This window comes from Muntiacus reevesi, chromosome 3, assembly GCF_963930625.1.
Source record: "Muntiacus reevesi chromosome 3, mMunRee1.1, whole genome shotgun sequence".
Taxonomy (NCBI): domain Eukaryota; kingdom Metazoa; phylum Chordata; class Mammalia; order Artiodactyla; family Cervidae; genus Muntiacus; species Muntiacus reevesi.
The window spans coordinates 241,928,450-242,505,165 of NC_089251.1; the positions used below are offsets into that span (position 1 = coordinate 241,928,450).

At 40.6% G+C, this 576,716-nt stretch overlaps 2 protein-coding genes, 1 non-coding gene and 2 pseudogenes across 4 annotated transcripts; 2 read left to right on the forward strand and 3 right to left on the reverse strand.

Moving 5' to 3' along the window:
* Nucleotides 1-2,483: 2,483 nt before the first annotated feature.
* On the reverse strand, nt 2,484-2,555 carry TRNAC-ACA (transfer RNA cysteine (anticodon ACA)). The gene has a single exon. It is a non-coding gene; the product is annotated as a tRNA-Cys (tRNA).
* A 24,039-nt stretch (nt 2,556-26,594) lies between these two features.
* B3GALT1 (beta-1,3-galactosyltransferase 1) lies at nt 26,595-71,784 on the forward strand. Its single transcript, XM_065927888.1, has 2 exons — nt 26,595-26,694; nt 69,819-71,784. Exon 2 carries the CDS (start codon nt 70,048-70,050, stop codon nt 71,026-71,028), a length of 981 nt encoding a protein of 326 aa, XP_065783960.1. The 5' UTR covers nt 26,595-26,694; nt 69,819-70,047; the 3' UTR covers nt 71,029-71,784.
* Nucleotides 71,785-150,465: 78,681 nt separating this feature from the next.
* On the reverse strand, nt 150,466-151,358 carry LOC136163458 (lathosterol oxidase pseudogene; annotated as a pseudogene).
* Nucleotides 151,359-179,727: 28,369 nt separating this feature from the next.
* On the reverse strand, nt 179,728-484,622 carry STK39 (serine/threonine kinase 39). Of its 2 annotated transcripts, XM_065931688.1 has the most exons (18): nt 484,308-484,622; nt 420,321-420,433; nt 404,225-404,333; nt 400,924-401,065; nt 399,616-399,671; nt 369,572-369,681; nt 369,217-369,318; nt 366,965-367,098; nt 358,348-358,396; nt 358,180-358,245; nt 306,291-306,413; nt 306,163-306,192; nt 297,908-297,970; nt 295,514-295,581; nt 242,867-242,919; nt 238,329-238,397; nt 193,123-193,187; nt 179,728-180,296 (listed from the first exon to the last, which is right to left on the reverse strand). In XM_065931688.1, the coding sequence occupies exons 1-18, from the start codon at nt 484,492-484,494 to the stop codon at nt 180,222-180,224; spliced, it is 1,614 nt and encodes a 537-aa protein (XP_065787760.1). In that variant the 5' UTR covers nt 484,495-484,622; the 3' UTR covers nt 179,728-180,221. The 2 variants fall into 2 exon arrangements, with proteins under 2 accessions (XP_065787760.1, XP_065787761.1); XM_065931689.1 differs by lacking the exon at nt 238,329-238,397.
* LOC136162940 (tudor domain-containing protein 10-like) lies at nt 320,799-329,831 on the forward strand (annotated as a pseudogene).
* Nucleotides 484,623-576,716: the final 92,094 nt, after the last annotated feature.

Consider the following 576,716-nt stretch of genomic DNA (forward strand, 5'->3'; position numbering starts at 1 on the left):
ATGCTTAGCTGCAGACAATGTTCATAGCCTGTTGCTTTTGGAGCGTTCTGAAGCTATATCCTTTTTTTCATGACAGTATAAACATTCCTGAAAGTGAAAATAGGATTTAGTTGCCCAGGTGCCATGCTAATTAGCATGTTATTTTTAGAGAGCATTCGGAGCTGCAAGAGCTAAATGAGATGATCATGACCTTTGAGCTAGTATCCCCACCCTGGGGAATTATCTAAAGAAAGTAGCTTTTAAGCCTACTTGTTCAAAGATGTGTATAACTACCTTATTTGTAACAGCACACAACTGGAAACAACCCAAATGCTCAACAATTAAGAGTGGTGAGACAAAATTTGGAAATTTAATACAGTGATAAATCTCTGACAATGAAAATTATGGCTCTCTGGACTGTGTAAATATTTAGAAAGCCTGTGTACAATGATGTCATATATAAAGGAGAGCACAGAGTATTTCAAGCACAGTAGGACACAGTGTTATTGATAGTATGACAATGTGAAACCCACATGTGAGTAGTGATAACAGAAGTGGTCACCCTCTTATACCTAACGAGTGCTTTGAGTGAATGAGGGCTTAGTGTTTTTATGGCAGTTTAAGGTTTGTTTGTTTGTTTTTTAAAGCTGTTTTAAAATGCAATATTTAAAGATAATATTTATTACCGTGGTATAAGAAGCATTGAACCATCAACATGTATTAGTTTGCCCATCCATTTCCTGTGTACTTCTGACTTATACCACATGGTCAACATAAATTTGTGGCCCTGAGAAAGTTCATGCATTAAAACAATATATAATTGGCCTTATCCTGATGGCTTAGACAGTAAAGGAAGCTGTCTGCAATGCAGGAGCCCCGGATTTGATCCCTGGGTTGGGAAGATACCCTGGAGAAGGAAATGGCAACCTACTCCAGTATTCTTGCAAGGAGTTTTCCATTGACAGAGGAGCCTGGTGGGTTACCGTCCGTGGGGTCACAAAGAGTTAGACACGGCTTAAGTGACTAACACTTTCATTTTCACTCAAAAGTAAGTACTTTGTTTAAGTAGTGATTGCCATTTGGTATAAGTCAAGGTCAAAATTTCCATAGCTGAATAATAAAATAAAGGGAGAATCTGAGTCAGAGGACCAGATCTGTTAGAGGCAGAAGGGAAGGATCTGGGGGAAATGGTCATGATCACAGCAGTGCAGAACAAAGTGAAAATCACTAGCCACACAGCCTGTGATAATCAACAAAGAAGCAGATTCCAAAAAGGGCTTTGTGTACCAGGTTATCATTCCCGAGCAGCTTTTATTTTCCTTAGTCCTTATTTTCAGATTTCAGCTGATAGTGACACAGCTCTCCCAGGATAGAACTTCTCTTTGGTCATCTAGAAAGAGATCACATGCCATTCCAGTCAGGTTCTTCACTGGGTTGTAGTTAAGAAGCTATGAGAATGCAGTGTAATTTTCATTGATCGACACCACAGTGCACTGGTCTATATCATATTATTAGAAATATTTTATTTCCTATTGCTAGAGTAAATCAACTAGCTAATTGGAACAAATGCATAAAATCCTTGAATGTCATGCTTCGCTGAGCATTTAACAGAAGTGCTTGGATCTAGAATTGTCCATGTAAAGATTTCCTTATGAATTCAGGGGCCAAACTTCAGATTCCCTCTTGCTGCTGAGTTCTCATTTAGGGCGTAGCATCTGTTTTCACTGTGCTCACTGTTCATGAAGTCAGATGAGAAGATAAAAGCCCTCTGTGAAGGCTGACAAAGCTCTGTTCAGCCTCAGGGCTTCTCTACAACTGCTTTTCCAATTTCATATCAGTAAACTTTTTTCCAACTGTTCAAATCAGCAAGAACCATTGATTCATGAGTGATACACTGAAAGCAATTTCCCCTGCTCATTTCCAATCATTCCCACTAGTCAGCTTTTCTGAATCACTATAGCTATTAAATCAACACAGATGCAAATGGCAGGTCTGCCTCTTACTCTGAATTTGGATGGGCTTCGACATCATACAAGATCTGTTGAATCTAGATCATTCCTATTAGTGCAGACAAGTGGGAAGAGGATGATTTTCAGCCAGGAAGCCTAGCTGTCAGTTCCACCTTAGTTAGTTGTTCACATACAATGTTTTGGGCTCCTCATCTGCTACACAAGAGTTATACATCATTTGCCTTACAAGGAGATATAAGGTCAAATTAAATAAATATGGGGAAATGGTAATGAAGCTCTGCAGCCTTATTTGATTCTCTTTAAAGAAATGATGACTTGGTAGTTAATGTGTTCATTTTCTATGTTGGCTGCCTTCTTACTACCCTTGTTCAAGTCAGACTGATCTGGGTTTTAATCCTGACTCTGTCACTAACTTTGCAATGCTATTGTGTTTCTTAACCTCTCTGGCCTTGATTTTCTCACCAACAAAATGGGCATAATATTTTAAGGATAAAATATTATGGAGTGGGTTGCCATTTCCTTCTCCAGGAGATCTTCCCAACCCAGGGATTGAACCTGGGTCTCCTGCATTGTAGGCAGACGCTTTACCATCTGAGCCACCAGGGAAGTCTTAAGGTTAAAATGGAAGGGTGTAAATAAAGCCTTTGGTACAGTGCCTGGCACATAAGTGCTCAGTAATGATAGAGTCCAAACAATAATGATGGTGATAGTAATAATAACCTTTACTATTGAAAAGGTTTTTTTTCAAAGAAAACAGCTATTTTATTATTGGGTAATAAAACATATTATTACCACAACATCAAAAAGACCCTTTCTTGTAGTATACATTGAGGAAGGTGAATGTAATTGTAAATCCCTTTAGAGCTTTCCACCTCTGCTTCTCTGAATTCCCTGTTCCTCCTGTAATTCCCAGCTTCACCATGAATCAAGAATCACTCTGTGCCAAGTGGTTACTGTGTGGAAATTATAGACACAGATGGTATCGAATCTACACAGATACAGTCTACACAGGTGGAGACAGAAGGGTAGAGGTGGGGCCCACTTCCCTTTGCATTCCTCCTCTACTTTCTATACAGCCACCACCATGCAAGGATGGACAAGTGGTTCAGACCTCTCTGGAGTTAGCAGTAGCTAAAGAGAATTCCGAAAGAGGTGGGGATTTCTTTTTAACTCTATACTTCATCAGACTATCACCTAGTACAATAAACCACTAGAAGAAGTCAGCCCTTTCAGGGGTATCCCCTTTAAGCCACGCTCAGTCCCAGGCTTGCTCCCTGGCGCTCAGGTTTGACTCCTTTTGCACATCTGCTAAGACCGTTTTAACCTACCAATTGGGAAATCTAATTCTACTCAGTGAGTTGGTCTCAGCTGAGATTTTAGCACCTTTTTTCCCTGAAAGAATATTTCTCCTAAGCTGATATGTTCAGTCTAGACTAACATCCACTTGGAGTCAACTAGGGCAATGGGAGTGAGCTTGAATGTCTCTGCCCACTGGTAGGAGGCCAGGATGAGCACTGTGAGTCTGATTCCATCTAAGATGTCTACACTTGGATAAGCTATGGGCAAGCTTTCCTTTCTTTATGTCTTTTTTAATTGTTATTAGAATATAGTTGCTTTACAGTTGTGTTAGTTTCTACTGCACAGCTAAATGAATAAACTATCCATATACATATATCCTCTCTATTTTTGAATTGTTCTTCTTATGTAGGTCACCACAGAGCTCTGAGTTCCCTGAGCTATACAGTGGGTTCTCATTAGTGATCTACTTTATACATAGTGTCAATAGTATATATATGTCAATCCCAGTCTCCCAATGTATCCCACCTCCCTTCTTCCCCCTTGAATCTTTCCTATCCTTAAATCTCTAACAGATCACTGTTGAACCACCCATCCCTACCCCCCATTCCCATCGCTCCCTGACCCATACAACCACACACTTCTCAAGGACAACTTTAAAGGCAAGGATTTAAAACTGATACAGAGGAGGAAAAGTATATCTCCATTAGAAAGACCTCATCTCTCTCATCCCCTCCCCAGAATGGGGTCGGTGTCCACATTCTTGAGCAAAACCTGGTTAGCTCCCTCCATCAGCCTTGTGTTCTTCCTTTTCCTGTCAGATTGTGCAAATCCTTACTCTATCAGGAGATATTTAAAATAGCAGTTTTTCTACTTTTTAATGACTGCTCCCTTAATTACAAAAATGCCTAGCCAGAGCTTTGAGATTACCATTTCTATTGACCTAACTAAATTCTTAAGTAAAGTGCCCCCCCTTTTTCCTAGCTACATTATTTTTTTCTACTTGCCCCTTTGTGTAAATGTAGCATGAATGCAAAGATCTCCACTTTAGATTGTTCGCTGGAACTGTGTCAGGAGATGAATACAAATTCTTGTTTATCCACCAAACACTTGCATAACACTTCCTATGTGCCAGGCAGTGTTCTAAGTGTGTTTTACAAACATTAACACATTAAATCCTCTTGACAATTCTATAGATAGGCATTACTATCACCCCCACTTACACTTGGGGAAATGAAAACTCAAAGAGGTTAAGCAACTCTATCAAGGGTACACAGCCAGTGAGTAGTAGGATTCACCCCTGGGTGACCTTCCTCTGGGGACCAAGTTTTAACCTGTAGGCTTTTCCAGGTCAAAATTAGGCAGATGCCAAAATCAGAGAGGTCTTCTAAATTTGAAATCTGGTTTCAGTATATACTGACTTCTGCTTGAACTGGGACTACTTGAGTAGTCTCTGAAGAATGGTCATGAGGAATTTTTGCTGTAGAATTTTATTCCTTGGTTCACTTTGCTGTCAATATGATCATTTGATCAGTCCTTTAATATAAAGCACATATGCCCAGAAGGTCATGTAATAAATCCATTTCACACATTTTGTGGAGAAAGCCATAAATTATCTCCACACGAAGTGAGCATGGATCAAGGCTGCCTTATTTCTGTGAATAATATGATATATCCTAAGCCAAATTTGTATTTTTCCTTGTGAATGGGGATAAAAATCACATTGTTTTGACCTTTGGATCACTGGATCTTATACACGCATTAACTACTTCTTTATGTATTGATGTATTGAACATTTCATACTTAGATCATTATTTAAAGCAATTTTTTTACTTCTGGCAGAGTGTTTATCAAGAACTCCTGAATGATTTTCCCAAAAAAAATGCAAATAAAAAATAATAATAATTTATTCTAATCTCATTTATGGGATCCTAGTGATTATGACATTGATCTCCCCCATATCATGACATAGGCATTATTAGTTCAAGGCAAAGATAGAAGAGATGCTATATGCATTTCTCAGGCTGAAAGTTAAGCTTTATACTCCTTTCCTGATTTGGAACCAGTCTGTTGCTCCATGTCCAGTTCTAACTGCTGCTTCCTGACCTAATACAGATTTCTCAGGAGGCAGGTCAGGTAGTCTGGTATTCCCATATCTTTAAGAATTTTCCACAATTTGATAAGATCCACAGTCAAATTCTTTGGCATAGTCAATAAAGCAAAAGTAGATGTTTTTCTGGAACTCTCTTGCTTTTTCAGTGATCCAACGGATGTTAGCATTTGATCCCTGGTTTCTCTGCCTTTTCTAAAACCAACTTGAACATCTGGAAGTTCACATTTCATGTACTGTTGAAGCCTGACTTGGAGAATTTTGATCATTATGTTGCTAGTGTGTGAGATGGGTACAATTGTGTAGTAGTTTGAGCATTCTTTGGCCTTGCCTTTCTTTGGGATTGGAATGAAAACTGACCTTTTCCAGTCCTGTGGCCACTGCTGAGTTTTCCAAATTTACTGGCATATTGAGTGCAACAGTTTCACAGCATCATCTTTCAGGATTTGAAATAGCTCAACTGGAATTCCATCACCTCCACTAACTTTGTTCATAGTGATGCTTTCTAAGGCCCACTTGACTTCACATCCCATGATGTCTGGCTCTAGGTGAGTGATCACACCATTGTGATTATCTGGGTCGTGAAGAGCATTTTTGTACAGTTCTTCTGTGTTTTCTTGCCACCTCTTCTTAATATCTTCTGTTTCTGTTAGGTCCATACCATTTCTGTCCTTTATCAAACCCATCTTTGCATGGAATGTTCCCTTGGTATCTCTAATTTCCTTGAAGTGATCTCTAGTCTTTCCCATTCTGTTCTTTTCCTCTGTTTGTTTGCATTGATCGCTGATGAAGGCTGTCTTATCTCTCCTTGCTATTCTTTGGAACTCTCTCTGCATCCAAATGGGAATATCTTTCCTTTTCTCCTTTGTTTTTCACTTCTCTTCTTTTCACAGCTATTTGTAAGACCTCCTCAGACAACCATTTTGCCTTTCTGCATTTCTTTTCCATGGGGATGGTCTTTATCTCTGTCTCCTGTACATTGTCACGAACTTCTGTCCATAGTTCATCAGGCACTCTGTCTATCAGATCTAGTCCCTTAAATCTATTTCTCACTTCCACTGTATAATGCTAAGGGATTTGATTTAGGTCATACCTGAATGGTCTAGTGGTTTTCCCTACTTTCTTCAATTTCAGTCTGAATTTGGCAATAAGGAGTACATGATCTAAGCCACAGTCAGCTCCTGGTCTTGTTTTTGCTGATGTATAGAGCTTCTCCATCTTTGGCTGCAAAGAATAAAACCAATCTGATTTTGGTGTTGACCATCTGGTGATGTCCATGTTTAGTCTTCTCTTGTGTTGTTGGAAGAGTGTGTTTGCTATGACCAGTGTGTTCTCTTGGCAAAACTCTATTAGCCTTTGCCCTGCTTCATTCCGTACTGCAAGGCCTAATTTGCCTGTTACTCCAGGTGTTTCTTAACTTCCTACTTTTGCATTCCAGTCCCCTATAATGAAAAGGACATCTTTTTTGGGTGTTAGTTCTAAAACATCTTGTAGGTCTTCATGGAACCGTTCAGCTTCTTCAGTGTTACTGATTGGGGCATACACTTGGTTTACCATGGTTATGAATGGTTTGCCTTGGAAACGAACAGAGATCATTCTGTCGTTTTTGAGATTGCATCCAAGTACTGCATTTCAGACACTTGTTGACCACGATGGCTATTCCATTTCTTCTAAGGGATTCCTGCCCACAGTAGTAGATATAATGGTCATCTGAATCAAATTCACTCATTCCAGTCCATTTTAGTTTGCTGTTCCTAGAATGTCAACATTCACTCTTGCCATCTCCTATTTGACCACTTCCAATATGCCTTGATTCACGGACCTAACATTCCAGGTTCCTATGCAATATTGCTCTTTACAGCATCGGACCTTGCTTCTATCACCAGTCACATCCACAAATGGGTATTGTTTTTGCTTTGGCTCCATCCCTTCATTCTCTCTGGAGTTATTTCTCCACTGATCTCCAGTAGCATATTGGGCACCTACTCACCTGGGGAGTTCCTCTTTCGGTATCCTATCATTTTGCCTTTTCATACTGTTCCTGGGGTTCTCAAGGCAAGAATACTGAAATGGTTTGCCATTCCCTTCTCCAGAGGACCACATTCTGTCAGACCGCTCCACCATGACCCGTCCATCTTGGGTGGCCCCACACAGCATGGCTTAGTTTCATTGAGTTAGACAAGACTGTGGTCCTGTGATCAGATTGGCTAGTTTTCTGTGATTATGGTTTCATTGTGGCTGCCCTTTGATGCCCTCTCACAACACCTACTGTCTTACTTGGGTTTAAACCAAATGTGCCTGCAGAACCCAATCACTGACAGAGGAAATGAGGCCGCCATGGAGCAGCTTAGATCAGTGACTCATTTGAAGCTAGAATCTGCCTTTCTAGCTTCTAGTATGTGAAGGATACAGAAGGGAGCAAAATCCTTTTACTAAGGAGAAGTCCAAAAAGAATGGGGACTAGGTAGGAACTAGCCTTTGTCTACTGCTGAGTAGATGATTAGTTTGGCTTTTCTTCCAATCTAGTTGTAGAGATAAGATGTGTAGGGAAAAGATAAACTATAAAAGTAAGGTGGCAAGTAAAATTCCCTGGTGTAAATAATCTAAATGATTGATGTTTTGGAGACTCCAGGGATAAAGCCAACATCCTCTATCATTTATTTTTAGAAATGAAGAATTAAACTCCCAACCTGATGTTTGACCTGCATGGCATCTAGTTAACAGACATCTAAATGATGGATATTCATTCATCTTTTTTTTTCAAATGTTACTACTTTATAGGCTACAAACTATCTCTGTGTCTCTCTCAATTCCTTGAATTTCTTTCCTCTGTTAAGTACACTTTCTTTACTCTCATCCCACTAGGGAAAAGATGAAGAAATCAGCCTTAGACTTTACCTCTGAGCTGATTCCCTTTTTACTTCAGAACCAGCCTGTTTTTCAAGTGAGATTTTCCCCAAATTTGAAAATTCTCCACCGTAGATACTTCAGTAGGAAGATGGAGCCTCAGTGGCCGTGTTATGCAGTTTTTGCTGCATCAAGTGCCCGTCCTCTGAGTCCTGCTCATATCCTGGAGGTCTGTCTCTAACTGCTGAGGAATATTTCTAATCTTCCTGAAACAGAAATTTGTTCTCCTGTTACTCATCCATCTCAATTATTTTTTTCAGCTCTATCATCACTGAATAAACTAAAACTTTGCAGTGAGCCTAATGAATGTATGTCTTATTCAGATAAATCTGGTTGAATTTGATGTTTTTAATAAATAAACACACATGCTAGAATATAATGCCTTAGTTAATAAAGTTAAAACTTTTTTTTCTGTTGATTTACCATTGCGTTAAAAAAAAAACCTAGTAGGAGTACCAGCTCCTTTGTTATACCTTGTGTGACATTAACCAGAGCATTTAATAAACTATATGTTGCAAATTTTCTCATTTAGCAGGCACCCAGTTTAACTGGCAGTTTAAGATTTTGAGCTTCTGTAAATAAGCCAACAGAAAAGAATAAATAAGCAAAAAGTTTTTCTTGTGTAGCAGTTAGTTTCCTCAACCTTGAAGTTTATCCATGAGGCACTTAGGAAGGCCCCTTTGATATAACAGAAAGGTCAACTTCATTGCCACTGTTTTTCTAACATGCTATTTGTTGGACAAATCCTTTTTATTTCCCTCTTTTTAAAAGTTTAAGAGGGAACTCACTAATGTGATCAACTGTGGGCTTTCATCCTGGCCACCCAGTTCCACAAAGTCAAAATGATCAAAGACTCTGCTGTTTCACACCTTGCTTTCATCTCATAGTTTCCATGGAAGATGGAAGTTAAACAGTCTCTCAGAGCTCCAATTACAAATATCAAGATAAAGAGGAGATGACTTTCCTTTTCCACCTTTGAAATTATCTATGGATTAATGTAAAATAGATTTCAGAGCCTCAAGTACTTGCTTGCTCTCTGATTGCAAACAATGGGTTCTGAACAAGAACAAATAAATGTGGGAAGTGGAAGGGTAACCCGGTTAAGAGGCAGGCTCAGTGATCATGTTTCCACCATCAAACTCAGTTCTCCTTCGTTTTTCTGTGTATTTGGGTTGAAATTCTACTGGCAAACTGTAATTTGCATTTTCCTAAGAACCTGTGTAGCAGATAGATAGTAAAGAAAATTAAAAGATTATTCAAAGAGATCCAAAATTATTAGGAAAGAAAGAAAGAGTTTGATATTATAGTGCTATAGAACAGAAATAAGAAGAAAAAAGCAATGCTCCCTTTTGAAATTTTTAGTTAGGCTGGGGAGGGAGTCTTTGAAGAACTCCGTTTCGCATGTGCATTGCTTTCCTTTTGTCCTTCTTAGTCATTTTGCTTTTGTTTTTTTGCTTTTTTTTTTTTTATTTTGCTTTTTAAGGCTCCATTGACCATTTATTTGCCTGAATTGACTGAAATAATTACTTATGTCCATCTTAAAAATAACTCCCCCATAAAAGCACTTTTTTCTGTGTTCTGTGTTAATATTTGGGATGTTTATTCAGGTCTTAGAATCAGTCTATGTTATGTCTCTGGAGAATCCTGATTTCTGTCAGCTCATTTCTGTCTTCAGATGGAAGGTCTTCTACATCCTGTACAAAGATCCAGGCTGGCTTGTTCTCTAATCGTTCACAGTAAAACTAACAATCCTCACACTGGTTGCTTTAAATTTCAACACTTATAGACCATCCATCTACCATGAAGCAGCATTATAGGAAGCCAGCTCTCCAAGGTTTTTTCCAAAGAATTAACCTTGACATGTTGGCGATGCAGATATTTCCATGCCAGATGAAAGTGTGCTCTGGGGAAAAATGGAGGCAATTGACCTATCCATGTATTCATATCCTAAGCCATGTGTTTGTATCATAATGATCCGCTTCCTTCTGGAACTGCCATCACTAAATTTGTTTTAATATTTGTCCTTGGATTTTATTGGACTAGTTGGTTGAAATATGCTTCAGTATTTGGATAGTGGCCATTTTATAATTTAATCATCTCTCTCCATGTAAAACCTATTCTAGAGTTTAATATCAAAATAACTTGATCTCCCCTGAAAAATTGGCATGATTATTCTTGCCATTATTTAAATTATGTAACTAACTTGTCACATTTGTCATCTTTGCACTGTCTGCCAGGAAGCTCAAATGCAAATCTAAATAAGCCTCCAACTATTAATAACAGTAACTATTATGGTTAACTTATCTGATTACTTATAACATGGATCTATTCTTCTATTTTGTTTATATTTGTCTTATGATTGTATCTTTTCCTTTATACCCCTAAAACCTTTGCTGGAAAGTGATGATATTTAAGTAAATTCAACAATTAAAATAGCTTTCAAAAAATAATTTATTTTAAAATACATGAAGGGTCTTATAAGAAATTATGATCAGATTTTTTTTTTTTTTGGTAACCAGATATTTTATCTTTGTATTGAGAACATGTGAAACAGAAGAACCTTATGGATTATGCCAAACATTAAGCAGAAATTAGTAAAAATAAAGTTTTTTCTCTAGTGAGCATGGTTGATAAAGGAGTTGAAGGAGCATTTTCAAGAGGCCATGGGATAGGATAATCTTGACAATTTTTTTACATCACCTTAAATATGCCAGCATTATAAAATTGATTTATGGTTAGAGTGTCTATATTTCTGACTCCCTTATTTGCAATTGGCTTCTTGAGAATATGACCCATGACTTAGTTGTTCCTAGTACATAATACGATACCTGACTCCTAGTAATGAAGTGAAGTCGCTCAGTCGTGTCCTGCTCTTTGCAACCCCATACAGCCCATGAAATTCTCCAGGCCAGAACACTGGAGTGGGTAGCCTTTCCCTTCTCCAGGGGATCTTCCCAACCCAGGGAGTGAACCCAGGTCTCTCACATTGCAGGTGTATTCTAACCAGCTGAGCAACCAGGGAAGCCCAACTCATAGTAAGGCTTCAACAAATATTTTTTGAATGCCACATGAGTTTTTATCTATTTACAGGCACTCTTATGTAAAGAAACATTTCAAAGGGCTTTCCAGTTCTATGACTTCAATGAATGCACTCTCATTTACCTTGCCATGGATATCATTTCCCTAATATGGCACTTGATGCAGCCTCTTGATTCTGTAATAATTTTCACTGTGAATGAAACATCCTAGCATTTGTCTCACTGATGATGAAATGTATCAAAACTCTCAAAAGCAGACCATCATTCGCAGCAACAAAGGAAAATTGCCAAATATATTGGGAAGATTTCTTTTTAATTTACTAACTTTTGCTGAAAGTGATTATCTAGCAAATGTAAAGAGAGAGTTTGAACAACTGTTTCCATCCACATCATTAAACCCAATTTTAAGTTTGGAGAAGTCTCGCTTTGTAGAACACTCGAAATGACTCTTTATGGCTCTATTCCCTGTGCCTGGTTCCTGCTCTTGTCAAACTATGAAGAGATTGTAATCTCTTTAAGAATTGAGGGGTGGAGTTTAAAGCAAATGTTAAAGGGCAATTTAATTACCTTATGAAATCTAAAATGTGTACGAGACCCACAGACAGAGGCTCTTAGTTTTAATACAATTTCTGTTTGACTTCGGTGAAAGTTCTGTTAATGCATTATGTGTATACCCATGGTGTGCATGCACAGTTTCTTGTCCTAGAACATACGTTTCACCAGAACAGAGATTTTCATCTGTTTTATGCACTAATGTGTTTTCAAGTGCCTAGAATAGTGTTAGTCATATCCAACTCTTTGCAACCCCATGGACTATTTTCTGCCGTGCTCCTCTAACCATAGAATTCTCCAGGCAGGAATACTGGAGGGTGGCCATTCCCTTTTCCAGGGGATCTTCCCAACCCAGGGATTGAACCCACATTTCCTGCATTGCAGGTGGATTCTTTACCATCTAATCCACCAGGGAAGCCCATAGGCTCAATACAAATCTTTTCTCATTAGACATTTGTTGAATGAAGAGAAGAAGTTCATGATGAGGGAATGATATCATTTCATGATTAACTCTGTTTCCATCCTGTTGAATTTTTTCCCATTATTTTATTTCATGGACATAAAATCATTGAGACAGGAAGTCCAGAAGGAAAAGCATAGGGCATTAAAGCAGTTTCGAGGGTGGTCGGTGCTAAGCATTCTTGTTTGATGCCTTTTAAAATTTGGAACCTCAAGATTATTTATTCCCATGATCAAACAACCTCTGGAGTATTTTCTTACCATTACATCAGAGGCTTAGGAAGGGGAAAAAGCTACTTATACCTTCCTTCCCCATGACTCATTATCACTACACCTTATTCACAACCCTCCTGCTAAGTCCTCCTCCACAACACAGTAAAACATAACGATATGTTTATATAAGTTCCAAACTAAAATGCAAGAAGTAAATACACTAAAAATATTATCAGCAACTTAGCTTCCCTACCTAACCATAGATCTTTGAGACTTTGGAATTATTCCTTAGTATTAAAATATTTTCTGGAAACAACTCAGCCTCACACTGTATTTAAGCTTATTTTTTCACCCTCAAAAAAGAGAAGTTTATGTTGAAGGAGTCTGTTGACCTTGTCTTTGTGCTTGAGGGTGGGCAGTTCTGTGAAGGAGACCTGATCTTGACAAGTCCTTCTAGGCCAGGAAGAGCTTAGATGCACAGCTTTTATGCCCTAAACTAGCTAGCGGCCCTTAGCTCATTTAGCTTTGAGAGATGGAGTCTAGAGAAAGCCTTTGTGTAAAGGAAGTTATGTTCTGGGCCTAAATTTAGAAACCATACATGAAAACCTATTGCAGAAGAGCCACTCACTGAATATATTCATCAAGGGTTGTTTCTATGTGACAAAAATCCATCAAGGAGAAAAAAGGTGAAACAGCCAGTTAACCATATGAACAGTGAGTTTATGCACTGGATACTTGACAAAGACTGGAAAAAATGCACAACCTGAAAGTTGAGAATTATGTTTTATTTGAGGACCTTACTAAGGACTGTAGCCTGGGATCCAGCTTCTCAGATAGCTCTGAGGGACTGTTCTGAAGAGACTAGGAAGGAGCCAAGATTTATAGGAACTTTCTGGGGGGCGGGGGGGGAAGTTGAAGATCAAAAGATTTGGCTAATTAAAGAAAAAACAAATATCTCAAGTTAATGAATTTAGTGATTTTCTATGTATGGAAAAATATAAGAGCTTGGGCTTAATTAAAGTATTCTTTCGATATGCACCTTAACTATCTAGGGCCAATATCTGGCTTAACCCCCTCCTGTGTTCTCAACAAGGTGCACCATCGGGGGTGGCCGCAATAGCTGTGGGTTTGATGCCCACAGCGTCCTTTGTTCACTGAAGTGACAGGCGGCATTCTTGGTCCACACATGCTTGGCTAGATTATATAGTCAAAGTCTGATCTGAATATATATGGAGGGGTGTGGGTGTGTGGGGGTGGGGAGAGAGAGAATTGAAAAGTAAAGTAATAAAACCTAAAGTAATAAAACATACACCGTGTATGTATATACACGGTGCTGGTGGTTTAGTTGCTAAGTCGGGTCTGACTGCGACCCCCTGGTCTGTAGCCCACCAGGCTCCTCTGTCCATGGGATTTTTCCAGGCAGGAATAATTTCCTTCTTCTATATATATAGTATATATAGTATGTGTTTATGTGTGTGTGTGTGTGTGTGTGTGTGTGTGTGTGTGTGTGTGAAAACAAAGCCGGTTAGTATATATTGGTCCTAAATTTTTAAAAAAATCAATCAACATCACCCCATTTTGTTTTCTTCCCATTGAATGAATAAGGAAAATCTATGTAGATATGACAGATAGAAATGAAAATGTGAGTATACTTAAAATATCAAGGTTTAATTTATACATAAAATAAAAGCCAAATCTTTTATTTGTAGTGTTTTATCCACTTCACATATGCATTGCTAAAATTGAACTAAATTCCTTAGGGAAAAAATAGAGTGCATCTGCTTTCCATGAAATCTCCCTAAAGGATATAAATGTTTTTATTTGCTACAATGAGCTACCTGAATGTCATGCCATAATACAACATGACATTACTTAACTTGGGGTAATTTAGCATGGCAGTATTTTTTTAGACAGAATTGAAAATATTTTAGATTAACTTACCATATTAGCAAGCGTTGCATGGAATTTGCCACAGCTTTTTGAATCTAAACGCATTAAGTGTCGCATGATTTGCATGCATCCCTAACACTGAATACCAGCTCTCGTAGAGTTATTACAGGCAGAAGTCACCATGGATCAGGCAGCTATAATCTCCTCCTGGTGTAGGACAGACTAGGATTTCACACATGCTCCCTGGAGTGTGCCAGCACATGTTTGGTCGGAGGAGGCGAGACTCGATCTTTCTCCCTGGGTGGGAATATACTGTAGTCTTGTGGCCCCCAAACACATGGACATGGTGATATGGAGCTTGCTTGCAGTCTTCCCTGGGAGCTCTTAGACTTCACATAAAGCCTGCAGCCCAGGGCCCAGCATGTGGTAGAGATGTTTGTCCACTTGGGAGCAGCCTCCAGAGTTACAGGGAATGAGAAGCAGTTCTCTGTTCCTAATCCAAGCCTAGTGCAAGAGAATGGGTGTGCAGGGGACGGAGCCAGCACCTCACTGGTCTTCAGAGACTGTTGATCTCATTTTATGTGGTTGCTTTCCTTTTAATTACTTTCGTGTTTGTTTTAAATTTATTATATTTTTTGTTGAAGTATAGTTGATTTACAATGTTGAATTAATTTTCTGCTCTACAGCAAAGTGATTCAATTATATCTTTTAATTATTTTTAAAAATATAGAAGGAAGGCTTGAATTTATGGTTGTTGTAAACAATTTGAACAGTATAGATGCATTGAGAATAAAAATAGGGACCTTTGCACCAGCTGCTCACAAGCTCACTCCTTTTCCCAGTGGCAATGGCTGTTAATTGTTTTCTGAATGTTTTATTTTGAGGCTAGATTCAAATATTTAGACTTAATGTAACCAAATGGCTTAGTGATTCTTATAATATGACTCATATATAATTGAAAATCCATTGTATCTTATCATATCACCATTACTGTATGTCTCTAGTAAGTCCTTATTTTAAGTATTTTTATCAATAACTCTTGAAATACATTATCTCAGCACATCTACTCCAGAAGAACTCCTTCTTAACATTTAAAATGTTGCAGTTGCCTATAGGTAATTGCTATGTTTTTATTCCATGGAATTAAAAAATAGTAATAACAAAAATTTACAATGAAGTTGACAACACTTTAAAATGAATTAGCATTTTTCTTATGAAAGCGTATGTGCACATTTGAAAAAATAATAGTGCCTACATGTACAGGACATTATTTTTTAGACTGTAAATGATCACAGATGGATTTTCAGATCAGATCACTTGAGGAAATTAGCTCATCATTGCTGACCACATCCACCCACCCCCCGACATACACATAGAGACACATACACCCAGAGACACACATTCATCCCAGGTTGGGAAATACCAGTATTAAACTATAGAAACTTTTCATCAAGCAGGGAAGTTCACTTAAAATGTATCCTTAAAAAATCTCAGGGAAGCAGTTCTGCTCTAAGTGGGTCATTGTTTAATTTTTAGATATTTATATGTTTTGAAGAGCAAGTAGGCTTTCTATCCCAAAATAGCTCAATTATGTTTTGATTGCAACATCTGATTTTTTCCAGAGATCTTGGATCTCAGATACTGTAATCATTTATACATAAGTTGATAATTGCTTTACAAAAATAAAAACTGTTGCTGTGGTGGTGGTATAGTGTGGGCATGTGTGGTGTCTTCTCTCATCCTAGAGATTTCACTGTGTACTTAGCTCTGTTGACTGGTAAAATACGCTGTTTGATTCTGCATGATTCCAGATATCTTCAGTTTTCCAGGTAACAAAGAAGAGGAAATGAGCTGGAGTCTGTGGACCTGGCAGGGTCTTGTCTAGGGGTGGAGAATGGAGTGAAGTCTCGAGGCAGCTCACCCATCTCCTTGACCTTGAGCAGATGTCTTTTGCTCTGCATACTTGGCTTCATTGACTTCCTGAGCAAAGACCTTGGAAATGAAATAACATTCAGTCCATTTATCCAAAACTCCCCCAAGGGATACATTTAAAAAATAATAATAATAAAGTATTCTCTGTGTGACCCATTTCCACTCTCATTCCGTCACATGCATCACAGTTCCATGGAGAAGTAAGCTGTTATAGGTATGCATTTAGCCTTGATGAAAGAGTTGTATTTTACTTTAATGGAGGCATATTTCACAGATCCCTTTTGTATTTATTATCATTTTTTTTCCCAGGGAAAAATGTAATACTACAAAGAGTATACATACAGTGGTGATGATTTGTGACTTTTCTCAAAATATCTGTTTTATTTTTCGCACAAAGAGAAAAGTGGACTAATTGGTTTTTAGAAGCTAGACCAAGAAGGTTTTAATAGAGGGAACAGATGGACTACTTAAGGTACTATATCTTTGGGGCTACTATTACACCAAGTTTAATGAATGTAGGTAGAACTAGGTAATTCTTACTGTAAGTTTCAGCTCTCAAATTGATCATTCCAGCCATCTGTGTACTACAGAGCACATCTTTGTTTACTGCCTAAACTTTAAGCAACATCCAGCTAAGCTTGCTAAGCCTAGTAGGTCCCACATCTCACCCCACACAAAGGAAACAACCCAGAGACCCAAAGGCAGTTTGTCAGGTAATTTTTAATAGAATTCCAGAAAACTCTGCACGTACTGCCCAAGGTCCTTGATTGCTATCGGGGGAGAAAAAAGTTTCTTTTCCTCATATCTGTCTGGTTAAAATGTGCAACTTCCTCCTAGGAAGCAATCAGGCAAAAAAAAATAACAACACAGGAAGAAAACATGAGGGCGTAGCTCACTCATCCTATTGTCAGTGCCAGAGAGGGCTACCTAAACCGTGGAGAAGGTCAGGGCAACAGAGAACAGCAAGCAGTCCAGGTGATGTTGTTAAAGGAGTGAGGCGTTAAGTGGCTTCCAGGACCCTTAGTGAGCAGGAGAGTCTAGATCGCAAACCTTGAAAAATAGGGCTTCCCTGGTAGCTCAGTGGTAAAGAATTCACCTACCAGTGCAGGAGACACAGGTTGAATCCCTAATCCAGAAAGATTCCACATGCCACGGAGCAGCTGAGCCCATGTACCACAACTACTGAAGCCCACGCACCGTAGAGGCCTTGCCGGAGCTCCACAACAAGAGGAGCCGCCACAATGAGAGGCCTGCACACCACACCTAGAGGGTCCCTCTAGTTTTGCCGCAACTAGAGGAAAGTCTGCAGAGCAACAAAAACCCAGCACAGACAAAAATAAATAAATAGATATTGGAAAAAGAAGTGTAAAAAGTGGTTATTGTATGAAGAATTTTTTTTAACTTGAAAAATAGTAGCATTAATCAGAGTATTAGAATTCCAGGTTGGAAACCATTGCTGAGCCAAATGTGGGCCCTCTCACCTGCACACGGTAAATCCAGTCTACTGACACCAAGTGTGGTGAAGTCAAGTGCAGCTTTTACTGTAGGGCATCATACAAGGAGTCTGGGACAGCTAGTACTCAAAAAACCCAAACTCCCCTATTAGTTTTAGCAAAGCTTTTTTTTTCCCCTCATTGAAATATAGTTGATTTACAACATGTTAGTTTCAGATGTACAACAAAATGATTCAGTTGTATATATGCATACCATTTTTTAGATTCTTCTCCCTTTTAGGTTACAAAATATTATGTATAATTCTTTGTACTATACAGTAGGTCTTTGTTGGTTATCTATTTTATATATAATAGTATATATATGTTAATCCCAAACTCTAAATTTATTTCCCTTCTGATTTCCCTCTTCTATTTTGAATACAATAAGTTTGTTTTCTGTGTCTGTGGGTCTGTTTCTGTTTTGCATATAAGCTCATTTGTATCATTTTTAAAGATTAAAATGGAATTTTACTCAGCCATAAAAAAGAGTGAAATAATGCCACTTGCAGCAACATGGTTGGTCTTAGAGATTATCATACTAAACGAAGTAAGCCAGACAGAGAAAGACGAATACCATATGATGTTGCTTAAATGTGTAATCTAAAAAAAAAATTTTTAAAGCATTTGTAAAGGCCAGGTTAGGGGAGGGGTGTCCAAGGGTATGGGGTCAGCTCAAACACAATTCTAATTGGTTCATGATGAGGTAATAGAGTAGTGTAACAGGAGTTAACATTATCAATACTTAGGTACCAGTAGGTCTGGGGGCCATATGCTCATGGTGATCAAGCAGTTAATTTCTTCCCCTTGGTGGAAGTTTTAGCATCCATACAACAATTCAGGAAGTGTGCAGTGGACACTTATTGTCTAGGTATATCAGAGAGGAGCTAAAGCAAAGGATGTGGAAGAGGTGTCTGTCCCAGGAAGGCCGAATAGGGTCCTGCACAGTTACAAAGCCACTTCTTATGAACCTATTTCTTGAGTGTCTGATGTTTGTATTTAGTCTTTCTATGAGATCATTAATCTACAGTCTTTCCCCATCTTTGTTTACCAAAAAGAACTTGTGGGTTTTTTTTAACAAGTGTCCTAACTGATACCCTGTTTATTCAAAACATTTCTAAGTGGATTTCTTTCACAGCTTAGCCAAGGCATGGAAAACACTTTCACAGTGTCAAGTGTAGCTCCCCAAAGGTCTAGTGAGGAAAATGTGCCCAGTTTGGAAGTAACGGATGTGCATTTTCCTTTCACATCTAAGTATCCATCAATAAAAACCTAGTGTGAAAACCTAGGGTGAAGCTTTATACTTCAGAGGGAAAGATGCTCTCTTCCCATACTGGACCTTTTGCTTGCCAGGCCACAACTTTAAGTCGTATTGATCTTGGACTGTAGAAACCCCCATTCAGCATGATCCAATCAGGGAAAAGGGAACTTCCCGCCTCCCAACCTCCCACCCTCTGCAGGCGCTGCTGCAGGATCTCCATCATGCCTCTTCCTGGTCCATATGGCTGCGAGCATCTACACCACATGTGCCTGGGGATGATGGAGAACCGCTTAAGTGAGGAGGAGGATCATTCTCCAGGCGCATGTCAGGTCAAGATGCTACCCTTTGAATTAAAGGATGCTGTTGCTGCTTCAGCTGTCTGCAGGGCATATACTTTAAACTGTTGGCTTTGTTTTGCTGGTTTTTAATGGTGGTGAAATATTTGTACAGATGCTGGCCTATTGTCTCTAATGGCAGACGCCATACCCATTACTAAAAATACTGATCTAGAATAAAACTCCTATAGAGAAAGAAGAAGGAAAAAAAGCAAAACAAATGCCCACAGATGGGTCACATTCAAGGCTCATTGTTGTTAACTGGCTGTAAACAGTCTGTGTCAAAACCAGAAGACATGTTCAAATTCCATGAGCTTATATGGAATGATTTACTCTAACAGTATTTGCAAGATGTGCAGTGCATAGCCTGAAAAGTCCAGTTAGGGCAGTAGTTGGTTCAGTCAATATGCAAACTTTGCAGAATTCCTTTGCACATATGCCCTGGACTGTTCTTAATTTTCAGAACCAGCTTTTGCTATTCATAAAGTCAAAGACCTAAAATTGTAGCTAAAACATTTGACAGCCAAATTCAAACAGAGATCTATCCCATTGTTTTGTTTTGCCTGTTATAAAGATAAATTCATTTCTACCAAAATCATTTGTGAAGTAACTCATTTATATAGACTAACATTTCATAAATAGACATAAATTAGAGCATTTATGTTCTTGAAAAGTATTATGAAATTATATCAAACTTTTGAAAGGGTCATAACATATCAGATTTTTGGGAAAGCCACTTGAATTTTCTTCATTGTTCTTTAAATCCCCAAGACCTAGTCTGTGAGTTGTACTTAAAAGGAAAATGAAAATATTGTTGAACTACTGAAAGACTAACTCAGATGTATTCCAGCTTAAAATCAGGAAAATATCGGATTGTTTTTAAGGCTCTATACTACATTCCTTCAGCCTTACAGTATCCCGTTTATTTAACAGAAACGTTGTTGTTGTTTAGTCGCTAAGTCATGTCTGAATCTTTGTGACCCCATGAACTGTAGCATGCCAAGCTTCCCTGTCCTTCACTATCTCCCAGATTTTACTCAAACTCATGCCTATTGAGTTGGTGATAGCATCCAACCATCTCATCCTCTGCCACTCTTTTCTCCTCCTGCCCTCAATCTTCTCCAGCATCAGGTAGCCAAAGTATTGGTGCTTCAGCATAAGTCCTTCCAATGAATATTCAGGGTTGATTTCTCTTAGGATTGACTGGTTTAATCTTTTTGCTCTTCAGTGGACTCTCAATAGCCTTCTCCAACACTACAATTCTACAGCATCAATTTTTCAGTGCTCAGCCTTCTTTATGGTCCAAATCTCACATCTATACATGTATACATCTATACATCTATACCTGACTACTGGGAAAACCATAGCTCTGTCTATATAGATCTTTGTCGGCTAAGTGATGTCTCTGCTTCTTAATACACTCTTTAGGTTTGTCATAGCATTTCTTCCAAGGAGCAAGCATCTTTTAATTTCATGGCTATAGTCACCATCTGCCATGATTTTGGAGCCCAAGAAAATCTGTCACTATTTCCATTTTTTCCCCATCTATTTGCCATGAAATGATGGGTCCTGATGCAATGATCTTAGTTTTGTGAACATTGAAACATTAGTTGCATTCATACTTTTCAGTCAAGCGAAGTTATTGTTCTTAATTATTAATAGTCTGAGCACCTATTTTAAGAGAAAGATGCATTTGGTCACACAAAAGACATAGGCAGTTACAGTTCAAGGTCTCTCCTCTATGCTTTAGTAGATCCATTACGATACTTTATTGTCTGAATTTTATCTGTCTCAAGAAGAATATGAGTTCCTCTCTATTTTCAGCTTCTCCTAGAATACCACAATATAGAAAACATTGAACATAGATTTGTTGAATGAAGCAGTGGGTACTATAGGAGAGGAATTGAGTAGCTGATTAGAGAATCCAAATGTGGCTAGGCTGTCTTTCATCTTAGAGCAAGATGTTGTGTGTGCTCAGTCGCTTCACGCATGTCCAGCTCTTTGCTACGCCAAGAGCTGCAGCCCGCCAGGCTCCCCTATCCCAGTTGCCGAGAGGGACTAAGTTCCTACCATGTGCTAGGCCCTGCAGTGAGCTGTGATGTACAAGACTGAGTTTGCACCCAGTGATTTTACATCATCATAGGGCATTTGTTGGAAACCTCACATCCTGACTGCTTTGATGCCTGTTGCAGAAATGTGATCGGTGCTGGAATAGAGACAGTCAATACTGAGTTACTTTTTAATCACTGAATTTCAGAATCATCCACACTTTTCTTACTGTGTCTCCTTAATTTAACCTCATGTACTAAAATCATGACAAGTTCTTCTCCATTTGATGGCTAGTGTTTTGTTTTTTCCCTGAACTGGATGCCTGAGGGGTGTTTTTGCAATTGCCAAATAGCTAAGAATTAGTGTGGGTGTAAAATGTAAGGGGAAAAGCTGATAAGAGTTTCTGTGTAATCTGTCAAATTCTGAATCTTCCTTTAAGGTCTTTCTCTGTTGAGTAAATGACTCAAAAGAAAAAAGAACTTTGATAGATGTGTAGCTTTGCTCAGAATGGTTCCTCTGAATTTTTCTGCTACCCCAGCTAATGGTGAATTCTCTCATACCAACTCTCTGAATTTCTGGAAAATACTGTTATTTGCAAACAGAAATTGTCTTAGTTCATTTTGTGTGGAATTCCATTTTTTAAAAACTGGAATGATTTTAGCCCAAAATCTTTGTGTGGCTTGGCTCATATATTTAAAATCTTCTCCCTTCTTATTGGTATATGTGCTAAACTGGCTTTAGAAAAATTTTGTGACTTCATTAAACAAAGACATGATGTAGTGATTATCTCTCTACTGGTAGGATTGACCATGATTGCAAGTAAAGAAATGGCAGTACTTTTAAATTATGTCTACTTTATTTATTTATTTATTTATTTATTTATTTTTTGCTGCACTGTAAGGCATGCAGGATCTTAGTTCCCTGACTAGGAATTGAACACGTGCCCCCTATTGTGAAAGTGTGTCTTACTCAGTGGACTGCCAGGGAAGTTCCCAAGTATTTTTAAATAAAATCATTTCCATTGACTTTTTTTCTAAGTATTATACTCAGGATGTTCTTTGATCATTGTCGGAACTTCCTCCTCTGATAACTCTCCGTCACTTGGGCCTTGGCAGTCATCTCACCGTGTTCTATCTCAAAGGAATGATTCCATTTCTATGGGAGCTAGTTGCCTCTTTCCAGAAGGCAACAATAAAGATCCTGACAACGCAGTGAGACTTGAAGTCCTGGGATTAGAATGAGACTCTGTGTAGAAGTGAGGAGACCCAGCCTAGAGAAGTTATAGCCATCCAGAACCTAGCCATCCAAATATAGCTGTCATTCCCTCCATGTAGCACCATGTGCAATTAAGAACTTATCACATGGATTTGAGTACTGAGATGTGCACATCAGTCTTTCTTAATGGAGTTTGAAGATTTGGGAATGGGAAATGACAGAGTTCTGATTGTTTGCATTAGCCAGTTACTATGTTGTAAATAGCTCACACACATACCTCCAATTTCAAAGTATCAATATGATGTCAATTACCATGCAATTGGGAAAAGATGTGTGAAGCCCGCTCTGCCCAAGCCCAGGGGAGCCAGTTCCGGGACAATGGACATGTACCAGCTAACCCCCTGGTTCCCGAGCTCCCTGTGAGCTGGTTCAGGCTTTTGCTGTGACTACATCACAGTTAACCTCTCCCTCCCCTTCCTCCTTCTCTTCTTATCCCAAAACAGGTGTTGCTTCTGAGAACATGTTCTGATCAGCTTCCCACATGAGTGTCTCAAAGTCTGTTTCCCTGGGATTCTACCTGTGACAAGAGAAATGGAAAATTAGGCTCATTGTTGTTGAGAGTAGGGAATGAAAACCCTCTGTTTTTTCTTTTAAATTCATTAACAAAGTACATCAACTATCACCTCTTCTTGGTTTCCTCATGAATCACAGAATATATCTTGATAAGCTAATAAATGGGCGGCTCGGTGGTGCTTTCTCTTTTGCTCTGTGGGTCTTTTTTCAAGTCCTTTATTGCAGACAGACCACACACAAACCTGGATCAAATTATGATCAGATGCTGGCATTAGAAATTCACACTGTAAATTACTTTGTTGCCATAAAGAGGACTGTAGCAAAACTGGAGGAACTAAATCTCATGTCCAAATGTTTTATTATCTTATTTGTACTATTCTGTCACTAAAATATTTCATGGCTAACTTTGGTGTGGAAACAAAACAAAATGAGTGAACTCTTTGGAATAAATGGCATTGGCAAAATTCCTTTTTTCCATATGAATAGAAAAAGAAGAAAAGATACTAATGAGGTGTAATAGAATAATGTACTAGAGCACCTATAATTTTTAGTCCTGGTAAAATTATAACTTAGATTAAAATGTGGGTGACAAATTTTGAGTCTAGGCTATTTTCCCAGAAAACCAAAACAATTTATATAGTAATTTTCAATTATCTACCCAAGGAGAAATAGTAATAATGGCAGTTATCCAAAAGAGTAGATAATGAACAAATTGATTTCTATCAAACTTTGAAATATTGTTTTGTATTCTAAAAACAACATTTGAATGTGGATACATTTTATATTCTGGAAAGTTGTGATGACTCTAACTTATATACTGAAACTGTGCTTTAGAAATCAGACTAAAGAAAACAGCTTATATTTTTCATATGACTTTGTGTAATGCAGTCCTGTTTTCTTTATTATTTCTAAGAATAGATATCAACTCTTAGAATAATGTTAACTTCTTTGAAACAGAGAAAATTTGTGTCTATGTGTTTTCTAGCTTTTATTTTCCCAGAACTGATTTTAATTTAAAAGATACCCTCCTTTCCTGCCCTTGTTTGGCTAAAATTATTTTTAAAATATTTTCTGTTAAAAAAAATTAGAAGGAGTTACAGCTAAGACTTACAGTTTAAATTGAAATATCTGCCCCTGAAAAGTTGAATTGGCTGTATATACATTTTTCACATGTATTTTGGCCCTACCTTTATTAATTTTTGTTCATTAAATGCTAATATATAAATAATAGTATATATAAATAACCTGGTATAGAATCTGGCACATGTTAGCAGTCGGTAGCTACTGATTCCCTGTATTTCTTGCTTCCTTCCTTTTCTTCACTCAATATTTTATATAAGATGCTTCATATTAATGTTTCATATACTTTAATAAATGTTTATATCTTATTGTACTCTGTATAAAAAAATCTGTAAAAGCAAGGATTTTTTTTTTAATGGGCTAGAATGAAATCTTCCAGGTCTTATTTTCCCTATGTTGACATTCAATATGTGTTTCCTAAAAGCTACCTCCATGGAACTAGATTTATCAATAATAAGAATATAATCTATTAAGAGCCCTAACATTTTAAAGGATAAAAATGAGGGCTGATGCAGGCTGAAAATGGACCACATGGTCTCATGTCTTATGCATAGTCATGTGGAACCCTTCTAATCTAGAAATATACATTTTCACACAAGGCAGAAAGTTACCATGCATTGCAGTGTTTTGATTGTTTGCTTTGGTATCTGACTTGATAAGTATTTGATGTTTGAGCAGAGTTAGTTATCTCTTCCTTTAAAGAGCTGAATAGTATCTTCAGTGGGACGCTGAGCAGGCACTAGAGTAGTGCATTAAGAAAGTAGCTAGGCTCAGTAGACCTACGTTCAAACACTTGGCTCCATCCTACCCGGGTGTCATTACTCAAGAAGCTGACTCTCCCAAAGTCCTGATTTTCTTTTTTGAAAAGGTGTTAACGTGAAACAAAGAGAATTGGGGTGATGATTACAGATAATAAATGGAAGTAAATTACCATACAGTAAGGCATTCAGTAAATACTGACATTTGTTACAAATCGTAGCAAACATTTACTGAGTATGTACCTTATCTCAGTGCCATTCTAAGCACTTTCTATGCACTGATTCATTTAAACCTGAGTACAATTCTATGATTCAGGTACTGTTGTTATCACTGTTTTTACACATGGAACTTTGAGAGCTTATATCACAATAAGCAGCTAAGTCAATATTTAAACCCATCTCTTGCTCTTAACCATCACACAATACCACGTGTCATCCACAGTGGCTTTTAGCAGAAACTGGAACCAGTAGATGGATCCAGTGGGACCCAGCAGCACTGGTGCCCATACCGCTCTCCCGCTCTTCACATCTGGCTACACTGAGGGCCCACTGTATTTTAGTCACTTGACTTTACCCAGAAATCCTTCCATAATTTGAATGGTGAGAAGAGAAAATTATACCTCTCATTATGAAGGTTTATAGACTTACAGACTGAGACCCAAGGATCAGATTAATGAAAGGCAACTTCTGATTGGCTCCTAGTCTGTTATGTAAAAAAGTCTGATCAGATTCAGCCAATGTTAGAGTGGTCATGAGTCATAAATAAAAGGGAGAATACTCATACCTAGAAAGCCCAGCTCTGCCACTAATTAGCTGAGTGTCATGGCACAGTGGCTTAAACCCTCTGGATCCTTCTTCATCACTGGAAATTAAAGATGTTGCCCTAGATCTTAGATCTCATGGCTACTCAGGAGCTAATCCTAAGCTTCCTGTGGACTTTGGCTTTAGCCTTCTTTGACCTGCATAAAGTTTTGTTTTGTTTAATTGAATTTTAAAATATAAATTCCAAAGGTTTCACATAAAACTCTGTGTTTCTATCTTCCCTTGAGAACCTGAAGTCGTGGCATTATTGAGCCTGGTTTTCCTTATGGCATCAGTGGAAGGTACCAGGCAGACCTGAGCCATGGCGGCTGCCTCAGATAGGATGCGTGTTCACCAGCTGAGCGCGGCTTTGCCTCTCTCTGCTGTCTCAAACCCAGTCTGCTCCCTCACTGACCCTTCCTGCCTGGTCTTATAGGCATATAGGTTTGCAGTCTGAGGACCAGCTCTGATGTTTATGTGATCATTTGTTTATTATTATTTTTTATTTAATCAACATCTGTTCAGAGCTTACTTTCCATTCTATGTACTGTATTTATAGCCTAAATACAAAGTTTTCTTTTTATATGATAGCATTCTGCCTTCATCTCTCTGAGCCTGATTAATTTCCAGTGTTTCTAAAGTGTTTTTTCTTCTTCTTATCCACCTAGGTGACTTCAGTTTGCTAAGCAGCAGCTTCTCCTGGCATGAGCCACTGCAGATCTCCTCATCAGACAGGCTGAGACCATGCTCTGTGCCCTGTATCTGGAGTAAGAAGAACACAGCAAGGTTGGTCTAACAGGTGGGAGAAGGATGCACTGCTCAGTTAGGTAGCCCATCACTGTGGAAAAATAATAGCAGTTCTGTACAATCAGAAATCAGCATCTAAGAACTAATGAGTACAGAAAAAAATTCATTTTTTTCTTTTATTAATGTTTACCTATTATGGTTTGTAAAATAACCTTGCCATAAATATCTGTACAGGAGGGAAAAGTTGATAGCTCTTTTTTAAAAGTTCATATTCACAAGTGTCTGTGAAATCTTTGACTGATTTTAGTGATGGCCTCTTTTAAGATGAAATTGTAGGGAACTAAAGATATGCCTTAGGTGACCTGAGACAATGCCTATTTAAAAATCCATTTCTCCAAGGTCATAGCTAATTGATTCTTAAATTTTCTTTGCTGAGGTAACCTTGTCCCACAGGCAATTGTACTTCAATTATTTCTCATTTCGCTTGAAAATAATAGTATTTCATATAGAAAATGATGGTATAGTTATAAGAAGTGTCTAAAATAACAGGTAATCATAACAATGTTTTCATTTAAAATGATAAAAAGCAAAGATAAATGCTCAGACTACTTCTTTATACACTAACTTTTTGTGGTAAATAACATACTAAGTTTATAAAAATGATTGCAGCCTTCCTGGAGTATGACTCAGAAAAAGAAGGCCCACAGCTCCACACTGGCAAGAGGTAACTTGAACCATAATTTTACCTTTCCCCCCATCACCTCTGTGATGTGGGTCAGTAACTTAATCTCTCTAAACAAACTGTTTCCTGGCACCTGAAGTGAAGAGTTATCTCAAAGTGCCTTTTAAATACAGATTCAGTTTGACACTGAAGCGCAGCTGTGAGTGGAGGGCAAGGTGACAGCTCTGAACTAATTCTCTATGAGATAATTTGCCAAAAGTGAATTCAACACCATGCACATTCACCGCATCCCTTTCTTCTTTTCAATATTTACAAAGTTTACAGCAGTGTGTACTGAATGTGTTGATTTTTGCCACTTTTGAAGATTCCTGCAAGGATTTAGTTGAGGGTTTTCCGATTGCTAACAGCATTGGAAAGAACACCCAGTTTGTCTTTGTCTTGCCCCCCACCGTTGTACGGAGGGAGTATCCCCTGATAAGGGGCGATGGAGAGGTGATAGTCCATAGCCACAAAGAATGTCAACAGAGATGTGACATTATCACAAGGATTCTCCTAATTGAAGACAAATGTTAGATTCAGTATTTAAAGATATTAGGTTGATTAACTGTTTTTGAGAACTGTTCCATGGAATTAGCCTGTTGACATGGTCCTTCCTCAGGGATGCAGGAATGTATGATGTATTTATTCGTTCATTCACTCAGCTGTGCCGGTCTTAGTTATAGCATTGTGACACCTTTAGTTACGGCATTCAAACTCTTTATTTGTGGCATGTGGAATCTAGTTTCCTAACCAGGGATCAAACCCAGGCCTCCTGTGTTGGGAGCACAGAGCCCACCATTGGACTGCCAGGGAAGTCCCCCTCTTAGAGGTCTTATAGTTCAATGGAGGTAAAACATCTAAAACTAAAGCAGAAAGTAAATAAATAATACATTACAAATTGGGGTAAGCATTATGGAAAACAAAAGGGATGCTAAGGCAGTGGAGAGTGAGAAACTGCTTCATGAAGTGGTCACAGAAGGTGTGAGAATCAAGAGAGCCGTTCCCTTCCCTCTCCAGGCGCATGAGAGGATTGCATCACCTTAGTCCACCCACGGTTCCGTGGACCATGGGATCTGGTCTGGCTCATCAGTTGTGCACAGAAATATGTGTCACTTCCACATTGGAGCATCTAAGTGTTGCTTCTGTAGACCCCTTTCCCTGAGGCAGTCTAACAAGTGTTGTGTTCCAAGATGTGGTTGCTCCCTTAGCCTGGAACTTGTGTGACTTCAAGGAACAGAGTTCCTTCAACCAGCTCACACTGGACGTGTAGCAAGCAGCGTGAGGAAACAACAGACTGTATTGTCTTAAGCCACTGAGATGTGGAAGCCGTTTGTTAACACAGCTTAAGGAAAACAATCCTGCCTATTACAAATGGCATCTCTGAAGAGGCAGAGGGATGATTTACAGAGGCTTTAAGACAGAAGGCCTTGAACTTGGCTGGTTCACAGAATTGAATGAAAGCCAGTGTGACTGGATTAGAGTAAATCAGGAAAAAAATAGCAAATAATCTTTAGTTTCTACTCTCTCAACTCTTGCCTGTTCTGGTTCTGAGGCTGTTCTTATATTTATATTCCTGGCAGGGCTTTAAGATAGGTCAAGTAGCTTGACTCTAAATGCTTTTGATTTGCTTACACAAATCAAACTCTCATACTTTAACCCTCGCTTCTGGATTATGATCATTTTTATCGAGAACTTGGCATGTGGGTGATTGATATGATAATGCAATCCTAACGCCCCTGAAGCTGAGGGCCTGTACCCTCTCAGTCAATGCTGAGGTGCGCTTGGGTGTGTAGGTCATTCATAGCTGAGACTTGGGATGGCAGCCCACAGCACGTTGCATTTGAATAATGTATAATATTGTACAGTTTTTAAGGTCTCAGTTTTCATATCCATTTCTAATATTCCAGCAACAGAATCTAGGGAAAAGACCACACTTTCGGGTGCCCCGTCATAGCCCATTTAATGTATATGTAGGAGAGATTGTCTTTTGCACTGAAGAGCTTGTTTGAAACCAAAACGAGAACCCCTTAGCAAAAAGCAAATTGCATGAGATGCAGTTTATCTTCTTTGGAAGAAAAGACGAGCTGAGTCAACCCCCCTGGGGTTTGACAACTAAGGTATTTCTTTATCCTTGACACTGCTCAGATAGAGCCACTGATATTATAACTGCCTTTATTGAAGTTTGGTCGATTTAGAGGAAGTACATCCATCTTATATTACAGTCATTCTTGTACAGTCCTTAAAGTCTTAAGGATTTTTTATTGAGGTGACTGAAATCCTGCTTAAGAAAAAAATCAGAGGAGGGAAGAGAAATGGATCTAGAATAAAAACAGGTTCCTTAATATAGTCCAGTCTCAGTGTCAAATGCTTTCATATGTAATATTACTATCCCCGTATCGTGGAGGAAGTAACCTAGAAAGGTTGTGATCACCCAACCAATGACTGGCAGACCAAAGAAGGGACAGTCTTCTCCCTCCCAAGACCCTTCTATTTATCTCTGCCACTAGAGAGGAAAAGTCTAGAATGCAGAAGTCTCCCTATACCATCACCATGGTTAAATATAAAATGACCATGTCCTACATTTCTGTAATCTCCAGAGTTATCCTCTAAAAGATAAATACTAGATCACTGCCAACTTATTACATATCTAGAAGAGCCTCTAAACAGAACTGGTTGTAATAAGCTAAGCTCTCCTAATTGTACATCTTCCCTTTGTTTCGCCTCATCCTGTATAATTAGTGCCGTCTTGAAAATAGAAGTTTTCCATGACATTAAAATTCTTACACAGCACACCCTCTAATTATTTCATATCTTCACATTAGGGACTAAGATACCCATGGTGGAGGGGGTAATTCTGTTCATTATTTAATTAGTTATAGAGGAATTCAGGGAAAAGAGATTATTAAAATAATTTCTACTTGACTCTGAGATTTTTTTCTCATTGCCTACTCCCTCCTAACTTCAAATCTCATCATTTTTGGTACCAGGGTAAGTTATGCCTGTTAGGGTCTCCTTCTATTAAAAAGTTACCTATTCTTCAAGATCTACCCAAAATCCCCTTCTTCGCAGGTCTTTCCAGATATCCGTCATTAAAATTAAGCTTCGTCGTCCATACTCTAGGGTACTAATCCTATAGAATCTCTCTGTTTTGTATTATAGGGCTAGAAATAGGGCAGAGATGGTTGGTAACTTACTCAAATAAATTTCCTCTCTTTTTCTTGGGCATGTAACTCAGCAGCATGTCCTTGCCTGCCTTAGAGTTGGGTGTGATCAGATGATGAATTTCTCACAGTGGGAAACAAATGAAGTGGCATGTTTCCTTTTGGGGCCAGAATTTTTAGGAGGTAGATTGCCCCATGCTTGCCCTCCCCTGTTGAGAGCTGCATGAGAAAAGTCTGATGCCCTCAAGGATGGAGAGAGTCAGGCTCCTAGATCACTAGGTAGAAAGCTGTCTTGCCAAACAGGAACAGCCTCACTAGGTTGAATAAGAAATAACCATCTCTTGTGTTAAGGTTGGACATTTAGAGTTTATATGTGATAGCAGCTAGTGTGGACATACCTAATATACTGTGTGCACATTTGCTTATCTTTGTGACTCCCTCTATTTCAGAAGTCCCAAAATGACAGGAACAACAACAACAACAAATCACCCTTCACTGGGAGTCTTACTTGGAAATGGAGCAGATAGTCATCAAAATGAAGAATGAAGGGTCTCTAAATCATTTCTAGTATTGGGAATGCCATTTTCTCATTGGCAAGCAACCGACTAGAATTTTGAAAATAATCTCATAGGCAACTAACTTAGGGTAGAGAATGAAAGGGATACCCAGTTAGTTTCCATATTAAAATGTGTCCTAGTTCATTACTCATTCAAGTATTCGTCATTCTTTCAATCAGCAAGTAGGTATTGGACATAGTCTACATGACAGGCAGTCCGATAACAGTACTGATCAGTCACAGATCTTGTCCCAGCTCACTCCAAATATATACTCCACCTATCCAGCAAGTCATCAGACTACCAAAGGTGCATTCAGCTTCTCACCCAGGTTTTCAGGTTCTTTATCTATCAAAGTAAACAATAATATTATCTACTTCTCCAATTATGTTGTATTTTAAATTAGATAATGACTTAAATATGGCTATAAAATTTTTAGCACTGTGCTTCACATTTGAACTTGATCAGCACTTAATAAATCCTAGCTATTATTATTCTTATTAATTTAAATTAATTTCATAAGATTGTGCAACAACAACAAAAAATCTGCCTGAAAGAGACTATGTGGAATATAATTTCCCCTTTGCAGTGACTTCTGATATGAGAGTTGAGGGGTTGGGAATAATGCCCCACATTTAAAAGAAAAGAAACAGTATTATGCAAAGGACCAGTGATGTGAGGAAGCATTTTTTGGGAATTGAAGAAGTAAGAAGAGAGGAGTAGAGAGATCAAGGAGGAAAATGCAGCAGGATGAGACCATGCAGAGCCTTGGGACCACCACGTAGCCCTGCTAAGAATTTGGCCTTCTTCCTAGTGCAAGAGAAAGTCACTGAATGGTTTCAAACACATAGTGGCAAAGAATATGATCATCTTTGTTTTTTTTTAGAAAGATCACTATGGCTGGAATGCATAGGTAAACCACTTGAAAAGTTATCATAGGAGAGTCAAGATAAGAAATACCCTATGTTGGGTACAGTGGTGGTAGTGGAGATGGAGAGAAGTCATAAAATATGAGAAATGTCTGAAGTGACATTGGTAGGGCATGGTGATGATTAAGTACAGAAATGAGAAGAAGACAGCTGTTAACAATGGTTCCTGGTGTTTCAGGTAGCTACAAGTACATTTCATAGAAATAGGGAATCCTTAAAGAGAATCAGGGTTGCTAGGGCATGAATTTACTTTTGTCCATGCTGCATTCAGGTGCCTCCCAGATATCCAAGAAAATAGGTCAAATACACAGTTGGATATATTGATCTGGAGCTCCATAGGTACATCTGAGCTAGGGTGTGAATATAAAGGTTATTGGAACGAATAAAAGTTATTGGAATAGCAACTGAGACCAAGGACCGGAGAATTTGCTTAGAAAATGGGCAAAACTTAAACTGAGAAGAATAAAAGAGGGCCTGGGACCTAGCCTTAAGGAACTAGTTATCAGGTTAAGCAGAGATGTGTATGTATTAGAAGAGCATTATTAGGTATTGGCTTAACTGATCGTGGAAGCTTTTATAAGTCCAAAAATCTGACAGAGGAAGCCAGCAGGATGGAAACTCAAGAAAGAGTTGCAGTTTGAGTCTGAAAAATCAGGAAAACCAGGATCAGTCAACAGTGCAGATGAAGTCCAAAAGCAGTGCTGGAGAATTCCCTCTGGCTTGGGGAAGATCAGCCTTTTATTCTATTCAGAACTTCATCGAATTGAATGAACCTCCCCCCACCCCCACCTCCCAACACCCCTGTTATGGCCAACATTCTGCTTTACTGAAAGTCCACTGATTTGAATGTAAATCACATCCAAAGGCCCTCATGGGAACATCCAGAATAACGTTTTACCAAATATCTGGGCACCATAGTCCAGCTAAGTTGACCCATAAAATTAATCATCACAGAGATATACAAAGACAAGCAGAAATAGTGATTGATTCCCAGGCTCTATACTAGTTGTTGGGAATACAATCTACATCATGGTTTACAGTCTGAGCCCAGGGACCAGACATCTGGGTTTGAAACCTAAATTTGCCTTTTCCTTACCCTGAGATCTTAGGCAAATTACTCAATGATTCAGTGAGTGAAGTCACTCAGTAGTGTCCAACTCTTTGCGACCCCATGGACTGTAGCCTACCAGGCTCCTCCATCCATGGGATTTTCCAGGCAAGAGTACTGGAGTGGGTTACCATTTCCTTCTCCAGGGGATCTTCCCAACCCAAGGATCGAACCTGGGTCTCCCGCATTGTAGGCACACGCTTTACCATCTGCACCACCAGGGAAGTGACTCATCTTTAAAATGGGCACAGAATAACCCACCTTTGTTGATTGTAAAAACTAGATCAGGTAATAAACATAAAGGGATTAAAAATCTGATTGAAAATGGTGAGGGCTCAATAAACATTTACTCTTAGGTTTAAGGCAGACCTGGTCTTTTCCCTGCGAAGTGACAGAAAGCATCACGAGCAGACAACAGTGAAAGCGATAGAAATACCTGACCTCATCTTAGATCTACAACGGGAGGAGGCAGCAGTCCCCCTGCAGTGTTTTCGGGAAATCTGGAACTTAACCATCCTTTTTCCTGCATGTGAAGATACCTGACATTTGAATGGCATGTGACCTTGTGAAATAAGCATCCTCTTCACTCTTTTCAGATAAGACCCTAAAGAACTTCCTGCTGAAATATAACTGTTACCTAAAGCACTATCAGTATCAGCCTCCATTAGCCTGAGGTAGATTCCTTCTCAGATAAACTACTCAGGTTCTAATGGGACATTATCTTCCTTTGATTGAGGCAGGACTGAGGAGGCTCCTGGAAGCTAGGAAGGAGTTGGGGATGTTGAAGATGGCAGATGGGAAGGCCAGAAAAGGGAAAGAACAAGGGGAGGAGAAAGGACAGCAGGGCCCTTCTTATTACTCACCCCTGGGGTTCCCCTGGGGTTCACTCTCTTGCAGACCTTCTGCCTGCTCATGCCTACTCGTGCCTGGGACCCTTAAAATATTTTCCCAAATCCTTGATCTCCTTGCTTTAAATAAGTATTCATTTTTTAAAAAAATTAATTCTTTTTGGCTGTTCTGGGTTTTCGTTGCTGCACAGGCTTTCCTCTAGTCAGCAAGTGGAGGTTACTCTCTAGTTGCAGCGCCCAGGCTTCTCATTGCAGTGGCTTCTCTTGTTGCAGAGCGTGGGCTCCAGGGCGCATGGGCTCAGGCGTTATGGCTCCCGGGCTCTGGAGTACAGGCTGAATAGTTGTGGCTCACAGGCTTAGTCTCCACATCATGTGGGATCTTCCCAGATCAGGGATTGAACCTGAATCTCCTGCATTGGCATGCAGATTCTTTACCACTGAGCCGCCAGGGAAGCTCATACATAAGTATTCATTTTAAGGTTTGTGTTCTATTTTTTTTCTCTACTATGGGTCAAAGTAGTTTTCTCAAGATAGGCTGGCAGTAGAAGACAAGTCTCTTGCTAATTCCATGTCATCATATTCAGAGTACACCATAAATAATTTTTTCCTTGAGATATCCTTTTCATTTCTGCTTCTGAAGGATGATCTACCCCTTTTCTTTGCCTGACTCAGGGCAGTAATTCAGAAAGTACAGTGCCCTTGACCTATATCAACTGGAGAAATGCTGACTGCATTTGCTCCTCTGTCTTTGTCCTCGGCTTGTGCAGAGGATCTGTGCAGTAACACTTGGACCCACTCTCTAAACTCTGTAGACATTGCTAAGTTGTTTGATATATTATCCAGTTTGTAATTCAGTATCCAGGGCTTCCTTAGTGGCTTATCAGCTTGTCTCATAGCTCAGTCGGTAAAGAATCTGCCTGCAATGCTGGAGACCTGGGTTCAATTTCTGGGTTGGGAGGATCCCCTGGAGAAGGAATGGCAATCCACTCCAGTATTCTTGCCTGGAAAATCCCACGGACAGGGGTGCCTGGTGGGCTACCATCCTTGGGGTTGCAAAGAGTTGGACATGACTGAGCAACTAAACAGCAACAATTAAGTATTCACTGTGAGGTTGGCATTTATTTTCTTTTTCTTTTTAAACGAAATACTGATAAAGATCTTGGACCATGACTAACTCAGAGCTAAACTCGAGTGTATATTACCCTATGATTTCTTCTCTTTCAGTCTTGCAAGCTAAGGCATTAGTTTAGGCGCTTCTTTTTACTTAAAGATGGGGGCCCTGCAATTTCCCCCAAGATGGGCTTTTTTGAACATTCTTCATCTGGGCAGAGTTGCAGGTCCATCTGCATCTGGTTCCATGTCTGAGTCACGTACCTTGTGTGGAATGGCCTTGGGCAGACAGCTGGGAATGGGCTGTCCCTCGACTCCCAGGCTCACGCTCTACCACTCTGCCCACCGGGGCTCACAGCACACTCTGCTCATGCCTGAAAACCAGTAAGGCTTCCCTTCAGGCCTCCCAAGCCCCAGGAAGAGGAACTGATAGGAAGGGCAGGAGCCACTGTCCTTTGGCTTCTGATGGCTGTCTTCCAGAACAATTGCTCAGGCAGCTGAGTCAGAGGTGAAGACGAGGAGACCCAGGAGACACTGGGTACCTACACTTCAGCTCAGTGGGTATCACCTCTCTCAGCTCCTGTGGAGGTCTGTGGGTCCCAAACCCTCACAGAACCTTAAGGAAACTGATTAGGAGATGCCCTGCCAGGAGTGAGGTGAAGGTGAGGCATGAGGCACTGGTCTGGGACTCAATGAGGCCCGGAGAAGGGATGAAGTTCAGGGATAGGGTGAGAGTCGGGGATGCCAGTAGCACACAGGAATATTGGCCAGTAAAGCACACAGTTTTGTACCGTGGTCTACCAAGCATCCTCCCCACCATAACAATCACACTTTGCATTCAGAGGCACGACCCCAGGCCCCAGGGACACCAGTGTGATAAAATGCACAGAGGCCAAGGCTGAGACACCAGCGTGGTTTGTACATCTTCCCCATGCCAGGCGCCTCACAGGTCATCTCATTTATTGCTCACGATGGCCCTGCAGGCAGGTGTTTGCTCATTCACCTGCCAGTTGAGGAAACGAGGCTCCCCAGAGTGAGGTACATGGAGTAGCACAGATGACACTCTGAGGAAGCAGGAAGTAAGACGGTTCATTTAGTCACAATGCAGTGCTTCCACCCCTAAAGGCTGACACGGGGTCAGTGGAGAATCTGACAAGCTCCTCAGCCACTGCGATCCTGGACCAGGCCCTCTCAGTGCCCCCTGACCAGCTAGCTGGATTGGCCTTGAAGACACCTCAGTGAGAGTGAAGAGCAACAGGAAGCAGGCAGTCCCTACCCACCTACCCATACCCAGAGCGGGGCTAAGGAGCAGGGAGCCACACTTTGCTATGCAGATAACACTCTCCCTGCCCTCTCTGGCCACAGACCTGACCCTTCCTCTTCTCTGCGGGGCTGCTGTGAGGAGTTGGCTTTCCTGATGCTGTGTTTGTGGATGGCTCTGGATGCACTATAACCAGAGTCCTTCTCAAGCTGTGCCTTAGCCATTGAGCAGACTGGAGTGGAAATCAGGAAATTACACAACTCCTAGGTTAAAAAATAAGGAAAAAAAAAAAAAAAGAAGTCCCCAAGGGTGGAAGTTGGGTTAGGACTGGCCACATCACAAGGTTGCTCCATCCGAGACTTTGTGACAGGTATTCCCGGTAGATTTCACTCAGCCCTGGAGATACAGCACAAAGGGATCCCTGAGAACAGACAAGACTTCTCCCGGCAGCAAAGGTGTCACGGCCTAGAGTGGATAATCCTTGCCCTGCCCCGTAGCTTACTCTTAACTCTGCTATGTTTATGATGAAGAACTTCTTTCCCAGTCACCTCAATACTTATTTGCTGTGTGCAAAGCCCCCTGCTTTCTCACAGCCTGTGACATGTCCAGCATACACCTCTGGCTCCCTGGCGTCCAGCCCAGAGCCAAAAAGTACTCCTCTATAGATGTTAGACAAATAAATTACCATAAACCATTTACTTCCAGGATTTGGAAAAGGCCCTATAACATGAAATGGTCAACAAATCCTCCTTCACCAATACAAGCTACCTGAGATCCAACAAATGGCTTTTCATGTCTTTCCTAATAGCACAAAATATCCCTTGGATCCTAGTGAAGTAAGTCTAGCACATGATGAACTGCCTTATAAATTAATGAACACCACCCCGTGAACTGGGTGGTCTATAGGCATTGGCAGTGGCCAGAAATATGATAGGCAGTGGTCATATAGTTGATGCAAAATCCACCATAATGGTTTCTGACATATTTCCTATCACAGTCCACATAGGAGATGAATCTCTCATGCATCACATACTCCCAACAAGGTAGTCCAGCCACACCTCTTTATTCTTTTTCTTAAAAAAAAAAAAAAAAAAAAACTTTCTATTTTGTATTGGGGTGTAGCTGACTAACAACGTTGTGATGATTTTAGGTGAACTGAAAAAGACTTCGCCACACATATGCACGTATCCATTCTCCCTTAGACTCCACTACCATCCAGGCCCACACCCCTTACAGGAAAGTAAATCAGATGGCAAGTGAGTAAAATCAATATTTGTGTAAGAATACATTTGAATCTGCTCTAATTTGAAAAGTGGAACCCCAGGAATGGGCAGCCTTCATTGAGTGCTTACTGCATGCCAGGTTCTGTGCCATGAGCTTTGCATACATGATCTTAATTGCACTAGGAACAACCCTGCACAGTGTGTTCTGTAGAATCTTCATCTTGCAGATTACAAAATGAACTGATGGAGGTTATGCAGTGTTTCCAAGACTAATACATGGCTAGGACTGAATCCAAGTCTGTACATTTACACTTAACCTGTCCAAAATCATCATCCTCAAATTTCAGCACCTGGTGACTATTATTATAAATTTCCTGTGACATCCCTCGCAAATGACTACCACAATCTGTATATGATGACATGAAGAACCTTTTTACCAAGAATACAGTGCTGCTTCTATCAAAACTGGATTTTGCTCCCTGGGTTGAAATCAGTTCAATTATTGGAGTCAGTTTGTATCTTAAAAATCAGCAAGATAATAGCCATCTTTTATTGAGTCTCTTTTATCTTGTTCAGTTCATTCTCTCATTCATGTCAGACTCTTTGCGACTCCATGGACTGCAGCACGCCAGGCTTCCCTGCCCATCACCAACTCCTGGAGCTTACTGAAACTCATGTCCATAGAGTTTGTGATGCCATCCAACCATCTCATCCTCTGTCGTCTTCTTCTCCTCCTGCCTCAATCTTTCTCAGCGTTAGAGTCTTTTCATATCAGGTGGCCAAAGTATTGGACTTTCAGCTTCAGCATCAGTCCTTCCTATGAATATCCGGGACTGACTTCTTTTAGGATGGACTGGTTGGATTTTCTTGCAGTCCAAGGGACTCTCAAAAGTCTTCTCCAAAACCACAGTTCAAAAACATCAATTCTTCAGCACTCAGCTTTCTTTAGAGTCCAACTCTCACATCCATACATGACTACTGGAAAAACCATAGCTTTGATTAGATGGACCTTTGTCAGCAAAGTAATGTCTCTGCTTTTTAGGTCTCATTTTGTCTAGATTTGCCATAGCTTTTCTTCCAAGGAGCAAGCGTCTTTTAATTTCATGGCTGCAGTCACCATCTGCAGTGATTTTGGAGCCCCCAAAAGTAAAGTCTCTCACTGTTTCCATTGTTTCCCCCTCTATTTGCCATAAAGTGATGGGACCAGATGCCATGATCTTTGTTTTCTGAATATTGAGTTAGGGCTTTCTGCCCTAAGGGTGATGTTATCTGCATATCTGAGTTTATTGGTATTTCTCCCTGCAATCTTGATTCTAGCTCATGCTTCATCCAGCCCGGTGTTTCTCATGATGTACTCTGCATATAAGTTAAATAAGCAGGGTGACAATATACAGCCTTGACGTACTCCTTTACAGATTTGGAAGCAGTCTGTTGTTTCATGTCAATTTTCATGTTGTTTCTGTTGTTTCATGTCTAACTGTTGTTTTTTGACCTGCATACAGATTTCTCAGGAGGCAGGTAAGGTGGTCTGGTATTCCCATCTCTTTAAGAACTTTCCACAGTTTGTTGTGATCCACACAGTCAAAAGCTTTGGCGTAGTCAGTAAAACAGAAGTAGATGTTTTTCTGGAACTCTTACTTTTTCAATGATCCAATGGATGTTGACGATTTGATCTCTGGTTTCCTCTGCCTTTTCTAAATCCAGCTTGAACATCTGGAAGTTCATGGTTCACATGCTATTGAAACCTGGCTTGGAGAATTTTAAGTATTACTTTGCTAACATGTGAGATGAGTGCAATTGTGCAGTAGTTTAAGTATTCTTTGTCACTGCCTTTCTTTGGGATTGGAATGAAAACTGACCCTTTCAGTTCTGTGGCCACTGCTGAGTTTTCCAAATTTGATGGCATATTGAGTGCAGCACTTTAACAGCATCATCTTTTAGGATTTGAAATAGTTCAACTGGAATTCCATCACCTCCACTAGCTTTGTTCATAGTGATGCTTCATCAGGCCTACTTGACTTTGCATTCCAGCATGTCTGGCTGTCAGTCAGTGATCATACAATCGTGGTTAACTGGGTCATGAAGATATTTTTTATATAGTTCTTCTGTGTAGGCTTCCCTGGTGGCTCAGAGGTTAAAACGTCTGCCTGCAATGCGGGAGACCTGGGTTCGACCCCTGGGTCGGGAAGATCCCCTGGAGAAGGAAATGGCAACCCACTCCAGTGGTCTTGCCTGGAGAATTCCATGGATGGAGGAGCCTGGTAGGCTACCAGTCCATGGGGTCACGAAGAGTCAGACACGACTGAGTCACTTCACTTCACTTCACTTCACTTCTATGTATTGTTGCCACCTGTTCTTAATATCTTCTGCTTCTGTAGCTTCAGGCGGTTTCTTTAAGAGCTGCTCTGTTTCCTGTAATCTTGCCTCAGGTGATCTCCTGATGAGCTTCTTGAGATTATCAAATTGTGATCTTCTCTGGATTGCTAACATCTTCCATTTGTTGGGGATCTTATGTGTATCTCTTGAGGTAGAGTTGTTGATGGACAGGGAGGCCTGGCATGCTGCAGTCCATGGGGTTGCAGAGTCAGACTGAGCAACTGAGCTGAACTTGAGGTGGAACCAGGACCCTGTCCCAAGTCTGCACTATTGTTTCTTGGCTGCTCCTCCCTCGTCTCAGCATCCCGTCCCTTCTCTGATTGGCAGCAGTTCTTTAAATCTTTCCTTTGGGACTCACAGAAGGTCATGGAGGCTGGCGTCTATTCCCTGCAGACAAGAAACAGTGGGGGAGGAGAGCAGAAAGGCCTCTGTGGCCAGGAGCCCCAGAGGGTCCTGCTTGGTTTCAGGAGGAAGGTGGGAGAACAGGACAGAAAATGTTGGCAAGAGGATCCCTAGGAGGGAAAGTGTTGCAGAGGTGGGTATAAATCCCCAGCAGAAGAGGAGAGTGGGCAAGAGGTGAGCTGGGAGACCGCACAGTGAGGGTAGGGTGAGAAAATGGAGGAGGCAGAAGAAGGGGCTGCAAGCCCACAGAGTCTTTGGGGAGGCGAGAAAAAGGGAAAGAACTCTGGAGAGCACTGACAATTTTTTATGAAGGAGAAAAAGAAGCAGCTTTCCCAGCCCAGAGCTGACATGTGTGTGGGAGTCCTATTGACAATCAGATCATTCCCCTGTCACTCTCACCAGTCCCCACCTCTGCCTGGAAGTGATGCCCCAGGGAGATGCCTTCAGGGACTCAGAAAAGCAAATTCTCCGGAGCCCTCCCCACTTGAGCCACCTCCTGAATGCTGAGCCTTACTAAGAAACTTAATGAGACCTTTTCACACCAGGGAGCAGGGGTCAGTAGTGGGCAGCCTGTTGAGCAAACATTCCGTTGTCTGGATTTGAATGAGGAAAGGTATTTAGCTGGAATGAGATGGACTAGACATAAAAGTGTTGGTCAGAGAGGAAACTCAGGGACATGTTCAAGTTTTTCCTATCTGTCAATGAAATGTTATCACTGAGGAGTTTGTATGTTCTTTTATTTCAAACTTGCCCACAATTTAAAAGCATCAATATCAAGATAGTGCATTGTTCTATATACAGTATTAGAAGGTGATGCTACCAGTGGTGATTCTCCTAAATGACTATGAAATCAGTTGAAAAGAAGAATGGATGTCTGGCAATCTCCTGTGTGGCACAGAGAATTGATTTCAAACTGTAGCTGTTTGAAAATAAATACTACCAAAACTAAGAGACTGATATAAAAGTAAACAAGGGCTTCTTAATCTGTATTTTCACAAACAACTGATTTAATCACTTCAACTTTAAACTCACAAATCAAAAGGTCAGCCAGTTTGATTAAAAACACGTGCACAGTCCAGTTGATTGACTGAACTATATGCTTGAAGAAGCAGTGGTGTGATGCTAAGAGAAGTAGCTTGGGAGTCAGGCAGCTTGGGCTCTAGTTTGGGCTCCATTTCACATCCCTTGTAAGAACCTGGGTGACCTCTGAGCCCCAGGACACCGTACCTACATCCTGGATTCTGGTGATAATCAAATGAGGTAACATAGGTAGAAATAATTTTGTACACTGGGAAGTTCTCTCCAAAATTCCATCATTACTATCGATAACTGTTACATAAGCCCAAAGCCACATATTCACCAATCCTTTGAAATGCTGCTGCTATATTTGATACACTTACTCATAGAAACTTTCTCATGTTTGGCAACTTCTGTCCCTCTCCTATCTGAAGTCTGAATCCTCCTTCCTAACAGTGCCCTCTGCTACCAATTTAATGCAGCACCATTGAAGATAATCTGCCCAGCCACTGCTGCAGTTAATAGAAATTCTCCTTCCAGTGTGGTGCATCTGGTGTGACATCTGTTTAAAACCCATGGAGAGGATTCAGTGTTCACAAGCAAATTGAGTAATTACTATGTAATTACACTATAAATTGTGCAGTCAATGATTTGCTCTCAAAATTCATCTTTTGGACATACTCACTATGACAGCCACTTGGGTTCTTCTAAGATGTGCAGATCTGTTCTTAAAATGGTCAATATAAGGATGTGAACTAAACACCTGTGGCCAAAAAATTAGCAGATTATCTCTAGAAAAGAGAGAGTGTTAGAGAAGGAAGAAAATGAAAGTGTGGAAAGGAGACGTTAATAGAGTGAGAAAGAAAGGGGAAGGATACTTTGAAGATTATCTGTCTTTCTCAGTTATTTTGTAAAACCTGTGAAATTGCTAAGCCTTGCTGGCAGCAGAAAACACAAGAGGAGAGATCAGAGATGCAGGATTTCGCCTGCTTCATGAAGAGCTCGTTACTAGTGATAGCCATTTGGACTTTGGGAAACTGTACCATATGTAGAGAGTAGAGAATTAATGACTTAAGAGATCATATCTAATAGTTCTTGATAACTACGAGCTTTACAGTGGCTAAAAACTGAGACCTAACACTTTGCTGAATGGTTGTAAAGCATAGATCTATGCTTCCTCTAAATCTGTGTTTTAAAAGCCAGCCAACAAATATTTATCATCCACATGTTATATGGAATATGAGATACGTATTAGACTACATGCTTGAAGCAGCCTGGAATATAAATAAATAAGGCAGCAGCATGGCATAGTGGAAGAAAGGCTAGCTTGAGATCCTTCCTGACTTGACTTTGAATCTTGAGCTGTGGGACTGAGCCATATGAAGCTGCTGATGTTCAATCATTTTTAAGCTACATACCTGGAAATTTCATACAATTCAACCAAAAGGAATTAGAAATGCCTCTGAAATGTTTGAGAATTAGAAAAAATGTTTATGAAATATTTATAATGTTTGTATAAATGTTTATAGTTTGTTTATGGTGGAAGGGATTTAGAAGCATCTTATCCTTGGTCACCAAGGGTACTAAGCATCATTACTGTATAGTGGAAATAGGACAGACGAGTTAAGACAGTGTTGCAAGTCAGAGCTATAAAAGTCTCCCCTTTGACCACTGTATGTTTAAAAATACAAATCTCACTAAATATTTAATGAAAGGAATTTTATTAAAATGAGAGGATTCACTGGTTAAAACAAAGGCATTTGCTACTACATAAACATGCAAACACACACACACATGCTAAGTCACTTCAGTCGTGTCCGACTCTTTGTGGCCCTATGGACTATAGCTCGCCAGGCTCCTCTTGTCTATGGGGTTGTCCAGGCAAGAATACTGGAGTGGGTATATCTGATCTCCAAAACCAAAATTCTATGCCATATGCCCACTGCAACAAGCAGTCTGTTCGAATCAGTTATTCTGTAACTATATTAACATCAAGTGGTTCCATTTTAACAGCACAACACTTTCCAAATGTGTATACTTCAGTTTTCAAAAGGTAAGTCCCATTTAGGGATGGGCTGCAATTTTACAAAATAAAGTGACAACCCATAATGCACACCAGACACCCAGTTGCAGTAATAACGGTTTTATTCCCTTCCTTTGCATGGGAGCAGCAGAGCACTCGCGGCATCAGAGGCAGCAGCAGCAGACAGCTAGCAGCATTAGTCAGTTTGCTAAGTAGAGACAGGAAGCAAGTTCAATGGAGCAGAAAGGTCCCTGCCTCTGTGGAATTGATGGAGAGAAGGAATGTGATTGGTTTCCTAAAGGGCAGACAGAGGGGTGATGGGTAATTTCACCTCCCCTCACTAAGCATGCCTGTCTATCCGAGATGAATCAACACCTTAGATTACACATTATGCAAATGACAGTGACAGTTTGGCACCTAATGGTCTCCTGCCAGAGTTTAGATTCGTTCCCACTGTTGTCTGAGAAGAGTGAAAGTAAACATGCCCCCTCCCCCTCCGTGGCTTCTTTGTCCTTGTGAAGAACAGCTTTTGCAAAGCCCGCAGCTCAGAGCCTGAGCCGTGTAGCAGTGGCCGTCTCTCCTTGCCAGGTGGTGAGCTCAAAACTCCCAGACTCGGAAAGGAATTTCACAAAAACAAGAACAGAGGTGCCAGTGACTGTTGTAGATCATACGGAGAAGCTCTCAAGGAAATCCTGGTCCTTAAATTATGCAGGTTTGATCCCTGGGTCGGGAAGATCCCCTGGAGAAGGACAGGGCAGTCCACTCCGGTGTTCCTGCCTGGAGAATCCCGTGGACAGAGGCACCTGGTGGGCTACAGTCCACGGGGTTGCAAAGAGTTGTACGTGACTGAGAGTGTGCATGTGTGTGCACACACACACACAAACTACATTTAGAAAGATACTGCAGATGTGTCAGTGCCAATGAGTCAGAAGAAAACTGCTACCCAAAAGGAGCTATTTCCTGATTTGCTCATGGAAAAGTAATTCTGGGCAGTGATGGAACAACTGTGATGTAAGCTCTTCTTTCTCCCCACCACTGAAAAGACCATGTCTTAATCTGGGGAAAGGAAAGCTGACAGTTACTGATTTACCCTCACATAAATACTCTAAAAGAGAATTGATTTGACTCTCCCACAACACCACCCCCGCCCCACCACCAAGTCCCAGTATAAAACTAGAAGACACATGCTGGAATTATAGAAACAGCTAGTCTATACATGAAATATGATATCTTTAAATGAACGTGATCAGATTTTAGTACAAATTCCCAAGGAATTCTGGAAGTTCTTCCTGGAGTTCCTAAGATATATTCATATCTAATATGTGATTTATCCCTGGGGTAGATGATTGTCTTAAATCATCTTTTAAGACTACTTCCAACATTGAAATTTAGACTAGAAGGATGAAATCAGAATTTTTAACAAAACAAGTTCAGCGTTGGACTTCTATATCAGTGATAAGCTGAACTATTGTAGTGGATTATTAACTAAAAAGAGAACTTTGCCAGACAAATTAGGGTGTGCTGGGCTGGTCACCATTTCAAAAATACCCTCTAATACAGGTCAGAACTTGAAAAAAAAAAAAAGAGGGGGTGGGAATCAGTTCAGGGCAATGGTGTTCTTGTGGTCATAGGATCAATCGTTATAACCTCTCAGACTACAAGAAGCCACCATTTTGTATAATGACTTAGTAAGTGTAATGATCTTTCATATAAACACTTGTGCCCACAGTGGAAAACTTAAAGTCAATAAATAGATACCACTCAGGTGAAGCATAGATTTTTTTTTTTCTAGAGAGAGTCAGCCCTGTCTGAATAATGATGTTACCTTCTTATTGAACGTCCTTTGGTGCATAAGGCAGGAAAACAGAAAAAGACTGACTTTCCCTAACTTGTCCATCCTTGAAAGGCATAATGTGGTCTCTTTTCTAGAAAATGAGAAGGCTCTTGATAAAAACAGACACATGAGTTCTAGTTGTAGATACCACTGGTTCTTCTACTTGAGTCACAGTGGTTCATCTCTCTATAGACTTTCTTCCTATAAAATGTAGTGATGAAGTGACTAAACATTGGAATCTTTCTTTATGCAAGTTAAGAAACTCTGTCACTGCCTAAATTCTGTCATTTATTTACCAAGAATGGTAACTTGATATATCAGTACATTTGAGCCTTGAGCAACAAGGGTTTGAACTACATGCGTTCACTTACATGTGGGTATTTTTCAATAAATATAGTGCATTTTCATTTTACAGATCTTTAACTGTATAGAAAAGTTTGTATTCAATTAGAGATCACTATATTTGAAATCACAAGCACTAGGGTTTGAATCCTGATTCATTGACTCCAACTGTTTTTAACATTTCCTTTGTTTTTGAGGCAGAGATAGCTATACATGGATTTTGGATTTTACCCGAGGGTTAACACCCATCACCCTTGAATTTTTCAAGGGTCAGCTCTATACCTTTGTGATACTCAGAACCTCCTTGAACAGCGTTTTTAAAAAGTGTTTCAAGAAAGTTACTGTGGAGCAATCTCCTCTGTCCAGGGTTAGAACACGATATGGATCCACTCAAGGTCTTCACCCTTAAGACAAGGTTGGCTTTTGTGGTTCATTCACATCTGACATTTGATCGTTATAAGCCACCTTGGTATCTGGAGACCACAATTTGAGACAGTGTCTTTTTATGCCTTTAGGATTAGAAAGACAATGGGATTAAGCCTCCAATTTGGCAAATTCCCCAGAGACCCTGCAATTATAGGACTACTCTTTCACATTCTCCAGTTAGCAAATGTGGGCACAGTGGCATTGCCACACTTGCCAAGCAGTTTCTGCAAAATGTCCAAATAAAATATATCAGGCATCTAATGAGGACTAAAGGCCCGTTCCACCCTCCCCCTTTTCTTCACACTGTGAGAAGCTATACTGGGCTAGATTTATAGCCAGCAGCCACTAGCCCTGGGTCCTAATTAAGACAGTAAAATGCCCCTGACAAAGATATAAGAAATCCAGATGTCTTCAGTGAGTACAGATCTTGAGATTCTGTATTTGCTGCCAAGAGAATATCTCAGGGAGAAAGAAAAACATGTGAATCCACAGGAAATAAGGATGAAAAGGTAATGTACTTAAGTAATTTTCCTCCTAATATGTTTCCTTTAAAATATAACTCTTTTTTTTTCTTTGCTTGTTTTTGCTTAATTAAACACCAGAAACTATTAACTTGATTTGGTCTAGGTTTTTAAATACTTGAATAGAATGTGGTTTGTTGTACGTGTTAAAGAAGCTGGGGGAAAAAATGAATTAAGATGTATTCCCTGTACTAGGCTATCTAAAGATACATAATATTTCAAAAGTTATTTTGTACAGAGAATAGCAGTGACTTGTTCTATCACAGTTTCTGTCAGACAGAAAGTTAAGAGTTAAAACAAATAAAACAAGAAAGCTTAAGCTCTCTTCAGTTCCTCTGATTTAAGCCCAGGTTGAAAGCTCCAGCGGGAAGCAGCAAGCAGAATATTTCAGTGACTCACGTTGATGCCCCAAAAGTGAAATCTCACTGCTTATGCCCTGTGACTCCACTTGCTGTTGTTGTTATTATTTTAGCCACTAAGTCATGTCTGACTCTTTTGCCACCGCATGGGCTAGAGACCACCAGGCTCCTCTGTCCCTTCATTTTCCAGGCAAGAATACTAGAGTAGGTTACTATTTCCTTCTCCAGAGGATCTTCCCGACCCAAGGATCGAACTCACATCGCCTGCATTGGCAGGTGGGTTCTTTATCACTGAGCCACCTGGGAAACCCCCTGGGAAGTCACCCGGGAAGCCCCCTGTGACTCCACTAGGTCTTCCCTATATCCACCTACACTGAACAATGCATCTCCACATCTCATACATACTTTTACACCATTCATTTCATTGCTTACAACACTATATTGAAATAAACTGCAGGTGGCTACTCTCTAGACTTTATTTTCTTAGAGGACAGTATATTATTAATGCTTTATCCCCCAGAATTAACACAGCACCCACACAATGGGTCATTTTGAGACAATGATAACATCCTTACTGATAATAAATTCTATTAAAATATTTAAATATATTTGTAATTTTCTCTCAATATTAAAACTAGTAATAGTATCTGTTAAGCACTTCTGTGTGCCAAGACAGATACTGAGTGTTTTCCTGATGTTTATTTCACTTAATTTTCATGAATCTGATGTCAATACACTTTTCATATGTTCCAGTTGAAGAAATGTTTGCAGAATGGTGATACAGCTAGTAAATGGCAGAATTTGAACTCAAGTTATCTGACTATATGATCTGTAGTTTTAACATTTCACAGTACTGCCTCCTGGGACAAATCCCTTAACAAATGTTTTTCAGAATTACTGGCAAAATCCCAAATTCTGGGAATTAAAAACTAAAAGTGTGTTGCTGCATTTTTCATCAACAGTTGACTTGTAGAGAGAGCCAAGGTTTTTCTAGTCCAATTTGATCTCCTTTATATGAAAGATTACTTCAAGGTGCTTCTTAGAGAAAATAGGATGAAAGGCAGTCAGGATCTTATCCTCCCAACATAGCATGCATAGAATAAGAGATCCATTTAGACCAGTGAAATTCAGTCACCAGGCTCCCTCATGGCATCCCTGATAAGAACTTTTATGGTCAGTCTACAGATATGAATTCTCAGTGAAAGTTGCTCAGTCGTGTCTGACTCTTTGCAACCCCATGGACTATACAGTCCATGGAATTCTCCAGACCAGAATACTGGAATGGGTAGCCTTTCCCTTCTCGAGGGGATCTTCCCAACCTAGGGATCGAACCCAGGTCTCCCGCACTTGACAGTTAATTCAAATCACTATTGGAACTGGCGTACTGAACAGACTACAGGGATATGATGATTTTGGCCTTTGAATAATTGTTTCTATGGTACTGAAGGTATTATTTATGGTATAAGGGATATGGGCATTCATTCCAGATCAAGCTCTGTGGTAAGTAACCTGGAAGAGGGGAAACTGTCTCATGCTAACCATCATAAAGACCCCTAGATCCATACAGTTCTCATCCCAAGAGCCACAAGAACTGACTTAATGCTTTTCTGTGGAGTTGACCCATAAACTGCTTGTATTGTTCCTCTGAAATATTAGTGGCCCGGGAATAGGTTGTAATTGAAGATTGATGAGCCAGGTTGGGAAGTTATGACCATCAATAGCACCATGAGTATGATTTCAGGGACTCCAGGTGGCAGATCATTGTCGGTGCCTTATTCTCTGACATGGCAATTAAGACATGTGAAGTTTCTAGGACAAGGTTTTAAAGAACTGAGAACACTGTCATCTGTTCTGATATTCACATCACTGCAAATTCTGTGAATGCTAACAGAGTGAACTAGGGAGGAACAGGAAGCCTGTTAAAACTAAACATCCAACAGCAGAAAGGTGATTACATAAATGAAATATGGCAGTCATTGAAAATGAAGTGGTGTGAGAGCAGGTAATAGCATGCAAAAGTGTTACTGCTGCTTGCTAAGTGGAGAAAAGCATATGAAAATATCCATATAACATGTTTCTATATTTATAAATGAAAAATATAAAATGCAAATAAAGAAAAGATCTACATCTGTTTGTCAACAGTGCTCATATCTGCTTGATAGTATTATGGGTGAGTTTCATTTTCTTCTTTTTGTTTAGTTTGATCCTCTAAATTTTCTGTCTTGAGTATGCGTCCTTTTTTTTGCTTCTGAAAACAAAAGTTTTCTCCAAATCATTATTGGAACCTTAAAATACATTGTTAGAAATAGAAAAGCTAAGAAAATTAAGAGTAATATGGCATTAGGCTAACAAGAATTTTTTTAAAAAATAGAAATTCTAATAGGATTATGTTCACCCCATAAAGTAACCAAAAGGCTGTGACCAGTCTGCCTTTTTATAGATAACTTTTTTTCTAAGAAACAAGAAATACTCTATCAAAAAGTGGTGATAGACATTTACCATGCCAAAAAGGAAGTCATGAAGCACCTTAACTGTCCAGTAGGCCATAGCATCCCTAACTGTGCCAAGAAGCTCCTAGTAATAACAGAATTCAGTGAGTCATGTTATATCTGTGTATTGAGATTCCCAGAGAAATAGATCGTAGTAAAGGCCCTGAGCCGTCCCGCAGTGAATCAATCTGAATAACCTCATCTAACGCAGTGTTTGCCCCCTTTTAGCATCACATAACCCTAGCAGTAAGATATTGGAATAACTCTGGTTATAAGGCAGTACTTTGAAAAACCTCCTCCATTTAGGAGAATGCATTACTCATACCAGGAATTTACTTATTCGATTAGCTCTCTGAGCCAAATGGAAAATAAATAATCTTGATTTCTAACAACTGCCACAGGAACCATGCCCTGGAGCTCCCCAGAGACCCAGAAACATTAATGCTTCTCTGCTAGTTTTCTGGGACTGACCTATGCCAAGGGAACTGGGGAGCCCATTGTTGCTATTGTGCTTCATGCCTTGAAAACTTCCCAGTCATTAGAGGGTTATTCTTCACCCCACTCCTGTTATTCAGAGTGAAAATTATCCTCTTGAATCTGGCAACATATGGTCTCTATAAAGAATTTCCAAGCATATTAAAATCAACCTAACAATAGCTCTGAAAATAATTTTTTGGAAGGGCAGTTTTGTCAGTGTAATGATGTCAGCTCCAAAGTTTTCAATGAATGTATTCTTATCAGTAGCTTGGATGTGACATGTGGTGAAGCATCTTGTGAGGGGATTTCATAGAAGAACACAGCACAGTAGCGATTGCAAATAATAACTGTGGCTATGGTAACCCAAGGTGAAAAGCACCATTTGCATCACTTTATCACTCCTTAGAGATCCAATTTACACATGTTACTGCTGTAACTGGACAAGATAGATGTAATCACAAATGACCCACCACAACAGCAAGCCAGATAATTTATAAAAAATCAGTTCAGAAAGACATTCCGGAAAGAGTAATTCAAGGATTTGACAGTTGACAACTTGTGAAAAACTTTGAAAAATATTCACCCAGAAAAGCTGCAAATTCTTTGTTTCCTGAATTTCTCTTCATGCAGAGTTACTGTCTGTATATATTTTATTGTCACCTACAGAAACTTTTATCTTTTATCCTGAAATTTAATCTATAATCATTATAACTAAGCCATGAGTTCAAGAATTCAGTCAGAAGCAAAAACTTGCCTTGAATGGCATAATGAAAAGGTCTTGCATGGGAAAAGTTAACACTCAGACCTCAAAGCCCCATCTGTTATATCTTTACACATCACATAGATACTCACTGTTGAACATGGTCCACCTCAGCAAAGGGCTTTTGTTGATGCTACTGTTGGATGATGGATTACTGTTTGTGGTGGTCTAGAAGCCATTTACTCACAGTTATTTATTTATCAACTATAGTATTTCTTGCACTGTGCTATTATGCTTAGGCATAGTGATAGGGATAGACATAATAATGAGAGTAATAAAAATAGTGATAAAGCCAGATAAAATCTTTGCCCTTGCAGAAGTTACAGTTTATCAAAGAGACGCAGTTAAAAAACAATCAAAGAAACTGGTCTTTGGATTGAGGGGTTTTTCCATATGAAACAGTCAACCTAAAATACAATCAACAGTGAAGTTAGGAAAGTATATTAAAGAGGAAGAAATGATAAAAGGTATGGTGGAGAAGAAATATACTCCTGGGCAATGACTTCCTCTGCATTCTTAATTTTAACTACACTCTATCATGAATCCAAGAATGTGCCATACTGGAGAGCTCCCTGTTCTCCAAATAAACCAAACAATTTAACACCTTTGTTTCTTTGCAAGTGCTTTCATCTTATCACTAAATGCCTCTGCCCCACAACCAGTGTTTCTCCTATTGAGATTCCATTAAAAAAATTTTTAATCTAAGTAAAATGTTGTCTCTTCCATTAATTTAACCCAGTCATCTTCATCAACAGTTAACTATTTCAGTTAAGATTGCATAACTACTTATTTATTTCTTCTAGATTTTAATTAATATAGCTATAAACTCCTTAAAGGTAGGGGATTTTCACTTCAGTTTATATACTTAATGTAACATTTATACATTTTAATCATGGAAGTGTCAAATATAATGAATAAGTGCAAACAAAAATACAATGATCCTTTTCAGTACCAAAAAAAGAAAGAAAGAAAAAAGGACAGAAAATAAGTTGTCAGCACGTCTCCAGACTCGAGAGTAGACACATGTATGATGCCATGTATAATTATATAAGTAAAATTAACACATCACAAAAAAAGACCCAAATGAATTTTCATCAATTTTTGACAGTATATTTTTGGAGTTTGTTTTTAAATGAAGGCTGTGTAGTTTGTGAATTGACCTTGGAGAAAGGGGCACAAGAGTTTCCCAAAGAAATAATCAGTTGTCATCCAGGATATTTTTTCCTAAGCAATATCACAATAAGAGGGCCAGGTTACATCTAGTCCACACAGACAGACGCTATACATTCTTAGACAGCATTGAGAGGGAAAATAGAGTTTTCAAGTATATTCCTTAATTCAGAAGGCTGCACCTCACATGGGCAAAGCTCTGTGGCATTTTCCAAGATAAATACAGCAGGGACTGATTTATTTTGTGGTGGTTGGTAGTTCTCTCCAGCAAAACGTGAGTGGCCAGCAATTAATAATAACAGAAATTAAAATGCATATGCCATTTTAAAGCTTACCATGTATCTCACAACCATGGACCTCTAATCAAAATTAGATTATCATTATCTCATTTTATACTTAAGGAAGTTGAATGGCATCTGGAGTTCTTAGTTACAGACAACAGAGTCTACTCTACCAGGTTAAAGAGAAAGGAACTAGTCAAAGAGTACTAGGTAGTTCGTGGAATCTTCGGGAGGGCAAGACTCAGGTTTGGTTCCTAACCAGCCAGACAGCAGGGCCATGAACAACACAGCTCATACAGTGCCTGACAGTTATTTGGAGCTCTTTTAGGGGACGCATCAAGGCTGCCCCTGCCTCTGTCCACTCCTACGATGTTCACATTTGGAGGAAATTCCATCACAGTGATCCAGAAGAACAACTTTGCCACTCCATGTGCTTTCCAGTCAATCCAAATAACTAGAAAGCAGTTGCCATCTTATGTTGCTCACTCCTGCATCTTTGTCTTGCCCAGAGACAGGCTTCTGATTGGTAGAGTTTAAGTCATGTGCCTTTTTCCTAGTTGTAAAGGGACCTGGGAAATGTAGTCTGGACTTCATCTTCTATTACAGATGTCCTATTTCCTGGAAGAAAAGCTGAAGAGGGATTGGAATGGGAAATCAGTTAGCTAATCTACCAAATCTGCCAGAAGTGGAGACTTGACTTGATTATAATCATATAGCTAGTAAGTAACAGAGCTTCAGATGCCAGATCTTACACTCTCCACAAGATAAAAGTGACTGCTTCATTATGGTAGAGATGAGTAAGTAGCTCATCCAGTATTCAGAGCTTAATTAAAATATCCCTTAAGAGCAACTATTTCCTTTTGACATTGAATTGCGTGAGCTCAAAGCGTCATTATTGGTTTAGTTTTCTAGATATCTAAATATTGTGAAGGGAGTAGCCTTGTAAATGGGGATGAGTCCTTCATCCTTTCTCCAGTTCTCATTAAAAAAATAATAACTACACATCTACATTATAAAATTAAGGATCTCAGGGCCAGAAAGACGCTTAAAGCCATGTTAAGATTTGTAGCAGCTCTGAGTCAGTTTCCCCTATTTCTCATATTAGTCCATGGATACTTTTTATATTACAGAAAATATGAAAACAAACTTTTAAAATCTGACTACCATGTAAAAAGTAAAATGCAGAATATACTGTATGGACCCCCCACGTGACAGTTTAATAGACTTGGGTTTAAATCCAGGATCAATCACTAGCTATAAGATGCTGGTAGAGCAAGTTGCTTAATCTCTTTGGGTCTTTTTCCTTTCTATAAAATAGGAACAAGAATGCCCATTTCTTTTTTTCAAAATTATTTATTTATTTATGTGTGCCGGATCTTACTTGTGGCACATGGATCTTTAGTTGCAGCATGTGAACTCTTTGTTGTGGCAAGTGAAATCTAGTTTCCTGACCTACAATTGAACCCAGGCTCCCTGCATTGGAAGCATGGAGTCCTAGCCACTGAAAATTGTTAGTAAGGTTTTATGTAAACTGTAGAGAACATGATAGATGTGAGTAGAGGTGGGGAAGCAATGGTGTGTCTTCTAAATACATCAAGTAGATGAACAAATAGTTATTTGTAAAGCACTTAATATAGTCCTAGAAAATACTAACCAATGATAAAATAGAAACTACTATTTAAAATATTATTTCAAAATAATTACTTAAAGTGATAATTTTGATTTAACAAATCTTAATAATGATGAGCTCTGAGAATCTACCCACCCGTGAAAATGGTATTAGTTTTAACTGAAGAAACATAATGTTCAATGGCAAGTGAAATTTTTTTCCAAGACTATTTTCTCTCACAAATGACTGTTTCCAATTATACGTAAAGACCTTTCCTATCTCCTACTTTTGTAAAACTTTCAAACTGTCTGATGGGTTTTCAAATTATGTAATAAAGGGAAAGGAAATTAAATAGGTTGAAATCTCTTAGAAAAGTCACCGGTGCCATCTGTCTATGACTTACTGAAAAAGTGACTATTAAAATGCAGTCCTTAAACAAAAAATAGCCTCAGAATTTCATGAGAAGTCATCTCTAATGGGTCAAGTAAAAACACGCTTTGAATAGGACTTTACAACATTTTAACACTTTCAGAAACAGCCTGACATCTCAAATACAATGAAAAGTAAAACCTCTCATATATGTAGGTGGACAGGAAGCACAGAATCATTTTTTACTTTTTGTTGTCATTAGCAAAACCTACCCTAGCCTGTTAAGTTTGTCTGTGATGCAGACTTCCCTGTTTAAGAACTTGGACTCAGACACTTGCATTCTGAAATAAATTGTCTTCAGTGCGGGTAGGGGGAAGCAAAAGGCAGATGGAAAGCACATGTCTCTCTGCTTTGCTACAAATTGCCATTTATACCGTGTCTGAGACAGAAAACAGTTCTGAAAATGGGAAGACAGATCAACTTGGTTCACCTTTCTGGTGTGAACACCCTTGGAAGGTTGACAGCAGAAGCCTTTCCTCAGAAGAATGAGCTCCCCTTGCTGAGGAGACTAAAGGGAGGCCTGGGGCTGGTTTGCAGAGTGTAAAGAGCAGACAGAGGAGGATGCAGAGGAGAAACACAGAGGCCCACCAGAAAGCTGAGCAGCAAGATGGAAGGAATGAGTAAGAAGGAAGCCTAGACAAAAGCTGAAGGTACAGAGGGGCCAAGAGGGATAGGGTAGAGAGGGAGGTGGGAGGGGGGATCAGGATGGGGAATACATGTAACTCCATGGCTGATCCATGTCAATGTATGACAAAACCTACTGCAATATTGTAAAGTAATTAGCCTCCAACTAATAAAAATAAATGAATAAAAACAAAACAAACAAACAAAAAAGCAGGTGAGAGCAGGGAAGGTGCTGCAGGGCACGCTGGTAAATTGCAAGAGTTAAATAGATGAGGAAATCGAGGAAAACAGGCAAGAGCACTCATTTAGGGGCTCTGCATATGAAACAAAGGAGAAAAACATACTGCTAATTTAATGTGATGTCGGAGAAGGTTTTGCTGTCACTCTTGTCATTTTTCTAAGCAAAGGCAGATAAGTACTTCTGAAAACAAAAAAGGAGCCAGTGGGAATGGAGAGGCTGAAAACACCAAATCTGGAAGAGTCCTTCACCAAATGGGCTGAGAAAACATGGACTAGTGGCAGAATTTCCGATCACTGAGGATTAATGCAAATTTTTTTAAACACTATTTTTTTTTTTTTTAATTTGGCTGCCCAGGACATATAGGACCTTGTGTGTTACAACATGTGGGATCTAGTTCCCCAACCAGGGATCAAACCCAGGTCCCTGGCATTGGGAGCTCAAAGTCTTAGCTACTGGACCACGATGGAAGTCCCAGGATAATGCAGTTTTTAAACTAAGAGAGAGTTGTCCAGGGGTTGGGGGTAGGTTTCCAAAGAGATTTCATGGCAAAGCTACAGTTAGAATCTTTTCATGTCGACTGTCAATCCTGTGCTTTGTCCAAGAGACAAACTGTCTCAGTCTCTTTGATAATGAGGCCTAACCCCACAATATTTAAAGGCACAGGAGTTGGAAGAAAGATGACAGGCAACAGTGGGAGATTTATGCAATAGAGAGAGAGAAAAGAGAAATGATACGAGTGAGAACTGAACCAAAATCCTGTGGGAGAGATTAATATTCTAAACCCTGCCTATGGAATCCAAACTAGAGGAGTCAAACAGATTCCAGAGCTATGTAGGTAAGGCTGATTGTGGTGAAGAGTTCAACATGGTAGTAGAATGAAAATCAGCAGGCTGGGTGTCTAACCATTGGGGAAATAAGAATCTTCAGCGAAAAGGAACTTGTAAACAGAAGAAAATGTGCAGAAATGGAAATCCAAGGCATAAAAGAGTGTCTGGTGAAGATGAAGTTGAACACGGATGGGTTTGGTGAACAAATTGTGGGAAGCAAGGCTGAGGATTGGCAGAGGCAAGGACTGTGAAGGACCAGTGCAGTTGACTGAGGATGAGAATGAAAGAAACATCAGCGTTTCCATCGGATTGGCCAGTCGGTACTAAATTAACAATATTATAGGGCTTCCCTGGTAGTGCAGTAGTTGGGAGTCTGCCTGCCAACGCAGGGGACACAGGTTTGATCCTGTCCCAGGGAGATCCCACGTGCTGCAGAGCAACGAGGCCTGCACACCACAACCTGAGCCCACACGCTCTAGAGCCCATGCTCCACAAGAGAAACCGCTGTGATGAGAAGCAGCAAGAGGATAACTCCCACTTGCCAGGGCTAGAGAAAGCAAGCTCACAGCATCAAAGACCCAATGCAGATAAAAATGAATTAAACAATAAGAATGTTGTACACAAAACTGGATTTCAGAAGCAGAAGTTAAAGTGAAAGTCACTCAGTCATATCCAATACTCTGCGACCCCATGAACTGCACAGTCCATGGAATTCTCCAGGCCAGAATAACTGGAGTGGGTATTCCTTCTCCAGGGAATCTTTCCAACCCAGGAACCAAAGCACATAGTGAAAAAGCTACTCTGCCCGAAAAAAAGCATCATTGTCACCCAGAGGTTCCTTTGGGTGACGATGGAACAATTCATGAAGCTGATTCTGATGGTGAAAACTGGTTGTCTCTTAGTTGTGTCACAGTGATGACTTACTGTGTAATAGTACATTTCCAATGTTGTTGTTTACTTGCTAAGTTGTGTCCAACTCTTTGCAACCCCATGTACTGTAGCACGCTAGTCTCCTCTGTCCTCCACTATCTCCTGGAGTTTGCTCAAATTAATGTCCATTGAGTTGGTGATGCTATCTAACCACTTCATCCTCTCCAACCCCTTTCTCCTTTTACCTTCAATCTCTCCTAACATCAAGGTCTTTTCCAATGAGTTGACTGTTCACATCAGATGGTCAAAATATTAGAGCTTCAGCATCAGCCCTTCCAGTGAATATTCAGGGTTGATTTATTTCGGATTGACTGGTTTGATCTCCCTGAAGTCCAAGGGACTCTCAACAGTCTTCTCCAATACCACGGTTCAAAAGCATCAATTTATTCTTCAGCACTCAGCCTTCTTTATGATCCAGTTCTCACATGGCTACTGGAAAAACCATAGCTTTGACCATACGAACCTTTGTTGGCAAAGCGATGTCTCTGCTTAATATGCTGTCAAGGTATGTCATAGCTTTCCTTCCAAAGAGCAAGCATCTGTTAATTTCATGGCTGCAGTCATCATTTACAGTGATTTTGGAGCCCAAGAAAATAAAATCTGTCATTGCTTCCACTTTTCCCCCTTGTATTTGCCATGAAGTAATAGGACCGCTGGACATGGAACAACAGACTGGTTCCAAATAGGAAAAGGAGTACGTCAATGCTATATATTGTCACCCTGCTTATTTAACTTATATGCGGAGTACATCATGAGAAACGCTGGGCTGGAAGAAGCACAAGCTGGAATCAAGATTGCTGGGAGAAATATCAATAACCTCAAATATGCAGATAACACCACTATTATGGCAGAAAGTGAAGAGGAACTAAAAAGCCTCTTGATGAAAGTGAAAGAGGAGAGTGAAAAAGTTGGCTTAAAGCTCAACATTCAGAAAAGTAAGATCATGGCATCTGGTCTGGTCCCGTCACTTCATGAGAAATAGATGGGGAAACAGTGGAAACAGTGTCAGACTTTATTTTTCTGGGCTCCAAAATCACTGCAGATGGTGATTGCAGCCATGAAATTAAAAGACACTTACTCCTTGGAAGGAAAGTTATAACCAACCTACATAGCATATTAAAAAGCAGAGACATTACATTGCCAACAAAGGTCTGTCTAGTCAAGGCTATGGTTTTTCCAATGGTCATGCGTGGATGTGAGAGTTGGACTGTGAAGAAAGCTGAGCGCCGAAGAATTGATGCTTTTGAACTGGCATTGGCAAAGACTCTTGAGAATCCCTTGGACTGCAAGGAGATCCAACCAGTCCATCCTAAAGGAGATCAGTGCTGGGTGTTCATTGGAAGGACTGATGCTGAAGCTGAAACTCCAATACTTTGGCCACCTCACGTGAAGAGTTGACTCATTGGAAAAGACTCTGATGCTGGGGTTGGGGGCAGGAGGAGAAGGGAATGACAGAGGATGAGATGGCTGGATGGCATCACCAACTCGATGGACATGGGTTTGGGTAAATCCAGGAGTTGGTAATGGACAGGGAGGCCTGGCATGCTGCGATTCATGGGGTCACAAAGAGTCGGACACGACTGAGTGACTGAACTGAACTGAACTGAATGGGACCACAAGCCATGATCTTAGTTTTTTCAGTGTTGAGTTCTAAACCAGCTTTGTCATTCTCCTTTTTCACCTTCGTCAAAAGGCTCTTTAGTTCCTCTTCACTTTCTGCTGTTAGAGTGATAGCATCTACATATCTAAAAGTGAAAGAAAGTGTTTGTAGCTCAGTCGTGTCTGACCCTTTGTGAGCCCATGGACTATAACTTGCCAGGCTCCTCTGTCCATGGAATTCTCCAGGCAAGAATACTGGAGTGGGTTGCCATTCCCTTCTCCAGGGGATCATCTCGACCCGACCCTGGCATCGAACCCAGGTTTCCTGCATTGCAGGCAGATTCTTTACCATCTGAACCACCAGGAAAGCCCATATCTGAGGTTGTTGATATTTTCAGTTTGTGGCTGGCTCATCTAGCCTGGCATTCCACATGATGTATTCTGCACAGAAGTTAAATAAACAAGGTGACAGTATACAGCCTTGATGTACTCCTTTCCCGATTTGGAACCAGTCCATTGTACCATGTCTGGTTCTAACTGTTGTTTCTTCACCTAAATAGAGGTTTCTCAGGAGACAGGCAAGATGGTCTAGTACACTCATCTCTAAAAACTGTCCACAGTTAGTTGTGATCCACACAGAGGATCAATGTAATCAATGAAGCAGAGCTCGATATTTTTCTACCTTGCTTTCTCCATGATCCAACGGATATTGGCAATTTGATTTCCATTTTCTCTGCCTCTTCGAAACCCAGCTTGTACATCTGGAAGTTCTCAACTCACATACTATTGAAGCCCAGTTTGAAGGATTTTGAGATTACCTTGCTAGCATGTGAAATACAGTCATACAGTATTTGAAACGTTCTTTGACATTGACCTTCTTTGGAATTAGAATGAAAACTAACCTTTTCCAGTTCTGTGGCCACTGCTGAGTTTTCCAAATTTGGTGACGTACTGAGTGCAGCACCTTCACAGTATCATCTTTAAGAATTTTAAATAGCTCAGCTGGAATTCTGTCACCTCCACTAGCTTTGTTCATTGTAATGCTTCCTAAGGCCCATTTGACTTCACACTCCAGGATGTCTGGCTGTAGATGAGTAACCACAGCATCGTGGTTATCTGAGTCATCAAGACCTTTCTTACATAGTTCTTCTGTGTATTCTTGCCACCTCTTCTTAATCTCTTCTGCTTCAGTTACATCCTTACCATTTCTGTCCTTTATTGTACACATCCTTGCCTGAATTATTCCCTTGATATCTGCAGTTTTCTTGAGGAGATCTCTAGTCTTTCCCATTCTGTTATTTTTCTCTATTTCTTTGCATTCTTGGTTTAAGAAAGTCTTGTTTTCTCTCCTTGCTATTCTCTGTATCCCTGCATTTAGTTGAGTATATCTTTCCCTTTCTCCCCTGTCTTTTACTTCTCTGCTTTTCTCAGCTATTTGTAAAGCCTTCCCAGACAACCACTTTGCCTTCTTATTTTTCTTTTTCTTGGGGATGATTTTGGTCACTGCTTCCTGTACAATGTTACAAGCCTCTGTCCATAGTTCTTCAGGCACTCTCTATCAGATCTAATCCCTTGAATCTGTTCATCACCTCCACTGTGTAATCATAAGGAATTTGATTTAGGTCATACCTGAATGGCCTAGTGGTTTTTCCCTACTTTCTTTAAGACTGAGTTTTGCAATAAGGAGCTCATAATATGAGGCACAGTCAGCTCCGGGTCTTGTTTTGACCAACTGTATAAACCTTCTCCATCTTTCCATTAGGTTCTATTAAAAACCTTGACAACCCAATAAAGAAAAAAATCATGAATTTTGTATTGACTTTGTCTTAAGCATCTGTAAAAGAATCATGGCATAGTCATTTCAGCCTATCTTAGTGTACATAGAATATTAATTATGGCTATGTAAATGCTACTCAAAGGGCTAGTTAAATCTGGTAGATTTTTCATATTCTCAAGTCCTATTTGAGAACATTTAATTCTATCTCACATTAGTGCCAAGAGTAATGACATAATGACATTCCCTCCAACTTGCAAACTTCCTCTCCCCCTCTTTTCTTTTCAAAAGTGCAAGACCTTTTTAATATAGGTGTTATAAAATGACATTGAAACTTCTTATGAAAAGAATCCTCTAGAAGTACCAAGCTTTTGGGAGCAACAGCCAAGTAAGAAAATTGGTTTTGCACCACATACTCAAGATGCATTGACCTATCATTGCTCAGGAAACCTTTTCTAGGTAGCCCTCTCAGGATTTGTTTTTATCATGTTTATATTAACAGTGATAATACTTTTAATTCATGTAGCAGTCTTCAGCTTACAAATTACTTTCAAATAATTTTTGAAATTTGATCCTTACACTGACCCTGAAAAGAATGTCCAGATATCATCATTCTCACTTAACAGATGAGGAAACAAGGCAGAGAGATGCACTGAGTTCAGAACCAATGACTAAAACCTGGGAGTTGAATCCAGTACCTCTAATGCCATAAGATTGACTGCCTGAAGAATAATCTCCATTGACAGCATCCACATGAAATTATTTGGGGCTATTATGTTTTCCAGTTAAGTGATATGGTATAAAGGGGCATTCAATTTAGAAAAGGGGGAAAAGGAAAATAAAAATTGCAAATTCTCATCCACATATTGTCAGTGGCTATGGTACTTATATCACTCTTTGAAACATGACCTAAAATAATATTGTCTCTCTGTCATGAGCTATCTAAGAAATATCGCTCCTTAGACTTTGTAAATTTTAGATGGCAATACACTAACATCTTTCTAGCGTCTAAAAATACCCATTTTTGTCAGCTTCCCCCCAAAATAATGGGCCAAGTGAAAACTCTTTTTGGTATCACATAGCTCATCATTTTTTAAATTCTCCCAGCTGCTGTTTATATTAGCAGGATGTCTTTCCTCGTGTGCTCTTCCAAATCTGTAATAAAACATCCTGGCGTTTCCTCTCCCAGTAGAGATGCCCTATCTGAGGCCCAACCGCATTACCGGCCTCCCAGGCTCCTGTGATTAAATAAGTGATCGCTCTGCCCATCTTTAAAAATGTGTCTCATATGAGGCAGTCGAGACAGAATATCCATCACTGCAAAGGAAGCCAAGCATTTATTTAAAATAATGAGATATCCTCATTTTCATTTTTCCCTGAGAGGATTGTAGCAATGTTTAAAATTTTCCTGAATTCTAGAACTAGGGCAACACATTGACTTGAAGAAAGCTATAATCTTCCTTTCTAATTTGAAGTGTACTTTCTCTGCAGTGAAATAGAGTGTAGCTTTCAGAATAGCAAGAGCCCTAAGCCCACACAAAAGCACCCTCATCCCAAGCACTCCTCTTTCAAGCTGGCCCCATTCTTCTCAATGCAGGGATTTATAAAGGCCCTTTGCAATAAATTTCAAGGTATATTGAACTGAAGAAAGAAAGGTTCAAATAATTTCTTCCAGATTTGAGAGGGAAATGATTTCAACCGCCAAGTCATGACGAATATTACCTTTTGCTTTCTGGCACATCCTCGTTGCAAATGATCTGTTGGCTAAGTTCAATTATGGGGTCTCCTTGAAAGGCTTCATAATTAAATGTTTTTTTTTTTTTTTAAGGAGCAAATTAGCTCTTTGTCTTTCTGAGGCAGAAGAGTCAGAACAGTTACAGTTACTACGAGCATTCAGGGATTTCAACGTGTGTGGCTATGCTGCCTTCCACGGCCAAGGAGGCTTACTTGAGAGAAAAGGCTGGGAGAGAAAGCCAGCCCTCTGTGATTTGGAGAGATAATAAGTTAGCAAGCTGTATAACATAATGGTTTATGAAATTCTGCCTTCAAGGACCATTATCTGGTGTTAATAGTGCTTTATTTCTTCCTCTCCTGTGCTTATTTAGGGCATAATTATAAGAATGAGAGGAAGGGAGGGAGTCTGGCGTCAAGATAACCATTCGCTAAATTAATGCAGCTGAGTCGACTCTGGCTTTTGGGGCTCGTTTATCAATTAGTTCTGTTGCGGTCTGAATTCTTGAATTTCCCCACAGAGTGAAGATTCTTTGATTTCACTGATTTACTGGCTATGAGCAAAGTTATCTGAAATCAAAACACTTTTCAGAACGAATCTCTTACCTACTCACTACCGTGATGCATTGTACAGCCAGGTACACATCCACTTCAAGAGCATTTTATAAGCACTAGTATTTAGCCTTCTCTCTCTCTCTCTCTCTGAATTTGTCTTGTTTTCATTCCTCTATTTTAACTGGTTAAAAATGGGCTTTTTTTCTTTTCAACTGGCTTATCTTTCTGCACCATGAATTTAAAGTTACTATGCAGATTTTAACATTAAGACCATTTTTGTACTCCTCCATGGCCTCTAAATATTCAAAATTTGTTCTGAAGAATAAACATGCTGGTAATTTGAAGTGACACTGGAGAATTGTCCTTATTCTCTAGAAACCAAATCAGTATTTTAAGAACTGTTGGCCCCCAAGCTTTTGGAAAATTCGCCACAGCCCTGACTTAGCTTTCTCAACTAATTAGTTTTTAAGGAAGGTTCCAGGGGAAGAGAAGTGGCAGGAACAAAAGGCTGCTTAAGTAAAAAAAAACAAATTGTGTCATATTCTTCACGTGGTCTTAAAATATAATCTGAACTAGCTTTTGTTTCTAATGTAAAAGCAAACCAAAGTTTGTGTCCCATTACACATTCATGTTTCATCCTCCTTTGAATGCTGTAACAGTTACAAATCGTTCATCCTTTCAAAGTTAATTTACCAAAACCCAAGAATTTCTGTGCTTAAACAAAGAAAATAAAATGTGTGGAGTAGTGAATTCTTGTGGAGCAAAATATTTCATTTTGTTGCTACTCAGGAAAGTAGTTATGAATGGAATTATGTCTCTCCAAACAGATCCACTGAAGTCCTAGCCCCAGTGCCTCAGAAGGTGACCTTGTTTGGAAACAGAGTTTTTAAATGAAGTCATGAGGGTGAGCCCTAATTTAATATGACTAGTGTCCTTATAAAGGGGCTTCCCCGATGACTCAGTGGGTAAAGAATCCACCTGCAATGCAGGAGACACAAGTTCAATCCCTGGGTCAGGAAGATCCCCTGCAGGAGGAAATGCCAACCAACTCCAGTGCCCTTGCCTGGAAAATCTCATGGACAGAGGAGCCTGGTGGGCTACAGTCCAAAGGGTTGCAAAGAGGAGGGCATGACTGAGTATGAGCACAGACAGTCTTTATAAAAAGGAGAAATTTGGACAGAGACACAAACAAGCAGAACGCCAAGGGAAGATGAAGGCAAAGATCTGGGTGATGCATTTACAGCCCTGGTTTACCGAAGATGGCCAACAGTGTGCCCAAAGCTAGGAGAAAGGCATGGGACAGATTTTCCCTCAGAGCCCTTGGAAGAAGTGAACCCAGCCCACATCTGTTCAGACTTCCAGCCTTTAGGACTATGAAGCAATAAACTTAACTCATTTAAGTTCCCACTCTGTGTTTCTTAGTCACAGAATCCCTGGCCAATGAATACAGTAGCTAAGCTACATCTCTAGGCATGTAGGATATTTGCAAGAGTGTGTGGAAAGGCCATAGCTGAGAAACATGAAGTCAAGAAAACCCCAAAACCAAGAGAAGGGCAGAGGTCAAAAACCAAAAAGATGCTCCTAAGAAAGCATTTATCCCAAAGAGCCAAGTAAAGAAACAAAAACTTAGTAAAAGACTCAAGAACTAAATCAGAAATACTTGAGACCTTCTATTCTCAACTCCAGCGTCCCCCTCTTAGAGACGGACCAATTTAACTAAAGTAGCCCCATGCCCTTCTAGCTCGGCTCAGTCTCCATCCCCCGTCGCTTCACTTTATTTTTATCACAGCATGTATCTCTATCTGAACGTATTTTTTCCTTCATTTATCATGTGTTTAATATCTGCCTTCGTCTCCTAGAAAGTAAGCTCTCCATCCATCTTAGCATCTTAGAAAACAGTGCCTGGCTTCAGCGGGTGTTCAGTGCATCTCTGCTGAGCCAGTGAAGGAGCTGTTATATTCCTTAAGACAGAGAACATGGAAGTAGGCCATTTCCTGGGGCCCCCTTACCCACGGGTGTAGGGCAGCTAGAATAATTGTGAAGCCAACCCAGTGGTAACTGAGCTTTAGGAAGTCAGAGTTGACCTGTGCCTGCTTGAACTATGATGGAGAACATGAACTTGGCACCCAAACTATGCATAGGTCACCCAAGGGACACTACCCACTTGTTATTAGGACTGACCTCTGGCTATACAACAGACCTTTTCACAAATTCAGGGACTTAAAAAAAATAAGTTATTCACAATAACAGACTATCCAAGATGCAATTTCTAGGAGAAACATGTACCTCTCAAGTGGAAAACTCTGCCCCATTAACTTCCTAAAACGTGAAGGTGGATGGTTACAGAAATTCTGTGAATGAAGGTAACCTGTGATACAGAAAGGCCCTGGGGTGGGGGTGGGTGGGAATCTTTTAAATATTCTAGTTAAATGTTTCTACATGGAGGGATCTGCATTTAATGGATGACACGTTAATGTGTAGTCAGTCCTTGTAGTGTGTGTGAGTCGCTCAGTCATGTCCAACTCTTTGCGACCCCATGGACTGTAGCCCGCCAGGCTCCTCTATCCATGGGATTTTCCAGGCAAGAATACTGGAGTGGCTGGCTGTTCCCTTCTCCAGGGGATCTTCCCGACCCAGGGATTGAATCCAGGTCTCCTGCATTGCAGGCAGATCCTTTACCATCTGAGCCACGAGGGAGGGATGCTTAAAAGGAGTAATAAATATTATATGTGCCACTTTCTATTTTACTGATACATTAAGTTATCTGTTAAACAGAGATTTGTTTTATTTTGTTTTGTTTCAATTTTGTAAAACTGAAGGAACTCTCTGGAGGATTCTGCTGTGTGCCACTCACTCCCTCCCCAGAACTGTTAAGCTGATGAATTTTCTTAACTTTTCAGTGGACTTTCAGCCTTGAGTTTTCCAGGAAGAAAATAGAGTTCTCTAGCAGGAAAATCCGTACAGTGTAGTCACTAAAGGAAAAAACTGACAGCAATCCTATATATTTAGAAGACTCAATCAATACATGTGCCTGGATCATAAATCCTGAACCCATGGACTGACGGAATCCCCTCGCCCCATTGGAACGTGTTGTTTGTATCCTAATATCATCTGCTTGCGTAGCATTCTCTCCCTAGAAATTCAATACCTATAATGGATTTGGAAGTAAAGCAGATGCTATTTTTGCCCTTATTTTATACCCAAGGCCACTGAGACACAGAAAACCACAGGGCAAGTTACTCAAGGAGTAAAACAAGAGCATCTGGCCCGTTACCAACAACTTCATCCAACATACAGGAAATTACCCTTTAGAGTTCAATGCACCAGGCTACTTTCTCCTCTCTTTACTTATATTACTATTTCTGGTCCAGAGGCATATCTCTGTGCTTGCTCGACCACCATGGAAATCTGTTTGGTTGTGAGCAAAAAGGACATTTTTGAGCACCCTTTGCTGTGGGTCTGTAGTATCCTTGGCTACTCCTTAGATTCTGGCTGGTTTCTTTTCCCATTTCAAAGCCTCTCTTTTATGGGGGGCTGAGATGGAGCACTGTGCCTACTTCTGTTCTTGTCTGAAAAAAAAAAAACAGTCAATAGAAAGAGTGATTCTTTCAGTGTGAGTGTATTTTGCAGGACTTGAGAGAAAAGAAACTGCAGTATTTCTGAACCTCTTCAACATCTACAGCTGGTACCCCTACCCGCAGCATCTTCACCTTTAATCTGCTCTTTGCACATCAGCATTTTTTGGTTGATCAGGATCCCCACAGACCTGGTGTGGTGTGGTGTGTAGCAAACCAAAATGAACTAAAAAAAAAAAATTCAAGCGATGGGCACACATCTAAGAAAATAAACCTGTGTCTCTGGGAGGACAGCAGCCTGCTCCCTTCCGCCCTGGGCTTTCCCGTGCCAAGGGTTTTGCCTGTTGTCCTAACAGGCCTTAGGAAGCTTGGGGAGACTATTTACCTGGTCACTCACCTGATGTGTGGTCTTGAACAAGCTACTTAGCCTCTCTGAGTTGCCACATTCTCATCTGTAAAATGGAGAAAATACCTCTCTTGGAACCCTGTGAGGAGCAAAGCTCTATGGAATCCATGGCATCAGATACAGCACATAGCATAGTACCTGCTGCAGTGAGCTGTGCTTAGCCGCTCAGTCATGTCCAGCTCTTTGCAACGCTCTGGACTGTAGCCCACCAGGCTCCTCTGACTATTGAAGTGGATTGTCATGCCCTCCTCCAGGGGATCTTCCCAACCCAGGGATTGAACCCAGGTCTCCCACATGGCAGGTGGATTCTTTACCATCTGAGCCAGCAGGAAAGCCCACGAATACTGAAGTGGGTAGCCTAACTCTTCTCCAGGGGATCTACCTGACCGAGGAATCAAACTGGGGTCTCCTACACTGCAGGCTGAGCTACCACGGAAGACCAAAGTAAGTGAATTGTTAGTCGCTGAGTCGAGTCTGCCTCTTTGCAACCCCCTGGCTCCTCCGTCTGTGGAATTCTCCAGGCAAGAATACTGGAGTGGGTAGCTGTTCCCTTCTCCAGGGGATCTTCCTGACCCAGGAATCAAACCCAGGTCTCCCACATTGTGGGCAGATTCTTTACCATCTTGAGAAGCCACCAGAGAGGCCCCTGGTGCACTATATACATTTTTAAATGAGACCTACAATAGCAGTGGTAAGAAGGGTCATGTTTGTTAGCTGAACAGGGAAGAATGCTCCTTCTTCTATGAAAATGTTTGTGAACACATGTACTCGCTTCATGCTCTCACCTATCCCTCTTCTGTTTCTCCCTCTGTTAGCTCTTTTTAAATTGCTCAGGTCCCTATATTTATGGAGTCTCTTCTGCTAGAAAATCTTACCAGAAAATTACCAGATAAAATGAATTTTCACTTTTTCTTCTGGGGCATAGAACTATGGGAGATAGATATCCTTTATATGGAGGAACGGATTGCTCTTAAAAATCAGTGCACAGGATTTGGGGAAGATAAAAACCCTCCCTTACACCCTTTAGACTGCAAAGGTGGGTAACCAGCTACTCAGCTCAGAACAGTCTCCGAGTGCCGCTCACCATCTGCCCCCTGCCTGTCTCCGTGAGCACCACCTCCATCTCCGTGTCCTCTTGCTTCACAGTCCTGGCACATGACAGGCTCGCTCATTTTTTGACTTGGCGTATGCTATTCCCTCTCCCTAAAATGCCCAACCCTCATCCAGATAATTCCTAGATGTCCTTGAAGATTCAGCCTGGATAGCTTTACTGAGTTTTCCATGCCATTGTTCCCAAGGCAACCTCTTTGTTAAACTCCGGGAGTGGGTGGAGGAGTGGGATTCATTTTGCAGTATAAGGAGAATGGTGCCCTTTGGAGCAGAACTCTGCACAGTCTGCAGGGCCATCCCTCCCAGGGGTGGTCTCCCAGGCCCTGTCCATCAGCCCACCTGTCCTGTGTACGCCATTAGCCTTATGATGAAAATGTTTATCCCACTGTTCTAATCATTGACTTGAAGTCTTTCCTCCTGGATTATGAGTTCCTGGAGGCGGCATTTGGGTTCTATTTCTGTTTGTCCAGCATGTCACACACCCCATTCTTAACCCACCCCTCCACTGATAGCTTGATTAGTGACTCCAGAAGAGGCCTGGATAGAAGCCTATTCCAGCTGATGCTTTTGGGTAGTCCCTTAACAGCTCAATGATAGGTGGCTCACAGTTTAGTAGAAAAGTATGAAAGGTGACAAGGGCTTATATCATCATATATGTTGATAAAGGTAGGCTCTTAAGAATCAGATCCTAGGCTAGGACAATGGTGGAGAAAGTTTGGTTTCTAGTCCCATCTTGAGACTCACTCACATCCCTGTGGCATTCAAATGGAGGCAATGTCTGTATATCCCAAGGTGAGAAGTGTTTTACTAAATTCTCTATTGCTGATTTCTCTCACTTCCTTTGACTTACTGCTTAAAGTTTCAAAGCGTGTTGTACTTCTCACCCTTTTTTATCACCTTCAGTGAAACTTAGGGCAGAAATTCCCGCCAGAAGCCCAGGAATACTGGAGCCTATGTTCACAGAATAGCTTCATATGGGTTGGATGGAGGCTTGACTGTGCCTGGAGTCATGCTGCTTGAAGCCATTCTGATAGTCATTTAGTTAGAACCATAACTACACTGAGTTATTGCTGGCTTCATATGTATCATATACTCACAGCAGCACTTGGCTTAGACAAGAAGATGTGTATTACCTCCACTGTTGCTCATCAGGTCTTTTCATTTCATTATCACTATTGTGCTTGGAAAAATGATTTTCCGTCTACAGTCCCAGTTAAATTATTTCAATACAGTCTATATACATCTAAGAGCATAGTATTCTTCGAAGCAACTTTGGTGAAACTAATTTCCATTATTTGCTGTGTCTTCCAAGACACATTTTGCTCTAACCAAGAAGGAAGAGATGATTATTTACATGAATGGATGTTGTAACCTGGCATACATTTATAACTGACTTGATAGCAGCTGAAGATCTAGAAGGGATTAGGCTTCTGAAGGGCAACATTTTAATTTGAACACCAGTTAAAGAGTTCTGCCACATCTCCACTGAATTTGTGGCCCCCAGGTTCCATGTTCTCTCTTACGATACTCGCACCGTGTTTATAGGCAAGTGTAACTAAGTAAAAAAAATTACAAAGGAGACAGTATGATTTCACCAAGGAGACATAAGGGTGAATTGTTGAAAACCACAAAAAGCTGTACCATTTAAATCAGCTCCAAAGTGAATTTTGCTGACTCTAGAGGACACCAGGGCCATGGTCTCCATGCATGAGGAGTAACGATATTCTCCTCATGGAGTGTCATGGAAAACTGAGAATGAGGAAGTAATAATTGTGAGACCCAAAGTAAGGGGAAAGTGAGGAAAAGTTGGAAATGACTTCTAAAAGGCAAAGGAGATCATATCAGCAGAGATTTTCCTGTGGCAATTGATGCATTTTCAAGAATGGGGCTAGAGAAAGCAAGGAGATGTTGAGATTAACCTCATCAGATTGATTACTTCATCAGAGTCAAACAAACAATAACTTAGACTTGAGAAAATATGAGACTGTGTGTGAGTCTTTGCTGGTTGGAAGAAGACTTTATCATCAAAAAGTATTTAACTGCAAAGAAAGCTTCTTCTTCTTTGTGAAGAGGGAATCTTTTATGAAAATTATGAATATTCAGTTTCCTTCATGTTCATCTTTAGTTTATAATCTATAGTATATTTTCTAATACCACAGAGGTATGAATATCCATAAACACCTTTCATCAAGGAAAAAAAGGTAGAACGCTTGTGTCAGGAAGCTTTCAGTACTGATGGAAATGCATGCCTATGTTTATTTTGATCAGCATGGGTCATTCTTACAGTCTCATTATGTTTATCTGAGGATGTGAAATGACTAAATAAATCTGAATGACAACTGTACTTTATTGATTTTGCAGAGTTAAGAGGAAGATTGATGAGGCATGAACCCTTGCTTCAGGTTTGGAGGAAAGTAGACTGAATACAGAGATGCCAGACAGCCACGGAGACCCATGGACAGTCCTGCACTCACGCTGATCTGTCAAACTTTAAAATTTCCTAGTAATATGCAACCTTTGCCAAATGAAAAGAAACTAATGCCAAGAAGGCATACTCTTCAATACTGGGAATAGACGTGCTCTCAAGACAATGGCTTCGAAGGTCTCCTGTTTATACGTTTTGACCGTGGTGTGCTGGGCCAGCGCTCTCTGGTACTTGAGTGTAACTCGTCCTACTTCCTCCTACACCGGCTCCAAGCCATTCAGTCATCTGACAGTTGCAAGGAAAAACTTCACCTTTGGCAACATAAGAACTCGACCTATAAACCCCCATTCTTTTGAATTTCTGATAAATGAGCCCAACAAATGTGAGAAAAACATTCCTTTCCTCGTCATCCTCATCAGCACCACCCATAAAGAGTTCGATGCCCGCCAGGCGATCCGAGAGACCTGGGGGGACGAGAACAACTTCAAAGGGATCAAGATAGCCACCCTGTTCCTCCTGGGCAAGAACGCCGATCCTGTTCTCAACCAGATGGTGGAGCAGGAGAGCCAGATCTTTCACGACATCATCGTGGAGGACTTCATTGATTCCTACCATAACCTTACCCTCAAAACCTTGATGGGGATGAGATGGGTGGCCACTTTTTGTTCGAAAGCCAAGTATGTCATGAAAACAGACAGTGACATTTTTGTCAATATGGACAACCTTATTTACAAACTATTAAAACCCTCCACCAAGCCACGAAGAAGGTATTTTACTGGCTATGTCATCAACGGAGGGCCCATCCGAGATGTCCGCAGTAAGTGGTATATGCCCAGGGATTTGTACCCTGACAGCAACTACCCGCCCTTCTGCTCGGGGACCGGCTATATCTTTTCAGCTGATGTGGCTGAGCTCATTTACAAGACCTCACTCCACACCAGGCTGCTTCACCTGGAGGATGTGTATGTGGGACTGTGTCTTCGAAAGCTGGGCATCCATCCTTTCCAGAACAGTGGCTTCAATCACTGGAAAATGGCCTACAGTTTGTGTAGGTACCGCCGAGTGATCACCGTGCATCAGATCTCTCCAGAGGAAATGCACAGAATCTGGAATGACATGTCAAGCAAGAAACATCTCAGATGTTAGGATTTTTACCAATGTAAATATGCGTTTCTTTTCTTTTTTAAGAGATGAGGCTTAGGGTGTAGGTATTTTACAGGTGTCCCCAAGGGAAACGAACTGGTGTAGGGGTTTTATAAAAAGTATTTTTCTTCCCAATCCTAGTTCCTTTTTTGAATCGCCAATTTCCACACGTTAAGCTCTGCTCATAGAAATAATACATGGGTTTACAAGGCCAGATTTCATTCTCAGGTCTTAAGGTACTGCATTTATCTCAAAAAGCAACTTCCTAACAAAGGCTAAGATTTACATACCGTGCGTCTGAGATTAAAAAAAAAACAAAAAAAACCTGGTTCTGGGAAACTGGAACTCATGGTAATGTTTTCATATTCGCTCTGCAAAAGTAAATAAGTAAATAACACTTTGTCAAAAACAATTCAGCAACAGTGCAGTCAGGGAGACACACTGGATGTGATGGTTCATACTGCGTGTGATGTTACATTGAATTTTTACATATATTGCTATGAAATGTGTACAGTATTTCCAGTTCCACCAAGAAATGAACTTAGTACTGGTAGGGAGGCTGCAGTTAAGTAAAAATGGAAATTTATACTTGAGAATCAACTATTCTCTCTGTTTGGAAGACAACTCTTCTTGCTCATCCAAGGATTAAACCTGGTCAGCAGGTGGAATGTATATAAAATGCTACTTAAAAAATAAATAGGAGATTTTTTTTTTTGCTCTTTCAGAAAAAACATTACCTGGTGCCTCCAAGGAGACTTTGCCAAATGTAATTTCACATGCTTCCCTCCATACAATGTCACTAAATACCTTTTTCCGTTTCTGGCTCAGACAGGCACATGTGTAGAAATAAGTCGGTAGGAGGCCAGAAGGATGGTAAATGACACAGAGGAAAAATTACAAATTTACATGCACATTATAATTAACATGAGCTTAGCACTGGTGTCAAATGCCCCTTCCGTACATTTGCAAAGCTCATGAAAAAATATTTGAGGAGGGAGCAATGTTACTGAAGGATTTAGGGCTACTGTTGATAGATGCAGTCTCTTTAACATTCGATGCATTCAAGTATCTCTAACAGTAATGCTGTTCAGGGGTATTCTGGAAGCTCTGTGATTGAGGATTGTGGGAAGGAAGGGTGGGGAAGCTTGAGTTCAGGTTCTGTGGCTGCCATCATGTGGATCATGTAAGCCTGCATCCTCACTTTGCTGTGCTCCGATATGCTCATTTATAAAAAGGCTGGAAAAAACACCTACCTCACAGGTGCTGTGAGAGCAGATTGCATTTGCTAAATATTTTGGGATCCTTAGTTTTAAAGGTGCTACTTAAGTCAGTGTATCATGTATTATGCTAAATGTTAAAATAACTACATAATTGCCATGATGGTCATCACTAGTAGTAACATCATCATAATATAATATCTGCCAAAATACAGATCAAATATAACTATTAGTGCACCTGATTCTTCTAAGACTGACTTTTCCTTGAATATGTTAGGTGTTTGGGAAGACTTCGATTTCTCTGTCATTTCTTCTGGTTTCAATGAATAAGTTATTACTTCAGCGCATTGCCTTGATATCCCAGGGTGCTGACAGGAAAGGCAGCTGCCTTTCTTTAGGGAGGAGTCTCTGGCTGGGAGTACATTACAGTCAGTGAAGCACACGCTTTGCAAAATGTATCACATCCACTTAGATCTCAGGAAACATTTGGTCTGAATTCTCAGCAAGATCTTTGAAGCCTGGCAGAGGTAGTCCACCTCTGGCAGAAGAATAGACACTCAGCAAGCCCACACATTGCACATTTCCAGCATTCATTAGCTTCTGTTTGCTTCCATTCAAAGAAAGCTCCACAACTGAAAGAGTATACTTTTTTTTTTTTAACCTGCCCTTTGCAAGCCCCTCTAGGAGTTGCTAGCAAATAAGCAGATGAAATGTACAAATGGAAATCATGGCTTATTTCTTGAGAACACTGAATCTCTCATCTCCAGCCCAAGAGAACCTAGTAGGAGACAGACCTTCCTATCCCTTAATACATCTTCATCTCAAGTCACCAGGACCACTGAGTTTGATTAGAAAATAACATTAGGTAGCCTGGAGAAAGATGGATCAGCACAAGGCAAGCCACCCTCAACCCCCCAACTCTCGACTGCTGTGAGTTCCAATCACTTGAAAAGTCTCACAACTTTGAAGTTAGTTGGCCTGTCCATCGTGTAGTTGAATCAAGGCCCAGTCTTATACCAACGTCTTGCATTTATCTTATGTTCAGTCGAGTCATCTTCAGTGTTAAGGAACTGCACATTATAAACATCATATGTATACATCTGTGGATCACTTTATAAGTGTGTGTGAGTACATTATGAATAGAGCCCTAGTCTTGAAAAAGAGCAAAAATCGAGAATCATGTCTTAAAGAACTATTTCCTAACTTTTTTATGCTAAGGAGTACCCATGTGACAAACATGTAAATATTCATCAAAAAGCCTATGTATATATTTTTAAAGGCATTTTTTTTTCTTCTTCCCAGCTGTATGTATTGCTAGAATCTGCTTGCTTATGTACATTTCCTTCTGCATGGAACTTGGTGAGGCAAGGTCATTTGTCCAGTTTCAATAGCCTAAAGCATGTTTGCCCTTTGTTTTTTGAATGTTCCAAAAATGTTTAAATCAAGTGATCAGGAAAAAGCTCTAATTTTCTACTTTTGCTAATTTTATGACACTGGCCAAATCAGGATTAGTTAACAAATCAGTGATTTGTTAAGCCATTTTTAAACTTATTATTATTTCTTTGACATAAAATAGTGTTTCAGACAGCATTTTACCAGAAGTCAATTCAGACAATTTTAGGAAAACCTTCTGACTGTCCCCCCACTTGTTTTGTTCATTATGCACCAGATAACAAAAGATATCAATACTTCATGTCTGTACTCTTAAATTTTCATTTAAAAAATTTTAGGGGGAAAAAAATCTGTCTTTGGTGGCTAGTTTGCGTGGCTTTGTGTCTTCTTATATTGGAGCAAATGTCAGTTTTAATATATATTATTGTATTTTTAAAAACCAAAATCAAAAAATGAAGATCATTTTCAATTTGAAGCAAATTCAGAACAACAAAACCCCTTTGTGTGACATGACATGGGGAAAAGAAACTCTTTACAGAGAAGCTAAGGAAGGAGTTTTTTCAATCAAATCTCTTCTATTAAAAGACTGAAATATTTCCATAAAACATCTGGGATTCATTTTCTACCTTTCCGAATTTGTGGGTTTAGGGGGGAATTGATTATGTCATTTCTTCTGTAAAGGTGAAGATAGTTTTTATAAGCAACAAAGTAACTTGTGAATGAAAGAAGTAATTTACTAGAAACGCTTGTTGATGATAATTGACATTTAGGTATGTCGTTATATATGAATGATTGTATTTATGTATTTATTTGTCAAAATTGTACATACTGTTTCACCAAATGTAATTGTCTGTAAAAGTGCACTCTCCAGTTTTGTAGTACAACTTAGGGTTACATGGGTTGCCAATCAAGCTGCTACTCAGAATACTATTTTTTGTATCCGTGTTATAAAACTGAAAAATAGATGCTGAAAATGTCTTTACATTCAGTTTCTTCACCTTCCTTATGAAATGTAAACTGTTGATTGAAAGCACGATGCTAATGTCTAAGCCCATGTGTCATGAGGAAGATTATGGTTCCATAAAGCTGATTTTTTAAACCATTGGGACAAATAAACAGAAGCAGAACATACTTTCCACTTGGCTTCTTTTCTGAAAGAATCTCTTTGGCGAGATGTGATTACTGGAATTAGCTGATGTCCTGTTGTCTTGTTAACCTTCCTCGCAACCTCAATATCAGTGACAGTTCAAATCACTTGGAGCTTGTGCACAAGAGCCCATAGCAACTTGATAGTCAACTCAGAGATGGCTTGGTTTAGTAGACTATGGGCTACTCCAGGGTTTAGGAAACTACTATCCTCCTTGCCCCTTGGCACCATCACATATGTCTCTGTGTTAAATTGTAATGGTTGAACATGCCAACAAATTCGAATCCAAAGAGCATTATGTTGATAATGTGCAGTAAATCAGGACATGTCAAATCCAAGGCTAAAGTGACATCCTTACATTTCACACACATGTATCCTTTGGAATATTGCATACTCTTTTAAAAATGTTTGATGGGACTGGAAAAATACTAGTCAGGCATTCTTTACAGCTAACAAGTAGATGCTGATTGCTGATACCTGACATTGCAAGCCAGAGACGAATAGCTCTTTAAGAGGTAAAATTTCCTTTTTATTAATCTGATCTAGCCAAATAGGTCTTCACTTTTTAATTGACGTTAAACTTTGGATCTACTAACCTGCACCCCAAAGTTCAAAAGGTAAAGTCTATCAGGTGAGTTGAGATGTGAGTAGAACATAAAAACATGAAATAAGACTTGTATTCAATGTGACTTTTAAAAAAATTTTATAATGGGAGTATAATTGCTTCCCAGTGCTGTGTTAGTTTCTGCTATACAACAAAGTATATCAGCTATATGTGTACATACATCCCTTTCCTCTTGAACCTCCGTCCCACCTCTGCAGGTCATCACAGAGCACCAAGCTGAGCTTCCTGTGCTTCACGGCAGCTTCTCACTAGCTAGCTATTTCACACATGGTAATATATATACACACACATATATATATGTCAGTGCTACTCTCTCAATTCATCCCCCCTCCTCTTCCCACTCTGTGTCCCCATGTCCATTCTCTACATTTGTGTCTCTACTCCTGCCCTGCAAATAGTGGTACATATATACAGTGAAATATTACTCAGCCATAAAAATGAATGGAATTGGATCATGTGTAGCGATGTAGATAGACCTAGAATCTGTCACACAGAGTGAAGTCAGAAAAACAAATACCATATATTAACAAATATATGTGGAATCAATGTGACTTTTTACAAGGACCAGCATCAAGAGCAGTGCTCTGAAAGTATGGTCTCAGACTGGGAGCATCAGTGACAAATGAGAATTTGTTAGAGATGCCGATTCTTGGGCTCCTCCAGAAAAGTGGGGGTGTGTCTCAGCATTATGTTTTAATAAGCCCTTTAGGTGATTCTCTTGCACCCTAAAGTTGAGAACATTGATCAGGAGTAGAGATTGGCAAGCTACACTCTGAACCACAGCTGGCTAAGAATGGATTCACAGTGATCATTTGCAATGACTCATCAATAGGGAGAAACTAACATTGAACCCCAACTAAGCAAAATATCTCAACAGGAAGATTTCCACTTTTCTCATTAGTAGATGGTTATTGCAAAAAACATTAAAAATATACTCGATCATTATTTTATTATGTTTTCAAACCATCAATACACAAACTGAAAAAAATTGTTGCTTGTTATATAAGTACTTTCCTGTATCTTCAACTTTGCCTCTTGGTCTGCAAAGCTTAAAATATTTATTATCTGGCTCTTTACAGGAAAAGTTTGCCAACCTCTGACTTAGAGAAAGAGAAAAACATCTGAAAAAGATGCAACATATGAAATTCCTCCACTTGTCAATGAAAAGTCACATCAGTAAAGCATCCTGGGACTGTCTCCATGTAGCCAGGGAAATGACAATGGAATCGTAATAATGAATTGCGTTAAAAACCAACAGCTGCATGTATTTTTTAAAATATTTCGTTTTTCTCAAAGTGATTTTTAAAACTGATAAGAGCTTGATTCTAATTGTAACAATTATCCAAAGCTTAATTAATATATTGCTAAAAGATGTGTGAGTAGTAGACCTAAGAGGATGGGTTTCATATAGCTCGATTATCATAATTACAAGCATTCTATTTTCTCATTTACTTAATTGATTGTCATAGCTTTCCAGATGAATTCATGCTGCTGGAAGAGAATTGAATACATCTCTGAAAGAAAGGAAAAAACAGAAATGAGGCTATTTAGAAAAGTGAGGTATCATAGAGTATAATCCATGGTGAGCATGAAAAATTGCCCTCAATAATGTCTCCTTACCTCTTTGGTTAAAAGAGGCTTTTTTGTGAAATGAAAAAGAAATGAATGAAAAAGCATTATTGATTCAACTACATCTATAATAACACAGGCTCCACTGTCTCTTCAGCCAGAGGTGCCTCGCGCTCAAGAAAAATTTTCCATTTAGTTTTCCTTATAGAATCTATTAGTTTGGTACATTATGTTGACTATTTGTTATGCCTTTTGCAATGACCTCAGTCCTCACCTGGAGGGAGCATGGCATGAGAGGTGATTTATTCTCTCTCTGAGGTTTATTCCAGAGCATTTCCTCAGCAGTGGCTGCCGGATATGGCAGGTTGGGCAGACTTACGTGTGGGGGGTTTGTGATGAAGACTATTTTTCAGCAGAGACAAGGATGACCCCACCAAGCATGAGGTGAGGAAAAAGAAAACATTAGAGACATTCTCCCATTGCGAAGCTTTAAATTTTCAGTTCCCATTCCTGTTTTGTCATTATCTTTGTTATTGTTTATTCCTAACGATAACCCCCATGAGGTAGATGCTGGCTCAGCTGACAGGTTAGGAAGTTGAGGCAACAGAGACTTTTATAAGTTCCAGGGTGAACTCAGATCCTCTGGCTCTCAGGGCCATGTTCTTAACCAATATAGCTGCCTCTCACAGGTAAGAACATATACAACCACGCCCACCCATGTCTTATGCCACGCGATGTCATTATTTTAATTTTTAAATTGGTTTTCAGATTGGAACTTCCCCCACATTCTTATTGTGGGGGAAGTATATAATATACATACTTGACCTTTTAAAGTATACAGTTCTATAAATTTTGATTTATATATGCATATACTTATATATGCATATGTGAGTTATAACTGCATATATTCCAGTAACGACCATTATAATCAAGACACAGGGCAGTTCCATTACTTACCCACTAAGTTCTCTCACAGCTCTTTGTAGTCAGTAGCCTTCTCTACCCTGTGTCTGTCACCGATCTATTTGTAAACTTCTGTTTTACATGAGATTTGCATTTAATTCAGTAGCCACCATATATATGTTTAATGTTTGTTGTCAATCATGCTTTTTTCTAAAGTAACAAGCTTGTCAGTTCACATTCTCTTGTGTGTCAACTTGATTTTCTTGTTTGTTTTGCTTTGCTTACTTTTTTGCTTTAGAAAAAGGTTCTTTGAGTAACCCATTATGACAACTTAGTATAGAGACAAGGAGAAATCTGTAGACGAAGAGAATAGAAAAAGGCAAAAAGATCTTAAGATAATAGTTAAACAACATGAAAGTATAGGTAAAAGATTCAGAAATTTTGAAATAAACCACCATTGATTCGATAATACCCAAATCTAATGAATATTAATAAGAAGGTGCAAGTCAAAAATCTATAGCCCCACTCACTCTGATCTAGCCCAACTCACTGGGAACTTTAATAGAGTTTCTCTCCTTCAGAGCTCACACACATTTCTGTGAAGTGGAAAGAACGATCTATAAGTTCAATTATCCTTTTTTCCCTTTTAGTAGTAGAGGATCCTCTGGAGAGGCATCCATCACCCGCAAGCTCATTAAAAAGGCAAGCCCTCTCTGCCCTCTGGGATTCGTCTCCAACCACACTCATGAACTCTGCTACTGTACCTGCCTGTGATTCCTTTCTATGGTTTTCTTCAACGTATGTTCGTTCACATTTCCTTTAGGAAAAGGTAACTTCACCACTATAAGCTTCTCTTCAAGCTTTATCGACAGAAATATCTGAGTTAACTTGCAAAGCACACTATTGATAACACTATGCCCCTCTATCAGGGAGGCCATTCAAACTAAAGGCAGCATTGCTGGGGAAAGAAACAGCAGGCTGGAGCAAGACCAGCATGGAGGACGTGCGTGCTCTACCAGTGCTTCTCAGACTGTAACGTGCCTGGTGATTACCTGCGAGTCTTGCTAAAGTGCAGGTGAATAGCTCAGGGTATAACCCACGGTTCTTGTTTTCTTGTAAGCTCTCAGTGCTGGTGCTGCATGTCCTTGGAACATGGACTGTCTCGTTCCATGTCAGTCCATGTTCCATGGACTGTCCTTGGACCAACCAGGCTACAGGTCTCCTGTTACTGAAATATGGAGACAACAGGAGCAGAAGGAAAGCATCAGAGAGAGAAACGTTTGCCACCAGTGACCCCAAACAGGCATAAATGTCGCCTAACCTTGGAATATGGCTATTCAGATTAGTAATCTGACCTCTTGAGTAGGAACAATGTGTAGTGTGGGAAAAAGGAAGTTTTTTGGCATGAAATCAGAAAGTAGGTGGTCCCTCCTAAATAAGGAATCCAGTCTTTATTATGGGTACCACTTTGGAGATGAGGAATCCAACAGTCAAACTAAGTGACTTGTCCAGTGTCAAAAATTGATAACTGGAAATACTACTGTATTCAAACTCTTAGGTCTTTTGACTGGAGTTCAAATGCTTTTTTCCATTATATTATAGTCTTCTTGATTCCATTTACAATTTTGGAAACAAAGGAGGGGGAAATGCTGGTTTTAAATGTTAGAAGTAGCATTATATCTAAGACCAAAGGGGTAGTCAGTGCTAAAAGTGCCTAAAAGTCAGCATAGGGAGAAAAAAAAACCATTCCAGAGTCCAGACATGCAGCTCAAGGAGTATGGAGATACCTGGGGAATCAGTCTTGGAATCTGGGACAGAGTCAAAGAAATAGGTTCAGAACATCCATCAGAATTACTTAATATTAAGTGGCAAAAAAATAAAGAGAACCAGATTTTTCAGGCAGAAACTCTCATCCAGCAATATTTTCAACTGCTATATCCTGGGTTGGCTCGGAGGGTGGGCTGTACATCTACTTTGCATCTGGAACCCACAAATCAAATAAATGTTTTTCAAGAGGAGCACACAGCACACTTGGCAAAGGCTTTGCATGTGCTTTTTTATTTCCAAGTCAAGTGGAGGGAGGGGAAAATGACTCCAAGGTGACAAAGAAGAAGAGTCGGAAACGGGGGCAATGAAAGCTTTAAAAGGAAATGAGGAGCAAAGAGCAGGAAGAAAGGGGAGAGAAGAGAAAGCAGCCACTCAGGTGAGGTGGAAGGTGAGGGAAGGGTCACACTTGTTTTCATTTTATGTTGACCAATGTGTCTGCTTTTGCTACTGTGAAAAGTAAGTGTTATGGATTTCAGTCCATTTTCCAGCAAATTCTCTTGCAGCTGAGAGTAAAGAAAAAAGAGAGAGCGGGAGGCTCCCCAGAGGCAGTTGTCAGTCGTGCTTTTTTCTAAGGTAATGTGTTTGTCAATTCACATTCTCTTGTGTATCAGCTTGATTTTTGCTTGTTTGTTTGTTTTGCTTTGCTTACTTTTGCTTTAAAATTATTCTCAGTTGGTTCTGATACCCACACCGGAAATGCTACTTTCTTTTGCACTAAGATTTGTAGGATTGCTATGGCCTAGACCCCAAAGATTAGACCCTTGGATTTCCATGGCCTGGATTAATTAATAAGTGAAATACCTACCTACCATTTTCAGTGGAGGAAGAGATAGTTAGATACTCTTTCTCCGCCTTAGAAGGCAGGTACAACCTAGAGCTATCTAGGGAGATCAAATAGGGACAGCTCTCTAGTTAACAGGGTATTTGAGGAGTTCCGAACCCATCATACTTCTTCTAGCAGCTTCTGGGCTGCTGGTTTGCAGTTACCATAGTCATTTTCAAGACTATTGCAAAGCTAGGGGGAGGTGGAGAAGAGTAAAATTAAAAACCCACAGAACTTGCAAATTAAAAACCCACAAAACTTGCTGTTCTGGTAAAGGTCCAGCCTTATTTCTTAAATAAACACTCCTCAAATTGTTGCAAGACTTGAATTAATTTATGGAGCTCTGATAAAGTTTGACAGTGAGAGTTGTGTTTTTTTTTTCCCCCAGTAGTTACATTCTTTTCAGGGAGGAGCAGATTTTCAGAGGTCCTTATTCTACTATTCTGGAAAATGATTATTGGCACTTCATAGATTCATTCTGTCATTCACATAGTTACTGATAAAGGAATGCTTTTTCATTCAACAAATATTTATTGTTATTTAGCATATGTCAAAAATTATTGTGCTAGGTATAGCTGAAACATGTTAGAAGGTGGCTTCTGTGGAATGTAGGGAATAACTGAAAGGTTTTAAAGCAGAATAGCTAGTGGCAGTGGAATATTGAAGGCAGTGGAGATTGGATTAGAGTGAAGAACCATGTTTGGATTCAAATAGAATAGGTATAGATGATCACTTAAGTGTAAGATGGAGGGAGCGGGTGGAGTAACACTTTCAGCATTCATTTATCAGAGTTCCTCCTTGTCAATACAGTTTGTCAATATTCTTTGTAACAGATGCTCTTATACTCAGTACCATAGTCTAGGTTTAGGGATGCTAGACCATGGTCCAGCATCCCTAAATCACCTAAGCTCATTCTAAGCCTGCAGTCGACTCACACCACCAACCCCGACTCTTTTTCCCTGTATGAACTCATGCCCCTTCCTTTGTCACTATGACTAAAGGATTATATGGGAAAGAGGAAAACAGGGAAGTGTAGGTTGCTGCTTAGATCAATGGATGATCTTCATTCAATAGCGTTTATTCTTCATTAATCACAGTGATATTTTAATTTTTAAAAATTATCTGATAGAAAGTTTGAAAACAAATGAGCTATTAGTCACACCATTCTAATGCAATTATTATTATTCTATATGTTTCCTTGAAATATAGTTCTCCTGTGTTTATTTTTACATGTTAGTAATATTTGCCATGCTATCTGGAATCTTATCTTTGTTACTTAAAGTTACAAACATTTGTGTTGTTCTGCTCTATTTTTAGTGGATACATTGTATTTCTGCTGAGGAACATATTATAATTTAGTCAAAATGTCTACTACTGTCAGACATTTCTGTCAAACAAAGTGACATCATTCTAAGAAGACTGAGAATCACAGACAGTATTATAAATTGATATGTGAAAATTATTTTTTTCAATTTCTAAATAGAATTGCTACCTAGCATTGTTACCTATCAGAGCAAGCAGTAAGTTCACTGGGCTCTGTGAGGAAGGACACAGGCTGTGGTTCTCTTGCAGATCGGAGCACATCTCTGGTGCTTTGGAAGCAGTCATTCTACCATGTACTTAAGCTTCCCCCATGAAAGGGGGAATACTGGGTTTTGGCGTCTAGCGGAAGCACTCTTCCGCTAGACAGAGCCACCAGCCTCTTCAGATCATCACAGGGTTCTCAACTTCCCTCTTAGGGACCTAGGTGGGCCTTTATTTCTCACAGACCAAAAGAGATGAAATGCCTGTGTTTGAGCAGGAACATTTACATGGTCTAGGCAGCTATTTGCCACCCTTTTCTCAAAGTTTACTTTATTCTATTCCCAGGAAAACAGATTGTGGAGTTGGTTGTGAAGAGTCCTATTCACAGTACCCAGAACACCCTTTTTACATGTGAAGCCTTATTCAATTTATTTTGAAATAAGCTCATGCTGGGAAGGGCTGCTTTTCTAAAAGTTGTGAAATGCAAGAGACAGCAGCAGATGCTCACTTGCTGGTTCAGAAAGAATGAAATGAGCAAAATACCCTACCAGCCTCCATTATTAGATAATTAGCAGTTCTCCTCCTGTATCAACTGTCCGTCAGCCAAAGGAGGTGTAAGTTTCCTTTCCCCAATTCCTGTTTCATATGCACGCACATTTTGAGTGATTACACAGAAACAAGTCAGAGACTGTCTTTGCTTTGGCCTGAATAAACTACATCTTCAAAGATGTAACTTTTCACTCAGAGGTTTGGGGTGACCCGGGTGTATAACCCAAAGAGAGCTTCACTTTTGTTGAGAGGAATGGAAGCAAATAAGTCCAGGACTGAAAGGGGCCTTTGAGAGCATCTAGTTCAGCAATTCTCAAAGGCCATCCATTTACCAGTCTAGCTGACTACAAAAATCTTACCACTGGAGCTTTTAATAGTATTGGTTATCACCTCTGAACTCGGGAGTGTAACAGTGGAACAATATTGATGAGTGATTCTTCTGTTTGGTCATGTTTGCAAACCATTTTTAAATGAGAAAATGGAGGCCCAGCGAGAATGACATTCAGTCACTTATTCAGTCAGTTATTTCTCAGGCAGCTATTGACAGAGGCAAATCAAAATTCCCCATCCTAGTTTTTACATTCTATTACAGTCTTCCTAAAACTATAACTACAGGCTGTGAAAAGAAGTGCTAGTCACTCAGTTGTGTCTGACTCTTTGCGACCCCATGGACTGTAGCCCACCAGGCTCCTCTGCCCATAGAATTTTCTAAGCAAGAACACTGGAGTGGGTAGCCATTCCCTTCTCCAGGGGATCTTCCCCATTCAAGGATCAAGCCCGGGTCTGGATCCTCCCAACCAAAGGATTGAACCTAGGTCTCCTGCATTGCAGGCAGACAGTTCACCATCTGAGCCCCTAGGGAAACCCCAACTATGGGCTAAGTGCTTTCAAATACCAATTGAGGGCTCATGGAATAAAGTTCTAAAGAACTAGAGATCACTTATTTTGAGAACAAAGCATTTTGTTTTCCTATAAACAAAGAAGACCCCCAATGACTAATTATTTAAGCATAGAATTGTAGTTAAAATGCTTCTACATTGCCTCAGCTCTTCCCTATTACCTCAACACAGCCTCATCTACAAGAGATGAGGAACAGGTAGGAACAGGGTAAGGGAAATTTATTTGTTTCTTTAACAAATATTTTAAGTCTAAGCACCTCTTAATATATCAGATTGTGCTAGGCATATAGCTCATGAACAAAAGACAGATACTCCCTACTGTAATGGAGCTTACAGTTTAGTGAGGGTTAAGGATAATTAAACAGATAGTTTGCTGTTGAGTATGGTGGGTGTTATGACAAGCAGATTGTTAGGGAGTTTCCAAATTTTTAAAGCCTTTATACAGTTATGAAGGAATGATTTTGGCCAACAATTATTTCCTACTGATTCAAAGAAAATTAAGAATATGAGTATATTCATAAGTGGATAAAATTATAGCAGTTCAAATCAGACAACCAGTGTTTATGGTAGAGTGGAGAGGTTGGCAAATCCTTTTCTCAAAAAACAACTATAAAACTCAACTAAATTCTTGTAAACACCCATTTCAGGGCTCTGGCAATTGACTAAAGGCAAACAACAAATTGAGGAAAGTTGCTTCACAAAAATCTGCTAGAACTACATACAAGAACAGAGAGCATTAGTGGCTTTCTTTCCTGGGATGGCTCAGTCAGTGTGGTAATTTTGCAGGGTTAGGCTAGTCATGAAAAGTGAGAGCTTTGTTGCTGGAGGGGGCTCACTTTCTTTGGAGTAGAAAGTGAAAATCCATGTTTCATCAGACTATTTCAGAAGTAGCAGTATTGGTAGTTGGCAGTTCTGCAAGTGAAGTTAGTTGCTCTGCTAGCCTGAAGTTGCAGTTCCAGTTGGCAAGAACAGAGTGACCGGAGTCAATGCAGGACTTTAATAGAGAGATCTCAGAACAACAATGTTATGAATGACTGACTTCTTATCTGAAACAGCAGAGACCAAAAGGCAGTGCAATGACATTCAAAATTCTTTAAAAAAAAAGAAAAAAGAAAAGAAAAAGTCAGTGAATATATCAATATTCAGCAAAACTATCCTTCAGAAATAAAGATGAAATAAAAACATGCCTAGATGAATGAAAACCAAGATACTTTGCTGGCAGTCTTTTCTTCCAAGAATACTAAAGTCTTTCTCAAGGATAGAAAATGGCATCAGATGTTGAGGAGGTTCTACAGAAAGAAATGGAAACTAGTAACAGCCTGTATAAGTATTTGTTCTTCTCTTGATGACTTTGAAAGATATAAAGTTGAAACAATTCAAAATTGGAATTAAGAAAAACATTCATTTATGATAGCATCAAAAAGACTACTTTGGAATAAATTTAACAAAAGTAGTGTAAGATCTGTAAACTGAGAACTACAATGAATTACTGAAATAAATCAAGAAGATCTTTAAAAACAAAGAGATATTTCATGTACATGGATTAGAAGATTCAATATTCAAAAATCCCAGCAGGCATTTTTTTTCAGTTGACAGCCTGGCCCTAAGATTTACACAGAAATGCAAAGAACCCAGAATAGCCAAGACAATTTTGAAGGAGAAAAAAAAAGGAAAAACCTGAAAGGTTTCAGTCAGTTCAGTTCAGTCGCTCAATCACGTCCAACTCTTTGCAACCCCATGAACCATAGCACACCGGGCCTCCCTGTCCATCACCAGCTCCCGGAGTTCACCCAAACTCATGTCCATTGAGTCGGTGATGCCATCCAACCATCTCATCCTCTGTTGTCCCCTTCTCTTCCTGCCCTCAATCTTTTCCTAGAGTCAGGGTCTTTGCAAATGAGTCAGCTCTTCGTATCAGGTGGCCAAAGTATTGGCGTTTCAGCTTCAACATCAATCTTTCCAATGAGGTTTACATCACCCAATTCCAAAACTTAATACAAAGTAAATCAATATGGTGGAGTACTTGTGTAATGTCAATTTAAAAAAAGATTCAAAACGTGAGAGTTGCAAGATAAGTTTTATTTCGGGCAAAATGAGGACTGCAGCCCAGGAGACAACACCTCAGATAGCCCAGAGAAACTGTTCCAAAGAGGTAGGGGGGAAAGGTCAATATGTGATTTTGATGAAGGGGGAATTCATGCAGTCAAGCTATTATCTTAGAAAGGTTTTCTTTTCTGCTAGTCACTAGAAGCTGATGTCACAACAAAGGAATTTAGTGTTTTTCTAGAAGTGGAAAGATGCAAGGATTGGGATCATGAAATCAGTTCCTGAAAATATCTATCTAAAGACTCATTCCACCAGTTTTCCTGGAGCACGATGTGCCTCATTCTCCACCCTGGACTCCCTACAGGGTGTGTCAAAGGTCAACAACTGCAGTAGCACAGGATTCAATCCCTACAGAGGCAGATGGCAAATGCTCTTGCTGCTGCTGCTAAGTCACTTCAGTTCAGTTGTTCAGTCGTCTCTGACTCTTTTCCACCCCATGGACTGCAGCACGCCAGGCTTCCCTGTCCATCACCAACTCCTGGAGCTTACTCAAATTCATGTCCATCCAGTCGGTGATGCCATCCAACCATCTCATCCTCTGACATCTGCTTCTCCTGCCCTCAGTCTTTTCGAGCATCAGGGTCTTTTCCAGTGAGTCAGATCTTCGCATCAGGTGGCCAAGGTATTGGAGTTTCAGCTTCAGCATCAGTCCTTCCAATGAATATTCAGGACTGACTTCCTTTAGGATTGACTGGTTTGATTTCCTTGCAGTCTAAGGGACTCTCAAGAGTCTTCTCCAATACCACAGTTCAAAAGCATCATTTCTTTGGCACTCAGCTTTCTTTATAGTCCAACTCTCACATCCATACATGACTACTGGAAAAACCGTAGTCTTGACCAGATGGACCTTTGTTGGCAAAGTAATGTCTTGCTTTTTAATATACTATCTAGGTTGGTCATAGCTCTTCTTCAAGGAGCAAGCATCTTACAATTTCATGACTGCAGTCACTATCTGCAGTGATTTTGGAGCCCCCCAAAACAAAGTCTCTCACTTCAGTATGTCCAGCTCTTTGCGGCCGGTCCTATGGATTGTAGCCCACCAGGCTCCTCTGTCCATGATATTCTTCAGGCAAGAATGCTGGAGTGGGTTGCCATGCCCTCCTCCAGGGGATCTCCCCAACCCAAGGATTGAACCCATGTCTCTTATGTCTCCTGCATTGGCAGGTGGGTTCTTTACCACTAGCACCATCTGAGAAGCCTGGCAAATGCCCTTGGCAAGTGTCAATTTGTCACTGACAATGAGGACAGAACTATAGATCTGTGGTATAGAATTGAGGGTTCAGAAATAAAGCCTTACACTTATGATTCAGTGATGTTCAACAAAGGTGCTAATGTAACAGGAGGAAGAGGGGCAGGGCACAACTTTTGAAAGAATGACATAGCCCAAAGAAACAACATAAACTGATTAGAATCAAATGAGACCAAGACGACACACAAGACTAGACCTTGATCCTCAATCAGCAAGTGAAATGACACATCCAGAGGTGCCATGACAGTTCCAAGGCACTGTCAAAAGACCAAGGGGTGGCAGTGGCCCAAATCCTGGAAATCACCCCTTCCCCAAAATACTTGGAATAATCCTCCCACTCATTAGCATATGAAATTACCCAGCCTATGAAAACTAACCACGCCACCTTTCGCAGCTGCACTCATCTTCTGCGATGGCCCACATTCCATGGAGTGTGCTTCTCTTTGAATCTGAATAAATCTACTTCTTACCTATCACTTTGTCTCTCACTGAACTCTTTCTGTGATGAGATGTCAAGAACCTGAGCTTCATTAGATCTTAAAACCAGGTAACATGGGTTTTGACTGGATTTGAGTCCCAGCTACTGGGGGTTTGAGTCCCAAGCAAGGTTTTGGCTGAGTTTGAGTCCCAGCCATGTGAATTCAAGTCCCAAACTGGGTTTTGGCTGTATTTGAGTCCCAGCACATGGGTTCAGGTCCCAATCTGTGGTAAATGGTTTCACTAAGACAGTTGAATAGGGAAAGAAAAATCCTTTAAAAAAAAAAAAAATGATCTGCAACACTAAGATATTCTCAGCAACAAAATGATTTTACTTGATATCTCACACCACACACAAGAATTAGTTCAAAATGGATCACAGATCTTAATGTTAGAGCTGAAAGACTGGTCTGAAAAAGTGAATCTAAGAATTATCAAGTTGGAATGGCGTTTTGGTTGTATCCAGAAGATACTGTCACCATGCAATCCAGGAATACTCAGACCCTGCTTCATTCACAGTACCTGGGGAAGATGAAAACCCAAGAAACAGTGGCCAAAGAAAATCACAGACCCCCTTGTGATTAAAGTGGGTATGGACCCCAAAACTATATGATGAAGACTGGGAAACTGAATAAGAGACCCTAGAATTGAACCCCTCTTATTTAATTGGCAGTTTTCCTTGTTAAGTGATGGGTGAAAAAAAGTAAAAGGATATTAGTCGCTCAATCCTGTCCAACTCTTTTCAGCCCCATGGACTGTAGCCTGCCAGACTCCTCTGTCCATGGAATTCTCCAGGCAAGAATACTGGAGTGGATTGCCATTTCTTTCTCCAGGAGATCTTCCCAACCCAGGGAGTGAACCCAGGTCTCCCACATTGCAGGTAGATTCTCATCTGAGCCACCAGGGAAGCTCTAAGTGATGGGTGATCTCATCCAAACTGGCCTAAGAAGAAAGAATTTATTGGGTTGTAAATGAAAAGCTCAAAGGTGGAGCTGTCTTCAGGGATGCTCAGTCCTGTAGCTCCATCTCAAGGTACCTTTCCATCCATATCTTAAAATAACCCTGTGTACTGGCTGCATTTTCAGGCAGTCTGTTTCCTTGTGATTGATGATGGCTGTCAGAAGTTCTAATATCACATCTTCCCATCTCAAGTCCAGTGGAAAAGAACCATTTTCTAACAGTCTCAGAAAAAAGTCTCATTGGTTTGTGCTCCCTGAAACACTGAGGCCAGGGCCAGGCAATACTCTCACCATCTAGGACTGGGCCATTTGCTCCAGCAAACGGGAGCCCCACCCCAAGAATATAAATGGAGGGTGGAAAAGAAAGTAGCTTCCCAGAGATAAAGTAGATAACTCTTTCCTGGATAAAAGTGAATGGGTGCTAGGAAGTAAAAATCTCAGAGGTTTCCACTGCAACCTTATTCTTTTAAGCTAATAATTTTCCATTTGTTTAATGCAAAATACAACTAGAAAACATCCATCGGATCCAGAGGGAGAAAGAAGGAGCACTAAAAAGGACATTTGAAAAATCAAACTTTAAAGAAAAAAAATTTAAATGGTGTTTGTCCCCAAGTCCTTTGGCTTAACCAAACAAGGACCCAACTATAGTCGCTGCCATAGCTCAGGTGCCATAGGGCAGAAAGAGAAAAGGAGAGAAGCTCAGAGAGAAAGTGAAAGTGAAAGTGAAGTCGTGTCTGACTCTTTTCGACCCCGTGAACTGTAGCCTACCAGGCTCATCTGTCCATGGGATTTTCCAGGGAAGAGTATTAGAGTGGGTTTCCATTAAGTATCTACACCTGGGCCCAATCAAAGTGAAGAGAAAGGAGGAAGTCCGGCGGAAGGCGGAAGTCAACAACAGCAGCCGGGCGAGGCCTGGTCTACTTGGAAGCGGCAGGCCTTGGAGCAACGGAGCAGGTCAGCGGCCCGGAGAGGAGAGACAGAGCAAGGGGCCAAAGTTCCAAGCCTCCCCTCCTGAGTGACTGCCAACTGGTCTTTAATAGTTAAGCCAAGAGAAAGAAAGAAACCATGAGTCTCAACTGGTCTTTCAAGACGCCATCATTCTGCTTACTCACGGCAGGGCGCCAGTCTTGAGGTGAGCGTTCCTCTTCCTTGGAGAGGAAGGAGAGGGTGGGGGCTCCTTCTCTCCCACAGGTCTGCGTGTTTAGATTTGGTTATTAAGCCGTGAATGTGTGTAAAGTAGGAGAGAAGAGTAGAGGAAAGAGAAACGGAGGAAGATAGAGACAGGCCTAGGCTGGATTCTGGCAGAGCCCCAATCTTTAAAGAAAAGGTGGGTTTTCTTTTCCTTCACAGGTATTGTTGGTTTTGGTTTTCAGAGTCCTTGAAGGTTAAAAGCAGTCTGGACACAGGTTTACCTCCTAATCCCCGATTAGCAAACCCAGGGGGCTGAGACTGCCCAGGAGGCCCATGGAGGAGGTTTGTAAATCAGGGAATTGTCTTTTGTGTTCAAGCTTAAGATACAGTAGCCCAGACAGCTGACACAGAACACTAGTTGCATTTTTCTGGGTTTGAGGAGGAAGTATTTTCCTTTTGGAAACCTCGTTTGGCCATTTCAAACCTCTTAATAATGTATAAGTTTGAGAAAGTTACCAACTAAATTTTTGCCAAAATCCTGCCACAGATTTCCAAGTTTGCAGTTTTGTGAAGTACCAAGGGAGGAACAGCTGTAGAAAGGAAAAGGCGCTCATTCTTGGACAGGACAGAAGTGTTTGGAGTCTGTTGGTTTAGTGCCAGCAGTGTCAGGGGACGGTAGACCTGAGGCCTCAGAGCTGAGTGTGTTTCTAAAGAGGACATGGTGTCTGATCAGGGAGAAGAGTTGAGAATGAAAACTGATTGCTTATCAAATCCAGAGTCAATTACATGAAGACAGATCATACTCTGGGAACCTGTTGAAATCCTAGGGCAAATTATTTTGAGGCTGGGAAGGCAAGAGAAAAGAAAGTTGATTAACTGCTGCCCCCCACCCCCCATCACCCACATGCTTTGCCAATAGCGCTTTACATATACGACCTCACTTTGCATCTGCGCGCGTGTCCTCAGTGGCTCAGTCGAGTCTCTTTGCGACTCCGTGGACTGTAGCTGCGCCAAGCTCCTCTGTTCATGGGTTTATCCGGATGAGAATACTAGAATGGGTTGCCGTGCCCTCCTCCAGGGGATCTTCCCAACCCAGGGATTGAACCCTAGTCTCCGGCATCTCCTGCATTGGCAGGTGGATTTTTTAGCACTGCGCCACCTGGGAAACCTGTAGAAAGTGAAAGAGGACAGTGAAAAAGTTGGATTAAAACTCAACATTCAGAAAACTAATTTCATGACATCTGGTCCTGAAAGGCTGTTGCTCAACCACGAAATATGCTGGGATTCTTGGCCTCCGGAGGAGAAGAATTCAATCCGGGGCCAGTGACAAGGCTTGATCACTCAGAGCTTTTGTGTAATAAAGTTTTATTAAAGTATAAAAGAAATAGAGAAAGCTTATGACATAGACATCAGAAGGGAGCATAAAGAGTGCCCCCCTGCTAGTCTTTAGCCTGATGTTATATAGCTACTAACAGTCTGCTAATTAGAGAAAGGAAATGTTTCATAACTCAGAGACTGGCATCAGGCCCCTCACCCACAACATGCATTTTGAGAGAACATTGGTACCAGGTGAGTCATCCCGGGCCATGAAATTATTGACATGAATCTTGAAGAAAGGCAGGTTTTCAAGTAAACATATAGTTTCATTAACATAGATTAGGAGAACAATGTGTGAGTATAACAAACAGGTTTGTCAAGTGGGTTCTGAGTCTTAGGTGGAACCAATTTGAAGAAAGAGCCTAGGATAAATACATAGTTCATTAACATAGCTTAAGACAAACATTTCCATAAGAAAAACGCACTGGTTAGCTCAAGGTTTGAGAAAAGTTAAGTTCAGGTGGAGCCAGGTGTCATCATGGCAACACAGAATTTTAAGAGAAACCTCCTTTTAAATTTGTATAGAGAAGGGGGGAAAAATCTAATACTTGTTTCCTCCTGCCGCTTAAGAGATAAAAATGTCTAGAAGCCTATTTCATCCCTTTGGAGACCCCCTGGCCTTCCTGCATGTTACCTTCTCAGTCCCATCACTTCATGGCAAATACATGAGGAAACAGTGGAAACAGTGACAGACTTTATTTTGGGGGGCTCCAAAATCACTGCAGATGGTGACTGCAGCCATGAAATTAAAAGATGCTTGCTCCTTGGAAGAAAAGTTATGACCAACCTAGACAGCATATTAAAAAGCAGAGACATTACTTGCCAACAAAGGTTCATATAGACAAAGCTGTGGTTTTTCCAGTAGTCATGTATGGATGTGAGAGTTGGATTATAAAGAAAGCTGAGTGCTGAAGAATTGATGCTTTTAAACTGTGGTGTTGGAGAAACCTCTTGAGAGTCCCTTGGACTGCAAGGAGATCCAACCAGTCCATCCCAAAGGAAATCAGTCCTGAATATTCATTGGAAGGACTGATGCTGAAGATGAAACTCCAGTACTTTGGCCACCTGATGTGAAGAGATGAAAAGACCCTGATGCTGGGAATGGCTGAAGGCAGGAGGAGAAGGGGATGACAGAGGATGAGATGGTTGGATGGCATCACCGACTCAATGGACATGAGTTTGAGGAAGGTCTGGGAGTTGGTAATGGACAAGGAAACCTGGTGTGATGCAGTCCATGGGATCACAAAGAGTCAGACGCAAACTGGACTGGACTGAACTGAAAATCCTACAAAGAAAGGGCTATTATTATCATTCCTACTTTAGAGAAAGTCAAGGCACAGAGAAATTACATAGCTGGTTTAGAGTCACAGAGCTTGGTGGAGATGGAGCTGGGGGTTAGAACCCAGGCAGTTCCTGGTTTGCAGAGTTGAAACCTGAAACTTCTGTGCTAACCAAACCTGAGGTTGGCTGGGAGCTTGTATCAAACTTAACATCAGTGAGGCCACACACCTGTCCATACCCAGCAAATCTTTCCTAGTTGGATACAGAGTTTTGGTACCTTGGAGTGGCTTGCCTGCGAGTGACAGACTATTTGGGGAAGGTGTTTTGTGTGGTGTGGTGAGGTGAGTCATGTGGGGTGAAGAAAGGAAAAAAGAGAGTGATCCTTACTTTGAAGAAGAGAATGTATTGAATATTTCACACAGGACACCAGGAAATCAGACCTTCATCTTCCTTTCACCCTCTCTCTTGCCCTCACTGAGCACACTTAAGGAGAAAATGAATTCTGCCCATTGAAAAAGGGCAGACTGTAATGAAAAACAGCTTTAAAGATATTTCAGTATATAAAGTCTTGGAGCTACATCACTGACAATGGTTTACAAGTTTATTTCCCACTTGCGGTTGTGCTGAGCAGACACTTTGGGAAGTGTGGCAGTAATTCAGGCTGTGGGCTGCAGTATCATCTGCTGGGTGTCCCATCTGTACAAGAGCGGGTTGTCATAGACAATCAGGTGCAGATTTATCCAGACATGTCGTCTGCAAAATGGCCAGCCAGGAGAGATTTCAAAATTCTTTTCCTCACTCTTTTTGCTAAGTATACAATTCTAAGAAAGCAGATTTCCTAGCAAAGACTTTTCTGCCACCCCCACCCAAAGAAGAAACAAAAAGCTTTGAACAGAGGAAAGACAATACAGGCTTTAAATCCATGTTTCAGTGTCAGCCACTGGCACTTGTTGATTGGCAACCTTGAGCAAACCCTCTGAATTTGATATCCTTATTTATTACCTGGAGAAAAGATTTCATTTGTAAAATGGGCTGTGGGGGCAGTTAAAGGAGATAATAGCCATTATCTTCTATGCTACATAAAAACAGATGATTTTTTTTTTTAGTTCTCTGTTTTGAGCAGCACTTAGCATAGCAGTGGCACATAATAGATGCTGCGTGACCGAACACGTGACTAACTCTATCCATTGAAAATGACATCTAGGGACACAGAGCTAATTTCTTCTTAATTATTTCTTCCAAAGAAAAAAGCAAAACAATGGCTCTCCCTTTGAGGCTTTCCTTCTTTCTAAGGTGATTTCTTTCCATGACTATTTTCATGTCCACTTTCCTATTAATAGTTATTTTTTCAAAGACTTTTTCAGTTTGAGTTTTTTTGTTTCCTACATCCTGTGTCTTCTGTTTCATTGACTTATACCCTTGTTTTGTAATAAATCATTTTCACTGAGCTTCCTAAAAGGACAAATTGAAGATAAATTTTTTAGTGGGTTCATGTCTGGCATGTCTGCATTCTAGTGTGCTGTTGATAATTAATTGGATTGGTATAGAATTCTAGGCTGAAAAAATGTCCCCTTGGAATTTTAAAAATGATTCTCCAGTGTTTCCCATTATTTCTTGTATTACTTATTAAAGAAAATGTGAGTGAGTGTAAGAAAGAGGATTAATAACAACAGTAACTGTACCACCCAGAAACAATCCTGTTAACAGTGTGATGTCTACCTTTTTCAGGACACACACACACATATACACATTCACAAGGTCATACTGTACATTTAATTTCACATCATAATTGTTTAACTTTATGTCATTTTATCCACGTGTCATTATATATAACTAAATTACTTTTAAGATTCTTTTCAATCCTAAGGATCAAAAATTCTGTGATATGTTAAGAAGCAATTGTGACATATGGGATGGTCCAATAAAAGGAGCAGACAGTTGAGGAGTTGATTTCATTGACACAGGCATGAAATAGAATTGTGGCAAAGGAAAGATAAGGTTAACTATCTGCCAAGTGCGTTTCATTTAGGGGTACAGAAGGTTCTCAGCGAGTATACAGAAATCAAAGACAGGTTACAGATGAGGCTCAGTAAATCATCTGAGTATAACTTACAGTCGGGAAAAGCACATTAGGATGGAGAAAAGAGTACAGCAGGACCTCCTGGAAAGAACCATGTGCAGCCTTTAGGATGAAAGGGGGTTACATATAAGCAAAATGCTCAAGGTCCTGAATGGGAGACAGGCAACCAGTGCCAATTTCAGAGGCCTGCAATTCAGATGACAGGCAATAGATAATGGAACAGAATCGCCACCTACACACAGAAAATCTTTGTTGGTTGTGAGGACAGAGCCTACGTGGGCTTCAGGAAAAAATGGACAAGGAGTAAAGAAGAGCAAGAAATGGAAATGGAAAAAGAAGAAGAGGAAGACAAGAGAAAATAGAGCAAGTAGCTAGGGATGGAAAAGTGGTGTTCGGAGATGACAGCTCCTGCTGAAGATGAGAAGGAGGCAACAAGAAGCACTTATGTAGCAAAAATATCTTCCTGGAGCTGACTTCTGAGTTTTGTGAGTGGTCTCCATTGCCTCTTCTCACTTGCATTGCAAGAACAACGAAAGGTTACAATGAATTACAAGGTAGCAGAGCACTGAAAAGCAAGAAAAACTATCAGCATTTTGATAGTCTGAATTTGTCTAGAAACAAAGCCCAGACAAGGTCATGTGGTAAAAATAACAGTGGCCAGTGAAGACTGCACCCTGTGAGTCAGAAGAGCCTGGCCCTGCAGGAGAGAGGAGTGGAGGGGAAGAGGGGGAATAAAAGAGACACCTACCCATGCCCTCTGTCCTACGTGGATCCTTACCTCAAAGATATATTAGTAGATGCTAAGACAGAATAGAGCATACACACACAGTGTGCATCCATTTATAGAAACTTCATCACTCCTTTCCTCATGTCCTTAAAGATGCCCTGTTGGGCAATGAGGCAATGGCTGAAAGCAGACAGACAGTCAATGAAATTGTTGTATGTGAAGTAGGCTTCAAGAAGGGAGATAAACAGAAAACTTCGGTAATTAATGCACTCTGCGACTGTACTTTTCATGCTCCTGCTAAAATTTTGACAAAATTAAAGAGGAAAAATTGCAAACAACTTCTAATATGAAAGGACAAATTGCTTTGCACTGAATCAGAAGAGCAGGAAGCAATACACAGTCCTTTTTTAGTTCAGGAAAGCTGCATTAGATCATGCTGGTTAGACTCAGACCTGGGTGGTCCTTCTAAGTCAAGATCCACTGGGGAGATGCCTCCACTCTCCATGTGGAAATTGAGGAATTGTTAGTTCTTAACATTTTGTACTAATAGAGCTGTCTTCTCTTCTGTGGAATGTAGAACCCAAGAGACTTCAAAAGATGCCATGAATTTGAGTGAGGAGGGGGAATCTGACATGGAAAACAGGGGGAAAATTAGAAAGTATTTACTTTGTGTTTTCCTATGTTTCTATGAATCAAGATGAAAGAGCAAATAAGCTTCAATATAGAATTATTTTAAATGATCAGCCTTAAAAACAAACTAAAAAAGCAAAGCACTCAGGAACACTGAAAGTACAGGAGTATATTAAAATCTGTGTTGAAAGCAGTAAAGAGTAGAGGTGATATTAGCAAAATAGGGATCAATGATTTCAGAGAATAAATGTAATAGACAAAGATAATGTGATAAAATCTATGGTGAGAAATACATCATAGGGAGAGGCCAGGTGTTAGAGAAGCAAGATGTGAACGGCAGTGCTTCTCGGAACAGCCAGGAGGAAAGGAAGTAGGACACAGGAGCAGGGAAGCTTGTTGCTTAAGAACATGGGCTCTGAGTCAATAGACATGGGTTTAAAACTGATTAGCTTGGAAAAATTATTCAGCTGTTTTAAGCTTTGGGTTTATTATCAGTAAAATGGGGATACTATCATTCCTACTTGATAAGGTTTTCAGAATTAAAGCATTATGTCTGACACCAAGGAAAAGCTGCAAATTAGGTCAGTTTGTGAAGAAAGATTCCCACCTAGACATGTCCTGATTTGTATTTAATTTCAAGGTGATTCTTGTTTCTTCATATTTTCTATTTGTTGATTGAGTAATGACAGATTTTTTTTCCCCCAAGGATTAAGGAAGAGGTAAAATCACACAATTAGGAAAATAGGAAAATATGATGTTATTTTCAAAGGGATAGAATCACTCTGATTTCAGTTTTCTTTCCTAAATTAAAGAATAGATGATGATGTGCCAATATCCATGGATTTTTTTTTCTATTCATCTTTGTCCAAATTGGAATAAAATGACTAAACACTTAGATTTCTACAGAGACTAATTGGAGTTGTAATTTTATTCCCTCAGCCCACTCCACAGTCACTGCATCCTATGAGAGCTGTAACAAAAGACTATAGACTTCACGACTTAAAAGTAACAGATACACAACTATATATAAAATGGACAAACAATAAGGACCTACTGTATAGCACAGGGAATTATACTCAATATTTTGTAATAACCTATATGGGAAAAAATCTGAAAAAGCATACACACACACACACACACACACACATATCTGAATCACTGCTGTGCAACTGAAACTCAAATAACACTGTAAATCAATTATACTTCAATAATAAATAAATTTTTAGAAGTTCACACTTCAAAAAAAAACCCAAAAAGCAAGTTTTTTATCTTGTACCCCTGTAGGTCAGAAGTCCTACCCAGGTCTCACTGGGCTAAAATCAAGGTGTCGGCAGGTCTGGGTTCCTTCCGGAAATTCTAGAGAAGACTCCATTTCTTCACATTTTCCAGCTTCTGGAGGCCTCCCCATCCCTTGGGTTGTGGCCTTCTTCCTCCATCTTCAAAGCCAGAAACAGCAGGTAGAGTCTTACATCATGTCTCTCTGTCTCCCTCTCCTTCCTCTCTTCCCCTTGCAAGAGCCCTTGTGATGATATTAAGCCCACTGGATAATCCAGAATAACCTCCTTAAGTCACCTTAATTGCATCCACAACTTAATTCCCCCTTGTCTTGGAAAGTAACAGTCACAGGTTAGTAGTATGATGAGGAGGCAGTCACTCTTCTGCATATTAGTCAGTAAATAGGTTCTATTGGTAAAAAGAAACATTTTGGGCTCTATCAGATACATAACCTCTCTTACTGAGAAATATGAGGTGAATTTTGGGGAGGATGAACACCAACACCACCTTTTCACTGTTTGAGTTTGTTCATTTTATTTTTAATGAATTAGTGATACAGCCTCATGGTTTTAAAAATGGAATATAAAACAACTCTCCAGTGTAAAATCTCCCTCCCAGTGCTGATTCCCACATCTATGGGTTCCAAATTCTACCCACTTAAGGCTACTATTGCTATGGGGCTTCCCAGGTGGCGCTAGTAGTAAAATAATCCACCTGCCAATGCAAGAGATGTGAGAAATACAGATTTGATCCCTGGGTTGGAAAGATCCCTTGGAGAAGGAAATGGCTACCCACTCCAGTATTCTTGCCTGGAAAATTCCATGGACAGTGGAGCCTGGAGTCCATGGGATTGCAGAGTCAGACATGACTGAATGACTGAGCACACACACTATTGCTATATTCCTATGTGTGTTATACCATTTGTGCACATTCAAGTAATTACAAATACATCTTTATTTTGCACCCATTTATTTTTACCTTGAAGTTTTCATACTCTATACTATGATGATTTTCTTGTGGAAAAAACACAACATGACATTTACCATCTTAACCATTTTTTAAGTGTACAGTTTAGTAATGTTGCTGTTCAGTCGCTAAGTCATGTCCAACTCTTTGCGACCCCATAAACTGCAGCACACCAGGGTCCTCTGTTCTCCACTATCTCCGTGAGCTTGCTCAAACTCATGTTCATTGAGTCGGTGGTGCCATCCAGCCATTTCAGCCTCTGTTGGACCCTTCTCCTCCTGCCCTCGATCTTTCCCAGCATCAGGGACTTTTCCAGTGAGTTGGCTTTTCACATCAGGTGGCCAAAGTGTTGGAGTTTCAGTATCAGTCTTTCCAATGAATATTTAGGGTTGATTTCCTTTAGGATTGACTGATTTGATCTTCTTGCTGTCCAAGGGGCTCTCAAGAGTCTCTCCAGAACCATAATTCAAAAGCATCAATTCTTTGGCTCTCAGCCTTCTTTATGGTTCAGCTCTCACATCCGTTCATGACTACTGGAAAAACCATAGCTTTGACTGTATGGACCTTTGTCAGCAAAGTAATATCTCTGCTTTTTGTTAAGGCTGTCTAGGTTTGTCATAGCTTTTCTTCCAAGGAGCAAGCATCTTTTAATTTCATAACTGCAGTCACCATCTGCAGTGACTTTGGAACCCAAGAAATCTATTTGCCATGAGGTGATGGGACCAGATGCCACGATCTTAGTTTTTTGAATGTTGAGTTTTAGGGCAGCTTTTTTACTTTGCTCTTTCACCCTCATCAAGAGGTTCTTTAGTTCCTTTTTGCTTTCTGCCATTAGAATGATATCATCGTATACCTGAGATTGTTGATATTTCTCCTGGCAATCTTGACTCTAGCTTATGAGTCATCCAGCCCGGCATTTCTCATGATGCATGTACTCTGCATATAAATATAACTAAGCAGGATGACAGTATATAGCCTTGGTGTACTCCTTTCCCAATTTTGAACCAGTCTGTTGTTCATGTCTGGTTCTAACTGTTGTTTCTTGACCTACATGCAGGTTTCTTAGGAGCCAGGTAAGGTGGTCTGATATTCCCATCTCTTGAAGAATTTTCCATAGTTTGTTGTGATCCACACAGTCAAAGGCTATAGTGTAGTCAAAGAAGCAGAAGTTAATGTTTTCTTAGAATTTCCTTGTTTTGCCTGTGATCCAATGATTGTTGGCAGTTTGATCTCTGGTTCCTCTGCCTTTTCTAAATACCAGCTTGTACATCTGAAAGTTCTCAGTTCACGTACTGTTAAAGCCTAGCTTGAGGGAGTTTGAGCATTACCTTGCTGGCATGTGAAATGAGTGCAATTGTATGGTAGCTTGAACTTTTTTTGACATTGCCTTTCTTTGAGTTTGTAATGAAAACTTAATTGACATTATTATGGAGCCAATCCCCAGAATTTTTTCATTGCAAAGCTGAACTCTATAGCTATTAAACAGCTCCCTCCTCTCTCCACCCTCAAGCACCAGGCAACTCTCATTCAGTCTCTGCTTCCATGAATTTCACTACTTTTGATACCTCATATACTGGAATCATACAGTGTCATTTTGTGACACGCTTATTTCATTTAGCCTAATATCATCAAGATTCCTCCATGTTGCTGCATGTATAAGAAGTTCCTTCCATTAAAGGCTGAATACTAGTCTATTACATTTTGTTAATTCATCCATGGATGGATTTTTGGGTTGCTTCCACCTCTTAATTATTGCGAATTGTGCTGCCATGAACATGGATGTGCAATGCGCCATAATGTTTTCGTTTCATCATTGTTATAACTTTGAGATCTTTCCATAGTATGTGCAGAGAACTTTTCTTTCTTTTTCTGAAAAATAGTATCATAGTCATAGTATTTTGTTGTATTGATGGACCAGTGTATAGTTAACTAACTCCATGCTGATAAACATCTGTACTCTTTCCACCTAGTAGAGATTTCAAGGTGAGAAATCTATTTGTAGGCAAGTTATCTTTCTTAGAAGTTAACAGTAAGAGATTCCCAGGTATTTTGACTAAAGTTCTTTGATAAAATTAAAGATATATTCTAGTTGTTCCAGAGATGAATAAAATACTGAAGTCATGATTAAAAAGTATTGATGGTAAGCACTGGATATGTTTAACAAAATATTAAAATAATTGTTATAATATGACTACAAGACTAAACACATATTTCGAAAATAGAATTAAGACACATGATACTAAATAGTGATTTGAAAATAATCTGAATTAAAGAGTTCAGATATTTTAACAAATACAACAGTGTATTTTTAAAAACATGAGGAGAACTAAGGATTTTCTAAATTACTTAGTCTATGTAGACAAGAATCAAAAGTCCTTATGTTTTTCGTGTTTTTGACAATTTAAGAAACGTAAATGAAAACATGTCAACATAAAGATTAGCAGTAATATAATTTAAGATTATATGAATGCATTACAAGTTATCAGAGAATAATGATGTATCTCCACTCAAAATTTATGGAGGAGAAAGAAAAGTTAAGAACATTAAGAAAATTATCAAAGAAAATAGAACTAATCGGACAGGCTATAATAGAAATTCAAACACAGGAGCAGGAAGCAACACAGTACTTTCAGTAAGGCAAAGAGTTACAACTGAAGGAGCTAAAAGAGTACAGTTAAAGGAAATCTTAACCAAATAAAAAAATTACCTAAATTGGAAAAATAATACAAACAAGGAAACAAAACTCAAAACTGTCAGTGCTATTAGACCTTGAGAAAATGGCAAATATCATGTTTGAGAAAAGAGACAGAAAATTTTACCAGATACAACAGGACTAAGGACTAGGGCTTGCACCTCCTCCAGAACCACAGAAGCTTATTTCTGGGGGAAGTTTTAGATTATCAGTCAGATACAGGAAGATCCATGATATCTGTCTTGGAAAGAGAATGCATGGATATGAATTGGGAAGGACACAAGATCAGACCTGTAAAATACATGTATTTTTGAAGTAGAAGGTATTCTTGTTTATAGATTGAGCAAAAAGGGAAAAGGAAAGACAGAAGGCAAAGAAAAAGAGTTTTAGACCTCTGAGAATAAGAAAAAAGAACTATAAGTTTAAAAAAAAAAAACTAAGCTTTCAGATGGCACAGAGGAGAATCTACAAATGACATGGGAGGTCCCAAGCACAGGTGGGAGGAAGGGGATGAGACTGGATGTGTGAGGAGAAACTGTAGCATCCGTGGCTTATATGATGAGCCAGGGCAGAGGCTCAGGTGAACTGAGCCTGAAATTACAATGATCTGATCTTGCAATTTATCTTTTTTCTTTTTTCCTGGAAATGCTCTGAGCTCCAGAAACTGGAGTAGAGAGAAATTGGGATGAGTTACCAACATGCCACTGGGATTTCCAACAGAACAGGAGGATCTCAAAATAATTTGGCCACTGCTCCCTTGTATAACCCACTTCATTAGGACTGATGGATCTGGTTGCCAGGACTGATGATTCCTTCTCTCCTGGCTCTGTTCCCTGAAATTTTAGAAACGTTCAGCCTCAGAAGTCATCAGAATAGGCACCTGGCTCCTTGGAATGATGATTGGGCAGTATCCCAACCTGAAATATCTCCCATAGCCTCTCAAATCCCCATCAGAGATTCATCATTTAGATCCAAGAGGCTGCTTTGCCTTTCTTCACAGATGTTCTTCTTGTGATCTAAGAAGTTCCCCTCTAACCTGACCGAGTCCTTCTTAAGACTGGTATAAGTTAGCTTAATGTCATTCTTCAAAGAAACCATACTATATACTCTTCACAGCAGTGTCACAGCTAGAAATATACATACATACATACATATATATATATATTATACACACACACACACATATACATATATACATAATAGGGGGCTTCCCAGGTGGAGGTAGCACTAGTGGTAAAGAGCCCATCTGCCTGCTGATGTACAAGACGTGAGTATGATCCTTGGCTTGAGAGTATCTGCTGGAGGCGGGTATGGCAACGCACTCCAGTATTCTTGCCTGGAGAATTCCATGGACAGAGGAGCCTGGTGGGCTACAGCCTATAGCATTGCAGAGTCATAAATGACTGAAGTGACTTAGCACACACATATAGATGATGAAGTTTAGAATTTTGCCTGATTATTAAGAATCATATATATTTCATCAGTAATGAATCTTTGATACAAAGTACTCTGTAATAAATATAGACTCTAAGAATGAATGAATGAGTGAATGAAAATCTAAATATCCCTTAGAAAAATAATAACTTGAAGCAGTGGTTCTCCAAGTGTGATCCCTGGAACAGCACTATCATCCTAGAATTTGTCAGAATGCACATTCTGAGACCTGCTAAATGAGCCCAGCCATCAATGCTCTAACAGATCCTTCAGATGATTTTGATATGTGTTACAGTTTAAGAACCACAACCTTAAAGTTAAGTTTTAATCAGTTTCTGCTTTAGGGGTGGGGACACAGACTCACATGCATACAGGAATAATGAAAAGTTGCCTAAACAGATGATGGCGAGGGAACAGGTATAAAACAACAAAGAGTGGTGGGGACTACACCAACATAGAGAGCGAGAATACATGGCCAGCCTAGGAAGTGGTCTGTGAGTGACATCACCAAGATGGCAGAATAGGAGACCCTACTCTGGTACCCCCACAAAGAACAGCAGTCAGCTATCCATGAATGATGGAGAAGGAAATGGCAACCCACTCCAGTATTCCTGCCTGGAAAATTCCATGGTCAGAGGAACCTGGTGGGTTCCAAAGTCCATGGGGTTGCAAAGAGTCAGCCATGACTGAGCACATGAGCACATCCATGAATAAAGATAGTTCATTCATAAAGAGAGCACAGGGTTCACTTAAGAAGCTTCAACAACACAGTGGGGCAACAACCAGGGAATAATTACACAGAATGGGTAGGAAGAAGAGTTTCATTCTGCCTGTGTCCCCCCCATCAGCCCCAAGAGAACTCTCCCTAGAAAAAGAAAAGCGGGGTGAGTGGCCAGCTTCCCCAGACTACTGGGGCACTGCCTCCCAGAGGCAAGCATACGGAGACATCTGGAGATAGCTAGGAACAAAAGACGGCAGGCTGTCAGTATCAGCCGCTTGCTGGGAGTTCTCAGGGGCCTCCTCTGCAGAGGACCCCTTCAGCCTTCATCCCTGAGAATCTCAGCAACCTTGGTGGATGCTGTGGACAGCTCTCACCACTGAGGACCTTGACATGGAGCTCAGGAAACTGCTCTCAGAAGAACACAACAGCTGTGCCTCTGAGGAAGCCGACAGCCAGCACAGCCGATGCAGACACCCCTGCAGCTTTCCCTGCTGAAGGACCCCCAGATTTTAGCATTCACAGACTCCAGCTGCCGGAATTCCTCCCTACCCGCTGAACGGGAGCCGAGGCCTGGGATCCGGCACGACCTCTCCACCCGCAGCCAGCCTCAGCTTCTGCAGCTCTCAGCATGCACAGGGTCAGTCCAGGACCATGCACTTGCTTCAGTGCTCAGAGCCAGACCTGCCGCTGGCCTGGACTCCCAGTGCCCACAGGTGACACCTGAAGCTACCCCACCTGCATGCCGCCAGCCCCAGATCCTGTCACTGGCCTCCACTGCTAGGTTTACGTCTGCAGCTGGCCTTTGTAGCCCCACAAGTGTGCACCAACAGGCCTGGCCCTTGTTGAGTCTGTAGTTGACCTCAGGCCCTGCCAGGGGTCTGCCCTTGCCACCGTGTGTCTGCTGGCAACACTGCTAGCACACAGGCGCCACAGCGCCCCCTGCAGCTGAATGCACGCACCCCGGGCTCCAGCCACCCCTGCAGCCTGCCCACTCCCACCACACAGGACCTGGAGGCACCACTTAGGATCCCGGCAATCCTTGCAGCCATGGAGGAAGCCGTGCAGCTCTCGCTGACAAGAATCAGGCAGTTATTGAGGCTGGAGACCTCAGCGACTTGAGCCAAGAAGACAGTACACTCCCCTGTACCCCGTGCACCCCTCACTCACCACGTGGCACCCTTCACAACCAGACCCAGGGCGATAGCACATTCCAGCCTGGTCCCACCAACCGGGGAAGGTTTTTTCTTATGAGTCGGCCCATAAAGTCCAAAAGAGGCGGGTGCTTCTTCCATGTGCAAACTACTACACAAGGTTGCAAAGAGTCAGGGGAACATGATACCACCAAGTTAAAATGATGCATCTTCAGTAACCGACCACAAAAAATGGATATCCACAAGTTTCCCAACAAAGAATTCAAAATAATTGTCCTAAAGAATCTCAGAGAGCTACAAGAGACACAGATAAACAATTTAACAAAATTAGGAACAAAATACAAAAACAAATCAGAAGTTCAACAAAGAGAAAACATGAAAAATCACCAATGTTTTAGAACTGAAGAATACAATGATTGAGCTAAAAAATGCAATAGAGAGTTTCAATAGGAGACTCAATCAAGTAGAAGACAGAATCAGTGAGCTTGAAAACAGGTAATTTGAGATTACCCAGTCGGAGGAGTGAAAGGCAGAAAGAATGAAGGCCCATAGGACATGTGGGACAAAATCAAGCAAAACAATGTTCCCAATATGGAAGTCCCAGATGGTGCACAGAGAGAAACAGTTAGCAAGCTTATTTAAGGAAACAATGGCTGAAAACTTTGTAAATCTGGGAAATGAAATCGATATCCAGGTGTATGAAGTTCAAAAGTCCCTAATCAGGTTCAACCTGAAGACTTCACTGGGGCACTTTATTATAAAACTGCGAAGAACTGCCATACAATCCCAGCAATCCCACTGCTGGGCATACATACCAAAGAAACCAGATCTGAAAGAGACACATGCACCCCAGTGTTCATCACAGCACTGTTTATAACAGCCAGGACCTAGATGCCCATCAGCAGACGAATGGATAAGGAAGCTGTGGTACATATACACCATGGAATATTACTCAGTCGTTAAAAAGAATTCATTTGAATCAGTTCTAATGAGATGGATGAAACTGGAGCCCATTCTACAGAGTGAAGTAAGCCAGAAAGATAAAGAACATTACAGCATACTAACACATATATATGGAATTTAGAAAGATGGTAACGATGGCCCTATATGCAGGGCAGAAGAAGAAACGCAGAAGTACAGAACAGACTTTTGAACTCTGGGAGAAGGCGAGGGTGGGATGTTTCGAGAGAACAGCATCAAAACATGTATGTTATCAAGGGTGAAACAGATCACCAGCCCAGGTTGGATGCATGAGACAAGTGCTCGGGCCTGGTGCACTGGGAAGACCCAGAGGGATCGGGTGGAGAGGGAGGTGGGAGGGGGGATCGGGATGGGGAATACATGTAAATCCATGGCTGATTCATGTCAATGTATGACAAAAACCACTACAATATTGTAAAGTAATTAGCCTCCAGCTAATAAAAATAAATGGGAAAAAAAACTGTGAAAAATAAAGATGGAATCTGGAAAGCAGAAAGGGAAAAGAAGCTCATCACATACAAGAGAACCCCCCATGAGTCTATCAGCAGGTCTCTCAGCACACACCTTACAGACTGGTGGCAGAATACACTTTCTTCTCAAGTGCACATGAAACATTCTCCAAGGTAAATAATATGTTAGGGTACAAAACAAGTTAACACATTTTAAAAAGTTGATTAAAATCATATTATGTAACTTTTCCCATCACAAGAGTTGCTGCTGTTCAGGTACTGTGTCATGTCCCACGCTTTGCAACCCCATGGACTACAGCACGCCAGGCTCCTCTGTCCTCCGCTGTCTCCTGGAGTTTGCTCAAATTAACGTACATCGAATCAGTGATGCTATCTAGCCATCTCATCCTCTGCTGCCTGCTTCTCCTTTTGCCTCTAATCTATCCAGCATCTGGGTCTGTTCCAGTGAGTTGGTTCTTCACATCAGGTAGCCAAAGCTTTAAAGTTTCAGCTTCAACATTTAGTCCTTCCAATGAATATTCAGGGTTGATTTCCTTTAGGATTGACTGGTTTGATATCCTTGCAGTCCAAGGGACCACAATGGCCTGAAACTGGAAATCAATAACAGGAGAAAACATCGGAAGTTCACAGATATGTGTAGGTTGAACAACATGCCTCTGAAGAGTGAATCAAAGATGCTGAAAATGACAAAAAATATCTCTGGACAAACAACAATGGAAGTACAACATACCAAACTTATGAGATGCAACAAATGCAGTTCCAAGGGGAAAGTTTATAGTGATAAATGTTTATATTAAGAAAAAATAAAATAGATCTCAAATGTCCTTACCACACACACACACACACACACACACACACACACACACACACACACAAAGCATATATGTAAGAGATGATGGATATGTTAGTTTCGTTACTCGTCGGGAAGGCAGCACCGGCGGTGGAGGCTCTCCCTGTGCTGGCTCCATTATGGTTATCATTTTACAATGTATGCTTCTATGAAAGCATCACACTGTATAGCCCAAATATATGAAACTTTTGTTTGTCCAAATATATAAAAATTTTAAAAATGAAAAAGAAGTGAGCTGCTATTCCGCAAGACTCTAGGTTCTGCAGGCCAAATTTTTTTAGTTTTCTAAGAGATTCTGATACTTGAATTTTTATATGACATTTTGCAATTGTTAACTCTGTGTAGGCCTCATAAAACATGTATCTGCCAGGCAAATGCAGCCTGTGAGCAGTGTTTTCTTTAGGGGTCATCCATGTCAACACAGACACTTGGAGTTTATTGCTGAGGATCCCTGGACCAAAATGAGAAGAGAGACAGTGACATTTTGTGCCTATTTGACATTTTTTCCCAGGATTGACTCTGGTTATGAGATAAAAAGAAGGAAGTCTTTGGTTTTATCAGCTAGGTCAGCTTTATCTTAGTGTAGCAGTAGATTTGATACAAAAACCTAATCAATATAGTACTTGCCTTAAGAACTCACCGAGAAATGGAATATAGAAATTTAACAAGAGAAAGGAGTATAATACACTTACAACAAAATTACAGGTTTTTACTCTGAATATCACCTCAGCCCTAAATTATACTGCAAGAAGTTGAAATTAATGGTTTGAGAGACTGCATTTTGTTTTGCCTAGTTTTGTTTTTAGACTATTCTTCTCCTGCAGTGGTTATGTAATTGCCCAAACCATTGTGGAAATAGCCACATCTTTAAAAAAAGAAAAAAAAGAAGCAGCTAAAATCAAACTAAAACACAAAAACCATACACTGCATGTGCTTTCATGACACCCCTCCAAAGCTTTAAGAAACTTCATTTCAGCCTCAGAAGCTGACAAATGAAGAAGTTAATCATAGAGAAGTTCTGCCTAAGAGGTAAAACACAAATCCTGGGAGTTTGTTATGGAGATTGTTTCAGAGAAATGGTTTTAATTTCTTAAGAGGCTTTATAATGACAGCTTGTGTCTCCACATCAACTGGTAAAAAGACAACAAAAACTCAAAAGGATTCTAGTAAAATCCACACTAAAAACACTAATGAGACAGTTAAATTACCTATTGAAGGAGCTGAAAAGCAAAATTGACAGGTTTTCAGTCAAAGGAATGTTCATGTCTCCCAAGTAAACAAAGACTAGGGAGTGAATGAAAGGGAGAAAAAGAACACCCTGTTCCTCTGGGAGCTATTCTGTGAGGAATTCTTAGCAGCTACAGAAATTCGTAGGTAAAAGAAATCTACATGCACTGGGCCTTGAGGCCAGAGGGAACCCTAGGAATAAGCCAGCCCTCCCTGTTCCAGGCAGGCAGAGGGAAGCCTGGAGGGAGAGAGAGACAAAGAGAAAATAGTGATTGAGTTTCCTTTCCAAAGTCTTAAGGACTCTACTAATGGAATACCAAATACTTTCTAGAACTCTACTCAGAATGCTGGGGGTGTAAGACAGGTAATAAGGAGACCCATCATTAACTGTTGCCAGGATTTTAGTGTCAAATTATTAGACAATGGACTTAAAAGTTTTTCATTCTTAGAAAAAGTAATAATAAATTTAGAGATTAAAAATATAATGTAAATAATAAGAAAATATAGAAAAGTACAAAGAGGAAAATTAAACCTATTACTACTACTACCTAGATATAATAACTTAATATTTTATACATATTTTCCAGTCTTCATATAACTATATTGTATAGATATATAGGAATGATTAAAGATATGGGAATTAATATTTATGTTAAGATCAGACTACACAATCTGTTTTGTAATTGGTTTTATCAGAAAATATAAAGCATATAAAGTATATTTTTAACATTTTGTTAAGTCACTTAGTATTCTTATTCAATATGATTTTAATATATAGTTCAGTTGCTCGGTTGTGTCCGATTCTTTGTGACCCCATGGACTGCAGCATGCCAGGCTTCCCTGTCCATCACCAACTCTGAGAGCTTGCTCAAACTCATGTCCATCAAGTCTGTGATGCCATCCAACCATCTCATCCTCTGTCATCCCCTTCTCCTGATTTCAATCTTTCCCAGTATCAGGGTCTTTTCCAGGAGTCAGTTCTTCACATCAGGTGGCTAAAGTATTTGGAGTTTCAGCTTCAGCATCTATCCTTCCAGTGAGTATTCAGGACTGATTTCCTTTAGGATGGACTGGTTGGATCTCTTTGCAGTCCAAGGGACTCTCAAGAGTCTTTCTCCAACACCACAGTTCAAAAGCATCAATTCTTCAGCGCTTAGCTTTCTTTATGGTCCAGCTCTCACATCCATACCTGACTTTCCATTGTTTCCCCATGTATTCATCATGAAGTGATGGGACTGGATGCCATGATCTTAGTTTCTTGAATGTTGAACTTTAGGCAAGCTTTTTCACTCTCCACTTTCACTTTCATAAAGAGGCTCTTCAGTTCCTCTTCACTTTCTGCCATAAGGGTGGTATCATCTGTGTATCTGGGATTATTGATATTTCTCCCTGCAATCTTGATTCCAGTTTGTGCTTCATCCAGCCCAGCTTTTCACATGATGTATTCTGCATATAAGTTAAATAAGCAGGGTGACAATATACAGCCTTGACATATTCCTTTCCCAATTTGGAACCAGTCCTTTGTTCCATGTCCAGTTCTAACTGTTGCTTCTTGACCTGCATACAGATTTCTCAGGAGACAGGTAAGGTGGTCTGGCATTCCTATCTCTTTAAGAATTTTCCAGTTTGTTGTGATCCACACAGTCAAAGGCTTTGGCGTAGTCAATAAAGCAAAAGTAGATATTTTTCTGGAACTCTCTTGCTTTTTTGATGATCCAAAGGATGTTGACAATTTGATCTCTGGTTCCTCTGCCTTTTCTAAATCCAGCTTGAACATCTGGAAGTTCTCGGTTCACGTACTATTGAAGCCTGGCTTGGAGAATTTTGAGCATTACTTTGCTAGCATGTGAGATGAGTGCAATTGTGTGGTAGTTTGAACATTCTTTGTCATTGCCTTTCTTTGGAATTGGAATGAAAAGTGACCTTTTCCAGTCCTGTGACCACTGCCAAGTTTTCCAAATTTGCTGGCATATTGAGTGCAGCACTTTCACCGCATCATCTTTTAGGATTTGAAATAGCTCAACTGGAATTCCATCACCTCCATTAGTTTTGTTCATAGTGATGCTTCCTAAGGCCCACTTAACTTCACACTCCAAGATGTCTGGCTCTAGGTGAGTGATCACATCATTGTGGTTATCTAGGTCATTAAGATCTTTTTTGTGTAGTTCTTCTGTGTATTCTTGCCACCTCTTCTTAATATCTTCTGCTTCTGTTAAGTCCATATCATTTCTGTCTTTTATTGTGCCCATCTTTGCATTAAATGTTCCCTTTAGTATCTCTAATTTTCTTGAAGAAATCTCTGGTCTTTCCCATTCTGTTGTTTTCCTCTATTTCTTTGCTTTGATCACTTACGAAGGCTTTCGTATCTCTCCTTGCTATTCTTCGGAACTCTGCTTTCAGATGGATTTATTTTTCCTTTTCTCCTTTGCCTTTTACTTATCGTCTTTTCTCAGCTATTTGTAAGACCTCCTAAGACAACCATTTTGCCTTTCTGAATTTCTTTTTCTTAGGGATGATCTTGATCACTGCCTCCTGTACTATGTCAGGAACCTCCATCCATAGTTCTTCAGGCACTCAATCTATCAGATGCAATATGTTATTACATATTTTGAGCATGGAATAATTTACTTAATCATTTACTTCATAATTTACTTAATAATTTACTTCATTTAATGATTATTCTTACACATGAATCTTTGTAAATAACTCAGATTTTTTTTATTGAATGAATCGTTGAATTAGAATTGCTAAACCTATCTTGATGCTGATGATTCAAGAGATACTTCTTTAAAAAAAAAATGCAGATGGATTGAAAATGAAAGAAGAGTTTTGGGCACCAGAGGAGAGCAAACAAAAGAAAAACAGTGGTCACAATCTCAATATCAGAAAAGGTATCATTCAAACCAAAAGCAATAAACAGGACACAAACCAGACAGGTATTTATAATATTAAAGGTACATACTAGGATTGTAACATGTATGAATATCTATGAAGCAAGTAACTTCACAGCAATATTCATAAATCATAAACTTCTGGAGTTAAAGAAGATAAAAGCAGAAATATATTAATAAAAGAAAACTTTAATGTATTTCTCTCAGGCAATGACTGAACAAGTGAATAAAGCAATAAAAATGGATATCAAATGCTATATTTAGGAAACAGAGCATTTCTACTTTTCAAGAATCTGTATTATGGTCATAAAAATTTATTAAGTCACACACACACAAAAACCCTTTTTATGTTCCAAAGATTTTAGAAATAGCATATTCACGGACTGTAATGTGTTAAAACTTGGAACAAACAGAAAAACCAGAAAACTACATGGAAGTTCCAACACTTTCTCTTAACCAACTCTTGGGAAAAGGGAAACTCCAAAATATATTTTATGGTATCTGGGAAAAAAATAATAAAAAGTACTACATGTCAGACTTCATGTGATTGGATAAAGCAGCACTCAGAAGAAAATACAAGGACTTCAGTAGTTATTAATAAAGGTAGAATAAAAACAAATCCACTAAATATCCAACAGAAGAATTTAGAAAAGGAGTAACAGGATAAAATAAATCAAAGGGAAACAGAACAAAATAATAAAGCTAAACATAGAAAGTAGTAAGTTAAACAATAATACAAATACAAAATCCAGTTTTGGGACTATAAAGTAGGTATGCTCATAACAAATGTAATCAAAAATAGAAGGAAGCACAAATACAGAATGGAATAAATGGGAAGGAGTTATATTTACAGAAATAATTATAGGCATCATAAAACACAGCATTAACTTAATTACAGTCAACCAATTAAAAAATCCAAATAAAGCAAATACTTTGCTAAGTAAATATAAGTTTTATATCAAAACAAATTCAAGTACAGATAAAATATATAAACATATCAATTAAACAGAAGAAATAGAAAAAATTTTCAAAAAGCCTATCCCTACCTTACTCCCAAAAAGACCAAAATCAAATGGTTTTGTGATGGATTTCTAATAAATTTTGACAAAACAGCTCTATAGTACAGGAAAAGAAAAGCTTTAGTGGTTTCTTTTAAGATGCAGGAATTAATACCAACATTTAGCAAAAGTTTCCAAAGATAAATTTTTACAAGGCAATCTCTCCTATGATTATAAATGCAAAATAGTTTCAAATAAAATAGTAGCAGACCTAATCACTGTATTATAAGAAAATGACATACTAACCAACTAAGATTTTTCCAGTAATGTAGGAATTTTCAATATTAGGAAAGCTATTTAAGTAATTTACTATAGTGATAGATCCACATGCTAAGTCACTTCAGTTGTGTCTAACTCTTTGCAGCCCTGTGGACTGTAGCCCATCAGGCTCCTCTGTCCATGGGATTCTCCAGGCAAGAATACTGGAATGTGTTGCCGGGGGATCTTCCTGGCCCATGGATGGAACTGGTGTGTCTCATGTCTCTTGCATTGGAAGGTGGGTTTTTTATCACTAATGCTCCCTGGGAAGCCCCATAGTAATAGATCTAAGAGTGGCTAAATCATATAAACACCTCTAGCCTTTCTGGAAATGCATTTGTTAAGCTTCAAAGTCCATTTGTGATACTGAAGAATCTTAATCAACTAGATGGCTGTTTCCTTAACTAGTTAAAAATACGCCTATCATTAGGCCAACAGAAATGCTAAAATCATCCCCATTAAATTTAGAGATAAAACAAATGTTTTCATTATCATCACTATAATTTAAAATTTTTTGCATATATTAGAAAGTTAGAGATGAAAAATAAATCATATATATATGTATAAACTAGGCAGAGTTAAAACTAAATATACAGGATATAATTTATACCTGACATATATAAGAGAATAAACTGAAAATTGCCTACAGATAATGAGGATTTCAATAAGATTTCTGATCATAAAATTAATATACAGAAATTAATAGTTTTTAGCTTACAAACAAGAACTAGGTAGAAAATATAATGGAAGTAAAGATCCCATTTATAATTTCAACTGAAAATTGAAAATTAAAATTAAACACAAAAATGATAGCTGTAAAGTAAATAATTAGAAGTGACATTAACAATATATAAAATCTCTATAAGAAAAACTTAAAAATCCTTTAAGAGGAGCAAGTAAAATTTTTTGAATAGAAAAATATAATGTTTTGGGATAGAACATTCAACATCAAAAATAAAGGTATCAATTTTCCATAAATTAGCTAATAACTTAATAATGATTTTTAAAATTGTAACATAGTTAATTTACAATGTTAGTTTCAGGTGTACAGCCGAGTGATTTAGTTATACATATTTGTGTATATATCTATTTTCTTCATTTTAAAAATTCTATTTCATTTATAGTTTATTGCAAAATATTGTACATAATTCCCTACAGTGAATTTCTGTTGTTTATTTTGTATATGGTAGTGCGTATCTGTTAATTCCCCACTCTTAATTTATCCTTCTCTTGCATTCCCCTTTGGTAGCTATTAATTTGTGTACTGTGCCTGTGATCCTGTTTCTCTTTTGTAAATAAGTTCTTTTGTACTTTTTTTTTAGATTCCATGTATAAATGAAACCATATAGTATTTGTCTTTATATCCTTCACTTGGTATGATAATCTCTAGTTCCATCCATGCTGCTACAAATGGCATTATTTCATTCTTTTTTTATGGCTGAGGAGAATTCCGTTATATATATGTACCACATTTTCTTTATCCATTCCTCTGCTGATAGATCCTTAGGTTACTTCCATGTCTTGACTATTGTAAATAACACCCTCATGAATATTGGGGGTGCTTGTATCTTTTCAAATTAGAGCTTTTGTCTTTTCTGGATATATGCCCAGAAGTCAGATTGCTGGGTCATATAGTAATTCCATTTTTAGTTTTTTAAGGAACCTCCATACTGTTTTCCAGAGTGTTTGCACCAAAGCGATTGCACCAATTTACATTTCCACCAACAGTGTAGGAGAGCTCCCTTTTCCTTTTCTCCACACCCTCTCCAACATTTATTATTTATAGACATTTTGAGATGACCATTCTGACAGATGTGAGGTGGTATGTGATTGTAGCACTGATTTGCATTTCTTTAATAATTATTATGTTGAGCATCTTTTTATGTGCCAATTGGCTATCTGTATGTTTTCTTTGGAAAAATGTCTGTTTAGATCTTCTGCCCACTTTTTGATTGGGTTGTTTGTTTTTTTGTTATTTAGTTGTATGAGCTGTTTGTATATTTTGGAAATTAATCCTGTGTTGGTCACAGCGTTTGCAAATATTTCCTGTGAGTCCATTGGTGGTCCTTTCATTTTGCTTATGGTTTCCTTTGCTGTGCAAAAGCTTGCAAGTTTTGATTAATTCCCATTTGTTTATTTTTGCTTTTATTTCTATTGCCTTGGGAGACTGACATAAGAAAACATTGCTACAATTTATTTCAGAGAATGTTTAACCTGTGTTCTCTTCTAGAAGTTTTATGGTATTGTGTCTTATAGTTGAGTCTTTAAGCCATTTTGAGTTTATTTTTATGTATGATGTGAGGGTGTGTTCTAACACATGTGGCTGTCCAGCTTTTCCAACACCACTTGCTCAAGAGATTGTCATTTCCCCATTGTATATTCTTGCCTCCTTTAACTGCAGATGTGTGTGTGGGTTTATTTCTGGGCTCTCTATTCTGTTCCGTTGGTCTATATGTCTGCTTTTTGTGCCAATACCATGCTGTTTTGATTACTGTAGCTTTATAGTATTGTTTGAAGTCTGGAAGGATGATGCCTCTAGCTTTGTTCTTTTTCCTCAGGATTGCTTTGGCAACTCTGGGTCTTTTGTGGTTCTATATAAACTTTAGGATTATATATTCTAGTTGTGTGGAAATTGTCATGGTAATTTGATAAGAATCACATTTAATCTGTAGATTGCTTTGGGTAGTATGTCAATTTTATGTATTAAATCTTCTAATCCAAGAGCATGGGATATATTTCCATTTCCTTGAATAACCTTCAGTTTCCTTTATCAATGTTTTATAGTTCTCAGCTTGTAAGTCTTTCACCTCATTGGTTAGGTTTATACCTAGTATTTTATTTTTTTAATGTGATTTTAAAAGGGTTTTTTAAAATATTCTCTTTCTATATCTCATTGTAAGTATAGAGAAGTTATGCAAATTTCTGTATATTAATCTTGTATCTTGATACCATGCTGAATTTACTTATCAGTTCTAATAATTTTCTGTGTGTGGAGTCTTTAGGGTTTTCTACATAGAGTACTGGTCATCTCATATAATGAAAAGTTTACCTCTTTCTTCCCAATTTGAATATCTTTTTTTCCCTTGTCTGATCACTTTGGCTTGGACTTCTCATACTTTGTTAAATAGAAGTGGTGAAAATGCCATCCTTGTCTTGTTCTAAATTTTTAGTGAAAAGGCTTTCAGCTTTTCACCATCGAGTATTATGTTGGCTGTGGTTTGTCCTAAGTGACTTTTATTATGTTGAGATATGTTTCCTCTACTCTCACTTTGGTAAGAGTTTTTATCATGAATGGATGTTGACTTTTATCAGATGCTTTTTCTGTTTCTGTTGAAATGATCACATGGCTTGTCTTTTGCTGATCTGGTATATCAAATAGATTTGCATATGTTGAACCATCCTGTGACCCTGGAGTATATCTAACTTCATCATGGCATATGATCCTTTTTATGTGTTTTTAAATTCAGTTTACTAATCTTTTTTGAGAATTTTTGCATCTATATTCATCAATGATGATCCTGTTCAGTTGCCCAGTCACGTCTGACTCTTTGAGACCCCATGGACTGTAGCATCCTAAGCCTCCCTGTCCCTCACCATCTCCCAAGGTTTGCCCAAGTTCATGTCCATCGTATCAATGGTGCAGTTCAGCTGTCTTATCCCCTGATACCCTCTTCTCCTCTGCCCTCAGTTTTTCCCGGCATCAGAGACTTTTCCAATGAGTTTGCTATTTGCATCAGATGACCAAAATACTGGAACTTCAGCATCAGTTCTTCCAATGAGTATTCAGGGTTGATTTCCCTTAAGATTTACTGGTTTGATCTTTGATCTTGTCCAAGGGACTTTCAGGAGTCTTCTCCAGCACCACAGTTCAAAGGCATCAATTCTTTGACATTCTGCCTTCTTTATGTTCCAACTTTCTCAACCAGACGTGACCACTGGGAAGACCATAGCCTTGACTATATGACCTTTGTTGGCAGAGTAATGTTTCTGCTTTTCAACACTGTCTAGGTTTGTCATAGCTTTCCTGCAAAGAAGTAATTGTCTTCTGATTTCATGGCTCTAGTCACCATCTGCAGTGATTTTAGAGCCCACGAAGAGGAAATCTGTCACTAGTTCCACATTTTCCCCTTCTATTTGCCATGAAATAATGGGGCTGGATGCTATAATCTTTTTTTTTTTTAATATTTAGTGATATGGACCTGTAATTTTCTTTTTTGGTAGTATCTTTGTCTGGGTTTGTTTTCAGGGTTTTGGTTGCTTCATACAATGACTTTGAGAGTGTTCCTTCCTCTTTAATCTTTTTTGAGAGTTTAAGAGTATGTTTAAGGGATTCTTTTTTTTTTTTGTATGTTTGGTAGAATTCCCCACTCCTGGATTTTTGTTTGCAAGGAGGTTTTTTTTTTTTCCCTAGCTTGAAACAGCAAATATTAATTATTTCATTATTTCTGTGGGTCATGAATTCAGTAGCATCTTAGCTGACTTGGTGTCAGCTTCTCTCATGGAGTTCATGGATGCATGCATGCTCATAAAACCACCAGCATGTAAATCCACGGGAGCTGCATCTCCTGAACCCACAGACTCGGGAACGTGTACACAGTCCTGGTCCCAAAATCTGCCAGAGGGAGAACCCAACAGAGCTGCCTCCCTGGGCCCACAGTGGATTGCTGGTAACTGGCTCAGGTTTTAACCCTACCTCTGTGTGTTCTTGCCCACAAAGCTAATAGAACCCACTGTGGCTGCAGCCTTGCCCACTGACAATGAGGCTATGACAGATCCAGGCTCCTTCTTCCCCATGTTGACAGTGGGGCTCCTATGGAGGACCAATGCTTTTTATGTCAGGTAATTTTTATTTTTTGGCAGCACATCTTTCAAACAGCAACATTTTCGAGCAGTATATTCAAGACCTTTGCTGGGTACCATGGAATATACAAAAAGATATAAAATTGGGTCATTGCACTCCAGGCAGCTGAAAGGACATGGTATGCTGCAACAGAAAGAGAATGGGCTTCAGAGTCCTATTCCCTGGTTAAAATCCCTGCTTAGATTCATGTTAGCAACTTCCTTAGCCAATTTACTTAACTTCTCAGAGACTCAGTTGTCTTATCTGTAAAGCACAGAGAAAATACCTAATTCTCAATATGTTATTACAGTATGACTTTAAAACACCTATTTTAGTACCTGGATTCTAACACCTGCATAATGTGTTAAAAAAGAAAAAAGAAAAGTTGGCAAGGAAATCATATCTCATGAAAATATAGGCAGGAAATGCTTAGTGCTAAATTGATAACATAGATGATCATTACTGTAGAATTCAGAAGGAGATCATTTCTAGGAGCATGTAGTCATAGCATATTGACTGAAGAAACAAGAACCAGAGCTGAATCCTGAAAGGTTAGTAGTCTGTGAAGAGTAAGGGCATCACCACAGGAAAGGACAGCCATGATGTGGGCACAAGTGAGCTGAAAATGTTTGGATATAGGCAGAGCTGACTTGGAGTAGAGGACAGAAAATGGGAAAGGTCAATTATGGTCAAATTAGAGAGGGCATTGGAGAAGGAAATGGCAACCTACAACAGTATTCTTGCCTGGAGAATCCTGTGGATGGAGGAGCCTGGTGGGCTGCAGTCCATAGGGTCGCACAGAGTTGGACACAACTGAAGCGACTTAGCATGCATACATGCATTGGAGTAGGAAATGGCAACCAACTCCAGTATTCTTGCCTGGAGAATCCCAGGGATGGAGGAGCCTGGTGGGCTACTGTCTGTGGGGTTGCACAGAGTCAGACATGACTGAAGCGACTTAGTAGCAGCAGCAGCGGCAGAGAGGCCATTAAATGCCAGGGTAACGAGTTTGGGTTTTTCTCATAGGAAGCCTCTTTAGATTTATGAACAGGGTTATAATGTCATGGAAGTAGTGTTTTGGATTGATGACATTTTGGCAGCCAACCATATGGATTGGGGTCTGCAAGAGAGGCAAGAAGGTCAGAGACCGTCTTAAACTGTAGGATAAACATTAGCTAATAAAGGACATATTCTAGGGTGCTGATATTGGAAAGAGAATGGAATAGAAGAGAAAGTTGTGTTCATCATGAAAGAACTGAAAAGACTTAATTTTGAGTAGATGGTGCTAAATGGTGATAAGAAGGAAGTCTTCAGAGATGACATCCACATTTTTAAGCCCAGTGACTAGACAAGTAATAGCACCATTTGAACAAAAGCAGAGATGGAGAACAGAGAACAATGCTCCAGCAACTTGGAGAGAATGAGATTCATTTATATAAACATGCTACATTTAAAATAGAGGTAATAGAGTCTAGTGGAAAAGTTTCCCATTCAGTTGGAAATTCAAGCCTGGTGCCAGGAGGGATGATGAGACTGAACTATAGAACTAAGATTCATTGGCAGCTGACGCAGTCGAAGACTTGGGGTGAGAGAATTTCTATTGATAGTGGCAAAGTCTCAATGACTAAACCTTGGCATGTTCATAATTGTTAAGAGCAGAAAATGGAGCTAGTGAAGAGAATAAAGACAGGTCAGAGAGAATGGATAAGAACTAAACAATATGGTGCTTTGAAAGCTAAATGAGAGGAGTGGGTCAAAAAGAAGATGGGAACAGAAGATGAACCATGTCAGATACTGCAGAAAAGTTGATGAGAACGAGAAACTGATAAAGTCAGTGGGTTCAGCTCTTATGAGATCAGTGCTCTTCCTGTGTATGGGAATGCTGGGAGGGCTGACTGCAGAACAAAAAAGAAGTACAAGATAGTGGTGGAAACTGGGGATCCTGAGAGCAGACCACCTGGATTTCGACTGAGTCTCCAGGCTTGCTGTGTCATCTTGTGCAAGTTGTTTAACTCCTCTATGCCTCCGTGTCTCCATCTTTAGAATGGAGATAATAATGATAAAAATAGCAGCTAACTCTTGAAGTTTTTGTGAGGCTAAAGGACAATGTATATACATTGCCTAAGACAGTACAGGCACAGAGTAGGCACTCAAATGCTATTTATCATTGAAACCGTGAATAGTCATTCGTCAAATCCATTTCCCCTGCTTTTACTAATCAATGTCATCTACAGTAGACTTGTGTGTCCTCCAAGTGGACGGTAGACTAAACAATAAGATATTTGCCTGAGTTGTTTTCCAGGAACTTCGAGTCGTCTATTTCTGGTTCCAACTGAACTGGGTAAGACTGGATAAGACCACTGACCCTTCAGCTGGGCATGCGTGAATGTATGCTCAATGATCTTTGGATTTTAGAGGGCCAAAAACTCCACCCTCAAATCATGCTAAATGCTGCCTTTATGTTTTTTTTTTTTTTCTTTTAAACATGCAGAGGCTTGTAGCTTAGTTAAGCCTGTGTGCAACAAAGGCTACTGCACATTTTCCTAATCACCTTTTCGCACACCCCAGACCACCCTGCTTCTCTATTTTTTATCCCATAAGTGTCCCATGCCACTTGATTTCTAGGAGACAGAGCTGAGACTGTCTCCCATCTCCTTGCTTGGCTTGCCTTGTGAATAAACCCCCTCTGCCGCAAAGCTTGGTATCTTAGCATTTTTGCTTGCTGTACATTAGGCAAAATGAGCCTGGTTCCATAACATCGTTTCTTGTTATTAGCGTTACTGTTACAGGAAGCGGACAGTGGGTGGCATTTGGTCAAGAGTCTTGGTAGGGAAAAGCAGAGGTATAGTAGCAGGATAGCGTGGGAGAGCTTCCCAGGCACAGGTGTGTGCGCGTCTGCAGGCAGTTGGGAAGGGGAGCCAAGGCAGGAGGAGAAACTGAAGGTACCAGGGAGGAGACAATGTGATGGAGCAGAGTCATGGAGGGAAAGAAGAGAGTATGGATTTCAGGATCCAGGTTGACTAATTAACCTGGGAAAGAAGGGCTAGACACCGCTTGAGATCATAAAAAGTCTCCTCATATGGAGATGGCATTTTGAAGAGACTAGAGGGAGGACGAAGAAACACACAATTGCAAGCTTTTTTTCCCACCCAGCACAGGAAGCACTGAGGCATTGGCCAAAAGGGAGAAGAATTGAGTGGATGAAGGTCTCTGCAAGCATTTGCAGAGTTTCATAACATTCTGTTTTCAAGTTTAAACTTCTTCAGACTTTTTTTTTAATTCCATAGTGGCTCCAAGTAGAAAGTAAAGAACAAAGGATTAAGAGCAATTAGAAAATATTGTAGGATTAATCTAGTACCATCCGGCAGTATGGATAAGAGAGCTGGCAGTGGAAACCAGCCCTCAGCCTGGTAAGTCAGCGGCCCTTCTGTTGGGAGGCAAACCAAGGAGGAAAAGGCTGCTTCTCAAAGCCTCTTCAAGGTCCTTTTAGATCTGGTTTTAAAGAGCTTTTCTCTTTTACCTCGAGTAACATTTGATATTGAGTAGTCTGACAGGTTTAACTTCTCTTGGGAAGCACAAATTGTCAAACCATGTTGCTTTCTCAATTAAAAAAAAGAATTTTCCCCAAAGTTGTATCTAGGGTAAACAGGGCAACTAAGTCTGATGGTTTGGTCCTTGGTTTCCCAAATCATCTTTCTGGGGCAGTTGGAAGAAAGCATACAGTCATTTTTCAGACTGGTGCTGGGAGAGTCAGATTGGTAGCTGTATGTGCCCTCGCCTGCTTTCTGCATTCTCTCTTTGCAATTTCTTTTGGTGCAACAGCTTCAAATATTAAACCAGAAATTGTGGAGGAAAGAGTTTGTCCTGCCAGGCTATAAGCCTGTTTGATCCCAAGGGAATATGGGCATTTCAGATGCTATAAACAAGCAGAGGGAAATTCTGATGAAGATAAAGTGCTATGTGCCATAGTTCGTTATTCTGAGCAGCTTTGAGGCTGCCAGGACAATAGACCCACTTCTGTTTTTGCCATCAGTATCACTCTGGAGATGGCTCATTTGTAAAACGAGCAGGATCAAGGCTATGCATTCATTTGTAAAAGATGCCACCACACACATTCTGCAGCTAATACCGTGTTCATGAACTTTACCTGTGACTAAATATATTTCATTTCTTACAGCTGAGCTTCAGTAATTGGTTTTTGCAGCCACAAACACATCCAGCAAGGAAGATGTGAGAAGCCCAGGGCTCCCTCACTCTGCTTTTTGAAATGGCTTTTGCTGCAGATGGGAAATGCCATCCCAGCTCCAAGTTGGCAGGTCTTGAGGTCAAAACTTAGAGAGCTGGCACCTAGAAACTCCAAGGCAAGGAGGAGCAGGTGTCTTTGGAAGAGTAAATGACCCTGAAGGTAAGCAACAGGGAGGGGGAGAAGCAAACGACAGTGGGTGGAAAGTGGTGGATAGGGACTCTGCAGAAATGAGCCTCCCATCTCCAGCAAAAAGCAGTTCCATGTTCTGTGTTTTTCCAGGTCCCTGCAGTCATGGAGGTCTCCCAAGTGCCCACTAGGCCACAAAGTCATATAGCATAACCAAATCCAGACTAAACTACCATTGGGAACTGAAGAATCATCATGCTGTTTGGGATTTGGCTGTGAAAAGAAAATGTGGGCTCATCCAATGAATTGATTAGTTAATTTATTCAGAAAAAAATAAGGAGCATTTGCTTTGGCCTTGGAAGCGCTGAATTATACACTTCAACAGTTTGGTTCACTGTGTCCCACATTTCCAAGAGAATTAGATTAGTTGGTATAACCTTGATATCGGCACATAAAATTGACACTAAACTAAGCACCAGGATTCCAGAAATGCATCAATGGTGATTTGCAGAATAATCATATTTTTTACTTTCTGGGCTACTAGCTCTAGAGACAATTATGATGTAAGGAAATTTGCCTTAAATTCCCTCATCCCCTTCCCTTACCCCTTTCTTCTCCTCCACCTACTGAGACATTTACTATCTCTGGCTTTTTCCCTTCTGCCTGATACAGCCTGTGTGGGCCTCATCACAGCCCAATCTTTCACGGTCTCTACCCTACAAATCACCTTTTAAAAATATTTCCATCTTATATTAATAGCTATGGGTTGAGGAATTATTTTCCCAGTGCTATTTATGTTTTCAAAGCTCCTTAATTATGATAGAAAGTCACATACAGAAACAGGACCAGGAAGGAAATTTTGGGGGACAGGAGGGTTATTCTCAGGACATTTTGAATCATATAAAGGTCTGAACACCATTATCTGCCTCTCATTCTTCACTTTTCATTCTTTTGTTTTCATTAGCCTTGGAACCTACTATGTATAAAGCCACTGTGTTCAGGGCAGAGCCTCCAAGATAGATGGAGCATAGTCTTTGTGAAACTGTGGGTGATAATTAGTCAAATCCATTTCACCTGCCTTCACTAATCAAGGTTGTTTTAAGACTTGCCTGTCCTCCCAGCGGCCCATAAACAATAAGATGTTTGCCTGTGTTGTTTTCTAGAAACTTGAAGTCAGCTGTGTCCTGATCAAGATAAACTGGTTAAAAGTGTGATTACTCTGCATATCCCATTGATGCTTTTTTGGAATCTTGGTGTTTATTTTAGTATCAATTTTATGTGTAGACATTAGGGTTATAGCAACACAGACCCTCCAAATGGGCATGCACAAGTGTTCGGACTTGATGACCTCCGACATCAAAGAACCTCAAACTCTGCCCTTAGAACATGCATGGGCCTGTAACCTGGTTACACCTGTATAGAACCCTGAGCCAATTTACCTTGGGGCAGGCTGATTTTGAGATTTGTTCTCGTGTGTTTTTGCTTGGCTGCCTTGTAAATAGACCCTCTCTCCACCTGCAAACCTCAGTATCAGAGTGTTGGCTTGCTGTTTGTCAAGCACAATGCACCTGATTGGGTTACAGTTGCCTCAGGCTCATAATCTGGTAGAAAAACAGCTCTTTAAACAATCAATAATAGTGTGATTTAGTAAGTGCTGAAGTAAAGTATGGTCAGGCTTTTATGAAAACTCCAGGAAGGAGATTCTGCCTCTTGCAGGAGGAAAAGATATCAGTGTTGTTAAGATTTGAGTCAGTATTTTTAAAATGTAGAAAACTGGCCTGGCTGCTAAGGGCATAAACATGGATTCAGCAAGTAACTCAAGATCATTCTGGAAGAAAAACACCCGGTTGGCCTTTGACCCACTGTGCCACATTATTTCATCTACTGATAAAACCCAAGAAAAACACCCAGTTGGCCTTTGACCCACTGTGCCACATTATTTCATCTACTGATAAAACCTAGAGAGTCGAGGACCCTGGCTGTCAGGCAGCTCTTCGGTGGAGAGAGAGCAGAGGGCTTTGCTGGCGTCCTCAGAGCACACAGGTTGGGCTGTGGGCACGCCGAGGGCTTGGCCCTGGTGGGAGATTCGTGTCTGAGTGTGTACTTGTAACTGAAAGTGAATCTGGCTGCTCACCACTCAAAAGTCAATACAGAGGCAAGATTGGTGGAAAGGCAAGTGTGCTTTATTTCAGATGTTAGCAAGTGGGGGTGGGGGGCAGGCTCCTGTCCAAAAGCTGACTCCCTTTACACTTTGTCAGTGAGCCAGAGCTTTTATAGATGGAGAGAGGGGGCTACATGCAGAAATAGCACAGTCAGCTCAGACAGTCATCTTGAAATTGGTCATTGGTGGTCTGACCAGCATCACCTTGATTGTTGTAAGTACAGTGAATTTTCTGTTCCAAGGTCGGTTTGTTCCCATTTCTTTGAGGCCAGTTCTCAGAATTGTGTAAAATGAAGTAGTTTATGTATTGGCTTTGATTTGGTCATCATGTAGTTAGTTAACTGCTTTCATCTGATAGGGGTTTCAGTAACCATAAGCCAGCTCATAGCTCATGTGGTTCAGAACATCATCTATAACCCTTGAGGAGGAACTGAAGGTCCTTAACTGTGCTTAGTGACTGAACTATTATTATTTAGTCTTGTTGGGCTGTTTTCCTTTGTTTCTGCATTTTCTCACTTCTCTGATTAGACTTATTCTCTGGCTAAAGTTTTTTTCACAGACAGAAGGCAGGTGGATAACATGGTCAGGGAAAGAGCCATAGGATCCTGCTCTGTTTCATAGTTAGAAGCCCAGTAGCAACCTAGAACCAGGAATACTTCTCCCAGATGTTCAGCAGGCTATAAATGAGAGCTCCTGATGGGATTTAAAACTAATAGTCCAGTACTCCAGACTCATCAGTTTAGACTTGTGTTCAATTCCATCCTATCTTTGACACAGGAGATCTGATGAATTTGGGCATGTGCTATAAAGGCACAAAGAGAGAATCAAATTGATTTTTTCTCCACTTCTGTTTGCTTGGGTGTTAGGTGCTGTGAATATAATATCAAATCCTCCCTGCCTTTTCTTTTTCTCACATTCTTAGGAATGACTATCCTCTGGAACCCAGGCTTGATCCTTGGATACCATATTTGAGATGGTCAAATGTCACGGTTAAGACCGCATGCAGGCTTTTGGAGACAGATGACCTGGTTTAAATCCAAGCTCTTTAGTTACTAGATATACAGTCTCAGAAAGTTATTCAATATCCTGTGCTTAGGGTCCCTCATCTGTACCATGAGGACAATACTACTGCCTGTCTTAAATGGTGGTTGTGAGGGTTAAACAACTTCACGTATATAAGGCACTTAAAGGTGTACTTGGTACATTGTGAACAATCTGTACAGTTGACTTTTCTCCTTCCGACTGCTGAGCACACTAATATTTCATTCCAGATTGCAGGAAGGAGGACCTGTGACAACTTCAAAGAACCATCAAGGATATCCCGGACACAGGTAAGGGCAGTGGCCTCCTTGTTCCCTTCTGAGGACTGGGAGGCAGGAGCTTTTGGTGAGCTTATAATGCAGACAGCCTGCGAGGGGCAGTTCTTTTCACTGCTGCCGCCCACTGAGGTAAGATGTGACCAAGTCTGTTTCAGATCCCTTGGTGTGGGTAGGTGGAGAGTGCAATGATTCTGCTATGGGGAAAGAAAGATGGGATCAGCTTTAGGCAGCTTTGGAAAAGACTTAAAGGGATCCTGCATGTTCTGATATGATCCAGACCAGCAGGCAGGGTTCTGAAAATAAGGCATACTAAGGAATAGTCTGTGTGCAGAGTTGGCCTCTGCTCTCTGCCATGGTTCTCTGTTGCAGTGTAGGACCTGTGATCCAGGCATGAGTACTTTCAATCTGTTCTCCTCCTCCTCTTCTCCACTGACTTAATCCTGACTTCTTATTCCCCTAGAGTCTTAGGGCACCTTATATCTCCCTGGCTGTCCCATTGCTAGCCACTCTGCTTCCAGTCCTCTTGTCCAGGGCTGTGAGATGGATCTTTCTGAGCATTGTTCTGATCACATCAATTTTCTACTGAAAACCTTCCATTTCTTCATGGACTTATTTACCTACTGGGCCAGCAAGTATCCTAAGTGAGCAAAGTGGACCAGACAAGATGAAAGAGGCACACTTCAGATCTGAAAGCTTGGAAACATTCCTAACTTCCATAAGGAGAGGCACTTCCTCCCGTTTATTTTGATAGTGGAGGCTTTCTAAATCTACAGCTTATATCCCACGTTTGGTTCACACTTTGTATGAGAAATATCACTTCATTCTTAACTGTTTTAAGAAAAACAACCCTGCCAGTCAAATGATTGTTTTAAGATGTTGGTTTGATGGCATAAATGGAGATCATAGTACAGTGGCTAACTGAACATAGAAGATTTATTTGTAATTCACATGAAGGTATATGTTGGTAGGTGGTCTGGTTATGGGATTAGAATGTTCTGTTCCATGCAGTTATATTGGGACCCCAGTCTCTCTTGTTCTCAGCAGTGGTTCTCAATGTCTTAATCAAGGACTTTTGGGGAGTCCCTGAGAGTTTCAAGGGTTTATAATATCAAAATTAATTTTAATGATATACAGTTGATATACAGTATTATATTATTTTCAAGCATACAATGTACTAATTAAAATTTTTATATATTATATTCGATTTAAAATAATCATAAAATATTGGCTGTATTTCTTGTGCTGTGCAGTATATGCTTGTAGCTTTTCTGTACTTGGTATCTTGTACCTCTTAATCCTCTACCCCTATCTTATGCTTTGTCCCTCCCTCTCCCCATTGGTAACCACTAGTTTCTTCCCTATATCTGAGTCTGTTTTCCTATATAGATGTGTTTTTTTGATTCCACATAGAAGTAGTGGCATACAGTATATGTCTTTCTCTGACTTATTTCCATAAGCATAACTTACTCAGTAAGCATGGATTGCCTGGTGCAGGGGTTAATAATTAGCCACCTGCTGCTCTGGCTAAGCCATGAAAAAATCACCATGGGAAAAGAACAAAAGCAAAATATAGCAATACAGCATAATCCAAATAAAAGTACATCGGGTTGATCAGTTGGGGTTGTCATGCCCTGCTAAGCTAAGGCAAAACATAGTGTGGACCTTGGCACGCCAGGTCAGTGCAAGTTCAGAGCACTGCTTGTGCACACGTGAAGATGTTTTCCCAAGGCATGTGCGGGTCTATGACCTCCAGCTAGGTGATAGCCCTAGTACAAGAAAATAACAAAGATAGTTTAAAGTAATCAATAAAATGGGAGACATGACCGGGGACACAGGAGGCTGACTTCATTGTAACACAACACATGCTTTCTGCTTGCCAAGACACTAAATAAAAGTGATGTAGCTCTGAGCAACAGGTCTCTTGACCCAAGAGGTCTTGAGTCTCCCGGTCCCATCTTTAAAATTTTAATTCTGTCTCTAGTTCTTTTTTCCCAAACTGTGCATCGGCCACTTTCAGTCCCTACCTGCTGTTGTGCTGGCTGCAGCATCCTAGGTCCATGCACATTGTTGGAAATTGCAGAATTTCATTCATTTTCGTGACTAATAGTCCATTGTGTGTGTATATACACCACATCTTAATCCATTCATCTATCAACAGCACTTTGTTTTTTTCTGTATCTTGGCTATTGTAAATACACTCCTATGAACATTGGCATGCATGTATCTTTTTGAATGAGTGTTTTCAAGGTTTTTTTTTTTTTAATGCATACACAGGAGTGTAATTGCTTAAATCAGATGATAGTTCTATTTTTAGTTTTTTGACAGAACTTCTATACTGTTTTCCATAGTGGCTGCACCAATTTATATTCTTACCGACAGTGTAGGAGGATTCCCTTTTCTCTACACCATTTCCAGGATTTGATGATAACCATTGTAACAGGTGTGAGGCGATTTCTCACTGTAGTTTTGATTTGCATATCCATGATTAGCGATGTTGAGAATCTTTTCATGTCATCTGAATGCCTTCTTTGAGTTTCTCTTATGTTTTAATCAAGTTTTTTTTTAATTAATTGTATGACCTGTTTATATCCTTTGGATATTGACTCCTTATTTGCCATATCATTTGCAAGTACTTTCTCCCATTCAGCAGGTTGTTCATTTTTGTCAAAGATTTCATTTGCTGAATAAAAGCTTTTAAGTTTAATTGGGTTCCATTTGTTCATTTTTGCTCTTGTTTCTTTTGCTTTGCTGCTGCTAAGTCACTTCAGTCATGTCTGACTCTGTGAGACCCCATAGACGGCAGCCCACCAGGCTCCCCCGTCCCTGGGATTCTCCAGGCAAGAACACTGGAGTGGGTTGCCATTTCCTTCTCCAGCGCATGAAAGTGAAAAGTTAAAGTGAAGTCGCTCAGTCATGTCCGTCTCTTAGCGACCCCATGGACTGCAGCCTACCAGGCTCCTCCGTCCATGGGATTTTCCAGGCAAGAGTACTGGAGTGGGGTGCCATTTCCTTTCCTTTAGGATACCACAAAAAATATTGCTAAAATTTATGTCTAAGAGTGCTCTGCCTATGTTCTAGAAATTTTAGAGCTTCAGGTCTTATATTTAGATCTTTACTCAGTTTTAAGTTTATTTTTGTATTGATGTGAGGAAATGCTCTAAGCTTATTCTCTTACACATAGCTGTTCAGTTTTCTCATCATCACTTATGAAAGTGACTGTCTTTTCTGCATTGTATATTCTTTCCTCCTTTGTTGTAGATTTATTGACTGTGAGTATGTGGGTTTATTTCTGGACTCTTATTCTATACCATGGATCCATATTCTGGGTTTGTGTCGGTACCATACTGTTCTGAATATTGTAACTTTGTAGTATAGTCTGAAGTCAGGGAGCGTTGTACCTCCAGTTTTGTTCTTTTATCTCAAGATTGCTTTGAAATTTGGGCTCTTTTGTTGTTCCATATAAGATTATGTGTTCTAGTTCTATGAAAACTGTCCTCAGTATTTTGATAGGGATTGCATTAAATCATAGGTTGCTTTGTGTAGTATAGCCATTTTAATAATATTGATTCTTCCAATCCAAGAGCATGGGATATCTTTCCGTTTTTACCATCAGTTTCCTTCATCGGTGTTTTATGGTTTTAATTGTATAGATGGCTCACTTCCTTGGTTAAGTTTTTCCTTAGTTTTTTTTTTTTATTATTAAATTTTAAAACATTGTTTTGGGGTTGTTGTTTTTTTTTTTTTGCTTTCTCTTTCTGATAGTTCATTATTAGTTTATAGAAAAGCAGCAGATTTATGTATATTAACCTAGCATCCAACAACTTTACAGAATTCATTTATTTGTTCTAACAGTTTTTGTTTTGTGAAAGACTTGGTATGTTATTCATAAGTAGTGACAGCTTTGCTTCTTCCTTTCCAATCTGGATGCCTTTTATTTCTTGTCTGATTGCTGTGACTGGTAATATTGTGTTGAATAGAAGTAGCAAGCATGAGCATTTCTATCTTGCTCTTAATTTTAGAGGAAAGACTTTTAGCTTTTCACTGTTGAGTATGATGTTAGCTATGGATGTATTAGTCCATTTGTCATAAGTGGACTTTATTTTGTTGAGATATGTTCCCTCTACATGATTTTTGAGGGTTTATTTTTTTATCATGAATAAATATTGAATTTTGTCAAATGCTTTCTCTGCATCTGTTGAGATGATTGTGTGATTCTTCTCCTTTTTGTTGGCTTGATATATAATGTTATTTTTGTGAATATTGAACCATCCCTGCATCCCTAAAATAAATCCCACTTAAGATGTATAATCATTTTTGTATATTGTGTGTGTATATATATATCTATATATTTATATATATAATCAGTTGGCTAATATTTTGAGGATGTTTGCATCTATATTCATCAGAGATATAGGCCTGTAATTTTCTTTCTCTTTTCTCTTTTTTGGTGTTGTCTTTGTTTGGTTTAAGTATTGGGATAATGGTGGACTTACAGAATGAATTTGGGAGTGTCTGTCCTCTTCAATTTTTTTTAGTAGTTTGAGAATATTAGCTCTATTTTGTTACAAGGCTACTGTCAAGCTATGGAATTCTGGCTTTTTTTTTTGCTGAGCGTTTTTTTAAATTACAAATTCAGTTTCACTACTAGTGATCAGTTGGTTCAAATTGTTTTTCTGATTCAGTCTTGGCAGGTTGTATACTTCTAGAAATTTGTCCATTCCTTCTAAGTTGTTTGAATTGTTGGCATATGACTGTGAATGGCATTCTCTTATGGTATTTTGTATCTCTGGTGTTGGTGGTTGTTTTTCCTGTCATTTCTTATTTTGTTTATTTGGGTCCTCTCTCTTTTCTTCTTGATGATCCTAGCTAAAGTTTGTCAATTTTGTTTATCTTTTCCAATGAACAGCTATTAATTTCACTGATCATTTTCTGTTGTTTCTTTAGTTTCCATTTTATTTAGTTCCTCTCTGATCTTATTTCCTTCTGCTGACTTTGGGCTTCATTTGTTCTTTTTCTAATTTCTTTAGAAATTAGATGGTAGAAATTTAGATGGTAGATTTATATTGTGTATTTGAAGTTTTTCTTTTTTCTTGAGGTAGGCCTGTATTTCTGTAAACTTCCCTCCTAGAAATGCTTTTGCTGTGTCCCATACATTTTGGAAAGTTGTGTTTCCATTTCTGTTTGTCTCAAGATGGTTTGGGATTTCCTCTTTGCTTTCATCATTGACCTATTGGTTTTATAGTATTTATAGAATGTTGTTAGTATCCATGTGTTTGTGCTTGCCCATTTTTCTTTCTGTAATTGACATAGTTTCATACCATTCTGGTTGAAAAAATGCTTGATATAATTTCTGTGCTATCAGATTTGTCAAAAATAGTTTCATGGCCTAGCATATCATCTATCCTTTCAGTGCATTCTCCAGAATGTGTATTCTACTGTGTTTTAGATGGAAGATCCTGTAGATATATAAGTCTAACTGGTCTATTTTGTCATTTAAGACTTTCTTGACTGATTTTTTTCCCCTAGATGATCTCTCCATTAATGTAAGTAGTATATTATAAGCCCCTTACTATTACTGTATTATCATGAATTTCTCCCTTTATGTCTGTTAGTGTTTGCTTTATATATTTAGATGCTCCTGTATTGGATGCATATTTGTTGAGTATACCATCCTCTTCTTGTATTGATCCCTTTGTCATTATATGATGCCCTTCTTTGTCTTTGTTACAAACTTTAAGAGCTATTTTGTCTGATGTGAATGTTACTACTGCTGTTTTTTTTTTTTTTTTTTTTAATCTTTTTTGCATCCCCTCACTTTTAGCCAGTGTGTGTCTTTAGCTTTGAAATGAATGTCTTCTATGCAGCACATGGATAGGTTTTTTTTCATCCAATCAGCCACCCCATGTCTTTTGGAGCATTTAGTCCATTGACATTTAAAGTAATTATTCACAGGTGTGTACTCATTACTATTTTATTGCTTGTTCTCTGGTTATTTTTAGTTCTTCTCTGTTCATTTATTTCCCTGTGGTTTGATTTTCATTAGTAATATGCTTATATTTTCTTTCTAGTTTAGTATTGTAGTTTATTGACTTGTAGTTACCACAAGGTTCATAAATGTTAACCTATAAACTACATCTACTCATTTTAAACTGTTACTTTAAGTTCAAACACATTCTAAAAGATCTGTGTTTTTGTTCCCCTCCTTCACATTTTGTGATGTCATATTTTATATCTTCATGTTTAGCCCTTCACTAATTTTGCAGTTATGCTTTTACTTTTTTTTTGTCTTTTAATCTTCATATTAGCTTATTTAAGTGTTTGATCCTCAGCCCTTACTATATATTTGCCTTTCCTAATAGAATTTTTCCTTTCCTTAGATCCTTACTTCTTGTTAGCCATTTCTTTTCTACTTAGAGAAGACCATTAACATTTCTTTTGGGGTAGGTTTTGTATTGAGGAACTGTTAGTTTTGTTTGTCTGAGAAGTTCTTTATCTCTCTCTCAGTTCTGAATGATGGTGTTGCTGGGTAGAGTGTTCTAGGTTGCAGATGTTTCCCTTTCAGCACTTTGAATATATCAACACTCCCTTCTGACCTGCAAAGCTTTTGTAAAGACAGCAGTTGATAACTTTAGGGGGCTTCCTTGCACATGACTTTGCTTTTTCTCTTGCTGCTTTTAGAATTCTCTAACTTTTGCCATTTTAGGTGTTATGTTTTGGTGTGGGTCTATTTGAATTCATTTTGTTCTGGACGCTGTTCACTTCCTGTACTTAAGTGTATTTTTTCAGGCTTGTGAAGATTTTAGCCATAAACTCAAAAACTTTGTCTACCCCTCCTCTCTCTCCTTTCCTTCTGGGACCCCTGTAATGGGAATATTGGTATGCTCGACATTATCCCAGAGATATTTTAAACTATCCAATCTTCTTGGTCATTTTTGCATTCTTCTTTATCCCTTGTTCTGCTGTCAATTCCTTCTAGTATGTTTTTCATTTCTGTTATTGTATTCTTCAATTCTGACTGGTTGTTTTTTAATATTTTCTGATTACTTGTTAAAAGTCTCACTGTGTTCATCTAATTTAGTTAACATTCTTATTACTAATGCTTTGAACTCTTTATCTGGTGAGTTGTTTCTGTTTCATTATGTTTTCAGGGATTTTACTGTTCTTTCAGGTGCGACTAGTTTCCTGTTTTCTCATTTTGCTTACCTTTCTCTGTCTCTATGAATTTAGGTGAAAGAGTTAACAGTTACAGTCTTGTAGTGGTGTCTTTATGTGGAAGCATCCCTATACAGTCTGCCTGTGCTCAATGGCTTTGGTAGGAGAGCTGGATTTGACATGAACACAAGTCACATCTTACATCAAGGTGTGCTGGCAGCTATCACATTGGTATGATGTGGGGCTGAAGATGGAGGGGTACTTCAGCCAGATCCAGGGTTGGGGCAAGGATGCCCCTCTGCTCAGGGACCATCACCTATCAGAGGCAGATCCAGGCCCTGGCCCCAAACTGTTGGAGCAGAAGGCCTGAGGGTCAGGTCTAAGCTGGCTCCACTCTCTTTAAATATGACCTCCTCTCCATCCCAGCACCGGCACCCTTGGCCCTGACAGGAGCAGTGCTGAAGCATGAGGACCGTGAGGGCTCTCCGCTTGTGACAAGGTATGGGATGTGGTGGTCTAGCCACAGATAATGGTCCAGGCTGCTTTTGATATGCTGCCTGTGCACGCACCAGTAACTCAGACAGTGCTTCGGGTCTGAGTCTCTTTTGTCCCTCACATCTGATCTCTCCCTCGGCATCTGCCACCCCCACCCTGGTGTGGAGCTGCACTGTGGGGCAGGCAGGGCTGTGTGAACTTGGCATGTGTTGGTGCATGACCTGTGGTGGTCCAGCTGCCATCAAAGATCCAGAATGTTTCTGAAGTGCTGTCTGTGTGAGCACCAGGAATGGCTGCCATCACCCCACTTAGATGCTACTTCAGGTCTGAGTTGCCTGTGCAGCCCAGGGCCCAGCTCTCTTCTTTGTCGTGATGGCTCTTGCTTCAGTGTGGAGTTACGACTTACTCCACTGGGCTAAAGAGTTCACTGGGCTCAGGCTGGGGCACACAGTGTTGATCACAGGGAATCAGGCAGCCACCTTGGCAGTCTTTAGTCTGGCTTCTCTGCCCTATCTCAGCAACAAGCAAACATGCGTGTGTTTCTTTTGAGTGAGTCTGAGCTTCCTACCACCCTCCTGTTAGTTTCACCAGCATTCCAGCCAGTCAAGGGGGCTCATCCTACCACCTACCAGAAGCTCCAAAACCTCTTACCCTTCCATCTCCTCCAGCCAGCTAGACAGGCTGAGCGTGGACCTGGGCCATCCAGAGCACCAAAGGGAACCTGAGCTCTTCTGCCTCCAAGCCATGTTTGACCCTACTTACCTGGTTTGACCAGTGCAGCCAGGACACGGAGGATGTCTGCCAGTGGAAGTGGTGGTTGCATAACCTGCATGGCTGCAGGAATAGTGGACCCCTAGCCTCACTCCACACAGGCTCCTCCCCAGACCTGCAGCCAGTCTGCCTAGCCAGTGGAGGCACTGGCCTGGCTACAGGCCCCACCAGGGCATCCTTGCAGGCCAAGAACAAGATCCACTCTGCAGCATTTAGCCCCAGCGGATCTGGGCTCATGCCTTTCCTAGGGTGGGCCTGTGGCTTCACTCTGGTTCCTGGGAGGCAGAGCAGACACCACTCAGTATTAATACTGCCATCCAGGTGTTGGGTCAGGCAGAACCGCTTCAGCCCAAAGACTGGGGTGCCCAGTATGTGGCTCAAACTACTCACTCACCATGGTGGATCCCCTCCCGAGTAATCTCACTTTTCCTCTGAGTCCCCTCCCAAGGGCACAGGTTCCAACCTGGTCATTTCTTGTCCCTTTGTACTTGATTGTGTGACTCTTTCTTATAGTCTTGGTCTCTTGGCAAGTTTCTAGTTAGTTTTCAGTGAGAACTGTTCCACATGTAGATGTATTTTTGATTTGTTTGTGGGAAGGTGATTTCCACATCCTCCTACTTTGCCATCCTGATTGATCTTCCTGGCAGTTTCTACTTTCAGCTATTTGAGAAACCTTCACACTGTTTTCCATAGTGGCTGCACGAATTTGCACTCCCACTAACAGTGTACTAGGGTTCCTTTTTCTCCACATCCTTGCTGCTGCTGCTAAGTCGCTTCAGTCGTGTCCGACTCTGTGCGACCCCTTAGCAGCCCACCAGGCTCCCCCATCCCTGGGATTCTCCAGGCAAGAACACTGGAGTGGGCTGCCATTTCCTTCTCCAAAGCATGAAAGTGAAAAGTGAAAGTGAAGTTGCTCAGTCGTGTCTGACTCTTCGTGACCCCAGGGACTGCAGCCTACCAGGCTCCTCTGCCCATTGGATTTTCCAGGCAAGAGTACTGGAGTGGGTTGCCATTGCCTTCTCCCACATCCTCGCTAACATTTGTTATTTGTGGTCTTTTTGATGATGGCCATTCTGACAGGTGTGAGATGATCTCATGGTTTTGATTGGCTTTTCTCCAATTAGTGATGCTGAATACCTTTTCATGTGCTTATTGGCCATCTGTATGCCTTATTTTTTAAAAAATCTCTGTTTTACACGTCTCTATTTTTTTTTTTTTTTGATAGGGAGTTGTATGAACGGTTTATGTATTTTGGATATAGCTCCTTATTGATCACATCAATTGCAAATATTTTCTCCCATTGAGTAGGTTGTATTTTTGTGAATTTCCTTTGCTGTGCAAAAGCTTTTAAGTTTAATTAGATTCCATTTGTTCATGTTTGCTTTTATTTCTTTTGCCTTAGGAGACAGAAAAAATAATGCTACAATTTATGTCAGTGTTCTGCCTGTGTTCTCCTCTAAGAGTTTTGTGGTTTCTGGTCTTACATATAGGTCTTCAATCTCTTTTGAATATATTTTTGTATATGGTATGAGAAAATGTTCTAATTTCTTTCTTTTACATGGAACTGTCCTGTTTTACCAAGACTGCTTATTGAAGAGATGATCTTTCCCCTAATATGTTTTCCTGCCTCCTTCGCCTTAGATCAATTAACCATAGTGTGTAGGTTTATTTCTGGACTCTTTTCTGTTCCACTGATCCATGTGGTTTTGTACCAGTAGCATACTGTTTTAATTTCCGTAGCTTTGTGTTGACAGTGTGGTCTGAAGTCAAGGAGCATGATTCCGCCACTCTGTTCCTCTTTCTCAAGATTGCCTTGGCTATTAGGGAGCTTCTTGTTTTTGTACAGATTTTAGAATTACTTGTTCTAGCTCTATGAAAAATACCTTTGGTATTTTGATAGAGATTGCTCTGAATCTGTAGTTTGCCTTGGATAGTCTGATCAATTTAACAGTATTCTTCCAGTCTATGAATATATCTTTCCATCTGATTGTATCATCTTCTATATCTTTCATCAGTGATCTTATTTTCATAAGAACTTATTTTTGTAAGACTCTTAAGGCATTTTGTCATTTTCATTTTCTCATGTGTATGCACTGAAGTATTCCATGGATTACATGACATGTGATACAACAATAAATTAAACACAGAATATGAGAGTCTAGCTGTCTTCTATTGTCAGACTTAAGAGAGATTTACAAAAATGTCAGTAAAACAATGCCACACGTTTAACAGAATTGTTTCACGTATTATCTTCCACTAAAAATTTTGTTTACATTAACATGTAATGGATTGATTGTTACTTCAGAATAAGTACTTAAATGTTTTCACTTCATATTAAACATCACCAATATCAGTAGATAAAACTCTTTGAGGTCCTCAATTTTTAAGAGTTTAAAGGAATCCAGAAAGCAAAGTTTGAAAATTATTGCCTGGGTTGTTGCCCTCATCTGTAAGGTTGAAGCTGACTCATACTCTGCCCCCACTCCAGCTGAAGGGAAGGGAGGCAGAGAAAGAGGAGGGAAAGCAACTTTCAACAGAATATGGCCCAGAACCTGCTCTCAGCACTTCTTCTCACATCTCATCGGCCAGAACATCATCCCATGGCCATGCCCTGTAAGGAAAAAAATTGGAGTTTTGCAGCAGCAGCAAAGATTGCCAGCAGGCTCTCTGAAGCTAGGGGAGGCATGAAATGGATCCTTTCCTCACCGTCTTCAGAAGGAACCAACCCTCCTGGCACCTTGATTTAGGACTTCCAGCTTTCAGAACTGCGAGAAAATGAACTTCTATTATCTAACCACCCAGTTTGTGATATATTATGGAAGCCCAGCAAACTGATACAGAACCCATGGCTGAGTCATGTCAATGTATGGCAAAACCACTACAATATTGTAAAGCAAAGCCTCCAATTAAAAAGTAAGCCTCCAATTAAAATAAATAAAAATGTTTTAAAAAATGTAAAGTAGCTTAAGAAAACTGCCCACTCAGGTGGTGAAACAACCAGACATGGCAGAGGTGCATTGGAGGAAAGAAGCTTCTATGCTACAAACAAAAGTCTTTAACATCTGTATGTGTTGAACTGGCTTGTTGATGCCAAAAATGCATCTGAATATCACCCCACTAGGAGTCAGGCATATTTATACTTATGCACATTGCTTTGTCTCTTCTCTGGCTTCCAGACCAAGCATAAATGCAGGAATTAGAAGTCTCCTTAAGGTCCCATTTATCTGCACTCAATTCCCTGTCAGGAATGTAATGGACACTAATATATTAACTGCACTCTCACTATAAACATGTTACATTAAACAAGCATAACTAAGCTTCCAAAGCAAAAAAAAATAGACTCTTACTGTACATGAGAATGTGCCTGGTAAGATGTTTTTCTTCTTCTTTGTGCTGTCATTCTAGCATCGATAATATTTTCTAACAAAATATTTTCTTTGTGCCTGAACCTTGTGAAATTATTGTTGTTGAACATTCGTTAAGTCGAGTCCGACTCTTTGTGACCCATTGGACTACAGCACACCAGGTTTCCCTGTCCTTCCCTATCTCCTGGAATTTGTTCAAACTCATGTCCATTGAGTCGGTGATGCCATCCATCTATCCTCTGTTGTTCTCCTGCCTGCAGCCTTTCCCAGCATCAGGGTCTTTTTCAGTGAGTTTGGCTCTTCGCATCAGGTGGCCAAAGTATTGGAGGTTCAGTATCAGTCCTTCCAATGAATATTCAGGGTTTATTTCCTTTATGATTGACTGGTTTGATCTCTTTGCTGTCCAGGGGACTCTCAAGAATCTTCTCCAGCACTACAGTTCAAAAGCATCAGTTCTTTGGCACTCAGCCTTCTTTATGCTCCAACTCTCATATCCACACATGACTACTGGAAAAGCCACAGCTTTGACTATATGGACCTTTGTCAGCCAAGTGATATCTCTGCTTTTTAATATCCTGTCTGGGTTTTGTCATGGCTTTTCTTCCAAGGAGCAAGCATCTTTTAATTTAATCACCATCCACAGTGATTTTGAAGCCCAAGAAAATAAAACCTATTACTGCTTACACTTTTTCCCCATCTGTTTGCCTTGAAGTGATAGGACAGGATGACACAATCTTAGTTTTCTGAATGCTGAGTTTTAAGCCAGCTTTTTCACTCTTCTCTTTCACCCTCATCAAGAGGCTCTTTAGTTCCTCTTTGCTTTCTGCCATTAGAGTGGTATGATCTGAATATCTGAGGTTATTGATATTTCTCCAGAAATCTTGATTCCAGCTTGTGATTCATCCAGTCTGGCATTTTGCATGATGTACTTTGTATATAAGTTAAATAAGCATGGTGACAATATATAGCCTTGATGTAATCCTTTCCCAATTTTGAACAAGTCCATTCTTCCATGTCTGGTTCTAACTCTTGCTTCTTGACTTGTATACAGGTTTCTCAGGAGACAGTTAAGGTGGTCTGGTATTCCCATCTCTTTAAGAATTTTCTATGGTTTGTTGTGATCCATGCAGTCAAAGTCTTTAGCATAGTCAATGAAGTAGAAGTAGATGTTTTTCTGGAATTTCCTTGCTTTTTCTGTGATACAACAGATGTTGGCAATTTGATCTCTTGTTCCTCTGCCTTTTCTAAATCTAACTTGTACGTCTGGTTGTTCTTGGCTCACATACTGTTGAAGCCTAGCTTGGAAGATTTTGAGCATTACCTTACTAGCATGTGAAATGAGCGCAACTGTGTGGTAGTTTGAACATTCTTTGGTATTGCCTTTCTTTGGGGTTGGAATGAAAACTGACCTCTAGTCCTGTGGCCACTGCTGAGTTTTCCAAATTTGCTCACATGTTGAGTACAGCACTTTAACAGCATCATCTTTTAGGATTTTAAATAGCTCAGCTGAAATTTTATCACCTCCACTAGATTTATTCATAGTAATGCTTCCTAAGCATTCTTGATATACCTTGTGAATTGAGCATGAATTCATAGTAAGCATTTTTATGCTGGCTTTACTTATATGTAAATTATTATGTAAATTATAATTTCACCTAAGCCAGCATAAAAATGCTTACCACATAGCTCACTTCACAAGGTATATGTTATCAAAGAATCAAGTTGCAGATTTAAACACATATAATTTTTGTTAGTTACCCCTCAAAGCTAGAAAAGGAAAGGAAAAATGTTTACCATGTAATTAGCTATAAAAAGCAGGTTAGATGTAAAACCGACCAGCTACCAGTGGCCAACATGGGGGTTCATTCAATGGTCTGTCATTCAGGACTCTGAAAGAATCACAATCAGCTTGATGCATGATTATACACTGCCTCAGTATAAAATTGAGATATTCCCTTTACTAATTGCTCAGATGAGTTAGCATTTATAGAAACCCAGAGAGTCACTGGAATAGTATGGGAGGGATAAATAGTTAAGGCTGCAACACCTGTGGTAGCATGACACCATGGGAAGATCGTGAGCCTGGAGGTAAAGCTATTTAAGTTCTTGTCTTGGCTCTGCCACTACCAAGCTGTGTGTGGTGCAGGCCAAGAACTTCATCTCTCTGGGCCCTGCTTTCTCCATATGCAAACAGACGTGACTGGAGCATAAAATTTCTCACATTCTTGGCTTCTGTTGAAATGTTCTCCTGAATGTAAGCTATCAGATATTATAATGTATCTATTTTTCTCAGAGCCAAAAATCGGGAAGACATTTTTAAAAGAGCTTAGTTTGAGTCTTCATTGTTGGTCAATAAAAGGAGAAATGGACAAATGTTTGTTGGGTGTCTGCTTGTTTAGCCCATAATTGACTTGGAAAAACTCAATTACTATGCAAATAATTTATATCATTTCCAAAGTTTGCTTTGGTTCTCTATTGGTAATTGAGATTGTGGAGGATAAAGTAGATGTCTAGCGTCGATTCCATTTATGCACGTTTCTAGCAAAATATCTTGAACAGAAAAGCAGGTTTATGGTAGAGCATTTCCAGTTTAGAATTTTTTGTTTTCCTACTCTTTTAGTCAGAACTGAAAATCCTAAACATTAATGTTCCTTTTAGTTAAATGGAGAGATTTTCTGGCTGCTGCTAAGTCACTTCAGTCGTGTCTGACTCTGTGCGACCCCACAGACAACAGCCCACCAGGCTCCTCCATCCCAGTACTTCTCCAGGCAAGAGTACTGGAGTGGGTTGCCATTTCCTTCTCCAAGATTTTCTGGCTAGGTATTCTATATTTCCTAAAGTTCACTATATCTGTTTCTTTTAAAGCATCAATGGTTCTTGGCACTCAGTTTAGGTGCTGTTATAAAAATAAGTATTGGCTGTACACATTGTAATAGAAGCAAAAGTATATATCCACCAAGATGTACAAAGACCTAGTTCCAGGCTAGGAGAGTAGGAATAAAATAAGTGAACAGTGTACTCCATTTAGGATTGTCGCAGACAAAAGGCTTAATGCTTTCACTTGAGAAAAGTGTTTCACCACCAGCTGGTTAGTTTGCCCATTTGAAGTTGAGAAATATTGTGCTTATGTAACTTTTCAGTAAAATTAATATACTTGGAAGTGTATATGCTTCATTTCTGAGTTGTGGCTTTTGTGGTTTTCATTATGGATTGTTTTCTATATCTGTGTTCAATAGTAAACGAAAGCACCCTGTGGCAACTATACCACATAAAAATTACCAAGAGAAGCATATGGAGTTAAGAAATTCTTCAAGAAACAATCAAACAGATCCAGGGCATTTTATGGGTACAGAAAAAAATTGAGAACTTTGACTCTATATTTTCATTTGTTCGTGTCTTGTTTTATAACCTTTCTAATTCAGCTTGCCTTCTGTGCTACCTAATGGCATGAGTACTTATGAAGTTTACCATTAAAGCTGAACATATACTTAATTTTTAAAGACATGTGTCTTCTCAAGAAGTCCTTCCAAATTATAGGACACTAGGGTAGTTACATCTGCTCTGTGTTCAATCAAAGAGGTGTTTATCTGAGAGATTTCTCAGTTTTTACCTAAGTTATTCATTTTCACATGCCCAAAGGCATTTGGCAACAGAATTGTAATGTTCATTCACATTAATCTATTTTGAAAATGTTTAAGGAGATGTGAGTCCCCTAATCTCCATATCAGTGCTACCCACTAATGACGACTGTCCGGGTTCTTGCCTTAGAAAACATTTGGTTCATTTTGTGAAGGAAACAATCTGAGACTTTGCCTCATCTGCCTTAAAGCTTGGAAGGATGAATGGTGAGGGTGCTTTGCTAAAGGAGAATAGAAAGGTAACTCTGAAAATTATCAAAGGAATACTATGTATTCATGGAAAAGTGAGACAAAAGTTGTGATCAAGAAACTGTAGACCTTAGACTAAGAGTAACATTTTTTATTTCCAAAAAAAGTTTCATACTCTTCGTAAATTAGTAAAATACACAACACAGTGAATTCTTTCTGATGTGAACCCTTTTGTCTGCCACCAAACATCCACTACTTTTTTTATTCATTCAACTATTTTTTCCAGTTTTATTGGGAAATAATTGACATGCACTGCAGTATAACGTTTAAAGTGTATAACATGATTTGATTTACATAGATTGTGAAATGATAACAGTAGATTAAGTTAACATTCATCAGTTCATAGATATACCAAAGGGGCTTCCCAGGTGGCGCTAGTGGTAAAGAACCCACCTGCCAATGCAGGAGACATGAGACGTGGGTTCAGTCCTTGGGTTGGAAAGATCCCCTGGAGGAGGGCATGGCATCCCATTGCAGTCTTCTTGCCTGGAGAATCCCAGGAATAGAGAAGTCTGGTGGACTATAGTCCATGGGATCACCCAGAATCGGACATGACTGAACTGACTGAACATCCCAAAAGAAAAAAATTCACTGTGTAATGAGAACTCTTGGGATCTGCTCTTTTAACAAATTTCCTATATATCCTACAGTAGTGTTATATCATGTAGCTTACATTCCTAGTACTTACTTATAACTGAAAGTTTGTACAGTTTAATCAGTTTCTTCCCAATTACCCCTCTCCTCACCCCATCACCACCCCCTCTAATAACCAGTCTGATCTCTGATCTTTTTGTGTGAGTTTGGTATGTTTGGTTTTTAGATTCCATAAGTGAGCTCTTATAGTATTTGTCTTTCTGATTTATTTCACTCCCTGCTGGCTCAGATGGTAAGGAATCTGCCTGCAATGCAGGAGACTCTGGTTTGATCCCTAGGGCAGGACAATACCCTGGAGAAGGGAGTGGCTACCCGCTCCATATTCTTGCCTGGAGAATTCCATGGACAGAGGAGCCTGGCAGGCCACAGTCCGTGGGGTCACAAAGCACAGAACACGACTGAGCAACTAACATATCTTCAAGGTCCATCTGTGTTGTTGCAAATGGTAGAATTTGTTCATTTTTAATGGCTGAATAATACTCCATTGTATTTGTATAATACTACATCATCTTTATCCAAATCCGTTGATGGACATTAGGTTTTTGTCTTGTCTTAGCTATTGTAAATAACCTTATGAACTTAGGGGTTACAGCTATCTGATTTAATGTTCTCATTTTCTTTGGATATATTCCCAGAAGTGGAGGTTGCTGGATCATATAATAGTTCTATTTTTAATTTTTTGAGGAGATTTTGTACTGTTTTCCATAGTGGCTGCTCCAATTTAAAAACCTACCAATATCACTCAGGGTTCCCTTTTCTCCACATCCATACCAATATTTGTTGTTTGGATAATGACCATTATAAGAAGTTATATCTTTTTTTTCCCTTTTTTTTTTTTTTTAGCAGGGACATTGTCTTAAATACAGTTGGAATTAAAAAGTCACTTAGTAAAATGTTTACGAGTATTGGTCTTTATCACATCAAAAAAGCTGACATGCAGGTCAAAGTTTGTTTCCCGTAGGAAGTGAGAAGCCGTGTGTTAAAGCCCATGGCACTGGCCCTCCCGCCAGGTGTGTCTGAAAGGGGCTGCTGCCGAGAGCACACTTAAAACAATTCTTGCCGTATCAAAGAGAGGTGTCAGAATAATCATTGTTATTATCATGGGATGATTTGAGAGAACATTGAGACATGTATATTATCATATGTGAAACAGATCGCCAGCCCAGGTTGGATGCATGAGACAGGGTGCTCGGGGTTGGTGCACTGGGATGACCCTGAGCGATGGGGTGGGGAGGGAGGGGGGAGAGGGGTTCAGGATGGGGAACACATGTAAATCCATGGCTGATTCATGTCAGTGTATGGCACAAACCACTACAATATTGTAAAGTAATTAGCCTCCAATTAAAATAAATAGTTTTTAAAAAGAAGTGATATCTCATTGTGGTTTTAATTTGCAATTCTCTAATGACTAGTTATATTGAGTACCTCTTCATGTACCTATGGCCATTCATATATGTTATTTGAAAATATATATATATTTTTAGGTTTTTTTGCCCATTTTAAAAGTGGATTACTCAATTTTTTGCTACTACATTGTATGAATTCTTTTTATATTTTATAAATAACAGGTACATGGTTTGCAAATATTTTGTGATTCCATAGGTTTTCTTTTCACTTTGTTGATAGTTTCTTTTGCTATGCAGAACCCTTTTAGTTGATGTAGTCCCACGTGTTTATTCTTGCTTTTGTTGCTTGTACTTTGGGTATGATTTCAAAAAAACGTATTAAGAAGACTCATATCATGAAGCTTTTTTTTGCTATGTTTTCTCCTAGAAGTTTCATGGTTTCAGTTCTTACTACTTAGTACTTAATGGATTTAAGTATGTCACCCATTTTCAGTTAATTTTTGTGAGTGGTATAAGATAGGGGTCAAATTTGATTCCTTTACATGTGAATATCCTCTTTGGGACTTCCATGGTGGCTCAGAGGGTAAAGCATCTGCCTACAATGAGGGAGACCCAGGTTCAATCCCTGGGTCAGGAAGATCCCCTGGAGAAGGAAATAGTAACTCACTCCAGTATTCTTGCCTGGAAAATCGCATGGATGGAGGGACGTAGTAGACTACATCCATGGGGTCACAAAGAGTCGGACATGACTGAGCAACTTCACTTTCACCCTTCAATCCTCTTTGCCCACCAGCATTTATTAATAGATTGTTTTCCATTGAGTATTCTTGGCTCCATTGTCAAATATTCAGTTCAGTCGCTCAGTCGTGTCTGACTCTTTGTGACCCCAAGGACTGCAGCATGCCAGGCTTCCCTGTCCATCACCAACTCCCAGAGTTCACTCAAACTCATGTCCATTGAGTCGGTGATGCCATCCAGTCATTTCATCCTCTGTCATCCCCTTCTCCTCCTGCCTTCAATCTTTCCTTAGCATCAGGGTCTTTTCCAATGAGTCAGTTCTTCTCATCAGGTGGCCAAAGTATTGGAGTTTCAGCTTCAACATTGTCAAATATTAGTTGACCTTATATGATTTATGATGTTGACCGGGTGCTTGTCACTTATGGCCTTTATTATGGTGAGATATGTTCCTTCTGTGCCTATTTATTAGGTATATGCTGGATTCTGTTCCACTGGATTCTTTGTCTTTTTTTAATGCCCTTACCACACTCCTTTAATTAAAGCTTTATGTTCTACTATATACTTTATAAAGCTATAGCTTTATAGTAGAGCTTGAAATTAGGAAGTGTGATACCTCCTTCTTTGTTCTTCTTTATTATTTTGACTATTCAGGGTTTTGGGTGGTATTTTTAGAATACTTTAAGATACTAATTTTAGAAGTGTTTTTTGTATTTCTGTAAAAAAGTGTCATTAGAATCTTATTTTTTCAATTGTTTTTGAAATATAGTTAATTTACAATGCTGTGTTATGTTTAGATATACAACAAAGTGATTCAGGTGTGTGTGTGTATATGTACACACATATAGATATAGAAAATTTTTATTTATACATAATATATGAATATATTTATTTTCCATTACAATTTATTGCAAGATATTAAGTGTGGTTTCCTGTGCTATACAGTAGGTCCTTTTTGGTTATCTATTTTGTTTGTATATAGTAATGTGTATATTTTAATCCCAAGCTCCAGGGATTGCATTGAATCTATAGATGGCTTTTGGTATTACATTTCAACAATATTAATCTGCCAGTTCATGAACATAAATGCCTTTCCATTTATTTGTGTCTCCTATTTCTTTCATCAATAAAAATGTAATTTTCAGAGTAGAAATTTTTTACCTTTGGTTAAATTTATTCCTAAGTATTTTATCATTTCTAATGCTATTATAAATGGAATTGACATATTTTTCATAAAATTGTTAGTGTGCAGAAATGCTGCTGATTTTTGCATGTTAATTTTGTACCCTATAACTTTACCAAATTCATTGATTAGTTCTAACAGGTTTTTGGTGAAATTTGTAGGATTTTCTAGGTATAAAATCATGTCATCTGCAAATAGAGACAATATGACTTCATTTCCAATTCTGATACCTTTATTTTTCTCTCCCAATTGCTCTAGCAAAGACTTACAGTACTATAGTGATTAGATGTGATGAGAGTGAGCACACTTGTCTTGTTCCTGATTTTAGAAGAAAAACTTTAAACTTTTCACCATTGAGTATAGTATTGGATATGGGCTTGTCATTTGTGGTTTTTTATTATATTGAGATATGTTCCTTCTAGACCTAATTTGTTAAGTGTTTTTTTATCATGAACAGATGTTAAGTTTTGTCAAATGCTTTTCTGTATCTATTGAGATTATCATATGATTCTTTTCTTCCATTTTATTAATGTATCACGTTGATTTGCATATGTTGAGCAATCCTTTCATCCCAGGATAAATTCCACTTGATCAAGGTGAATGATTCTTTTAATGTACTGCTAAATTTGGTTTTGCTAGTATTTTGTTGAGACTTCTTACAACTGTACTTATTAGGGATATTAGGCATAGTTTTATTGTAGTGTCCTTATCAGCCTTGACATCAATGAGATATCAGGATATCTGATTATCAGGAGAATGCTGGCCTTATAAAGTGAGTTTGGAAGTCTTCCCTCTTCAATGTTTTGGAAGAGTTTGAGAAGAATTTTATCTTTATTATTCTGTAAATGTTTGGTAAAATTCACCAGTGAAGCAGTCTGGTCCTGGGTTTTCCTTCACTGGGAGGTTTTTGATTACTGATTCAATATCCTTACTAGTAATTGGTCTGTTCAGATTTTCTATTCCCAATTTAGTCATGGTAGGTTGTATGTTTTCTAAGAATTTTTCCATTTCTTCTGGATTATCCAGTTTGTTAGCATGTAGTTGTTTACAGTAGCATCTTATGATTCTTTTTATTTCTGCTTATATCAGTTGTAATGTCTTCTTTTTCATTTATAATTTTGATTTAGGTCTTCCCTCCTTTTTCCTTGGTTAGCCTGCCTGAGAATTTGTCAGTTTATTTGCTTAGTGTTTTCTATTTTTCTGTTCTCTATTTCTTTAATTTCTGCTTTAATCTTTATTTCCTTCCTACTGCTAACTTGGGGTTACCTTGTGTTTCTAGTTCCTAAGGAATAGAATTAGGTTGTTGGGGTCATTCCTGCTTTTTAGTATAGGTGTTTATTGCTACAAACTTTGCTCTTAGAACTATTCTTTCTGCATCCCATAAGTTCAGGTATGCTGTGTTTCCATTTTAATTTGTCTCAGAACTTTACTGTCTTTAATTTCCTTTTCAATCTGTTGGTTGTTCAGTAAAGTGTTCAATTTCTATGCATTTATGAACTTTTTCCAGTTTTCCTCTTGTTATGATTTCAGTTTTCTTGAAGAATTGCTTCACGGCCTAACATTTGGTCTATCTTAAAAAAGTTCCATTTGCACTTGAGAAGAATATGAATTCTGCTGTTGACTAGAATGTTCTATGTATGTCTGTTATATTATTTGATCAGTTCAGTTCAGTCACTCAGTCATGTCTGACTTTTTGCAACCCCATGGACTGCAGGACGCCAGGCTTCCCTGTCCATCACCAATTCCTGGAGCCTACTCTTGTCCATTGAGTCTGTGATGCCATCCAACCATCTCACCCTCTGTCGTCCTCTTCTCCTCCCGCCTTCAGTCTTTCCCAGCATCAAGGTCTTTTCATATGAGTCAGCTCTTCACATCAGGTGGCCAAATATTGGAGTTTCAACTTCAGCGTCAGTCCTTCCAATGCATATTCAGGACTGATCTCCTTTAGGATGGACTGGTTGGATCTCCTTGCAGTCCAAGGAACTCTCAAGAGTCTTCTCCAACACCACAGTTCAAAAGCATCAATTCTTCAGCACTCAGCTTTCTTCACAGTCCAATTCTCACATCCATACATGACTACTGAAAAAACTATAGCTTTGAACAGATGGACCTTTGTTGGCAAAGTAATGCCTGCTTTTTAATATGCTGTTTAGGTTGGTCTGTAGTGTTTAAATTCAGTTTATTATCTTTCTGAATGATCTATCCATTGTTGACAGTAGAGTATTAAAATCACCAACTATTATTGTATTCATGTTTATTTCTCCTTTTAGCTTTGTTAGTTTTATTTTATTTTATGCATTTAGGTGCTTAGATGCACAAATATTTACAATTGCTATAGCATGATGTTGTTATTGACCTTTTCTATTATGTATTATATAATGGCCTTTTTAAAGAGAAACTGTTTTGAAAGTCTGTTTTGTCTGATGTAAGTATAGCTACCCTTGCCTTATTTGTAGACAGTGGGAGATTACCATTTGCTTGAAATGTCTTTCTCCATCCCTTCTCTCTGCTTATGTCTGTATGGTAAAGGGACTCTCTTTAAGGTGGTATATTTTTGGATCTTGTTTTCCTATCCATTTAGTCATTCTGTCTTTTTTTTTTTTTAAGATTTATTTATTTTTTATTTTGGTGGGTCTTTGTTGCTGCAGGGGGTTTCTCTAGTTGCGGTAGGGAAGTCGGGGGGGGGGGGGAGCAGGGCTACTCTTTGTTGCAGTGTATGGCCTTCTCATTGCCGTGGCCTCTTTTGCTGCAGAGCGCCAACTCTAGGCACGAGGGCCTTGGTCATTGTGATGCGCGGGCTCGGTTGCTCGGTTGCTTCGTGGCATATGGGATCTTCCTGGGACAGTGATCAAAGCCACGTCCCCTGCATTGACAGATGGGTTCTTAACCACTAGAGCACTAGAGAGGCCCCATTTTGTGTCTTTTGATTGGAGAATTTAATATATTAGTAACTATTGATAGGCAAGAGTTCACTATTGCCATTTTGTTCATTGTTTTCTGATTATTTTACAGATTCATTGTTCCTTGTTTTCTAATCCTGCTGTCATTTTGCGTGTTTTGATGTCTTTTGGCATCGGTATTCTTTGACTTCTTTTTCTTACTCTTTTGTATAATTGCTACACGTCTTTACTTTGTCATTACCATGAAGATTACCTAAAATATCTTAAAATTATAATGCTTGATTTTAAATTGATAACAACTTCATTTCAGTAGAAGTCCTAAACTTTACACTTTTTCTTCTCCTACCCCTCACATCTTAGATTACTGTTGTTAAAATTTGCATGTTTTTACATTACATATTAATAAAAAGCCTTTTTTAGTTTTAGGTATTTTTCTTTTTTTTTTTTTTCCATTTATTTTTATTAGTTGGAGGCTAATTATTTTACAATATTGTAGTGGTTTTTGCCATACACTGACATGAATCAGCCATGGATTTGCATGTGTTCCCCATCTTGAACCCCCCTCCCACCTCCCTCCCCATCCCATCCCTCTGGGTCATCCCAGTGCACCAGCCTCGAGCACTTGTCTCACGCATCCAACCTGGACTGGCGATCTGTTTCACACTTGATAATATGCATGTTTCGATGCTGTTCTCTCAGATCATCCCACTCTCGGCTTCTCCCATAGAGTCCAAAAGTCTGTTCTATACAACTGTGTCCCTTTTTCTGTCTTGAGTTTTAGGTATTTTTCTACACTTTTAGTGTTTAATTACATTGTACACTACCGTTACTATATTATAGACTCTAACTTTTGCTATTTATCATAGCTAGTGGTTTTTATGCTACATTTTTATGTTTCCAGAAGTGGAGTTGTTGGATAATTTAGTACTACTTTTGTTTGTTGAGGAACCCCTATACTGTTTTTGACAAGTGAATAAGTGAAAGTTGCTCAGTTGTGTCCGACTGACTCTTTGCAACTCCATGGACTATACAGTGCACGTAATTCTCCAGGCCAGAATACTGGTGTGGGTAGCCTTTCCCTTCTCCAGGGGTCTTCCCAATCCAGGGATCAAACCCAGGTCTCCCGCATTGCAGGTGGATTCTCTACCAGCTGAGCCACAAGGGAAGCCCAAGAATACTGGTAGGTATTTTATCCTACCAGTAGGTAGGTAGTTTATCCCTTATCCTTTTTGATGATGGATGCAGCAATTTCCAGTAGACAAGGGTTCTCTTTTCTCCACATCCTCATCAGCACTGGTTTTCTGTGGTCCTTTCTGATGATAGCCATTCAGACATGTGTGAGGTGTTATTTCATTGTGATTCTAATTTGCATTTCTCTGATGAGTGATGTTAAGTATCTTTTTCATGTTCCTATTAGCAATCAGTATGTTTGTAAAAATGTCTGTTTGGGTCTTTTGCCCATTTTTGGTTGAATTGTTTGCTTTTTTGATATTTAGTTGTGTATGAGCTCTTTATATATTTTAGATATTAACCCCTTTATGGTCACCGTTTACAAATATTTTCTCTCATTCTGTAGGTTGTCTTTTCATTTTGTTAATGGTTTCCTTTGCAACTTTAATTAGATCCTATTTGTTTGCTTTTGCTTTCCTTTGTGTTAGGAAGCAAATGAATATTTGCTATGATTTATATCAAGGAGTATTCTTCTTATATTTTCTTTGAGGAATTTTATGGTTTCTGGTCTTACATTTTGGACTTGAATTCATTTTGAGTTCATTTTTGTATATGATGTGAGGAAACATTCTAATTCCATTCTTTTACCTATAGTTGTTCAGTTTTCTCAGCACTACTTATTGAAAAGATTGTCTTTTCCCAATTGTAAATTCTTGCCTCCTTTGTTATAGATTAGTTAACCGTAAGTGTGTGAGTTTATTTCTGGATTCTCTCTTTTCCTTTGATCTATTTGTGTGTTTTTGTGCCAGCACTATACTGTATATAGTATATAGTAAAGTATAGTACCAGCACTATACTTTGCCGACAAAGGTCCGTCTAGTCAAGGCTGTGGTTTTTCCAGTAGTCACATATGGATGTGAGAGTTGGACTATAAAGAAAGCTGAGCACCGAAGGATTGATGCTTTTGAACTATGGTATTGGAGAAGACTCTTGAGAGTCCCTTGGACTGCAAGGAGATCCAACCAGTCCATCCTAAGGGAGATCAGTCCTGGGTGTTCACTGGAAGGACTAATGCTGAAGCTGAAACTCCAGTACTTTGGCCACCTGATGCGAAGAACTGACTCACTGGAAAAGACCCTGATGCTGGGAAAGATTAAAGGTGGGAGGAGAAGGGGATGACAGAGGGTAAGATGGTTGGATGGCATCACCGACCCAATGGACATGAATTTGAGGCAGCTCTGGGAGTTGGTGGTGGACAGGGAAGCCTGGCATGCTGCAGTCCATGGGGTCGAAGAGAGTCAGATGCAACTGATACTGTTTTGATTGCTGTATCTTTGTTATAGTCTGAAGCCAGGGAACATGATGCCTTCAGCTCTGTTCTTTCTCAAGATTGTTTGGGCTATTCAGGGTCTGTTGTATTTACATTCAAATTTTAGAATTATTTTAATTATGTGAAACATGTTCAGTATTTTGGTAGGAATTTCATTGAATATGTAGATTGCCTTGGGAAACAGTCATTTTAACAATATTATTTTTCCCAGTTCATGAACATTATATATCTTTCGATCTGTTTCTGTCATCTTCAGTTTCTTTCACAATGTCTCGTAGTTTTCCAAGTACAAGTATTTTTATCTCCCTAGTTAGACTTATTCCAAGGCATCCTATTCTTTTTGATATGATAAATGAGACTTAAAAAAAAAAACCTTCTTTCTGACAATTCATTATCAGTATATAGAAATGCAGCAGATTTCTGTATATTAATTTCGTATCATGCAGCCTTGCCAAATTCATTGAATTCTAGCTATTTTTCAGTGGTGTTTTTAGGATTTTCTGTGTTTAGTGTCATGTTATCTGAAAACAGTGACAATTTTACTTCTTTCTTTCCTATTTTTCTTATCTGATTGTTGTGGCTGACTTCCAATACTATGTAGAATAAAAGTGGTGAGAGTGGACATTCTTGTCTTGTTCCTGATCTTAGAGGAAATGCTTTCAGCTTTTTATCATAGAGTATGATGTTAGCTGTGGGCTTATCACTTATGGTTTTTATTGTGTTGAGGTGTGTTACCTCTTCACAAAGTTAATATAAAGGGCTAATCATAAGTGAATGTTAAATTTTGTCAAAAGCTTTTTCTGCATCCATTCAGGTGATATTATTTTATTCAATTTTTAACATTCATAATCAACTTTTATTGATTTTACATAAATAGCTTATAAAATGACTTGCAAACCATATTTTCCTGACATTTGTTACAACACATGACATTTCTTTATGAAGGTATTTGTTAAATCTTTTTTTACAGAGGAAGTGGAGAAAAATGGAGAAAGAGGAAGGAAAACAAGATTTCAAAATTAATCTTCAGTGATAGACCTAAATATTTGGCAATTATTTCCTTTTATAGAAAATCATATGATTATAACTTTGAAACATATCAAAAGTGCTGTGCATCAATTTAATTAAAACCTTGCTGTTCACATCATGTTCCCTTAACCTATCATTATGATCATTCCTTCGCTGTACCGACAGTACTGAATTTCAAATAATACTGTTCAATTGTTATGCCTCTTGGCTGAACATATGTAGATTATCTTTATTTATCAAAAATATTTAACAATTGGGCAGTCATCTACTCAGTTTTGATGAACTCTATGTTGAATAACTTTTCATTTTTACAAGCATTTCCTACATGACTTTTGCTTTCTTCTTGTCATCCTCACATAACTGAGTGGTCCATTGCCTTCAAAGGAGGAGGGATTTTTGAACAAGGCTCCAGTTCTATCCCACAATGTGAAATACTGTCCATAGCTATAGTCAACGAGCATGTGGTAATCTGTATGATGAGTTGAGCCATTAACAATTAAGGCCTTAAGATTTAGGGAACATGGATATCACCATCATAAATGGAAGCTATAAATATTGACCAGGATATATGAACCTAAATAAACTACCATGTGTAAAGGAAACATAAAAGGGTATCTGTGGTAAGGCAGACTCTGAAGGACGTCATCCAGAAGGTGAAAAGCATGACTTACAAATGAAGTCAGAACCTTCCAGATATGATGAGGTTTGTGTAAGTGCTTATATATACAAGTCTTTGATGAAAGCCTCTGTGAATCCAGTAGATCAGCATGTCAGTGAAAAAGAGAAAAGTAAAGATACCAGCAATGAGTTGAAACCAACCATATGGAAACTCTCCTATGCCATTATACAATTTGCTGTAACCTCTCACCTCTAGCAAGAATGGAGGAAATATGGGGATGCTGATCCATGGCACTGGCTGGACAGAATGCATAATCTATCAATGGACTTGATTCTTTAAAAATTGTCTTTCATTAAGGAAAGATCATAGACAAAATAATAACTCAGTGTTGCAAAGAAGGAATAAAGGTTATACATACTGAGATTTGTTATAATCAGGAGGCTAATAACTTGTCAGAAGATGTCATCTTCTGGCTCTGTGGCAGGAGATATGTATAGTGCAAATAGATAATACTCTGTAGTATTGAGTGTAAGATCCATCTTAGCCCCTAGAGTGGATTTGCTGCTCCTGGTACTAAGTCGCTTCAGTCGTGTCTGACTCTGTGAGACCCCACAGACGGCAGCACACCAGGCTCCCCTGTCCCTAGGATTCTCCAGGCAAGAACACTGGAGTGGGTTGCCATTTCCTTCTCCAATGCATGAAAGGAAAAGTGAAAGTGAAGTCTCTCAGTCGTGTCTGACTCTTCATGACACCATGGACTGTAGCTTACCAGGCTCCTCTGTCCATGGGATTTTCCAGGCAAGAATACTGGAGTGGGTTGTCATTTTCTTCTCTGTGGATTTGTTACTAGTTGCCAGTTCAGTTCCTACAGGGCTCTGGATGCTCTGGCTAGTATTTTTTTCAATTTTTTTAATGCAGTATGTATCACATGAGTTGTAGGTATTGAACTGTTCTTGCACCCCTGGAATAAATCCCCCTTGATCATATTTTATGATCACTCTAATGTATTGTTGGATTCAGTTGTTAATTTGTTGAGGATTTTTGCATCTATGTTCATTAGTGATATTAGACACTAATTTTCTTTTTTTGTGATATCTATGGTTTTGGTGTCAGGGTGATGCAAGCCTCATGGAATAAGTTTGTAAGTGTTCCTCCTTCCTCTGAAATTTTTGTTGTAATAGTTTGAGAAGGATAGGTGTTAACTTGTCTCTAAATGTTTGTGAACATTTGTGAAGCCATCTAATCCTGGACTTTTGTTGGGAGTTTTTGTTTGCTTTGCTTTTTTTTTTTTTTTTTTTAATGATTTGGTTTTCTTGCTGATAGTTGATCAATTCATGTTTTTCTATTTCTTTCTGGTTCAGTTCTGGAAGACCGTACATTTCTAGGAATCTGTTTTTTCTAGATTGTCCATTTTATTGACATATGTTGTTGTTGTTAGTCACTTAGTGGTGTCCAACTTTTTGCGACCCCATGAACTGCTACATACCAGGCTTCCCTGTCCCTCACTATCTCCCTGAGTTTGCTCAAACTCATGTCCCTTGAGTCAGTGATGCCATCCGACTATCTCATCCTCTGTCCTCCCCTTCTCCTCTTGCCCTCAATCTTTCCCATCATCAGGGTCTTTTCCAATGAGCCAGTTCTTTGCATCAGGTGGCCAAAGTATTGGAGCTTCAGTATCAGTCCTTCCAATGAATACTCAGGGTTGATTTCCTTTAGGATTGACTGGTTTGATCTCCGTGCAGTCCAAGGAACTTTTAAGAGTCCTCTCCTGCACCACAGTTTGAGAGCATCAGTTCTTCAGCACTTAGCTTCCTTTATGGACCAAACTCTCATATCCATACATGACTACTGGAAAAGCATAGCTTTGACTATACAGACCTTTGTTGGCAAAGTGATGTGTCTGCTTTTTAATATACTGCCTAGGTTTGTCATAACTGTTCTTCCAAAGAGCAAGTATCTTTTAATTTCGTAGATGCAGTCACTGTCCACATTGATTTTGGAGCCCAAGGAAATGAGATCTGACAATGTTTCCACTTTTTCCCCCTCTATTTGCCATGAAGTGATAGGACCAGATGCCATGTTCTTCATTTTTTGAATCTTGAGTTTTAAGTCAACTTTTTCACTCTCCTTTTTAACCTTCAAGAGGCTCTTTAATTCCTCTTCACTTTCTACCTTTAAAGTGGTATCATCTGCATATCTGAGGTGGTTGATATTTCTCCCAGCAATTTTGATTCCAGCTTGTGATTCATCCAGCCTGGCATTTTGCATGAAATTGACATGTAGTTTTTCACAATATTCTCTTGTGATCCTTTGTATTTCTGTGGTGTCAGTTGTAACTTCTTCTCTTTCATTTCTGATTTTATTGATTTGGGGTCCCTCCCTGTTTATCATGATGAGTCTGGTGAAAGGTTTATCAGTTTTATTTAGTTTTTCAAAGAATCAACTCTTAATTTTTTATTTCATTAATTAAAAAAAATTTACTTTGGAGAATAGATTAACAGTGTGTTTCAGGTGTACAGAGAAGTGATTCAGTTATGCACATACATGTTTCTATTCTTTATCAAATTCTTTTCTCATTTAGGTTGTTAAAAAATATTGCACTGTGAGACTCAAAATATTGAGACTTCCCTGTGCTATGCAGTTAAGTCCTTGCTGGTTATCTGTTTTAAATACAGCAGTGTGTATTTGTCAATCCCAAACTCCCAATCTTCCCTCCTCCTCACCCTTCCCCTCTGGTAATCATAAATCTGTCTATTAAGTCTATGAGTCTGTTTCTGTTCTATAAATAAGTTAATTTGTATCATTTTTTTTAAGGTTCTGCATATAAGTGATATCATATGCTATTTGTCTTTCTCTGTGTAACTTACTCCACTTAGTATGATATTCTCCAGGTCATCCATGTTGCTGAAGATGGCATTATTTCATTTGTTTTTAATGGCTGAGTAATATTGCATTGTATATATGTACCACATCTTCTTTATCCATTCCTCTGTCAATGGAAATTTAGGCTGCTTCCATGTCTTGGCTATTGTAAGTAGTGCTACAATGAACATTGAAGTGCATGTATCCTTACAAACTATGTTTTTCTCCAGATATAACCCCAGAAGTGGAATTGCAGGGTCCTATGGTAGCTCTATTTTTAGTTCTTTAAGGAACCAAAGAACCAACTCTTAGTTTCACTGATCTTTTTTATGTTTTTTTAAGTCTCTATTTCATTTATTTCCACTCTAATCTTTATGATTTTTTTTCCTTTTACTAACTTCGGGTTTTGCTTGTTCTTTTTCTAGTTCCTTTAGATGTAAGGTTAGGTTGTTTGAAATTTTTTTTATTTCCTAAGATAGGCTTGTATCACTATAAACTTGCCTCTTAGAACTAGTTTTTGATCTGTGTCCCACAGATTTTGGGTTGTTGTTTTCATTTTCATTTGTCCCCAGCTATTTTTTAATGTTTTTCTTCTTTGGTTTCTTCAGTGCTGCATTGGTTGTTTTGTAGCATGTAATTTAGCCTCCACTTGTTTATTTTTTGCAATTTTTTTTTCCTGTTCTTAGCATTGTGGTCAGAAAGATGCTTTATGTAATTTCAGTTTTTTAAAATTTGCTAAGTTGTTTTTGAGGCCTAGCTTGTTCTCTATCCTGGAAAATGTTCCATGTGCAATTGAAAAACTGTATTCTGCTCCTTTTGGTTGGAATGGTCTACTTAGATATATTAAATCCACTCGCTCAAATGTGTCATTTAAGGCCAGTGTTTCCTTGGTTTTTTTTCTGCTTTTTGTCTGAATGATCTGTGCATTGTAAGTGGGGTGGTAAAGTCCCCCGAAGTTACTGTGTTACTGCCAGTTTCCTCCTTTACATCTGTAAATACTGTATGTATTTGTCGTTGTTTAGTCTCTAAATCATGTCCAGCTCTTTTGCAACCCCATGGACCATAGCCTGCCAGACTCCTCTGTCCATGGAAGTTCCAGGCAGGAATACCAAACAGGTTGCCATTTCCTTCTCCAGGCGATCTTCCACTGCAGGGATCGAACCTGTGTCTTCTGCCTGACAGGCAGATTCTTTACCACTGAGCCACCCAGGGTATTTAGGTGCTCCTATATTGCCTGCATATATACTTGTTAACTGTTGTATCTTATTGTATTGATCATTTGATTACTATGTAATGTCCTTCTTAGTCCCTTATTACAGTCTAAATGTTTTAAAATGTTTTGCCTGATAGTATTGCTACCCCAGCTTTCTTTTGATTTCTATTAGCATGAAATACCTTTTTGCATCCCATTGCTTTCAGTCAGTCTGTTTTTAGATCTGATATGAGTCTCTTATAGGTAGCATAAATATAGGTTTTTGTCTTTGTGTCAATTCAGCCACTCTTTCTTTTGTTTGAAGCATTTAGTAATTATTGATATGTATTGATACTTATTGCCATTTTGTTAGTCTGGGGGTTGTTCTTTCTTGTCCCTTCTTTTGTTCTCTTCCCTTGTGATTTGATAACTATCTCTATTGCTGTGTTTGGAATCCTTTATCTTTACCGTGTATATTATAGAGTTTTGATTTATGAATGTCATGGGGTTTACATACATATTTATTTTAAGTTGCATATTTCTCGATTTCAAAGATCTTTTAACATGCCCACATTTTTACTCCCCACCCTCCATGATTATCTTTGACATCACATTTTACATATTTTTGTCTTTTTTTTGGCCACACTGTGTGTGGCTTGTGGGATATGAGTTTCCTGACCAGGTATTGAAGCCAGGTGCCAGCAGTGAATATGCAGAGTTCTAACCAGGGAAATCCGGCATCTTTCTGTCTTGTGTATTCCTTAACTACCTGTTGCAGATGTATTGATGATTATACTGCTTTTGTCTCAGCCGTCCTACTAGCTTTGAAGTGATTAATGTATAACCTTTTACTGTATATCTGCCTGTACCAATGGGCTTTTTTCTTGGTTATTTTCATGTTTCTAGTTGTGTCCTTTTCTTTTTTGCTTAGAGAAGTCCCTTTGATATTTTTTATAAATCTTATTTGGTGGTGATGAACACTTGTCTGTCAAACTTTGATTTCTCATTCAATCTAAAAGTGTTACTTGGTAGAGTTTTCTTTGTTGTAGGTTTTCCTTTTCATTACTTTATATCATGCCACTGCCTTCTGAACTACAGAGCTTCAACTACAGTCGAAAAGTCAACTGATAGCCTTTTCAGAGTTCCCTTGTACATGAACCTGTTACTTTTCCCTTGCTGCTCTTAACATTGTCTTTAAATTTTGACAGTTTTTGACACCGTGTCTTTGTATGGTCCTCTTTGGTTTGATTCTATTTGGGACTGTCTGTGCTTTCTAGTTCTAGATGCCCGTTTCTTCTCCCAGGTTAGGGAAGTTTTCAGATATTATGTCTTCAAATATATTTTCTGTCCCTCTTTTTTCCTTCCAAGACCCTACAACATAGGTGTTGGTATGCCTGATGTCCTTAAGGTGTCTTAAGCTGTCCTCATTTCTTTCTTTCTTTCTTTTTTTTTTTTTCCTGTTCAGCCTCAGTGATTTCCATTTCTCTTTCTTCCAGCTCACTGATCCATTCCTCTGTATTTTTTAATCTACTGTGGATTCCTTCTAGTGTTTTTCTCATTTCAGTTACTATTCATTTCTGCCTTGCTCTTCTTTATATTTTCTAATTCTTTGTTTAAAAACTTCTCATCCTGTCCATCCATTCTTCTCCCAAGTTTTTTGATCTTTTACAATCATTACCTTGAACTATTGAGTAGATTGCCTATATCTACTTCACTTAGTTGTTCTTCTGGGATTTTGTTTTGTTTCTTATTTGAAACATGTTCCTCTATTATCTCATTTTACCTAACTGGCTGTTTCTATTTCTATGTATCTGGTAGGTTTACATTTCCTGACCTTGGAGAAGTGGCCTTTTGTAGGAGACATCCTATTGGTACCAGCAGCACACTCTTCGGGTCACCTATATGCCCGTGGGATATCCCCGTGTGGACCACATGGCGCACTCTGTTGAGGCAGGCTGACTGCTGTGGGTGGTCTGGTAGGTGTGGCTGACGGCCAGTCCAGTTGTTGGTAGGCGCTACCTCATGCGGATGCTTCTAGCTTCTGGCTCTAGGTTTGGGAGATTTCAGCTATTATTACTTTATATATACTTTCTGTCCTTCAAGATTTTCTGCTTCTAGAAATCCCATAATATGAATATTTTTAAAAAATTGTGTCGTAGATGTCCTTAAGTTTTCATCATTCTTTCTTATTTTTCTTTTTGTTCATCTGATAGGATAATTTCAGATACCTTATCCTCCATCTCGCCAATTCTTCTGCATTTTCAAGTCGGCTTTTGAAATCCTTTATTGAATTCTTCAGTTTATTACTGTATTTCTCAACTCTAGGGTTTCTGGTTTTTTTTTGTTGTTGTTGTTGTTTTTTACTGCTTTCTACTTTTTTGTCCAACTTCTTGGGTTTCTTCTTGCCTTTTCTTATTTTACTAAATTGTCTGAATCTTTCTGTAGTGTGCTAAGCTTAAGAGGATTATTCTGAATTCTTTGAAAGTTCATAAATCTCCATTTCTTTAGCATTAGTTACTGGTGCTTTATTTGTTTCCTTTGGTGTCATGTTTACCTGATTCTTTTGTGACCCTTGAATTCTTATGTCCGCATCTGCACATTTGAGTAATTAGACACTACAGGTTTGCTTTGGCAGAGACAGATTTTCACTAGTCAGCTCAGTTTGGGTTTGTGGGTGTGTTTGCTGGTAATATTCTTGGGCAGGCGGGACCTACTATTTTTTTTTTTTCTTTTCAAACTCTTTGGTCAGAGATAGGCACTGTGTTTGGCTGAGTACCGGTAGCTTGGTTCTCTACTATAGGATAGGCTACATGGTTACCTGAATTCTCTAGTCAGGCTTTCCTGGTGGTTAGGGCTAACTCCTGTATTTATATTCATACTCACTCGTAGATGGGGCTATACCTTGGCTTTCCTGCCATGGCAGGGCAGTAAGATGGGCCCCAGGGTCTGTAATATTTATTGTTGGAGATTCTTATTGGGCAGGAGTGTGCACTGAATACCTTGTCAGATGTGCCTCTTATTTACTCTGCAGATAGGGAAAGCCATAAACAGGGCCCTCTGTTCAAGTGTCAGTGTTAGCAGGGCTGTTGGATGGTCTACACTGCTTCCCACAGCTTCCCCACATGTTCTAGTTAGGTCTTGGTCAGGCAGGCTAAAGGCAGTGAGTGGAAACAGCAATAGGCATGGCTATGAATTTGTTTCCCTGCCCTGTAGCATCAGAAGAGCAGAAGAAACTGGTAAAAGTCTTTGTTTTCTTAAGCCAACCCAGGCCCCAAGTTCCATGGCCAAAAAGGGTCACTAGCTTGAGTCTGCACTATCAGCCATGCTGCCAGTTCCTTAACTCAAACACTGCTGAATTATGCAGCTTTCAGGTGCTCTCACCAACCCTTCTTGACAGGTGGGACCAGGAAACACCTTCCACAGCAGGTAAGGCTGCTGGGTCTTCATTTCCTAGTCTGGTGGAAGAGAGAGGGGCTATTTCAGGCTTCTCCAATTTTTTTCCAAGTAGGCTTTCTGGTTGGAAGGGGTTGAGTTACCCTCAGCCTTAACTATGAGTGAATCTTCTGCGTGGGCATATCAGAGGAGCTTCCAAGACCCCCATGTTGACTTTGCTCTGTGGGCACTCAGCTCCCACTCACCTCTCAGCTAGAACACTCCTGAACTATACAGCTTCTAGGTCCTGTCACCAGTCCCTCTGGTCAGATGAGGTCAGGCTATGCTCTCCCCACTGTGTTGGGCTATGACTCAGCTTTTTTCATGGTTGTAGGCAAACCAGACTAGAAGACTGGCAAACCTTATTTGAGGACCAAAGGCCGGGAGATGTGCACCCCAGTGGGTTCCCTGGTCAGAGTGGACTATCAGCTTGGGTCTGCAGGATATCAAAGTTTTTGGGTGGTAATGAGCTCCATCTGGTTTTTGGGAGTCCTTTCCCACTTCTCTGTCATAGGCAGATCCCAGTGATTCTCCATGCAATCCCACAAAGCGCCCCACAGTGCTGGGGTCGCTGTTTGAAACCCATGGGATCTCTTTTCCCATTGGAGGAACCAGAGACTCGGGGGAGACCTCTCAGCGGGGTGCTGTGCTGACGTGGGGGGGAGGCAGTGCAGTCACTGTGTGACTGTTCTTATCCTTCTAATACGGTCTGTCTTGCTCTTGATGGTACAGGAAGGTACTTCTGCCTCACCCCCCTGTTCTAGGGCTCCCTTAATGCTGTCTTTTTCATGAAGAGTGGCTGTTTTTGTGAGGGGAAGCAGAGTCGGGAATGACTTAGGTTGCCATCTTGGTGATTTCACTCTCCAGGTATAACCTGTAGGCCTCTCCATGTGCTGCTTATGGCACTGAGCGGCAAAAAAGAATGTGTGCTTCCGATGGGCAGCTGGTTGCCCGGGAGGGAGAAAGAGGTGGAGCCCACAATCACTCTTTTGGTTTCAGATATTGATAAGAAGACAAAGACAGGGGAATTCTCAGTCTAAAACCTGACACCACAGTCTAAGGGGGAAAATTTCTGGTGTAAAACAAATATCTTGAAATATTCTTTCTACAGACAGAGCCAGGAGACCCACATGCCCCGTCATGCTTCCTCTTTGGGGACAGTATAATAAAGTAAGGAAGCGTATGTGTGTTAGCTCAGCCAACTGATTTGGGCTCTGATTCTGCCCCTTTCTTATTTTGGGAGCCTGGGCAGATATCCAATGAGATATTTGTTTCATCTGTAGAACAAAAGATAACACCCATCCTTCGGGCTGGTATGAGGGCTAAATACGATGTTATGTATACAGTGTTTGACAAGGAGTGCCCATGCAGTAAATGGTAGCTATTATTATTATTTATTGTAGAAGAATTTTAATCCAAAAGAGTCTATAGAGGAATTTTTAGCTTTTCTGTAGACATACCTCCATTTAGCTCACAGGGGCATAGTGCCCTAAGAGTCAATAGCTTTCCATCCTATCCTTTGTTTTCTCAAATCTCAAATTGTGCTACAAAGAATCATTTGATATCCCAGAAAGGTGGGAGGAAAATGATTTGATTAAGCTTCTGCAGCCTGAGAATATGAATAACTTTAATGGCCACAAACTTAAGCTTGAGTTCAATGCACCACTGCTCACACCAGCCTCACACAGCCTTCACCATTATTCCAAAGTTGGTTTGGTTCAGGCCTTTGATTGGATCTGAGACCTCTGGACACTAAGGGATGATGTGTTGACTCTGAAAACAGCTTGACTATCAACAATCTAACAGTCATAAAATAGCCGTAAAGTGATGTTTGTGTAGGCTGTAATATTGATGTTATTCATGGTGGCCAAATAAATGATGGAAGTGCCACAATGTTGGGCAGTGAAATCTGGAGAGCTAATCAGCTGGACCAGCCTGCAGAGAGCTGCAAGGGAAACATAGAACCATTCTTTCTAGATGAAGCAAATCTGATAAACATTTTTAGCCTCTTGGCAAGAGATACAGTGAGAGCTCCAGGAAACCAAATGCCCATTCCTGTTCCCATTTACTCGTTTAAACAAGCTCCTGCTGGGTTTATTTTGGGAAGTAGGTTCTACTTGCCCTACAGAATTTATTGATTTAAGGGAGGAGGTCATTGATCTAAACAAACTTTTCTTGGAGGGATTTTGAAAAGATCATCACAGAAACTAAACATTAATATGTAAATGTGGCTGTACCATTCCCATCTCTCCAGGCTGAGCCCTGTTATATTGCCTTAAATCTATACACTCTGGTCCCCACCCAGGAGGTCCACACTCAATAAAGTCATTGTGTTTCCAAATGTCCTAGCTTCCTCTGTCCTTCTTATCCTTGTCAGGAAGCTAGTATCCATTAGAAACTGGGAGAGAGACTGAACTCAAACTGATTCACAATAATGTGTTCATAACTGACAATCCTTAGCATCAATACCACAGTATTTGCATTTTAAAAGATAACATCTCTTATGTCAAATAAATTTATAACTGGTAAAATTTGAAGCTAAGTGAAAAGAGAACATTAAAAACTCCAAAACAGAGCATCCATGGTTAGCTCCTCTGAGCTGTTGCTTTGTTTCACAGCTGTTCCAAGGACTTTTTCTAAAGAATTCATTTATTCATCACCAAGTATTTGAGAACCTATAATATCCTTGGTACTCTTCTGAGAGTTAAAAAAACATCAGTAAACAAAACAAAGATCTTGGAGTACAGAATGACAGAATATATACCAGACTGAATAAGTACATTTTATAGACTGTTAGAGGGTGATGTGTTCTTGGAGGGAAAAAGCAGAGTAAAGGGGATTAAGAGTGCTGGGTAATTGGGTTGAAGGTTGTAATTTTAAATGTGGAGCTCAGGAAGGCCTCATTGAGAAGGTAATGTTGTATTCAAAGACTTGGAGAAGAAGAGAGAATTAGCCAAGGGGATCTGGGAGAACTTGTTTCTGAAGGAATGGCTAAAGCAGTGCCTGCTCTGTTAAAGGGAGGCCAGGAGGCTGAAGTCAAGAGAACATAGAGGAGAAGTGATGGAGATGATGGGGAACCATCATCCTTGGACAAGTGAAGGATCTTTAGTTCTCTGCTCCTACTCCTGTAGACTTAAAAAAGATGCATAACATGAAAGTCTCGAGTTAAGTTTTAGCTGGGACAAAATGAGGACTGCAGCCTGGAGACAGAACTTCAGATAGCTCTAACAAACTGCTCCAAAGAGGTAGTGGGGGGAGGTCAATATATATGATTTTGCTGAAGGGGTGTTCACACCATTAAGCACTTATCTTACAAAAGTCTTTCTGCTAGTCACAACAAGCTAATGTCACCATAAAGGTATTTAGTGCTTTTCTAGATGTGAGGAGATGCAAGGATTGGGATCATGTGATCAGTTCCTGAAAATATCTATCTAAAGATTTTCTGATGCTGAGAAAGACTGAAGGCAGGAGAAAGGGATGACAAAGATGGCTGGATGGCATCACCAACTCAATGGACATGAGTTTGAGTAAACTCTGGGAGCTGGTGATGGACAGGGAGGCCTGGCATGCTGCAGTCCATGGGGTCACAAAGTGCTGGACATGACTGAGCAACTGAACTGAACTGAACTGAAAGAGTTCCTGGAGCACAATGTGCCTCCTTCTCCACCCTGAACTCCCTTCAGGGTGTGTTGAAGGTCAACAGCTGCAGTCTCACAGGATTCAACCCCCGAAGAGGCAGATGGCAAATGCCCTTGGCTAGTGCCAGTTTGTCCTTGACACTCCCAAGACAGCAAAGGGATCTTTGGAAGAAAACAAGAATGGGGAAAGGGAGACAGAGGATTCAACTGGTATGGAAGAATTGTTTTTTGTAGACGAGTGACTGTGTCTTCTCAAAATCAGTGTAAGGTAATGAGAGCTTTATATCTAAGTAAGAAAAGGAAGTTGAAAAAAACTCTGAAATCTACACTCTCATCCTCCTCTGAGCAGGTAGACAAAATGATGCTCTTTGAATAATATGTTTGAGGAAAAATTCATCACAGATGAGCACTTGACTCTCCATCCTGAACATTTTGGATTGACTTTGGTCAAAGGGCTCTTTTGAGGTTGCCGTTCCAAATACAACCACCTCATTTACATGTCAATTACAAATTGGCAATTCCAAGAGCATTTGCCTGTGATTGAACAACAACAACGAGGGCATTTGCCATCTGCCTCTGGGGAGATCCAACCTTGCCCTGCTACCGCTACTGACCTTCAGCACCCCCGGAGGGAGTCTGAACTCCAGGGGTATTGAAGAGAAGCACTCCAGGGAATCTGGTGGGACAGGTTTTTAGATAGTAAAAGATGGGTTCGATAAAGGATAGAAATGGTATGGACCTAACAGAAGCAGAAGATATTAAGAAGAGGTGGCAAGAATACAAAGAAGAACTGTACAAAGAAGATCTCCACGACCCAGATAATCACGATGGTGTGATCACTCAGTAGAGTCAGACATCCTGGAATGTGAAGTCAGGTGGGCCTTAGAAAGCATCACTACAAACAGAGCTAGTGGAGGTGATGGAATTCCAGTTGAGCTATTTCAAATCCTGAAAGATGATGCTGTGAAAGTGCTTCACTCAATATGCCAACAAATTTGGAAAACTCAGCAGTGGCCACAGGACTGGAAAAGGTCGGTTTTCATTCCAATCCCAAAGAAAGGCAATCCCAAAGAATGCTCAAACTACCGCACAACTGCACATCTCACATGCTAGTAAAGTAATGCTCAAAATTCTCCAAGCCAGGCTTCAGCAATACGTGAACCGTGAACTTCCAGAACTGGTTTTAGAATAGTCAGAGGAACCAGAGATCAAATTGCCAACATCCGCTGGATCATCGAAAAAGAGAGTTCCAGAAAAACATCTATTTCTGCTTTATTGACTATGCCAAAGCCTTTGACTGTGTGGGTCACAATAAACTGTGGAAAATTCTGAAAGAGATGGGAATACCAGACCACCTGACCCACCTCTTGAGAAACCTATATGCAGGTCAGGAAGCAACAGTTAGAACTGGACATGAACCAACAGACTGGTTCCAAAGGGGAAAAGGAGTACGTCAAGGCTGTATATTGTCACCCTGCTTATTTAACTTATATGCAGAGCACATCATGAGAAACACTGGGCTGGAAGAAGCACAAGCTGGAATCAAGATTGCTGGGAGAAATATCAATAACCTCAGATATGCAGATGACACTACCCTTATGGCAGAAAGTGAAGAGGAACTAAAAAGCCTCTTGATGAAAGTGAAAGAGGAGAGTGAAAAAGTTGGCTTAAAGTTCAACATTCAGAAAACTAAGATCATGGCATCTGGTCCCATCACTTCATGGGAAATAGATGGGGAAACAGTGGCTGACTTTATTTTTTGGGGCTCCAAAATCACTGCAGATGGTGATTGTAGCTATAAAATTAAAAGACATTTACTCTTTGGAAGAGAAGTTATGACCAACCTAGATAACATATTAAACAGCAAAGACATTACTTTGTCAACAAAGGTCCGTCTAGTCAAGGCTATGGTTTTTCCAGTGGTCATGTATGGATGTGAGAGTTGGACTGTGAAGAAAGCTGAGCGCTGAAAAATTGATGCTTTTGAACTGTGGTGCTGGAGAAGACTTTTTAGAGTCCCTTGGACTGCAAGGAGATCCAACCAGTCCATCCTAAAGGAGATCAGTCCTGGGTGTTCATTGGAAGGACTGATGCTGAAGCTGAAACTCCAGTACTTTGGCCACCTCATGCGAAGAGTTGACTCATTGGAAAAGACCCTGATGCTGGGAGGGATTGGGGGCAGGAGGAGAAGGGGATGACAGAGGATGAGATGGCTGGATGGCATCACCGACTCGATGGACATGAGTTTGAGTAAACTCCGAGAGTTTGTGATGGACAGGGAGGCCTGGCTTGCTGCAATTCATGGGGTTGCAAAGAGTCGGACATGATTGACTGAACTGAACTGAAACTTTTTCAGAAATTAATTTCATGATCCCAACCCTTGCATCTCTTCATATCTAGAAAATCACTAAATCCCTTCATGGTGACATCAGCTCCTTGTGACTAGTGAAAAACCTAGTAAAATTGGAAAACTAGTAAAGTAAGTGCTTGATTGCATTGAACTCCCCTTCACCAAAATCTTATATATTGATCTTCCCCCACGCCTCTTTGGAACAGTCTCTCAGAGCTACCTAAGGTTCTGTCTCCTGGACTGCAGTCCTCATTTTGCCCCAAATAAAACTTAATTCACAACTCTCAAGTTGTACATCTTTTTTAGTCAACAGGCATCAGTTGCAAACTGAAGGACAAGGAATGAATACAGAGCATTGACAGCCTTCAACATAGAATATAGGTGTAGAGAACTTTCCCTTGTTCAGTCATTGTTAAATTAATCATTTCCCTCTGAGGACATTCTGGACAACAGCTTAGTTCCTTTTTCAGGCTCATTTGCTTTTGCTTTTTTGTTGAATGATTCCAATCGTAAATAAAGCTTTTAATAATTTTGAAAAAAAAAATATTAAAAAAAAAAATTAATCATTTCCCTGCAACTGAAAGCTTCAAGGTGATTTGCTGAAACTTTAAGTTTATATATCAAATTACCTCCCTGTGTACTTATGTATGTATTCCAGACTAGGGATTTCTGGGGATCATATTTTGGGGATCACCTTACATTTAAGATAGGCTTTCTGTTTAAAACGTTCCAAAATACAAACCCTGACACACTTAGAAAACTGTCTATTCTCTATTTTCAAGATACTCCTTCTTTAAAAGGAAGAGAATTTCTTTTTATGTGGAGTATAAGAAATACAACGCTGGGAGTTAGAAGACTTGGATTCCAAAGATGATTGCAAGGAGATTAGATCATATGATTCTGAAATCCTGTGATCTTCTAAGAAATATGATCAGTGAGTCCAGATTTGAGAGAGTTGGTGTGTCAGCCATAACAGTCATTCATTCAACAATAAATACTCTTTTAAGTTTTGTGTGTAAAGTTGTTAATAAAATAGGCATGAGGCTCTTGTTTTTATGACTTAGCTTACTTCACAAATGCCTAATTAGCCTAATTAGTTGGAGTTGTCTAGATTGCTGTGTTGAAAAATAGTGAGGTTCAATAGAAGATATTGGTGGTTGATTAGCAATGTCCACTATGAGTAAAAACAAAGTCTTTGTGCATAAATGGAGCCCAGACACAGTTGATTTTCTTTTTCAGAGGCAACCCCAAACTGTTTCCTGAAAGTTACAGAGCTCTACCAAGGACCCAACATTATATCATTGTTTAACATTATATCATTGTTTAAAAACCAGTCTCCTATCTTCCTGATGGAGTGTGTGTGTGTGCGTGCACTCACTTGTGTCTGACTCTTTGAAACCCCATGAACTGTACAGCCCACCAGGTTCCTCTGTCCATAGAATTTTCCATGGCAAAAATACTGGAATGGGTTGCTGTTTCCTTCTCCTGGGGATCTTCCTGACTCAGGGATTGAACCTGCATCTCCTACACTGACAGGCAGATTCTTTACCACTGAGCCACCTGGAAATCCTTCTGATGGAGCAAAAGAGCTATTTACAGAATACAGACGTGATTTAGACTCAAAGGTGATCTTGTATGGTAGTTAGCATTGTCCAGATGATACTTCAAGGAGAAGTTTAACCTTATCTGGTATAGGTATCCCTGCTGGTTCTGAGAAGTTTAAGAAAATTGACTGATTCTCCCAAAGTGGCTGTAGCAATGGAGAAGTCAACTCATTCTCTTTTAACCCTGAGGTATCATTCTGTGTCTCTCAGTCCTGGGCTGATCTTTTTAGCAATTTGCTACTTCAAGTCTACTTATCTGTCAATCACTGTTAAATTCATTTTGCACAGCTGACTGTGGTGTTATCACAGCCTTCCTTATACTAATGCGTTTAAGAGTTGTGTGTCTTTGAAAGGCTGCCAACATAGAGGAATAGCTGTAAATGCAACTTCCCAGTCAGACTGTCCTTTTCATGATCAGCCTGTAACTACCATTTGCACTTTTTATAGCTTGAATTCTTTGCTGGTCTGACTGCAGTCATTGATTTTCAACAATATATTTCTCCTGTTGGATTTTTTTTTTTTAATTTACCAACACATGTTGAATGAGGGCCTGTACCAGATGATTTAATATTACAAACTTCATTTGAAACAGCTCCTACAAGAAACTTATACTCTATTTATTGGGTTGAAAGGCAATCAAATAACATTATAAGCAATACAGGGAAAGCAAAGCGATATGATAGGAAGATACAGGCATGTTCAAATTCCAGTACTGCTATTTATTAGCTGTTGACCTTGGGTAAGTTAATACTTTACTTCTCTGGACTTCATTTCCATTACCCATTAAGGTGGACATAGGCAAATCTACTTGGCTTATAAACGGTATAATATGTATGAAAACCACCTGGAATATAGTTACGCAGGTTACTGTTTTTAGCAATGGTAACTATTTTAAAATAATTTTAGTATTAACAAGTCAGAGAACAAACATGCAAGAGATATTAGGAACATGCAATTTCTAGACTTTGGTTTTGACTTAGATCCTAGGATCACTGAGGACGCCATGGCCGCTGTTATTCAGGTTTGACAGGGTGTGTGATTAGGATGTTTGTTAGGGGTCTCCCTCCCTGCCTGTCTCTCTACCACACTTTCTGCCTCTTTTCCTTTAAGGAGAGTTCAATGGAGAAAGAAAGAGCTTGGAGGAATGGTCCTTGAAGAGTGCTGTGTGCTTAGGGTATAATCCCAGAAACCTAGACAGTACTTTAAGACCATGTCCACTGGTTAATATAACATTGAGAAAAAATGCCTATTAAGATAGGCATGGAGCCCAGAACTGTCTAGCTTCCTGCAGCCTGAAGACTGTGCTGTCTCCTTCCCACACTGATGCAGCAGCTCTCAAGAGGCTCCAGAAAAATAATCAGAAAGCAATAAAGCTGCCTTGTAGAGCTATGACCCTGTATCTCTTTTTTCTCCCCAGCTTTATTGAGCTATAACTGACAAATAAACATTATATATATTTAAGGTGTACAACTTGATGTTTTGATATACACATGCATTGTGAAATAATCACCACAATCAAGTTAATTAACATATTCATCTTTTAAACTTCCAGTAGATGGGCCCTGATTCCCTGTACAACTCTTTGCTGTAACAAAAGATGCTAATTAGCCGATTGGAATTTCAAAAACCCTATTCACCAACAGCTCAACTGTTATAGCTGAATGGATGGCAAGTTCACTCAAGCAGCCAGTGGTTTATTTGTTCCTCTGCTCAATTAGGTCCCTAGAATGTTCATGTTGGAAAGGAAATTAATGATCAACTAATTAATCCCCCCCAGTCTAAAACTGAGTCAACTGAAGCTTAGTGAAATGGAACTTGGGTGAAGTCACGGTGACAGTCAGCAACAAAGCCTGAGCAGAAGCCATTTTGGTTTTGATATTTTATTACCAAAGAATGTAATTTTTTTTTTAATTTTAGGTTTCTAAAGACATTTAAGATAATCAAACTTGAAACTGTCCCTTCTCAAACAACTGTTTCTGATTCTTTGATCTTGAGAAGATTGTACTTACCTTGCTGAGTTTGGAAGCCATATCCCAGAAGGCTCTAATGAACATAAAAGCTAGTTACAGTATAAATCATGAATGTAAAGCAAGTGCAACATCTATGGCTTAGGGGCAGAATTACCAAGAATAATCATCAGGTGCCTTTGCAAGACTAAGTAACTAATTTTCTATGAATAATTTTGCACAGAAAACTTTTTTAGTTTTCTACCCCAACCTGTGTAAACTTCAGGACCCACAAAATCTGATTTGCCCTTAGGTAACTCTCTAAGGGATCATAGTGGGAATGCTTGGAGTCCGCTGATTTGGCTTCAGTTCTTCTCTGTCACCTGCTACCTGGCTGACCTTGGAGAGGTTACTAAAGATCTTAGTATATCTGTTTCCTCACTTATAAGAAGCAGATAATGAAACTGATCTCATGGAGTTGCTGTACACCTTAAGCAAGGTAAGGTGGGAAAAGTCTTCAGTTTAATGCCTGGCCCAGAGCAAACCTGCAATAAAGGGGCTTTTGTATTATGTAGGGAGGTTGTCGGATATAGCAATTAAGAAAGTGGGCCTTAGAACCAGGTATACCTGTATTCAAATTCCTGTTTTATATTACAATACTTACTGTATTATCTTGGGCAACTTAGTATTTCTGAGCCCTAGTTTTTTCATCTTTAAGACAGGATACTAAAACCTAATCAATACAGTAGTTTGAGATTAAATGAGATGATGTAAAGTGCTCATCAGAGTTGCTTTTGCCTACAAGTAACATCAAGAACAAACATTTTAAATAGCTTAAAACAGTGACTTTTCATATTTTTGACTATAGCCCACAATAAGAAATAGATCTTACGTTGTTCCTAGGTGTAAAAATACGCATTATCACAGGACTAACATGAATCAAATTTGATTATGTATATGATCAAGCTTCATATAGTATTCTAGAAGGGCAAAATAAGAGTGTGGTTACTGAATTCAGGCATTTCCCCAAATATGCCACAATAGCATTGGTATCCCAACATGTGACATGCTTGTATTTTTCTTCTATCTTCTATATCATTTTAATTTACTTTTTAAAGTACAGTTGATTTACATTATATGTTTCAGGTGTATAACATAGTGATTCAATATTTTTACAGGCTGCAGCTCATTTAAAGTCATTATAAAATATTGTACTGTATTCCCTGTGCTGTAAAACATACCTGTGGAGCTTATTTATTTTATACATACTATTTGTACCTCTCATCCCCTACCCCTGTTTTGCTCCTCCTGCTTTCTCTCTCCCCTTTGGCCACCACTAGTTTGTTCCGTATATCTGTGAGTCTATTTCTGTTTTGTTATATTCATTCATTTGTTTTATTCTTTAGATTTCATATACAAGTAATAACATACCGTATTTGTCTTTCTCTGTCTGGTATATCTCACTAAGCATAATACTCTCCAAATCCATCCATGTTATTGCAAATGTCATATGTCACAAATGGCAAATTTTCATTCTTTTTCATGACTTAGTACTATTCTACTTATCCATTCATCTATAGATGGACACTTAGGCTGCTTCCATATCCTAGCTATTATAATAAATAAAGCTGCTCTGAACATGCATCTTTTCAAATTAGTGTTTTGTTTTCTTTGGATATACACTCAGAAATGGAATTGCTGAATCATTTGTTAGTTCTATTTTTAGTTTTCTGAGGAACTTCCATGTTGTTTTCCATAGTGGTTGCACCTATTTATCATCCCACCAATGTTATATTAGGGTTCCCTTTTCTCTACATCCTCGCCAACATTTGTAAGTTGTACACTTTTTGATGGAAGCCATTCTGACAGGTTTGAGGTGATATCTCATTATGGTTTTGATTTTAATTTCTCTGACTAGCAATGTTGAGCATCTTTACATGTACCTGTTGGCCACCCATATATCCTCTTTGGAAAAATGTCTTTTCTAATCTTTTGTCCATTTTTAATTGCTTCTTAGATATTTAATTTTATGAGCTCTTCATATATATTTTGGATATTAGCTCCTTGTCAGTCATGTCATTTGAAAATATTTTCTCTCGACTTTTTATTTTGTTGATGGTTTTCTTTGCTCTGCAAAAGCTCTTAAGTTTAACTAGTTCCCATTTGTTTTTGCTTTTGTTCCCTTCACCTTAAAGACAGATCCAAATGTTACTGTTTATGTCAAAGATTGTTCTATGTCAAAAATTCTTCTCAGAGTTTTATGGTTTCTGGTCTTATATTTTGGTCTTTAATCCATTTTGAGTTTATTTATGTATATAATGTGAGAAAATACTGTAAATTATTCTTTTACATGTAGCTGTCCAGTCTACCCAGCAGCACTTTCTAAAAAGCCTGTCTTTTCCCCATTGTAAGTTCTTGCTTCCTTTGTTGTAGATTAATCGATCCAAACTGTGTGGGTTTATTTCTGGGCTCTTTATTCTGTCCCCTTGATCTATACATCTGTTTTTGTGCCAGTACCACACTCTGTCAGTTTCTATAGCTTTGAAGTATAGTCTGAAGTCAGGGAGTGTGATCCTTCAGTTTTGTTCTTTTTCTCAACATTTCTTTGGGTATTTGGGGACTTTTGTGGTTCTGCATAAATTTTAGGATGGTTTGTTCTAGTTTGTGAAAAATGCCCTGGGCATTTGATAGATATTTCGTTAAGTTTCTGGAGTGCTTTGGTTAGTATGAACATTTGACAATATTAATTCTTCCAATCTATGAACATGAAATATCCTTCAATTTTTTTGTATCATCTTCAACTTGTCCCTAATGTTTTATAGTTTTCAGAACATAGGCCTTTCACTTCCTTAGTTAAGTTTATTTCTAGGTATCTTCTTATATTTCATGTGATTTTAAACTGGACTATTTTCTTGCTTCCTCTGAAAGTTCATTATTAGTGTGTAGAAAAACAACAGACTTCTGTATGTCAGTCTTGTATCCTGCAATTGTACTGAATGCATTTATTAATTCTTATAGTTTTTGTTAGGGTTTCATATATATAGTACCATGTCATCTTCAAATAGTGACAGTGTTACTTCTTTCTTTCCAATTTGGATGCCTTTTAGTTCTTTCTTGCCTGATTGCTCTTATATTGAATAAAAGTGACAAGAGTAGACATCCTTTCCTTGTTCCTGATCTTAGAAAAAACGTTTTCAGTTTTTCACCATTGAGTATGATGTGGTTTGCTCTTTATGGCCTTTATTATGTTGAGGTACATTCCCACTATACCAACTTTGTTGAGAGTTTTTGTCATTAATAGATGTTGAACTTTGTCAAATACTTTTTCTGCAACAATTGATATGATCATATGATTTTAACTGTTTGTTAATATGATATATCATATTGACTAACTTGTGGAGCTTGAACCTACCTTGTATCCTTGGGATAAATCCAACTTAATAATGGTGTATGATCCTTTTAATGTATTGCTGAATTCAGTTTGCTTAATATTTCTTTGAGGACTTTTGCATCTCTCTTCATCAGAAATGGTGAACTGATTTTGGTATGAGGGTCTCATAAAAATGATTTTGAGAAAGATAGGTATTATTTCTTTTGTAAATGTTTGGTACAATTCCCCTGTAAAGCTGTCTGATCCTTGACTTGTGTTTGCTGGGAGGTATTTTTAGTTACAAAATTAGTGTCACTACTATTGATTGATCTGTTTAGATTGTTTCTTCCTGATTACAATCATCTTGGGAGATTGTATAGTTCTAGAAATTTACCCATCTTATCTCCATTATATTGACTCGTTTCTTTTTCAGTTTATTTGGATCCTGTGTTTTTATTGATGACGCTTATCAATTTTATCTTTTAAAAAAACAAACAGCTCTTGGTTTCACTGATCTTTTTTTTTGGCCTCTATATAATTTTTTTGTTTCTATGTTATTCATTCTCTCTCTGAAACTTTTTTTTTTTTCTGGTGACTTTGGGCTTTGTTTATTCTTTTACAGATTACTTTAGAAGTTATATTAGGTTGTTTATTTCTAATTTTTCTTGTTTCTTGAAGTATGCCTGTATCACTATAAACTTTCCTCTTAGAACTGTTTTTGCTGCATCCCATAGATTTTGGAAAGTTGTGTTTTTATTTTTGTCTTAAGATACTTTCTGATTTCCTTTTAAATTTCTTCATGTACTCACTAGTTGATCTGGAGTTTTGTTTTCATTTTTTGGAGTGTAGTTTATTTACAATGATGTGTTAGTTTCAGATGTATAGCAAAGTCAATCAGTTGTACACATACATGTATCCACTCTTTTTTAAAGACTCTTCCCCTATAAGCCGTTAGAGAGTATTGAGTAGAGTTCCCTGTGCTATACAGTAGGTCCTCATTACTTATCTAAGTTAGTAGCATGTAGTTTAGTCTTGATGTGTTTGTTTTTCCCATTTTTCTTCCTGTAATTTATTCCTAGTTTCATACCCTTGTGGTCAGGAAAAAGATGGTTGATAGAGTTTCTATCCTCTTAAATTTATTGAGACTGCTTTGTAGCATAGCATGTGATATATCCTGGACATTCCAAATGCACTTAAAAAGAGTGTGTTTTCTGCTGTTTTTTATATAATGCCCTATAAACATCTATGGAGTCCAGCTAGTCTAATGTGTCATTTTATTTTATTATTATTATTTTTTAATGTGTCATTTTAAACTACTGTTTTTGCCTCCTGTCCAGGCTGCCTCATAACATTGAGCAGAGTTCCATGAGCTATACAATTGGCCCTTTTTGGTTATCCATTTTAAATATAGCAGTGTGTAGAGGCAACCATAAGTTTGTTCTCTAAGTCGTGAGGCGTCTGGGGGAGAATGGATACATGCATATGTATGGCTGAGCCCCTTCACAGTTCACCTGAACACAGCATTGTTAGTCAGCTATACCTCAATACAAAATTAAATGTTACAAAAATTTTAGAGAAAAAAAAACTGCTTTTGTATTGGTTTTCTGTTTGGTTGATCTATCCATCGATGTAAGTGGGGTATTAAAATCCTCTCCAATTATTGCATTATTGTCAATTTCTCCCTTTATGTCTGTTAGTATTTGCTCTATATCTTTAGGTGCTCCTACAATAGATGTTAACAAATGTTTTCTCCCCTTCTTGTATTGATCTTTTTATTATATAACGTCCTTCTGTTTTTGTCTTTTGTTGTAGACTGTGTTTTATTTATATTAATTTTAATTGTGCAGACTGTTTTAAAGTCTACTTTATCTGGTATGACTAGTGCTACTCTGGCTTACTTGTCATTTCAATTTGCATGAAATATGTTTTTTCAAACCCTGATCATTTTTTGTGTGCCTTTAGCTCTGAAGTGAGTCTCTTGTAAGCAGCATATCTTATCTTTTAATCTAATTAGCCATTTTAATTGGAGCAGTTCGCCAGTTGACATTTAAAAATGATTATTGATAGATATGTACTTACTGCCATTTTGTTGTTTTCCAGTTGTTTTATAGTTCTTCTCTTTTCTGTTTTTCTTTTAGTTTCTTCCCTTATGGTTTGATGATTTTCTTTAATGGTATGCTTGTGTTCCTTTCATTTTAGGTTGTATCTGCTGTAGGTTTTTGATTTGTGATTATTATAGGGCTCATATATGTTGATCTGTACCTATTATCTACTTGTCTTATAGTCATTTAACTTCAAACACCTTCTAAAAGATCTATGTTGTCTTACACCCCTGCCCCATGTTTTGTATTTTTGATGCCATATTTTATATCTTCATGTTTATCTTTTAACTGTTTGTAGTTATAGTTGATTTTACAGTTGTCTTTCAGTCTTTGTACTAGCTTATTAAAGTGGTTGATCCATAGCCTTTACTATTTGTCTTTACTTAGTAGAATTTTTCCTTTCCTATAGATTCTAACTTCTTGTTGTAGCCTTTTCTTTTTTACTTATAGAAGACCCTTTAACATTTCTTTTAGGGTTGGTTTAGTACTGATGAACTCTGTCTCTTCTGAATGATAATCTTGCTGAGATTATCCTTTTCCACTCTAAACATGTCATGCCATTTCCTTCTGGTCTGCAGTGTTTCTGCAGAAAAGTCTCTCATAGCCTTATGAGGGTTGCCTTGTATGTGACTCCTTGCTTTTCTCTTGCTGTCTTTAGATTTCTCTCATTAACTTTTGCCATTTTAATTTTGATGCCGAGGTGTGAATCTTTTGCGGTTCTTTGGGGCTCTGTTCTTCCTATACCTGGATGTGTTTCCTTCTTCAGATTCAGGAACTTTTCAACCATAATTTCACTAAATACATTTTCAACCCCTTTTGCTCTCCATTCTCCTTCTGGAATCCTTATAATGCAAATGTCGATACACATGATGTTGTCCCAAATATTTCTTAAACGGTTTTAATTTCAAAAATTTGTTTTCTTTTTGTTATCCTAATTGAGTGATTTCCATTATTCTCTTTTCCAGATCAGGTGTTCTGTATCAGTAGATTTGCTGTTAATTCCTTCTAGTGTGTTTTCATTTATCATATTCTTTAGTTCTGATTGGTTCTTTTTTACTTTCTAGTTCCTTGTTAAGAGTTCACACTATGTTCATCTGTTATTTTCCCTAATTCAGTTAACATTATTACTAATTCTCTGAACTGGTAAATTGTGTATCCGTTTCATTTGTTTTTTTCAGGTTTTTTTTTTCCCTTGTTCTTTTATTTGAAACAAATTTCTCTGTCTTCTCATTTTGCTTATCTTTGTCTCTATGAAATTAGATAAAAGTTACCTATCCTGGTCCTGAATGGGGTGTCTTTGTCTGGGAGCATCCTTGTGCAGTCTGCATGTGCCTGATGGCTTTGGTGGGTGAGCTGTGTCTGAAGTGAGCTCAAGTCACATTTCTCCCCTGGGTAGGCTGGCAGCTATCACTATTGCTAGGAGGTGGAGCTGGAGATGGCAGAGATGGGGGAGGGTTAGAACTAGAGCCAGGTGTGAGAGGGGGACTTCTCTGCTCAATAGCCAACAGTATCCTGTCAAGGGATGGGAGTGCGTCCAAAGTTGCTACAGCAGAAGCCCCGAGGGTCAAGTCAGAGCTGGTTCTGCTCCCTCAGTGTGTGCTCCCCCGCTCCCAGCATTGGCACCTTTGCCCCGTAAGGGAGCACTGCCGCAGCAGGTGCCGGTAATGGCCACCCGCTCCCCGTTCGGGTACAGTGCTGGGTCCAGGCTGGCGCCATCCTCCATGGCAAAGCAGGCTCCAGCAGCAGCAGCCTTTGCTCTCGTGGGAAGCTGTGCTGCAGAGCAAGAGGGGCCACAGCGTGTGCTGGAGTGATCCCGCCTCTGGACCGAGCACTTGCCAGGTCTGAGCCCACTCTGTTCCTGACAGCTGGGCACTCAGCTCGGCTGCCGTGGCCTCTGCCTTAGTATGAAGCTGCTCTGCAGAGCAAGAGGAACCATGGTGGGTGCCCAGCTTGGCCTGGGCCTGCACCGGGCCAGTTACAGAAAACCGGGCCGTCTCGGGCCCTTTCATTCTGCTTCCGCTGCCTCGTTGAGGGAGTAAGAGTGTGTGTGCATTTCTTAAGAGTGGTCTAGGTTTCCGACAGCCCCACTGTCAGTCTCATCGACTTTCAAACCCGCCGAGAGACTTTTCCTACCAGTGCTGGGCCCCAGAGATGGGGTGCCTGATCCATGGTTCAGACTCCTCACTCCCCAGGAAGGGTGTAATCCCCCTCCTCTTCTGTGTTCCCTTCCAGGGTACAGGTCCTGACCTGATTGCTTCTCCTCCCTTCCTGATCCCGACTCTGTGTGGACCTTTCTTACAGCCTTTTGGATGTTTAATACTCATTCTGCCAGTCTCCAGTTTGTTTCCAGTGAGAATTGCTCCACATTTTTGATGTCTTCATGGGGGGAGGTGAGCTCCATGTCCTCCTACTCCACCATCTTGATCTCCTCCTCCACCATCTTGATCTCCTCCTCTTATGGATTCATTAGTTTACTGAACAATATGCTGGTTTCTTCTGTGATAAATTACAAATCTTGGTTTCTCAAGCCAGTATTCTACATAAGCGATAAATACACTACAGGAATCGTTATTCTATTACTGACCTTTCTTCATTCTGTAACAAATTCAAATAATAGCATAAGATTGTAATTTTTAATAATATTCCTTGCCCTTTGAGTTATGAGCTAAATTATACAGGTTCAATAAACCCCTTCAGCTAATGATACTACTTTTGTAGGCTGTAATTCATGTAGGGGAAGTTTTATGTACCTTTCTTCAAGCATCCACTGGCTTGGCATAGATGCACACTACCTGATAAGCTAATTGTGCAAATTTTTCTTCTGTTCTTAGGTGCCCAAACTAGCCATGGTTAGGTTTGTTGAGTAAGGTGTAAGAAGACAGGTAAAGAGGCATCACTGTTATTTGACCATGCTTTTTCTCTGTGGCAAAAATGCATTAAGGCAATCACTGAGACATTTTGGAAACAGGTACTTTTTGCTATTTTTTATGGCTTGTCTATTCCAGTGGAGTGCCAGTTCCTTTTTTGTGATGTTTTGGATGTTAACTGATATTGTATCTAGGGTCCCTGAGGGAGTCAGTCACTTAGTCATATTTTAAACATATGCCTTTATAGTCTCCACTCTTTATATGCATTAAACAGTTTACTCATTCTTCGTAGTACACATTCTAAATACCTAACTCCAGGAAGTATTTTATCCACTTAAAGGGAATACTCTTATGATCAAACCTCATTAATTAAAATTTTAGTTCATGCCAATATGCAATGGAAATTGTCACTTGAAAACCATTTGTTTATGGCAATTCTGCCTAGTGGCAGACCTCTTTTCTAGGTTGGGACATTCTGACCCTAAAGGTATATTTCAGCACCACCCACCTTGGCACACCACTTATCTTAACACCCAGCCTGCCCTTTAACATCCTGGTGAGAGTATGAAATGGGTAGATTAGACAAATGTGTGCAACAGAAAATTGAGGGTATGTTTGAGTTCCTTTAATTGTATCATAATTGGATAAAGCCACTTTTGGACAAGCCAGAAGTATGCTCTCTATTACTTCTGCTATAGGTATGGATAAATTTAAGCTGATCATATGATTTTACTATCACAAATTCAATGGGCCTCACTAAGCAATAACTTCTCTTATCCAATATACCTCTAAGGCAAAAAAGACCTAAGATCATTTATTGTCAAATATGAATCCTAATTTCTGGCAGAAGTCCTCCGTCCAGTGTTAATTTGCTTATATTTACCATCTCTGTAATGTAATTACTTAATTGTAGATTCTGCTTACCAACTTAACTTTGGAAGGTTTACCAGGAAAGTATGTTGGTTAACATGAAACAGATCACAGGTGCATTGCTGAGATGAGTGAAAATTCTGACTGAAAAAAAAATTCCTATGCTAGGATTTTATATGGGATTAGACTTGTTTTTTGAGAGAATTCTTGACTCTTTCCCAAAAGACTACTACTTCACCCTACTCCAACATGAAGAGGCATGAAGAGCTACCATATTTACCAGAGGGAAATGGGTAACTTTCTAAGAATAATTTTTTGGAAAAAAAAATTGTTTTCACACACAGTCTAGAAGTGTCTCTACAAGTTGTCCTATATACAGAAAACCATGTTATTCATATAAGAACAATATATGGACATTAAAATGAGATAATAATGTCCTTCCATTTTAGATCTTTGCAAGTTGACCACAGTCGGGGTCGGGCAGATTTTGTTTGTATGAGATGTGAGTGCCTTGATTTTATGAAGAAGTGTAAACCTTCCTGTTCGCCAGAGCATGTGAGCTGTCCAAATAAATAATGCCAAGTATCTGTGTTGAGCGAAGTTTAGGTTTTCGCCAGTGAGCAGAATCACAATGTGTCATGTTTAATCAAAAGCTTGATTAGGAGAAATAGTCACACAGGACTGCCTAAAGGAAATGTACCCCACTCATCCCACTCAACTTTAACCGCTATATCTTTCTAGACCACACATGAGAGCAACTGCTTGGATCATGATCTCAGCTTCTAGCTGACCAGCACTTCCTATCACATACCCTGCATCTGGGCCCCCAGAGAAAGCACTGGAAAGGGTAAGTGTTCAAAACTTGGAATATATGTGTCAGTGCTTTGAGAGTCTTTAAGTTTCTAAATTCATGACTTGAACTTCCTGGAGGAATTGCATTCCAGGCTTTAGTACTAGGAAAAATCAGTGTCCATCCTTATTTGAAGGAGAAACGATGTTACTCTTCACCGTTGGTGAGTTGGGAGAAGCTCTAATTCCAGTCTGTGTGCTGACTGGCTAGGACCTCGTCATGAAATTCTGGGTCCTAATTTTGCACTTGCAATCATCTTGGTAGCCAGTTCTTACTGACCCTTCATCTTAATTTATGTACTTGAAAAAAATATTTATCTTGGTATCTGGTTTATGTAAGCTCCTTCAAATACCATTAGAAAACATATGAGAATATGAGCATAAAAAAATATTGCATTTATTCATTACTGTATTGCAAAATAGAGTTCTAGAGCTCCTCATGTATGTTTACTCTGAACAGAATGTGTGGGTTTTTTCTTACACTGTTTTGGCCGCAAGTTGTGCAGCAGATGTCAGGAGGCCAAGAAGCTGTGAAAGGCCCTGGCCAAGTCCTCTAACCATTCTCGCCTTAGTGGTTGGAAGGAATTCTTCCCACTTGTCTGCTGCAGCCCTGTTGTTTTTGACTTAAAGATAGACTGTCTACATTGAGAGTGAATGTCTTTCATTCTTTTTGTCAAGCTAATTGTCAAACCTGATTTCTCTGTGACTAGATGGATGCTTTAGTCTTCCTCCAGGGCACTTTTCACCAGATAATTCTCACTAGGCATTTTATGAAAGTGCTAAATATCACTGCAGCAGTGCAATACTACCTAGAGGAGGAATGAAACAATGTGACACTATCTCTTTGTGCAATAATACACTTTTATTTTCCTTTTACCTCTGCAGTCATCTTTGAGTAATTATTGTGTAAACAATAGAATGGAATGAAATTACATTAAGTTGTATGCAAATGGCTCTAGAACACCTTAACAATTATGACAAGGCAATTATAAATAACTTTTTTTTTCCTTAGTAATATATATTTGCTTTTTAAAGTACATTAAAGAGCTGCCATATCTAGGGTTAGCTAGGAAAGAGCGAATGGTACCATCTAGGAGCCACCACCCTGAAAGTTTAGACTCCGGTTTTGAAAATCTGATGGTTTACTATTTCATAATATATAGTCAAGCAGAGGGTGATTTGGGTTGAAAGTATTTATTCTTGAAACTTAACAGCGTTTTACCTTTTAGTCATTGCACAAAACCCTTTCTATTATTTTTCACTCCATCTGGGTATTCTGCAGAATTTCAAGTAAAACACGGATTCTGGTATTTTCAAGTTTATCACCTTTGGAACAACAGATCCTATCATTTCAGGAGACATCAAATCAGAGGTGGGTACATAATTAGCAATCTAACAGAATGGCGCCATTTTATAGAGCATCCTAAACGTTCCAGTGAAGCAAAACTTACATATGCCACTTTATGTAGAGGAAATTTTAGATCTGAGACTATTCCAGAGTAAAGCAGCCTCAGGCACATTCTTAATATGAATTTTTTTTTCCCCCCCACAAGGCACCTCCCTCTCCCAGGAGACAATCAGATTGTGAACTGGTTTTCAGGCAAACCAAAAGAGTAAGCATCCTAGTTCCTAATTCAGTCATTTCAAAAATCACAAGTTATAAATACTCAAAAGATAGACCTGAAATTTTTTGTTTAAATAACAAGAGTAACTGCAGGAAGCATATATAATCAAAAACGTTTTTCTCCTTCCTTATAGCTAAGGTGTGTAATGCATAAATATATGAAAAATAAAATTCACAGTCAGTTTTAAAACTAGAATTCAAGTTTGGCTAATAAATCTTAATTTTATAAGTATATTAATTTCTAAATACAACATAAGAGGCAGTCTTGTCAGATGTACAATTAAAGTATTAATAACAGAAAGGACAACAATGAGAGAAGAAATAGGCTTCTGATAGAAAAGATTCCTTTTGTTGCCAATAAATAGGACCACCTGCGTGTTTCAGATTCTTTTCACTTAAGGGAGATCCAAATTGGTTGCTGAGGGTATTAAATAGCTTTTGAAAACCTGAGCAGCAGTAGTGCAGCTGTGGCATTTGCTTGTTCTCATCCTGTGGGTTGCTAGAGAATAAAGCAGAACTCAGTGTTGTTAAGTTTGAAAAAAATTCTCTTTTATCCCGTTACGTCGAAGCATCGAAGCCGGCCTCTTCACAATCCTCTGATTTTGCTAGGGGGTGGGAGGAAGTGGCAGGAAAGGTTGGAGGGAGGGTGTGGCGAGGGGAGGCATGACAGATCAAGGTGACATCAAGGGACAGATATCAGCTGACACTCAACTGAGCAAATCCGATCAGCTTCACTTCGTCGGGAATCTCCGACCCATCGCAGCCAGAAGCCTGAAAAGGTAAAAAGAAAGCCTCAGTGCTTGTTGGTTGTTAGCGGCCTTTTACAGAGTTGCTCGTGGGAAGGCGGGTCCATCTGCAGTCTAAGGGGCCAGGGGTCCCATCTCCGCCAGCAGACACGCTAAGAATCCCTTTCTTCAGTGACTCCTGGGTGTCAACTGCTCTGAGAAATCTGGTCATCAAGCCCATCGAGGACAGAGGCGAGAGGCTTTGTTGCCCATGAAATGGAACCGCCAGTGAGCCAGCCACAGGACTGCTGGGAAGGCACATACACGTTCTCAACAACTACCATGTAAAGTGTAGTTTTAAATATGCCTAACTTTTAAAAGACTATTGTGAAAATGAGCAGAAGAGATCTAATAGGCCACACTCAAGGGTAAGTTGGTTTTTACCAAAATCATCATCTCTGTCAAACTGGTCAGGACAAAAAAGGTTACCAACTAGTGGAATGGCTCAGGATAGACAACTGTTGTTTAAATAGGAGTAATTTTTACAGGGAAAGGTACTGTACGTTTTTTCTATAACAGAATTTGTAAAAATTTAGGACATATTTATTGCCTTAAAATTGGCCCAGATTACAGAATGCAAAGTACGGTTATCATGTCAAAATCCAAAGAAACTCTAAATAAGCCCTTGCCCATCAAAATTCTCACTGGCCCTAATTCACAACTTATTTATTCTTCTCTTGACCTCCCTTTCCTATACAGTGGCTCAGTAGTAAAGAATCTGCATGCAATGCAGGAGACACAGGTTCCATCCCTGGTTGGGAAGATCTCCTGGGGAAGGAATTGAGTATTCTTGCATGGAGAACTTAATGAACAGAGGAGCCTGGCAGGCTACAATCCATGGGGTTGCAAAGAGTCGGACACGACTGAGGAACTAATCTATAGACACACAGACTGCTCAGACCACCATTCTAAATTGCCTCTACAGTACATAAATCAGAACCGGATGTTATGTAAGTACCGCAAAGTGGGGTGAGAAAAGTTTGAATGCCTGGGAATGAGCAATTAATTACCAAAGGGACATATGAACCTTTTCTTGGCTGAATGCCTGCTAAATAATTGTGAAAACAACTAGTTTCCCAGGGTCAAAAGCCCTTTCCAGTCCTCACAGTGAAGCTGCTTAGCACTGTTCCAAAAAACTGTACAGAAACTCAGCCGTTTGCCAACCCCAGCATTTTCCTATAAAATAGGCAGCTAATTAGAACATATAACTTGAATATTTAAAATAATTATCCTTAACATTCAATGTGAGCAATCATGCTTAATAAGAAAATCCATAGCCTAAAGAGTAGGAATATTAGCTAACATTTAAATAATTTACTTTGTGCCTGCCGATGGCTCTAGTTTCAACTGACAGATATTTGGTAAAGTACAATTTTCAGTGTTTGCATTGCCAGGGGCAGAAAGATCAGAAGCTCTCCTTATCACTGTTAACAAAGCAACACAGGCAGAAACGGCTTCCCAGCTGAGATTTCTGGTGGGTATTTATCACACCAACGCGGTGATCTTTACACCGCCCTGCCCCGCCACCTGACCAGTCTTCTCCTACCACCACTGTTTCTTGACGTATCCTCGTAAACCTTCCCTTCTTCTCTCCTTGTAGCTATTGCTAACATCACTTCCTCAACTCACTGATGGGGGCCAGAGATGACCTGTGTAGAAAACTGCCAAAACATCTGAGGTCAAACTGTTGCTTTTATCAGGTGTGAAGCACATCCATGCATTTGAAAGCTGTATAAGAAATCTGGCAGTGTGACTAGCAGGAGCCAAAAACAGCTAGAAATAAAAACTAAGTCCTTGTGGTGAAGAGTAATGAAAGTGAGAATCTGTGTCATCAGGGCAGTGATTATGTGGGTATAGGGAGGCCATGGCCCATTCTAGGTTCTATTCTCCTTGCAAAGAGGCACAGGCCAGGACATTGGCTTTGCTTCAGGACACTCAGCCCTCCCTCCTCCATGTTGCTAGCTCTGATTTAAGCCTCTTAAATCAGAGGCCTTAAATCCTCTTAAATCCTTACCTCTTTGTAGCCTGCAAAATGATCTTGAGGACAATAAGCAAATGATACTGAAATCTACACAAAGGAGACCAGAAACCCTTAAGGCAGCAGTTCTCAAACTTTATCAAGAACTCCAAATGATTATGTCCACGTGGATTATATTTTTTGTACTTAGAAACATTATTAAATATTTGTATCAACAAATGTGACTGAAACTTAGAAGCTTCTGCACAGTAAAGAAAATCATAAACAAAATGAAAACACAACACACAGAACGGGGTAAAATATTTGCAAACGATGCCACCGACAAGGGTTTACACTAGAAACAAGGGTTTCTAGTATACAAAGAACTCTTAACAACTCAATAACCAAGAAACAAACCACCCAATCCAAAAATGGGCAGAGGACCTAAATAGACATTTCTCCAAAGAAATACAAATGGCCAATAACCCATGAAGAGATAGATGCTCAACATCACTAATTACTAGAGAAATATGAATCTACAATGATGTCCCACCTCATACCAGTCAGAACAGCCACAAATGCTACAGTATGGAGAAAAGGGAGAGCTCCTACACTGTTGGTGGAAATGTAAGTTGTTGTAGCCACTGTGGAAACCAGTATAGAGGTTTCTCAGAAAAGCAAAAATAGAATTACCTACCCTACAATCCAGCAATCCCATTCCCACTGCTGTAGATAAGAGTCCCAGTCTGTTATCTACAACACATAAACAGACTCACAGACAGAAAGACTTGTGGTTGCCAAGGGGAATGGAGGTGGGGGAGTGATGGATTGGGAGCTTGGGATTAGCAGATGCAAACTATCACATATAGAAAAACAAGAATTTACTTTATAGCAGAGAGAGCTTACAATCAATATTCTATAATAAACCATAATAGGAAAGAATATGTGTGTGTACATATATAACTCAAATCACTTTGCTGGACAGCAGAAATGAACACATTGTAAATCAACTTCAATAAAAATATTTTTAGTAATGTTTAAGTACTGAATCTATTTTAAAACATAAAACATGTTTAGGTTATGTTGTATTTACTGTCTTAAATAAAAGGTGTTCTTAAAGTATTCAGTTACTGATTCATTAAACATTACAGAAATAAGCCCACTGCATGCTAATAGTTTCCCAAGACAAAATTAAGAGTAGCACTGCTTCTTACACTTTCTCAAATCTCAAATGTTTTGCTTAATAAAAATGGCCAGATTCTCACACCTGCATGTGTAGTCACTCGACTGCTGTTTCCCTTAAAGTATGCTAAGAAAATACAGTCTCTCACAAATGTCTAGTTGGAAAAGGGGAGAGTATCTTAATAGCCTTTCCAAATAATTGTGGACATCATTTGTTACTATGCCAAAACCTTCGAAGTGCTATTTTCATAAAGCTTAGTTGCAATGTAAAATGTAAAACCAACATGTTAAACTTTTCATAACTGTTATGGTAAATATTGGCCTATTTTAATGGATCTTTTACCCATGTATAATTTTTTAGCATCACTGAGCTAGCAAATGTTCCAAATGTTGACATATTACACAGTATCAATACATTATTATCTATTACCAATCTCATCGGATAAGGCTTTAAATACTGGGTGTGTAGGGTTGTGTGTGTGTGTGGAGGGGGAATGTCCGTTAAACTTACTACGGCATATACAAGTTTTCTAAAATCCTGTTTTTTGCTTGAAATGTGAAATTTCTTATTGAGAACAAATACTGCCCATTGTTTTCCTTGAAGTGTCAGGCTTACTGGGTTCATTTTGAAACAAATGTCTGCCAGATCCCTAGTCTGAAGAGCCAATGTTTGTCAGCTGTTCTTCCAAGTAAAAGTGATGTTCCATGAAAAAAAAAAAAGGCTAGTTTGGCTCACAACTCAATCTCACCAGTGGTTTCCCTGGAGACAACCATCACACTTAAGTACTGAAGAAATGCTTCCCCTCTCATCACATAGACTATTAAAAAGATGTGTTCTCAAGTGGGGATTTAAGCCAGTTGCAGTTACTTTTTAAAGTTTTATTTATTTACAGAGTGATAGAATGAGTGCTTTAAAGATGATGGCTACTACTACAGTTTGATATTTCTGCTTTGGTTTCTGCCAACATTACTAGGTTTGACCACAGTGGCTTTTACACCAATGTTAACACTATGGAAAAAGCCAAGTAACATTTTCGTATTCTTATGAACATTCAGGATCCCTTAAAAAAAAAGTCTCAAGGAACCCCAGAAGTTCAAGACCCACACTTAGGGAACCTCCACTTCAAAGGAAAATGTACACACTTTCAGGAGCTTACCGTGGTGGTGACTGTCACTCAAGTGTCTGTACTGAGTCCCGAACGACCCCACCAGACCAGCAGGCGTAGCCTCATCGCGTGGAGGAGCCAAGATGTGGCTGTCTGACGTCAATCGTAAGAATTCCCTCCACTGCTAGCCTGGGTGCGCTTTGGAACCACCAGGAGCGTTTGAAAACACACCTGTGCCCACGTGCACCCCAGAAGTTGTGACTGAACTGGTGTGGGGTGTGGCCTAGGCACTGGGATGTCCTGAGCTCCCAGGCGAGCCAGTGGAGCCTGAGAACCTCTGTTCTACCCTTGCGTCCCCGTTCCTTTAGGGCCATGGTTCCCAAACTTCAGCATCAGAATCACCCCAAGGGTGTATTAACGCAGGCTCCTGTGCCTGCAGATTCCCTCCAGGTTCTGGTTCCTCAGGACTGGGATGGAACCCCAGAATTCACATTTTTATAAAGGTTCCAGGTGAAGCTGACACTGTCCGTCTGAGGACCACACTTGCAGAACCATCGTTTCAGACTGAATAGGAGACAGAGCTGCTACATGGACCTTCTTGAACTGACAGTTTCCGCAGGAGGAGTAAGTTAATACTCTCAGCTACTTTTTATGTGTACTTTGGGAAATATCACCTTAATCACTCAGCCTTGATAAATAAGGCTCTTTGGCCATTAATTACCAAAATGCATATAAAACGGCTATCTGTTCAATATCACTCATTATTAGAGAACTGTACCAGCTCACACCAGTCAGAATGTCCATCATTCAAAAGTCTACAAGTAACAAATGCTAGAGAGAGCGTGGAGCAAACGGAACTCTCCTATGCTGTTGTCGCAGCTGCCATGGAAAATAGCGTGGAGGTCCTCAGAACACAAAAAACAGAACTACCACATGACCCAGCAATCCCACTTCTGGGCACAAATCCACACAAAACTCTAATCCAAAAAGGTACATGGACCCCTATGTTCAGAGCGGTACTACTCATAATCGCCAACACGTCGAAGCAACCTAATGTCCGCTGACAGATGAGTGGGTGAAGCAGACGTGGTGCATATACACGATGGGATACGGAGCCATAAAACAGAGTGGACTAATGCCATTTGCAGCAACATGAATGGACCTAGAGATGATCATACTAAGTGAAGTAAATCAGAAAGACAAATACCATTCCATATCACTTATATGTGAAATCTAAAATATGACACGAACATATCTTCGATACAGAAACAGAACCAGGGATATAGAGAACAGATTGATGCTTGCCAAGGGACAATGGGTTGGGGGAGGGATGGAGGCTGGGGTGAGCAGATTTAGCAGATGTAAAGCGTTTATGTATAGAATGAATAAACAACAAGGTCCTACTGTATAGCACAGAGAACTATATTCAGCATCCTTTGATAAGCCATGATGAAAAAGAACATTCAAAAAGAATATATATGTATAACTTTTCTGTATAGCAGAAATTAACACACTGTAAATCCACTAGACTTCAATAAAAAATTGCTATCTGCAATGCATGTTAGTAAACTGCAGAAACAAAGTTCATCCTGCTCATGTGTGTACCAGTTGGATGTTAATTACACGTACAGTTGACCCTTGAACAATGGAGGGGTTGGAGGTGCCAGCCCTCCAAGCAGTCAGAAATCCACATATAACTTACATTTGGCCTTCCTTAAATATGGTTCCTCTATATCTACAAGTTGAACTAACCAGAGATTGTTATTACTATTGTATTTATTGAAAAAAATTCATGTCTAATTGGATCAAGCAGTTCAAACCCATGTTGTTTAAGGGTCAGCTGTACTCACAATTTGCGTTCTATCTTCTGTCTCTCTTTAGTCATTAAGTCATATCCTACTCTTGCGACCCCATGAACTGTAGCCTGCCAGGTTCCTCTGTCCATGGGATTCTCTGGGCAACAATGGGTTGCTATTTCTTTCTCCAGCTCTATCTTCAAGGGCAAATTAAATATTTTGTATTGTCACTAATGCAGTTTCAAAAATTCCACATTGAAAGCAGCAAGAGTTACCTACTTTACAAAACTGCAAGGTAGCAAATTAAAAAATGACTTAAAAAAATTTATGAAAACTTGCCTCGAGGCTTACAACAATAAAACCATACTGATAATGTCAAACCCAAAGCACGTACTACTTGAGCTAAAATGCCCTCTATGCCCAAACTGCTTTGTTGAAAGTGAGAAGGTTTCTGATCTCCCTGTTACCAGCAGTGCCAACAACGGAAATCATACTTCACTTATTATCTTTCCTGTCAAATGAAGCTAGAGATCTCACTGGGTGGAGGAAAAAAGTAAATGTATTTCTTTAATTAACAGTATCCTTGCCCCTCACGGCCATTAAAAAAAATTAAAATATATAAGCAGATATACAAGAGACACCTTTTTAAGCTTGAGCCAAGTATTTCTTAATAGTGGTCGGAGCTAAGAGGAAAGAGACTGGAGAATGAGTTGTCCACATGTGACATGCCTCCCAGCCTTGGCTAAACACTGGGACCACCAGAGGGTGCTTTCAAAGTTCCCAAAGCCCAGGCTTCAGGAAGAACAATTAAACTAGGCTATTTGGAATAGGACCCACGCATGAGCAATTTTCTAAAGTGTCCTCACCATCCCTTGAGTGAAACCATTGTGCAGCCAGTTGAAGAACCACAGTATTAATAATTACATAATTTTCAGGACCCTGACATTCTCCTTTAGAAAGCAAAGAAAGCACTGAGATTAAAATGATAAACAGTTGAGAGGACTATGAGCAAGCAGTAGCAGCTTAGGAGGAAAAATGCCTCTAAAACACTTTGATCTAAATAACCAAACTGGATCTCTCTGGTTTTACCGGGATGTCCCACAGACAGCTAAGCCAAGCAGCAGTTCAAATGAGCTCTGTCAAGTGGGTCTCAAACTGGCTGGCAACTGACAACCACAAAGAAAACCTCTCAGGCTTTAACTAACTAGAGCTGGATGGAGAGTTAAATGATAGAAATAGAAGGTCATTCCTGAGTTTGGCTTTATTTAACATCTTTATCTTTTGAGGAAAAACCATCACTTTTCATTCACTGGGAATGCCACACATTACCGCATTCTCAAGCCATAAGGGAAAAGAAAAACTTGCATGATTCTCCTGCAGGTCTCCTGTATCAGAGAGGCCAATATTATTCTGCTTAAGGTACAAAGGAGATCTGGTCTCAACCAGACAGTGTCCAGTCATCCAAAAGGTGAATCCGCAAAGAAACAGAAAACTATAATACCATAAGGGTGCAAGGTCTTGACTGTAAGACTGAACAGTTGTTGAGCCTGGGGCCATGATGCTAGACCAGAGTTGAATTCTCAGCTTTTCTACCATGTCATCTTGGGCGAGTTAACCTCACAAAGCCTCTGATTCCCCAAATATGGGATGGACCCAACGACATCACCATCTTGGGGGATCATGAGGACTAAATTAACTGAGATGATGTAAAATACTTCATGCTCTGTTCTGCAAACAGTGGATGCACATGAAACAGTAGTGATTCCTGTCATTTCTACAGGCAAGGCCAAGGGATTCTGACAGAGACTTAAAAAGAGGGCATGGAGCTGAGGTCACAATCTTAGTTTTCAGGGATCAAAACAAAGGTAAAGAATGATGGCTCAAGTTTCAAAAATGAGGCTTGTGTTATTCTGATGTATTTTAATTATGATCAGTTCAGTTTAGTGGCTTAGCCGTTTCCAACTCCGTGATCCCTTGAACTGCAGCACGCCAGGCCTCCCTGTGCATCACCAACTCCCGGAGTTTACCCAAACTCATGTCCATTGAGTCAGTGATGCCATCTAACCATTTCATCCTCTGTCGTTCCCTTCTCCTCCTGGCCTCAATCTTTCCCAACATCAGGGTCTTTTCGATTGAGTCAGCTCTTCACATCAGGTGGCCAAAATATTGGAGTTTCAGCTTTAGCATCAGTCCTTCCAATGAACACCCAGGACCGATCTCCTTTAGGATGGACTGGTTGGATCTCCTTGCAGTCCAAGGGACTCTCAAGAGTCTTCTCCAACACCACAGTTCAAAAGCATCAATTCTTCAGTGCTCAGCTTTATTTATAGTCCAACTCTCACATCCATACATGACCACTGGAAAAACCATAGCCTTGACTAGACAGACCTTTGTTGGCAAAGTAATGTCTCTGCTTTTTAATATTCTGTCTAGATTGGTTATAACTTCCCTTCCAAGGAGTAAGTGTCTTTTAATTTCATGGCTGCAGTCACCATCTGCAGTGATTTTGGAGCCCCCAAAAATAAAGTCAGCCACTGTTTCCCCATCTATTTGCCATGAAATGATGGGACTGGATGGCATGATCTTATTTTTCTGAATGTTGAGCTTTAAGCCAAATTGTTCACTCTCCTCTTTCAATTTCATCAAGAGCCTCTTTAGTTCTTCTTCACTTTCTGCCATAAGGGTGGTGTCACTGCATATCTGAGGTTATTGATATTTCTCCCAGTAATCTTGATTCCAGCTTTGTGCTTCATCCAGCCCAGCGTTTCTCATGATGTACTCTGCATATAAGTTAAATAAGCAGGGTGACAATATACAGCCTTGACATACTCCTTTTCCTTTTTGGAACCAGTCTGTTGTTCCATGTCCAGGAGATCCAAGACTGCTTGGAGCCTCTAGATGTACATTAGAGACACAAATAAGATTCTACACAATTTTGTTAGGTAAGAAGTTAAGGGATGAGGGATGAAGGGTGACCTAGCCAAAAAGGATGCAAGCTGATCTCTAAACCCTACCCCAGAAATGCCAAGGAGAGCTCACAGATGTGCTACAAAAAGAACCTCAGAGACTTTTCCAACTCCTGCAAGTGCGCCCTAGGCACACAGTGGATACAGACTAACCACAGGGGCTTCTCCAACTCCAGCACATGCACACATGCACAGCTGTGTCCTCAAGTAACCTTAGGCAACTAGCAGTGTATTAAGGATTCATAAATATTCTATACATACACACATTTGATTATAACAGACTGAATTATGGGAAAGACCTAAGTAATACAGCCTGTTGTGCAACTTGCAACTGTCAATCAGAACTCTCAATCCACACCCATCTAGATGAATACGTAAAATTCCTATTTTGCATGTGCCCAGACATGTCCCATCCCAATTGTCCTTGAGTGTACCTATTTGCATTCTGCACAGGGCATGAACCAAGAGGAGGGGACAGGGAGTATAAAAAGGGAGGTCAAGAGGGATCATTGCCACTCCTTCAGGGCTGGCCACCTTCGGCCTATTTTAACAAAACAGCTTGAGCTGTAACCCGTCTGTTGTTTCAAACCCTTGCCACGATGAGACAAGAGCTGAGAAATCCTGCTTGATTGAGCTGTAACAAGACTAGAACTGAGGGAGAGAAATACACCAACCTAAAAACTTCAATATGATATAACCTTCCAGAGAGAGAATACTGGAGAAGAACCAAGACCAGGATTGGATGTCAGAAACAGCTTGCTGGATAAGTGAAATTAAAGCAGAAAACTGGAACGTGTCTAGGTGCTGGTGAGTCAGAGACCAGGCTGGGTGAAGTTGGGAGACAAGGATATTTCAATAAGAGGGAAAAGTACATTCAAAGGGTCAGTGGAGGAAAACAGAATAGGACTAGAGAAAAAAATGAATGAATGGGGGGTGGGGTAAAGAAAGGCAGAGCAGGATCTAAAGGTTTGATTGGGGTGTACTTCCTTAGCCATGTTGTTTGAGTTTAAGAAGAGGACAGTGGAGAGCCAGTCAAGTATCTGGGGGCATTTTGGAATTAGGGATTCATGGCAAATAGTGGCTGACTTTATTTTAGGGGGCTCCAAAATCACTGCAGATGGTGATTGCAGCCATGAAATTAAAAGACGTTTACTCCTTGGAAGGAAAGTTCTGACCAACCTACAGCATATTAAAAAGCAGAGACATTACTTTGTCAACAGAGTTCCGTCTAGTCAAGGCTATGGTTTTTCCAGTGGGCATGTATGGATGTGAGAGTTGGACTACAAAGAAAGCTGAGCAATGAAGAATTGATGCTTTTGAACTGTGGTGTTGGAGAAGATTCTTGAGAGTCCCTTGGACTGCAGGGAGATCCAACCAGTCAATCCTAAAGGAGATCAGTCCTGGGTGATCATTGGAAGGACTGATGTTGAAGCTGAAACTCCAATATTTTGGCCACCTGATGTGAAGAGCTGACTCAATCAAAAAGACCCTGATGCTTGGAAAGATTGAGGGCAAGAAGAGAAGAGGGAGACAGAGGATAAGATGGTTGGATGGCATTACCAACTCAATGAACATGGGTTTGGGTGGACTCTGGGAGTTGGTGATGGACAGGGAAACCTGGTGTGCTGCGGTTCATGGGGCCACAAAGAATTGGACACAACTGAACGACTGGACTGAACTGAACTGGAATTAAGGAAGAATGACTCAGGTTAGAGCCTCAGTGTGGTAAACAGAGCCGGAGGCTGGCAAGTTGTAGGCAGGAAGTGCAGTTCCCAAAGGGGATCCCACTAGGGGGCTGAGAATGGGGATGAGGAGAAAGACAGACTCAAGAGAGGGAATCCAGGGAATTAACAAACTGACGAGAGAAGATGAGGGAGAGTTCCACATTATTCTTATGGCTTATCTAGGGACACTACAGAGGGTGTTTTTACAAAACCTTCAGTACTATGAAAGGGCTGGGGTAGCCACTCCTATTTTATAGGTAAGTGAATTTAGAGACAATGGGAATAAGCCAGCATAAAGGTTTTAATCTCTTGTCCCTAGGTTTACATGTTCAAAGTTTGGAAAATGTCCTGCAGGTGTTATATGCTGTAACTTCTTTTTTTGCAGAATAAAAAAATGAATAAAGAAACATTAATTCTGACTTGAAATGCAGACACAGGGCGCCATTTTTCTCGTCCATATATCCTCATATAAGTGAAATATGTTTACAAGATGCAGGTGAATTAGAAACATAATAGAAGTGAAAAGAAGAGTCCTAAGCTAGAAGATAAATTTTCCAATTTGTTAATTTCTCACTCTTTGTCTGACTAAAATGTTCTTTTATTATCAAAACAAAATTAATTTCTTCAGCTGAATTCTTTCTGTGAAAATTTTTGTGTTTTTCTTTTATCACCCAGCCTGGCCATCTGAAATTAGATGAGGAACAAGGTCCAGAAAGTTAATTAGCACTAGGCTAACATTTACTGTAATGAATCATTTAGCATTTTTTGGCCATGTACATTTTCCATTAAATTTTCACAAGAAATAAAAAAGACCATTAATATGTTGTGCACAGCAAAGTGTTGGTCATCTAGATCTTAAATTGCTTAGCACTCTGGCTGGCCCTTGATAAGATTAATTTATAATTTTAAAAATTAGTCATTTACTACACCGTCTGCAGAAACTTTCCAGAAAAGCATCACTTTTGACTAGCTGGACTTCTCTCCATTTCTAGCCAGGATCACAGGCTCTTAGTTTCACAAGGACCCCAGAATGCTCCATATCTGTATCTCTGTGGCCACCCTAGTTTATAAACTTAAAATCTACCAGTGCAGAAAAACTGCTGGAATATTACCTCTCTATGAGAATCTGTTACTGTGATTTGAAATGTGGAGTTAAAATGTCATGCCTTTGTTGACTAACTTTCAGAGGGCAGTTCTACAATCGCTTCCAATTACTTAAACCATTTCTACAATAATTGCCCTCAATTTTTAAAAGTTAGGACCACCTGGCTTTTGCTTCAGAAAAGGTTTGTTAAAAGAGTATTGCTTAGAACTCAGATTAATTTGTCTTTCTGGTCAAGTTGCCGTACAAATGGAAGCAAAAGGGTACAGACTTCAAGACTTCTCAAATGGCTACTCTTAAAGATGTGATGGTAAAAGAACAAACCACACTTATGGAAGAGGAAATTTCCAATCATGATTAGAAAGTATTCCCAAGTCATAAAAAAGAACAGAATAATGCCATTTGCAGCAATGTGGATGGATGTAGAGATTGTCATAATTAGTTACTGTAAGTCAGAGAAAGACAAATATATGATACCATGTATATGTGGAATCTAAAAAAATGGTACAAATGAACTTATTTACAAAACACATAGAGTCATAGATGTAGGAAAAAAGCTTATGGTTATCAGTGGGGAAAGGGAAGGTGAGGGATAAACTGGGAGATTGAAACTGCCATATACACACTATATAAAATACATAACTAGCACAGGGAATTCTACTCAATACTCTGTACAGACATATATGGGAAAAGAATCTGAAAAAAAGAAGTAGATATATGTATAACTGATTCACTTTGCTGTTTCCCAATTCACTTTGCTGTACATCTGAAACTGACACACCCTTCTAAATCAATTATATTCTAATTAAAAAAAATTCTCATGTTGACCAGCCAAATAATGAATGCAAAAATGGATTCCCACTTGCCTACCCCCCAAACCAACAACAGAATTATGGAACAGGGTATTAAATGATATTACTATTACTTGTTGGCACAGCATGGCGAAATCTTTACCTTCATTCTGTAACTTTCCACTTACCAACTTAAATGTCAATGTTTTTAAAGCTTTGGGATCATCTACAATCTTCTGTAAATTAGCAGCCACTGTAAAATACAAACACAGAGAAAAAGTGTCCAAATTATTTCCAATAACACTGGATTTTCACATCAGTGACTCAGAAAATTTGACTAATGATGCAATAACCTGCAAAATAATTTCTTGCACAGACATTACAAAGTCCATATAAATGACCAAATTACTCTCATAAAGACATTTTCTACCACAACCTACATCTTCGGTGCATCAATTAATCAGTATACACTGGTCCCACATTTTCTACAATAAAAGAGAAATGGCTTACTAGTGGAAAGGAGAAAATGATCGTAGCCCCCAGTGTTTTCACTACCTGGTTCTTCTCAACACTCATTAATAAGAGATGTGTTAGCCAGGACAGGGCAGTTCAAAACAAAGAGGAAACTGGTTTCTCTGGAAATAATAGGTCAGCATTTTGAACTCCTGTCGCCATAAATTCACTCAGTTCTCTGCACCCAGTTTTATCAAAGCAATAAAATACAGTGGATAAGCCCCGCAACTCAGGCATGAGTCTTGGTGCTTTCAGAGCATGGCGATCTGTCAAAGCAATGAATACCACCCTGAGCAACACCTGAGCTGGCTGAACAGGGTCAAGCGCTAGAGGTTGTCCATTTGGAGCTTAGCAGTACAGATACGTTCTTAGTAATAGCCAGATTCATCAGAGATCTGTCCTGCTCTCTGTGGTGCCAGAACGCTGTCATAGAGGAGTCAGCCTTCCCTGCATAGCCTCCTGTTTATGAACAGGATTCTCATGAGGTGATGCTGATAGAAATTTAACACCTTGCTCCTTCTACTTCCAAACTCAAAGTAGAAAGCACCGAGTGTCAAGTACGTGCTGTTGGTCAAAGAAAGAGAAGTTGGTATTGAAGAAATTAAGAGAGAAAGTCTTAATTTTCCAAGAGGAAATCCCCTGCTGCTTCAATAATCAGCCATCTAAAAAGTTATCTGAATATTTGAAGAAAAAATTTAAGAGAAAAATAGTAAACATACAAATATTTTGAGAAAAAATGTTTCAAGTATAAAGTTTCTAAGTAGAAAATAATCTGTGCAAATTTTATTTTCCAAGAGGAAATCCCCTGCTGCTTCAATAATCAGCCATCTAAAAAGTTATCTGAATATTTGAAGAAAAAATTTAAGAGAAAAATAGTAAACATACAAATATTTTGAGAAAAAATGTTTCAAGTATAAAGTTTCTAAGTAGAAAATAATCTGTGCAAATTTTATTTTTCTCTAAGGTAGGCTGAAAACAACCTAGATACATGGATTTTTGACAGAGTAGTTTCATTTAATCCATCTGTTGCAGAGGAAAAAAAACACGAAAATTAGATATTCACTACGGCCTGTTTCTCTTCATAAACCATAATTACAAATACCATTTTATCTTCATCTTAACCTCTTAATACTCCCAATCTGAGTAACTGACAAAGTTTCATTTATGCTAACACTAACACCCCTCGCCCCCATTCATCTTTTTCTCTCCCCTGTTACTGCCCACACAAGCAAATGTACACACACATCACACAGAGATCCTGAGCCACCAACCTCCATCTTCTTTGGGCTTCCTCCACAGTTTCCCAAACTTATCTCAGATAACAAAAATCATCTGCTAATCAACAAGAAATACTGGCTCATGTGCAAAGCTCTGCTGTACCACTCTGCCCACTAAAGCCAGCACTGATGATGTCAGGGCGCTCTGACTATATGCAGATTGTAGCAACTGAACAGGGTCACCCTCTTCTTAAAGCATAAAAATGTTCTAATAGCTCTTTGGATCTGAGCTGATTTCATGAGTGGCCATAAAGTCTTCACATGAATTTCAGTCCTTTCATTAGAGTCTCTCCATTAATGTGGATGATTTACTGCCTTGTTCTGGGTCATCTATTTCCAGTCTGCTCTCTAACGTTCCGCCAAAAGCAGAGCTGCGTCCTACACTAATTCACAACCCGCTCTCTGGTGCGCACACATCTGCGCTAGGGCCAGCTTCCAAGGGACGTGGCTAGAAGCAGGATGGAGCCTGGAGGGCAGCACTGAGCTGCTGGCATCTTAAACAATCATCCCAGAAACCACATCCCCAGTTGTGAACCCTGCACCGCGAAGGACATTAGAAATTCAAATTCTGTCTTCTGCTCAAAGCAAAAATAGCAAAACTGGCCACTTACCTGATTACTTAGCCCAGCTGCTAGGCTTATTTTCAGTTTAGTTGATTCTAATTTGTTGTAAAGTGCTACAAAATAACTTCATTTAACTGACATCACATAAAATTCAGGGTGATGCTAATTTCTCTTCTAGTAGCAATGCTCATTAAAAAGATGGGTGTCACTGTTTTCTCCCTTCTCCTGACTGCACCTGGAGTTCTAAAATTAAAAAAAAAACGCTCCTTACCTGGAACGTGAGCTGAGAAGGAAGGGCTGGTTGTTACTTTAGACTTCCTCAAGTATGTGCTGATAACTTCATGTTTTAAGATACTTTAGTTTCCAAAAAAAAGAAAAAAATATGGGGCTTCTGAACTCAAGAGCCTGCCAACTCATTTCAGATCCCTCTCGGCTTTCCCAAGTAAGACAAACTCACCTAGTTTCTGATGCACACTGTGTTACGCCTTGAACTTGTCCCTTCCCTCCTCCCCAGCCCACTGTCTTTGGTCTTGGCGCTTTCTCTGTCTCTTGACCACACAGGACACAGGTAATACTCACTGAGGCCCTCTTGCCTACACTGTGGTACACGACACCTCTGTGAGAACAGTCTATTTTTTTTCTTCTATTCTTGTGTCCCTGCATCACACTTCAAGCTTCAATCTCTATCAGGGCTAGAAGTTTCTGTCTGCTCTCTTGGATAACATCTGGCTTAAGTATTGTCCTTTATAAAGCGGTAATAATAACATTAACCACATGGGAGAAGGATGCTAATATTCAATACTCCCGTGAATCTAAACAGAGAAGGAAATAAGACTGTCCCAGGGGATGATCTGCTAGAGTCCAGGCAGTGGAGTTGATATCTTTCTGGCAAACTAAGTAAGGCATTCCCCAGACACTGGCTTCTCTATAATTTCCTTGTACTACTCAAATTCTGCATACTTTGACAGCAAAGTCACAGTTAGATAATGACTATTTATGGTTTGTGTTTGTATTCTGAGTGATCATTCAAAACATGTACTTTTTTCCCCACATGCTAGCGTGTTTCACCTTAATCTCATATAGTAGTGATGTTCTAATGGAGGTGACTTAATTGGAGATATTCTCAAGCAAAAGCTTTGGGGAAAAAGCACACCAAATGAACCCAAGGCTGATGTACTCCACTAGCAAGAAATTCTGAGATAAGACAGAAGCACAGACTTGGGTTACCTGACAAGATGATAACGTTGTAATATGTTTTACTCAAAGACACACCCTGTAGGTTGCATGGGTACAGAAAGGAGGCATGAGGTTACATGATAGACACAGGGGTGCCAAAAGAGAATTCAAGCTCTAAGTAAGGAGAAGAGGAGAGGCTGGGGGCTGGGTTTCTTAGATACTGCTGTAACAGGAATGCAAAGTTACAGCTAATTAACAACTCAGTTCGGGACAAAAGAAGAGCTCCGCCCTATAGTTTTCTCTAAATGTCTGGGCTCTTATCTTCAGGAGATGCAGTGTAGCACAGTATGCAACAGCCTGAATTCTCCAGCCAGGGTGCCTGCGTTCAAAGCCCCCCTCCTTAGAGCTGCGTGGCCCCGTGAACTTGGGCAAGTTTCCTTAGCCTCTTTGTGCTAGAAGTTGTGCATCTGTAAGAGGCAGATGCTATTGGTGCCTAGAGGGTTGTTCTTAGGATTAAGTTAATAACAAAGTGCTAAGAATGGTGCATGATGTGTAGCAAGTGCATAATAAACATTAGCTTATTGCCTCTACCCGGGACACCTGCAAATCTTAACTGGTCTCCTTGCCTTCAGTCTAAACTTCTCAAGAGCCCCGTTTCTCACATCAGTTACCTGGAGAATTTAAGTCCTAAATTGGAACATGTTGCCTCCTTAGGTAATACTTTTTAACTGTTCCCATCAACTTTGGGATAAAGCTCAAGTTTTTAATGTGGTCCGTCAGACCCTGCATGGTCCAGCCTCACCTACCTCCCTAGTTGTTTTTTTTTTTTTTTTTTTTTTTTTGCCATTTCCTACCCTGAAGATTTTCCAGAAAAAGCTCTGTAACCCTCACTGTCCTCTACATCTCTACCACTATGTACTAAAATTGTGTTTTTTTAATCTGATTTCCCCACTATATACTGATAACTCAGACAAAATCTTAGCCTTCTCTGCAAAAGGTTTAACTTTGATATACATGCATTCATTCCTGTTGTTCAGTCAGTAAGTCATGTCCAACTCTTTGCAACCCCATGAACTGTAGCATGCCAGCCTTCCCTGTCCTTCACTATCTCCCAGAGTTTGCTCAAACTCACGTCCATTGAGTCAGCAATGCCATCCAACCATCTCATCCTCTACTGCCCTCTTCTCCTCTTGCCTTCAATCTTTCCCAGAATCAGGGTCTTTTCCAGTGAATAGGCTCTTCACATCACGTGGTCAAAGCATTGGAACTTCAGCTTCAGCATCAGTCCTTCCAATGAATATTCAGGGCTGATCTTTAGGACTGACTGGTTTGATTTCCTTGCTGTCCAAGGGACTCAAGAGTCTTCTTCAGCACCATAACTAGAAAGTTTCAATTCTTCAGCGCTCAGCCTTCTTTATGGTCCAACTCTCACATCCATACATGACTACTGGAAAAGCCATATATGTCATATATATGTGTGTTTCATATATATACGAGACATACATCCACCTACACAGAAACTGATGATTTCTCACGACCTCAACTGCTACAACACAAGTATAACCTCCACTATCTTCTCTAGATTTGTACAATAACCTGTTGTCTCCCTGCTCCCATCCCACTCGCTCGGGCCTGACCTCCACCCAGCAATCAGATAAGCCTTCTAACATATAATTAGACCATGTGACTTTTTTATTCAAAGTCCCCTGCCAGCTTTGCAGCTCAGAGTATAAAAGCAGTCTCTACCACGAGCAAGCCTTGCAGTCCACGTCCAACCTCACCCCTCGTCATTCCATTTCCAGCTGCCCCTGCTCCAACCACAGCAGCCTCAGGTCTGCTCTCAGGTGTTCAGAGCCAGCTTCCACTCGAGACCCTCCGTGCACGCCATTCCCTGCTTCTCCATGACCCTCCCTTCCAAGTTGCTGCTCACGTGTCTCTGGCTACCCTATCAATACCCCTACACAGCCCACTCTACTTCTTTACCTAGAATTTTTTTCATAGTATTTATCATCACCAGACCTGCTATATATTTATGAATTTCTGGATACAGCTTTTCATTCACTACCTCACCCCCCACAAGGCACAGAAACTCCAGTGACTGCAGGAACTTTATTTGTCTGTTCATTGGTACGTTCCAAGTGCCTGACACGTAATGTCAGTATAGAGAGTTCTAAGATTCTAAAAATCTTGGGTTAATACCCTCTTACAGAAGAATTATTCATATCTTAGGGGTTCTACAAATGTGTCTCCTAAGAAGTAACCTAGTTTATTTTCCCAAAGCAAATCAATTAACTCTTGACTCATCTCAAGTGAATACTGAGTATCCTAGGCAACCATGACTTTAAAGACTGGCCATCAACAGGCACATGGAAAGATGCTCAGCATCGCTAATTATTAAAGAAATACAAATCAAAACTACAATGAAAGACCACCTCACACCAGTCAGAATGGCCATCATTAAAAAGTCTACAAAATAACAAATCCTGGGGAGGGTATGGAGAAAAGGTAACTATCCTACACTCTTGGTGGGAATGTAAGTTGATGCAGCCACTATGGAAAACAGGATGGAGATGCCTCAAAAAAAGTAAAACTGTAATTACTATATGACTCAGCTATCCCAGTCCTGAGCGTATATACACAGAACAAACTAACATTCAAAAAGATACCCACACCCCTGTGTTCACAGAAGCACTATTCACAATAGCCAAGACATGGAAGCAACCTAAATGTCCATCAACAGAAGAATGGATAAAGAAGATGTGCATATACACGATGGAATACTACTCAGCCATAAGGAGAATGAAATAATGCCATTTGCAGCAACATGGATGGACTCAGAGATGATCATACTAAGTGAAGTAAGTCAGACAGAGAGAAAGACAAATACCATATAGTATCACATTTGTGGAAATCCAAAATATGGCACCAATGAACCTATCCACAAAACAGAAACAGACTCACAGACACAGAGAACAGACTTGTGGTCGCCCAGGGGTGAGGGGGGGAGAGTGGGAGAGCGATGGGTTGGGAGTTGGGATTAGCAGATGCAAACTATTGTACATACAGTGGATAAACCACAAGGTCCTACTGTATGGCACAGGGAACTATATTCACTAGCCTATGAATAAACCATAACGGAAAAGAATGCAAGAATGTATATATATGTATAACTGGATCACTTTGCTGCACAGCAGAAATTAACAAAACATTGTAAATCAACTATACTTTAGTAAAAAAATAATAAAGACTGGCCATGTTTCTTTTAATTGAAATATAATTGACATATAATACCATATTAGTTTCAGGTGTACAGCATATTTTTTCAATGTATGTATATGTTATGAAATGATCCCCACAACAGGTCTAATCAACATACATCACTACATGCCGGGCCCAGGGTGTAGCCACAGTGAGTCCCCAGAAGCCCATTGACAACAGTTTCTCAGTCCACTGTAGCCTTGTGAGTTCTGTGGACACGAGCCCCTTTGGCTTTCAAAGCTAGATGGGTTGGGGGCTCATCTCTCAGGTGCAGGTCTTAAAAGCTGGGGTGCTAGAGGTGGGGTTCAAACCCTCCTCAGGGAAAAGCTTGGAGTTGAGTTCCCTCCCGGAGCGGGACATCATGCCAGGGTGGGGCTTAGGGCACAATTGTGTCTTGGCCCCTTCCACTGGTTTCAATGTGTGTTTTCTCATTTGCCTGATATGAAGGAGCTGCCCAGCTAACTTGGGGGTTCCTTTCAAAGGAAACTATTCCACACATAGCTACAGATCCAGTGTGTCCATGGCTGAGTTCAGCAGCCTTCTGTGTCAACATCTCAAACTGGAACCCAGGATTTCTCTTGACCTATTTCTCTCATCTGCTACCGCCCATCTGTCTGCACATCTGTCTGCAATTTCCGACAGCTTTGCCTTTAATATAGATTTGCAGTGATTTATCTCTTTTCAACTCTATCTCCTTCTCCCTATTTCATCCACAAGGAACCACCAAGACTGACTGAATTTCACTCCTTTTTTTCAGAGGAGAGTCTAGCTCACTTTCCAGGTAAACCAGCCAGACTAGCATAGGTGGTCCCCAGACAAAGGATATAGCATAGGTGTGTCCCCAGACACAGTGGATAGGAGAGGATTGGACATGGTGAGTATCAAGTATCATGTGACCTCAAGGCCAGCTGCCACAGTGGGGACCAAGGGTCACACCACTGATCTTCGCTGGTACACCTCTCCCCTGGGAAATGAGAGCGCCCACTCCTGGAGGAACAGTTCCCAGATGGGTCCATGCAGGACCACAGCAGTGAGCACTATATGCTGCTGCCCAGGCAATCTGCAGGGGTTTCTCATGGCTAATGAGTCTCAGCTTCATCCCTCTTTGGGAATTTCCTTCACCAAAGTGTGCTGTCTCTCCCCAAAGGCAGCCTGCATCAATGACTGGTCATGAGGGCAGAAAGGCCCCAGTGCCTCAAGGCAGGACTGTTCCAAGGGTCAGCTCTGATCCAAAGCTCCCTGTGTGATTAGTGAAGCCTGTGGCTGTGGTTGAATCCTAGTTTTAATTCTTCCATCTGCAAAATTCTACTTCCTTTAGTCCCTCACAGATGTCAATCATGAAAGCACTCCTCAAAAAACGACCTGCATGCAAACATATGCCTCTGAGTCGTCTCCCTGGGAAAACTTAAGACTCCACCCATGGATAGACATGGTACAATCATCTCAGAAGGTGTTCTCATAATTAAAATTTTAGGACAGTACAAATGATAAATAAAATGTTCAGGGAAAAGGGGGGAAATGAGTGTATCATGACATTTTTCTTTACATTTTGCTCAAATTTGGGATCCTGGACGATGGGAAAAAGCAGTAGTTTAGAAGAGATTTTAGAAATGTTACAGGTACTATAAGCAAGCAACCTTTGACATCCCAATTTTAAACAGAGTTGAGTATTAGTATTATTTACATGTAGCAGAAAGGGATTATGGGGAAATAATAGAAATAGAAATTCACTTGCCATTCTCGTTAAGGTTTGGGCATATTCCAGTTAATTACTATTATCCTGGTGTAATAGGACACTCTGAAACAGTATGGAATAGCTAAAGTGGCTGGTATTGAATGTGTCCTCTAAAATATAATAATAAAACTGATATTTTTATCCTGAACTTCCTTTACTATACCTTTACTTTAAGGTATAGTTTTATGAACTGGACCACAGTGTGGTAATGAAAGTGTCCAATAATCATTGTGTTATTATTGTTCATTTTGAAAGCAATGAAATGGTATAATCAATGAAATTGCAGCCTCATTTAGCTGGTAGAGGTGATGTACCATTCTGTTTATAGTTGACTGTGAAGAATGGCTAAACTTTAAAGTTGTGCTTGCCAAGAATACCCAACGTTCATCTGAGATAAAGGTAAGAATTAATTTATTTGTTCTGGGAAAGAAAAGAGGATTACTGCTTAGGAAACACAGTTGTTGAAAGGACGTTAGTTCTTTAAAAACAAAAATAGGAAGAATTCTATTACCATGGGATTTTTAGTATTGGAACCCTCTAAATTGTAGGCAAAATTTTGTCCTCACATTACTGGGGGAAGGGAGTGTAGCTTTTACCAGATTCTTATGGGGTCATGTCCTTAATAACCTTAATAATTCTTATTCCAAATATTTATTACCATCTTCTCTTACACTAATGCAACTTGGAGGTGAGCCTTTTGTTTCTGTAACAGCCTTACTGAAGTATAAGTGACATGCAATAAACTGTACCTTTACAAAGAGTACAATGTGGTGAATTTTGACACATGTATATGCCAGTAAAAGCATCAACACAAGCAGGACAATCAACATATTCATCACATCCCCAGATTTCCTCAGACCCTTTATAATAAACCCCATTACCCCTTGCTTTTATTCTCTCCAGGAAACCACTATTCCATTTTCTGTCACAGTAAATTAGCTTGCATTTTCTGAAATTTCATTCAAGTGGAGTCATAAAGTATGTACTCATTTTGTCTGGCTTTTCTCACACATCATAATCATTTTGAAATCTATCCATGTTGCAGGTGTATTAAAAATTATTTTTTTTGCTAAGAAGTGTTCCATTGTATGAGTATATGACAGTTTGTTTTTGTGTTCACCTCTTGATGAACATTAGAACTGTTTCCAGGGTTTGCTGTTAAAAATAAAGCTGTCAACATTCATACACAAGTCTTTGTATAGACATATGTCTCCCTTTCACTTGGGTAGATACCTAGGAGTAGAATGGCGAGATCATATGGTGAAAATGAAAGTTAAAGTTGCTCAGTCATGGTCCGACTCTTTGCGACCTCATGGACTATACAGTCCATGGAATTCTCCAAGCCAGAATACTGGAGTGGGCAGCCTTTCCCTTCTCCAGGGGATCTTCCCAACCAAGGGATTGAACCCAGGTCTTCCACATTGCAGGCAGATTCTTTATCAGCTGAGCCACAAGGGAAGCCCAGATCAGATGGTAGATATATGTTTAACTTTTAAAGAAACTGCCAAAATGTTTCTGAGGGTGATTGTGCCATTTTTATACCACCACCAGCAGTGTACGAGAGAGATCCAGTTTCTTACACACTTGTCAGTGCTTAGTATGATCAGTCATTTTAATTTTAGCCATTCTAATTAATGCGTAGTGAAGTTTCACCATAGTTTTTAAATTGCATTTCCTTAATAGGACATCCTTCCATGTACATATTTGGTGGTCTCTTTATAGTCACTTTCTGACAAAGTATTAAGAGCTTCCATAAAAACAAGTGTGGCTTTTCTGGGTTAAGTTGAAGGCTTTTTTCTACAAAGAACCAAAAGTTTTTGTTGAGGAACCCTAGGCATTTCTTTATCTGAGAAGAAAAATGTTCCGAGAGTGTGTATCAGATCTTCTAGATCATTTAGCCAATGAATAACACATTTATACAGGTATCAGACCTAGCTCCAGCAGCATCTGCCCACATCCTGGAAACTCCCAGAGCTTCCTGTACTCTTCAGAAACCTCAGTTCTCTTTCCCTAGGGGTTTGTTAACGTGTAAGTCTCAAGTCTGAGTTGAATTAAAGAAAAGAAGGAAATGATCATATAACAGAAGGGAGAAGAGACAAGACACAGGAAATTCATCCAACTTTGATTTCTGGAGGCACTGAGAAAAGCTTTTCCATGTCTACAACAAAAAGGTTTTATTTAATTATGCTAGATATCGAGACTTCTCCAAGACAAGAGTCTTACACCCAGAGGCACATTCTGGAATATTAACACGACTATCTGTTTCAGAAGCATGAAGCCAAGAAAAGACTCTGGGAATCTGAGGACAATCTCACAACCACTGTTGAGGAAGACTTACACCCGCATTAACTAAACACAAACCAAGACAACAAGCTGACTGGTCTCCAGTGTACTGTATGTAGGAGACTAAACACGATCTGTCTCCCCCTTGGTACATATAATCCCTTGATTAAAAACAAAAACACTCACACAAATAAGTCTGTACAACCTAAGTCTGTATAAGTCTTTAAGCTGTCTCTACAATCTTGTAAAATCTTATAAATTTTAGGAAAATTCTGATCAGTCAGAGGAAAGATGCCAAAGGGAAATAAAACAATGAACTTCACAGGATGGATTTTTTTTTCTTACTGTCACTCTTGCTTTACCTTAATCTATTTTATAAAGAGGTTCTGCAATAGCCATATATTAATAAAACACACACAGGCTTGAGGATTAACCCAGTGGCTTCTGGGCTGGGAAAAACTTTGGAAAAGTTAAAATTAATGAGACAGTAAACACCCTGATATGAGGAATTCTACTTAAATTACGGGTCAATGCAGCCAACTGAGGCCAAGTCACCTGGCCTGAGCACAGAGAGAGGAGAAATCTGAAGGACTGAGCCTGGCGCGTGGTGGCAGCCTGGCAGACACAAGCATCCGTCATGCTGGGGGCCCACCCATGCCGTGGAGGACACAGCTGGGCATCTGTTTGCATCTCCTGGCACTGCCCCAGAGAAGGATACTTCTTTTATCTTTACCACTCGAAGTTTCTCTTTTCTTTCTCGTGCTATACTCCAAAGCATGTAAAGTAAGGGTTCAGTAGCCAGTGAACGGTACTGAGTAAGGCTGAGTAACTGTCTTCTTTAATAATAAGAAATCAAAACAAGGGTTGCCTGAGTCGTCACTCTAGCTTAGTTCATGGCCTAAAAAACAAAGGACATGGTCACCCTACTTACAAGGGACCAGGCTGAGGCTCTTTGAAAGCAGACGCCGCCAGTCACCTTGAGATCTCCTGTAAAGTACCCAGCACTAGGCCTGGCCCCCAGCAGACACTGGACAAGTTAACAAAGAAAAGATCAGGAAGGATTTGGCTGCCAAGATTAGAAAGCATTTTGTTCAGAAGCTGACATCCCCTCACCTCAAAGGTGAAGAAGATAAGCAGAGCTGATTAGGGGAAAATGACAAAAGCTTGTTGTATGAGAACTCCACCCTCCACTGAACATGATCACCTCACCCTGCAGAAGTCACCCCCCTGACAGCCTTCCCTCTCCTGGAATGGCAAAGGCCAAGGAGGCGCTCAGACACACAAAGGTGTGTTTAGCTCACTGCTGTACCCGATACCCAGCACAGGGTCTGCCTCAAAGGAGGTGTACGTAACTCAAGATGGAATGAATGAAAAGAAACTAGTGGTATATTATTTTCAAAGATAACATGTTAACTCATCTAGGCATCTGCAATTAAATCTGAGTCTTAATCTCTCCTTAGGATAGGATCTATTTCACAGTAAGGAAAGGCTAGGCAATTAGAAACCAGTGGAGATGGAATTATTCTCCTTTATTGTGGAAGGAAGGGGTGAAGCCTGTCTGTCCCTAAAATTTAACTAAACTTATAAGGGGTTCAGGCATTCACATGTATACCTTCTGATTAAAGCACATTTAACTTGAGACATCCTCACTCCCGCCTCCAGTGTTAGGTCTTCCAGAGGCTGAAGGTTGGGTATGAACTCACACTTACCCCATCTTTTAATTATACTAGATGGTCAAATAATGCTCTAGGTCTCCTCTCCCTGAAGTATACTACAGAACCCGGACTGTGTTTTCCTACCTTCCTGTGCCTGCTCCCACCCCAGCTTGAAAACTCAGAGCCTCTGGACTCTAATTCCGCTGTTTCCAACCTTCCAGAGTCTCAAGGCAGGGAGGGGTGGGCATAAGTACTAACTCAAAGATCCTTCAGGCATTTCATCATGAGCCATATTAAGAGCTGATGAGATCCCTGAGAGCTCAGCTCCTCTGAGTTATAGGGCAAAGGCTGGGGATAGAAAGCACAGAGTGTTAGAAGTTGGGTTCAAGAGAATTCAAGCTATTGCTGGTTAAAACCCATTACTTCTTAAAAGCAGGTGTGCATTCTCATATGTATACTATAAGCATCCAGCTATTAAACTAATTATTAAACTAATCTTACAAGAGGGTATATCCTAAGCTGGTGTTCCTGCTAGATTTAGGGGACATACAAACGCGAGTAATGCAAACCTGGCCTTGCTTACTGTGTGGGTGGATTCATAGAGGAATAATTATCTGAGTGCTGCTGGTGAAGTAGGAATATGGAGCGAGGACAGCATAGAGGCAAGCTGCCCAGAGACAGAACCCGCCTGCAATGCAGGAGACCTGGGTTCGATCCCAGGGCTGGGAAGATCCCCTGGAGGAGGGCATGGCAACCCACTCCAGTATTCCTGCCTAGAGAATCCCCATGGACAGAGGAGCCTGGGGGGCTACAGCCATGGGGTCGCTAACAGTCGGCACGACTAAGTGACTAACTACAGCAGAGCAGGCTTCAGACAAAGCAGAGCAGGTGTCTGACCTTGCTTCTAACCTGCTTGGACACCGCCCTGACTCTGAGTTTCTGCCTGCTGACTTCCAGCAGGAAGACTTCCAGCACCAGAGGTAAGATAGGAGGGATCTTGAGCCCCTGGAGGGGATCTGGCCAACCAAGCTCCACGTTTAACAACATTCCAAGTTTTACATGACAAAACAAACAGCATTAACATGGAACCAGAGCCGCAATTTGCTCACAGATTTATGATGGTAACAGTTTTCAACCTGGGATTATAAACCGGAACTGAACTGCAATCTTTGAAGTCTCACCCACGGAGCAGATGCACTGCCTGGGACCTTTTCCCCAGTGGGACTCCAGATGTGCTGTGACACGGGACTTCCCAGCACTGTTTGAATCTGGATGTTAGTCAAAACCTAATTTGGGGAGGGAGGTGGGAGGGGGGATCGGGATGGGGAATACGTGTAACTATATGGCTGATTCATGTCAATGTATGTCAAAACCCACTGAAATGTTGTAAAGTGATTGGCCTCCAACTAATAAAATAATTTAAAAAAAAAAAAAACCAAAAAAAAAAAAAAAAAAAAAAAAAAAAAACCTAATTTGGGGATGTATCCTCTGCTGTTTCCAGTTCTTTTTTAATGTTAATGTTAGTACATTAAAAGTAAGCTAGATAATTCTCTTATAAATATTGGTATTATTCATTTATATACTATGAGTAGCTTATTTTGTTAAATAATCCTTTGAACCTGAGACAAATGTGAAAACTTTCGGCAAAACAGGGATGAGTGGAGACACAGGTGAGGAGTCGGCTGAGGCCAGGCTTCCACCAAGGGAGTGCGGACTTTATGCTGTAAGAACAGGGCTTTAAACATGACACCAAGTAATAATGATGTTAACTATACATATTGAGGAATGTTATTATTTATGAAAGCTTGGAGAAATAAAATTTGGGTTTGCCTTTGTAAATGTAAAAATATCTTAACAGTCAGGTGACATGCTGACTAGAACTAAAAATACCATTATATATGTCAACTTATTGTGTGCGTGTTGTTGCTCCATCGTGTCCGACTCTTTGTGACCCCATGGACTGTAACTCGTCAGGCTCCTCTGTTCATGGGATTTCCCAGGCAAGAATACTGGAGTGGGTTGCCATTTCCTTCTCCAGGGGATCTTCCCCACCAGGGGATCAAACCTGCCTCTCCTACATTGGCAGGCGGATTCTTTACAGCTGAGCCACCTGGGAAGCCCTGACAACTTATTAATACATTTTTAAATGAAAAGCTTTTACATGTACAGCCAGTATGCATATTTACTGCTCATGTAAAGTGATGTCCTCACATAGACTGTGAAAGAAGGCAATAAATAAAAAATATTGTCTGGGTTAAGATAAATTAAAGTGAGCTTTAAAATACCCGACTTCGGTACTCTCATGCGGGCAGCTCTGCCTCATATATTCTAAGATGCCTGGGTGCATGGGATGTGGGTTTTAATGCAACTAACCTTACATAGAGGAGCTTTTTCCTCCCGATGATTCATTAATTGAGAAATCACTGTATCTCGCTATGTTAATTGCCCTAATTGAACAGATAAGAAACCCCCTAAGAGGGTCTTCATTTTTCTTTCCTGTTATGGTTTCCTTACCACTAGTGTAATGGAGAAGTAAGAGCTATTATTACAAACAGATATTTTTAAATAAAATAGTGGGGGAAAAAAACCAGTGGAAGAACTTCAGAATTGATCATTTTTGTCCATTTGTGTATTTTACCAAAACACTGTATGAATAGAGGTATCAGTGGAAAAGCAGCTTACATTGTGTCCTGATGTGAGGAGGGACATCCAGGGGTTATCAACTCCAGCCTTTCTTCTTCAGGCAGGATTGCTGTACATCATTCAAGACCGGGAGGAAGTTGTTTATCCTATATCTGAGATTGTCTACAGAAGGACATTCTGATATTTCTTTATTACCCATTTTCATAGCATACCAGTTATGATATTATTACATGATAGCTCATCTTAATGAAACCAGTAGCCTTACCGAACTTTTGGTGAATAAAGGACATTAATTCAGAGGGAACTGTGTCTCTGTAAACAGTAAAACATAGCCTCAAGGACTCCAAAGTGTATTACTATTATCAATAATAAGTATTAACTTGCATGCTTTGGGGTATCAAGACATTTGTTCAGTGCCTACTATAAACCATAAGAAGGTACTTTTTAAAAGTAAATAGCATAGAAATTCAACAGCTTCAAAACAACCTTACATTTAAAATTCTTAGCATCCTAAGAATCATTGTTACAACAGGCCTGAACTTCTAACTTACTCATTAAATAAAATGCAGTATTTGGAGAAAGAAAGAAAATATAGTATGCCAGACATTTAGATCACAGACTCTGTAGTCACAGCTTTTCTAAGTCTTACAAATATCCCACTAATATCCATCTAGACTGGAATTCACCAGTTATGTGTGCATGGCCAGCACTACCTGGTTGAACAGACACCAATATATTAAGACATTCCAACCCTATTTGGGGTGGAGAAAGCAGAGATCATCTTAAATGTATGCTTTAGGAACACTGCCTTTAATGCCAGCCTCAGTCAAAATAATTATCAAAAAGATACTTTTTGTTGCTGTTATCAGAAATTACTTGAAAGAATGGCAGGGGAAGTAAGATAGCCTGCAGGACTCCAGGGGTCTCTAAGGTCTCTAAGGATTGAACGGGGATTAAATCACTCATATGCTTAAAAACACCAACCCAAAGCAACCCAAGAAACAACTACTGAAATTTCTGCTTTGGTCCTTGGAATGATAGTGGAACTTCAGAACGAGGAGATTATCAACCTTTCAGAAATGTTATGTATTTATAAAGGGGTCAGTTATCAGAAGTTCTTTGCATGTACATGAAACATAATAAAACGAATTGAATTTCAGATTTCCACCCCCATCACTAATAAATATAGATCAACCTGCCTTAGATACCCAAGTGCAACAAAATGGATTTAGACTTTATGGCAGGTAGCAAGTAAAAAATAAGAGGAATAGACATCGTGTTGATTTGGGGAACAAAAATCAGAGGGAGACAAATGAAACACTTCTGGCAAAGGAACAGACAAGAAAGGAACACTGGTGAGGTTATTATAAGGCACAGGTAGCTCACTATCCACATAAATAAACTGCTGATTATCTTCAGAAAGGAACCCTTTTGTTGGAGGACATGGAGGGGCCTCTCAGAGTGTGTGAGGACTAAGAGAAGGCCCAAGTAATCAAAACACAGAAGAGGAGCCAGAAGAGAGATGCTGACTCAGAGACGATCATCAATAATGCACTAAGGAATAAAAAAAAAATCAGAAGAATATTTGGCAGCAGTGAAGAAGGCAAACAAGACTGAACTGTGTGTGCAGTATTGGAGAACAAGTCAAGGCTACTTATTCCGAGGCTGTTTAAGGCAGCAAGATCTCCTTAACTCTGAGCAGATCTGGCTTTTCCTACCCACTGTAAGAAATCAAATAAAATGCTGCAACTGAAGTCCATTCCAGGTTGAATGGGGTGGAGGGTTCAAGGGAAGACAATGTAGTTCCCAGCTCCACAGCAGTTCCACTACAAAACTAAAGCCCTCTTTTCCCCTTCCCGGGCTTATCATAATCCTATACATTCAGGATGTTAAGAAGAGGATTAACAGATTTAGATTAGCCAACTGTGAGAAGAGTGAGGATGTATAGATTCTGCAGCCTTCGTAAACTCTGTGATAACATCACTTCTCTTCATTGACACTTCTATGGCAGCAGAGCAGTTATGAGAAAAATAAGACTTGCTAATCCTGAGGCAAAAGGTAAATAATATTTCTCTTTCTTACTGATGTATTTTGTCCATGGCTATCCAATCATTTAATAAAACCAATCATTAAGGAGATGATCACTGAACTTCTAATCAGATCCTGGGAAAGGCACAGCAGAGGTAATCCCAGCTGGCCAAGAGCCTGATGTTTTCACAATCAGAGAGCATTCTGCAACTAGTCACCCAGGGAATACTGAAGCCTTCAAATAACACCCAATTAATCATGTCTTTCTGTGTTCCTTTTAATGAGATTTTAATTTCATTGATGGCGAGTGACCAGTGGTTGATCATGTCCCTGAGTTGCCAGTTCGACTTTGAGGAATTTTGCAAACCGCAATAATGAAGTGGTTCTGTTTGTAAACTCTTATCAATGATCGGTAACACGTTCACTGAAATTTACCATGCTCTATGTGTATCAACTTGTAATCCTTGCAGTTAGCCTGCCTTACGAGGTTAAAACTAGCATCTGCCCCATTCTACGGAGCCAACTGAGAGACGAAGCACTTTGTCCAAGGTTACACGGCTAGGGAGGGGTGGGGAGTACCCGAAGGCTGGCAGTCTGGATCTCCAGAGCACGTACACACAACCCCAGTGCATGCTGCCGCTCAGATGGCTGCCTCCTGAGAACAGGTCAGTTACTGTCTGAAGATAGTTAAAAGCTGGGATTTAAGAAGCACTGCTGGTGCCCTTCACGTATGGGTCCTCCCCCCTACATCAAAGAACAGGTGCCAGCACATTTAAAAGCCAATTTTGCCACCGCAAAGCAACAACCAGGTTTCTACGAAGATCCCCTTGGGGATCCAAAGAGTGAACCAAGAGAAGCAGCGAAGCGAAACACACATCCCAGAGCCCTTTGTTGTCCATCTTGACTGCTTTAGAAGGAATTGGGGCTAACACTTCCCAGCATAACATAACATCATCGCATCATCAGTTTGATCTTCGTGTCCTTCAACCAAATTTTTCCAGATGCCGCAACACTGAAAACACTGACAGCTGGTCCCAGTCAAAGCTACAGAAAAGTAAGCTTTGAGGATTGTTGTGTTACTGGTGCTTCTATGGATTTTTTCCTGCTTTAAGGAAAAACAAACAAATATTTTCTTAGGTGAAGGCTTCATCTTGGTAATTTAACGGGGAAAAAGTGTTGCTGGAATAGAATATGGTGACAGAGTGGATTTAGTTTACGTTAAATGACAGTTATAGAAATTCACAAGTATAATTCCTGGGTGATGATGAGTATGTTTAAAACCACCTAAAAACAAACAAACAAACAAAAACCCCAAAACTGTGGTATCTGGATATATTAGGAGAAACACCTCTAGCAGGCAACATGGATAAGGAGATGGGCCATTTCACTGCTTGCTAATGGTTTATGGTTTGTGGGGGGGGGGGGGGGGGGGGGCAGCCACGGTGACAAATAGGGTACAGTGAATAACCCATGGTTTGAACCGAGAGCAGCCCTGAAGACACCACCATCCTCAGACCAGAGACCCAGGGTGAGCGGCACTGACATCCCGTAATTAATACCGTGGGGCTAGGCCAGGGCAGGACTGAGGATATGATCAATGTCCCATCACTCAGGGTGAAAACCCACTCGCCATCATCATAAGGAACCACCATATGCGTGGATCTATCCTCTAACAAATAAAGCCAGGCATTCTCTACAATGAGGAATGAAAAAAAATAATGTGGTCAAGTAGGACCATGCATGTGGCTTTGAAAGTCCAATGCTTGACAACAACCTCCGGGAACTGATCCTTATAGCAAACTGTCAGGTAAACTGTCTCTACTCAATCAATAGCTGTCCTCAGGTAGAACTCCCCTTCTACCCAATACACTCCTATCCACTGTCCCTCAAGAACCAACAGTACCTGGCTCAGGGAATTCATCTGATTTTTATGAAAGAACAAGTGAAACAAAACTAAGATGCTAAATAGTCAACCAATGCTGGAAGGGAGGTGGTAAATTTGATGCCTAAGAGGTCCTTGGTGAGGATGGCCAGGCAGCGGTGAGTGGGTGATGGAGTGAATGGGGCTGAGTTGAAGGTTTGGACTCCAAAGTGCAGAATTTTTCAAGAAACTTTACAAGGATATTGTTTGAAAGTTTTCATCCCTATTTCTATATCTAAAAACATATTTTTCTCAAAGAAGAGCAAAAATGAAATAGTCATTTGGTCCAATTAAGTGTTATTTCCATCATACACATTATGGACAGGGAATTTTTTAAATTGGAGGAAATTCTAAACTTTTGGAAAACAAACCCATCACCCATCAGAACCAATAACTAAACAGGGTGTGAGGCAACAGGAACACCATGAGCCAAGTTGCCCACCCAGATACATAAGAGAAATTATTTTTAAAATAGTGATGGTAGGTTAAAATTTCTAGTGGCTATTAGAATAGAATTGAACATTAGATGTAATAGGCCAACTGGGAAGAAGAAACAGGTTGAAAACTTAAGAACAAATTATAGAAACATGGTCAAACACACAAACTAAATGGTTAATAGAAACAAAACTTAAAAAAAAAACAAAACTCAGATATTTCAATAAGGTGAGAATGCAGCTAATGACAAAGGATGACAGTTATATCTGTTCACCAATCCACCTTATCCAAGATGCAACTGCCTGGGATTACAAAAGAGAAGCAGAAAAGACCGCAGTGGCCTGGTATTTGATATGCAGGCTCTCTTAAGACAAATGAGGGGCTCTGTTCACAACCAAATGACATTTTGGCAAGGATTAGACAGAGGATTTATTTCTGACTGGCTGAGAGGTCAGTCAAATATATATATTTTCCATCTCCTAAAAGTTAATCTTCAATAGGCCCACCGTATACTGTTCAAATATGCATTCAATTCTTAGTTTAGCAGAATCTGAAATTTGGCAGTGTTCTAGACGAGATATTGGCATTAGGCTTCTAATGAGAAATGGTGAGATAAAAATGATGAATTCATTCTTGCCTGGGTAATGTAGTAAAAAATGACTGCATTCCAGCTTGTGGTTTCCGAGACATAATTCTAGAAGACAGAAAGCTCTGGAATGCCCATCCTGCTTAGTCTATAAATCTAAACAGTACAAATGCAGACCCCAATTTTGGCTGCTAACACATGCCAGCAATTTGACTACATTTTTATAGTATGTACAAGGGTATGTTTTAAGTGGACCCATCATTCATTCATTCAATCAATCAATCAACAGATATTTATTAAGTATCTACTAAGCACTTAGCATTTTTTTTCTTTCTTTTTTTTTTCTTTTTCACTTAGTATTATTTTATTCTTCTAGTGTTCTAGTTTAAGGAAAAGGTTGAGGGCAGGAAGAGAAAGGGGCAACAGAGGATGATATGGCTGGATGGCATCACCAACTCAATGGACATGAGTTTGAGCAAGCTCCAGGAAATAGTTTAGGGCAGGGAAGCTTGGTGTGATGCAGTCCATGGGGTCACAAAAAGTTGAACACGGCTGAGCAACTGAACAACAATATAAGGATACGCCAGTCAACAAAGCAGTGCAAACATCCTGTGTGCGTGAAGCTTGATCAAGTGATTAGTATACTCTCTCAACAGAGCCACTGAATGCCCAGCATTTTCCAGAAACGTCACTTTATCAGGTATTACTAGCTACAGTGCTCAAATAGAGTCCAAAGTGGCAACAACCTAGGAACCTGGACTAGGAGGGGAGGCCCTGGTAAAACAATGGGGACTAACTAGCTTCAATTTTAAGGACTATCCGGATTACCCAGTTGGGCCAAGTAGCAAACATTTACTGCCTGGGAATCCTTAGTAGATGTTATAAACACTCTTGAACCTTGTTGGTCTACAAAATTCTATCAATCATTAAAGTGTTATAAGTCACTACTGAGAGAATGTAAGAGTTTCTTTTAATTTACACACTTCTCCAGTGATGGAACTTTCCACTATCAACATCTAAACCAGATTAGAAAAACAAAGCCAAGAACAGAGCATAACTTGAAGATGTGTTTCTGGCCTGAGGCTATCATTAGTGTTGGAATATTCAGCCCTGGGCAGCACTGGTGTAAGGAAGTGGGGAAATGGTGACTTAATCAGTGATAGTCTCCCTAAAGATAATCTAAAGGAATGTGAATTAGAGTTTTAAAATGAGTTTGTCTGATGGCGGTGAAAGAGGTCTTGGAGTTAGGTCAAAATTATAATCCTCAAGAGGAATGCAGGATGTTAGGATGACACTGGAATCACCTTTGAGGAAGAACATCAGGTGTTGATTACTTGGTCATAGGAATAGGGCATGTACATTCACGCTGCAGTTTTACATGTCAGGTGGGGAGCACATATTGACAGAGTTTAGCCCTGATGAGCTCTATCAATAAAGCATTAATAAATGAGGAAGGACTCTGTACAGCAGACAGAATCCCAGCAGGAATGACCCCACAGTGGGTGTTGTTAAAGTGGATGCTCCTGCGGGCACCAGCCGCAGCTGACCACGGCCTGGCCCCCTGAGAAGTCCATGTCTCCTTAGGTATCCAGGGTCAGTCCTCGTGAGCACAGATGGCCCTGCCTCTCTTACAGGAAGTGGTTTTAGGCCTTTATACTCTACTGGTTTGGTATTAAATCTTTTCCTAAACTGGCCAACTAGGTCTCTACTGAATTCTTCTGGTCCAAGGTCATATCTAAGCGTGCTGCTGATTTCCAGGGATATATATGGGAGGTGGAAATCTTTAAAAAGCTGGAGAGCCTTACATCAACAGCCTAATCCAAGAGGAAACAACCATACTTGTATTCTGCTCAGAAAAAATATTCTTAAGCTAACTTTATCTAGGTCTGTAGAGATGACGTGCTGTGTATGTAGGCAAAAACAGGACAGAACCAGTTAGCACTAATACACTCTACAGGGGTCAGACACTCAAATGTCTTCAGGGGCCAGGCAGATCTTGTAAATCATTCAGAGAGAAGGGAGCAGAACATTTTGCCATTAGGATTTTAAGTCCAGTTGTTTTCAGATCTTCTGGTTTTCCTAAGACAAGCCAGAGATGGATGTTAATGTCCACTCTTTCCTTTTTAAATGTTGGCAACTAATTCCAAAATTTAAAAACATTGTCTAAGTCAGGCAAAATACAGTTGTAGAGAAGATCCAAGCCTTGGGGGCCACTAGGTGGTAACCCCTGGAGTAGAGCCAAAAAAAAAAAAAAGAAGGAACTGTCAGGAATCGGAGTCAGGGCAGAAGAAAGGATGGGGGATGGATTATAGATGAAAATGTGCTTTCTGAGGTGTTAAGGTAAAAACTTGAAGCTCAACAGATTTCAATTTTGGTGTGCCGACAGAGGAAAAAAATTCCACAGGCATAGAAACACTCAATTAAGACTGCCTAGGCTCATTTCCTCAAGAACTGTGATTAAATTAAGACCTGAGATAGAAAATGCAGACTGAAGTGATTTTAAAAATCACTTTTTCACAGTTTGGGACTTATATATTTTTTTACATATTCAAACAAAAGGAGTCACGGTTTAAAGTCAGGGGGAAAGTCTATGATACATAATGAAGGCTGAACTTCTGCATACCAAATGCACTTAAAGAAATGGAACAAAACAACACCATCAGCAATGAAGTACCAAGTGTGCATCAACCTGAAAAGCAGACTTGCCTATTAAAAACAAACTAAACAGCATGCAAAATCCAAGAAAAGGGGTGCATAAACAACCTACATTTTCCTCCTCTGTCAAGTATGAGGTACTTGCCAATGAAATATGAGCACAAAGGGTGGCATATTTTGGGTTTTCCTTCTCTTTAATAATTCTTGCTTTTGAAAATGGGCTGCAAATAGCACACCTCAATAGAACATTTGAAAGATATGTTATGCTGCCATGGCATAACCTAAACACAGCACAATAAATATTTCTGAAGACTCTCTAGACGAAGACAGTTTAAAAAGATGACAATTTTAAAAGATAAAAGATGGGCAAAGAGCCCACAGGGCCAGCAGTGGCTGATCCTCCACATTGGGTTTAGGGGGGGGTCTCAGCGCCCCACCCCACAGGGCCTGTTCAGGGTTAGGCAGACAGGTGGTAAGCCAATGTGGACAGGGGGAAAGGATTGTGGGGAGGTTCTAAGAGAGAGACTTTCTTGCTCCTTAGTAAGACCACAAAAAGCCAAATATGAAGTAGGAAACACACAGTGACTGGCAGCCTCTCAGGACAGTGCAGGTAATGAGCCTTGGGATAAAAAGTCAAAGCTATGAAGAACTGGGTTAAAGCAAGAAAAGACCTCGAGTCCTGATTGATGCTGGTGAGATGCTGAACAACCCAGAAGCCTTCCCTTCTCTGCACTTCCAGTTCTCTAAGCCAGAAGTCCTTCTTGTTAAAACCATTTTAAGAGAGTTTTCTGTTAAATCACCCCAACTGAAAAAGCGCTTTCTCCTGCAGAATCATTCAAATCCTTCAAAGTGCTAAGGATCTATTTTCAGCCAGCGTGGTTTCCTGGGAGGCACTGATTGTGTCCCTGCAAAAACACAGAACTATAGAGAAAAAGATTCCCTTTGTCTTATCAGTTTCTTAAAGCATCATCGTCTGCTAGGAATGATATATTTTATCTGGAAATGAATGCCAACAGGCTCAACACAAATAGAGCAGTTTTTACACTCTGTCTAGGAGAGATTCCTTTGGGGTTACCCCAAGGGAAAACTGTCTGGGTTTGACCCAACCACTTTCTTTTGCCATTTCTGGAATACAGTCTCACACCAACCAGTGAAGAGCTTAAGTGAATGGCATGAGTGCATACCAGTACCTAAGACATTTCTAAAAACTTATAGAACTTACCATTGCCGTGGGCACATGTATTACACATGTGGGCACAAGTATTACATGAACTTAATTTGTTCTTAAAACACTCTTGATAAGGGCTGCACTGTTGATAACCATCTTCCCACTTACCAAGAAAAAAGCAGCACTTGAAGCTAGGTGTGTAGTGAATGATACTCATCGTAGTTACTCGTACTGCATTACTGATTTCAATATTTACGTGCAAGGCGCAATGCTGATATCTAAATAACATTTTATGGGCTTTGTTTTTCTATTGTTATGAAATTCACAGAACAAAAAAGTACCTTTTTAAAGTGAATAATCTGGGGACTTTCAGTACATTCAAAATGTTGTGCAGCTGCCATCTCTATCTAGAACCAGAACATCTCCAAAAGAAACCCCATGCCCATCAATCAGCTGGTCACCCCCCATCCTCCTCACCTAGCCCCAGCTCCTGGCAACCACTAATCCACTTTCTGTCTCTATGGATTTATCTATTCTGGATATTTCATATAAATGGAATCATACAATATGTGACCTTTTGTGTCTAGTTCTTTTACTTAGCATAATGCTTTCAAGGTTCATTTCATAGAATTTTAATAAACTTAAAAAATTATGCCAAAGAGAGTGTTCATTTTAGCGCTCCCTGGAGAGAGGTCTTGAGCACAGCTACAGAGACCCCACGAACAGGCCCAAACAAAGAGAAATAACAACAGACAAAGTTAAAACCTTCGGGTCATAAAAATCAACTATACAAACACAGAATAAGAGCACACTGGATAAGTAGCATCCAGAGGGGAAGGGGGATGAAGGAAGGAACTGATCAGCAGCAAATATGTCAACAATTAAATCTCAGTGATGAGCCTGTGGGTCTATGGTACTTTACAGACTTCTCTGGATATCTGAAATATTAATAATAGAAACATGAAAAAACTTAAAAAGTGAGGTTTTTTTGGGGGGGGGCTGAGAAGTTCAATATAAAAGAATGCCATCTATTTTATTTAAAATTATCATATAGTATTTGAAAAAAAAATAAAATAAAATAAAATTATCATATAGTATTTGATGCCACTAGCTGAAAGGTCATATTCCTCTCACAAATGAGGGGTCCCTAAGCCCTGCAGCCCCCATGTCACATTAGGAATTTGCAGTATGTATACAAAGTTGACAGGCACAAGCCTTTAGGAGGAGTCAGAAAAATGACAGGACATTGAGAGAGATGAGATAGAGGGAGGTTTTAAAAAGGATGTTGCCATGCAAGAAAGTTCATTAAGGAGAGAAGATAAGGAGAGCTTTGGCTTTATTTATTCAAATATTTGAAAAGGGGATTAGATGTGTTCTGTATTGCTTCAGGGGCCAAAAATTAAAGAGAGTGGATTTGGCTCAGGATAAAAACCTTCCAAATAGTAATTCACAACAACTGGTGCCTCTCACCAGGGGAAGCTCCTCAGCACTTGAGACAGTCAGAGAGCTAGTAACCCTCCACAGGTCCCCAGGCTTAGAAGACTCTGTGCTGGATTTAACACTCTGCAATAACCATCCTGAACTTGCTAACTTTAAAACAAGGGACTCTGCATTTTCATCTTGGACTGGGCCAGTCCTGTGTATGGATATAGAAGAAACACTCTTCTCTGATGAAGTCAGCAGCAGTGTTTGGTTGGTTAGTGTAAAAAGGCAGTTCAAGCAGGAAAACATAAAACTGTGATTCAAAAACCTTTAAAATTAATGTTTTAACTTAAATCTTACGATGTACACTCCTTTACCAACATTGTGATACAGGATCAAGGCCATTTTAAAAATCACAGATTTTCAACATCTCTTTTGTTTTTACAACGATCTTTTTCCATACCAAATGTAACAATAGTTTGTGTTTAACAATTTGCCTTTATGAATGGACTTCCCGAAGCATGCCACTTGTTTTTCAGACAAACAACTCACTTTTTGAACTCATCTTTTATGAGTTATTTAAATGATATGATTTTAATAAGAAGTAAGTGGCTCAGCTGGTGAAGAATCTGCCTGCAATGCAGGAGACCCAGGTTCGATCCCCGGGTTGGGAAGATCCTCTGGAGAGGGAAATGGCAAACCACTCCAGTACTCCTGCCTGGAGAATTCCACAGACAGAGAAGTGGCATAGGCTGTGTCCAAGGGATTGCAGAGTCAGACACGACTATGCCACTAACTTTCACTTTCAAACCTGCATAAAGAAATGTGGGAACAAACTCTTTTTAAACATGGAACCTCCTTGGTGGGAGGAGACATGGGGGCAGCGTCCTGGGCTTCACCAGTGCACTTTATAGAGGGAATAGAGAGCACCACTGAATGTAGCAGGTGAAGCTCAAGGAAACTGGCTATTCTGTAGAAACACTAGGCTTATTGCGTTGTGTTCTGTCTGAGCTGTCCTTTTGAGGCTGATGAGCATGGCCACACGCCTATGACAAAGAAGTGTGAGCTTCCTTGGGACAGAGGTGTAGACTCCTCCCGAAGCTGGTGGACAGTGCTGCTGCTAAGTATCAGAGGAAGAGGCAGGTCTGTGGCGAAGGAACTATAACTCAAAAGGTGAGGGGGATAGCGGTAGCTCATGGCTATGGAAGTAGGGCTCAAAGGCAAGCCTCACGGGGGACAAGGGGGTTCACACTTCTCTCCAGACCTCTCTTCTTCAGCTACACAGTACGCACGTGTGAGAGGTCCTCCAGACAGCAGGAAAGAGAAACTTCAGTCACAGGGAAGCAGGCAGGAAACTATAAACAAGGAGGCATCCTGAGAGTCACACCTCCGGTCTGACCACCAGTAATCTGTTGGGTAGGACCAATTATCTAGCTGCCTGCTCCTGAGTGTCCATGTTCATTTCATTGTTGTTTTTTAAATTTATTTATTTATTTAAATTGGAGGCTAATTACTTTACAATATTGTGGTGGTTTCTGCCATATATTGATGTGAATCAGCCACGGGTGTACATGTGTCCCCCATCCCGGACCTCCCTCTCCATCCCATCCCTCTGGGTTGTCCCAGTGTTTGATGCCTGGCTTCATGCATCGAACTTGGACTGTTCATCTATTTCACATATGGTAATATACATGTTTCAACGCTAGTCTCTCAAATCATTCCACCCTTACCTTCTCCCACAGAGTCCAAAAATCTGTTCTTTACATCTGTGCCTCTTTTGCTGTCTTGCATATAGGATCATTGTTACCATCTTTCTAAATTCCATATATATGCATTAATATACCGTATTGGTGTTTTCTTTCTGACTTATTTCACTCTGTATAATAAGGTCCAGTTTCATCCACCTCATTAGAACGGACTCAAACGCGTTATTTTTTATACATTTAGTTGTTTTCATACCACTCTCCAGCACTGCTTGGACTGGAGGAGGAATGGGATACAGTAACTCCCACGGCTGGCATGGAGGCGGCAGAGGTGATGTGGTGACTACCATAAACTCTATGTGGACCACAGTGCGGTGGTCATTTTGTCCTATTGGGAGTTTCTACCTCCATTTCCCACCAACGACCTGAGCTTCATTGTATTCTGGGAAACCACAGCGCTGTTTCACCAAAGAATTATAGTGGAGAGGAGGCCAGATGAACTTGCTCCAAAATAGAAGAGGAAAGAACTCACCGAGCGCCTCTATGGGCCGGCTGTCGTATCAACCTCTCCACGTCATCGAGTAAGACACCACAGCTCTATGAGTTAAGTGGGTCCCTCCACAGGGAAAGAAGAAACTGCAGACTACAGAGATGAACTAACTTCCCAGTGTCGTATCTAATAACTGACAGAACTGAGATCTGAACTCAAAGCTGTCTGACTCAAGAGCAGGCACTCCTTCCCTACACCACACAGTCTACATGCTTCAGATTTGGAGAGCCTAAGAAATAAGACAGAGGCTGTTTTGGGACTTCCCTGGTGATCCAGTGGTTAAGACTGCACTCTCAATGCAGGGGACCTGGGTTTGATCCCTGGACAGGCAACTAGATCCCACATGCCACAACCAAGACTCAGCACAGTCAAACAAACAAACAAAACCAAACCACTCAGAGGACGCTTCATCAGTTTAATCATAAGCAGCAGTGAACAACGTGGAAAGCAGCCATTTAAGGGATCTGTACAATTTGATTTTACCAAAACTTACTAATAGCCAATCTGAAATCAGTTATTTAAATAATCACAGGAGATGACAGTTAAAGGAGCCTAGAAATTTCTATGCCATTGTATGCTTTTGCTACCTCTACCCCTGAGAAGTTAGAAAAGGATTTTCTCCTAAAAAGAACTGCATAGAGAATAAACCCAGTAAAGGGGAGGGGGTTAAAAAAAAAAAGCATGACCATCCCTGTCAGACAGCTTTATTAGTTTACAAACACTCTAGAAATCACCACTGTGAGAAAACATTGTCCCGGATCTCCATCCGGTTTACTAGGACAAAGGTTAGCCAAACAAGAACTCCTTTTACTGTGTCTGCGTCCTGAATATGAGGTCACCTGAGAGCCTGCTTCAGGTAATGAGACTATTCGTCCCTGACTAATTAATGAATGGATTTGAAATGGCAGGTTTGCTTTAACCCAATGAACATGAATATTTTATGTCTTCTGTGCTCTATGATAATGATAATAATCCTGTTGTATGTATAGCAGTACCTTAGTCCACTCCATAAATTGTGTGAGAATTAAGCAATATTTTGAAATGGAAAATATACTTCATCCTCTTTGGGAATACACATGAAGGCCCTCTGGTTGCAATCAATTAAAAAAAAAAAAGCCTGCCATTAATGTCGAAGTTTTGCCTTTTCTAGGAATCCTAATTTCCCTTTGATAGTGTAATTGGATTCAGAAATACTGGAAGGCATCTCTGAAATTCTCCTGATCCCCAAACAATAAATCACAAGTCACTTTTCAATGCCCTCAAACTTAAATGAACCTAGAATGTTGAGACATCACTTCAGCTTTTATTTCTCAACTCCTCTAGGGTAACTGCTTTTTCCTTCTGTAATTCCTCCTCACCGTGGTCAAACAGGCATAAGTCCAGGCAGCAAAGGGATCCAAGCTTGTGTAAACTAAATACTAAAGATTCTCTAGCAGAATGAATGAAGCTAAGGGAAAGCATTTATTTGCCCTGATAGGAAAAAGGCAAAAAAGGTGCAAGATTTCTACTTTACTTACCTAGAGACTTGAAAATTGAACAACTAGAACTTATAATAGTATTCACAAGGCATTACGGTGAATCGCTACTTATCAAGTCCTGCATTATGCAGGCCCCGCTCCTGTCTGGCCTTATTTCATATCACCTTCTCTTTGCTCCTCTCTCCTGATCACATTGGTCCTCTTTTACAAAGTTCATTATCTTTGCACACTTGTGTGTCTGCCCAGAACAGTCAGGCAAAATCTAAGACTTCACCATCGGTGAATATTTTTCCCTCAGTGGGGCTCATTCTGATCTTGAATCTCAATGAGGAGCACCCCCAATTGTTACTGTCTCTATATACACTATTTTTCTGCATACTTCTCACAGTTTGTAAGTTCATTTCTACCTGTGCATTCATTTACGTCTGCCTCTCTTGAAGACTGCAGGCTTCAAGGGGGACAAGAACTCTGTCCCTCTGGTTCACCTGGGCAACTCAGGACAGCATAGACTGAGTGCTTTATTTATGGAGTAAATAAGGGAGAGCAATTTCAGGGACCGGATGACAAGTGTGGTAGAAGGCCAATATCCTCACTTTTGCATGAAAGCAAGACCACTGTGGCTGAAGAATAGGAAGCCCCCAGGACCTTCCAGAAGCAGCACTCCTGAGCTAGGCGCTCAGGCCCTCATGTTGGCTGGTGACACTGGTGTGGCTACTTAAGAGTCTCTTGGGCATCAAAAAGTGGGAGCCAGTGAGGGTGCCACACAGTAACCAGTACCAAAGTGATTCAAGGGACCCTGGAAACATTTCTTTAGAGACTCCCAGTAACATCCCAGAGGAGTATATATTATTGTTGGCTAAGCAACAGTTAGAACTGGACATGGAACAACAGACTGGTTCCAAATAGGAAAAGGAGTACGTCAAGGCTGTATATTGTCACCCTGCTTATTTAACTTACATGCAAAGAACAACATGAGAAATGCTGGGCTGGAGGAAGCACAGGCTGGAATTAAGATTGCTGGGAGAAATATCAATAACCTCAGATATGCAGATGACACCACCCTTATGGCAGAAAGTGAAGAGGAACTAAAGAGCCTCTTGATGAAAGTGAAAGAGGAGAGTGAAAAAGTTGGCTTAAAGCTCAACATTCAGAAAACTAAGGTCATGGCATCCGGTCCCATCACTGCATGGCAAACAGGTGTCTGACTTTATTTTCTTGGGCTCCAAAATCACTGCAGATGGTGACTGCAGCCATGAAATTAAAAGATGCTTACTCCTTGGAAGGAAAGTTAAGACCAACCTAGACAGTATATTAAAAAGCAGAGACATTACTTTGCCAACAAAGGTCCGTCTAGTCAAGACTATGGTTTTTCCAGCGGTCATGTATGGATGTGAGTTGGACTATAAAAGAAAGCTGAGCACCGAAGAATTTATGCTTTTGAACTGTGGTGTTGGAGAAGACTCTTGAGAGTCCCTTGGACTGCAAGGAGATCCAACCAGTCCATCCTAAAGGAGATCAGTCCTGGGTGTTCATTGGAAGGACTGATGCTGAAGCTGAAACTCCAATACTCTGGCCACCTGATGGGAAGAGCTGATTCCTTGGAAAAGCGTGATGGGGAAAATGCCTGATGCTGAAAAAGATTGAGGGCAGGAGGAAAAGGGGATGACAGAGGATGAGACGGTTGAATGGCATCACCGACTCAGTGGACATGGGTTTGGGTTGACTCTGGGAGTTGGTGATGGACAGGGAGGCCTGGCGTGCTGCGGTTCATGGGGTCACAAAGAGTTGGACACCACTGAGTGACTGAACTGAACTGAAAACCTATTTAGTCTGTACACATCTGAACTGCATGGGTATTTCACGTTATACCAGCAAGCCTGAGCTGTTACATTTAATTATTGCAAATTAATCATGTAAAGCCACTGCTGAAAGTTCTCTTAAGTGTAGAATTCTGTTTATGACATGAAAATTTTCATCCTGAAAAAAATTAATTTCTCACCCCCACTACTTAACTAGTAACAATTTTCATGAGCACTATATAAGAAAGCCAACTTTTCAGGTTTAAGAAACTACTTAGAGCTCCAGTCTACTGTGCCAATGGCCAAGAAGCCCATGAGTCAGATAAACTATAGCATTTTTCCCTTCCTAAGAGTTGTGCTGTCCAATCCATACCCTCTCACCTGTATTCTACCTTTCTATGGGCTTCCCTCTTAGCTCAGTTGGTAAAAAATCCACCTGCAATGCAGGAGACCCAGGTTCAATCCTTGGGTGGGTAAGATCCCCTGCAGAAGGGAATGGCTACCCACTCCAGTATTCTTGACTGGAAAATCCCATGGACATAGGAGCCTGGTGGGCAATGGTCCATGGAGTCGCAAAGAGTTGGACATGACCGAGCAACTAAACCATCTCATGAGATGTTAGATTTGTGAGTATACCATTTTACCTTATCAATTGATTCCACTGACAACAGCTAGGATTAGAAGCAAAACAGTGAGAAGGCTATGTGAGGAATGAATAGCTGGCTCACAAGGAAGGCTACTCATAAGCCATTTGGAAGCCCTTCCTGTCCTTCTGACCGTGCACATCCCAGACACATGAGAAAGCACAGAGAACTGGAAATAGAATTCTGACCCCAGATCTATCTACTCAGTGACATCAAGGATCACAAGCATGCTGAGTTTCTAAAGATCCGCCTCACCATTACAAACTGGTTGTTGCTCTTTGGTCACTCAGCCATCTCCGACTCTTTGTGAACCCATGGACTGCAGCATGCCAGGCTTCCCTGTCCTTCACCATCTCCTGGAACTTGCTCAAACTCATGTCCATTGAGTTGTTGATGCTATCCATCTCATCTTCTATCATCTCCTTCTCCTCTTGCCTTCAATCTTTCCCAGCACCAGGGTCTTTTCTAATGAGTTGGCTCTTGGCATCAGGTGGCCAAAGTATTGGAGTTTCAGCAGGAGTCCTTCCAATGAATATTCAGGATTGATTTCCTTTAGGATTGACTGGTTGGATCTCCTTGCAGTTCAAGGGACTCTCAAGAGTCTTCTTCAATGCCACAGTCAAAAGCACCAATTCTTCAGTGTTCAGTCTTCTTTATGGTCCAGCTCTCACATCCATACATGACTATTGGAAAAACCATAGCTTTGACGAGATGAACCTTTGTCGGCAAAGTAATGTCTCTGCTTTAATATGCTGTCTGGGTTTGTCATAGCTTTTCTTCCAACAAATGAGCGTTTTTTAATTTCATGGCTGCAGTCACCATCTGCAGTGATTTTGGAGCCCAAGAAAATAAAGCCTGTCATTGTTTCCATTGTCTCCCCATCTATTTGCCATGAAGTGATGGGACCAGATGCCATGATATTCGTTTTTTGAATGCTGAGTTTTAAGCCAGCTTTTTCACTCTCCTCTTTCACTTTCATCAAGAGGCTCTTTAGTTCCTCTTCACTTTCTGCCATAATGGTTGTGTCATCTGCATATCTGAGGTTATTGATATTTCTCCCGGCAATCTTGATTCCAGCTTGTGCTTCCATCCAGCCCAGCATTTCGCATGTTGTTCTTTGCATGTAAGTTAAATAAGCAGGGTGACAATATACAGCCTTGATGTGTTCCTTTCCTAATTTTGAACCAGTCTGTTGTTTAAGGAATCTCAAAATCTATTACAAATTAGACCACCAGGGGACCTACTACTGAAAAGATGCTTTAAATTTAATGTTCTCATTTCGAGTAACAAACTTCTCATATCGGATCAAGTTCCCTAAGGGTGAAGATTAAGGCATTTTGCTGTTAAATATTAAGCAAAAAAATTTTTAAAAAAACACCACCAAAACCTGTCCACCAAATCTAATGGGACAGCCAGCTTTTCTTCACTTTCTACCATAGGGTACTCTGGCCAGAAGGGGCTTTTATACCCATGGCTATTCAAATGCTACCCTGACTACAAATTCCTGTTGGATGGTTCTGTGGTTCATCAGACAAGGGTGTGTTTCACAGTCTATTAGAATGTGACCAATCAAAGTCTCTCCTTGTCTGAGGTCTGAATCTGAGGTGAAACATTCTCATACACTTTTTGAATGCTAAACTTAAATAATGCAGGATTAAATAGTGCAGGATTAAGAAGTAGGTGTTCTTAAGAATCAGCAAGAAGGACTTCTTTGTTCTTAAAAAAAAAAAAGAAAAAAAAAACTGGCAACCAAATACAAGATATAGGATCAAGGTTAAAATTAGATATGAAGCCAAAAATAAAATGAAAATATGCCCACACTGTATCAAAACTGTTGGCCTAATTTTCTTTCTTGGTTTTAATATGTTTTTGATTGGATATACAAGGAGTTTCTATTATACAAGAAAAAGAGAGATTTGGTTTAGGATTAAGAGATCTATCTGTCAATCTACTAACAAGTACAACTAAGCAGCTTCTTTGTTGTTGTTCAGTCATGTCCAACTTTTTGCGACCCCATGAACTGCAGCACGACAGGGTTCCCTGTCCTTCATCATCTCCTGGAGCTTGCTTAAACTCATGTCTATTCATTCAGTGATGCCATCCAACCATCTCATCCTCTGTTGTCCCCATCTCCTCCTGTCTTCAATCTTTCCCAACATCAGGGTCTTTTCTAATGAGTTGGCTCTTCGCATCAGATTAAAGTATTGTAGCTTCAGCATCAGTCCTTCCAATGAATGTTCAGGATTGATTTCCTTTAGGATTGACCGGTTTCATGTCCGTGCAATCCCCGCTTCTCAAGGGTCTTCTCCAACACCACAGTTCAAAAGCATCAATTCTTTGGTACTCAGCCTTCTTTATCTACAGTATTGTACTACTGATGGAATAGTAAAATTCATGTGGGTCAGAAATTTCTGAAGTGGGTAAACACATACAGACACAAACTAACAACCCAAAACAGAAATCTAGAAATGAAACAGACTATTCAACAATAGAGCCATTTCCTTTAAGTCCTATATACTTAAAAGCATTAGAAAAATATATATCAGAAAAACTAGGTTTCCTGCACCAGAGTAAACATACTATACTTCCACCAGAAAGACATTCTCATTATAAGCAGGGATTGGTATTGGGGTTTATTATAATTCTATCGTCAGAAAGTTTGGCTGAATTCAATGTAATCCTCAGTCAGAGCCGATTCCAGAGTTACGAGACAGATTAACATGAATTAAAACAGGACAATTGAAAGTAACTGAAAAAACCAAGACTCCACTGACAGTGGATCTCTGAGACTAATCTATTAGCAAGCCTTTGTTTCACATAAGTGAAATTAAGCACAGATTTTAACTGGAGTCTATCTCTATCAGTGGTTTTAAAGAGGAGCCACAACTCCTAACTAAATAAAAAGTGACAAAGCTAATTAGAAAACCAGGGCTTTCATAATCATATGACACAGAAACTGAAAACACCTTGGGGGAAATTAGAGATTTTATGCTTTTTAGAACTTTCTGGAAATAATCTTTGTTCACATTTTGAAAGGTAATTTTGAATTCTCCCCCCTCCTCCCAAATCAGATGTCTTCATAAACAATAAATCTCTGAACTCTTATCTGGATAGTCAATCATTTCGCATTGGAATCTGCAGATCAGTAAGCAGAGAGGGTGGCCGGGGCTGGCAGTGGATTCAATCACAGGAGGAGACAGCTTCTTTTAGGTTTCTGAAATTTGGTTTTCTAGGAAAACATTTCTTCTGTTGAATTTCCTTGAATTTGGGGGATGGGTGGGAGGAGTATGGTCAAAAGATAATTGAAATGATAGCTTTGTTACAACAAAAATTATATTGTATTTCAGTCTATCTTTCTGATGCAATTAGATAAACTGAAAGATACATTAACTTTTAGGTTTGAGACTAAATTAATGCTGAGTGTGTGTGCGCGTGCATACTGCATGTTCTTTGCATATTTATTCAGGCCTGGCTCTGAACATTCCACGGAGCAGCCAGTCCTTTGTATATTTAAACAGCAAAACTATGGTTCTACCACCCTGCCAAAGCATACAACTGCTGAATACGAGGGTGAGTCATCTAACGTGTGGTACTTTGAAATTATGTATTAGATGATTCAGCCTATCACTTGCAAATGTTTTAAAATAACTTTTGTATACTATTTTTCACATAAAATGAATAAATATTCCTATTTAGGGAATAAATACCTCAATAAAGATTTTTTAAAGAAAAAATGGTATCTGCAAAACCAGAAGCAATGAGCTACAGTCAAATTGGCAGTGGCATGCACGTTTTTTAAAATGGTAATGCTATGCCATATCAAACTGATCAACATTTATTTCTGATAAATATAAACAAGGAAAGTAATCAGTATAGTCCTCCCAAGCCACTTATAGTCCCTAATTCCCTAGACTATTAAACTTAACATACAGATAACTTTTAATCAGGAATCACTCAACTGTATTTATTGACATCATTTAACTAACACCAAGCCTGTCTAAACCCAGGAAGGGCTAACAGAATTTTCTGCCTTTTTTTTTTATTATCAATCATCATTTAAAAATCATAGTATAATTGTTTCATAGAGACACTATTTTTCTTTAAAAGAAAATTTTCCTCCATTGAATTTCAACATCAATAAACATCACAGCATAATCACTGAACTGAATATAAGGGAAAAGATGTTCACTCTTTTCTAAGACTTGCATTGTAAAAGTGCATGGTGGTGCAATAAATCCTGGATTTCTCACAAAAGACTTAAATATCCCTGGCTATAGCTGGGGGAACAACGCACTTCACACATCCAACCATATGCTCACGAATGAGCAAATATTCTGTTGCTTGCATACTCCAGAGCCTAAAGATACTCTGCCATTGTCGGGAAACATAAAAGCTGAAGGCCACCTGGAGGATCTACTGCACCCTGAGCAGCAATTGTAGTTTTAATAAAAACTGTAATGACTCATTATAGTAAAAATTTATACTGATGAGGCTCCTCAGCACATTTACACCATTTAGACACACAGTTTTTAAAAGTTAATTGGCACAGTTTTAAAAGAGATTCCTAAAGAGAGAAAAGAATTGAGGCCGAAAAGCAAAGGAGATGAGTGAGACTGAAAAGGAGATACAGATGATAACATGATGGCCACAAAATTATATTGCATTTAAGAATCACCTGGGAAGCTTGGTAAAAATGCAGGTTTCCACATTCTACACCCAAGACTCCAGATTTTGTTGTTCTAGGCTGGAGTCAAGAAACGTGCATTTTTAATACACACCTAAGATAAGATGCTGCTGCAGGCAACTCACACTCTGTATTTTGAAACAAATACTGTAACACCAGCAAGCACTGGAAGATAGAAGGCCTTCTAGACCAACCACATTTCCTTACCAAGAGGCAAGACTCAAAAGTCATGTGAAAAGTCAATTCTTAAGAAAGGCAAAAAACAGGGGAAGGTAGGCAAAGAGAAAAATCAATCATACAAAAACTGAAATATAAATCAGTGGAACAGGACAGAAAACCCAGAATAAGACCATGCACTTATAGTCCATTAATCTACAACAAAGGAGGTAAGACTATACAATGTTGGAAAGGCAGTCTCTTCAACAAATTGTGCTGGGAAAACTGGACAGCCACGTGTGAAAAAATGAAATTAGATCATTCCCTAACTCCATACACAAAAAGAAGCTCAAAATGGGTTGAAGACCTAAATGTTAGACCAGACACTATAAAACTCTTAGAGGAAAACATAGGCAGAACACTCTCTGACATAAATCAAAACATCTTTTTTAATCCACCTCCCAGGATAATGGAAATAAGAGCAAAAATAAGCAAATGGGACTTCCTTAAACTCAAAAGCTTTTGCGCAACAAAGGAGACAATAAGCAAAATGAAAAGACAACCCACAGATTGGGAGAAAACAATTGCAAATGATGTAACTGTTAAGGGATTTATCTACTCCAAAATTTACAAACAGCTTATGATGCTTAATAGTACCAAAACAAACAACCCACTCAAAAAATGGGCCAAAGACCTGAACAGACATTTGTCTAAAGAGGACATACGGATGGCCAATAGTCACATGAAAAGATGTTCAACATCACTAGTTATTAGATAAATGCAAATCAAACCTACAGTGAGATATACCTCATACCGGTCAGAATGGCTAGCATCAAAATATCTACAAACAACAAACGCTGGCAAGGATGTGGAGAGAAGGGAACCCTCCTATACTGTTGGTGAGAATGTAAATTGATGCACCCACTATAGAGGACAGTATAGAGGTTCCTTAAAAAACTAAAAATAGACCTACCACATGACCCTACAATTCCACTCCTGGGTTTATATCCAGAAAAAAACAGGGCCCCCAAAGATACATGCAACCCAATGCTCACAGCAGCACTGTTTACAACAGTCAAGACATGCAAACAACCTAAAACTCCATCAACAGAGGAATGGATAAAGAAGATGTGGTGTATACACATACACACACACACACACACACACACACACAGATATACACCTAACAATGGAATGTTACTCAGCCATTAAAAAGAATGAAATAAGGCCATTTGCAGCAACAGCAACATGGATGGACCTGGAGTGTCACACTAAGTGAAGTAAGTCAGAGGAGAAACATCATATGACATCCCTTACATGTGGAAAAGGAGAAGTATCATATGACATGCCTTATATGTGGAATCTAAAAAGAAATAATAAAAATAAACTTACAAAACAGAAAGAGACTCACAGACTTAGAAAACGAACTCAGGGTTGCCAGTGGGGAAGGGACAGTTAAGGACTTTGGGACGGTCATGTACACACTGTGATATTTAAAATAGATAACTAACAAAAACCTACCGTAGAGCACACAGAATTCTGCTCAGGGGTATGCGCCAGCCTGGATGGGAGCGGGCTTTGGGGGAGAATGGATACATGTACGTGTATGACTGAGTCCCCTCACTGTTTACCTAAAACCATCACCACGTTGTTAATCGGCTACACCCCAATACAAAATGTTTTTGGTGTTAAAAAACAAAAATTTTTTTAAATTAAAAAAATCAATCATGGTGAATTATTCTTCAGTTTTGAGAGGGTCCCATAATATTTGTATTGCCCAGGTCATCAGTTCATGAACAACTCCAGTGTTAAATTTCCCAAATGGAGTTAAATGTATTCATTTATACAGAAGTATATTTAAATGCCTATGTGTGGCAAGCATAGTAGAGATTAAAACAAAACAAAACAAAAAAGAGCAACCCCACCCCCCACGCCCCCAATCCCCAGAAAAACAGGCATTGCCGTAAAAGTGCCCTCAGCTTCCACACAGAGAGAAGCAGGCTCTGGGAGCAGAGTAGGATGAAAGGCATGTGTTGTTAAAGGTAAAAACCATTCTCTGGGGTTCATGGCGAGGCAAAACTGTCTTCCAGATTTCATTAGGGAGGAGGTGAGCATCAGAGAAGGCTCCATGGAGGTGGCATTCACAGTGACTCTTAAAGGGCAGACAGGATTTCGGGGGAGTCTTTTTTTTTAAATTGGAGGATAACTGCTTTACAATGTTGTGTGTATGTGTGTGTCCCTTCCATCGGGAGCACCCCCATCTCCCATCCATCCAGGCGGTCACAGAGCTCCATGCGGGGCCCCCGTGTTACACAGCAGCTTCCCACTAGCCATCTATTCTACACATGGTGAGGCAGACAGGTTTTGAACAGGATTCTCCATGTGCAGGAAAAGAGCACGCCAGGGGCATGAACAGAATGTCCGAGAGTCCACTGAGACACCTTATGAGAATGTATATAGCTAATATTAGCTCCCACTGCGGTCCTAACTAGTCAGCAAGGCTCAAAATCTCTCAAAGGAAAATCATATAAATAAATGTGGAAACACATCTCCCTTCTCAGGAAACAGAAATGCCAACATCTGGTTCTCAACCCCACTTAAAGCAGAAAAAAAAACAACAAAAAAATAGACATATGTTGTTACAAAGCGGGGAAACGGTGGTATTAAAAACCCAGCAAAGAGCTGTCAGTGGGCACTTTCCCAAAAGGCAGCTGCCAAGCGCTTCCGCTCCCACGTTCACTCACTGTCCACCCTGGATGCTAGATCAGGCCTTGCAGATCGAACGTCAGCAGCATGAGCGGCTGGGCAGGAAAGGTTAACTGGCCAACTGAACATACGCATCCGTGTTCCTCCTATCGCTGAGGTCCTAACACTTATTCAAGAAAGACTCAAAAACACCATGGATCACACCTGAAGAGAATTCAGAACTTTTGCTGTCTTTGGTACATATGAGTTTATTTTTATGTTCTCTCCCCTTTGCTTTTGCTGAACCATTTCTGAGCTAGGAGGCTAAGGAAGCAACTTTCTCAGCTGTCTCACTGGAGGTCCATCTTTGAAACAACTGTGTTGGGTACTCAGATCTGGTTTGTTTCCACTTGTCAGCCATGCCAGTCAGGAAAGAGAAGCAAATTCATACATGCATCCTGTCTTGTGTCTTGCAAAATTCACTCATATTTTTAAACCAACATCCACCCAAGGTCTTGCCAATCTTAGTTCCGATGTACACCAAGTCTAAACGGACTTTGTTTCTTGCCTAAGGCAGTGCTGCACTGAAGCACAACTGAAGTGCATTTATGATTTCAGACCACAAACACTGCATTTAAGTTTTGCTCTGCTTTTGCATGACAGCAATCACTCTATGTCACTACACTAGTCCCTCAGTCTAAATTCTGCTTTGTGATGGTTTGTGCACTAAAGACAGATTACCCTGAAGCTGGGTACTGAAGATTTTTTTGTAACATTATGTTCACTACATTATAGTAAAAGTCATAACATTCACTGCTCCATAACATATACTATTGCTTTTATTCAGACTTTTATATTGCCCTAAGCATTTACTCTGATTCAAGAGGAAATTCTGATAAAGAAAAAAAGGATTTTTAAAACTATTTAAATGTTAGCTGTTTTATATTATGGAAACTGAAAAAAATACACATTTAAGAAATCACTTAAACCTCTATATGCCAATGTTCTACATTGAACTGGACTATATTTTAGTACAACCTTTTTGTCAAGGGGATATATTTCATATTTTTAAAATGCTACTTGATTTCTATACTCTTGAAAGGAAGATTCTTAAAATGGTAGAATCCAATATAAACTTCTTTAGAAGTGTTATGAGATGTTTGTATATTTCAAGAGATATGTTTATCTCTAGCAGTTAACTATATGAATGTAGAGTTTGGGGAACTGGAAACATAGCATTTAACAAAATAAAAATCCTGGGCTTCAAAAAACTTATGCTCAAGGGAAGATCCTATATAGTTAAAAATAAATAAATAAACGAAATACAGCCTATTAGATGGGGAGAGATTAGGAAGAGTACTTTAAGGATGGGGGTAGAGAGTTGGGGACAGGTTGGAATTCTAAATAGGCCGGTCAGGGAAGGCCCCTTTAAGAGGCAACATTTAAGCACTAGGAGATACCCAGGTGAACCTGGGGAATGAGCATCCTGGCCGAGGGCAGGGCAAAAGCCGCGTGACTGGGGTGAAACGGGGAGGAGACAGGGGAGAGATCATACAGAGGATTGTAAGCTGTTGAGATATGGGATGGAAAGCTATTACAGAGTTTTATTTAAAGCATTAATGTGATATGGCTTACTTTTTTTTATTGAGATGTAATTCACATATCATAAAACTCACCCTTTGAAAGGGCACAATTCAGTGGTTTTTAGTATAGTCACAAGGTTGTGCAACCACTTCTAACTCCAGAACATTTTCATCACCGCAAAAAGAAGCCCTCGACCCCTAAGCAGTCACTCCCCTTTCCGATGCCCCTCTCCGGCTCTGGCAACCACGGTCTACTTTCTCTATGGATTTGCTTATGGTAGTCACTTCATATATATGGAATCATAATATATGTGGCCTTCTGTATCTGACTTACTTTTTATCTGGATCTCTCTGACTGCTGCGATGAGAACATGCTGAAAGGAGGCAAAGTCAGAAGCAGGGAGACCAGTGAACAGATCAATGCAGTAATTCAACTGAGAGATGAAAAGAGTCTGAAATAGGATGGGAAGGGAGATGGTAAATAACGGCTGGATCTTGAGTCATTTAGACAGGCTGGATATTGAGAATGAGAAAAAGAAAAGGAAAAGACAACTCTTTGGCTTTTGTCTCCATTCTTAAAAAGATGGGGCTGACACCTACTTAGGGTGCAAGGCTACTGGGGGTTGCAGACTGAGAGGAAACCACAGGGGCATGTTTTTAGAGATGTTAATTAAACCTGGGATGGTGATGAGCCTTCTGTGTCAAGATGCCAAAGAGAGAGATGAATATGAGTCTGGAATTCAAAGGACACATCTGAGCTAGAGACAGAAATGTGGAAGTTTGAGAGTGGGAGACATTAATATCATGAAACTAAATGACATCATCAAGGATGTGAGTGATTAGAGAAAAGAGAAGAAACACAGAGAAAGTGTCTATGGACATGTCAATATTTATATGTCAGAGAGATGAAAAGGGATGAACACAAAAGACTAAGAAGAAAACACAAATAAGGTGAGAAGACCAAGAGAGAAAAGAGTCTTAAAAATCAAATGAACACACTTATCATAGCAGAGGGCATTGTCCACACTGCCCAATACTGCTGACAGATCACTGAAAATTAGCCACTGCATTTAGGAACATGCCAGGTAGTCATTCAGAGTCCATGTGTTTTCTCTCCCTCCATCTTGTTCACTCCACTCCAGCCGTATCTACCTTTGCATTTGCCATTTCATCTGCTAGGTGTATGCTTTCCCCAGATATGGCTCTGAAATACTCTGAGTGGAGTGAGGAAGTCACAAGTTTGACTGGAGTGGGTTCAAGAGACAGTGGTAGAAAAAGAAGTGAAGTCAGCAGCAATTCTTTTGAGAGTTTAGTTGTAAGGAGATGAAGAAAAACAGCTGTAAATAGAAGGGAGTGTAAAAGAGAGAGCTTTAAAATGGGAGACATAAATACATGTTCGTGTGCCGGTGGGGCAAATCAGTAGAGAGGGAAGAAAATTATGCCAGAAGGAACTCAGAATGGCTGAGATAGGGGACAGAATTAAACATATATCATCTGCTCATCAGATAGTCAACAATTAAAACATAAGCCATCTACTCATATAGGAAAAACAAATAAGGACAAGTTATTTTTTTCCAGAGACACCAAAACCACTTAAAGTGATCTGGATCCATTCTTCAAGGCTAAAGATATTGGATTAATTGTATACACAGGGTCAGATTCAGGCTTTGACTCTAGGCTTGGAGTCATAAGATCCAAGTTCAAGGACCATGATAAGTTACAGTGTTCCAGAAACTTCTTTTGACCTCCCTCTTTTGCTCACAGAATACTTATTAAGAGCAGCCTGTCCTCTCTACCTTATATAATTGATATGATGATCAAATAAAATATGTCCCTGTGAGGTATGTTCAGTGCTACTAGATGAGGAACAACTGCACACCCCCGAGTCTCACTCCAACACTCTACACTCCAGTTCCAAGAAGGGGAAATGGCAAAATGAAAAACTGGGGGAAGAATAAATAAAGCATCAAGAAGTAGAAGCTTTCTACATATTTGAAACACATTCAATAAGCTGGATATGCATTATGCCTTCATTTTCACTTTATAAAAAAAACTCAACAACACAAAACCCTCTGGTTTAGATTCAGCTGAGCCTGGGGCAAAAAAAAACCAAAAGAAGTACACTAAATTTGACTGTAGATGTGAAGCAAGATCATACTTAAATAAAGATGTGACTTAATACCATCCCAGGAATCTCTTTTATTCTCCACACTACCTACCACCTACCAAGTGAAAGGGAACATGTTAGCTGCTCAGCTGTATCCGACTCTTTGTGACCCCATGGACTGTAGCTCTCCAGGCTCCTCTGTTCATGGAATATTCCAGGCAGGAATACTGGAGTGGGTTGCCATTTCCTTCTCCATGGGATCTTCCTGACTCAAGAACTGAACCCTCATCTCCTGCATTGCAGGCAAATTCTTTACCATCTGAGTCATTCACCTGCCAAGATCATGTTAAATAAAAAGACTATGTGCTCCTCGACTTTTTGTCAAATAGATATTAGCAGGTATTTTGATTAATTTTTATCTGTTAATTAATTTTTAATTCTACCTGCTTTGTGTATGGACCACAGCTCTCTTTAAGGAAGATATTCCTTATAGGGTATTTTGATCTAGCCATAAATTTTTCATTAATTTTTTATTTCTTCAAGTAAACTAAAACACAAAGGTGTGTGCTCATTTTTTCAAATGAGAAAATCTACCTTTATCAAAGAATGATTAACATGAAGAATTCTGATATGGAATTTACAATAAATGCCAAAGTTGAACTGACCTTATTACTCAGCACCCCCTCACATTTGATCAGAAAACTAAAGAACTCAGCTAGCCATGGGACCTCACAAGGCTTTAAAGTGTGAAAGACAGAATATATGAGAAAATACACACACAACACCTGTATGTATGTGTGCATGTATATATGTCTCTCTCCTTTAAAATATGTCTATATAATCATATACACCACTTGGCAGAGGAGTCAGAGTTTCCTTGTGGGGACTTTCCTGGTGGTCCCGTGATTAAGAATCCACCTGGCAATGCAGAGGATGTGGATTTGATCCTGGCCTGGGAATTAAGATCCCATACGCCACGGAGCAACTCAGCCCATGTGCTGCAACTACAGAGCCTGTGTGCTCCAAGGTCTGTGCGCCCCAACTGGAGAGCCCGGGTACTGCAGCTTCTGAAGCTGGCTCGCCAGCTAGAGAATCTCTGCACCACAAAGACTCGGCATGCTGCAAGGAAGACACCAAGTGATGCAACTAAGACCTGATGAAGCCAAATAAATATTTTTTAAAAAGAGCTTCTTTGCAAAATCAGTGGGTACACCTCCTGTATAATTAAGAGGAATAAGAGCTTAATTTTTTCCAATTATAAAGATAACGTATCTTTACATTTATGAATACTTGTATACCAGTAACTTAGACACTGATTCTCTAGTCAGAATTTCAACATCTCACTAAAATCCCTATGACTCTTTTTTTACATAAAACAATTCACTTTGTAATGATGTAAATTACAGAGATTCTAGGAACAAATTATTCTGATGGGTAAGTGTATCTACCTCAAGCTCCAACTTAGTGACACACTCCAGCATTATTGAGGAAGAAATTATTTTAAGTAAGTGATTTTTTGGAATTAGCTTTTATCAAAGTATAGCTGCTTTCCAATGCTGTGTTAGTTTCTAGCTGTGCAGCAAAGTGAAGCAAAGTATAAAGCATTTCATACTTTAAAAAATGATATAAAGTGATTTTTCTTTAAGTTAAAGCCTATCACTTAAGGGGCCCAAGTCATTTCAAGAATTAGTTTAGATATGACTTTAAAGAAAGTTTTATCATAATACTATTATAGTATTATAATTATATAATGAAAAATATAATGAATATAATGTCATAATTAACACTATTAAAATATTAACTCATCTCAATTACTTAGGGTCATCATTACAAATATGCAGTAATAAGCTACATTATAAGATCTTCATAAATTCAAAATTTGTTGCAGAATATGGATCCCTTCACCCTCATCCCAGGTAGATGCAGGCTACACTTTTTCTTGGATGACCCTGTCTGCCTCTTATAGCTTTTCTGCCTTCCCTGCCTTGGCAGGAGGCCAGCAGTCATTTCTTGCTCCTATCAGCATGCCTGTAGCTAGCAGGCTGCCCTATTTTCATGCAGCTTTTTCTTGATTCTAAAAAGTAGCAGTAGTAGAAAAAGCCACAGTCTCAAAGTGTGGTGGTTCTGCCACAGCCCAGCTGCAAGCCCTCGACAAACCACTGAATCACTTTAGGAATTTGTTTCCTTATCTACACAATGAAAGAACTGGATTGAATGATGGTTAAGTTCCATCCAACCATTAAACTTCATAATGAATGAATTTTTCTAAGAGCTAGGAAGTCCACCACCTAAGTTTATTAGAACTGTGTCCAAACAAAGAATAGAGAAACTCAGAGAAAGGACCTCAGAAGTTTCCATACTTCTGTGCATGAATCTTGGGCTTGCTAGGTCATGGACTTTTCAGTTTTCTAGATTCTTTATCTCTAGTAAGTGAGGTTTTGCATTGGATAAATCATGTCTGGACAAATGGGACAGAATTATATTAAGGGCTTTTGGAGCAGAAAATTAAATATGACTCTTAAATATACTTCTTCCACATAAGAGATAAGAATTGAGAAATTTTCAGAAATTCACAGAATAAATTATTCCCTTATGAAAACTTTTGTTTCTAAGTGCATTTCCATTTGGTAAATGGAAACACATATAAACAAAATGCATGATACTACATGCATTAAAAAATGACTCACCTATAACTACATCATGCCCATCAACCAAGCCAGCAGAGAAGAGCTCCTGAGAAACGCCGTCTGCAGTATCTGCCCAAATGTGAAATGAAGGTGGATCAGAAACCACACAATAAATATTAACAATCAATAAAATTAACATGTAAAATATATATACTTTTCATTTAGAAAAATCATCCATATGTATTTCAACAATTCAGATTCTATCAGGAGGAAAAATCAGAAGCAACGTGAAATACATTTGCCATATACAATTTGCATCCTGTTCTTTGTTCAACAGAAGTTCTACAAAATTACTGTTTCATTTTTGGTGAGCCAAGAAACTTTTGCCTTTTGTCTCTCTATCTGAATTAGTCCTCAAATACACCTCTAGAAGTTAGCTCATAACTGGTCCCTATGACAATGCTTTTCTTTCTTGCCAAGGTTAATTCCAGCCACCATCAATCTTTTCCTATCATTAGTAGCTACTGAGTTAGAATTTATGGCAAAGGTTGAAGAGGTAGCATTTGATACAACCTTATATTTGGTACAAACAGCCTATGCGCTTGTTGGACTATTAAGATGAGCTATTTAAATGAATACTATTAAGAAAATCCTTTAACGTGACATTGATCATTGGATAGCAATAGACTCATTCTCTTAGAAAATGTGGTTGAATAAAAGAATGTAGCGTCTCAATGATAATTGGCAGGGGTTAGCAATCTCATAAAGATGAGATTGAACAGGCTGCAGCAAGTGAATATAACAGAGATTACTTAATTGAGAGGTAATACATGAGCATGACAATAGTGAGAAGTCTGTTTGAAGACTTTGTGAAGGGAAATTGATAAATTGCCACGTGCTCAAAGAACCATTGTGAATCTTGATGTTTTCACAAGGGAGACTACATGCTCTCCATGGCAGCCTGATAATATCACAAATATCCAGTATTAGAGTTAGATAAGAAGAAACTGGGAAAGTACAGCTCCTGAATCAAGTAACCACCTAAACTGAACTACAGTTTGCTACGCCAAAGGCTGCCTTCATCAGACAATGGGTTTCCCTGTTTAGTCTGTGTTTCAAAGGTGATGACTATGTAAGTGGGCTTGAGCGTGTGTTGTGTATGTGTGTACTCATGCTCAATGTGAGCACGTAGCTGAAGGTACAATTATCTTTCACAGTGGGCTTTAGTATGCTCAGCCTGGTGTCTAACTCATAGTAATTATTCAACAAATGGTAACTGTGATGATGACGAGGCAAGCAGAGACCATCTGAAATGCACCTGCTTTCTCCCTCTCATACGTGGCCCAATTTGCCAAACTGCCAACAAGACTGAGAGTTGATATGTATGCTTCGTACTTTCAGAGAAACTGTGGTCTTCTATCATTTTACTCATCCGATGAAATGGAATCAATGAAGGAAATGGAAAAGAAAAACAAAGGAATCTTACTAAACAATGAAATTCCATAGAAGGTGGACTTATCTTGAACCTTGTCCTCACTATTAGAAGTATAAGAAACACCATACAAAATTCTCTCAGAGATAAAATAATCGCATAGCATGAACCTTGCTGTTTAGTCGCTAAGTCGCGTCCGACTCTTTGCGACCCCATGGACTGCAGCCCGCCAGGCTCCTCTGTCCACGGGATTTCCAGGCAAGAACACTGGAGAGGGTTGCCATTTCCTTCTCCAGGGCATCTTCCTGACCCCGGGATCAAACCCATGGCTCCTACATTGGAGCAGGCAGATTCTTTATCGCTGAGTCACCAGGAAGTCCATAGCATGAACCTAGGACAGCACAATACAAGGCTCTAGTCTGAATATGATGTAGCTTTATAAAGTCGGCTAGAACATTCAGCCTCACAATCTCCATCTTCCTGGATGCCACTAGAAACTTCAGGAAAAGCAGCATATTGAATAAAAGTGCCTGCGCCTCATAGCCACCAGGCATACAGTAGGCAGTGGTTACATGTTACTGACTATCTGTTAAAGCAACTGGATGTGATACCACCATCTCTAAAGTTACCAATAAGATCTTACACTTGAGTAAGGAGCTATAATAATCAAGCAAAGCCACATTGAGGGCTAGCACTAAAGCAGTATTGAAGCAAAGAACCTTCCCAAATCATTAAAGTGTGCGGCATCTCCGACTGTTTTCAGGACTGTTGGGTACCGAATGAGTCATATCAAAATAGCAAATGGGCGGTGCTTGCTGGTCAAGAACGGAAATGTTCCTGGTTTGTGTGTGTGTGCCTTTCAGCAGTTATTTTTCATGCATGTTAAGTAATATGTCAGTAATAGTTTAGAGCAAAAACTTGAGGTAACTGATCATTTATTTTTCATTAAGCTGCCTATCATTCCTGATGCATAAACAGGTTAAACAATCATAAATAATCATGTATGCTCTGCTTTCTAGACCATTACAGCAACATAACAAACACAAAGGGTTTGCCCTCAAATGAGGACAGAGTATTTGATACGTTCACTTTATACATTTGATGCCAGGTATATTTATGTGTGTATATAGCAGAGACATAGTACCCATGGTATGCACGTACAGATGGAGTGCAAACAACATCTGAAATGCTTGACAGCATCAGTAATCACACAAGTACAGTGATTCAACTGTGGTGCTCCTGAAACTATTAATAACGGGCTGTGCTCGCTGCCCAGGGCGGGCCAGCTTTCATTGGGAAGTCAGCACTGTGGTCTCTGTCTGGGCAACAAAAGCGGAGACTGAATCTAACCATGGCAAACGAGGCTGCCAAAGCCAGCACAAAGGGCCAGGTAATACAGATAGTGCTGTCTTATCCCCAGCAATCCTCAACTCAGAAATTCATTTCTTTGTTCCCTTTGAAAATAAAATTGATTTTTATTGCCACTGTCAATCTCAAACAATCAGATGGAAAAAAAATACTGTTAAAACAAGAATCTGTTCTTTTTATTCACTATACTTGAAACTCTTATTATATAATTGTTAGATTTTTATCACAGAATTGGCTGGTCAACATTTTTATATTATGACAAAATAGCTTTTAGATAACAGCAACCGGCAACAGTTCAATTTCATAGACAGACTCTAAACTGTCAAAGATTGTCCCCAGAAAGAAAGATCAGTTAGGAAATTCACTAGGTCCTCATTTATGTTTCTTTTGTAAAAATATATGTTGAATTCAAATATACTAGAAATCATGATTATTATTATTATTATTATTTTCTTGACTACACAGCATGGCATACGGGGATCTTATTATCCCCCAACCAGGGATTGAACCTGTGCCTCCTGCCCTGGAAGCACAGAGTCTTAACCACTGGACCACCGGGGAAGTCCTCTGGAAACCATGAAATCTTTGTGCATACAGGAGACTAGAGATCAGGGCCACTGAGTCCATAACCACCTATGGCCCAGGAACGTATTTTATTTGGTGGGCAGGGTTTGTTCAAAACTGAGCTGGAATGTACTTAGACAGAACTCTCTGGTTCCCACAATTCACTTTGGCCCCTGTAAGCATTTGCGTTTGTGTCTTCTTACAGGTGGTAACAGCAAGGAGGTCAAGCCACCAACTGACTGACCAGCTATCAAGTCAGGAAAGTTTCAGGTTTTCAAAATTTTAGCACATGCAATTTCAACTTATTGAATCAAGTCAAATTTGACACAGAGTTCTAATACATAAAATAATTATAGCCTCTTATACATTCAAATGTATGAGATTAATGAAATATCAAGGCTATTTTCATGTAAAAGTCTGAAACTAGAGGTCAAGGACAGTAATTGTTACAGTCATAGCACTAGCACCTGATTTTCACTCCTTTAGACTGTTCTGGTTGTGAACTAAAGAGTGGAAATAGCAATTTTTGTTTAACAACTAGTATTGTGATCTCTAAAGCCTGAATCCATTAATTAACCAAAATGACTTGGGATTCTCCTGCACACTAGGTGCTTGAGACACCTAGAAACAGGACGTGGTTTGATGACGTCCATGCATCCCAGCACTAAAAGTGCAACCAGTCTAGCCCTGACACTATTTCAGTAATTACTCAAAATGCTAAAATTACATTCAGCTGCCAGACTGGCATTGCTCCTACCAAGCCTCCTAGTGGTGCCTGTAGCAAGTAGCAGCCCAGACACTGCTCAACACAGGCTTGGTATAATCTGAAGGGACATCAGAGAGGCCAAGTATGCTACCTTTTGGTCTGATGTCATGGTCTGTTGCTCAGCCGTAATTAGGACTGCTATGCTTATCTCCTCACACTCATCACAATGTCCTTTAGGCCCTGCATCACCATGCCAGCACTTCTTTTCACGCTTGAGCTAATAGATTTAATTTATAGGTGTGTGTATTCTGTGGAGCACGTGTCATTAGAATTCATGCAATCAGTAGTAGGTTTGGTTTGGATTCTCTGCAATTACTGCATTATCCTTCCTTCCTTTCTTCTTTCCTTCCTTCCCTCCTTTATTGTTAGAGAATACATTTTTAAATAGTAGATTATAACCACACGCTTATGATCAATTTCTGAAATGCTCTTTGTAGCAATAAGATAATAATTTCAATGGAAACTTACCTCTTCCTGGAGTAAACTCAAATCGTATGTCATTAAGTTCCTTCCTGGAGTTTCTGAAATTACATAACATTATTAAAATCTAATGAAGCAGAGTTTAACCAAAATAAGAGTATTCCAATTTTTATAAGATGCTACTGACACACAGATAGCATTTAACAGTTTTAGAGTTACCTCTAATACTTCTTTAACTAAATGAGGCAGTTATGACAATAATAAAGGAAAGTATTTGTTTAACTGATCACATTCACCTTATACAAACATGATTATATCACAAAATTCTAAAAATAAATGTTCCTTTTATAACATCTACACTAAATCAGTAACCTTAAATTTAATTCTGTAATTAAAATTTTCAGAAGCTTTTAGTCTAGCATAAATAATATTCAATACAATTTTCATATTTTCCTTGGAAAATAGCATTTTATCAAATTATTTTTAAAAGTGAAACAAACAATGGGGATAGTCTTAGCAGTAATTTCATGACAGCACTATACATTAAATCATCCAACAAAACAGCCAGAATAAGGTGTGTAGTTTGCTTTTATCTAAATAGAGGGGACCTGTGAAAGTTGTAAAATTGCCCACTGAATATACAAAACTTGAGAACAATTTTAAATGACTACATAAAAGTACAACAGACACATATATATACATGCAACCAGAAAACTAAATGACCCTGGGGAAATATGGAACAAGTAAGTATCTAAGACATGAGTTTCCCAGAAACAGATTCATAGACAGAGAACGAACTTATGATAACCATGCAGGAAGGGTAGTTAGGAAGTTTGGGACTGAAATGTACATGACTGTTATATTTTTAAAAAATATGAGTTTTTCATTTATACTAATATCAAGACATGCTAAGGGCCAGTAGTTATAATTAGAATGGTCTTAATTTCTCGTAACACTAAAATATTATGAGTAACTCTCAACAGATGCTAGAATTAAAGTTAATAATAAAAAAAAAAAAACTTTAAGAAACCACAACAGGACATATGGAAATAGTAATTTCTGTATGCACTCTGCTCTGCTCTGCTGCCGAGGGTGCCCAAGACTGAGACAGAGACAGTCTGAATACCCAGCCATGAACATTCTCCTTCCCATGCCAGGAGAGTGTGATCAAATCTTCTAATAGTGCAGTTTGATACTGTAAAACTTTGGGTAATTCAGTACAGTGCCTGAATCTTGATGACTGACATCAGTCTCTAAGCCTTCTTTGTTCCCAAAAAGGAAGGTGGTTATGTCCTACCACACCCTGTGACACCAAGTGAAAGGAGGCTTGGAAAGATGACAAAGGCAGAGTGCTGACTGAGAGAAGGCTCTTCTCCTGGTGCCCAGGGAAGCTAGCCCGTTTAACACCTTCCACAAGCAGGGAGGAAAAGGGGCAAGAACTCCAGAGATACCCAAGCCCACGGTATCGACATGGGAGCCTTAAACCTTGGCATATCTTCTCTGGTGTCTGCACCATGATTTTATCATTACTCCTCTGGGAGACAAAAATGGGACCAGCAGATACTAGCAACTGCTACAACTGTGCTTTATTTAGGACCTCCTGAGGATCTGAAAACTGAAAATTGTGGATGTTCATACTAAACCAAAGTAGAAACATGATCAACATGTGAAATTGCAGGCAACGTTCAGAAAACTAAGATCACGGCATCTGGTCCCATCACCTCATGGGAAATAGATGGGGAGACAGTGCAAACAGTGTCAGACTTAATTTTTTTGGGCTCCAAAATCACTGTAGATGGTGACTGCAGCCATGAAATTAAAAGACGCTTACTCCTTGGAAGGAACGTTATAACCAACCTAGATAGCATATTAAAAAGTAGAGACATTATTTTGTCAAAAAAGGTCTGTCTGGTCAAGGCTATGGTTTTTCCAGGTCATGTATAGATGTGAGAGCTGGACTGTGAAGAAAGCTGAGTGCTGAAAAATTGATGCTTTTGAACTGTGGTGTTGGAGAAGACTCTTGAGAGTCCCTTGGACTGCAAGGAGATTCAACCAGTCCATCCTGAAGGAGATCAGTCCTGGGTGTTCATTGGAAGGACTGATGCTGAAGCTGAAACTCCAATACTTTGGCCACCTCATGCGAAGAGTTGACTCATTGGAAAAGACCCTGATGCTGGGAGGGATTGGGAGCAAGAGGAGAAGGGGATGACAGAGGATGAGATGGCTGGATGGCATCACCGACTCAACGGGCATGAGTTTGAGTAAACTCCGGGAGTTTGTGATGGACAGGGAGGCCTGGAGTGCTGCGATTCATGGGGTCACAAAGAGTCGGACATGACTGAGTGACTGAACTGAACTGATGGAGACGGCAATGGCACCCCACTCCAGTATTCTTGCCTGGAAAATCCCATGGACGGAGGAGCCTGGTAGGCTGCAGTCCCTGGGGTCGCTAAGAGTTGGACATGACTGAGCGACTTCACTTTCACTTTTCACTTTCATGCACTGGAGAAGGCAATGGCTACCCACTCAAAGTGTTCTTGCCTGGAGAATTCCAGGGATGGGGGAGCCTGGTGGGCTGCCATCTCTGGGGTCACACAGAGTTGGATACGACTGAAGCAACTTAGCAGCAGCAGCATAATATAGATAGTTCAGAGATCATTTTGGACCCCAGCCTAAATAAACTGCCCTGAAGATGGAGTAGGCAACAAACAACCAGTGTCTGCAATGACAGGACTATATGCATGTTGCCTAAATTTTCTTAATAAATGACAGTGTCATCACACATTACACAGTGCTTTCATATCCATTGGCAGTTCTCAAATGTTTTGGTCTTAGGACCCCTTTACATTCTTAAAAAGTATCAAGGACCCCTAAAGAGCCTCTGTTTGTGCTAATTATGTCCATCAATATTTACTGTATTGGAAATTAAAACTAGTTCATTTAAAAATATTTATTAATTTACATGAAAATGACAATAATTAGCACATCACATGTTAATGTAAAGGAATTTTTATGAACAATTATTTTACTTTCTAAAGAAAAACAAATCAGTGAATGCACTGTTTTCTATTTTTGTAAACCTCTCTATTGTCTGGCTTAAGGTAGCTGGTATATGTTGTCCTTCATATTCAATCTGCTGCAATATCACATATCATGGAGCCAGCCACTGGAAATTCCACCATACATATATGGAAGAATGAGAGTGAAAAAGGTCAATAATTTCTTATTATAAAAACAGTCCACCTCATAAGGTCCTTGAACAGTCTCAAGGACCCCTCAGGGATCACAGGTGCACACTTTGAGAAATACTGATATCAGATTTCATTTGATCCCAACAATCAATCTTTGAGACATGCAAAGTAGGTATTACTTGGTTCCCACTTCTGATGAGCACATTCAGTGGCTTTTCCAAGTTTACAAAGGTAATGAGTGGCAGAGTGAGGACCAACAATTCTATACTGTAAATACCTACTGCAAATAGAAATGTTTGATTCCCTTTACTTTTTGAGAGAAAACAAGTATTCCCCAACATTTTGCACGTTACCATGAGAAGATCAGTAAGCAATCACTTACTTAACAGCCTTGGTCTTGTGTGTTATTTGTATCAGCAAAGATTGAATGAGGACTAAAACAATTCAATTAAAAAAAAAAAAACACCAGGAAAGCAAGTATTTATGGTGTATAAATAATGATATGACATAGGGAGAAAATGAATCAATTAGGTTTGATGCTAATGTATCCCACTATTCGTTTCCTCTTTCCTTTGATCAGACTGTCGTAAGTTATTTTGTTCTACTAAGGTCATGGACTTCCCTGTAGCTCAGATGGTAAAGAATCTGCCTGCAATGCAGGAGACATGGGTTTGATCTCTTGGTCAGGAAGATCCCCTGCAGAAGGAAACGGCAACCCACTCCAGTATTCTTGCCTGGAGAATTCCATGGACAGAGGAGCCTGGTGAGGTCCTCTGGGGTCCATGGGGTCAAGAAGAGTCGGACACAACTGACTGACTAACATTACTACTAAGGTCATGGAAGAGAGGTATAAGAACTGTAACCAAAACATCATCATGCATATTCTGATTCTTTAAATATTAATCCCACAAAACTAATATCCAACATCCATAATCTCTATGTACATCAACGGTGGCTCAAGTTATGGAAATTGCCTAGCCAAGTCATTCTCCTTTAACTCTGAACCAAAAATACCCACTTTTGAAAAGATCACAGTGATTGAGTGTGTGTAGAGACTTGTCCCATCAGGGTGAAATATAGTTGGAAAAATGCCTAATTGGATCTGACTACTGAAGGTCATCCTTTTATAAAGAATTAATCTTTTCAGACTCATACTTAACACCTTTAATTGAAAGTACATTTACTTTAATTGATATGGCACAGGATACTCCTAATTTCAGGGAAGCTGAAAATAGGTATGATTTAAGGCCAGAAACTATGCAACTTTCCAGGGCAAACATTAATAACTTGAGAGTTTCAAGATCCAGATGACCTCTGATAACTTAAAAACTCTTTCAATCCTAAAAATAAAACAAAACAAAACAAAGAACAAACTCTTAAATTGGTTAAGGCACAACACCTCTGCATCACAAACGCAATACCTACAGGGCCCAGGCAGGAAATTTCTTTTTTAAAATAGGTGACAGCATGGCTTAAAAATCAAAAAGTACGGTATAGTATGGGCATCCCTGGAGGCTCAGACAGTGAAGAATCTGCCTGCAATGAAGGAGACCTGGATTCAATCCCCAGGTCAGGAAGACCCCTGGAGAAGGGAATGGCTACCACTTCAGGATTCTTGCCTGGAGAACTCCATGGATAGAGAAGCCTGGTGGGCTATAGTCCATGGGGTCGCAAAGAGTCAGCTACAACTGAGTGACTAAGCAACAGGCAGGTTCAGTGGGTATTCTGTGAAATCTAGCCCTCTCAACTCCTTTTGCTCATCTGTCTGGTTCCCCTCACTGAGGCAATCACGCTATAGGCTTTTTGTGTATTCTTTGTGAGATGTTTTTACATATGCACTAGCAAATACACAGCGTTCTCACTGGCCTATTTAATACAGTGGGAGATGACAATTGCATTCTATATCCACTGCTCTGCATCTTGCCTTTTATTTAACTTAATAATATACCTTGGAATTTCTTCATATGGGTTCACAGAGAGCTTTCTCATTCTTTTCTGTTTGTTTATAGCTACACAGTATTCAATTGTATGCTCTATCCTCTAACCAGTACCCATTCTATGAGTAGATTGTTTCCAGTCTTTCACTTTACAAACAATGCTTCAATGAATAACCTTGTTCTTAGGTCCCTTGGCAAATATGTGAGTATAAAAATAAATTTTCTGGAAGCAAATTGCTTGGTCAAAGGATATATGCATTCACATTTGATTTGCCCGATACTGTCAAATTCCTCTTCATTTATGTTGCATCAATTTGTACACTCAGAAGCAATTTGAAATCACCACTGCAGGCACTTTTAAATGAGTATGGCAGGAAGTGTATAGAAAAAACAACAACAACCGAAAAACAGGGAGATGCAGGGACTCTACCAGCTGAAAAACATATTCCCCACTGAAAGGGGGCAACCACTCCTCAGCACAAGCTGTCTAGCGTCAAGTAGGATTGGGGCTTAATTTTGTTAAATATTATTTTTCCACGTCCATTCAAAGTGAGGAGTTCTAAGATACAGGTTGGTAAGTACAGGAGTTTTCTTTTTGCTCTTTCAATTCATCTGCAAGGGACATAGTGAACACTTTAACTGAGGCGGCTGGCTAACAGGGTGGTGATGACAGACGGGAGTGAACACGCACCCCTCCTGGTGAGGGAGGTGCAGGAGGCCTGGATAGCTGAAGTATATATTTTACAGGGGGTAGCACTTTTCTGCACCTCTTAATTTACCATGTCAAGACAGCCTGAAAGACTTACTGCTCTTGGAGGACTCCCAAACTAAAAGGCCAGCTCAGAACTACAGGCGTCCCTCAGCTGCATGGCATGTCTCACAGCCTATGCCAACAACTGTACAGGAAGATTGGAGCCCCAAGAATCGGATCTGAGCAAAAGGCTGAGCAGTCCGGAGACCACTCGTCGTCCAAGGGCATCATAAACTCTGAGCACTGGCATGGCGTGCCCTCCACCACAGGGCACTCTGGAGTGAGGCTGGAGGCCAGCCATTTCCTCTAGCTCTGAGGGTGAAGGATACAGGTGGGGTGACAGCACTCAGGGCCCCTGTAAGGGCAGGAAGGACAGAGTGTCCCAGGATCCAGAGGTGGCCCCTCTCTCTTAAGCAACAGGGGATTTTCACAACCAACGACAGCCCTCTTCTTCCTTACTTTTCTCCAAGATGCCAGGTCAGGGCAAAGCTGTTGGTGTCCAAGGAAGTCCAGAGAGACAGCCACACACTCCGGGACCCCTGGAGTGTCTCCCCTTATCGGCAGCAGGACGGGGACCTTTCAAACATGTCGGGCCAGGAATCACTGGGGACACATCATTCAGCTTCTTTCCTACTCTTGCCACTGGACTGAAGTCCTCTCCGATGGGTTTAGGAAGAGACACAGACTGTCTCTCCACACCAGGAGGCGACCTGGCATGGATGACAAAATACCATGGATGGTGGAGAGAAGTCCGACTTCAAATCTACCCTCTGCTTGTTTGGCCTCTACTGTTTCCTCAGCTGTGAGATGGGGAAAATAACTAACAGCATTTCCAATCTGCAGTACATGCTTGGTACTTCACATCATTACTTCATTCCATGGCCAAAACAACCCTTGAAGTAGGGACGATTATTATCCCCTATTACTTTACAGGCAAGGAGATGGAGGAGGCTTGGAAAGTGTAAAGGATACGTCCAAAACCAGGTGTCTGACAGCAAATCCGGACTAAATCTAGAACTTAATCAACATCACGTATCATCCTCTCCAGCGCACGACCCTTACCCTGAGGCTCTACTAGTCCCTTAATTTGCAGGTGCTCCTAACTGGTCTCCATGTTCGGGCTCATGGTCTACAGAGGATCCACTCAGCTTGTTACCTGGAAACCTAATCTTGTCACTCCCTTGTTGAAAGACTCCATTTCCATCCCTTTATTCTTAAAACAAAATTCCAAATCCTTAGCATGACCCTCCAAGACTTGCTTGTGCCCACTATCATCGTCCACCTGCCATGACCTCTGGGCTATGCCCTTTTTAAACTTCCCCAATCATCCATTTCTCTAAAGCTCCATCACTACTGACTGAGGGCAGGTCACCATTATCTGCTACATGCAAGAACAAATGATTTAATGACCAAAGAAGACACCATGCAGATATAGAGAAACTCCAGTTAAAACTAAAGGTGTAGCAGAAGGGAGAAGGGCCATAAAAGGTAAGGGTGCAACCCTTGGTAGATGAATGTGTAGCCCAGGAAGGAAAATATACTTCATGAGATGTGCAAAATGCCACAGTAGCGACAAGATGAAGGACACCTACAACGTAAGGCCAGTAACTAAAGAATCAGGTGGAGAGAAGTTTACCGCGGCAGCCTCTGGGCTTTCCCAGAGCAGGGTCTGCCGGTGAGCTAGTCAGACCACCTGGACTCACCTGAGCTCGTTGTCTAGTCCAGACCCTCCCCAGGTTCTTCCCCATCTCATGAGCAGTTTCCTCAGCTCCCCTCACTTACCATGTGACTCCCTCACAACACAAACAGGCGTCACGATGCCCTAAATTCTGAGGTGAGCAGTAGGCCATGCTTCCAGTCCTGAATGAGTTTACAATCTTCCCAGAGAATGAAGAGAATGAGCGCTGACCCATGTAAAATCGCCGGGAAGACCACAAGGTAAATGTGAGCTTTAACAACAGTCATAGAAGAGGAAATATTAGACTAATTCAGATAAAGGAGCATTCCCTCTTTCCTGGCTCTCACTCTATCCATCCTTCACACTCCTGTCAAATTGATCTTCCTCTGAGGTAAAGGTCCAATCATGGAATCATATAATTTTACAACCAAAAGGGGCCCTTGAGGTCGTCTAGTCCATTTCCCTCATTCCTCGGGTGAGGAAACAGAAGCCAAAGAGATTAAGTGGCTTGCTTAAGACTACACAGCTGGTTAATTCACCCAACACGCCTTAAATCCTTATTGATCACCTACTAGGCGTCAGCCCTATTTTAGTAGCCGTTACAAAGGACGCTCAAGCCAGGGGCTGAGGTTCCTAGATGACTGCTCTTTTAATCTCTACTGGTGGTTCTCAAACTGCAGGCAGGATAGGGAGGCATAATCTCTAAAGGAACAGGCTTTTTCACCCCAGTACGCTGCTGCCCCTAGTTAAGAATGACTGAATGCAATGAGAGGTGTTACCGATGGGTATGGATACATTTCACACATGACTGATATGGTGGCAGAAATAAAGGTGGAGAGCCACCACTGTGCCCACCAGCCCCGTGTCCCAAATCCTGCCTGAAATCAAAGTTCTCCTATACGCATGTATCTCCATGTACCACAAGCCACATGTTTCAGGAGTGTGAGGACAGTAACTGAGTTCTACACCTCCCTTTCTCCCAACCCTTTGCCTCAAAAGAGCCTTCTGGATCTATGAGGGTCCTACAAAGTGAAAGTGAAAATTCCTTTCAGCATTATACCTCCAGACACCCAGAAATATGCCAATGGCCTAGAAAGCATAAGTTGGTAACCGCCAGAATTCTATCTAGTCTACGTGAAGCCATGCAGCATCACACAGCAGTGATCAATGTCAGAAAGATCAGGACATCACACTGTTCCTTTAAACAACAACAACAACAACAACAAAAAAAGGAACAAAAAACAAGAGCAGTGATGTGTGGATACACACACACACATGCACGCGCACACACACACTCACTCACAAGGTTTTCTTTAAGGAAGTTATCTTGACATATCCAAAAATGTGACCTTACATGATGGTTGTCTGGAGGTTTTCCTGCAACCAGAACCACAGGCTACAGACTCTGAACCACCATCCCCACCCTCCCCCCGGCCCCACACGGGCTATGGAGCAACCTAAAGAACATTGCAGACCTGCAGCCTGCGGGAAGCATACAGTCTGGCTACATATGCTTGCACACAGCAGACACTTAAATCAGAGCTGCATCTGCAGAGCCTGGCATACAGAAATTTCTGATGCTCTGTACCATGCTGATGTCTGTACCATTTTGACACAAATAAATCATGTGCGAAAATGATAAATAACCACCTTTTGCCATTGACAAAAAAATAGTTTTCATCTGGAAATAATCCAAACTGGGTTAAGATTTTATGCTTCTTTCACAGAAACCTCTTGAAAATCTCCGTGCCTGCCAAGAAGAGGATACTTTGCTTCCTCTCCTCTACCTGATCCACTATCCAACCTAAAGAAACATGTTTGATCCTGTTTTCTCCAGTACACACTTTCAAAAATCATGACAGACACACAGGATAATGCAAAGAAGTAATAAAACAAACACATACGTACCTACCACCAAGAAATTTTTAAAGTGGTAACATTCCGTCATATTTTCTTTCAGAGCTTAATACATCAAATTTGAAAAATGTTTAACCTACACAATACAAAATCAGTTGTGTTACATCTGAGCTGCGGTAAATCATGAGCAAATAGATTATTGTGTAAGGGCTCTGCTTCCTGTCAAGATTATGGAACTATTTTCTGGGTAGCAGTTCTTTTCAGCATTCACAATGCCCAGTGAACATATTTATTGAACCCATTTTCACCTACGGGGCAAAACGGAAACAGAGTGACCACACAAAAACTAGCTCATGCGCAGGGCTGGTGAGAGCAGTTAACATAGTTAAGCTGGAGTTCACATTTTTTGTTTGTTTTTCCAGCTCCAAATTCCCTTTAAACTGCCAGCCACAGTGTTTCTTTTCATGGACTAAAGCAATCTTGGCTACTCAAAATTCACCTCTCTACAAGTCAGTTTCTTCATCCATTTTATCAAAGGATCGAACTAAACCACTTCTATTTACTTATTTATTTTTGGCCACGCCATGGGCATGCGGGATCTTGGATTCCTGACCAGGGATTGAACCCATAACCCCACAGAGGGAGTGCAGAGTCTTAACCACTAGACCTCCAGGAAAGTCCCCTGGAGCTCACATTTTTTAGTAGCAGGAAAAAATTTAACACACATTTCTTACTTAAGGGTTTTGTGTATGTCTTATGAATTCCCCATGTGGCTCAGATGGTAAACCATCTGCCTACAATGTGGGAGGCCTGGGTTTGATCCCTGGGTAGGGAAGATCCCCTGGAGGAGGAAATGGCAACCCACTCCAGTACTCTTGCCTGGAAAATCCTATGGACAGAGGAGCCTGGTAGGCTACAGTCCATGGGGTCACAAAGAGTCGGACACGACTGAGCGACTTCTCTCTTGATGACAAACCACTGATAAAAGAAGCAGACTTCATGAACAAGTGTACATGAAAGTTTGAAGTATGCTAGGGTTTACTTCAAAAAAACCCAGATTCATCTGTTTCTGTGATAGAAACCGCTCTTCAGTGAATCGGGATCCTGCACCCACATGCCAAGTCAATTATACAATAAAAACATCGAGGTACCTCTAAGACATGGATTCAATGAAATTCCAATTAGGCTCTAGACATTGTGTCAGGGTAGGTATATTTATGTAGCAGACACAGGATATCGGAAGGTGAACATATTTATGGGATTCTAGGAAGAGTTAATTTGCAAGACAATGGAAGTTTATTTCTTTAAGACATAAACCACTACAAACTCTATTATGGGCAAGTAGCATCTCCTTTTCTATTTCTTTGGTTCATTTAATTCTTGCAAAAAGGATGGTTAAGTACTTTTAAAATTAAATCAAATACATAACCGAACACCTGATTACTAAAAATAATAGAAACTAGTTAAAATGAACACAGAAAAAGACATTACACATGCTGGAGATGTCAAGTAGTCCAAATGAGCACCAAATTTAGCTCTGTTTGCGTGCAACTAGGACAAAAAAGGAAATACTGCATGATACAGTTCTTAATTTATCAAAAAGAAAACATGCAAAGCACATTTTCCCCGCCTTGGCATTAGTATCATGGAGAAATTTTTTATGGAAGCCCCTTTAAAAGGGAAAGTGAGTAATGTCTTCAAATCTACGGTATAAAAAGACAAACTTTTTTCCATATAAATGTCTTCAACTATGTGGTGCAAAAGATGGGATTTTTTTTTCCCCCATGTGCTGAAGGCACAATATTAAATCTTACCTGAATGATGGCATTTCTGCTGGGAGCTGAAATAATACAGCCAAGGTACATTGTTTCCTGATGATTTACCTCAATAGAGGGAGCTCAGAGAACCCAGAGAAATTAATGGCCTAGGCAGACAGCTTCCTGATACCCCCAAAGTGTCTTTGCCAAGTGCTGCTATGGGCAATTTCATGACTGAACTCTGACAAGTATTGGAAGGAATCTGATGGTCTGTGGGCTGATGAAACATAGATCTTTCACTTTAGCTAAAACATATGTGGGAAGCAGAGGTAACATTCTGCTGTGAACCTGTAGGAGACTGAATTATGTTATGTCCTCTCCTAGAGAGCTGGCTAACCAGCTTAGGGGAGGTGAGCTGCAGGGTATTTGAAGGGCAAAAGGAGGCTTCGTGGCTGGCCAAAAAGTTGCACACATTCTCAGATGAACACCGAACTATGTTGCTTCAGAACAGAGAAAGGATAACTTTTTGCTTAAAAGCTTTATAAAGAATCTGTGCTACTAATCAAGGAATCAGACATAAAAGAACATTAGAAGAGCTGCAATAATGTAAAGTGAGCAGATGATAACAAAAGTCTTTAAACCTTAGACGGAGGATCACAAAAGCAGCAAGAACTATGCTTTGGCTTTCCTATTCTTGTAATCCCCCCTGATTTATATGTATAACCCAATCCAGGGAGAGCTACACTAAAAATAAGTGCAACAAAAAACAAAACAACAACAAAAAAAGGACACAGATATAGAGAATAGACTGGTGGTCACCAGAGATGGGGGTGGGGAAAATGGGCAAGAGGGTCAAAAGAGACAACCATCCAGGTATGAAGTAAATATACCATGGGGGTATAATGCATAGTAAGGCAACTATAGTTAATAATACTGTATTGTATGGAACATTACTCAGCAATATAAAAGAATAATAATGACATTTGCAGGTACATGGATGGACCCAGAGATCACCATACAAAGCAAAGTCAGAAAGAGAAAGAGAAATACCATATATCACATCACTTATATGTAGAATCTAAACTATGATAAAAATGAACTTATCTAAACAGAAACAGGATCAGAGACATACAGGATAGATTTGTGGTTGCCAAGGGGGCAAGGAAAGGGGGGAAAAATTGGATTGGGAGCTTGGAACTAACAGATGCAAAGTTTTATCTATGGAATGGATAAACAACAAGATCCTACTGTATACCACAGGAAACTGTATCCAATATTCTATAATAAACCATGATGAAAAAATATGAAAAAGAATACATATAGACATATATGTAACTGACATCACTCTGCTATACACCAGAAATAATACACTGTAAATAAAGTATACTTTAATACAAAAATTTTTAATACAAAATTTAAAATAATAATACTCTATTGTATATTTGAAACCTGCTAAGAGAATAAATCTTAAAAGTTTCATCATGAAAAAAATTCTTTAACTATGTATGGTGACAGATGTTACTGTGGCGAACATTTCACAAAACATACAACATTGAATCTTTATGTTGCACACCCGAAACTAATATAATGTATGTCAATTATACTTCAATAAAAATAAAATACCCATCCAACAAAGGAGAAAACTATAAAGGCATAATGAATAATAAATGTTAACAGCAGTGTCCTCTAGGGTAGAAACATAAGCACAGTTCTCCTTGGCTTTGCTACAGGTGAGATCTGAAGACAATGAAATTTAATGATAAATGAGGTTGAGCAAGTATTTCCCCTTTTTGATCCATTTCAGAGAAATGGCCTATAATTAAAAGTATTTACAAGCTAGTGTGGATGACCCTTTGGCAAAGACAGCATAAATCCTCAAGTTGGACATTTCTGAAATTACTTCAGCAAATGGCTATTTATAAAATACGCAGTTGCACAGAAAATAACCTTGTTACTAAGCATTTGATAGGTTGCTGATGGGCATCTGAAGGAAATAAATGTACATTAGAGCACATCAAGCCATACTTGTCAGGAGGCTGGATTAGGATAGGACTTTTATTCAGAGTAATGTGAAAACAAAAATTAAAAAAATCCAAAACCTCTCTCAAGGCCAAAAAAAAAAAAACCTTGTTTTTGAGACTTGCATTAAGTGATTCTGCAATTCCTGGCACTAGCAGGACTGAAATGAAGGAGTTCATTATTTGCTTGATATGATTTAAAGTGAGGACAAATACCTGGAAATGTTTACAGGTATTTCTACAAAATTGATTTTCTTTTTAAATCTGAAGATCACCATGAGCAGGAGAATGGAAATCTGAAGCTTGGTCTTATCTGCTTTCCCTGGATGCCCTTTCGAAAACCCACTCATTGCTCTAAATGCATGACTATTACTATTAATACAAATTGGCCCTTAAAACACAGCCACCTTGTGATGCCTTCTTCCTTCTCATCGGATCCTGGCAAATCTTTGAAAGTCAACATTTACATTAAACTTTAGCAAACACTAAATTTGTTTTTGGCTTCTGGAGCACTAATGTATGGCACTCACTACAATGTTTCAGAAAGAAACCATCCCTTCAACAATCCTAGGTAAAGTAAGTAAAATGGCATTGATGACTTGACCTAGAAATCAAACCATCCATATTGGAAAATTCCAGGTATCCACTCAGTTCACCGAAATTGAAAAGACCTGGGGCTGAATCATGAAGATTATACTCCAATGGTGTACACCACCTCCTCCATGAATGGCATATCTGAGGGCAAGGTTCAAAAGGAGATTGTGTAACATAATCTATTAACCTTATTCCAAATGCTCAAAACATTTGCTGGCCTACGCTCAAACACATGCTGTATAATCATCAAATAATAAAAATGATTTTCATGTGTGAATCGTGGAACCATTTGGAGCCAAAACTCAAAATTGCAATGATTTTGAAAAACATGCTGAGAATGTTTCGTAATAAATGCCCATGAGTGTTACTGCACCATAAAGTGAAGGACCTAGTATGACTGCAAGCTTCACGCATTTTTCTTATCTAAAAATCACTAATAGAAAAACGTACCCAAGGATTTCCTTTACTGTGTTTTTTTGTTTTTTTTTTTCAGTGACTGGTCTTTAAACCAGGTCGGCTGATCTTTGACAAGTCCTTGGGGCTGGCTTAGCGTTCTAGATCTCTTGACTTAGGCGCAAATTTAATAAAGGAGGTCAGGCTGGATATAGGACAGTTTTCTCTCTCCAGAAGTATTTATACAGTACATCCTGCAAATTATTTGCTGTTTACTGCTTTAGTATAAGTTGCTTTTCATAAAGGAAGTACAAAAGACAGTGCTGCTACACTAGGGAGGGGGGAGGAGTCCAGAAAGAAAAGTCAGGGGCCCTTTCCAAAACGATCAGGAGAGACTCTTCCCATTGGTTTGAGGCAAAATAAAGTGATTATTGGTTATTTGTGAAGTGTAATAAAATTTCAGATAGTTAGTTGATTAAAAAAAAAAAAAAAAGCAAGCCACTAAATATCCATAAGGAAAATAAAGAGCTGGTAAAGGTGAATGGTCATGAGCGTTCTAAGTAAAAATACAGAATCCAAAAGACAGGCCCGAGGAGCCATGAGGTGATGTCATGTCTTCCCCAGCGTGCCCAGCAGGGCACCTGCCACATAGTAAGTTCTCAATAAATATTCAAGAAAGCAAACTGAAGTAAATGGTACACTATTCCTCCTTACCAGCTGCATGAAAGAAAAGTGAAAGTGTTAGTTGTCCAGTCATGTCTGACTCTGCGACCCCATGGACTGTAGCCCGCCAGGCTCCTCTTCCACGGGATATCCCAGGCAAGAATGCTGGAGTGGGTTGCCATTTCCTCCTCCAGAGGATCTTCCTGACCAAGGGATCGAACCCAGGTCTCCTGCATTGCAGGCAGATTCTTTACCATCTGAGCCACCAGGGGAGCCCAGCTGCATGACATTGCATTAAATAAAAGCACACTTAACAAAACTTCTAGGTATGCAGGTAACCAACCCTACATCAATACCCAAATAAGCTGAAAACTGTGTTTCTGGGCTATGGGCATTTAAGTTGCTATGTGAGCCAGAGCTATGATCAAACAGAGTAGATGTCACCTTATGAACAACTCCTAGAGGGAAGAGGGGTCTGTTATTTAGTTGACAAAAGAGTTCACGAGAGTTTTTCCAAACCATCTTCCAGAAAAACCCAAATGAGCTCTTTAGCCAACCCAATATATTGAAGCGATTTCTGGCCAAGAAGCCGTTTGTCATAAGCAGTGAGCACCCAGGGTGCATCTAGCAGGATGCATCCAGGGTGGTGGGCTCAATCTAGACAAGACTCAAATACAAGCTGTGGGCTAGGCTACTGAGCACCAAGGCCCTGCGCAGCTGAAAAATCCAGGCAGGAGATGCTGCTGCCACGTCACCGCTGCACTTGCTTCAGGCTGCTGTGAGGTCTACAGGACACTTCTTTGTATTTCAATAAAGAAGGCAAGGGAGCACACCTCCTTACAACCAGCTTCTTCTCTACCTCGTGTCCTCTCCTACCTTCTATTCAAAATCTTTGAGTTGGTTTCATGAGGAGTCAAAGGACACAAAACATACTTGTTTTGCCTGGTCCTGTCAGGTCTATCATAGCTTGAATTCTGAGGATAACATTCTTGAGTGCATAGGCCAACTGTAACACTGACTTGCAACATTGACTAGTTATGACATCTTTTGGCAAGTCATCTAATTTTCCAATTCTACTATTTCCTATTCTTACTATTCCCATCTGTAAAATACAGTGAAGTGAAGTGGAAGTTGCTCAGTTGTGTCCAACTATTTGCAACCCCATGGACTATACAGTCCATGAAATTCTCTAGGCCAGGATACTGGTGTGGGTAGCCTTTCCCTTCTCCAAGGGATCTTCCCAACCCAGGGATTGAACCCAGGTCTCCCACATTGCAGGCACATTCTTTACTAGCTGAGCCACAAGGGAAGTTCAAGAATATGGGAGAGGGTAGTCTATCCCTTCTCCAGCGGATCTTCCCGACCCAGGAATTGAACCAGGGTCTCCTGCATTGCAGGCAGATTCTTTATCAACTGAGCTATCAGGGAAGTCATAAAATACAGTAGAAACTATAAGTGCTTCATAGGTACTGGTGCAAAAGCTCCACCTGAGCAAAGAGACAACTCATTAGAAAAGACCCTGATGCTGGGCAAGATTGACGGCAGGAGAAGGGGATGACAGAGGATGAGATGGTTGGATGGCATCACCGACTCAATGGACATGAGTTTGAGCAAGCTCCAGGAGATGGTGAAGGACAGGGAAGCCTGGCATGCTGCAGTCCATGGGGTTGCAAAGAGTCGGACATGACTGAGCGACTTAACAACTTCACAGGTAACTAAGAGGATCAGAAAGAAGGCATGGAGTGCCTGGTACACAGCAAGCATTCTAGTTGGTATTTGTTAAATATCAACAACAGTAATAACAAATTTATTCTTTAGCCTGTGAGCTCTTCATGTTCGATATTGGCCCCTACCCTAAGATCTGTTCTTTCTTAACCCTTCACCTGACGGTGTAGGTATCCAATCCTCCACGGAGGATTCTAACCACAAGACCCAATACATGACAAGATGTCAGGGGGGAAAGGTCTCTGCATCTCCTTCAGAACCCCAGTGATGGCTGAATCAATGGAGAGGCGGAGAAAGACACTCTCCATCTGAGAGTTTAAAGAGATGGAAACGGGCTGCTCTGGAATCCGGGATGATCTTCAGAAAGTGAAATAGATCCATGAAGAGCTGAGAATTCTCCCAACATCCCATCCTACAACCCTTCCTCTTCTGAATAATTTAAATTCTCCACTTTGTTTGGTCCAATCAAAGACCATGGTTTATGTTAAGGTTGGAGAAGGAAATGGCAACCCACTCCAGTGTTCTTGCCTGGAGAATCCCGGGATGGGGGAGCCTAGTGGGCTGCCGTCTACGGGGTTGCACAGAGTCAGACACGACTGAAGCGACTTAGCAGCAGCAGCAGCGAGGCTTAGCAGAAGACTGAAACAATGCCTGAGGTACAAAATCCTACCTGCCAGATGAGAAGAATTTCCTGAAGAAAGAGACACAACAAAAGCACTCATTTTGCTGATGGCCTGACTCCATGGACTCATGAAGGCCTGAGGGAACAGTGCTCCAAGCTCAGAGTGCTGTGTAATTGTGACTCCCATCATCACTGTTATTACAGATCTGTCATCAGAAACATTCTCGGCTATTAGAGACAGCATGGTGCATTATGAAGATGGCATTTCCATGTTTTGTGTTCTGAACATTAAAAACCAGTTTGGCTCACCCAGTGAGCAGCGGGTGCCATGCTAATTATATAACTTTTAGAACACTAATAGGATCTCCTACTGGGCCAACTGGGAGGGGAAAAATATAATACTCATTCTTATCTGTGCTCCAGCAAATTGATCTCCTCTCAGCCCGTTGATGTGACCATTAATAAAAACACTTAAAAATGACCTGAAAGGTTTCTCATGAACTAGAGCCTGAAGCTGGCTGCCAAACAACTGTGTATTTTGGAAAACTTGGAACTGGTACCAAAGGTGGCTGCTGATGATTCAAGCTTGTTCTAGGAACCTCCTGTGTCCAGAATGTTGTTTGTGCTTCTGACTGGTTAAGGATGAAAAAAAGATTCCCACTCAAGGATTTTGTAAAGCTGGAAATACGGATGCCTGTGATGACAGTCTTGCTTTGCTTGGGACACATAAAGACTTGATTTAGTTTCACTTCAGTATCTTGAATGTGATCACCAACACACTTTCTTATAAGCTCTTTTCAATGTTAGAATAGTAGTTTCAAGGAATATTACTACTTTTGCAATTCTAAAATATTCCAATGGGTAGTTCTTGAAAGCAAATCAGAGAGAAGAGCTGGATCCTTTCCTACCTTGCCCTCCCTTTCTACTGACAAAAATGACTAAGTAAAAATAGGCATCAAATATAATTAATTAAATTTCAAGCACAATATATACCTGGCCATTTAACACGGAAGATGAGATCAAATCTATCTGAGTGAGTTTTAAATGAGGCAAACAGAGAAACTCATTCAACTTACATATATGACACATGTAGGCAGCACAAGTCTTGGGAAGAGAGAGCAGACAGAGAGAAAATGATATACAGACTGTGCCCAATGGGTTTATGACCAGTCACAGGATTCAGAGCTGGAGAGAAATTCTACATGTGGGCAAACTGATGCTCATCAAAGGTGTCTATCTGCTGTCCTTAAGAGAATTCCTATCTCAGATACTGGGACCAGAAACAGCTTTCTTTATCTTCAAATGTTTATCCCATGCTGTGACTCTCCACCCCCAGCACCCTCTCCCTAAACACGCACACTTAGAGAACAAGGGACCTGCTTATATTATGAAGGAAGCAGTAATAAAACTGAGGTCACTCCCAAACTTCATATTTCCTAAAATAAACTGGCAAGTAAATGCTCAGCGGAGAGAAAATTCAAATCTCTCAAGAAAGGAAAAAATGACTAAGGAATGTCAATGTCCCTTTATGTGCTTCTTACATTAAAATAGACAAGGGCAGATTTACTAAAGATCAATGCATAATTCCAAATATTTTTCTGTGGGATTAGCCCAGATCTGTGTGTCTACCGTGCCAAGACCAAAACCACAGTTCTCTGAAGGCTGGACAGGGAGAGGACTTCCCGCCCTGATGGGAAGATGGTAAAGCTGGCAAAGGAAGCTCAGAGTGGGCTCCCCATCATTAACTCACCCCAGCGCATCTTAGTCATTCAGAGGTTAGACCCCAGGGCCCCATCAGAGGCAGAAACATGTCACCATGTGCCTTTGTGGGAAAACAGACGTCACAGTATTGATTTCCCCTTGGTATCAGGCAAGCCTAATGATACTGGCCCTAGGCTTGAGAGCTCTGCCAAGCTCTGTCTGAAACGGGGCTTACTATTCTTAAGTGGCACCATATCGTTTACCCATATCAACAGACAACAGATCCTGGGGCAGAGATGTGAATGGAAGAAGGCAACATGTAGTTCCAGGCTTGTCTGTGTATCTCTGTCTGGCTGAGCGCTCAGAAGAGCGGAACCCCCTGGATACTCATAAGTGAAATGTTTCCCGCAGATGCCCTGCGTCTGCTCCCTAAAAGCCAGTAGGGACACCCAGCAACTAGATCCCTACTGCCCCTATACAGGAGGAGTAAGGGCGAGAACATGCACACTGCCTTTTTAGGGAGACCTTAGGGAAGGAGAGGAAACAGACTGCTATGAAGAGGCTGCTCCTCCACATCTCAGTATTAAAGGGACGATCTGAGAGCACTCAAAACAGGAAATAATAATCACCGGGCTTCAGCAGGTAATCACTAAGAACAAATAAGTTCAGAATAACCTAATTTCTTTTCTTTGCTATTTTAATAAACTTTTCAATTTCAAGGGAAAGCCTTAGGCTTGCTTTGTTAAGACTAATACACATTTTGGGACATAGTGTGAATTCTTTCAGGTAATAATAGAAATTTCAATTTCTTCTTATTAGGGGTAAATTATTTTACTGAGCTTGGACATCCTATAACAATCAAAGGGTTTTTCATGCCCTCTCTGACTTTGTCTATCTGGGGATTATGAGATTCTGCTGAGCAGAAACACAAACTAAAAATCCAATTACTACTTTTTTTTTTCAATTACTACTTTTTTAATCTCCCAAATTAAATTAGCAAAGATTACAAAATGATAATAGAAAACACAAAATGCTCGCAAGGATACAGTGCCTTCAACTTTCTTTCACTGTTATTGGGAATACACTCTCTTTTGACAGGGCTGTTTAGCAATGTTTCCAAAATTTCAAAGTAGTCAAAGCCTTTGATCTACTAATTGTACATCTATGAACCTGACATATAAAATGAGAAAGGTGACAGTTTTCTGTATAAGACCAGTCTTTACAGCATTTATTCTGTCACAAAAACCTGGAACCAAATTAAATCCCCAATGTTAGGGAGACAGTTAAATAAACTGCAGTGGGATAACCACCAGATGCAATATTATGTAGCTATTAAAATGTTGTTTATAAAGGATTTTTAATGACACGAGAAAATGGCTCTAATGTAATACTAAGTATAAAAAGCAGAAGACTGCATATGTAGTATAATTGGAACAACAAAAAATATATATGCAGAGTAAAAGAAATAGAAGGAAATACATCAAAATGTTGACTGTGCTTATCTCGAGTGATGGTTAGATGGGTAATCATTCCCTTCTTTATAATGTTCTGTATTTTTCAAATTTCCTCTGATGAACATGTATTACTTTCATAATGTGGGGGAAAAAAATCCCTTTAAAAAGATCCATTAAAACTTGAAAGGGAATATGTGCTACAATGATTCAACATCATTTGGTAAAAAAGACTTAAAAGAAAAGGCAGAGAATTGAGCTCAAACTTAAAAAAAACAGAAAGCAACAACTAGGTGAGTGCTTTTGGAAAAAAACAGTGAAACAGGAATCCTTGGGTGAGGTTTAGGTTTAGATAACTGAAAATAAATAGACTAATGTTACCTGAAGCTAAATAGAGTAGATTACAAAGTCCTGTCTATGGTAATAATTACAAATACATACATGAGTATAGAGAAAGTGCTTGAAAGAAAGAATCAATAGGTGTATGGTTTCGGTGGGAAATAATTTGAATTCTTTTGAGCCCTTCCCAAAACATTTTTATTCTAAAAACAAACTTTTGACAAGTGTTCAGTTCATTGTGCAAATAAGGCTGCAACTAGGTATCTGTAAAGACAACAAAAATGAGCACTGACTTTTACCCTATGGCCACACACAAAAATTAGCTTAAAATATCAGCAAATCTAAGTGTAAAAGCTGAAATGGTAAAACTTCTGGGAAAAAAGAGGAAAACAAAGTAAATATTTGCAGCCTTGGGGTAAGAATTTCTTAAATAGCATATGAAAAGCACAAACTATTAATAAATTAAACTTTTTAAAATCAAAGTTTAAAACTGTTTAAAGGACACTATTGAGAAACCAAAAAGAAAGCAAAGTATGAGAGAATACGTAATCACAATACATACATCTGACAAAGTACACATTCAGGATATAAAAGGGAATCCTACAACACAGTAATAAAAAGACAGTTCAATAAGATATTGACACAAGATTTTTAAAGATAAACAAATGGCGGTTAGACACATGAAAAGATGCTAAATGTCTCTAATTAGAGAGATGAAAATTAAAACCATAGAGAGATCCTACTACACACCTATTAGAATGGCTAAAATTTAAAAGACTGACCATACCAAGTACTGGCTCAGTACTTGGCACATTCAGAAGTGGTAGCGGAACTAGCACTCACACAGGCTGCTGAGGAAGGTGGAGGATCCACTTTTGAGAACTGTTTCGGCAGTGTCTTTAAAAAGTTAAACACAAACCTACCATCTGACCCAGCTATTCTACAACTAACTATTTTCCCAAGAGAAATCAAAATATAGTCCACGGAAAGACTTGTACATGGATATCCACAGCAGCCTGACTCATAATAGTACAAAACTGGGAAATAAAACAAACATTCATCAGTAGGTGAGTGAACAAACAAAAGGAGGTAGATCCATGAAATGAAATACTACCCATGGTTTTTCCAGCGGTCATGTATGGATATGAGAGTTAGACTATAAAGAAAGCTGAGCACTGAAGAATTGATGCTTTTGAACTGTGGTGTTGGAGAAGACTCTTGAGAGTCCTTTGGACTGCAAGCAGATCCAACCAGTCCATCCTAAAGGAGATCAGTCCTGGGTGTTCATTGGAAGGACTGATGCTGAAGCTGAAGCTCCAATACTTTGGCCACCTGATGTGAAGAGCTGGCTCACTGTAAAAGATCCTGATGTTGGGAAAGATTGAGGGCGGGAGGAGAACGGGACGACAGAGGATGGGATGTTGGATGGCATCATCGATTCAATGGACATGAGTTTGGGTGGACTCCGGGAGTTGGTGATGGGCAGGGAGGCCTGGCATGCCGCCGTTCAAGGGGTCGCAAAGAGTTGGACACGACTGAGTAACTGAACTGAACTGAATAAAAGGGAGTAAACTGTTTATATGTGCAACAAAATGGGGAATCTCAAAATAATTAGGTTGAGTGAAGAGAGGTCTCTCTAACAGCACATGACAACTGCCACCTAATAAAGGTGCACAGGTCCCGTGCACGCGCCCCCTGCCCCTTAAATTTTACGCATTATCAGAATGGAGGATACAATATACTTCCTAATATATCCTAACACTGAGTCCACTCTCAAAAGGGCTTCTATCCAATTTCTTTCTCATTAGTAAATCTAAATAATGTCTTGATTTCTAAATTACATAGCATACAGGACAGTAAGAATGTGTTTCATTTAACCTTTTAATAAGTATTTAACAAGTTCTTGCAATGGGAGGGATGTGTAAGACATAGAACATACAGAGATAAACAAAACAGACACAGTGTCATGGTGACTAAAGCTGATAATACTGTATTATATACGTGAAAACTAATAAGAGCGTAGACCCTGAAAGTTCTCATCACAAGAAAAAAATTGTAACTATGTGTGGTGATGGATGCTAACTGGATTCACTGATTGTCTTATAATACAAACATTGAGTCATTATGTTGTATACCTGTAACTAATATAATGTTATATTGTCAATGATATTGCAATAAGAAAAGGAAGTGAATTTTTATTATATACATGGTTGAATAAAGAAGTGGCTAAGCATTTAATTTAATTAAAAAAGAAAAAACCACAGACCTGGCCCTTGTCTGCCGGGGCCTTACTGCCTAGTAAGAAGCGCCAGGATAGAAATCACTAGGAGTCTCCCAGAGCAAGTGATTCATGCCAAAACATAACATGAGAGTTTGTGATGAACATTTGCTAACATTAAAATAAAATTTAAAAAATATGCAATCCTTCCAACTCCAAAGCAAAACTCTTAGAGGTGTATTGAAAAACACAGCATTTAATATAATCAAAGTTCTAAAGGATGTATTTACCTCAGGCTTACAGAAGAGGAGGCCATTAATCGCATCTAGTCCTAAAGTAATTCTGCTCAAGTTAAAAATACTTCTCATATTGTATGGTTCAGAATCATGGGATGTAAACCAAATACCTTGAGGAAATACTAGAGGCCTTTTTTTGTGTGATTGTATGATCTATCCGCATAGTTCCTTCTCTGCAGCAGGTGTGCAAAGGAGGGCTCCTCCATCCGAGTGTTGTACAAATCAGCTTCTTGAATGTGCCTATGAGAATGCAACAGTGCTAGCTGCTCGCCTAGTATCCACACATAAGACTTTGAACAACGCACTGCAAAGGCGCACTCTGGCTGTTGAACTCAACTTGGAGTAATGGCTCTTCTTCCTCTGCCTAAAGCCTCTCCTTAACTTCTCACTCAGGGCCCTCTCTGAGTTGTTGAGCAGAAAGAAAAGAGACCTGAACCTAGTTTAGCCCCTGAAGAGATGCCTTTATGCTGTAATTTAATGAGGACAAGCCCTTGACTTCTAAGGAGGGTCAATCTAAGGGAAAAACAATTCAACGGCACTTTTTCTTTTGCACTGTTTGCAAATATACAGGTAGTCAAGCTTTCTGCTATGATATCCATGGTTCTTTATAGAAAAAACCACGAGGTAAGTTTCTCTTGAATTTAGTTTCAAGCAAAAGTTTGCCCCTCTTTATAATCTTTTAATGGTACAGGTTTGTTTTATCAGAAAAAGAGAACCACACAGACAACTATAATTTCCTAGTTGCTAAGAGGCTGGGAGCTAAATTTACTTCTCAGTGACTGTAATTATATCACTTTGGGTTCCTGGTCCAATTCTCTTTCCACTCTCAAAATAGCTTTAATAAAATAGATAGCCAACAGGAATTTGCTGTATGGCTCAGGAAACTCAAATGGGGGCTCAACTGAGAGGGGTGGGAGGGGAGGGAGACGGAAAGGAGGTTCAATGGGGAGGGGACATATGTATACCTACGGCTGATTCATGTTGAGGTTTGACAGAAAACAGCAAAATTCTGTAAAGCAATTATCCTTCAATAAAAAAATAAAAAAGAAAAAAAAAATCTCATTTTTTTAGCTTTGTTTTCTCTCTCCTGCTTGCTGTTTTCCTATTGGAAATTATCTCAGGTCTTCTCTGGAAAAAGGCAAAGTAGAAATAAGTCATTCATGTACATCATGTGATTAAACAATGCTTACCTGAGTTCTGGTACCTTTAAATATCTCTATGGCATAGCACACCAATTCCCCTTTTCCAAGTCATTAATCAATACGCTATTTTCCACACACATCACAAAGCTCTTCTAGTTAAGAAATTCTTGCTTGGCTTAAAATGACCCAATTTAAGTTTTTTTTTTTTTTCCTCACAATGTTTACTCCCCATTTCCAACAGGCAGCATACTCTCAAAACATAATATGTGGAACATATGGGACTATTCAGCACTTCACATGAATTACATGTCCAAGTCCACCAGCACCCCTTCCTTACAGAACCTGGTGACTGGTCCCTCTGAGATGTTTCTCTCCTTTGGCAGAGGACAACACGGACCCAGAGAGGAGAAATAGGCAGGAACCAAAAGCAACAGAGAAAGGAAATACAAGCCCCCCCACCCCACCCCAATCAGATCGAGCAAAAATAAGCTGAGAAGCCAGAGTGTGAACTAGGGCTCTGGGAATGGAGTCAGGGAAACAAGCAGAAGATGAAAAGCCAACGGGTCGGATCCTAAGCAAAGGCCTACAATGACTGAAGCTTACGGGGCTTCAGCGGGTGCCTCAATTCAGTGTTTAAATGCATGGGTTTTAGTGGAGGATTTCAGATCTCTCTTCATGTATCCTGGTTTGAACTGGTGCTTACCACTTTCACAGCTTCATTTCTCATAAATACCTACGTGCTTCAATGAGTAATAATCAGACGTTAACACTGCAAAGGGGTCAAATGAATAGAAATTATTTTCTGAATATTTGTGGCAGTTTTCATTCATCTGCTTTGCCACTAGATTAACATCAGCTACCTACCTACCTACCTAGCTATGGAAAAGTTCTCCCTCTAGAAATCACCTTTGCTACCTACTTACCTAGCTATGGAAAAGTTCTCCTTCTAGAAATTGCCTTTGAACACAGCCCATACTCCATGGTAAAAGCGAGCAATTTTCCTTTTGTACATTCAAAACAGCAGACAAATATGTTATGACACAAATTTATATTTCAAATCAGATTAACACTGTTCAAACGAAGGGTTATGATGGTGCCTGGACATTCATGGAAAAACACTAATAGCAGAGACAATGCGTTATAAGGATTCCAATTCTAGCTCCCTGCCTTCTAATCTAGGAGACAGCAAACTCACCTAAACTGCAGGCAAAATGCTGTGTAAATGTTAAATTGTATATAGGGAGGCAGCCCATAGCTTTAGTCTGATTTTTAAAAGAATAACCACCTCCTCAAATGGTTAAAAGCTATTACCCTTTTGACCCACTGGACCCTACTGCCCAACTCCACTTAATCAGTCGTCAGCTACCGAATCTAGACCACAAATGTACAACACAGCTCAAAGAGTACTTTTTACTCATAAACAGAGTATGTTTCCCTTTATTTTTTAGCTTGTTTTATTCATTTCTATACCCTAAGCACAGTGCTTGATATGTGATGAAAACAACAAAAAAAATTGTTGAGCAAATATATTTAATTAATCTGAGAAGTTGTTGTATCTATTAGTCACTGATAGCAAAAAACCACTCACCAATAACTAACAGCAGTAAGTCTAATCTGGAGGCCAATGAATTCTAATTTTTTTAATTGAAAATAAATATGAACCACAGTAATAGGAGCAATTAAGCGTGTACGTACAGAAAAGAGGCAAACAAACTACCCCCCAGATATAACTAAACAATATTTCTTTCCCTGCTTGATTAAACCGTATTGCAGCTGTTTCTAAACCTTAAAACACATAAGCAATGCAAATGCGGATTTCTTTCTGCAAATTCTCCTTGCAGGAATGAGACAGCAGGAAGAAGTTCATGAGTCACAGTGAAGTCAGAAGCACGAAGCAGGCACAACTTCTTAATCACTGCCAAAGACGCGGGCCACTGCTAAGACCACCACAGTCCTTCTGCGAGCCTTTCCCTGGTTTCTCCCTGGACCACTCTTCTCAAAAGTACATGCTACTTACCCTGCGAAGATTTTTAGTTTCTCCCAATTTCTGACCTTGTACTTTTGGCAGCATTATCATGTATACATGAAAACTGCTGCTGCTGCTAAGTCGCTTCAGTCGTGTCCGACTCTGTGCGACCCCATAGATGGCAGCCCACCAGGCTCCCCCGTCCCTGGGATTCTCCAGGCAGAAACAGTGGAGTGGGTTGCCATTTCCTTCTCCAGCGCATGAAAGTGAAAAGTGAAAGTGAAGTTGCTCAGTCATGTCAGACTCTTAGTGACCCCACGGACTGCAGCCTACCAGACTCCTCCGTCCATGGGATTTTCCAGGCAAGAGTACTAGAGTGGGTTGCCATTGCCCTCTCCATTATACATGAAAACTAGAGGGTTCTAATTTCCATTTTTTATGTGAGCTCAGGTGCAGATTAACCAGTATAGAAATCCCCTAGGATGAGGATTTCACCATTTTTATAAAAATTCTTATTATACCTTTCTCTGGAGAGGTTGTTTTAAAGCCTTTGTTCTTATCTGCAACATGTTAAAATACATTATGTTTATTTTTCTTTGACTCAAGACTTTACTTTTAAAATTTCCATTCAATTTATTTAAACTAATAAAACAAGACAAAACCAGAGTTCACCCATTTCCAGCCCCCTCAATCAGGGGCTATAGACTCCCAATCAGTTCTTCGTATCTTTGAGCCTGTTTATATTATTTGTTTGTTTGCTTTAGATTCCACGTGTAAGAAAGATCATACAGTCTGTGTCTTTTTCTGACTTTTTCACTTAGCATAAGGCTCTGGAGGTTGCAAATGTTACAAATACCAATATTTTATTCTTTTTAGGGCTAAATAATGTTCCACTGTACATATATCCCACATCTTCTTTATTCATTCATCTGCTGATGGGCAGATTGTTTCCATATCTTCTAATTCAAGAGATCAGGATATCTTTCAATTTATTCGCATCTTCTCTTTCATTGATGTCTTGCAGTTTTCAAAACACAGCTCTTTCACTTCATTTTTGAAGTTCTGTGTTCATCCATCAGTCTCCTCAGTTCAGTAAGCATCTTTATGACCAGTACTTCAAATTCTTTATCAGGTAAATTGATTTATCTCTGTTTTATTAAGGGTTCTTTTGTCCCTTGAGGTTTTATCTTGTTCTTTCATTAACATATTCCTGTTTCTTTGTTTTGGTTGACTTTATATGCATACAGGAGATGAAACAACTACCTCTTCCCATCTTGAAGGAGTAGGAGATGAACTTTTCTGTCCAGCCATGCCCCAGCTCTTCATTTCTCAAACCTCTGTGCTTGTCAAAACAGCCCATTATATTTGACTAGCTCTCAGTAGTTGAAGATGTGCCAAGACCTGTCAGGGTCTCACCACCACTTCCAGGTTGACTATAACCCAGATCCTCAAGAAGCAGCTTTAAAAAGTATACAAATATACACAATCTTGAGGGGACACAAGTGTAAAGCCCTGCTGGCTACTTGAGCCAGACGATCAGAGGTGTCCCCTGGGAAGCAGTCACAAAAATTAGGGCTCCAGACAGTGGGATAAGCTCTTCTGTGGGTGTTGCTGGCAAGCTGGAATAAGGCTGTGGGAGAGCGCTAAGACTGTGTCCACAGCCCAGCAGTATCCACAGGCTATTGAAAATGTATCACTTTTATATGGCTCCTTTTTCTCTGAGTTAGCAGGAGCATAAAGAAATAACAGCTGACTTTTGAGGGACAGAGGAAAGGTCTCTGCAATACTATTGAGTACATTAAGGAATAGTATTGTCAAATGAATGGTTGAGATAGACTCCCATATGGTAGTCCTAGACTTAACGAAAGTTCCAGCTACAACAGTAGCAATACAGTAGAGAATAAAATGGGAAAAAATATGTCTTCTCTTTATCACTCAATACACAACTTGAAGTCCAAGGCCACTAAAATAAATCTGGAGTCCTTAAAACATGGTGATTTAGTGAATGCCATAAATTCAGTTCTAGCCTTAGAGAGGTTACCCAGCATCAGCTTGATTTGTCGTTAAGGTAATCTGGATAAAATACTGGAACATGAGCCAAAGGCTGTTTATATAAAAGATGACAACAAGGAAGAGAGAAGCCTCTAATAATTCTCTAAGAAACAAAAAGGAAAGGCTAGAATGATCAGGAGTTCACAAAAAGGGAAGAAAGTGGAAGATTAAAATGTATCTGCTACCAAATATATCAACACCTCAAACTCACACACTTTCTCTGTTGCACTGTGGTGGGACAGACTCGGTGAAACAGTGATTGCTTTCTTGGGAAGGAGACTGAAGACTGTCTAGAGTGAAAGGAGAGGTGACAAGCATGTTGGGCATGGATCACGGAAGACAAGACAGAGGGGAGGAGGCTGAGAATGCGGCATGCTGCAAACCAGAGGCAAACCCACCAACCATATCTGAAAATCCAAGCATAGTAACAATTCTAACAGGATCATTACCAAAGAGGATGGGTATTTTTAATTTCCTATCAATTAAACATAATGAAAAATAAACCAGTACACTGAATTGGAATAAAGCTAATAACAGAGACAAGAAGAGCACAGTAAACAGCAAGCTTTTGGCAACTTCTATTTAATCCTTAAAAGTAAAAGCAACTCTCATTTGCACCTTCGCAACTGTGAAATCAGTCCTAAATATTCATTAGAAGGACTGACGCTTTAAGTTGAAGCTCCAATACTTTGGCCACCTGATGCAAAGAACTGACTCACTGAAAAAGACCCTGATGCTAGGAAAGATTGAAGGCAGGAGGAGAAGGGGATGACAGAGGATGAGATGGCTGGATGGCATCACTGACTCGATGGACATGAGTTTGAGCAAGCTCCAGGAGTTGGTGATGGACAGGGTGTGCTGCAGTCCACGGGGTCACAAAGAGTCAGACACGACTAAGCGACTGAACTGAACAGTTAAACCCTCCCCCCAGAATATAATGTAATTTCAAAATTCAGCCTTTTTCTTTTTTAAATTAAGTTAGTCTAGAACTGTGTATTAGTACCTTTTCACACTTCCTCTTCCATTCCTCCCATTCCTTGCTATCTGCGGAGTACAGTGAGGAGCCACACCAGCTGGAAGGCAGTCTACTCAGCTGCCTCCTCACTCACCCCTCCCACAGTCCCTGCCATTGGTTTGAAATGTGGCCTTGGGGGCTACTCCAGTGGACACTAATATTTGAAAAACTATACCGTCTATCCTTTTATTACATTTACTGGAGCAATTCACCATATGCTGCCTGATACAGCTATTTAATATTCCCTATGTTTATATTTTTATTTCCTTAAACTAAAATGTAGTATGATCCTTAAAGGCCAAGGGTTATGTTTCATGAAATTCCCTGGGTAATTTGCCCAGAAGTAGTTCTACATGGAGATGAATGATGGTATCAGCAGATGCTGAGTGCCTCTTTTTCTGTTACCCTAGCATTGGTTCCGAGATGCTAAGGCATCAGGAACCCCATATTCCAAACAGAGTTGCAAATATTAGAGGTCCAATGCTTATTAATACCTTGCAAAAATTGCTATGCTAGCACCAAATATGACCTCAGACTTCATCAACCCTTATCTATATAAACAAAATTGGAGGGTCAGGGTGTCGAATGACAAAGAGTCTCCAGTGGTGAATTACTGCTGGGATGAGAGATGGGATACCCCAAACCAAGCCAACTGCAGGAGTCTCCCAGACCATCATTTAACACATCAGAGGTGCCTGCAAGGAGGGAAGATTGGCATCTCACTCCCCACATATTTATCTGCTTATGGGGCAAATTTATCATCTGGCCTTACCCCTTAACTATCAGACCAAGGAGAAGAAAACTGGTAAGACACAGCAGAGAGGAGAAAAGGAGCAGTCATAAAGCCTATGTACACACTCATGCTTCTTGGTATGCCAAAGGAGTCAAGTGGAAGGTGGCCAAAGCCAAGGCATCTTGCTGTGATCCTACTTCTGAGGACCTCTTGTCCACCTGCCCAGACCCCTGGGCTGGAAGTCTTCAGAGTCCCAGCAGGGTCCTCACCAATGGGTGAAAGTGAAGTGAGATTGTTAGCTCCTAAGTTGTGTCCGACTGACTCTTTTGTGATCCCTTGGACTGTAGCTCACCAGGCTCCTTTCTCCATGGGATTTTCATGGCAAGAATATCGGAGTGGGTTGCCATTCCTTTCCTAGGGATCCTCCTGACCCAGGGATCGAACCTGCGTCTCCTGCACCGCAGGCAGATTTTTTATCATCTGAGCCGCCAGAGCCAGCCTTGCACACTTGTACAGAGAACACTGGCAGCCAGTTGGTCTTTGAGAAGCACTGACACCAACAGGAGAAAGCAGCGCAGAAAAGGGAGAGTGGAAGAAGGTGAAAGAGTGGAATGTGACCCCTGCTCAGCCAGAGGAGGCTGGTGGGGAGGGGAGGAGACTTAAAGCTTAAATTGAAGACTGAAGTTTAGACTAGACTCGACCGTTTCACATCCTAACTCACCAGAGAATTACAGCCTAATAACCAAGACGCCATTGTAAGATGGGAAAGGAAGACTCAACAATGCTCTTTGAAAATGGTGACTGAAGAAAACGAAAACTTCCGTTTTTACTCCAGATAGTATTGATTATTCAACAAACCAAAGGAATGAAGGAGTGATTTATTAAATATCTTTTAGCCTCTGCTTCTTTGGGGGGCAGCTGGCTTCCCTAATGACTCAGAGGGTAAAGAATTCTCCTGGGTTGAGAAGATCCCCTGGAGGAGGGCATGGCAACTCACTCCAGTATTCTTACCTGGAGAATTCCATGGACAGAAGAACCTGGCAAGCTTCAGTTCATGGGGTTGCAAAGAGTCAGGCATGACTCTTTGTTTAGTCATGTCTGAAGCGACTTAATACATATGCACGCACATAGCAGATTAAAAATGTGATAGTTTCAGATGGACAGCAAAGGGACTCGGCCATACATATACAAGTATCCACTATCCCCAAAACTTCCCTCCCATCCAGGCTGCCACATAATACTGAGCGGAGTTCCCTGTGCTATAGAGTAGGACCTTTTTCGGTTACCCATTTGAAATATACAGCCCTGCTTTTTTCAGTTCCTTATTTTCTTTTAGATTTTCTGAGAATGGGGTGGTAAGGGAGACAGAATATTTTGAGAAAGGAAGAAGATTGATCTTAGCTACTTAGATACTGCTCAAAGTACTCTAGGCAAACACTACACTTTCCTGCAGCACAGCAGTTAGCCTAATGCAGTCAAAAGGTCAACCTTATGAGGACCCTGGGTGTGATTTACAATGTAAGCATTTAAAAAGGTATAGCTCTTGCTGTGGTAATAAACATTCATTTTAAGCCTTTTAAAGGACTAATACTTCATCTGAACATTCTTAAAGAAAGCTCTCTATTTGAGGGAGGGAGCAAAATGCTTCAGTCAAGCCATAAAAAGAGGATGGATCAAAGTACAGAAATTCTAACAGCTTTTTCACTGAGCCAACCTTGAAATCCACTCCACTGCATGAAAATCTAGAACCAACTCTAGACAAATGGGCACAGTTTGATTTGATTGAACTCCCAGAGGTTCTCCATTAAGACAACAAAAGCAATCAGTCAGCAAATCTCCATGTAGGGAAATTTCATAAAGTAATAAGTTCCATGGACAAGTCATCTTCAAGCACCCATTGAAGTACACTCTGACTTACATGACCAGCGCAGACACAGGGCCCCAAACCAATGGGTGTGAGAGGAGCAACCCTTGACCCCGTGTCACGGAAAGTGGTTTCCTTCCTACCCAGGGCAGAAGCCCTCCAGTAATATTTATTCTTTTCAGTTCAGTTCAGTTGCTCAGTCGTGTCTGACTCTTTGTGACCCCATGAACTGCAGCACGCCAGGCCTCCCTGTCCATCACCAACTCCCAGAGTCCACCCAAACCCATGTCCATTGAGTCAGTGATGCCATCCAACCATCTCATCCTCCGTCGTCCCCTTCTCCTCCTGCCCTTAATCTTTCCCAGCATCAGGGTCTTTTCAAATGAGTCAGGTCTTTGCATCAGGTGGCCAAAGTATTGGAGTTTCCGCTTCAACGTCAGTCCTTCCAATGAACACCCAGGACTGATCTCCTTTAGGATGGACTGGTTGGATCTCCTTGCAGTCCAAGGGACTCTCAAGAGTCTTCTCCAACACCACAGTTCAAAAGCATCAATTCTTCAGCAATCAGCTTTATTTATTTATTAAAAAATCTGGCCACACTGCACAGCATGTGGGGACTTAGTTCCCCAACTAGGGATCAAACCTGTGCCTCCTGTTTTGGAAGCAAGGAGTCTTAACTAGACTACCAGGGAAGCCCTTCCAGCTCTTCCTTATCATTTCTGCAAATAAAAATGAGCCAAGGGTTCTAAAGGAGACTTACATAAATATTTTGTGGCCAGGTATACCTGCCTATAAGCATGCCATAAGATGCTATAAGCATCTCCAGTGTCCAAATTCATTAAAACTCCACCAAAATTCATACTTTCTTTTGGAGACTAACGTTACTTAACATACCTCACTGGGACAACTCACTGAGGTAAGATTGCCAGAGGAAAGGGTAGAGTTCTATTTTCTAAAAACCTTTTAAAAAGAATAGTTTCTGTATTTGTGTAATGGTATGATTTCCATGTGGCCCAGAGGCTGGGAACTCAAAAGATAATCTGGTGTTATTCTATGCAGCCAAATTCTGATTAAATTAAGATCCTTATCAAGTGATGGGTTTTCATTTTGCTGTGGTCCCTTAAAATCCAGTGGGCATTTTCTACCTCTTTCTCAAGTCTGTGCTTTCAAGTTCAGGTAAGTCAATGTTTTTCATCTTCTTTTATAAACACTGGGCCAAGTTTAGCCATTTGTGCAAGGCCACTTCCAACCCCCAGGCACACACCTTCCTTTACCCATCTAACACCTTCAACAGCATCTCTCACACTAGGCTGGAGCCCTCATCAGCTCCTGCAACAACGCAACGCATCGTGCTTTTGAGAAGATGATTTTTATCACCACTTGCAAAATGAATGACTAGCGATAGCCCTGATAACCTATGGTGACTGAGTGTCTTATAAACAGTCGGGCACTTGCCCAGAAGCTCTGTGAACTGTCAACTATGCTGAGTCAAGGAGAAACAGTGTTAAACGAGCACTGCAGAGTACTCCAGGTCTGTGAGAGTGAACTGGAGAAGGCAGAGTCCCTGGGTTAACCAATTCCCTGCCGGCCACCACTTAACACCTAGGAAACATATGTAATGTTGGATAATGACATATTGAAGGCAGCATGAAAAACCAACTCCAATTTCTGAGTAAGTGAAAGTCCTGATAGTCTCTATTTTGTTTACTAGAGATAACCTAGGGGATAGCGATGTGTATGTAAAGACAATACCAAAGGCATAAACCATGAAAGAATCGTGATAATCTGACTCCATTAAGTTATAAACCCTCTGCTATGTGAAAAACAATGACAACAGAATCAGATAGCCATAGATTGGGAGAAAATACTTGAAAAGATGTATCTGATAAAGAACTGTTGTCCAACATATACAAAGAACTCTTGAAGCTCAACAATAAGAAAACCAAAAGAAAAAGAAAAATGAGGCAAAGACTTTAACAGACACTTCATCAAAGAATAAACACGAATGGCAAATAAGCATATGAAGAGAAGTTCCACACTGCATATCATCAGAGAAACGCAAATTAAAATGCAGATACCACCACGCACCATTAGAACTGGTCAAAATCTGGAACACGGACAATGACAGCACCAAATGCTGGTGAAGATGCAGCAGAGCAGGAACTCTCACTTACTGATGGTGGGAACACAAAATGGTACAGCCATTTTGGCAGTCTTTTTCCCAAAGAGAATTTGGCAATTTCTTATAAAACTAAACATACTCTTACCACATAATCAAGCAATCACGTTCCTTGGTATTTACCCAAAGGGACTGAAAACTTGTCTATACAAAAACCATGCCCATGGATATTTTATAACACCTTCATTCGTAACTGTCAAAACTTGGAAGCAATCAAAATGTCCTTTAGTTGGTAATTGGCTGAATCAACTATAAAACATACAGAAAATGCACAGTACTCATAGCTAAAAAGAAATGAGCTATTAAGTCATGAAAAGACATGGAGAAACCTTAAATGCACATTCCAATGCACATTTTGGGAAAAGCAAAACCATGGTAACAGTAAAGAGCCGTGGTTGCCAGGACAGTGGGAGGAGGTTAGCAAGCAGACCACAGAGGATTTTTAGGGAAGTGAAAACACTCGATATGGTATTATAATGGTGATGCATGTCATTATACATTTGTCCAAACTCACAGAATATGTAACACTAAGAGTGAACAGTAATATAAACTATGGACTTAGAAGAATAAGGATGTGTCAGTGTAGGCTGACAGGCTGTAACAAATGTACCACACTGTTGAGGGTGTACATAGTCAGGGCAGCTATGCATGTGTGGGATCCAGCGATAAATGGGAAATCTTCATACCTTCCTCTTAATTTGGCTCTGAACCTAAAACTGCTCTGAAAAACAAAGTTTTAAAAAAAAAAGTCAAGGAAACAGATTCTTCTCTAGAGGCTCCTAGAAGGACACAGTCCTACTGACACCTTGATTTTAGCCCAGTGAGACCATATAGACTTCTGACTTAATAGAACTGTAAGATAATTAATTTGTGCTGTCTTATGCCACTAGGTTTGTGGCAATTTATTACAGCAGGTATAGAAAACTAATACAAAGACCAACCAATGCAATTCACTGGACAACAGAGATTTCCCACTATACCACTAGCTAACAACTATATGAATTTTACCAAGGGGAACAAAGAACTCTAGCACTCTGGATATTGCAAAATAAAGTTGAAAGTATATTCCAGGGAGTCTGGTTTCAATGGGGAAAGAAATGTTAGTGCAAATAAGGGCCCCAAACTTAAATATGCTTGTTACCTTTCCAAGACTCAACATTTTCAGGAAGAAATCTTGCCATTCATTATCTCCAGGGATATGGTAACTGAGAACTGAAATGATTTTTCGGTTCTCAGAATTATTCAGCTCTGATCAAGAGGACGAGCCCTAAGAGACAACCTTCCCTGAGAAAACTGGAGAGAATTTTTAGAATGTTAACAGCAGCAGGTTACCTCATCAGCAGCTAGGAAAGGTGGAATATAAAAAAGGATAAGAGAGACGGCCTCTGCCCAGTGACAGAAAGGAGAACTTAAAATACGTAGCTGTTTGCTAAAATTTGGGGCTATTAGCAGCCAAGGTATCAGGTAATTAACACTGACTTAAATGATGACAAAATTTAAGGTACTCACTATTTTTAAGACATTTTCTCTTTATGCCAATCTGTGTGATGACATTAAAAAAAAAAAAGCTCAAGAGAAAGAAGCAAGAGGACACAGAAAATGTGCAAGTCCCAGAAATGCGGTCAGTCTAGCAAGTAAGACTGACTGCTGACCAGAGTATGGCAGAACTTACAGTGAGGGAGAGGTACATTAAGGGGGCTAATCCTCTACAGGTTGATTTGGGGGTTCTCTTCCAGGCACTGATAGTGACTGTGATACTGCACAATTCCTGCCCTTTGGAGGCTGGATGAGAAATGCCCTGAAGACATTCTGCATCAGAACTGCAGTCATGGGTAAGTCCCACAGAGGCATGCTGGCTGCCACCTTCAAGCTGCACGCAGGACTTTGGTAGTCTTTTTTTTTTTTTTTTTTAAACTAGGGAAACTTCTACTAGAGAAGGGTCTGGAGGAAGTAGCATTTCATGCCAACACTTCAAAACTCACACAGTGAGTTTTGGTCATGAGAACTGTCATGAGACCCAGGGGTAGTACAGCCAAAGGATGCCGGTGACAAACCCTCGGGGAAGTAATCCACACTGGACACATAGGCAAGGCAGAGGGTACTTCTGTGGGGATGTTCATTCAGCATGATTCTGTTTATATCTCTGCCACAAAAACAATCTCACAATTCTTACAGCATGTAGCCTGTATGCATTTAAAAAAATAAACTAGAGATTATACCTAAAGTACTATTTTACTTGGGAATTTTTATAGAGGAAATCTAGTGAAAAAGAAAGAATTTTTGTACACATTTCCACTATAACATCAAAAACTATTGTTCCACTATAACATCTTTAGCTATATACATACATAAAAAAAATTATGAGGCATCTTGATATTAAAATTTTGTGGAAAATGTTAAGAATCATTCAGTTGGCATTTGTGCAATACACATGTACAATATTAAGGGTCTAGCACATGCTAAGCAATGTGTAAGGCTCTAAGACAATAAAGGCAATCTCTCATCTCCTCCAATGGTTATATGCCCCACATGTCACTTCCTCTAACCCCAGGCTGCTCATAGCAAGCAACCAAGGGAGAATGTCTTAAAGAACATGCATTGGAGGGAAGAGCCCAAAAGAATAGCTGCAAAACAGAGCCTGGTGTTTATGTTCTACTGTTGTGAGCACATTACACCCAGAAATCACTCATTTCTGTGGCTTCTTGGTGCAATGGCTTAGTTAAAACCCTAAGAACTTAGATTTAACAGAGTAAGGTAGCTGCTACGTGATCAGTGACGTCTCCCGATGACCCAAGAGCCACAACCCGCCCCTGTAAATCCCCATGTGCTTTGATAATGGGCTTGCTCGGCTATGTCTCTCCAGGTTTATCAAAGTCTGAGAGCATCTCAGCAAGGTCTAAATCCCATGCTAGAGGGGATTTTCCTACTGGGCAGTTTTCAACAGTCATTTTTGCACATAAGCTTTCATATACTGCCATTCTGAAGAACCGAGACCTTCGTAAATATCAAATAATACTTTTAAAGTAATATGTTTTGATTCATTCAGTCAAAATATAAGGAAGTTATTTAAAAGGATTGTATAGATTTATACTCATGGATATGACAAGATGTCAAAGATATTACAAACAAAGCAGATCGTGAAACATCATGTGTTATGGGAGAAATAAAATATACTATAACATTAGAAATAATATATACTATATTTTAATAATATATTTATATAATATAAACAATATATTTATATTATATAAATATAATAAATATAAATAATATAAAATAATATATATACTATATAATAAATAAAATGCATATTATATATATTTTATATAATACATAACATGATATATAACATAATACATAATGTAATATAATATATACCATATAATTATATATATTATATTATTATATAGTATATAATATTATATAGTATATATAGTATATAATAAAATATAAATATAATTAATATATAAGTTATAGTAATATAGATAATATATAAAATAAATAATATATACTATATTTTAGAAATAAAATATACTATAACATTAAACAATTTAAGTATAAATTGACATAAGTGTAGAAAAGAGTAGAAGAATATTTGTCAAGAAGCTAATAATGATGTATCTCTGGGCATCTCTTATGAGATTCCATAATGAGATTATGGAAGATTTTATTTCATGTTCTTTTCTTTTAATTTACTTTAATTTTCCAAATTTCTAAGATGCTCATATATTGCTTGAAAGTAAAGAACTCTAGAGCTTTCCAGGTAGCTCAGTGGGTAAAGAATCCTCTTACAACGCTGGAGGCCCAGGTTCGAACCCTGAGTCGGGAAGACCCCCCTGGAGGAGGGCATGGCAATCCACTCTAGTATTCTTGCCTGGAGAATTCCATGGGGAAAGGAGCCTGGCAGGCTACAGTCCACAGGGCTGCAGAGAGTCAGACACGCCTGAAGGGACTGAGCACAAAGAACTCTATACACTCCCTACTGCTGAAAGCATTTGCACTCATAAACATCCTCTTGCTCTGTTGTCAGAAAAAAAGGGCATTATTTCACAGTGGGTCTTCCCAGGCGGCACTCGTGGTAGAGAATCTGTCTGAAAATGCGGGAGACACCAGAGATGACTGGAAAATTCCATTGACAAAGGAGCCTAGTGGGCTTACAGTCCATGGGGTCTCAAAAAGTCAGACGTGACTATGCACACACATCTCACAATGAATGGTTTTTCATTCTTCTATTTTTCTTCCCTTACACGACCAGATTTTCCTGAATACAAATCTTCCTTTAGCATATGTTCACCAGCAAAAGGATTTTGTAAATGCAAAAGACCGCCAGCCTGCACTGCCCTACATTATCTACACTTACACCATGTCCCTGGACCACACCATCAATAACGCTGGATTAACATCGGAACACCCAGTTTCCAGCCTAAGCGTATTGTCTCTGTGACTGCAGGAAAGTTACTTAACATCCCTGATCTTTCTTTGCCACCTGTGAGTAGCCAACACAGGATGAAAGGAAAAATTAAATCAGGCAAGTGATGCGACAGTGCTTTTAAAATTTTATTAAGACACTAGAAACGCTAACTGCTATTTTCATCATCATCTTTGGTGTCTCCTCCAAAATATTTTCAGGTATTCCTGTCACAATATTTAATGATGAGCCTATCATGAAAAATTGTTAAAAAGACTACTTAGGTAAAATGTCAATGAGAAGACAGGTAAACATAACCATCCTGTGAGAACACAAGTTTCTAACAGCATTCAGAACGGAGCTGAATAGAGCGCGGCCACGGGATCAAGTGGCGATGATCAAGTGGCTGGTTGATCAGCATATTCAACAGACCCAGATTCAAGACCCGTCTCTGCTTCATCTGGACTGGAAGATACTGGTCAAGTAACCCCCATGATTTTACACCTTAGTTTTTCACCAGTGAGATATTAGTAACAAGCTGTATAGGTTCTGTGATGATTAAACACGACAAAGCACATATGTGCTTATCTTGGTGCCGGGTCCATCGTAGGAACCCCATCTTTCTGGAGGACCTCACTCACAATATAGCTGAGAGGTGCAACAGCGATTCCAATCCTCAGAGGAAAGGAAATGATCAGAGGAGAATAGTCCAAAAAATTAAGTAAAATGCTAATTATTTTTCATTTAAAGAACAGAATTTCTAATAACTTGGTGCCTGCATAATAATCCATACCACTCTACTGAAAAATGTAGTCTTGTCAGAAATCATTTAAGTCTGTTAAAGCCCATACCAAAGACCAGAGCCTGACAGTCTCTGGATTCAACCCAACCATTACTCTTCTTAAAACGTGAATGTTGAAAAAAATAAACACTGGTTACTATGGGAACAAGGAGCCCAAAGATAACATTTAGACAAAAGGGCCCTCACCTTCCTTTAACTACCCAGAGCTCTTCTTTTCATCAGTCTTCTTATGCCATTTATCACTTTCTACCTTGTGTTAGAGTCATTTGTGCAGGGTCTGATCTATCCGCCTACACAGTAACCTCTTTGAGTGCAGAAACCCTGTCATATTCTTCTTTGGATTTCCAACACAGCCTTGCAAAAGAAAGCCATAAATAAGTAGTTTGTTGAGGGGGGAAAAAAAGAGCATGCACTAAAAAGCGCTGCCACAATTGAACACTATGATTAGACTATTTAACCTTTGGGGAAAAAATTAATCAAGCCTCCCAGCCACTTAACTAGTAAGAATTATGCAATTAACCCTATTTTAGACTAGAGAATCATTTAAAAGTTCTAATCCCTGCTGCATGATGATAACAAGGAATTAGAATTCAGGCATACTAATACTAAAATGGTGAACAAAGTTGTTTTTAACAGTGTTAGCTTTCTGTATGAAATTATAACAAGCTAAGTCTATAATTCACCCATATCCATGTTCACCTTTTAATAGAAAAACTAAAATAATATTAGTAAGTCAAATTCAGTAATATTGTCATGCTAAAGGATTTCTGTAAAATAAATATCCAATTCTAGAGCTCATTTTCCCCTACAAACAGGAAAGCTATTTTGTTGGTGTAGAGTCTTTAATTGACCCATCAAGGTCGAATGGTATTGCTGATTAATAACCAAGTAAATTCATTATTAGCAAATTAATGGAATAGATCAAAGCATCTATGTATCACAACTGTCACAGCTGCCTTCAGCTAAACTAACTGCAACCCACAGGGCTGAGCTGTCAAACCATGAACAGCATCCAACACAAAGGAGTTAACAGTTTGACTAATAAGCTTATCATTTTTCCATATCACTGAGCCTGACTCCAAAAAAACATGTTTTATGTCAAATATGACTATTCCACTTTATGAAAAATATACTAATGACAAAATATTTGTGCAACGCCTAACTTGAAACAGAAACTGTAATCACATCTACAGACAGTTATATAAATTATGAGGTAGCTCACTTGGTAATTTTCTCCAGTGATGTGTTTAACAGAATTTCCTGATCTTATACCTAATTTTATGATACTCTATTTTTTGACATTACCATACAAGAAATGGCAACTCACTCCAGTGCTCTTGCCTGGAAAATCCCATGGACGGAGGAGACTGGTGGGCTACAGTCCACAGGGTCACAAAGAGTCAGACATGACTGAGCGACTTCACTTACACACAATGGACAAAGAAGCAGAAAAGTACATACATGGAAAAAGAGAAACCTACATGTTAACTATCTCTAGCACTTAACATGGAGATCTAAGGTCTAATTCTTTCTCTCCAATCTTACATATAACGGCTCAGTTTAAAAAGCAAATTAAAGCAAAACTATATTTTTCCAAAGAAGAAATTAACCTTTATCTTCTCAGTCTTTTGCCTATGTGCCTATGATCACCAGAAATGAGTAATGGAGATATAAATGTATTCCTTAGTAGCTAAAATGGATTTGTCTTTAATTTACAGAATGTGATGCTTTGAGAAGTATTTCTCAGTAAGGTGAGCCTTATCTGGCATCTTGGAGGAAGGAACCATATTCCCAGCAGGTAGGCCTATAAAATGCTACATAAAAAAGAAAGAGCCACCTTTTTAAGAGGTAAAATAGAACCCATATAGTATTAGTTAATACTTGATGAAATGCTGGCTTGAACCGATAACTACTCACCAGCCTGTGGAGCACGATACACATACATACCATGCCCAAGTAGTCTCAGGGGATAAGGCAGGCAAACTGCTTCCTGACACCTAGTAGCCACATGCTGTCTAATGATCCACAAGGGCAGAGTGAGGGTATATTTGTGTGTGCATATGAATGTTTATTTATATATGAACCATATACATATGTTTGAATCTTAAGGTCTAGATGGAAATGCCTAAAAAGGATACAGAGCAGCACATGGATTTTCTCAAATCTGATCCACACTGGCCAGAACAATCTTTCAGCTTCCTCACACAGGCTGCTTTAAGAGACAGCTTGTCGAGCTCAGAACAAAGGGCCTATTGGCAGAGACCAACACTAGATGGCAGATTTTCTCCTTGTACTTTTGCTGTTGGTTCTTAATTTTTACAATGTTGTGTTGGTTTCTAGATGGCAGATTTTGATACGCGATGCGCATGCAACTTTGAAGGCTCTAAGAGAATTCAGACCTATAAGGGGGTGCTGGTGGTAACAGAAGTGGGCAGGAGACCCACCCTGCACATAAGAGATCACTGAGGGCAGCTCTATGACCCATATTTGTTCCATGATTTACACTCAATCTGAAGCCAAGACTCTAAATCCTGCAAGGGTGTGCTTATAGAATCCTCTAGGAATGTTTTTACATGCTGTTCCCATTTCAAGGGTAATTACACTCACATGCACACTCATGTTCTGGGTGTGTGTGTATGCTCAGTTGTTTCAGCCGTGTCCAACTCTTTGGGAACCTGTAGGCTGTAGAGACCGCCAGGCTCCTCTGTCCATGAGATTCTCCAGACAAGAATACTGGAGTTGGGTGCCATGCCCCGCTCCAACGGATCTTCACAACCCAAGGATTTAACCAGTGTCTCGTGCGTCTTCTGCATTGCTGGCAGATACTTTACCGCTGAGCCACCAGGGAAGTCTTTATATTCAGACATCAGGATAATGTCTATTTCAGGAGCTAAGCTACTGATTCAGTTGAAATTCACAATCTCTACCCTCAAGTGATGATCACTTACCTAGAGTCAGACATCCTGGAATGTGAAGTCAAGTGGGCCTTTACGAAGTATCACTATGAACAAAGCTAGTGAAGGTGGTGGAATTCCAGTTGAGCTATTTCAAATCCTGAACGATGATGCTGTGAAAGTGCTGCACTCAATGCCAGCAAAATTGGATAAGTCAGCAGTGGCCACAGGAATGGAAAAGGTCAGTTTTCATTCCAATCCCAAAGAAAGGCAATGCCAAAGAATGCTCAAACTACCACACAATTGCACTCATCTCACACACTAGCAAAGTAATGCTCAAAAGTCTCCAAGCCAGGCTTCAAAAGTACATGAACTGTGAACTTCCAGATGTTCACATTGGATTTAGAAAAGGCAGAGGAACCAGAGACCAAATTGCCAACATCTGCTGGATCATCGAAAAAGCAGAGAGTTCCAGAAAAACATCTATTTCTGCTTTATTGACTATGCCAAGCTTTTGACTGTGTGACTCACAACAAACTGGAAAATTCTGAAAGAGATGGGAATACCAGACCACCTGACCTGCCTCTTGAGAAATCTGTATGCAGGTCAAGAAGCAACAGTTAGAACTGGACATAACAACAGACTGGTTCCAAATAGGAAAAGTAGTGCATCAAGGCTGTATATTGTCACCCTGCTTATTTAACTTATATGCAGAGTACATCATGAGAAACGCTGGGCTGGACGAAGCACAAGCTGGAATCAAGATTGCCGGGAGAAATATCAATAACCCCAGATATGGAGATGACACCACACCTATAGCAGAAAGTGAAGAACTAAAGAACCTCTTGATGAAAGTGAAAGAAGAGAGTGAAAAAGTTGGCTTAAAGCGCAACATTCAGAAAACTAAGATCATGGCATCTGGTCCCATCACTTCATGGCAAATAGATGGGGAAACAGTGGAAACAGTGACAGACTTTATGTTGGGGGGCTCCAAAATCACTGTAGATGGTGACTGCAGCCATGAAATTAAAAGATGCTTGCTCCTTGGAAGGAAAGTTATGACCAACCTAGACAGCTTATTAAAAAGCAGAGACATTACTTTGCCAACAAAGTTCCATCTAGTCAAAGCTATGGTTTTTCTAGTAGTCATGTATGGATGCAAGAGTTGGACCATAAAGAAAGCTGAGTGTCGCAGAATTGATGCTTTTGAACTGTGGTGTTGGAGAAGCCTCTTGAGAGTCCCTTGGACTGCAAGGAGATCCAACCAGTCCATCCCAAAGGAAATCAGTCCTGAATATTTGTTGGAAGATCTGATGCTGAAGCTGAAACTCCAATACTTTGGCTACCTGATGCAAAGAACTGACTCACTGGAAAAGACCCTGATGCTGGGACAGATTGAAGGCGGGAGGAGAAGGGGATGACAGACGATGAGATGGTTGGATGGCATCACCAACTCAATGGACATGAGTTTAAGTAAACTCCGGGAGTTGGTGATGGACAGGGAGGCCTGGCATGCTGCAATGGGGTCACAAAGAGTCAGATAAGACAGAGTGACTGAACTGAACTGAACCCTCAAGTGATCACCTATTCATGATCACTTGAATAGCCTATTCATCCCACCACATATCCCTGGTGAATTTAGTCTCCAGGTCGCCTACACGACTATCTCATCTCTCCAACCTCGAACATCTTTTCCTTCCTTCCTCTCAATGATGACATTCCTTACCTTACTGAAAGAACAGAATGAACAGAAAAAGACTTCTACAAGTCTGTACCTAAACCCACCAATCTTCTTGCACTTCTGCCTGCCCTTCCATCACTGTGGCTGCATGTCGAACAGACATCTCTCCATTCTCCTGTCTAAGTCTGACATCTACTCGGATGCCTGGTTATCATTGCTGCCCATTCACCTGAGGACATTAGGCTTACCAAAGTCCCTTCTCTCATTTCATTTTCCTACTCTATTGGATCATTTCCACTTAACAAGCTTTAAAAACAACCAACCTCCCTTCATCCTTTATTTTCATCGAGCTATCATCCCATTTCTCTGCTCCCCTGTATAGAAAATTTCTAGAAGAGTCACCCATACTCATAAGTCATCTATCTTTGTTACATCATGCTTTCTCTTGCCACCCTGTCCTGAACCCAGTATTGTAACACAGCCCAGTAAGCTCAAGCCCTTAGCACAGAAGCCATCGCTGTGCATCATTCCTCCACAGCCTGTTGCCAGGCAACGGGTCCGGCCCAGTCATTGGTCAGTGCCTCAGTGGGCCCCGCCCACAAGCAACCAACAGTTAAGAAATGACAGTTAGTGAGGGAATTCAGACAACAGTGGAGTGGTGGTCATGAGGTGGAGAGTGTGGTCAGAGGCAGATCCTGACTTTCTCCCTGAGGCCCCCCAGCTCACCCAACTTGGGGCCAGTAGGTGAGCTGGGGGGCCCAGAGAACAGGCTTGGAGCTGTGTCTTACAGAGCTTCAGAATCCTCACCAAGGCCACCCACCATCTTTGGCCCAGGCCTTGAGGCAGTGGTGAACCTCTCCACCATCCTGGTTTCTGCGACCTAATAGCAGCGGCAGTGTGCCTGGGCCGCAGTCTGTGGGACCTGGTCTCTCCCTTTTGGGTGGCCTGAGGAGCCTAAGGGTTAGTTGGGTTGGACGTCTGGCTCCTTCAGTGATGAAGGCTGGGAAGGATGTGGGAACCTGGCCCTGAAGGATCTGCCAACTGGGTTCTGCTGCCTCTTGGACAGGACCTTGGTGGGTGAAAGCTGTACCTTGGTATCTCGCCCTTTCTTGTCAGGACAGAGAATAACATTCATTTGCTAGAGATTTACAGGAACATTGTTACCTGACCATGACCTGACTTCAAAAACAAAGGATCTGACACCAGGAAGTCTGCAACTAACCACGCCCCTCCCTCACCTTTTTGCTTTTAAAGGGGCTTTGCTGAAACCTTTCAGTACCTTTGGGGTTCTTAAGGCCCAGAACCATCTCCTTCCATGGTCCTGTGATTAACCTTTCCTTGTTCCAAACTCCACTGTTTGGTATTGTTTGGCCTTACTATGCATCGGATACAGATCTGGTGATGTTCCATAACACTATCAGGCTTTTCTCTCCAGCACTCCACTGAAATAACTTGCCAAGGTCAAGAATGTGCTGCCTTTTGCCAAATACAATAATGAATTCTCAGTTCCCATTGTACTTGATCTATGAATAACAAGTGATGCAGCTTTCCACTCCTTCTTTCTTGAGAAACTTCCTCTGTTTGGCTTCACAAAGTATAAGGCAAAGTGAAAGTCACTCAGTCGCATCCAACTCTTTGAGACCTCATGGACCACACAGTCTATGGCATTCTCCAGGCCAGAATACTGGAGTGAGTAGCTATTCCGTCCTCGAGGAGAATCTTTCTAACCCAGGGATCAAACCCAGGTCTCCTGCATTGTAGGTGGATTCTTTACCAGATGAGCCACCATTCTCTCCTTGACCTCACCAGCCTGTCCTCACCCATCTGCTGATTGCTCCTTATCCATGCATCACCTGAGTGTGCAAGACCAATTCTGTCTTCACCACTCCCCTCCTACATAAGCTCACGCACTTTTATCGCTTTAAAAACTATATGCACCAAACAGTTCTCATATTTATTTATCTTAGCCCAGAAATATATCTCCTTTGAAATCTCGGCTCATGTACCTAAATGCCTACTTGACATTAAATAGATCACCACTAGACAACTCAAACTGAACATGCAAAACTGAATTCTTGATTCTGCCCCAGAACTGCAACTCCCTTCCCAGTCTCAGGAGACAGCAACTCCACTCATTTATACTTTCCAGCCCAAACCTTGAGTAATCTGTTAGTACTAGAGCACTTAGTAGTGGGCACTTAGAGCAGTGAGGCCAACCCTCAGCATGCAGGCATTGCTGCAGGCCATTCTCCTGTGCCCTTTTGCCAGGCAGCGGTCCCACTCAGCCACAGGTCAGTGCTGCTATGGGCCCCTCCCACAAGAAACTGTCAATGGGTGCCCCCGGGGGTCCTGCTCAGTCACTGGTCCCTGCTGCAGTGGGCCCTGCCCACAAGCAGCCAACTGTCAAACAGCCACAGTTAGGGGATTCAGCCAACCGTGGAGTGGAAGCTGTGAGATGGAGAGGGAGGTAAGAGGCAGATCCCAAGCTTTTCCCTGGGGCCCTCCGGCTCATTCCGCCTTGGACCAGCAGGTGAGCGGGGGAGCCCAGGGAACAGGCTGGAGCTGTGTGCTGCAGAGCTGCAGAGCCCTCGTCAGGGCCACCCACTGCCTGGGTCCAGCCCTGAGGTGACAGCGAACCTTTCCCCCATCCCTGCCTCTGAGACCTAATGGCAGTGGCCGTCTGCAAAGGATACAGTCTGTGGGACCCTACAGGCGGCCCCGGGAACCTGAGGACCAGCTGGGTCCTGGGCTCCTGGCTTCCTCAGCAATGACAGCTGGGCACGTCTGGGGACCTGGACCTCAGGGAGCTGCCAACTGAGATCAGTCTGCTCTTAGTCAGGATCTGGACCTTGAAGGGGGAAAGTTGTCCCTTTCTTGTCAGGACAGGGACTAACATTCATTTGTTACCCTACCATGACTTGACCGCAAGTACAGAGAATCTGACACCAAGAAGTTTGCAACAACTAATGACACCCCCTCCCTCACCTTTTCTATCAAAGGTCTTTGCTGAAAGCTTTTGAGGAGTTTGGGGTTTTTTAAGACATGAGGCACCCATCTCCTTGCATGGTCCTGCAATAAACCAATGTTTTAGCAGTGTCTGGCCTCACTGGGCACACAGACTTGCATTTTGAACAACACTGCATTTTAATAATCCTGAGTTCTCTCTCCTCCATCCAGAAATCTCCAGATTATCAATCGGTTTATCAATCGCCACCTCCAATACTCCCCATCCTGGTCCAGGTCACATCATCATTTCTTACACCACAGCAATAGCCTGACAGCGGGCTCTCTGCTTCCACCCTAAGGTGTCTCTATGGGATCTACTCTCCATAAGGTGATCACGGTGCTTATTTTAAAAATTAATTCAGATCATGCAACTCTTCTGCTCACAAACCTTCAATGGTTTTCCATGCACAAACAATGAAATCCAAAGTCTTCATCACAGGCTATATGGCCCTACATGATTGAGCCCCTGATAATCCTCTGACCTTACTCCCTACCACTCTGGCCACACTAGTTCCCTGGGCTGTTTCTATAACTGCTTAAAACACGCTTCCTGCTCAGAATCTTTGCAATCACTTTGCTCTGACTAAAACTCTCTTGCTCCAAGCAACCTTATGGCCGATTCATCACTTCTGTCAGAGGTCTGCTCAAATATCCCTTTACTCAGACAGCACTTTTACGGTATGGAGAATTCTATAGTGGCCTCCAAGCTTCCTGTCCCCTAGGGTAAATGCCCTGTGTAGTCCTCTCCTCTGAGAGTGACCAGGAGCTTTAAATACAATGGACTCTCGCTCCTGTAATTGTGTTACGTTTTATGGCAAAAGTGAAGAGATTTTGCAGATATAATTCAAATTCCAAATCAGTTGATTTTTACTTAATCAAAAAGAGGGTTAATTCTAGAGACTTCACTGAGTGTCCAGAGGTTATGACTCAGCGCTCCCAGTGCAGCGGATCCGGGTTTGACCTCGTCAGAGAACTAGTTCCTGCATGCCACAACTGAAGATCTCACAAGCTGCAACCAAGACCCAGTGCAGCCAAATAAATATTTTTTAAAACAGGATATTATTCTAGATGATACTGACTAAATTAGCTGAAAAACCTTTAACAGAGGGACTGAGCCCTTGGAGGGGAGGGGAGTTGGTCTCTGGCTGCCTCTGAAGAAAGTAGTCACGCTGTGAAATGTCTAGACTGGGGTGGCCTACAAGAGCCAAAGAAGGAGCCTGCAAGGAACTGCATTCTGCCCACACCCAGATGACCTTGAAAGAAGCCCATAAGCTCTGGGTGAGCAGGCCTTAACTTCAGTCTGTGAGACATGGCGCTCTCCCACAGTCTCCCAGGTAGACTATGTCTGGATTTCTGACCTACAGAAGCTGACACTGTTTTAAGCCACAAAGTTTTTGGTAACCTGTTACATGGCAGCAGAAAACTAACATACATTCCTTAATAGAGAATAGCACCATCAGACTTTCTAGCCTCCTGATGGCGGCTTTTCCTTCCGAGAAATTGAGATACCGTATCAGTAATGCCCCTATTGGACTTGTTTCCTACCTCTAAAATGTAAGCTCCTGGAGGACAAGAATTTGTCTTTTGTCTCTTCCCTTGTTGCATCACAAGGCCTAGAACAGTGGCATGCACAGGCAGGTGCTCGATGAACATTTATAGGATGAATGAGTGTATCTGCTGTCTATGTTTGCATCAGCACAGAGTCATCTCAAAAACTTAATAGCATTTAACTTTTAAGTTTCAAAGGCTATTTCTCAAATTACAGTTGACCTTTAAACAACAGGGATTTGAACTGTGCTGGTCAACTATGTGGATTTTTTTTCCAACATACCACAGGACTACACAGCCTATGGTTGGTTAAATCTGTGGATGTGGAGCTGTGTATACAGAAGGCTAGCTATAAAGTTAAAAGTGGGTTTTCTACTTTGTTGGGGGTCAGTGCCCCTAATCCCCACACTGTTCACTGCTGTAATAAGGAGCGCCCTTGAAGGAAACCAACAATATATTCTGGGAGATTCATGAGTTCTCATATCAAAAAAAAAAAAAAAAACAAACAAACAACAAAAAAATACTAGTATAAATACCCTGTAAACATTTAACAACAAAAAACGATGCATATAAGCAATTAGACATAAACATATGCTTGCTAAAAATAAGTTATATTAAAATTCACTTCCTTTTTTTGGAAAGTATCATTGATGTATCTCACTTTCAGGACACTATTAATGGTCCTTTTACATTAGCCTTCTCCATAGTTAAATGTTGACTAAAGGCAGTAGAATCAATGGGATTTGATAGAGCAACTATACCAAAAAATACTAATTAATTGCTGAGTCATTCAGAAAGCAAATAGTTTCTAAGAGATGCCAGAAAGTTCTGTCCTACTTGAACTGCTGAACACATTGATCAGTGTTTTGAATAAAGACACAAAAGATAGGGTCATCAAATTGACAACTGATGTATATACAAACACTGTCTGTAATAAAGACAGACACATTGATAGGAGTGACAGGCAAGCAATGAGTCAAAATCAACAGGCCCATTATTATATTGACAAATGGTAAGACATGCACAGAGTTTCAAAACACGAGTAGCAATTCAGAATCAGATTTGGTAGCACTTCAAAAGAATTAAACAACCAAGATCAGAGATTTTTTTATTTGACTGATAGGTCAATCTAAATTCATTACCAAATTACACAGCTATTTTAAAATGCAATGAAAACCTGGGCTGATTTAGGAGAAATAAGAGTGTAAACTGTAAAAATGACATGTTATAACTATTGTTCCAGTCTGCTTAGCTCCCACCTGGAGTCCTGCATTTAAATTTGAGTGCTGCATTTAAAAGGGACATGGTTAAACTGGAAAACAGTACCAGGAAAAGAGTTGAGAGGTCAAAGAGGTCTTGCAGTAAACAAAGTTAAATGAATTCCTATCCTGCAGAACTTCTTAGAACCTTTAATGTTAATGTTCTTTGCGATTTCCAAAAAAAGGTGCGTGTGCGTGTGTGTGTGTGTGTGTGTGTGTGTGAAAGAGAGAGGGATAGATGGATACGACACATTGTTTCTTAATTTATTTGAACATGGAACTCTTTCTTCATGGAGAATCTTGTAACACCAGTGACCTAAGCTGTAAACTCAGGAAAAGGACCACCTAGGCCCAATGTTAAACATCACTAATTATTAGAGAAACACAAATCAAAACTACAATAAGGTATCACCTCACACCAGTGAGAATGGCCATCATCAAAAAATCTACAAACAATAAATGCTGGAGAGTGTGTGAAGAAAAGGGGACTCTTTGCACAGCTGGTGGAAATGTAAACTGATACAGCCACAACGGAGAACAATATGGATATTCCTTAAAAAACTAAAAACAGAACTATTACATGACCCAGCAGTCCCAATACTGGACATATACTTTCAGGAAACCATAATTCAAAAAGACAGTCACCCCAATGTTCATTTCAGCACTGTTTACAAGAGCGAGGACATGGAAGCAACCTAAATGTCCATCAACAGATGAATGGATAAAGAAGATGTGGTACATATACACAATGGACTATTACTCAGCCATGAAAAGGAATGAGGTTGGGTCATTTGCAGAGACGTGGATGGACCTAGAGACCATCATATAGAGTGAAGTAAGTCAGAAAGAGAAAAACAAATTTTGTATATTAACACATATATATGAAATCTAAAAAATAGTATAGATGAATCTACTTGCAAAAAAGAAATATAGATGCAGACGTAGAGAACTAGCGAATGGACACCAGAAGGAGAAGGGGCAGGGTAAGATGAACTGAGATTGGGACTGACGTGTATACACTGCAATGCATGGAACAGATAACTAGTGAGACCCTGCTGTACAGTGCAGAGAACTCAATGACCTGTGCTGATCTAGACAGGAGAGAATCCGGAAGGGAGGGGACGTGCATGTACAAACGGCTGACTCGTGTTACTGTGCAGCAGAAACTACCGCAGTGTTGTGATGCAACGATACTCCAATTTAAAAATAAATGTATACTAGATGTAGACGAAATGTCAGTAAGGGTGATAAACAAGGAGGAGTCGGAGGGGGATACAGAACTGTATCATGAGAAGCAAGGCCAAAACTATCTTGCCGAGGAAAGGTGAAGAGTAAGCCTGGCAAACAACACGCACGTCTCAGGAAAATGAGGGGATGCAGTTGTTCTCTACTGTCCTGGTACCTAGAGCAATACAGTATCTGCAAGTAAGGCTCAAAATATGCATGTCAACACTCCCTTCAGGAGATTTTTATCCGGAGAGCCTGATGGTTGCTCTAAGGGTCAGAAATAGACCCCAGAACAGGAAGGTCAGCTAAATCTTCAGGAAGGTCACTGCAATTAAAGCTTTTTAGTATCACAGGGATGATGGTGAAAACAAGAGTGAGCTGAAGTATATACAGGGGCTGGTTAACACCCAGCAGGGACATCAAAGAAAAGACACCTGCATTCGTCAAGCAGGAGGTTGGATGACTTCCAGCACTGCACTTCCAACACCACACGCTCAGGGGACTAGAGTGTAATCTCCACAGTCTCACTCACCCTTATGTCTCAAAGACAAACACGGAGCCCAGCACAGAATGGGTCTCTCAGAAACACCGGTGGAACATGTGAATAAATGAAGTGAAAAATAAAAGTATCTGGCTCCAAAGTCAAATGAAAAGAGAATGGCTATTTCATTTTTTGGAGATTGCTAAATACGGCAATTGTGAATCACAATCAAGGTTACCCACAAATATAAGGAAACAGTCTTGTAATAATTTCACATCTTGACTTGGAAATCAACTCTGAATTAAATCACACCAAGGGTCGCTGCGAGGTTCCCACAGTAAATAAGCGAAAAAGGACTGCAGATTGTAAATGACTATCAGAAGGACGGGGTGATTATGGTAATAATAATCCAGCCCAACAGATTATGATAATTCAAAGGGCTGGAAACTAACCTTGAAAATGAAACCACCTTTTATAGCCACAGGTCTGAAAAAGGTTCATTAGCCATGTGTTCTACTGTCAAAGGAGGGCATATTTTAAAACACCTTCAAAAATGTGATGGTGTTCTAATTGACCTGGTAAGTTAAGCTATTTATAGTTGTCTAAGCAAATTTCTTCAGTCATGAGACAGCAAATTCTCAAAGAATATACATTAAATCGACCTTATCTTTAGAAATTCTTGAAATAGAAAGCTTTCTTTCACTAGATACAAAGACTAGACTGTCAGATACCATATTTGTATCCATTTCCTAGAAGACTGAGGGTTCTTTCAAAATATATCTATCATTTCTCCACAGTGGCTGATCAAACCTGTCACTGAAGAATGTTCTCAACAGGCAACTTGTAGGACAAGCAGGGTTTATTTCTGTCAGAGACTGACTGCTGAAGTGTGAAAGAAACTCATTAAAAATCTCTTACTGTGAACTCACATTGTTTAAAAAAAAAAAAAGAAAGAAAGAAAGAAAAGGGAAGAAGAGAAAGAAAAACCCAAGAAAGAAAAAGGAAAAAAAACTTAATGAAGGGTACACTGATCCTGCAGATACACTCATGTGGTGCTTTTCTTTTTTATTCTTCTTGAGAAAACAATTAGAAGAGAGCAATTAGTCCTGGAAATACAGCCCACACTGACTATTCCAGGAAATCAAATAAGATCATTTTATTTTATGCTAATATTATGAAAAGCTAAGGAAGTAGATTAGAATATTGTACTATAGGAAAAACGACGCAAAATAAACAACATTGTTTACCTCAATCTTAAAACGAGGTTTACGGCACAAGAAGCTTCTCTGTAGTCTTCACTAGCATTGGGTAGGCCCTTTAAAAACAAAACAGCCAACGGTTATAAACTCGGGAAACAAATGCATAAAATCATGATAACTGTTGATTCATAAGAGTCCTTTCTTCCTGGAAACTTCCACACTAGGCCTTTTATTACAGGCCTATTATTTGGGCCCATAATACCTCTGTGTGAAGCCTGGAATGATGTTTCTCTCCCATCACAGCTGTGGATCTGAATGTTTCATATAGAAAGCCTCGGTAGGAGGATGGGCCCTGTGAACAACTGGTATACGCTGCAGTAAGTCCAAAGAAGAAAGATCAGCCATCTAAAGGGGCACCTGGCAACCTGAGCCAGGGACTGCATCTACTGGGCCTTGGAGGTGCACAAAGGCTGGGCACTTTAAACCTCAAAGGTGCAGAGGAAGAAGGAGCCTAGCAGATGAGGCCAGGGTTTACCTTTCTCACCTAGAGTCTGTTTCCTTGAACACAGATCATGAGGCATGAATGCCTCTATTGAATAGGCCCTTCCTACTTTATGAATCCCTGGACATGAGACCTTCCTGTCAGAGTAGAAAAAATAAGGAATTTTTGGTCAAGACTTGGCTTTGCCACTGACCAGCTTTGCAACTATGGGCAAGTCATTCTGTGGACGTATTTTCTCATTTACAAAATGGGGATAATATTTGCCTCCAAAGTTTCCTGGGAGAACAAATGCTATATATGAAAAGGAGTCCAACTATATCATGTTATACAATACTAGGTATCCTAAATCCTTTTTCTGTTTCCTTTTTCTTTGCCTTCTGATCCTTTATTATTCCTACATTTCCTTTTATCATTCAACCAATCCCTACAATTTATCTCAAGGTGCTATATTAAGTTGCCTGCTAGGTTGCTTCAGTCGTGTCTGACTCTGTGTGACCCCATGGACTGTAGCCTGCCAGGCTCCTCTGTCCATGGGGTCTCCAGGCAAGAATACTGCCGTGCGTTGTCATTTCGTTCTCCAGGGGAATCTTCCTGACCCAGGGATCGAATCCATGGCTCTTATGTCTTCTGCATTGGCAGGCGAGTTCTTTACTTACCACTAGGCCCACCTGGGAAGTTAAGCTGCTTAGTACAATGTAAAGACATAAACTGAATCCTGGCTTCGCCTCTAAGCTGCTGTGCAACCATGGATGAGCCACTTGGCCTCTGCAAATCTTTGCTTCCTCATCTATAAAACAACAATCAAAGTCTAGATGTCTTACCTGCAACCATGAAAGCCCATCACTCTATCTCCTCTGCATACGGCTATTTCATAAAATACAGATCGGGTGGAACAGAAATAAATTTAAATGGAATATGCAGATTCAAGGGGGAAATTTGATCACCGGGCTGGTAATACTTAACAGTGTAACCACTTTGGGCTTCCCTGGTAGCTCATCTGGTAAAGAATCCATCTGCAATGTAGGAGACCCTGGTTCCATTCTGGGTTGGGAAGATCCCCTGGAGAAGGGATAGGCTACCCACTCCACTATTCTTGGACTTCCCTGGCAACTCATACGGTGAGGTATCTGCCTGCACTGCAGGTGGCCTGGGTTCGATCCCTGGTATGGGAAGATCCCTGGAGGAAAGCATGGCAACCCACTCCAGTATTCTTGCCTGGAAAATCCCATGGACAGAGGAGCCTGGAGGGCTACAGTCCATGAGGTCGCAGAGAGTCAGACACAACTGAGCGACTAAGCATAGCACATAACCACTTTGAGAGCCGAAGGGCTTGCTATCAATTACATGGCAAAACCAAAATGGGGGGCCTACACTCTGAGTTTGCATCCATAGTCCCTGCCCTGGATAGCTCAGCATCCTTCATCAAGACCCAACACAACTCATGGCACACGAGTTCTGTCACATAACTTTTAATACGAACTCATTTCACAGTCACTGAAATATTATTTTTACAAGGAAAGTTGTAGAGATAAATTGGCTCATAAAATTCAAGGATAAAAGAATTACAAAAAAGTCATAGAAATCCAACCAGGAGCAAAGAAAGAAAAGTATCAATTAACTATAATGTTTTGCGGCTGAAACCTAGTAGAATGGTGAGTCATTTTCTGTCCTTTTCCCATTTCACACAGTTCCAGCAATTTTGGAAGCAGTCTGGTAATCAGTTCTTGCTTTTGAACCTATCATTTAAAGGTTGGAGGCCCTGAGAGGCATGGTCAATAGGGACAGTCCTCTTTTTTCCATACCCATTAAAAAAGAGAGTTTACAAGCCCCTGCTCTGGAAGCACTACCCTGATACCGTCTAAATGTCAGGCTTTTGGGTTTTTTTTTTAAATCTGTCTTCAAAGCATTTCAAATGTAAAATGACAGGCAGAGAAACGTACCTGAGAGTCCTGCACAGACAGGGACCGCGTCTGCTCGGGGAGGCTGCTGGCGTTCACCGCCGTCTGTTAAGAGAGCCAGCATCACCGCACGTTAGGACACCAAAATGGGACATCAAGGTCAGTGTGGTTACATTAAGTCTCAGTTATCAGAGACAAACATCTTACATAATTTGAGTAATTTTAAAGCACCATTTCCTGGAGTGTGGTCCTTTGACAACCTGCACTGGAATCACCAAGGACACAGCTTAAAGATTCCTGGCCACCACCTGGCCTATGATGCAGAATTTCACTGAGACAGGAGAGAATCTCTATCTTTAATAAGGTGCCCGGGTGACCCTTACGCATCTAGAGAACCACTGAGCTTAAGCAAAAAGGCATGGACAATTTGGTATTTTAAACTTGATAACAGAAAGATGCTCAAGGACCATTTTTTTTTTTCTTGTTGCACAACTTCATCTCAAGATGGGAGCCCCTTAATGAAAGGATGTTACGATTAGCACAACTTGCCCCTTTTAATCATTACTTTGAACAATTTATTTGCAGCACTGGATTTCAAAAAATATCTCCCCCAGAAGAGAATCCTAGAGCGAGAGATTATATTTTTCCAGCTAAGCTAGACACCTGACCCTAATGTGATACCCCAAATATTTCCGCCTCAAGCCCTACTTTTGTGAACTCTGCCCTGGAACAAAACTTGAAAGACAAACTGAAAGAGACACAGCATCAGCAAAGAATGAAAACTGCATGTTATTCCCTAAACTTACTGTCAGTTCTAAAATTATCAGAAGTCACCAGAAATTCTTTGTGCCAAGAGTTTTCTAAAGTTTGAGCATAAAAGTTTTGTATGCTTCTGCAAAGGTAACTGTGTCAGTAATGAAGAAATAGGGGGAAGTGCACCTGCATCTGCAGTTTACTTTGAATTGTATCCAAAACCAAAGATGGACTAATAGATGAATAGACAACTGTGAGATGAAGCAAGCATAGCAATGGCAGAATCGAGGTAATTGCTGGGTAGATGTTCACTATAAAATGCTTTATTTTTTTTTAATTTTTTTTATTAGTTGGAGGCTAATTACTTCACAACATTTCAGTGGGTTTTGTCATACATTGACATGAATCAGCCATAGAGTTACACATATTCCCCATCCCGATCCCCCCTCCCACCTCCCTCTCCACCTGATTCCTCTGGGTCTTCCCAGTGCACCAGGCCCGAGCACTTGTCTCATGCATCCAACCTGGGCTGGTGATCTCTTTCACTATAGATAATATACATGCTGTTCTTTCAAAACATCCCACCCTCACCTTCTCCCACAGAGTTCAAAAGTCTGCTCTGTACACCTGTGTCTCTTTTTCTGTTTTGCATATAGGGTTATCGTTACCATCTTTCCAAATTCCATATATATGTGTTAGTATGCTGTAATGGTCTTTATCTTTCTGGCTTACTTCACTCTGTATAATGGGCTCCAGTTTCATCCATCTCATTAGAACTGATTCAAATGAATTCTTTTTAATGGCTGAGTAATATTCCATGGTGTATATGTACCACAGCTTCCTTATCCATTCATCTGCAGATGGGCATCTAGGCTGCTTCCGTGTCCTGGCTATTATAAACAGTGCTGCAATGAACATTGGGGTGCATGTCTCTTTCAGATCTGGATTCCTCAGTGTGTATGCCCAGAAGTGGGACTGTTGGGTCATATGGCAGTTCTATTTCCAGTTTTTTAAGAAATCTCCACACTGTTCTCCATAGTGGCTGTACAAGTTTGGATTCCCACCAACAGTGTAAGAGGGTTCCCTTTTCTCCACACCCTCTCCAGCATTTATTGCTTGTAGACTTTTGGATAGCAGCCATCCTGACTGGCGTGTAATGGTACCTCATTGTGGTTTTGATTTGCATTTCTCTGATAATGAGTGATGTTGAGCATCTTTTTATGTGTTTGATAGCCATCTGTATGTCTTCTTTGGAGAAATGTCTGTTTAGTTCTTTGGCCCTATAAAATGCTTTTAATGCAGTCATATTTTGGAAATGTTTCACAGTAAAACGTTGGGGTGAAGTGATTATATTAGAAGAACAAATAACCTGTATTTACTAACCAGCCAGAGGACCTTCGCCCACCCCAAATGATTTCTTGTAAAGAATTTTCCAGACTGATTCCACAATCTTCTTTAAATTTTTAAAAAAATAAATATTGACGTATAGTTGATTTACAATGTTGTGTTGCTTTCTGATATACAGCAAAGTGATTCAGTTATGCATATATATTCTTTCTCATATTCTTCTGTTATGGTTTATTACAAGATATTGAATATAGTTCCCTGTGCTACATGGTAGGATCTTGTTCATTTATTTTATATATACTAGTGTGTATCTGCTAATCCCAAATTCCTAATTTAACACACCCCCCCCACTTTTGGTAATTATAAATGTGTTTTCTATGTCTCTGAGCCTGTATCTGTTTTGTAAAGAAGTTTTTTTTTTTTTTTAATGCTTTGATTTTTGGTCCTGAGGCATGTGGGATCTTAGCTTCCTGACCAGGGACTGAACCCTCACCCCCTGCATTGGAAGGCAAAGTCTTAACCACTGGACTCCCAGGGAAGCCCAGTAAAAAAAGTTCATCCTTAGTTAAGGTTTGAGATACAACCAAAAGCCACATGAGCACCTACAGAATATTCTACCTTTAGTCAAAGAAGGTTTGTAATCTGGAAAATTGTTAATGGCATTTACCAGAGGTGACAGCTTCTCTTGCCCCTGGGGAGGACCATCCCCTGCTCTGACCCTTACTCCTGGACCATCAGGGGCAGAACTACTTAGCTGGCCTGGGGGCTGGAACCCCATGCATACCACATAGCCTCACTGTGTAGGTATAACCCTGCATGTGAGAAAACACCAGTCTCCAGCCCCCACTGGTATATGAAGTGTGCAGAGATGTACAGGAGTGATGGAGAGAGAGTGTCCCTGCACAAAACCTCTTCCTTGACAACCAACTCTAGTCTGCTAGAGCTCACCACCACAGATCCCATTCTATCAGTTTAGGGCATGACTTCTGGGTATACATTTTCAAATGTCAAAACTTACAAGAAAGCTAACACATGAAGCAGTTGTCATTCATTAACAGTAAAATATGTATTTGTCTATTGGACTTTTTTTTTTTGCTTTTAAACAGTTTGCTATTAAGACGGACACTTGAGAAAATGAGTGTTTTTATAGGAAGAGGAAGAAAAATAATAGATTAATACTGGACACAGCCCTGGAGCCAGGCCTCTGGGACTGAAAGAAAGAGGAAAAGATCATGGAATGGAGAGAAAAAAGTGACAACATCCATTTTTCTAATTTTTCATAGTCTAATCTTCCCATTTTCTGTTTTTAACAATGCCATAGCTAAATGCAATGTGTTATCCTGGATTGGATCCTGAGACAGAAAGGGGATGTCAGTGGATAAACCAGGGAAATTCAAATAAAATCTGAGATTTAGCAGACAATAACGGAGCACTGACATGACTCAGCGACTAAACGACGACAAACAAAAGATCACTTTAGTTGTGACAAACGTACCAAGGCTACAAAAGAAATTAACAGTGAAAGAACACAGAGGAGGAATGGATGAGAACGCCAAACTATCTTTGCAGATTTTCTGTTAACCTAAAATCACTCCAAAGCAAAAGGCTTCTTTTCAGAAATACAGAAGACTAATTTTAGCCACAACTAGTTAGAAAACCAGTCACCTGCAAAAAGAACACCTTTTTAGGAAGTGATATCATAAAACATCAAGTTAAAGCCAGCTGTGATGACTACAGCTCAGTACAATCAATTTGGAGGGAGAAATAAAATCTTGGCCTCCAACGACAAATGGGTATAAGACAAACAACATGAGAGCTGACAGGCTTTTGGAAAACGCAATGTCATCAGAAGTAATTTTAAAAACCTAAAGGCAGTTTTAACAATCATCCAGCGGTGCAATGAATTTAGCTTTTACATGGTGTCTAAGTTGTGGTACAATTCACTTACCCTAAATCCACACCAAATGTATTTTCTCTTCAGAATGAAATATCAGAGTTTGGAAACAATGAACCTAGCCTAGATTCTATGACAAAATTCTTCAATATACCTGCTGTAGGTCCTACAGAGCTTCTGTCATCAAATCTGCCCACTTGGCATCATTGCTTTCAATTATTAAGAAACAAGGACAACTTTCCCAAAGAGATTTCTGAAGTGTCACAGTTGTTTGGGAGGAGGGAGGCTTGTTTGAGACTTCTAATAGGCAGATATTTAAAATAAATCTTCAGGGATGTGGAGCACACAACCCTCCCGGATTCCGGTCTGGATTTCTGAATTCAGAGCAGCTGGTATGGTTTTTCTAGCCAGTGGTCCTTGATCATAGTTAGCCACATGTCAGAATCACATGAGCAGCTTTTTATAAATCAGAATTGCCCCAGACATCACTTCAAACCACCAAATCATAATTTGATTTGCTGGGCCTAGGGGTTTGCATTTTTAAAGCTCTCACTTTTTCTGATATGGAGCCAGGATTGCAAATCATGTGTTCATGTCACCTATCACATGAATTATTTACTTACTACAAATTAATAATTAATAGTAGGTGACTAAAACTTTGCAAGGCTATTTCTAAAAAATCAGGTTAGGGACACCCTAGGACCAACTTCTCAGTGAGTTTGGCTATGAATCTCAATAGATAAGTGGTGTAACTCTGCAACTTGACAGTTTACACCAGAATGTCTCATCTCCAAATACAGCCCAGCACCAGGCACATCTACCCAATGTCCCTCTGGCAAATACCTACCCTGGCCTTCTCGATTTTCTCCAACTAATGCTATTAATATAATAACTGGACATTCTGTCTTATGCTTCCCAGAAAGCCAAACAGTCCCTCACAAAACCAGCATTTCTAAAATGCCCCTCATCTATTGGGGCATCTCAATCTAAATAGGGAACTACTAAGGTTACTTTTTCTAAACTTCAGCCTGATTATAAAATGTCTTCTGTCTCTTCCCCCCTTTCTCACCTATTCATAAATATGATAGAAGTATCCAGACATTTGTTTAGTGTCTGATTTTCAGTACATGGGTGTCTGTGTCACCAGCAAAAATGTACAGCATACCTACTAGATGCTAAAGGAAGACAAACATGAATAAAATACCATCCCAGTTACCCAGTGGCTTATAGTCAAGTAAACAACTCAACTGGCAATTTAAATGATAAGTATTACTGAAAAGCTTATTAATATATAAACACAGTGGCATTTCAATGTACCATTTAGTACAGACTAAGCATCTTCCCTCTAAAAGATGTTTAAAGGTAAATGGTACACAGTCTGAACTGTATATAGATTCACCCCTTTCCAGTTTTATTGACGTATAGATGACAAGATATTTAGCATGACACAGCTTTTGATAATAGCAGCTATAAAAATCCAAAGTCACAGATTCTATCACAATTCTGCGTACTTATGCTTTATTTATATGTGCACCCCTCAAAATGCATACATAAAACATGTTAATGGAATATAGTCTGTAATAGCAACCTCAATGCTCTCACCAAGAAAAGAAATGGTTAAATAAACTATTGTGATATGGAATACCCCTCAGCAGTTAAAAATAAAGAGGCAATTCTATAGCAAGTACTGTGGAAAGATTTCCAAGATATAAGGCAAGATGCAAAATTTTATAGTTTTTATGATCTTAATGTTTTTAAAATGATATGCTAGATTTCTTTATGTACATATTTGTATGTGAACAAACAAGAAAAGTTCTGGAAGAAAACAGTGCAAACTGATAAACTCTGGGAAGACAGGACAGTCACAGGGGTCTGAGGAGCAGCAAGATAAAGTAGTCCCTTAGAGTTATTTCTCTTTAATTCTCCCATACCTTTTACAAGTCTTTATGTCCCTCTCAATAAGACCTACCCAGATCAACACATTTAAAATTATCAGCTCCTACCATACCATACCTCACCCTCTACCCTATTCGATTTTTTTCCCTTTACTCCTATTCCATTTTAACAAACCACATAACTTACTTATGAACACTACTGGATATAATTTATCTATTCCCCCCAGAATGGAGGCTTCACAAGGACTCTGTTTTCCTCTGTGGTGTATCCCCCAGTGCCTACTAGAACAGTGCACATCATAAGCTCATTACACGTATTTATATGTGTCATTTACATAATTTACTTATCTTTGTGGAATAAATTCACCAATTTTAATTTCCTTTATAATAGATTAAAAAATAGTTTTTGCTTCACATCCAAAAAGCAATTTGGTGTGACTGGCAAATCAGGGGGCTACTTTAATTAAAGCTGAAAGGACACAGGAACCATCATTAGAGAGAATGAACATAGCACATGATACTGAAATGTTAGCCCTGCCGAAAGCAAATAAACAAACAACAAAAAAAGAAACAAAGAAAAGTGGTGGAAGTTGTGTAACAGCAGGTGGAGCTGGTGACTTCTAAAGTTTGGTAGGAGTTTACATTCAAACTAAAGTGTACTTTCACAGAAATAAGCCTATCTGTGCACTTCCTTAATTATAAACCTAGTTCCCAGTATGGGCACAGATGCCACTGGGCAATCAAATGAGTCCAGATACAGTGAAGTGTCCAAGACTGCAAATCCCACTCAAGAAGGCTGACAAGGATGCTTAATGATAAACTCACAGCATGCCATACGCCACTCTCTTTCCTGGCTATGAAGACAATACATTTGCCAAAAAGATACTGCTATTACTCAAATAACAGATCAGTTTTCAGGGCAATTTCGACAAGCACAGAGTAAGATATTCTCAAAGTAAACTTAACAAATCCTCATGAGGAAAGACCCACACCCATCTGTCTGTACTAGTAAGGCAGGACTACAGTGAATACCATTCAAAGAAGGTGTCCCGCAGTGAACCAATAACGAAAGATTTTTGAGTCAAGAATACTAGTGAATCATGTTACTATGTTCTCTTTCGAGGGAGAACTGACACTTCTTGTTTAGAGACACTCTTAGATGAAAAATGATCAGCACTTCACTCTAGATAAAACAGAAAAGCGGGCAAGAAGAAGGCAGAGTTCATGACAACAGGTTAAGATCATTCCAAAAACTTGGCAGGATACGTGTGTGGCCAGTGTGTCCTTCTGTGGGACTCATCACCATCCGCATAACTTCCTTGATCAAAGCTTATATTTCACTTATAGAATAGATTAATTCACATGATAAATAAAGGGGGAAACAGGATCTGAAGGAGAGTTACCAACAGGAGGCAGGCCCGTCAATGAGACATGAGAATGAAGACAGAATAGAGGGAGGGGAAGATGACAGGGGAAAGAATAGCTTGTGACTTTGATGTTCTCTTCTCAGATGGCCCATCTGGTTATTTCCACTTAAAGCACAATGATAAGACTTACTCCTTTTAATTACAAGGAAATGTCTGCTAAATTTAAAGAGTTGGAATGGATATCACGTGTAGCCCAAAGTCTTCTGTTTTCTTACTGAGAAGATATTAATTACTAGCTTTGCAAATATTTGGAGCTATTTAAATATGCTCAAACGTCCTCTAGGAGAATTAGCAAGTTCTCTGAACTACAGTCATCATTAGTCATTAGGATAATTAACCAGTGGAGGAAGTAAAGTTAATCAAAAGATAACCAGTTCTCAAAGGGAAAAGGATAAAAGAGTGTGTATTGCCTACTAAGTTGCCCAGAAGATTTAAAAATCAAGACCAACAAATTCAACCTAGAGTTTCTAACCATCTGAATATTTGCTTTATGGTAAACCAAAAATCAAGGAGAAATTTTCCTGTATGCCTACTCTGTTTGGTAAGTGACATAAGAATTTAAGATTAAGTGAGCAACTAATTTGTGCTAAGAACCCCACTGAGAGCTTTATTATGTGATTTCATCAGTCCCACAGCAATTCTGTAAGTACTGTGATCCCCGCTATTTGACAGAGGAAGAAGCTGAGGTTCAGAGAGTAAAGCAATCTGCCCCAATATACACAGCTCCAAAATACTGAATTGGCCGAAATATTCTTTTGGATTTTTCCATAAGATGTTATGGAAAAACCTGAATCAAGTTTTTGGCCAACCCAATAAGTCAGAAGGCATGAAGAAGATCTGCCAAGTTTACGTGCCTCTTTTTTTCCTACACCACAAAAACAAAATTCTGAACGTTCTTCCCCAAACATCAGACTCTAACACTGGCAGGCAGAGGTGTAGGGGAGAGAGGAGGCAAAGAACTAAATAAGTAACCACACTCACCTCTGGATTTTCTTCTTTTACTCTTCGTGACTGTAAAACAAATGCATATTCATTAATACATACACGCCTCAAAAAACCACAAAAATAAAGTTGACACAAGTCAGCTAACCATCATCAAGGTGATCTACCTTTTCTTGAGAAAAGGCTGCTTTCCCTTCTTCACTTTTCTCATCCATCTCGTCGTCACTCCACTCCCAGTCACCGTCTTCGGTTTTATGAAGGTGACCGCTTGACCCTGGAACTCGTCTCACCTGGATCAAAAGAAATCCACTCAAAGCTTCACCAGTTGAACGTGAACAGGGCTTGTGAGTGTTGCCACTTGGGTCATACATCAGACACCTACCCTGAAAATAACCTGAGCGGTAATGCATTCAGGGGCAACTCACAAGGATTGCCCCAAAAGACTACACAGCTACCCACATGCATCCTCTATCCATAAAGATACGGTTTCTTGAAATGAGTTACTAAACATGTGTAGAACAAAATATTTTGGAAGAGTACCACACATGTCAGCCATGAAGAATCAAATCCTCTTATCACTCTGACTTCAGTTCCTATTTCATGAATCACTATACAGGAAAGGCCACACAGGAGGTTTCAAAATTGCTTAAGGAAATGCATGGGTGCAAGCAACAGACTGTTGGTTAAGAGAAGGTGAGGGACCTGGACAGCTGCTAGCCTAAGGCATCCGCCATCTCCCACCTACATCACAAAAGCAAGTACCCCTCTATTGCCACCTTGCTCTTTTTCAGAATCTGACATCATGCTTGTTTTCCCTGGATTCTGTTCAACCTCCTTGAGCAAAACAGAACAACATTATTCTCAACACACCATAAAGCCCTTTTGAGACCTGTGAGAGTGCTAGGAACACAGCAAGATAATCAGCAACTGTGTCAGATGATCTTAATAGATAACAATCTATTATATCTATAACAACTAGATAGCAATTAGCTCAAAAATATAGAGATGTGGTCCATTCGGGTATGCTTTCTTAGTGTCTCTGTTTGAAAAGGCAAAACTTTTCAAAGGAGAGGATGACTGAGAATAATGAGCCTCTGACAAAAGTAATTTGCTTTAAAAAAATAGACTCAGAGGTGCTTAAACTAAGCAATGTAGCAAGTGAACATACCAGCCTGTGTCCATCAATTCAGAGAAGCCACAAGTGGGGAAAAAAAACACAACACTTCGAGACTGTCTAGTCAAACCCCCTCATTTTACAGATGGGAGAACAAAGGCCCAGAAGTGATCCAAGATCACACAGGTATAAGGACAAAATGAAAACGCCCACTCAAATGCAAGTCTTTCTATGCCATTGAATAGTAACTGTGAAAAAGCAGCCGTCTAAAAATGTCCTTGGAAGACTTTGAAAGAGTATGACATGGGGAAAGACTTTTCCATAATAGAAACTATTTCACTTGGGACTATGAGTCCCAAGGCAAATAGCACAGACTTCAGATGTAAAGCAGCATTTACATGCATTGGATCAATGTGAAGTCATAAAAAATGCAGACTTGGGGTTGGGTTCGATTTGAAGGCATTACCATGTGGATGCTGTCCAAGCAAGCCTGATCACTTTGTCTTGAGCTGCAGCATGGAAACTTGAAAAACTACCAAAAGGTTCTCACTCATAATTGCAGATGGTTATGCTCAATTTTTTTAAAAAAAGTTTTCTCCACTTCAAAAAAATTTTTTTCTAATTCACCTTCAAAACACTTAGCACTTAGTAAAACTCCTTCTGTGTCTGGCATATATATTTTTCCACTTGCGTTCTGAGTCACTGGAAAGACCTATTTAATGATAGTGATTTTAATGATGCTTATAGATGTTGGCAATGTACTGCAGAAAAGATGCTGAAATGCACTTTAGGATTTTTAGAACAGATTGCTCGTTTTAAAGTTATATCAAAGAAAGGGATAACGAGAAAATTTTCTGTTGACGTATACAGTAAAATTAATTATTTTCTTAGCAACACTAATCATGATGAGAGCAACAGAGGAAAATCTGTTAATGACTACATTAAAAGAAAGCATTTAAAGCCACATCTACTACAAAACATACTGTTAACTAAGAAGTCAGAAGACAAGTAAAATTGTGGATCATAAACAGAAAAATACTCTACCTTCACTCAGACTGTAAAATCCAAGCATGGTTGATGATTACTAACATTCACATGCTCATTTAAAAGAGCATACCATGGAAACCTCTCTGCAAGCAGCCAGATCGTGCAGTTTCCCACCCTAAAATTCAGTTGATGTTCTTTTCTCTCTCATTCTACATTTATAAAATCTGTCTGTTTTGTTTCTACAAGAGGCATCCAACTACAGACAATAAAATGGCCAGCTTCTATTTCATTTTAGAACCCTGTCTCCCTCTTCTTGGTTTTATTTGCTGGAAGAGAGAAAGGTAAAGCAAAATGTCTAGGATTATAGACTCGGATATTGAAAGAAATGGTGGCGTTGGCCTTTAAGCAATAAATAGTGGTTAAACAAATGAAGTGTAGAAATTAAGACAGAGAACAATTAAAAAATCTATGTAGCATAAAATGTTCATGTAAGTGTAGCAAGAATAAGAACGCAAACGTATTCCTTAAGGAAGTTATCTCGGTTTACTGGAAAGGAAAAAACTCGCAGCATAATTTGAAACCCAGGTTTCACGGTGTAGTTACAGGACACTGACCTCTAAGGAAGAGACCACAAAGCAATTTTACAAAGTTACATCCTTGTAGGGAGTTTGTAAGGATGACAGGAAACTTGGAGGTCTTGGAGGTCTTAGAGTTAAGGCAACTAAGTTTCACATAGTTTAAACAAATAGTTTTTTTTTTCCTTTTAATTTATTAAGGACCTGAAGAATAATCTACAAAACAGAAGCTTCAAAAAATAAAATGTGCAAAAGCTTCTATCTGGCCCCATTCCTTACAATGATGAGAATGGAGGCTACTCACCCTTAGAACAATGCTTGCATGCCAGTTACATCAGTCTTATTCTATTAAATGGCCCACTCACTTAGTAAAGCCAAGAGGTGACTGAATGAAATTTTTCCTCTGTCAGGGGTTTAAAAAATAACCCAATGATTCTCAGAGAAATGAGCTCAATTTAAGACATAGCTAGAGGTATTCATAAGCTCACAAACTCCTCAGGTCAGAGCTGGCAACAGCGAGGTTAGACAAGACTTTACAAGCAATAACATTCACTCCCCAAACTGGGAATAAAATACAATCGAGCAGTTCTATTTATACCAAACCTCTGGGAAGGAAAGTGATATCATTTTCTCTTTTTCAAAACAGCATTTTTACGAAAATCCATTAAAGAAATGAAGTTCTAATTCCCACAAAAAAAATAAGTCAGGCTCCACCAAAGGGAACAAGAGTGTGGTTCCCAGGCCATTTCTTGTGGCCATGGGGTCGGGTGTCAGAAGCAGAGCTAGGACGGATTGGCTAGGGAGAGGGAATGGCAGCAACAAGGGAAACGGTCCCGGGAGCCGCCGGACTCATCTTCCCAGGGTTGACGCTCGGAACAGGAGCTTTCTATAGATAACAGGACCCAGGACCTCCATACAGGATCTCAAGTCACCACCTGGCCCCAGACATAAAGACAGGAGGAAGCACGCATACAGGGGCATACAAGAAAGCCAACGGAAGCACTTCTGCACAAGGTGTTAAATGTTCGAAATGGAGGTATGTTTCTCTAACAGAACTCCTGAATAAAGGATGAATGTGACCCAAAGAAACAGTTTATTCGAGTTTGTCTTAGTCTTGCATGCGCTTTCTTCCAAGACACTGTCCAGCTGCTGATGGGTGCCACGTTAACTCCTCCCAGGAGAGGGATTTGGGGATCTCCTTGGAATGATTTTCCTGTCCCTGGAAATTGTATATTCCACTTCCCCTTCACTGGCTGGACAAACTGCCTGCCACGCTGCAGCCTGAACCCAAGAACTCATCTCACGTCCACACACCAAGAACACTCTGGGCATGGCAGAAAACAACATTCAGTAACTTTTCTCTTAGCAGGCATTCTACTAACCAGACGTGGAAAACATGCATCTAATCAACTGTTATTTATAATGTCCCCGAGGCAAGGCCAAGCAAACAAAAAAGCCTTCCAAATCATCAAAAATTAAAATTAAACTCACCAAGTTTTCAGTAGTGAATAGTTTACTGTCTCCAGAGCTTATACTCCGACATTGGCCCCTGCGCCCACCAGCTCTCCGGCACCTCCATCCCACGCCGACAGCCTGGCCTCCCCGGGCTCGCAGGCCCTCTGTCCGCTTCCGCCTCTCCCATCAGTCCCTCCTGGCTTCTCCCATGTCATAGAAAGCCTGGAGGCCACAGCTGACGCTCTTGAAGCTGCACGTATTAGCCCCCCATGTCCCCGTGCCCGCTCCTGGCCAACCACACCTGGAGGAAAGCTTTGGGCTCAGCCTGAGCCAATGGAGCGGAGGCACGCCGCCTGGAGCATCACAGGAGCACCCCCTAACCGACACAGCAGTCCGGCTGCAACCTTGCCACTCGTCCCCAGAAGAGCAGCAACAGCGGCATCTGGAAAGGCTGAATCTTGGGCCCCACCCCAGACCCACTAAATCAGAATCCTCCTTTTTGCAAGCTCTCGGGTGGATTCACAAGGTCACTCAGGTTGGAGAAGCGCCTTGCCCACTGTTGCTCTAGTCTGTCTCTCCAGCCCAGGATACCAGCTGTTACACATACAACAAAAGTGACTGCGCACTTGAAACACATTAACCAATTGAAGTCCACTCCCAGGTGTCAAGAATCTGCCTGCCAATGCAGGGGACTCGGGTTCAATCCCTGTGTCAAGAATGTGCCCTGGAGAAGGAAATGGCAACCCATGCCACTATTTTTGCCTGGAGAATCCCATGGAGAGAGGAGCCTGGTGGGCTACAGTCAACAAGGTCACAAACAGTTGGACGCAACTGAAGCGACTTAGCATATCATAGGAGTATTTACACAAAGGAAACGAAAATAGTACAAATTAGGCACTGAACTCCCCATTTAAGGCCAAAATAGGAGTTTCTCAAGGTTTACAATCACACCACTGATCAAAAGACTCAGCTCACGGAAACACTGTAAAATTTGATGACATTTCCCATGAATTTAGTAATAATTCCTGAGAATAACTATCTTCATTTACAATGGCAAATATCTCAATTTTATTATATAAGCCTCTCAGATTTCACCTTTAAAAGCAACACACTAATTGATTTTTACGTACCAAACATTAGTAATATACTTTACTGGAAGGAGGGGGATGTAGAAAACTATCTTAATATTTCTCAAACTGACACCTATGGCTTGGGATAACATTTCTTATGAAAGCATCATGAGGAAACACAGGGTGATATATATTTTTTTACAATGCAGACAGAAGTGAAAAGGGTATCCTCTGAAAAACTGTTTTACATGATGCAAAAAATTGGTTTTTTGAAGGTTATTGCCAACCCTGAAACTCAAAGCCTAGATAATACTGTTGATACAAAATAAGAAAAGAAAACTGTGTATTTCTAAATGAAATATTTTATATATAAATTATAAGTAGATATTTTATTTCACCCATTTCCGTAAGTGCTCATAAGTTCAAACTGACCAGAAAACTTTTTTCTCCCTAATTTTAGATTCAGAAAATAAAGTATCACAATACTTTCAAGATTCCTTTATATTAAGGAATACATGATAAACTTTACAAACAGGATCATAAATTTTACGTGTGATTGATTTTCCTGCAAAATAGAAATAAAGATCCTTCTAGTTAAAGCATGAAGTGAGGTCCTTGAACTTTCTGTAATTATTAGTATGACAATAGATCAATGTTAAATTTCAATGTCATGGAAAAAATAATATTCATTTTATTTATAACAATTTGGAACCTTGATTATCCAATAGGATGTTTGGGAAAAGTAAAACGTGAAAGATGCAGAACTACTGGCCTAGTGGACATTTCTGCCTGTACCTTCTAATACATACAAGTATTATTTCTACTATGCATGTGTAAGCATGTGTTTGTATGTACAGATAAAGTTTCTGCAAGGGGCATTCCCTGGATAAGAAGACAAATTTAAAATAAAATTCCATTTTGACTTAAAAAAAAAAAAAAAAAACCCTCCCTCCCAAACTTCCCTACCTCTGTCATTTTGACCAAAGGGCACAGTCATTTAAGGCTCCTAACAAGACGTCTGGCACATAAACACTCAAGACATGACAGGTGCTATTATCGTGACTACACTTCATCTTTCTCACAACCCAAATCTATCAAACACTATATTCTGCAAATTTTACCTCCTCAGCTGCCACTGTGCTAGATCACAGGTCTCCTTCAATGCTGACCTTTTGTCTCTCCTATTAAAACAAACTGCTAATTCATCTTCTGGCCTCTAAACTCTTACTGTTTTATCCTTCATATTGCCATGAGTCATAGACTAGAACTTGTTTTTTTTTCTTTTGGAGAAAAAAAAGAAAAAAACAAGAGCTCACCATAGCCTACAGGATGAGTTCAGTCTCTCCATAACCTGGCCCCAAATTAGCTTTTCAAGACTTACTTCCCATCATATTCAATGGGACACTCACAACCCAGTTTTTTACAAATTAAATAACTTCACAACTCTACTTTTTATATCACATATATATCTCAGCCTGGTCTGCCCTTTCAAAATTTCTACTTGCTTCTTTTCTTCTAATTTAAGATGTCTTGGCCCAATCTCCCAACTGGTATTTTGCCTGCACCTTTATATCATTCTACTCTGTGTTACATATAACAGGTGACATACCGAACTGTATACTCCTGCAGGGCAGAGAACAAGCCTTAGCCTTTTAAAAGAATCACTTATTTTCTCATTCAGTCAACAAAGTCTTATTTAATACCTACCTGGTGACAAGTTCTAGACAAAAGATGAATAAAATCAAAGCCTACACCTTGGAGTAGTCCACACTGCAGAGAGATGGACAGACATTTAAGCTAATAATTTCAATAAAATGTGAATGCCATATAACCAAGATATGAATGCTGTGATATCTCAGGAGAGCGGATGACTACCTGTCCAGCTCACCAGGCAGAGGAAGTAAAGGCCTTACCCCACCCAGTGGGAAGGTAGGGCGTGGAAGGCAGACCCAGTAGGGAGCTGGGTGGTCTGGACAGGACCCGCCCCGCCCCGAGAGGGAGTGCCCAGCATAAGGAGACAGCTGCCACAGGAAGGGAGCGAGTGTTGCCAGAATTTCCGATACTTATCCAGAGAAGTGGATAGCTTGGGTTTTTATGTGAATGCTCCTGACTTTTTTTTTTTAATGTTAACACATTTATGTCAAGTGAAAGTAAACTTCTTCTGCACAGCCTAAGATTTGATGCATCTGTGGGACAAATCTAGCCTGTGACAGGCACCCTCTGTGGTCCACCAAGTCAGGGGACTTGGAATTCAGACAATGGAGAAGCACAGAGGCTTTCCTGTGGCTTTGAGGGTAAGGGGAATGATCGAATCTGGATTCCTGAAAGCAGAGCAGACATACGGGGACTTGAGGGTGACCATGGTCGGAAAGAAAAGCAGCGGTGTTCATGGTTCCTGGTGTTACTGGCATATCACTAGCCACACCCAAACTAGGCAACTTAAAGTAACAATCCCAGCAGCCCAGGGGCAGTCAGACTGGCTTCCTTGGTGCCTGGGGTACTAGCAAAAGTGCTTCCCCTCTGACTCTAGTCAGAACAAGCCCTTCTGGATTTCCTGACATGCAAGATAATGGAAGATGAAAAAAAGACTGTTGTTTTAAGAAGGCCATCCGTGAGGGCTTCCAGGAAAGTGAAAAGCATATTATTGGATGCTAGAGGATGAGAGCACCCTGCTGTGTAGCGACAGAGTTTGGTAACGCTGGATATCTATGGTAAAGAGGGAACAGAAATGGATCTAATGATCTAGCGGAAGACATTTCCAGGCAGAGAACTTAAAAGGGACACCTGGGTTCTGCTTGCTGCCTGTGATAAATCATGAACTGAGAGATGAGTGAAACGACACAATGTTAAATACAAACCGGTTCCTTATCCACAGCCTCTCCAGACACCCAGCAAGTCTCAAACCCAGCCCCGGCTTCAGAACAAAGATCAAATTCAGGCTGTGACCAGTGACACTCTGTTAAGACTTTAGAAAGATCTAAGGTGGTGCTTCCTGGATGCTTTTAAACAGAAATAAGGCTTTCTAAGCTTGTGCAGTAGTAAAGAATCCACCTGCCAATGCAGGAGATGCAGGAGACATGGGTTCGATCCCTGGAGAAGGAGAGGGCAACCCATTCCAGTATTCTTGCCTGGAAAATTTCATGGGCAGAGAAGCCTGGCAGGCTACAGTCCACGGGGTCACAGGGCTGGACACAACGGAACACACATGCATATACACATACATCAGGCTTTCTAAAGATCTCCAGAGCAGACCTTACAGAATCTCTGCGTTATGCAATAAGACTTCTGAGAATCTTAAGGGTGTGGTCTGTTGGTGTCACAGGGAGTCCAAGGTAGACAAAGCATCTTGAGGTCATGACTTCCAATACGTGAACTTATCAACATTCACAGAAAACCCACAGTTTTACAGATGCTTGTACTGTGAAATTACTGCCAGGTTAGACTATAACAGAGAGTACGAAATGAAAAGAGCATTCAGATCCCAAAACTTTTAGGGGCAGGAAACAGTCTGAGAAGGCTACTCAGCTGCAAACGTTGACTCCTTCTTAAGAAAAAGGAAGGGTCACTTAAAAAAGTAGAAGCAAGAGCCCCGAGCATGGAACCAAGAGACATACAGAACACTGGCAGAGGAACAGGCAACTGGCCAAATTTCCCCTTTGTCGTGGGCCCGGGGCCTCTGGTTTCCCCACTTTGGTGCAGGCCTTTAAGAAGCCTGCCCTCCCGCTGTGTTCTGGCTGTGTGTCAGGAAGATGACTGGGCCAAGGCCCTTGACTTTGGGCCTGAGCCTGAAGATGGGACGAGACTTCTGGAGAGTCTTGGAAATGCAAGAATATATTTTGCATGTGGGAGGTATGTGGATTATGGCCACATAATACATATATATGGTATGTATATACACAATACATAAGGTATTGTGGCCAGAGGGTAGACCAGGGCAGGGCAGATTTTTTTTTTTCCCCAAAAAGATGCCCATAACACCACCTCCTGATCCAAGTGTTCTTCCAGAATCTTGCCAGCCCCACTATCAAGAGATGGAGTCCAGTGCCCTCTGCTTACACCTGGGTGGGTCTTTGCCTTGCCCATAACCAACAGAATCGAGTGTCAGAGAAGGTGATGTGGTTTCCACCTAGTTCAGTGGAATACAAGCAGAGGACGCTGCAGTCACTGTATAAGTGCTGTAGTGCAGAGAACTCTGAGGCCTCCATGCTGCCAGGCAGGCCAGAAAAACCCACGAAGAGAGGGCCTGACCACCCGACTGCAGCTGCACGCGACCAGACACCAGCCTGCTAAGACTTCTCCGAACCCCTGGCCCACAGCTTATTAAAATGACTTATTGTCTGAAGCTGCTATAGATAACCAGAATAAGGACGTTGATGAGGTTATTTATGGAATTTCATTTCCCTTTTTGTAGAGTCAGGAATTCTTTAAAAGTTCGTAGGTCATATTTGATACCGTGTGTGTGCGCACACATGCACACACACGTACACGTTCAGTCGTGTCTGACTCGTTGAGCCCCTACGGACTGCAGCCCACCAGGCTCCTCTGTCCGTGCAATTTTCCCAGGAGAATACTGGAGGAGGGTGCCATGTCCTCCTCCAGGGGAATCTTCCCAATCCAGGGACTGAACTCGTGTCTCCTGCATTGGCAGGTGGATTCTTTACCCCTGGGCCACTGGGGAAGCCATTTGATCCCCCTTCCCATAACAAATAACATGCTCTAACATGCTCTGCTTCTGGGTCAGTGTTTTCTGACTGTGGATTTTCTGGGCATCTAAACACTCAGATTTTAATTTATATTTCCACATTTTTTTTTCTGTCTGACCATGTTATTACTTATTAAAATACCAAGAAGAAAACAGTCCATTTCTATCAATTATAGATAAGTGGCTCCAGTTAAATCTTGGCCCTTTTGCCAGTGATCTACATTAACTTTTTTTTGACCTCTTGGAATTCAATGTTTACCTAGTTCTGCTAAAATCTGGCATTCCCTTTTTCCACAATGTAAAAGGAGAATAAAGGAATGAGAATATTAAAATGTTCCATAGGCAATTGGAAGATAAATTCTAGAGAAACAGAGACTCTTATAATTCAACAATAACAATTCAAAACACTGAGCTAGCTCAGTGAAGGGCACACATATAGCAACCTCCTTATAATGCTTTAACATTTTCTAATGTGAAAGAATCAAATCTGATAAATGCTGCTTTTCACATAATGGAACTTTGTAACTTCAGAAATCCAACTTGAAAGGGCAATGCCATGAGAGAGAATGTTCTGGAAGCAGGAAGGGAGCTATTCTGAAGAAGCAGCACAAAACAAGAAGTAATTAGATTTCTTGTTCTGTTTTAGTCCTATCAAACCTCCTATATGGCATTTCCCCAAGATAGGGTGACAAGGAACAAAGAGAACAGCTAGAAGCCAAGAAAGCAGCATCCAATTTTGCAACTATTGTCTTTGAGAACGAAAGCTCCTGCTGGAATGGGTGCCAAGCTGATCTGTGATTTTAGCTAATGAAGAAAACAACAGCAACGTTCTGTCCTGGTGCGACAAATAACACAGATGAGAAAACAGACATCATATAAAACCAAGGAGAATAAATGTTTGTCAGTGGAGCAGAGCCGAAGATGTTCTGGATACAGCAGTGAGTTGCCAAGTTAACTTAACTGCAGGGGAAGGAGGCATGGGAATGAGAAAGAAGAGACACAGCTACCAGCAGACTGATCCAGGCAGGAGGCGGAATGGACCGTGAAAACCAAGAGAACTGTAACACGCATCAGAGACACACCGTGATGGTCAGGCTCAGGAGTCGACTCTAGGCTACTAAGCACAGTTATTCAATCAAACACTAATGTAGGCATTGCTGTGAAGACATAGTAGATATAATGAAAGTCCATGATTGTCTTTAACCACAGGGAAATTATCCTTGATAATCCGGGTGGGCCTGATTCAATCAGCTGACAGGCCTGAACCGTTGAGCTAGGGTTTCTCTGAAGAAGAAATTGCAAAGCCTGTGGACAACACCTTTGGCCATGCCCAAGAGCTGCGGCCTGCCCATCCCACCCTTCAACCCTATAGGCTTCACTCCTTAATTATGTCAGACAATTTCTTGCAATAAATCTCTTTATATACCTTCCTGGTTCTGTTTCTCTGGTTGAAGCCTGACTGATACACTAAATCCAGCAGCCTCACAGTGGTATTAAAAAATAAAAGGCAAACTAGCTAGCAGGAGACCAGTGCCAACAAGAGCATCCACTGGGGTTTGGGAATGGAACATGTTCATGTCTCCAAATGAAACAGAAAGCGAGCTGAATAGAAAGGACAAGAAGAAGAAAAATAACTAAGATGGACTGAATGATCATAACTTACTGCAGACTGGACTCCAACCTTGTAAAGACAGCCAACATAAAGATTAGGGGTGAGTTACCCATTAAACATCATTCATGTGAACTCTGAGTGGTACAAGCAATGCCAGCACCTTGAAAAATGTTCTGCCGAGACCTAAATTTGCTTAGGAATTAACAATCCGTGAAAGATATTCAAGTGCATTTGAGTCTGATAGAATGGAAACTCACCCAGACTCAGCAACTGTTATATACAATGCAATATAGAAAATATTTGTCATATTATAATTTCACCAAAGTACCTGCTTTAAAAATATACACATCCATACAAACATTTCCAAATAACTTTTAGATGTCAGTGCCAAAGAGTTCCTTCACAACAATTATGACTAACTGCCCTAAAGATGCATTCCAGCTAATGCTCAGCTTAAAGTTTCTAATTAAATACCAGTAATAGGTTCTCTGAAAAAGTAGATCCCTACCCAGATTTCCAGCATGCTCTCCATTACCGAGGATGAAGTCTGATTATGGTGAGATAAACGATATGCCTCTTTTGTGTGGGGAAAAAAAAGGAAAGGGAAAGAGTTGCTATCACTTGGTCACCAGCAGAACTTTACAATTTCTCACTGTTTATCAGGGCATGAGGCTCAAATGAAGGCATGTTTACTCTTTTTGGATATAAACTAAATATGACATCCATATTGTAAAATATATGCAGCCAACAGCAAGTATCAAATAGATCATCAAAACACAAGAAGCAGCTAGTAGAGAACACAGCATTTATCACTACTGAACATAAGGAGGAGGTTCGCATATAAACATTTCTCAAGACATCTGCATACGCGCAGAGCATTTCCGGAAGAACTTATTAGGACTTGGTGATGGCTCTGAATTGAGAGGGGGACTTCTTTTCACTGGGTCATGTACATTAAGGAATCGCAATATATATCACCCATGCCCCCCTCCCCAGTTCTGAACTAATTTAGAAGTATGACCAGTAAGTTTGGGCAGGGGGCGGTCAAAACACCACCCTTATGCCTTACAAAGGTGATATTTGAGAATGTGGCTTAAATGTTGAGCCAGCAGCCTTCCCTGATGAATGACCCCTGGATTTAGACAAGACTTACCTATCCTGTCCCCAGCAAGCACGACTAGCACATTGCTCCCTCACACAGGCAAGGCCACGGTGACTGACCAATAGCACCTCTCTCTATGAGCAGTCCAGCTCCCTCAGAAACGGAGGGCAAAGGGCTGGGCCACACGCGCCCACGTCCTCCCTCCAAACTCACCAATCAGATACACTGCTGGGCAGAGACAGGCCAAGAATGTTTTGCTCACTCCATGAGCAGTAAAGAAACATTCCCTCTGCCTCTTCCTCTTTTGGCATCATTTGCATTTGTATCATGACAACACTGTCAGTCAGGTATTTACAAATTTAATTTAAAAATTAAAGACATACATACCTCTTGTGAAAAAATTCAAACAATTCTTTTACTAAAAAATAACAATAAAACAGAAAGTAAAAGTAACCATTTCCTACCTCAAAACAATATTCAAAGATATGACTTTTCCAGGAGGGGAGGAAGTGATAATAAGATGAGCTACTAAATTTTTAAGAACGAAAATGATGAAACCTTCTAAAATCTTGATGTGACCGACCATGAGGTCAACTTATGGTTCACCGGCATTTGCTACAATATGTGTACCATTTAAGATTTCCAACATTTTTAATGTTTGATTTTTATGCAACAAATTTTGGAATGAAGACTCACCATTAAAGTACTGGTCTGGTCAATGAAACAACCATCAAACTTTTGAACACATGGGGCACGTAATGACAGGAGCGGATGCTTTTTACTACTTTGCCTTCACACTTCTCTCCACCAGATGGATGAGTCTGTGTTCTTTTATATCACAGCGTAATGGATTCTGTTGTTTTTGTTAATCTGCTTAACCTGGTATCTCTGCTATAAAATCCAAAGATACTAAGAAGATATTCCAGCATGCATGACAATTTGGAGCTCTGAAAGCACATGCCCTGGGGGTAAGACAAAATTCAATATATTCTCAGTCTTTACATTTAGAGTATCTTGTGTTTTGTTGTTATCTAGTTGCTAAATTGTCCCTGACTTTTTGGGACCCCGTGGACTATAGCACGCCAGGCTTCCCTGTCCTTCACAATCTCCTGGAGTTTGCTCAAACTCTTATCCATTGAGTTTTTGGTGAGGGGTAACTAATATATGTTTATTAAATGCTTGAATAACATTTTCCTGCTGCCTGAAAAAAATTTGCCAAAGCAAACTTTGTACCAGGAGGAACTTCTCCCCATACTTCTCTCACCATTGCCCCTGGAGAGGGAAGTCAGAGGCTGCAGATACAGTATCACAGGGATCTTGAAGGGATATGAGGGAAGGGGCAAGTTAAGATCCCATTACATCCTGAAATCATTTTAGCTTCTCACATCCATAATCCCTAGAGTCAGAGCACACTTGAAATCTGCTGCAATGAACACAAAATCCAGCTCTGGGAACCAGCACCCAATACAGGCTACTAATGGGTAACAGACACTTAAAACTTGTTAGTTGGATGAATGAATGAATAAGTCATCCTTGGCTAAAACACACAGACACAGTAAGGTTCTGGGCCAGACCATCTCAACCTGCAACTCAAAGGCATTTTATCATATCCTTAGAAAGCTACTACCCTTTGCCATCACGGACCCTGTTATTGTGATGACATGATTAACAGACAAATCTGAGGAAGCCTAGGGCTTCCCTGCTGGCTCAGATGGTAAAGGATCTGCCTTTAATGTGGAAGACCAGGACTTGATCTCTGGGTTGGGAAGATTCCCTAGAAAGGAAATGGCAACCCACTCCAGTATTCTTGCCTGGAGAATCCCATGGACAGAGGAGCCTGGTGGGCTACAGTCCATAGAGTTGCAAGGAGTCAGACACGACTGAACAACTAACACTTCACTTCACATGAGGAAGCTAAAGGGCTTAATTTATTCCACCAGTTTAAGCAAAGCAGCAGCTGCTGTCAAGAAAACTCTGGGCTTTCCTCTAAGCATCTGAAGATCCTGAGAGGAAAACCATGGTTATAATCGTCAAATAAGAGCAAAGTGAATGATCAACATGGATGGGCCCATCTGCCTCAGAGATGACATATCAATGTCTTGCTGTGCTGGGAATAATTCAAAGAAGCGAACAAGTGTGTGGTGGTTCACTGCAATCATGTTCCCTTTGTAATGGACTCTGTTCCCTATCCTGTCTGCAAAGGGCAGAGACTTCAGATGGGAGTTTAGTTACGGGAAAAAAAAAAAAATGTACATACACAGCACTGATGTGCACTCTGGGTTGAAAGAGTGTAGAATCTGATTCTGGCTCAAAATTGAACTGATTAGAAAGAAGAGCCAACGATGACATCATAAGGTCTCTATGTGAAAATATGTCTCCTATTGAAATCTCTACCTGCTCCCATTCCAGCTGTCTTTATAGACCACTCCACCCAAGTTGTTATCTCAGTCAAAAGTCTCAAGAACGTAACAGGGGACAAGGAATCCCCTGCATGGTCACCTCCACAGGGGGCTGAAGCCTCTGAGGAGGACGAGACAGGAACTGCCCAGACCATCGCCCGAGTACCAGGTGGCCAGTCAGTCAGTCACCATTAGTTGCTCAGGGAGTCTGACTCTGCAACCCCACAGACCGTAGCCCATCAGGTTCCTCCATCCCTAGGCAAGAATACTGGAGTGGGTTGCCATTTTCTCCTCCAGGGGATCTTCCCAACCCAGGGATCGAACCCAGGTCTTCTACATTTGCAGGCAGATTCTTTACAGTCTGAGCCACCAGAGAAGCCGTCCTGGGTGGAGGGGTATGTCAACCACAACGGCACAGTCTAACAGTGGGGCCATATTCCTTGATTCGAGGGTCAGAAAGGCAAAAACCTTGTCACTCTATGTGTGGAAAGAGTAACAGGCGTCCACAGAAGTGTCAAAACCAAATAAGAAGCAGAACTTCAACTCCCTCCTGTTCCTGACTTCTACATTTTACTACATTCACTTTTAAGTCTTTTTTTTTTTTTAACTGGAACTGCCCTGCCATTGAGATTTCATCTTTATACTCTAACTCTTTATGCTTTAGTATTCTCAAAGCAAATCTCAGACTTCAGATCATTTTACCTGTAAATACTTCAGCACACATCTCTAATAGAGAAGGACATTTTAAAACACGATCATGATGTTTTCACAAACAACAAAATCACCAATGATTTCTCAGGAGAATTAAGTTATCAGTCTATGTTGTATCTTATCCCACTGTCTCAAAAATGTCTTTTCAGCTTATTTGTTCAAAACAAGATCTAAACAAGACCCACATGTGATCCACACTCTTAAATCCATAATAGTTCTCATTAGGGTTTTGCTTAACAGCCAGCCATCATAACCACTTAAGTAGGCTCTGACTTAGATGTTGCTTTTTCAACTAAAAACAGCTGGAAAGAGCCCGTTTTCTTATTGCTAACGAAAAATACCCACCACCTCCAGGGGGGAATACTCACTTCCTTTATAGCACTGGGAAAATTAATTCTCAGTAATAACTGAAAGCTAGTATGAAGGTTCCAGTGTAAAAATTCTCCAGACAGGAGTTTTATTTCTGGGGCAAAGTCTCAACTGTGTTTCAATTCATAGTTGAAAAGGGCCATAAATTCTATTTTTGTTAGTTCATTTAGTACTAAGAAGAGATTGCCAGAGCAGTAAAGTAAGTTACATAGCTTTCCCTGTAATAGATTTGGAAAAACTATATATTCTAATCCTTGTATTCGCCAAAGACAACACTGTCCAACTACTTAGTTTAAAAAGAAACTAAGATATATAATAGTTATATATTCTCATGGGGTTAACTTTTTTAAAAAAAATTGGAACTTCAGGTTCCTTGGTAAGGGCTAAGACACGGGCCACGTGGTGAAATATAAATGAGTTTGACAAGTAATCCAAGCCTAACTATGGGATCTGATGTTCTTCTAAGGATCCAAGCCTCTCATCACATCTGCTAATTTGTAGTTAAACTAAGTATATGTGGATGCCATCATTGTTTTTCTTTTCCTGCCTAATACCAATAAGAGTCCAGCGGCTAACCTGGAAGATAGCTAAGACTGGAAAGGTGGAAGGCACTCAGAAAATGGATCATTAATTCTTGAGGCAAGAGGCTCTGCATGTGTGTAGGAGGCACGCTCTGGGATTTGTTCTGCACACTGGTCTCAGCTATTGCTCTTGTGCTTGGCATGTCCATGTTTCTCTCTCCAGGCCACACCCTCCCGTGATCTGCAGATACAGACGTTGGTCTACTCTCCTCTCCATTTGAGATGAGACATCCCACAAGGTTTACCACATTCTAAACATTCGGTGTCATTCCGGGTAAAGATTTCCTACCTGCCAAACTCGACGTCAGAAAGGAAGTCAATCTTAGCTTTTCCTGAAGTCTCCTCCTCTCCCTTCCCACTCACTCAACCTCCATCCCCATGGGAACCTTGCAGATCCTCAGTTCCGTCCGCTCTGCTTCCTAAGTATCTCCTCACCCTGTTCTACCTTCATTCTCCACTGATTCTCACCTGGACTAAATACCAGGCTTCTAACCCGGCTGCTGCGGCCAGTCTTGCCCCTAAACCACTGTCCACAATGCAGCCAGAATGGTTTTCCTAAAGGCAAACTAGATCATTGCACATCTCTTCTTAAATTTTTTTTTTTTTTTTGGTTGCACTGCAGTGGCTTGTGGGATCTTATTATAATAATAGTTCCCCAACTGGGGATTGAACCCAGGCCGTGGCAGTAAAAACACCGAGTCCGAAACACTGGGCCACCAGGAATCCCTCTCTGCTTAAATTCTTATCAGAATTCCCCAAAGGTGGTAGGGTGTGGAGGGGAGGCAAAAATTGCAAAACTCCCAAACTCCTCATGAAGACACATAAGACATTTTTTGTTCTGGCTCTTACCCACCCCTCCAACTTTCCTCGACTTCAATCACACAAACAATTTTGCTCTTCCAATACATTTCCAAGCACTTGCCCAGGAAGGCTCCCACCTGAGATAAGCTACCTTGCTGACTGGCAAAAGAACACATATCCTGCACAAGACAATGAAAGCATTGTGTCCTCGATGAAGTCCTAGGCCACCTCGCCCTCAACACACCCCAGCATCCGTGCGTCATTCCATCCCAGTGCTGACTCTGATGCTCCAGATGTGGTTTCCTGTCCAAGGCCTCCCCTCATCTGTGCGGCCACCACCCGAGTCGCCCAGGCTCAAATCTCACTGTCAACATTTCTAACTTTTTATTTTATATTGGAGTACAGCCGAGTAACAATATTGTGATAGTTTCAGGTGCACAACAGTGTGATCCAGCCACACACACACAATGTATCCATTCTCCCCCAAATTCCCCTCCTGTCCAGGCTGCCACATAACATTGAGCAGAGTTCCCTGTGCTAGACAGTAGGTCCTTGTTGATTACCCATTTTAAACATCACGGGGTGGACCTGTCAATCCCAAACTCCCTAACTATCCCTTCCCCCCTTACTGTCAACTTTCATTCTTCTCTTGGGATACTGACAGATGAAGGCTGTCTTACCTCTGGACCCCAGCACAGTCCTGGAACTCGATACATGAAAATATCAGTGTCTTTAGAATCACCGCCCTCTAGAGTCCTCTGCGTTGTACACCGTGCCTCCTCTGCATGGAGCCTCTGAATATATACAAGTCTCCGCTGACCTCGAAATCTTCTCAACACCCAAGCTATGACAGTCTCCTACTGCCCTTTCCCATCAAGCTTTGAAAAATTACCCACTAGCACTTCCTCACCATCTCTTTACTCATTAAATCTGAATGTCCAGCTTCTCCCCTTACTGCTAAAACTGAGCTAAATCCAATGTCCTTTGAGAAGACCTCATTTTCCTTCCCCTCACTGCAGGAATCAAAACCGCTGACCACTTCCACTGTCCTGGCTCCTGTGACGGCAGTTTCCTTCCCTCTGTCCTCCACCCGTCCCATTACTGCTCCCCAAGGACTTCACCACCGTCCCTGTAACACCCTCCTTGGCAATCCCACCTGATCACATGGTTTCCACAACAGCCTCCATAGGGAGAACTGCTAAATACGGCTCTTTAGGTCGCGGTCTCTACTGAGTTCCACATTTCTGTCTCCCTCAAACTGAAGTCCCAATGGAGCTTCACACTCCAGTAGATGGCAACAAGCCTGGCGTCTCTCTCCCCTTCTCAACTGCCACCCTCCTGCCCAAAAGAGATCAAGGGAGTCTCTTTCCATTGTCTCCCTTCTGTGATTTGCTTCTCTCTCCATCAATCGCCAAGATCTTCCAACTCTGATGTAATAGCTCTGACTCGCGTCCTTTCCTCCCTACCTCTGCCTCGGTCCTAGCTGAACCTGCACTGTCTCATGCCTCAATGTCTTTGACAGCTCCTGCTGGCCCACGGCTCCTCCTTCAGGCTGCCCACGACTCTCCACTTTTCCAATCCGACTTCCACAGCTGCCTCCCTCCTTCCAGGGTGCCCCTCATTGGCTCCTCACACCTTAGAGCACCACCTCCAAAATCCATGGATTAGGACTCAAGACTCTTCATACTGTGGACCTAATCCAACTTTAACATCTTATTTTCTACTGCTCCTCTTCATGCAAGCTTTCTTCTCTCCCAGGGCTTCTCAAATATGCCTGATCATGCAACTTACCTAGATCTTTCATTAAAAATGCAGATTGTCAGGTCCTACTCAAGACCAAATGAGGCAGAAACTCCCAGGATTCACAGTGACTAGCCAAAAAGGATAGGTGTTTTGGGAGTGGGGAGGCAGGTGCTCCGTGTGTGTGTGTGTGCGTGCACGCGCTTAGTCGCTTCAGTGGTGTCTGACGCTTTGCGACCCCATGAACTGCAGCCCACCAGGCTCCTCTGTCCAGTGGTGGTAGAGTGTAAGGTTAAAAGCCTAAAATAAGCTGATTTAATTATCTAACTTAATTTGTCTCCCATAGTACTGATAACTGCTCCTAAGATCAAATTATATTGGTGGTGGTTTAGTCACTCAGTCGTGTCCAACTCTTTGCAATCCCATGGACTGCAGCCCGCCAGGCTCCTCTGTCCAGGGGGATTCTCCAGGCCAGAATACTGGAGTGGGTTGCCATTTCCTTCTCTAGGGAATTATACTGGTAGGGCAAGAGAAAGAAGAGGGGGAAAAAAAATGCTCAAATCCCCACTATTCTCAGAAACCTTTACTGAGCCCTCTAGCCACTCTCTTCCTTTAATCACAAAACTCCCTTAAAATTACCCATAATCTTTCAATATACATAAATGTCTACTACAAAGAGGAAGGAAATGCTTTTCTTGTCCTTGTCCCAATCATGATGACAATGAAATAAAAAAATCAATTTAGTATCTGGGGTAAAGTTCTTAAATCAATAACAGCTATTTTCCCAAGAAAAATAACTGAAGCAGAAACCTTAATGTGTATATATCTACTATGTTTTATTTTAAACATTAATTACATTATCTAACTAATTGTTAAATAAAGGGTTATAATGTTAAGATTCATGTAGTTTTATATTTTTCACATCACAGAGAAAAATGTTTTTTAATCTAATTTCATTACCATACACATTTTAATGATATTGGTTGAGATTATTGGAATATAAAATTGATTCACATTTATTACAGAAAATTTGGGAAATAAAAGAACAAAGATGAAATTAGTATTTTTCCACTCGGTGACAGTACAACATAGCAGTTGCCAACCAAAGGGCTTTTGTATCAGACAGATTCGAGGCTAAGTTTCAACCTAACCACTCACTGGACATCAACACTTACCCTAACGGTTCTCTCTTCACCTGCAAAACTGAGTCACAATACCTACCTCATTAGGTTATAATGAGGACAAAGGAGACGACATGTATAAAACATTTTTAGCCCACTGCCTCCAAATTTAGCAGGTGTTCAAAAAAGGCTGCCTGGTCATGAGTTCTACTCTAGAAAAAAACAAAAGCTGGGCATGTCCTCAGCCTCAAGAGCTTCCAGAAAATGAATCACGGTGGACTCTATCCAACACAAGGAGTTTTAAAACCTGCCATAGTCTTACCAATTTTCTTAGAAACATCCAGCCTGATATGACTATTTTTGGATATGTAAGCTCATCATCATGAACACAGTTAATAAATGAGTGGATGAAGATGGCATCAGGCCAGAACTGTTCTCTAAAGTCTCCATACAGGAAGAAAGATGTGGCACTCAGGTTATAATGTTATAATGAGATTTAAAGTATTAATGATACAATGTCTGAATTAAAGATAAACTCCCTTATGAGAACTTTTCTATATTTAAATTCTGAATTATACTCTTATAAATATCTTTGTTGAATCAGTGAGCATAGAAAAAATCTTGCAAAGGATATAATTGTGCCCCAAATGACCACAAGGGAGAGAGAACAAGTTATAAGCTTATTATTGTAGGACCATTTCTTAACACATGCCTCTGTGTCCTTGTCCTACTAAGCTTGTTTTCCTAACACCAGCCTGGGTTAAAGTTGACAAGTACCACCAAGCAGACCATTTCTCCAGCACTCTGAAACTATCCAGGTGATACAATGCAACCAGAGAAAATGTCTTTGAAAATGTTAGTGTTCTACTACATCATTAAAGAAGGAAAGAAAGATAGCGCTAAGTCGTGTCCAACTCTTGTGATCCCATGAACTGTAGCCTGCCAGGCCCCTTTGTTCATGGGATTCTCCAGGCAAGAATACTAGAGTAGGTTGCCATTTCCTTCTCCAGGGGAACTTCCCGATCCAGGAGTTGAACCCAAGTCTCCCACACTGCAGGCAGATGCTTTACTGACTGAGCTATAAGGGAAGCCCACTACAACATTGTTGACTGCTTTGTAAACACGCAAAAGTTTTTCCATACCTATCTGAAACAGAAATACTCCTTCCAAAAATAAACACACACGTATGTTCTCATGTGTCCACTCCATGTTTTCACTAAGTCACATGCATTTTCAGATCCTGCTCACAGAGGAGTCCTTCTTATGTAGGATCCACAGAACAGACACATTGCCCAGCTTGTTGATCCCTGAATTCCAGAGCCTGGGACCCTAACTGACACACTTCAGATGTTCAACCAAGGGCAGTAGAATGAAACAAGGCATATAATCAGTAAATGCTTGAATTTATGCCAGAATTTATGTCCAATGATTCTGCTTTGCAATATGCGATAGAATCACAGTCTATAAAGGTGCTAAATTCAGCACTTACTGAGTCCTTCCTGTATGCTTTTCATTTTACAAACCTGTCTCCAACACCTACAAGAGCTGTGCAAATAGGTACAATGGATAAGAGTCTCAAAAATAAGAGTCTCATCAAAGCTGAATTATAATATTTATTGGAGGTCTCACAGCAAGGTAGCACTAACCCTTTTTCAAAATTCATGTAGAGTAATTGAAACAACTGTGTAAAATAACCCAAAGTCCTCAGAAGATTTATTCATCTTTACTCTTCAAGTATCCCAACCAAGAACAGTGGCTAGCATATTGTAAGCATCAACAAATGTTTATCTTTTTTATCAAGTGCACATATTTTAATAATTGAAATAAATCTTTGTTGCAAAAGAAAGAGGGAATGAGAAAGGACAATTGTTAAGTGTACATTCAAGGTACACTTGAATTTTCTCATTCAAGGTCTGCACAATCATTTTTATCTAGTATCTTTTACTTCCTCTTACAGGAAGACTAGAAATCTCCATCGATCACAAGGTGATTTTGAAACTACACCTACTGGACTTTATCACATGCTATCTTGGCCAGTTTATTATGGCAACAAGACAGTGGGCCCGCTGCCTCCCACATGCTGAACCTGATGGGTTGATATGCCTTGTACTCCTGACTGGGATACCATCGAGGGCACGTTCTCAGTAGACCATTTGCAGAGACATGGATATGACACGAGGTGAAGTAAGTCAGAAGGAGAAAGACAAGTACCATATGACATCACATATATGGAATCAAAACTATGACACAAATGAACTTATTTACAAAACAGAAACTGACTCACAGACACAGAGCACAGACTTGTGGTTGCCGAGGTGGATGGACGTGGGGGGTAATGGATTGAGAGCTTGGAATTAGCACATGCAAACTATTACCGGGTTGGTCAAAAAGTTCATTCAGATTTTTAGGTAAGATCTTACAGAAAAACCCAAATGAACTTTTTGGCCAACCCAATATATATAGAATGGATAAACAACAAAACCCTACTGTATAGCATGGGGAACAATAGTTAATATCCTATAATAAACCACAATGGAAAAGAATATGAAAAAGAATATATATATATACATGTAAATATTCTGAGGAGGAAATTTGGTGACTTCTAAAGGACTTCAGTCCTCTCCATGTCCAGAGAGTCCAGAATGGCTGCAAATGCTTCGCGTTCGAAGATCTGGGCTCTGTGCACAAAGCGGCACTTGCGATCCAGGTACGGAATGGGAAGCACTGCCACAAACGGAAACTCTACTTGAATTCCAGCAACAGGTCTCCCAAGAGGGCCCCTGATGTGACTGAGCGGCCCCAGGCACTGCCGATTTCGGAGAAGCCCTCTGCTCAAAGATTTGCCAGAACCATTGCTTGTCCACAGCTCACTGCTAAAGCTTCTGGTGAGCCCTGTGAGACAGAGAAACCCGAGACAAGCTTCTTTGCAGTTCCCATGGAAGTGAGAGGGTCCTTTTTGGTGCTGCTCCTGAGGGAATGTTTCTGAGACCTGGGCTGGCTGGCCACCATCCCCAGCATCGGCAGGGAGGTGGGGCTACTGGTGACCAGTACTGTCCCTCAGACCCCCTTCTGGGCCATGCACATCATCTGCACCAGAACATGCGGGCCCTGTTCGGCGCCCTGGCCGAGGCGGAGGAGCAGCAGACCTACCTGCATGACTTGGCTGTGCCGCACGGGACCCGCGGTCTGACCAGGCACCACCTGGGCCATTACGGACCAGCCTGGAACAGGTGCAGGGCACTGGGCCACGTGGACTCCTGGGCAGTGATCATGTTCGTGGATTTTGGCCCGTCAGCCACCATCCCGGTGCAGTCACTGCACAGCCCGGACAGTGATGACTTCTGGGAGTCACACATCTTGAGGTCTTAAGAGTTTAAGTGACCTGGCTCCAATCAGCACGTTCCCTCTCCCGTCTAGGTTCTGCCCGCCCTGCCCTTTCACTCTTGAGGTCCTGGGGGTGAAAAAGGCCACAGTGGTGCCTAGAACTGATTGGATTCCCCTTTGCCTTCCCCTAACTCACTTCTCAATATGTCATGTGTCTTCACCGTGAACATCTGAACCAAACAGGGAGGCTTCCACGAGGCTGAAAGTCTGATGTGGCCAGTGTATTCTTTCCTGTCTCTTCTTTGTACCCCCAGAGCATCATCTAAGTTGCCCTGACAGATTCTGCAGAATGGAGAGGCTCACTGCTTAATTTTCCTGGCATTCCCTTGTAGAATCAGGTAGGGAGCATCTAAACATTCATCTGTCAGCTTGGTGAATAAATGTTGGCATGCTTCACCAAAAAAAAAAAAAGAAAGAAATTCACTGGATTGAGACTATCAGGTTGATAATGAGCTTGGTAATTTCTTCATGTCACAATGACTTGGCATTATCCAGATGCAGAGGCCAAAAAAATAAACTTTAAAAAAATGACATAAACTTTAAAAAAATGACATAAACGTTAAAAAAAAAAAAAAACTGTAATAGGAAACCAAAATTTCATTTTATACCGACTCTACTTGTTAGTAAGAAACCTTGAGAGACGTTGGAGGAACCTCCAAAGCTTTTGATTGCCCAGCCTATTTTGAGAGAGAAGTTTGGAAAGGGAAATGTCCAAAGACAGCCTGCATGGAGAAAAAGTTAAAAAGCTGAGTGCCTGGGAACTCTGGGGTAGGCTAATCAGTCTCTGAAAAGTCAATAGCAGACAGAGCCATGAATCAATTCAAGCAGTTCATCATGGTTAATTGAAAAATTTGCTGACTCTTTCAAGGCTTATATTGCATCCACAATAGGGAAACTCAAAAGTCTTTTTACAGTGGAAAGGTTCAAGGCCAAATGAAAGTCATCTGAAGCCAAAATAATCCAAGACCATGTTAGAAGGAGCCACAGGGCCTCCACAGCTGCTCTCCTGTAGAAGGAGAGAACTCTGATTTACTTCTAGGAGAACCGGGCTCTGGGTTAGGCCAGAGGAGCCACCCGATCCAGGATAAGGTGCTTCAAACAGTTTCATCACTTGTTTGAAAAAGAAAAGCCAGCCTTTATTGAGTATTTACTTCGTATACGGCTTATTTCACCACACTAAGAACTTCACTGTGCATTATCCTGTGTGTGTGTGTGTATAGCCATATATATATAGCTTTGGTGGTGGTTTAGTCACTAAGTGGTATCCGACTCTTGTGACCCCATGCACTGTAGCCTTCCAGGCTCCTCTGTCCATGGGATTCTCCAGGCAAGAATACTGGAGTGGGCTGCCATTTCCTTCTCCTTATTTAGATATAATTCACCTATGACACAATTCATCTATTTAAAAAGTATATCTCACAGAGTAACCACTACCACAATAAATTTTAGGCAAATGTTATCACCCCCGAAAGAAACCACAAGTCCATCAGCAGTTATCCCCTATTTCCTGCACAGCCTCCAGTCCTTGACAACCACTCATCTATTTTCTGTCTCTAATCATTTGCCTTTTCTGGGCATTTCACCTAAACAGAAACATGCAGTATACTGCCCTTTTTTCCATTCATTAGCTGATGACATTTGGGTTGTTTCCAATTTGGGCACTTAAGAATAATGCTGCCATGAACATTTGTGTACCAGTTCTGGTGTTTTCCCCTCAGCAGGTATCTGAATGGCATTTCTGGATTATGTGTTAAGTTCTCAGGAATTCCCAAAGTAGCTGCCCATTTTACACACCCACCCGTAGCGTACGAGGGTTCCAACTGCTCCACATCCTCACTAAAGCCTGTTGCATCTGTCTTCTTGGTTGCAGTCATTCTCCCGGGCACCAGGTAGGGTCTCGTTGTGGTTCTGATTTACACTTCCCTCTCTCGCATCATCTCACTTAATCCTCATGGCGATCCCATGAGGTAAGAACCAGCCCTTACTCCTGTTTGGTACATAAAGAAACTGTGGCTTGGAGAGAAGAAGCAACTGGCTGAAGGTCTGGTCACGTGCAGACTCTGCGCCCCGCAGAGCCCCTTCAAGAGCACAACACAACTACAAGACCTCACACAATCCTAAGGAGGTAGAATCGGATGACCTCTTAAAGGCCTTTCCAGCTGGGAAATTCTGGCTTCATGAATTCACAATGTGTAAAAATCTCTTCTCTAGGTGCATTTTCACTTGGGCCCCCAAATCAGTAACATCTGAACTTTTTCTGAGTAGGACGGTTGTCTTCTAATCATAGTAAGATGAGGTTACAACCCGACATGCCAGCTCAAGGCCAAATCTGAGGCCAACTGGAGCGAGTACACAGGACTTAATATTGTGACTGAACCACAGCAAACTGCCCACATGCAACTCTTCTAGAACTTCAAAGATGGCAATTTCATCTTATGTGTGTATTTCATGAACTAGCCTTAATCTTGGCTTTCTATATACTTTCTTACCCTCATTAGTTCTTTACCTCCTGTTAGTCATCTACCAAATAAATTTTATCCAGTCAATTGTTTGCATCTTTGTAAACCATCTCAAATCTTTTCTGAAATAAAGTGGAGTAGTAAAGAAATAAACATACCAAAGTGTTTTCAAGTAAGCTTCAAAATAGCCCACAGCTGCAGCCTCTTTCATCAGATTGTGTACTTTCCTAAGCAAACTGTTCTCCAAGAAACAGAAAACACTGCTCCTCTCTGTACCTTGACAGGAGAGAAAATGCTTTTATGATATTCTAAATTAGGCAAGCTTTCCAAAATAGTTTATGGAAGGAGAAAGACAGGTAGTCACTGCCCAGCAGGAAAAAAAGCAGAAAGCAATGATTCATTTGTACACTCACGAATACATGCAAAGGTTATTTCTCCTAGAGTACCTCTTTGAGATTTTTTCCTTTGATTTATGTCTAATATTTCATGATACTTTTTGATGACTGAATGCGGTACTGAAGGCCACAGCTAACTATTAGAATTTGACAGGTGCCAAGGAAAATATTCAACACTGCTTTAAATTTTCTTCTCTTTTAAAGGTAATTATTTAGATTCCATAAGCTATATCCATGCTTTAATGCAGTTCTTTCATTTCCAAGACTTTACCTTGCCTCAAGAGGTCATCACACTAGTACTGACAGATGCATTGACTCAGAGAGAAAACTACAAACCACAAGTGTCCATCAGTTCAGTCCTGCTTAAATGAACGAAGGTGTGTGAGTGTAGAAGCAACTACTATACAGCCACTAACAATCAGAATGCTACCAGTTGACATGGGAGAAGATATAAATCTTTTATTGAAGAAAAGCAAGGTCCTTCATCATTGGAATAGTGTTAGGTCATGTGTAAAATGGTACATCACATCTATCTGTATATTTCTCCATAAGGAGGATGGATGTGTGACAACATGTCAAGAGTAGTTATCACTGGACAGTGACAGGTCAGGGAGTTTTTCTACATCTGGCACTTTTCATTTTTTTCTCGTAAAAAGCAGGTGTTATTAGCTTCTAACCAAAACACTGTATCTGTTTTCATCAGAAGCTTAGAAAAGAAGCCCACAATGGGCAGAGCACTGTCCTAGGCAGTAAGAAGTACACAAAAATGTGAAAATGAAAGCTAAGAATCCTCAACCTGCTGATAATCTGGCTGGAAAGGTCAGGGATTGCAAAAGAAGCAATTCAGTTGCAAGTAGTATAAGATGGAACTTCAAAATGGAGTCGAGTGTGCACATGCCATAAACACTCAGAAAAGAAAACCAACAGTAAGCCATGCAACTTATCTCCCATAAGAGAGGAGGGTTTCTTGGGTGTTTGGGAAGGATTTGTGAAGGTGTGGAGTGGAAGGAGAAGAGGGCGACAAAGGATGAGATGGTTGGATGGCATCACCAACTCAATGGACATGAGTTTGAGCAAGCTCCAGGAGATAGTAAAGGACAGGGAAGCCTGGCGTGCTGCAGTCTACCGGGTCACAAAGAGTCAGACATGACTGAGAGACTGAACTCAGTCCTCAGAGTGGAAGGAACAGAAGCAAAGGATGTTTTGAGGACGTTAGGAAACAGGTGAAAATCTTTATTCTGTTTTCCAGGACCACTAATTAGCTTAGCTGAAGCCTAGCATCCTGACTGCAGAGTAATGAGAGAAAAGAGTTTTAAAAACCATGATGATTTAGAAGACAACTGGGTGATATCTACCCAAGATACATACACATACACACTTTGACCCTGTATTTCTGAGTATTTAGCCTACAGAAAAACTTAAAATACATGTAAACATGACATGTATACACAAATAATTAATGAACCAATGTTTATATGGCAAAAGTTTGCAAACATCCAGATTTCCAATAATCGGGAACTGGATAAATAAATCATATGTCTTGTAAAAGAATATTAGGTAGCAATACAAAAGGATGGGGAAGTTACATACACACATGGAAATAAATTCAATGAAAAAACCCAAGATAAAGAACTGTATGACATGTTGCCTTTCTGTGTTAAAATGAGTGAAAACTAAGACTATGTGTTCACACTGGGCAGATAAACAACTTATGAAAAACAATTTTAAAAAGGTGACTCTGGCAGAGGTTAGGTAGGTTGGATGTTCAAAGTGCTTCTTCATTATGACTTCCAGTTACTGCCAGAAAACTCATTAATATGAGAATGAAAGGGAACTCAGTCCACCCTAGTCATTCTGAAGAACTTCAGACAGCTTCCCATGCTCCCTGCAACCTGATATTCAGTAGGAGCAACATGCGGCCTAGGCTCCACTAGGCAAAACATAATTCAACGATTCAGCAATCTGCACACGGCTCCAGACCATGTCGCCAGCAGATTAGACCTCAGAAGGGCAGAAGGCTGCCTTGTTTCAGCGGGCATACTTCAGAAAATCCCCACAGTATGATGTTATCTAACTGGCATAGAAATAAGAGGTCTTGGAAAAGGGAATCTGGGCTTTTAAAGTCAATTTCAAATGCAAGCTTAGGCTGACGGAGTGCAGCTGTAAAACCTGGAAAATGAAAGGGAAAATTTTAAATAAGCAAACACCATTTCTTTGAGGAGCTTACATCTACAAGAAATACCAGTCATGTCTGAGAGGGATTGTGTGGAGATGATCACATTTGAGATTTTTAAAGCCAGGGTTTGCAGGCTTCATAACCAAAAGGGCAAAACTTTGTGTGAGTAATGACTCCAATTCTGGGAGAAATGCAATTGGCCAGGCCCTACTGAAAGGCTGTGTTGATTCCAGAACCTCATGCTAACACTGAAATTCAAGATAAGAATTGCATCTTCCTTTAAAGAACAATGATGGCTTCGTGGAAGGCAGTGTGACCATGCAGTCTTAGGGTACAGACCTTGAAAACAGTAATAGATCAAGACTCCAATGTATTTGTAAAGTAACAACATTTAGTGTGGAGGCGGGAATGAACACTATTTTTAACCACCAGCTTCAGAGTCAGATGGCCTCTGTACACATCCCTGCACTCACACTTTTAACAGCTGTCAGACTCCCCGTAAATTATTCACATCCTATGCACCTCAGTCTCTCATCTGCAATATGGAGACAGAACAGTACCGGCCTTGTAAGGATTTTGTAATGATCCAATGAGGAGATATCAGTCAGGCACTTTGCACAGTATTTGCCTAATTTAAGCTCAATAGAGATTAGCTATCATGGTTATTATTGCTGCTACTATTGTTGTTACCAATACTTCCTCTCCAAGGGCTATACATATGTTAGAACTAACACTTAGAAGAACTAACTATATCCAGATTAAGTTACATCTAGGTTGAAGCTTAAACTATAATCCAGAATTACATGGAATAAATACATAATACAAAACTCACTCAAAAAAACTAAACGAATCATTTTTTGATAATCTACTGTTTTTACAACAGATGAATCACCTGGAGAGGGGCAGTTGCTTCAGAATAACACAGCCTTAAACCTAAAAAATTATCTCAGTTGATTATTTTACCATATACATCTACTCAGCATTAATGGTACAGCTGACCAAATATCTTAAAAATAACCATTAGTTAACTTCAGGGCAATTAAACAGAACATCAGAAGTGACTATGATTTCAACCTCAGCTCTTACGGTCAAATATTCTACACTTTGCTTTTTTCTCATTCTAATTCCCAGATGAATCACTTCACAACATGATGAATCGGTCTTTTAAGAGCCCATGGGTCTTGGACTGAACTTGCTATAGGAAAACCTTCTGAAAGGTTTTAGGAATCTGGAGCTTTCCAAAATGATGACTCACCTCACATACCATGTGCCTACTTAGAAGAAAGCATCTGTCCTAAAAGTCACTGGGGATAACTATACTTTGTGTGTGGCATGCACCATCTCTGTTTGTTGGCCTCTGTAAAGCACTTAAATGCAGAATTAGTTAAATCATTCCTCATCAGGGAGTTACCAAAATATAAAGGAAATCTGGACTGACTTGCTACTTCACCTTAAAAAAAAAATCACTTTACATCTGTGTACCTACATTTATCTTTGTAACATACAGACTGCTCCATGAAATATCTGGCCTTTTCATTACCTCACAGTTACACTGAAGAGTAAAAAGAAAATATGTGTAAATATAACTCAAACTCTGGGACGTTTTGGGGAATTTTATACATTTTCGCATTTATTTTTAATCTACCAGGTAGCAATAGCTTCACATCAGGTGGCCAGAGGACTCCAATACTTTGGACACCTGATGAGAAGAGCTGACTCACTGGAAAAGACCCTGATGCTGGGAAAGATGGAAGGGAAGAGGAGAAGGGGACGACAGAGGACAAGATGGTTGGATGGCATCATTGACTCAAAGGACATGAGTTTGAGCAAACTCCGGGAGTTGGTGAAGAACAGGGAAGCCTGGCATTCTGCAGTCCATAGGGTCACAAAGAGTCGGACACAATGTGAGCAACTGAACAACAACAAAGCAAGAGCTGCTGTAACACTAGGAAGCATCACTAAGAACAAAGCTAGTGGAGGTGATGGAATTCCAGTTGAGCTATTTCAAATCCTGAAAGATGATGCTGTGAAAGTGCTGCACTCAATATGCCAGCAAATTTGGAAGACTCAGCAGTGGCCACAGGACTTGAAAAGGTCACTCTTCATTCCAATCCCAAAGAAAGGCAATGCCAAAGTATGTTCAAACTACCACACAACTGCACTCATCTCACATGCTAGCAAAGTAATGCTCAAAATTCTCCAAGCCAGGCTTCAACAATACGTGAACCATGAACTTTCAGATGTTCAAGCTGGATTTAGAAAAGGCAGAGGAACCAGAAATCAAATTGCCAACATCCACTGGATCACTGAAAAAGCAAGAGAGTTCCAGAAAAATATCTATTTCTGCTTTATTGACTATGCCAAAGCCTTTGACTGTGTGGATCACAATAAACTTTGGAAAATTCTGAAAGAGATGAGAATACCAGACCACCTGACCTGCCTCTTGAGAAACCTGTATGCAGGTCAGGAAGCAACCATTAGAAGTGGACATGGAACAACAGACTGGTTCCAAATAGGAAAAGGAGTTCGTCAAGGGTGTATATTGTCACCTGCTTATTTAACTTATATGCAGAGTACATCATGAGAAACGCTGGGCTGGAAGAAGCACAAGCTGGAATCAAGATTGCCAGGAGAAATATCAATAACCTCAGATAGGCAGATGACACCACCGTCATGGCAGAAAGCAAAGAAGAACTAAAGAGCCTCTTGATGAAAGTGAAAGAGGAGAGTGAAAAAGTTGGCTTAAAGCTCAACGTTCAGAAAACTAAGATCATGGCATCTGGTCCCATCACTTCATGGGAAATAGATTGGGAGACAGTGGAAACAGTGTCAGACTTTATTTTTGGGGGCTCCAAAATCACTGCAGATGGTGACTGCAGCCATGAAATTAAAAGATGCTTACTCCTTGGAAGGAAAGTTATGACCAACCTAGACAGCATATTAAACAGCACAAACATTACTTTGCCAACAACATAGTTAAGGCTATGGTTTTTCCAGTTGTCATGTATAGATGTGAGAGTTGGACTCTAAAGAAAGTTGAGCACTGAAGAATTGATGCTTTTGAACTGTGGTGCTGGAGAAGACTGTTGAGAGTCCCTTGGACTGCAAGGAGATCCAACCAGTCCATCTTAAAAGAGATCAGTCCTGGGTGTTCATTGGAAGGACTGATGTTGAAGCTGAAACTCCAATACTTTGGCCACCTGATGTGAAGAACTGTCTCATTTCAAAAGACCCTAATGCTGGGAAAGATTGAAGGCGGGAGCACAAGGGGATGACAGAGGATGAGATGGTTGGATGGCATCACTGACTCAGTGGACATGAGTTTGGGAAACTCTGGGAGTTGGTGATGGACAGGGAGGCCTGGCGTGCTATAGTCCATGGGGTCACAAAGAGTCAGACACGACTGAATGACTGAACTGAACTGTAACACTCTTAATACCGATAGACTCAGTGACCACAGATAATAAAAAAGTTTATACTTTCCTAAGTGTTGGGTAACAGGCCCAAGAATCACTCACTTTATAGCGATTCCTGCTCTTGCAACAATAATGCCATTCTTAATAAAACCAGTGCTCCCAGTAAAAATATTTTCAAGGCAACACATTTTAAATTCTTAACACAACTGTTTCAATGGCCTTGGCAAATTCCTACTTACCACAGAATATACATGCCACTTTTTTTTTCCATTTATTTTTATTAGTTGGAGGCTAATTACTTTACAATATTGTAGTGGTTTTTGCCATACATTGACATGAATCAGCCATGGATTTACATGTATTCCCCATCCCAATCCCCCCTCCCACCTCCCTCTCCACCCGATCCCTCTGGGTCTTCCCAGTGCACCAGCCCTGAGCACTTGTCTCATGCATCCAACCTGGGCTGGTGGTCTGTTTCACCCTTGATAATACACATGTTTCAATGCTATTCTCTCTGAACATCCCACCCTCGCCTTCTTCCACAGAGTCCAAAAGTCTGTTCTGTACATCTGTGTCTCTTTTTCTGTTTTGCATATAGGGTTATCGTTACCATCTTTCTAAATTCCATATATATGCGTTAGTATACTGTATTGGTGTTTATCTTTCTGGCTTACTTCACTCTGTATAATGGGCTCCAGTTTCATCCATCTCATTAGAACTGATTCAAATGAATTCTTTTTAACGGCTGAGTAATATTCCATGGTGTATATGTACCACAGCTTCCTTATCCATTCATCTGCTGATGGGCATCTGGGTTGCTTCCATGTCCTGGCTATTATAAACAGTGCTGCGATGAACATTGGGGTGCACGTGTCTCTTTCAGATCTGGTTTCCTCAGTGTGTATGCCCAGAAGTGGGATTGCTGGGTCATATGGCAGTTCTATTTCCACATGCCACTTTAAATTACCCATTGGAAAGGCACACTTATTAAAATGCCTCGTGGAGTAACGAAGCTCCATTCATAACCGATGAAGTTATATAAGATGATTACTTCTTAGTTAGGAGCACAATGGGATGTCTCTTTGGGGGTGTCTTGACCCCATGGTGCAGCAACCTGTGACCCAATTTTATTTGAATAAAATTTTATTCAAAATTATCAAATTATCATTGTTCATGTTTGATGCTTAGCTTGTTCTGACTTTTCTTCTTCCTGAATGTTCCTTTAATGTAGGTTCATTAAGCATAAATTTTCTCAGTTTTTGCTAATTTTCAAATGGCTTTCTTTCACCTCTAGTCTCAAAAATTTTAATTTTCTCTAAAAACTTTGAAGATACTGATTCTTTTGTCTTCGGGCTTTGATTGTTGCTACCGAGGTGTCTACTGTGGGTCTGGTTATTATTCCCTTATAGGAGATCTGTTCTGCTTCCTCAGCTCATTTTAAGATCTTCCTTTAACTCTGGGTTCTACAATTTTAGTTCAAAACACCAAAGTGCAGATATCTTTTTATTTATCGTGATGGTTCACAATACTTTTCCTTTTTCTGTGCACTGCTATTTGTCACAGCATCTGAAAAATTATTAAACTATTACTTCTCTTGTATTTCTCTACTGTGTTCCTCTCAGGCTATGATTGGATTTATGTCACAATTTCTTATTCTATTCTGTATGTTATTAAGCTCTGTCTGATTATTTTCATCTTTCTATCTGCCCATGTTGCATTCTTGGTAATTTCTTCAGTGTATCAATTCTCTTTTCATCTGTGTCTAATTACCAAAAATTTTTTCATCTAAGACCTTCTACTGATGGTTTTTGTTTGTTTGTCTTACTTTAACAGTTATAAAATTCATATCTAAAATATGTTCATTTTTCAGATCAGCTGATCATTTTTGATAGTGTTGATATTGTGTTTTCATGATTTTATTTTCTATTTCTTTAAATATTTCATATATGGTTTTTAATAGAAAGCATAATACAAGATAATTCCCATACCTGAATTTCTTTGGGGTGGCACCTAAATTAGTTATTTTTAATGTTTTATTTTTATTTCGAGGAAAGCGTTCCTTCAAAGAATATTTGTGTTTGCTTCTACCAGAAATCAAGAGGCCCATCTACATTTTATCCATCTTTCAAGTCAGGAGTTTATCAGCTAAATTCAGGAGTCCTGGGCTCAACTTTTAGTTGTCAAACTTCAAGATAAATTAAAATCAGTGCATGGGCCAAACAAACATGGGTTAGCTCTCTTCCCTTGTTGCTGCAGATTTAATACAGGCATTCACCCTCACAGGTAACACTCACCTACATTTCAGCCTCCAGCTGTTTCTTTTTTCCTGTTTTGGGATCCTTACACAATTACTTTCTTTGAACCCAGAAATGCAGTATAATCTATGGTTAAGGTACGATCCCGTTATTGGGATACTGAACTTATCTCTCAGATGCACAGAGTAAGGGGAAAATATACTCTAAAATAAGAAAAATGCACTCCAAAAATTAGTGATTTTCCCTTTATAAATTCAAAGGGAAGTTTTCAGTATTTATTTGAATTCCCCTTTAAAATTATTCTGTATTTTCTAAGATTCTTGGAAGTTTAAATGTAACATATAATGTCAGACCTTGCACCATGCTCAATTCCAACAGAAACAAACAAACCTGCCCTGTTCCCTCCAAACACTGGTAAGAAATAAGAAATAAACAGTCGTTGCAGAGAAAGACATCTGGCCCAACTTCCCAGTAGAGTCAAAAATAAATCTCATCACATTCATTCATTTGGACAGCATCTAAGAAGCAGGGAGTTTGTCACAGAACATGGTAAGCAGTGAAGATGGCCAAGTAAGACGGTCCCTGCTCTTCAATGAAGCTCTAACCTACTAATTCATCTTATTTTCGTCAGCTGGCTTCAGTGTATCCAATATAAAAAGAAACATCATTAGACCAGGAGCCAACAGCAGTGATCCAGATCTTGGCCACTGACTGAAAAATCCATTAAATCTCCAGAGAACTCAATATCTGGTCTCTACACCAGGAGGATAGGTTCAGACCAGCAGTTTCAAAACTGAGTTCTTTGAACTCCGAAGCATTTTCAAAATCTCCTATATTCAAAAATTTGAACTTCTAGATGAAGTTTTTTTTTTTTTCTTTGACAGTTCAGAGAATTTTAATATTCAGGGGTTTGAAAGATGATGTCAAAAACTAGTCACCTTATGGCACATATAGAAAATAACAACATTTATATAGTGCATGGGATGACATGCTAGATTGATTTACAGCAACTGACCCCAGAACACCAGTCATCCCAAGCCCTGCTCAACTGCCCTGAGCGATGGGGTGATCAGGAGCAAGGCTCATCGGTCACCCACTCACCGTCCACTGCTGTGCTCTGGCCCCTGGTCAGGAAGCGCTGGTGGAGATGACAGCTAGGGTCTCTTCCAGTCCTGTGGGTCCTTCATGACTTTAATTCCAGTCTATTTACTCTCTGGACAGTTTCCACTATTAGAAACTCTCCTATAGTGTGAGCCCATGGCTATTTCCTGAACTTCTCTTCACTGCCCAGATATGAACTCCCCAGCAACTCTGCACGGGGGTGTGCCAAAGGCTCATCCATCCATCCTGCCACCTCAACATGTGAGACTGTCCCACACCTTCATATACTATGCGCTGAAGAAACCAGCATTAGAAGGAGGGCAGAAACTGGGGCCTGTATTAACAACGCCATAAAATGAGAGCACTCTCAAGAGACAGCCCCACTCGAATAGAGAACACAAGATCTGTTAAGCACCACCACAAGAAGCCAGTTTAAGAAGACATCAAAGCCCTACTTCACATGGATAGCCCAGTGAGCAAGTGATGGAACGCTGATAAGGTAGGTCTCATAGGCAATGACTATAACGGGCTGCTCCAGCAGAGTTCAGAGTATAAATGACACAGAGGGAGGGACCACACACCTCAAAGGTGAGTAAGAAAAAGGGGAAAAGGAGAAGACGAAATATAGGCATTTTAGCTGTGGCCAAATAATTGGGGGAGGGGGGAGGACTATTAGTTTTTTGTGAAGTGAGCTTAGCAATATATTTCCTTCCAAACCTGAGACAGACCAGAAGACTTGTCTCAATCCCCAGTGTAACCATCCACTGACTTGCTTATGAAAATTGCAGTCCTGGGTCAGGGCCCCAGACCCACTGAATGCTGATCTCTGGTTAAGGAGCCTGGGGATCTGGGTATCAGAACAACTAGGCAGTAAGCTTCTGTAAGGAAAGACAGAGAGCATCGCTCATGGTGGTGAATAAGAGAAAAGCAAGAGGCTCCCAGGAAGCACCATCCTATCACAGAAAACTTCTGTGGGGGAGGGGCTGGCTTAGAAGTCATCTAGTTCACAAAACTTTTCCTTTATTCCAACAGATAAACTCATTATAGTTGTTAAAAATACATTAAATAGAGAAGCTTTCCAGTTGTAACTTAAATTTTCTTAAGTAAACAAAGGAACTAGAAATTGTAATATTAAAACAGGAATAAATAATAGCGTTCCAGTCAAACTGCAGTAATCTGAAGTCCTCAAGGAAACTAGTAAGATTGCGTGTGTTGTCAGAAGGAGAACAGTTTTATTTGAAGAACAAGGGTTAGCAGCTGAGGTTCTACAGAGACAGGAAGAGGGAAGGAAATAGAGGGATGCAATTCACTAACCTTAGACTTTAATTTCCTTGAGAAAATAAAAGACAATCCTCACATGACATTTAAATACTTCCTCCTGCTCACTCGTGGAATACACCTCCTTCCTTACAAAACGTCCCCCGATGCACAGTGAGGGAAGGAGACGAAGGCATAGGCAGTAGTGAATCCCTGCTATGTCACAGATGCTGTAAAAGCATCTGATAAAAACTGTCACATTAAATGTCACAAAACCCTTGGAGTTTGGGAAGGTGAGAAAAGCAAGGCTCCGAGAACCTGAGTGACTCCCCCAAGGTTTAAAGTCAGCCAGGGGGCAGCCAGGGGGAAGTATAATCTCAAGCCTACACTTTTTAAAAAACACGCTATGAGCCTGGTGGCTCAGTGGTAAAGAGTCCATCTGCCAATGTAGGAGACGTGGGTTTGATCCCGGATCCAGGAAGATCCCACATGCTGCCGAGCAGCTAAACCCATGCACCACAACTGTACAGGCTGTGCCCTAGAGCCTACGTGTCACAACTACCGAAGCCCAAGTGCCCTAGAGCCCGTGCTCCGTAACAAGAGACGCCACCGCAATGAGAAGCCCATACTCCACAAATAGAGGATAGCCCCCGTGGGCCCACACAGCAGCAGACTCAGCAGAGGCATAAATAAATAAAATTATTAAAAATAATAATAATACTATGCAATGATTCAGAAAAAAAATGGGGATTTCAATTTTAAAAGCTATAATTTGGTTAAGATTGTAGGGGATCTGAACAGGACACAGGTATATAACAAAAGCAAAAAAAAAAAAAGAGGCAAAGCTCAGTATCCAAACTGTGTGGCACCATCCTTCAAGCGTAGAAGCTGGGCATGGCCAACAGCTGGTGCAGTGCAAATGGCTGATCAGACCTCATGATGAGAATTCCAAACCATAAACCCAGGGATGATGGAAATGGTTTGATCGTTACTCACAGGCTGGCAGCTGGTTAATCATTGGTTTGTTCTGGACAGAAGAGATCGAAGTGACAGAATAATGGGCAGAAACACCTTGTAACACGGGATGCTCAGCCTCATCCCCACACTGAAAATAATTCCTTACCCAAGAGCAGGCTGAAGAAGAATAGGGCTTGTCACACTTCTCACCACCAACAGCTCTCTCTGAACTACCTTGAATGGCTCTAAGACTTTAGGATCCCAAGCTGGGCCCTCCATAATAGGCTCTCTATCGATCATGGTGAATTCTAATCTCTCCTAAAGTTACTGAAAGTCTCAAGGTTGCAAAACTGCAAGAAGTTCTCCCATGCTCTCTACACAATAGCTGACTGCAGATCTAAGAAAGACTGAAAATAAATGTACAGGGAAAATATTTCAATACCAAAAGTAAATAAGTAATAATACTGAATATAAAATGCTAGGTACTGGACTAACCATAGTGTAAGTAATATATTACTCTGCAGATGAGAAACCTGAGACTCAGTGTAAGATTTGAACTACAAAAACTCCCACTTTAGACATCAATAAGCCAGCAGACATCGATAGGCATATACTCTTTGACCAAGCTGGACCAAGCAATTCCACCCCTAGGAATATGTCTTAACAAAACAGGTAACATCACACGCAGTAACACACGTACAATGATGTTCATTCCAGTATGTCAAGTGGGTGAAAATGGCTCAGTCATGTCCAACTCCTTGTGACCCTATAGACTGTGGCCCACCAGGCTCCTCTGTCCATGGAATTCTCCAGGCAAGGATAGTGGAGTGGGTTGCCATTTCATTCTCCATCATTCCAGTATGGTTAACAATTTAAAAAAAAAAAAAAGAAAGGAAACGATCTAACTGTCCATCAAGAAATAACTCATTATTAACCATAGTCATTCTTGTAGCAGACTATTATACTGTCATTTAAAATGATTGTATAAATCTACATTGACACCAAAAAATGCCCAGAGGTTATCTTAAATGAAAACGCAGGTAGATCATAGAGCAGTAAATACAGCATAATTCCAATTTTGTTTTCTGGAGAAATGACGGGGCTGAGACTGAGGTCAGCTAAGGATGGAAGGGCTAACTCCTCCAAACACAGGGGCAAGCAGCTCCTCTGAGAGTCTCAGGCCAGCAGACACATGGAGAACCATGAGAGAATGCAAGAGAAGAGCTAACGGTGAGAAAGGGACTAGCCCATCCCAAACCCCAGAGGCCTGATGAAGGACTCCGGTTCTCACCCTGCACCACCAATGGGAAGCCCCTGAACAGTCTGCATGTCACAGATGCAGCACAGGGCAGTCAGTGGATGCTCAGGGCTACCCTGGGGTGAGGGCCAGGGTCAGATGGGGCCTGTCTGCACGGCCTACGCTTGGGCGTGAACTTTCAATCACAGACTCCCATGGACCCCAGCTTCCTGACCAAGTGCTTTCCCCTCTCTCCGGGCCTTTTCTGCCTCTCTCCAAGCTTGGTTTCTCATCTTCCTCTTTCCTTCTCTCCTTCATCTACCTCCTCCTGCTTTCCATAAAGTCACAGAGAAAGCCAACTGCTCAGCACCTTGTCCTTATCCCCTAAGGGGTCCTTCTGGTCTGGACAAAGCAGGACCTTCCCAGTTCCTCCCCAACTGACATAATCAGCCAACAAGCTGGTTGCACCACAAGCAAAACAATTTCAAATGGCATTTTAGATTTGGGTTAAATTAAAGGCTGTTGTTTGAATCTCTTAGCTTTGTTATTGCTCTGTAAGTTTTACAAACGCTCCGTGCCTTTCTGTATGTGTGTATGTGAGGAAAAACAATTTTTTAAGTTATTATATACTCTTTTAAATCAGTATTTGAATCTGTGGGACTAATTTTAATGGGAAGCTTAGAAAATCCTATATCAAAGCACAACTGCAACTGGGCCTCTTGAATTTTAATTCCTTTTAAAATTAATGAATTTCAAAGTAAGAAATTTAAAAAAAATACTACTCAATTAAAAAAAAAACACAACAGCAACAGAGTCATCCATCTCTATTATGCCAATCGAATTTGATTAACATAAAATAAGCAGAGCCCTACACCCGACTCTCCATGATTTTTTAAGCATGTATACCATGCCCTCTGCTGGCCTCTCATTTCATTACACAACTTGGTAAGGGGCTAGGGAGCAAAGTGCCTGAAATGTGGGGAGACCTGGGTTCGATCCCTGGGCCGGGAAGATCCCCTGGAGGAGTGCAAGGCAACCCACTCCAGTATTCTTGCCTGGAGAATCCCATGGACAGGGGAGCCTGGTGGGCTACAGTCTGTGGGGTCGCAAAGAGTCAGACATGGCTCAGCGACAGCACAGCTCAGCAGAGGGAGGAAAGAGGACTAAACATGTGCACTCCTTCCGCTGAAACAGAGTTCTCCTGTTCTGAGTGCAAAAGTCCTGTCATTTTCTCTCTTCCACCTTCCCGTCTCCAAAATGTCGGCCTTGTTTTCAAGATTTACAGAATCACGACATAAGGGTGCAATCTAATCTTTTCCCCGAAAATGAGGAAATAAGTAACAGGTAGTCCAGAATGAAAAAGTACTAAAAACCAATATAAATGTAGTTTTGAAATATATTCCTAATTAGATGTGGCTTCAGGTACCAGGAAAACTTATATGCATACTGACTGGGTGAGGAAGATGACAATATGGAAATATGCTGAATGCCACGGGCGACATTTTCAGTGTCAAATAGCCCAAAGCGGATAATACACAACTGTTAGACAATAAAATCTGACCATTCCAGTTTATGACAAGGTGGCAAAGGTAAATAGAATTAACTGCCTCGCCCAAGACTCTTAGCAAATTGGAGATAACAAAGGATCTTAAACCTAAGATCAGATGAACTCTGAGTCACAGACTTGAAATACAAGGATAGAGCACCAACGGTAAAACACCTTAACAATTCTCCTTCAAAACTAAAAGCAGATCTGCTTTGTCCCCACTCATGCTCTACGTCAACTCCCACAAAGTCTGTCATCGTAACTTCACAAACTTGCTTGCCGAACTTTAAATCCAAAGATACTTATTGGTTGACCAAGATAGTATGCTGGGTACTGGGGGATAATATGACACCATGCCCGCACCCAAAGAGCTCAGAGTCTAGAAGGCAAAAAATGTGAGGAAATAAACTACCAATGATGCCAAGTGCAACAAGGTCCAGAAGCAGCAGGAATGAAGGAAGGAGGAACTGTCTGGAGTGCAGGGCTGAGGGGGGGAGGCATTGCTATGAGAAAGCTCCACTAAAGAGGTGACAGTGCTGGGAAGATACAAGTGCAGGGAGAAGCCAAAACAGAGTGACCGGCACATGTGCCTTCATGGAAAACACACACGGGATTTCAGAAGTGTATTGACCAGAAAGTAGAAGAATCAGTAATTCTGTAAGAGCGTGTAGAGGCGGGGACGGCGAGTGGCTCATGAAAAGCTGCAGAGGCGGCCAAACACAGGTCACAGGAGCCCTGTGAGGCCCTTACCCTGCAAGCGATGTTGTCAATGTTTGGTCGGTCAGTCCTGTTTGTGCGACCCCCATGGACTGTAGCCCACCAGACTCTTCTGTCCCTGGGATTTCCTAGGCAAGAATGCTAGAATGGGCTGCCATTTCTCTCTCCAGGGGATCTTCCTGACCCAGGGATTGAATCCATGTCTCCTGCATCACAGGCAGATTCTTTACTACTGAGCCACCAGGGAAACCCAACCCTACAAATACCATGGACCTGAATGATCAGCGGCAGGAACTTGAAACTTACCCTGTAACTGACAAAGAGGCCGTTGACTGGTTCTAAACCAGGGAAAAGGAACAATATTAGATTCTCACAAGTTCAAAAAGGCATCGGCTAAGTTTTTATACTAGCTTTTCTGCAACCATAGCCAAATTCCTTTCTGTTCCTCACGGTTCATCTACTTTTTAAAAGAAATGATACGCTTTACAAGAAATGGTAGTAGTGTGAGTTGTAACAGTGAATAAAGACAAACTTTCTTAATGGTAGTCAGTTTATTATCAGTAACAGTGAACACTAGACAGGCAGGCAGTCAGGGCTCTTCTCCTGGCACATGCATGCCAATTAAGTTTCAAAAAGTGAGCAGATGCACACAAGCTTTGGAAAAAGTTATCAAATTTCCCAAAGGCAAAAATGAAGCACATAATGCCTTTGAACACACAGATCTCAGAAATCCAACTGGATGTGAAATAAGGCCATTGATTCCGCCGATTCATTTCTGGTAACAGAAAACAAGCAGCTCTCTACAAGTTCATCTGTATGAACAGTATCTCTGATAATATTTTCAGAATGTCATTATGTTTAAATTTCTAAAAGTGGATCTCCAAGATTAGTAAAAGTTTATAAAATGCTCTCTTAAACCATTGGTATTTTTAAAAGATACCTTCAATCTGAAGATACAAACATTCGTCCTAAATGAGGCCGGTGGGATTAGCAAATCACAACTTCCACAGTGGATCCTCTCTGCTCTAAATCAAATGTCACCAGAAAGAGGCCATTTATCCAGAATGTATGAATTTTTAAATTCAATTCACCAACTGAACTGAAAGTGATGCATGATGCTTGTTCTTCTGTTTTTCCTCTATCCTCCGCTCTGCCTAATTCACCCACAGCCTAATCACCAGTCAAGCTCCCTATATCAGGCACAGAGCCACAGGAAAACATCTACAAGGGTTTTTGCACACTTGGCAAAAGGCAGCAATTCCTGTCCAGAGATTCTGAGGAAATTAACTATTCGGAGAGCACCCCCTAGTGGCCTAAAGCACTTTTCTGACCAAAGAAACTGCATTCTAACCTGACTAAAGGCAATGCATTTAAAATTTTTTAAATAATGAAAATACGAGCTTACACTCTGGGAACATCTGTCCAGTTAAACCAATAACTGTAACCTTTGGCCAACTGTTCTTTCAGCTCTGAAATAGGAAAAGTAACACCCCCAATCACCAATATCCTCCCTGTGAGCACGAGTTCCTCAATACAATAAACTCCCAGTTGCTGCTGCTGTTTGGTTGCTAAGCTGTGTCTGACTCTTTCAGACCCCATGGACTGTAGCCCGCCGGGTTCCTCTCTCCATGAGGTTTCCCAGGCAAGAATACTGGAGTGCGTTGCCATTTCCTTCTCCAAGGGATCTTCCTGACCCAGGGCTGAACTGAACTGGCTCTGAGGAGAACTGCAGGGACCAGTGAACTTTCTGAAAATTTCTGTCATCGCCCAGAACTGTATGAATTTGACCACAAAATACAATTATCTTCAAAACTGAGATTTTTCTTTTGGACATGAATTATATAAGATGCATGTCAGATTACTGTGATTTGTTAATAGGAAATATAATTTAAAGTGAGAAGTGGTAATAACAAGAAATACCTACACCATCACCCTTCAACCTCCTGTCCGATAAAAAAAATAATCATCTGACAGAGGTGCCTAGTACTCAGTACTAGTATCTAGTAGCTCAGAAGAGACCTAACATACTTTAGATCCTTCTTCTCTGACCAAACCTAAGACTTTCAACCAAGCCCGATCAGCCTGCAGTTCATAACCACACAGAATTAAAACCCACTGCCGCCCTCTACTGGGCAGACCTGGAACAAAACTAAAATCCACTCATTAAACATCTGAAATCACCTAATTTCTACTCTGGTTTCTTGATAATGTACAAATTTCAACATCTTATAAATTAATGATAAGCTTCCAAGAAGGGGGGAAAAAGCAATTTTACAAAAATTAAGACCCATTTTCCCTCTTTATCAACTAAAAGAAGCGACAAAATGGTAGCAAACTGGTAGTTTGGCTTCAGATTTGGCTACGATATGACAGCGTGAATTTGGTCAGGGCCCAACCAACCTAGGTCTCAATTTTCAGGTCTTCAAATGGAAGAATCACAAATCAGGAGATATTTATGGTCCCGGCTGCTCTTTTACACTCATTTTTCAAAATGTATAGCTTTTTCTTAACAAGCTGTAATAATCTAACATATTATACCGCTATCCTGTTACTCAGGACCTCACTGATTATTACCAGGACTCAATGGACATGAGTCTGAGTAAACTCTGGGAGTTGGTGATGGACAGGGAGGCCTGGCGTGCTGCAGCCCATGGGGTCGCAAAGAGTCGGACACGACTGAGCAACTGAACTGCACTTAGTAATGAGACAGATGTAAACCAAGTGTTTTGCATGAAGACCCACAGTAAGTATGAGCTCCCCTTTCTCCCTTTCCCACGCTCTCCCACGGACCAGCTCCAAGACCTGTTCTATTCTCGTGGGACATTCTACACCCATACCCTAAAGTATTTTTCTCTGCTGCTCTCTGAGCTTCCCAGGCCTTGTGATGCAGGCACTATATTCCCCACTGAAAGGCAAGCTGCAGTGGCTGCACTGTACCCTTTATCTGTCTGCACACCGAGTCCATTATTGGCAGCAGCGGCTGTAATGGCAGCAGCCCTTACCGCAGCAGAAACAAGAATAGAAGCAGTGGTACCCCCAGCGGCAGGAGTGAAAAAGGTTACAAAAAAGCAACAGTGATATTATAACAACAAAACTGTAACAGTAAAACTCTGTGTGTGTGCGTCTGTGTGTTAGTCGCTCAGTCCTGTCCGACTCTTTCCCACCCCATGGATTACAGCCCACCAGGCTCCTCTGTCCATGGAATTCTCCAGGAAAGGATACTGGAGTGGGTTGCCGTTTCCTTCTCCAGGGGATCTTCCCGACCCAGGGATCGAAACCGGGTCTCCTGCATTGCAGGCAGATTTTTTACCATCTGAGCCACCAGGGAAGCCCAGTAAAGCCATATATGTGATTATAAAAATAATAAAATTTACCATGACTATGATAATAACTAGGGTTATAAAGTCATTTACTATTTTGTGCCAACTATTGTGCAAGACACTTCCTATGCTTACCTTATTTAGTCCTCAAAAGCATGAGGTGGGTTGTTATTACCTCCCCCATTTTACGAATGAGACACTGAGCCTCTGGCAGCTGTTAACAACTGCTAACGCTACCAAACTCCTGCTAGCCATTTCTCTTCCCTTTAGAATCCGCAAAACCCTTTTATCACATTATTGTCTCCACATCAGCAAGAACCCTGGCAAACTCACCACGTTCCTACAATGAAGTTAAAGGGTTCTCCTTGTGCCCACGAATGGCACGGACTCCCCCTCCACCACCATCATGTGTATTAAATAGCAGACTGCGGGCTCTGAGAATGACAACTGTGCCTCCCCGACAGCCTGCTTTTCCTGAAAGCAGAGTGAAAGTGCTGGTCACTCAGTCATGTCTGACTCTTTGCGACCCCATGCACTGTAGCCCACCAGGCTCCTCTGTCCATGGAATTCTCCAGGCAAGAATACTGGAGTGGGTGGGCATTCCCTTCTCCAGGGGATCTTTCCGACCCAGTGGTCAAACCCAGGTCTCCTGCACTGCAGACACGTTCTTTACCATCTGAGGCACCAGGGAAGCCCCTGCTTTTCCTATTTGTGCTGTTTAATTCTGCCCACCCCCTCCATCTATATCTCCTTCCTATCCTCTTCCTTTTCTTCTTTCTTCTGAGGTACAATTAAGTGGAAGGAGCACCGAAGCAGAAATAGGAATTGCCTCTTTAAGCAATGTGACTTTAAGCAAATCATTTCAGCTCTCATGCACTCCTCTGCAGTACATAATAATACCTGCGCTGCCTACCTGTCTTGGAGCACAATTGTTTCAAATAAATAAGGAAGCATATCTGAAAGCAATCTAGCAGGTGTGAAAGGATAGCAGTTCTATGTGTATTTAATTCCTAGTGTTCTTAGGCTCTTCACAAACACACGGCCCCAACTTCACACAGTGGAGGGGATTGCTGTGGAGACGGATGCCCTGGCCCGCGCCCATTGCCAGCGCCTTGATGAGGCAGAGAACATTTGGACAATGGCGATGAAATAACGACGGTCATTCTTTCCTTCTTTGGGCAGGCCTCCATGGGCTCTTACTCCATTCCACCCAGAGCAGCAGCAACAGTCACCCATATCAGCCCTCCTCCCCCGTCTGCCTTAAGGCCTCTTTCCTTGCTTCCTATTTCACTTAAATTGCCTGTCTGCCGTATCCACAATAATTACTCTCCTTATTTATCAGTACATGATATCCACAGCAGCCACTGCTGAATGGAGTGCCCAGTGTGAGTTAAACGCAGCACCAGACTCCCTGGGCGGATCCTCTCAGCCCCAGGGGAGCACCATGTCAGTGTCCTTGGCTCCATCTGAGAGATCAGGCAGCACAACCAAGGACACCGATTCAAATGTTTCTGATTCCAGACCTGGTGCAGAGGCTGGAGCAGCACCACTGCCACCTCTCACCTCAACCTGAACATCACTCGCTAGCAAAATGTGCACTGTCTGCAGGACTGCTGGGAAATCACAGAGAAATCCTACCATTTATATCCTACCAATGTACAAACCATAATGACACAAAGCAGAAATGTTTCCTCGAAAAAAGACTAATGGCCCAGTACAGCAAATACATTCACTTTACCTTTTAATGCTTAATATAAAGAAGGAATGTAATATTAATGAGTCCTTCCTATTAAGATCTAATTGTGTTTACAGTGAAGAAGCTGACAGATACTTCTGAAGCATGTGATAACGTCACCAGTAAAGGATTAAATAAACATCATGTGCCTTGCAATATGATATGCCAAGAGGAACACGACATCACTTACAAGATAGTCCCATCAAAAATGCATACACTGCATCTAATCATGAAGAATTATCAGACAAACCCAAACTACAAAAGAGCTGTCCTGTACTCTTTAAAAGTGTCACAGTTGTCAAAGAAAAAGAAAGACTATTCCAGATTAAAGAAGACCAAAGGAGAGATAAAACTACATGATCCTGGATTGGGTCCTACACCAAGTAAATTATCATTGGCAGAATCCATACGAGATCTGAAAATTAGATAACAGTTTTGCATCACTGTTGTCTCTTGATGTTGACAATCATACTGTGATGTAAAAGAATGTCCTTATTTTTAGAAAATACACACTAATGTATATTTAAAGATAAAGAGCATCATGTCTACAGCTTTGAAATGTTCCAAAAGAAAGCATGAGAGAAAATATAGAGAAATGTTTATACTATTTTGTTAACATTTTTGTAAGTCTGAAATTATTTCAAAATAAAAAGTAAAAACAGTACCAGTTATCAATACATGTAAGTTTCAAATCTGAACTGCAATATTCCTACCTACTGATTCCTAACCACACAGAAGGACCACATGAAGCCAACAGCCTTGGGTCATTAATATAAAACCAATTATATTTGGTTTGATAAAACAAATTCTGGTACCCACAAATGCCACCCGAGTTTTTGCAACTCACAATGGCTTCCCCCAAATAAGGCAGTAATAAAACACCCCTTTCCTCCTGATAATCACTAACCATTTCTAACTTCTCAATTTCATAATTAAGAAAATTCAAACCATAAATCCTCCAGTGAGTCTACTTCCCATGAAAACACAGACAACCACATTAAAAAGATATACTGTGTATTGTCTCCCCACTTCATCCCTTCTCTGGCCAACATACTCTTCGGCTAAGCAGCTGGCATTTAGACAGACTGCCCCTGCCCTGCCATCAGAGAGCTTTAGCCACAGCAAGTGTATGAGTATGAGTGTGTGGGGGGGGGGACTCAAGGTTTACTTCACAAACATAGAGCAAAGATGTCAGCCAACTCTGATGCTCCTGCAGGAAGTGCAGAGTCCTAAGCATCTGCATCTGATTCTAACAGAATGATTTACACCTCTTCCACCCAGCGATTCCAGGAATGTTAATGATGGAACAAAACCCAGTCAAGCTTTCAAACACCAAAAGACAGCTGGAGACAGGCCCTAAAAAAGCCACATGAGAAGAAAATAAAGCCTTTTCTTCTCATGCACAAGGATAAGGAATAAGTTGAAAAATTATACAGTGGCACTCCTCTGTTCTCCTGGGTCATTATTACCATGTTCTCATTTAGAATTTACAGTGTCCTGTGGTCCAGAAACACCAAATGTCTCATTACCCTTCACCACATTCCTGAGGTCAGAAAGAATTTCCATCTCACAGACAGAAAAATCAAGGTGAAAGAAAATTAAGCACTTTCTTGGTGGTCCAGGGGTTAAGAATCTGCCTGCCAATGCAGGGGACACAGGTTGGATCCCCGGTCGGGGAAGATTCCACAACTGAGCCCATGCAACACAGCTACTGAGCCCGCGCACCTAGAGCCTAGGCTCTGCAACCAGAGGCCCTGCAACTAGAGAAAGCCCGCATGCAGCAAAAGACCCAACATAGCCATAAGCGAATAAAACTGATCCCCGAACAATACTATCTCTCAGCAAAAGAAACTCGAATGGACCAAATACTCTGCCTCCAGAGAAAAAAACCCAAAAACAAATATCCTTAATTTCTGAAGTTACTTCTACATCTAAAAAATCAAAATCATTTTATGTCACTAAATTACTAGAGAAGACACACTGGTCTGTCTCTATTTTTTAAGGTGCTTTTCCTGATTTAGTAGAGTCATTCTGGATACAGACAAGATCACCTAATTATGTGGCTTTCAACTAATGTTTCACATTTGGGGCAATCATGAATATGAGAAGCCTCTTTTTCTCTCACACCAAAAGACTGCATTGATAGGCTCCATGGGCCATCCTAAGGGCAGCTGCAACACCAGTCCCTCTCTCTCTTAAATATGAGGGTTGTTCATGTCACAGAAAAACACATGTTGAAAAACAGCTCTTAACTTGGATTACCATAAGGAAGGAACAGCAGAGATTATGGTTTATGACAACAAATTTCAAACAGCTTGCTTCCCGAAATGTCCAAGACTTGGTCCACACACCCAGTTGTCATGTAAACACTGGTATATCAATGAAATGTTTCTGTTTTAAAAACAACAAACTGAGGAGACAAAAATCAAGGGACTGACAAGGAGTAGCCACTGAGGAACATATCCCCACCAAGAAACTAGAGAACAATTACCAGGGACACCACAGCGAACAGGAAGGGAGACAGCTGAGAAGATGCCAATAAAGACAAGTCCAAGAAAGGGTAACATAAATTACATTTACTTAAACACTTTAAGAACCTACATGTAAAGAGTCATCTTTCCACAAAGGTTTTCAATTCACACGGTGATCAGAATAGTATTTACTTCCCAGTGGCCAAGCCCACATGTTTCAAATAAGGAACAGCACGGATGCTTGTGAACATCACAAGCCCACGAGAAGGAGGGTGGTTTATTATTAACAGGAAGCCCAGGAACAAGTATGCACCAAGCATTTGAGAGGTTCAAGAGAGTGACAGTTTCAAATGACTTTTCCCTGGCCCACTGAAGCATGCGTTCATTGAGTCAACAAACATTTGTGGGCACTTAACTATGAACAAGACACGCATTTTGATGGATGGTGTTCTGGCTGGCATACCTGCCATGGAACCAAGGCAAGGAACGGCGTGTAGTTGAGAACCAGCTTACACTTTAAAATGAGAATTATGACGGGAAAAGAGCCAACTTAATGAAGCTGGAGAGCCAGAATAACATTATTATGGGGCCCTTCTCTTTTCTATTATGATGTTTAAAGACCTAATTCACATTCTTCTCTGTGTGACTTTGAAATGCGTGGCCATTTTCCTTTTGAAGGAATGAATGACAAGCTCTGAGGTTTAGGTCTCATATCAAGGAGCAAACAAAGCTTGGAAAATCATCTCCCGAAAGGAGCTCTTTGTCATTTAAGATACACTCAAAATGAAATTTGGAATGCACAACACAATAATATGTAATCTAAACATTAAAACAAAGAAAAGTGACAGCCTGAACAGATTCTTTGCTGATGGAGAATCAAAGGAAAGTACGGGTTATGTAGTAAGAACTAGAGGTGCTTTAAGTTTAGCTGGAGTATACAATAGAGTTGACCTTTGAACAACACAAGTTTGATGTACAAGTCCATTTATATATGGATTTTTTTCAGTAGTAAATACTACAGTACAACACAATCCACAATTCAGTGAATCTGCAGTTACAGAGGAACCATATACACTGAGGGCAAACTATAAATTACACTCCGATTTTTGATTGCACAGAGGGTTGGTGTGCTGTTCAAGAGTCAATGGTATAAGGAGGGAAGTTGAAATGGTGCCATGAATTTAAGGCTAAGGACCTTGCACTTTATTTGACAGGAAGCTCCCCCCCCCCATTTATTTGCTTTTGTTTAATTTTGGAAACCACTTTTGAGCAATTAAGTGACATGATTAGACAGTTAATCTTGCATTAGTGCCCAAGGAGGAATGGGGGTAGGAGAGTAGTTATTAACAGAAATCTACTGCAAATGTTCCATTAAAAACAGGAGGAAACGTTCCAAGAAACAGTGCAGAGGGACACGTGGAAGACAAAGAAGGGGGCCTCTGATATAAGAATCACCCCAGGGTCTGGAGGACAGGTGACTCAGACAGCAGCACCAAACACAGCCAGGTGAGGTCTGGGAGGGAGAACAGCTTGGAAACACCACACAAGGGGCCCGAGCTGGAGGTGGAGGCTGGAGACCTGGGTAGGATGAGATCAGAGGGAAACCAAAACAAAGGCCTTTGGGGGCACACTCTGTCAAGTTAGCGGCTTTCTAACAGCTCTCTTCACCTGTGGCTGACGGCTTAGTTATCTGATCAAAGGACCCTAGGCTAGACTCCGACACCCCAGGCAAACACTCTAGGCACCTCCTTAAGGTGTCCCCACACTCTGGTGGGTACTCTGATTTTCTGTTGCCTCAAACAGAAGCTCTGGCTTCTCTATGCTGCCCCTTGGGAGGTGTCACTCTGATGCTGCTGCTGCTAAGTCACGTCAGTCGTGTCTGACTCTGTGTGACCCCACAGACAGCAGCCCACCAGGCTCCCCCATCCCCGGGATTCTCCAGGCAAGAACACTGGAGTGGGCTGCCATTTCCTTCTCCAATGCATGAAACTAAAAAGTGAAAGTGAAGTCGCTCAGTCGTGTCCGACTCTTCGCGACCCCATGGACTATAGCCTACCAGGCTCCTCCGTCCATGGGATTTCCGGCAAGAGTACTGGAGTGGGGTGCCATTGCCTTCTCTGGTCACTCTGATGGAATATTGCTGAATTTTCACTTTTCCTTCAGAGCCATCCCAGAGACCAGCCCTGCTCATGTCTCCACAGTCAGGTCAGTGATCCCCCATCACTCGCCCAGACTTACAGCCTGAGAACCAGCCCATTCCAAAGAATTCTGCAGGTCTAGGAGACAGGCTCAGATACCCACACAAGATGGGTCATTTCTTGAAGTTTATTTTAAAATCTAATATTTAAAGCAATTTGAAAGCATCAGCTAAATGTATTTCATACCCAGTGATTTAGAAAAAGCAGTGTCTAGACATTAACAGTCCAAGTTACTAACACCTAGGTATCCTGAGATGCAACCTCTCATGCATATATTCCTTGGCCAATTTTATTTACAGAGCAGATAACTTAAATTCACACCAACTTCCCCTGTAAGTATTAATTGTAAAAAGGAAATAAAAAGAAACTTACCCTTTCTAAATCTGTGCCTACATCAATATTTTAAATTTAAACATCTAATACAATTTTAAAATCAAACTAAAGCAAACCAAATCTGAGGTTAAATTTTGTTAAGTTTCATACCATAATAAAATCTGTCATTACAAATAAGAAAAACTCTGGGTCAACACATAAACACACTCACACATACGTACCATTTTTTAAAAATCTAAAACCCAGGGTTTTTTTGGTAATTATTAACATAATTTAGTTAACATAGCATAGACTACAGAAAAAAATCAAGGTCTTTTATGAGAAAAGAAACTATGTCACTCAGATATTCAAAATAACCATTAAAAATGAAAGTTTTGTTTTTCGTTTCGTCATTTCAAGCTGATTAAAAATGACTGTTCATCTTCAGTAAAATCCACCCCCCAAAAAAGATATTCAAAGATATTTTACCTCTCCAGTGTTTTAGTCTCAACGCAAGCCCTTCCCCTCTGAACTTTAAGCAAAGGCAATAAATGGAAAAATGAAATCATTTTGAGTTTCACATTGTTTCTACACCCAAACACATAGCTGCAGCCTGAGGTAACCAAAAGGCAAAATGCAGTTATCTGAGTAATCACCAACCCAGTAATCTCTAAATACACACCCTGATTATGTGGAAATCTTTTTCTTATTCTTGTACAGGCTCCACTTCCCTGGGTGGGGGAGAGGCTCCCACTGGGGCAAGAGTGCTTCTGGCGCTTACCTTTTTGGCTCTTTGGGCTATGTCTGGTGTTCTTGTAAGCAGCTTTTCAATCAGGTACTCTCTGTTCTGCAAAACAAATATTCCCAAGGTTTGGCATCAAATATGATACACTGACATTTGTAGAGATTTTAAAAATAGCAGATTGACTTGGGTTTTTAAGCATGTTACCTTGGCTTTCTGGAAGAATTTGCATTTTAAAAGTTCTGCTGCTGTAGGCCTGAAAGATCAATAATAAATTAGAGTTGAAACAATGACCACTCAATAAAGACACTGCCTTGATGAAACACCTTAATCCTAGAGTCTTTCTGGAAAACCAGTTTCAGGAATAGCAAACCACAGACTAAATTCATCGTAAGCTGGCACCAAATAAACTGGCGCCGACTTTCCAGTTCTTTTCAAACACCTCTACACATAAACTCCTGTAAGTTAAATATTTGGGGCATGATCAACTTTCCATCCTCCATCCTTACACTTCACTAAGTGAATGCAGGGTTTCTAAAAGGTGGCAGACTGACACGTCTGTGAGCTAAATCCCTGTATCATTCAGAAGCAGTACAAGCGGTGGTATGACCCTATCAAGGAAACTATGTCCACAGTGTTCTACGATTCTCCACAAGTGGCGGTGTCTGCAAGGGCGACCACGTGTGTGTACAAGCTCTATCCGCTCACCAAGTCACCCTGTCTAAAGTGGACTTGGACTACTGTTTTTCAAGGGAACATAAATGTGACAGTGATTAATGAATGCAAATTCATTTAAAAGCATTAAACAATCAGACTAGCCTGATTGTTTCCTCACGTGTCACTTAACTTGTTTCTCTGTCCTGTATTTCCGATAAACTGACAGTTGGGTCTGAAGGGCCGGCTAGGTTGACACAAGTATTTGGGGGAAGAAGACTTGATAGTTGATGCACATTATAATTACTGCAGCACGTGGGAGGCACACGATGATAGGTTATTTCACCGGGACAGATGTGACGCTGAACCATGTGGTCCCCAGGCCCGAGGTCTCTCCAAGGTAAGTTTGCCCCACTGCAACTGGCAAGTATTCTGTTAGACAACACTTTGCCATGATATGCATATCCTGTCCTGGAGAATCTTTCACCTGCTGGTTTTAGCATCTTTGCCTTAAATAGTTATTTCATTGGAGGTGGCAGAACATTGATTTTTCCACTTCTATCATTCCTTCTATATTTAATAATTGGCACTCTTCCACAAAGAACCTCTTCCTATATCAATAGTGTCCTGCAGGCATGCAGGAAGAATCACATAAACCTAGAGGACAGACAGTCAACAACATAACTGGGCTGCTCTCTTAAAAAAGTTGGTGTCATAGAAGAAAAGGGGAGATGTGAGGGGACTGTTTTAGATGAAAACATATTTAAACATAAAACTAAAAGCAATGTGTGACCCTCTCCTGAGTTTTGAATTAAGAGCAGAAGAAGCTACAGGAGACATTTGGAAATAGAGATGGGTGAATGTGCTAGGCAGTGGACAATTTTAGGAAATTTCTATTCATTTACTTAAGTGTGGAAAAGTATTTTGGCGATGGAGGAATGTGTCTTTATTTGGAGGGAATGCAAGCTGATGTCGTAAGTTTGTTCCTTATTTTCTGTTCAGCCAATAAAATGTAGATAAACAGGGACAGCAGATATGAGAAATGTGAATAACTGTTGAATCTAGGTGTTTACGTAGACGTAAACACTGTATAGTTTTATCATCTTTTCTGTATGCTTTAAATTTTTCATAATAAAAAAAACTGGGAGGAGGGAGGGAAGCCTGACTGAGTATCATTAGGTCTCTTTTCAGGCAGTGACTGTCAAAGGGCCTAAGACCACTGTGCTACGGAATCCAAGTTCACAGGGAGTCCTCACACTTGAAGAGACTGGAAACAAGTGCTCTGAACCAGGAAGCCCCACTAAAATGTTTGCAGGGACCCAGCATATAAAAGAATTAGGGAACGTTATCTGGCTCAATGGTGAACAAACTGTGACAGTCTGCAGGGGCCATAAACTGCATTTCTGCGCAAAGAAATTTTCTCTTTAAATTGTTATTGTGCTTTTTCCTCATATTTCAAGTGGAACACTGGTTACAAGTACCTAACAAAGAACCCCAAATGGCCACAGTCAATGCAACCAGCAGTCTCTAATTGCTCATTTCTTTGAGTAAATAAAGGTCTACAAGACAGGTGGGCCACGCTTTACATTCTGTGTTCCACATTCCTTGGTAAGTTGATTCAAATTCAGGAATTTTTACCTTGGACCTTGTATCTGTACTTTGCTTACCAGGCACTAAAACTAAAAAGGATAACTGAAGTGATTTAACTTTGGTTGCTTTTTTTGTTAACGTAGACTACTCTTAAGAGATCACTGATAGTTTTTGCTTCCAGAAACTGCAAATTCATCCTTTCATACTCTCAGTAAGTATGCAATGAGCACCTGCTATTTGTCAGGTATCATGCTAGATACCAGGCACACTCTGACGATGATGACAGACATAAACACCACCCTCGTCAGCTTACAATCTGGCAGATAAGGGACTGTGCTATCAGGCGGTGAGAGGACGGTCAGGACATTCAAACACATGGACTGCATTTGTGGGAAGGAAACGGCTACTGAGAGAACATACAGAACCATTACACAAGGGACTGAGTATGCTTGGCAACTTACACTGTGAAACCAAATTTCAAAAACCAAGACACGCACAAAATAACCTAGATTTAATTTTTTTCAGTGAAAAGAAAGGAAACCTAAGAAAATTAAGATGATGAAGGAACTCAAGGCCACTCTTTTGGTTGAAATCCTCCACTCCTCTGGTCAAAGGGCTTCCCTGGTGGCTTGGACGCTAAAGAATCCGCCTGCCATGCGGGAGACCTGGGTTCAACCCTGGGTTGGGAAAATTCCCTGGAGAAGAGAACGGCTACACACTCCAGTGTTCTTGCCTGGAGAACTCCATGGACAGAGGAGCCTGGCGGGCTAAAGTGTAAAGGGTGGCAGAGAGTCGAACACAACTGAGCCACTTAGACCTTCACTTTTTTTCTGATCAATACTGTTTTGTCACAGTCTCCTGGCTAGGCTGTCTGCCACTTTTTTCTTCCTCATTCCAACCCACCATCCACACTGCTCCCTAGCTGGCTTCTTAACAAAAATATTTTTTCATCCCTCCTGAAGAATTTTAGTGGCCTGAGATCCCAACTCCTCCAGTCTCACTTCCCATCGTGCCCCACGCCAACTTATCCTCCAAACACAGGGACAGTCTCACCCACACCTTGCTCTTTCATGACAAAGTACACGGCTCTGCTTCAGAATTTTTCATAACCAACTGGCACACCCTTGCTTATCCATCAAGAACCCATTTAAATGGCATCCATCTTCCAAGATACTTCTCCCAGCTCCTACAAATAGAATTCATCACTCACATACCAATCCACCCACACTTATTTTGCAATGATCTGTTTCTGTATCTCCTTGCCTCCACCTCACTAGGTTATAAGCCCTTCCAAGGAAGGGACCACACAGTGTTCATTTTTTTTGTTTCCCCAAAACCTAACACAGACCACAAAACTGCTATAGCTCAATTTCATGCCAGAATCAAATACGGGGTAAAAGTGATGCTACCAGACATCTGAGCACCAAACTCCATGCAGTGGAAGCACTGAGGAGGAAAGTTACAAATGCCTTCCTTTTTCCTCTAAACCCCCACCTCCTCACTTCTGCTTACCAAGGTCAAGTGTAGGACCTATACAAAGAGAAGGCTGGGAAATGCCAGATATACCTGGAGATGAAGGAAGGCAAAAGCAGAAGGGGGAGGCAGAGGATGAGATGGTTAGATGGCATCACCAACTCAAAGGACAGGAATTTGAGCAAACTCCAAGAGATAGTGGAGGACAGAGGAGCCTGCAACATGGGGCTGCAAAGCATCGGACATGACTGAGTGATTGAACAAAACGACAACCTGCAGATACAGGGCTGGAACTACACTTCTTTCCCCAGCAAGGTCCTTTCTATGGTAACCAAGACTGTAAAGGGGAAGAGCACGCTGAAGAGAAGACTCTGTCCTCTGAACTCCACGCTTAACTCCATCAACAGGTACAGAAACACAGTGACATGAGAAATGAGAAGTCGTTTAAAAAGCCACATTCCTTTTTTAACAGGATTAATATTTAAATAATAGGTGACCTCGACTCTAAAAAAGAGAAGAGCTAAATAGCAGATCCCTTTGTAGCTGAATTCTACATATGCCAAACTACCTCCATAAAAAGTTTGGAAAAGTAGAAGTAGGAGGAATGATGAAAATGAGGAAGGGAAGAAAGTGAGAGAAGCTATGAGAAAAACCAGGATGCATGCTGTCCATTTGATTTTAGGGTTTTTATATGTTTTGCATGTTTTAGTCTTATGTTATAGAGATTACTATGTGTGTATGTGCTCAGTAGGGTCCAATTCTTTGCGACCCCACGGACTGCAGCCTGCCTGGCTTCTCTGTCCATGGGATTTCCCAGGCAAGAATACTGGAGTGGGTTGCCATTTCGTTCTCCAGGGGATCTTCCCGACCCAGGGATCAAACCCACATCTCCTATATTGGCAGGGGGATTCTTGACCACTGAGCCACCTGGGAAGCCCATGGAGATTACTAGTGTAGGGTTAGTGTAGGAGGGTTAGTGTAGGAGATTACTAATGTAGGGTTAATGCAGGAACCAACAATGCTGCCTGCCTCTTAGCCAAGTACCACAGTAGAAAGAATTATGCAAGCATTGTTATGTCTTACAAGGCCACTAACAATTATCAAGCAATACAATATTACAAGCAAACACCATATTATGAGAAATGCTAAAATTCTATACCAGCAATTGTAATGATGGCCTAGGCTTTGAATAATGATTCAATTTTAAATCCTTGAAAACAATGCAGAAGGAGGCTGCAAGCACCAACATTCTCAGAAGAAAATCCCTTAAAGGATTCAATACATGTGGATAAGCCAAAGTCCACCAAGACTTAAAATAATGTTCAAAGGATTCAGCATGAATATGATACAGTTTAAATAGTTCTGAAAATTTGTATTTTAACTTCTAACAATACACTGACCTCCAGCAGAGTTGTATTTCTCACCCTGCCCCCGCCAAAGAAATATTTAAGTTTTATTTGTTTCCAATGGATTCATCTATGCAACATCCACTCCTTTGTGGATGGAAAAATGTGCCCAAAAAACACTAGTTATTTTTATAGTTGCCATCCATATGAAATATGTAGCCTCTAAGAGAAAGGATTTTTTTTTTTTTTTAAGAATAGCAAAATGTTCTGCTATGCAAATATAAGCAGATCTTTGTCTATGCAAATACAGGGCACAGACTTGGATGAGGCAAAGAACTCTGACACCCGGCTCTCAGGCAATGGGACGTTCCAAGAGTTCTCGAGGTTGACAGAAAGCACAGCTCCTTCTCAGCTAGCCTGAGGGCCCTCACGCTGCAATGATTCCGTCCTGGTCACTGTTACCCAGTGATATGTTTTCACTCATTGCTAAAAAAGGCACTCAGTAAAACCAAGGTGTTGGTACCAGTTAACTGCTTTTAGACTGCAAGTAGAGGATCTATATGCTGGCAACAGAAATAAATATAACGATCAAAATTCCTGCCTTCACTCTTCTCAACCCACTACAATCTGGTTTGGCTCTGAAATTCTTTTCAAGGAGTCCAAATCATCCCCAAATTGCAAGCTCCCCATTGCTTGCAGGTGTTCAAGAAATACCACTGAGTATGTAATGCAGACCAGTCACTGTTGACAGAAAGATGAGAGACACAGACTCTCCTTCTAAAAACCTAAGAAACTCATGAGGAAATGGGACATGTAAGTCAATTAATCTACATCGTGCAGTAAGTGCTACAAGAGACACATTTATCTTCAAATACTGTAGAAAACTAGAAGCTGCAATGACTCCACTGGTCAGGAAAAAAAAACAGGTAAATAATGAAGAAAGAAAGAAAATGGCAATCCCAATTTCGTGAATACTTAGAAATACTCAGGCACTGTGTTCTCTGCTTTAAATGCACTATCTTGTTCCATCCCCATAGCAACCCTATGACCTGATGTTATTAAGCCCATAACTAAGGCACACAGATGATGACGAAGTAGGGCTAGGACTCTCACCCAAATGTATCTAACTTTGAGAATATGGGGCCTTTGAACTAAGTGGTGAAAGACAGGTGGAAAGGGGAGAGGAGAAGAGGAAAAGCATTTGGACAATATAAGCAAAGGCAGAGAAGACAGGAAATATTCACACTTTCAGACTTGCACAACAATGAAATGTTAACTTATTAATTCAGGCACAAATACATATTTTAACAGCATCCTGTATAATAAATAATTCAACAATAATAATAGTGTTTTCTTCCACCCTCACATCTCCCAAATCATTTTTACCCAAACTTCCTACACTGGTTTTTCATTACAAGAAACACCTGGGAAGTTGATGCACCACTAATACTTTCTGTTATAGAGGACAATCGTACAACAGTGAGAAGATTATGTCTTAGAGAAAACACCTTTTAAAAAGTCCTTAAACTACTCATACTTTGTAAATCAATATCATTACTAAGAGAGTACTCTGAGGGAAAGACGTAAGAATTTGAATATCTGCTGTACAGGTCTTTTCTAAAAGTTCTGTCGTTATTGTTTAGTGGGGCGACGGGAACCTGACATTTGAGCTCATGTAACAAATTAAACCTGGAAACACTTTCAAGATTACTGAGAAAAACAGATGGAATGTTAAATATAAAGTATGATGGTCTACTTTGACAAAATTATGAGTCTCCTAAAGGGTTATATTTTCGTATCAGTAAGTACACTAACAATTCTGTGTATGTTCAGTCGCTCAGTTGTGTCTGACTTTCTGTGACCCCATGGACTATAGCCTGCCAGGCTCCTCTACCCATGGGACTCTCGAGGCAAGAATACAGGAGTATACTGCCAAATTTCTTCCTCCAGAGGATCTTCCTGACCCAGAGATCAAGCACGTGTCTTCTGCATTGGAAGGAGGATTCTTTACCACTGAGCCACCTGGGAAACCCAACAACTCTACCCTCCAGAATCTTTTACCAAAATAGCTGGAATTGTGATTACCCATCACTACCACTAGATGGGATCTCAACTAGGAATCACAAAGACCATCAGGTACAATCTAGTGATAAAGGGGAGGATAAGTTTTTCTCTCACTGGGGTTTGGAGGGGCAAGTTCTGTTTTCCTTGCCAAAAGCTTACGTTTGGAGATGACACCAAATACAAGAGGAACGTAAGCAAGTCTTGCATCCCTGTTACAACAAATGATTTCAAGATGCTTAACAGCAAAGAGTCCTTGAACCTGGCTTCATGAGAAAGGTGACTGACATAGAGAAGCTTCAAGGCAAGTTAAAGGGCTTCCCTGATAGCTCAGTTGGTAAAGAAGCCACATGCAATGCAGGAGACCCTGGTTCGACTCCTGGGTTGGGAAAATCAGCTGGAGAAAGGACAGAGATCCACTCCAGTATTCTTGGGCTTCCTTTGTGGCTCAGCTGGTAAAAACTTTGCCTGCAACGCAGGAGATCTGGGTTCGATTCCAGGGTTGGGAAGATCCCCTGGAGAAGGGAAAGGCTACCCACTCCATTAGTCTTGTCTGGAGAATTCCATGGACCGAACAGTCCATGGGGTCACAAAGAGTCGGATACGACTGAGCAACTTTTGCTTCTTCTTCTTTCAAGGCAAATTCAGTGAACGTAAAAGAAGTCACTACAAAGAACAGGTAACAAATGGAAAGAAGGGCAGCCAACTCAAACAGTAGCTCACTGTGTAAAAGCAAAAGGCTCAAGTTTCCTCAGGAACTGAAAAATAAAGGAACCCTTCGAAAAGCAGGTCCTCCCCTGAACAAGAAAGTTCCAGAAGAGAAGCCAGCTTTGACATTCTGGGATATGAGCATCACATCAGAGGGCTGGATGGCTGAGGGTAGCCAGAAACTTCTCAGCAGCCTCTCCAGGTGTGTGATCCATGTAGCGGTGTGTGAGGACACAGCTGCACACAGCCAAGTGCCACAAAGGGAGGCTTTCAGTGACAGGGCGTGCTCCCTTCCCGTCACGAACCTTCGCCAAGTGACAAAGGACTCTGGGCTCCACTCTTCACTACCCAGGGTACCTCAAAATCACAGAGAGGGAGAAGGAAGAGACAAACCCAGAAAACAGACGTACCACAGTGCAGGGCAATAACCCAAGACTAAAGAGGAAATACTAAAGTTAATTTAAAACCATTTGCTTCTGTTTATATGATTAATCTTTTGAATGTAAAAATGTTAATCTTCTTTACTGATAATCTTTTAAAACAGCACAAACAACTTGTTCCGCAACTCAAAGGAAGCTCATGCAAAATTCAATAGCTCTGCCTGGTTTAGACTGGAGCTGGCAGGATATTCAAATCCTGAGAGGTCAGCTCAACCTACACAGTGCAGAATATTAGCTCAGCTCCTGAATGCGCCGCTGCCAACTGCTTCTGATTTCTGTTTTACTTCATTTCCTTTGCTGACAGAGCCCACACCTAACAAGCACAGCCAATCTTATTAACACTGAAAATTTCCCTCTGTCTCTCCCTGTCCTCGCTCACTCCTGTCCCTCCCAGATCCAAGCTTCTACTAACAGGCTGGAAATCTGGGGACCAGAGCTGGATCTCCTTGAACTCAAGTCCCGTCCGGGCATAGCCTTTCCCCATCCACAAACCACGCTTCGTCAGGACTCCACCCAGCCATGGCCACTCACTCGTCACTACGTCTGACGTACCTTTTGGAGGGATCCTTCTGAAGACACAGTGAAAGTAACTTTCTAAAAGACTTGCCATACTTTTTCATCATCTCCTTATCCTCTACTCCCGTTTCCAAAGTGGGTGGATCATTTTGCAAAGTCAGCATCAACACCTGCAGCAGAGACAAATGGGAAGACATGGTCTCAGGACAGGCATTGCTTGCTACAAAAGTTTTTTTTTTTCATCAGTCTCAAAGACCCTCCTCCAGTAGGTACAAATTAAGTGCTTCCCCGTGATTTTCATTTTCTAGAAGACGTATATCCAAAGTATTCAGTTCCCTTTGCAAATCTGTTCATGGGCCCTTTAACCTTTTTTGTTATTCCATTGACAGAACTTATAAAATCTGCTCCATGTGTTAACATGACCTCCCAAAGGGGCCAGGACAGAGCTTCCTGGGAACTGGCTCTCACACAGCCTCAGGAGCACGTAGCCTCACAGCTCCAGCACCAGTTTAGTGCAGACAGGGGCTCTGTCTGAGAAACGCGGCGGTGGAGGGGGAAGAGAGAGGCCCAGGGCAGCAGGGAATGTTCATGTTTACAGGTCATTCCTAAGTAAGGAACTGCCCGTGCTCAAGGCTTCTGTAACACATTACTGGCCTTAAAAATAAATCCACAACATCCCAGGAGGTAACACACGATTTCCTTCTTTTTCTTAATGAGAAAACATACAGAAATACTTAACAGCTTGGCAAAACTGAGACACTGAAAGATAGCCAGGATACAACTAAGTTGCTAAAACCCATAACCAGGACAAAAGGCCATGCGGCTTCTGGAAAAGGACAAAACCAAATCAAGATACAGTTTTCACATCGGAAAGGTAAAAAAAATTCCACTCTTTCACACTAATGTCAAAATTATTTGCTTAAAAAAAAAAAAGAGTAGACTTTGTAGCAAACTATTGACCTATAAAATGAAAAAAAACCTCATTAATGCATAAATCAGCCTTAATTTATGCAAATACTATAAAGCCAAGACTCTTTTCAAGTGCTTTCAGATGTGGGAAAAGATGAAGGATTAAAGTGACAGTTGATTGTTTGTACAGGATAACAGCAATCCAAAGAAAAATGGGACATCTGTCAGATCAGAAGAAGTCCTACAGGCCTTTAGGCCGGGATTAGCAATGTGATGGATTCAAATGGAAAACACTAAAAAGTAGGGGGGGAAAAAAGACCTAAGAAAAAATAATAGAGAAAAATCAGATAGAAGAAAAGTCTTCAGGGTTATTTCAGTGCTTTTTCCCTGAAAGGTCACTTCCATTGTTTACACCTCAATTTTAAATTTTCAGCTAATAAAATCAGGTGTGTACATTCAATCCCTGAATCTTATCTACATTAAAAATATGCATATTAAATATAGGGAAAACAATGTAATAAACTATGCTACAATTTTAATAGGGGTTATCTGCGGTTGATGAGATTATGGATGACTATTTATTTGCACTTCAACATTATCTACAACAAGAATGTTATTAACTTTTTAATCAATAAGATTATTTAACTTTTCTAATCTTCAGTTTTGGTTTTTTAAATCCTCCTAAGCTTTTCCAATAAAATCCTAGAAAAAAGTTGAAACAAACATACACCATATTCTCTGTAAAATACCTCCATAATTTCCGCTCAAGCTATTTCAGCCTCAAAACAAAATCCAGTTGGATAAAACAGTCCTGATACCATCACTTCAAAACTAACAGAAATGATGATGTGGGCCAGTTAAAAGAATAACAAAAACAATCTAAAAATAGTATCCAAATGTACGTTAGTTCCTAAAAACACTGGGCTCCCTGACTTCAGATGAATCACCAACAGGGCACCACGAGAACAAGAGTGAAATGTTATAGATCATGGAAAAGAAAAAAAAAAGGCCTGAAAATCTGGAAATCCATCTGCAAAGATGATATCACTATAATCTGTTTTTAGATTTTTCTTGGGGAGTCAGGGGTATTCTACCATAAAGACAGTAATGGCCAGCATTTGTCACAGCTATCAACCTCCATCGGCCAATGTGACCACATTCCTCTGCACTATGAATGCAAAGCAGGCTTCAGGGCTGGGGACCAGGCGGCTTTTGTTCCATTCTGTCCACTGAGAACATCAGACAGCATTTAACTCAGCTGCATCCCTCCACCAATTTTCCTTGGGTCTCAGAAAAAATGACTATGTTAAAGAGAATCAGCGAATGGATTCTGTTAAATCATCCTTCAAACCCGACATATTATTTCCGAGAGTAATTACTTTCATAGGAGGATATTTGTGATAAGGCGCTGCTCCTGTGGCTAGTTCAATGGCAGTTATTCCAAAACTCCACATGTCAGCCTTGAAGTCATAGCCTCTCACCTAAGAACGGAAGCAGGAAAAAAACACAATTATATGGCAGGCATGTTACACATGATGGGGGAGGAGGGGCTCCATATTATGTCAGAAGTCCACGGTTCCATGTGCTCAACTTTGATATTACTTTGCAGCAACTGGGAATTAAACCTTACGTGATGCATTCTAGTAAAACATTTGATTTGAACGAAATGTTAGTGTATTAATGATATGTGCAACTATACTGTGTCAATCAAAACATTATTATTTTTTTTTTTACCTGTTCCATGACTTCAGGAGCCATCCAACATGGGGTGCCAACGAATGTTTTCCTTACTTTATTCCGGGTAACATCACCCCCCGTTGCTAAGAAAGCACTTACCCCAAAATCTGAAAGGGAAAAAAATATCACCCTTATTTTATATAACACATTATGGCTTAAACACAAAATTTTGACTTTATGAATATCTCTATTCCTGGCGGGCCTCATAATGGTGATGGAGTTGTCTCAGTCATACGCCTGGGCACTCCTGCCCCTTGCCACCCCCTACATTTCGGAGTATGCCCTCATCACAGGTCAGCAAGCTAAGTCCAAAAGCTCAGCATATCAAGTTATATTTTCTACCAAAAAGGCATCACAAGTCTTAACCAAACATAGAAGTTTGCGGTAAAAATATAAACACTTTCCCAAAGCCCTAAACTAACTATAAAGGATCTTAGCTTTTAGAAAAAGGATCTTAGCTTTTAGCTATGATTCATTTTAGAAAATCATTTATAACACTGAAGACAGTAAAACTAGCATGTGTTTCTTTTTACGTTTTTCTTTTATCCTGGTTATTTTCTAGCCTCTTTAATTATACATCATCAATGTTCGGGGAATGGATTTATTTTTTGAAATAAAGGATGAATAATATCCAACTTCCACATTCCCATGTGCTTGCTTGAACAGTGCTCTATAACATTCTAGCCAAAAACATAATGGCAAATCCACAAACCCAGATACATAAAGCCAACATGCCCAGGTTTGTCTACATGTAGCAATTAACACAAATGAAAAGCCCAGTCAGCGAAGATTGGTCTTTTTCCAATGTGTGCTTTCTGGATAGTTTTCATAGGTATAGATAGAAAGGTCTGTAGAATGAAATAATACTCTTCTTGATATCCATCATATACTGGAAGTTCTTCTCGTGCAATAAATTATTTAAGCATATTGTATATGTGTCTGCATTTATACAAAAACGGCTTTATATGCAAAAGTAGAGAGGGAATGTTGCATCACTGTGCTTAGTCGCTCAGCTGTGTCCAACTCTTTGTAGCCCGCCTGGCTCCTCTGTCCATGGGATTTCCCAAGCAAGAATACTGGAGTGAGTCGCCATTTCCTTCTCCAGGGGATCTTCCTGATCCAGGGGTCGAACCTGGGTCTCCCACATTGCAGGCAAATTCTTTACCATCTGAGCCGCCAGGGAAGCCCATATTATTTCTACACACACTGTATTTTCAAAGTGGAGAGAACTTGAGTGATTTGCTGCTAGTAACCTTTTTCTAGGTCATGATGGTAACATGGACTTAATCTTAAAATCAGCAGTACCCACGTCTCTTGCCTTTCCTGAATTGGCAGGTGGATTCTTTACCACTGCAGCATCTGAGAAGCTCATAGAGACAGAACATCCAATGATTATTAATTCATGAATTTGTGCTTAGATTTTTACTAATGGTTAAAGTTAGTTAATAAGTTAAAGGATCAACTATCTAGAGCTAGAACAGACATATCAGTAAGAGCCAATTCAAGGCCAGGTAAATAGTAATAAGGGTACCCACTCAATGGACACGAATTTGAGCAAACTCCAGCAAAAAGTGAAGGACAGGGAAGCCCGGCGTGCTGCAGTTCAGGGGGGTCACAAAGAGTCGGACAAGACTTAGTGACTGAACAACAACAAATAGTAATAAAAACGGGGGGTCAGTACCTCAAAACACTGTAGCAGATTATAGTGTGAGCCCCTTCAAACTGCTCTCACATAACTCTCCAAAGCTGGGCCCTCTAGTGACCGCCAGGATGACGGCAATTACCAAAGAACATCAAGAACAAACCAAGGTCAAACACTGGCATTTGTGTGAGATCTACATTATTGAGTTATGCAGTAACACTGGAACCAGTTCTCTGAGTTGAAATCTGTTGGCTGTTTCATTTTATTTACATTTAAATGTACTCCACTCCCAACAGGATTACAACTTCAAGTAAAAGGACAAAAATTGACAAAGGGAGTCTTTATTCCAACTGCTACTTTCATGTTAATAGTGAGCAAAACTATATTCTGAAAATGTCATATACTTTAATTTGCACACATGTGCCAAACTCTATTTTAACTCTTACATTACAGTCAGAAAAAATAAAACTTTGTGAAAAGAAACCTCTAAAACCCATTGAACCAATCTCTTGCAAGTAGCAGGAGATAACATTCATTCTCTTACCGAAGAGCTATATGGAGTTATTCATTAGTAAGTATCTACCATATTGGCTAGACAAAGAGACAATATGAGATAAGGCTTTTGAAAACATAAATTCCAACTTCACCTGTATTTCTGAAAAGAAGTTTAAAGTGAACCCAACATTCCATTTTTATTAAACTAACTTTGAAATATGATAATATTAAATACATACATACCATCTGTAAATAATTAAAAATATGGGTAGAAGTTGCTTTAAGGAAAAATAAATTCTTTTCCATGGAGCTGAAGCAACTCTATACCCAAACAAACATATATCTTCCTAAAAGATATAATCTAGATAAAAATTCATTACTAACATTGATTTTTAATTGCTTAAAAATACCATCTGATTAGACCTTTTTAAAGCTCCAAAAATAGCTGGGAGAGATGTATAGTTGTAATTCATTACTGACAATACCTCTTCAATGTATTTTTCTGATTCACATATGTACTCACAGCCTCCACTTAGAACACTCACTTTTAAGTTATAAACAGATCATTAAATGTCTTAAAAGCTCAGAAGAAGAATTCCACAAGCAGAAAACACCAATCCTAACATCTGCTCACCCTATGACTACAGAATAAAGGCACAGTTTGCTCCTAAGTATGGCCAGTGTATACAGAAAAAGATTTATATGCACTGAGAAAGAGAACTTTTGGACTGAAGTATATAGTATGCTTGTGTAAACAGGAAGACAGGTACACTCTGTGTGGACAGCTCACATGAGACAAGTGGAAGGAGGTGATAGAGCACTAACATTGAAGAGCGCCCCTGACTGCTGAGAGACCGCTAGACAGCTCAGGGGAGTGGAGCCAGATACATGTGGGTCAGAAACCACGAACACTTCTCTGGCAACGTGGAATCAGAGGCTACACATAAAGTTCACCAGCCTCCAGGAATAACTGCATCTCACACCAGAAAGAATGCTGTCATCCTGTTAACAAAAGGTTCTCACGTCTTTTGAATCCATCCATTTCTCCCCTTCCCCACTGCTCTTGCTTTGGTTTAAGCCAAGATTCCTGTGGCTACCTTCTAACTCACCACTGGCCTAGCTTTCCCCAGATCTAGCCTCAACCAGGCCCTTCTATGTCACAGACCTGAAGGCTCCTTAAAAGTTTTAAAGGCTCCCCCAGGTCTCCCAGGATCAAGTTAGAATCCCTCAGGACAACATATTAACTCTGACTGTTCTTTCCTCTCCCACCTCATCTATCACTACTCCCAAATTACGACCTTGAGCCTGTGCGTGCTTGCTAAGTCACTTCAGTTATGTCCCACTCTGTGCGACCCTATGGACCACAGACCACCAGGCTCCCCTGGCCATGGGATACTCCAGGCAAGAATACTGGAGTGGGTTGCTGTACCCTCATCCATAGGGTCTTCTCGAGCCAGAGATCAAACCCAAGTCTCTTAAGTCTACCTGCATTGGCAGGCGGGTTCTTTACCACCTGGGAAGTCCAGCCTTGAGCCCAGCCGTCTTTTAATTGCCTGAACCCACCACCATCCTTACCCTCAGCATTGCAGCCTTTGCACTTGGATGATGCCTTTGCCTCTGCATCATCATCTCGACACAACGTTCCCTCCACTAAGGGCAGGACCATCAGCAGAGGACACTCTGCTGGGCCTCATTAATGACAGAACCATCTTTAGCATCCTAGCTCTTGGTGCCACAGGGCTTTTCCACAGCTGCTGTGTTTACTAGGAGTGGCTAGTTTAATATGTACTCATCACCTTTGCCTAATTTGTGACGTACAGCTTCAGTGACTTTGGAATTGGCGTGTTTTGATATGTGAACGCTACTGAGCCCTAGGGAGGATCTGCAGGGTTTGGGGTGCCGCTACCTGATCTAGAAAGTAGCAGAGCTGTCAAGAAACAGCACAGCTCTAAGGGACCAGGTACAGGATGGATAAGTGGTTAGACCAAACACTAAGCTATTCCCCAACTGTGTGACTCCAGCAAGGCACTTTATCTTTCTGGATCTCTGTTTTCAGGCTTCTTGGTAACACTTGTTTTTACATTATTTTCACGTTTGTAACACTCCCCTATTCCTTTTTACCATGGATAAAAATACTGTAAAATAATTGTTAGGTAGATCAATAAGCTACTGTTCTCTGCCTTTTAACTGGGCCGAGGGGAAAGGCATTAATGATTTTACAGTGGTAAGTATAAACTATAAGAAGGTGATGCTGCAACTTCTCTGGCTGTCCAGTGGTCAAGACCCCACACTTCCACCACAGGGTGGACGCAGGTTCGACCCCTGGACCCCGTCTGGGGAACTAGGATCCCACATGCCACTCAGGCAAAGGGGAAAAAAAAGGAAGGCTAAGCTTCCTGACCTTAAGAGAATTACCATCAAGGAGGGAGAAGACATGAAACAGAGTAACGTGTAGAATCAAATGCTCTGCTCTGCTGTCAGTGAAAAAGCAGAGGAGCGAGGATCCTAACAGTCATGCAAGTCTCCATCTTAAAGTGGGCCTTGGACCTGGCCTTGGAGATGAGTTTGAGATCTGGACAGATGAGCCCAAAAGGAAATGACATTCCAGACAAAGCAGCAATGAGCAAAGAGCAAGTGTTGAGCCAAGAAGAAAAACTGTCTGACAGCTGCAAGGCTCAAAAACCTGAAAACCCACAGGAGCCCCGGGTAGGAATAGGAGGAGGGGAGAGGGTCCTGAAAACCAACAGCATGACCTCAGTGATGAAAGGCACTTGATACCTCCCAGTGGAGGAGGACATTAGGAAGTCCAGGGCCCTTCCCAGGAGCCCATTCTCAGTGTCTTCTAAATCAAGCCTCGACTATCCAGCTGGAGAAGAAAGTTGTCACAGAGGAAAAAGGCCTTGGTGTTGCAGATGCCCCCATTTTCTCAGAAAAAGTAAAACATCACAATCTCGATATATTAATAAAATCTTGTTTTTGTTGTTACTGACAACAAATTCAGTATATTAAAAAAAAAAAAAAAAAAAAAGATGGAAAAGTAAAATAAAGCAATTCTGTCTGCCTGATTTAGCCTGCAAGATTATCTGCCAGGGACTTCCCTGGTGGCTCAGTGGTACAGAATCCACCTGCCAATGGAGGAGACACGGGTTTGATCCCTGATTCAGGAAGATCCCAGATGACAAAGGGCAACTGACCCCGTGAGCCACGATTACTGAGCCTGTGCTCGACGGCCTAAGAGCCGCAACTGCTGAAGCAGGCATGCCCTAGAGCTCGTGCTCCACAACATGAAGCCACACAATCAGAAGCCTAAGCATGCAGCTACAGAGTAGCCCTTGCCCTCCACAACCACAGAAAATCCCATGCAGCAAAAAAGATCCAGTGCAGCCATAAATAAATAAAATTTAAAAAAAAAACTAATCTGCTGATTGCATTATGTTTAAAATTTACCCAAAATACTTCAGGATACACCATGCAATGCTATATTTGTGGTACTGCAACCCAGGTGGCCGACTGGCATTCTGAGCCCAGGGTCTGGCAGCACTTGACTCAGGATGCCAGAGGCAGCTGTTAGAATTATTTTTGTTATCCATATCTAAGTATAGATGAGTAGGGGCCAGGTGAATGCCCAAAAGGGGCTATCGTTGGGGAAACAGTCACCTGTTGACAGGCATGATGCATGTCAGAAACGGGTTTTCACTGGTGAAAGTCAAAGTAGTGAGCACAGGGAGAGTGGGTAAAATATTTTAGATATACTCTCCCTCTCACATGAACAGAAAGCAAGCATCCAGCCTGGCGTGTCTGCTTCAGGTAAATTTTCCATTCACCCAGGAAGCTAGAGAATAGGAATCTGCTTGATCTACGGAACAAATTGTGAGAACCCTTTAGGGTTCTTGCTTGCTAACGAATGGCAAAATTTGGTCTGAAATTTCATTTCCTTAAAACCTGGGAGTGACATTATGGGTGAGAAGCCCACCAGAACCTACCCCTAACATTTCTAATACCTGCTAACATCTGCAAAAGGGAACCTGAGCTGGGCATTTTTTAAAAAGAAACAAAAAAGGCTAATTCCATTCCACACTTGGCTAGAGAGTAATGGAATCAACATTTGATAGCTCAGAGCTTCCTAAAATGTATTCAAAATGGGTTGCAACAGATACTGACCCCTGCAGATCTCCCAGTGGCTGGCTGGGTGTTTGAGGCAGTGGGAGTCACAGTAGCTAGTAGGGCCCTGGAACCTCTCTTTCCTCGGGGTTTGGAAAAGCCAAGAGGCACTTAGCTGATCAAAGAGCCCAACCACAGTCGGAGTTCTCAGTATGGGAAACTGTGCTTGATCCGGTTACCACCCTAGACTACTGTTGCTTTCTCTCCAGTCAAGAGGAGAACTGGGGAAAAGTAATCCCGCAGGGCTGTTCAGGAGAGGAGAAAGACTGGACACAGGGAAGGCCGCAAGCCCTGCCCAAGAATAAAGTCAGCAGGGTCTATATCTGAACAGAGATCCTATCAAGGAAAGGATGAGACAAATTCTCAAGGAAATGTGATAATTTAATGAGTGCTGGAACTGAAAAAAAGGAAAAAAATAAAAAACATGAAATGACTTGCCAATGACCACGCAGCAAGTTATTGAAGGTCTGAACAAAATGCACAGTCCTTCACAGAGGAGATTTAGCCACACAGCCCCAGGCTCCTCTGTGGGAAAATTCAGTATATTCTTCAGTACCAAAAAGAAAATATAAAAAAGGAATAATGGGGTTAATACTGAACAACGTCTGAGCTCACCCCTAAGTAAAAATCTAGTTGTGATTACCCAACATAGAAAAACTAGTTTGAGGCTTTCTGGTTAATCCTGAATGTCATATTTAGATCATCAAAAACAATCGCATCATAATTTGGTTTGATTCCCAGTTTTGTTTTTATTTTTCTCAGGACAGACTCAAAACTTTACTCTTAAAACTGAAATGTACTTCTAAACACCCAGGACCATTTTCAGGGCTGCCAGCATTCAGTCTTCATGAGTCCCACAGGTTTCCTTAAAATGAAATACCACCAACACTGGTGAATAAAGAACATACAAAGAAGCACATTGTGATTTAAATTATGCAAAACATAGTAATGAGTATAATATAGAATTAAGAAATATTTTCTTAATTGTTAGGAATTCCATGGACAGTTGTTTTGAAAAACGTATTTAGTTTTGTATATTGTTTTTTATTGGGTTGGCCAAAAGTTCCTTTGGTTTTAAAGTAAAAATAAGACATTTTTCAGTGTCACTAAAAACTTTATTGAACAATGAACTCATTGTTTTGTTACACTATTTTCTGCCATTTTCCAGGCAACTTCATAATTTCATCTTCTCACAACTTTTTATTATTTTGAGCAAAGAACTGTTCCAGGTATCTTTTACAGTCTTCTAGGGGACTGAATTTTTTCTCCATTAAGAGAATTTTGTAAAGACCAAAATAAATGGAAATCTGAAGGTGCAATGTCTGGTAAATACGGTGGATGAATCAGAACTTCCCAACCAAGCTATAAGAGTTTTTGCCTAGTCATCAAAGAAACATGCAGTCTTACATTATCCTGATGGAAGATTATGTATTATCTGTTGACTAATGCTGAATGTTTTTCATCGAGTGTCGCTTTCAGTTGACCTAATTGGGAGCAGTACTTGCTGGAATTAAGCTCGTTTGATTTTCCAGAAGGAGTTCACAATAGAGGACTCTTTCAATCCCACCATATACGCAACATCACATTCTTTGGATGAAGACTGGCCTTTGGTGTGGTTGTTGGTGGTTCATTTCGCTTACCCCATTATCTTCTGCTCCTCATTACTGTACAGTATCCACTTCTCATTGCTGTCACAATTTGTTTTAAAAATGGAACATTTTCTTCACATTTAAGTAGAGAATCACATGCAGAAATATGGTCAAGAAGGTTTTTTTCACTTAGCTTATGTGGAACCCAAACAAAAGGATGAACATAACCAAGCTGGTGCAAATGATTTTCAACACTTCATTTGGATATTTTGAATATGTTGGCTATCTCCCATATGATATAATGTTGATTTTTTTTTTCAGAAAATTAACATCTTGACTTGATCACTATCAGCTTCAACTGGTCTACCCAACAGTGAAGCATCATCTAGCAAGAAATATCCAACATAAAACTTTTGCAAACCACTTTTGACATATTTGATCAGTCACAGTACCTTAGCCATCACTGCACAAATCTTTCTTGTTTTTCATTTCAGCTGCATTTTTACCTCTCTTGAAGTAATAAAGCATAATATGCTGAAAATGTTGCTATTTTTATTTCACTTTCAATGTTAAAATGGCTACACAAAAGTTCAATTTTGGTTGTTTTTTTTTTTTAATACACACTGATATAACAGCAGTCACAACACAAGCTAACAAAATTATTTCAAATGAAGCTAAACACAAAGCACTACCAGAGCCATCTTATGGAGAAGAACGAATGCTTTGGCCAACCCAAGAGTAAAATGTGTCTCAGTGGCGCAGTGCCCCATCTATGTTCAGGAAGCGCTGGGTAAACACAATAATGTCCAACTGGAGTGCTTGTAGCTTTAATTTTACAGAGCCTTGATTTAAACACAATAGCAGTCTTCTAGTGAGAGCTAACATGGGGAAATACGACATTAAATAGAGTGACTACTACATGATCTAAACAACATGAATAGAAAAATTATGTTAAAGGCATCACCCTCTCTTTGCCAGTAACTCCAAGGTGCCCTTTCCACCCTCTGATTTTCTGGGTGAGAGTAAAAACACAGATCCGAGTAAGCGAAGGCTTTAGCAATTACAGAATCAGAGGCATGCCTCCTCCAACTGCAAATCCAATTGTCTTTCTGAAGCACCGCTCTGATCACAGCCCTCTCTGACTAAACTCTCTCCCTACAAGGCATCTGAAGTAAAACACGGCAAAATCCTGAGACATAGGTCATCCTGCATGTGGAAGCCAACAGTTTTCCAGTATTGTTCCCTTCTGACTGCAACACTTACCCCATTATCACACCCTTGAGCACGGCGCTTTTCACATTTTTAACTGCCCAAATTACTGTTTCTCAATTTTATTTTTTTTAATGTATAGTTAAACCCAGCCTTTTCTACCAGTTTTTCTGCTTGCTTTATTTCTGTTTGTAAATTCAATAGGAACAACTTTTCACTCTCCTGGAGGCTTGCCATCTTCAGAGCGTCATCAGACCTCCAGGCACTAAAAGCCAAGTCGGTGTGGAAACAGAGGGGGAAGCGGGGGGTGCCAAGGGAAGCATCGCCTCATGCCTGCTGGGAATCCCTGAAACCAGGCAAGAGAAAGTGCGGGTCAGCATGGATGCAGATGGGCAGAGAGGACGCCTCAAATCCTCCAGGGGATGCAGCACCTCCGGGGGTAGCACTTGGCAAACCCAGGGCAAGAAGCAGAGCCCAGAGCCCAGGGGGCCAAGGCAGGATGTGGCAAGACCTACATTCACAGTGGCCGCCAACATTCCCTGGGCTGGTTTCCTTCTTGAAATAATGCCACTCTGCTCAAAGGCAAAGTTTTCTAACAGTGGTGTTTCATTGGACCTTGAGTATAAGCATAACTAAGTTAGAGGCCAAATAGTGACACGCTTGGTGAGCAATACATGGCCCCTGTTCAGAGGCACACCATGGGGTCCCAATGATTCCAAGTGAGTCCCCATCAAGGACCCCGAAACCACAGGGAAGAGTAGAGGCACCAAGGGGGGGGCACCCTGAGTAGGGAGGAGCCATATTTCTACCCTGAAAAGGTACTTTGGAATCAAACAGGCCTGCGTGTGATGCCATTTAGACTCCCTGCTCATCCATTTAACTTCTCTGAGCAACAGTTGCACAAGTTGTACAATGAGGGGCACAGAACACATGTAGTAGTTTCTTCGGAATGTGAGTCCTTGGCAGCATCCACTGCTGGCTGCCTACCCAGCACCCACACCCTGCTCTCTACCAGCATCCTGATCAAGCGTACAAGAGCTAAGTTCATCATGGCGTCTGGTCTGAGGGTCTGCCCTGGTCCTGGCCCATGGGATCCAAGGGGAATATGGTACAGACCCTTGTGGGAAAATTTTCTGCCTGATTACAGAACCACCCTACAAAGGCGCCTTTCCTTGTCACATGAGGATGTGCAGAACAAAAAGTAGGAAAGAGCCCATGACCTCTGTGCTACCCATGGGCTTCTGCACCAACCCTGAAGCTAACTAATGTTACATAGATCGTTAAATGTCCGTATTGCTCCATCCCCTGACAGTCAAGCACTCTGGTATTTGTACCCAAAGGCTACTTCATTCTTACAATCCCCTGTTTTTCTCCAGCCCAGCCATGTTTATTCAAACTTCCTGGCTGCTATGGATTAACCATTGCATCAGAGGCCAAAATCAATGCAATCCCCAAATGGACTTGGTAAAAATCAGCAAGAAAACAATTTAGCACACAGTGCAATTTTAGAGTTTTAAACAGTTCCAGCATTAAGCATGGCTTTTAATGCCAGAGGCACAAATCAAAACAAATAAATGCACAGGCATCTCAAGGGGAGAAAAACATACTGCAAGAAGTGCCTAATTCACTTTTTGCCAATAGTTTCAGTTTGGGGCTATGCTTACATAAATGTTCCAGAAATGGAACAATACACTTCTAGGAAAACAGAAGTGAGACAAATCTTCAACATTCTTGCCTAGATTGTTGCTATTCAAAATGGGGCCCAAACACAGCAGTGGAAGGAGAGGGTAGGATGAATCTAGAGAGTAGCATTGAAACACATACATCACCACATGTAAAACAGATAGCTAGTGGGAAGTTGGTGTATCACACAGGGAGCTCAACCAGGTGCTCTGTGAAGATCTAGAGGGGTGGGATGGGGAACAGGATAAGAGGGAGGTTGAAGAGGAAAGGAACACAGGTTCGTATACTTACGGCTGATTCACATTGTTGTGGAACACAACATTATAAAGTAACTATCTTCCTATTCAAAAAAAAAATTCAAGCCAGCTAATAAACAGACACTATTTAAAATTAAAAAAAAAAAAAAAGTGGCATCCACAGACCAGAAAGATCACCATCTGGAAGCCACTGGAAGATGCAGAACTTGGGTCCCACCCCCGACCTAGTGGACCAGAATCTGCACTGTAGTAGGAGCCCCAGCTGACTGGATGCAGCATGATTCAGTCTGACCAGAAGCCCGCCAAGTACAGCCAGCTCCAGGACTTCCCTCCCTCGTCTCTGAGGTGAAGAGAACCACAGCGGTAGAAAAAGAGTGGCAGAGAAAAAGCTTAGCACACAATCATGTATTTTATGACAGGCAAGTTCAAGGCCAACACTAAAAACGACAATCATGTCCTACACAGAACTGTCTGACCCACTGATTCTAATGTGCCATGCAAGACAAATTCACATGCATGGCACAGCTTTGTGGGAATACTCAGGTTTGTACAAAATCTCTTTAAAATACATTTACATAACTTAGCATCACAATGCTTCTTAGCAATTCGTCTGTAACAGCTGCTCACTGGAGGTGCCAAGGCCCAGAGGAGAAGGGCTGTGGGTAAGCATCAGCCTCAGCACAGACTTCTGTAACACTATTCCTCCCTCTACCACTCATGAAACCTCTGATATGCAATTGTGTGAGGGTGACAGCATTTATATCATCGAGATGATAACACTGGATCTGCTCATCTTTCAGGCAAGGCAATAATAAATATGTCAGCACCTTATCTATTACTAGTAATCAATTATTCACACACCACCTGTCCTGCTCAGGAGGGACAGACCCCAAGAGAAACCTGATAGAACCAAAGAGTTTTCTGAAAAACTTGCTTTCCGCCCAAACTCCTTTCCCAGAATCAGACTCCTGGTTTTCAATTCTATCTCTTCCTTCTTGTAAGCAAATGGTACTCAGTGGCCTAGGCCGGTTCTATAGGATGCAGCTCCCACCCACACATGGCATGGTGTCCCAGGCATTCGTGATCCGAAGATAGGCCCTGCCACATTTCTGGAGCCTGGGCCCTAGACAGCCACTTGCAGCTGCTCTGGGCAAGTCCACGTCTCCCACTAATGGGGAGAGGCGGTCCTGACTGTCTTTGAAACATCAGAGAATGACAATTTCACAGACTTTTCTGGCAGCAAAATGAGAAATCAGAAGATATCATTTTACTCCCTAAAGCTAGAGTTTCACCTTTCAAAATGAAAAACGAAAAAACAAAAAACCCACAAAGAAGCAAACCTTCCCATGATAGGTGTTTCATGTAGGCAGACTCTCAAAACTGCCATCAACAAGCTTCCCTCAAATGTGCTGTACTTCTACTTATAAAGGAAAAGTTCTCAGCATTCGTTTGTGCTTTGTAGATGGAACCAAAATGAATCCACAATGACACAAATGATTTTAAAAATTCAACAGAGAATTCAGAGGCTACACAAGCTCCAACCCTCCCCAGTTCCTCAACCATTCTCACAATCAAGACAACACACACTTAGAAGAGATAAAACCACACAAGATTAAGTGGTGGCTAATATCAATTCCCATTTGGCTCACAGCGAGGCTGACCCATACAGCCAATCAGCCCCAGCATGAAGGAGAATGCTAGTTTAAGATGAAGGCAAACCACTGGCAATCTGCCCGTCTGTGTCAGAGCCACCGCACCTTCCGCAAAGCGGGTGAACTTCTGCAGAGAAGTGGAGTCAGAGGCCACACTGGTGAGGCACCAGCAGAAGGAAGCAGCGGTAATCCCAGACCAGCTGCGCTGCAGGAGGCACAAGCCAGCTCTCTCCAGTCTAAAGACAGATATGACCAAGAGCCCACCAGTGATCAGCTTTCTATCAACTAGGCTAATTACAGTGAGCAAAGGAAAACCACCAATAACCCCCAAGTCACAAAAACCATTCTTCCCTGGCTCCCCAAATGGGGAGGGAAGGATATTGTTGAAAGATGCTCTGCTGAAAGAAGTCACAGGACACATGCTTGGCTTTCTCTCTGCTCCATGCCCAAGACCACCCTCTGATTTGAATGCTCTCAAACAGGACTGAGGGTGCCTTTAGTGAGTGAGGTTAATGAAGGGACACTCAAACACTCTGATGCAAGACAGGTCCTCAGAGAACATCTTGTCAACCCTCCTTACTTTACAGCTGAAAAAATCGGCCCCAGGACAGCAGAACTGTCAAAAAGCATAGAGTTAAGAGGCAAACGGGGGAGGGGGTGGGAAGCCTAATGGCGAGGATAGTGACCCAAGGATAAAAAGTGAAGTCTGGGGAGGTATGAGAGTGATGAGCTTTTACAACCTTCAGAATGACCTTAAAAGAGGCCCCATCACTCACTAGTCCTCAGTCCCCTCATCTGTAAGACCAACTCAGTTGAGCTGACAGCCCAGCAGAGGAACACACTAGGCAAGCGTATTATACAGGAAGCATCATTCCTCAAGTCAAAGGCAAATGCTGAAGTCACTGGGGGCTCCTGGCTGGACATACCTGTAAAGACAGGCACAAGCAACTTAGATCAAATATTAATGAGTCTAAATTTCCAATGCAATATTCATATACCTCCAGGCGGCCTTTTTCATACAAATCTCCACTCAACTAGCTCTACTATCAGAAGCTTCTAATAAACCAGAAAGACCCATCTGTACACTCTTAAAGAGATGGTCCCTGAGGGAGATGATTAAAATAGTACAATTCCATTTGCCTGAAGTATTTAAAGCAACAATTCACATCATTTTCACAAAGTTTCAAGACAGATTAGTGGAGAATAACGCAATCTTCGAAGAATCTGCAGATTTTTAAATCTGTGATAAAGAAAATGTCACATTTAAAACTCTCAACACTGAGGAGTGACTAAAATATAAGGAACGTAACAATAAACTCTATTGTTCAATATTCTTTAAATTTAAATTTACTACATAGTCACACTTGTGCTTAGTCGCTCAGTCATGTCCAATTTTTTGCTACTCTTTGTCCATGGGATTTTTTTAGGCAAGAATCCTGGAGTGTGTTGCCATTTCCTCCTCCAGGGAATTTTCCTGACTCAGAGATCGAACCCTCGTCTCCTGTAAGATTCTTTACCTGTTGGGCCATCGAGAAAGCCCATTCATTAACTGATTCAACCACCATTTGCTGCACTTACTAAGTACCATTTCCATTCTCAACTCCAGGACTGTGAAACAAAACCCCTGCCTTCACAGAGCCAACCCTTAAGTTGGGGCAGGTGTGGGGAGGAAAGATTAAAAACAGATAATACAATTATGAAGCACAACAGACAGCAGTGGTTCTCACTTTAGTGTGCAGTAAAATCATCAGAGAGATTCTCAAAATACGGACTGATGGGTCCCACCCACAGAGTTTTTGATTCGGCAGAAACTAGAGATCAAAGAGCACAAGAATCTGCATTTTTATCAAGCTCCTAAGGTGATGCTGCTGCAGCTGATTTAGAAGCACACATTGAAAACCACAGTGATGTGTACAATAAAGAAAAAAATAAGATCACGGGATGGGGAGTATTGAGAAGAAGCACTGCAATTCACTACAGGATGCCACCCATCACTGATGGGACATATGAGGTCCTGACCCACTCCAGTACTCTTGCCTGGAAAATCCCATGGACGGAGGAGCCTGGTAGGCTGCAGTCCATGAGGTCGCTGAGAGTCGGACACAACTGAAGTGACTTAGCAGCAGCAGCAGCAGTGAGGTCCTGAGAAGAGCATCCCAAGAAGAGGAAGAGCCCACGCAAAGGCCCTGAGGCAGGAGCACAATGCAAGAAGGCCCGTGTGACTGCAGGAGAGTGCGGGAGACGGAGAAGTACGAAATGAGGTCAACAAGGTAATGAGGAGCTGGCTCTCGTAAGGGCCACCATTAGGATTTCGACTGAGAAGAAAAGGTTTTGACAAGTTTACAGTAAAGCCATGATACAAGTTTGCACACTCCAAGAGCACCACTCTGGATGCCATGCAGAGAAACGAGCACACAGGGGAACGGGCAGAAGAGAAGGATCTCCTAGGAGGCTACGGTAATAATCCAGGCAAGAGCTGAGGGATGCTGGCTTGGACCAGGATGACTGCAGGGCAGGTGGCAAGTCAAGGTTCACAACAGCACGTGCTGACAAGCTGAACAGGTCACGGGGTGTAAGAGAAGAAGGATCAGGAATTCTAGACTTCTAACCTACTACGTAGGAGGATGGGACTGCCATTAAAAGGAGCAGGGAAGCCCACGAGAAGGGCAGTTTGTTGGGGGTCATAGTGGTCTTCTGTACCGCAGTTATACAAGGTTTAGAACTGAAAGGAAACCTGAGAGCCTCATTTTACAAGTGATACATAGCAAGCAAGGAGGGCACAGGGTAAGTCAGTGACCTGTGGGCTAGATAATCCTTGGCTACTGTGTTCTCAAGCGTATTCTGGGAAACCAAGTGTTAAACTGTACTCCATATAGGCTTCCCTGGTGACTCGGTTGTAAAGAATCCCCTGCCAAAGCAGGAGACCCAGGTCCAATCCCCTATCCGAGAAGATCCCACATACCTGACAGCAACCAAGCCCATGCACCACAACTATTGAACCTGTGCTCCAGAGGCTTGGAGCTGCAACTACTGAAGCCCACGTGCACTAGAGTCCACGCTCCACAAGAAGAGAAGCCACCACACCACCACTAGAGAGCAGCCCCACTTGCTGCAGCTAAAGAAAAGCCGGTGTAGCAATGAAGATCTATCACAGTCAAAAATACATAGTAAAATATATTCCATAGAGTATAAATACATGTTAAATCTATTTAAATTTCCTAAAAATCTCTAATATACATATGATACATGTTATTGATCAAAAATACCACATCCAAAATCATGTATTTACAATACTACATATTTAAGTTTGTTCCCCAGGACAACCCATTAAACTAGACCTAGTGTGTAGCTAACTTAGATCCCGTGGATATGTGCATTTCTTCCCACTTACAAATTTTTTAAATTAAATTGCATAGCAAACAGTTAATAGCTGTCTATTTCACCTGAAATGTAAACTCCAAGAGTAGACACGATGTCTCCATTCCTGACCACAGACCAGCTCGGACTATGCCTGGAACACAGTAAATGTTCAATAAACATCTATCAACTCAGACAAGAATATACAATGGGGCAAAGACAGCCTCTTCAATAAATGGTGCTGGGAAAACTGGACAGCTACATGTATAGAATAAAATTAGAATAAAATTAGAACACTTCCTAACACCATACACAAAGATGTATTAAAATGGATTAAAAATGGATTAAAGACCTAAATGTAAGATGAGAAACTATAAAACTCTTAGAAGAAAGCATAGGCAGAACACTCGATGACATAAACCAAAGCAAGATCCTCTGTGACCCACCTCCTAGAGTAATGAAAATAAAAACAAAAGTAAACAAGTGGGACCTGATTAAACTTAAAAGCTTTTGCACATCAAAGGAAACTATAACCAAAGTGAAAAGACAGTCCTCAAAACAGGAGAAAATAATAGCAAATGAAACTACTGACAAAGGATTAATTTCCAAAATATACAAGCAGCTCACATAACTCAATACCAGAAAAACAAACAACCCAATCAAAAAGTGGTGAAAAGACCTAAACAGACATTTCTCCAAAGAAGACATACAGAAGACTAGCAAGCACATGAAAAGATGCTCAACATCGCTCGTTATTAGAGAAATGAAAATCAAAACTCCATTCTGACCTCACACCGGTCAGAATGGCCCTCATCAAAAAGTCTAGAAACAATAAATGCTGGAGAGAATGTGGAGAAAAGGGAATGCTCTTGCACTGTTTGTGGAAATGTAAATTGATACAGCCAACTATAGAAGACAACATGGAGATTTCTTTAAAAACTAAGAATAAAACCACCATACGACCCAGCAATCCCACTCCTAGGCCTTTACTCTGAGGAAACCAAAATTGAAAGAGACACATATATCCCACTGTTCATTGGAGCACTATTTACAAAAGTTAGAACATGGAAGCAACCTAGATGTCCATCAACAGATGAATGGATAAAGTGTGGTAAATATACACAATGGAATATTACTCAGTCATAAAAAGGAATGCATTTGAGTCAGTTCTAATGAGGTGGATGAACCTAGAACCTATTAAACAGAGTGAAGTGAGTCAGAAAGAGAAAGATAAATACCATATTCTAACGCATATGTACAGAATTAAGAAAAATGGCACTGAAGAATTTATTTACAGAGCAGCAATGGAGAAACAGACATAGAGTATAGACTTACGGACATGGGGAGAGGGGAGGAGAGGGTGAGATGTATGGACAGAGTAACATGGAAAGTTATATCACCATATGTAAAATAGATAGCCAATGGGAATTTGCTGTTTGACTCAGGAAACTCAAACAGGGGCCTCAACCTAGAGGGGTGGGATGGGGAGGGAGATGGGAGGGAGGTTCAACAGGGAGGGGATATATGCATACCTATGGCTGATTCTTGTTGAGGTTTGACAGAAAACAGCAAAATTCTGTAAACTAATTATCCTTCAATAAAAAATTAATTAATTTTAAAAAAAAAGGCTGTCAACTAACCACGTCAGAGGCACTGAGCCCAAACACCTAATGTTCACCTTTTAACCAGGAAAGGACCTTTATTTTTAGAAGAACTGGAGGCCCTAGAAAACAAAAAGATCAATTAAAAAAAAAAATGATCCAGCAAAAAACTGAGTTGAACTGCTCTGCTCTCAGTCTAAAAACTCTGAAGAGGGTGTGCAGAAAAAGGAACCCGCCTCACACTGCTGGTATAGCCTCTAGGGAGAACAGTATGGGGATTCCTTAAAATACAGAGCTATTATATGACCCTGCAATCTCACTCCTGGGCATATATCCAGAGAAAACCATAATTTAAAAAAATAAATGTGGCCTTCCCTCGTGGCCCAGTGGGAATCCACTTGCTGATGCAGGAGACACAGGTTCAATCCCTGATCCAGGAAAATCCCGCATGCTACAGAGCACCTAAGCCTGTGCACCACAACTGCAGAGCCCGTGTTCTAGAGCCCACGAGCCACAACTACTAAGTCCCACACACCCAGAGCCCGTGCTTGGAAACAAGAGAAGCCACCACGATGAGAAGCTCATGCAGCACAACTAGAGAGTAGACCCTGCTCTCTGAGACCAGAGAAAAGCCCACGCGGCAAAGACCCAGTGCAGCCAAAAATAAAAATAAATAAATAATTTAAAAAGATACTTGCACCCCAACGTTCACTGTAGCACTGTTTACAACAGCCAGGACGTGGAAGCACCCTAAAAGTTCATCAGCAGATAGACAAAGCAGATGTGGTACAAACATACAATGAAATATTACTCGGCCACAAAAAAGAATGAAATAAAGCCGTCTGCAGCAACACGGAATGACCCGGAGATTATTACACTAAGTGAAATAAGCCAGACAGAGAAAGACAAATATGATATGTGGAATTAAAAAAAAAATGTTACAAATGAAATAGGCCCACAGACAGAAAAGAAACTTAAGGTTACCAAAAGGGAAAGGGAGACGGAAATAAAGTAGGAGTTTGGAATTAACATACATATATTACTATATATAAGACAGATAGCTGACAAGGACCTACTGTATAACACAGGGAACTATACTCAATACCATGTAATAACCTAAGGGAAAAGAATCTGAAGTATATATATATATATATAATATATATAAGTGAATCACTCTGCTGTATATCTGAAACTAACACAGCAACGTAAATCAACGATACTTCAATTTAAAAGTTTACAACTTTTTAAAAACTATTTTTTTCTAGACCTCGGTAAGCCTGCGGTAGTACATAAAAATTTAATAAGGACAGTGCAGGCCTTTAGCAGGAAGAAAGGAAGGGATGGAGAGAGAGGGAGGGAGTGAGAAGGGTCCTCCTACACACTTTGCTGAAGTTCAACCCCAGCTCGGTCCCCCTGCAGCTGAACGTGCACAGCTGAGGAAAAATTCCGTAGGAGCACAGAGCAAAGTGGTTCTCCCCCACTGTGTTCACCCAGTAAGATCTCCTTAGACTGTTGCTCAAACAACCGCTAGCAGCTGTTAAAGGATGAGAAGCTGCTGAAAGGCTCCCCAAGTACTTCTCCCGGATGGTATACAGATGGAAAGGAAAACGAAATTCCCAGAATGGATTGTATACATGGTTCACACTAGAGAGTTCACCAAATGGTACCATTTGTCAAGATCATGAAATTCAGCAAGTCACGTTAATTTGTCGCCTTTATTTACTTAACCCCCCTAAAAATGAATAAATGAGAGTTTTGGCATAATTCATTAAACCACAATTCACGTAATTATCAACTTCCTGAAACTCAAAACATATTTTGGTTCACTATAAAACAATTTCTACCCCCTGAAAGATTTTCATCTGCCCTATACTCTGTTTTCTTAATGTGCACCGTGTCTCTTAATTCATGCTATAGTTCTATTCTTTCTTGATTTAATTACTCATTTCATTGCTAGCTGGCTAAGGCAGAGATCACCTAAAATCAGAGCTGAAAAATGCTTGTTAGCAAACTATCTCAGCTTTAAAAATAGACATTATATATAGTATACATGCCTAAATATTTTAAATATCTTCACCTTTCTCTGTCAAACTAATATATTCTTGCTTGCCTGAACATTCAGCTGTGACTCACATGTGCAACCCATCACTAATCGTGTTTATGTGTGCAAAGCCAGCCAAGACAGCACAGATCACATTGGCCAAAAGTTCATCAACACCTGCCACGTGCCAGGCACTACTGAGTGTTATTGAGATGAGCACCATGGTGTTTCTACCGCTGAAAAGTATATCGTCTGTAGGGAAAAGGGGGACGTAGAAACTCGACTTCACTATCCCATCACAGGAAATCTAGCCAGAATATATTAAGAACACATTCAAACTACGAAGGTAAGGTGCTTAATGCAGCGAGGATGCGTGTGGTAAAGGAAAGGATGGGAAGGGCTTTCCTAAGAAAAGAGTGCCTCAGATTGAGTCGGGAAGGAGAAGTGAGCCAGGTAAGGAAGGCGGATCGCAAAGAAGAGAAAGCACCGACAATAGACTGGAAGATCAAGCAGGGCCTTCATATGCCACATTAGGGAGCTGGGGCTTTATTCCCTCAGCAACAGTTTTAGACTTAATGCCAGGAAATCAAATGGTCTTATCCGCACTGTAGATTCTTCTCTCTGGTGACACTGAGGAAGTTGATGGAAAGAAGAAAAAAAGAGGGAGAGCAAAATGTTAAGGCAGGAGGTCACAGGCTGCCTTAAGCCTTGGCTTCCCAGCCGCCTCCCTGTGATCTTCAGTTCAGTTCAGTTCAGTCGTTCAGTCGTGTCTGACTCTTACGACCTCATGAATCGCAGCACGTCAGGCCTCCCTGTCCATCACCAACTCCCAGAGTTTACTCAAACTCATGTCCATCGAATCAGTGATACCATCCAGCCATCTCATCCTCTGTCGTCCCCTTCTCATCCTGCCCCCAATCCCTCCCAGCATCATGGTCTTTTCCAATGAGTCAGCTCTTCCCATCAGGTGGCCAAAGTATTGGAGTTTCAGCTTCAGCATCAGTCCTTCCAATGAACACCCAAGACTGATCTCTGTTAGGACGGACTGATTGGATCTCCTTGCAGTCCAAGGGACTCTCAAGAGTCTTCTCCAACACAACAGTTCAAAAGCATCAATTCTTCGGTGCTCAGCTTTCTTCACAGTCCAAATCTCATATCCATACATGACCACTGGAAAAACCATAGCCTTGACTAGACGGACCTTTGTTGGCAAAGTAACGTCTCTGCTTTTTAATATGCTGTCTAGGTTGGTCATAACTTTCCTTTCAAGGAGTAAGTGTCTTTTAATTTCATGGCTGCAGTCACCATCTACAGTGATTTTGGAGCCCACAAAATAAAGTCTGACACTGTTTCCACTGTTTCCCCATCTATTTCCCACGAAGTGATGGGACCAGATGCCATGATCTTAGTTTTCTGAATGTTCAGCTTTAAGCCAACTTTTTCACTCTCCTCTTTCACTTTCATCAAGAGCCTTTTTAGTTCCTCTTCACTTTCTGCCATAAGGGTGGTGTCATCTGCATATCTGAGGTTATTGATATTTCTCCTGGCAATCTTGATTCCAGCTTGTGCTTCTTCCAGCCCAGCGTTTCTCATGATGGTGTGATCACTCACCTAGAGCCAGACATCCTGGAATGTGAAGTCAGGTGAGCCTTAGAAAGGATCACTACAAGCAAAGCTAGTGGAGGTGATGGAATTCTAGTTGAGCTATTTCAAATCCTGAAAGATGATGCTGTGAAAGTGCTGCACTCAATATGCCAGAAAATTTGGAAAACTCAGTAGTGGCCACAGGACTGGAAAAGGTCAGCTTTCATTCCAATCCCAAAGAAAGGCAATGCCAAAGAATGCTCAAACTACAATACAATTTCACTCATCTCACACGCTAGTAAAGTAATGCTCAAAATTCTCCAAGCCAGGTTTCAGCAATACGTGAACCGTGAACTTCCAGATGTTCAAGCTGGTTTTAGAAAAGGCCAAGGAAACAGAGATCAAATTGCCAACATCTGGTGGATCACTGAAAAAGCAAGAGTTCCGGAAAAACATCTATTTCTGCTTTATTGACTATGCCAAAGCCTTTGACTGTGTGGATCACAACAAACTGTGGAAAATTCTGAAAGAGATGGGAATACCAGACCACCTGACCTGCCTCTTGAGAAACCTATATGCAGGTCAGGAAGCAACAGTTAGAAGTGGAAATGGAACAACAGACTGGTTCCAAATAGGAAAAAGGAGTACGTCAAGGCTGTATATTGTCACCCTGTGATCTTAGGATGCCTTAAATAATTAAAGGCGTCCCCTATTTCAATAGGACAGCAATATGAGCTAACTAATTCTAACACGAATGTGTGCTAACTCCTTTAGCCCTCTGGTATTTTCCCAATACACAGAGGTGGAAACTGAGACGCAGGGAGGTTAAATGGCTACAGGGCCAGAACTGAACCGACAGCAGTCAGGTGCCAGAGCCCACCCTCTAAACCAAAACCCCGTGAACATGGTAAAATCATTATTTCCTCATCCAGATGCCTTGTGGACCTCAGAACTCTCTCATGAGAATCAGGGCTACATCCGATGCACAGAGAAAGCCCAAACCACCCTGCTGGAAGCACCAGCTTCTCTTCTCTATAACATGAGAAACACTCTTCTCCCACACCCAAGTACACCTCATCAGCGCCAAAGAACACAGAGAGAACACAAAGGAACCCAGAGCTATGGGTGTAAGAACTCCACCACCTTGCGCACCTTTTTCTGGCTCCCTGAGAATAATACCTGAATACTGGGAACAAGTTAAGTCTAGTTCCAAGTTGTCCTGGGAGAAGTTTTTAGTCATAGGGTTTTCAGTGTCCAAGGAGCTGACTAAAGCTGAAAATGTATTTCCATGGTTGACCAAGGAAAAAAATCTCCCTCCCAGAAAACAGAGATGCTACCCAAAGTTTCACCATTGTGCCTCAGTGAAACACCCAAGGCATAAGCTTGATTTGTACAGGCCAAGATACACTGAGAGAGGTGGGATGATAACTTTCTAAAGTTCTAGGCTGCCTTAGTTAACTAGGTTCCAGGTTCAATTTCTGACATGAAAAACTAGGGACGGGAAATTCACACTCACTCACGCACACCTAAAAGGCTCGAACCTGAGATCTCCCGAGATCTCCCTTACACGTGCAGTCCTATGTTTCTGGAAAGCCCTTCCGAAATGAACCAATTTTAAATCAACATTCTTAGGGTATAAGAGCAGTCGATATTTTTTAAAAATCCTAAGATAAATATACTTGTAGTGACCACCCCAAAGGGACCTGGTTTTATATGAATTTCAGTTTTAGAATAGCATCTCATTAATTCCAGATGAACAGGCTCAGTCACTTTCCAGACAAGGCACTAAGCCCTTCCTGACATTACATGACAGAGAATCAAATTGGAAAATAAAATGCTAGGCCGTGGGAAGAACATGACATTCAAATAACCACTCCTTCTATCATATTGTAGCAAAGACTATTACACTCACCAAGGCGTCTGCTCCAAGTTTATTACCAGGAAGACACACACACACACAGACACAGGTCTTCTGAGCACAGAAAAGACACTAAGAAGTAAAGCATTTTCTACTAAACCCAGAGTAGGCCAACCTCAGGTTTTAATTCACTACATCAGATCTGAAGTTTTCTAGTGGGAAAAGAGTGTGGCATCACTACCACGCTTAATTCTGCACCAAATGACACTTAAGGTGATGGCTTCTCCCATCCCTTAAAACCTCACCAGTGATGCTGTGAGCAAGGAGGGAAAAGGTGCTGAATATGTTTCCCAGCCCCAAACAGAATCAATTTACGCCGAGATGGAGAAGCACTAGCGATGGCTGTTGGTCTTCCACCCAAAACAGAGATCATTCAAATCCAGGTTTAGGGTTCTCTTCCCGGAAATCCCACAGACAAGGGGTCACAGGCTCTGGAGCCAGACTGCCCAAACCTGAAGCCGGACTCTACCACTTATTCCACATGTAATCTGGGCCACTCACTCCCCCTCTCTGTATCTTAGCAGCTGGCAGGCAAGGTGAGCATAATGAGCGCATCGCCCCATGGGGCTCTACGATAGCCTTACCCACTTTGCGAGGCTGAGTCACAGTGCACTCAGCACAAGGAACCAGGCCTGGCACAGATTAGGTGCTGACTTTACAGCCACACTCACTGAAAACACATGGAATTCCCATGGAATTGGTACTGTTGGAAATGGAGCCAAGCATCCCAGCCTTACTCACCACACTTGTTGGCTGCATCTTAGGCAAGAGTTTCTAGCGATCTGAACCTGGCCCCTTAATTTTCCCTTTTCTAATAAAAAAAGGTTTTGAGAAAAGTAATACATATATATATTATTGCATATATATATATATACACACATGCCTATATATATATATATATATACACACACACATATAGAATGTGTGAGTGACTTTTTAAAATAAAAATGTTATGTTTTCTATTAAAAAGCAGAAAAAACTCTTAAAAAATACTCATGATACTCTCAAGGTAAACAAACACTGCATTCAAAGAAGTATACGCAAACTTCTCCCAGTTTAACCTGTATTGCAGAAATCACAGCCTAGGGAGCTTAAAGACATGAAGGGAAGAGAGTACAGTCTTAAGTAAAAGATGTAGATTATTTGTCCAAATGTAACAGCAACAAAGAGACGGTCTAGCTCTGCTGTTGCTGAGTCTTCAGGTCTCCCACACTCTTCCCCTACCTCGCCCACACAAGATGCCAGCAAAAGACCTGAGGACCCCTGGTCCACATTTGCTCAGACAGCAAGCCACTGCCTGACCGAGAGTGACAAAGTCCTCTACCCCACGAAAGTAGCAGCAGCCTGTTTTTCCAAGGAATCACTGCACATGTTTTTCTCTTTAAGGCAATAATCTTATTTGAGAGCTAAAACAAAAAATTTAATTTGAAATACTGTATAAACTCAGTGTTATGCTCAAGTCAGAGGATATGAAGAACATTAAATGTGAATTCTAGAAAGCTATAGCTGAGCTGCAGAGATGGAGAGAGTGCACACTCACGTGCCTGATAACCCACCACCGCTCATGAAGATTCATACTTCATCACCACAGGAGCCACAAGGACACATACAACAGTGACACCCGGGAAAGCTGGGGGAAAGCCCAGACTGACTGTCCACAAATTCCTCACCACGTGCACCCACAGTAAGGGAAAAAAAACCCAGTCCTGAGAGGGAGCGGAAAAGTCGGGAAATCTTACCTCAGGGGACGGCAACTGAGAAAAAAGAAAAAGGGCAATGTGCTCCCTGGGGCCCAGAGAAGGAGCTGGGGTCATTAATCTGACAGGAATAGTGGGACAGAATGACTGGCAGAGTACCAGGTAGCAGAATAAGCCAGGGGCTGACTTCCCTCGGCATTTCAAAAGCAGTTCGCTGCCATCTTGACTCTCTTAGTGAGAAATGACTGTTTCATCACAAAACAGAAAAAATCCGTTGTACTTTTTAATTAGCTTACAGCAAAAGTAATAACAAGTTGGCTTTCAAGTGCCATAATGAGTAAGCACTTCCTTTTTATAACCCATAAAACCCCTCAGAGCTGAACCTCTTGCAAGACAAATTTGAGGTCCATATGATCTTCAGGCGGTGGAAGGGCTGGGAGGTGCAAGTCTGCCAGTAGGAGTTACAGTAGTAACAGTAATAAGATTAGCAGTGGCAGCTGCTGATACCTCCTGTGTGCCAATCATGTGCGAGCAGCTGTTGGAAGATCACTGGATACAAAGAGTCTCATCCGATATCACGAAAAAAAGATGAAGAGGGCTTCCCTGGTGGCTCAGTGATAAAGAATCCATTTGCCAATGCAGGAGACACAGGTTCGATCCCAGATCCAGGAAGATTCTGCGCTCCTCAGAGCAACTAAGCCCATGCACCACAACTCCTGAGCCTGTGCTCCAGAGCCCAGGAAACGGCAACTACTGAAGCCCAAGTGCCTAGGGTCTGTGCTCCACAACAAGAGAAGTCACTGCAATGAGAAGCCTGCACATTTAACTACAGAGTAGCCTCTACTCTCTGCATCTAGAGAAAAGTCCTTGCAGCAATGAAGACCCACCAAGGCCAATAAATAAATACATATATATAATTTTAAAAGTCTAGAAAATGAACTTGTTTAAAAAAGTATCTTTTTAAAAAAGAGAGTATCACCTGTATCTCTCTTTTAAAAAAATGAATCTTTAAGATGTTGAGCAACCTGACCAAGGTCCCAGAGCTTGAGAATTGACCTGGGAACTTCAACCAAGTGAAAGTTCCTCAGTCGTGTCCGACTCTGTGTGAACCCATGGACTGTAGCCTGCCAGGCTCCTCTGTCCATGGAATTCTCCAGGCAGGAATACTGCAGTGGGTAGCCATTCCCTTCTCAAGAGGATCTTCCCAACCCAGGGATTAAACCCAGGTCTCTCACATTGCAGGCAGATTCTTTACTGTCTGAGCAACCAGGGAAGCCCAAGAATACTGGAGTGGGGAGCCTAGTCCTTCCCCAGGGGATCTTTCCAACCTAGGAATTAAACCCAGGTCTCCTGCATTGCAGGCAGATTCCTTACCAGCTGAGCTACTAGGGAAGCTCTCAACCAAACCAGCTGATCTTAGACATCCTCTTCTTAACAACTAGACTATCTGATGCTGGAAGGTTCAAAGCTGTTGTTCACACATTTTTTTTCAGTTGTTTAGTTGAAAGTCTTTTCTTCATAATGCCCCTAGCCTGTGGGATAAAGGCCACTCTCTAAAGGAAGGACAAGATGTGCATACGGAAAGTACTAACTTCACTCAAGAACAAAAGTCAGCATCAATAACAATAAGAGTCTCCAAAGCAGGGAGGGGAATGAGAGATGAGTTGAGAATTGGCCAAAGACTGCTGAGTACTGAGGCCAGGTGTTGGATACCAGAGGATTCTTCCTGCTCTTCTCAACTTTGAGCTAGGTTTGATAATTTTCATCAGGTCAGTTCAGTAGCTCAGTCGAGTCCGACTCTTTGAGACCCCATGAATCACAGCACGCCAGGCCTCCCTGTCCATCACCAACTCCCAGAGTCCACCCAAACCCATGTCCATTGAGTCGGTGATGCCATCCAACCATCTCATCATCTGTCGTCCCCTTCTCCTCCTGCCCTCAATAGTTCCCAGCATCAGGATCTTTTCAAATGAATCAGCTCTCCACATCAGGTGGCCAAACTATTGGAGTTTCAGCTTCAACACCAGTCCTTCCAATGAACACCCAGGACTGATTTCCTTCAGGATGGACTGGTTGGCTCTGCTTGCAGTCCAAGGGACTCTCAAGAGTCTTCTCCCACACAACAGTTCAAAAGCATCAATTCTTCGGTGCTCAGCTTTCTTTATAGTCCAACTGTCACATTCATACATGACCACTGGAAAAACCATAGCCTTGACTAGATGGACCTTTGTTGGCAAAGCAATGTCTCTGCTTTTTAATATGCTGTCTAGGTTGGTCATAACTTTCCTTCCAAGGAGTAAGCGTCTTTTAATTTCATGGCTGCAATCACCATCTGCAGTGATTTTGGAACCCAGAAAAATAAAATGGCTTTGATTTATTGACAGCTGATTAAGTTTGTTGAGTCATTTCTTTTGTTTACTAGGTCATATTTTGACATGGTTCAAAATTCAATATGTTTTAAAAAGTATATACTCTACCAGCCCCACTGCCACTATACTTCTAATATTTCTTTGCACAAATATACAGAGATATTCTCATTTCTCTCCATTTCTTTCGCAAAAGGTGGCACGTTATATACATAGCATTTCACCTTGTGTTCACTTAACCACGTAACCTGGTGATTTCTTTTCCCCCTATTGGTATACAGAGTACTTTTCATTCTCTATTGGTGGGTCTTCCGTAGTATAGATATACCATAAACTTACTTAACCAGGACACCTCAGCTGTTCCTAATCTTTTGCTACCACAATAAATAAGCCAATACTGTCTTTTCTCTGTCTACTGCCCATTTTGAGGGTCACACTAACCATTTCTCACATTTATTTACTTGCTGCCAAAACAGTAAGCAGGGGTGGATCCAGGTTTCATGGGACATAAAGTTTAGACAATTTGAAAGATCCTCTTTAAAACAGAGAATACAAAATCATGAGTACAAAATGATGTATAAATGTGTGTATTTCTTTTAAATTAAAAATTCTTATCAATTCACTGGAGTCTTAAAGATTAAGGTCCTTTCTTCCAGGACCTTTTTAGACAACTTAACAAAAAATATTTATACAGAAAGACCTCCACATTGCAAACTGACATCTCCTCTCCACCTAGAATACTCTGTATAACTTTCTAAAACCTACTGTATTGCACTTATAGGGGCTTGAATCCTACCATTTAGATGCTACACAGGAAGTCCCTGTCTTTGAGAATGACAGGCAATATCATCATAATCTCACAGATGTGGAAACTGAGGCTTAGAGATGCAGTGACTTGCCCCAGGTTGGACACTGGGTATTAAATCAGGCCTGTTTGATTCCAAAGCCTTTGTGCTTAACTGACATACTGAGTGCATCCCCAGTGGTCTTAAACTCCACTAAATTAATCTTTTCAAAAGAAAGGACTAATAAAAGATAACATTGCCATTATTAGTTCCCTAGGGAAGAAACATTTGCTCTCAAACAAATTCTCAGTTTCCCTTTTATATTTTCACAAAACATCTTTTCTTTAAAAAAAAACAAAACTCAGTAATGGTCTCTGTAAGTGTACCTAACTAAATGCAGAGCCTAAGGTCAGCATCGTGCTCACTATATAGGCTGGGACATCACCTGCCTGGTCCTCTGGTACCCAGAGAAGGGGCACAATGAATCAGAGATGACTCAATGCTCATCCTTTGTGTTGGGAGCGTGTTTGTTTTCTGCTGACCTCTCACATTTCGAATAATATCCCAGATCCTCAGATCTGTCTAGAAACAAGGGTGGGACCAAGGACTGCCATCAATTTCATTCTAGTAACTTTCTAGTAACTTTGCATTCTAGAATGCAAAGACTTTAAACCTATCCTAGAAGGTAAGACTCTTCCAGTTCAACTCAAACAGAAGCAGATCAGACTGACGAAATGTTTTCAACATTTCTTCAGTAACACAAGCCAGATCGGTGATTGACTGTCACCACGGATACTGCTAGGATGCGCTGCTCGTGATATTTCATGCCTGGAAGCCAGAAGGCTGAACATCCTGTAATGACGGGGACTGTCTAATACCGAGAGGGGACTGTGGAGCCAAAAATGCCCAAAGCGCTGCCGGCTGAGAGGACTGCTGAGACAGCCCTTCACAGAAGGGGGATAAAACAAGGGCGGATGTGCACATGGCTACATTTTATCCCAGGCCTTTCAGGTTATTCTAGGAGCATTAACAAAATGAGAGGTTCTGCATGGAGAAGGCTCCTGTCAACGCTCTCATTTGATCCTTACTGCACTGCCAGGCCCATCAACTCTCAAGAACTGCCATGAAGGGTCAAATTTGAGAGTAAAATAAGCCCTAGATTTCAAGAGTTCACAAATCTTTCAGCCATCGCTTGAGAAATAAAGGGCTTAAAATTAATGCGTACAATGTTTTAAACTTTCAAACTCATTCAAAAAACTCTCAAAAGTGCTTCTCGCATTTCTATAAATATCACCATTATTCAATCTGGAAGGTAGAAAATAAAATTAAAATTGTCCCTTATTAAAAGGCCGTGTTCTAAAACAGCAATTGATAGCAAGATCTAACAAAGATCTATCAAAACAATAGGAAAACATGTTATACCTCAGATCCAAACATTCAATAATTAGGCAGCCCAAATACTGGGGTACCTACAATGGAATTCTACTCAGCCATTCAAAAGAATGAAAGAATGTTGCCATTTATAACAACATGGATGGACTTGGAGGGCATTATGCTAAAAGTGAAATGAGTCCGACAGAGAAAGACAAAATCTGTAGGGTATCACTTGTATGCAGAATCTAAAAAATAAAACAAACTAGTGAATATAACTGAAAAGCAGCAGACTTAGAACAAACTAGTGGTTACCAATGAGAGAGAAGTGGGGAGGAGCAGTGCAAGAGGTACAAACCACTATGTATAAAACAAGCTACAAGGATATACTACACAACACGGGGAACATAGCCAGTATTTTATAATAACTACAAATGGAATATTAACTTTAAAAATTGTGGATCACTACATTGTATGTCTGCAACTTACATAATATTGTACATCAACTATACATCAAGTAAAAAAAAAAAAGACTACACGCATTTATTAATTTCTTAGGAAGGACTCTACATTCTTTGAAGCTGTAACACTTCCATAAATAAGGAGAGAATGCTTTATCTTTGTCAGCTTTACCTGCTATTTGTACTGAACCATCTTCACCCAGAAGAATATTACCAGCTTTCAAATCCCTATTTGGAAAAAGACAGAGAATTTAATGCTAGAGTACAGACAATATATTGCATTAATTCACTCAGGGAGATTTTAAAACATATCATATAATTTAGCTGTTTGACATAATTATTATTTTACAAATATAATATTTGTAAAACAAATTTAAAAGTTACAAGGGTACACAGTGATTTTATAGTTTGCTCCTGAAGGATGAATTAGGGTTTTATATTAGTAACACTTAGTTTTTGTGATATTATTATCCAGATTTAATTAAAACAATAGTGAGTAGATACTTTATGTTACAGAATTAGAGATTGTCCACATACTTACAATACTATCATTTTATCAAGAATTAAAGCCCAGTCTATGTAAAACTGCTTTACTTCAACTTAAACTTGTCTATGATACAATTTCAAATCAAACCCATCAGACTCTTAGACAATGGATTTGATCAGCCTCTTTTCTGGGAAGAAACTGATTACAAATATTAATTATAATAGTCTGTATTTCTTCACTATATAAAAGTTGTGCTCAGTAGCCTTAACACTTAAGAAAAATGACAATTTACAAGTTTGATTTCTAAAGTAATATTTTTCTAATCATTAAAAGACATAGTAAATATCATAAACTATAGAGTTCACTCAAAGTTCAGGGCAGGGGAATTACAAATATTAGTATTATAGTTAATGGTTGTTTACTTGCAACTATTCCTAAGAGCCCAAGTAACACTAACCCATTTGAAACATCAAGTGTTCACATTCTATATGCTATTTTGCTATCTAAAGAATTAGCATTGTATGTCGCAGAAGAGATGAAATTAGTGCCTCTCCTCCTCTTCCACAACCACATCAAAAATAATTAACATATTACATGTTTGGAACACTCTTGCCTGCATTATAAAACTAGAGATGCCAACCTAAGTTCGAAATGGGGCTTCCTAGGTGGCTCAGTGGTAAAGAATCAGTTCACCTGCCAATGGAGGAGACTCAGGAAGCATGGGTTCAATCCCTGGGTTGGGAAGATCCCCTGGAGAAGGAAATGGCAACTCACTCCACTACTCTTGCCTTGAAAATCATATGGATAAGGGAAGCCTGTGGGCTTCAGTCCATGGGGTTGCAAAGAGCTAGACACAACTTAATGACTGAGCACACACATGCAAGTTAGAAAAATGTCAATACTTAACTGTGAGGTGTGTTTCATCAACATTCTCTACTAACTAGGACTGAAGATACGAACAGCTGAATTGAAACACCTCTGCAGAAGCCATACCTGTGAATCTGACCATTTCTGTGTAGATAGTCTAAGCCTTCCAAAACTTCTTTAAGAATTGTTGCTATTATTGCCTCTTCAAGAACTCCGTTCTTGTGTTCTCCTCGATTGACGATGTATTTTATGATATCCAACATTGAACCTAAATGGACAGACAGAATTAAACAACTGTATAAGCAAGCACCTTCATGATCTTTCCAGAACAGGGCTCCCTATTTAAAAAACTAAATGCGAACATCAATTTTTTGTCTGTTTATTCAGCACAAATATTTCCAAGGCATACAAACAACTGCATGGCAGCCCATGGCCAGAAAAACATTAAATCCAAGTCGGCAAGCACACATCCTGCTGAACTTAATGAGGGAGGTTCTGGGTCAAGAAGCAGAAGCCTGTGCGTGGCCACTGCAGAGGCAGTCCCTTTCCCCAAGACAAGCAATTGGTTACAGATTAAAAGGAGGTTCAGGATGTCTAAGCAGAAAAAGAAAAGAACAGGAACAGGGGACAAGACAGCAGGGAACTGCTGAGAGAAAGAAGCACAGTTCCTCTGTAACCCCTAAGACACAGGTGGCAGAAGCGAGAAGAAAGTACATTGCTTCTAAACACCCCTGCTTATAATTAGAAGACTGCTTTCTGTGACTCTAGGCAATCTTTATTCCATTTACTTGACTCTGATGCACTGAGTTTAATAATAAAGAAATAAATGCATACTACTTTGTTACTATAAACAGATTAGTATCCTTGGCACTCTGAATTCATGTTTCAACACATGTGAATTAATATTCTAAACCTCCTGGGCATTTTAGGAGCCATAATTACCTGGGGGTTCAACATTTCTGAAGAGTTACCAAATAGCTCACCTCAGGACCTGAGTTTGGCTCCAGGCACTCTCTGATTAACTGGGAGGATTGAGTTTCCCCATCAGTTATTTCTGCAGCAGACTAGCCACCTGCCCCTCATTAAGAGATCTGATGTGATAAAACAGTATAGAAGAAAACAAATGCATAGTTTCCCCACTCTGAGAGAAACAAAACATCTCTTTATTGGCTGACTCTTGGATTTTTGAATTATTGAGAAATAACACTTCCAAAAACATTTTACTTTTTAATCTTATAAGGATATACCACATCAGGCATGGACGCATTTCTGGGACTTCCCAGGTAGCCCTCTTAATAAAGAACATACCTGCCAATGCAGGAGACATAAGAGACTCTGGTTCAATCCCTGGGTTGGGAAGATCTCCTAGAGGAGGGCACAGCAACCCACTCCAGTATTCTTGCCTGGATAATCCCTTGGACAGAGGAGCCTGGCAGGCTACAGTTCACAGGGTCGCAAAGAGGCAGACGTGACTGAAGGGACTCAGCACGCACACACCCATGCATTTCGGGACTGCTGAAAGAAAAGTGGGCCATGTCTGCCCACATTCCCCTTACCTGTGGAAACCTGTTTACAACTTGTTCCTCTTACCTAAAGCCTGGGAAGGCTAAATTTAATTCCTTTAAAAAGACAAAGAAATTTTCTATCCAGTCCACAAGGACGGGCACAGGGGATACTTTCAAGCTTATAAAAAGTAATTGGGATTAAAAATAAAGAGAGGAAGTAAAACCTGCAAGGTCCCAGGTTACCAGAATTACTTGTTTTCTTAGTTAGTTAGTGGACCCCACAGGAAGAAACCTGGTTAAGATCGTCATTGATAAAGCACCACCCTCAGCAGAACCCAGACGCAGTCCTGAGGCTCAACACTGCAGTCAGCTCCAAGGGCTTCCTTTTTCTCCTTTCCTTTTTAATTAAAAACCAGAGTCGGCACTCAAGGAAACAATGACTAATAGGATTGACAAGACTGGGAACAGAACCGAACTAAGTTCTCCCAGGCTCCCTACCGAGACTTACACAAGCAAACCCAAGGCAATTACAATGCCTTCATCATCTCATGGCAGGGCCTTGCTGGATCCAAGACAGTTTCTTCTTTTTAAAAAAAAAATTGAGATGTTTCCCTGATTCACCTTAGCTGAACTGGGCTTGCAAATAAAAGTGGGCTCCACAGTAACAACCTCACTCTGTCCATTCTGACTGCATCCAGGCACTACCCTAATGTTCTCCCCTGCTCCTAATATACTTCATCTCTCAGAAAGACAGATATACAGGGAGGAAGGGATGCTGGGTGTTGGGTATGCTTGCGCTTTCTCAGCTCCAATTTTCAGGTCTGCACAATGAAGGTGATGAAACCTGCAGGGCAGTGTGGCTTGTAGGTACACAGCTCCCAGCATCAACAGTTATGACGTGTATGACCTTAGGCAAGCTGCCTAATTCTCTTGGGCTCTTGTGTACTTTCTGAAAAACATGGATGATGACACCTGCCATTCAAGGGTGTTGCCCAGATTACATGAAATAAGGCAATAAATCACTTTGCAAGGGATCTAACCATGGAGAAAGCATTCAAGGAAACCAACTATGATGATGATCCTTCCCTATCAAAGAGTGAGGTTAGAAGATGAAAAGAAAAAAAAAAATACAGGAGTGGGAAAGTGTCTTACAAAAATTACATTCAGTTCGGCTCAGTCATGTCTGACTCTCGCCTGTGGCTTTTTTAACTTCCATGATCTGCGGCTGGAGAGATAAAGTTCCTTCCCCTTCCCACGTGTTCCTTCATGAAACCCACAGTATGAAAATAACCCTGTCCAATACCGTAGCCACTGGCCACCTGAGGTTATTTACATAAAGTTGATTAAAATTGAATAGAAATTCAGTCCCTCGGTAACACTAGCCGCATGTCAAATAACTTGAGCCACCGGAAGAAACTTGATAGCACAGCACAGAACATTTCCATCAGCGCAGACCTTTCAACAAACGGCAGAGAAATAATTTGTTATATTACAAGGTGTGAAAGACTTGAATGATGCTAAGAATGAATGCTTTAACTTCTCTGAAGAGACAAAGGGTGGCTGCAGAGACGATGAGATCTTTCAGGACATGAGCACATGAAGAAGGACAGACTGACACCCAGGGCTAAGGAGCGGCGCAGAGGCCTCAGAGAGCAGAAGACTTTGGGGAAGTCTCACCCACGCCAAGAAGGCTGGGGTAGACGAGGACACAAATACTCCAGGAGTTACGCTAAATTATGAAAGGCTTTGAACATGAACATGAAGAAATCCAGACTTTACTCTCTAGGCAAATAATGAACCAAGAAAACTTCTAAATACAGGAGGAAGGGGATCATATCTGAAATCTTAGTCAATATGCTGACTCACACAAAAGGAAAAGAAAAAAGAAAAAAAACAAGCAAATAATGAAAAAACCCACTTACCTCCACTTAGTAATTTCATGACCAGCCAAAGTTCGTCTTTTACCACAAAAGAGGTGTAATAGGTCACTACGTTGGGATGGCTGCACTGACTCATGGCTTGAATTTCTTTCTATAAAAAGAGCAAAACATGACATAGTACCATCGGGCGAAAACCGGGAAGTAAAATCAAGCGAACCCGCTTGAGTATTTGGGTAATGTTCCTACTTATAGCACACCTGGGCGAGTGTGAGGGCATGGGGCTGCCTAGATCATTACTTTATATACAACACATGAGAATTAACTCCCACAATTGCCATCATCCACTTGCTAGAATTAGGGAGGCCTCCCTAGAATTAGGGAGGTCTCTAGAATTAGGAGACCAAGAGCCCTGGGGACCAGCCGAGGGACAGAGGAACTTCAGCTCAGCACCCAGCCCACATAACCCTCCTCCCCTGCCCGCCATGTGTGATAAGTGTCTCTGACCTGAACTGAAAGCATCAAGAGAGATGAAAGATGGGTGAGCTACTAGGAGACCTAAGTCTAGGCGCCAACCTGAACTCCAGTGGTTCTTAGAGCTTCCCTCATCCAAAAAGGGACAACAGAGTTTTTTCCTGTTTCTCAGGTCTGCTAAGACGGTAAATGAAAAACTACATATAAAAATGCTAGAGTATCATTTTCCAAGTTATCTTCCCTGGGAGATATTCCATCAAAAAAAAAAAAAAAGTAGTGGTGAGAGGCGCAGCTGGTAAAATGAAATAAGCTTGGGCAACATCAGATACTATATCTCACTTTAAAAGCGTCACAGGCAATATTAGTACTGTCAAAGGCTCTGAGAAGTCCTGCAGTAGATAAGCTGTCATAGTTGAATCCATATTAACAATGCAGGAAAATAATGCTTTGTGGGTCATGGCTTAGAAAACACTGCTGCAGAGGAAAAAGTTTTATCAAGAGACGAAACCACGAAGCTCTGAAATCAAACAAATGAGCAACTTCCATAAGACACATTTTTCTGCAATACTCAAGTTCATGTTGGTTTTGGTTTGCTGTTTCGTTATGGCCAGGTCAGGTGACTCCTATGAAAACCAGTCGAATGCTGACCCTCAGTCAAAGGTACCAAACCAGCATAACTCAATTTCAAGGTGCCGACCAAAAGCAACCAGAATAACCTAAGTCATCACAGAAAGCTCACTTATATGATTATGTATTTATGATGAAATAAAAGTATATTTGTGCATCTATACACTACCTTTATATATCCAGTATTAGTTTAATCTTCAAATTACTAAGACGACCCTACATGTCAATTAACTTGGCCTAAATATCATGACATGTAGCATATACACACATCTCAATACGTATGCTTATTTAAGTGCTTTTTATCATGGATAGACTCGTAAGAAAAAAAAATCACCCATTCGTCTATTTTCCTTTCATTACACAATAACACTTTCCCATCATCATTTTCCTAATCCATTTAACTGATCACAGGTTTTCTAAATCTAACACTTTACGATTCTGCACCGTTTGTCCTTTGAAGATCTAAAACCTGAGCTCCAGTTTCCATCTCTTTCGCGTGTTGGGTTTCGACACCGTTAGACTTCTGGAGGAGAACTGGAACATTGCCCGGCACCCCTATTTCAGCTGGCCAGCATCTGCTCCTTGCGGGCATGGCCCACTTTGAAGGCCTGCAGCTCTAGGTAGGGTCCAGTTGAAACAGATGCCCCTGCTGTTCACAGAAATGAGAACAATGTTTCTTCAAAGTATGGGTGTTCTACATTCTCAGCTTTATAGCCAATGTAGATGAACGCCTTTCTAGTTTTCTAACACCCAACTTTTAAATCATTAAAGCATATAGTCAACAACTGGTGCTTTTATGAAAGGAAATTCTTTTGCATGGAAGCAAAGTGGGTCAGAGCCTGGAAAAACACATTTTTTTAAAAAGACCTTTGTATTTAGATGGCCAGTATCACTTCCTACCTGGGGATCAAGTTCTCTGACACAGCAGTGAACAACTGTGTGGGTGTGTGTGTGAGAGAGAGAGAGACCCGGGGGTATGAGGGGACTCTTTTAATTAACCTATGGAGAAACTCTTTTAGGTAGCATATGGATATAACCTACCAAATTCTAGTCCCTCAGAATTCAGGGCCTTACACTTACCAGCCAGATAGTTTAAAATCCTGAGGATTTTTAAAGAAAAGAAAGAAAGAAGAGACACAGGTACTGCTGCTACTAACAGACCTGTGGGAGTAGAGTAAGGGCAGATCAAAGAGGAGGCAGGTTCCGAGAAGAGAGGCAGGACTTGCATCAGTCTGACCACTCATCATCTTGCTGCCCTCTTCATCACTTGGCTAGGGGTCCGTATCCCCCACTCCTACACCACCCATCTTACTGCACAGCCTTTCCATGCAGTGGAGCGGCTAATGTGTAAAGACATGATGAAAACTGCCTTAAGGAAAAACACTGGTCACTCTCCCTCGGGAAATGACCTGTACTTTCACTGAACCCCATATTAAGTAATATTTCCACCACGGGGTAGAAATGCACTTTTAAAAAGTTAAAAATAGGTGTTATGTGGCCTATCCAATGCTTAATTTAGTTTATACATAAACTTTTTGTTTAGCTGCCTTTTAGAGAGATACAAAACTTTTACACAATCGCCCCTTGAAACAACAAGGGGATTGGAAGCGCCAAGCCTCCATACAGTCGAAAATCCTCGTTAGGGATCCAAGGTTTGTTTCCTCAGTGTCCTTGGATTCAAAAAACCATAATCGTGTAGGGCTACAGTATTTAAACAGAAAAAAATTGAGTATAAAGGGACCTCCACATTTAAAATCTGCGTTGTTCAGGGGTCAACTGTATTTATAATTTTGCTATGGTCTGAATGCTTGCGTCCCTGAAACATTCATAAGTGGATGGTACTAGGAAGTGAGGCAGCTGGGAGGTGATTAAGTCATGAGGGTGGAGCCTTCATGAATGAGATTAGTGCCCTTATCAGAGAGACCCCAGAGCACCAGCTCACTGCCTCCTCAACATGAGGAAGCAGAGAAATCTGTGGCCTGGGAGAGGGCACCCACCCAGTCATGGTGGCACCCCGACCTCAGACTGCCAGGCTCCAGAACGGTGAGAAACAAGTTTGTTTATAAGCCACCTGGTCTATGGCATCTTTGTTCTAGAGGCCCAGACAGACCAAAACAATTGTATATACTATTTTTTTTCAATTTGAAACATAACTTATTTCTTGATTCAAATATTCTTTCCACAGAACTTTCAACACAGTGATGATGGTTGTTATTTGAATCCTTCCTTCTTAGAACAGTCTATCAACTAATTATCCAAGCTTTTTCCAATGCCTTAACTTGACCCATATGGGTAGGTAAAGCCATTTATCCCCAAACATACGCATTTCTTCCTATCCCTAGAAGTGATCAAGGTATTGTCCAGAGATGAATAAATGGATGGAAAAAACAAAAAACAAGAACACCTTTTTATTCAATTCTTCCCACAGAATGACTGGGCTCATTTCTATTCCCTTATCTAGGACACAATCCATGGAAGACGTGTGACTGAGAGCAGCGCTTCTCAAATCTGTGCACAGAGATCACCTGTGAACCCTGTGAAAATGCAAATTCGGATCCAGTAGGTCTGGGGCGGGGTCTGAGGCTTCTAACTGCGGCTGATGCTGCAGGTCCAGAAACCAGACTTTGAATGACAAAGTGGTGGAAGGCAGGCAGACAGGCCCTTGGGTGGAGGGGATGTGAAAGGAAGGCACACAGACAAACTGGTTGGAACGAAGGCCCAGGGGCTGGAAGCGGAGAAGAGCCGGCTGGTGGTGCTGCCAGGGTGACTGAGACCTTGTGGGAGGGGCAGGAGGCAAAGGTGGAAATCAGAGACTGTGGGCTTAAAGTGGTTTGAATTTCACAGACACAGGAAAGGGTAAAAGCTTCAAAGGGAGAAAAAAGCATGAGGTCAAACTGGAAGAATTCACAGGCCTCTGAAACCCAGGTAACACATTAGCTAAAACTATAGCCATTAGCTCAGCTGGTAAAGAATCCACCTGCAATGTAGGAGACTCCAGGTCGATTCCTGGCATAGGAAGATCCCCTGGAGAAGGGACAGGCTACCCACTCCAGTATTCATGGGCTGCCCTGGTGGCTCAGATGGTAAAGAATCCACCTGCAACGCGGGAGGATCTGGGTTCAATCCCTGGGTTGGGAAGATCGACATGGGCATGGCAACCCACTCCAGTGTTCTTGCCTGGAGAATCCCATGGACAGAGGAGCCTGGCGGGCTACAGTCCATGGGGTCGCAGAGTCGGACACAGCTGAGTGACTGAGCACACACAGTTCAGTGGCTCCCTTGATAGAACCGTGAAATCAGACTCAGACACATCAAGTGCCAAACCAAGCTACAGCACAGTATTTAAGCTTCCTTGTGGCTTGAAGAGTTGGATCTGCTCTTGCAGCACAAGTGATATCTCACAAGAGTGGGAAAGCCACCCTAAAATGGGTTATTGAGTAAAAGGTCTTTCCATCTGCTAACACCAAAGTGGCAGTCAACAGCAGCATCTCTGCTGGGAGCAATGTGGGAGGCAGGCAGATCAAAGAGGGACACCCACATACTGCGGCTGGGCCAACCTGGAAGAATTTGCCAAAACAGGGCATGAAACATGCCTGTTACATGAAACAAATGAGGAGAAGAGGGCAACAGAGGATGAGATGATTGGATGGCATCACCAACTCAATGGACATGAGTGTGAGCAAGCTCTGGGAGATGGTGAAGGACAGGGAAACCTGGTGTGCTGCAGTCCATGGGGTCGCAAAGAGTGGGACATGACTAAGCAACTGAACAACAACAAATTTAAATATTTATGAGCAATTTTCTAATATTGCTATATGGACTTTGTCCTACCTCCCCCCAAATTTTTGTCTATTACTGTTACTGAGAATAAGCAGGAAGTATGATTAACAGGGATGTGAGCCACCAGGAGTCACTGAAGAAGGGCCACATGCTAAGTCACGGCCGGCTTGTAAGCTTGGCTTTGCCATGGACCACAGACTGGCTACCTGGGAAGGTCACCCAGTCTCTTTGAGACTCAGTATCCTTTTCTGTAAAATGAGCTTAATGATGCCATTGGAAACCCGCTATAAAGCACAGGAAGCTCAGCTCAGTGCTCTGTGATGACTTAGAGGGGTGGGATTGGTTGGGGGGACAGAGGTCCAAGAGGGAGGGGATATATGTATATATGTAGCTGATTCACTCCATTGTGCAGCAGAAACTAACGCGACATTGTAAAGCAATTATACTCCATGTTTTTTAAATGCTTAAAAAAATAATCCCATCTACATAGGGCTATTGTGAAATAAGCAAAATGAGATCTACACAACTCCTTGCAGCAGGTCTAGCACCTAACGTGAATGTTGCAAGTCACCCTCTCGATGTCTCCGTTCTTCTCGAGTGAGCATCCCCACACTGGTCACTAATCTCAAATGTCCCAAGTTCTCAACTGAGTCTCAGAGGCACAGAGACAGCCCTTGGCAGCAGCACACACCTTTCCCTAAGAAAGATCTCCTAACAAATGTGCTCTGTGCCCTGCTGGCTCTAGAAGTGTCCTGTGACACGTGGTCAGGTAACTGGGCCATGAATTCTTCGCTTCATTTCTAACTCTACATCATCCTCACCTGTGTTTTCCCTTATTATTTCACCCTGTGTTTAATTTATATTAATACCACCTTATCATGTTTCATGTATCTTGGAATACTGCCTCAAAAGCTTTTGGAATAAGACGTCTAAACATATACTTATGCAAAGCTTTCAGAAAAAAGATAAACAAAAAAAGAGTTTGAAGGACTAAGAATTAGGGAAAACTTAAAGCCTCGTTTCTTTCATCCTGAAGACAATATGATTTACAAAGCACTGAAAGGAAAGAAATTTCTTTTATGAAAGGGAATGCTTTAAATGGATCCTGCATTCAAAATATTAAACCATACTTAACTAAATTAGCATATTTTCACATCTTAGCTAAATCTTAAATAAATTCTTCTCTATCTTCTGTATCTGATGTTGGTAGCAAAATAATCTATACAGCCTTAGCTGAGAAATCAAACCCAGCCAAGTTCCAACATCACGTGCAGTTAAATCTGAGGAGGTGCTGTTTCTAACTTTATTCTAAAGTAGTTGTTCTCAACCTTGGCTGCACAATGGAATCGCCTTGGGACCTTTAAAAAATACCAACGCCTGGTTCTCAGCCCCAGAGACACTGATATAAATTGGTTTAGGACTCGGCCTGGGAATGAAAATTTTCAAAAGCTCCCAGGTGATTCTAATGTGCAGCCAAGTTTGCGAAGCACTGCTTTCCAGTTGAGCACTGAGATGCATCAGTTCTTTGAACAGAATGCTGAGAGAACATCAACCTCCCACATTTTTCATCTGTGGAAAAGCACATTTCCACACTGGAATTTCATCTTAAAAATCAATATATGACCCACATGCTAAGTCACTTCAGTAGTGTCTGACTCTTTGCAACCCCATGGAATGCAGCCCACCAGGTTCCTCTGTCCATGGGATTCTCCAGGCAAGAATACTGGAGTGGGTTTGCCATTTCCTCCTCTAGGGGTGTGACCCACAAATACTATCAAATAAAATGTATATTTCCAAATGTGAGAGATAGCCAAATATATCTTTAAAATGTAAACAATTCCCCCTAAGCATTTAAATAATTCTTTATCAGGGGTCCCCTACCTCTGTGTCCTAATGCCTGATATCTAAGGTGGAGCCAATGTAATAATAACAGAAATAAAGTGCATAATAAATGTAATGAGCTTGTATCATCCTGAAACCATCTTCCCCCCACCTCCCCAGTCCACGGAAAAATCGTCTTCCACAAAACAGGTCCCTAGTGCCAAAAAAGGTTGGACCGCCGCCTTAAATGATATGAGGCTAACTGGGTTAATTGAAAACACTCTTCAAAAAGTCATCGTTCAGCTTGCACTGCCATAACATCACCATCATTATGAAGGGTAATCTCATCCATATTCACAAATAACCTAATACTGTAAGTAGATGAATGTTTTTTTTTAAACAGGAAAAAACCCATAAACTTCAATGATTTCAAATGTCAGCCAAGAAATGGAAGGAAAAGATTGACAAAGTTCTAAAAGCAATATATTTTTTTGGACTGTCATTTTCAATCATAAAAATTGTTATTTTTAATTATAAAAAATCAAATGGCACATATACAGCAAACTCCTACCTCTTTTAGAACAAGAGTACCAATAGGAAGAAAAACCTACTCAAGGAAGAGTTAAGTCAAATATTCTGACCTGTACTATTTATGAATATATCAACTATTGTGCCTCACCAGTTAGTTTTATAATTATTTTTATATGATTTAGTACCTATTTATCCAAGTACAGTCAAACTGAAGACAAGATTAGAAATGGGGAAGGTCTGGGTATTTTGAAGTCAGGGAAAAACACATGTAAGAATTAGGAAAAAAGGAATTGAATTTTGTGACAGCCTTAATCATGTCTGTGGAGAGGTATTTAAAACTAAAAAAGGCAATTGTAAAAGGTCAAGTGTCAGAGGAGGTAGAGGTCTGGAAAACCCTGGGAAATCAGCAGAGAAATCACAATGGGTAAATAGCTCCTTCCCACAGAACACAACTTCCATCTCTGGGCCTATCTGCTTGGTTATGACAACATGACGATGAGCCTTCTGCAAAAACTGGTCTAAAAAAAAAAAAAACTACATAATTTTGTTTGAAAATGAAGAAGTTGCTGAAATAGTTAACAAGGAAAGAAAGCAAAGAATAAAGGAGTGATATTGAAATCACATAGGCAAACTCAATGGGGAAGAGCCATTTTCTTGCAGAGTTGGCTGAAAAAGTTCTTCGGCAAACAGTAACAAGGACGCCTCATGGGTTCTGAAAGCTCTAAAGTTGGCCATCAGGAATCCGAACCAGGCTCAGCTATCATCAACCACTGTTTGCGTCTTTAATGGTCCATGACTGGGAGTGCTAGGAACAGTAAAGTCGAAGACTTCATTAAAAACAGAAGCACAGAGACTCCTTCCTTCTGGCCAATTTATGCTGCTGGAAACCTCCAGTCCAGCTTTCAACACCACGGCTACATTGGCTTCATCACCAAATGATGAGAATGGGAGGTGAAACGTATCTTTTTGTTTTGTGTGGCCTGCCCTGTCCCACGCCTGGGTACAACTGCAGTCTGGGGTTCTGCCAGGGAATAGTAGCAGAAACCCCACTAATCTCTCTCCAGCCTTCTCCTGAGTGTTTCTGAGTCCTTCTCTTTCAGAGGCAGCTTAATTAACTGTGGAAATAACCAAAATAAGAAAGATGATAACATAGGAAAGAATAAAACCGTCTGTCTCAACTTAAGCAATAACATTTTCCAGAAGTCTATGGGGATGGCAAAAGTGAAGTATAAAAAAAGAGAGACACAGCTGAAGTTGTATTCAAATTGGGAATATTTTCACCATTTTCTCCTACTCTGAAAATGCATATGTTCTGGGTCTCTTTGTTACCAAACACACAAAAAGTCCAGAAATCTGAGTGGCCTTGTGATGTTAATTTCTCCTTATTTTTCTTTAAAAAAAAAAAAAAGAAAAGGATGTTCAAACATTTTAGCAAGCCATTTCTAACAAGTGCATAAGGATACTTAAGTGTAAATTCAATTAGGATATTTAATTATCTGAATCAGCTACAATAAAACTTTTAAATTGTTTCCAAAATGAAAATTGTTTTCTCTAGCCAAATCATACATATTCCTAAGCAAATGTAACTTTAGAGCTGTAAAAATAAATTACTTTTGCATATATGATATTCTCTAATTTCTTAAAAATGGTATGTCTTCAATTTATCCAAAAATTTCCCATTTCTAATCCTGCCCTCAGTTGGACTATACTTGAGTAAAGCACAAACATCAAATCATATGAAAATAATTACAAAGTCAAGGCGCAAGGGACATGTGACAGTATAAAATTTGATATTTGAGACTGAAATGCTCAGAACAGTACTGTATTCAGCAAAGTAGGCTTGTATTTTAATGCTATTCCCTTGATATAAAAGATTTTACAAGAAACAGACAAATGCAATTTGTTACCACATATATCAAGGGATGTGCTGGGATATGAATCATTAATTTACTAATTAGAAAGTTCTTCAGTTCAAAAAGAATGAAAAATACTTTCACCGATACAACAGACAAAACACACACACACATTATAGCTTCCAGTTTTTTAAGCTGATGTCCTCAAATGTCCAGTTATATAATGTATAATTTCTGTCTATAATAAAAAGACTTGCAAAAATATTTTGTAATTGTGTTAACAATTACAGAGATTTAATTAAAATGCACCAGAAGAAACTTTTTCTTAATTTTTAAAAATCTCAATTTACAAAAAACAAAACACTTCTGACAAGAGAAACTGCTTAGAGGTCCCCAAATACTATAATTAAATGTTAAAAGAATGAGAGAAACCTATATCAGGTAATAGGAGATAACTATTCTACTAAACGAACATCAGGTAAAATAAATATCTAACTTTATTCTCCAAAATAAGCTACAAATCATAGCTAACTCATTCCTCTAGAGAGGAAGGGAAGTGTGGAAGGAAGAAGGGAGTCTGTGGAGGGCAGGGTAGGGAGCGGGGTGGGAGTATGGAAGAAATGCAGATCAAGAGAAGCGAAATAATCAACAAAATCACACCACAGCAGAAAGCAAAATGAGAGCAGGGCTACATTCTGAGGAAAGTGAGCCCACGTTACTTAAAGATAACTGTTAGTGAGAGCAAAATACCTTTATAAAGATGATACGGGGAAAGAAGGGCAAACGCCAGAATTTTTCTAGCTCAAGACTGAGAAATTTTTTCATTATGTACACAGGAGAAACAGATGGCACTCTGTGTACCCAAACCTACGAATTTACAGTGAATTTTTATTGTTACACCACAATACTGGAGTGATTTGACACTACCCCAAATTCTAAAGCACAATTTGCTAGTAATTAGTGTTTCTATTTAAATGATCTTAAAAGGGGATTTCATTTTTAAAGTTAATTTTAAAATTCATAGAATCATAGAACTTTTGGTGGTGGAAATATATTTTTGCCTTCGAGTATACTTTCTTACTGAACAAATGAGGAGGCTGAGGACCAGAAGTGAAAGTGATTCATCCCAAGTCCAGTTCCCAGGTGGAGAACGCAGGCCATCTGACCCAGGAAGCAACCTGCCCTCTGTCACAAGTTTCAGCATTCCTCACTGGTGCAGTTGTTTTTTGAAATGATTCTGCTCACATCTGTCACCCATCACAAACTAAAATATTTTAATAACCATGACATTATTGTCATGGTGGGAGTTGGTGATGGACAGGGAGGCCTGGCGTGCTGCAGTTCATGGGGTCACAAAGAATATTGTGAAAGTATTGTGAAACTCCAAAGAACTGGAGTTTCAGCTTCAGCATCAGTCCTTCCAATGAACACCTAGGCCTGATTTCCTTTAGGATGGACTAACTGGATCTCCTTGCAGTCCAAGGGACTCTCAAGAGTCTTCTCCCACACAACAGTTCAAAAGCATCAATTCTTCGGCACTCAGCTTTCTTCACAGTCCAACTCTCACATCCATACATGACCGCTGGAAAAACCATAGCCTTGACTAGATGGACCTTTGTGGACAAAGTAATGTCTCTGCTTTTTAATATGCTGTCTAGGTTGGTCATAACTTTCCTTCCAAGGAGTAAGCCATTTCATGGCTACAATCACCATCTGCAGTGATTTTGGAGCCCAGAAAAATAAAGTCAGCCACTGTTTCCACTGTTGCCGCATCTATTTGCCACACTTAACTAGACATTTTTTCCTTTTTTTATATTTAAGAGATAAGAACTTTGGGGGCTTCCCTAGTTGTCCAACGACTAAGATTCTGCACTTCCAATGCAGGGGACCTGGGTTTGATTCCTCAGCAGGTAACTAGATCCCACACGCTGCAACTAAAAGTTCACCATGCCACAACTAAGACCTGGAACAGCCAAATAACTAAAATAAAACATAATTTTTAAAAAAAGAGGAAATAAGCATTTTGCCCAATTCCAGGGCCATGATTTTTCCTACACCTAAGACACTCCTGCCCCTAGGAATTAAACTATAAGGTTTGATGTATATGAAAGAATGAGAAAATGGTACTGACTTTTCTGTGACTCAGTACCAAGGACAGACTAAAAATATGATGAGAATTCTAATCTAGGGGAAAAATGTTGAGAAAGATACAATTGATTAAAATCTAAGTATCAAAATGTCAAACAAGGCGATGAACCAAAACATTCATCAATCCTTGGGTAAAAGTAAAGAAGAGTGTCCCAAAGGCTAAAAAAATGTAGGATTTAGGATAAATAAAAGAAAGGGCCATGTCACATCTATGGAACTGTCATCTGGTGACAGAGACTGAAAAAGACTCAAGCAAATTAATTCCTCACTTATGTAATGAATTTTAAGGGAAGCCAAGTGTACCCTCGAGTAGCATCCCTGACCTCTGAGGCTGACCACAAACCGGGGAACCAAGCTTCTTCAAGAAAACCTCAAGGCCATCCTTAACCAGAATATACTAATCTGCATGACTGTGGGTCAGACCCACTTGGGGAACTTTAAATTCCTACTGGAAAGCGAAAACTTTCTCAGTGGGGTACACATTAGAGAATCTGCCTATCAATCTGATAAACTGTTTCCAGACAAGCAGAGGGAGGAGTGCAGAAAGACACTCCTAGCTCAAACATCTCACCAACCCAATGCAAATATGAACAGACTCACTGGCCAGTCCCGGTCTCCAAGAAAAAGAAGACTCTCTTTTGTTTTCCCCCCACCTAGTCCAGGGCCCAGCACCTACTAAGGTTTTCCTAACTATGGAGTTAACAAGTTCTGCTCTAAAACTGTAACTATCTCCCAGAGGGTGTTAAACCAATTATAATTAGTCATTTATACTGGAGTGGGATTAACAAACACGGAGTTAACAACAAATGTGGGATAACAAATCTCAGACATTATCAACATATCCAGGTTGGGATGGTTAAGAATATAGAACAGACCAGTAACACTCCTAAGCTCCTGGAAAATTAACCAAGATCATCACACCCAGAGAGATTAGGACATAGTTAAAGACCAAAATCAAAAACACAAGTGAAAATTCACAAGAATGCATAGAAAATTAGTTTAGATTGAGTAGGTTAAATGCTATTCATGTGATGCCAAGGAAAACATTTAAGGGTGCTCTAATCTAATTTTTGTTAAAATGAATTTTTAGTGACCACATACCTTTGTCCTCCCACGTATACACCAAAATCTCATCCTCTCTGTGGGCCTGAGCACAACGTAGAAACTCGTGTGTGTGTGTGCTAAGTTGCTTCAGTTGTGTCCAACTGTGCAACCCCATGGACTGTAGCCCGCCAGGCTCCTCTGTCCATGGTATTCTCCAGGCAGGAATACTGGAATGGGTTGCCATGCCCTTCTCCAGAGGATCTTCCCAAATCAGGGATCAAACCAGCGTCTCTTCTGCATTGACAGACAAGTTCTGTACTATTAATGCCACCTGGGAAGCTCGTAGAAACTCAGGTATTTACCAATAATTGGTATCTCTGAGGATATCACAGTACTCATTTGAACAGCATACATTTTACCTAAATTACCAATTATTTAGCACCAGTGATCTCACTAAACATTTCTTTTCCACCCTTCACTCTCAGAAGTGATACTAAAGATCACTTTGCTTTAGAAGTCATAATGAAAAATGAAAGTTGCTCAGTCATGTCCGACTCTTGGTGACCCCATGGACTATACATTCCATGGACTTCTCCAGGTCAGAATACTGGAGTGGGTAGCCATTCCCTTCTACAGGGGATCTTCCCAACCAAGGGATCGAACCCAGGTCTCCCACATTGCAGGTGGATTCTTTACCAGCTGAGCCACCAGGGAAGCCCAGAACTCATAATACTTCAATAAAAATAAATTAAAAAAAAAAAAAAAGAAATCATGACCACTTAAATCTTCTTCAGTCAAACTGTGAATAAACTCCACAACCAAGGGAAAATCTACTGAGCGCCTCCATCACATAAAGAAGCAAAGTCCAGGGCCAGTGGTCCAAACTGTTGTCTGCCATCACACTGTCACAACCTGCGAGGACAAATCCCGCCTTACTATGGGAGTCAGGGCTGGCGGGTAGGGGCAGGGCAGACAGCAGGGGTGGGAGGTTGACAGAGCTTCAGAGAGGAGGCAGCTGTTCCAGTAGCCAGCAAATAGCTGGTAACTGTGACTTCTATGACATAACACTCCCACAGGATAAGGATGCCAGTGGCCGTTGTTTCTTGAAAGAACAATGGTTTCTAGTTAACACATGACACAGTTTGTGAAATGACGCCGAGCACTGACCTGTATATAATACACACACACTCACGGAATTAAAGGATTATTAGAGAAGCGGATGTCCAGACACTGCCAAAATGTGAACCCACAGAGATAATAAAAGCGCGAGCAGCAGCAAGATTAGACACTGAAAGGATTACAGCAACTTTACTCCGCACGAGTCATGTGCCGAGAGTTCGGCCACCACAAAAGCCTGGCAACAGCAGGAGCCTCTACTGTCAGTTCTAACTCTTTTTGCTTGCAGAGAACCTGGGAGTCGTGTGTCCTAACGGACCACAGCCATTCCCTCCATCCCTAGAAATATCAAGACATCAAAAGGTCAAAGGCTCAAAGTTAAGGAAAGATTAGAGCAACAAATCAAACATCCTTTACAATGAAAAACAGATAATTATCCTATATTCCATTAACACAACATGGGCATGGGAGCAGGTAGAAAATGAAAGAAAGAAAGTAACTGCTAACAAGCAAACTTGTATATCTTAAAATTTCAGGTTAATGGAGCCAAACACTAAGCTAGAAAAGCACTAGGCCTTACACTGACAGCTCTGGCTAAATTATGAGTCACTCCAAATGACACTGATGTGGTTCCTGGTCCCAGGTAATAAAAACAAGGGCGTGGAATGACAATAGTCCTGGTGCCTCCAGTAGAACCTTTACATAGGTGTCATAACTGGCAGCCGACTGCTGATAAAAAGTCAGCAGGGGGGAAACATGGAGATTTTGGGCAACTGAGGGCTTGTTAGAAATCAGAGACCACAGCATCAGCCCTGAAGGCTGGTTCCAGAGCTATCAGATACAAGTACATACAAGCTTTGTAAATATTCTGTCTAAATATTCTGCTGGTGGCAAAAAGATGACTGTGAGACCTCCAACAGAACACCATAATCCAATACAACTGACACAGGCAAATTCAAGAGTAATATTTCCAAACAGAACATAAGGATAAATGTATACTTCAAGATCTTTAAGAAATTATTATGTACTTAGTATAGCCACAGAATTCGAGACTCCTTATAGGATCCTGGAAAAGACCCTGATGCTGGGAAAGATTGAGGGGAGGAGAAGGGAATAACAGAGGATAGATGGTTGGATGGCATCACTGACTCAATGGACACGAGCTTGAGCAAACTCTGGGAGATGGTGAAGGACAGGGAAGCCTGGTGTGCTGCAGTTCATGGGGTCGCAAAGAGCCAGATTCAACTTAGTAGTTGAACAACAACAACAAGCAATGGTATCTTAGAGATCTTGTGATTCAATTCTCTTTAAATCATGCAGAGCTGGTAGGTAACTTGACATTAAAAAAAAAAAAGTGGCAAAGGTAGGACACAGCTCTCTCCAGTTTGTTTAAAGCTTTTTCCATGCCAGAAAGTGAGCTTGAAAACTGGTCAGATGACAAAGACACAGTTTTATTGGTCACCGTGATAGCAAGCAACAGAAGTATGCAGTAATAATTTCAGTAAGAGCAGAGCAAAGCAGAGCTGAAATTCTGAGGAGGGTGAAAGTGTTAAACATATGCCAAAAAAAAAAATTTTTTTTTTAATTGAATTGTGGAAGCCCTTCATTTAATTGAACTTTTAGCCAGCAATCTGTTGTTTCAATCCCAGCGAAAACTATGCTTTATGGAGCCTGATTGAAAATGTAAGGCCAAACAGATCTGGAAAAGTACAGCTTTATCCTTGTACTTAATTTATACTAGAGTGTACTGTAATTATGCCTGAAATAAAAGCTATATTCTGAGTAAAGACAAAAGGCTCTTGTTAATGACATTCCATTCCCAATGTAGACTATGACAAAAGGCCTCTTCATTTGGAGCCAACTATCATTATACTTTGTAGCTTGCATGGAGCTATTGGACTAATATTTGTCCTGGGATTAGTGGTGGGATAACCAATCAGTTAACTCCTCCACTGCAGTTTTCCATTATCCTCAAACAAATGACCAAAAGGAAAAAAAAGAAAATTGGCAGGCGGAATGACAACTATATTTATGAGATTAAACTCTCAAACCCTTCACAGTTTGCCGGGCAACTAATAACCATTTGCCAAGCTGTTCATTTAATAATGAGTCAGCTAAACCAAAAGCAAATGATCCTTCAACCAACCAGTGCTACTGTAGTCAAAGCCACACTGACAAGCTCCAATTATTTATGTAACATACTTTACTTAGAAGAAGTACAAGTTGCCCAGTACCATAAAAAACACAAAAAACAAAAAACAAACTCTTCTCATTCGCCAATAGGAATGCGAGCTACCCTGCAGTATTTTTGAGTAATTGAAATTTATAGGAGATTTTGTGATTTATGAAAGCCAGAAGGGCCAGCAAATTGTTGAGGGAGTAATTCCTGTTTGTGTCACGATACAAGACAGAGGGCTAGAAGCCCGTCATCCAATTCAGTATCACATGACCTTAGGTCATCTGAGTCTATTCCCTCGTTTCATAAAGCAGTGTCAACACCAAGACCATCCCCACCTGGGGATTATGAGGCCTGAGTAAAATTCTATTTGTCAAAGCAAAGTAAGCTGTACATTACACAACTCAGTCATAAGGAGGAAAAAGCCATGTGGGCTGCTTTCCAAAAAATACATGTGTCCAAATGGGAGAAAACATCAAGTGGCCTCCGCTCTTTCCTCTCCTGCTTCTCCAGTTCATCTCTACGTAAGATTAGAAAAGCAACCAGTGGTATCCCGTTCACTTTGACTTACTAATAGTTCATCCATGCTGGTCTGGCATTTTTCCAAGTTGATCCGCTTTATTGCTACACGTTCTTGCCTGGGTTTGCACAGAGCAGCCTGAACCACAGCTGTAGCGCCACTGCCTGAAAGGAAACAAAAACAATGTCAGCTGTCACACGGCATGCTGTCAGGTTACCCACATAAATTAATACTCATTCTTTTTTAAGGTTCTATAACTTGGGTATTCAACACATTTCTGACATTCACACATCTGACATTCTTTTAAAGAGTTTCTTAAGTTTGAAAATAATTATCTGGATGAGATCAAGGAAAATCTGGATTTTTCTAGAGGGTACAAAGACAGTATCTACACTCCAGAGGCTTTAACAATCCAGGAAGGTGACCCACATCAAAACAGCCCACTGCAATACAGCGTGTTCACGGCCGCCTAGAATAAAGGCTGAGAAAATAATATATCTGATGTCACAAGAATAAAGGACATGAGCATTTCACTATAACCCTGCGTGGAAGCCACTACCATCCTTGGGCACTAGTATTTTCCCATTGTGGTGACTTTACAATATCTCAAGCTCTTCTCCCACTTCAGCACAAACCAAGCCACTCCAGCCTAAGCTACTTGCGGGCTTTCACGAGATGCTATGACTTCTCTGCTCTGAACACTGAGTTTATCGCTTCCAAGCTTGCTCTACAATTAAAAGAACAGGAATCAACCCGAGTATTCTCATGTTGAAAGCAGGCCTCTTCAAGGATGCCAAGCAAAATGATGCAAACCTGTAATTACAAAAGCTCTCAGCATTCATATGCATTTCCCATTTCTAAGGTTTCATGATCATTAGCTAATGCACTCAAACTCCTAGGAGACAGAGTCATGTCATTATCCATATTTTATAAGAACAAAATGTAGACGTGTAATGACTTGTGGCAGAGCACAAAGAGCTTCTAATTGGATTTATATTCCGAAGGGGCAAAAAGACCTCCAGGTTAAGGCATCTCAATTCTGCAAAGAATATCAAAAATCTCATTCTCATCACATAAATCCTCTCCCACTGCAAGACTGCCAAGGAGAGAAACAGCCTGTGCAAAAGGGGGCGGATGTGACCATCTTCTCCTTCAAATTTTCCTTTGGGTACTTTTTCCCAAATGAGTTGCTAAATATCACCCAAGTGGGGGAGGGGAGATTATTTTTGTCAAAAAAGATAAGAGACCAGTATCAGCTATCCTGATACATGTGACATAGACTTGTGACATTTCCTATGCAAATCAAGGCTTCCCCACCCCGAAAGAAGTGCCCAAATGAGTGTCTTTGGTGCAAAGGTTCTGCCCTGTGGTCTCACCATCAGCTCCGGCCCCCTGACCTGGTGACCCAGCAGGTCACCCAAATGCTCCAAAGACAGGTCTCCAACTTCAAGGATTCCATGGCAGGAAGCCCCACCTGTGTTCACCAGGGGAGTAAATCCACATATACTGACCACCCACTATACAGTCGGCATTTTCCTTGTATAATTGTTGTTGTAAGCCTGTGCATTGTTTTGTTGTTGTCATTAGCCTTGTTTTACATGTGAGAACACTGGGACCCTCACAGCTAACAAGTACTGAGCCAGGGTCTGAGTCAGGTCTGCCACACTCCCAGGTCCATGTTTTTTTTCTTCTACCCACAAGTCAGAAGCACACTCTTCCCTTGCAGCCCTGTTTGGCCATTGCTAAGAAAATATCTTCTACATCGTCCTATATTGTTGCAGAAAAGAGAAACACCCTAGCGGGAAGGTCCAAGTGAGCCACACTCTCTCTAGAGCTCAGTTCTCAGTTCTCAGAATGATCAATCCGTCAGTTGGTGGTTCAGTGGTAAGGAATCTACCTGCAATGTAGGAGACTCTGGTTTGATCCCTGGGTTGGGAAGATCCCCTGGAGGAGGGCATGACAAACCCGCTCCAGTATTCTTGCCTGGAGAATCCCATGGACAGGGGGGCCTGATGGACTACAGTCCATGGGGTCACAAAGAGTCAGACACAACTTAGCAAGTAAACCACCACCACCACCCTCTCCCTCACCTCAGTTCTCCATCAAGTGTTATTCCAAGTCCCACTGGATCAACCTCACCAGTGTGCAGATCACAGCATGTTGGGCTCCATCCAGAATGCTCCAGATACCAGAGCCAAACACTACAAAGAACCCTGCTGATAACAAAGTGCATTTTCCAATCAAGGTCTCCAGAACAAGAGACCATGGCTGAAGGGAGCAGAGATAAGTAGCTAGCTAGCACTGGGCCAGCAGAGAAATCAACAAACACCTTTAATGAGCTGCTGATGGGAAGCTCAACCCTATCTATTGTAAACCCCGCCCCCCCAGTCCCACTCCTCCATTCTCCATCCACATCTCAGACTGTTTTCAAACTGGGAAAACTGGAAAGAAGACGACAAATTCCCAGAAAGGATAAAATAAGTGTGTGTGATATGGGGCTACCACTCAGAGTCAGTTAAGCCCTTGACTATAAAAGTCTTCTGGCTTCCACAGACAAATGCAAGAACATGGACACAAAGAAGAATTCTAAAAAGGGGGAGAGATGTTGAGTTGACTTTTGCACAGCAAAGGATACCACTGACAAAATGAAAAGACAAACTACTGAATAGGAGAAAATATTTACAAATGATATGACTGAAAAGGAATTAATATTCAAAATATATAAACAGCTCCTACAACTCAACATCAAAAAACAAACTAATAAAGGGGCAGGAAAAAATAAATTTTAAAATAAATAAATAAAAATTTTAAATGGGCAGAACTGAATAGATGTTTTTCCAAAGAGGACATGCAGATGGCCTATGGGCACATGAAAAGATGCTCAACATGGCCAATAATCAGGAAAATGCAAATCAAAACCAAAATGAGATAACACCTCATAGCCATCAGAATGGCTATCATCAAAAAGAGCACAAAATGTTGTCAAGGATGTGAAGAAGAGGGAAGCCTTGTACACTGTTGATAGGAATGTAAATTGGTGCAGCTACTGTGAAAAACCGTATGGAGGTGTCTCAAAGAGCTCAAAATAGAAATACCACATGACCTAGTAATTCCACTCCTGGTTATGTATCTGAAAAAAACAAATGCGCTAATCCTAAAAGATATATGCATGCCAATGTTCATAGTAACATTATTTGCAATTGCCAAGATATGGAAGAAACCTAAGTGTCCATCAAGAGATGTATGGAGACAGAAGATCTCTCTCTCTCCACACACACACACACACAATAGGTATATTACTCAGCCATTAAAAATAAATTTGCCATTTGCAGCAAGCAACATGAACGGCCTTGGAGGACATTATGGTAAGTGAAACAAATCCGAGAAAGGCAAATACTGCATGATATCACTTACGTGTGGAATCTAAAAAATACAACAAACTACTAAACATAACAAAAAAGACGTACACTCACAGATATAGAGGTTACTCTATATAACCAGTGGTCACTGGTGGGGAGGGGAGGAGGGGCAACATAGGGGTGCAGAAGTGGGAGATACAAACTACTGGGTGTAAGATAGTTTCAAGGATGTACTATATGACATGGGGCATATAGTCAACATTTTGTAACAGGTGTAGGTGGAAAGTCACCCTTAAAAATTGTATGAAAAATATTTTTAAGTGATAATAAACAATAAAAACTTTTATTTTTTTTTAAAGGGGAGGGAGTGGTGGGGAAAGTCTTTTATTAGAGCCATACAACTAGAGGACCGTTATTGCTTTATACATGCAGCTGACTAAAGAACAACTGGCAGCTTCTCATCTCGATAAAGAACAAATGTGAAGCTTTAGAACCTGAGGTGACTGTCTCTTCACTTAAGGATTTAACCACTCATTGGACAATCTGGAACTTTGAATCCAAAGATTTCCTTCAACTGTAAGAGAGATCAGGAACAACATTAGGCGTGCAGGGAGCCTCAAAGATCACCACCGAGTCCAACCCCTCACTTTATGGGTAAGGACAGGAAGGGAAGAGAAGAGAAGAGAGCTCGCATGGGAAACCAGATCAGCCAGCACCTTGAACTGGACTGCCCAGCCTCCAACACAGTGAGAAATAAATTTCTGTTGAAGGCATCCATTCTTAAGGTATTTCGTTAGGGCAGCCCCAGCTGGTTCATACAAAAGAATTTCCTTGTCTGTTCTAAAGTCAGAATTACCTATGCTAATTATGCTATACAACTCAGAAGTTCTCAAAAACTTCCTGAAGTGAAACTGAAAGTCACTCAGTCGTGTCTGACTCTTTGAGACCCAATGGACTACACAGTCTAGGGAATTCTCCAGGCCAGAATACTGGAGTGGGTAGCTATTCCCTTCTCCAGGGGATATTCCCAACCCCGGAATCATATCAGGGTCTCCTGCATCGCAGATAGATCCTTTAGTAGCTGAACTACCAGGGGACTCCCTCCCCCCCCAAACTTCCTAATTAATTCAAATAGCAATAAGAGAAAAGATTCAACTGAAGGACCTCTGGTAGGTCTCTGTAATCCTCAAGACCCTTGAAAGGATGGTCAGACAGAGATTCTATCCAATCCTGGTTCTGATTCCCAGGGTTCAGTGATACTGGCCTATTTCTACCTATACCTCTGTTTCCTTAAGTTCAGTTCAGTTCAGTCACTCAGTCGTGTCTGACTACTTGCGACCCCATGAACTGCAGCACGCTAGGCCTCCCTGTCCATCACCAACTCCCAGAGTCCACCCAAACCCATGTCCATCGAGTCGGTGATACCATCCAACCATCTCATCCTCTGTCATCCCCTTCTCCTCCTGCCCCCAATCCCTCCCAGCATCAGGGTCTTTTCCAAAGAGTCAGCTCTTTGCATCAGGTGGCCAAAGTATTGGAGTTTCCGCTTCAACATCAGTCCTTCCAATGAACACCCAGGACTGATCTCCTTTAGGATGGACTAGTTGGATCTCCTTGCAGTCCAAGGGACTCTCAAGAGTCTTCAACACCACAGTTCAAAAGCATCAATTCTTCGGCGCTCAGCTTTCTTAATAGTCCAACTCTCACATCCATACATGACCAATGGAAAAACCATAGCCTTCATTATCCTTAACGGGCATAATAAAATGACCTGCAACACCTAATAACACAATTATTTCACACCCCTGGAAAACATCAACTCAATAAACGTTGGCTATCTCTCTAGGACTCATTTCTCCATCCGTAATGTGAAGGAGGCAGAATACATCCGTAGTTTATATTGGGGAAAGCAGCTGCAGGTCAGGACTCAGTTTCATTTTGCTTACCAAGAAGATTCAGCTGGTTTAAAAGGAAGAAGAGGTGGGCTAAACTGGGAGACCAGAAGACTAAATGATTTCTAAGATCTGATACAGCATGGTGAGCTTAAATGAGTATAAAATAAAGAGAATAACCCAGAGAATTCAGGAATAGCCATGAATTAATATTCTATAGCTAGATTTCTCACTGAAAATGTACTTTTAATATCTAACCTAACAAAATGATTTTTAAAAGTCTATTTATCCAGGTTGCATGAGTTCATATCCTAACCCTGCTACATACTAACTGCTTATCCCTAAACAGCTTTCTTATCTTCTTAATGCCTCAGTTTCTTCCCTTGTAAGATATCAATAATAGTACCAAGTTTTAGGGCAACTGTGAGGATCAAATGAGTTAATACATGGAAAGCCCTTGGAACTGTGTCTACCACATAGGAAGTACTAATTAAATCTCAGCTAGTACTTCTCCTCAGGGAAAACCCTCGAGGTCAACTGGTATCCTGTCAATTTGTTCTGTTAATGCCACACAGTATTTCACAATGTCTATGTACCGCAGTTCATTCAGCCCTTCTTTAATTGATGAATATTCTCTTTTGTGTTCAGTTCCCCTACCATTACATACAATGTAGCATAAACATCTAGTACTTTTAAAATATATATTAGCTGACAAGAACTTTCATGTTTAAGTTAGGACATGGTCAACTGTTCAGTAGTCACTTCCCAAAAAAGTCAGGATTTAAAAAGCAAAAAGATAAACAAAACAAGGCATAACATTAGCCTGTGACATGAATGGTTGGTGGGGAAGCAATCTATCATCACATCCTACTCAGATGAAGAGCATCAAGCCAAAGCTTTAACCAGCGTTTGCCCATCTCTTAGCACATGAATGAGCGAGTTCCTTAAGTGTGCTTGCTTAGCTGTCCTTTCTTGGCAAATATCAGGCATTCTCTTTAGAGGCTGGCTGCTGGTGTGTAGTAAACAAAACAAATGACTTTGGTCCAGCTGATAATTTCTTCCAAATCTCTTTATCCATCTTACTCAAGGTGCTCTATTTATATCACATGAGCAACCTCATAGTCCCAGAGGTCAATCAGGTCGGATCACATGAGGGTCAGAAGCTGGCCAGGGCATGAATGGACACACACACGAGCCCCATGGGGACACGGCTGCCACTCTGCCTTGGCCCACTGCCACCAGGTGACGTCACTGACCAGGCGGGGTGAGACTGTGACTGTGACCCTTGCAGAAAAGCTGCAAGTTCAAAATTCTGTGTGAGCGCTCCTGAGTTAAGGTTAGCAATTAATGTGTGAAAATATAAAAATATTGTGAGAGTTATAAAAGCTCACCACAGGCTGTATGTGCCTCCCTGGGTTACTGCTAGTTGGCTTCAAAAATGTATACTTTCTTACCTAAGGGTACAACTTTCAAATTATTCAGTTACCCATATGACATTGTCATTCTTCTAGATCAAAGTGGTCACGTTTCCTGTGTTTAAACCTAACATGTGAATGTACTCGGGACACGGGACCAAGCAGATTTACCACAGGTCACCACGTTGCCATCCCCTTCATCCTGCTAGCTCACACAAAGAAAAACTACCAGAACTATTTGGTGGTCAGAGGCATTCTTTGTGAAAGGAACCCAGGCTCAGTAAACACACAGTGAACACAAACTCCTCAAACACAAAGAACAGAAACTGCGAGACAAGAGTTAGGTGCCATGTGGTGGGCAGATTCTTTTGCAAAACAGACGTTACTGCGGGCCCGTCAGGTACAGCGGCCAGACAGCAAGGCCGCACTTCTCACAGCAGCTACAAACAGGTCACCCTCCTAAGTGACCTGGTCTGTGTAACAGCCAAGCTGGTTGAGTTATGCCCTTATGCCTCTGTCCAAAGAACCCGGGAGTCCAGTCTCTTTCTGGGACTGTGGGAGGAGATTTAGAGCTTACTATAAAAAAATCATCAAGTTCAGGGTGAGGGGTTTCCTAGTGGCTCAGTGGTAAAAAAAAAAAAAAAAAAATCTGCCTGCCAATGCAAGAAATAGGGGTTCAATTTCTGGTCCGGGAAGATTCCATATACGGAGGAGCAACTAAACCCAACTAAGCCACAACTACTGAGTCTGTGTTCTAGAGCCCAGAAGCCACAATTACCAAGACCACGCACTCCAACTACTGAAGCCCATACACCCTAGAGTCCCGGCTCCACAACAAGAGAAGGTACTGCAATGAGTAGCCCGCGCTAGCCAAAACCAGAGCAAGGCCTGTGCAGCCACGAAGACCCAGCACAGGCAAAACATAAAATAAATGTATAAACCAAGTTATTTTAAAAACAAAACAGGGTGAGGTGAAGAAATGGCTACTCAGTGAATGGACTTGCGTTTCACCACTGACCCGGATAAACTACCTTCACTGGGAAAGCCTAGCTTGTTAAAACCTTTAGAGGTCACAGATCTCACCAAAGAAAAGCAAGGCTTACCTGCAGCTCAGCAATAACCATCTGATAATACCACAGAAAAACAAAAGGCACCCGGGCTCTGATTGCAGGGGAGATAGAGGGAAACTGGTGTGTGGAATCAAACTGGAATTAATGTCATATGCTCACCTTGGACCTCAAGCTTACACCTAAAGCAACAATTAATCCTTTTTAAAAATTTTACACAATTCTCTACATTTACTAAACTCAGAAGGCAGACTGGGATCATCTAACATAAAGAAAATTATGATGAAGGGATCAGGTAGTCTAGGCACCTGACTAAAGAGGAGTGGTATGTATAGGGTAAGAAGTTGTTAAGTATCAGACTCTAATGTGCATCTCATTCAGTGTGATCGATACTGCGATTCACTCCTAGACATTTTTGGTTTTCTCAAAGATACACAGTAGATAAAAGAGTCACTGTAAATATGACTACTTGCCACTTAAAGAAAAAAATCACAGTTACAGTCATCCCCCACTCTCCTTTTTGTGGTTTCCCTCTCTGTGATGGTATTTGCCCAAGGTCAATCATTGTCAGAAAATATTAAATGGAAAATTCCAGAAAGAAACAATTTGGGAGTTTTAAATTCTGTGCCGTTCTGGTCAGTGTGATGAAATCCAACTCCATCCCACCCTCAACTTGAATCATCCCTTTGCCCAGCATATCCCACCTGTAAATCACCTAGCTGTCTCGGTTATCAGATCGACTGTCAAGGTTTCACACTGCTGTGTTCAGGTAAAGCCTTAATTTTACTTACTAATGTTCCCAAGCAAGAGTAGTGGCTCTGCCAAAGACAAGGTGTCACGTGCTTTCTTTAAGTGAAAAGGCAAAAGTTCTCAACTTCACAAGGAAAGAAAAAATCATACTGCAGAGATTGCTAAGATATATGGGAAGAGGTAATCTATCTGTGAAATCGTAAAGGAAAAAGAAATGTGTGCTAATTTCGCTGTCTCAGCTCAAACTGCCAGCACAGTGCATACTGTGTTTACTTAAGGTGGTAAACACTTAAGTTTACTTAAGTGTTTCCACTTACTTAAGGTGGAAAAGGCATTACATCTTTAAGGCACTGTGAGAGGGGGAGAGATTACATTCACCTAACTTTTATTACGGTATATTGCTGTAATTGTTCTATTTTGTTACTGCTAATTTCTTACAGTACCTAGTTCATAATTTAAGCTTTATCATCGGGAGGTATGTAAAGAAAAATCAGCGAGTGTATATATATATGTATATATATAGTTCGGTACTATCTGCTGTTTCGGGCATCCACTGAAGGTCTTGGAAATGAATATCCTCTGTGGATAAGGGGGAACAGCTGTAGTCTAAACAGCACTTGTGTCAAGGTTCAAACATAGGCTCTCTCTGTCCGTGAATGTGTATTCATTGTTTAAGAAAAAGATCATCCTATTTTGATGAGGTGAGGGGGGACAGGGAGGGTTGACAACCCAACCCCAGGGGTTAGCTATGAATCATTTCTTCAGACACTGCCTTCTCTAACAACTCCAGGCAGAGTTAGTCATTTCCTCTCTGCTCTCAAGGACTCAGTACAGCCTCATCTCAGCACTTAACATGACAGCCTTAGGACTCTAGAACCAACCTTTCCACTGAGGCCCCTGCCTGGAATGCAAGAGATCCTCAATAATTGCTTGCTAAGTGGATGAAACGCACATCAACCTCTCCCTGGGTTGACAAGATAAATAAGGGAGGTGTTCTGTTCTGCTCAGTCACTAAATCGTGTCTGACTCTGCAACCCCATGGACTGTAGCACAGCAGGCTTCCCTGTCCTTCACTATCTCCCAGAGTTTACTCAAACTCATGTCCATTGAGTCGGTGACGCTATCTAACCATCTCATCCTCTGCCACCCCTTCTCCTCCTGCCCTCAATTCTTCCCAGCATCAGGGTCTTTTCCAATGAGTTGGCTCTTTGCATCAGGTGGCCAAAGTATTGCAGGTTCAACATCAGTCCTTCCAATGAATATTCAGGACTGATTTTCTTTAGAATTGATAGGTTGGATCTCCATGCAGTCCAAGGGATTCTCAAGAGTCTTCTGCAGCACCACAGTTCAAAAACATCGATTCTTCAGTGCTCAGGCTTCTTTATGGTCCAACTCTTACATCCGTACATGACTCCTATGTATCTGTGCTCAGAGCTGGGTGGATACAAAGGAGTCTAGGCCCAGATAGTCTGTATAACCTGGAGGCAAGGAAGCAGAGCATTTTTACTCAATCTGCTCACTGTGTGTGTTTGTAAGTAGGTAGCGAGCGGTTGGAGGACCTGGCAGCTAATGTCAAGGAACAAGTCTAGCAAGGCCATCTGCCTGAAGGCATTTCTGATTTGCAGAACATCCCTTTTCATTCTGGCGTCGAGTGTCACAGGAAAGCTCAGACCGAAAAGCAATGTTCCATCAGAATAGGCTGGGACCCTCAATTTTTAAAAACTGGATCCCCTGGTCCCTGCTCAGCATACAGATATCATGCAAAATGAGGCAGGCTAAAATAGAGCAGGGCCTTCAGTGATTCCACTTGATGAAAAAGAGGTGATACAAAACACCTCGTACCGCAGAGAGGTGACAGACAGGGCTGATGACAACCCTCCAAATACATCTTAGGAAACATGGCATCAGGCTCCGGACTCCGGGAGAGTCCTGGACTCCACATTCCTACAGAGCAAGCTGGATTTTTACACTCAGTAAAAGGTCACTTTGAAGTCCTTGCCCCCTGCAAACTCAAAGCCCCATGATCCAGCAAGACTGAAAAACTTCCTGTTCTTCTCTGAGGGGGTAGCAACTCCTCCCAGCAAAACCCACTCATTTCACTGATTAAATCAACCAAATAGAAGCCAACATTCCACAAAAGAATGTCCAGTGCTATTCACACAGATAAACAGATACACCCACTGGTAAAGGCCAAAAGACATAAGTGCCCTGGTTCTCAAACAGTATTTCAACATGGTATGGGGGTGGTCTCCTGGCATCCAGCTCCTTATTGCTCCAACCTTAAGGCCCCAAGAAGTGGGAACAGCTCTAAGTGCAAAAAGAAGAGCCAGTATCTATTCCAAAGTCAGTACCATTTAACCACCTCAGCCACAGACACGTTGCCTTTGTATAAATAACAAAAAGGCATGCCCCTCACTGGGTGCCGACCTGAAGCTCAAGGTCTGGCCAAGTGGATAACAACTAGGGGGAAAGCTCCTCTCTCCAGCTGACTGAATCAGAGCTTGTTGGGCTGAACAAGGGTTTGGTGTTCAGCCTCCAGGGGTCAGGGTACAACCTGGGGGCAGCCCCTTGGTTTAAACTTAGCACATCCATAGCCCCCAGCCTATTGTTAAAATATAAGTAAAGTTTGTTTCTAAGTCTCACTTCACATCCAAGAAAGAGCCTCCATGAGAAGTCCTGAGTTTCAGCCGATTTCTCTCAAAGCCTGTGAGACACAATAATTAATACCTGAACTCATCTCAGAAATATCAGAGATGTTTAAAATGCAGATTCTTTTTTCATGATGAACTGATTTTATTTATTTACTACAAGTCTAGTTGATTTACAGTGTTTCACGTGTACAGAAAAGTGTACAGTTATATAGATGTATCCTTTTTCAGATTCTTTTCCATCTGTGTGTGTGTGTGTGCACATGCTCAGTCATGTCCGACTCTTTGCAACCTCATTATAGATTATTAAAAGATATTGAATATAGTTCCCTGTGCAATACAGTTGCTTATCTATCTTCCATATAGTAGTGTGTATCTGTTCAAAAAGCAGATTTTTAAGCCTATATCCAATCTATTGAATCAGAATTATTGCAAATGGAAGGCTAGAATCTGCATTTTTAATAAGCCTCTCTAGCAATTTCTCTATATCCTTAAATTTGGGTGTAGGCTGGGTGTAGGTTTCTCTGCCCCCTCCACAATCAGGACGCCAGGTCTTGGGAAAATTTATCAGCAAGCAGTCAGTTGGGAAAATCAGGTACACTAAATCTTGTAACAGATATTATCTAGTATAAAGAACTGGTTCCACGGCATCAGGGACAGAGTAACTGCAGGGAGAAGCTTCGTCCACAAGAGCCAGGAACATCAAAGAGGAGGGATGGGGTTATCAGAATCTGACAGTTCAGAGGAGGAGACCCACAGAGCTGGGACCCCGACGCTGAGGGACAGGGGCTGACACCTCAGGGGCTCCAAGGAGGGCCTCTCAGTGAGGGTCCACGGCGGGCTGGAGGTCAACATCTGAGGACTGGCTGTTGTGGGCATCTCTGAGGGATGCCAGGAGGCTGGTTCCAGGATGTAGAAAGAAGCTGGAGGACGGAACCAACTGCTGTTAGAGCGGAAAGACCCTTTCTGGAAGGAAGCTGAAAAGAACCAGAAGCAACCAGGATGAAGCACGTCCTTTCTCCCTCCTCCAGCCTCCCAGAGTCCCCCAGCATCCCCAATTAGCAAAGCTTAACAGGGGACAGCAGGCAAAGGAGGAACATGGTTTGCTGGGTACCAGACAAGGTCTAGAAAGGTATGTCTAGCGCTTAGAGACCACCACTTAATGAGGAGCCAAGGGAGTATGACATGCATCAGCTCCAACAGAAGATGGGGTCTACTCCAAGCTCCCCCTAACAAAAGCTTTGTCTCAATTCTCATTCCACTCTGTTCACAAACACAGTTTCTATCATGGCCCTTCACATCTAACACTCCTCAAAGGTTCACTCTGTACTTCCACGCCCAATGTGGTCCCACTCGGTGTCTTCTGGTCATATAGACGTTGGGAGTAGCCACAATTAGCCACACAGCCCAACCAGCCATGAGACCTCGGGCAAGTTGCTTCGGCACGTGTGCCTCATTTTTCTCAATTCCAGAAAGGGAACAGCAGCAGTTATTCTGTATGTACCTCACGGGATGGCTGTAAATATTAAATGAGACAATACACACAAATGTAATAATACAAAGAAACACGACTGGCACTCAAGTCTTTATGTTTTGACGGTGAATATTTTCGACAGTATGATTACCCCAGATACCTGGGTGGAAACTAAAAACAAGACCGACTACAAGCTGCTGCAAAATCCCCTTCCCTGAGGTCACCTCTGTTCGCTCGGAGCCCCAGGTCCTGCCTGCTTCTTCTCAACCCCACCTCGCCGAACCTGACTCCTGGTAGTCTTGATACCAGTGACTGGGTATACAGAAAATTATGTGGAGGGAAATGATTCATTGTTCCAGCTCCACTCCTCTGGTAATTAAATATCCTTGGCTACCACACCCATGAAGCAGCAAGGAACTAAAAAAAAATTTCTCCTAGCTCAAGGACAGGAGGAAAAAAGTCCATTTCGCTAAGGCCACCATCTCTCTGTCTGATTTGACTTCACTTATAATCATTCAATCATCTGGTCTCCTCGGTCACCTGAGGTTCTCCCCAAGCTACGTCACCCAAGGGGAAGTACAGGCACCCCTATAGGGAGAGGGCGTGCCCTGCCTCTCTCCTGCCAGTCTCACCGGCAGCAGGAAGATGATGCTGCGGGCAGTCTGACGGACGGCAGAAGAGGCACGGGGACAGCAGTGTGCTGGGAACCCCATCAGGGCCTGAGAGCATAGCCACATGCGCAGGAGGCTGAATAAGAGCCCCATGAAGGGCTCCATGGAAGCCGCAGCATGCCGTCCGCCCCTGCCGCTACCAGCCCTACCACTCAGGTCTTCCTGTAGGATCCCTCTCTCACCAGTCGGGCCAGGCAGGACTTCAGGACAACTTGCCCTCTCATTCTGGGAGTCAAAGATTAGGACTATATAGGAATTAAAAAGATGTGCAGGTCACCTGGATACCCTGTGAAAATGTAGATGCTGACACAGATCTGGGGTGGGGTTTAAGATTCTGTGTTCCCCATGATACACATGATGCACCTGGTCCACAGACCCCTCTTTGAATTGCTAAAGCATGGGGGATGCAGCCTTTTCATACAGTTCACGGGGTTCTCAAGGCAAGATTACTGAAGTGGTTTGCATTCCCTTCTCCAAACAATGGAAAGGGAAAGACTAGAGATTTCTTCAAGAAAATTAGAGATACCAAGGGAATATTTCTAGTAAAGATGTGCACAATAAAGGACAAAATGGTAGGGACCTAACAGAAGCAGAAGATACTAAGAAGTGGTGGCAAGAATACACAGAATACAAAAATTCTGTGGGAAAAAAAAAAAGAATACAATAAAGATCTTCATGACCCAGATAACCACGATGGTGTGATCACTCACCTAGAGCCAGACATCCTGGAATGTGAAGTCAAGTGGGCCTTAGCATCACTACGAACAAAGCTAGTGGAGGTGATGGAATTTCAGTTGAGCTATTTCAAATCCTAAGAGATGATGCTGTGAAAGTGCTGCACTCACTATGCCAGCAAATTTGGAAAACTCAACAGCAGCCACAGGACTAGAAAAGGTCAGTTTTCATTCCAATCCCAAAGAAAGGCAATGCCAAACAATGTTCAACTACAGCACAATTACTCACATGCTAGCAAAGTAATGCTCAAAATTCTCCAAGCCAGGCTTCAACAGTATGTAAATGAAGACCTTCCAGATGTTCAAGCTGGATTTAGAAAAAGGCAGAGGAACCAGAGACCACTGGATCATAGAAAAAGCAAGACAGTTCCAGAAAAATATCTACTTCTGCTCCATTGACTACACTAAAGCCTTTGACTATGTGGATCACAGCAAACTGTGGAAAATTCTTAAAGAGATGGGAATACCAGACCACCTTACCTCTCTCCTGAGAAACCTGTATGCAGGTCAAGGAGCAACAGTTAGAACCAGACATGGAACAACAGGCTGGTTCGGATTGGGAAATGAGTATGTCAAGGCTGTATGTTATTACTCTGCTTATTTAACTTATATGCAGAGTACATCATACAAAATGCCTGGCTGAATGAAGCACAAGCTGGAATCAAGATTGCCGGGAGAAATATCAATAACCTCAGATATACAGATGACCACCCTTATGGCAGAAAACAAAGCGGAACTAAAGAGTCTCTTGATTAAAGTGAATGAGGAGAGTGAAAAAGCTGGCTTAAAACTCAACATTCAAAAAACGAAGATCATGGCATCTGCTCCCATCACTTCATGATGGGGAAACAATGGAAACAGTGACAGACTTTATTTTCTTGGGCTACAAAATTATTGCAGATGGTGGTTGCAGTCATGAAATTAAAAAACGCTTGCTCCTTGGAAGAAAAGCTATGGCCAACCTAGACAGCATATTAAAAAGCAGAGACATTACTTTACTGACAAAGGTCCATATAGTCAAAGAAATGGTTTTTCCAGTAGTCATGTATGGATGTGAGAGTTGGACCATAAAGAAAGTTGAGTGACAAGGAACTGATGCTTTTGAACTGTGGTGTTGTAGAAGATTCTTTGGAGTTCCTTAGACTTCAAGGAGGTCAAACCAGTAAATTCTAAAGGAAATTAACCCTGAATGTTCACTGGAAGGACTGATGTTGAAGCTGAAACTCCAATACTTTGGCCACCTGATGCGAAGAACTGACTCATTTGAAAAGACCCTGATGCTGGGAAGGATTGAAGGCAGGAGGAGAAGGGGATGACAGAAGATGAGATAGTTGGTGTCATCACTGACTTTATGAATATGAGTTTGAGCAAGCTCCAGGAGTTGGTGATGGACAAGACTGGCATGCTGCAGTCCATGGTGCTGCAAAGAGTTGGACACGACTGAGTGACTGTACTGAACTGAGGGGACACAGCTTCCCCAAATTGACCCCAAAGGTTCTAAGTACTCACCTCCTAATAAGGGAGTAGAAAGTTTAGAATCTGCCTGACCCACTTCCTAGTCCCCTGTGGCTGGCTGGGGAGGGAAGCAGGAGCCATGGGAAAGCAGATGCCTGGGAAGTCACGGATAAGAGGGACCAGCTTGACATAGCTAGAAAAACAATTAATTAGAAAAGAAACATGCATCCTAAAGTTCACTGCAGCACTATTTACAATACCCAAGACAAGGAAGCAACCTAAAAGTCCATCAACAGATGAATGGATAAAGAAGATATGGTGTATTTATATACATACACACACACATACACACACACACAACATACTATTACTCAGCCATGAAGAAAATGAAATAAGGCCATCTGCAGCCACATGGATGGACCTAGATGTTGTCACATTAAGTGAAATCAGAGAAAGACAAATATCCTATGTTATCACTCATATGTGGAATGTTAAAAAAAAGATATAATGAACTTATTTATGAAACAGAAATAGACCCACAGATATAGAAAAGAAACACATGGTTACCAAAGGGGAAGTAGGGGGCAGGGATAAGTTAGGAGTTTTGAATTAACATATACAGACTAAGGTGTGCTACTAGTGAAGACTCTGCCTGACAATGCAAGAGTTGGACATGACTGAAGTGACTTTGCACGCTTGCATATATAAAATAGATAACCAACAAGGACCTACTCTATAGTGCAGGGAACTATACTCAATATGTATATAGAAAAGAATATAGATAGCTAGATACAGGTATACTTATATACACACATCTACATATATGTGTATATAACTGAATCACTGTGTTGTATACCTGAAATCATTAATAATATAATGTTATAAATCAACTACACTTCAATTAAAAAAAAAAAGAAGGACCAGTGTGGGGAAGGGGCTCCCAGGCTACAAGAGACCAGAAGGAGCAAATCCCTTTCCAAGGAACCACATTTAGGAACGTTATGCATATTTAGCTCTTCAAAAATGAAGATTCAACACTCCTCCCCTTAACACGTAAGTTTATCATTTTTTAGGTATATTTTCAGAAATTCACCACAAAAGATGAGGACAATTCTGCTTCCTTGCCTCAGTAAACAAAGTGTAATTAAACTTAGAATTATTTCCAGCAACTCTGGCTGAAATTAAGTTGGACTTCAGTTATTTGGAAATTTATTAATCCAGAAAACATAATTTCTCAAATATTATAATTAACTAAGTATACACAGTAAACAAAGGTAAACAGCCAGATCGCCATAAATGCTTTTATTCACCCCTATTCACACTCACATTAAATGATTGATCTTTACAATAACAATACAATGTTGACATTCAACAGATTACTTTGATGACAGTTCAAGTAAAAGAATCACTACAAATATTAACTGTTTAACTGAAACTTTCTTACAGCCGGATGCACCGATCCTCATATCCACACAGTATCTGTAACTGAAAGCAGACGTGTATTCCATGAAGATCTGCTTAGGATGGCATGAGTTTTAATATGTGTTGTAGTCACTCGTTTATCACCTTTCTTAAGAGCTGGGCTGAACTGGATTAATAAGAGCTTGTTAAATTGATCTTTTAATAGATAAACCTCTTTATTTCCTTTCTGTTTCATTGACTTGATAAATGATAGGAAGTATTTAGTTTTATGTATTTGCTGTCAAGTCTTTGGTTAACTAGTGTTTCTTCCTTAAACTCTAAGCTCTCAGAAGGCAGTTACCCACCCTCTTGATTAGCCTTGTTCACCACCAAGATAGCCCCTCCTGTGCCTAATTTAATAAAAACCTGTTGGTGATAATGGCCAGGCCTTCAGGCCCACAGTATGTGGACCAAAATCCCCAAAAGGCCCCAGTTTCACATTCAATCTCCTCACATGTCAGTTAGCTTCACTTTGTTGTTTTACTCCATCCAGTCCCAGGAAGAATAAAACAGATAGACACGTATAACAACTCCACCACCAATGGGGGTTGGGGAGAGGAGGAGCAACCAAAAGCCTGATCTACTAGCATTTAATGATAATTATAATAATGCCTTCAGCACATGAAGAATAACAGCATCTTGGAGCTGGAAAGAACTTCTATTTATAGGTCACAAAATCATATAAGGACAGAGAATATGTACGTGTTTATTCATTCAACAGATTCTGTTAGAGCTTCCTGTATGCACCAGACACTTGCTGAGGAGCTGGAGGCAGACAGCAAAAAGTGCCTCCTTCCTAGAGTTTACATTTTAATGGGGGTGGGGGCTAGGTTTTTTAAAATCTATGAACGACATAATTTTATTCTGTGGTAAGTGCTATGAAAGGCATGTGTAATATCGATTGGTGGGTAGAGTCCTGGAGCTGTGACCGTCAAGGAAGCCTCTCTAACGTGCTGGAATCTGGGGGGACAAGAAGGAATCACCACACTACGATCTGTGGGCAGAGGTGCCAAGAAGAGGGGCAGCACCTGCAAAGGGCCTGGGGCAGGGATGAGTTTGGAGAGCTTTGCCTGACTATGCAAAGGCAGTACAGTCAAAGCTTGTGGACTAAGAAGGCAGATGGGAAAAGGGATGCTTAGATGGTAGGCAGGGACCACAAGCAGAGACATGTGAACCAAAATAAGTGCTCTCGAGGATTCTGACAAGGAGAATTGATGATCTGGCTGACATTTTATAAAGCTCACTCTGGCTCCTCTGTGGAGATACGGCTACAGGTGAAGAAAGAGTAGATGTGGCAAGACTGGCTAGGGAGCTGCCATAAATGCTCAGGGACCAAATAAGGATAAGCTAGGATGAGAGCTGATGGATTAGAAGTTATCTGGGGAGGGGAAACGTTGAAGTACTAAACTAAGTATGTATCACCTCTACTCTGGTCATTGCTGAATTTTATAATGAATAACCCTGATTCTCTCTTCACCCTTTCAAAACTTGTACACCAGGACTGGTCGATCCACCAGAATAAATTCTACTCACTCCAGATGACAATTTGAAAGCCCTGAGCTACCATGCATTGCTCAATTAACCTCTAATAGAAAGAACAAAGAAGGCTGAGGATGCAGGGGAAAGAGACATAAAACCAAGGTGCCATCATTCTCCATCTACTAACTGGGAAGAGGCCAGCAAGGGTGGAGGGGGTGTGCTTCTACATATTCGAGAGATGGTTCTGGGGAAAAACAATTTTTCAGTCATCTCCTACAACTGGATATTTGTGGGTGCTGCTGAAGCATTTTATAAAACCAAAAGAAAAAACAAAAACATTTGGTATTTGAAGGTATTTTTCCCATCCCACTTTTCTACTTTTGGAGGCTTACAAGAAATAATTAACCAGTCACCATTCCTTAAAATTAAACCATACTAAACAACAGTGACTAAGAGTGTTTAATATAAATTTTTTATAATTCCACTATCCAGACACAGCTATTTTCATAGTCACATATTACAATCTAATCCTTATTCATACACACACATTTATATGCATTCACATGCATAGTCACAATAATTATAGCTCTGTATTCTGCTATTTGCATTGTGAATTAGATCATTAGCATTTTTCATGTTTCTAAAACGTTTATATTAGTTGCAACACAACATCCCAACGTATTACTGAAACATAAACTATTGCCTTTAACCCTAAAATTGGGCACATGAATTCTCTTTTCTCTCGGTTTTATCTAACAATTTCAAAGAGATAACCCATCTTTTGTGCAAATAAAAGCTAAAACAAAGCCAAATGCATAAACTTCAAGGCTCTTATAAAAGTGCTGCATTCAGTAACTCATTGCTTATAAAATCATTCATCTGTCAATGATTTGCCAAATCAAGTGAGTAAAAAGAAATGCATCAATTTCATTTAGGGATTATTTACCTAGGATACAAGAATAACACACAAACCCAACAGGAAATTAGCTGAACGTGCACCATAGAGGGTATACTTTTTTCTTTAATAAGTGAATGGAATATGGACTTGGAGAAGACATCACATCCTCTGCGCTGTAATTTCGCCAAAGTCTTAGCTTTCACTAGGTGCCTGAGTACTCATAGGTAAGAGTCCACAGATGAAATGCTACAGGAGGCAACTCTCTGAATGTTTTAAGAAATGGACCACATTGGGCTTCCCTGGTGGCTCAGCGGTAAAGAATCCGAGTGCCAACACAGAAGATACGGGTTTGATCCCTCATTCAGGAGGATCCCACATGCTGCAGGGCAACCAAGCCTCCAGGCCACGACTATTGAGCCTGTGCTGTAGAACTGGGAGGCCACAACTACTGAGCTGCAACCACCGAAGCCCGAGCACCCCAGAGCCCGTGCTCCGCAACAAGTGAAGCCACCGCAATGAGAAGCCCACGCACCGCAACTAGAGAGCAGACCCCGCTCACTACAGCTAGAGAAAGCCCGCACAGCAACGAAGACCCAGCACAGCCAAAAATAAGTAAATCAAAAAAAATTTTTTAAAGAACAGTGCATTAAAATAGTTCACATTTAAACATGTAAGAGTAATTTAGAACTATACACATAGAGATAAGTGTTGTATACAGTGAGAACACTGCTGTTGTCTGGTTACTCCGTCGTGTCTGACTCTTTGTGACCCCTTGGACTGTAGCCCACCAGGCTCCTCTGCCCGTGGGATTTCCCAGGCAAGAATACTGGTGCGGGTCGCCATTTCCTTCTCCAGGGGATCGCCCTTCTCCAGGGATTGAACCCGCGTTTCCTGCGTTGGCAGCTGTGCCACCTGGGAATGGTAAAGGGGGCTCACCTTTACCAATGAGGCACCAGGGAAGCCCAGAAAATACAGTACGGTGTTCTAAAGGTCTCTTTCCTTTAAGGATTCCTAACTCCCTGAGGCATGCCTAAAAAGGTGGAACAAGCTCACACAACTGACCGCTTCCCAGCTGTCCCCAGATTCTCCACTGAGCCATTGTATTTTAGCAGTGCTAAAAGCAGCAGAGGGGCAGGGGCTTCAGGAGCTTCAGCGACCTTCAGGGGCTTCAACTTCAGGAAATGCTTAAAAGAAAGATCCCATATCCTTTGATACCCTGATCCTTGTTGGGGTTTTCAGCAGACAAGAGGCTAACACCACTAAAGTTTGTTCTCAGCTTTAAAAGGAGGCCAGCAGCAGCCTCTCAATGAAGACTCTCTCCAGACATGGAGACCACAAGGTCACCTCCTCCACAGTTTCATCCCCTGTCCTTAACTCACGAGGCCAATCATTTCAGGAGAATGTCTGAAGGAGAAAAAAAGAGACGGCCATCTACACATCAGATCCCATCCCGGAAGAACCTGAACTCCATCCTAGAAAACTGAGGAAGTTGTTCAGTTTTGCAAACTGTATCATATTTCAAAGCCACTGGTGGAGAAGCACCACTTTATGCTATTCGCTTTGTAAAGGGAAATGGGAAATGTGAACCCTTGCATCTCAACATTCTCTCCATGCAGACTTTCACATCTTCTGCCAGGGTTCACCCTGGACAAACACTCCAAAAGGATGTCCAAATTCCTTGGACAATTGGTATTCAGCCACATCAAATATTGCTTGAAATAATTAAGCTGTCAGCAGGGCCTTGGAAATGCTGGGGCTTTAAGAGTATCTAGATGTCTTATTATGTTTCATGATGGTATCTGATCAGCATTACAATTCCTCACAGTCGCTAGACATGACCAAAATGACCAAATAAGGCTGGCAAAACAATGTTTCTTTTCCATTCATCTTAGTTTCTCTCTTGAACTTTAAAGTAACATTTCCAAACTTTTATTCATCTATGTATCAAAAGCCACATCAAAATATTTAGGAAGTGGGAAAAGACAATGACTGATGAGACCTCCTCCAACCCAAATCCACGGAAATCCTAAATGCCACACCATTCCTCTTAGAGATCAGCACACTTTAAATCAACAAGAAGCACACACACCCAACTACTATCTAACCTCACTCCCAACTCAAAATCAAATGGACTTAAAGGATATCACTAGTTAAAATTAGAATGGGAAAAAAAAAACTATTCAGTGAAGCAAACCCTTCTTTCTTGTTTTTTATTACATTTTGCCGTTAAACATTCAACTTTTATTTTTGTACCAGTTCATAAATAATTGTTTTATTATGATAAACTACACAGAAATGTCTTCCTGCCATGGGCTCAGACACCCAACATTATCAAACAAAACAATTTTCTGCTAATTCAGGGAAACTAGGACTTATTCAACAAATATTTTATTCAGGATTGAAAAATATCAAGGAAGAGCAACCTGACTCTTTGGTTTATATACTTTCCATGTAAGATTCATATTCACAGCTTCAAACTCATTAAATTCAACAGACAGGACTTTAAAGGGAGTTCTGGCGGGGGGAGGGAGGAGGGGATTCCAACAAGGATGTTAAACTTTAAAGGAACATCTCACATGGTTTACATTTCTAACTACACTCCCCAGTTGACTTTTGATTTCTACCTCACACTTTCATTTATTAAATAAATGATGAAAATTCCTTCCAAGGTTTTCTTTATAAATGTTTTGGATTCGCAGCCCACACTGCAGAGGCCAAACCTCAGCTGGCAGCCAGAAGTTGTGCCTGACTGAAAGTGCGGCTAAAACATACCCCGCAGAAAGAGACCTGAGCACACACAGAGACCCAAAGTTGTGACCCAAGGGAAGCACTAAAATATATTCCTGGGCAAGCCTTGGATGTTGATTTTGTCCTCATGTCAGGAAACTTCAAACATTCATTTCAGGACTTAGCAATCCTGGTCATTAGGGGTCCTTTATACGAATCAGTCTCCCACCCTCGAAACACAGCTGCAAAAAGAAACTCTTTAAAATACTAATGCGGTCAATATTCTAGATCACCAGGCATAACGCAATGAAAGAAGAGATACACTAGACACAAACAGTTTGCAAGCAGATGGAACACGGTCGTTTTCACCCCATTCCTTAAGGAATGCAGTTTGGAGCTGGGAGGAATCTAGTCCATGTCTCACTTCTCTTTCCCCCAATGCCTTCCAAAACCCCTGTAGAGAATAAACACCACCTCCCTCCAACCTGCTCCTTGCCCACCCCAAAGCACAATCCCATCAGCCAATGGTCACGGCGATTTCCCCGCCTGGGTTTCTGAGCTGGTTCCCAGGAGACTAAGGACTCTGAGTCAAACCAGTGTTCGAGATGACCACCCAACACAAAGACACCTTTAGTTATCATTAAAAGGAAGAACAAAGAGCAGCTTTGTCCTGCTTGAAACAGCTCGGGAAGATAATTCTCTGTCTAATGGCCGCAGAGAAACAGAAAACATCTAGTTGGAGCCAGGCTTCTTGAGAAGGTGGGGGCTCCTCCTTTAGGCTCACCTGGTGGCCATAAGCCAGGATTTCGACAAGTGTTACCTGTGCACCACCTGCTTGAGAAGCACCTGGGTTACTGTGACAAACGCCCAAAGTGAATCTCTGGGGCTGTAACCTGAGGACCTATATTCTTGAACAATCACTCTGGAAATTCCCCTGCATGACAAAGTTTGAAAACAACCATCTAATTCAAACTATGTCTGTAGACGTCCCAGAGTTTTGAGTATCTTCTCCAAGGAAAACCGTGGATGCAGTTAACTACAACAAGTCCCTACTGACCCCAAAGTGCTCATGATTACTCAAACAGACATAGTCTCAGTCACTTTACTCTCGCAACAACCCTATGAAGTATTCATCCTCATATTATGGCTCAGAAAACTGAGGCCTGTGGCCCACTTTTTGCATGTGACCCTGTAAAGATTTTTACCCGGTTGTCCATTACATGGAAAAGGACTCCCTAGAAATAACTTTTTTTTTTAACTCTCCTAGAGGTCATTTACAAGGTTGGTCATGACTTTTCCTCCTACCCCGACCAGTTCCACCTCAAAGATAACCACTTTCGTCACATGTGGCACTCGCCAAACTGCTAGTGTGTGGCCTCTGGATTGAGCTGCCACAACGTAAGAGACATAATACACGAAAGTTTTGGAAAACATCTCAAGAGATTAAAATGAGATAAAACAGGCTATAAGAGAATAAACTTTAAAAGTTAACTGAGATCAGTTTGGGAAAGTGTGATCATGCTCAGAAGACGGTGAGCACACATTTTCATCTCCACTTCAGAGCAACTAACTGAAGCACGAGAGATTTAGGTTGGATATACAGATGAACTTTCCGATAAGGGACGGCACGATACAGGCATCACGTTCATGCTTAGTCGCTCAGTCATGTCCGACTCTTGGCGATCCCACGGACTGTAGCCCACCAGGCTCCTCTGTCCATGGGATTCTCCAGGCAAGAATACTGGAGTGGGTTGCTGTGCCCTCCTCCAGGGAGGGGATCTTCCTGACCCAGGGATCGAACCTGCGTTTCTTACGTCTCCTGCACTGCAGGTGGGTTCTTTACCGTCTGAGCCACGGAGGTCATATAATGCCATTGATGAGATTTTCCCCAAAGCACCTTTATATCTAGGGCAGGGTTTCTCGGCCTCAGCACTACTGGCAATGTAGACCAGATAATTCTTTGTTTTCAGGGCCTATCCTATATGTTGTAGGATGCTTAGCAGCATCCCTGGCCTCTACCCTTGAGAGGTGAGTAGCGTTTCCTCAGTGCTCCGCAGCTGGGACAACCCAAGATTTCTGAAGACGCTGAGGATGGCGGGAGAAGAGGGCCAAACCTCCCTGAATCAGAGGGGAGAGAGAGCAGATGGGGTGCAAGAGAAACCAGCTGTTCTTTCCAAGAATCAAGGTCCCAGCCAACCCAGGCACTGCGAACTGAAATGGCCTGCGGGGAAAAAATTCGAGGAAACTGGATAATTCAGAAACCAGATGGTGTGCCTGAGACAAGTGCTAAGAATCAACTGCCCTAAGGAAAAGAAAAAGAAGGAAGAGATGAAGACCAAAAAAAAAGGGAAGGGGAATGGCCGTGTGGGGCCCAGTTACATAAAGTCAGGACTCCACAGCCGCCGGCTCCCAGGAAGGCAGTTTCGCTACGGGTGAGTTTGTGAGAAAGAACAGGTGAGAGCTGTCGCCAGTGTCAAGACCGAGGCTTCTTATCGTTTTTCAGCGGTGCTGACGTGACAGGGAGACTGAACACCCTGGAATGTGACACAGGGGAGAGTCGGCGGCGGAGGAAGAGGCACAGAGCCCGCTCTCCCAGGGCCCACAGCCACTTGCAAACACAAGAAAAGGTGACAAGGTCCGTAGAACCAATGCGTGTTCTTAAAATGCCTGTGAAAGGTGGCGCCTACAGTAGAGCAACTAACTACAGGGCTTCTGGAGAGTTCCACAGAACAGGCTACTTGGCGATCAGTGTTTATCAAGGCCTAAGCACACGGGTGTTCTATGCTGGGAACGGCCCACGGCAAGGTCGCCACTCCTGGCCTCGCCCCTCGGGTTGTACGGCTTTAAAAGCAGGCATCAGGCGAGCGTGGGATGTTTCGAGAGAACAGCATCGAAACATGTATATTATCTAGGGTGAAACAGATCACCAGCCCAGGTGGGAGGCATGAGACAAGTGCTCGGGCCTGGTGCACTGGGAAGACCCAGAGGAATCGGGTGGAGAGGGAGGTGGGAGGGGGGATCGGGATGGGGAATACGTGTAACTCTATGGCTGATCCATATCAATGTATGACAAAACCCACTGAAATGTTGTGAAGTAATTAGCCTCTAACTAATAAAAATAATTGAAAAAATTAAATAAAATAAAAGCAGGCATCGGAGAGACACCAGCCAGGAGTGTTTCATGCCCACCTTCAACATTCCACCACCATCACCTACACAAGAGAAAGAACATGTCATTCACATCAATGTATGACAAAAACCACTACAATACTGTAAAGTAATTAGCCTCCAACTAATATAAATAAATGAAAAAATAAAAATAAAATATTTGACAAATCTGAATACAAATTTTCAAAAGCTATGTTCTCAAATGTTCTTCTATTAATAACTTCCATTTTCAATATGGGTTCTAAAGAAAACTCATGTGTAAATGTAATGTTTTAATAAATTTCCATTAAAATATCAAAAAAAGAAATAAATAAAAACCAAAATGTTCTCCTTATTAAAAAAAAAAAACAAAAAAAAACACGTCACTCAAACAGGAAGGCCATGGAAACTCTGCCCTCAGAGTCGGAAGCAAAGGCAAACAGCGAAGAGCAGCCGAGGGCTGCAGGGTAGCTGGGAGTCAGCTGACCCAGAAGGAGCCAAAGCGCTTTTCCTCCTACCACGTCCGTCCATGATCACCATTCACCCAGCTCTGGGCGCTCCAACAGCGTAGAGAACCACAGGGGAGGAAGCACGGGCCTCGTCCCCACACTGAAGTCTGCTTGAGGCATACAAGCAGGTGAGTGAGGCGGACGGAGAGGCTTTTTCCTGGTTCTTCATCTGCCACCTCAGATGCTAATGACGCACACTCTGTTACAAGGCAAAGCTTAAATCTCTGATGTCCTTTCTCAGCACCCTCAACAAAATTCTCCCGGCAGGATGTCTGGGCTTTCCTTCGTGTGTGCTCAGAGAATACAAATCCCTTTGAATATTGGTATAAACCAAACACAATTATGAAGGTTAAAAGCAATGCACTGAAATTTACTCTGAAATGCAGGGGGAAAGTAGTAATATGGATTGATGAAATGGACAGAAAAGGTAGAGAGATGGACAAGTGATGGAAAAGTATATGGTAAAGTATTAACAGTAAAATATAGGTGAGGAACATGTGGGTGTTCACTGCAAATTTCTTCCAACTTTGCTGCATGCTTGAAATTTTTTCATAAGGAATTGTTGAAAGCAATTTTTAAATAACCCTGCATTTACCCTAGAATAACAGGTAAGGACAAGGGCAAATTAATACCATATTTTTTAATAAAAAGTAACAGGTTATAAAATACCATGTACAATGTAGTCCCAATTTTGTGAATATACAGTAAATACCAAAATATTGCTTTCTCTTTTGGAAACAGGATTATGGGTGACTTATACTTTCTTCTTTGTGCATTCTACATTTTCCAATTTTTCTTCAATGAGCATGTATTGTTTTGCAATCAAAAATTTACTTTATAATATTAAAGTTTAAACAAAATCTCTGAAGCCAAATCTCAATTACTTACTATTAAGAATTATACGGACTGAAATTAGTTTTATTTTTGTGGGTTTTTTTTAATATAGACATGCAGCTCCCTAAGTACCAGATCTCTGAACAAACAACTCAGCAAAGGACAATCCCATAGCCCTACTTTTGACAAGAAAGGAGGCAGTATGTTTTAGCAGTCAGTGCTTCCCTTGTGACTCAGCTGGTAAAGAATCCACCTGCAATGCAGGAGATCTGGGTTTGATCCCTGGGCTGGGAAGATCCCCCAGAGAAGGGAAACGCTACCCACTCCAGTATTTTGGCCTGGAGAATTCCATGGACTGTATAGTCCATGGGGTTGCAAAGAGTCGGACACAACTGAGCGACTTTCACTTCACTTCCTTTTAAGCAGATTTGCAATTTTATATCCTACTACTAGTCCCATCACATCCATCTGGTTTGCCATCAACGTATAGCACATCCCAATCACAACACAGGACATCAATGTCCTCACAGGGGCCTTCATTGGGCTCCAGAAAGTCCCACAGTGGGTATGTTTACATGTGCTCCTCTGCCCCATGCATACAGCATGATACCTACACTTACTGGCACAAACAAAAGAGACACCTGACGAGCCAAATGCTGGAGCAAAAAGAAGGAGATCAAGACCATTAATTCCCTGGGGGACATCAAGCAACGCTTAGGACCCCTAACTATGAAATAAGGGTACTTGCCTCACCACACCAAGGTCTCCGTATATTCTTAAAACTTTATAGTGTTACAGACCACAAGGTAGACCCCAAACAGTTCACTCACTTCCAAAGAGAATAAAGGAACAAAAAACAAGAATTTTCGTAAGGCTATCTTTCAGGATCCAGTGTTCAAAGACGGTGATCAATCTGAGGTACATAAGGAGGGGAGGGGGAACTCACACACTAATCCTGAAGTGAAGAAGTGAAGTGAAAGTCACATCCAACTCTTTGTGACCCCATGGACTATACAGTCCATGAAATTCTCCAGACCAGAGTACTGGAGTGGTACCACTGGAGTGGTAAAGCCTTTCCCTTCTCCAAGGGATCTTCCCAACCCAGGATCTTCCCAACTGGGCCTCCTGCATTGTATGCAGATTCTTTACCAACTGAACCATCAGGGAAGCCCACGCTCTGGAGGTAGAGGCGGACGACCAAGGAGGTCCTTCTAAAAGGAAAGGAAACCAACTCCACTGACAGTAGTTAGGTCTACAATACAAGCATAACTCCAGGTAAATCCACTCACTTAATGTGTCTATGCTCCTTGGAAGAAAAGCTATGACAAGCCTAGATAGCATATTAAAAAGCAGAGACATCACTTTGCCAACAAAGGTCCATATAGTCAAAGCTATGGGTTTTCCAGTAGTTATGCATAGATGTGAGAGTTGGATCATAAAGAAGGCCGAGGGCTGAAGAACTGATGCTTTTGAACTGTGGTGTTGGAGAAGACTCTTGAGAGTCCCTTGGACTGCAAGGAGATCAAACCAGTCAATCATAAAGGAAATCAGTCCTGAATATTCAATGGAGGGATTGATGCTGAAGTTCCAATACTTTGGCCACCTGATGCGAAGAGCCAACTCATTGGAAAAGACCCTGACGCTGGGAAAGACCGAAGGCAGGAGGAGAAGGGGATGACAAAGGATGAGATGGTTGGATGGTATCACTGACTCAATGCACACAAGCTTGAGCAAACTCCAGAAGATAGTGAAGGACAGGGAAGCCTGGCATGCTGCAGTCCACGGGGTCACAGAATTGGACATAACATAGCAACTGAACAACAATGAGTGTGCAGCTTCAGGAGATTCATTTGACACCTTTTTCCTTACCAGGTACAGCTTGCCATAGGCACAACCAGTCAGAATGCTATGAGCCTCATAAGCAGCAGAGCACAGAGAAATGAAAGCCACCTTCTCAGCGATATAAATGACCAAGGTTGCTACTTTATGACAGTGATTATCTTTTATGCTATTTGCATTTTCATTATTTCTTTTATTTTCCCTTTTTTGTTACAGTTTCAATTACATTACCAGTTACAATCACATATATTTTTATGCGTGTATGTGTGTATGCATACATATACACACACGTACACATACATAAATGCTAACTAGAGAAGTAACTCTCCCCTTCTATCTCATTTGGGTCAGTTTAAACTTCAGTTGAACACCAGTTACTTGCACCACACAATGATAGTGACGCAGCAGATAAAGCAATGAGTGAAAGGTAAGTCCCAGTACACAAGTACACATAAACAAAAAGGTATTGTCAGCAGATCTCAAGTGCTTTGGCAGCTCAATGGAGTATATCATATCCACTGCCTAGTGAAATAAAGAAGTAAGCTTTCATTCTGCTATCAAGGGCAAGTGATGAACACTCTTGGGAAAAAAAGACAATAGAAAACCAGTGTCCTTATAATGTTTATTATGAGTAAGAGTACACACAAATTCTCTAATTCCACTGAGATAATAATAGCAGTAATAAGCATTTTTACCAGCTCACTACCTAAACTCTGGCCAAGATAAACTGTCATCAAGATTTAAGGACCTGCTAACCTCCCAGACTGCACCACCCCAAATGATCAATCCATCAGGTGCAAGTACACTTCAGGAGGCAGACAATGTCAGTAAAGCACAGAAACCCAAAGGGACCAACAGAAACTTTCTAACTTTCTTGACAGTGGCAACAGCTACCCTTACATGGTTACATGGTTACATGGTTACATGGTTTTAGGACAGCATAACACAGCCTAGGTTGTAAAGAAAGATAGGTGCAGAGGAACCGTCATGGGAACTACCTCTTCTTTGCACATGGTCCCTTATGAACTCATTCCACCTTTTTCTTTGCTGTCAACGGCTTCTCTTAAATCCTCACGTCTCGTTCCAATCTCTCCTCTGAGACCCATGTGACAGATGTTACAAGGGCTCACCAATATCTCGTTTCTAAGCACAACAGCACGGCGTTACCTTGCGATTGACAAGACCACGTGAACGGTGGGGCCAGTGAAATGTGGGCGGTGTCGAGTCACTCATCATGGCTGAGGCAGAGCAAAGCTCCCGCAGTTCCTCCCCGTCCCGCAGCAATCCGGTGACAGAGCCACAAGACTGAAGCAGCCTGGATCCCTGAGTTGCTGCAGGAAGGACAGCTGACCTGGAGCGTCTCCCAGACTCAGAAGACGCTGAGAACAAGAAGTACACTTCTGTTGGGTTAAGCTCCTGTGAGTTCAGGATTGTTTATGACCAACCCCAACGCCCAGCTTACCTGAGAGAACAAGCTTAGTGGGCGTATCAAGGGCACCAAAAATCCATCTAAAATCAAATTACCACCATCTTCCACCTGACTCTGGAGAAGACTTTCTGCTCTGTTTTGGTTAATCCTCCCAAAATTCAGGGTCTGCCCCTCTCCTCTACATTCCCCAGGCCTGGATGAAGAGATTGCACTAAAGCAGTTTGACAAATTATTATTGTTGGTGATCAAAGTCTTGAACAAAAATCAAATGAGTTTTAATAAGTTAGCCTTTAAAAAGAATGATGGAAATAATCAAGAAACCACCAGAAAAATATTTAATTGGGGGAAAAAATAAGGCTCAACCATGAAACTGAATGTCTACTTAGATATACACTTCTACCATAAGTAACTAATGTAACTGAAGAAAAAAAAATCCCAATTCCCAACCCTCATCACCCTTACTGCAAGGGTATGCCAAGTTTGAACTCATCCAAACAGATAAAATAGGCAGATAAATGTGCTTTACATTTTTTAAGGGTCAGAACGCCACTACTCAGAACATACTGGAAACTCTTCACAAATATCGCCCACAATTGTAAAAATTAAAAGCTTAAACCCACAGAATTGTAATGCAAATATCAAAAGTTCACTTCAAAGGTCATTTATCACCATTTTCCCTCCCCTTCTTGAAAGGGGCCCACACATGCTGGCTCAGAATAGAGCTATGAAAGAAAATATGCATGGTGGTTTCATAAAAATTTTCTAGCTTATAGGTGTTGCAAATTTCATTACCGGTTCCCAGATCATATAAACTGCACAAAAACATCAAGACATGCAGTCCCATTTGTTTATCTACCAGTTAAGCAACTGTCACACTTTGAATAATGGATCTAAAATCTACACTCGGAAAAAAAAAAAAAAAAAGACTTTAATCTCCTTGTTTTCTGTGGGAACACCAGGGAAGGTTTTCTTTTCATTTGAAAGGCAATCTACATAGTATGATATACAATATAATTATTATTCTACTGGTCTTTCAGAAATGAAGCAAAAATGCTCTCATCGAAATTTCAAGTGTGAGGAGGCATTATACAATTTAATAGGAAGGGTAATTAATCAGCCATTCTCTCTATGGTCATCTAATCCCACTGAACAAACTGTTCAGTTCCTCTCAAGCCAACTTAAAAATCTTGCACCTTCAATATTCTAGGCAAAAGATTACTAAGTAGCTATAAATCTAGTTAATAGAAAAGTTTTAACTTAGATTTACCCAGAAGGCAAAGCGCAAGTGTTCGCTCTCCCAATGCCCCTATTCTGTCTCAAGACTGTTACTTAACGAGGCAGGATTGCTCAACACAAGTCTATGCTGCAGTGAGAAGGAGCAGCCTTCATTCCAGCTAAATGAGTCAAGAGAAAGTAGTATTATTTATTGGTCAGCACACACCCATCAGGTACTTACCACACATGCACACCTGTTCACAAGGGTCATTTCTGTTCTAGAGTTTACACAGAGTTCACCAACCCTGGGAAGAAGAGAGAAGCCAGCAGTCCTGCCTTCTCAACCATGCTCTGTTCCTTTAACTTCCATACCAATGAGTTCTGGGTAATATGTAGTAAGTAATATTCCTGTCTTAAAATTGTGACTTTGTATCTGCACCTGTCTTTCAATATATTCTTCTTTTTTAATTTAACTAAGTTGTAAGTAGTAAACATGTGTCTGCTTCATAAAGCACCATCTAAAACATGTTGTCTTCTGTCTCCAGGTAGATCATCAGAGGAAACTGGTTATTATCAGTGGGCAATAGTTAAAAAAAAAAAAAGAACCTATCATTGTGGATGTGTGCAAACACCTCCTCTTTCTGGACAGTGCATTCATGTAAATATTCCTATTCTGGGTTCTGAAAGTAAAATTCAGACACAAACATTCACTGGTTCTGCACCTGTGAATAAACTTGGTATAAACAAAATTGTGCGCCATGACTAGGATGTGGGTGAAAGTGATGACACAAAAGCGGAAGAGGTCCTTAAAGATAACCATCTGGCTTGACCACACCTTATGCAAAAGGTGACCAATTGCTCGCTATGCATTTGGACTCCTTAGAAAGAACAAGGCATCTCAAGTGGAAAATACTACCCCAGAGGAACCACAATGGCCCCTTTAAAAAGTACTCTTCAGTCACCCAGAACTCTTCTTTCCCCGACTTCAGAAGAGGTGAAAGAAGGAAGCTTGAGTCCAACATGAAGGTCACACACCCTCACTCTACAGAGAAGGACTAATACCCTGTGCTTAGCAAACAGACCAAACTAATACCTTCATTCAGTTAAGTGTTTGTACAAGGAAGTTACTGAAACTCACCGTTCATGAGAATGTTCCCTCCCCACCTCACCTACAGGAAGGTAGTACTGACTTCCTCCCCAACCTTGATTTCTAAAAAGTCAGCCCTCCAGAAAGAAGTCATCTGCAGTAGCCCAGCTCCCCAACTCCACGGCAAACCTGGCCAAGGCCACTGACCCTGTGCCCTTCGGAAAATCACTTCTCTCTGAGCTACCTGCCCGGGGCGGGGGGGGGGGGCAGCGTGGGGGTGAGGATGGCCTGGATTACATGTCTAAAGAGGGCTTACAGGTCTGAAGTGTAGTCACTCAGTCCTGTCCAACTCTTTGCAACCCCATAGACTGTAGCCTGCCAGGCTCCTCTATCCATGGAATTCTCCAGGCGAGAATACTGGAATGGGTTGCCATTTCCTTCTCAAGGGGATCTTCCCGGCCCAGGAATTGAACCTGGGTCTCCTGTATTGCAGGCGGATTCTTTACCATCTGAGCCACCAGAGAAGCCCGGGCTTACAGGTTGTACTAGGATAACTGTTCGAAGCAGGTCTCAAAAATCACTGAGCCACTGAAGATCTCATCCATGTGTCACGACTAATCGTCATGCACGCAATCACAGTGCAAAATGTCTTCACAGAATAAAACAGTACACTTTAGGGAAAGGTCAGGTTTCCAGACCACAGGAGCCATAAAGCATGGAAGTGCAGACTGCAGCACAGGTATTCTGGAGAAGAATCCACCTCGGTCTATCTAGAGTCGAAGTTCATACATCCTCCCATGATCCATGTATCCCGTTCCTAGACATACGTCCCCACGACTCCTCCACAGGTCTGAGAGGGCATGATGAGGGTGTGCCCGACAGACCTGTGCGTGGAGCTGGAGGAAGAGATACGACGGGAACGATGCCTAGGTAAACATAGCAAAATTCATCATAAGATCACAGTGCTGAGTTCAAAAACAGCAAGAGACAGTAAAAGCCAGCACACAATATGAATTTAAGACATGAACAAATGTCCTCATGTGCTATAATAACCATATACTTTATGTGTAATTCCTGTGAAATGATATAGAACACTTGAAACAGTCTGTCACCTAATATCAACTACTATTAGACGAAAAGATGGTCACAATATATTGTAAACCCCCTATTACAAACTTCATTTATGTGTCATCCTTTCTCCTAAAAGGCTTTCTTTTCCTCTATTAAAAAATGCATAAGAGAGATTAGAAAGTTATGTTTAAAAATGTTTACAGTGGTTACACCTCTGAGGAGACTCGCATGTGTGTTTTAGCTTGTTCTCCTTGTTTGGCTCTATTTCTACAATGAATAAACATATATAACTTCAGAACTGTCTTTAGTCCTTAATGTCCCTTTCAGCATGATTCATGACACACAAAAAAATAGAAATATCTCAAAAATGTACCCCATCAATGGGGAAATAGTTCTACCATGGTACAAGCAGATAGCAGAATATTTTATAGCCACTTTTTGTCAATGTGGGAAGACAGCATAGCGTTGTGTGGAAGAAAGCAGGCACTGGAATTGCACATGTAAGAGATCTGAAAGAACACAGACAATAGTGGTCAGCAGAATGGGCTCTGGAGCTGGCCCACTCCCTGGTCACATCCTGCCTGCAGGATAATACAATTGCCTCCCTGAGCCTCAGTCCTCATTTCCAAGATGGAGATGACGACAGTGCCTCTCATGAGGTTGCTGTAAATAAGTGCAAAACAAGCAAGAAACAAATACATATAAGGTCCACTAGGAAACGTCTGCCTTTTATTTATGGAGATTAAACCTCAATAAAGTTGATTCAAAAAATACATGCACACACACAAAAGGTCACAATATTGTGCAATTTCATTTCTAAGAACTATCCAAAATAGGTGAACTCTTAGAAATGGGAAGCAGGGCTCTTCCCTGGTGGCCCAGTGGCCAGACTCCAAGCTTCCGCCACCGGTGCCTGGGTTCAAACCCCCGTCGGGGAACTAAGATCCCACAAGCCAGGCAGCATGGCTTAAAAAACAAAAACAGAAAAGAGAAAAGGACACTGGTGGTTGCCAGGGGCTGAGATAAGGGAGAAGGGAGAGTAACTGCTGACTGGGCTGGGGCTTTATTGCGGTTGATGGGAGTTTGGGAACCAGGCAGAGGCTGTGGTTACGTGATGTGAATGTACTAAACGCAACCGGACTGATCATGTCTAAAGGGTTAATTTTATGTTTATATAATTCTACTTACGTGAACGTCACCTCAGTGGGGAAAAATATGAATGCAAAACAACATTTGCCAAGAATATATATAAATTAATAAAAGATGACATAAGTCATAAAGGTTCAAAGGGGGAAAAGAATGATTACGGGGATTAAGCATAAACGAAAGCCAAAACATAATGTGACGCAGCAGAACTCAAAAATGAGCCCTGCTGACAGCGTGTTCCCTGAACAGACTCTGGCGTGATTTAACCTTCATCACCTGGGGCCAAAACACTGTCTTGGTCTGCCGCCACTTCCTTTTTAAAAAAGAAATGGTATTCACCTCTCTTCTTTATTTTGCCATTTGCTGTTTTTACCTACTGGTGTGTATCTTGGAGCTCTCCTCATGTTAGTACATATCATCTTTTGTCACTGCTTCAAAGCTCTACAGATGTATTAATATCAAGATCCAAACACTTTTAACTTGCTTTATTTGATCATACATGGTATTTTGCCCTTGAGCATACATAACATGCCAGTTAATGACAGTTTCATAAAGAAAGGTTAAACATGGTATGCAACTGCCTATACCAAACAAAATCCTGACATAAGGTTAGCCTTTAGAGCTAGCTTATATGCATCTTTCAGAGACAAATGCCTCCCACAAATCACTAATGCTACAACCAAACAGCCAAGGGTGCAATGATTTTCCCCCCACCTCCACTTCCACACCCTCCAAACTGAGGTTGATTTCGCCTGATTTCATAGGGGGAGGGGAAAAAAAACATCTTAGCTGGATAGGAGCTCATTGTATGATTCTTTGACCCAAGATGGCCCTTCCCTAAGCCCAGGGACTGGCCCAGCCTGGCTGCTTGGTATTAAGTTTAAAGGCTTGGAATTCGTTCAGAGGATACACTCAGTGTCAGCAACAAATCCATGAAGTTCACCTTGGAGCTTCTGGCTCCTCTGACGACCATGCCAAAAACTCTACCTTTTTTTCTGGATCTGTTTTCCAAATCCCAAACACCAACATGTTCACCTGCTCATGTGTATCGAACAGAGCTCTCTGGGGTTTGTTTTTCATCAAAATAAACTGTTATAAAAGGCTGCTCTTTTAAATAATTAGTCACAAATGTCAGTTACCCCAAGGTGACACAGAACGGACAAACTTGAGATTTGTGAGGAAATAGCAGCTGGAAACAATCACACAGGGAAAACGCACATACACTCAGGGAAACAGCCCCTTCTGGGCTTAAGGAAAGACAGGCATTTTAGAAACCTCAAATAAGCCATTTATCAGAGGCGGGGGGTAAAGGTCATCCCCGAGGTGCCAGGGTGGAGGACAGAACCACCTCTCACCGGCGCTGCCTCCTGCTCTCATAGGACCTGCCAGCAAGCAGGGTCTGTTCCGGGGCCAAGGGCTATCTGGCATCTCTAAGGTTTGGGCAGTTATACAATACAATTATTTTTTTTTGCATAGCATCCCTCCCACGGGGCATTCCAATAAACTTGACAAAGGGAGTCATTCATAGACTTGATAAAAGCAAAGCAAGGAAAACTTTGTAAGCCGGAGAAAAGATGGGAAATAAACAGTTGAGAGGAGGAAAGGGCCCCCAGGCTTCCCTCGGAGGCTTTCATCTCCCCACCCAACATGTGGGCTGAGGCAATAAGTGAGAGGGATGCAAGGAAGAGTGAACAAAATCAGAGGGTGACAGAGGAACAGCTTCCCACCTTCCAGAGAAGGTACATTCTCTGTTGACAAACAGTAAAACAGTCCCCTGCCAACTGACCTGAGACTGGTTTGGATTTTTGTTTTTGTTTGGGGTTTTCTGAGGCCAGCTATTTACTCTACTTGTTAAATAATAAACACAAGTTACAAAATGTTTCCCTAATTTATGACTTACCAGCCTGGTTTACTCTGACAGAAACAGAAGTGTGCCTACACACCAAGGCAAAAGTTGTGTTTGGCTGTTAAAAGATCTCTTTGGAATTCCAGCAAGAAATTCCTGGGTCTGGGCGCTCTGCTGCTAAGTCACTTCAGTCATGTCCGACTCTGTGCAACCCCATAGACGGCAGCCCACCAGGCTCGCCTGTCCCTGGGATTCTCCAGGCAAGAACACTGGAGTGGGTTGCCATTTCCTTCTCCAATGCATGAAAGTGAAAAGTGAAAGTGAAGTCGCTGAGTTGTGCTCTTAGCAACCCCATGGACTGCAGCCCACCAGGCTCCTGCGTCCATGAGATTTTCCAGGTGAGAGTACTGGAGTGGGGTGCCATCGCCTTCTCCTTAGGGTCTGGGTGCTCTAGAAGGGGCTAAATGTCTTTTTTTCAGGGAGGTGAGCTATCCAGTGAAGAGGCGAATCACCGTTCTTAACTGGAGCGAGGTGAAAGTCTCTCAGTCATGTCCCACTCTTTGCGACCCCATGGACTATAGAGTCCATGGAATTCTCCAGGTCAGAATACTGGAGTGGGGAGCCTATCCCTTCTCCAGCAGATCTTCCTGACCCAGGAATCGAACCAGGTTTCCCGCATTGCAGGTGGATTCTTTACCAACTGAGCTATCAGGGAAGCCCTTACAGATATGCGTGTCTTTAGGCTGAGAACATTACAGGTTGCCTTCAAAAGAAGACATGATCCAGGTGCTTTCAACCTTCTAAAACCAAAGCCCACTTAACCACAGCACCTCCTATCCACAGATGAGCTTGTGAACTAGAAAAAACCCTGCTCTCCAAGCAGGTCTCAGCCAGGTCTCCCTAGCGGGGCGGCTACCTACACAGCCCAGCCCGTCTAGGTCTGAAGTCTGAAGTGCAGTCACTCAGTCGTGTCCAACTCTTTCAACCCCATGGACTGCAGCCCACTAGGCTCCTCTGTCCATGGAATTCTCCAGGCAAGAACACTAGAGTGGGTTGCTGTTTCCCTCTCCAGGGGATCTTCCCGACCCAGGGGCTGAACCTGGGTCTCCTGCACTGCAGGCAGATTCTTGACCATCTGAGCCACCAGGGAAACCCAACCCCTTCAGGGTGCTGGGAAGTATTCCCCAGTCCAGGTGCTGCAGGAGAGTGGGAGGGGACAGCTGACTGGGAGGAAGGATGCAGTCAGCTCCAGCCCTGGCTTCTCAGCAACAGCAGATGCACTGTGGCAGGTAAAGGAGACTTCTCCTGGGCCTGCCAGGGCTGTCCTGCAAAACGGCATTTCCTATCAATCTGAACCAACTGCCAAAACCCAACTTGGTGATGTGTTTCACAACTTAACCAATATTTTCAAAAGCATCCCATTCTTCCAGCTTATCTAAGAAGAACATTCCACAAAGGAAGCCTGAAAAGTAATATATTGGAATTCCTTAAGTCACATGGGGATGTGTTCCATTACAGATCTACCTCGTTCAATTTCCTATTGGCCTTCATATATAGAATGAACGAATGTATATATATTTTTTCATGAATATAGTTAATGAATAATATAGAGATATGGATATAGATAGATATCAAAGCCAGCCCAGGAAACAAATGTGCTCTATAAAAGAAAAAACATCAATTACTGATTTTAATATCAAATCCATGTTAGCATCACAACTTAGAAAAAGCTTACTAGAAGGAAATCACTTAAATTCTCTCCACTTTGAAAATACAATATGTAGCGGGACAATACGAGCTTCTCTGGTGGTTCAGATAGTAAAAACATCTGCCTGTAATGTGGGAGCCTGGGGTTCGATCCCTAGCTCAGGAAGATCCCCTAGAGAAGGAGATGGCAACCTACTCCAGTATTCTTGCCTGGGAAATCCCAGGGATAAAGAAGCGTGCCGGGCTACAGTCCATGGGGTCCCAAAGAGCCGGACACGACTAAGCGACATACGTTTTCACTTTCACTTTTTCATAGGGATAATAAAAACACAATACTGTGTCATCATTAAGGAGGAAATAAACGGAAGTTACTCTCGCTGATGGGCATCCCGACAAAGGAGGGATTGAAAGAGCAGCAGCCCACACAGGGGAAGAGGGTGCCACAGACGAGCCCTGTGACAAGCCCCAGAAAGCCTTTCTCTGGAATCGGCGGCACTGCTGCTGTCACTGACAGAAGTCCCACAGGACGGCAGAGGACTGTGTCCATCTGTACAGAGGGTCCTGCAGCCCGGCCTGGATGTCCAAAGTAGGCAAGGGACTTGTACAGAACCACCAACGCGGAGAAAATTCCCAAAGGATGTCTTGGGAAAGTTCACTTTCACACCATCAACATGTATCATCTTTCCTGGGAAGCTGACCAGTCAGGTCAAAGTCCTACCATCAAAAATGATGACCGTGGGATACACAGGCGCCACACGTACCAAGGTGAAGGCAGGGGAGCCTCGTCCTCTGCCCCCGGGTCCTCCCCGACGCTCCCAAAAGAGGATGAGCAAAAACAAGGGCCAGCTCAACTTAAAAGACACGACCATACTGACAGAAACTTCTCATCGTGAGCCTGGAAAGCCTGAGACAAAATCAAGAAGTGTCACGTTCCACAAGGTAATTCCACACACAGAGAGCAGGCAAGAGCAGCGGACAGACTTCTCCTCCCCCGTCTGCTGCTGCTAAGTCGCTTCAGTCGTGTCCGACTCTGTGCAGCCCCATAGACGGCAGCCTACGAGGCTCCCCCGTCCCTGGGATTCTCCAGGCAAGAACACTGGAGTGGGTTGCCATTTCCTTCTCCAGTGCATGAAAGTGAAAAGTCAAAGTGAAGATGCCCAGTCGTGTCCGACTCTTAGTGACCCCACGGACTGCAGCCCACCAGGCTCCTCCATCCATGAGAGTTTCCAGGCAAGAGTACTGGAGTGGGTTGCCATTGCCTATCTCCCAAAAAAGTAAAATAAGTAAAAATAGATTCCAGAAGATCTAAAAGGGAGGTGGGAAAGCCTGAACTGGACACTCGCAGAACAGTCAAAAGACTGATGTCTATTCAGCCTCAGCAAATAACCAGTGGCTCCTGCCAAATGGCAAGGACCCTGTTGAATGTTACTCAGGAAATAAAAAATGGGACAAGCATGTTTCCTCTTCCAAAGGATTTTAAAGTTACCAGAGCAAATAAACTTTATGCCCACACAGCTGCCTTACCCAATAGTAGGTGATGTTCCCTAAGAACTGAATAAATCAAGAGTTTGGAATAGGCATTTGGATTGAAACCTGAATGACACATGTAACTTATATAGAAGAAAAAGAAAAAAAGAGGGAGGGAGAGAGAGAGAGAGAGAGAGAGAGAGAGAGAGAGGGAGAGAGAGAGAGACTCTAGCACTCTAGAAAGTAGCCAAAGGAGCAATGAAGGCAAAAAGGTGGGATGAACCATTTCCTTTCAGGAAGCAGAAAATACAACAGGTGAAAAGTAATGAAAGGAAAAAAACAAGGATGAAATACTGAAACAGGTCACTAGCAGGGCTGGAAGTAAGAGGAGCAGAGATATATCAGGGCAACTGACATCACCTACTATGATCAACGACTGCTCTACCTTCAAAGTAAAATCAAACAGAATGGCATAAAATGTGGGATGATGACAGCTTTTGTCTGTTCCTTTTCCATCAAGTACTATTTGTTTAGGAGAGAAGAGGTATCCAATGAGTCTAAGAGATGAGCAATGATTCCAGGTACCCCGGAAGGTAACACCAGTCTTCGGCAGTGAGAGGAGAGGGGGCACTATTGCCTTGGTCAGGCAAACTCCCAATTCCCTCATGACTTACGTGGTACTTAAAGCACCTTAGAGCTTCCCCGGTGGCTCAGACAGTAAAGAATCTGCCTGCAAAAGGGGAGACCTGGGTCGGGAAGATCCCCTGGAGAAGGAAACGGCTACCCACTCCAGTATTCTTGCCTGGAGAATCCCATAGAGGAGCCTGGCAGGCGACAGTCTGTGGGGTTGCAAAGTTGGACAAAACCGAGCGACTAGCACTAACTATAGCACCTTGGTAGACCAAACATGTCTCCTTATGTCCAGTAAGTGAAAAAAAGTCTTTTCAATATTTTAAATGTGTTCAGATCTTTTCATGTACACTTAACTCTCAATTTGTTGCTTCCCTGGTAGTTCAGACAGTATAGAGTCTGCCTGCAGTGTGGGAGACCCGGGTTTGATCCCTGGACCAGGAAGATCCCCTGGAGAAGGAAATGGCAACCCACTCCAGTATTCTCGGCTGGAAAATCCCATGGATGGAGGAGCCTGGCAGGCTACAGTCCCCGGGGTCGCAAAGAGTCAGACACGACTGAGCAACTTCCCTTTCTCAATTTGTTGGTCAGCTGCCTTGCAAAGTACAGTAAGTCCCCTACATACAAACGAGATCAGTTCTGAGAGCATGTTTGGAAGTCCAACAGAGTTAGCTAGGTACCCAACTAACACAATCGGCAGTGTAGTACTGGAATAGCTTTATAATGCTTTTCACCCAAATGATACATAAAAATAAACACAAAAAATTAATATTCTTCATCTTACAGTACAGTACCTCAAAAAGGACAATAATATAAAAGCTGGCACACAGGGCTGACACTGAGTGAACATGAGAGAAAAATCAATCGATTGGAGGAGGGAGAGGAGATGGGAGATGGTGGAGCTGAAGGGTCGTCAGCAGTAGGAGACAGAGGGCAGGCAGCAGTCATACTCAGCCCGATGTTGATGGAACGTATATCTGCATCTTTCAAAGTCCTCAACTCGAAGGTTCATACCTAGGGGACTTACTATATAGCTTAGTCACAACTAGGAGGCCTTCCACCGCACACTGAGATGGCCCGTGGCCCTGTCCCATCCTTCCTCGGGAGGGGAGGGCTTTTCCTATGGCTCCTTTTACTTCCCTCCCTCTCACATCACACTGAGTTGTGTGTAGGTCTCTGTGCTTCCATGGTCCAAACCCCAATGTCTATCAGAAAGATGCCCTCAGCTACAGAAGAGAACTTATCCAGCCCATCCCTCATCTTTTCTCCGAGTGGTCTACAGTCAGCTAGCACGCCCCTCTCGATGCAAAAACTCTGGTTTCTCAATTGCTTTCCGAGCAATCTCGGCAACACCTAAAGATGCAGCCTTAGGAACATAAGTAGCCATTTCTTTGAGCCAACCTTTAAACTGATGAGACTTCACAGGGAGCCCTCCAGACTCTCACTTACTTTGATGTCATGATGGAGGACAAGTCAAGTTTCCTTAACCTGCTTTCCTTGCTTTCATCTAGTATTTTACACACCTGTTGCTAATTCTGATTGACTTATTTTCTTGCTTCATGTAAGCAAGATGGGCTTATCTGATTGCGCAATGCACCTCAGAACATGCTGGCAAGCTATGGAGTGCTCACTAAAGAAATGAAGTCTTCGTTTTCTTGCATACTTGAACAGTCGTGACAATCAATGTTTCTCTTTGTTAACAGGTTTCACTGTGAGAAAAAGTAATGGGATGAAACTAAACAGCTCAATTAGCAACGGCAATAGATGACAAAGAAAGCGTCTCCGCAGAGCGCTGACAGCGAGGCAGCTGGCTTACCAGGTGAGAACTCTGGGACAAAGAGAAAGCCATTCTAAGCTGTACAACAATGACGGTTAAGAGTATGGACTTTGAAGGAAGAGAAACTAAATCTGTCCTTGGCAAATTTGTGTAATCTTAAGCTTCGGTTTCCTCATTGGCTTGATATGTGTACTAAATAAAATATGCATGTAAAGTCCTGGGCAGAGTGGCTACTAATACAGCACTGATGAAGTGCTATGACCAACAATATGGATTCAGAGCCTTTTCCCTCAGAGATGACACGTATAGGCAATGCCAAGGGGGACATCGAAATCAAAGGCAAGGCATTTCTACTGGATCCAGAAAAACAGTCCATCAAATGAAAGACAGTATTTCTAGGGAAAGTGCTGGTTCTAAACTCGTTTCCACTAAATGCTTTAGTTTCTTCTGGATTTAAAAAAAAAAACAAAACTTTTTATTTAAATTGTCAAAGATAACATAATCATAGTTATGGGCAACAGAGAGAATTAAGACAATACATGCTGCCTCATTCATCAAATAGCGCCTCCAATTAAATCTAGGCTACAGAGAAGAGGTTGTATTTTTAAGTGAAGGACCACCTTACATACAAAAATATTTTTCCAGTAGAAAGTTAAAATCTTTGACTTCAAATGCTGATGTAGGAGATGGAGTCAAAAATAATGGTTCCTTCTGCTTCCCAAATCCATTTCTTTTGTACTGAAATTATTTGTTGAGTTGGTTAAATCATAATGAACTGCGCTTGATTTCGGAGGAAAGGGAACATGTGAACAGGATGACGAGAAGTAAAAAAATTCCACTACAACCAGGATATCTTTGTTTAAAGGCACAAGTTGATTAAATTCACATCCTGTGGTCGTCTGTTGAGTTTTCAGAACAATGGTAAATGTAGTTACTGGGAAAACAGAAAAACCATTGTTCCTTTTCATTAGGTCTCTTCCTTGTCAAAAGTTTAAACACTGATTTGTCTAAAAGTCTACGGCTTATAGTCAAGATAAAAGCATGATATTAATACATGCACATCAAAAAGCTAAACATAGATTCCTACATACATACACTTACATATACAAATATTCAACTAGTGTTAGCATTTAAACCATGTTTGCACAGACAGTACTAAACTTCAGAAGTTGTCTTTATGGAGAGAATTACCGAGTCTCATCAAAACATCAGCTCTGTCTCTCACCAGTTCTGCCTTAGAACAAACTTAACAACACACGGTGCATGGCGGGGATGTCACAGGTTGGAGTTGCAATCCCTTCCTTTACAATTCTAACAATAATGATATGATATGCTGGCGCAGAGAATCTTAAGCACTGAATCTTAGTTACACAGCTCCACCAGAGAATGACCTCACTGGGATGTAATCGGTTCCCAGTTTTCTCCTAGAGACTTTCTAAGTTCCTTCAAGGTCAACCCTCAAAGGGAGCTCCTCTTTATATCACGAAGATGTAGCAATGCCTGGCACACACCTGAGCTGAGCAAACACCAAATAAATAGACTGAGGATAATCAACCCACCCTCTGATCAGGTAAAAGCAGGGAGGTGTATAAATTCTGAACTTTGGCCAGCTCATGTTGGCTCCGGTCTTTCTAAAGAACAGACTCATTCCCACCCTCTTCTCTGGGTCCTGAGAACCATCATCCCACTTTCTACAACACGTGAGGAACAATCTTTCTAACCCATAAGGCCTCTGACCACCAAGCAAGAGATTCCAGGATATTACAGGCGTGTTTAAAAAGTAGGATATCAAAGAAAAAAAAAAAAAGTAGGATATCTGCACAGGTTAGTTTTCTTTTAAATGTTTAACAGTCTGCTGTTTTGGCTGAATTTTTTAGTCTGGTTTCAATGTTGGGAAGTACATGAGCAAAGCTCTATAATTTTCTCTCTTCTATAATGAAAGGTCTTTGAGTCCACTGACAGAATTCTGTGTTCTCCACGGCTGTCAACACTTCAGCATTAATGTTAGTAACTTTCTTAAACCTCCCAAACCCCCATCATTGATTTAGGTAGATGACAGGCCACGAGAATTGCTGTTTTATGCAAATAGTCATTGACTGAATTTTGGGGTACTTTGTGTGATTAAAAAAAGAAATCTATTAAAACATTAGTTATTTATGAAACAGCTACTACTAAAATAAAAGGCTTGGAGATAAAATCACTTGATCTATTTTAATGATTATTTTGAAAGTGAAAAGAAAGTCAAAGTGAAGTCGTTCAGTCGTGTCCGACTCTTTGTGACCCCATGAAGTGCAGCTTACCAGGCTCCTCGGTCCATGGGATTTTCCAGGCAATAGTACTGGAGTGGGTTGCCATTTAAAGAGTATTAAAGTTTATGGAATGGCAGTGGCTTCTCTAAATCATTGGATACTCAATTATCCACACCAATGGAAGGGTAACTGGTATGGAAATACAAATAATATTGCTGTACATCTGAAACACAACATTGTAAAGCAACTATATGCCAATAAAAAGCTTTTCTAAAAAAAGAAAATATAAATAATAAAAACAGTCTTCACATACTGACAACTTTCTATGTCAAACAGGGGTAACTGAAGCTGCCTCACTGGGCAGTGAAGATTACAAGCACTAACTGTGAAAAGCATTTAACTCAGGGGTTGACATGATAGCTACCCAGTGCTGACTGTTACTATTATAACCACCTTTATTATTATATTAATTATGCATTCTTATTGTTGTTGTGGTTTAGTTGCTAAGTAGTATCTGACTCTTTGACGACCCCAAGGACTGTAGCCCACCAGGCTTCTCTGTCCGTGGGATTTCCCAGGCAAGAATATGGGAATGGGCTGCCATTTCCTTCTTCAGGGGATCTTCCCAACCCAGGGACTGAACCAGCGTGTCTGGCATTGCAAGCGGATTCTTTACCACTGAACCATCTGGGAAGCTTTATTATGCATTATATTATCCTGCAAAGCCAATATGACAGCCCTGATTTGGATGATGGAACATTGTGAAGCTCAATAAGGCCCAGGTACTGGCTCGCAGTCTCAAACTTGGTAAATGATGCCAATGAGATCCACGCCAAGTTGGCGTAATGTGCAAGTTCTAGCTCTAATGTCATGTGATTCTGCTTCTAAAGTAGGGGCCTTTCTTCTGGAAATTAACTCCTTGTCCTGATGGCTTGAGAATCCTAAAGGCAGACAACACAACAAAAGCTGAGGAGGCAAAGGGAACCCTGGAAAGGGCAGGGACTCTGCAACCAGATGTCACTGGGTTCAGATCCAGAGGTGTGATCTTCAAAAGGTGATGCGATCACCCAAGTCTCTGCTTCCTAATTTGTAAAACTGGGATAATCATACCAATCCTGGCAGGAATAAACTAAAGATAACAACATAAAGTACGTAAAGTACTCGGTCCGGTCCTCAGCACACAAGGGGTGCTTCACAGATTTATAACAAAATCATTCCATTGACTTGAATCACCTTTACAAGTACTTAAGTCTTCGTGGTATTCAGAAAATTTTTAAATCTCCCAGAATTTTAATTTTCAACATTTTTTTCCAAAGATAACTGTATTCTCATGGAGTATAAAATAAAATTCTCCCTCAAGACTCAAGTGACTTTTATTACCGTAATTTTTCTTTGGTCATATGTAATTTTTGTTATTTTTACACACATATAAAGAAAGAGATACAGTCACCTATTCTATACATATATTCTATACATATACATAACTGTATTTATGCCAAGCTTTGGTGCTTCCAAAGGAGAATGAAAAGAATGTAATAAAAAATTAAACCAAAATAGAAAAGAATGGGAAATTCTTAAAACACACCAAAAAAATCCATTTTCCTAGAGCACTGTCTTGCTGCAAAGTAACTGATGAAAGGACCTCTACACGTACACTACATACACGAGCATCAAAAAAAAAATAAACAATGGGACCTGTCGCCAAAAGGAAAGATGGCTAAACTTTTTTTTTAATCCAGTAATCAGATGAACAAATATAATAAAACATGTAGGAAAATCCACTTTATTGTTTCACAAAATGAAAACCCAAAGAAAGCATGTTTATAAATGTACTCTAAGCCAGGTACTCAGTGATTTCCAGCTCCCCACCAAAGCAATCAAATACAGATTAGCATGCCTATCAGCTAAGATCAGGCTGTCAAAATGCAAGCTTTAAATTACACATGGCCTTACCAGAAAGTATTTAAAAGATTTTTCTCCTAAATAATAAAGAGTATTGCACAGACTGTAATAAAATAATGTTTAATCTTGCTTATGTGCTAAAAGGCATTTTTAAAAGCAGATTAAAACACAGAATTCAAGACCACCAGAAGAAACATCCCCAAATGAAAGAAAACCACTTGGCTGTCTTTTCCAAAGGCAAATATGTTTTTCATCTTTTTCTGACCCAACAAAAATTCCTACAAAATGATAATCAAACAGGAGCTTAAGTGCTGCCTTGCAAATCAGATTACATTTCAAGTGGTCTGAGGGCAAACTAAGATGGCATTTTATGAGCATGGTTCTGATTTTTAAAAGTAAAAGGGAAACTGCTCTTTGAGGACTGGAAACACAGGGGCCAAGTTAAGGACTCAGGGATTCAACAGTTACTGAAATATTCAGCCTGCCAGCCTCTACTTGAAAGAGAAGCATACTGGGGTCGGGAGGGAAGAAAACAAGGAAAAGAGGGTGTGGTTAGATACTTAATAGTGACTCTTAGGAAGGAGACAGAGCAGCTTACAGAAACCTTCCAGAACTATTAACATCTGGTCACCTCGGATGTGATGACCAGGTGTTCGGTGAAGCACCAAACACCTAACGAAATTAAGAAGGACCAGACACTCTTCCCAATGTGTGCAGAAAAGACACAGTTAAGATGAAACTATTCACATAGGAAAATGAGCTATTCCAGGAGTTTCAGGTTCCAGGTATATTTTTCATAACGTCACCATCATTACATAAACAGGATGAAGTATTTCACAGCACTTTCGAGTTGGCAGAAAAGGCAAGACCGTATCTCATGATCCAGGCATCAATATTTTAGAACTGAAGACAATTTACAACTGAGATAGGGCACAAATTTTCCCAACTTACATTTCATATGGAAAAAGGAAGGCTGCATCCCAGGGAAGTATTTACTGACTTAAATGAATAAACTGCTTTTAAAGCACACCGTAAAGTATATATTATTTAACAACAACAAAAAAGTGCATTACTCCGGATTACATTCTAGACAGGTTACTTACCTAGGAGTAATGTTACATTGGTTCCAGCCACATCCAAGTTTTCTTCCCAGGAGGGAGCCCGGGATGCTACACCCTTACCTAAGGAGGTCACCCGAGTTTAAGGCACCAGTTTATAGGCTGGGAGATGTCCTATGCAGCCACTAGGTAAAAGTTGGATTCTCAACCTTTGGGGTTAAAATTGAGAAGCAGATAATCCAGCAGTTAGTAGCCAAAGCTATGGCTAAAGAGGAAAAGAGAAGCTGAAAGGGCCATAAGGGTTATGAATGAGCCGAAATCCTGACTCAGCATAAGAGAGGAGCAGGTTATTGCTGTTTTAGTTGTTAAGTCGTGTCTCACTCTTTGTGACCCTGAGGACTGTAGCCCACCTTGGCTTCTGTCCATGGGATTTTTGTGCAGGCAAGAATACTGTAGTGGGTTGCATTTCCTTCCCCAGGGGATCTTCCCAATCTAGGGATTAAACCCACCTCTCTAGCATTGGTAGGCATATCCTTTACCATTGAGCCACCTGAGCAGCCCAGAGGAGCAGGTAGACACAAGCGAAAGCAGACGCTTATTGACGGGCCATGTCACAACGAGGTTAGAGGATCTGGAAGTGGGGACCCCAAAACTCCTGCTGCTAAGGTCCTGTCCACTTCCAGGGTTCATGAGAACACGCTTGACTGTAATCCCCAAAGACCTAGAGGCTCAGTTTTTCCTGGGCAAAACCTGGGATGATGGATGAAACTCCTATCTCCCCATTCCCAGACCTACTTTTATAAAGAATGCCCTGTAATGTTGGGGGTAATTTTAGTGAGTCCCCGGTCCTTCTAACCAAAAGGGTATATTAGTCAATTTAGTTACACTGTATAGCCCAGACTTTTTACCAATTCTGAAATTCTTTCCATAAATTTGTCAATAATAATGTACTTCACAACATCTCATTTTTTTAGTTCATAAAGTGATGCAACTTTGATTTCTTAAACTTGGGTGATAATTTTCCTCTTTTCAACCCATCACTACCCCACCCCTCCATCCACCATTTTCTCCTCCAGGTCTTAGATATTGTAGGTCTCAGTCAAGTAGGAAATAAGGCAAGATGCTATCAGGGTCTAACATTCTTCAGTCTTGACCAACAGAAATGGAAGCAACTAAGAGGGCAATTAATGAACATAACAAGTAGAGAACATTTTCATGGTATCTATCAGAAGTACAAATGCAATGCCACAAGTCCCTGAAGTCCCACTTCTGGATCTCCATCTACAGAAATACGGACCCCTAGAGACAACCAATGAGTTAATTGCTAAAGGACTGGTTAAGTAAAGTACATCCACATAATAGAAATGGACCCCAAACAGAAATAAATTGGCATGTTTTAAAGTGAAGTGGATCTGTAAGAAATGACCTAGAATGAAAGCTGTGAATATTTATAATATTTTACTATAAATACATATGAAAATACATGGAAATAAAATATACATGTAATATATATTATTTGTAGAAGTAAAGTCTGTAAGTTGTAGAATATGATGCACAGTTACCACATTTCATGTATAATATTTGAGAAAAAAAAAATCAATGTGTATATTTATACCCAAGAAAACAATGTAGAAGGATACACATCTCACTGACCATACAGGCTATGGCTAGGAAATGAAAATTTGAGGGCTGTTATTTTTCACCAGCTTGACACCTACGTATTTATTTTATTTTGTAATTTTAAAACTTTTTAAACAAAATAAACACTAGTCGTGCCAATGGGGATTTCATCCTTTTGATCAAAATGCTATGAAATCCAGACTTAAAAGACCAAAACACTCAACATTCAGAACATTAAATTAAATTCCTAGAGATTCATTTCTCCCATATATCCCTGAAATCAAAAAGCTAGTTCTACAAAGAGATATTTAACCAATCTAGAAAATTCTCGCTGTCAGTTCAAGGTTTGATATGAAAGGTCAGTGTGAACTCTCAAAATCATTACTGTGCTCAAACACACCCACAAACAACAGGAAAGTTACTTACTCTTAACTTCCCTCTGTCCCAGAACTTTCTGTAAAATGTTTTCACTTTCCATCAGACAAGTACCAGATACTAGAATAAGGTGATCCATAACACCCAGAGGACAAAAGACAAAGCAGAACAGATACTTCTAAGAAATAAATTGTAACACAGACGTTAAGATTAAACTGTAAATGCATTCCAAGAATACATAAGTGAAAAAATACACATATGTTTTCTGTCTAGTAATCATAAAGTATGTCTGACCCTCCTGCATGCGTGTGTGCTCTGTCATGTCCAACTCATTGTGACCGCACGCACTGCTGCCCACCAGGCTCCTCTGTCCATAGAATTTCCCAGGCAAGAATACCAGAGCGGGCTGCCATTTCCTTCTCCAGGGATCAAACCCACATCTCCTGCATTGGCAGGCTGATTCTTTACCACCTTTGAGCCACCCAAAGTCTCATGTCTGACCCTCAGTATGTACCAAATTCTCAAGAAACAAATCACTTTTGCCAAGCAGGTATTAATCTAAGACTAGCTTATTTTTCTTTCTCCAAACAAAGTAAACGTGAAAGTACTGGGAATACTAAAATGTATCAATTTCCAAAAACAGCAATATATGCTTTTCATCTACAGTCCTGTTCCATTTAAACTTACACTCCTATGGCAAAATTCAAACAGCATCTACTCCTGGGCCATCATGTAATTGGTGATTTTTTCCCCCTTTTCACCCACTTGTATTATCCAAACTTTCTATAATGACCATCTATTAGTACTTACATGATATTTGGGAACTTTAAAATAAATAAGATTGGAGGTTCGTTGTTGTTGTTTTGTAACTCAGAGGGCTAGGTGACATCCTTTTCTAATCGGAGATGGGTGTGAGCCAACCACAGTTCCACATATCTTACCCATGTACAGATCTGTGTCCCCTTTGGAATGAACAGCAAGCCACCTAACATTTAAATACTTAAAAAGATAACACCCAGCCCTCTTTGCACATCTAAAAGCATATAATATCTTATGACAAGGGCTTTTACCAGAAAGACTTTTAAATTTAATAAATGGTATACATGCATACCTCCCATCCTTCTATGATTTCTGCTATTAGTATATGATAAACTAAAGAAAGTGGGCAAATTCTGTTGATAACTATTAATGGGTTTCCAATATTTTTATCCTAATAAGCTGGCAATTCTTTTTTGAAAACCGATTTCTAAAACAGGGAGTACAATATCACTGGATTGACTTCAAAGTAAAGAAACTTTCATGATTGTCTAGGCAACAATCTACCTTTAAACTGAGTGATACAGAGAAAACGTTATTTTTAGAGCTGTGATAGACCTACTTCACTGACTTCAACGTGGCAGGAGAAATAATTACACACGCATGCAAACAATCTATATTTTTAATGTGGTGCTGTTGAATTGTAAGAAGGTCAGTCTGGAATAAAACACCTGAAGGCTAAAAAAGGATCAGCATCGCACACGCACACACACACACACATACACGTACTTAACCCTCTGCCCTTCAAATGTTACATTAGAATAGATATGTTTAGATTTCTTAGCAAGTTATACATTCTAAAGCCACTCTTCCTGCCAAAATGACTTTGATGGACGGTTCACATCACACATTCGCTTATGAAACCTGTAGTCAACCACACTATGGCCACCAGGGGGAAGGTAGTCAGGTAATAGCTCCCCAATCACAAGTAAAAAAACAAATGTTCAATGGTTGACAAACACTGCATTCATCACCCTTGACCTGAATAAAGCTGTTGCGGTAGAGAATTTACAAAGATGGCAATAAGAATTCCTCCCATCTCCGTACACATGTTCCTCTTGCCATGTGATTTAACCATCCTTCCCAGTAAGCGGGAAAAGCAACCTCCCTCTGGCCTGAGTCTGAGCTAGCCCTGTGACGTGCTCTGACCACCCGAAAAAGGCCCCGTGATGCTTCGTGACCACTAAGCCTAGGCCTCCAGAGCCCCTGTAGCTCCACTCCAGGTGGACTCCCTCGAGAAGGACTCAACGGAAAGAGAGGGCCAGCCACACACTGGCACCAACCACAACACACACAGTGAGAGCATCTTCAAATAGGGAGCCCCAGACCAGCTGGCCACGGACTATATCCCTAGGCGAGACCAGCGGAACTGCCCAGTGGAGCCCCAATGGCCAATCCATGGAATTGTAAGCAAATAAAAAGGTCATTATTTTAAGCCATTAAGTTTTGGGATGGTTTGTTACACAGTGATACACAGCTGGTGCACAGACCGGGAGAATCCACACCTGGAGAACTGAGCCTTTCTGATGGTCGGAGACACCCTTGAAGGCAGAGTTTCAAATGGGGTGCCCGGCCCGGCAAGATACCCCCACTGAAACTTTCTGGGAAAGTTACATTGTCCCCACTTGCCTTGGCCCCTTGCTGAGCCCCTGTGATCTTGAATAGTCCCCTGAGTTCTTATTCTCCATTTCGTCCACTCCTGCCTGGGTCTGGGGTGTGTGAGGTCTTTTGCTGCCTTCGGCTAGGCTTTGCCTTCCAATGATGCCATCGTGCCTCTGGCTTCACAGATCTGGTTTTGGAACCTCACAACCCACCCCCCTCCCCACTCCATGACGCATCCTCTCAGGCCCTCAGCTTTTGCTATTGCTACTCCTGCCTCTAGACAAACAGCTCATTGTAATGGCAAACTACAGTCCTGGATAATCTCATTATTTCTATGAAGTAGTGGTGCAGAATCTATTAAAAAATAAGAGTAAACAAAACTGCCTTTAAACAACTAAAAGCACTGTGAAGGCTAGGGTCATTTTGTGAGGTTAAATAATGACTCTGATCAAGCTGCAATTGCTAAAAAACAGCCTGGGAAAGACCTTAAGAGCAAATTAATGTCACATCAGAAAATCAGTCTTCTTTCTTCACATGAGGCCTGATGGAAATGGGTAATTTTTAAATTTAAAATAAAAGATGGCTATAAAGAAAAAGTGGACCCCATCCCACTATGTCCCTTTGAAGGAAACAATACTTTTGTGTGTATCAGTTCTGATACAATTAATTTTCAAGTTGGTCAGATCTCATAAATATCACCTTTTCACGTTTTTGTCACTCCTTTCAAGTATAATAGCTCCAAGAGAATATTTCATTTTTAAACAGCTACATACAGCTGAAAACAATGTCAACTTTTTTTTTTGCCAAGCCACACACTGTACAGGATCTTCCCAATCAGGGGTTGAACTTGGGCCATAGCAGTAAAAACGCAGAGTCCCAACCACTAGGCTACCAGAGAACTTCCAACAATGTCACTCTTAATACAACAGCCTAAATGGACCGTCACCTGTAAGTGAAGCCAAATAAGCGCCTGACTGCAACTTCTCCCTATCCCAGTCACTGCATGGCAGTTACCCTCTTTGCCTTTAAAGACTACTTAAGCAAATATATAAGCTACAAAGCTGCCTGTTTGTCTATTTCTAGAGGGCTCTAAAGTGTAGGATGTAAAATTATAGCCTTTAAAAAGTCTTGCTGCTTCTATGGAAACAATTGGGAAGATGGCTACAGATGAACTAGGAGGTTCGTTATCTCTCCGCCCTAGAGATTGTCACTTTTTAAACAACCGAAGAGCATTTATTTTAGTAAAGATAAACAACTTAGTCCTGATCTTGACTTAAAAAAAAAATCTGTGCCAAAAATATCACTATTCTTAAATTTGCCCGAATGATCAAAATTTGAAAATACACAGAGACACTTCCTCTCCTTCTATTTCAGCCACCCAAATGCCCAGGAAAGGTGCCACATTAAGAATGTTTCCACAACAATCCTTGCTGAAGGTCAGGCACTGGATTTAGGACTCCAGAAACTGGAAAGGGCATCTACAAGGAAAGAAATAAGAAAGGATTACATAGTAAAACATTCTCTGTGATTGTCCCGGTCATCCTAGGGACACCTAAACGTGATAAAGTACAAACCGTTCCTAAACTGCCCCAAATTAAACCCAGTTACTCTCCCTCCACAGATACTTTTTTCACCCCTCAATCATTAATTCCCTCTCCTAATAAAGCAGGTGTCCTACCCAAACAGTGGTGATTGAGTTTGAACTTCTATTGAGGTTCTGACTTCAATACTGGATGTTTTATTTGCTTTGTGGTATAAAACTTAGACTAAACCATTAAATCCTTTAATTACTCAACTACCAAAATGTTTTAAAGTCAAGGGGAAAAAAAGAACCATGATTCAGACTCATCATTTAAGTGACTAAAACTGATACAGCTATCATTTTTTGTAAGTGGAACTAACTTCATGTCTTTGCTATTTCACCAAAAAAAACTATTTACTCAGTTCTTTCTTACTTCATTACCTAAAAGAAGATAAACTGAAGTGATTCTGTCTACCGCATTCAACCTCAAGGCTCTGAAGAGATTTCTTGAGGAAATGTAATATTTTGATTCTTCTAAAAATACTGGATTTCATTTGGGAGGATTCTGTGTTTACAGTAATCACAAGAACATCCTAAAAGTTAAGTGGGTAAGATAAAACTCAAAACTTCAAAACTATCTTCCTACGTCAATGGGGGTATCTGCTCCACCACATACAAAAAAGAATAACTTGTTCTGAAATAAGAATCAATTAGCTTTATAATAGAGCATACAGTCCAAAAAAATTATTTTAAATGAGGTTAGCAATGTCTGGCTCTTTTCATACTTCTAAGTCAATGGCAATGCTTTGTGCGCTAGCAGGAGGTGGCCACAGAATATTTACAGCCAACATAATAATATTTAGTCAGTTTTTGAACATATTACCATCCAGCACCATCCAATAAAACTTTTTGTGGTCATGGAAATAGTCTGTATCTGCATGATCCAAAAGGTACTTTACTGGATTTGTTTTAGTGGCTAACTCGTGTCTGGTGCTCTGAGACCCTGTGGACTGTAGCCCGCCAGGCTCCTCTGTCCATGGATTTTCCAGGCAAGAATACTGGAGTGGATTGCCATTTCCTTCTCCAGGGGATCTTCCCGACTCAAGAATCAAACCTGCGTGTCCTCCATTGGCAGGTGGGTTCTTTACCACTGAGCCACCTAGGAAGCCCACTTTACTGGGCAAGTTTTATAGACCTGAAAGGAAATAAATAAAATACAGTTCCTCAGCTGCACTAGTCACAGTTGGCTATTGAGTATAATGTGGCGAGTGTCACTGAGGAACTGTATTTTACTTAATTTTTAAAGATTTTATTTTTAAAGCAGTTTTAGGGTCACAGCAAAATTGAGAGGAAGGCAGAATTTTCCCCATATACCCCCTGTCCCTTCCTCCACGAGCACAGCTTCCCCCATTATCAACATCCCCCGACAGAGTGGTACATTTGCTACAACTGATGAACTGACATTAATACATCTTTATCGTTCAAAGTCCATAGCTTACATCAGGGCTCACTCTCTTTGCTATACATTCTGTAGATCGGGACAAATGGACAATGACACGTATCCATCATTACGGTATCACACGGAGCAGTTTCACTGTCCGAAACATCCTCTGTGCTCCGCCTCTTCATCCCTTGCCACTCAGAAAATTTAATTTTAATTATTCAAACTGAAATAGCCACCATGTGGCTAGCGATTACCACAGTGGACAGCTCCAAAGTAGACACTGCTGGGAATGCAGTTGCTGCTCGGACTGTGATAAAGTTATCAGCCTGGCAGCAAGGACCCGGCTTTAGTGCAGAAGCTCTGCCCCAGCGGATGATGAGCCCTGAAGGGTCAATACATCTACTTGCTGCTCCTCAACCTCTTATTTGCCAACACACACACACACACACTCTCTCTCTCTCACACACCTTTCCACATCACTAACAGGTTCTAACCAAGCATTAAAAATATAATCTATTCCAACAACCCAGACAAAAGATGACGGTTGAAATGAAACTATTTTATGTTTGTATATCACCTTTATTTACATGTTAAATAAATATGCCCTGGTGAAGAAAGAAATACATATAGAGATGATTTGATCCCCTCTAATGCAATACATAAGATTTTTACTATAATATCTATATGGTAAATATGTTCCCAGATAAATTATATATTTACTTTATTAAAACAGTAGGTGTAAAATTCACTGAGTCAACAATCTAACTTCCTCCTTCCCACCAATGAGGAATCAACATGATGTAAGTGAAAGAAAACACTGAACTGAATAGGAAGAAATGGCCTGAAATTCTAAGGATGTCTGGACCACAGGCACGTTACTTTCAGGCAGGCTGCGAGAATCTTCACTTGTAGAAACAAAGGAACAGGAATGAACTTTCTCTTCGGTTTCCTCCAAAATTAAATTTCATTATCCCCCAGTATTCTTACGCGGTATTCTTAGGAACTGACCTTAAAAAACCAGCACTGACCTAGCAGAGGAGGAGATGGTTGGATGGCCTCATCAACTCAACGGACAGGAGTCTGAGCAAGCTCCAGGACACAGTGAAGGACAGGGAAGCCTGGCGTGCGGCAGTCCACGGGGTCACAAAGCGTCGGACACAACCGAGCGAGTGAACAACAATCAACCTACCGCTTCTTCCCTGGAGCACTCTCTTCCTCTGCTTTTTTGAGTCAGCCCACAACTGAGAAAGGTGATGGCGACACCGACAGTTTCAAAGGAAGGAAGAAAGGAAAGGAGAGGAAGGGAGGGAGGAAGTGAGGGAGGGAAGACGGAAGGACAGGCCAAATAATTCAAAGTAAAATAACAACACAGGCAGACCAAAGGCACCAATCCCTAAGTTTAATCCTTTTCAACCCCCAAACAAAACAGGGCAGAAAAGAACATAACTGAAATGCCCCTTATCACGAACCCTGCTACAAACTAATGCTACCTGTTCAAAAAAGATCATGAATCTTCCAGGATCTCAACCATCAATAGAGCCATTGTGAGAAGTCTCAGAATCGTCACAGGTCACTGGCTTCTCAAACACTCCCCCAGTGAAGATCTATCATTCACATGAGAGAAAGTCATCAATGTCTACTTACCATACTCGTTCTTCTGGTAAATGAGTGACTTAACATTGGAAACCTGAACTCCATAAATGTCACCAAAATACACATTTTCACCTAAGGCAAGAACTGAATGAACACCCCCAGGACTAGGCCTCTGACTTACACTAAATGCCACTTCCTTGGAAGAAGTTTGAAAACAAAATATCTTGAAATGATGTTTTAAGTTCTATCTTAAAAAGATGTTTTCCCATGTATCAAAATAAGCAATTAGTTTAAAATATCAATTCATCTACTCCCTCAGTGTCCAAGAGTTTATTCCCAAATAATTGTTCGGCAAATGAGAAGAAATGTGAAAAACACCAGCAAATACTCCCATCAGATTCCCAAGGTGTTTCTGTAAATCAACTCTGAACTACAGGTTTGCCCATCCATTCTCTAAAGGACTACTACTTCTCCTCTGTTTCCCAGTTAACCCAAATCTAAAATGCCTTTTTAATTACTATACTGAATTCTTCTTTAGTAGCCTAAACTACAATGAATGGCACATTTGGAAAAAGAAACACCCAAAGCACTTGAATCACTTCAGCCATCTTGGAGCTGGTTTGGGGATAATTTAAACAAAACTGTCCTGGAGGAAAGTGTAAAACTTCACTTGATTACTTGGAGACTTTCATTGAATGGGGAAAAAACAACTTTTCCAAGAATACACCACAGAGGAATTATAACACATTAGATTGCTTTTGGCTTACAAGACCTACTTCTATAGTCTCAGCATGTACCACACCAATCCTATCATCCCCCAGTCCCTTGTCTAAACAATATAATTCCTGACTTTGTGACAACCTCTGAAAACCACCTGTCCTGACAGTCTGCTGTCGTGTTTCACCTGTATCCCTGATCTTCAACAGTCCTGATTTCTACACAGCAAGAAGCCCCACAGAGCTTCAAGGCTGGGTTATATATAACTACACAAACAGCCAGAGGTCAGGGCTACACTCAGAAAAGTTTGAGAGGAGAGATGTGCCAGGACTTCCCAACCCTGCTCTGCAATGCCCGAGTTTAAAACAAAGGCGGGGGGCACCGTTACTGCTCTCTGGATCCTGTAATCCGGACAGGCCACCTCGCAGAACGATGACCTCAGGAAAGCCAGGCCTCTGCCTGCCTACCTGCCCAGCACAGGCAGGTGCAAGTGCTCCAAGTGCTTACTCTTGATCTGGGAGGATTAACGAGCTAATTTCTCCAGAGCCCTTTAAGCTGACTGGCCCAAACACAACGAAATGAGCATCATCATTAACCACAGGCAAGATTAAATCTTCAGGATCCAAGGAGGCAAATATTCAGAAGTGAGGCGATGTTCCTCTTCCAAGGTGGGAGGGTAGGGAGTGTTTATCCCTACAATTCAGACTTTCACCCAGAAAATATTTACCAAATCTTTAGTGGGAGGTATGGGGAATGGAGGCCAACGACCTGTCCTCAAGGAAGAGTGACATCTAGTGCCAGGATGGACAAGGAGGCAGTAAGCCGCAAGGGTATAAGGATCGCCAGGGATGCAAGTGCCAAGTAGGAGGCAGAGGGGAAGGAGATCTGGGGGGCAGAGGACTGTTTCTGTGAAGAGAAACCATTTATTCCAGGTCTTAAAGGGAAGCCTGGATCCAGGTGGGTTCTGTTTATGAACATGCATCAGGCTATACATTTACGACATGTATTCTTCCGTGTGCCTTTTATACTTCAATAAAGGTAATTATTTAAGGAGAGATAGAGCTCTCTGTTAAATATATGACAATGGAAGAGAGGTGGAATGGTGTTGCAGGCAGAGAGAAAACTTGCCTAGAAGGGGCTGGGAAAGCAGGAAGCATTTCAGCAGCTGCAAAACATTCCCCCTGGCTGGGAGTCTGTCCTGAGAACTGCAATGACAAGGGTGGGGGGCACTGAATGGAAGGCAAAAGACAATTCCAGAGGCCTTAAACACCTGCTCGGAGTTCATCCTGAGCATCGTGGAAGAGCCACTTTGAAAAAGGTCTAAGTCTGGTGGTAACATAAAAATTTGGGTATCCCTTTGGTAGCAATGCTTACTAGAGCTAGAAGCAAGGCTGCAGACAAGAAACCGGGTTATGAAGAGATTACAGTCACTCAAGTAAGAACTGAGAGAGGCCTGAACTGAGCCAACAATGACCAAGGGGAAGAACAAGAGAAGCCTCAAAGGCGGGATCCAAATGCTGAATACCAATCAGATGCAGGAGATGGAGGAAGCCAGGAAAGGGCGGGATGAGCAGCACGTTTCTGCTTCATCCTCGAGGGTCTTCAGCAAGACGGAGAATGTAGAAGGAGCAGGATTAGGACTGATGCAAAGGTGGAGGGACAGTGAGCTTCACTATATGAGGCTCTGTGAAGTATCTACAAAAAGACATTTGAAAGGGAGCTCTCACACCAATCCAAAGACCAGGCAGGCCCTGGGCATTTTAGGCTGTGGTTGAAGCCTCAGAGCCATGGAGAAGTGGATCCTGGAGCAAGGACAGTCAGGAAAGTAATAGGAGAAAAGGTAGGTGGCGTCAGCTCCTGCAGAGAGAGGAAGAGAGGGAAGGCCTGCGGAGTCACTGGTTGCAGTCACAGAAGGCCACGGTGATCATGGAGATTCCAACTTTGGCTTCTTAGCAAAGGGGTGGTGACCAGATATAAGTAAGCCGTGGAAGGGAGGTTCTCCACTGGGAAGGGAAGGAAAGAGATAAGGCAGGAGCTAGAGGAGGGAGCAGTGAGAGTGTCCTGTTTTGTTCTCCTTTGCTGTGAAACTGTTAAGAGGGAGACTTGAGAGTATTTATAAGTGGCGGGAAGGGCAGCGAGGCAAGGAAGGAGACAGGGAGCCACAGGGATGACCTGATCTGCAGACAAACGCCCTCTGCCTTGCTGGGGCACACAGGGGCGATTTCTTTGAGTCAGCAGCATTTCCTGCCAGCGCGGCAGCCTCCAGAGGTGGGGGAAAAGTGCAGTCAGAGCAGGTTGCTCACGGAGCCCTTCGAGCCGGGCCTTTCCTCCACCCATCTTCCTGCGGACGCCCTTGCCAAAGAGCCATCTGGCACCCGAAGCCCCGAGCTGTCCGATTCCACAGGTCTCTGCAGCTTCCTCCCCGCAGGGCCCTCGGGCTCCCCAGCCAGCCGCCCACCGGAAGGCGGGGACTCGGGGACTCGAGAGCCAACTCTCCTAGGGCAAAGAAACTCCAAGATGCTCCAAAGTCTGGCCAGAGTCTGGGCAGGGTTCTCTCCCAGTAACGTGGGTCTGATCAGCTGGCGCACCCTATAAACTTGCGGGCTCAGGCTCCCGGAAAGCTCACCCTGAGCCAGGCACTGTTCTAAGTGCTCCAGTCTCCCTTTCCCCGCAAACCCTACTGTTACCATTTCCAGGTCCTGAATGAGGATGCCAAGCGCAGACACCTCTAAGCAACTTGGCTTAAGATCACAGAGCCAGCAACTGCCATTGCCCGTCCATGAAACAGACCAGGCCGCCCCACTCGAGAGCCCACCACGTTTCAAGTTACTCTCCGACACCATCAAAAATGTGGGACACAATAGACTACAATAGATGGAAGGAAATTCATGTTACTGGTCACAAATCAAATGCATAAATAAAGCAAATACTATGGAAATTCTACCACGTTTCTCTTAATCTAGAGATTTTTCGTACATGCTAGTTTGAACAGCACGTTTAAAAGCATTTCTGCTGTCAATGTAATTAGCACTGCTGAGTTGTACACTTAGAAAATGGTAAATCTCATGTTACACATATTTTATCACAATAACGAAAAAAACACGAGAGTTCTATATACATTTTTCTCCTTACCAAGAAGAAAAAAGTGAAATGATATGAAAATCAAAACACCTGCACGAAGCTAAGCACCTCAAGACTCTTAGTTTAGAAAAAAAAAAAAAATTAACCCACTGACAGCAACGGCAAAGCAGCCCGGCCTATAGGTCTGGGAGATCAGAATGCGGGCATTCAGTGCTCCATGCCTCTGAGGTCCCGGGCAAACAAGCGTGACCCAGTGTAGCTCCACTGTCCTCATGACACTTCGAGCACCTATACAACCAGCTCTAAACCCTAAACCGTAGAGCTCCACAGAACTTCCGAGAGTACATAGCAGGAGTGCTCTCGGCTGCTGCTGCTTAAAGACCTGGCCAGCTGCCTGTTACCTGCACCTAGGGGAAATGCACTGGAATAGTTAAACAAAGCCCCTGGGAGAGAAATAAACCAGAGTACTGGAGAAGCCCTCTGTCAAACCACAGTTAGGAGACCAGAAACCAAATTCTTTTTGTTGACGAGGACCAGAAATGAAGTAGGTGGTCCTTTTGGATGATTCCAAGTGACTGTCTAGGATGAAAGTGAAGCAATGCTTAGAAATAAGGTGCAAAACTAAGGTGCAGAAAGTCTCATATTGCAAAAAAAAACTATGAGAAATCAAACATGTTCTGAGGCCTAAGTCTATTTAGGGTTTTTCACAGGAAAACCAACAAAGATACCAGCCTCTGCTGAAATTATCTGAGTCAAATACAGAAAGTTATATTGCACTGACTACAACTTTTTGACAGGAAAGTTCCCTGAGGTTGTTCAATCGATTAAGGATACCCAAGTCAACATTTTCATGATTCATCTTTTGTTCTTTGTTTAGCAAACTGAAGTGATAATATTAATACCACCAACAAATAAACTAATTTTTCAATTGGCATATCTTTGGGTGCCCCATATACTTCTATAGAAAGGATCTGAGAGTGAGATGGGGGTAGTTGGAGGTGGTGAAGAACAAAGACTAATGAGACTGAAGGGTGTTAAACAGGCTAGAACACCTTCCAAGAGCAGTTACTTCTGTATAGGAGACAGAAATATTTTAAATCTACTAATACTGACGGCTAAAACAAGAAATTTAATCAGTTCACAACATGGTTAACCTCTCTCTATAAAGCTCTCTCCAACAGATTTTGTATCATTTCCAGGCTGCCCATAGCGTTTTGAACCAGATTACCATTAAAAATTCTCCACTGATCTTTTATCACGCAAGAACGAAATAACAAAGAGAAAAGTTTATTTTTTGACTTGCAAAATCCTGTGTTTATTCTTCTAAAACAGAAATCAAACAACTGAACCTGCTTTGTTTGGACTTCAGTAAACCTCTTCTCTCCTAATCTTGAGGCCCCAACCTATGCCAGAAGGAAAAGAAGAAAAAGTGCTCCATGCCACGCTGGAAAGTTAAAACACCTGGCCTCCCCTGGCCTTCTGCTCAGGCACATCTGAGCCTCCTGCTGGTCACGGTTCACACTGCCAGAGTCCCATCATATGACACCTGCCTTGTGGCCCCCGAGAGGCCAAGGCTGTCCACCGCGTTCACACTGAAACTGGCTCCATGTTTGAACTACAAACTTCTGTGTGTAATGTTTAAGCAGAAGTGCTTAACCGCAAGTTCACTCATTACTTAACTAGCATTAAATGCTAAATGAAAATGGTGTGTAATTCCCTACAACATTAAGCCCTTGGAAAACACTACTCCAGCAATTTGACTTTTCAACCACACAGCCACCACACAGACTGTCTCTTTCAATTGGAAAAATATGAGATAATTTTAAATGTAGGAAAACCCTTCCTGCAGTGTGAATGTACAAAAATCAGCGTAGAAGTAACAAGCAGGTATTTCTGCTGGCAAATTCCTCAGGTAAATTTTTTTTTTAAATGAAATTGACCAACCGTAATTAACAATGCTGCTACTGCAAGCAGAAAGAAGCCCTGCAATCAATCCCATCACTTTAATTAAACTAAGATTTTATTCATTTCAGTTCATAAAACTGGTCAACTCAAAACACTGCTTTCAAAAGACAAGCATATTGTCTTGCATATTGCAAACTTGCATATTGACCCTGATAATTAACAAAATAAGCATAGAAATTGATTATAAGTAAATACTGGTCCTAGATCCTATGGAAACATGTGGCAATTTAACATCAATTAACTTTTATGGACCATCTCTGTGTACTGGAGTCAGAGGGATAAGTCAGACCCTAAAGGAGTTCACAGCTGACAAGGAAAAGCAGCAATGAAAATAATCAAGCTACTTACAAACTTATTCAGACTTCAAAATTCAGCTCAGATATCTTCTGCAGAATACCCTGCTTCCTTATTTCTCCGAGCAAGCAGTCAGTCTCTCCTTTATGCTCTACCAGTACTCACTCATCACATCCTATAGAGTCAGTTACTTAAACTTGGGAAGCCCTTGAGGGCAAGGACCATTTTATTTTTCTAAACGCAAAAACCTAGCACAATGCTTGGGAAAGAGTAGGCCTTTAGATTTTGTTGCGCAACTAAAAACTATGGAATTACATGCTGTAAGCCATGTAGAAAAAAAAGGAGTAGAAGAAGCCACCATACTTTGCCTTGGAAGAAGCAGAAGGCATTTCAAGAACATTCATGGCAAGCTGAGTGAGATTAACTACAAAGATGGGCACTTAAGAGAAGAGGCTGTGAAAGACAGCAAGAAATGGAAGGCCAGGTGTATCCCAGGACAGCTGACTATTCAGTGTGCAATCAGCGCAATCACAATATGGGTGGGGGCAAGTAGGTTGAAAGCAGACAGTAAGACTGGGAAGATGAAGGGGCTTAGCTAACAGGTGAAAGGAGTTTTCACTTAACAGGCTTTAAAAACCCCTTGAAGATACATTATTCATGCAGTGACAGGAAGACATACCCCATGAGTCTGGCAAAAAGTTATAAAAGGCCTGGGTTTTCGAAGAATTTTATGTTGAGATGCCTATTTAAGGTTATTTGGAGCTTTCATATCCTAGGTTACTGTTCTGCCCATCATTTGTCTACTTCAGTCTATGCTATGTTCCATTCCTGCAGTAGCAGGTGATAAAGGGTAAACACCTAATGAAATTCTTATTACCGGTTTTAATTTTATAAAGGAAGAGAGGGAGGGCCGCATTCTTTTTCACGAAAAGAAGCGGGGGGGGGAGGGGGGAGTTTAAAATAAATATCCTGAATTCCTTTTTCATCATGTACTTAAACATCAAGATATGACATGAAGGCAGCATCCCATCCCACCACCAGTAATGAGGGTCCACTTTATCTGGAGGGTACCCTAACTGGGTTTAACAAGCCTCTCGGACGAGATGATCCAGCAAGGGTCAACACAAATCTGGTCCTTCACGTGCCTGGCCCAGGGAAAAGTAACGGCGGCTTCCTGCCGTTCGACTTTGCCAGGTTTTTTAAAATCTAAGATAAGGGGATATTTGTGAGCCAACTAGAAGGCACCGAAAGGCAAGGAGCAGGTCACCGAGAGCCTCGGCTTTAACTCATGCAGTTCGGCCCTGGACCAGAGGGGAAGCATCGGCCCAGCACACGGCAGGAGGCCAGAGCGCCTTCTTTCTCCGAGCGACCGGGCTGGGCAGCAGGCGGCGCGCCCGGGCACCGAGAGGCGGGTACCCAGGCGCGCCGGGCGGCGCGGAAAGCCAGGCTGTAAGGCGGGCGTGGAGCTGGGGCTCTCAGGGAGCGAGGCCAGCATCCTCCCTGGCCTCAGGAAAGAACCTGGGCCCCCGGAACTCCTACGTAGGCTGGTTACCCATGGCGAGAGGTTGCTGATGGGAGGCAGGGGTGTGGAGCTAGAGAGCAGAGGCGCGGCTGCGCCGGTTGAGTCCCCCAGGACGCGGCCCCCGGCGCGGCGCGGGGGCGCTGGAAGACCAGGGCGGCGCCCCCGCAACCCCACCCCGACCGCGGCTGCCTGCTCGCGCGGCCACCGACCACAGGCTGCGGGCCCGGCACGCGGGAGGAGGGAGATGCGGCGGCGTTGCCGGGTCCCCAGTTCCGCCGCCCCAGCGATCGGGGAGATAAAAGTTTGCAGCATGCGGCTTGTCTGCAGTGCGAGTCACATCCGCCGCGCCACCTCCTGCAGCACCCGCGCTCACCGAACGAATGAAAAAAAAAAAAAAAAAAAAAAAAAAACTGTTGAAGCCGGTAGGCCCAGAAGCCGACCGCTCTGCCTCCAGGGCGTGCATGCAGACAAGCCCAGCATCCCGCGTCCCCTGCCGCGCCTCCCGCCCGGCCTGGACCGGCCCCACCGCGCCCGCAGCACTGACCGATAACCTCCTGCAGCTCGTACGCGTCCCTGCAGATGGGCCAGCCGACCGACTGCGCGGCCGGGGCCGGGGCCACGGGAGCCGCCGGAGCCGGCGCTGCTGTCGCTGCCGCCGGGGCCGCCGCTGTCACCGGGGCCGCCTGCTGGGGCTGCTGGACGTGCACGGGCGAGCCGCTCGGCTCCGCCATGATGCTGCCGGAGGAGACTCGGAGGACGCGCCGGCCGGGGGACGACCTTCCACTTGAAACTTCCCTTCCCTCGCCGCCGACACCTCTCGGCCGGCGCACGCCCTCCCCGCCGCCGCCGCCGCCGGAGCCAGCCACGAGGGGAGGGAGCGAGGGAGGCCGAGCCGGGCGGAGGGAGGAGGCAGCGCCGGCGGAGGCGGGGAGGGGAGGAGGCGGCCCGGTCGCCGCGCTCGCCGCGCGCCCCGAGCCTCGCGCGCGCAGTTCTCTGCCTCCGCGAGGGGAACCGCCGCCCCGCCGCCCCCTCCTGCCTGACTCGCTGCCGGGAAGTTTCCACCCGAGGGGAGCGAGGCCGGGTTGGGCTGGCTTTCGGGACCCGCGTCTCTCGCCCCCTCACTCCCCGCTTTCCCTGCGCCTTCGCCCCAGACAATCGGGCTCTCCGGAAGATGTCCCCTGGGGACCCCGAGGGCGGGGTCGTTGAACCGCCGCCAGGTTCTCAGATTCAGAAAGTCTCCCCAAGTGAAGAGAACCTGAACTTCATTTACAAGTTAGCGAGTGAGCCACCTACACGCCGGCCGTTTGTAGGGCGCCGGTTAAAGAATAACCCGAGTTGTAACTTTCCGGCGCCCTACCTGCCAATAACCCTTTCCCCCACCTTGCCTAATCTAATCGCAGACCTTCTGGGTTTTTTCTTAGTGAAACGTGATGCCTCAGGTCCCTGGCTGTTCACAGACTTCATTAGTTCCAAGCCGCTTGCATCCCAGGGAGGTGATGTAAGGGCCTAAGAAGTTAGAATAAAGTCTAAGAGATTTGAACTCTACATCTCAAATTAGACCCTTAATAACAAAGCCACGCTAACCCGGTAGGTCAACAGAGAGCAGGCATTTCTTTTTCAGAGCTTAACTGGGTGTCAAAGAATGCACCGCAGCACAAGCTGCGTTGAAAACTTAATTAATTGCTGCTTTTTCAACGCTCCTAAAATTACCTCATCCTTAAAACTGCTGTGGTATAACCATAGGTCTCCCTAATTATAGGTGTCATATTTAACACTGAGTGTTCTCTGTGTTCCCCTGGTAGAGATGACCGCGATTGCACCATCCTTTTCTTAAGCTGAAATGGTGCAGAGACCCAATGGTCATAATGCTCATTGGGCCAAAATTATCGCGTGTAGTTGTCAAGATGAGGACTATTGGATAAGAAGAAGGAGCTTTTTTTTTTTTTTTAAGAAAACTCAGAAAGATCGTGATACTTTGTCTCCTCTGTTTACATATAAAAATCTCCTTAAAACTTTTTAAAAGATAATTCAGAGGAAACCCAGAAATTCATTAGGAGAAATGCTGCAAGTTCTAATCAAAATATTGATGGAAACTGAACATGAGTGTGCTTAGCCTCTCACAGCATGATGCCACAGTTGGGGTAAAGCGGCTTCGGTGCTTTGGTCTACACACAGAACTCCATGGTGAACAAAAAAGCTGAACATTGTTTTATGCAGGGATGTTCCAAAACGGTGTGTTGATTTTCATGTCTGTCGGGAAACAGACAACTTCATGAACACTTAAATTCTAGCCTTTGATGTTTTAAGCAGGGAAATAAGAGGGAACAGGAATGCTCTAACTGTTCACCTCTTCAAGTGCTGTTCCCTACCTGAAGAACTTTTAAGGACTGTTTTTAAGGGGAAAGAAAAATGCTTAAATGAATATGAATTTCATTTTATCATGTGCATTTTTATTCTGACTTTCAAACCATGAAGGCCGGGAAACTCTGAAGGCCAGGAAAGTTCTTGGAACTTAACAAGAAAATGTAATGCTGTCAAGACTAATAGCACAGATTTGAATCAAATGCATATCGCTTAGTTTCTCACAAAGAACAAGGTTCTGTAGTCACATACCAGATATCTGTACCGAGCTGACTACTTTCCAAATGGCTCCCAGGAAGATGACTTGAAAGATCTGATGACTCAATGCAGACCCATCACTATTACCAGTAAATCAGTTTGAAGAATGTTTACTATCAGTGGCCTTTGGCATCATTTTTATATAGGAAGAACAGAGTATGATTTATTTTTAACTTACAGAGAAGCACTGGATTAGAATTTTAAGTTAATGTTTCCATAAACAACTGAGTAAAGTGGCACTTAAAACTTAGATATGTGTATTTAAAAAGTATTCAACTGATATGCAATTTTCCCTCAAATTCCATTTCTAAATTTAAACTGAAAGATGACAGGGGGAGGAAGCCTTTAAAATATAAACAAGGTTCATTTCAATACATAAAGAATACATTCAGTCAGAGACTGTAAAACATTAGAAAAAAATAAAGAGGCTAAACTTTGTTAACTGTTTACATCTACCTCAGTATATGTCAGGGTATCTTAACTTCAGCACTTTAAATATTTTGTGCCAGATATTCTCTATGTTGTGGAGGTCTGTTCTGGCCTCAACTCACTAGATGCAGTAGCACACTCACTCTCAAGTCATGACTATCAAAAAGGTTTTCTCTCAGTTGTGCCCAACTCTTTTGCAATCCCATGGACTGTAGCCCATCAGGCTTCTCTGTCCATAGGATTTCCCAGGCAAGAATACTGGTCTAGGTTGCCATTTCCTTCTCCAGGGGATCTTCCTGTCCCGACCCAGGGATCAAACCTACAGTTGCAGGTGAATGCTTTTATCTCTGAGCCCTGAGTTCAGTTCAGTTCAGTTCAGTCGCTCAGTCATGTCTGACTCTTTGCGACCCCATGAATCACAGCACGCCAGGCCTCCCTGTCCATCACCAGCTCCCAGAGTTTACTCAGACTCATGCCCATCAAGTTGGTGACGCCATCCAGCCATCTCACCCTCTGTCGTCCCCTTCTCCTCCTGCCCCCAATCCCTCCCAGCATCAGGGTCTCTTCCAATAAGTCAACTCTTCGCATGAGGTGGCCAAAGAACTGGAGTTTCAGCTTCAGCATTAGTCATTCCAATGAACACCCAGGACTGATCTCCTTTAGGATGGACTGGTTGGATCTCCTTGCAGTCCAAGGGACTCTCAAGAGTCTTCTCCAACATCACAGTTCAAAAGCATCAATTTTTCGGTGCTCAGCTTTCTTCACAGTCCAACTCTCACATCCATACATGACCACTGGAAAAACCATAGCCTTGACCAGACAGACCTTTGTTGGCAAAGTAATGTCTCTGCTTTTTAATATGCTGTCTAGGTTGGTCATAACTTTCCTTCCAAGGAGTAAATGTCTTTTAATTTCATGGCTGCAGTCACCATCCCCAGTGATTTTGGAGCCCAAAAAATAAAGTCTGACACTGTTTGCACTGTTTCCCCATATATTTCCCATGAGTGATGGGACCAGATGCCATGATCTTAGTTTTCTGAATGTTAAGCTTTAAGCCAACATTTTCACTCACCTCTTTCAGTTTCATCAAGAGGTTTTTTAGTTCCTCTTCACTCTCTGCCATAAGGGTGGTGTTATCTGCATATCTGAGGTTATTGATATTTCTCCCAGCAATCTTGATTCCAGCTTGTGCTTCTTCCAGCCCAGCGTTTCTTATGATGCACTCTGCATGTAAGTTAAATAAGCAGGGTGACAATATACAGCCTTGACATACTCCTTTTCCTATTTGGAACCAGTCTGTTGTTCCATGTCCAGTTCTAACTGTTGCTTCCTGACCTGCATACAGGTTTCTCAAGAGGTTTCTCTGAGCCCTCAGGGAAGCCCAAAAGGTCTCCAGACATAGCCAAATGTCTTCTGAAGAGCAAATCACTGCTTTAGGGAAACTGAATATATAAAATTATCCTTTTATAAACAGATAATTGCAGTAGTTATTTGCTTTACAAAGAACTTAAATAAGATTTAGTTATTCATAAAACCTGAAGAAGATCAGAATATGCTACCCCAACATATGCCACTTTGGCATAAAAATTATTTTGAGCTGAAAGCAATTAAGAAACAATAGACACAGGAAGAGATCTCTTTCCTCCCCCAATCTGCCTAAAAGCAGGACATAAATTTCCCTTTTGTAAATGAAATTTCCATTTATAAAGGAAATCTCCATTTGCAAAGGTGCCCCCTCTGCCATACCAGGAAGAGAAGAACAACTCTTATCATGGAGATGGTATTGAGATGAGTCTGCACAAACAGTTTCTTTTCTACCATTTGTTTCTCCCATATATTTCCTAGTTATCTTCCTACAACTTGCCTCCCACACAACTTGCCTCCCACGTCAGAAGCCCAAACTCCCTTTTCCTTGTCTAGTCACTTCTCCATAATTTATTACCCTTTGTTAAAGTGGTATACAAGTTCCCAATTCTAACCACTTCCTTTCACTCAATAACCACTGAGTATTCCTGCACAACTGTGCATTTTACATGCAAATAAACTTTGCTTTTTCCCTCTTGCTAATCTGTCTTGTCAGTTTAATTCACAGTCTTCCAGTTATTAAACTTGAGAAGTTACAGGAAAGTTTTCTTCCTATACAACGTTTTGAATACCTAAAAGATTTGTAGTGTAATGGCCAAGACCTTGAAGAAAGAATGTGCCAGATTCAAATCTTACCATTACTATCCTTTTTGTATAATGTCCAACTTTGGACTGAGTTTAACTCTTTGAGTCTCTGTGTCCTCATTCACAAAAGTAACATCGTAACTTTGACATGGGTTGTTAAAACATGATTTATATGTAAACAATTTAACGTAATGGCTGACACATAGTAAATATTCAATAAGATGAAAACCCTCAATATCATCATTTTTTTTTTTTTTTTTTTTTTTTTGGCCTCACAGCATAGCATGCAGGATCTTAGTTCCCCGATCAGGGATAGAACCCTTGCCCCCTGCAGTGCAAGTGCAGAGTCTTAACCACTGGACTGCCAGGGGAGTTCCATCATCATCATTATTCTTACCTGCCAAGATTTGTAATAAAACATAGAAGAGAAAGATTTACAATAATGACAACCATGAACTGTACAGAATTCTCCCTGTGTGTGTTAGTTGCTCGGTCATGTCCTACCTCTTTGCGACTCCATGGACTGTAGCCCATCAGGCTCCTCTATCCATGGGATTCTGTGGGCAAGAATACTGGAATGGGTTGCCATTTTCTTCTCCAGAGAATCTTCCTGACCCAGGGATTGAACCTGTGTCTCCTGCATTATAGGCAGATTCTTTGCCATTTGAGCCACCAGGGAAGACCAAAAGCATTCCGAGGGCAAACGTTTTTGTTCCTTTGGTTCATTGCTGTATCCCAGTGCCTGGAATAGCATCTGGTACAGAACATACTCAGTAAATATTTGTTGAATGAATATAACACTATCAAAATGGATAAAAACATGCTTTTAAGCATCAGAATGAGTCAGCCATGTCAAGGATGGATTGGATGGGAGGAAACTGGAGGTGGAGAGACCTATTTGGAAGCCACTGAAATAGTCAAGTCAGAGAAATGTGTATGTGAATAAAGTCATGATATTGAGGATAATGATGAGGGGGTAGATCTAAGACTTATTTAAGGAACAGAAAAATGGAACTTGGTGACAGATGAGATTCCTTTAAAAGTAAAATTTCCCAAATGCATTAAAAAAGTAGATGTACACAAGTACAATATCTAAAGTGTTTTAGAAATACTTCTTTTGAAGGAATGAGAGGCTCTCTTGATTGACAGATGGTCTTTCTCCCATGGCTAACATATCTTCTATTGCAAAGTCACTTCTATTGCATGGTGGGCAAAAGCCAGATACTCTTGGGTATGGAGAATATCTATCACCATATTTCCCATCTCCAACTCTTTTATAATTCCTGTTTTAGTAACTATGTTTGAGGGGAAAGTTGTAAAATAGTTGAATTTTTATTTCATCCATTGCTTCCAAGGACAGGAATCCAATGTTTTTTGAGTTAGGGTGATGGCAGGGCATAGTAGCAAAGTTTAAGTCTATAACAGCTGGATTTACATACTTGATCTGTACTTACCAGCTGGTGGCTTAGACCCTCTGAGCTTCTGTTTTCTTCAAAGAGATAATTCTCCCAGAATGACTGGGTTGCAGTAAAGATGAAATGAGTTGGTGTGTGTAATACACCTTACCCACAGGATACTCTTTAGTAGTATAGTAGTGGCTCCAGAATTTCCTCTTAGGAGGGACTCAAGGGTGATGGTCTCAGGGTGATGTGAGTCTTATTGATTGAAATACATCACCCCAAAAGATGTGTCAAAGGCCCAAACCCCAATATTTGCAGACCCTTATCTGCAAAGAGGGTCTTGACAAGTTAAGATTAGGTCAAGATAGAGCAGTTGAGCCTATTGCAATGACTGGCATCCCTACAAGAAGAGGAAATTTGGACCCAGGGACACAGACACACACAGGAAGAATGCCATGTGAGAAGGGAGGCAGAAATTGGAGTGACATGTCAAGGAATGCCAAAGATTGCCAACAGCAACCAGAAGCTAGCAGAAAGGCCTGGAGCAGGTTCTCCCTCAGAGCCTGTAGTAGGAACCAACCCTGCTAACACCTTGATTTTGGACTTCTAGCCTACAGGCGGTGAATCAATTTCTGTTGTTTTACTCCACTCAGTTTGTGGTGCTTTGTTACAGCAGCCCTAGGGAACTAATACAGTGGGATTAAGGAATTCATTCTTTAGTCAATTGTGTTTCATCTGGACCAACTTTAGCCCTGAGCACCAACAGAAATAGTCACTGCTTTGGAGCTATCACTCTACCAAAGCCCTGGACTTTATACTACAACTTGGGGGAAGGGGTGGTTTTGGGTTTTGTTGTTGTTGTTGGGGGGGGGGGGTTGTTTGTTTTTTGATTGTTTGGTTGTGTGGGGTTTTTGTTTTGTTTTGTTTTGTTGGTTGTTGTTACATTTTGATTGTTTTGTTTGTTTGTTTGTTTGTTTTCACCACACTGGGAAGATTTTAGTTCACTGAACAGGGATAGAACCCATGCCCCTGGTATTGGAAGCATGAAGTCTTAACCACTGAACTACCAGGGAAGTCCCTATAAGTTGTTTTTAATATAATTTTAAGTAAAAAAAAAAAATAGCAGAGTAAATATCTAAATGAGTTTTCAGCAGAGATGTCAAATAGCCATTTAAAAAAATGCATTTGAGAACATATGAACCTTTTCAACTTTGAAGACCACGGCTTCCTATACTTAGCATACCCAGAGAGATGTCATGTGCTTGCCACTGACACAGCTGATGATCTCAAAGTCCAGAGCCAGTGTGATCCAATTTTATTAGATTAACATAATTTAGTGTTAAGGTGTCATTGGTTCCTATTTCCCAACTATAAATGGAAAGAAAAGCTTAAATCTATATTAGCTGAATTATTATAGACAATGCTTTCAAAATTCGTGTGATTTAAGGTGGTAAACTTAAATGAATTATAATGTCCAGATGTGTGTTTTCATTTATTTCTCAACCTACTGTTGAAACTGACTTTCTATTGCATTTTATGTTACAAACAAAATTGCAACGGTGACAGTTAATGCCTCCTTACTTATCTTGGAGGTTTCTGACCATGATTTAGGCCCTGAAAGAGGGAAGCCCTACTCTCTCTATCCACTGGGGAAGACCTTCCTCCATATTTAGCAAAAGGTTTGCCCTTTTCTAAAAGGGCATTATAAAGGCATTATAGTAAATCTGTGTAGCATACATATATATATGTTTTTTTATGATGTAATCTGTCTAAAAGCTGATAGTCTTGTCCCAGGCAGACTGACATAAAATGTAATTAAAAGCAATTTGATTCTTTATTGCTCTCTCCAATGAATCCCATTCATTACACAAAATAGCATTTTCCAAAAAAATTCGCTCAACCCTTCTCAGCTTTAAATTTTTCCAAACACCAAGGCTCTCTTCCTCTCTATTAAAAAATCTTCCACAAACCCTGGATGCTCTTTCATCTCTGCCTCTCTTGCCTCGTGCTAGACTCAGATCTTTATCAGGAGAGGCACCAGGAGGTACCTGTATTCTGAAAAACAAAGGAAGGTCAGGGGCTGCCCTGGCTCATAAGGGGTTTGAAGTAAAACACTTAATAATTAACTTATTAATTTTCTTTCATTCAGTAAATACATTTTAGGGACTATAATTTTCATGACACTTTGCCAAATGCTTTAGAAAAATAAAAGACAAAATTTTCTCAGCCCTTAAGAATCATATAACCCATACAATCCCATTTCATCCAGTGTCCAATCTTCCAGCATCCCAGCTGCCCACAAGTTACTGAAACATGTAAACAACAATTAAATTAAGGAGAATAACCCAAACCACAGGTCACAGAGATGTAATATGATGGGCTGATTTGTTGATCAAAATAAATCACTTCTATTGCTGTTGACTGGAAAAGTCTAAAAGACAAAAACTAAGAACCCATGCCCTACTGGCACTAAAGTCAAGAATTCTAAGAGAAATGGCAGGAAATAGCAAGAAAATAAAAATGAAAACTAAGGACTTCCCTGGTGGTCCAGGCTAAGATTCTGTGCTCCCAATGCAGGGGGCCTGGGTTCGATCCCTGGTCAAATAAATAAATACAATAAACTGAAAATCAGACAAAAGAGGGGAATTCCCTGGTGGTCAAGCACTTAGGCTCAGCACTTTCACTGCCATGTCCTGGGTTCAATCCTTGGTCGAGGAGCTAAGATCCCACAAGCCATGCGTGATTTAAAAAAAAAAAAAGAAAAAAAAAAGACAAAACAAATAGCAAGCAGAAGAGAGGGATATTAGAGGCAGCTAGACAGGTAGATGCTTTTGCTATTAAGCAGTTAGGTGAGGGTGCAGAAATGGCCTTGGAGAAAGCAAAGAATCACAAGGAAAGGAAGTTCAGTGTCAGGGGCCAGACCTGAATCCAAGGAGACACAGCCCAGGTGCAAGCACATATGTCTACACAGTGTGAGCAGCGGGACGGTGTCACACCGACCCATGCCAGCGTGCCAGAAAGCTCTCCCAGGGTTGCCAGATCTTCCGGCTGCTTTAAGAAAAGCCAACAGATCTCATGCAATGATTTCATGCAAAATTTTTCCATTTTTAAATATTGGCCTGACTTGACAAAATACTGCACAGAATCTGATACCATATACATAATGTTTTCAAACAAGAAAATGCTAAACACACTCTTTAGTGTGTTTAGTGAAACATGGGTCTGAATGATAAACAAGGATAGTGGTTACTCCTGGAGAGGACAGGGAGAAGAAAGTCACACAAAGGGGTTCTGCAGCATCTGCAATGTTTTATTGCTTTAATAAAAATCTGTAATAAGTATAGCAATAGGAAAAGATTTGTTAGACTAGATGGTATGTCCATGAGTTTCTATTATACTAGTGACCCTACTGTTCCATATGTTTGAAATATTTCACCATTATAAAACTATAATACTGCACAGGCCAAACATTTTTAGTCCATGCCAGACCAGTGAAGCAGAGTTTTGCAGCATCTGCATAGCACGATTGAAAAGGCATACAGCCCACATTCAGGTTAGAGCAGGGTGAATAGCACTTCGGCCACCCCTCCCACTGAGAATAAAATATAGGCGGTCCAGGTAGGTTTCAACCTGGATGGACATCAGAGTCACCTGCTCAGCTTGTTAAAACTTCCCATGCCTGGGTGTCACCTAGATTCTACTAAATCATAACCTGCATCTAGAAACTGGGCAGTGAGGAGATTCCGATGTGTAGCTAGAGTTGAAAATAACCTGAGAACATGACTGTGACACAGGAAAGCCACAACGACAAGAAAAGCAACCAAGTCAGGGGCTCCCAGTGAGGTGACAACTCTAAAGGCTCAGTGGTCACTGATGGCTTTCCTAAATTAGACACAACAAATGACAATGAATGTAAAGTACTCATGTAAAAGGACTGTCTTTTTGTAACAAGAAAATTGAAATAAGAACTGTTGAAAAAGTATTTTTCAAATGTTTTCATTGAAATGGTTAGAAAAAAGTTTAACTCAGTATATTATTTTAAAGACACAAACTGTATACCTGTGCAAACTTGGGACTGTGGAATGATGGAAAGATGGATGAGCATCATCCCTTAACTCTCAATGAAACTGAACATCTAATGGGACAGACAGACATATCAAAAAATAATTTGTCCCTTGGGGAGATGGAAACTGGTATTATATGATTCTAGTTTGGCCTCAAAGATTCCAAAACTAGAGCATTCAAGTTATTGGGCCACAGTGTCTTATTTTAACCATTCTCTGATGACCTGGGTTTGGTACAGAGACCCTAGAAGCTGGGAAAGAAGAGAAGAATGGAAAGGAATCATCTTAAAATGATTTCATTTCATATGGCATTACATATATAAAGCATTCAAAAATGATGTGTTGACATGGAAACAGTATAAATGTCCATTGATAGAAGAATGAATAAAGAAAATGTGGAACATAGAAAATGGAATACTACTCAGCCATATAAAGTAATGAAATAATGATATTTGCAACAACATGGATGGACCTAGAGATTATCATGCTAATGAAGTCAGAAAAAGACAAATACTATATGATATCACTTATTTGGGGAATCTAAAATATGACACAAATGAACTTATCTACAAATCAGAAACAGACTCACAGACATAGAGAAGAGACTTGGGGTTGCTAACGGAGGGGCTGGAGAAGGGATGGATTGGAAGTTTGGGCTTAGCAAATGTAAACTATTATATATAGGATGTATAGCACAGAGAACGATTCAGTATCTTGTAATAAACCACAATGGAAAAGAATATGAAAAAATATATATATATATGTATGACTGAATCATAACACTGTAAATCAACTACACTTCGATATACATCTTTTAAATGATGTCCTGAAAAACTGTTCTTACTATAAATTAATCAGGTTTATCCACAAAAGCCTTTTTCCTGATATAAAGAGATTTTTGTCCTTTGCAATAAAGAAGACATCAGAGTGTCTTTCTCTTTCAGAACCGCACATGTGAACGAATCACTGAGTAGAGAAATAGAATTTCAATCCTCATGACCAAGATAGCATTGGATCATAATATACTTCTTTAGGATAAATTTCAGGAATGTCTATAATTCAAAGCATTTCCTTTTACAGCAGTAGCTACAGATTATAGGTACATTATATTAAGCATTTTAGGTGCATTATCTTGATTCATCTTCACCTACAATCTGCTGAGGTAGGTCACATTATGTGCGTTTTTACAGATGGAGAAACTGAAGGTCACAATGGTTAAATAACAAACTGAACCACATCTCAGTTTACCCCCAGCAGAGACAAGGATTCAAACATGCTCTAACTCAGCATTATATTCCTCCATCACTTGACAAGGAATATTTGCTATTATTACATTAAAACTTTTAAACAAAATTTTATTAAGTTTAATTTCAATTTAATTTTAATTAAAAACTCCAGCTGATGTACTATGTGGTTTAAGTCCATTTAAAGCCAGAAGGTCAGGCTGTCGATAGCCAGGAGATAATCACTAAGAGTGGTGTGTTCCTTCTTCAGGCATCAGTTTTTGGTAATTTTGAGTTTGGAGACAAATATTCTGTATGTGCCTCTATTCCTCCACCCGAATATTATATTAGCTCCAAAAGTACCTTTATGCACTCTCAACAATACCCTGTAAACAATAGCCATTGTTAATCTGCGTTTTAAAAATGCTAAAGTAACAGTTAGTTTGAATAATCAATATAAATAATTTATTAGTTTGGTCTCTAAATCAAGTAAAAGCTACATGACAGTATTTCATGGTTCAATGAAGCAGTTAGTTTAGTCAAGTTGTGAATAATCTTCAAATCAATTGTTCCTCAAATACAAAAAAAAAAAAGTGATGTATAGCTAAGTAATTCAAGAGACTAGAAAAGGCTAGATAATATTACAGAATTTTGACACACATTTCAATAGATAATCCAATAATTTTGTCATTCTCATGAGTTTAATTCTTTAAAAACATAAATTTTTGAAAAAAAAAAAGGAATCACTGTGTCTTAGTGTTATTTTCAAGTCAATTTATGCACATTGAATATTGAAAATTAGAGTGGGCTTACCACTTTGTGTTGCTGTGATTGGGCTGTCAAAGCAGGCCTGTCATTGCCTTAACCATCTGAGTGCATAAAGAAAGGCCCTTACATTTGCCTCTCTCATGAAAATGCATGGCCCATTTTCTATTTTCCATGGATATGGCATGGATTTAATTCAGCAAGTGAGGTACTCGCTACACTATAAGAAAGGGCTCATGAGGGTAATATGATGTCAGGAAAATACTATTTTATTGGCACAAACATTTTGTTCAAAGATAGCAAGAATGTTTATTGTGCGGTGGGAAGCAGTAGCACAGTAGAAACCCAAAGAGTTCATATATCTGTTGACAGAGTTTTGCTCTTTCAAACAAGCAATTGATCATGGGAATAGTGGCTGATGACAAATTTAGATGATGAAAGAACTTCATTTTTTAAAAATTTTGAATACATAAGTATTTGTACAAGTTCTAAAAATTTGAAGTAGGAAGGGTATAAAGTGAAAATTGCATCTGTCTCCTGCCTTTATCTTTCACCCATATGTTTCTCTTTCCTACAAGCAACTATTATTACTTTGTTCTTGCATCCTATACATATACAACCATATTTATATGTTGTTTTTTATACTAATTATAATATACATACTGATCCATAGTCCCATTTCTTTAACAAATGTCTTGGAAAAGGTGTCAGGGAGTCCTAATTGTTGCTGTTTTTTTTTAACCTAGCTCTAAAGTTATGACCAACCTAGATAGCATATTAAAATGCAGAGACATTACTTTGCCAACAAAGGTCTGTCTAGTCAAGGCTATGGTTTTTCCAGTGGTCATGTATGGATATGAGAGTTGGACTGTGAAGAAAGCTGAGCACCAAAGAAATGATGTTTTTGAGCTGTGGTGTTGGAGAAGACTCTTGAGAGTCCCTTGGACTGCAAGGAGATCCAACCAGTCCCTCCTAGAGGAGATCAGTCCTGGGTGTTCATTGGAAGGACTGATGCTGAAGCTGAAACTCCAACAGTTTGGCCACCTCATGCGAAGAGCTGACTCATTTGAAAAGACCCTGATGCTGGGAGGGATTGGGGGCAGGAGGAGAGGGGATGACAGAGGATGAGATGGTTAGATGGCACCACCAAATCAATGGACATGGATTTGACTAAACTCCGGGAGTTGGTGATGCACAGGGAGGCCTGGCGTGCTGCGATTCAAGGGGTCGCAAAGAGTCGGACACGACTGAGCGACTGAACTGAACTGAACGGATGCTGTCCTTGTTCCCTTTTTCACTGAGGTATAATTTTCATTTAGTAAGATATAGAGATTCAATCTGATGCATTTTGAGAATTGAATACTAGGGTGTCACCATCTCTCAAAGCAAGATGTAGGACATTTCATATTCTTTTTTGCATGGACGTGCCATGACTGATTTAACTAGATCTGTTTTTGCATTCTTTTGTTGATATAAATAAGCTTGCAGTGAATAGTATGTACATGTATGATATTGTATGTGTCTAGGTGCACCTATGAGAAACTTCCCAGAATTAGGATTGCTAGATCAAAGGGTATATGCATTTTTAATTTGGAAGGATATTGACAAATTACATGCTATAGGGGCTGTACTAATTTACGTTCTGACTGACAATTTATGGAAGTTCTTTTTGCAGTATACTGTGGTTAGTAAACTTCTTGATCTTTGTCCACTGGTAGGTGAAAAAGTATGATTGTAGCTTTAATTTTGTTTCTCTCATTAGGAAGATGCTGAGCATCTTTCCCTGTACTTAAAAACCATGAAACAGCTTCATTCCAAAAGAAAATCTGAGCCAAAGCAAAGGTGCTGTGAAGACTGTGCCATGCGTATGGAGTGGTGAACAGAAACAGAAGACTTAACATTTATTCTGACCTTTCAAGAGAAGCTGGACAAAGTAATGTGTTTCTAAGGACAGTAGAAACTTGAGGAAACTTGGTATTTTCAGTATGACCTGAAAAGGAGATGCCAAAATCTTGAATTGAAAAGTTCAAGAAACCAAAGTTCTAAGAAAGTATGCCTGCCAGAATCACAAATGAGGACAATGTTAATTTGTTTCCTCAACATAAATGTTATTGTCCATGCTGAATTAATCGACAAAGTCAAACAGTCAACAGGCTTCTCATGCAGAAATTCTAAAACATCTGTGAGACTGTGTACTATACAAATCACTGCTTGATCATCCATTTTATTTACTACACTTTGCTTTGGACAACCTTTGGCTAGTCTTTAAAATCAGAGCCATTCTGAAAGGAAAAAAGCAACCCAAACAAGAAAGAAAACTCACCACTAAGGATATTAAAAAGATAGTGACTTCAGTTCTAATGACAATTCCAACAGAAAAGATTCAAAATACTTGGGACAATACTGGAAATCACTACATAGCTCCCAATGTGAGTTGTTTGAAGGAAACAATACTCTTTTAGATTTAGAAATTCTCATTTTAAGTTGGTTCCTTTGCTGGATAATTATTTATGCCCGGCTAATCTATCAGAGATACTTAAAATCCTTCAGCTACCCTTCCTCTCTCCCATAAAGTATTTCATGGAACAATAGAACAACAGAAAAAATTATTCTTTAATTTATTAGACTCCCACTCATTAGCTGCAGAGTATTGTTAAATTTATTTCTCTTTCTTGGACATCAGTTATATGTTGAATTCCTATAACAAATTGTGGTGCCTAATTAACTAATAAAGTCTCTGGCATATAGTAGTCTCTCAAAAAAAATGTGTGTTCACGTCCACACATCGGTATTTGATTAGAATTTGTTGCTAGACCCAGAAGTAACAATTAAAAATGAAACTCTTGAGATTTCAAAGGACTGAGTAAGAAAGATTTAGGTTTCAAATTAGGAAGAATTTTCTTTTACCAACACCTGTGATACAAAACAAAACCTTGATAGGAACATTTAAGGGAAAGAATATAAAAAGACATATTGTCAGAGTTTATTTGCGAAGAATAGAATTCAGTTTAGCTAGTTTACAAGACATTAAAAGACTTTCAGATTTGGGGAAAGGGATAACGGGACTTGGTCTGGGTTGAAGTTTCAGGAAAGCTTCTCACAGCCGTATTTCACTGTTAGGGCATTAACCTGGGTTGAATAGTATCCCCTCAAATTCATGTTTACCTGAATCCTATAAATGTGACCTTTTTTGGAAACAGGATCTTGCAAATATTATCAAGATGAGGTTGTGCTGGATTAGGGCAAGCCCTAATCTAAGTGAATGTCTAGCATCCTTAAAAGGAGGCAAAACAGAAGAGACAGTGACCTATGAGAAAAGGACGTTTGAAGCTGAAGACAGGGATTGGAGTGAAGCATCTACAAGTCAAGGAATGCCAAGAATTGTCAGCAACCCCCAGAATCTAGAGGAGTCAGGGAAGGATTGCCCCTAGAGCCTTCAGAGAGAAAGCAGAGCTCTGCCAATAACTTGATTTTGGACTTCTAGCCTGCAGAATTGTGAAAGAATACATTCATGCTGTCTTATTTTTTTAAATTATTATTATTTTTTAATTTATTTATTTTAATTGGAGGCTAATTGTACAATACTGTAGTGGGTTTTGCCATGCATTGACATAAATCAGCCACGGGTGTATATGTGTTCCCCATCCTGAACCCCCTCCCCCCTCCCTCCCCATCTCATCCCTCAGGGTCATCCCAGTGCACCATCATGTTATCTTAAACTGCCCCGTTTTGTGGGGCTTTGTTAGGGCAGCCCTGGGAAACTAACATAAGCGCCAAGGGAGCTGCTGAATCTTCCATAATTAGGGATGCTCCAGTTCTAGAACCACCCTTCTGCCTCAGTAGTTAATGAAACTTCAAGATCAGGAAACTACTGCAGTCAGGAGACCAGGCAACCTGAGGTGGTCAGAAAATATCACTCTTGCTGGTTCCAGAACTGTGGCACATCTGGTACTAGCAGTGTACACTTTGTCATATAGCATGATGCGGGCTTCCATGAACAATAGGACTTTAGCTAATACTCCCACAGAAAAAGCAAACACTTCATCATCATTTTATCCAGCAGTGGAGGAAGAAAATGCAGCAGAAGCCCAGCCTCAGAGTGGCAGGATCATCTGACAGGTCAGTCCTACATCACATCCAGAATTCCAGCTGCAAGGGAGTCTGTGTGTATGTGTGCCCAGTCAGACACTCGTATTAGACTCCTTGCAAACCCATGGATGGTAGCCTGCCAGGTTCTTCTGCCCATGGGTTTTTCCAGGCAAGAATACTGGAGTGAGTTGCCACTCCTTTCTCCAGGGGATCTTCCTGACCCAGGGATTGAACCTGTGTCTCTTGAATCTCCTTCATTGGCAGGTAGATTCTTTATCACTAGCACCATCTGGGAAGCCCTGCCAGGGAGTCTTGGAAGTATAGTTAATAGTTTTCCAGACCCCCACAGTACAGGAAGATGAAACAGACCTTCAGTACCAATCCACCATGTTTACTACAGAAAGTTCATGCAATTCTTCCTTATTCTTTTTTCACGTGAACAAATGCTTTCATTTCTCTTCAGTTCAGTTCAGTTGCTCAGTCATGTCCGACTCTTTGCGACCCCATGAATCGCAGCACGCCAGGCCTCCCTGTCCATCACCAACTCCCGGAGTTTACCCAAACTCATGTCCATCAAGTTGGTGATACCATCCAGCCATCTCATCCTCTGTTGTCCCCTTCTCCTCCTGCCCCCAATCCCTCCCAGCATCAGGGTCTTTTCCAATGAGTCAACTCTTTGCATGAAGTGGCCAAAGTATTGGAGTTTCAGCTTTAGCATCAGTCCTTCCAATGAACACCTAGGACTGATCTCCTCTAGGAGGGACTGGTTGGATCTCCTTGCAGTCCAAGGGATTCTCAGGAGTCTTCTCCAACACCACGTTTCAAAAGCATCAATTCTTTGGCGCTCAGCTTTCTTCACAGTCCAACTCTCACATCCATACACGACCACTGGAAAAACCATAGCCTTGACTAGATGAATCTTTGTTGGCAAAGTCCTGTCTCTGCTTTTTAATATGCTGTCTAGGTTGGTCAAAACTTTCCTTCCAAGGAGTAAGCGTCTTTTAATTTCATAGCTGCAATCTCCATCTGCAGTGATTTTGGAGCCCCAAAAAATAAAGTCTGACACTGTTTCCCCTGTTTCCCCACCTATTTCCCATGAAGTGATGGAATCTTAGTTTTCTGAATGTTGAGTTTTAAGCCAAATTTTTCACTCTCCTCTTTCACTTTCATCAGGAGGCTCTTTAGTTCCTCTTCACTTTCTGCCATAGGGTGGTGTCATCTGCATATCTGAGGTTGTTGATATTTCTCTCAGCAATCTTGATTCCAGCTTGTACTTCTTCCAGCCCAGTGTTTCTCATGATGTACTCTGTATGTAAGTTAAATAAGCAGGGTGACAATATACAGCCTTGACCTACTCCTTTTCCTATTTGGAACCAGTCTGCTGTTCCATGTCCAGTTCTAACTGTTGCTCCCTGACCTGCATATAGGTTTCTCAAGAGGCAGGTCAGGTGGTCTGGTATTTCCATCTCTTTCAGAATTTTCCACAGTTTGTTGTGATCCTTACAGTCAAAGGTTTTGCATTGTCAATAAAGCAGAAATAGATGTTTTTCTAGAAATCTCTTGCTTTTTCGATGATCCAGTGGATGTTGGCAGTTTGACCTCTGGTCCCTCTGCCTTTTCTAAAACCAGCTTGAACATCTGGAAGTTCACGGTTCACATATTGCTGAAGCCTAACTTGGAGAATTTTGAGCATTACTTTACTAGCGTGTGAGATGAGTGCAATTGTGTGGTAGTTTGAGCATTCCTTGGCATTGCCTTTCTTTGGGATTGGAGTGAAAACTGACCTTTTCCTGTCCTGTGGCCACTGCTGAGTTTTCCAAATTTGCTGGCATTTCTCTTAGGTAAACTCAATTTGAAATTTAAAATGAAATTATTAGATGATTGGGTAGACATAAGTTTTGTTTTATAAGAAACTGCCATAACTTTTTCCAAAGTGGTTCATCATTTTACAGTTCCTCCCACTAACAATGTGTGAGCAATATGGCTAGTTCATATCCTCTCCAGCATTTGTGGCTGTCAGTCTTTTTAATGTTAACCATTCTGGGGATGTATAACCAGCTTACTTTTTAACTCTTTGATTCGAGGAACATTACCATAGTCATCTAATTCAAAATTCACAAGGTGCAAAATACTATACTAGAAGGGAAGTCTCTGTCCTAGCCTTTACTCTATCATGCAGTTTCTTGTATATTCTTCCAGAGATGGTCTGTGCATTTTATAGTGCATGAGTATAAATACTTTTCAAAGATATTTTTGTACAAAATGGTATCCTGTTGACAATATTTCAGATATTTCTTCATAGTATATATAATACTTAACCAGTCCTCTGTTTCTGTACATTAAACTGTTCCTACATGGGTCTGTTTCTTCTCTCCCCATAAAAGTTGTCTTCTTCTACCCCTCTCTTCTTCCCCTATTCAGTATTAGCCTACCACAAAACTAATAACAAGAGTTTATATATTTATAAATATATCTTTACATATTTTTAAATTCACTCTTACTAGGTTACCTCTAAATGTTTTCACCATTTTTAATTTTTAAATTGCATATGAGTCAACAATTAATATTCAGGGGAAATATATACAGTAGGGTATAAATCTTTACATGTGATGTGAATGTATAAATTAAAAATGAAAGATTTTAGCCTACAATCTTATCTGACAATAAGCTTTCAAAAGAGAATAATCTGTAAGTATATATGCCCAAATGGTAGGTTGAAATTATTCTTTTTACTATATTCTGGTGGCAACGAAGATATTAATATATTAACAGTAAACAAGAATCACCATTAGAGATGAGACAGGGGGAGCCATATATTTATATCTATATATATTCTGTTTCTTGTCAGTATTATTGTCAGTTCCTGTTTTTATGTTTGATGACAGTGAAGAGCATGTGGATCTTTGTGGTACTTAACTGTTTTCCTCCCAAGTTGTAGTTATGTCTCTTAAGAATGCACTGTTTATCCGTGAAACTTGATGATCACAAAGCTTGTTAAACCTGTTCATTAAAAAGGAATCTGTGCTTTTTTAAATAACTCATTAAATGCATCACTCATGGGCTGGAGCCAGCACATATGGTTTGTGAGAGTCAATTGGGTGTATGTCTCTCCAATTTGACCTTCAGTGACTTTACATTTTTATCTTGAAATCAGCCATGGTGGGAGTATTTACACCACAGAAATGCACAAATAGTACAAATCAAAGTCCTATTTTTCTCCCTGGACTGCTGGTTGTAAAACATTCACCAGCACACTACTGAAGGTATTTGTTGCAGTAAATTGAATTTGCTCACTTAAACTGTATATGAACTCATCAGATTTGTGTTAATTAATCCACCATTCTAGCTGCTGTTTTCTTACTAGACATGAGCATTTTGAGTCAGTCTCTCTTGTACATGTAGAAAGATTAAATGACTTCTGGCAGAGGTGATTTTAAAGTATTTTCTCTGCATCTCTATAATTATACTGGCTTTTTCAGTTTCTCCATTTCCTTGATTGATTTTTGTTTAATTCATCGTTAAACATAGAGAGGGGTATATTCTCACTAGTGGTTTTGTTTTGTAACTGACAATTGTTTATATATTTTAAATATATGTCATTTGGCATATAGATGTTATTATATGCATTTTTGTTGTGGATTTTACTTTTAATCAATATAAAACGATTCTTCACTCCATTTAATGATTTTTGTCCTGAGTTCTACTTTGATAAGAATAAAGTCACATTTTCTATGTTTTATCTTTTGCCCATAACCTTCACTTTTAATTTTTTATTAGTTTATTTGAATTGGACCTTTCATTAAGTAGCTTATACTTGGAGGTGTACTTATTTATTTATTATTTTTGGCCACTTCATACAGCTTGTATGATGTTAATTCCCCCACCAGAAATTGAACCCATGTCCCAGCAAAGAAAGTATCAAGTCCTAAGCACTAGACTGCCAGGGAGTTCCCTCTGAGGTGATCTTCTTAATTCAATCTGAGGATCTTTTTCATTACATAGTAAAATTCAAGCAGTTTGCATTTATTGTAAAAATGAATGTATTTGGCTTCCTTAACTTTTTATCTATTTTATGCTTTCTATTGCTTCTTGTGTGTGTTGAGTTGCTTTACTTGTCTGACTCTTCGTGACCCTATGGACTGTAGCCTGCAAGGATCCTCAGTCCATGGGATACTCCAGGCAAAAATGCTGAAGTGGGTGGCCATGCCCTCCTCCAGGGGATACTCCCAACCCAAGGACTGAACCCACATCTCTTAGGTCTCCTGCATTGGCAGGCAGGTTCTTTACCATTAGCACCAGCTGGGAAGCCTATTGCTTCTTACTTTTTATAATTCAACAGTTGTGATTTGCATTTCTAAGAGCACTTTCCTATTCTCTATTTTCCTTTTCATCATTACCTGTTACAGTTTCATCTTTATGAATTTTGTAAGCATAATTTTCCAAATCTTCTTCTTTCTTCAGAATAACTTAATATGATTATTCAGATTGGCTCCAGCTTTTTAAATTGTATGTAGTTTTCAGTAGTTGACGTTCTCTGTTGAATTATACTAACAGAAAGGACTTAGCCATTCAGCCATGCTGTGTCCTATGCTTAGTCGCTCAGTGGTGTCCAACTCTTTGTGACCCCATGGGTTGTAGCCCACCAGGCTCCTCTGTCCATGGAATTCTCCAGGTAAGAGTATGGAGTGACTAGCCATTCCCTTCTCCAGGGGATCTTCCTGACCCAGGGATTGAACCTGGGTCCCCTGCATTGCAGGCTTTACCTTCTGAGCCACCAGGGAAGCCCAACAATGTTTATTGTGCACTTGTTATGAAGCAGGGTTTGTGCTAAATGATTTACACTTACCATTTTATTTAACCTTCACGACTAGGAACTACATAAGATCATCCTCATTATCCATGACCACTGCAAGTTCTCTATCCCTCTTCAAGAATAAGGCTGCTTCACACAGAATTCTGCTCACATCCCAGTCTACCCACCTACAAGGAACAATCACTTAAGCAGAAGGAGATGATCCCCCCACACACCCCTGACCACTATATGAATCTTAGTTTCTCATCTGCTCCCTCTGAGTCAAAAGTTTTCTGTCCTTCACAGCTGTACTCTAGCTTGCTTTTGCTCTTTTGAGGATTAGATGGCAGTTATACTTTGATCTTCCGGCCAATCCTAGCCACAGGATGTAACCTTCCTTACATGTCTTTTAGAGACTTATGTAAGAAGGCAATATTATATGTTTATCAAACTTACAAAATTTCTATGAACAATTTATATCACCGAGGCACTGGCGCCTGGACTTCCCAGATGGTGCAAGTGTTAAAGAACCTGCCTGCCAATGCAGGAGATGTAAGCAACACCTTAGGATCAAGGTTTTGATCATTGGGTCAGGAAGATCTCCTGGAAGAGGAAATGGCAACCCACTCCAGTATTCTTGCCTAGAGAATCCCATGGACAGAGGAATCTGGCGGGCTACAGACCACTGGGTCACAAAAGAGTCGGACACAACTGAAGAGATTAGCATGCACGCACGAAGCGTTGGAACCAATTCTGGCTCATTTCTCTGTGCAGGTTCCTACTGCAGAGTCTCAGACCTGGAGCAAGTTATAGGGTACTTCTGCTTCGCAGTCATCTTAGAGTGGCCAGCCTTCTTTGGGGGTGTAGAGTGATAACAGGGAAGCTACTGCAGGATGCCTGCATTCCACATCACCTGTAGCAGCACGAACATCTCCGGGGGACTTTGTCCCATTTTGTTGCCTCCCACAGTTGCCCTCATTATCAGTAAGCCATGGTCGGGTCCTTCTCTTCTCCTGACCCTGCCATCCTTATCATTTGAAGCCCAAATTCAAGCCAGATTAGTGGGTAATCTAGCTGGGCAGGTGTTTGGGCTGCCAACACACAGGGTGATATAAGTCAGCTTTCACTGTATAACAAACCACCACAAAACTCAGTGGCTAAAAATGACAACTACTTACTATCACTTATGTGTCTGTAGGTTGGTGGGGATTTTCTTATCCATGCTGGGTTAATAACTCCATTACCCTTGGCTGGGTTTATTCTTAAATCTGTTGATCAGCGGATAGGAGAGATTGTTCTATTTGTTTCTTTTTCTCTTGGGTCAGTGGGCCAGTAGCCCGAAGGAAGAGCTGCAAGAGGAAATGCATAAAGATTCAGTTTCCTGTGGCTCAAGCTTAAAACAAGCACACTGTCAGTTCTGCCCATAATGAGTCATATGATGAGCTCAAAGACAAGGGCATGCAAGACATTTGAGGCTAGGGCAAAGGTGTAGTTGCAGAAAAGGGTAAAGAATCGGTATTAATTAATTAATAGTGAAACCTAGCTCAGGGGACAAATCATCACTGCAAATACAATGATATGGAGGAGACGGATTTATCAAGACTCCCTTTTAAACAGAGTACTTTATATGTTTGGAAACTAAACTTTGTAAGAAACTGTAGGGGAGGAAAAGAATATTTTTCCCCTGTCCATCTTGGGTTCTCTGGCTGGAGTCCTATAAATTAGACTTACAAAAGCCAGATTAACAAGAGAAAATATAGACAGGAGTTTATTAATAGGTACAATGTGTATACACATGAGAATACTTACTGATGAGTGACTCAAAGGGATGGTTAGAGTTTGGGCTTCATAGCATCCTAACAAAAGAACAATCAACTTTTAGAAAAGTGACAGAACAAAGGCAAAGGACTGAGTATCTAAACTGTGGGAAAAAAATATATGGGAGAACTATATTTGTTTGTTACACAATGAAATGGAAAATAAGGTTTGGTTATTAAAGTTTGGTACGTTGATTCCTCTGGTGCCACCATCTCTAGGTTGATAAGAATCTATAATTAATTCTAGTGATTATTTCTGTCCTTCCTGGTAGGGAGGGAGGAGGACATAACTTTATACATATGTGTCCTGATTTTAGGACATAGAGGACAGAGAGTTTTCCTTATATCTGCTTCCTCTTAGTTGACTTCAGCTCAAAATAATCCTTATGTCAAAGTGGCATATTTTGGAGTAACATAGTGTTATCCTTCAGAACTTCAGGTTTGAGGTGCAGTTCCCAAAGGTCTTGTATGCTTAAAACTAGCTAATTACTAAACTACTTTACAAAGAGGATGTCAAGTAAACCAAAGATGTTCTGTTTTACAGAGTGGGATATGAGAGTCTGAACCAGAAACAAATACTTGGGGGGAGAGAGAAGAGAGTTATATGGCTACCATTCTGTCTTTTGTTCACTGAATATTCAATCCCACCTGAAAGTAGGTGCCAATCAATAGAAATTCATTTCAATGGGCAAACTATTTCAGAACAGCCACAGGCCCCCTAATATTGTGTTCCAGCCCTACTTATATGAAGTCTCCCTGTAGAATCATCACCCCCGGTCACCCACTTTATTTCTCAGAGGAGCTGCTGGGCTCAGCTGTGCCTCCCCTGAGTCCTGCAGCACCTGCAGTCCATTATGGTGAAACTCTCAAAGTCTAAAGCTGACAGAAGTTTTTGTTTTGGTATGTAATCCACATGGTAACTGGTGTTTCAGCCAAGGTCTAACCAGGAGACAGAAACCACCTCGATATTTAGAAGAGTGTCCAATGCAGATAATTGGTTATCCACAGGGGAGAAAACAAGCTGAGAAGCCAAAATGGGGACATCAAAGCAACCTAGAGATGCACAACAGCAGGAAACCTCTGCCTCTGCCATGGCTGGAAGGACAGAGGGAAGATGTGGAGTCACGAGGGTGCAAGGTCATCTAAGGAAAGTGGAATCACTCTGGTCTGACAGTGTGAGTCCCAAAGCAGAGCGAAGGGGAGAAGGAGCCTGGTCTCTCCTTCCTTCAGTCTCTAAGTTCCTCCAGCTTTTCCTATCAGTGACCCCATCTATCAACAGCCATCACAAGCAGCCTGGGAAATGGGAGTTTATAGCCAGCCTCTCTGCATGGAGCAGGGAAGATAAAGGAAGGGCTGTGGCTACAGCCCAGGCTGGCAGGCTCCCTCTCCCCATCCTTGCTGTGCTCAGAGGCTCAGTCGTGTCCAACTCTTTGCCACCCCATGGATTGCAGCCCACCAGGCTCCTCTGTCCATGGAATTCTCCTGGCAAGAATACTGGAGGGGGTTAGCATTTCCTCCTCCAGGGGAGCTTTGTGACCCAGTGATTGAAACTGCGCCTCCTGAATCTCTGGCAGGGCAGGTGGATTCTTTACCCCGTGAGCCACCTGGGAACCCCCTCCCCATCCTCACACTTTAAAATCCCAGTGCCCTCCTCCTGCAGGTGCTCTGTGGATTCCCAGGAGAACTTTGTGGCTCTAAATGCTCCTCCTACTGACTTTGTTAGGTTTAGAAATCATCTCAGCATCCTAGATGTGCCATTCCTATTGACCCAGATGCAAACTTTTCTTACTTTTCATGAAACAAAACAAAATGAAAAAGAAAACTTACAGCTAAGGCATTTGGTGAATGTATCTGTTTCTATAAAGATTGACAGGAACAGAGATTTACTGAAGAGTAATAAATTTTTAAAGTGGCTATTAGAAAATCTTTTCTTTTAAAGAAGTCTGACTGTCCTTTCTACAGACAGAAATGGGCTCCTGTCTCCTTCCATCTCATTCAACCTTCATCTCTCTGGTTTCTCTGGTTCATCTTCACTTTGCCTTATTGCTCACAGGGTCAAGAAAAATAAAATCCACCACTTCGCCACCCCCAGCTCTTATCTGGGTCTGGTTTCAATTCTCTTCGATCTCTCCTCCGAACTGAGCCCTGGGCCAACCTTTACACATCCCAGACCCAGGACTGAACTTTTGAAAATGACATTGGAATTGTATCATAAGATCAGAGTAGAAGGAAGATCCTCGGTATCCTTTGGCTCTGGAGAACCACGTCCTAACCAGTTTCACATTTATCTCTGATTTTTCATTTTTAATGAAGCATTCTTATTAAAGTTGCATTACAATAAGCCAGGACAGGTTTGGTAGACCCCCGCCAGACACATCTAGCTTCTACATGAGAGATACATGTACAGAAAGCTGAGTTCTCACTTCACCATGTGGTTAAGTCTGAAAGATGATAATCTTCAGTGATAATCTTCTAGACCCTCCCCTGAGACAATGCAAAAATAATCACCTCTCAACAACAGGTGGGCACTCAGTGATTCAATGAGGTTTAGCCCAACATGCACCCCACTCCAGTACTCTTGCCTGGAAAATTCCATGGGTGGAGGAGCCTGATGGGCTGCAGTCCATGGGGTCACTAAGAGTCGGACACGACTGAGTGACTTCACTTTCACTTTTCACTTTCCTGCATTGGAGAAGGAAATGGCAACCCACTCCAGTGTTCTTGCCTGGAGAATCCCAGGGACAGGGGAGCCTGGTGGGCTGCCATCTATGGGGTCGCACAGAGTCGGACACGACTGAAGTGACTTAGCAGCAGCAGCAGCAGCCTGACGTGTGGCTAGAACAAGCCAACTACTTATCCTCTGCTAGAAAAGAGAGGACTATCCCCAACTGCACCATGCCTGGTCAATCAATTACCTGGTGTTCTAGTTGGTTGGGCTGTATCTGTAGCTCTACCAATCACTGATGTTTAAGGCCTCCAGGAGACAGATGGCAGGAAGAGGAGGACGCATGGGAAATTATAGTTTAGGAGTACAAGCAATACATGTGGTAAGTTGAAATGGGCACTCATTTTACTATTGAACATAGCAGGTAATCTAACAATCTTTCTTAGTATAAATCTATGATTAACTTCGCTTTATTGTTTCACAATCCTTTTTATTTTGCAATAAACATTTCCACAGAAATGATATTTTTAAAAAGAATATGCATGTTTGGCGTACTTCGCCAGTGGCTCTGTTGAAGGAAATGGCAATCCGCTCCAGTATTCTGGAGAATACTGTGGACGAATCCCATGGATGCAGGAGCCTGGTAGGCTGTAGTCCATGGGGTCACAAAAGAGTCGGACACAACTGAGTGACTTCACTTTCACTTTTCACTTTCATGCATTGGAGAAGGAAATGGCAACCCACTCCAGTGTTCTTTCCTGGAGAATCCCAGGGACAGAGAAGTCTGGTGGGTTACCGTCTATGGGGTCGCACAGAGTCACAGAGTCGGACACGAATAAAGTGACTTAGCAGCCCCAGTGGCTCAGCGGCAAAAACTCTACCGGCAATGCGGAAGATGCAGGTGTGATCCCTGGGTCAGGAAGATCCCCTGGAGGAGGGCATGGAAATCCACCTCAGTATTCTTGTCAGGAGAATCCTATGGACAGAGGAGCCTGGTGGGCTACAGTCCACAGGGTCACAAAGCGTTGCACACAGCTAAAGGGACTGAGAACAGCACAGCACAACACATGCACGCTGGGATAATTTTACTTAACATTCCCCCCGCCCCGTCTTTTGTCATAAGTTGTATTCAAAAATAATTATTGACTTAAAAAAAGCTGGTTTCCTTATGTTTGGCCATATTTTTAATCTAGGGACAACAATGGTGTTAATGAGCAATTTAAAAAAAGCCTCCTTTCCTGACTTTGCTCGGCAAACCTAAAACCATGCATTATTAAGTAATTACCGAAGCTAGAAAATCAAATCCCTACCCTTACAATTATACAGTGGGAGTGGGAAATAGATTTAAGGGACCAGATCTGATAGACAGAGTGCCTGATGAACTATGGACAAGGTTCATGACATTGTACAGGAGACAAGGATCAAGACTATCCCCAAGAAAAAGAAATGCAAAAAAGCAAAATGGCTGTCTAAGGAGGCCTTACAAATAGCTGTGAAAAGAAGAGAAGTGAAAAGCAAAGGAGAAAAGGAAAGATATACCTATTTGAATGCAGAGTTCCAAAGAATACCAAGGAGAGATAAGAAAGCTTTCCTCAGTGATCGGAACAAAGAAACAGAGGAAAACAACAGAATGGGAAAGACTAGAGATCTCTTCAAGAAAATTAGAGATACCAAGGGAACATTTCATGAAAAGATGGGCTCAGTAAAGGACAGAAATGGTATGGGCCTAACAGAAGCAGAAGATATTAAGAAGAGGTGGCAAGAATACATGGAAGAACTATACAAAAAAGATCTTCATGACACATAATCACGATGGTGTGATCACTCACCTAGAGCCAGACATCCTGGAGTGTGAAGTCAAGTGGGCCTTAGGAAGCATCACTATGAACAAAACTAGTGGAGCTGATGGAATTCCAGTTGAGTTATTTCAAATCCAAAAAGATGATGCTGTGAAAGTGCTGCACTAAATATTTCAGAAAATTTGGAAAACTTAGCAGTGGCCATAGGACTGGAAAAGGTCAGTTTTCATTCCAATCCCAAAGAAAGGCAATGCCAAAGAACATTCAAACTACTACACAATTGCACTCATCTCACACGCTGGTAAAGTAATGCTCAAAATTCTCCAAGCCAGGCTTCAACAATACAGAAACTGTGAACTTCCAGGTGTTCAAGCTGGTTTTAGGAAAGGCAGAGGAACCAGAGATCAAATTGCCAACATCTGTTGGATCATTGAAAAAGCAAGAGAGTTCCAGAAAAACATCTATTTATGCTTTATTGACTATGCCAAAACCTTTGAGTGTGTGGATCACAACAAACTGTGGAAAATTCTGAAAGAGATGGGAATATCAGACCACCTGACCTGCCTCTTGAGAAATCTGTATGCAGGTCAGGAAGCAACAGTTAGAACTGCACATGGAACAACAGACTGGTTCCAAATAGTGAAAGGAGTATGTCAAGGCTGTATATTGTCACCCTGCTTATTTAACTTATATGCAGTGCACATCATAAGAAACGCTGGGTTGGATGAAGCACAAGCTGGAATCAAGATTGCTGGGAGAATTATCAATAACCTCAGATATGCAGATGACACCACCCTTATGGCAGAAAGTGAAGAACAGAAGAGCCTCTTGATGAAAGTGAAAGAGGAGAGTGGAAAAGTTGGCTTAAAACTCAACATTCAGAAAACTAAGATCATGGCATCTGGTCCCATCACTTCATGGCAAATAGATTGGGAAACAGTGGAAACTGTGACAGACTTTATTTTCTTCGGCTCCAAAATCAGTGCAGATGGAGATTGCAGCCATGAAATTAAAAGACGCTTACACCTTGGGAGAAAAGTTATGACCAAACCTAGAGAGCACATTAAAATGCAGAGACATTACTTTGCCAACAAAGGTCCATCTAGTCAAAGCTATGGTTTTTCCAGTAGTCATGTATGGATGTGAGAATTAGACTTAAAAGAAAGCTGAGCACTAAAGAATTGATGCTTTTGAACTGTGGTGTTAGAGAAAACTCTTGAGAGTCCCTTGGACTGCAAGGAGATCCAACCAGTCCATCCTAAAGGAAATCAGTACTGAATACTCATTGGAAGGACTGATGGTGAAACTCCAATACTTTGGCCACCTGATGCGAAGAAGTGACTCATTTGAAAAGACTGATGCTGGGAAAGATTGAGGGCAGTAGGAGAAGGGGACAACAGAGGATGAAATGGTTGGATGGCATCACCAACTCAATGGACATGAGTTTGAGTAAACTCTGGGAGTTGGTGATGTACAGGGAAGCCTGGCATACTGCGGTCCATGAGGTTGCAAAGACTTGGACACAACTGAGCAACTGAACTGAACTGAATTGAAAAGGTCTCTATTATTTGCTCATCTATTCCAAGGCTTGGAAACCAAGCCCATGAAACTCTCTTCAACTTATACTACCTCAAGATGGGGTGAAATCATCTTTGTTCAAGATCCCCTAGATTTGCCAAGGTGCCTGGCCTGCTTACCACCTGTGAGGCTGGGATTCTGACAGTCAAAGAAAAAGATCAAGCCAGTTTGTCTGCCAGTTTTGTGGGTATTGATTCCACCTAGAAAGTACAACCCTTGTTTCTTCAAGGGGTCTAATTACAATAACTAGTCAAGAACTAATCTCAAGTATGACAACCCACATACAAGCCTCAGTAGCACCAATGTTTGGTCCAATTTTATCTGGTAAAAGGAAGAGAGAGTTATACTGAGCTTATGGAAGTAACTATAATACCATGAAAAACAACAAGACACAGTGAAAAATACTGGATTCTTTTGAATGTGCTTTCTCATTTAGCTAAACTAAGTATTAAAAGCACAATAAGAAAAGAAAAAGTATTTTGAATAATACCAATAATTTTTTTTAGAAAAGCATAGACCACAGGACAATTAAATGGCTCTCATTAGTTCATTCAGTTCTATAATGAATTCTTATACCTCTGGATTTTGAATCACCACTCTGCTTTCCTGAAGTCATCTGCCCCTGGACTTCAAAGAGCCTTGGAAATCTCAACCCAGTCCTCATGTTGAGTCTGAATGTAGTCTAACTGCTGACAGCTCAGAAGCCAGCATCCGGAGGTTCAACTTTGAATTGTATAGAACTTCCTAAGACACTGAGACTGCATTTTGCTGAGGACTCAACTCCCATCTTATTGCTTACAGCAGAACCTTCAGGAAGCATTCAGGGAAAGAACTACCTTCTAGTGATGCAACTAACTGTCTGTGGTTAATGTATTACAATAGCTAGTAAAATCATAGGAGGATTAATACCCCCTACTGGGGTAAAAATATGTGACTATTTCCTAAGAAGAAGATCAAGAATTCTCCTAAGGATGAAAGCATCATGGACAGTGAAGACATTGATACACCTTCAAAGGCTTTCTTCTCTAGTTTGCAAAGTGTATGATCTTTGCAACATTTATATTAATTATATTAATATAATTATATAATATATATAAATATATGTATTTTATATATATTATATAATATATATTATATTATATATATTATATTAATATATATTTATATATATTATATAATTATATTAATATAATTATATTAATTATATTAATTTATATTAATTAATTTATATTAACCAATCAGAGAAGATTGGTATATGAAGTATTGGTAGATTTGACAATTCTTCTCATGCATTTCTTAAATTATCTTGAGTCAATTAAGAAGTATGGAGTATAAAAAGAGCCTAAATGTTGATAATATTCCTCTTTTTATAAGATAAAAAAATAAATTTTTGTCATTTTCCAGAGTCTCTGAAAATCTCAAATAGTTTTGGGTGAAAAAAAATTGTTCTAAAGAATGCTTTTATTTTGTCTTTGATTTCTGGGTTTTTAAAAAATGCAATACTTATTTATTTATTTATTCTTGGCTGTGCTGGGTCTTCATTGCTGCGTGGGTCTTTCTCTAGTTGCAGTGAGTGCTACTCTCTAGTTGCGGTACATGGGCTTCGCATTGCGGTGGCTTCTCTTGTTGAGCACAGGCTCTAGGGTGCACAGGCTTCAGTAGTTGCGGCACACGGGCTTAGTTGCCCTGCAGCATTTGGGATCTTTCCAGATTGGGGGTTGAATCCGTGGTTCCTGCATTGGCAAGTGGATTCTTTACTACTGGGTTACCAGGGAGGCCCGGGTTGTTATTGTCCTTCTGTCCAGTACAACAAAATTTTATTTTGTAGTTATCTCCAAAGTTGACAGAGAAATGGATCAAATATCCCAGTTAGTTGCGACTGCATAAAATGTTCATAATCACTTCATAGAAATTGCACTTTTTCCTATACTGAGAGAAATTTGCAATGGATACATTGTACCAAAATATTTTAATCCATAAAGCGTACAACATTAACAGCCAGAGGCAAAGATTTGGCCAGCAGAAGGCAAAATCAAAAGGGTGCTCAGGGTAACTTTGGTCACTGACTTCCCAGATGGCACTAGTGGTGAAGAATCTGTCTGCTAATGCAGCAGAGGCAAGAGACTCGAGTTCAATCCCTGGGTGGAGAACATCCCTTGGAGAAGGAAATGGCAGCCCACGCCAGTATTCTTGCCTGGAGAATGCTATGGACAGAGGAGTCTGGCAAGCTGTAGTCCATGGGGCTGCCAAGAGTTGGACGTGACTGAGCGACTCACACATACACACACTGGCGACCTAGGCAGGATCCCTCACCTCTCTTTCAAGGTAAGATTATGGATTCTTGAGCACGATAGCTTGAAACTGCAGTTCATCTCAAGGTCTCATTTCAGTAGTTTAAACAGCAAAAGCAGGGCTTCTTTGGTGGCTCAGAGAAGAATCTACCTGCCAATGCATGGGACAGGGGTTCAATCCCTGGTCTGGGAAGATTCAATATGCCTCGGTGCGCTAAACCCACGTGCCACAACTACTGAAGCTGCTGTGCCTGGAGCCCAAACTCTGCAAGAAGATCGGCCACCACTGAGAAGCTCTTGCACTGCCAGTAAAGAGTAGCCCTTGCTTGAGGCAACTAGAGAAAAGACCACACAGCAGTGATGACCAAGCACAGCCAAAACTAAATAAATAAAATTGTTTTTTAAAAAGTAAAAATAGAGTTTCCACCACTAATTCACAACATATAGCTTAAAAATCACCAGCACACTTAACATAAGGAGTATAAAGATCATGAAAGAAAATGGAAAAGAAGGAGTTGAGGGAAAGTTGACGGATAATGGAAAATAACACAAAGATATGTCCCTGGGATTGAGTGTGTTAGGAGGGGTATTTTAAAAGTGTGAGAGAGCAGAAAATAGATGATGAGCATCTATGCTGTTGTTTATCCAGCACTCTTGCCTGCAAGCCTCCTGACAAGTGACTGTTTTCTTTTTTCTGCAATTAATTATTTTTAAGAGAGGGTGATGTCCTAATATGAAGCTACTGTCCTGGTCAAGTTTGGCACCTGAGATTTAGAACTTGAAGATGGTATTTCCTGAGTGGAAGATGAAATATTTAACATTTGGGAACCCATAAGACATACTTTTTCTAAAGCAGAGAAAGTCAGTCCTTGGTGTCAGACAATAAAGTCAACAGTCAGAAGGAAGCCAAGTTGGAAGATGAAGTGCCCTGTTGAGGAGAATCCTTGGTCACTTGTCCCTGAGGCCCAGATATATCAATGAATTTCACATGTTTGTATTGGTTCATCCTCTCTTAAGTTACATCTGCCATTAGGTTTCTGTCACTTGCAACAAACTCCAAAGGCAAACAGCCTACATCACAATTTATTTAAGGATCACCTTGTTTAAAAATGGGTGTACTCTTGAGTTTCAATCTACTTTGTAATTTAGGTATCTCAGCTTCTCTTTAAGACTCTCACATTTCTAAAAGTCATGTCTTTACATGAGAATGTATTTATGTTAAACAAATAGCTATAGTGCTTATGAAAAAGCTCAAAAATAATTTATTGGAAATTTAGAAATCAATTAATGAAGTAGCTTAAGACCTTCACATTTCCTACTCCAAGAGAGTCAGAGATGAGACAGCATTACACACCCACCGTGTAAAAAGGCTAAAGTGGTCTACAAAACCACACTGCCAACACTAAAGGTCAGGTTTTTATGTCCAAATGCCTGTTAGATGCTCTACTAATCTTACAAACATTTTTTTCATCGATATTTAGTTCTACAGACGTTGAAAATTTTCTTTTCCTACTTATTTGCTTGATTTTCTTTCATATCATTTTTAAGATCAGATGACAGGACTTAGTGAATATGTCACAGCTGGGTAGTATTTATAGGAAAGTGTATATGAAGTTTTGAGTGGGGTGTCTTGAAGGATAGCAATGTTAGAATTTGGTTTATACATTTAAGGAGGCATACCCCTCTAAATTAAGCAAAATGAGATTCTAATGTACTAACTCCTCAGTCTCGAGTACTGGGGAGCTAATTCATGATGAATGATGGATGGAGTTCCCTTTCCAGGTGTCCTCTTCACCAGAGTGACCAGAAAAGACTATTAATGGCCAGAGAGTGCTGCTAAAATGAGATTGCAGCACAAAAAGGACAGTTACTTGGGCTGGAACTGAATCAGCTCCAGCTAGAAACAGGGAGGATTTTTAGGTGTTTCTCCACTTCCCTGGCCTGTCAGCTTTACTAGGACTTTGCTAGAAATGCTGTTAGAATGCAGATTTTTGATACTGAGTAAAGAATAAAAAGTAAAGAAATAGCTTTAAAATAATTATAAGAATAACTGCTAGGGGACTTGCCTGGTGGTACACTGGATAAGTGGTACACTGCCTGCCAATGCAAGGGACACAGGTTCGAGCCCTGGTCTGGGAGATCCACATGCTGGGGAGCAACTAAGCCCATGAGCCACAACTACTGAGCCTGCGTGCTGCAACTACTGAAGTTTGCACACCGGGAGCCTGTGCTCTGCAACAAGAGAGGCCACGGCAGTGAGAAGCCCACACCTCGCAAGGAAGCATAGGCCTTGCTCACTGCAGCTAGAGAAAGCCTGCATGCAGCCATGAAGACCCGGGACAACCAAAAAAATATATATAATAATTGCTAGGGAAACATTTCTATTAGAGTCCTAATGGTAAATCAGAGTTGCAGAAAACCATGTCAACAGAAAACTTAAAAACCTAGTCTTTTTTGTCCTTACTGAGGATTTGCATCATCCCTAAGAGACTGTGACCATGTAAGGCTCCTCTCCTCTTAGCTAATAGTTAAGTTTTCATATAAAACCAGGCTGCCCTGGAATGTTTGAAATGGTTGGAATAACTTTACTGCCAGGTTTGTGCATTGATATGTTCCAGAAAGACGCTTAGAGCCCCAGGAAGATCAGCCATCACAAGCATTCCTCCTCTCTCTATTACTCATTACAGGATTTCAGATGAAAAACTGACTGGTTATGGAAGGACTTAGAAGAAAGTGCAGTACCATCGGGTAGGCATTCATCTATAACACTGTCATGAAAGCTTTCTTCTTTGTGTCAGGCTTGATAGGGCTTTGGGTCAACAAAGTTTCACAGCAATGTTCTGTAAGCCCAAAAATCTCCAACGTGTCTTCAGATTTCCAGGTCTCTGAACATCTCAAACATCCATGAAATATCTTATAATGATTAAGAACATTGGTCATGTCCAAAGTGAAAAGACTCAATCTAAATTGAAGAAAGTAGGGAAAACCACTAGAGCATTCAGGTATGACCTAAATCAAATCCCTTATGACTATACAGTAGAAGTGGGAAATAGATTTAAGGGACCAGATCTGATAGACAGAGTGCCTGATGAACCATGGATGGATGTTCATGACGTTGTTCAGGAGACAGGGATCAAGACCATCCCAAAGAAAAAGAAATGCAAAAAAGCAAAATGGCTGTCTAAGGAGGCCTTACAAATAGCTGTGAAAAGAAGAGAAGTGAAAAACAAAGGAGAAAAGGAAAGATATTCCCATCTGAATGCAGAGTTCCAAAGAAGAGCAAGGAGAGATAAGAAAGCCTACCTCAGTGATCAGAGGAAAGAAATAGGAAAAGAATAGAATGTCAAAGACTAGAAATCTCTTCAAGAAAATTAGAGATACCAAGGGAAAATTTCATGCAAAGATGGGCTCAATAAAGGACAGAAATGGTATGGACCTTAAAGAAGCAGAAGATATTAAGAAGATGAGGCAAGAATACACAAAATAACTGTACATAAAAGATCTTCATGACACAGATAATCACAATGGCGTGATCACTCACCTAGAGCCAGACATCCTGGAGTGTGAGGTCAAGTGGGCCTTAGAGAGCATTACTATGAACAAAGCTAGTGAATGTGATGGAATTCCAGTTGAACTATTAAAAGATGATGCTGTGAAAGTGCTGCACTCAATACACCAGCAAATTTGGAAAACTAGCAGTGGCCACAGAACTGGAAAAGGTCAGTATTCATTCCAATCCCAAAGAAAGGCAATCCCAAAGAATGCTCAAACTACCGCACAATTGCACTCATTTCACACGCTAGTAAAGTAATGCTCAAAATTCTCCAAGCCAGGCTTCAACAATACATGAACCATGAACTTCCAGATGTTCAAGCTGGATTTAGAAAAGGCAGAGGAACCAGAGATCAAATTGCCAACATCTGTTGGATCATCGAAAAAGCAAGAGAGTTCCAGAAAAACATCTATTTATGCTTTATTGACTATGCCAAAGTCTTTGTGTGGATCACAACAAACTGGAAAATTCTTCAAGAGATGGGAATACCAGACCACCTGACCTGCCTCTAAAGAAATCTGTATGCAGGTCAGAAAGCAACAGTTAAAATAGGACATGGAACCACAGACTGGTTCCAAATAGGGAAAGGAGTATGTCACGACTGTATATTGTCACCCTGCTTATTTAACTTATATGTAGAGAACATCATGAGAAATGCTGGGTTGGATGAAGCACAATCTGGAATCAAGACTGCTGAGAGAAATATCAATAACCTCAGATATGCAGATAATACCACCCTTATGGCAGAAAGTAAAGAACAACTAAAGAACCTTTTGATGAAAATGAAAGAGGAGAGTGAAAAAGTTGGCTTAAAGCTCAACATTCAGAAAACTAAATCAAGGCATCTGGTCTCATCACTTCATGGAAAATAGATGAGGAAACAGTGAAAACAGTGTCAGACTTTATTTTGGGGGGCTCCAAAATCAGTGCAGATGGTGACTGCAGCCATGAAATTAAAAGACGCTTACTCCTTGGAAGGAAAGTTATGACCAACCTAGACAGCATATTAAAAAGCAGAGACATTACTATGCCAACAAAGGTCCATCTAGTCAAAGCTATGGTTTTTCCAGTAGTCATGTATGGATGGGAGAATTGGACTTAAAAGAAAGCTGAGCGCTGAGGAATTGATGCTTTTGAACTGTGGTGTTGGAGAAGACTTTTGAGAGTCCCTTGGACTGCAAAATCCAACCAGTCCATCCTAAAGGAGATCAGTCCTGGGTGTTCATTGGAAGGACTGATGTTGAAGCTGAAACTCCAATACTTTGGCTACCTGATGTGAAGAAGTGACTCATTTGAAAAGACCCTGATTTGGGAAAGATTGAAGGAGGGAGAAGAGGATGACAGAGGATGAGATGGTTGAATGGCATCACTGACTCAATGGAGATGAGTCTGGGTAAACTCTAGGAGTTAGTGATAGACAGGGAGGCCTGGCATGTTGCAGTCCATGGGGTTGCAAAGAGTCGGACACAAATGAGCGACTGAACTGAACTGAACTGAAACGTAGAATGCGATGGGTATTAGTTTTCTTAACTAAATTTCTATCAGTAAAATTTAATATTGTTTTGGAGATGAGAATTATAGTATTGTCATACTGACTGCTTTTTAATCAGGATTTTAGTGCATGTAACTATTATTTTTAATCAACCCAATGCTACCATTATTTATAGCATCTCTTCTTCATGGAAGGCAGTTTGTTTTATTAGTGGAATTGTTTTGATCTAAAGAGCTATCCTTAACCAAAACATAGTGTTTTCTGTGTGTTCTGTATTTTTCAATTTTCTGATTAACAAAAAAATAAGTAATATTTTTTGGATTTTTCTCCTATGTGTTCATGTGTTTAGATAACTTGTCATGTTTTCATTTGCAGAAGATTAGAAGGTTTCAGATGTGTATTTGTGCAGTATTGCATTTCATATTAAGAAGCCAAGTTCAACAAATAAAAATTATCTTTCAGTGAATTCAACATAATGTTTGAATTGAAAACTAAACAAATGGAGAGTCTCTGAGAAATGAATAAATTGAAAACTATTAGAAAAATAAATGTCCCATGTTATGATAGTTCTGGAAACTATTCTAATTATCTTTACTGGCTCTTTTTGAACCCCAGAATTTTATAAATCTTCAGGGAAATAAACATCTCTCTTTTATTTTTAGCAGAATAATGGAGTTTTTAAAAAAAGATATTTTATTATTCTTTTGGCCACTTCATGTGGCATGCAGGATCGTAGTTCCCCAACCTGGGATGGAACCTGGGCGCCCTGCAGTGGAAGTGTGGAGTCCCAACTACTAGAGCAGGAGGCAAGTCCTGAGGGAAATAAACATGTCTTGCCAACATGTAGTACTACGGATGTAGAAAGTATAGCCATAGTTTCAGGATTTTGTTATTTTCCCAGTTACTCATAAATAAGTTTCTGGTATATTTTACCTAATATGAGGATTCTAAAATTTATGTCACGGTGAGAAGGCCTGACACTGCTTGATTTTTTTTCCCAATAAAATGATAACATCAGGTGTTTACGTGTTTCTCATCTCTTTTTCATAAAAAGAGAGACAAAGAACAAGATACAATTTATCTGCTATTTGAGCCTTTCGATTGTTTGAACTTCAGATGCAAAGAAGTTTCATTTAATTGTATGTTATATCAAGGAATTTTACTGTATTCTCTCCCACATATTTCCTTTTCAAAGTACTCTTCTTATAGTTGAAGGTGTCCCTTAGGGCCAAAAATATCCTGAAAGCAAAGAAAAAACACTCAATATCAGCTTATTGCTCTAGTATTTTGCTGGATCATTTGTCCTTAACCATTACTAAGAAGTATTAGTATTATGTTCTTATTTTTAAGGATATGTTGTTTTATAAGAAAAATAATTATACCACTTAATTCTAAAATGATTTCCCCTTTGTTCATTTGTTTGCATAACAAACTACCCTCAAATTTTGTGACTTAAAACGAAGACTGTTTTATTACATTTCATGGTTTTGTGGGTCACAAATTGGGCAGGGTTTGGTTGGGTCTTTCCTCTGTTCTACATGGTGTCATAACAGTCTTTCAGTAGCCTGGAAGGCCCAAAACAATTTCAGTTCTATGATTAGGGCCTTGGTGGGGACAGCTCGATGTCTGGGCCCCTCTAGGACTGTGTTTGGAGTACCTACAAGTAGCCTTGCCAACAAGGTGGGTTCTACGTAGTTGGTCTTTCATAGAAAGTCTGAGAACCAGAGTTCCAGTGATAAAGGCAGAAACCCCAGAATTCCTATGACCTGAAAGTCACACAGCCTCATGACTGCCATCTTTTATTGGTTAGTCTGTCTGCCATCAACCTGGTGGTGGTTGGTGGTTTAGTTGCTAAATTGTGTCCGACTCTTGCAATCCCATGGATTGTAGCCTGCCAGACTCCTCTGTCAATGGGATTCTCCAGGCAAGAATACTGGAGTGGGTTGCCATTTCCTTCTGCAGGGGATCTTCCCAACCCAGAGATCGAACCCAGGTCTCCTGCATTGCAGGCAGATTCTTAACCAACTGAGCTACGAGGGAAGCCCAACTTCCCTTTTGATTTATTTGTTAAATCACAAACTCACTCAGATTCAAGTAGAGGAAACACGGACCTCATCATCCACATCATTTGGTGCATGAAGTATTCAAGATTGCAGTCAGCCATGGATTTATATGTATTCCCCATCCATGGCTGATTCATGTCAATGTATGACAAAAACCACTACAATATTGTAAAGTAATCAGCCTCCAACTAAAAAAAATAAATGAAAAAAAAAAAAAAAAAAGATTGCAGTCAGGTTTTAAAACCATCAAACCTTAACTTCAGGCAACTTTCCCCCATCCGTCCTTCGAACCTCTGAAATATTTTCACTTTTCCTTATTCTAGAAATTGTACAGTTCTATGAAATCATTTGGCTTTAAATTCATTGATGGTAGAGTTTACAATTTCATGATCTATATTTTTTCTCTAGTGTTTCTTGCCTGAAATAAGGGTACTGATATCTGTGTTTACCATATGAAAAAATGGTAATACTAATAGTTCTTTTTGGTGGGAAGTAACTCATTTAGTAACAGATTTTATATTTCCATGAGAAAATATAGATTAATGGGGAATACATGTAAATCCATGGCTGGTTCATGTCAATGTATGGCAAAAACCACTACAATATTGTAAAGTAATTAGCCTCCAACTAATAAAAATAATTGGAAATATATATATATATAGATTAAAAAAAGCCAAAAATATAATCCCAGCTTGTTAAATATAATGTATTTTATATTTTCATAGAAATATAGAAGTAGAATATTCTAATATCCTGGTTTTTAATTTTATTGCAAATATGAATATATATATATATATATATATATATTTGGCTGAATTGGTTCTTGTTGCAGCAGTAAGATCCTTAGTTGCAGTATGTGGAATCCAGTTCCCTGATCAGGGATCGAACCCAGGTCTCCTACATTGGGCAGGGAGGCCCCTGAATATATATAGAATATATATATATATATATTTTTTTTTTTAATATATTTTTTTAAACTCGAAAACCTTTCCTCTAGTATTTCTCTACCAATAATCAAGCAAGCATTGATTGACAGATTAGGCTTAATAATCCTGCCTTCCTCTTTCCTAAGTGAGCTGTTCCACTTACATTTTTGACATTTAGACATGACTGCTTGTCGACATTGTCAGTGATATGTTGAGTAAGAAACTGTATTCTTTTACATAGTTTCCCAGTCTCCCATTTTTCTTACTTTTCTTTCCCTCTTCATATTCATTGTGCTTATGGACATGACACAATTACAGATGAATAGGAGTTGTGTCTTCCCTCTATTCACTGTTCAAAGTTCACTGATGCTTTGCTTAATTTTGCAAATTCAAATTTTAGAAAACAGAGTAAAAGATGCTAACACTCTGCCTGCTAATCTTCAGGACAATGAAATTGTCTCACCCAGTTAGCTCTGCCACCGGTATCCCACCTCAGTAGGGCTGGAGTCCCACCCCCCTGACTCTGTTTGGAAGAAGAGCTATAGGATATCGTAATCACATTCTGGCAACGGAGGACCAGATTGTCTCTGGGATGCTGTGCATTGTCCCAGATGCTGACTTACAGTACTGCGGTCTAAGGAATACTGGGCTGGAATCTAGGATGCTGGGTTTATTACTTTGTGGTGGACACCAGTCTCATGAGAAAATACCTAGCGATGTCATCACTCCTCATTCTCAGTTCACGTGGGTTACACAGGGCTGGAGTCATCTCCTACATCCCGACAGAGGCACTTGGCCCTGGTTTGACCAATCAGCATGTCTCATATCCCTGGCCATAGTTCAGGGATCAGCATATTCTCCAGGTAAATGTAATAAGAATTACACTTAGCACTTTTGCCACAATTACATATCAATTACATAGGAAGAAAGAAGTATTCTCTTTACACTGAGATTATTAAGCAGAACATAGTACTTGAGCTTCTCACTGCCATATTTGCCACAGCTAAAGGAAAATCTGCTATGAATAAAGTCAATTAGAAGGAGGAAGAGCTGAGAAAAAGATCAATTCCTGATTAAATTTGTGAATTTAATTAAAAAGAACACTCCCAGAATTTAGAACTACTCCCTTGACTTTACAGTTATAAAAGCAACAGGCTTTGGTTCCATTTATAAGCAGTTCTAACACAGGCATCCTCACTCATAGAGATAGGATTTAGATCAGTGGTTATCAGAAGTGGTGAGAGATCGCTGGCAGGGAAGGTAAACAATGCAATCCTGTCAAACATCAGTTGACTACATGTGTTTGGGTCTAATTCTGGACTCTTTCTTCTGTCCAAATGATCTATATGTCTGTTCTTACATCGATACCATACTCTCTTGATTACTGTAGCTTTATAATAAGTTTTGAATCAGGTATTCTAAGTACTTTGTCAGTTCTTCTTGAAAATTGCATTGGCTATTATAGGTGCTTTGAATTTCCATGTAAATTTTAGAATCAGCTTATTAATTTGGAAAGAATTGATACCTTAACTCACTGAGTCTTCTAATCCACAAACACAATGTATTTCTCCATTTATTTAATCTTTTTTTCTTGTTGATTTTGTAGTTTTTAATACACAAATATTGCACATATTTCTGTTAAAAGTATGCCAAGTGTTTCAGGTTTCCGATCCTATTAAAATACTATTTTTTAATTTAAATTTTAAGCTGTTTGTTGCTAGTATATAGAAAGAGTTGATTTTTATATACCAATCTTTGTCCTGCAACAATGCTAAATTCATTTATTAGCTCTAGCAGTTTATTGACAGATTATTTATGATTTTTAGTATACACAATCATTTTGTTTATGGTAAACATAGTCTTATGTCTTCCTTTTAACCCATGTGTCCTTTATGTTTTTGTCTCCGGTACAATGTTGAAGATAAATGTAAGTATATATATATAATGAATATAAACATAAAAAGTGAGAGCAGACATCTTTATTAGTCTTTGGAGGAATGATTTTGTATTTTACCATTAAATATGATGTTAACTGTAGGGTGTTCATAGATACATTTTATCAGATTAAGGAAGAAGTTTCTTTTATCCTGGTTTACCAAGAGTGTGAGGGTTTTGCTGCTGCTTGATTCATGTTTTGTTTTATCATAACGGGTGGTGCTAAATTTTATCAAGTACTTTTCCTGCATATGTTAATGTAAACAATTTTTTTCTCCTTTATTCTGCTAATTTGGTGATCCATATTGATTGGCTTTTTAAGACTTCAAAATACTGAAGTATACATTTCCTTAAAACAAGAACATTCTCTTATATAACTATAGTACAGTTATCAAAATTAGGAAATTAATATTGATACAATGATATCTAATTTACAGACCTTATTAAAATTCTCTAATAGGCCCACTAAAATCCTTTTGTAGGTGAAGCATTCAGGATTTGATCACATTTTGTGTGAACTGTTGTATTTCTTCTGTCTTCTTTAGCCTCTAACAGTTCTGTAGTCTGTCTTTGACACTTCTGAAGAGTTGTCGTTCAGTGGCTAAGTCATGTCCGACTCTTTGCGACCCCATGGACGCAGCATGCCAGGCTCCCCTGTCCTCCACCATCTCCTGGAGTTTGCTCAAATTCATGTCCATTGAGTCAGTGATGCTATCTAACCATCTCATCCTGGGCCATCCACTTCTCCTTTTACCTTCAATCTTTCCTAGCATCAGGGTCTTTTCCAATGAGTCAGTTCTTGGTGGCCAAAGTATTGGAGCTTCAGCTTTAGCATCAATCCATCCAATGAATATTCAGGGTTGATTTCCTTCAGAATTGACTGGTTTGATCTCTGCAGTCCAAGAGTACCGGTAAGTTATTTTGTAATTGTACCTCTATTTTGGTTTGTCTGATGTTTCCTCCAGTTTCCCAGGTGGCACAGTGGTAAAGAATCTGCCTGAAAATTCAGGAGATTCAAGAGACGTGGGTTTGATCCCTAGGCCAGAAAGATAACCTGCTCCAATATTCTTGCCTGAAAAATTCCATGTTGTTATAAAACAAAACATATGTCTACCCAGTCATCTAATAATTTCATTCCTTTGAGTTTACTTAAGAGAAATGAAAGTATATGTCCACACAAAAAAGAATGAGGAATAATTGAACGAACTATCTGTAGTAAATATGGCAGATTGGTGCCTAAGGTCTGTTTCATCTTCTTGTACTGTGGCAGCCTTAAAAACTAGAACTATACTTCCTAGACCACCTTGCTGGGCTTCCCAGGTGGTGCTAGTAGTAAAGAATCCATCTGCCAATGCAGGAGATACAAGAGACACAGCTTTGATTCTTGGGTTGGGAAGATCCCCTAGAGAAGGAAATGGCAACCTGTTCCACTATTCCTGTCTGAAAAATTCCATGGACAGAGGAGCCAGGTGGGCTACAGTCCATGGGGTCGTAAAGAGTGGGACATGACTGAGCATGCACGCAAGATGTTTCCTTATGGTTTGATCAGGTTATGCATTTTGGACAGGATGCTAAAGAAGGGATATTATGCCACCCCAGTCAGCACTTTAGGAGGAATATGATGTTAATTTGTGCTATTATTGGTGATGTTAACTAGTGACTTCCAGATTCCTCCACTGTAAAGTGACTATTTTTCCTCATCATTAATTTGTATCTTGTAGAGACTTTGTGAATAATCTGTTTCTAACCATACTTTTGGCCACTAATTTTATCATCCATTCTTAACTGAACCAATTACTACTGTGATGGTTGACAAATAGTTATTTTCTAACATTTTACAGTGTCTGAAATCCACCATAAAAAGAACTTTCTTCTGTTCCCTATTTATTCATATATATCCATATATAACAATATATATAGATATATTTCAGTATATATATACATATACATACACATATCAATAGATACAGTATATCAGCACAGATTCATGTGTTCTTATTTTATGGATTTTAGCCCATTACTCTCATTATTTATTTATTTTGCTCAAACTGACAAGATGAGAAGTCTCTTCAAGATGGCTGTTCGGTCCACCTGGTATCCTATTTTGAGAACCTCCTTACTTTTTGCACAAGATGTTTTGAAGAGGCAGAATTCTAAGATGGTCCCTGAGACTTCTGCCCCCTGGTGAACAAATTTGACATAATCCTCTTCCTTTTAGAGGGAAGCTGAATAGTCACTCCCATGATTGGGTTACATGATATAAAACTCTGTTACATTGTATAAATCTCTCTGCAGGGATTGTCCTTCTGGCTTTGAAGAAGAGAGCTATCAGGAAGTAGGAGGGTCATAAAGGACCTTTGGGCAGCTTCAGGGATCTGAGAGAGACCACCAGGGACAGCCAGAAAGGAAATGGGGGTTTCAGTCCTCAGTCACAAGTAAACAACCTGAACAAACTTGGAAGAGGTCTCTGAACCCCAGATGAGAATGTAGCCTGGCTGGTCCTTTGATTTCAGCCTAGCGGTATGCTGAGCCTTAATTCATTGAGCTATGCCTGGACTTCTGATCTACAGAAATGGTGAGATAACAAATGGCTGTTATTTTTACATGCTAAGTTTGTGGTGATTTGTTATGCAGCAATAGCAAATTAATGCAATGTTCCACAACCCTCCTTGTGCCTTCCCTGCCCAAGTCCTAGAATCAGTCATTTTTTCAAGGAGTCTTCCAACAATGGGAAAGCTGGCTATGGAGCTATATAAATAATAACCCTGGCTATAATTATATATATTTATATCCACACACACACTCACATACACACTTTCTATATATTAGAACAAAAATACAATCCTAGCTCTCTATCAATATATGCCTTTAATCCTCTTTTTCACTTCTTTAACCTTTTATTCTTTCCTTTGTCAGTTTTTACTGATATAACTTAATTCATATCTATTGCTTATACAATGATTAATAAATGTATTTAACTTTCTTCTTTCCCTTTTTAAAAGCCATCTTTTAATTTCATTCTCTATTGTTTGCCCTGTTTCTATTTCAAAAATTTCCTCTTTCAATTTATTCCTTATATTTTTTGGTTTAATTTGCTCTTATTTTATATCTTCTTGAGGTAGAATCTTAGGTTTGAAAGAAAAGTTTTTTTTTCTACACAAGCACTTATAGCTATAACTTCCTCCCCTCTAGTTATTGCTAATCCCACAAATTTTGATAAATTGTGTTCTCATTATAATTTGGTTCAAATGTTTTCTAATGTCCTTTATGACTTCTTTGTCTGATGTTTAGAATATTTTTTCATTTCCAACTGCTTGGAAATTTTTTGATATTTAAATTAGTAATTAATTTCTAATTCTATTGTAACTGAAAAACATTCCGTGAGACTTTTTTCATTTTACATTTCTTGAAATGTCTTCTGTATTTCAGTATATGACTTTTGATAAATGTTCCATGTGCATTTCAAAAGAATGTATTTTGTTTCTTTATCAATTAGGTAAAATTGGTAGTGTGGTAAAGTTACTTCTATTCTTAAAAATTTTCTGTCTCCTTGTTTATCAGTTACTGAGAAAGGAAAGTTGAAATCACCAATTAGAATTTAAATTGGCCTATTTCTCATTTCAGTTCTGTCATTTAACTTTGTTATTAGATACATACATATTAAGATTTTATATCTTTTAGAGAAATTCATCTTTAATCTTTATGTAAAATACTTATATATTTTTAACAATATTTCAGGTACTTAAGATTATATTGTCTGATATTAATATAGCTTCTTCAGTTTTTTATGATTAGAGTTTTCATACTATAGCTTTCCATTCTTTTTTAAAAATTAGCTTTATTGTGCTATAATTTATATATTGTAAAATTAACCCCTTTAAAATATACAAGTGGCTTTTAGTATATTCAGAGTTATGCAATTACTGCCTCTATTTAATGCTAGAACATTTTGCCACCCCAAAAAGAAACCATGCACCCGTTAGCAATCATTCCTCCTTCCACCTAGCCCTTGGCAACCACTAATTTACTTTCTGTCTTTATAGATTTGCTTATTCCAAACATTTCATGTGAATGAAATCATACAATACATGGCCTAGTGTGACTGGTTCTATTACTTAGCATGTTTTCAAGATTTATTCATGTTGTAACAGGTATCAGGGCTTTATTCCTTTATGGCTGAATAATATCAGGACTATAATCCATTTTAAGTTATATTTTTGTGGACGGTATAAATTACGAGTTCAGCTTTGTTGTTTTGCAGGCTCAGATAGTAAAGATTCTGTCTGCAATGCAGGAGACAGAAACTCAATCTCTGGGTCGGAAGGATGCCCTGGAGACGAGAATGGCTATGCACGCCACTGTTCTTGCCTAGAGAATCCCATGGACAGAGGAGCCTGGTTGGGCTACAGTCCATGGAGTTGCAGAGAGTCGGACACAACTAAGTCACTAACACTTTAACTTTCATACATTTAGCCCAGTACTTCTTGTTGAAAAGACCATTTCCCCCCAATAAATCATCTTGGTATCCTTGTCAAAATCAGCTGACTATAAATGTAGTCAACTGATTACTTTTAGACTCCCAATTCCATTTCATTGATCTGTCTCTCATGTCCTTATGCCAGTGCCATATTGTCTTGATTACTGTTGCTTTGATATCAGGGGGAAAGTTTTGATATCAGAGAATGTGAATCCTCTAAATTTGTTCTTTTTAAAGATGGTTTTGTCTAATCTGAATCTCTTCATTCCATATGAAATTTAGAATGAAAAATTTAGAAATTTTTGTTAATTTCTGCCAAAATAAAAAAAGAAGACAACTGAGATTTTCTTTCATGATGTGATGTCAATCAGCTCCAGCACACATTAAAGATGGTTTAATACCACCATCTTTCTAGACATTTTAGCTCTCTGGTTTTTTGTTTTTTCCCCCCTTTATTCCATGCCTTTTTATAGGTTGAATTATCTTAGAAGTTTGTTTAGTCTTCTCTATTGAATTATTTCCTACACCTCCACATTCTACTTCTACCCCTAGCCCAGAGCAATCATTAGTCTATTTTCTATCCCTGTGATCTGCCTTGTCTTGACTTTTCATGTAAATGAAATCACAAATTTTTTTCTTTTGTGTCTGGCTTCTTTCAGTGAGAAAATACACTATTATTTGAAGTTTGTCTGTCCTTTTTTTTTCAAACCTTTTTTTCAATCTCTACTTCAGCTTTGACAGTTTCCTTATTCAAGTTCACTTATTCTTTTTTTCTGCAGTGTCTAGTATACTAAGTCCGGTGAATTTTTTATTTCAGATATTTTAATTTTCAGATCTAGAAGTTTGACTTGACTTTTTTTTATAGTGTCCATTTCTTTCTTCATTGTATATATGTTTTCCTTAAATCTTTACAGTTATTAAAGCTGATCTGTAGTCCTTTTCTGTTCATTCTGGGTTTGCTTCCATTAACTAATTTTCTTCTGGTTATGGGTCACATTTCCCTGATTCTTGCACTTCCAGTAAATTTTTATTGTGTCCCTTCTACTGTGAATGTCATCGTATAAAGTGTATGAATTTTTTTATTCCTTTTTTGAAGAAGGTTGCCTTTTATTCCTGAGAGCAGTTACTCTATTGCCGCTCCCCTTAATCTTTCTGAGACTTGTCTCAAAGCTTTGCTAGTACTTGTGTAGCATAACCTATATGTAGTGGTAATTTAGCTCTAGCATTGGCAGAGCCTGTCTGGAGCCTCTACTGAATGCCCAGCTGTTCAAGGATGTTTCTCTACTCGCTCAGGTACAGACATTGAATGTCTTCTAATTCTGTGGGTACTCTAGTGGTTTTTCAGCTTATCGTTCCCAAGTCTTCTGCATTACCAGCAGATTTTTCACCATCTGAGCCACCAGGGAAGCGCTGTCTAATTTTTTCAGCTTGTAGTTCCCCGGTAGTTGTCCTTATATGGCCTCATTGAGTGTCACCGCATGCAATGCAGGGGAGTATTGCACCAAAGACTCAAAGGGATCCCTATGAAGATTTCCGGAGCTCTTATTCTGTGCACCTCCCATTCTCTCGTTTTCTGTGCCACAGATTCTAGCTGCCTCAGCTCCCTTCACCCCGGATCTGTCTTTTAGTTCAGTGAGACACCTGTGCTTTGCTTGGGTTCTCTTTCCTCCCGCATGGCCTGGAAGTTGCTTCCATGCAGTCAGTCTGGGTAATTGTAGGTTTACTTTGCTCGTTTTCCATCTCTGAGATAATGGTCCTGTACTGCCTATAATCCAATTTCTGAAGATAGATGTTTCAAACAATTTACCTAGTTTTCTAGTGTTTTACCATAGAGAGTTACTCTAGTACCAGCACGCTATCATGGCAAAAACTTTTAAGTTCTAAGACTGTACATATTTAAACCAGAAATATTCTTTTCCAAGAGATATTTTATCACTTTAAAAAGTATTTTTTAATGATTTTTAAATTGGAATATTAAAATAAAGGAATATTAAAGTAAATTGAAAATAAATGTGAGAAATCAGCAAGATATTTTCTCTAGTTACTTTAATGGAGGGCAACAAAAAACAAAACTTTGACCCAAATAGTAATTAGGAGCTTATGTCAAGATTTTTCAGTGACTTTCCCTCCCATTTTTATCTCTTCCTGCATCTTCTAAAGATAAGCCATTCATTTGCAAAATATTTTTCTTCTAGAAAGAAATTATTTCTAAAGGGGGTTTATATTTGATGTAAGATAGTTATTTGGAGAATATTTAAGTACAAAAAATATATCTTAAATTACTCTTTAAGTGGAAATTGCATTGCTAGATAATTACGTGGGTTCAGAATAAATGTAAAGTCCACCTTCCCTCTATCAATCTGATAATAATACTACTGATAATAGCTAATCCTTATATATATTTTATTATGTACCAAGTAATCCAAGTGCTTTATATGCTGTGCTGTGCCTAGTCACTCAGTCATGTCCGACTCTTTGCGACGCAATGGACTGTAGCCCTCCAGGCTCCTCTGTCCATGGGGATTCTCCAGGCAAGAACATTGGAGTGGGTGCCCTCCTCCAGGGGATCTTCCCAACCCAGGGATAGAACCCAGGTCTCCCCCATTGCAGCTGGACTCTTTACCATCTGAGCCACCAGGGAAGCCCTAGAACACTGGAGTGGGTAGCCTATCCCTTCTCCAGGGGAACTTCCTGGCCCAGGAATCGAAGGGGGTCTCCTGCATTGCAGGTGGACTCTTTACCAGCTGTGCTACCAGGGAAGCCCAGTGCTTTATATGCGTTATTATATATCTTGCTTAATAAGCCTATGGGGTAAATGTTATAATTTACTTACTCTGCTGATGAAGAAACAGACCTACAGAGAGATTAAATAATTTTTCCAAGGTCACGCAGCTAGAATGATTCAAATATATTCTGAATAAATTTTGGAGAAGATGCTTCTGACCTAGCCAAAAAGCAGACTTCACTAAATGAGGTAATCTTTTACATTTACAATCTCTTTTGATTGCTGGCTCAAAGCCTAAACTCATACTCATACCTAAGGAAGCTCTTGCCAGATTAAGTCAACTGGAATGTTGCCTGCATTCATTGTATAAAATTTGTATCATCACACATATCCTGTAACTCAGGCTAGAATTTTGGGCAGAAGTGGTCATTCACATCAACAGTATAATTTGGGTTGAAAAAACTGACGATTTTGCTAGCATCACAATAGCTTTATTTAAGACATTGTTCATGTCTATTTAAATGAAAACAAAGTTCTAGGTTGTTTCACTGAAAGAAATCTTATCTTTCCTTACAGGGTTGGAGGTTGAGAGACTTGGAAAGTAGCTATGCTTTTTGAATTCTTGGCAGGAGACAAATCTTCTTTCAGCACATAGAATCTTAGTGGTTGAACTCTGTATGTGTTAAAAACCCCCAGAAGAGAATTGCTCATCTCATTCTCATCTAGTGATAGAGGCAGTGCTCAGAACTGTACATGTAACAGCAGACTGGTCCCAAATCAGGAAAGGAGTACATCAAGGCTGTATTGTCACCCTGCTTATTTAAATTATATGCAGAGTACATCATAAGAAATGCTGGGCTGGATGAAGCACAAGCTGGAGTCAAGATTGCTGGGAGAAATATTAGTAACCTCAGATATGCAGATAACACCACCCTTATGGCAGAAAGCAAAGAAGAACTAAAGAGCCTCTTGATGAAAGTGAAAGAGGAGAGTAAAAAAGTTGGCTTATAACTCAGCATTCAAAAAAGGAAGATCATGGCATCTGGTCCCTTCACTTCAAAGCAAATAGATGGGGAAACAATGGAAACAGTGACAGACTTTATCTTCTTGGGCTGCAGAATCACTGCAGATCATAACTGAAGTGATTAAAAGACACTTCTCCTTGGAAGAAAAGCTATGGCCAGCCTAGACAGCATATTAAAAAGCAGAGACATTACTTTGCCAACAAAGGTCCATCTAGTCAAAGCTATGGTTTTTTCCAATAGTCATGTATGGATGTGAGAGTTGGACTATAAAGAAAGCTGAGCACTGAAGAATTGATGTTTTTGAACTGTGGTGTTGGAGAAGACTCTTGAGAGTCCCTTGGACTGCAAGGAGATCCAACCAGTCCATCCTAAAGGAGATTAGTCCTGGGTGTTCATTGGAAGGACTGATGTTGAAGCTGAAACTCCAATACTTTGACCACCTGCTGCAAAGAACTGACTCATTGGAAGAGACCCTGATGCTGGGAAAGATTGAAGGAGGGAGGAGAAGGGGATGACAGAGGATGAGACGGTTGGATGGCATCACTGACTCGATGGACATGAGTTTGAGTAATCTCCTGGAGTTGGTGATGGACAGGGAAGCCTGGTGTGCTGTAGTCGATGGGGCTGCAAAGAGTCGGACAAGACTGAGTGACTGAACTGAAGCATGTTTAGTCTACCCATTTAGTAATTCAGCAGAGTTCACTGGCCAGCTCAGATGTCAACTTTTATTTTCATATCCCATCTTTATTTTATTCTTGAGCTTATTTGTCAGTGATTCTCAACACCACATAAAACTGAATAGTTGTATGAGTATGTAGCAATGCTAAGCAAAGAATGGGCTTCCCAGATGGCACTCGTGGTAACGAACCCAGCTGCTAATGCAGGAAATACAGGTTCCTTGGGAAGATCCCCTGGAGAAGGGAACAGCAACCCACTCCAGTATTCTTGCCTGGAGAATCCCATGGACAGAGGAACCTGATAGGCTATGGTCAATAGGATCACAAAGAGTCAGACACAACTGAAGTGACTTAGCATACATACACGCAAGACAAGAAGGCTTAATTTTGTAAACTTTTGGAAAAAAGCTCAAAGAGAATTACAATAGCTCTTTTGTATTTTATCATCATACATATCCTGTAACTGAAACCATGATTTAAAGTGGGAGCAGCAGACTTTGGAGATTAGGTGGGGTTGAATGAGGCTCAGCATACCCTATCTGAAAACATATTTTGACAAATATGTTTTCTGGTTTTCTTGGTTTCTGGGAAACCAAGGAACTGAACAATTAAAAACTTTCATATGGTACTGGGCAGGGGCAATGTCTAATAGCTACAGCTAATAAATTGGTTTCGGAGAACTGGAATACGTAATGGAAGAGTGAGAAAGCATTGAATTGTTATGCACATAAATACCAATCTGATGCATTTGTAGATTTGTGACATTAATAATCTAAGTACATAAATGAACATAATTTTATGATTATGAAATAAAGGACCTAATTTCTAAGAAATTCATGTGAATTAAAAGGAGTCAGATATTAGAGATCACCATTGTTTAAAAAGTCATCTTGGAACTTCCCTGGTGGTCCAATGGTTAAGACTCCACATTCCCAATGCTAGGGGCGCAAGTTCGATCCCTGGTCAGGGAACTAGATCCTGCATGCCTCAGTTAAGAGACTATATGCCATAACTAAAAGATGTTGTGTGCTGCAACTAAGACCCAGTGCAGCCAAATAAATACATATTTTTTAAAGTCATTGTGACAATTATGGAAATATTTTAAATTAGCAGAACTATTTTCCAAAGTCTAAGTCAATAAAAAAATCCCCATTGCAATTTTGAAGATGAGTTAATTCATCTGAAAATTGGACAGTTTTTGCCAGGAATTTTAACACACAAAATCTGTTAACATACAGAATCATATTTGGAAACCAATTATTTGCAATGCAGATCAAACCTGCCTAAAGAACGAAAATGTTCATTAAGAACTTAATAAACAAAAAGTCAATATTTGCAAATATGCAATTCATTGAGATATTGTGGGTTTGAAAATTGTCAATAAAAATTATAACACAGGAATTTAAATATATTTTTAACTTTTTTCTTATTTACTCAAAAAGTGTTTTAAAATTAACTTTATTATTTAATTCCCTGAATTAAGTTTTCTGAGCAGGTGGGCACATTCCATCTGCTAATTTACCAGTTATTTGGGTCTCTCACCAACTGAAGTATTTCTAAATATGGGTTATTTATACAAACTGCTCAGGGGTGAGCTGTTAGCTCTCAGCTGGCCATGTCTTCAAAGATAAACTACTACATGAGGTGCAAGTAACATCAAGTCTATTTCCATTTCCCCAATTTAAGTGGAAACTGCTTAAACCCCTTCAAGCCAGATGGGAAGGAAATCCTACAGTACACTCTTGGTGTTTCCTCAATCCCTTTGCTCATCCAAGAATTGTGGTGGCTTTTTATCCAACAAAGAGGTCCATCCACTTTCACTTCTATCTGGACAGGAACTTTGTGTCTTAAGAGCTGCTATTGTTTTGTGATCATCATTCCTTGCTGCTACACACTGTCCCTTGGGTGTGGCCACGTGCCTGTCCAGAGCTGCAGGCAAGTCACCCTCCACAAATGTCTGATGCAGGTCATCCCAAGCTTTCAAAGGAGACCACATCTGGAAGGGGCTCCACTTCACCCAGCGTTTCTTCCCCGGTCTCTCTGGACATCACTTACGTGTCGAGAGGGGCTGTGCGTGAGCTGATTCGAGGGTCAGCCAATCACAAAACAGGCAACTACTGTTGTCCTTCCCAGTCTCAGAAATCTGGGGAGCCTGCTGGAGGCATGGACCTGCCTCCTTTCCCTTCTAGCTCTAAAGACACGGAGTGTTTATTCCACATGCTTTATCAGAAAACAGAACTTGCTTGCCGTTGAGTTGGGCCGAGATTACTTTTAATGGGAAATACATTCTCTGCTTCCCTGATCAGTCATCCTGCCTAGGATAATCCAAGAGAATCTCTGGCTTCTATCTCACTAACACAACAAATTCATAACCACCGCTACTACCGACAGCAACACGATTCAAAACAGAAGTTAAATCTTCGGTGGCCACCCACCACTTTTACACCATTGTGTAGCATAAGTATCACCAAATACCTCTCTATGTTTTAAAACCTCTACTGTTTCCAATGAACCACCTGTATCTTCTCTTAAGTACTGAATTTAGATAACAATTTCTTTTTGGCTATTCTCCAGGTAGGAACTGGAGTAGTACTGTTTAGTAGGGCTTTCTGTGATGAAGAGAATATTCTCTATCTGTGTTATTTAATATGGTAGCCACTAGGCCCATGTGACAATTCAGCACTTGACACGTGGCACATGCAACTGAGAAACTGAATTTTTAATTTTGCTTAATTTTATATAAATTTAAATGGCATGCATGGCTAGTAGCTAATGCATTGGACAAAGTGTCTGCCTTAATTACTCTTTATGAAAGAAATTAATCAAAATTCATTTCAAGAGTGAATTTTTTTTCTGAACTCTGAGTTTAAACTCCTCTTCAAATCAAGCCAAACAAATACTTCATCTGGTATTTTATAAAGACACACATGCTAGAAATATGTATTTTTGTTCTTTTATCAAAACAAAAGATTATTATAAACTTTAGAAGCAGATATTTTTGCTGGATAAGCCTTACCCGTCAGCCTTTCCCTCTTCCACAGTGTGCCTCTTATAAGTTAAACATTTGCAGTGGTAACATAAATAATTTCTCTCCAAAATTAACACACACTGAATTTCAAGTGCAGAGGGACATTCTTCACCCCCACAACCCATCTTTCTGTCAACATAACCTGTCTCACAAAGCTGTTCTATGAATTGACTCACTTATGAATGTGGTTTTTTGCCTCTTAAGAATAAGACTCTACTGTGTAGAGAAATTGGATATTAAAAATAAATGTGAACTGATGTTATTTTTTGGGCTTACTATCTCTTTGACAACTTGCCTTCAACTTAAACAAGACTGAACTTGGTTAAGAGTGTCATCTAACAGACTCGGGTTTCTGTCCTACCCCCAAACTAAGTACATATGAAGCTCAATTGTCTTCAGCAGAAGGTATTTTAATTTACCACAAGGCCACAGTTTGCCCATGGTTATTTTTAGAAGCCTGTTCATATTGGACAATTGTTTACTCTGCCACAGGGGCTAAAGTTAGCTGCCAAAAATCCATTTATCTTCCCGTTCATTCACTGGGCCTCCAGTCTCTAAAATTATTTTCTTAAGTGTCCGACCACTCAGGAATAACTCCAGTGTTCAAACATCATACATTTTGGGGTAGCTGAAAAGTGAATCTGCAAAAAAAGAATGATTCACTTTTGCTTCTGTGTCAAAAAGGCTAAGGAATTTCACTTGGAAAAGATGCCTATATTTAGGAAGTCTAGTTTATGCAACTTGTGGTCAGTAGGTCTTTTAATAAACAATTGGCGTACCTGAGTCTTCAGTTAATGTGATTTAAAAGCTAGCTCTGAGGAACCTGTTTGAATAGAATTACAATTCAAATACATTTACTCATTTGCCCAACAAATTATTTTCTACTGGAATGAAAGATTACAGTTGATTTCAAGAATGTATTTTGCCCAGACTGTCTAATATAGTCACCTGGGGGAGGCACCATGGCTATAATAATTTATTCAAGAACTCAAAGCTGCTGGATAGTCTATACAAGGATCATGGAAAATTATACTTCATTTAAAATGCATGTGTTGAAGAAGTCATACATTAGAGTGTGCATCAGTAGTATACCAACAGGGACGTGTACCACACAAATGCCAGGAAATCCAGGCTGAGGCTTTAGAAGTTTTCTCCTGTGGGTCTGAACATTAAAGAAAAATTTACATACTGAAGGAAGCATACTTGTTCCAAACAGTAGTAACACTGCATCACTGGGTTGGTCTCTGGGCCCAAATTGGGATTGATTAAATCTCTCATCCACACCACTCTATGACTAGGGACAAGCACATGAGAAACGCATAGATATAAATTATTTATTTCTATTGTACTTAGCAGAATGGGATCTGTGCCCTTTAAAAATTAATTACGTAGATACTGAGATGGGTAACTTAGAGTCAGTGAAGGGTTGTTATACTGAGCATGTTTCCTGTTTTCACCAAAGAAGTGATAGAAATAAAGGGATTCCTATCATAGCAAGAATTTTGCTGAAGGGGGGAAGTTAATTTTCTAAAGGAAGTAATGAGATGCAAAGACAATTCTTGGAGAATTGATACAATCTCTGTCCCTAAAATATGTCAAAAAATAGGGTACTCCTCATCTGTCTGATAGGAGGATCTTAAATGCAACTTCTTTGGAAATAGGGCTGTTCTACAACTAAGGTTGGGAGTTGCCTGTGTGGGGCTGTAAGTCTGAGATAGCCGTTCCCCCATGTATTCCTTTGCTGTGTGCCCTGCCACAGACCTTGCTTTGCAACTGAGCTAGTAGAACTCAGTAGTTACTTGGTGGGTCAATTGAATAAATGCAGGAAGAAATAAGGGACTTATTTATCTATTACTTGGCAACAACAGTAGCTTATATTTAGCAGCTTAGAACACAATCATTTATGAACCCATAGTTCATGTAGATCAGGAATTTGGGAATGGCTCAGCTTGCTGGTGGTAGCTCAAGGTTTTTCATGTGTTGCAGTCAAGAGGTTGGCTGGGCTGTGGGGGCAGAGACTAGGGTCTCTGGGCTACTGGAGTCTGGGAGCTGAAGGGCAATGACTAGGGACGGGGGGCAAGCACACGAAGCAAGGGGCGGAAATCCCAAATTGAGGGTCACGTGAAATTTGGTCAGAGGAAAGGGAACTATATCATGAAAAGCACTAGGAGGAGTCAGAGTGTCAAGGCCAAATGAAGATGAGTGGGGGTGAGCCAAGGAGCAAACCGATAGTGCATGACTTGGAATGGACAGGGTAGGACGGGCCAATCACACGGTGAGAAAAGAACTAGGCTGGGAAGCGCCAGCCAGAGCACCCTGATTTGGGCTTTCAGCTGCTCCAAGTGCTTGCACCTGCTCCCCCCGGGTATTAGGGAGGGGTTAGAGCTGGGGATAAGTAGAGAAGGGGTTTTAGGAGGAAGTTTAGAAGAGGAGGAGTCTTCACCCTGAAAGCATCCCTTGGTAGACAGTTGACTGCTCAGCCTCGGCTAGTGTGGGTCCCGTTTCTCTCTTGTGTTTCCATTAACACCCCCACAGTCCAGCGCCTGATCTTGCTGGAGTCTCCAGTGTGAGATCATGCTACTGCTCGGTCACCATGGGAACCTGAAAATATCTATTCACAACCCTCACAGACAGAACAGAAAATCCGTAAACATTGGGTTCCATCACAGTCTTTGAAAATTAGAAAATGGACTGGGTCAGTCAGTCAGTCAGCTTAGTTCAGTTGCTCGGTTGTGTCCGACTCTTTGCGACCCCATAGACTGCAGCACACCAGGCTTCCCTGTCCATCACCAACTTCCGGAGTTTACTCAAACTCATGTCCATTGAGTTGGTGATGCCATCCAACCACCTCATGCTGTATCATCCCCTTCTCCTCCCACCTTCAATCTTTCCCAGCATCAGGGTCTTTTCAAATGAGTCAGTTCTTCACATCAGGTTGTCAAAGTTTTGGAGTTTCAGCTTCAACATCAGTCCTTCCAATGAATACTCAGGACTGATTTCCTTTAGGATGGACTGGTTGGATCTATCCTTTGAAAAATTAGACTGGGTACTAGAAAATATTAAGTAATACTTCTTTTTTCCTTTTTTTTCTTTTATGTGTGACAATGGTATTGTGGTTACTTAGGAAAATGTCATTGATGCTTAAAGTTCTAGAGCCCTAGCTTGGACTCTGGTTACAGTCTCACTAGAAGAGTGCTACTTTTTAATGATCTTGATCTGAAATTCTACCACCACGCATTTGACACCTTCATACCAAGCAGAGTCTTCACCATGATCCACTCCCTTTGTCCTGTCTCACCCCCTGACTCTGGAGCTCTGTCAGTCTTCTAACTTCTGACATAGTTACTTGTTAGCTAATGATGGTCTCACCTCACTCCTTAGACCTGAAATTAGGCACTATTCCGTTTCTGGCTCCAATGTTTTTCTTCTTTCCTCAACTATGAGTTGAGTTCTCCTTCTGGTTCTATGACATGAGTTTCCTAATCTATATCTTTGGACTTACTTTTCATTGTTTGGAGTGTGTGTCCTTGTTGGATTTGTCACAAATGTGAGACAAGTTCTTCACATTGATGACCTGCTACCTTGCCTGAAACCTACGTGAAACACATTAGCTTTTCTTTTCCTGTTTCAAAGTCCATGTCCCTCCTCAGACCACCCACTAGGTTTGCTTCCTGTTGAGAGGATACTTCCTATACTTAACTTATTGTTGAGTGAAAATGACTGACATATATGAAATCCAGTGAATGACCAGATTTATCCTGTCCTGGAAGATCAACCCCACTCATATTTCTTCAACAACGTATCAGACATGTTACTCCGCATGCCCACCTCTACATTTTGTTCTTGTATATCATTGAGTCATGCCAGAACTTCTCCTAAATGTTTGCAGTGGTTTTAGAGAAAGTCTCTCAAGAGAGTTCCTGGGCTAGGGAAACTTCTGATCCTTACAAATCCGGAGCATAAACTCCCAAATTCCAACATAAAAATTCATGTAAAGAATGATCTAAATCAATCACTCACTACTCAACTCCATGCACGTGAGAATATCTTGGAGTTAGTGACATCTTCAGGCACTAACTCCCCTGTGTTCTTCCTTTGGGCAGAGAGCATTTCCAGCAGCCCCTGTGGGTTCACTCCCCTCCTGGCTTACCCTTCCACTGTACTCTGGGACGCCGGCTCATTGGAACAGCTTAACCTGAGGCCCAGGTAAAGAGGAATATTCTCATCTATTTTTAGGAACCCAGGAAATGGCTTATATTTATTTAACCTTAATTGAATTCAATTACAAATATTTACTAAGTTTATTTTGTCTATAACTCATTTTTACCAGATGCTGGAATGCAGGGAAGAATTCGGTAAAAAGAAATAAGTAAATAAGAAAAATGATCCCTATGCTCAAGAAGCTCTCAGCTTAATACAAATTTATACACATAATTATTGTATAATAGAGCAAAGTAAGGGCTCTGAGAGCCTATGAAGGCCTTAGGTTGGTTTGAAGAAAGGAGACATTTGGGCAGTTGGGCAGAAAGGGGTGTGTAGAGCTGTATCTGGCATTTAGCACAGGGCTGCAGTGACCAGTGTGATTTTTCCTGCAGCAGTAGAAGAGGGAAGGGTGCTGTCTGGTCTAGGGGTTGGCAAACTTTCAGTAAAGGTCACATAATAAATACTTTAAGGTTTACAGGTCACATCCTGCCTCTGTTGCCTACACCTTCTCCCTTCCTCCTCTACCTTTGAAACATGTAAAAGCCATTCTTGGCATATGGGCTGCACAAAAACACGCTGCAGACCCCATCCCACATGGCATGGTGTGCCAGCCACTGTCGTCGGCTACATGAACAAAGCTGGGGCTGTGGGAAGCTGCAGTGTGTTTGCTTTTGGCTGAAAGTTATGAAAGTTGGGGCAAGGAGAGTGGGAAATAGGATGGGAAAAGTTGCTTAAAGCTCTAGTTTGCAGAGCCTTGGATGCCGATATAAGTTCATCAGGTATGAGGAAAAAGCTGAAGGTTTCCAAACAAGGAAGATGATATGACATAGCTTCAATTTTGGAAGCTTAATTTGATGAGCATATGCAGGATGGAATCGTGTGGGGAGATGAGGATGTACACCAAGAACAAAGGGGTATTAGATGGTACTTAGAGTGTTTGAAAGAGGGAAACAGATGGGAGGGGCCAGGAGCCTTTTTATGAAGAAAAGAAATCAGCATTTGTTATGGGAAGTTTATTTGCATAAATAAAGCATGGCATGATGGATGCAAGGCTTGGCAGAACCAAATACATCATGAATACAGTCATTAGTCAAACAGGATTTCACAATGTCACTGTCAAGTTTGACTTCACCAATTGAAATTTTGATTATCAGGCTGCTGAATGCAGCGAAGTAATATCCTGTCAAATTGACGCCTGGCTCAGAGAGATTCATTCAGAGATCTCCCATCGGATGGTCAACCGAGGACTTATTAAAGAATATTTGTCATGGGAGATGCCATGTCTCCGGAGAAGACCACACAAGAAACATGTAGGAAAAGAAGTTTGGGGGAGAAAGAGAAATTCAAATGCATTTCTTAAATATGAAGAAAAAAGCAGCTGAATTAACATTATTGGAATTAATTCACAAAACTAACAACTTCTGGGTGTACCTATGGCTGATTCTTGTTTATGTATGATAGAAAACCACAAAATTCTGAAAAGCAATTATCCTTCAATTTAAAAAAGAAAGAAAGAAAGAAAAATGAACAACTTCTCTTTAGCAAAACTGTACAGGAAAAAAATGAATAAAAATTGAAACCCCACCCCCACCCCCAGCAAAGTCTGACATCTCCACAGGACAACTGAGCCATCCCAATATGTCTCACAGACATCAAAGCATTTCCTTCTGGAACAGAAGCTCCTTGCCAGCACTGTTCTGCCATCACCTACAATAAATGCCCATGGAAACTACTTTGTATAATTCCCAACCTGACCTTGAATCAGACAGCACCCAAAGAAGAACCTTCTCCATCAACAGCAGAAAGAACTTCAAGGGAATACAGAGGTAGAGGGGGTGAAGGAGAATCCTGTAGCTATGTATGTAATAGAGAAATGTTAATTGTGAAAACAGTTCTATTAAAATGATAAACAGAAACGAGTGAGTGCTCCAAACATTCTCACGTGTATTTGAGACTTCTTCCTAGCACCTAGAAATGATTGAGTCTCTAGAGACACAAACTGGAGTAGTTTTCTAGAAAGTCCTAAATGGTATTGGCTGTTGTGACCACAATCTATAAATAACGGGAGGCGATTCCCTTCATGAGCTTCTTGGGCAAAGGATTTAAAAAATTTTCTTAGTTTTTATGCTCGCTGCTCCCCGTATGCACTGAGTAATTTTAAATTTCATATAGTGAAAACAGTTTCCTTCATGTATTAAGAAATTGTAGCATAATTTAAATAAGATTGCTTTTTCCATTTAGCCTGTATAGCTAAAAATGGCCAACTTAAAAAAACAAGCATGTTTTTCCTGTCACTATATACAGCTTGCAAATTTGAAACAGCACACTACAAACCCATCCAAATTCAGAACTCTTGAAAAATTATGCCTTTATAAAGAAATAATAACACCACCTTCAGTGTTTAAAATATTGTAAATTACATGTAATGAGGGATGGTGGGAAATCTGTTTGTAGCACAAAGGGTAAAAGTTTTCAGAATCTTCCCAATTCTCTTCTTTCCTTTTAGAGAATTCATTGCAAATGAGTACATTCATTATTCTCTATTGAGTACACTTAGCTGTCAATTACATGAAAATGTATTATAAAAATAATTGCTTTTCATCCTCATTAACCAACTATTAGGAAGAAAAATGATGGAAAAATCATTCAACATTTTATTAATTCTACAACAGTATTTCTAATGAATCCTCTTATCAAGTTATGTGTAGAAAAGCATTTCCCTCCCCATTTTCTAGTGAATTAGGCAGCACTTGAATAAAGAAAGACACTCCCGTTACGAACACATGACAGCATTCCCTGTGGATTACAGAGACTCTTCAGCATCTGGGGGAAAAATTAAATCTTGCCTTCCCACTGTTGCTTCTCACCGGCTTTGTAGAAGCTTTAATTGAACCTGGCACATTCTGCTAGATTTTCTACGCATAATTCACTACTTATTCTTTTTTGAGTAATGGCAAGGAAGCAAATGCATCCTCTAGATTCTTTGGGCCATAAAGCTTGAAAGAAAGGGGAAGGGCTTTAAGACATCTCCAGAAACCCACAGGGAGCGGGCTAAGGAACAAAAGCCTTGCACCTGCGCTTGGCTGCAGCCCTTTCCCTCTGGTGGATGCGAGCAGCTCCAATTTCCCACTCCCACTCATCTGTGGTTACAACCGTGTAACCACCGAGTGCTAAGTCGCTTCAGCGTGTCTGACTCTTTGCAACCCTTTGGACTGTAGCCCACCAGGCTCCTTTGTCATGGGATTCTCCATGCAAGAATACTGGAGTGAATGGTCATGCCCTCCTCCAGGAGATCTTCCCGACCCAGGGATTGAACCCGTGTTTCTCATGTCTCCTGCATTGGCAGGTGGATTCTTTACCACGAGCATCTAGCAACTAAACAACAACAAGAGGCTGGATAAACAGCAAGGTCCTACTGTATAGCACAGCGAAATATATTCTATATCCTGTGAAAAACCATATGGAGAAGAATATGAAAACATGTATGTATGTATAACTGAGTCACTTCACTCTACAGCAGAAATTAAATACAACATTGTAAATTAGCTATGCTTCAACAGATTTTTAAAAACAATCCAGTAGAGGTAAAGCAAATCTACTTGAATCAAGAAATGCAGTATTACCTGCCACATGCGAGTCATAGAGGATGCAAACCAGTAAAGGATGAACTGCCAATGGCTCCCAGAAAAGGGTCCATATGAGTGCAGAGCTAGGGATTCAATGGAGGCTCAGTGAAGAAGGTAGCAAATGACTCGGGGCTTGGAGGCCATACAGGATTTGAATGGGCAGAAAGAGAGGATAATCTCTGCCAGGCGGGATAGTGTGAAGACAGATTCGTGGGTGGCATGTTTTGGGAAGACTAATGCAAGTTACATGGCAAGAACAGTGGATCTCATACTCAGAATCACCTGCAGGGCTTGTTAGAACACAGATTGCTGGGTTCCACACCCCGCCCCCTCTTCCTCATTGAACAGATCTGAGAATTTGCATCTCTAGCAAATTCCCAGGTAATCCTGATGCTGGTGGTCCAGGGAACATACTCAAAGAATCCCTAAGTAAAAAGGTAGAATTTCTAAGTGAAGACGAGGCTGAAAAGATGGATGGAGTGCAACTCTGAATGGTTGTATGGTTTTGGAAGAAGTTGGGATGTGTCTGAAAGGTGAGAAAAGTGTTTTAGAAAGTGTCCTTGGACCACTGTGCTGAGAATGACTTGGGAAAGGATAAGACTCATCACAGGAGAATCTAATAAGAAGTGAGACTCAAGGCTTTAGGACCTAAACATGAATGTGGAAGAGGGAATAGCAAAAAAAAAAAAAAAGAGATGGTGCAAAAGCCCATTCATTCATTCATCTTTAAACTAAATTTCAAGATACATTTGCAAAAGATTTGACAAAACAATTTATTAGTAAAGTCTCTAAGCTAGTGGCTGTCAAAATTCAGGGCAAGAGGCTCACTAGAGATGCTCATTAAAAATGCAAAATACATCTCAATATATACGCAAAAGAACTGAAAGGAACTCTAGCAGATATTTGTACCCATGTATTCATACTAACGTTATCCACTACAGCTAAAAGGAGGAAATAACCCAAATGTCTATTGATCGATAAACAAATGTGCTGTTTATACACACACACACACACACACACGTGTATATATATAGGAATATTATTTAGCCTTAAAAAGGAATAAAATGTTGACACCTGCTGCAACATGGATGAAACTTGAAAATGTTATGCTAAGTGAAGTAAGCCAAACACAAAAGAACAAGTACTGCATGATTTCACTTATGTGAGGTACCCAAATTCATAAAGACAGAAAGTAGAATAGAGATTACTAAAGGTTGAAGGTTGAAGAGAAGGAGAGTTACTTTTTAATGGGTATGGAGTTTTAGTGTGAGATGATGAAGAATTTCCAGAGATGAGTTGTGGTGATGGTTGGACATCAATATATTATTTTTTCCACTTAACTATACACTTAAAATTTGTTACAATGGTACATTTTACGTATATGTGTGTGTATATTATGTACACATACATACATATATATGTATATACCATTATACACACATATATTTTAACACACAAGCCTCCCCCACACACAGACAAAACTCAAATGCCTGAGGCAGTCCCCCAACTAGAGATTGTGATTCAATTGGTCTGGGCAGGGCCCAGGAAACTGCACTTGAACATCTAGCCCAGCGTGCTTCAAAACAAGTGTCAGAATTCATTCTCCACCTCAGCTCTAGAAAAAAAATAGCTCCTTTGCAGTAAAGCCTTATGTGAGTGAGGGGTTTACTTAATGGGAGAATTCTCAGGAGCCACTTAGACCAGAGGCTGCTTTTTCCCTGCAAGGTCACAAAAGTCCATAACATTTTTGACTATGAGAAAACTGAATAGAAGCCTTTGTCCAGGGCTCTGCTCCTCATCTGAAGGCAACCACATGGTAGAGTCACCTCTCCTGTGATTCTCGCATTGCATGTTTCCTGTAATGACTACTAGCAGCAGAAAAAGAGCAACATTAACACAGATGATGCACTTTTTGTAGTTGCAGCAGAATGCCTGAATTTTATGGCTTGAACTTTGTACAATTATTGACTGGCTGAGAGCTCTCTACAATGAGTATTAATTAATGTGAGGCAGGAAACAGTCCAGCAGGAAACAGAATGGAACATAGATGAGGATAATGGGGGTTGAAGGCTCGGAAGCAGGATAACAAATGTGAACTAGGATCTGCATTAGGACAAAAATGGAGATATCATCTCAGCTGCTGTCTGATAATTTAAACCTGGAGACCACAGAGACTATTCCTCCCCAGCCTGAATGTGTGCATTATAAATTCAAGTATGAAAAAAATAAAAAATAAAAAAATAAAAATAAATTCAAGTATGATGCGTATTTACTTCTTTGAGTCTCTTAAGGACCTGAGAATTATAGGATCCAATATATTTGATTCTCCAATTGTTCCACATAGTAATTTAGGGGAAAAAAATGCTTCAAATAAAATTTAGTAATTTAGGAACTGTGATGAAACCACACAGGTGGTTTCAAAGGCAGACAACAGAAAAGAAGAGACTTAGTATGCATATTATCTGGCAATAAAACAAAAGGAATTTTAAAGTACTTTTTAAAACTGAGAATATGGTACAGGGCTTGTGTGATGGTTAATTTTATGTCAACTTGGCTGGGCCACAGGGTGCCCAGATATTTGGTCAAGCATTATACTGGGTATTTCTGTGAGGGTGTTTTAGATGAGATTAACATTTAAGTCAGTAGTATTTCAGTAAAGCAGATTGCCCTTCATATGATGGGTGGGCCTCATCTAATCAAGTGAAGACCTGGATAGAACTAAAAGAGGCCTCCCTGGAGCAAGACAGAATTCCCCTGCAGATTGCCCTTGGACTTCACCTACAAGATCAGCTCTCCTGGCTCTAAAGCAGTTTGCCAACCTTCAGACTTAAGATTGCAGTATTGGCTCTGAGATCTCCAGCCTGCTGGCCTATCCTGAAGGTTTTGGAGTTGTTCGCCTCCATAACTATGTGAGCCAATTCCTTCTGCAACAGTCCCCAGCACAGGGGTTAGAGACACAGTCTGTGCAGTCAAAATCCCCATATACCCTTTTAGTCAGCCCTCCAAAGACTGTGTAGTACTGCAGTACATATTTAGTAAAAAAAAAAAAAAAAAAAAAGAAAGAAAGAAATTCTTTTATAAGTGGATCTGCACAGTTCAAATCCGTGTGACTCAAGGGTCTACAGTGAGCACATACATGCACATGCTATTGGTCTGTTTTTCTGGAGAACAATTCCTAATACAGGTGGCAGATGAGATCTGTAACTGTTTCTAGTAAGTTAGGAGGGGTAAAATGTATGATTGTGGTGGTTTTCAAACAGTCACAAACTCTTTGACATTCTTCCCAACAAAAGATGAGGTATATGTTCCCACCTCATGAATCTTGGGTGCATTTGTACTGTTTTGACCAAAAAGGATCACAGAATTGCACTGTGTGATGCCTGAGGCCATCATAAAAGCCATGCAGTCCTTTCTCCTGATTCACTGAACACATGCTCTTAGAGCCTGAGGGGTCATGAAAGAACTCTGATCATCCTGAGGCTGCCATGCTATGAGGAAGTTCAAGCCATGACAAGATATCTTGTGTAGGGTCTCTGGTGACAGCCTCAACTGAGCCCAGCCTTCATCATGGCCCACGTGCCAAACACGAGACTGAAGAAGTTCTCAGGGGATTCTAGCACCCACTTATTAGCTTTCCCAGGTGAGGGCCCAGATTCTGTGATGAGAGACAAGTCATCCTTCCTGAATTTTTGGTCTGCAGAATCCAGGAACTTAATAAAGTGTCTTTTCTTTTAATTTAATTTTTTATTATTCATTTTTCATTGGAGGATAATTACAGTATTCTGATGGTTTTTGTCATACATCAACATGAACCAGCCATACGTATTCCTGTATCCTGCCCTCTTGAACTCTCTCCTACCTCACTCCCCACCCCATCCCTCTAGGTTGTCACAGAGCTCTGGCTTTGGGTTCCCTGCATCATACATCAAATTCCCACTGGTTATTTCACATATGGTAATGTATATGTTTCAATGCTATTCTTTATCACCCCATTCTCTCTTTCCCCCACTGTGTTCCTTATGTCTGTGTCTCCTCTGCTGCTCTGCACATAGGATCATTGGTACTATCTTTCTAGATTCCATATATATGCATTAATATATGATATCTGTCTTTCTCTTTCTGACTTACTTCACTCTGTATAATAGGCTATATGTTCATCTACCTCATTAGAACTAAGTCAAATGCACTTTGAACTATAAACTTCCTTTTATAGTTGAAGTAATATTCCATTGTATATATGTACTACAACTTTCTTAACCCATTCAACTGTTGATGGACATCTAGGTTGCTTCCATGTCCTAGCTATTGTAAATAGTGCTGCAGTGAATATTGGGGTCAGTTCAGTTCAGTTGCTCAGTTGTACAACTCTTTGCAATCCCATGGACTGCAGCACACCAGGCCTCCCTGTCCATCACCAACTCCTGGAGTTTATTCAAACTCATGTCCATTGAGTTGGTGATGCCATCCAACCATCCCATCCTCTGTTGTTCCCTTCTCCTCCTGCCCTCAATCTTTCCCAGCATCAGGGTCTTTTCCAACGAGTCAGCTCTTCACATCAGGTGGCCAAAGTATTGGAGTTTCAGCTTCAACATCAGTCCTTCCAATGAACATTCAGGATTGATTTCCTTTAGGATGGACTGGTTGGATCTCCTTGCAGTCCAAGGGACTCTCAAGAGTCTTCTCCAACAACACAGTTCAAAAGCATCAGTTCTTCTGTGCTCAACTTTCTTTATAGTCCAACTATCAATCCATACATGACTACTGGAAAAACCATAGCCTTGACAAGATGGACCTTTGTTGGCAAAGTAATGTCTGCTTTTTAATATGCTGCCTAGGTTGGTCATAACTTTTCTTCTAAGGAGTAAGTGTCTTTTTATTTCATGGCTGCAGTCATCATCTGCAGTGATTTTGGAGCCAAAAAAATAAAATAAAATAAAGTCTGCCACTGTTTCCACTGTTTCTCCATCTATTTGCCATGAAGTGATGGAACTGGATGCCATGATCTTTATTATTCGGGTACATGTGCCTTTTTCAATTATGGTTTCCTCAGGCTATATACCCAGAAGTGGGATTGCTGGGTCATACGGTAGTCTTATTCCTACTTTTTAAAGGAATCTCCATACTGCTTTCCATAGTGGTTAATCAATTTGCATTTCCACCAACTGTGTAAGAGGGTTCCCCTTTTTCCATGCTCTCTCCAATAAAATGGTTTTTTGTCATTAAGTTTTAGGGAAGAAGCTTGTTATAAAGCAAGAGGTCACTGAAACAATGCTACCACTATTTAAAATGTATAAAAGTCACTGATTTCTTATTTACTTAGCTGTAGAATCTATTGCTTTATTTTAGTGAACATCAAGAAATTTTTATATAGTTATAGATGTACCCCTAAACTTGGCGTCTAATCTAATTCTTTCTTAAATTCTTTTCAGTGACATTTTCTACTTTGGGAATCTTTAAGGATATAATCTTGGAAGATGAGAGAAACTTAATTTCTCATACATACTTATTAGCTGTTAGCTAGCAAACTGTAAATAGTTAGTTCCAAAGATTATTTTCTGTTTTTTTTCCCCAACCTTTCTTTTTATGAGACTGACGCGCTGCCTACTGCGCTAAGAGGGCAGATCCAACCTTTCCTTTTATTGTAATTATAAAACGTGGAATTTTGACAATTCTTACAATTACTACCAAGGAGAGCTAGCCAATCTGGTGTGGACCTTACTTGCATTTGAAAGTACCATTTTATTTCCTATTTATCTGATTGGGTGGAAGGTAGATTTTTAGTTGGGTTTTTATAAATTCCAATGATCTTAGTACTTTCAGCTACGAACAGAGAGTATTAGTACTGTCCAATGCAAGAAATATTAATCTCTGTAGTAGACAAGTTTAGAGCTAAAATAATTGAAGGAACAATTACTCTTTAAAATTAGCATATAGCTACTATGATAAGGTATTCTATTATGATAAAACTGTAGTTACATGATCACTAGTGGTTTATAAGAGTTCCTTGAAATTAAGTTAATTCAACCATATTCATGGGCTTTCTAGGTGGCATTAGTGGCAAAGGACTTGCCTGCCAATGCAGGAGACGGAAAGATGTGGGTTGGGTCCCTGGGTCGGAAAGATCCCCTGGAGTGGGGCATGGCAGCCCACTCCAGTATTCTTGCCTGGAGAATCTCGTGGACAGAGGAGTCTGGTGGGCTAAAGTCCACAGGGCTGCAGAACCAGACACAGCTGAAGCCACTTGGCACACAACCACATCCGTGGTTTTTATGGTGCGTCAGTTATCCTGTTGAAGTACATGATGAACATTTTAAAAGTTCATATATGTATATATGTGTGTGTGTGTGACTGAATCACTTTGCTGTTTACTTGAAGCTAATACAGCATTGTAAATCAACTGTATTTCAACTGTATTTAGAAAATAAAATTTTTTAAAAACTTAAAAGTTTTGATATAGAACCTGACCTTATGAATCCTATAGTCTAGTGGACACAGAAAGATTTGCTTACTTGAAACAACTAGATAGGAGTGCTTGGTAGAAAAGGTACATTCAGATGAGAATCCAGGAGTATCATCTCTGACTCTCCAGAGCCCTTATGTTGTACAAGAAGGAAGTAATTCCTTAAATGATGGGGAATGCATGCTTTCGGATCTTTTTCTAAGGCGTTCTAGTCATTTAAATTTGGAAAGGCCTTTTTTTTTTTTTAAATAATTTCAGCTTGGTTGATCACAAGACAAGGAAAAGCAATACATACAGCAAAACCAGCTCTCCACTGAATTGGCATATACTGATCTGGACTCTTGAATTGGATAATTCTGTATAATTTTAAAATGCTATTGAACTGCCTCTTGTAATTAAAATTTTTTATGAGAATGACTGCAGTAGATTAGTAAGCAAAACAATGCAGGCTCTGCAAAAAGTTTTTTTGTTTTCATCTTAATTCTGTTTAATACTGTGAACTAAACTAGTCTTCTTCCTGCCTACTCTTAATGTAAATAACTTGATCCTGGGAATTCTGCCTCCCTTGGGATCTCAGTCATCTGCAATTCTCTGTTTCATGTCTCACGCCTATGATTTCCAGAAGCAGGTGGGTGCTCAAAGAAGCTGTAAGAAAGTTGGATTTTGATAACGAAAAATCACATTAACCCCATTAACATATGTATTCTATATTTTGAGGGAGAAAAAAAGAAAGCAAAACAGTTATTGCCTTCAATAAACTTGGAATTTAAAAGAAAAAATAAATAGTAGTTATGCATGAACACTCCAAGTCTCATAAAGATATCAGGTCTTATAAAGACATAAAGTTTTGTAAAGATGAAAATTTATTTATTTTAATAAACTTATTACAACTTGTAAAAAATTATGAAGGTTTCAGAGTAGATAGATTTCCTACATGTCACCTGGCTTACTCGGAGAGAGTGTTCCGAGAGACAGGATTTGGAAGCAGCAGTACTCTTGCCTAGAAAATCCCAAGGATGGAGGAGCCTAGTAGGCTGCGGTCCATGGGGTCGCTAAGAGTCGGACATGACTGAGCAACTTCACTTTCACTTTTCACTTTCATGCATTGGAGAAGGAAGTGGCAACCCGCTCTAGTGTTCTTGCCTGGGGAATCCCAGGGATGGGGGAGCCTGGTGGGCTGCCGTCTATGGGATCACACGGAGTCGGACACTACTGAAGTGACTTAGCAGCAGCAGCAGTCTCATAAGGCCTGAACTCAGAAACTGGCACAGCATCACTTCTGGCAAGTTCTATCGGCGAAAGCAGACATAGAGTCTGCCCGGATTCAAGGGTAAGGGACAACTTGCTACTTCTCAGTGGCAGGATCGCCAAAGAGTTTGAGGCCATCTCTAATCTGTCGTGGCCTCTTTCCCCTGAAGTCCCTGTGACTTCCACCGCGGATAAGCTTAGGAGCCACTAGATGCACCTGTGCTTGATACCACTTAGGCCCTCGCTGCATCTAGCAGGCCACGCTCCGGGACGGATGGTTGCCTAAGCCTTTCTTAAGAGCATACTGTACCCTTTGGAGCACAGTGCTTGGGTTGCCCAAATGCCCCTTGATTTTCACAACTATAGTTCATTCACTCATATTCATTCATGTATTTATCAAGTGTTGGGCGCTGGAGATAAAAGGGTGAGAGGAAACAGATGTATCTGTTCTCAGGGAGCATATAGTCTATTACAGGAGATTGATGCTAAAGAATCTCACAAGGCAATATAAATTTATAACTGTGAACTCTGCCCCAAAGGTGAGGTAACAGTGATAGGAGAGGAAATGGGCCTTGTCCCTGAGGACATGACCTCTGACCTGATACCTGAAGAAAGGGCAGGCATGTATCAGGGGAAGGGGTGGGAGGGGCACCATGTTCCGGGTAGAGGGAATAGATTTTGCAAAAGCCCATGGTGCCTTCCCAGAACTGAAAGAAAGCTGGTGTGCCTGGAGCACAAGCCCCGTAGAGCAGGGTCAATACTAAACCCATTTCACAGATAAGGAAAATGAAGGCCAGTTACCGAACTTCGTTTGTCTGATATGCCAGCCAAAGGTTGGCACTTGCCATTTACCTCTAGAAGGATTAAATCATGAGCTGCTGCAGCTGCTGACCTTCAATACCCCGTGAAAGGCATTCAGTATAGAGATCAGGCACTCTGTGCTCTGGGGAAAACTGGCAGAATAGGGCTTCAGATAGTCAGAAAGTTTCAAGAGAAGATTTTATGAGCCCAGTTCTCACATCTCCTCATACCTGGAAAAGCACTAAAATCTTTCATGGTGATGTCTGCTCCTCGAGACCAGCAGTAACTTTCTGCAAAAATATGTGCTTGGTTGCATGTCCTCACTCTTCACCAAAATCACGTATACACTGACTTTCCCTTCTACCTCTTCAGAGTGCTTTCTCAAAACTATGTGAAGCTGTAGTCCTTATTTTGCCCCAAATAAAACTCAACTCACAACTCTCACATTGTGGGTTTTGTTTTTGTTTTTTTTTTCAGTCAACAGGTAATACAGCCAGAAGGCTGCAAAGCCAGACTTTGAACAGAGTTCTTCTCATTCTCCAGTTTCTGATCCTCCCCGAATGACTAGCTGTTTGAGCCAGGTCTATTTTAGCAGTGTTTTCAAGGAGGGTAAAAAGGTATCGGGACCAGGGTGGGAAACCCACCTCCCAGGCAGGGAGCATGGCCACTAAGCAAAGCCTGGAGGAGTTGCAGAGAGCATGAGGGAGAATTTTAAGTAATGGAGCCAAGTGCCTGGGGAGAGCTCAGAAACAATGACTAAGATCAAAGCATTGGGAAAAAAAAAAAACAGAAAGACAAGAAAGTTGGGGAGAGGCTTGCTTTGTGATTAGGATTCTGGATTTGAAATAATTGTATGTCGATTAGATTAGGTTAATCTCATCACAGCAGAAACTAATTCTGGTGTTTGCGCAGTCTAATCTATGACACTTTTTGTCCCTGGTGGTCTTTAGAAATAGGATCAATATTCCTCTGAATAATACTTTCGCTTTTCTCCTCTCTGGAGGGTGAGACTGAAGGGACACCAGGACTTCTCCAATTCCTAGTGATTCACAAAATCAAAGGCTTTCTAAGTGTGTTGTGAAATACAGAGTTGGGGAAAGTAAGGCTTATTAGGTCTGCAGAGAGGCTGACCTCTATTCTCTAGATAATTAATGACTTGGGAAATGGAGAGAATGACAGGAGGACTAAAGATCCCCCAAACAGTGATGGTTAAAATGCAAATCTCCAGACTCCTCAGAAACAGTGCCTGGGAATTTGAATTCTTAACATATTTCCAAGGAGCTAGTTAAGGATCTAGACAGTGAATGAATTCCAAATTGAAAGGTGCCTCCATTTGACCTCAACCCAATGAGACCCCCCCAAGTGACTGAGCCCAGTCAATCCACAAAGCTGATAGAGATTATTATAAAGTGTTGTTTTAATCTACTAAGTCTTGAAGTGGTTTGTTATGCAGCAATAGTTAACCCAACCTCAAGGCCCAGTAAAGTGTTTCTGGTTGGCAGGCAGTTGTTGTAACCCTCTGATGACCCAGAGGCCTTCCATAGGCAACTCTACCATTTTCAGTACAGAGTTTCCAGGATCATTGTGAAAAGGAAAAGAGCCTAAAGAATGAGAAGGGAGATCTTTATGGAACCAGACCTGGAAATGGAATGTGTTTTCCTGGAAATAGTTTTCCGCCCACATTTTGGGGGCCAAAACTCATTCTCATGGCTGCACCTAACCACATAGAACTCTGGGAAATATAGCCTATGAGGAAGGGAAATGGGTTAAGTGAACAAGCTGGTTGGTCTGTCTCTGTATCCTGAACTGATGTTCCTCCTAGGTTTCCTTCCCATTGGGTAAGGGGGTAGAAATAACTAAACGAGACAAATCTCAATTTGTCTCTCTCTCAGTTTGAACCTTTTCTGGTTCAAACAGTCCTTTTAGGTTGTGTTTCTTCTCCCTTCTGCTGCCCCTTGCCAAAATGGTATCTTGGTTTTGGGAGCCAGGGAATAGGTCACCTTGGGGCTTGAGAAAAAGGAGGCCTCAGCTCAGCACATGCTGGTTCTAGTGAGGACCAGGACCCTGGCATAGAGTCTGATCCTTTGTGGTACTTACGGTTGCTGTTCAGAGCTAACGGTGGTGGTCTAGCCCATCTCTGCCTTTGGCAGCTTCTTGGATACAACCTGTGGTTGCTGGCCCTTCAGGGGCTCCCTGAGGATTTCCATGTCCCCTCAACGGGGATACAATGGAAGTTCTGTCTTCCCCCTGCCCCGCATGCTTCTTATAAGTCTTGGAGAATTTGGTGCCCTTTGGCTTGGAACCATTTGCTTGGGTGTGATCTGCAAAGAAAAGTGGAAGCCCAGTATGACCCAGAAGGAAATGGAAAAGAAATGGAAAGAGAATCCATGGGACCTCAATGCTTCTCCTTTGAGTCATCAGCATGGTTAAGTCAGAGAGGACAACACCTCCCCCTCTATGGGTCCTAGCATACTACTTGGAGTTCAGTGTATAATGTTCACATAATCAGAATATATTTGTATTGAGAGAGGGCGTTAAATTTTTTAAACAAACACAGAAATTTAGAGAAAACTATAAATGTAATTGGGCTTCCCTGGTGGCTCAGATGGTAAAGAATCCACCTGCGATGTGGGAGACCTAGATTCGATCACTGGGTCGGGAAGATCCCCTGGAGAAGGGCATGACAACCCACTCCAGTATTCTTACCTAGAGAATCCCCATGTTTAGAGGAGCCTGGGAGGCTACAGTTCACGGGGTCACAAAGAATCAGACATGACTGCGCAACTAGGCACATAAACGTAATTAACCTGAATAACTTAAAAATTGTAATAATCATAATATAGTTAACAATTAAAAGAGGAAGATATCAAAAGTATGTTAAACTTCCCAGCTATCATATGTGTAAATAATACATTTGCATGTACAGGGAAAAATGTCTACAGGGATATATATACCCCCAAACAGTTTGGGATGTAGAGATGTGGAAGTCGCTTAGTCATGTCTGATTCTTTGCAACCCCACAGACTATATATACAATCCATGGAATTCTCCAGGCCAGAATACTGGAGTGGGGAGCCGTTCCCATCTCCAGGGGATCTTCCCAACCCAGGGATTGAACACAGGTCTCCTGCATTGCAGGCGGATTATTTACCAGCTGAGACACCATTTTTACATTTCATACTTCTCTATTATTTTTTTCTCTTTAAAAAGCACACGTATGTCTCAGTTATTTTAAAATGTGAACTTGCATTTTGGCACTGCCTTTTCCAAACTGTGTGATGTGGAGAAGTCCAGCAACCTCTCTGGACCTTGGTTTCCCCATTTTTACCTAGAACCCCCACCCTTTGCATGGTGGGCTGTGCAGATGAAAGACACGAATGTATTCTAGCAGCTTGTGAGGATTTTAGACAAATCGCATCCTTCCCTTTTCGTCCTTTCGTATGAGAAATGGCAATCTGGGTGACTCAGGAAGAGGGTTGAGTTGGAGGGTGGAAAGTGGAGAGATGCTCCAGACAGACAGTGTTTAAAAACAGCCCTCAGATACATATGTATGCAGTCATCTCCAGCCCTGAGATCACACCCTCCCCTTTCCTATAATTTTCTTCCCACTCCTTTCCCTTCTAGACTCCTCTTCATATTTATCTTAACCCAACATTATCTGTGTAAAATGTTCGAAGGTTAATAAAATTATCTAAGATAGGAAGAACCCTTTTTTATGTTCCCATAAGTTATCACACTAATTAATGATGAATGCCTGACCCATTAAGCTCTTGAAGAGTATAGACATTATTTTGTAACTTTTTTCTCTGGTGCCTGTCACATGGCATTTACCCAATAACGTGTATTGAATGAATCCCAAGAAAACCTTTCTTGGTCCTTTCTATAATATTCTCATGACTTCTATGCCAGAGTCACTGCCAATTATATGACAAAAACATTTTCAAGGAAATAACACATCTAAAATATTCGAGATGTATGGCAACCCACTTCAGTATTCTTGCCTGGGAAATCCCATGGACAGAGAAGCCTGGCAGGGCTACAGTCCATGGGGTTGCAAAGAATCAGATACAACTTAGCAACAATAAACAACCATTTGTTTATTAGCACAAATGCACTTCTTATTAGTCAAGGTCCAGACTAGGATATTGGTTTAGCCTTGTGTGGAAGGAGGAAAATGGAATATTTCTGAGCCATTGAATCTTCCTCCCTGTAAATAATGACTGCTTTAAGCTAAACCAATCCCAAGACTCTAAGATTCTGGTTTATGGTAACTGTTCTGCGTGTTCCTTGTTGGTTTGCCTCAGTGGAAAAGAGATTGTGAGGATGGCATTTGGTCGGCAACCATCAATCTCATGGGCTTCCTAGGTGGCTCAGTGGTAAAGAACCCACCTACCAATGCAGGAGCTGCAGGAGATGCAGGTTTGATCCCTGGGTCAGGAAGATACCCTAGAGGAGGAAATGGCAACCCACTCCAGTATTCTTGGCTGGAAAATTCCATGGGCAGAGGAACCTAGTGCTCTACAGTCCATGGGGTCACAAAGAGTCAAATATGACTGAGGGACATGCTCACATGCATGTGTGCATGTGAGCACACACACATGCACACACGTGCTCACACCAATCTCAGTGACAAAAATAGGATTCTTCCTCAACCACACGTCACTCCCCATCCCAGCCACCCAGGAAAATAGGCATCTATATGGAGGGAAAATGCATACAATTTCACACATTTTATTGCCATATAGATTTCACCTCCATCCTCCATACAGACCCCTGGACCACACTGATGATGCCTTGAATGGTAATGCATGGTAGACGTGGATCGAAGGACAGTCACCATGGGAGGCAGGCTGGCAGCTTCTTCCTAAGATCAGCTTCAAATTCTCCACGTTCTGTGTCTCACCATCCAATGCTAAGGAAGGGAGAGTTTCCCAAGAAGACGCTGGCCTTCTGCACAATCTTCTCAGCGTTCTCTTCCTTGGAGACGCAGTGAGGGAAGGGGCAGGGCAGGGACGGGGTGAGGAGCTGCAAGGGGCTCACACGCGTGTCAGCTGGAACCTCCTCAACCACCTGGACTGTTGCTGCCAGAGAAGCGGTGGCCAGAAAAAGACTTGACCTCCTGATTTTCCAATCCACGGTCCTTTGTGGAAACTGCAGAACAACTTTCTGCTCTCTCTAAATTGTCTTCCCTACAGCTGACTGTGGAATCACTTGGTTTGGCTTTGTTGACACCACAGTAATTACAGTCATTTTCATTAATTGCTCCCTATTTGAATCTAATTGCCATGGAATACAATAAAAATTAGGCACATCATTCAATGTGCCATATTAACTTCAGACTTTATTTCATTATAACACGAGATTTGGTTCACTTTTACATAGTATTATTGTTCACATGACTTGGTTTTATACACTTTTTTTTAATAGCGAAAAAGACATATTTCAATAAACCAAGCCAATGAAACTAGCAGAGGAACCTTATGAGGGTTTTGGACCAAGAACGGAAAATTGTCCTCTTTGCTTTTCTCTGTGCTTTACTTTATTCTTTCCTTTCTCCTGATCACCTTTTTCTCTGTTTCTCCATGCACACGACTCCTCACAGAGCCCCCTGATTTACATGACCTCTATTTAAGTAAGGGTTTCCCTGGTAGCTCAGTAGGTAAATAATCTGCCTGCAATGCAGAACAATGCAGTGTCCCTGGCTTGGGAGGATCCCCCGGAGAAGGAAGTGGCAGCCCATTCCAGTATTCTTGCCTGGAGAATCCCATGGATAGAGGAGCCTGGCGGACTATGGTCCATGGTATTGCAAGAGTCACACATGACTTAGCTACTAAACCACCATCACCATTTAGGTAACCAGCCGGACTGAAGGTCCTCTTTGAATCCAATTCCAAATTACCATGAAAAAAAAAATCTGGGTAAAGCAGCTTGGTTGACTCTTTCTGGTATAATCAACTCTGGACAATTAATGGGGTGAAGAAGTTCAAGAACAGCTTCAGGGGCTCCCAACCTATGACTGGATGGGTAATAGTGTGGGTGAAGGTGCTCTCAATTTCTTTATGCCTTTCTGTAAATTGAGGGTGGGGAATGCACAGAACTTATCTCCTAGGGTGTTGGTGAGTGTTGCAAGGAGCAGGGTTCACAGAGAATTTTGCTTATTCCTGGTACATAGAAAAGACTGAATATAATGTTTAGCATTATTGTTATTTCTTTGAGCACTTAAACCATTTATTTTGAGGTTCGGGGGCAGATATGATGTGAAAATCCATAAACTTCACCCCAAAGTTTGTACAACTTATCTGAGAAACTCAGGGAAATCATCTCAAAGAGCTATATTTATTCCCCCCCCCCCCCCCCCCACACTCCTCAAAGCTCTGAACAGCGGTAAAGGCATCTACAAATTTTTAGACCCAGTTTTGGAGAGCTTTGAAAATATGGTATGTAATATTTCACTAATCCAGCAGGGGGCAGGCTTCGCAAACGTAAATGCTCTTTACCAAAGAGACCCTGTGAAAAGCAAAGGTGATTCCAATGAGGCGACTTCGGTATAGCACCTGTTAACTTTTGGGAATGCAATAATATGATTACCTTCAAGAAACGTAAGAAATAAAAAGCACCAGAGCATTTTTAAGACCCAGCAGAATTCCTGGTCATGTGACCACAGGGGCTCCTTGTTACCTGCCAGGTCAGTTGGACTAAGGATTGGGAAATAACCAAAAGTCATTACTAGTGTCCTCAACTATCCTTATCTCTGCCTTCGGGGTCTCTGCTCCTGTTCTCCCCATGATTCCTTCTTCTTTTTTGTCCCCTTATCATACGATAATGTATCTTCATGAAAAATGACTGATTTAATTTAAAGAAATAAAAATCCTAGCAATTTTAGCTTACTGCCCACACGATCAAGAGAGTGAGTTATTAAAAATGTCATTTAGATTTTCAGATGACCAGCCAGGACTCATATTAAGGTAGGTAGAGTATTAATGGTTTAAGGCAAGGGCCTTGAAGGCAGACAGGTCTGGGTTTGCCTCCTGGCTTTGGTTATATACATATCACTATCTCTGTGATGTGGGCTTCCTGGTGGCTCAGACGGTAAAGCGTCTGTCTGCAATACTGGAGACGCGGGTTCGATCCCTGGGTCAGGAAGATCCCCTGGAGAAGGAAATGGAAACTCACTCCAGTACTCTTGCCTGGAAAATCCCATGGACAGAGGAGCCTGCTAGGCTACAGTCCATGGGGTCACAAAGAGCTGGAAACGACTGAGCGACTTCACTTTACTTTATCTCTGTGACGAGGGACTATCTTCACTATCTTGGGCTAGTTACTAGGTTTTCTTCTTATCTGTGAAATGAGGATAACAATAAAACCTGTCTTAGTGTTTCATGTAAAGTATATAGTGTTTGGCGCATAAAACACATTCAATAGTATTTGATATTATACTGTAGGTTTTATGACAGTGACATTACATTAATGAATTATCATTCCCACACAGGCTAGACAATTTCTGGAGTGTTGCCTTTAGATCTGAACTGAATGAAGAGGGCACATTTTAAATGGAATATTAAAACACAGAAGAAGATGAATCGCAGTGGTTCTGAAAACTGTTGTATGAAAAGTAGTTGACCAAGTTAGGACCATTTCAACTGGAGGGTGTAGGGTTTAGGGGGAACATAAGAAGCATTTTCAAATGCATGAATGGCTAGAAGTTCTGAGAGGTCTGGACAAGAGTCTCATTTTCCAAAGCAAGTGGGCTTTGCATTTGTTTCTGTTAACTGACCAAGGGGAATCATCTCCTGTACCTTGGTTTATGTGAACTTCCCAGCTTGGGTATTCTTGGAACTAAAGTAATGACAGACCCATGGTTACAAATTCACCAGGGAAACTTTGTCCCCAGAGCCAGACCAAGACAGAAAAGCATCATTCTTGTCTCCATAAGTCACTGGGTGCATTTTTCCTGATTCATTTTTTCTTTATGGTAGTTTTTCTAGCTCTATAATATTTTTAGGAGTTTTTCTTTCACAAATATTTTCTTTGATTGTCACAAGAACCTTGTGTAATAGAGATTATTGTCCCCACAGTCCTTTGTCTAAGCATACACAAGTAGACAAGACAAGACTTGAGTTAATGTCTTAGGCCAGATCATGGGATACCAATTCCTCCGCATGCCAGTAAGTTAATATCCTTGGTTGTCTCCTACAGAAACTCTAGGTCTCTAATAGAGTTTCTGCTTCTACTTGGTTGTTTCTGGCTGAAATACATCTTAGAGAAGAAGATTGAAACGAGTCTGGTGACTCTTCATTCTATTCCACGGCTCAAAGACTTCTGTACAAATTCCATGCCTTTGGTACTTGGGTGTTAAATTACAACCAATCTCAGGTAACTTTGCACAACCATTATAAAGATCAGAGCACTATGTAAGGCATAAGAGGTTGCCCTTATTATTCACCATAGTTTTCTTTTCTGAGGCTACTCTCTGTATAGGATAGAAAGTGCTGATCTGGCAGCATGATACAATATCTTGGATTTATTTCTCCCATGATGATTTCACATAAAGGTTCTGTGTGCCACGGGTTCATTAACCTTAAGCTGGGAAACGTTCATTGAAAACACTCCATCAGTCTGGCTTTACCAGCTACCGTGTGTATTCTTGTCATAATCACTATTACATATTTTCCCCTAGAATACACAGGAAAATGTAATAAAATCTAGAAATAATTAGAGGTCACACAGATCAAGGTGGTACAGAGGTAAAGAATCCCCCTGCCAATGTGGGAGATGCAGGAGACGTGGGTTCAGTCTCTGGGTTGGGAAGATCCTCTGGAGGAGCAGATGGGAACCCACTCCAGTATACTTGCCCGGGAAATCCCATCGACAGAGGAGCCTGGTGGGCTACAGTCCATGGGGTTACAAAGAGTTGGACATGACTGAGCATGCACGCACGTGCACACACACACAGAGACTAAAGTATCATATCAATAGCCCTTTCATCTCTCTGGCCTTCATCAAATATGATGGTGTTACTAAGTGCTAATAATCACTAATGATATCTATTAAGGCAAATGCAAGATGGGATATCATCACAGTAGGAAATATAGGGGTTTGTCTAAGTCACATGACTTTCAAAGAAGTCATGTAATAACGGTGTGAATTCCAAGATCTCAGTCATTTCTTTCCAGTGAAAAGTTATTAGAAACAAACAGAATATCAATAAAAGATTTCAGATTCATAAGAGTATAAGTCTATAAATATCGTAGAAACGACTTTCAAAAGGATGGTAAGCATAGTTCTACTCCATTCAACTCAGCTGAAAAATCCAGCTAAAACACCAATGACCCCTGCTGTTGGCTGGAAGATTTATAACAGGCAGGTTGGATGACTTCAGTGAAAGTAGGTGCATTTATATAGTGGGAGCCGAGCCAGAACTTGAGCATTCATTCACAGAGCCTCACCACCTCGCACCGCAACCTGGCTCCTCACTTCTCTGATCCGGAGCTATATTGTAAAGTTTTTCTAGGAAGCTCTCAGATTTCTGGCTGCACCAGTATTCTTGATGGAACCCTCCGGACCCACTCAGACATTTCTCAGTTCTCAAGAAAACTGATTTTTACTGAAGTGTGATGCCGGAAATAGTTTAAATGGCAGCTCTTTCCCTGTCCTAGGGGAGTTACAATTAAACAGGAATCACAATTCTGAGCTAAACACGGAGCAGAACAGTGTTATTTGTGTGCTATCTTTTGTATAAGAAAATATAGAATCCTTTATGCCTTTATTTGCAAAAATACACAATGAGAGATGAGACAAAAGTTTAATAAAAATGGTTCCCTATAGAGCAAGAGAGGGAACCAGATGGAAAGGATAGGTAGAGGCAATCCTTTTCTGAAGGTGCTATGTTCTAGAGATGTGCTAGAGCCAGGTCACTCCAGCTAACAAGAATCAATTGTTAAATTTCCAAACTTTTTGTGAGCAAGTTAGTCAATCATCACTATTAAAAATTAAACTACATAGACTTAATGTTAGATAAATTTCCTTAAAAATACATTCTCAAAACTCACCACTTTGTAATTATTTTACTATTATCTATGCTACTGAGATTATTCTATTTGTATGGTAGAAATAGTATATAAATAAATATTATATACTGATTTACTACTGCATATCTCTCAAACTCTGCATTCAATGATGTGACTTTTGGTAACTTGGAATCGGTCATGGTAATATATACACCACCAGTCACTTCAGTTGCTCAGTCATGTCCTACTGTTTGTGACCCCATGGACTGCAGCACACCAGGCCTCCCTGTCCATCACCAACTTGCAGAGCCTGCTCAAACTCATGTCCATCCATCGAGTTGGTAATGCCATCCAACCATCTCATCCTCTGTCATCCCCTTCTCCTGCCTTCAATCTTTCCCAGCATCAGGGTCTTTTCAAATGAGTCAGTTCTTCACATCAGGTGGCCAAAGTATTGGAGTTTCAGCTTCAACATCAGTCCTTTCAATGAATATTTAGGACTGATTTTCTTTAGGATTGACTGGTTTGATTTGCTTGCTGTCCAGGGGACTCTCAAGAGTCTTCTCCAATACCACAGTTCAGAAGCATCAATTCTTTGGCGCTCAACTTTCTTTATGGTCCAACTCTCACATCCATACATGACTACTGGAAAAACCATAGCTTTGACTAGACAGACTTTTGTTGGCAAAGTAATGTCTCTACTTTTTAATATGCTATCTAGTTTGGTCACAGCTTTCCTTCCAAGGAGCAAGCATTTTTAAATTTTATGGGTGCAGTCACCGTTTGCAGTCATTTTGGAACCCAAGAAAATAGAGCCTACATCATAGAAGTTAGCAAAATTAGGGCTTTTATCCCAGGACTTCCCAGGTGGCACAGCGGTAAAGAATCTGCCTGCCAATGCAGAAGACACAGGTTTGATCCCTGGATTGGGAAGATCCCCTGGAGGAGGAAATGGCAACTCACTCTAGTATTCTTGCCTGGGAAATTCCATGGACAGAGGAGCTACAGTCAATGGGGTCACAAAGAGTCGGACACAACTGAGCGACTAACACTTATCCCCGGGAGCCAGTTGTCAAATATTTACCAGTAAATTGTTACTTTGGAACTATGTTACTATTTTGCATAATTTAAAACTAAAATAAACTTTAGAAAGAGTAGTCACTAAAAATAAAAAACAAACTGAAATAAACAAGTTTATCACATGTATATCATTTAGCTGCCATAACAATAGAATGAAAAATTATTTCAAGTGACTTTAAAACACGGTGTTTTGACTGTAAATTCTTACTGGAATATATCTTAAATGAAAATAAGTACAAAGAATTCTTAATCTGCACTAAGTAGTCTTATTTGCTACTAGTAATAATCAGACTATTACTGTGAAACTATCACATACATATATAATTATTTCAAAGTAACAATATAATTATTACTACAAGCAATAAGACTACTTAAACATACATATGTGTATATTTGTACATATATGAGTGTTGTGTGTACATATATACATATGTACACACACACATGATAAAGGAAATAACTAACTTTCTTATAGGAACCAAAAATTTCTTTAGCATAAAAGGAAAGACATAAAAATATAAAGCCAAAAAAATTAAGTAAAACTCTATAGTCTTAAACCTAAATTGAAAATATCAGTATGAATTCGTGATGTGTTTTCCTCTTTCCATAAACACCTATTTCTAAGGTCTCCACTGAATATCTCAGAAGCAATGACAACCCAGGAGAAACAAGCAGCCTTAGCACCCAGATTATGATCTCTAAATATTATTTCCTACTGAAAAGATTGAGGGCAATCTAGACAAATAGTTCATTCCATGTCTGGGTCAAGAAATATGCAGGATGAGCCTGGGATATTGTGTTTTGTCAGAAAGCAATAAAGCTATCAAAGACTACTAAAATAAAGTCAAAAGGACATAGAAACCAATTTGTAGGGACTTCTTGACATAGGTAGAACAGCTTGAACATTGAAAAAATTTAAATACATTAAAACTCAATAAATATATTCAGTTGAATGAGCTCATAATAACAACTTAAATTATTTTTTTAGAGTGAAAATAAGATTTAATAAGAAAAAGAGCAAAATAATTGGGGCAGACAGGAAGTATAAAGAGTCGGGACAGAGTTAGGCCAGAAATTGAGGACCTCCTGCAACTTCCCCCTTAATCAGATGCTCTTCGTTGTGGGCCAGGAGACTTGAAGGCAGAGGACTGGAACTATTCTGTTTCTCTTTAGCCTTTGGCCTTGTGCCTATGTTTCTCCCCTCCACAGCTAATCTTTAAGGTTAGATCATCACTTATTAGGAAAGGATATAACAGAAGATAGAAGAGATGCATAGGGAAAAGTCTAAGGATACAGTGCAGTGTCCATGCCTTCTCTAAGGCTGCCACTCTGCCCAAATCCCCATGCATTTACCAATCTGCAAACTCTTAAACACAATTTTTAAAGCTCACTGATTACCTTTAGAGAATGCTAGTGAAACAGCTAATTATTCTGAAAACTGAGAAACATAGAAAGACAGTACTTGCTCTTTCTTTAAAAAAACAAAAACAAACAAAAAAACTACATTCTGAGGTAACAAACTGAATGATGCAGAAAAGTTCTTTTAAAATAATTCCATCTAAGCGATGCAGGAATAATGAGAGAATTAAGTATCACCAGTTTATAACCCCTAATAAGATAATGGCTCTAGGACTTGAACATCAATGATTGCTAAAACAAGTGAAAAGCTAATGGATTAAAACACCATACATCAAACAAAACATAAGTATTCTCTAACAGATGGCAAACAAATGAGGTGAACGCTACAATTGTCACAGCTTTGAGGTTACTTTGAGAGACTTTCCAGACCACAGGTCAGGGAGAGTGGAGCCATGTGAATCTTGGTGGTTTCCTTGAGTAAAGGAGTAAATATTTGATATTATCTCAGTAGGAGAAAATAATTAGCTTTAGACTAAACACACACTCTGAATCATCGAAAAAGTAAGAGAGTTCCAGAAAAACATCTACTTCTGCTTTATTGACTATGCCAAAGCCTTTGACTGTGTGGATCCCAACAAACTGTGGAAAATTCTTAAAGAGACGGGAATACCAGACCACTTGACCTGCCTCCTGAGAATCTGTATGCAGGTCAGGAAGCAACAGTTAGAACTGGACATGGAACAACAGACTGGTTCCAAATCAGGAAAGGAGTATGTCAAGGCTGTATATTGTCACCCTGTTTATTTAACTTATATGCAGAGCACATCATGAGAAATGCTGGACTGAAAATTGAAGTTCTCAAAGGAGAGGAAAGAGAGAGGTGGAAAAGAAACACTGTTTAAAGATATCATGGCTTCAAATTTTTCAAGTTTGATAAAAACTATAAACTATAGTTTCAAAAAGCTCAATGAACCCTAAGCAAAAGAAAAAGTCACATCAAAGTACATTATAATCAAATGACTCAAAGTCAGCAACAAAAGGAGAAATTTTAAAACAGCCAGAGTGGAGATAAAAAGATTTGTTATATGCTAAGAAAGAAGATAAAGATGATGGCATTTTTTCACTGGAAACAGGGTAAACAAGAAGATGGTGAGTAACATCTTTAAAGTAGAGAAAGAAAAACCTGTCAACCTAGAATTCTATATGCAGAAAAATATAGTAAACATAGTTATCATTCTCAAAATTTTACTCTTATCAATTTTTAGATCCTCCCTTCTGCTAGTCACTCCCCTGTCCTCAGTCCCCAGGAAATCACTGATCTTTTCTCTGTCACGATTGATTTGTTTTCATTCTCTATAATTTTATATAAAAGGAATGATATAGTATGTCTGCTTTTTCTCTGACACCTTTCACTGGACATTATATTTTGAGATTTATCCATGTTGTATGTATGAATGTTCACTCCTTTTCATTGCTGAGCAGTATTTTATTTTATAAATGTACCACAATTTATCCATTTGCTTGTTGATGGATACTTTGAGTTGTTTCCGGTTTGGGCTATTACAAATAAAGATGCTATGAACATTCCCCTGTGATGTATGCCTTCCTTTCTTTTGAATAAATACCTAGGAGAAGAATGACTATATCATATACATCATATATGAGGTGTATACTTAAGATTTTATGAAACTGCCAAGCCATTTTTGAAACTTCTAAATGACCTGGTGAGATAAGAATAATTATTCCATTCCCAAAGATGGAGTAGTAATAAGACCTGTTTATATTTGTTTAGTCAACTATTTTCTAAATATGTATCAATAATAAACATGTGTTAGAGATGTGATTAACTTAATGAAATTTGAATTAGGATTTGCTAGTCATAATAACAGCACAGGCTTCTTTTACCTGGCCCTTCAGGAACCATGAAAAAAAGAAATTCAGGCATTAAAGTGACATTCCTGTATTGATTGCCTAGATATGAGAATAAAATAATTTTATTCTTATGCTGAACCAAAATCTTTTGGGGCTTGTTAATTTCAAGCTGAGTTATTCTTTGACATTTTGAACTTCACAAAAAGAAAGAAAATCTTTAACCCATTTCAGAGCTGATGAACAAACTGTCAGGTTGTAAGGACATGTCTTCTCTTGAGTTCTTGTATATCACAGGGCCTCAATGCAATTAAGTGAAGTTGAAAGAGTTAAGAACAATTTGCCTATTTCAATGGTCTTTGTCTGCAGGGACCAAGTTCTATTTAAACACTATGCTCCAGGTTGTGTTTCTGTTTCAGAAACAAGGCCCAGGTTGCCTCTTTAACCTGTTATTGTCCTTGTTTTGACTGTGATTTTTCCTTCCAGAAAGGAATTTGCCCTCATATCTAAATGGAGGGCATTGCAAAACGCAGGAAGAAAGTTTACCAATTCCTCCTGTCCACCTGCACTCTCAGCGACTTCACAGAGTGATAAAGAGGTGGGCAGAAGGGAAGCCTGTGTAGAAAGGAGCTCTCTGAGCAGGTTATTCTCCATTTGCCATTTCAGACCTGTCTCTGTCGTCTCCTTCCTGCTCTGTGTCCAAGGAGGTTGGCCTCTACCAACTTCATCACTCTTGTTCTCTTTCCCTCTGGCTTTTAATTGAGATTGTTGTTCAGTCGCCAAGTCATGTCTGACTCTTTGCAACTCCACAAATAGCAGCATGCTAGGCTCCCCTGTCCATCACCATCTCCCAGAGCTTGCTCAAACTCATGTCAATTGAGTCGGTGATGCCATCCAACCATCTCATCCTCTGTCGTCCCCTTCTCTTCTTGCCTTCAATCTTTCCCAGAATCAGGGTCTTTTCCAATATTGCAATGAATATTCAGGGTTGATTTCCTTTAGGATTGACTGGTTTGATCTCCTTGCTGTCCAAGGGACTCTCAAGATCCAATGGGCAACAAGATATCACACCCGGGACTCCTGCTACCCCTGGTCACCTTCCTTGCCTGGCCGTGCTGTCTGCTGAGGTTGCCTGCACCTCCCCTCAGCCACCCGCCTCTTGGGCCACCACCTTCCCACGCTGCACAGCTCTGCTGAGGTTCTGGATCCTTCGCCTCACCTTTCAGGCTTAGCAATGGAAATGGCTTCCCAGCATTGCTAATCCTAGGTGCCTCCCCATCCCTTAGCTTTTCCCTTGACCCTGACCTCACCTCTGTCAACAGTCCTCTTATTAAACTTCCACCCCTTTTGAGTGTGCCAGCAGTTTCCTGTTGCTTTTCTGACACATGCTCCTGTTCTGATGTCAAGATTCCTACCAAATTTCTCAGCATCATGTTATGGTTAAAAGTTGGGATGCGAAAGTCTTTCAAGTTAGAGGTCCTGCTTTGAAAGAGAAGCTTTTTAAAATGTAGGAGTTTAACATGGCTGAAGGTATTTGATACTAAAATGGTGAATTCTTGTCTTTTTTCTCAGTGGATTTTGGGAACATATTTCAGCTAATTTGACTGTCAAAAGAGTATCTTGTCTTCTTACTTTTCAAAATACACTCATGAAAATTTCTGGGACATGCTGGTCTCAACTTAGACCATCTTCTCCCCACCTCCCCTTAAGACTCCTCTGGATAAAGATCGTTCATGTGATAAAGGACCTTGGATAAAGGACCAAGTCAATATGTTTTATTTCCAAACACAGTTGCTAAGTTAGGGGAAGTCAAAGAAGCTGGTATTCTAACCCTCCATGCGTGCTGTGTGCTAAGTTGCTTCAGTCCTGTCCAACTCCTTGCAACCCCATGGACTGTAGCCCGCCAGGCTCCTCTGTCCATGGAATTCTCCAGGCAAGAATACTGGAGTGGGTTGCCATTTCCTTCTACAAGAGATCTTCCCAGCCCAGGGATTGAACCCAAGTCTCCAGCATTGCAGGCTGATTCTTTACCATCTGAGCTGCCAGGGAAGCACAGGGATCAAACCCGTGTCTTTTATGTCTCCTGCATTAGTAGGCGGGATTTTTATTACTAGCGCCACCTGGGAAACCCATTCTAACCCTGCATACTGCCTGCCAAATTCTTTTCCATTTCACCCCTCTTCTCTTTCCTGCCTCTTTTGATTTCTTATAAAAATGGTTTTTCTTCCTTTTCCTTGTACTTCTGCTCTTAGTATTTGATCACCCGAATTCCAAGGCTGTCTCAATCACATGTGAGGTCTGTCACAGGAAGGTATAACCAATGGGAACTAAAGTTCTCAAGTTTGCAAGCATTATAAATTTAAAAAATTCATGTGAGTAGATTCAAGATTATTCCCCCAAATAACATGACTCTCAGTCATCTAAAATCCATAATGCTGTTTGAGTGGGAGAATAAGATTTGGAATTACCACTAACATATTAGGAATTATGCATAACTGACAGTCTTGCTTATCTATTACTGATCTACATTTAATAGCTTTGGCCATTACAAATAATTGTATGCTTTATTTTGGCACACACACAAATTGTTTTTGATTCGTTAAAAACTGGGCATGCCTGTGGGACTGCAAGGAGATCCAACCAGTCAATCCTAAAGGAAATCATTCCTGAATATTCATTGGAAGGACTGATGTTGACATTGAAGCTCCAATACTTTGGCTACTTGATGCGAACAACTGACTCATTGGAAAAGACCCTGATGCTTGGAAAGATTGAAGGCAGGAGAAGAAAGGGATGACAGAGGATGAGATGGTTGGATGGCATAACTGAGTTGATGGACTTGAGTTTGAGCAAGCTCTGAGAGTTGGTGATGGACAGGGAACCCTGGTGTGCTGCAGTCCATGGAGGGGCAAAGAGTTGGACACCATCTGAACTGAACTGATGCCTGTGGGAGTGTCAAATATTGAAATGTCATTTATCAAGTGAGTTTGTAGTACAAAAAAGGTTGAGCTGCTCCAGGAACAACTAAGACAAATCCCATTACTTTGGGAAATCCCCAGTGGAAACCTTGATATGATTTGAAAGAGAAACAATTGTAATAATTGCAGTGTTACATCCATGATACTTGAATGGGTCCTATCTTATCTGTTGAAGATCATTTCTCCATGCTATATTTGCTATTTAAGGGCATTTTTTTTTCCTGTAGCATCTGAAAAAAATCCAAACAGGCTAAGATTGTTAATTAGTCCCATTTTGCTTCATCTCTTACTTTCTCTCAAGTGGAACAAAGTAAATTACCCTATTTTCAATCTTTTGAATTCATCAGTCCAGACTTTATGATGCTGACACGTTGTAATTGCTTGAACATAATGTGTATGTTGACATTAATTTTTTTCAAGCAAAGAGGAAAATGCAACTTAATGGGACCCATTATTAAGATACTGGACTATATCTGCACCCATTATGCAATGGAACACACCAACAAAGATCAGAGATACATGTGCTTATTGTCTTGAGGACTGGATAACTGAGCTTTTTTTTTTTTTTTTTTTTTTTTACTGTTAAGTATTTAGATTAATGCTTCTCTTTCCTCCCTTGATCTTAGTGGCTTTGACATCTAAAAAGAACAGCTGAAGGTGAGGGGATGGGTGAAGGAAAGGTTAAAAACAGGCTGGTGGAAATGGTCTTTAGCCTTATTTGTAGTACCACCTAAGTACATGCCAACCCACTACCTATAATTAATTTGTTTTTTAGTGATGAATTTAAACAACATTTAACACTTCAGTTTCACAGGTAGAGTTGTCCTCCTCAGTATTTTGGGGGAATGCCAAGCCTGTGTTGAAAAGCAGTTGTGCACATGGTTTTCAAACTGCAGAGTGTGGTTTGTTTTCCCTACAAGCTGACATCAGGATCTGCAGTTCTGTGAAGGGATTTATCAGGGTCTGGCTTGAGAGGCTACAGTGGAGGTCTGGGACAAGTCCACTCTCTAAGGAGGGCCCTGGCTGAGCAGGGTCAGCCAAGTGGGCTCCAGGAAGCAGCAGACTCAGGGGAGGATCCAGTACAGTGGGCAGGACATTGTGACCTGTGGGTCGCAAGGGCTGCGGAGAAGAACAGATCACATCAGAGAGGGCCAGCAGAGCACGTCCCCACGAGAGCAGTGCAACGGGAAATCAGGGAGCGACAAGTCTAACACAGCTACACACAGGCCGGTGGCCAGGATGCTGTCTTCCTCCAGCTAGGCCCTGGAACATCCAGGAAGGAAAAGACAGAGCCAGGTCTAGAGGGACCTGGGCCAGGCAAGTGGGCCAGGTGCTAGAACCAGAAGAGCCCTATTTTCAGAACCGGGAGGAAACTGGGAATTGGGTCTCAGATATGGATCCTGTTATTAAAGTGGGACATGAGAGCAGAGTCAGAGAAGGAGCAAAGCCAGCAATTCAAAATCCAGAGTTTCAGAACAGAACTCGTCCATCCCATCTGCCTGAAGTCTGATTTGATCCTGAAAGTAAAGTCTTCAGACCTGCAGAAACTTCTTTCTCAGGGATTAAAATAATTTTTTTTTTTTTTGGTTCCCTGTACTTGCCTATGGCATATATAGCATTAGTGGGGGCACTTGGAAGGGAGTGACAGAAAATCCAATTAAAATTAGCTTTAGGCAGTCACAATGAGAAGAATTGACTGGTCCATGTAACTGGAGAATGCTAGGGTGGATGTAGCAGTTATAAATACTGCTGGATCCAGGGGCTTAAAAACTATCCCTGGAGCTCTTTTTCATCATTTACTTCTACTTGTCTCTGCTGGTTATGTTTGACAACTAGGTCTCTGAAGAAAAGAAATGAATGTATGTATATACATGCATCGGCTAATTGTAAACTTCATTACTCGAAAGGATATTTAGCACAATTTACTACTAAAAACAAAATATATCATCCTTTTTATATAGACTTGATATAGCTAGTTTATTCTATAAAGTGCTTTTGTTGATTTTTGCCAGGCTTTTATACCCATAGCCAAATGTGGTGATTACTGAAGAATGAGTGTAGTTCAGACTTGAATGTTAATTGCTGTTTTCATTTACAAAGAAGACAATATATGGACTGAACTGTGTCTCCCCACCCTAAACTCATATTTGAAGTCTCTTACGAACTAAATGTGTCTCCCCAAAATGTATATGTTGAAGTATGAACCTCAAAATGTAATGGAATTAGGAGGTGGAGCCTGTGGGAGGTAATTAAGCTTGGAAGAGGTCAGGAAAGTGGGGTCCTCATGATGGAATTAGTGTTCTTTTAAGAAAACAAAGAGACTGGAGCCCTGTCCCCCCCCCCCGCCCCCCACCTCTCCACCAGATGTAAGGATGCCATGAGAAGGTAGCCATCTGCTAGCCTGGCACTCATCAGAACCTGATTATGCTGGGATTCTGATCTCAGACTTCTAGCTTCCAGAAGCATGAGAAAATAAATAGTGTTTAAGCTACTAGTCTATGGTATTTTGTTATAGCAGCCTGGTCAACTAAAACAAAGTCCTAACTCCCAATGTGACTGTACTTGGAGACAGGGCCTATGAGGAGGTAATGAAAGTTAAACGAGGTCATAATCAATCCTAATCTGACAGCATTAAAAGAATGAGAAATGGGCAGAAGACTTAAATAGACATTTCTCCAAAAAAGACATAGAGATGATCAAGAGGCATGTGGAAAGATGCTTATCATTGCTAATTATTAGAGAAATGCAAATCAAGACAACAATGATATACCACATCACACCAGTCAGAATAGCCATTATTAAAAAGTTTACAAATAATAACTGCCAGAGAGGGTGTGGAGAAAAGGGAACGACCTTACTGGGGGGAATATAAATTGGTGCAGTCATTATGGAAAATAGCACGAAGTTCCCTCAAAAAACTAAAAATAGGATTGCCATATGATTCAGCAATCCCACTCCCGGGCACATAACCAGAAAAAACTATAATTCAGAAGATATGTGCACCTAGTTCACAGCAGCATCGTTTACTATATAGCCAAGACTTGGAAGTAACCTAAATGTCCATCGACAGACGAATGGATGAAAAAGATGTGGTATATATAACTATATAAAAATATTGGAGTGGATTGCCCATTTCCTCTTCCAGGGAATCTTCCCGACCCAGGGATCAAACCTGCATTTCCTGCATTACAGGCAGATTCTTTACCCACTGAGCCACCAGAGAAGCCCTTTTGGACAATGATGAAAGTGAAAGTGAAAGTCGCTCGGTCGAGTCTGATCTTTGGGACCCCATGGACTATACAGTCCGTGGAATTCTCCAGGCCAGAATACTGGAGCGGGTAGCTGTTCCCTTCTCCAGGGGATCTTTCCAACCCACGGATCAAACCCAGGTCTCCAGATATGGCCTGCAAAATCTGTAAAATGTTTACTATTTGGTCCTTTATAGAAAAAGTTGGCTGACCTCTGATCTAGAAAATCAATCAGACAAAAATTCCAGCCTGGATCTGTAGGGTTCATTAGTTAGTGTAAATACATTCATGTTGGGATTTCAACCTATAGCACTGAACACAGAATTGGGAAGAGATATTCAGTAATGCATCATTATAAATTACTTCCACTAGTTAGGAACAATAGCCATAAATAGTCTCAAGAGCATGGAGAATAATAAGATGTAATATGATAATTGGGAGATAATGAGTTTTGCACAGGTATTACCTTTGTTTTTATTATAATTTACTTCAGTATATGTTTATATACTTTTTTTTTTGATGACTGTCTTTAAAAGGGAACCCTCCTACACTATTGGTGAGAATGTAAATTGGTGTAGCCACTGTGGAAAATAGTGTGGAGGTTCCTCAAAAAACAAAAAACAGAGTTGTCATATGATGCAAAAATCCCCCTCCTGGGCATATATATATATATCCAGAGAAAACTATAATTTAAAAAGCTACATGCACCCCAGTGTTCATAGCAGCACTGTTTATAATAGCCAAGACATGAAAGCAACCTAAATGTCAGATGAATGGATAAAGAAGATTGGCATATACACACAGTGGAACACTACTCAGCCATAAAAAGAATGAAACAATGCCATTTGCAACAATATGGATGGATCAAGAGATTATTATACGAAGTGAACTAAGTAAAACAGAGAAAGACAAATACCATGTGAAATCATTTATATGTGGAATCCAAAATATGACACCGATAAACTTTTTTACAAAACAGAAACAGACTCTTAGACATAGAAAATAAGATTAAGTTACCAAAGGAGAAAGGGGTGAAGGAGGGATAAATCAGGAGTTTGGGATGAGCAGATACAAAGTACTATGTATAAAATAGATACACAACAAGGTCCTATTGTATCGCATAGGGAATTATATTAACTGTATTCAATATTCTATAAAAATCTATAATATAAAAGGATATGTATATTATTTGCATATCTACATCTATAAAACTGAATCACTTTGCTGTACATCAGAAACACAGCATTGTAAATCAGGGGAAGGAGATGTTGGGATGAAATGAGAAAGCAGAATTGACATATACACTATCTTGTGTAAAATAGATAGCTAGTGGGAAGCTGCTATGTAACACAGGGAGCCCGGCCCAGTGCTCTGTGACAACCTAGAGGTGTGGGATGTAGGGGGGAAGCTCAAAAGGAAGAGGATCTGTATATGGAATTATGGCTGATTCATGTTGCTGAATGGCAGAAGTTATAACATTGTGAAGCAATTATCCTCCAACTTAAAAATAAAGTTTTAAAATTTTTAAATAAAAATAAATGGCTGCCTTTAACTACTGGTTCACAAGATTTCATGAAAATGTAAGAGCTGTCTCTCCTGACACAGTTTGAGCTGGTGCCAACACACTACTATCTCTGTTCCACACGCTAACTTCGCTCTCTTCTGCAGGCAACAGACTCCTTATGGCCAGATAATTGGTACCTGACTGCCACAAGTCTACATTTTACTGCCTGTAGTAACAAAAATGAAAAACTCTTGAACCTCAAATACACAAATCTAATCAGTCCTTGGACTAACCTCTTTGGACCAAAGAATAGGGAGGATACAATGATTGATAATCTCACTAGGACCCCATGGAATAAAGGGGGAATTATTTCCTTTCTTGTAAAAAGGGGTTCTGGGTATATAAAAATTGATTGCAGTTCTATTTACCTTACTTCAAAATGATTTCAATGAGGTGTGTGCATGCTAAGTCACTTCATTTGTCCTTGACTCTTTTCAACCCTATGGACTCTAGCCTGAAAACTCCTCTGTCCATGGGATTCTCCAGGCAAGAATTGTGGGGTGGGTTGCCATGCCCTCCTCCAGGGGATCTTTCAAAGAGGTGCCAAGAATTAAACATAACATCTGGATGAGCTGTGTTGAAGGCAAAGTATAACTGAGACAAGTACTTCCCTAGGTGTGGACATCATTATTGTCTTAATGCAACTTTAAAATGCAGTGACCACACATGGTCCCAAATTTATTGGCTTCTTTAATCTGATACATGCTGACATTCTTTTCAATGTAAACACTCACCATTTTTCATGAGACCTACTACTAACATATTTTCCCCATGATCTGGATTTGAAGAAGTTGACTTTTTTTAGTGCCAATGTGGGAATTTATATTTCTTTTCTCAATTATTATTTATTTCACCCCACTTTATCAATTGATTGTGATACTTTAATATTTTGATTCTGCTATCTGGTAT

Bases quoted from the DNA above. Each gene is read 5' to 3' on its own strand.
- STK39 (XM_065931688.1), bottom strand. From the start codon at position 484,494: ATGGCGGAGCCGAGCGGCTCGCCCGTGCACGTCCAGCAGCCCCAGCAG. The intron at 399,672-400,923 runs GTATGGCTTCTG...TTTTCCAAATAG, and splicing joins AGAAATGGTCAGATTCACAG to GGATTTGAAAGCTGGTAATA. The intron at 295,582-297,907 runs GTACGTTTCTCT...TTGTTTTTAAAG, and splicing joins TGTCTGTGCAGGACTCTCAG to GGCCTACCCAATGCTAGTGA.
- B3GALT1 (XM_065927888.1), top strand. From the start codon at position 70,048: ATGGCTTCGAAGGTCTCCTGTTTATACGTTTTGACCGTGGTGTGCTGG.